The sequence below is a fragment of the Pseudophryne corroboree genome, chromosome 4, assembly GCF_028390025.1.
Source record: "Pseudophryne corroboree isolate aPseCor3 chromosome 4, aPseCor3.hap2, whole genome shotgun sequence".
NCBI classification, from domain to species: domain Eukaryota; kingdom Metazoa; phylum Chordata; class Amphibia; order Anura; family Myobatrachidae; genus Pseudophryne; species Pseudophryne corroboree.
In genome coordinates this window covers 781,026,357-781,520,668 of record NC_086447.1, presented here as the reverse complement: position 1 = coordinate 781,520,668, position 494,312 = coordinate 781,026,357, and the positions used below count along the sequence as shown (strand labels likewise).

The 494,312-nt window shown below is 44.7% G+C and overlaps 1 protein-coding gene, 1 long non-coding RNA gene and 1 pseudogene across 7 annotated transcripts; 1 reads left to right on the top strand and 2 right to left on the bottom strand.

Annotated features, from left to right (window-relative positions):
- Positions 1-53,097: 53,097 nt before the first annotated feature.
- Positions 53,098-137,635, bottom strand: LOC134910370 (bromodomain-containing protein 4-like). 2 transcript variants are annotated; one of them, XM_063918312.1, is made up of 6 exons: positions 137,507-137,635; positions 112,489-112,618; positions 111,618-111,660; positions 62,916-62,990; positions 62,630-62,842; positions 53,098-54,581 (listed from the first exon to the last, which is right to left on the bottom strand). In XM_063918312.1, coding segments are annotated over exons 3-6 (1,038 nt in total). In that variant the 5' UTR covers positions 111,619-111,660; positions 112,489-112,618; positions 137,507-137,635; the 3' UTR covers positions 53,098-53,832. The 2 variants fall into 2 exon arrangements, with proteins under 2 accessions (XP_063774382.1, XP_063774381.1); XM_063918311.1 differs by lacking the exon at positions 111,618-111,660.
- On the bottom strand, positions 109,216-109,389 carry LOC134913218 (U2 spliceosomal RNA; annotated as a pseudogene).
- Positions 137,636-137,664: 29 nt separating the features above from the next.
- LOC134910369 (uncharacterized) lies at positions 137,665-374,701 on the top strand. Of its 5 annotated transcripts, none has more exons than XR_010176175.1 (6): positions 137,665-137,849; positions 333,145-333,225; positions 366,787-366,836; positions 367,527-367,589; positions 367,680-367,756; positions 372,963-374,701. It is a non-coding gene; the product is annotated as an uncharacterized LOC134910369 (long non-coding RNA). The 5 variants fall into 5 exon arrangements; XR_010176173.1 differs by having other exon boundaries at positions 333,145-333,391; XR_010176174.1 differs by having other exon boundaries at positions 333,145-333,391; positions 367,674-367,756.
- The last annotated feature ends 119,611 nt before the right edge of the window (positions 374,702-494,312 follow it).

Below are 494,312 nucleotides of genomic sequence, written 5' to 3'. Positions count from 1 at the left end.
TACCTGTGGTGCATTTAAGTTGTGCACAGTATATATAGTAGGAGGACAGTGAATAATTGTGCTGACCACCGGTATATAATATATAGCAGTACGGTACAGTAGGCCATTGCTATTGATATATTACTGGCATATAATTACACACATTAAAAAATGGAGAACAAAAATGTGGAGGGTAAAATAGGGAAAGATCAAGATCCACTTCCACCTCGTGCTGAAGCTGCTGCCACTAGTCATGGCTGATACGATGAAATGCCATCAACGTCGTCGGCCAAGGCCGATGCCCAATGTCATAGTAGAGAGCATGTAAAATCCAAAACACAAAAGTTCAGTAAAATGACCCAAAAATCAGAATTAAAAGCGTCTGATGAGAAGCGTAAACTTGCCAATATGCCATTTACGACACGGAGTGGCAAGGAACGGCTGAGGCCCTGGCCTATGTTCATGGCTAGTGGTTCAGATTCACATGAGGATGGAAGCACTCATCCTCTCGCTAGAAAAATAAACAGACTTAAGCTGGCAAAAGCACAGTAAAGAACTGTGTGTTCTTCTAAATCACAAATCCCCAAGGAGAGTCCAATTGTGTCGGTTGCGATGCCTGACCTTCCCAACACTGGACGGGAAGAGGTGGCGCCTTCCACCATTTGCACGCCCCCTGCATGTGCTGGAAGAAGCACCAGCAGTCCAGTTCCTGATAGTCAAATTGAAGATGTCAGTGTTGAAGTACACCAGGATGAGGATATGGGTGTTGCTGGTGCTGAGGAGGAAATTGACAAGGAGGATTCTGATGGTGAGGTGGTTTGTTTAAGTCAGGCACCCGGGGAGACACCTGTTGTCCGTGGGACGAATATGGCCATTGACATGCCTGGTCAAATTACAAAACAAAATCACCTCTTCGGTGTGGAATTATTTTAAAACAAATGCGGACAACAGGTGTCAAGCCGTGTGTCGCCTTTGTCAAGCTGTAATAAGTAGGGGTAAGGACGTTAACCACCTCGGAACATCCTCCCTTATACGTCACCTGGAGCGCATTCATCAGAAGTCATTGACAAGTTCAAAAACTTTGGGTGACAGCGGAAGCAGTCCACTGCCAACTAAATCCCTTCTTCTTGTAACCAAGCTCCTGCAAACCACACCACCAACTCCCTCAGTGTCAATTTCCTCCTTAGACAGGAAAGCCAATAGTCCTGCAGGCCATGTCACTGTCAAGTCTGACGAGTCCTCTCCTGCCTGGGATTCCTCTGATGCATCCTTGAGTGTAATGCTTACTGCTGCTGGCGCTGCTGTTGTTGCTGCTGGGAATCGATCGTCATCCCAGAGGGGAAGTCGGAAGACCACTTTTACTACTTCCAGTAAGCAATTGACTATCCAACAGTCCTTTGCGAGAAAGATGAAATATCACAGCAGTCATTCTGGGCGGTGTTAAATGTGTTTCCGGTATCCACCGTTAATTCACAGGAAACTAGAGACTTGATTGAGGTACTGTGTCCCCGGTACCAAATACCATCTAGGTTCCATTTCTCTAGGCAGGCGATACCGAGAATGTACACAGACCTCAGAAAAAGAGTCACCAGTGTCCTAAAAAATGCAGTTGTACCCAGTGTCTACTTAAACACGGACATGTGGACAAGTGGAGCAGGGCAGACTAAGGACTATATGACTGTGACAGCCCACTGGGTAGATGTATTGCCTCCCGCAGCAAGAACAGCAGCGGCGGCACCAGTAGCAGCATCTCGCAAACGCCAACTCGTTCCTAGGCAGGCTACACTTTGTATCACCGCTTTCCATAAGAGGCACACAGCTGACAACCTCTTATGGAAACTGAGGAACATCATCGCTGAATGGCTTACCCCAATTAGACTCTCCTGGGGATTTGTGACATTGGACAACGCCACCAATATTGTGCGTGCATTACATCTGGGCAAATTCCAGCACGTCCCATGTTTTGCACATACATTGAATTTGGTGGTGCAGAATTATTTAAAAAAATGACAGGGGCATGCAAGAGATGCTGTCGGTGGCCCGAAGAATTGCGGGCCACTTTCGGCATTCAGCCACCGCGTGCCGAAGACTGGAGCACCAACAAACACTCCTGAACCTGCCCTGCCATCATCTGAAGCAAAAGGTGGTAACGAGGTGGAATTCAACCCTCTATATGCTTCAGAGAATGGAGGAGCAGCAAAAGGCCATTCAAGCCTATACAGCTACCTACGATATGGGCAAAGGAGGGGGAATGCACCTGACTCAAGCGCAGTGGATAATGATTTCAACGTTGTGCAAGGTTCTGCAACCCTCTGAACTTGCCACACGTGAAGTCAGTTCAGACACTGCCAGCCTGAGTCAGGTCATACCCCTCATCAGGCTTTTGCAGAAGAAGCTGGAGAGATTGAAGGAGGAGCTAAAACAGCGATTCCGCTAGGCATGTGGGACTTGTGGATTGAGCCCTTAATTCGCTTAACTAGGATTCACGGGTGGTCAATCTGTTGAAATCAGAGCACTACATTTTGGCCACCGTGCTCGATCCTAGGTTTAAAGCCTACGTTGTATCTCTCTTTCCGGCAGACACAAGTCTGCAGAGGTTCAAAGACCTGCTGGTGAGAAAATTGTCAAGTCAAGCGGAACGTGACCCGTCAACAGCTCCTCCTTCACATTCTCCCGCAACTGGGCTGAGAGGAAAAGGCTCAGAATTCCGAGCCCACCCGCTGGCGGTGATGCAAGGCAGTCTGGAGCGAGTGCAGACATCTGGTCCGGACTGAAGGACCTGCCAATGATTACTGACATGTCATCTACTGTCACTGCATATGATTCTGTCACCATTGATAGAAAGGTGGAGGATTATATGAGTGACCGCATCCAAGTAGGCACGTCAGACAGTCCGTACGTATGCTGGCAGGAAAAAGAGGCAATTTGGAGGCCCTTGCACAAACTGGCTTTATTTTACCTAAGTTGCCCCCCCCTCCAGTGTGTACTCCAAAAGAGTGTTTAGTGCAGCTGCTCACCTTGTCAGCAATCGGCGTACGAGGTTACTTCCAGAAAATGTGGAGAAGATGATGTTCATCAAAATGAATTATAATCAATTCCTCCGTGGAGACATTCACCAGCAATTGCCTCCAGAAAGTACACAGGGACCTGAGATGGTAGATTCCAGTGGGGATGAATTAATCATCTGTGAGGAGGGGGATGTACACAGTGAAAGGGGTGAGGAATCGGAGGATGAGGATGAGGTGGACATCTTGCCTCTGTAGATCCAGTTTGTGCAAGGAGAGATTGATTGCTTCTTTTTTGGTGGGGGCCCAAACCAACCAGTCATTTCAGTCACAGTCGTGTGGCAGACCCTGTCACTGAAATGATGGGTTTGTTAAAGTGTGCATGTCCTGTTTATACAACATAAGGGTGGGTGGGAGGGCCCAAGGACGGTGGGTGGGAGGGCCCAAGGACAATTCCATCTTGCACCTTTTTTCTTTCATTTTTCTTTGCATCATGTGCTGTTTGGGGATTATTTTTTGAAGTGCCATCCTGTCTGACACTGCAGTGCCACTCCTAGATGGATGAAGAAAAAATAAGAAAAGGGCTGTATTATTGGTGCACGTGAGGAAGATTCGATTTGGTTATCGCATCCACCTATATTGTTTTAAAATTTAACTTTTATTATTATATGTTTAAGATTAGTGCAAGAATGATTACACACAAACTAGGAGTATAGGCGAAACATAGAGGTTAAAATATGACATAGACAAAACATAAAAGTGCAATGAGATATAATAAAGGTGATCTAAAGATTAAAAAGATGTGTCCGCGTGTTTACTCTAACGTCTAAGTAAGTGTATTATATTAATCGTTGATTATATCATTAATTACTGTATATAGTCAGTGAACGATATCTCAAGGAGGCGTTAAAGGATATAAATGAGACAAATATAGATAATGTATTGTCGATTGTGTGACACTCTGTTCTAATGCTTAGGTGTATATATTATTATTATCCCGGGAAGGGAAACACCTTATTTATTAGGGACTTTCGACACCTTAAGATAGTTCCAGATCATATAAATATAATCACAGCTCAAAAAGGAGCAAAATATTATGTAGCATGTGACAACCTGTTACAATATTCAGATGTTGGTATCATATAATCCTAAATTTCAATGTTCGATATACACCTACTATGTTAGGGACTGATAACTCCTTGAAGCTGTTCAGATTCAATTCCTATATGCTAAAATACAGTCAAGTAGAATTTAAATAGTATATTGTTGAGTGTGTGACATACTGTTACCATAAATTCTCACTATTAATAAAATTATGGTGTTAAGGTGTATACACTATTTTTATCCCTAGAAGGCAAGCACCTTCTTTATCTGGGATTGGTGACACCTTAGAGTTATTCAGAGTTGGTTCACGTATCTTGCAGTATTCATCATAGTGTATTATCAAACTGAGTATGAGAGACACATTATCATATATTTGATCTGTTGTGACATTGAGATGTATACTCTATTTCTGTCCCTAGAAGGAAAGCACCTTCATTATTGAGGACTGGTGACACCTCCCCAACACTCAGTATGTTCATAATATTTCTGCCGTTGTATAGGAAAGCGCCTCCATTGTTAGATGACACTGATAACTCTTAGATGATTGTATATTTTGAACCGATAGATCATATGTCACCACCCAACATTTCACCAATTACCATATAATGTTTTTTTTGTGGCTTATATAAATCACATGACTGTAGTGTATATTTTCTAAATTAATTAGGATGTTATTATTAAGGCAAAAGAGAAGAAATTATCTTAGTATACAGCTTCACTATGTCCTAAGTGTTTTCATATATTTATTGCAGAATATAATTTAAATTCTTTATTCCGGTTGTCACTGTTAGCTTATATCACCAGTAACTTAATAGGGGTCTGATATTGAACTTATGTTTCATATCTTTATTTGACGAAAAAGAGTGAGTGTGCAGATACAACATCGGTCTCCACTCCTAGATGGGCCAGGTGTTTGTGTCAGCCACTTGGGTCGCTTAGCTTAGTCACACAGCTACCTCATTGCACCTCTATTTTTCTTTGCATCATGTGCTGTTTGGGGACTATTTTTTAAATCTGCCATCCTGTCTGACACTGCAGTGCCACTCCTAGATCGGCCAGGTGTTTGTGTCCGCCACTTGGGTCGCTTAGCTTAGTCATCCAGTGACCTCGGTGCAAATTCTAGGACTAAAAATAATATTGTGAGGTGTGAGGTGTTCAGAATAGACTGGATATGAGTGGAAATTATGGTTATTGAGGTTAATAATACTATGGGATCAAAATGACCCCCAAATTCTATGATTTAAGCTGTTTTTGAGGAGTTTTTGTAAAAAAAAACACCCGAATCCAAAACACACCCGAATCCGACAAAAAATTTTCAGGGAGGTTTTGCCAAAATGCGTCCGAATCCAAAACACGGCCGCGGAACCGAATCCAACACCAAAACACAAAACCCGAAAAATGTCCGGTGCACATCACTAATGTATATATATATATATATATATATATATCCAAGTAAAAAGTTTTACAGGTGCGCTAGTTGCTAGTTTTGGATAATCAGTCCTTTAGGCATATAGCTCCAGGCTAAAGCACAGGCACTAATAGGTGCCGCAGCAAACTTCAAGCAGGGGACTCCGGAATCCTGGAGCCAAATAGTTTTTCTAGAAACAAAAGAAGAATGCGCTCATAGTGCAGATCAGTTTGATTTTATTTGACACACAGGTAAGTCTATGCAGCTTGCAATAATTAGAAAGACTCGTACCCTGTATTCCCACTCTGTGGGCTGATTACCGCATGGTATAGGAAATTTACAACCCAGGCATATCCTGCACACCGCCGTCCAAAGACCAGGACCTGAAACCGTGCCGCCGGCTGAGGATGTCAGCCGTGACTCGTCCGGACACCGCGTCGAGGGAACAGTCAGAGATGCAGTAACACGGGTGGAATAAACAGGCGTCTGGTTGGCCACGCCCCAACGCGTTTCGTAGGATACTTCGTCAGGAGGCTGGCCCACCAGATGCAATACTAGTGTTAATATACTCCACAGTCAAGGCAATTAGCCATTCACAGCCGCCTGTCAATTCAACAGGGAATTCAGTTTGCTCAGCTGGCTGTCACGATTATAACAGAATTTACTTACATGAAATGGACACTTAAATCACATATAAAAATACTCTATACAATAATCACATACAGATGTATAAAAAGAAAGACATCAGCATTGAAAAATGCATATACAAAATACATATATAAAAAATATACATATAAAAAAAATGTATATATATAAAAGCATTTACATATAAAAGGAAACACAGCAACATTTCCTAGTCCGTTACTACTATATAGATGATTTATTTGCATGGTGAGGGTTTAGTCGAGTACTGACTATTCTAAAGGGCTAAGACACTTTACAAGGTAAAACAATTCCCGTTTCCTCAAAGGACCCAAGCCGACACACTTATTATAAAACCAATATTGGCTACTTCAAAAGGAGACCCTTCATCAGTATTTAAGCCAGATTTTTTTTTTTTAGCCAGATTTTTATAACACCTGTTATGTACTACTACTTTTATATAGGTTACAAAGAATCATATTCCATTAGCAAATCATGCTTTCAACATCCATCAGCTTTCAATACTTTTCTTACACATAGTAACAGTGAGCAATATACAAGCCCCTCATGCCGTATATTTAACAGCAGGCTGATCATTTCAATTTAAATTGCATATATATATATTAGTTACTATTAGTAACAGATTCCAATATACTATAGCAACTATCTGGACAACTCTAAAAACGTCCTGACACAAAACACACACAAACAACCAAACAAATGGAACCTCTTTGATCCACTACCCCCTACAATACCTTAGTATCACATTCACAAGTTTTACTGCATTCTAACTTTCCCGGATAAATGGGGTAATTTCATAGTTCTCATTTAGACCGCGAGGAATGAGTGTCTCCAATGTAAGAATCCAAAAAGTTTCACGCTTTAACAATTGTTCTTCACTATTACCTCCATCAGGATTTAGGGCTACATGTTCGATCCCCACAAATCTAAGGCACCCAGGATCGGCATTATGTTTTTCAACAAATTGTCGTGGGACACTATGGTTCAGGACTCTATTCCTAATATTCCTAGTATGTTCTAAAATCCTTAGTTTTAAAACCCTTTTTGCCTTGCCCACATATCTAAATCCACATGGGCAAGTGAGCATATATATACAGAAAGAGGTATTACAATTAATAAATGACTTAACATTGAAAGCCAATTTTTTTACTGGTGTTCTAAAAAATTTTTGTACCTTTTTCCGCTAGATTACATATTTTACAGTGCCCACAGTTAAAAAACCCTTTTATAGAGCTCAAAAAATGTTCCTCATTGTTAGTCTTCATTTTAGCTAATTTGCTTTTTGATACCATAGATTTAATCGTATTGGATTTCCTATAAATCATTTCGGGCTTCTTTGGGAGCTCTGGTCCCAAAATTGGGTCAAGTTTTAACACCTCCCAATTTTTCTTCATTATTCTTTCTAGCTGTCTGAAATCTGTACTGAACTGAGTGACAAATGGACAGAACATTTTTTTCTGACTGTCCTTTTTCTTATACTGTAAAAGGGAACCCCTCTCTTTCCCCCTCGCTTTCACTCTAGCTGTCTCTACCAGTCCTTTGGATATCCTCTCTCTTGAAATCTTTCTGTATAGATGTTGGCCTGTTCATCAACTTTCGTCAGACTTGTAATATTTCTTCTAAGTCTCGTATATTGTGAAAAAGGAATATTTTCCTTCCACTGTGGAAGGTGGCAACTATTAAATTCTAAATAACTATTACTATCTACCTTTTTAAAGTGTGTAGATGTCTCCATCTCACCAGTCACACTGAAATTCTCTGAAGATAGCACAAGGTCCAGAAATTCTACACAATTGCTGGAATAGGTACCAGTAAATTTCAAATTAAACGTATTGATATTAATTTCACTAAGGAAATCAGTCCATTCTCCTTCTGTGCCCTTCCACACAATCAGGATGTCATCTATGTACCTCTTGTATTCTACAATGTTCTGTTTCAGATCACCCTTAATTGTTTCACATTCCCATTGGCCCATATATATATTAGCTACACTCGGGGCACAGATGCTGCCCATAGCTGAGCCACACACCTGTTGAAACCATTCTTCCAAGAAGGTAAAGGAATTGTACTTCAAAACAAATTCAAGACATTGGCAGATAAACGTACGTTTTTGATCACTAACACCACTATCCTCCCTCAGTTTGTTTTCCACAGCCTGAATACCTTGGTCAATAAATATAAACAAGTACCGGGCGCTGACTATTTTAGGGACAATCTAATCTTTCTCTTTAAAAATTAGTCGATTCTAGGGTACTGCTGCTTCTTAAGGAGATCACTGAATCTCCACAAAAGACAGAAGAAAAGAAACAACAATTGAAGCGCTGTACTACCAGAATCTTTAAATTAAAATTAAATTTATTTATCCCACCACATCCTATAATAAAAAATATATATACATACAATAAAAACAAAAAGGACAAAAAACACACACGGCCGGTGTCAATAATAAAATATTACAATAAAAACACCAACAATGAATTATTGGTCATATGGTTGGGGAATTCCACACTTCTATATAAGAAGTAATTAATTAATTTATATTTAATCAGGGTAAAGGAGTCCCCCCAAATACAACAATTGAAAAATATCCAATCTTAATGACCAATATTCACTGCTACCATTTCGGATCTACAATACTTCATTGATCTTCTCAGCGTAATTAATGTCAAACAAATTAGAGATGCATAATACTCCGACTGCTAATATTCAATTTACAATTCTTAGAACAATGATTCATCTAAAATTGAACTGCTATGTTAATCTTTTAGTGATTATTTGAATCCTCCATTTAGCCTCATACTTTCTTAACTCAAGTTCAATTTGCTTCAGAGTGGTATATTGATATAAATACTTTTGCCACTGTTCTAATTAGTGGCTGTGATCCTTAAATAATTCCAGCAGTCTCCTCCAATAGGACTAATTGAAGCACAGTCCATTCACTAGAATCCAATCAGCTCTCACTGGTGGATTTAGTCAACACTATTATCATCAGCTCTCACTCAGATAATTATTGGTCATGAATTGACCTTATTTCATAAGTCCCGCAGAGTTTAATGATTTATTGATGAGAGTCCATGATTACTGTATTGTATTTAATGTATTCAACATTTTCAGCAATCTATATCCATGGTGTTAAATGGCTAAGTCTCATGCCGATCTTCACCTCTTATATAAGGTGTGGGGCACAACGATTCAACGGACCTTATTCTCTTGCTAATGCAGTTAGAGCACTCCCAATGGAACTGGCTGTTCTCACCGTAAGATGTTCCCTCCTTGGAGCCTCAGTAAAGACGTGCCGCAAGTTAGTCCATCGTGTCCCCTCAGAGTGTTAGCCGTCAGAACCGGACCCGTGTGTTCCTTCTCAACGCGTTTCTCCGCCTGTATTCTCGGCGGCTTCCTCAGGAGAGTATTGAGAATATTACACCTCTTAGTTTCAGCCTTTTTAAAATCGCACCATCAGCGCGCGCTTCCCGGCGCGCCGCTGCGGCCAGCCCACGTGACCATTGCGTTCCATTTAATAATACTTCCGGATGTAGTCATGGTAACTCGACGCATAGTAATGGTCTATGCGTTCCATTTCCTCGAGCAACTGGGACGTCATTGAATAGTGTCCACATCTCTCTGAGTAGTCATTACCCTAGAGAAATAAACGCCCAGTAGTCCTGGAGATATTTTCCCATCTGATTATCTAATCGAAACCACTCCGTTATCACAGATCTTTTATCATAAGGAAGATTCTATCGCAACAAGGCTTGATAAAAGGTCTATATTTTTACACACACCTTCGTATATTCCCTCATTTAAAATAACTGTCGGACATGATGAAACATATTAAAAATATATATTCTAAATTCATCTATAACACATAACCAATTCATTAATAATTGATTAACACTAAATTAAATATAATTAATTTATAATATTTTATATCCCTTAGATTATTATCCACAATGTCAACGTAATTTAATACTCTATCCAATAATTACTCACACTTTATCCTATATACCATATATAAGTATAAGGTTAGAGACCATCAAATGACCCGGTAATTCCGTATTTATTCCTTTAATTTAATCACACTCATTATCATATCATTATGATTAAATGACTTCATACACAATCAGGATGTCATCTATGTACCTCTTGTATTCTACAATGTTCTGTTTCAGATCACCCTTAATTGTTTCACATTCCCATTGGCCCATATATATATTAGCTACACTCGGGGCACAGATGCTGCCCATAGCTGAGCCACACACCTGTTGAAACCATTCTTCCAAGAAGGTAAAGGAATTGTACTTCAAAACAAATTCAAGACATTGGCAGATAAACGTACGTTTTTGATCACTAACACCACTATCCTCCCTCAGTTTGTTTTCCACAGCCTGAATACCTTGGTCATGTGGAATAGATGTATATAGAGACTGAACGTCAATAGAACACCATTTATAAGAATCAAGCCATTGGAAATTTTTAAACAATTGAAGTACAGCAGTTGAGTCTTGGATGTAAGAATCCAGGCAGGGAACATATTTTTTGATATTACTATCCACATATTCAGATATCCTAGATGTTAATGACCCAATACCACTAATAACAGCTAGAGTGAAAGCGAGGGGGAAAGAGAGTGGTTCCCTTTTACAGTATAAGAAAAAGGACAGTCAGAAAAAAATGTTCTGTCCATTTGTCACTCAGTTCAGTACAGATTTCAGACAGCTAGAAAGAATAACGAAGAAAAATTGGGAGGTGTTAAAACTTGACCCAATTTTGGGACCAGAGCTCCCAAAGAAGCCCGAAATGATTTATAGGAAATCCAATACGATTAAATCTATGGTATCAAAAAGCAAATTAGCTAAAATGAAGACTAACAATGAGGAACATTTTTTGAGCTCTATAAAAGGTTTTTTTTTAACTGTGGGCACTGTAAAATATGTAATCTAGCGGAAAAAGGTACAAAAATTTTTTAGAACACCAGTAAAAAATTGGCTTTCAATGTTAAGTCATTTATTAATTGTAATACCTCTTTCTGTATATATATGCTCACTTGCCCATGTGGATTTAGATATGTGGGCAAGACAAAAAGGGTTTTAAAACTAAGGATTTTAGAACTTACTAGGAATATTAGGAATAGAGTCCTGAACCATAGTGTCCCACGACACTTTGTTGAAAAACATAATGCCGATCCTGGGTGCCTTAGATTTGTGGGGATCGAACATGTAGCCCTAAATCCTGATGGAGGTAATAGTGAAGAACAATTGTTAAAGCGTGAAACTTTTTGGAGTCTTACATTGGAGACACTCATTCCCCGCGGTCTAAATGAGAACTATGAAATTACCCCGTTTATCCGGGAAAGGTAGAATGCAGTAAAACTTGTGAATGTGATACTAAGGTATTGTAGGGGGTAGTGGATCAAAGAGGTTCCATTTGTTTGGTTGTTTGTGTGTGTTTTGTGTCAGGACGTTTTTAGAGTTGTCCAGATAGTTGCTATAGTATATTGGAATCTGTTACTAATAGTAACTAATATATATATGCAATTTAAATTGAAATGATCAGCCTGCTGTTAAATATACGGCATGAGGGGCTTGTTTATTGCTCACTGTTACTATGTGTAAGAAAAGTATTGAAAGCTGATGGATGTTGAAAGCATGATTTGCTAATGGAATATGATTCCTTGTAACCTATATAAAAGTAGTAGTACATAACAGGTGTTATAAAAATCTGGCTAAAAAAAAAAAAATCTGGCTTAAATACTGATGAAGGGTCTCCTTTTGATGTAACCAATATTGGTTTTATAATAAGTGTGTCGGCTTGGGTCCTTTGAGGAAACGGGAATTGTTTTAGCTTGTAAAGTGTCTTAGCCCTTTAGAATAGTCAGTACTCGACTAAACCCTCACCATGCAAATAAATCATCTATATAGTAGTAACGGACTAGGAAATGTTGCTGTGTTTCCTTTTCTATGTAAATGCTTTTATATATATATACATTTTTTTTTATATGTATATTTTTTATATATGTATTTTGTATAGTGATGTGTACCGGAAATTTTTCGGGTTTTGTGTTTTGGTTTTGGATTCGGTTCCGCGGCCGTGTTTTGGATTCGAACGCATTTTGGCAAAACCTCCCTGAAAATTTTTTGTCGGATTCGGGTGTGTTTTGGATTTGGGTGTTTTTTTTTACAAAAAACCCTCAAAAACAGCTTAAATCATAGAATTTGGGGGTCATTTTGATCCCATAGTATTATTAACCTCAATAACCATAATTTCCACTCATTTTCAGTCTATTCTGAACACCTCACACATCACAATATTATTTTTAGTCCTAAAATTTACAACGTGGTCGCTGGATGGCTAAGCTAAGCGACACAAGTGGCCGACACAAACACCTGGCCCATCTAGGAGTGGCACTGCAGTGTCAGACAGGATGGCACTTAAAAAAAAATTGTCCCCAAACAGCACATGATGCAAAGAAAAAAAGAGGTGCACCAAGGTCGCTGTGTGACTAAGCTAAGCAACACAAGTGGCCGACACAAACACTTGGCCCATCTAGGAGTGGCACTGCAGTGTCAGACAGGATGGCACTTCAAAAAAATAGTCCCCAAACAGCACATGATGCAAAGAAAAAAAGAGGCGCACCAAGGTCGCTGTGTGACTAAGCTAAGCGACACAAGTGGCCGACACAAACACCTGGCCCATCTAGGAGTGGCACTGCAGTGTCAGACAGGATGGCACTTCAAAAAAATAGTCCCCAAACAGCACATGATGCAAAGAAAAAAAGAGACGCAATGAGCTAGCTGTGTGACTAAGCTAAGCGACCCAAGTGGCCGACACAAACACCTGGCCCATCTAGGAGTGGCACTGCAGTGTCAGACAGGATGGCACTTGAAAAAAAATAGTCCCCAAACAGCACATGATGCAAAGAAAAAAAGAGGCGCAATGAGGTAGCTGTGTGACTAAGCTAAGCGACCCAAGTGGCCGACACAAACACCTGGCCCATCTAGGAGTGGCACTGCAGTGTCAGACAGGATGGCACTTCAAAAAAATAGTCCCCAAACAGCACACGATGCAAAGAAAAAAAGAGGCGCACCAAGGTCGCTGTGTGATTAAGCTAAGCGACACAAGTGGCTGACACAAACACCTGGCCCATCTAGGAGTGGCACTGCAGTGTCAGACAGGATGGCACTTCAAAAAAATAGTCCCCAAACAGCACATGATGCAAAGAAAAAAAAGGCGCAATGAGGTAGCTGTGTGACTAAGCTAAGCGTCCCAAGTGGCCGACACAAACACCTATCCCATCTAGGAGTGGCACTGCAGTGTCAGACAGGATGGCACTTAAAAAAAATAGTCCCCAAACAGCACATGATGCAAAGAAAAAAAGAGGCACACCAAGGTCGCTGTGTGACTAAGCTAAGTGACACAAGTGGCCGACACAAACACCTGGCCCATCTAGGAGTGGCACTGCAGTGTCAGACAGGATGGCACTTCAAAAAAATAGTCCCCAAACAGCACATGATGCAAAGAAAAAAGAGGCGCAATGAGGTAGCTGTGTGACTAAGCTAAGCGACCCAAGTGGTCGACAAAAACACCTGGCCCATCTAGGAGTGGCACTGTAATGTCAGACAGGATGGCACTTGAAAAAAAATAGTCCCCAAACAGCACATGATGCAAAGAAAAAAAGAGGCGCAATGAAGTAGCTGTGTAACTAAGCTAAGCGTCCCAAGTGGCCGACACAAACACCTAGCCCATCTAGGAGTGGCACTGCAGTGTCAGACAGGATGGCACTTCAAAAAAATAGTCCCCAAACAGCACATGATGCAAAGAAAAAAAGAGGCACACCAAGGTCGCTGTGTGACTAAGCTAAGCGACACAAGTGGCCGACACAAACACCTGGCCCATCTAGGAGTGGCACTGCAGTGTCAGACAGGATGGCACTTCAAAAAAATAGTCCCCAAACAGCACATGATGCAAAGAAAAAAAGAGGCGCAATGAGGTAGCTGTGTGACTAAGCTAAGCGACCCAAGTGGCCGACACAAACACCTGGCCCATCTAGGAGTGGCACTGCAGTGTCAGACAGGATGGCACTTGAAAAAAAATAGTCCCCAAACAGCACATGATGCATAGAAAAAAAGAGGCGCAATGAGGTAGCTGTGTGACTAAGCTAAGCGACCCAAGTGGCCGACACAAACACCTGGCCCATCTAGGAGTTGCACTACAGTGTCAGACAGGATGGCACTTCAAAAAAATAGTCCCCAAACAGCACATGATGCAAAGAAAAAAAGAGGCGCACCAAGGTCGCTGTGTGACTAAGCTAAGCGACACAAGTGGCCGACACAAACACCTGGCCCATCTAGGAGTGGCACTGCAGTGTCAGACAGGATGGCACTTCAAAAAAATAGTCCCCAAACAGCACATGATGCAAAGAAAAAAAGAGGCGCAATGAGGTAGCTGTGTGACTAAGCTAAGCGACCTAAGTGGCCGACACAAACACCTGGCCCATCTAGGAGTGGCACTGCAGTGTCAGACAGGATGGCACTTCAAAAAAATAGTCCCCAAACAGCACATGATGCAAAGAAAAAAAGAGGCGCAATGAGGTAGCTGTGTGACTAAGCTAAGTGACCCAAGTGGCCGACACAAACACCTGGCCCATCTAGGAGTGGCACTGCAGTGTCAGACAGGATGGCACTTTAAAAAAATAGTCCCCAAACAGCACATGATGCAAAGAAAAAAAGAGGCGCAATGAGGTAGCTGTGTGACTAAGCTAAGTGACTCAAGTGGCCGACACAAACATCTGGCCCATCTAGGAGTGGCACTGCAGTTTTCTAGCAGGAGGATGACTACTTCCATCCTCAGGTGAAGCTGAACCACTAGCCTTGAACATAGGCCAGGGCCTCAGCCGTTCCTTGCCACTCCGTGTTGTAAATGGCACATTGGCAAGTTTACGCTTCTCCTCAGACTATTTTGATTTAGATTTTTGGGTCATTTTACTGAGCTTTATTTTTTTGGATTTTACATGCTCTCTACTATGACATTGTGCATCGGCCTTGGCAGACGATGTTGATGGCATTTCATCGTCTCACCAATGACTAGTGGCAGCAGCTTCAGCACGAGGTGGAAGTGGATCTTGATCAATCCCTATTTTAACCTCCACATTTTTGTTCTCCATTTTTTAATGTGTGGAATTATATGCCAGTATCAATAGCAATGGCCTACTACTATATATTAGTGATGAGCGGGTTCGGTTTCTCGGAAACCGAACCCCCCCGAACTTCACCCTTTTTACACGGGTCCGAGCCATACTCGGATTCTCCCGTATGGCTCGGGTAACCCGAGCGCGCCCGAATGTCATCATCCTGCTGTCGGATTCTTGCAAGATTCGGATTCTATATAAGCAGCCGCTCGTCGCCGCCATTTTCACTCGTGCATTGGAAAAGTTAGGGAGAGGACGTGGCTGGCGTCCTCTCCGTTTATGTTGATGCATTGCAAATATTTTGTGCTTGCTTATTACTTAATTGTGGGGACTGGGGAGCAGCTTTATATAGGAGTACAGTGCAGAGTTTTGCTGACAGTGACCACCAGTAATACGTTGTCTGCCTGAAAAACACTCCATATCTGTGCTCAGTGTGCTGCATATATCTGTGCTCACACTGCTTAATTGTGGGGACTGGGGAGCAGCTGTATTATATAGCAGGAGTACAGTGCAGAGTTTTGCTGACAGTGACCACCAGTATACGTTGTCTGCCTGAAAAACACTCCATATCTGTGCTCAGTGTGCTGCTTTATTGTGGGGACTGGGGACCACCAGTATAATATTATATAGGAGGAGTACAGTGCAGAGTTTTGCTGACCAGTGACCACCAGTATATAGCAGTACGGTATGGAAGGCCACTGCTGTACCTACCTCTGTGTCGTCATTAAGTATACTATCCATCTAGATTCTATACCTGTGGTGCATTTCAGTTGTGCAGTTTGCTGACACAGTGACCACCAGTATATATAGCAGTACGGTACGGAAGGCCACTGCTGTACCTACCTCTGTGTCGTCATTAAGTATACTATCCATCTACATTCTATACCTGTGGTGCATTTTAGTTTTGCAGTTTGCTGACACAGTGACCACCAGTATATTATATATAGCAGTACGGTACGGAAGGCCACTGCTGTACCTACCTCTGTATCGTCATTAAGTATACTATCCATCTACATTCTATTTCTGTGGTGCATTTCAGTTGTGCAGTTTGCTGACACAGTGACCACCAGTATATATAGCAGTACGGTACGGAAGGCCACTGCTGTACCTACCTCTGTGTCGTCATTAAGTATACTATCCATCTACATTCTATACCTGTGGTGCATTTTAGTTTTGCAGTTTGCTGACACAGTGACCACCAGTATACTATATATAGCAGTACGGTACGGAAGGCCACTGCTGTACCTACCTCTGTGTCGTCATTAAGTATACTATCCATCTCCATTCTATACCTGTGGTGCATTTTAGTTTTGCAGTTTGCTGACACAGTGACCACCAGTATACTATATATAGCAGTACGGTACGGAAGGCCACTGCTGTACCTACCTCTGTGTCGTCATTAAGTATACTATCCATCTACATTCTATACCTGTGGTGCATTTTAGTTTTGCAGTTTGCTGACACAGTGACCACCAGTATACTATACATAGCAGTACAATACAGAAGGCCACTGCTGTACCTACCTCTGTGTCGTCATTAAGTATACTATCCATCTACATTCTATACCTGTGGTGCATTTTAGTTTTGCAGTTTGCTGACACAGTGACCACCAGTATACTATATATAGCAGTACGGTATGGAAGGCCACTGCTGTACCTACCTCTGTGTCGTCATTAAGTATACTATCCATCTACATTCTATACCTGTGGTGCATTTTAGTTTTGCAGTTTGCTGACACAGTGACCACCAGTATACTATATATAGCAGTACGGTACGGAAGGCCACTGCTGTACCTACCTCTGTGTCGTCATTAAGTATACTATCCATCTACATTCTTTACCTGTGGTGCATTTTAGTTTTGCAGTTTGCTGACACAGTGACCACCAGTATACTATATATAGCAGTACAATACGGAAGGCCACTGCTGTACCTACCTCTGTGTCGTCATTAAGTATACTATCCATCTACATTCTATACCTGTGGTGCATTTTAGTTTTGCAGTTTGCTGACACAGTGACCACCAGTATACTATATATAGCAGTACGGTACGGAAGGCTACTGCTGTACCTACCTCTGTGTCGTCATTAAGTATACTATCCATCTCCATTCTATACCTGTGGTGCATTTTAGTTTTGCAGTTTGCTGACACAGTGACCACCAGTATACTATATATAGCAGTACGGTACGGAAGGCCACTGCTGTACCTACCTCTGTGTCGTCATTAAGTATACTATCCATCTACATTCTTTACCTGTGGTGCATTTTAGTTTTGCAGTTTGCTGACACAGTGACCACCAGTATACTATATATAGCAGTACAATACGGAAGGCCACTGCTGTACCTACCTCTGTGTCGTCATTAAGTATACTATCCATCTACATTCTATACCTGTGGTGCATTTTAGTTTTGCAGTTTGCTGACACAGTGACCACCAGTATACTATATATAGCAGTACGGTACGGAAGGCTACTGCTGTACCTACCTCTGTGTCGTCATTAAGTATACTATCCATCTCCATTCTATACCTGTGGTGCATTTTAGTTTTGCAGTTTGCTGACACAGTGACCACCAGTATACTATATATAGCAGTACGGTACGGAAGGCCACTGCTGTACCTACCTCTGTGTCGTCATTAAGTGTACTATCCATCTACATTCTATACCTGTGGTGCATTTTAGTTTTGCAGTTTGCTGACACAGTGACCACCAGTATACTATATATAGCAGTACGGTATGGAAGGCCACTGCTGTACCTACCTCTATGTCGTCATTAAGTATACTATCCATCTACATTCTATACCTGTGGTGCATTTTAGTTTTGCAGTTTGCTGACACAGTGACCACCAGTATACTATATATAGCAGTACGGTGCGGAAGGCCACTGCTGTACCTACCTCTGTGTCATCATAAAGTATACTATCCATCTACATTCTATACCTGTGGTGCATTTTAGTTGTGCGCAGTATATCTAGTAGTAGGCCATTGCTATTGATACTGGCATATAATTCCACACATTAAAAAATGGAGAACAAAAATGTGGAGGTTAAAATAGGGAAAGATCAAGATCCACTTCCACCTCGTGCTGAAGCTGCTGCCACTAGTCATGGCCGAGACGATGAAATGCTATCAACGTCATCTGCCAAGGCCGATGCCCAATGTCATAGTAGAGAGCATGTAAAATCCAAAAAACAAAAATTCAGTAAAATCACCCAAAAATCAAAATTGAAAGCGTCTGATGAGAAGCGTAAACTTGCCAATGTGCCATTTACGACACGGAGTGGCAAGGAACGGCTGAGGCCCTGGCCTATGTTCATGGCTAGTGGTTCAGATTCAGATGAGGATGGAAGCACTCATCCTCTCGCTAGAAAAATGAAAAGACTTAAGCTTGGCAAAAGCACAGCAAAGAACTGTGCGTTCGTCTAAATCACAAATCCCCAAGGAGAGTCCAATTGTGTCGGTTGCGATGCCTGACCTTCCCAACACTGGACGGGAAGAGCTTGCGCCTTCCACCATTTGCACGCCCCCTTCAAGTGCTGGAAGGAGCACACGCAGTCCAGTTCCTGATAGTCAAATTGAAGATGTCAATGTTAAAGTACACCAGGATGAGGATATGGATGTTGCTGGCACTGGGGAGGAAATTGACAAGGAGGATTCTGATGGTGAGGTGGTTTGTTTAAGTCAGGCACCCGCGGAGACACCTGTTGTACGTGGGACGAATATGGCCATTGACATGCCTGGTCAAAATACAAAACAAAATCAGCTCTTCGGTGTGGAATTATTTCAACACAAATGCGGACAACAGGTGTCAAGCCGTGTGTTGCCTTTGTCAAGCTGTAATAAGTAGGGGTAAGGACGTTAACCACCTCGGAATATCCTCCCTTATACGTCACCTGCAGCGCATTCATCATAAGTCAGTGACAAGTTCAAAAACTTTGGGTGACAGCGGAAGCAGTCCACTGACCACTAAATCCCTTCCTCTTGTAACCAAGCTCCTGCAAATCACACCACCAACTCCCTCAGTGTCAATTTCCTCCTTACCCAGGAAAGCCAATAGTCCTGCAGGCCATGTCACTGTCAAGTCTGACGAGTCCTCTCCTGCCTGGGATTCCTCCGATGCATCCTTGAGTGTAACGCCTACTGCTGCTGGCGCTGCTGTTGTAGCTGCTGGGAGTTGATCGTCATCCCAGAGGGGAAGTCGTAAGACCACTTTTACTACTTCCACCAAGCAATTGACTGTCCAACAGTCCTTTGTGAGGAAGATGAAATATCACAGCAGTCATCCTGCTGCAAAGCAGATAACTCAGGCCTTGGTAGCCTGGGCGGTGAGAAACGTGGTTCCGGTATCCCCCGTTAATTCAGAGGCAACTAGAGACTTGATTGAGGTACTGTGTACCCGGCACCAAATACCATCTTGGTTCCATTTCTCTAGGCAGGCGATACCGAAAATGTACACAGACCTCAGAAAAAGAGTCACCAGTGTCCTAAAAAATGCAGTTGTACCCAATGTCCACTTAACCACGGACATGTGGACAAGTGGAGCAGGGCAGACTCAGGACTATATGACTGTGACAGCCCACTGGGTAGATGTATTGCCCCCCGCAGCAAGAACAGCAGCAGCGGCACCAGTAGCAGCATCTCGCAAACGCCAACTCGTTCCTAGGCAGGCTACGCTTTGTATCACCGCTTTCCAGAAGAGGCACACAGCTGACAACCTCTTACGGAAACTGAGGAAGATCATCGAAGAATGGCTTACCCCAATTGGACTCTCCTGGGGATTTGTGACATTGGACAACGCCAGCAATATTGTGCGTGCATTACATCTGGGCAAATTCCAGCATGTCCCATGTTTTGCACATACATTGAATTTGGTGGTGCAGAATTATTTAAAAAATGACAGGGGCGTGCAAGAGATGCTGTCGGTGGCCCGAAGAATTGCGGGCCACTTTCGGCATTCAGCCACCGCGTACAGAAGACTGGAGCACCACCAAACAATCCTGAACCTGCCCTGCCATCATCTGAAGCAAGAGGTGGTAACGAGGTGGAATTCAACCCTCTATATGCTTCAGAGGATGGAGGAGCAGCAAAAGGCCATTCAAGCCTATACATCTGCCCACGATATAGGCAAAGGAGGGGAAATGCACCTGACTCAAGCGCAGTGGAGAATGATTTCAACGTTGTGCAAGGTTCTGCAACCCTTTGAACTTGCCACAAGTGAAGTCAGTTCAGACACTGCCAGCCAGAGTCAGGTCATTCCCCTCATCAGGCTTTTGCAGAAGAAGCTGGAGACATTGAAGGAGGAGCTAAAACAGAGCGATTCCGCTAGGCATGTGGGACTTGTGGATGGAGCCCTTAATTCGCTTAACCAGAATTCACGGGTGGTCAATCTGTTGAAATCAGAGCACTACATTTTTGCTCGATCATAGATTTAAAACCGACGTTGTATCTCTCTTTATGGCAGACACAAGTCTGCAGAGGTTCAAAGACCTGCTGGTGAGAAAATTGTCAAGTCAAGCGGAACGTGACCCGTCAACATCTACTCCTTCACACTCTCCCACAACTGGGGGTGCGAGGAAAAGGCTAAGAATTCCGAGCCCACCCGCTGGCGGTGATGCAGGGCAGTCTGGAGCGAGTGCTGACATCTGGTCCGGACTGAAGGACCTGCCAACGATTACTGACATGTCGTCTACTGTCACTTCATATGATTCTCTCACCATTGAAAGAATGGTGGAGGATTATATGAGTGACCGCATCCAAGTAGGCACGTCAGACAGTCCGTACGTATACTGGCAGGAAAAAGAGGCAATTTGGAGGCCCTTGCACAAACTGGCTTTATTCTACCTAAGTAGCCCTCCCTCCAGTGTGTACTCCGAAAGAGTGTTTAGTGCAGCCGCTCACCTTGTCAGCAATCGGCGTACGAGGGTACTTCCAGAAAATGTGGAGAAGATGATGTTCATCAAAATGAATTATAATCAATTCCTCCGTGGAGACATTCACCAGCAGCAATTGCCTCCACAAAGTACACAGGGACCTGAGATGGTGGATTCCAGTGGGGACGAATTAATAATCTGTGAGGAGGGGGATGTACACAGTGAAAGGGGTGAGGAATCGGAGGATGATGATGAGGTGGACATCTTGCCTCTGTAGAGCCAGTTTGTGCAAGGAGAGATTGATTGCTTATTTTTTTGGTGGGGGCCCAAACCAACCAGTCATTTCAGTCACAGTCGTGTGGCAGACCCTGTCGCTGAAATGATGGGTTCGTTAAAGTGTGCATGTCCTGTTTATACAACATAAGGGTGGGTGGGAGGGCCCAAGGAATTGGGTGGGTGGGAGGGCCCGAGGACAATTCCATCTTGCACCTCTTGTTTCTTTCATTTTTCTTTGCATCATGTGCTGTTTGGGGAGAATTTTTTATAAGTGCCATCCTGCCTGACACTGCAGTGCCACTCCTAGATGGGCCAGGTGTTTGTGTCGGCCACTTATGTCGCTTAGCTTAGTCACACAGCGACCTTGGTGCGCCTCTTTTTTTCTTTGCATCATGTGCTGTTTGGGGACTATTTTTTTGAAGTGCCATCCTGCCTGACACTGCAGTGCCACTCCTAGATGGGCCAGGTGTTTGTGTCGGCCACTTGTGTCACTTAGCTTAGTCACACAGCGACCTTGGTGCGCCTCTTTTTTTCTTTGCATCATGTGCTGTTTGGTGACAATTTTTTTTAAGTGCCATCCTGCCTGACACTGCAGTGCCACTCCTAGATGGGCCAGGTGTTTGTGTCGGCCACTTGTGTCGCTTAGCTTAGCCATCCAGCGACCTCGGTGCAAATTTTAGGACTAAAAATAATATTGTGATGTGTGAGGTGTTCAGAATAGACTGGAAATGAGTGGAAATTATGGTTATTGAGGTTAATAATACTATGGGATCAAAATGACCCCCAAATTCTATGATTTAAGCTGTTTTTTAGGGTTTTTTGAAAAAAACACCCGAATCCAAACAAATTTCGGTGAGGTTTTGCCAAAACGCGTCCGAATCCAAAACACGGGCGCGGAACCGAATCCAAAACCAAAACACAAAACCCGAAAAATGTCGGTGCACATCACTACTATATATACTGCGCACAACTAAAATGCACCACAGGTATGGATGGATAGTATACTTGATGACACAGAGGTAGGTAGAGCAGTGGCCTTCCGTACCGTACTGCTATATATACTGGTGGTCACTGTCAGCAAAACTCTGCACTGTACTCCTCCTATATAATACTGCTGGTCCCCAGTCCCCACAATAAAGCAGTGTGAGCACAGATATATGCAGCAAACTGAGCACAGATATGGAGTGTTTTTCAGGCAGACAACGTATACTGGTGGTCACTGGTCAGCAAAACTCTGCACTGTACTCCTCCTATATAATATACTGGTGGTCCCCAGTCCCCACAATAAAGCAGTGTGAGCACAGATATATGCAGCAAACTGAGCACAGATATGGAGTGTTTTTCAGGCAGACAACGTATACTGGTGGTCACTTGTAGCAAAACTCTGCACTGTACTCCTCCTATATAATACTGCTGGTCCCCAGTCCCCACAATAAAGCAGTGTGAGCACAGATATATGCAGCACACTGAGCACAGATATGGAGTGTTTTTCAGGCAGACAACGTATACTGGTGGTCACTGTCAGCAAAACTCCGCACTGTACTCCTCCTATATAATATACTGGTGGTCCCCAGTCCCCACAATAAAGCAGCACACTGAGCACAGATATGGAGTGTTTTTCAGGCAGACAACGTATACTGGTGGTCACTATCAGCAAAACTCTGCACTGTACTCCTGCTATATAATACAGCTGCTCCCCAGTCCCCACAATAAAGCAGTGTGAGCACAGATATATGCAGCACACTGAGCACAGATATGGAGTGTTTTTCAGGCAGACAACGTATACTGGTGGTCACTGTCAGCAAAACTCTGCACTGTACTCCTCCTATATAATACAGCTGCTCCCCAGTCCCCACAATTAAATAGTGTGAGCACAGATATATGTAGCACACTGAGCACAGATATGGAGTGTTTTTCAGGCAGACAACGTATACTGGTGGTCACTGTCAGCAAAACTCTGCACTGTACTCCTATATAATACAGCTGCTCCCCAGTCCCCACAATTAAGCAATAAGCACAAATATTTGCATCAACATTAATAAACGGAGAAGACGCCAGCCACGTCCTCTCCCTAACATTTCCAATGCACGAGTGAAAATGGCGGCGACGCGCGGCTGCTTATATAGAATCCGAATCTCGCGAGAATCCGACAGCAGGATGATGACGTTCGGGCGCGCTCGGATTAACCGAGCCATACGGGAGAATCCGAGTATGCCTCGGACCCGTGTAAAATGGGTGAAGTTCGGGGGGGTTCGGTTTCCGAGGAACCGAACCCGCTCATCACTAATTTTGTATATGCATTTTTCAATGCTGATGTCTTTCTTTTTATACATCTGTATGTGATTATTGTATAGAGTATTTTTACATGTGATTTAAGTGTCCATTTCATGTAAGTAAATTCTGTTATAATCGTGACAGCCAGCTGAGCAAACTGAATTCCCTGTTGAATTGACGGGCGGCCGTGAATGGCTAATTGCCTTGACTGTGGAGTATATTAACACTAGTATTGCGTCTGGTGGGCCAGCCTCCTGACGAAGTATCCTACGAAACGCGTTGGGGCGTGGCCTACCAGACGCCTGTTCATTCCACCCGTGTTACTGCATCTCTGACTGTTCCCTCGACGCGGTATCCGGACGAGTCACGGCTGACATCCTCAGCCGGCGGCGCGGTTTCAGGTCCTGGTCTTTGGACGGCGGTGTGCAGGATATGCCTGGGTTGTAAATTTCCTATACCATGTGGTAATCAGCCCACAGAGTGGGAATACAGGGCACGAGTCTTTCTAATTATTGCAAGCTGCATAGACTTACCTGTGTGTCAAATAAAATCAAACTGATCTGCACTATGAGCGCATTCTTCTTTTGTTTCTAGAAAAAAAAAATTATATATATATATATATATATATATATATATGTAAAACTATTTTTTTTTAAATGTTTTTATTATTATTTTCACCAATTATTTTTTGGCAATGAATGGGTTAATTAACACTTTCTCCCCAAAACATCAGAATGACTGTAAGAAGGATGAATGAGGGAGTAAGGGGGGGCACGACTTTTAGGAGACAGATGGTCACATCCTCACCTCAGTAATGTCTGTGGGAACTCCTTCAGCGGTCAGCCACAGAACACTTCAAGTTCTGTGTGTGGGTTGGCGGGCCACGGGCGGGAGGACAGGACAGTGCAGGACGGGCGGGCGTAAGGGAGCTCGGTATGACATCAGCACGTCACATCGCGAGCCGGCCGGTGCTGGACGGGGCTGTGTCTCGGCAGCGTGACCGTCCATTACCCCCAGGAATTTCATTTTTACCCCATTTGGGGTAATTTACCCCTGTTCCCTGACCACTGACTGATAGAGAGTCGAGAGGGCTCTGCTTTCTTATGTACTAAATTATTTTCCATAGTAATCTTTGTTACATTGCAACCCAATATTCCAAAAGCAACTTTACTCTAGCTGGATGTTTAATAGTTTTTAAATCAATTTAACCAGTTGATAAGAGGAATGGTTTGGTGGTGCTCACAGACACTTGGTATATGGATCCAGGGATGGTTGCATTCCATGTGTAATATTTAGTGCTCTGGGGAAGACTAAAGGTGCATACACACGGTGAGATATTGACTATCTCCGATTTTGACTTTGCGATTTCCCTTGACCTCCCCAGAGCCCTGAACACAATATAGTCAAGATCGACTTGCCTGCACAGTCTATCTTTTCTTGCGATATCGACCCCCACGGGAGTGCGCATCGGTATCGCAAGCTGTGTACACATAGGGGGTCATTCCGATTTCATCGCACGCTGACGATTTTCACAGCTTAGCGATCAGGTTACTACTGGGTATGTGTATGCACCGCAATGTGCACGCGCGTCGTATGGGTACAAACAGCATCGTTGCTGTGCATTGCTTCTAGCGATGAATCCATTTGCACAACCGATCGCAAGGAGATTGACAGAAAGAGGGCATTTTTGGGTGTCAACTGACCGTTTCTGGGAGTGGTAGGGAAAACGCAGGCGTGTCCAGGCGTTTACAGGGTGGGCATCTGACGTCAATTCTGGGACCGGACAGGCTGAAGTGACCGCAAGGGTTGAGTAAGTTCAGACCTACTCAGAAACTGCAAAAAACTTTTTTGTCCCACCCGGCTGCACATGCGATCGCACACTTGCTAAGCAAAAATACACTCCCCCATGGGCGTCGAAAAGTAGCTAGCGAGCAATCAACTCGTAATGAGGGCCATAGTGCGATTTGCCCTAACTTTCCTTACGGTTTTGACTATATAGTCAAAATCGTAAGGTTACATCACACCGTATGTATGCACCTTACGAATGGTAGTTTCAATTATAATCTGGGCAGATGCTGTCATTAAATAGAATACATTTATATATTGCTTAGCTTGGTTACAATATTTTGTAATTGCATAGATGTTCAGGAGCAGTTAAAACATTGCAGTACTAAGACCACTACATTAGCCCTTGTACAGCGCCGTTACTAGGTTTGTGCTAGTGGTGCCTTGCACACAGCCCAGATGCGCTGGAGGCGCAGGACCACTAGCAACACCCGCTGGGCCGCCGCTATTGCCGCCACTGCTCTGAGGTGTCCAGGCCGTGTCTCCCTGTCACCGGCCGGCCCCCAGCTGCATTACCCGGCTACCACTCACATAGGTAGCCGGCAGTGCTACAGCTCCCCCCTCTGCTCCCCCCGTGTGGTGGGAGAGATGACGTCTCTCCCAGCCCGCCCTCAGCCCATTCACAATGCCCTGCACTTCCAAGAGCGCAGCACAGGAAGACGGAAGATGGAAGAGGTGTGGAGAGGAGAGGCGCACGATGGTGGTGAGTATAACACACTCTCTCTCTCTCTCTCGACTGCCTGCCGTAATGTGTAAAAAAGGGGGACTGCCTGCAGTAATGTGTAAAAAAGGGGGACTGCCTGCCGTAATGTGTAAAAAGGGGGGACTGCCTGCCGTAATGTGTAAAAAGGGGAGACTGCCTGCCGTAATGTGTAATAAAGGGGGACTCTGTCTGCCATAATGTGTAAAAAGGGGGACTCTGTCTGCAGTAATGTGTAAAAAAGGGTGACTGCCTGCCGTAATGCGTAAAAAGGGGGGACTGCCTGCCATAATGTGTAAAAAAAAAAAAGGGGGACTGCCTGCAGTAATGTGTAAAAAAGGGGGACTGCCTGCCGTAATGTGTAAAAAGGGGGACTGCCTGCCGTAATGTGTAAAAAGGAGACACTGTCTGCCGTAATGTGTAAAAAGGGGGGTGCTGTCTGCCGTAATGTGTAAAAAGGGGGACGCTGTCTGCCGTAATGTGTAAAAAGGGTGACTGTCTGCCATAATGTGTAAAAAGGGGACGCTGTCTGCCGTAATGTGTAAAAAGGCACGCCGTCTGCCGTAATGTGTAAAAAGGGGCTCTACCTGGTGTAGTGGCGCTATTGTGCAGCATAATTTGAATAATGGAGTGGAGACTACTATACACCGTAGTATGAATTGGCATTCTTTTGTGGCCACTCCCCTTCCCCATGAAGCCACATCTCTATATATTTTTTGCGCGCCTGCAGCACGCACTGCTCCTCTCTTGCGTGGGGGGGGGCGCCAATGCCGATTCTCGCACACAGCGCTAAAATACCTAGTTACGGCACTGCCCTTGTAAGATCATGCACACAATAAGTCCCAAACAATTTATATATATACTTGTTGGCAGAGTATTGCAGTGCCTGATGTAGTTATGTTAGTCCACACACTTAAAGAGTTAACAACAAGCAGGTTTATTTGAGGTACATACAGGTGACTTAGATATGCTGTAATAGTAGCAAATGGCCCCTTATAGCAGACAGTGTAACACAGTGTATTAGCGGTACTTATCAGTATAGCATATGTGGCTGCTGTATGACTGCGGAGTATGGCTCCAGTAGTAAGGGATGGAGGACTGCACGTCCATGCAGTCTGACTCCCGCTGTGAAGAAGGAATGCACCGCCCGGCTTTGTCTTTAGCTCCAGCAGCGCGGTACATGTAGCACACGGAGGAACGCTGAAGTCTCTCTCACACACAGCTCTCAGCTCTCTAAGATGGAGGAGCTCAGTGTTGGGCTCCGCCTTCCTGAAACACAGACACTAGAGGGACAAACACTAGAGGATGCGCCCATGAGATCCTATGCATGAGGAGACAGGTACAGAGCGCATCATTATCTAACAATACTGTGAACTGTTATTAAATCCTTTAAAACAAGACGTAAAAATGCACATTATATATATATATATATTTAGATATTCTCGTACAGTCCACACTCTAGCCTTTTGTTTCAATTGCTGGGGTAGCATCCATATGGGCATGTGTCACCAGGACCAGTCCATTCAAATATAGAGATAAATTTCAGGAGCACTCACCAGTCTTCATAAGCCTTTTTTATTAGTAGCATCAGAAAATCAGCATAGGGGTATCAACGTTTTGGTCCCATTTGGGGGGACCTTTGTCAAGATCACAAGCCAGTGTGAGTAACCCACTTTTATACCCATATAGCCCTCCCCTTCATTAGGTAACAAGAAACACCTGTGTTATAATCAAAAATATATATACAAAAAGCGCTGAATATATCAGCACAGACAACACTTATCATAACAAAAAAACATATATAGACATACACCACAATTATATTAAAATCAATGTGTAAAAACTCCCAGTAATATACTCAGGCAGCACGCCAGTGATGTAACATTATATATCATATTATAATATTCAGCTAGCATAGTAGTATACTGTGAGTACACAATGAATGGAGTGCATCATACACCAGATATACGCATGCGTCAATGTACAGATAATCCTCCCAGGAGAAAAAAGAAAATACATATATATAAGCGTACAGTATTTGAGCGCATATATGTGTGCGTGCACACAAGTGCGCACACACACATACACACACACACCCCCACCAGCACGCACAGGAATACATATATATATATATATATATATATATATATAAATTAATATTTAATTCAGACTACAAAACATATATCCAAATTAATTTAATTCAATCCCAACTGATGGGGCAGGACACAGACCATAATCCAGACCACAGACCAAAAAGCAAAAAATAAATAAAATATGAAAATAAAGAAAAACTTAAGCAAAAACAAATCCATTGCATTAATCCAAAAAGATGCCATAATGTATGCCCTCATTCAGACCACGGGGCTGTATCGTGTCTAGTTGGTGGATCCACATTGCTTCACGTCGGAGTAGTAACTTAGCTCTGTCCCCACCCGTAATAAGGGGTGCAACACGGTCAATTATCATGCACTTTAATGATGCCAGAGTATGGTGAGCCTCATAGAAATGCCTCGCAACTGGTTTATCAGAGTGTCCATCAGTCAATGCAGTCCTGATAGACAAACAGTGATTCGCCATCCTTTCACGAAATGGCCTGATGGTTTTCCCCACATACATCAGGGAACATGGACATACCAGTGTATAAATCACGAAGTCTGAGGTACAGCTCACCCTGTGACGGATTTTAATTCTACGTCCAGTGTGTGGATGATGGACATATTCACCTGATGTCATACTTCTGCATGTCGTGCAGTTTATACAACGGAAGCATCCGGTTCTCTGTGATCTAAGCCATGATTCATGCCCAGATGTCGGTAACCTAATAGGTTGCATCAGTATATCCTTTAAGTTTTGTCCCCTTTTGAAGCTGATTAAAGGCTTATCTGGTAAGTGTTTGGAGAGTGCCGGGTCACTCTTAACCATCGGCCAAAGGTCCTTCACGGAATGCCTTATAGTGGGCCCAGCAGTGTCAAATGTCGTAGTAGCCACAAATGGAGTTAGTGGTTTTTGTCTCCTCCTCATATTACCATTGGCAAAGATGTCTAAAGCTCTATGTAAGCATCTATTGATAACTTGTTGGCTATATCCCCGCATGGAGAACCTTTGTTTCATTTCTTCCAATTGTGCCTGTGAACTCTCAGGTTCAGAGTTATTCCGCAGCACCCGAAGGAATTGTGAAACTGGTAGACTTTGTTTGAGAGAACCAGGATGGTAACTCCCAAAATGTAAAAGCGTATTAAGGTCTGTAGTCTTCCTATTTAGCCTGTATCCATACCCCATCTCAGTGGCATACACAGTCACATCTAGAAAATTGACCTCCTCCCTGCTATATGTCATAGTAAACCTCACAGGTGATTCCAGGTTATTCAAATGATCAACCATCTTCAAAAGGGCAGTCTCACTGCCTGACCAAATAAAGAAAACATTGTCGATAAAACGACGATAGAAGCCGATACTATCCCCAAACAGCGGGAGGATGTGCGTGTTTTCGTAGGCGTCCATATACAGATTTGCGTATGCCGGTGCTATATTGCTACCCATCGCTGTCCCCGCCGTCTGGAGATAGTATCGGCCTCCAAACTGAAAATAATTGCATGTCAATGTAAGTTCCAAAAGTTCAATCAGAAACTCAATAGGTGGTGGAGTGGTATGTAGACGAGCTAACGCCCGCCTAACCACCGCCACACCCTCATTATGAGGTATAATCGTATATAACGAGGTAACATCCATCGTTACCAATATCTTATGCCGTGATGTAGGTAAGGTGTTGACCATTCTCAAGAAATCACCCGTGTCCTGTAAATAAATCAAGGTATCTTTAATACAAACCTGTAAAAAACTATCAAGATATTGTGCAATGGAGGAAAACAACAAATTACGAGCCGATATTATCGGACGGCCCGGTGGTTTAACCAAAGTCTTGTGAATCTTGGGTAACAGGTATAGAACAGGGCAAATGGGAAATTCTGTCTTGAGAAAGGCCAACACCTCCTCACTGATCCAACGATTCATCAGTCCAGTATCTAGGACAGTGTCTAATCGTTTTTTGAAAGCATCAGCCGGATCTCCACTTAACAATTTGTAAGTGTTAGTATCCGCTAATTGCCTAAGAGCCTCCTCATCATAATCCCTAGTGTTCAACACCACTACTGCGACCCCTTATCCGCAGGGCGTATAGTGAGCGAACTGTTCTCTCTGAGATCCTTAAAGGCCCGCCTCTCAAGGGCATTCAAGTTATATCTCATATGCTTTTGTCTCTTGAGTGAACTCTGAACATTAACGTCTTGAAGCCTGGTAAATGTTTTTATACTGGAATTCTGTGAGGGGGGATCGTAAACACTTCTTTTCTTAAATGGCATAGTTGCACGATCCATTCTACCTGCACCCTGGAACTTTTCAGTAATCCTGAGTTTCCGACCTAATTTAAATCTGTCGACTGACCACTGAAATTGATCAAATTTAGGAGTCGGTATAAAACTGAGCCCCTTCGAGAGTAAACTCGTTTCTGGTTCAGTTAGGGTATATGATGACAAATTTATTACCGATTCTTCTGATTCTTCACTTGTTTCTTTTTTTCTTTTGAATTTGCCCCGCCGGAGGTGGGGCCTTCTGCGTTTAAAGGTAAATCACTAATCTTAGATCTAGTATTCGCTCTAGGCAACGGGGGTTGAGAGCTTGTTTGTGAATCTGAAGATTCCCTTTCTGAAGAGGAATAGCTGTCAAACTGAGACTGGTTATAACGATATCTATTAGTTTTAAACCTAGAGGAGAAAGAATTTTCACTTCCCGTAAGCCATCTATAAACACGATGATCCTTATAATCACGCTCTTTCTTAACCAGTTTGGCTCTCTTGAACGTCACCAGTTCCTTGTGATATTTATCTACCTGCTCCTTAAGCTTGCTTAGCCACTGCTGTGAGGTATCAGTTTGAAAAACCTCAGTTGTCTGAGTGCGTGATGTAGCTATATCAGCCCTTACTTTCTTAAGATCAGCCCCAACCTCCTCAATGACAAGTAGGAGAAGGTCAAATGAGCATTTGTTTAGGACAGTGCACCATCTGCTGTAAAAGGCTGGATTACTTCTCCCAATTGTGGGAATATTCTTTATATGAAAGCCTCTTGGCAGTTGTTTTTTACGATAATAATCGGAAAGAAACTGCCCATGCAGCAGCAGGTCCACTTCCTTCTTTTGTAAGTTAAGCAATTTATGATACAGGTCAAGTGCACTTTCAGCTGGTAGACGTTCAAAATCACCAAACTCGGAGAGAACCCGATTAGCGTCATCATCAGTCAAAGCCAGTAACTCATGTTCAGCTGAAAATAGCAACTCAGCAGACACTAAACTCTCCATATAATCAAAGTACCAGAACTGCAGAAAAAAAGGATGCAATCCACGCCACTACTAATGATCTATTAGACTGTCTATGCCACTGATTAGAAAAAATTAGAAAAATGGAAAAATCATAAAAAATACAAACGCAAAAAAATGGAAAAAGCAATCAAAAAAACTTAGAAAAATTACTTAAATCATAAGTCTGTGTTTCTCTGTCCACATCCACAGTGAGCTATTCATCTGGAATCTCACCATAGTCCATCCATCAAAGTATAGGAACAATTGCACTTAAAAGGTCAATCCTTTCAGCTTGGTGCCAGACCATAGGTAGCAAATCACTTGCGACCATATATATTCTCGTACAGTCCACACTCTAGCCTTTTGTATCAATTGCTGGGGTAGCATCCATATGGGCATGTGTCACCAGGACCAGTCCATTCAAATATAGAGATAAATATCAGGAGCACTCACCAGTCTTCATAAGCCTTTTTTATTAGTAGCATCAGAAAATCAGCATAGGGGCATCAACTCTGGCATCATTAAAGTGCATGATAATTGACCGTGTTGCACCCCTTATTAGGGGTGGGGACAGAGCTAAATTACTACTCCGACGTGAAGCAATGTGGATCCACCAACTAGACACTATACGGCCCCGTGGTCTGAATGAGGGCATACATTATGGCATCTTTTTGGATTAATGCGATGGATTTGTTTTTGCTTAAGTTTTTGCTTAAGTTTTTCTTTATTTTTATATTTTATTTATTTTTTATTATTTATTTTTTGGTCTGTGGTCTGGATTATGGTCTGTGTCCTGCCCCATCAGTTGGGATTGAATTAAATTAATTGGGATATATGTTTTGTAGTCTGAATTAAATATTAATTTATATATATATATATGTATTCCTGTGCGTGCTGGTGGGGGTGTGTGTATGTGTGTGTGCGCACTTGGGTGCACGCACACATATATGCGCTCAAATACTGTACGCTTATATATATGTATTTTCTTTTTTCTCCTGGGAGGATTATCTGTACATTGACGCATGCGTATATCTGGTGTATGATGCACTCCATTCATTGTGTACTCACAGTATACTACTATGCTAGCTGAATATTATAACATGATATATAATGTTACATCACTGGCTATTATAGGCATCTATGTATGTACTTCTGGCATTGGAAGACTAATATTGTGGCATTGAAGTGTCCTATATGTATTAGAAAGATCGGGTTGCCATGGGGACGCTTTCCTGATGCTTTACTCTGTAGTATCATGCACTTCCGGTCATGTGACCGGAAGATGCGTTCCAAATACAGGAAGTACGGCGCAGTGGAACGCAAACCGCGCTGCTGTGCTACCTGAGTATATTACTGTGAGTTTTTACACATTGATTTTAATATAATTGTGGTGTATGTCTATATATGTTGTTTTGTTATGATAAGTGTTGTCTGTGCTGATATATTCAGCGCTTTTTGTATATATATTTTTGATTATAACACAGGTGTTTCTTGTTACCTAATGAAGGGGAGGGCTATATGGGTATAAAAGTGGGTTACTCACACTGGCTTGTGATCTTGACAAAGGTCCCCACATGGGACCGAAACGTTGATACCCCTATGCTGATTTTCTGATGCTACTAATAAAAAAGGCTTATGAAGAGTGGTGAGTGCTCCTGATATTTATCTCTATATATTTAGATAGATATGTATGTGCGTGTGTGTGTATATATATATATATATATATATATATTTATATAGATAGATATGTAAGTGTGTGTATGTATATATATATATATATATATATATAGAAGTTGAATGGCCGGCACTCCCTCCTTGAATTTCTCAATGCCCCGATGCCTCCCAAGAAGGTATCTCAACCAGATACACAGCACAGAAATGGTGGCACTCACGGGTCTTTCAATCAAAGGTAAAACGGACACAGTGGTCTCAAGTTTAGATCAACGTTTCGTTAATTTAATAACGACGTTATTAAATTAGCGAAACGTTGATCTAAACTTGTGACCACTGTGTCCGTTTTACCTTTGATTGAAAGACCCGTGAGTGCCACCATTTCTGTGCTGTAAATATATATATATATATATATAAATTGCTGTGGTGCCCGGCACTCTTGGTCCTCAATAAATCAACAGCCTGGGTGCCCTCCGTAACAGAATAGGTACAGTGAGGGAAAAATGGCGTCACTCCAGGTCTTGTGAATAAGTAAAAACGTTTAAATGTGCAAGAAATCACAATTCTATTCCAACGTTTCGGGGCCCGTAGCCCCTTTGTCAAGGGGTTCACACCTTGACAAAGGGGCTACGGGCCCTGATACATTGGAATGGAATTGTGATTTCTTGCACATTTAAACATTTTTACTTATTCACAAGACCTGGAGTGATGCCATTTTTTCCTCACTATATATATACACATATACATATATATATATACATATATATATATAGTAACATAGTATCTAAGGTTGAAAAAAGACAATTGTCCATCGAGTTCAACCTATTTGTGGTCTCCTATGCAGGATTAATTGGTCTAAAATTTTGACTGATGCTGATGTCAGCCGTTGCGTTTTATCCCTCTTTTTATAGTAACTATAGTGCTTGACTATGCACCATAACCCTGGATATCCTTATCCATTAGGAATTTATCTAACCCATTCTTAAAGGTGTTGACTGAGTCCGCCATTACAACTCCCTCAGGCAGGGAATTCCAAACACGTATTGTCCTTACCGCGAAAAAGCCTTCACGCCGTATTGTGCGGAATCTCCTCTAACCTGAGCAAGTGTAAACGAGTCTCTGTGTTGATCTAACCAAAAACAAGTCCCGCGCAAGCTCTGTGTATTGTCCCCTTATATATTTGTAGATGTTGATCATGTCCCCTTAGTCTCCTCTTTTCCAGTGTAAACATGCCTAGTCTTGCAAGCCTTTCCTCATATTCCAGCGTTTCCATGCCCTTAATTAGTTTGGTCGCCCGCCTCTGAACCTTTTCTAGCTCCAGGATATCCTTTTTGTAGTATGGTGCCCAGAATTGTACACAGTATTCAAGGTGTGGCCTCACTAGTGATTTATATAACAGGAGTATAACACCGTCGTCCCTTGCATCAATTCCCCATTTTATGCATGCTAATATCTTATTAGCCTTCTTTGCTGCAATCCTACTTTAGGTACTGCTGCTTAGTTTGCTATCTATGAGAACACCTAAGTCCTTTTCCAGTGCAGTATCCACTAATTTTACCCCATTCAGTATGTAGGTGTTATTTTTGTTCTTGCTACCACAGTGCATTACCTTACACTTGTCTGTATTGAAGCACATTCTCCATTTGGCTGACCATGCTTCTAATTTAACTAAGTTGTTCTGAAGAGACTCAGCATCCTCCTCCGTATTTATAGCCTTACACAATTTGGTATCATCTGCAAAAATTGACACCATGCTCTCCAGACCTTCTGTTAGGTCGTTAATGAAAATGTTGAACAATAGTGGTCCTAATACCTAGCCTTGTGGCACACCACTTAACACTTCAGTCCAATTTGAAAAAGATCCATTGACCACAATGCGTTGCTCCCTATTATCTAACCAATTTTTGACCCAAGTGCATATTGTGCTTCCTATCCCTATTTCTTTTAACTTGTAAGTCACATGTGTGGTACTGTGTCGAAAGCTTTGGCAAAGTCTAAAAAGATTACATCCACCTCTTTACCCTGATCGAGGTTTGCACTTACTGTTTCATAAAAGCCAAGTAAGTTGGTTTGACGGGATCTGTCCTTCACAAATCCATGTTGATTCCTTTTAATGACTTTATTGGCTTCAAGGAACTTCTGAATACTATCCCTTAGAATACCTTCCAGTACTTTCCCCACTATAGATGTAAGACTAACTGGTCTATAATTAACCGGTTCAGCTTTACTTCCCTTTTTGAATATAGGCACTACTTCCACTATACGCCAATCTTTGGGAACCATACCTGATATAACTGAATCCTTAAAGATCAAGTAGCGGTTTTGCAAGTTCAGAGTAAAGCTCCATTAGAACCCTTGGTTGAATTCCATCGGGACCCGGTGACTTATTAATCTTCAAATGTTTTAATCAGTCACAGACTACCTCCTCACTTAAGTACCTATCAGTGGGATATTCTCATTATTGAGATTGTGTGTTAGTCCCTGAATTGGGTCCTCTCTAGTAAATACTGTTGAAAAAAAACTCATTTAGTGTGTCCGCTATGTCATTATTATTTTTGATTAAGACTCCCAACTTGTATTTTAAAGGGCCTATACTCTCCTTCTTTAATCTCTTGCTATTAATGTATTTAAAGAATTTTTTGGGATTCGCTTTGCTTTCCTTTGCTACTAGTTTTTCAGTTTCTACTTTAGCCGCTCTTATTTCTTTTTTGCATATTTTGTTACAGTCCTTATAGTGCTGAAATGATTCCACATTCCCGTCACATTTGTATTTTTGAAATGCTCGCCTTTTCTTGCTTATAAGTTCCTTTATCTTTTTATTAAGCCACATCGGTTTATGATTTTTATTCCTTTTTTTTGCTGCTCGTAGGAATAAATTTGAGAGTATTTTTAGCTAGCAGTGATTTTAATACATCCCATTTCTCTGTAGTATTTTTCCTAGGAACAAACCTTCCCATTCAATATCCCTCAAAGTTTACCTCATCATTTCAAAGTTGGCTTTGCTAAAGTTTATAGTCCTAGTATAGCCAGTATAGGACTGTTTATGAAAACTTATATTGAATGTGACCATATTGTGGTCGCTGTTTCCTATGGGCTCCCCTACTGTAATACCTGATACCAATTCCCCATTGTTTGTTAATATCAGGTCTAAGATTGCATTGTACCTGGTAGGTTCCTCAATTAGTTGAACTAAGTAGTTATCATTAAGTGTGTTTAAAAACATATTACCCCAGCAGTGTCACGTGAATCGTTTTTCCAGTTTATCTCTGGATAGTTAAAATCTCCCATCACTACTATGTCACCTACTCCTGCTGCTCTTTCAATTTGCTTCAGCAACAATTCCTCATCAGATACATTAATACCAGGCGACCTGTAGCATACACCCAATACTAACATTTTTATTCCTTTTTCCCACCGCATGCAATTTCTACCCATAACGTCTCAACAGTGTCTACAGTCCCCTCCTGCATATCTTCCCGTATATCAGGTTTTAAAAATGGTTTTACGTAAAGACACACCCCTCCACCCCTTTTATTTAGTCTGTCTCTCCTAAACAGCGTATAGCCCTCTACATTGACTGTCCAATCATGAGATTCGTCCCACCAAGTTTCAGTAATACCTATAATATCATACTGTTTGCTTGCTGCAAGTATTTCTAGTTTGCCCTTTTTACCAGTAAGGCTTCTAGCATTCACATACTGTACATACAACTAAGATAAGTATTTCCCCTTGCATTAGGGACATCATTCACCTTATGTAGCAACGATGACCCGTAATCATTATTAGTTAGTGCTTTGGTAAAACCTCTTTTAGTACCCATGTTAATACCCTTGCCGACTGCTCTTACCCTCCCCCCAACTTCTCCCCCATTTCATTTACTACCGCCATCCCAACTATTCTCACTGCACGACCCGTAGTTTCTAGCTAAACCCATCCCCCAGGCTCCTAGTTTAAAATCTCCTCCAATCTTCTAACCATCCTTCCCCCCAGCACCGCTACCCTCTCCTCATTCAGATGCAATCCATCATGACAAAAAAGATGTCGTCTGACTGAGAAGTCCGCCCAGTGTTCCAGGAACACAAACCCCTCTTTCCTGCACCAATCCCTAAGCCACATATTTACCTCCCTAATCTCTCTTTGCCTCCCTGGACTAGCGCGTGGCATGGGTAATATTTCAGAGAATATTACCTTAGATGTCCTTGCCTTAAGTTTCTTGCCTAAGTCCCTATAGTCTTTCTTAAGGACATCCCACCTTCCGCTAACTTTGGTGCCAACATGCACCAAGACCGCCGGGTCTTTCCCAACCCCTCCCAACAATCTATCTACCCGGTCCACGAAGTGCCGCACCTGAGCATCCGGGAGATAACAGACTGTACGGCGATTACGGTCCCGGTAGCAGGTTGCCATATCTGCCTTCCTGATGATAAAATCCCCTACCACCACAATCTGACTAGGTACCTCACTATCTTTTATCCCAACTGCGCCAGAGGGACCGCTCCTCTGGATGCTAGAGGGAACAGTCCCCTCCGGCACCGTCATTTCCTCACTATCATCATCCGAATCCTCGCCCAGTCGTGCAAATTTATTCGGGTTTGATAATTTGGAGGTGTCGAGCCTCCCCCTCTTTTTCTTCCTTCTAACTGTGACCCAGCTGGCTACCTGATTTTCCTCTTCTAATGGTGACCCTTCCCGCAGCTCCTCCACCGTTCTACCTAATCCTTGCTCGAGATTGTGACTCTCCTTCAGTCGCGTAACGGCTTGCTCTAGATTAGTTACCTGGGCTTCCAGGGCAACCGTTCGCACACACCTCATGCAGATGTAATCACACTATGACAGTTGCTCCAGGTGCGCGTACATCTTGCACGACATGCACTGAGTTAGGTTCCCAATCACAGCCCCACCCATAGTGTTTGTAAGGTCTAACTCCCTGTTACTCTCAACAGAAAAAGAATAAAAGAAGAAGCAAAACAATCTGGGAAACAACACTCACTTATACAATAATTACATTGGGCTTATACTTATCTATCTTTGGTGGTCATTCCGAGTTGTTCGCTCGTTGCTGTTTTTTGCAACGGAGCGATTAGGTGGAAAATGCGCATGCGCATGGTGTGCAGCGAGTATGCGTTAAGTAATTTAACACAAAACTTTGGAGATTTACACAAGCTCGAGCAACGTTTTTTCAAAGCTCGAGTGATCGTAGTGTGATTGACAGGAAGGGGGTGTTTCTGGGCGGCAACATGGCATTTTCAGGGAGTGTGCTAAAAAAACGCAGGCGTGCCAGGAAAAACGCAGGAGTGGCTGGAGAAACGGGGGAGTTGCTGGCCGAACGCAGGGCGTGTTTGTGATGTCAAACCAGGAACTAAACGGACTGAGGTGAACGCAATCTAGGAGTAGGTCTGGAGCTACTCAGAAACTGCAAGGAATTATTTATTAGCAGTTCTGCTAATCTTTCGGTCGCTATTCTGTTAAGTTAAGATACACTCCCAGAGGGCGGTGGCCTAGCGTTTGCAATGCTGCTAAAAGCAGCTAGCGAGCGAACAACTCGGAATGAGGGCCTTTGTGCGGTCCTTGATCTTTCGCTTTTATGCAGCCATAGTCCCCGGTTCCTCCAGTGGCAGCGGCTGTAATGGCAGCAGCCCCCATCCTCTTCCATCCTCTCCTCTGATGACTGCAGCAGCCAACTTCCTCGTCCCCTTGTGCAGCTCGGTAGAGGGTTCTGACCCCACAGGCTGGTTGTGGTGAGAACAATATGCAGCAGTGTCCCTGAAGGTTCCTAGTAAACACACAAAACACAGAAACAAAAAAAAGGCACCCTACACACCCAAAAAATCTGCCCCTCACACACACTCAAAACTCAGCCCCTTGCTCACACACTAGTCGCAACCCCTCTCACACACAGTAATCTCAGCCCCCCACCCACACACTAATCTCAGCCTCTCTCTCACACACAATTATCAGCCCCTCAAACACACACTACTCTTTGTCCCTCACTCGCTCAAGATTAAACCCCCTTGATATCCTTTTCACACTGAGAGCAGCAGCATCAGCTGTTACACTTGCTGTGCTCCGCTCTGACCCCCCTTGCTGCGCTCCACTCTAACCCCCCTTGCTGCACTCAGCTCTGACCGGCTCCCTATCCCACAATCCGGCGCCCGATCCGACACCCCCGATCCGGCACCCCCTCTGGCCCGATCCGGCACCCCCCCTCACGGCAGCTCCTCTCACCTTTCGCACGCTCTCACACGCTCGCACGCCTGACCTCCGCTCTGTGTCACTTCCAGTTCCGGCTCACGGACAGCGTGATGTATGGAACTGACGTACCTGTTGGTCAACCTGATATATATATAGCAGTGCATCACTTTGATAGTGTTTAGTTTTCCATAATGTATATTGGTGATGTGAATACCAAGAACCCAGAGAAGTGTACTAACCCCCAAAATATATGCTGGTCAAATGGTCGCTGAGACCACAGGCCACACCACAATATTTCCTATTCCTGCTGACATGCCAGAAAGATATGAAAGGATTAATCATCCTACCATATGCCTCTCCCATGCTCACTTAGGCTTTTCTTCTTATTAGGATGGGATGAAATTCTAGTTCATCCCTCTCCAAGTCATTTCCTTTCATTAGTGTCTGGGTTAAGATCTTACCCAACTGAGCTCATGATATCTTCTGACTTACTTTCACTGTTGCTGTACGCTGTGATGGTGGTATTAGGCATTCACGCATTTAGCTCCTAGTGGCATACTGACATTAGAGAGCAGACTTTTAAAAAATAATTGTGTTCTGCTTTCTGCCATTGCACTGATTGGTGACTGCCCTTTATGCTGCTGTTTGACTTGTCTATTGGCTTGTCACTTAAGTTTTTTTATGTTTTGATGTAATTTCAGGAACTGGTGTCATCTCAGGAGCCATCATGAGTTTAACACAGGTAAACAATAACCAATACTAGGCGCATCCAGAAAAGCTACACAAGTCACCATAACTTGATGAATGTACTATATGAAACTATATGAGGGTGATGACGTCTTGCACTGATCTTGTTTCAGTCGTTAGATGTGCTGTGTGATTGTTTCATGGAACCTTCCTTGTAAGGATGCTGACCCCACAATGAATCCTCAGCAAGATTTATATGCAAAGTGAAAAATACATGAATTAGACGTATATTTGTTCACCATTCAATCCTTGTAACAGCATAAGGCTTTAACGACAGTCCAGCTAAACTGGTTTGTGACACCCACAGTGCAGTAAATACTAAATAAGATGGGATGCTCACATTTGTGCTTACATAAAGTAGGTGTGGTAATTTCCTATAAATGCTTACACTTTAGCTTACATAAAAATAGCAATTTGAAGAAACATCAAGGTTTCTTTGTATCCTTATGCATGACCAGAAAAAAGACAAAAGCAGAAAAAACTCCTCATGGTGCAGTATAACAAAGTGCATTAATAATATACAAGTAAAAAAGGGGATATAAAGCCTCCATACAAGAATGCATGAAAAAATTGATCCAGAAATACCAGTGAAGCAGATGGAACCCAGGTATTGGCTTTTGACGGTGATATCATGGACCTGGCTGGTACTAGTGACAAAAACAACCCACTGACACTTCTCCAACATGTTTTGACACCTTAAGGGGTCTTTCTCAAGGTGGAGTGCTATGAACATAGGAAGAAGGGGGGAAGTGTAAGCACAAATGTGAGCAGCCAAGCTTATTTAGTATATACCGCACTGTGGGTGTCACAAACCAGTTTATCTGGACTGTCTGTACACCCTTTTGCTGTTACAGACATGTAATAGTAAACAAATATACATCTAATTCATGTATTTTCCACTTTGCATATAAATATTGCTGAGGATTCATTGTGGGTTCAACATCCTTACAAGGAAGGTTCCACAAAACAATCACACAGCACATCTAATGGTTGAAACAAGATCAGCGTGAGACTTCATCACTCTCATTTAATTTCATATGGCATAACTATCATGAGTTTATCTAGACATCAGACATGGTAGTGAACCTAACTTTATTAAGAGAGTGCACAAAGTTTATTTTAGCCTACTGACAGGCTTCTTCACTTTTTCAAAACTTTATCTAGAAATGGGAGACAGAAGAAGAAACACAAGAAATCCAGAGGAGAATGTTTTTCATGTGATAATTCTGTTCAAGAAAAATTCTGCCAAGTCTGTCTGAATAGGATGAGTGACTCATATACCACATGGACAAAAATATACTGTAATTTATCCAATTTGAATTTCTAAAAAGAAAAATACAGTATTTGGCATCATCTCCACGGTATTTGGTGTGGTGCTATCACAAATAACCTCCCCAACTCTTTCCAAATTGTCCTTATTAGAAAGAGATGAGAAAGAAGCTAAAGCTCTGTGTAGATGTGTATTATCACGGTACTCTCAGGATGTGACATCACAGACACTGGTGGCAGGGATCATTGTTAATATCAACTGACGCATCTTATATACAAAATGTATTGGTCTGTTTGTTTGTTTGTTTGTTTGTCTATCCAGTTATGCATTCGGACACCCCTGCACTGATTGGGATGAAATCAACATGAGGTGGTTCAGTTGGATCCTGTCCAGGTTTTAGGGGGGTTTAGGGTCCCAGATGGACCTCCCGTTGGTGTACATTGTGCGGAACTTTGACCCAGGGAGCTGGTTCTGAGCCTTCCACTGGATGGATTTGGATGAAAAAACGTTAATTAACTGTAATAACTAACAGAAATAACCATAGTTCAATTAACTGAAATAACTAACAGAAATAACCATAGTTCAATTAGCTGAAATAACTGACTGAAAAAAACATAGATTAATGAACTAAAACAACTGACAGAAATGGAAGTGGGAAGACAAAAAATATTTTGTACCCAAAAGCCTTGGAATAGCAACATTGATAGCAGAAGGAAAACTTTAAACCAGAGATGTGCGCCGGGCCATTTTGCTAGTTTTGGTTTAAATTAGTCATCCGGTTTTGGTTTTGCCAAAACGCTGTGACTGGTTCTGTTTGTTTGTTTGTTTTTGTTTTTTTTTTTTTAAATGGACATTAAAGAAAATCACATAATTTGGGCCTTTTTTTTTTTTTTTTCCTAGAGTATTATTAACCTAAATTAATTTCCAGTCATTTCCAATCACTTTTTACCTTACAGTTCACAATATTGGTCACCAACATAGGCCAAAGGTTGGCTGGCTAAACTAAGCAACAAAGCAGCGGTACAAACACACAGCAGATATTTCTGTTTAAAAATGTTTTGCAGATTAGCAATGTATTAACAAAAAACAATCAAATCGACTCGCAAGTACTTTCAATAGAAAACAATCCAACACAGAAATGTGTGGGTGTGGTATAGAAGTTAGACAGATAAAAGATAGACAGCTAAAAGATAGACAGGTCAAAAGGTCGGCAGGGTCGCCACACAAAAATTGTTATTTTGTGTTTAAAAAAAATAAAAATAAACACATTTGTTGAAATGCGTCTCCTTGCGGGCTCGATTCACTAACCACACTTCGGGCTCGCTTCGCTCGCCACAAGGTTACTGAGGTTGATAGTTTGTGAAATGGATAGTAAATGAGGCAACAGTTGTAAAAGCATGAAAAAAAACTAAAATAAAAATGTGTCGACCTTTTGACTCTGTGGATTTTGACTGTTGACCTTTTGACCCAGTCGACTTTTTGACCCTGTCGACCTTTTGACTGGTGACCTAATGACTGTCTATCTATACATTGGAACCCAAAATGTACTAAGAATCATACGATGCAACTGCAATATCCCCGTTCGAGACACCACCTCCCCTGCGCATGTGTGGCCCAGCCAATGCAATACCATCACATTGGCTGCGTACGCCTTTACCTGATTGTCAGGTAGAGGCCTTCATGGCATGGACAGCGATAGACCATTGCGGTGGTGGTGCAGGGAAAATGGGGGCAGGTCGGCAGCGTTTTCAGGGCGGCTGCCAGCTCCGATGGAAAAAATGTGTCGTCCACAGTCGCTGCCCCCGCAATTTAATTTAAGCTGCTAGGCGGCCTGGTTAGCATGCTGGGTGGCCTTGCCTTGCGATGGGTGGCCCCCAGCATGTAAAAGGATTCTGCTTTTTATCAGAATCTGCAATCCATGCTGAATAACCCCCCATGTGTGGAATATCATTGCTCAAAAATAGTAGTAGTTAACAACCAGCAAAGAAAGAAACCCTAAAGTATGTGCAAAATAGCAACAGCAGACCCCTACACAAGTGCACAGCCCTCCAGCACATTTTTTCCATCGGAGCTGGCAACCACCCCGAAAATGCTGCCGACCTGCCCCCTTTTTCCCTGCGCCACCACCACAATGGTCTATTGCTGCCCACGCCGTGAAGGCCTGTCTATTCAGTGCCCACTATGAACCTCCTTCCTGAGGGTCCTGAGCCACTGATGACTGGCACTCTGTGCTCATATAAAGTCCCAATCAATCAACCTTTTTGTTGAGCATTTCAACAAAATCTCCCCAACCATAGAAACAGCATTCCGTACCTGTGGGTCGGATACAGTGCAGGTTGGACACAGTGCAGGTTACAGTGCGGGTCAGATACAGTGTGGGTTGGGTACAGTGTAGGTCGGATATAGTGCAGGAGGCGAGGCAGTGTGGGTTGGATGCAGTGTGCGTTGGATACAATGCAGGTTGGATACAGTATGAGTTGGATACAGTATGGGGTGGAAAATGTGCAGATAAGATACAGTGTGGTCGGATACAGTCGATACAGTGTTGGTTACAATGCGGGTCAGATACAGTGTGCGTCAGATACAGTGTGGGATACAGTGCAGGTTGGATACAGTGCTGGTCGGATAGAGTGTGTGATATAGTGTAGAATACAGTGTGGATTGAATACAGTGTGGGTTGGATACAGTGCATGTCAAATACAGTGCGAGTCAGATACAGTGCATTTCTAAAACAGTGAGTGTCGGATACAGTGTGGGATACAGTGCAGGTTAGATACATCAATTTTGTACTTAATGTGAGAGGGGGTGCCGGCGATTTCATAGGTATGGGGGTATTGGTGATGCCGGCAATGTTGTGTTTTCTGTGGTGTCCTCAGTGCAGGGGATGCCAGCAGTTTCGGGATGCTGTGGTGTTGGCAATGCAGGAGGCTCGGAAGAGCGGGGGTTCCGGCAGTGTGGAAATGCCAGTGGTGTCCTCAGTGTGGGGTATGCCAATGATGTCCTCAGTGGGGGAGTGCCAGTGGTGTCCTCAGAGCAGAGGAGCCGGCAGTGCTGGCAGTGTCAGCAGTGCAGGGGTGTCAGTGGGGTTGGCAGTGCGGGGGGGAAAGTGGTGTTGGCAGTGTGGGTGTGCCGGCAGGGTGTCCTCAGTGCGGGGTGCCGGCGATGTCGGCAGTGCAGAAATGCCAGCAGTGCCCTCAATGCAGGGGTGCCAGTGGTGTTCTCAGCAGTGCCGTAACTAGACATTTTAGCGCTGTGTGTAAGAAATAGCATTGGCGCCCTCCCTTATATACAAATCAGGGCCAGTGCACACCTTAGGCGCGTGCCAAAAATATAGGGGCATGGCTTCATGGGGAAGGGGCATAGCCACAGAGCTCCCTTGCAGCAGGCATATCTCCCTTTTATACATTACGTCAGGCAGAGCTCACTTTTACACATTACAGCAGGCATAGTCCCCTTTTACACAATATGGCAAGTAGAGCCCCCTTTTACACATTACAACAGGGAGAGCACCCTTTTACACAGTACGGCAGGTAGAGCTGCCATTTACACAGTACGGCAGGTAGAGTCCCCCATTTACACATTAGGCAGGTAGAGCTCCCTTTTACACATTATGGCAGTCAGAGTCCCCCTTTTTACACATTACGGCAGCAGAGTCCCCCTTTTTACACATAACGACAGGCAGAGTCCCCTTTTTTAACACATAAGGCAGGCAGAGTCCCCCTTATTTACACATTAGGCAGGCAGAGTCCCCCTTTTTTACACATTATGGCAGTAGAGCCTCCTTTTTAACACTTTATGGCAGCATAGCCCTCTTTTACACATTAGGCAGGCAGAGTACCCCTTTCTTTACACATTAGGCAGACAGAGTCCCCCTTTTTTACACAATACAGCAGCAGAGTCACCCATTTACACCTTAATCAGGCAGAGTCCCCGTTTTACACATTACAACAACAGAGTCCACCTTTTTTACACATTAGGTAGGCAGAGTCCCACTTTTTTACACATTACAGAAGCAAAGTCCCCCTTTTTACACATTAAGCAGACAAAGTATCCATTTCACAAATTAGGCAGCAGAGTCCCCCTTTTTTACACATTAGGGAGGCAGAGTCCCCCTTTTTTACACATTATGACAAGCAGTCCCCCTTTTTTTTTTTACACATTATGACAGGCAGTCCCCCTTTTTTAAGTATTATGACAGGCAGTCCCCAATTTTTTACACATTATGGCAGGCAGTCCCCTTTTTTTTTTACACATTATGTCAGGCAGTCCCCCTTTTTTAAGCATTATGACAGGCAGTCCCCCTTTTTTACACGTTATGGCAGGCAGTCCCCTTTTTTACACATTATGGCAGACAGTCCCTCTTTTTTACACATTATGACAGGCAGTCCCCCTTTTTACACATTATATGAAGGAGGCTAGAGAGAGAGACAGAGAGAGATAGTTAGACATACTCACCTGTGACCAGCCGGCATGCCTCTACTCTTTCCTCTACCCGCCCTATGCTGCACTTTTCAGTGCAGGGCATTGTGGGTGGCCTAGGGGCAGACTGGGAGAGACATCATCTCTCCGAGAATATGGGGAGGGAGCGGAGGGGGAGCTGCAGTGCTGACTGGCTACCTATGTGAAAGGTAGCCGGGTGAGCCAGCCGGTGATGGTGGGGGGACATGGGTGGCGGGGAGATGCGGGCGGTGGTGGTGACAGAGCAGCGACGGAGCGGCCTGGTGGGTGTTGCCAGTGGTTCTGTGCCCCCAGAACATCTGTGCTGTGTGCCAGGCACCACTTGCACACACCTAGTTATGGCCCTGGTCCTCAGTGCAGGGTTGCCGGTGGTGTTGGCAGTGTGGGAGTGCTGAGAGTGTCCTCAGTGTGTGTGTGAGGGGGGGGGGGGGGTGCTGGTAGTGTCAGTATTGCGGGAGTGCCAGCTGTGACCTCAGTGTGGGGGTGACAGCGGTGTTGGCAGTGCGGGAGTGCCGGTGGAGTCCTTAGTGCGGGGTTGTCGTCAATGCGGGAGTGCCAGCGGTTTCCTCATTGTGGGGGTACCGGCGGTGTTGGCAGTGCGGGATTTCCAGTGGTATCCTAAATCCTAAGTGCGGGGGTGTCAGCAGTGTCTGCAATGTGGGAGTGCCAGCAGTGTCTTCATTGTGGGGGTGCCGACCAGGTTTGAAGTGCGGTAGGGCCATCGGTGTCCTCAGTGCGGGGATGCCAGTGTTGTCGACGGTGTCCTCAGTGCAAGGGTGCCGGCAGGGTGTCCTCAGTGCGGGGGTGCCGGCAATGTCAACAGTGTGGAAATGCCAGTGACCTCAGTGCAGGGGTGCCAGTGGTGTTCTCAGTGTGGGGGTGACGGTGTTGTCATCAGTGTCAGAGTGCTGAAAGTGTCCTCAGTGGGGGCTGCCAGTTCTGTCAGCAGTGCGGGAGTGCTAGCTATGTCCTCAGTGTGGGGGTGATGATGGTGTCGGCGGTGTGGGAGTGATGGCAGTGTCATTAGAGCAGGTGTGTCAGCAATGCAGGAGTGCCGGCGGTGTCCTCATTGCAGGGGTACTGGTGGTGACGGCAGTGCGGGATTGCCAGTGGTACAGGGGTGACGGCAGTGTCTGCAATGTGGGAGTGCCAGCAGTGTCCACATTGTACTGTAGGGGTGCCAGAAAGGTTTGAAGTGCAGAAGTGCCAGTGGTGTCCATGGTGTCCTCATTGCAAGGGTGCTGACAGTCCCAGCAGTGTGGAGGCGATGGCGGGGTTTGAAGTGCCAGCGGTGTCCTCAGTGCGGGCTGTCCGCGGTGTCGGTAGTGCAGGTCGGTAGATGTTGTCAATGTTGTAGGGGTGCCGGCGGTGTTCTCAGTGTGGGGGTGCAGGTGGTGTCGGCAGTGCAGGGGTGCCAGCGGTGTCCTCAGTGCAAGGGTGCTGCCGGTGTCAGCCGTGTGGTATTGCCGGTGGTGTCTTCAGTGTAAGAGTGCCAGTGGTGTCCTTAGTGCGGGTGGTGCAAGCCGTGTTGGCCGTGTGGGAGTGTCATGATGTCCTCAGTACGGGGCTGCTGGCAATATCAGAAATGCGTGAGAGACGGTGATGTCCTCAGTGCAGAGGATGCCAGTGGTGTCCTCATTGCAGGGGTGATGGTTGTGTCAGCAGTGTGGGATTGTCTGCGGTGTTGGCACTGCAGGAGTGCCAGAGGTGTAATAAGTGCAGGGGTTGGGAGTGCGGGAGTGCCTGTGGTGTCGGCAGTGTGGGGGTGTTGGCAGTGTCCTCATTGCAGCGGTGCTAGTGGTGTCAGCAGTTTAGGAGTGCCAGCAATGCCTCAGTGTGGTAATACTGGCAGGGTTGACAGTGCAGGAGTGCCGGCGGTGTCATCAATGCAGGGTTACTACTGGTGTCATTAGTGCAGAGGTCCTGGAAGTGTCCTCAGTGCAGGGGTAACGTCAATTCGGTAGTGCTAACGATGTCTTCAGTGCAGGGTGTGTCAGCGGTGTCAACATAATGGAGTGCCGACGGTGTCTTCAGTGTGGGGGTGTCAGTGGTGTCATCTTGCGTGTGTCTGCCCTATTGAAGTCTACGGGGAGTCGCTTCTCTCAGCCAATCACCTGTGGCTCAGATTGCCTCAGATCCGGGAAGTTAGAATATCTTAAAACTGAACTTTTTATACTATATAAACCCATCTCGCAATGTAAAAGTTATTATAAAACATTATGATCACTCTGGCCTCCTAGTAGACAATATGGCACACCTACTTCCCAGTGCACAACATACCCCCGAGTAAATAGAATGCCACTCAGTGCCCACCCAGTACATAATATAATATACCACACAATGCCCCCCAGTACATAATATGCCCCTCAATTCCCTCCTGAATACAATATACTGAACCACACAAAGACCCCCCTCCAGTATATCGTATGCTACTCAGTTGCCCGGGGACTTACTGTAATAACACCATACCCTTCAACATGTCCTTTCCATTAGGTAAAAAATGTTCTGTTCCTGGACTTCTTTGCCAGTGGCAGTTACAGAGCTGGAGCTGCAGCACAGTCCAAAATTCAGCCACACCAACTGCCATTGAGTCCTGGCCGGTGATGTTTGGCAGTGTTTGGGGTGGCAGTTGGGGTGGCTCCCCTAGGTGAATTTTGTACTGTGTTGCAGCCCCACCTCTGTAACTGCCACTGGCAAGGAAGTCAAGGAACACCTGAACGCTCGCTGAAGTTCTTCGAAGCGCAGCGATCAGGTCAGAACTGCGCATGCACCGGCGCTGCAGTGCGCTGGCGCATGGCTGACAGCCAACAGCTGTCATTGCCTAGCGATCGCATCTGCCTGATTGACAGTCAGAGGTGGTTGCTGGGCTGGAGGGGTCGGCACGGCGGCGTTCAGCCACCGTTTTGTGGGCGCGGTCCGGCCAATGCAGGCGTGGCCGAACCGTGCAGGGGCCGGGCCGCAGCGGCTGCGTGATGTCACATGCAGCCGCTGCGAGACGGGCAGCGACGAGTAGCTCCCGGCTAGCACGCAAAAGCTGCGCTGGCTGGGAGCTACTCCTGATGTGCGATGCTTTTGTACTTTAGTGACGGGGCAGAAACTGACATGTGGGGTGGGCTAGCTCTGTGCTGAGCGTCCCCCTACATGTTTGTGTTCCTGATCGTAGCTGTGCTAAATTTAGCACAGCTACAATCAAGTCGGAATCACCCCCTTCCCTGTACCTAATGGAATGGTTCATGTTGGAGGGGGTATGTAACACAATATGCCACTCAGTGTTCTTCCTACAGCACACAATAAGATTCACATTGACCCCCAGTAAACAATCTACCACACAATGCTCCCAGTACATAATATGCTGCCCAGTGCCCCCTAGTTCATAATATGCAACTCAATGCTCCTCAGTATGTAAAATGAGACACATTACTTTTTCACTTCTTTCTTTCTTCCTTATCCTTTTCTAGCTCCTTAATAATGCAGGTGGCTGGCTGCATTAAAGGGAGTCCATCGCACTTTGGGCCTTATTCAGCTTAAGTTACAGTTTTGCTAATATAGCAAAACTATAACTGCTATCAATTGCATGCTGGGGGCTGCCAAGAACAGGGCAAGGCCACCCAGCATGCAAATGGCGGCCCAACAATGCGATCGCATCTCTGACCCTCGCTGAACAAGGCTAGCCCCTGCCTGTGCAGCCTAGATATGAAGGCAGGCGCCCGACTGCCATGTTTTGCATCGCTGCAGCTATGTTAGATGTGACACGGCCACCCCGAAAAAGGTGCAGACCCACCCCTGCTTACCTTGCAATGCTGCGTTGCCACCCTCGACCACCCTGAGAATGCCTCTGCCTGTCAGATAGAGACGTTCGCATCACTGAGATGTGATCGCATCACTGAGATGCGATCGCATCTCCCTGCCCGCACACGCGCACCGTGCTGCATAGACTTTGTTCTTATTATTAGTATTGTTAATAACAATACTAATAATAATTAGAGATGAGCGGTTCAGATTACTTGGAATTGTGCCGCTCCAACCTTTTAGGATCCGAGTTGCTCTGAGCCGCAGCTCAGGTGTTCCTGCAAGACTCTGATTACACCAGATAGAGGCAAAACGTCATTCTCCTGGTGTCAGATTCTTGCGGATTTTGGATACGATATAAGGGGGCCATGGATGGGACTTGGTGCCATTTCACTCCAGTCACGCTGTTGTGTGCTGCGCTCTGCTCTGCTGTGTCCATCCAAGTGGCTGTGCGGAATACAAGTTCTGTCATTGGGGGTAATTCCAAGTTGATCGCAGCAGGAATTTTGTTAGCAGTTGGGCAAAACCATGTGCACTGCAGGTGTGGCAGATATAACGTGCAGAAAGAGTTAGATTTGGGTGGGTTATTTTATTTCTGTGCAGGGTAAATACTGGCTGCTTTATTTTTACACTGCAATTTAGATTGCAGATTGAACACACCACACCCAAATCTAACTCTCTCTGCACATGTTATATCTGCCACACCTGCAGTGCACATGGTTTTGCCCAACTGCTAACAAAATTCCTGCTGCAATCAACTTGGAATTACCCCCATGGGCCAGTATTTACTAAAAATCCGAGTTTGGTCGATTTGTGTTTTTTTTTCTAAATCCCAATCCGGGAATTCACTAAACACCAATCTCGGCAGTGTTTGGTCTATTCGTAATGGTTTGAATGACAACGTCCCGAAATACGAATGAATAGACCATCGATCAAACGCAGCTGTTATTTCATAGAATACGGGAATTCACTATTCATTCGTATTTGGGTGTTAGTCTCTGAGGGCTCAAATGCGGTCGTATTTTTTTGCGATTCGTTAAAAAAAGCGGCAAAAAAATAGACCTGCTTTTTGCAGTCGTGTTTACATGTGTTGCAAATAAAAAATCACTCACACCTGAATTAGGATGCCTATAAAAGGATGTTAGGCCCATTTCAATACACCTACACTCAGAAATGGCAGCAGGACTGTGGGACAGTGATCTTTTGTGTGCTGTGGGATTCCTCAGACTCAGACATCAGCCTGTAAGTACCCAGGGCCAAGAAACTGAACATGGTCAGCAGGTTGTACAGGTTCCGCGGAGGCCTCGTTTTTTTAGGGGGCGTTTAAACTTGAACGCATTGTCCGATGATAAGGTCATACAGATGTTCAGTCTAAATCGTAACAACATTTTCCGTCTGTATGACCTTGTCAAACTGGGCCTAGACCCTGAGACAGCACGCTCTCGCCCTGTCTCAGGCCTGCACAAACTCCTGGCTGTGTTGCACTTTATGGCTACTGGCAGCTTTCAGGCTGTGTCTGGGGATGCCATAGGAATCTCACAGCCCACATTTTCCAGAATCTTAACACAGGTGATGTATACCTAACAACCTCTTCTGTTTTGTGTTTGTTTTAATTTCTCGGTGGCCAGTTCTGTCCTAAAATCTCAAGTTTATTGTTCTTTAAAATGTTCACACAGGTTTTGGCTGTTTTGCAGCCACACATCGAGGCCTCAATCTGCTTCCCTACCCAGGAGTCTCAGTGGCATGCCGTCAGGGTAGTTTTCTATGAGCTGGCTGGCATGCCCAATGTGCTTGGAGCCATAGATTGCACACACATTCAGCTGAGACCACCTAGGGGCAGGCAGCACATACATACAAACCGCCATTTTGAACACTCCACAAATGTGCAGGTGGTTTGTGATGCAAATCTCAAAATAATGAGTGTTGTTGCTGGTTACCCTGGGGGCTGCCATGACTCCTTCATCCTCAGTCAGTCATCCCTCTTTGATAAGTTTGAGGACGGACAAATGCCAGATGGATGGCTGCAGGGTATGTAATTTGATATGTGTAGGCCTGCGTAGACTTTTCCCAAATACAGGTGCAGATGTATTAACCTGTAGAAGGCACAAGGAAGTGAGAAACCAGTGATCTGTGCAAGGTGTTAAAGGCACCAGCCAATCTGCTCCAATATGTAAATTAACATTTAGGATCAGATTGTCTGCTGCCTTTAATACCTTGCACATATCACTGGTTTTTCACTTCCTTATGCCTTCTACAGGTTAATACATCTGCCCCACAGTGTGTTACTTATGCGTTGCTGTATCTTCACATGAATCACGTTACTATATCTGTCTTTTAGGTGATGGAGGATATGGCTGTTTCTCTTGGCTTCTAACTCCATTGTCCCGACCTGATACCCCTGCTGAACACAATTACAATCATGCACATAAGTCCACGTGGAATGTGATAGAAAGATGTTTTGGTGTGCTGAAATCTAGGTTTCGGTTCTGGATAAGTCTGGTGGCCTTTTGTTGTATAGTCCCTCCAAGGTGACTCAAATTGTGTTCTGCTGCTGCTTTCTTCATAACATGTGTTTGCAACAACATTTGCCACATGTTGAGGAGGAGGAGGAGGAAGAAAGCAGCCAGCAAGCAGAGGAATTAGAGACATCTGGTGATACTTGGAGTACTGATGTAGGGAGGCAGGTTAGGCAACACGTCATCAATAGCTATTTCTAAGGTAAGCTTGGTTTGCTTATTTAATTTGTTGTGTCTTCATAAATAGATGTTTTGTTTTTTTGATCAAAAACCATTACTCAGAATGTGTCTGTCTCCTTGACACATACAAACATACCCTCGCTATATGATCAACAAATGTTGCATGTGTATTGTGTGTCTTTTTAATATCAAAACAACAGATTATGAGTGCCATGCATTAAGTCTGGATAAGTGTTCGAAATCTTACAGTGCTAATTTCTTACAAGCCCACATCATCCATTTATTATTTCACTTTATCATTGTGTGTAATGTCCTAATGCACAGGTTCACAAACTCCGCCCCCAGGACCACACACAGTGCATGTTTTTCTCGTAACCCAGTAGAAGCACAGGTGTATGAATTACTCACAGATATATGTAAAAAGGTTCACAGGTGGAGCTAATTATGTCACTTGTGATTCTGTGAGTAGACCTACAAAACATGCACTGTGTGGGTTCCTGATGGCCGAGTTTGAGAACCTGTGTTCCCAAAAAACACTCCTCAACATATAATATGTTTGCCTTGAGGAATACGTGTCCCTATGTGTGACGCACCATCATATTTAAGACTCACAAACTTACTGTAATCAGGAATAATTTATTTCCTAATGTTTGATGCTGTAAACTTGATGATGTGTAAGTAAATACACAGTTTGCCACACATATACATTATTATAAACATTTTTTTTTAAATTGTGTAAAAGTACATATTTGTTTGTTTCAGCATCATGTGTAAAAACATGCTTAATAATTTTTAGCAGAAACCAACCTGTCACAACAATACTGACATTCATTTGGACAATGTTTTAAAAACAAAACAAAGGCAACATATTACAAGCTTTTTACGCCACTCAATTGTGTTCATCTTGTAATAAGCTAGCTAAGATATGTATCACTAACATTGTAATTTGGATTATCTGCAGGCAAAGAGAATGATTGGAATCTAGAAAGAGTGATGATTAGAAAAAAAGCAAGTGGTCAGTTTACTTCCTGCTAAAGACATTCTGCCTGGCTGGCAATTATTGTATCTGCAGGCAAAGAGAATGATTGGAATCTAGAAAGAGTAATGATTAGAAAAAAATCAAGTAGTCACTTTACTTCCTGCTAACATGTATGTGTGGCTCCATCAACATTTTCCTCCTACAACACCCCAAAAAAATGACAAGGAATAAATGTGCGTACTATTTTTTACACTTAATTTGGTGCACTTATAATTAATGATGTTAAAAAAAGGGGCAAGGAGCTAAGTGTGCTATTTTGTAAAGCATCAAAAACACTTGCTAACTTTACTTATCACAAATGTCTAACTTCTTTTTGTTATGTTTTTTTTAGTGGCTGCTTGTGCTGCCCTTTGCCTTTCGCACTGTCATGTTGGCGTGCTCTGGTGGAGCGTCTTGGTGGTGATGAGACTGGCGTGATATATGGAGTAGTCATACCAGAACTGCTGGTTGTTTGCTGTTGGTGCATGCATCTGAGTGTTTCATTCAGGTTAGTGAGGGTGGCATTGAGTTCACGTGTCGCAGCATTTTGATTGTCTACTATTCTGAATAAACTTTCATTAATCTTTTGACTGTTTTGAAAAATGCTCATATAACTTTGCTGTTGTCTGTGCTGTTCTTCCATTAGTTTGTGCTGTTCTTCCATTAGTCTGTGCTGTTCTTCCATTATGTGCGGTAAGTTGCCCATGACCTGTGTAATGTCTGTACGCATGAGTTCCATGGTATTGCCTATTCTGGTTGTTTGCTCATTTTGTCGACTCAGATTTCTTGAGATTCTTCTGAGGTGAGATGGTAGGCTTGCAAACATTTCTGTCTGCTTACGCAGGCTATCTTCATTAGTGGCCTGCTGTCTAGCCCAAATAGTCCAAAACACCTGATCAGGGCCTTGTGTTCCTGGTGTTGTTGGGCTGTGTTGTGGTGGGGGTGGTGTGCTTTGCTGTGGTGGTGTACTCACAGGTGCTGGGGGGCTCATTCCTTGCATTAATGGCTGCATTTCTAAGATGTTTGTCTCCTCCATGTCACTGTGTTGATGTTGTTGCGGAGGGATGCTGTTCCCAGTACTCGAAGCTGAAATGTTAAACATATCTCCGTTAGCTATCCATATGGTTGGGAAATGATAAAAAAAACACTACACATGGAACACATGTTATTCATTGTTGCTTTAAACTATTCTGCCTAGCAACATCATCACTCATAGCTTAAATACATACATATGCCTGTTTGTGGTAGAGATGAGCGGGTTCGGTTTCTCTGAATCCGAACCCGCCAGAACTTCATGTTTTTTTTCACGGGTCCGAGCGACTCGGATCTTCCCGCCTTGCTCGGTTAACCCGAGCGCGCCCGAACGTCATCATGACGCTGTCGGATTCTCGCGAGGCTCGGATTCTATCGCGAGACTCGGATTCTATATAAGGAGCCGTGCGTCGCCGCCATTTTCACACGTGCATTGAGATTGATAGGGAGAGGACGTGGCTGGCGTCCTCTCCGTTTAGAATAGATTAGAGAGACACTTGATTTACTAATTTTGGGGAGCATTAGGAGTACTCAGTACAGTGCAGAGTTTTGCTGATAGTGACCAGTGACCACCAGTTTTATTTATAATCCGTTCTCTGCCTGAAAAAAGCGATACACAGCACACAGTGACTCAGTCACATACCATATCTGTGTGCACTGCTCAGGCTCAGGCCAGTGTGCTGCATCATCTATTATCTATATATAATATTATATATATCTGTCTGACTGCTCAGCTCACACAGCTTATAATTGTGGGGGAGACTGGGGAGCACTACTGCAGTGCCAGTTATAGGTTATAGCAGGAGCCAGGAGTACATAATATATTATATAGTGAGTGACCACCAGACACACAGTGCAGTTTATTTAATATATCCGTTCTCTGCCTGAAAAAAGCGATACACACAGTGACTCAGTCAGTCACATACCATATCTGTGTGCACTGCTCAGGCTCAGGCCAGTGTGCTGCATCATCTACTGTATATATATTATATATCTGTCTGACTGCTCAGCTCACACAGCTTATAATTGTGGGGGAGACTGGGGAGCACTACTGCAGTGCCAGTTATAGGTTATAGCAGGAGCCAGGAGTACATAATATTATATTAAAATTAAACAGTGCACACTTTTGCTGCAGGAGTGCCACTGCCAGTGTGACTAGTGACCAGTGACCTGACCACCAGTATATATAATATTAGTAGTATACTATCTCTTTATCAACCAGTCTATATATTAGCAGCAGACACAGTACAGTGCGGTAGTTCACGGCTGTGGCTACCTCTGTGTCGGCACTCGGCAGCCCGTCCATAATTGTATATACCACCTAACCGTGGTTTTTTTTCTCTTTCTTTATACATACATACTAGTTACGAGTATACTATCTCTTTATCAACCAGTCTATATTAGCAGCAGACACAGTACAGTGCGGTAGTTCACGGCTGTGGCTACCTCTGTGTCGGCACTCGGCAGCCCGTCCATAATTGTATATACCACCTAACCGTGGTTTTTTTTTCTTTCTTTATACATACATACTAGTTACGAGTATACTATCTCTTTATCAACCAGTCTATATTAGCAGCAGACACAGTACAGTGCGGTAGTTCACGGCTGTGGCTACCTCTGTGTCGGCACTCGGCAGCCCGTCCATAATTGTATATACCACCTAACCGTGGTTTTTTTTTCTTTCTTTATACATACATACTAGTTACGAGTATACTATCTCTTTATCAACCAGTCTATATATTAGCAGCAGACACAGTACAGTGCGGTAGTTCACGGCTGTGGCTACCTCTGTGTCGGCACTCGGCAGCCCGTCCATAATTGTATATACCACCTAACCGTGGTTTTTTTTTCTTTCTTTATACATACATACTAGTTACGAGTATACTATCTCTTTATCAACCAGTCTATATTAGCAGCAGACACAGTACAGTGCGGTAGTTCACGGCTGTGGCTACCTCTGTGTCGGCACTCGGCAGCCCGTCCATAATTGTATATACCACCTAACCGTGGTTTTTTTTTCTTTCTTTATACATACATACTAGTTACGAGTATACTATCTCTTTATCAACCAGTCTATATATTAGCAGCAGACACAGTACAGTGCGGTAGTTCACGGCTGTGGCTACCTCTGTGTCGGCACTCGGCAGCCCGTCCATAATTGTATATACCACCTAACCGTGTTTTTTTTTTCTTTCTTTATACATACATACTAGTTACGAGTATACTATCTCTTTATCAACCAGTCTATATATTAGCAGCAGACACAGTACAGTGCGGTAGTTCACGGCTGTGGCTACCTCTGTGTCGGCACTCGGCAGCCCGTCCATAATTGTATATACCACCTAACCGTGGTTTTTTTTTCTTTCTTTATACATACATACTAGTTACGAGTATACTATCTCTTTATCAACCAGTCTATATTAGCAGCAGACACAGTACAGTGCGGTAGTTCACGGCTGTGGCTACCTCTGTGTCGGCACTCGGCAGCCCGTCCATAATTGTATATACCACCTAACCGTGGTTTTTTTTTCTTTCTTTATACATACATACTAGTTACGAGTATACTATCTCTTTATCAACCAGTCTATATATTAGCAGCAGACACAGTACAGTGCGGTAGTTCACGGCTGTGGCTACCTCTGTGTCGGCACTCGGCAGCCCGTCCATAATTGTATATACCACCTAACCGTGGTTTTTTTTTCTTTCTTTATACATACATACTAGTTACGAGTATACTATCTCTTTATCAACCAGTCTATATATTAGCAGCAGACACAGTACAGTGCGGTAGTTCACGGCTGTGGCTACCTCTGTGTCGGCACTCGGCAGCCCGTCCATAATTGTATATACCACCTAACCGTGGTTTTTTTTTCTTTCTTTATACATACATACTAGTTACGAGTATACTATCTCTTTATCAACCAGTCTATATTAGCAGCAGACACAGTACAGTGCGGTAGTTCACGGCTGTGGCTACCTCTGTGTCGGCACTCGGCAGCCCGTCCATAATTGTATATACCACCTAACCGTGGTTTTTTTTTCTTTCTTTATACATACATACTAGTTACGAGTATACTATCTCTTTATCAACCAGTCTATATATTAGCAGCAGACACAGTACAGTGCGGTAGTTCACGGCTGTGGCTACCTCTGTGTCGGCACTCGGCAGCCCGTCCATAATTGTATATACCACCTAACCGTGGTTTTTTTTTCTTTCTTTATACATACATACTAGTTACGAGTATACTATCTCTTTATCAACCAGTCTATATATTAGCAGCAGACACAGTACAGTGCGGTAGTTCACGGCTGTGGCTACCTCTGTGTCGGCACTCGGCAGCCCGTCCATAATTGTATACTAGTATCCAATCCATCCATCTCCATTGTTTACCTGAGGTGCCTTTTAGTTGTGCCTATTAAAATATGGAGAACAAAAATGTTGAGGTTCCAAAATTAGGGAAAGATCAAGATCCACTTCCACCTCGTGCTGAAGCTGCTGCCACTAGTCATGGCCGAGACGATGAAATGCCAGCAACGTCGTCTGCCAAGGCCGATGCCCAATGTCATAGTACAGAGCATGTCAAATCCAAAACACCAAATATCAGTAAAAAAAGGACTCCAAAACCTAAAATAAAATTGTCGGAGGAGAAGCGTAAACTTGCCAATATGCCATTTACCACACGGAGTGGCAAGGAACGGCTGAGGCCCTGGCCTATGTTCATGGCTAGTGGTTCAGCTTCACATGAGGATGGAAGCACTCAGCCTCTCGCTAGAAAAATGAAAAGACTCAAGCTGGCAAAAGCAGCACAGCAAAGAACTGTGCATTCTTCGAAATCCCAAATCCACAAGGAGAGTCCAATTGTGTCGGTTGCGATGCCTGACCTTCCCAACACTGGACGTGAAGAGCATGCGCCTTCCACCATTTGCACGCCCCCTGCAAGTGCTGGAAGGAGCACCCGCAGTCCAGTTCCTGATAGTCAGATTGAAGATGTCAGTGTTGAAGTACACCAGGATGAGGAGGATATGGGTGTTGCTGGGGAGGAAATTGACCAGGAGGATTCTGATGGTGAGGTGGTTTGTTTAAGTCAGGCACCCGGGGAGACACCTGTTGTCCGTGGGAGGAATATGGCCGTTGACATGCCAGGTGAAAATACCAAAAAAATCAGCTCTTCGGTGTGGAGGTATTTCACCAGAAATGCGGACAACAGGTGTCAAGCCGTGTGTTCCCTTTGTCAAGCTGTAATAAGTAGGGGTAAGGACGTTAACCACCTCGGAACATCCTCCCTTATACGTCACCTGCAGCGCATTCATAATAAGTCAGTGACAAGTTCAAAAACTTTGGGTGACAGCGGAAGCAGTCCACTGACCAGTAAATCCCTTCCTCTTGTAACCAAGCTCACGCAAACCACCCCACCAACTCCCTCAGTGTCAATTTCCTCCTTCCCCAGGAATGCCAATAGTCCTGCAGGCCATGTCACTGGCAATTCTGACGAGTCCTCTCCTGCCTGGGATTCCTCCGATGCATCCTTGCGTGTAACGCCTACTGCTGCTGGCGCTGCTGTTGTTGCCGCTGGGAGTCGATGGTCATCCCAGAGGGGAAGTCGTAAGCCCACTTGTACTACTTCCAGTAAGCAATTGACTGTTCAACAGTCCTTTGCGAGGAAGATGAAATATCACAGCAGTCATCCTACTGCAAAGCGGATAACTGAGTCCTTGACAACTATGTTGGTGTTAGACGTGCGTCCGGTATCCGCCGTTAGTTCACAGGGAACTAGACAATTTATTGAGGCAGTGTGCCCCCGTTACCAAATACCATCTAGGTTCCACTTCTCTAGGCAGGCGATACCGAGAATGTACACGGACGTCAGAAAAAGACTCACCAGTGTCCTAAAAAATGCAGTTGTACCCAATGTCCACTTAACCACGGACATGTGGACAAGTGGAGCAGGGCAGGGTCAGGACTATATGACTGTGACAGCCCACTGGGTAGATGTATGGACTCCCGCCGCAAGAACAGCAGCGGCGGCACCAGTAGCAGCATCTCGCAAACGCCAACTCTTTCCTAGGCAGGCTACGCTTTGTATCACCGCTTTCCAGAATACGCACACAGCTGAAAACCTCTTACGGCAACTGAGGAAGATCATCGCGGAATGGCTTACCCCAATTGGACTCTCCTGTGGATTTGTGGCATCGGACAACGCCAGCAATATTGTGTGTGCATTAAATATGGGCAAATTCCAGCACGTCCCATGTTTTGCACATACCTTGAATTTGGTGGTGCAGAATTTTTAAAAAAACGACAGGGGCGTGCAAGAGATGCTGTCGGTGGCCAGAAAAATTGCGGGACACTTTCGGCGTACAGGCACCACGTACAGAAGACTGGAGCACCACCAAAAACTACTGAACCTGCCCTGACATCATCTGAAGCAAGAAGTGGTAACGAGGTGGAATTCAACCCTCTATATGCTTCAGAGGTTGGAGGAGCAGCAAAAGGCCATTCAAGCCTATACAATTGAGCACGATATAGTAGGTGGAATGCACCTGTCTCAAGTGCAGTGGAGAATGATTTCAACGTTGTGCAAGGTTCTGATGCCCTTTGAACTTGCCACACGTGAAGTCAGTTCAGACACTGCCAGCCTGAGTCAGGTCATTCCCCTCATCAGGCTTTTGCAGAAGAAGCTGGAGGCATTGAAGAAGGAGCTAAAAGGGAGCGATTCCGCTAGGCATGTGGGACTTGTGGATGCAGCCCTTAATTCGCTTAACAAGGATTCACGGGTGGTCAATCTGTTGAAATCAGAGCACTACATTTTGGCCACCGTGCTCGATCCTAGATTTAAAGCCTACCTTGGATCTCTCTTTCCGGCAGACACAGGTCTGCTGGGGTTGAAAGACCTGCTGGTGACAAAATTGTCAAGTCAAGCGGAACGCGACCTGTCAACATCTCCTCCTTCACATTCTCCCGCAACTGGGGGTGCGAGGAAAAGGCTCAGAATTCCGAGCCCACCCGCTGGCGGTGATGCAGGGCAGTCTGGAGCGACTGCTGATGCTGACATCTGGTCCGGACTGAAGGACCTGACAACGATTACGGACATGTCGTCTACTGTCACTGCATATGATTCTCTCAACATTGATAGAATGGTGGAGGATTATATGAGTGACCGCATCCAAGTAGGCACGTCACACAGTCCGTACTTATACTGGCAGGAAAAAGAGGCAATTTGGAGGCCCTTGCACAAACTGGCTTTATTCTACCTAAGTTGCCCTCCCACAAGTGTGTACTCCGAAAGAGTGTTTAGTGCCGCCGCTCACCTTGTCAGCAATCGGCGTACGAGGTTACATCCAGAAAATGTGGAGAAGATGATGTTCATTAAAATGAATTATAATCAATTCCTCCGCGGAGACATTGACCAGCAGCAATTGCCTCCACAAAGTACACAGGGAGCTGAGATGGTGGATTCCAGTGGGGACGAATTGATAATCTGTGAGGAGGGGGATGTACACGGTGATATATCGGAGGGTGAAGATGAGGTGGACATCTTGCCTCTGTAGAGCCAGTTTGTGCAAGGAGAGATTAATTGCTTCTTTTTTGGGGGGGTCCAAACCAACCCGTCATATCAGTCACAGTCGTGTGGCAGACCCTGTCACTGAAATGATGGGTTGGTTAAAGTGTGCATGTCCTGTTTTGTTTATACAACATAAGGGTGGGTGGGAGGGCCCAAGGACAATTCCATCTTGCACCTCTTTTTTCTTTTCTTTTTCTTTGCATCATGTGCTGATTGGGGAGGGTTTTTTGGAAGGGACATCCTGCGTGACACTGCAGTGCCACTCCTAGATGGGCCCGGTGTTTGTGTCGGCCACTAGGGTCGCTAATCTTACTCACACAGTCAGCTACCTCATTGCGCCTCTTTTTTTCTTTGCGTCATGTGCTGTTTGGGGAGGGTTTTTTGGAAGGGACATCCTGCATGACACTGCAGTGCCACTCCTAGATGGGCCCGGTGTTTGTGTCGGCCACTAGGGTCGCTAATCTTACTCACACAGCTACCTCATTGCGCCTCTTTTTTTCTTTGCGTCATGTGCTGTTTGGGGAGGGTTTTTTGGAAGGGCCATCCTGCGTGACACTGCAGTGCCACTCCTAGATGGGCCCGGTGTTTGTGTCGGCCACTAGGGTCGCTAATCTTACTCACACAGCTACCTCATTGCGCCTCTTTTTTTCTTTGCGTCATGTGCTGTTTGGGGAGGGTTTTTTGGAAGGGACATCCTGCGTGACACTGCAGTGCCACTCCTAGATGGGCCCGGTGTTTGTGTCGGCCACTAGGGTCGCTTATCTTACGCACACAGCGACCTCGGTGCAAATTTTAGGACTAAAAATAATATTGTGAGGTGTGAGGTATTCAGAATAGACTGAAAATGAGTGTAAATTATGGTTTTTGAGGTTAATAATACTTTGGGATCAAAATGACCCCCAAATTCTATGATTTAAGCTGTTTTTTAGTGTTTTTTGAAAAAAACACCCGAATCCAAAGCACACCCGAATCCGACAAAAAAAATTCGGTGAGGTTTTGCCAAAACGCGTTCGAACCCAAAACACGGCCGCGGAACCGAACCCAAAACCAAAACACAAAACCCGAAAAATTTCAGGCGCTCATCTCTAGTTTGTGGCAGATGTGTCTGGTTACTTAATTATGAAAGCAAACACTTTAGTTTTATTTTAGCTCACACATACTCCAGCATAAAAAAACATTGTAATACATAATGTGTTACCTTATAGCTTTGTTCAAACAAACATAGTAATGTTTTTGTAGATATTTTGCAATGTTACCTTAAGCACACATGAGATTTTTGGAAAAACAAACTTACTTTTTACAAACAAACCAACATGCTTTTTTGTTGCAGCATCTTAGACCAAATGTCATACTGTATGACTCAAGTGGACATACATATCTTTACTGGATGTGGACAAGGCCATTTAGTTTGGATTCCATTTCAGCTTTTACTTACTGCAGTAAGTTTTTTTGTTTTGGATGTGTTTGGACTTAATGCGGTTATGACTAATTATGATTATGTTCTGACATTTTACACTTTTTTTTCAGTTTGATACTCACAATCAAGATGAGGGGAGTGTGGATGACGTCTTGGAGGTGTGTCCAAAATTTGGAGTGGGGGGACAGAACATACGGACGATAATCTTCGTGGCGGGGTAGCCTGCTGTGTTTGTGGCGGGGCAGAAGACCTTGCTTTCTTTTCGGCCACAGGTTTCTTGTGGTGATGTCTAACAGAAGAGCCACTTCTGCTGCTCCATACTTCTTTTGATGGACCTTTTAATGAAAGTGCAATTTTGTTATGCCCATTCCTTTACAAGCATACCCTATACTACAATGGACACTTTACCTGCTTCCGCAGCGTCATCATCATCAGATGTGTTAGGATTTACTGGCCGACGAGTAGTACTGCTTTTTTCAGACACTGTATAAAATGAGATATATTCATAAATCATGCTATTGTGTATCCACCCATTATGCTTATAAACATTTTTTCCTTTACAAATGCTTGGTTTTTACTTCAAAAAAACATAAGGACCAGAAATACCAAATTTAATTAAAAACAAAACAAAAAAAACCACTATGGCAACATCAAGACAGGCAAACATGTACAGGACACTGACATAGGCAACAAGTTAAAGGAATGGGTTTTTATTTATTTTTTTAAACACAAATTAATTTTGTATTGTTTTTAAAAATAATACAGATGCAATATCTAATTGGCTCTGTGATGTGGCACTCCAAATACACATTACCACTATATGACCACACAAAAAAACAAGCAAAAGTAAAGTTTTCTAAAAATGCAGTATGGTGTCACGGTACAAATAGAAGCAAAAAAAATAAATTTTGACATTTTTAAAAAAAACATAACATTCTGTTAAGATGACATTATACATGTAAGTGGTTTACAAACCACTTTCCAGTACTCCAGCCTCTAACATGACAAGGACTTATTTTAATTCCAAAAAACATGGTTCACTTATATATAAAACATAGTCAAAATTTTTAACGTAAAATACGCCCAAAAGGAAAACATTATTGCAGGACAAATCAGAGACACAACAAGTCCAAACTACACATGCTAAATATCTGTCTGAAAAACACATGACATACAATAAAGTAAGATGTTACATTGGCTTTTAGCTAACACATGACCTAAAACAATGTATTTCCAAACACACACTTGAAGATGGGAGTAATATGCAACGTCACATAACACAGATTACAAAATACAACTTATAATAAAAAAAAAAAAAAAAAACATGCTCACCATTCTTCCTTGGCCTATCTGAATCCCGGACATGGGTTGCAGAGACAACTTCAGGAGGTATGACACTCCACATGGGCTCCTCATACTCCAGATATCTTGCAATATAGGGCTGCCCACCACCGGTTTGCCGAGCCTCCTTGGCCTCCTTGGCCATTTTGGACTTGACACGTCGCTTTATGTCATAGTACCGTTTGCGGCATGTGTCCTCCGTCCGTTTGACCACCCCCTCACTATTGACAGCAGCAACAACTTTCGACCACAACACCGTCTTCCTCCGTGTTGGCACCTTGGCGGACTCAGGGCCAAATAGCTGCCTCTGATACTTCATCAGCTCACGCACCAATGCCACATTTTCAGCAAAACTAAACTTAACATTCCGCCCAGTCTTAGTAGTGGTGCGTGGCTGCGGAGCACTCTGACTGTCACTGTCACTTGAGGCTGCTGCAGCAACCTCACCCACCTCCTCCACCACACTAACCTCACTAACACTCACCTCCTCCACCTGACCAACCTCATCCCCCTCACTCACACCCTCCACCTCTGAGTCACACATAATTGTGTGTCTAAACAGTTAACACAGGAAAAAAAAAAGACAAACACACTCCTCCACTACCACTACACAACTCTCACACACACACACACACACACACACACACACACACACACACACACACACAAACACACACACACACACACACACACACACACACACAAACACTGACAAGGGACTATAAAGAAAAATAACTTGGACTAAAAATGAGACAAAACCACAAAATACAAAACAACAAGAATGACAAGATGACTTTCAAACACAATACCACACTCAGAAATCGCTACCAACACTCCTCTTCAAACCACAAAATCACCTACCTCCACAGCACAACCTCCCTCCTCCTCACCACTAACTAAACCCACGAAGTGCGGACGGTTTGGGGTGTATTTATATGGTTGCGCACAGACACTCCTACCATCTGAAACACAACCAATCACGAACGGGGATGAAAATCGAAACTGAAAGTGAAAATGCGGCCGCGGGTAAAAAAAAACCCTGCCACGTTTAACTTAGGAAAAAAAACAGCAAATACAACAAAAACACGTATGCAAACGACAATGACGGCCGTAAATGTGCCAAAAAAAAAACGACTGGCATCGACATCGGAAAACACGAAAACCATAAAGTCGAGTGCTTCGTAACTTTGCGTATATGGTTTCAAAAAGTTGCATGAAAATGCACCCGATACAAAACGAGTTTAAACACTACACAAACCAACTCAAACACGAATATTAGTAAATATTGGCCATTGTGTCTATAAGGTGCTGTGCTGCTGTTACTGTGGGGCCAATTCAGACCTTATCGCTAGGCTGCGTTTCTCATAGCCTGAGATCAGATCTGAACTGTGGATGCTTATGCACAGCAATGCGCAGGCGCGACAGGCAGCAGCCACCGGTCAGTGACAGGATGGTGTGAAATTTCCGAAACACAGGCGATCGCAAGGAGATTGACAGGAAGAAGCTGTTTGTGGGTGGCAACAGACCATTTTCTGGGAGTGTTTGGAAAAACACAGGCTTGTCCAAGTGTTTGCAGGGAGGATTCCTGGCGTCAAATCCGGTCCCGGACAGGCTGATGTGATTGCAACGGCTGAGTAATTCCTGTGCTGCGCAGAGACTGCACAAAATCAGTTTGTGCAGCTCTGCTACACATGCGAACGCACACTTGCACAGCTAAAATACACTCCCCCTGTAGGCGGCGACTATTTGATTGCAGCAGTGCAAAAATCGCTGCTTATCGATCAGGTCTAAATTACCCCCTGTATTCATCTAACGGGCTGTGCTGCTACCACTGTGCTCATCTAAGGGGCTGTGCTGCTGTCACTGTGCTCATCTAAGGGTCTGTGCTGCTGTCACTGTGATAATCTAAGTGTCTATCAGAGCAGTAACTAGGTGTGTGCCGATGGTGCCTTGCCCACAGCGCAACTGCAGTGGAGGCGCACCATCTGGCAGCACATCCCCTTGTACGGCCATGTATTCAGTGAGGGAGTATTGAAATTTCGGCTGTACGCCAGTGCCTGTCGCCAGCCGCCGCCTGTGTAAGGGAAGTGGAGTGGTGGCCACAGAGCCCGTTGTGCTGTAATTCCGCCTGTGAGTCCTGGAGAGCGAGTGGGAGCGGTCCTTCAGCAGCGTGCACCCGTACAGGAGCAGCCGCTGCGTGTAGTGATGCCGCCTGTGAGCCCGCCACCGCGTCAACTGTGGAGCGCCTGTACATGATGGTCTGCGCCGCGTCAGTTGTGGAGAGGACTGGGAGCCACGGCCCTATACTTTTGGCGTCCATCTACGGCGCGCATTGGTCCTGTTTTATATTTGGTGTAGGGGGGAGGGGGGCGCTGATGCTGTTTCTTGTACACAGCGCCAAAATGGCTAGTTACGGCACTGGTGTCTCTGTTATGTCCATCCACAAGCTGCGCCCAGTCTTCTTAGTCTAATTCCATCTGCTGCACTGACTCCGCAGGCCACACCCACTGCATTCACACTGTGTAACTCCATATTTATCAGCAAAAAAAATGTAAAAAAATGAATAAATAATAAATATATTTGTTTGTACTGTGCACTGCACCCCAATATGCTGAAGTACCCCAGTGCACATGTGTAATAGCAGTCTGACTCCATACGGTGTGAGCCAAGCTGCCAGTTAAAAAAAATAAAAAAAAATATATATATATATATATATAGCTGACTAGCTGGCTGTTTACTAAGCAACAGAGCAGCGGCACAAACACACTGCAGTTTATTGCACATCTAAGAAACATTGCCACACAGCAGTGGCAGAAATGAAAAGATGGAATTTTCCTTGAACAATGTCGCACTGGGATACAGCGTACTGGGCTGCATTATGCAGAACAGTGCAAGCAAATTATACAACTGTGAGTAGGGGTCTAGGTGGGTGCCATGCTGGGGAGGGAATGTTGGATACTCACCTCCACTCCCCTCCGGCGGGCGGCATCTTGTGACGGGTTTCGGTGCGGCGGCAGGCTTCCGGCAGAGCTCCAGAAGAAGAAAGAGGAAGTGGTGGAGAAGAAAGAAGGAGAAGCAGTGGCGGAGAAGAAGAAGGAAGTCCAGCGGGGAAAGAAGACAGGCGAAGAGTGCTGCAGCGTGTGAGAAGGAAAAGAGCAAACAAAGCTCCCCGCTGCAGCCTCTCCCATTGAGTCTTGTAGGCGGCCCTGGGCCCTCACCACCTTCCTCTAAATCCTCCCTAGGCCACCGAGTCGCCAGGCACTAGGCCTGTGGGCATGAACAGGCAATAGGCCTGAGGGAAAGCTAGGAGTACTGGGCCCCATTTATTTATAAGTAATCTTGGCATTAGGCCAAGATTACTCATCACTGGTTAGGCAGGCATTAGGCCTGCGGGACATTACAGGCACTAGGCCTGAGTGTTAGTTAGAAGAGTTGGGCCCTGATTAGGTGTAGTAATCTTGGCGTTAGGCCAAGACCACTTGTGAACAAGTAGGCGGGCACTAGGCCCGTGGGTGAATACAGGCATTAGGCCTGAGCTCCCAGTAGAGGGCTCTAGGCCCTAGTCATAATCTATTTGCAAGTAGGCAGGCCAAAAGGCCTGTGCTATGATACAAGTGTCAGGTGGGCAATAGGCCTAAATACTTTCATTTCTGCCCGGCTGGGAATATTTAGGGTCAATAAATCTTCAGCGTGCTTCTCCCTAGGAAACCGGCACTGGTTACTCCAGCGTTCTCTCACAGGGACGTGCAGTCAGGGGAGGCAAGGGAGGCACTGCCTTCCCTGTCATTAATTATTAAAATAATACAAAGAAGATATTTATGACACATATTGTGTCATAAGTATATCCTTGATATTTATTTAATCATTAGTGCTGTCTAAATGGGGTTAGGAGGCACCGATCGTGGTGCCTCCTGTTGTGAATGGCATAGGGACAGGATCGGGGGGCAGGCGCGGGCTGGGTCAAGCCACGGGCTGTAAAAGCCCATTCAAAATCTATTACAAAGCGGCACCTGCTAAAGTGCCTCTTTGCTACAGGGACGTGCTTTCAACCCATGAAAGCACGTCCCTGTTAGTGAGGCCACAGTGATTGGCCAGCGGATCCGTCACTGGATCCGCTGTCATCACTGTGGGCGCGACGGGATGCGGCGGAGGTGTGGGCTTCAGAGGTGGTGGGACGCGGCGGAGGTGCGGGCGACATTGGCGGCGGGACGCGGCGGAGCGTGACCCGGTGCAGGTAGCCATAGTGGCAGGCAGGGATCCGAGATCCCTGCCTGCCATTCTGCAGAGTTTGGCAGTGGAGAGGTACCAGTTTAAAAAATGGTGCCTCAGCGTAATTTTTTAAATTCAAGATGACCGCCATGAACCAATTACGGCTCGCCGCGTCATCACCACGCCCCCTCTGGCTGACTTATATAAGTCAGCACGAGGCAGCGGTGTCAGTCCGATGGCGGAGGTGGAGCAGTGAAGAGCTCCAGAAGATAGAAGACACCGGAAGTCCTGGCTGGGCGGTGGCTATGCAAAAGAGCTTAACAGCCCACCAGGTGAAGATGCCGGTCGCCCTGGGGAGGCGGCGACCATGCAAAATAGCTTAAAGGACACCGCCTCCCAGGTGTAGACGCCGGAAGCATTGGGAAGGTGGCAGCCATGCAAAAGAGCTTAAAGGCCGCCGCTCCCAGGTAAAGACCCTGAATAATGAAAAAAAACGTGTGTTGTCATTTATTTTAATGTTTTCTTTACAGGAAGACTACAGGTGCCAGTGGGCCCTTTATGTCCAGGCATGCTGGCACTTGAGGTTCTCCAAGTGCCGACATGCCGGGGCAGGCATGCTGGGACCTGTAGGCCGCCTGTAAATAACAATATTATCCTGCCATGAACCCCTCACCCACCGCCACCAGGGATGCAGGGCATAGCTGGTTGTTTCTCGGGAGGGGGGACCCCAGTTTTATTTTCTGGTGGCCCCACTTTCTGAGGAATTCCAGCCCTGGGCTGACTGGCTTGGTGGGGGGGGGTCTCTAATGTTATGGCAGGGGGACCCCACACTGAGTGTCTCCCCTGCTATGGCATTGCCCCTCCTTGCTGATTCAGCCCAGTGCTGGTTTTAGTGATATATGGGGGACAACCCTTTTTTTTTCTCCAGAGGGAAGGGGGGGGGGGGTTAGTTAGCTGTCAGTGCCTCCCCAGCATTTGACCTCACCGCACGTCACTGTTCTCTCATGGTCTGATCCTGTCACTGCAGGTCAGATAGGGTTGGTGATTGGGTAGAGTGTGGAGGAGCGTTCCAGTTCTACATACTCTCCTAATTCCAAAGTAAACGGCTGTTCACCTTCTGGCCCCCGGGTTCATTAAAGACCCCAGCGTGCTTGCTTGGCGCATTTTATAGACAGAGCCTGGGATTACCAGGGGGATATTCTTCTCCTTGGTTTCATTGTTTGGGTCACTGTATGCTCCTGTTTATTGTTCTTGTATTGCATAATGTATTATAACCATTATTATTGTATTGTCTGAAGTTAATAACTATTAGTTAGGGCTAGTGTCTGTTATTGACAGCTACGGTTTACCTAACCTCGTGTTATATCTTTGGCCGCAGGAAAGCCAGTTAGTTCGGCCCCAAAGAGTCAGGGTAGTTTGAGGTTAGCACAGACAGGCTGTTTTGTTTTAACCCATAGGAGCTGTAGAACATCACCGCAAAGTGACAAGAATCGAAGAGTGAGTATCTCTCTGTGTCAGTCTGTCCCCTGAGCGGCAATTCTGTGGACTTTGCTCGGCCATGCAAGGTCCAGTACACCTCAGCGTGTGAGTGCTGAATAGGTGAGAGTTGGGTGGCTGAGGCCTTGTGACAGTGATGATTTTCACCTAATCGGTGAAACCCGCAGCCACCTGGTGATGCCAACGGCACTCCATCATAGCTTAGCCTCAGCACAGCTTGCAGTTCAGTCCATTTTCTTTCCCTACAGGCGTTACGACAGTATTCCCATCCTCCCAGTGTGAACAGGTACTTGTCGTTCTAGTTTCCGTGGATCGGTGAGTACCACCTTACGCACCCTTACACAACTGTACAGGCACCTAAAGAAACAGCAATGCATTATTTATTTTGTGGTGCTATATTAATAAAAGTTGTTAATAATAACATGCATCTAAGAAGACAGAGATGAATGCACATTCCAGTGGCTGCAGAGTCTATTTTAGCCTACACTTATTAGGGCTGCTCTCCCCCACTGCATCTACCACCACACTGGCCAGTCCTCTTCCTACTCCAAGTCCTTATTAACAACCTGGAGACAGCATGTCAGACAGATTACGTGATGTAGCCATCTGCATTTCACCTTGGATCCTCAAGGTTGCTCAGCTCAATGTTCTCATTGGTCCACACTCCTCTCAATCAGGCAGCCGGCCAATCACAGCTAGAGTGCTCTGCAGCGCTAGAGATAAAACTGTATGTCCTTTTTGTCTATATCAGCAGCAGCCATTTTCTCTAAGACCCCCAATAACCACTTTAATATGATTTTGGTCTTCAGTAAAATGTCCCCAACCCATGGACTCGGTACTCTGTACTGTATACAGAAATAAAATAACAGCTCACAGAGCAGTGTCAGTGTGGAACTGTAATTGTAAGCACAGCAGCTAACACTGCCCAATTAGGTCTGGGCACTGATCGTGGTAGCCAGTTGGTGGAGGGGTGATGGGCAGCCACTGAGTGGGCAACAAGACTGGCCAAGCGGGATGTGTCCTGACATCCCAATATGCCTCTGGTGGACACTATGAGTAGTCAAAAGGACCCCCTTAAACCTTTACATGATTCCCCAGAGACCTACCAGCAGGAGGTTCAGGAGTTATCCAAGAACCCTCTTGTCACTCATAAGGAATTATCCAACCAGCTAAGACAGATTGTGTTAGGTCTGCTGCCCAGACCTTGCATGAGACTAAAGACTTGGACCTAGACTCATTTCAGAGCCTTTGTGTTCCAAAGGTGAACTGGCCACCATAAAACTGGATGAGGCAGATCATAATATGATGGTTTGGGCAATGGCATAAATACTATAACAAAATCCATCCCCAAAGGATTTTTATCACATGGCAACAACCATTTTCTGCTTACCATCTCCTAAAGCAATTATCCACAAACTAGAGGGCATCTAGCTATAATGACTCTACCATGTCACTGGGAAATATCAGAGCCCTGTCTGGAGAAAAAGTGTTAGGAGATAGGACTAGAGATGTGCGTCAACCCCCGTGTTTTGGTTTTAAATCTGGATCTGTTTTTTTTTTTTTTTTTTAAATCTGTTTATTGGTAAAGAGCAAAATACAAGTGCAACACACATATTGTATACAACAACTGTATATCGATAATATCAAGTCTCAGGTTATTTAGGAATGTATAACGCTATTTCCATACAAGAGCAATCACGTACATTAGTAGAGGGAGTGACAGTAACAGTAGTTACGGGCATTGCTAAATACATTGCAAGGATCCGTCATCTCTCGGTATCATGCCATTAACAGTGTGTATGTGCTAGTCTAAAACATTGTTCCTGAAAACAGTAAAGTTGGGGTTAGAAGGGTGGTGATCCCCTCGTAAGCATTTCCATATTGTACCATGTAGTATATTTAACCACTTTCCGCATGTTATCACGAGTTTGTTGTGGTAAGGTTATCACGTAGGGTAGCCATATATTAAAAAACTTGGAAGAGTTGGATTCCGCTCTAAGAGAGCATTCAATCCAGTCCATTTGATATAGATGCGTCAGTCTAGGGAATAAAAGGGTCATGGGTATAGGGGTTCCGTGTATCCATTGGGATAGTATAGTCTTTTTCGAAGCTGCCGCTATCCTAGCTAATAACATTTTATTGCCTGTAGGTAATGAGCAGCTATCATAGTCATATTGGTTCCAGAGAGCCCAGAGTAAAGTTGGTTTGATAGGGATGTTTAGAGTCGTTGTAATATAATTACAGACGTCTTTCCAAAATAGCTGTATTATAGGGCATGACCAGAGGCAGTGAATGATGTCAGCATCATGTGTGGAGCATTTGAAGCAATTGGAGTTATCAGAGAGATGCCCGTGAGGTATCTGAGACGGGGAGTATAATACGCCCTGTGCAATATTTTTAAATGCATTTCTGCATAGGAAGAGGATACTAGATATTTATTAAGTAACAAATGCCAATGTATTATGGTCTGTAGAGGGATGTCTGGTAGAGTGGTCGACCATTTAGCTAGGCCTGTAGTTTGACTATCTAGGTCAATTTGTCGTCTGGTGTGTGTATAAATAAAGGATGTTGGATAGGAAGACTGGGGGTTTAAACGCAGTTGGGTGTCTAGGGGAAAGTTATAATCTGCTGGTCGTAAACGTGTTATCAATTGTGTTGCAAAGCTGCGTACTTGAAAATATGCGAATAGTGGTATATGTAAGTTCGGGAATTTGTGCTTTAATTGCGACCAGGTAAGTACTTCGGTGCAGGTGACATTTAAGAATTGATATATTAAACGTAGGTCTTGGGAGTACCAAGTCTTGATAATGGCATCTGTGTCTCCGCCTTGAAAATTTGGGTTATGCAGGAGTGGTTGGAATAGGGAGCAGGTAGGTGTCAGCCCTTTTCGTTTTCGAAGATGTTGCCATGCTTTGTATGGTGCGAGTAGCAACGGGTTCGAGCGGATGGACGCCTGTGTGAAGGGGTCTGAAAAATGTAGTATGGTAGCTAAAGTACCATGGGATAGCATATTCTGTTCCAAAGATATATTAGTGTAGTCAGAGGAACCTCTCACCCAGTCAAGGGCATATCTGTAATTAGCGGCTAGAGAATAGTCTTCTGGGCATGGTATATTCACGCCACCCAGTGTTGTCTGTTGTTTCAGTTTAAAGAGGGCTATACGTGGACGTTTGTTTGTCCATATGAAAGTGTTAAGGGCCTTGTTAATTGTTTGTATATCTCGTTTGGTCAAAAGATATGGGAGCATTTGGATCGGGTATAATAAACGGGGAAATGAGATCATTTTGTATAAATGGCATCTACCTATATATGAGATTGGTAAGTTTTGCCAGCGTGTAAAATCTTCAACCATTTTGTTAATGGCACGGGAAAAGTTCAGTGGGTACAACTCGGCTAGGGTTGGTGAGAAGCGTAAGCCCAGGTATGTTATGAAACCAGACGCCCATTTAAAGGGAAATCTGGAGCCCCAATTTCGTGTGGCCTTGGGTCCAAGAGCCAAAGCTTCTGTTTTATCGAAATTGATTAGGAAGCCCGAGATCAAGTGGAAATCATGTAGCGTAGCCAGTAAAGAAGGGAACGCCTTTATGGGATCACTAAAATATAATAAAAGGTCATCCGCAAAGGCCGAAACCTTCACTGGTTGTGTGCCGATTTTTATTCCTTCTCAGGCAACATTTTGCACGCAAGTGCGTATCAGTGGGTCTAGGGCTAGGTTAAAAAGTAAGGGAGATAAGGGGCATCCTTGGCGCGTACCTCTATTTAAAGAAAAGGTTGGTGTGTTCAATCCATTTATGGTTAGGTGGGCTTGTGGATTAGAATAAAGCATATTAAAGACTTTAGTGAACCCCTCTCCGAATTGTTGAGTGTGGAAAATTCTAAGTAGATGTGCCCATGATACACGGTCAAACGCTTTGTCAGCATCACAGCTGACCACGAGTGCCTTAGATGTTGTGGAGTCTTTGACACTATGTATTGCTGCTATTAGGGTTCGTACATTATGTATTGATGTTCTAGTTTTAACAAACCCCGTTTGGGCGGGGTGTAAGATACGTTTTAGTATCAGTTGGAGACGAGTGGCCAATAGTTTGGTGAATAGTTTTAGATCTTGGTTAAGAAGAGATATGGGTCGGTAGGACTGGACATATGATGGGTCTTTACCCGGTTTAGGGAATACTACTATTCTAGCTTCTGTGAATCTCTGGGGTGGTGGGGACCCTTTCAGCAGTGAGTTAAACAACGTCAATAAATATGGTGTTATGTAGGGAGCTACAGATGTAGCCACCTTTATCTTGACTGTTTCTCCGCCGAGACGGGCGTTTAGTCACGCTAATGCGATAGCTGAGTTTCATCACAGGCAGGCGCGTTGAGGCGATCTAGATACTCATCATGCATTACACATCTCCACCACTGTGTCGCTAATGCTCCACTAATCCAGTACTTTCGATCGTACAGTATAGCGGCGGATTGATCTACAGCTCTGGCAATACTGTAGGCGTAACGGGAGGCGGTGGAAAAAGTATGGAGTACTGTACAGTATGTGTATGGAGACGCAACTACAGTAATTGTGTAAAAGGAAGAATGTACAGTACAATGTATAAACACCGTGCTTTTAAAATATATGAGCGTCTGAGTTCGCTAATGCATAATGGGAATGGAGGACTAGCAGGAGGCGGAGGAAAACACCGTGCTTTACAAATGCGAGCGTCCGAGTCCTCTAAGGCATAAACCAACAGCAATGGGGCGGGGGCCGGCCGCTGTTTGCAGTACTTTCACACATGAAATTGGAAATCTCTCATGAGGCGTCGTGGGCTAGGGGTGAAGGCTCCCACCTCCCTCGCTGGGGGTCCAGGGTTCGAGACCTGATGTGCTTTCTTTCTTTCTGTAATAATGCACTGTATTATTTTATTTACACTGTAAGACAGTCAATGGAAGGATGCACACAGATTTCACATAAATCAAAGTACATCTGCAGGAGCGATTCTTTACGCTAAATGCACCTAAACAGCGGGAATGAAATGAGTGTATTCTGACGCTACCAACTGAGCAAAACAGTACTGTAGATCTTCAGCGTTTGTGTATTGCACAGGACCTGAATTTCCTCCCTGTGCAGGCCCCCAGGGGGGAAGGGCGATGGGGGTAGGGGGGAGACGATGGAAAATACTGTGCCTTTGAAATGCAATTACATGAGCGTCCGAGTACACTACGGCATACTGTAAACCAACACCAATGGGAAGGAAGTGCCAACCTTATTTTTAATGTGTTCCCGTGACATTCACTTTAAAAAAAAAAAATTTCTCTCCAATACAGTACATCCAATGGAAGGATGCACACAGGTTTCACATACAGTAAATCAAAGTACATCTGCAGGAGCGATTCTTTACGCTAAATGCAACCTACAGTACAGTACTGTAAGTGAGCAAAACAGTACTACAGTGGGCGTTTGTGTATTGCACATGACCAGCATTTGCATTCCCTCCCTGTCTACTGCATGATCTGTGCAGGCTCCCATGGGGGAAGGGCAACAGGCTAGCCGGAGGCGGAGGAAAACACCGTGCTTTACAAATGCGAGCGTCCGAGTCCTCTAAGGCATAAACCAACAGCAATGGGGCGGGGGCCGGCCGCTGTTTGCAGTACTTTCACACATGAAATTGGAAATCTCTCATGAGGCGTCGTGGGCTAGGGGTGAAGGCTCCCACCTCCCTCGCTGGGGGTCCAGGGTTCGAGACCTGATGTGCTTTCTTTCTTTCTTTTTTCTGTAATAATGCACTGTATTATTTTATTTACACTGTAAGACAGTCAATGGAAGGATGCACACAGATTTCACATAAATCAAAGTACATCTGCAGGAGCGATTCTTTACGCTAAATGCACCTAAACAGCGGGAATGAAATGAGTGTATTCTGACGCTACCAACTGAGCAAAACAGTACTGTAGATCTTCAGCGTTTGTGTATTGCACAGGACCTGAATTTCCTCCCTGTGCAGGCCCCCAGGGGGGAAGGGCGATGGGGGTAGGGGGGAGACGATGGAAAATACTGTGCCTTTGAAATGCAATTACATGAGCGTCCGAGTACACTACGGCATACTGTAAACCAACACCAATGGGAAGGAAGTGCCAACCTTATTTTTAATGTGTTCCCGTGACATTCACTTTAAAAAAAAAAAATTTCTCTCCAATACAGTACATCCAATGGAAGGATGCACACAGGTTTCACATACAGTAAATCAAAGTACATCTGCAGGAGCGATTCTTTACGCTAAATGCAACCTACAGTACAGTACTGTAAGTGAGCAAAACAGTACTACAGTGGGCGTTTGTGTATTGCACATGACCAGCATTTGCATTCCCTCCCTGTCTACTGCATGATCTGTGCAGGCTCCCATGGGGGAAGGGCAACAGGCTAGCCGGAGGCGGAGGAAAACACCGTGCTTTACAAATGCGAGCGTCCGAGTCCTCTAAGGCATAAACCAACAGCAATGGGGCGGGGGCCGGCCGCTGTTTGCAGTACTTTCACACATGAAATTGGAAATCTCTCATGAGGCGTCGTGGGCTAGGGGTGAAGGCTCCCACCTCCCTCGCTGGGGGTCCAGGGTTCGAGACCTGATGTGCTTTCTTTCTTTCTTTTTTTCTGTAATAATGCACTGTATTATTTTATTTACACTGTAAGACAGTCAATGGAAGGATGCACACAGATTTCACATAAATCAAAGTACATCTGCAGGAGCGATTCTTTACGCTAAATGCACCTAAACAGCGGGAATGAAATGAGTGTATTCTGACGCTACCAACTGAGCAAAACAGTACTGTAGATCTTCAGCGTTTGTGTATTGCACAGGACCTGAATTTCCTCCCTGTGCAGGCCCCGAGGGGGGAAGGGCGATGGGGGTAGGGGGGAGACGATGGAAAATACTGTGCCTTTGAAATGCAATTACATGAGCGTCCGAGTACACTACGGCATACTGTAAACCAACACCAATGGGAAGGAAGTGCCAACCTTATTTTTAATGTGTTCCCGTGACATTCACTTTAAAAAAAAAAAATTTCTCTCCAATACAGTACATCCAATGGAAGGATGCACACAGGTTTCACATACAGTAAATCAAAGTACATCTGCAGGAGCGATTCTTTACGCTAAATGCAACCTACAGTACAGTACTGTAAGTGAGCAAAACAGTACTACAGTGGGCGTTTGTGTATTGCACATGACCAGCATTTGCATTCCCTCCCTGTCTACTGCATGATCTGTGCAGGCTCCCATGGGGGAAGGGCAACAGGCTAGCCGGAGGCGGAGGAAAACACCGTGCTTTACAAATGCGAGCGTCCGAGTCCTCTAAGGCATAAACCAACAGCAATGGGGCGGGGGCCGGCCGCTGTTTGCAGTACTTTCACACATGATCCACAGCGATCCAGCTCGGTATACCGTAATGTGCATAGACCTCGCTTATCCCAATGTAATTGAGCTAGGGGATTGTGACGCTCCTTCAGCATTGCCCCCTGGAGTGTGAAATGTATGCCATACTGTATCTCACTACATATCCGAGCGCTGCCACGTGCTGGGAGTTCACGGTCGGCGGCCATTTTGTCAGGTTGCTAAGCGATCCAGCTCGGTATACCGTAATGTGCATAGACCTCGCTTATCCCAATGTAATTGAGCTAGGGGATTGTGACGCTCCTTCAGCATTGCCCCCTGGAGTGTGAAATGTATGCCATACTGTATCTCACTACATATCCGAGCGCTGCCACGTGCTGGGAGTTCACGGTCGGCGGCCATTTTGTCAGGTTGCTAAGCGATCCAGCTCGGTATACCGTAATGTGCATAGACCTCGCTTATCCCAATGTAATTGAGCTAGGGGATTGTGACGCTCCTTCAGCATTGCCCCCTGGAGTGTGAAATGTATGCCATACTGTATCTCACTACATATCCGAGCGCTGCCACGTGCTGGGAGTTCACGGTCGGCGGCCATTTTGTCAGGTTGCTAAGCGATCCAGCTCGGTATACCGTAATGTGCATAGACCTCGCTTATCCCAATGTAATTGAGCTAGGGGATTGTGACGCTCCTTCAGCATTGCCCCCTGGAGTGTGAAATGTATGCCATACTGTATCTCACTACATATCCGAGCGCTGCCACGTGCTGGGAGTTCACGGTCGGCGGCCATTTTGTCAGGTTGCTAAGCGATCCAGCTCGGTATACCGTAATGTGCATAGACCTCGCTTATCCCAATGTAATTGAGCTAGGGGATTGTGACGCTCCTTCAGCATTGCCCCCTGGAGTGTGAAATGTATGCCATACTGTATCTCACTACATATCCGAGCGCTGCCACGTGCTGGGAGTTCACGGTCGGCGGCCATGTTGTCAGGTTGCTAAGCGATCCAGCTCGGTATACCGTAATGTGCATACAGTAGACCTCGCTTATCCCAGTGTAATTGAGCTAGGGGATTGTGACGCTCCTTCAGCATTGCCCCCTGGAGTGTGAAATGTATGCCATACTGTATCTCACTACATATCCGAGCGCTGCCACGTGCTGGGAGTTCACGGTCGGCGGCCATTTTGTCAGGTTGCTAAGCGATCCAGCTCGGTATACCGTAATGTGCATAGACCTCGCTTATCCCAATGTAATTGAGCTAGGGGATTGTGACGCTCCTTCAGCATTGCCCCCTGGAGTGTGAAATGTATGCCATACTGTATCTCACTACATATCCGAGCGCTGCCACGTGCTGGGAGTTCACGGTCGGCGGCCATTTTGTCAGGTTGCTAAGCGATCCAGCTCGGTATACCGTAATGTGCATAGACCTCGCTTATCCCAATGTAATTGAGCTAGGGGATTGTGACGCTCCTTCAGCATTGCCCCCTGGAGTGTGAAATGTATGCCATACTGTATCTCACTACATATCCGAGCGCTGCCACGTGCTGGGAGTTCACGGTCGGCGGCCATTTTGTCAGGTTGCTAAGCGATCCAGCTCGGTATACCGTAATGTGCATAGACCTCGCTTATCCCAATGTAATTGAGCTAGGGGATTGTGACGCTCCTTCAGCATTGCCCCCTGGAGTGTGAAATGTATGCCATACTGTATCTCACTACATATCCGAGCGCTGCCACGTGCTGGGAGTTCACGGTCGGCGGCCATTTTGTCAGGTTGCTAAGCGATCCAGCTCGGTATACCGTAATGTGCATAGACCTCGCTTATCCCAATGTAATTGAGCTAGGGGATTGTGACGCTCCTTCAGCATTGCCCCCTGGAGTGTGAAATGTATGCCATACTGTATCTCACTACATATCCGAGCGCTGCCACGTGCTGGGAGTTCACGGTCGGCGGCCATGTTGTCAGGTTGCTAAGCGATCCAGCTCGGTATACCGTAATGTGCATACAGTAGACCTCGCTTATCCCAGTGTAATTGAGCTAGGGGATTGTGACGCTCCTTCAGCATTGCCCCCTGGAGTGTGAAATGTATGCCATACTGTATCTCACTACATATCCGAGCGCTGCCACGTGCTGGGAGTTCACGGTCGGCGGCCATTTTGTCAGGTTGCTAAGCGATCCAGCTCGGTATACCGTAATGTGCATAGACCTCGCTTATCCCAATGTAATTGAGCTAGGGGATTGTGACGCTCCTTCAGCATTGCCCCCTGGAGTGTGAAATGTATGCCATACTGTATCTCACTACATATCCGAGCGCTGCCACGTGCTGGGAGTTCACGGTCGGCGGCCATGTTGTCAGGTTGCTAAGCGATCCAGCTCGGTATACCGTAATGTGCATACAGTAGACCTCGCTTATCCCAGTGTAATTGAGCTAGGGGATTGTGACGCTCCTTCAGCATTGCCCCCTGGAGTGTGAAATGTATGCCATACTGTATCTCACTACATATCCGAGCGCTGCCACGTGCTGGGGGTTCACGGTCGGTGGCCATTTTTAGTGTGCATAGAACTCGCTTATCCACATAGGCCCCTGTGTTTTTAACTACTATATTGAGATGCACATTTCTAGGCCTACAGTATTTAATATACAGTAAGCAGCATTGTTGTTAGGCAATAATTGAAGAATTTACATACAGTACTGACATGTACTGTATGTAATGCTTGTACATCATGTCAGTCGACCCTTATGCTGTACACTACTGTAAGTCTCACAGGGCCCATGCACTTCCAAGGAGGGTTATTTACTGTACTGTATCTGTTTCATACAGGAAACTAATTGCAGTCCATAACACTGAAGTTGTATTTTCAGTACTGTACAGTATACAATACTTAAATTTGAACATCAGGTACTGGATAGTAAACATGTACAGTATTAACTTCTATCATAAAACTCTTATGCATTTTCAGATGTGTAAATTTTAGACTACAGTATTCACAAATGTTTTCTCTCCATACAGGAATTATAGTTGGACAACATGCCAGTAACTATCAACAAAACGATGAGCAAGATAATCGCCAACATGAAAAAAGAAAATAAAACCATCAAAGAGATCCATGCATGGCTCAAGGAAAGTGGCATTATAGTCACTTTAGAAACGGTGCGCTATCATGCATTCGAGAGAACAACGCCCAGATTTGTATTTCCTACAAAATGCACATGGTACGTACTGTACACTACTGTAATGTTTAAATGACTTGCTTTATACCATAAACAATTTTTTTGAAATAAAATAAAAACTTCATCAATTGTAACTGTGATTGTGCTGTTCATGAATTCATATTTTTCATACTGTATTGTACTGTAGGAGAGTGCAACAAATTGTGGAGGAACTAACTCGTGAGGATGATGAGCGTACTGCTCTGCAAATAAAACGAATTCTCCATTCCAAGTATGACCTGGACATATCGGCCACCAGCATCAGAAGGATGCGACGGAAAATGGGATGGACCTTTGGCGCAACAAGGTAAAATACTGAAAGCAGTATAAACCATACAGTAAATGCACTGTTAATAATCCCTTGATACGTGATATAATGCCATAAATCATTATACAGAGTGTGTACTTTATACTATATACAGTATGTGTGTGTGTATATACTGTATATATTCTATCCCAAAAGAGATACCTACTGTATAGGCACTCAGAGACAGCAATGAAGCATTGCCGGCTTATTGTGATGATTACATACTGTATACTGTGTGTGTGTGTTTGTGTGTATGTACAGTATGTATATATATATTACTCTGTATGTAACTTAATGTACTGTATGTACAGTTTAATGTATACAGTAGGTATATAATACAGTATACTGCACATACAGTCTACTGTATATACAGTAATCTGTAAATCTGTAATTTCATAACTGTATCTGATTTCATTATTTTTGGCTCTTCACAGGATATCTCCAATGATAAGAGATGTGAATAAAGAAAAGAGAGTGGAACAGGCACGGCGATGGATTGAGAGTGGTGAAACATTTGATGATGTCATTTTCACAGATGAATCGTCTGTTGCCCTTGAGCGGTTCTCCAGAATGTCATTCAGGAAACGTAACCATATCTCTTTAAAACCACGCCCAAAGCATCCATTGAAAGTCCATGTATGGGGAGGCATATCACGATTAGGAGCTGGTCCCCTATTATTTTTCGAAGGTACAGTACTATACTTTATTCTGTGCCTGTGTTCTGTAAAAATACATGTTGTACTGTAGAGTACGTGTAACTGCACAATAAAAGGAGTTGCTTATTAATGAACAACATTTTTTGATTTCTGTAGGAATCATGGATAAGAAATTTTTCCAAGAAACAATAGTAGAGAAATGTATGGTGCCATTTGTGAATAAATATTACCCAACTCACCATAGGATATTCCAAGACAATGATCCTAAACACTCCGCCTCAGCCAAATTTATGGAAGAGAAAGGTGTGAATTGGGAACGCACACCACCAGAGTGAGTATTCTTTCAACAGTGTACAAGTAAAATTTTGGATAGCACTCTAGTACTGTAAAAAAAATTTTTGTTTAATAAACAGTACAATATTGTATGTTTAATTTTCTCTATTTACTGTAATGTAATTAATTTTTTCTATACGCTTTTTTTTTATTTTTATATAGATCACCAGACATGAACCCAATCGAATTAGTGTGGGCTCAATTGAAGAGGTACGTTAGGAGTGTTGCAAAGCCAACAACAAAACAGCAACTGGTGGATGGGATAAAGAAATTTTGGCTAGAAGTACTCACACCTGAACATTGTAATAATTATATAAATCACCTGTATAAAGTATTACCTGTTGTAGTTGAAAGAAATGGTCAAGCCACAAATATGTAGTTCTGTATTTTCTGTTTAAAATTTTAAATTGGTGCATTATTAAAAAAAATGATAAAATTGCCTTTGTCTGATTATTGCATAAACTAATGTAGAATATTATACAGTAGTAATGTTATTGATGTGTACTGTATGAACAGTTATTTTCAGTTTTATAAGTCCTGAATAAGAGTACTGTACATTTTGATCAGTGCAGTACATGGAATCGGATGTTGTAATACTTTATTTTTACATTAATATTAATGTTTTTCCAATAAATATTCAATTTTACAGTATGGTACGGTACAGTACATGAGGGTACCTGTACAGTATGATACGTCATTATGGGGGAGAAATACTGTATCCACTAAATGTACAGTAAAATGTTTTTTTCTTATTACAAACACACAAATGCATCTCAGATGGAAATATGCTATACACAGCAGACAGCTTATGGTGACAGAACTTCCCTACTGTATCCCCACCCATAGTCGTGGTATATTTTAGATTGCCTAATGAGACACTCCTGCAGCATTGCCAATGATTCATGTAAAACCTGTGTGCAAACAGTATCTGTATTGAATGCAAAGTACAGTAAGAGTACAGTATACAGTATTATCAGAGCCAAACCTGACCAACATGATGCCCTAGGCTAGATTTTGGCTGATGCCCTCTTGCACAGATGCTACGTAGTTCCGCCTCTAACCCTGCACCCCTTTCCCAGCACCATCACCCATTTTGGCGCTCCTACCCCCTATAATCTAAATAAGAACAATGTGCACATTTAGTGCCAGCCCAAAACAGTGTACAGTATGTTCTTGCTGGGAAGGGGCATGGTAACACAATAATACCCGAAGATGAAATGACACAACACAGTACTGCAACTTTATTCACATTATATCATGCAGTGGTGTCTCTTATTCTCATGACATCATATCATAGTACCACATTACTCCTAACAGTAATGCCCCTTATTCACATCACACCCCACCACATTCATCTTTATTTACATTAGACCACAGGTTCTCAAACTCAGTCCTCAGGACCCCACACAGTGCAGGTTTTGCAGGTCTCACAGAATCACAAGTGAAAAAATTAGCTCCACCTACTGTATGGACCTTCTAAAATGTGTCAGTTAGTAATGAATACATCTGTGCACTTGCTGGTTTACCTGCAAAACATGCACTGTGTGGGGTCCTGAGGACCAAGTTTGAGAACCACTGCATTAGACCATGCAGTAGTGCCCTTTCCTTATGTTACACCAGAAAATATTGTAGTACACCTTATACACATACAGTACAGTAATGCCACACATTAGTAATGCATTTCATATTTAAATTTTCTGATTTAATTTCATAGAGCCGCAGTCACTCACAGAATATAGGCATGTACTGTAGCATCTCATTTTATTCTGCAGAAGCTGATTATTCCCGTTTGGCTAGTTTGCCGCCTCTGTACAGTATATCACAATAGAAAAAAGTTATAGTGTCAGTGAAAAAAGCACCTCATGACAGATACTGTACACAAGCTCATGTCTAAATACTGTATACTGTAAGCAGTGACATTAAGGGGTACAGTACTGTATATGCAATTGCAGTCGAATTCCGGCAGGAATACGGAAAAAATGGACACGGGATCCCCCATCTTTTTAGAACCAGCACCGGGCTCTGCGCCTGGTCCTGGTGCAAAAAATAAGGGGGACAAAAAAAGCGTAGGGGTTCCCCATATTTTTTGAATCAGCACTGGGCTCCACTAGCTGGACAGATAATGCACAGCCGGGGGAGACTTTTATACCGGTCCCTGCGGCCATGGAATTAAATACCCAACTAGTCACACCTGGCCGGAGTACCCTGGAGGAGTGGGGGCCCCTTAAATCAAGGGGACCCCCCTCCAGCCACTCGATTATCTCTATCACCCCTGTGTATTGTAGCTAGGGGATTGTGACGCTCCTTCAGCATTGCCCCGTAGCCTGCAAAATCTGTGCTGTTATTTGCTCCATAGCTGAGTGCCTCCTAGGAGCTAGGAGTCACAGGCGGTAGCCATTTCAATTGAGTCTGCCCTGCTATAGAATTGTACAGGTATGTGTACATTACCGTACGGTGCATAGAACCTTTACAGTAGAAACTCTCCTGCAGCTTTGGCCTGCTTTACTGTATGTACTGTAAAACTTGTGTTTTGTCAGTTTGCTATGCGACCGAGCCCGGTGTAACGTACAGTACTGTAATGTGCATAGACCTCGCTTACAGTATCTCTGTGTATTTTGGCTAGGGGATTGTGACGCTCCTTCAGCATCGCCCCGTAGCCTGCACAGCTTATGCCATTTCTCATTCCATACCCAACTGCTGCCTGCCACGAGGTGGGGGTTCAGGAGGTGGGGGTTCATGGGTAGTGGTCGTTTTGACAGTGTGCTATGCGATTGAGTCCGGTGTACCGTAATACTGTATGCAATCCTACAGTAGCTTATCCCTCCCCTGTGTATTTTGGCTAGGGGATTGTGACGCTCCTTCAGCATTGCCCCATAACCTGCACAAGGGTTCAGGGGCGGCGGCCATTTTGCCAGTGTGCTACAGTATGTCATCGAGTCCGGTGTACCATAATATGCATACTGTGTATTTTAGCTAGGGGATTGTGACGCTCCTTCAGCATTGCCCCATAGTCTGTACAATCTGGACTATTACTTGCTCCGTAGCCTAGGGCCTCTGTGGGGCAAGGAGTCATAGGTGGTAGCCATTTCTATTCAGTCTGCCCAGCTACAGAATTGTATGTGTACTGTGTACGGAGCATAGAACCTTAACCTGCATAGAACCTGCACATTATGGTACACCGGACTCGATCGCATAGAACCGCTCATGCAGCTACTGTATGCCCTGGTTTACAGTATGTGAATAAAAAAAATAATAAAGTGTCTGAAAAAAACTACAGTAACATGCATTCGTACTTAAGGAATCGAACCCTGGACTCTGAGTATAGGAAGCGAAACACTTCACCACTTCGCCGCAGACAAATGTATAAATCCGTTGGTTTTGATTATGCTGTAATGGCTACGGGATTAGGACGATAACATACTGTAGAAAATTCCTAATCTTGAGAGGCAATAGTGAACTTGTAACACACATCCATTTGCGACAGTGTACACTACTGGTTTTACAGTACTGTGTTTTGTCTGCGGGACTTGGACGCTCACATACAGTATTCATAAAGTATTGTAGATGGATCATATACTGTATGCTGTACTATTTGCGTCGGTGTCGTACTGTATATACAGTACTGTATTAAATAATGCAGCGTAATGAGTACAGTATTTACTGTATGCAGCGTAATGAGACGCCTTAGTAAAGTAGTCCTTATTATGTATGTCAGTATTGTATTTTATGGGAGACCACACGCATGCGCAGTGGTGATTGTAAAAAGCGACATCTGGTGGCTGATCGCAGGTATTACACGTAAAGGTAACGCCAAACGTCAAATGACTGTCTCCGTGCGATTAGATAGCCTCTCTGTGGCTAGGCGCGCCTCGCTACGCCACAGTACGCTGCGTATGGTCGAACGGGACAAACGCCGCGGCCACTCAAGATAAAGGTGGCTACATCTGTAGCATTTTGTAATATACTGCTCCAAACCCATCCGGGCCTGGCGACTTTCCATTGTGAAGTGATTTAATCAAGAACAATAGCTCTGTGTCTGTTATAGGGCACGTTAGTGAGTCTCGTTCTTCCTCTGTCAATGTAGGTAAGTTTGCTTCGTCCAAAAACTTCATGCCCTCTGTGGGCCTATCTAAAGGTGCCGCGTATAGGTTTGAATAGTATTGTAGGAAGGTGTTTGACATAGTTTGTGTATCCATAGTTGAGGAAGTCGAGTCGGTATGTAAGCTAGTTATACGGGAGGGTGCAGTGGATGATCTCACTAAGTTGGCCAATAATTTACCCGATTTATTACCCCCTCGTAAGAATTTATTCCTCTGTACGTCATAGGAGAAACTGGCTCTCTCAGTGCAAAGTGCATCATAGAGATGTTTCGCGTCAATATAATTTTGTCTGTTGTCTGGGGAATCATTTAATGTCAGTGTATTATACGCTGCGGTCAGAGCCTTGCTCAGGTCACTCAACTGGGTATTCAGGTGTTTACGTTTTCTGGAAACGTATTCTAATATTTGTCCTCGGACAACTGGTTTGGAAGCCGACCAAAACAGATTGATATCGTTCTCATGAACCTTATTATCCTCAGTGTAATTAAGGAAGGCTCTGGTGAGAAATTGTTTAAAGTCCTCAGAAGTTTCTAGATAAGCGGGGAAACGCCAATTATAGGACCTAGGTAAGGGAGTGTCTAGGTTGATTGATAACCAAATCGGAGCATGGTCCGAGAGTGAGATTGGTTCAATTTTAGTATCCACTACATGGTGTAGAAGAGAGTCAGTGATCAACCAATAGTCTAATCTAGAGGAGGAATGGTGCGGGTGTGAGTAGAAGGTATATTCTCGAGCGTCTGGGTTGCGAATTCTCCAGGGGTCGGACAGTCGCAGAGAAGTGGTGAGTAAAGTGAGTGAGGGTGGAGTGGTGATCGTATGAGTACCGGTCATAGTTGTTTTGTCTATACCAGCTGACTGTACACAATTAAAGTCCTCTCCCATGATAATTTCTCCCTCTGCCCAATCTTGCAAATTTTTGTAAATATCAGAAAAGAATGATGCGTTAGGGCCATTTGGGGCATATATGTTGGCTATCGTGTAGGGCGTATTTAGTATTTTTATTTTCAAAAACAGGAATCTTCCCTCTTGGTCGACCAAGCTATCTAAGATAGTGGCAGGGAGTGATCTATTGAGGATAGTTAGCACTCCTCTACGTTTGGATGTGAAAGAAGCTGTTCTATACTCTCCAACCCACGTATCCCGTAATACATTCGGATCTGATATCCGCCAATGAGTTTCCTGCAATAATACTATGTCCGGTTTCAGTCGTTTCAGACAGGCCAGGACCTTTTTCCGTTTAATTGGGGTGTTAAGCCCATCTACGTTCCAAGATACTAATCGAAATCGTGACTGCAGTATTGTGGAAGGGTCATGAGTCGACGGCATTCAGCCGATTCCAACCCTAGGCCATTCTCGGGGAATAATATACCATAACTGTCGATCCCAGTCCGTCCCAGCGAGCGGACCGATGTGGATCGTTGATGTTAAATAATAAGTGTAAAACATTAGATACATTCCTATCATTGTACGCAAACCATGTGTGTGCACAGTGTCAATATTATGAACTAAGTTATAATACCATTTTAACTTTTTGCGAACCCAAATGGGCGCCCTGTTAAACAAAAACAGTCTCCAAATGGAGAGCAGTAAAACATGTAAGGAGGATATTCTCCAACCTGGTAACCAGGAGCACCATATTCTAAAACAATATGACCAAAGATGAGAAAAGAGGGTGAGGGGAAAGGGAGGAGACAAACAGAACATTGTCAGAGACAATTGAACAGGGGAGAAGTTATACAGAAAGAAAATTAGTAGAACATAACCAATATAGTACCGTCGCACCATAGCCTTTTCCAGGCTCCAGTCGCTACAGTAAGCCTTCTTCACATTGTAGAAATACCTGCTATTCAGCTTGTCAAACAAAAATGCGTTATTTGACTGAAACATAAATGAGTCAAGTAATGATGGCGATCAACCCACTTGAGAAGAGTGTATTAAGTCAATCAGCATCATCTGTACCCGATAGAGGAGCTAAATCCAAGGAGTTCACAAAATTTCTAGCCTCTTGCGCTGTTTCAAAAAAGTGGACTTTTCCACCATAGGCGATTCTCAGTTTGGCTGGATACAATAACGCAAATCTGTGGCCCATCTCGAAGAGGCGCTTGCAAATAGGTGAGAATTCTCGTCGTCTTGCAGCAACCAGATATGAGAAGTCTTGGAATAGTAGAATTCTGGAATCTTGGTATCGGAGATCCGTGTGTCTTCTATAGGCCTCCAGCAATCGAACCTTATCGGCGTAGTTGAGAATTCTCATGATGACCGGTCTGGGTCTATCTCTGCCAGACTGACGATCAGGACCAATTCGATGGACACGTTCCACCAAGATGGAACCTGTAGCAGATACGCATCCTAGCTCTCTGGGTAGCCACTGGGAGACCAGAGCCATGAGTTCTGAGAATTTCACAGATTCTGGTAGGCCCACCAGACGTACATTATTTCTTCTATTCCGATTTTCCAAATCTTCTAATTTGTCTTGCAGAGATGTCATCTGCTTGTCGTGTTCCATCTGAGTTGTTTTAGCTGCTGATAGATCATCCTCTAAATCCGAGATTCTTTGCTCTGCCTCCGAGATACGTTGATCATGGGCTGTGAGTTGTGTGAGCGCTGAATCTAGAGAGGTTTTCAAAGGTGCCAGTTTTTGATCTAGCAGGGATGATAGTATGTTTGTGATTTCATTCGTGGAGATGGATTTAGATGGATCCATAATTGGTGTGGGTTGTCCCCGGGGGCTAGAGCCTTGACTATACGTAGGGGAGACGGGGGCACTACTAGCGGGATTTTCACGATTTTTGCCTTTACCCGACTGAGCACCCCGTGGATTACGTAATGATTTAGACATGAATTTGTCCATAGCAATAATAGACACACTTTAATGTGCACTTCTAGCCTGCAGTCTGCAGGGGGCGTCAGGCTTATGTTTCTCCTATGTGTTTCCACGTTACTCCACGTTACTCTTCTCCTTATCTCCCTTTTCCTCTCCTTTCCTCTCCTTATTGAAATTTGAAGGTAAGAAAATGCTTAATATCAGAGGGAGGGGAGGGGGTGTCAGGTGAGGGGGGTTTTATTCAGTCGGTGATGCTGCAGTGTCTGGCTGACCAGCTTAGAAGTAGATGGTGTCTCAGTATGGGTATGGAGACTGCAAGGCCCTCTGGTGGATGAACTGCAGATAATAATGGAGGGTCTAGTCACCGCTGTTCAGTATACCCCTTTGTTATATCACTGCTCCTCTATCTCCTTGCTCCGCTGGGGTCCCTCAGATAAGTGTAATGAGATGTGAAGTTACTTACAGGGCCCAGCAGGAGTGGAGCGGCAGATATGTGGCAGCTGGGAGCCGTGGGCGTGCAGCTGGGGCCGTCTCCGGTCGTCCTGCGGCCTCGTCCCGCGTTGCAATGCTCGGCGGCTCTGTGTAGTGAGTGTGTGCGGCGGGTGTTAGAGAAGGTCCCTCAGCCGCGGCCAGCGGTAGCGCGGGTGTCCGGTGTCCTGAAGCTGATCTCGGCCGGATCTGTGAGTCTCCGGAGCCACCTCCGGTGTAAGGTTAAAATCGAGGCCCCGGCTTGTGGGCTTCCCCTAGGCCGCAATCCGCGGGAGCAGTTAAAACTACTCCCCGATTCCGCGGCTCGTTCCGGGGTGCTGCCGTGGGAGCAAGGGGGACAAGAGGGGCACTGGGTGTTAGTTTGAGGCCCTGGAGTGGGCTATTTAGTTAGTGAGAAGCCCCGTTTTGCAGGAGCTCCTATGATGCACCTCTGTCTCCCCCTGCAGCCAGCACTCTCCGAATCTGGATCTGTTTTAATTTTTGTGTTTTTGGTTTTGGTTCAAGTTTTGCAAAAACCACCCTCACTTTTTTTAGTTTTGGGTCTGTATTTTTTTAAATGCTAAAAACAGCTAAAGTCATGTAATTTGGGCCTGTTTTTGTTCCTATAGTATTACTAAGCTCAATAACATTAATTTCCAGTCAATTTTGACCACCTCACAGCTCACAATATTCTTTACCAAAATTGTCGAGAGGCTGGCTGGATGGCTGGCTGGCTAAACTAATTAACAGAGAGTAGTGGCACAAACATGTTATTTCTGTTTAAAATGTGTTGCAAATTAATAATGTATTTGAGCAATAACCAATAAAAATGTCTTTGCAAAAATGACCATCCCTAATGCCTCCAAAAATACAACCCATTCGGAAAAGAAAAGTGGTGCATGATGGAATTGTCCTAGGGCCCTCCCACCTTTATGTTGTATATTAACAAGGTCATGCACAGTTTATAAAACCAAGCCCTTCAGTGACAGGGACTGCCACTTTTGTGGCTGAAGTGCTTGGTTTGTTTGGGACACAACAAAATTTTTTGGGGGAAAGACTACTTCCGATCATTAATGAAGAGATTGATGATGAGGGTGTTGGTGGTGGTGATTGCATGGGCTGGTCAAAACTGCTGGTAGCTGATACTGGACTCCTTGTTATTACTGTACAAATTATTATAATTTTGTAAAATATCATAAACTTGCCGTAAATGACATAACATGGAGAGGGTGTCTAAATAGTTAACATCCCTACCTCTACTAAGTTTGGCCTCACAAATAGAGCAGATGCATTCACAAATGTTGTCAGGATTTGGGTAAAAAGTATCCCACACCCAAGAGGTGACTTTTTTGGTCTTATGCCCAGGCATCACCATGGACAAGAAATGGTGCCTGACTTACACAAACAACATCATCAACATCCTTATTACCAATATCCTCATTACCATCAGATAGTACACAAATATCCCCCTAATCCTTTTGCACTTCCACACTAGCATCCTCAATTTCTATTAAGTTATCATCACCATCTTTACTTGTACTGCTTATACCCACATTTCCAGAGGTTGCAGAAATAGTGGAAAAAGATATCTATGAGCACAGTGTGAGAAATGTTAGATTCACACTTACTGTAGTTAACGTGGACACCCCTAGACTCTCCTCAGGTATTTGTGAACATACAGATTGTTCTTCAGCCTTAGTGTCATTCTTTTGGGCACTGAAGATTTGTAGGTTTTAAAAGTGACACCTCTAACTTAACATTGTGAAATATTTTTATTTCAGGTGCCCTGTCTTAAACTTTTTGCACCTTGAACAACCATTAGTAGTTATAAAAGTACTATCATGACTGGCATCAGCCACAGCACTAGTGCTTGGTTGCTGCTCTTGCTTATCCATTGACTGAGCATGGTCCATGTTGACTTACAGTGCTTATGCAATGGCATGGCACCTACTATGTGTTATTGTAATACTGCCTGGCCCTGTACACACACAAGTTTTTTTTTAAATAAAATTTTATCTGTGTTTTATTTTAAAACAAATTATAACATCAAACTGTAACTCACACAGCACTTATATTATTGACGTGGTGGCATGGCACCTACTGAGCATTATTGTAACACGGTGCCACAGCCTGGACCTAAACACACACGAGTTTTAATTAAAAAAAGGTTTTTCCTATTTCTTAACAAATGACAACAACTTCATACTGTGACTCACACAGTAATTATATTATTAACACGGTGGCACAGCACCTACTGAGTGTTATTGTAACAGAATGCCAGTGCCTGGCCCTGAACACACACAATTTTTTAATATATATTTTATTTGGTTTTACACGCTGTGACTCACGTGCATGTGCTAGTTAGGACTGCAGGAAAATCATACTCCAAAGGATGATTTGTCCTGCAGCCCCAGCTCAGGCTTTGGGAGTCCGAGTAGAACTCCCGCAAGTTCGGATCTTTGATCTCCAAAAAGGATCTTGCATGTTCTGGATTGCCTGCAAATCCATCCCTTGTGATTTCAGGTGCCAAAATTGGCCAATATTGAGTGCAAATAAATGTCATTGATGTTAATAATACAATAGATATAAAAATAGGTCCAAGTTACATGATTTTAACCGTTATTCTTTTTTAAAGAAATTCAGGTCCAAGACCAAAAATCTTGAGAGTAGTTTTGTCAGAACCAAAACATGCTGATGATTTAGACCCAAAACCAAAACACAGGGGCAGTGGAGGATTTACCACAAGGCAACCAATGCGGCTGCTTAGGGCCCTGCTAGTCCAAGGGGGCCCTGCTAGGGCCCTGTTAGTACAAGAGGGCCCTGCTGGTCCCAGGAGGACCTGTGACAAGGCTGTATAAAGGACATTTCTGCCGGACCAAACTTGTCCAAGAGCTAGTCTAGCTGAATACTCCCAGCAGGCTGTCAGTGACTAGATAGCTGCCAGTTTCCAGTTGCCTGCACCTGCCTGTGCACAGTGCCTGCAGCATGATTTAAGTACGCTAGTCATTGGCGTTTCTATAATGGGTACAATGTGTGGGCCCACACCGTACACACTGCACCCACATTTTAATACTCACCTGGTGGAGTCCAGCACCGGGCGCTGCTCTTGCGGTGAAAAGCGCAGCCAAAATGGCCACCGAGCATACGCAGTAGCCAAATTGGTCTCTGGAACATTACCAGAGGCTATTGCGCCATGCAGAGGAGGGGGTACACCCGGAGGTGTACACAGGCCCCCACCTCTGTTAAAGCGCCCCTGACACTAGTGCAACTACCATTTGCCTGCTATAATTAGGCAGGAGGGGGGCTAGATTGGGATGCATACACTGACTGGGGAGTGGCACAGTGAGCGGAGGCCTGTCTGCCACAATTGGTAGGGGGGTGACACTGAGGATTGTTTGAGGAAGAGGAGTCCCAAATTGGTGTCTTGTTTAGGGCCCCAAATTGGTGTCTTACTTAGGGCCCCATGAGGTCTAAATCTGCCTGTGCACAGGGGTCTGCACACTTCTGTAAAGTGTGGCCATTGTAAAAGTTAAAGGACCACATGTGTGGACATTGATGTGTATCAGGTTGTCGATCCCTGGTCTAGATTAATAAATAGAGTAAACAGTATGATAGGTAAGAAAGTCAGTTTGTTAGGAGAATTATTAGGTTGTGCAAATAGTTAAGTCAGGATAAAGACAAGGTTAAAATGCATTTTTCATTGCATAACTGCTTCCTTTTTTCACAAAGCTTTTCCATTTACACCTGGCTACATGCTTTCTTTATTTCCCTGTATGATTAATGGCACTGTGGCCATGCTAAGTAGTCTGGCATAATGTGAATTTAGGCTTTGCAGTAATATGAGAGTGCAGCTAGGACAATCCAGCCCAGTGCCGGCTGCCTTATGAAAGTGGTGTTTTAGCCACCACAGGCAGGCCAGGAGCAGGTGAATAAGTTGGCAGAGATATATAGTATTGCTAAAAGTGAGCACTGCAACACTAACTGAAATCAGATTTTACGGAGACCAGTGACCTCTTTCTTTAGACTTGCTCTTAATGCCCAGGCTTTAGCAAAAATGTGATTACATTTCTGCAAAAGCTGATCATGAAACCTTGTTAATGTTAAAAATGATGGGTTATCATTTTGCTCCAGGATCCACAATATATGATGTATCACACCTACAATCAGGGAGGTTTATATAATTATGTGGCTACCGTACTGTATCAGATGGTGATAACCCCATTTTTCACTTTTTCACCAAACAAAGGTCTTATTGCCTCTACTCCAAACTTAACAGGTAGTCTATGGAGAAATCAGAGATTGCTGAAGCTGTGCCTTTGGTTTCTCTTAACAATGTTGCAATTATAGCCGGATATAGAAACATAGAAACAGAATTTGACGGCAGATAAGAACCATTTGGCCCGTCTCCTTTTTTTTTTTACCACATTTTGGCCATATATGACAGTGAAGCATTTACTAAGCGATGTACAGTTGAGCTTTTTGTTGCCTTTCCATTAACATATAGGGTGGTATTCAATTGTTTGAAAAGTCAGTTGGCATGGCCGTAACTAGGGGGGGCTAGGGGTCATGTGACCTTGGCGCCTGATTGGAGAGGGCGCCGATCCCCCCTAATGCTCCCCTCCTTATGCAGCAGCCGTCGAGATGAAACTGAACATAAACAACATCTCCCAGCAGCCCTTGCTGCCGGGAGTTGTAGTTTTCTTTCAGTTTCATCTTTGCAGTGATCGGCAGTGATCGGAGGAACGGGATTGAGGGGGCACAGGCAGGAGACAAGTTACCCCAGCTTTTCCCCACACCCCTCTTCCCCCCACTGCCATTAATCATGGCAGTGCACTCTAAACTAAGAAAATACCTGAGGTCCGAAAAGAGGGCGGGGCTAAACGGCACTGTACTACACAGTGCCTTGCCAGTTACCAGCAGCATGGGAGAATGGAGGGGATGTGAGCAGCAGCATGGCCAAAACAGTGAGTATGACTCAGGGAAGGGCACTATATGTGTGTGTGACTGCTATATGTGTGTATAAATGTTTGCTTGTGTGTGACTGTATGTGAATCGGTGTGTGACTACATAGCTGTATGTGTGCTTGTATGTCACTGTACAGTATGTATATGTGTCACTATATATGTCTTTATACAGGTGTGTGATTATATGTATGTATGTGTGTGAATGTATGTGTGCGTGTATGATTTTAGGTGTGTGACAGTATGTATTTGTATAGGTGTGTGATTTCATGTATGTATCAATGTATGGGTTATTACTATATACCCCTTTTACACCGCCAGCTAGTAACACGAGTTATTGGACATGAGTGCGCATAACCCGTGTTGCTGGTTGCTGTAAAAGGGCTCAGTTGGAATAATCCGGGTCGATTGACCTGGTATTCCAACTCAAGTAGCTTGCAGGGTTGAACCCAGGTTCAACCCGGCAAACTGTGCTGTGCAAACGGGAGCTGGGTCGATGCACCCGGCTCCTGTTCACAGTGTATGTACGGTCAGTGCTTGGAGATCATGTGATCTCCAAGTGCCATCCCCGCCGCGTCACCGGCAATGTCACCAACCCGGCAATATGCCAAGTTGGAATCTGCGGTGGGAAAAGGGCCAAGGGTGGGTCGCGCCCGGGAAGCATCCGTGTCAGGCTCCCGGGTGCGACCCACCTCAGTTGATATAACAGAGGTATTATTTTATCTTTATCCGTAGTCCAAATAAATAAAAAATACAAGTAAAAAGTGTGAAAATGCCTAGCTATCCCCTTTGCCCTTGTGGAGTTTATTTATATATATATATATATATATATATATATATATATATATATATATATATATATATATTGTAAACGCTGATTTACATACAGGACTAAAAGCAACACTTTAAAAAGTCATTTCATACACTTTAAATGAAGCCGCTGCGGCCGCTATACTTAATCCACAATCTACGTACTTATTACACCATTAGCGTACAGAGTCCCGTACCGTGTACGGACTTTGCGTACAAACGCCGCGCTGGCTGTACAAAGTACACACAGCGCGTACACATCCAAAGTTACACAGTGAACCCTTAACAGATATGCATGCGATAGTAATACACTTTAAACCTTAGCAGGGAAAGGAAAACACGACACCAGATTTGTATTTAAACTGCTGGGTTCCGACACCACAGCATATTATTACTGAAAGGGGGTTACAATCACAAAGCAATACAATAGAATAATGGCTACAGTCAATGGTACATACTTGTTTGAATTTCGCCGCGCTACCCAGTCTGGTCCTTGGTCATCTAGATAGATAACTTTGTGAGTCTTGAGAGAGAGAGAGAGAGAGAGAGAGAGAGACCAGGCCTGCAGCTAGCTCCTTTTATACAATCTTCCAAAAATTAACACAATGGATACTGTAATCTCTTTGTCCATTGGACACAGGGATTGTCATTTACAGTACAGGAGAGGTCATAGGTTGGTTTGAATAGGTGGGCGATGTCTGTTCAAGATGCACTTGTGGGTGGTCTCCTCTGGGTTCCCGCCGCATATCTAATTTACAGTAAATACAGTTTATATCTATATTCTGCTCCTGCACATAACTATTCGCAGGAATGAGCGATCTTCTGCAAACCAACACCGGAATATTACCCTTAAAATACCCTACAGCTGGATACCAAACACCACCTTATAATCTTGTTCTGTCCCCTCCTATCCTGTAAAGGTGAATCCCTTTGTTCTGATACCATTTAAACTGTTGTAACTTGCTGGCGTGATGCAGGGAGACTATGTGTACATTGTGCACTATTTGGATTAAATATGTAATGTGTTTTGATAGCTTTTCCATGCGTCCACAAACCCTACCATAAATACTCATACCACGCGCTAATGCGCAGGACCGCGGGAGCGACCATACGCAAATTGCGAATATGTGCACGCATGGCAGAACAAGTACACGCACGGAGTCCATCTGTGTGTAGTTTGTACGTGATGTGTGTACTGCAATATTTTTCGACTTCGACAGTCCACCCTTTGGCAGTCACCAATAACTGCCACTACCTAATCAATAAACAGAAAAATATCTATACAGTATCTACAGAAGTTTGGATGGTCGGGGGAGAGTTGTAGGTGGGAAATATATGACCTAGTGGGATAGTAAAAAGCATGTATGTATGAATCTATGTCTGGGGGGGGGCATGTATCATCGTGCCGTATATGTTATACATAAGCTTCGAGGTATTGCGAAGTATACATTAAATCCTTCTCATCCCGTATTAAGGGTCTGTAAATGGGCCAACAAACACTACCGAGCTCTTTTCGGCTTCTTGTTCCAACAAATGGGGTGCACATTTAGTTGATGATACATGGATGGGGAAACATATGTGAGTGCTAGTATATGTGGATATCACCTGTCGACTATGTGTGCCATTAGCTGGAGGTTGCAGAGCTGAAGATAAGACACATATATAAAAATACATTCACATAAACATTTTGGGTAGGGCTGATGTCTTTTCCGGATGGATGTATCTGGGCAGAGGGGGAGACAAAAGAAAAACGGGTGAAAGAAAACAGGCCATGAAATTCATTTGCAATCCTTATCATAACACTGTCTCTATGGATGGGTCGTAAATTAAATCTGCTGCTATAACTGCGCCCTCGCTCCTTAGACTCATTAAATTTGTGCCGTGCTTGCGCCGCATTAGAATTTGAACACACCTAAATATCAAACCAATAATTATGACGACTCCCAGGATACAAAGGAGAAACTTCCCAACACTCATAATGACATTCTGAGCCCACTCTCCTAAACCTGAGAACCATTTGCGTGGGTTCAACCATGAGTCCCAGCCGGTCAGTTCATTACTCACAGTCGCTTAGGTAAGGTTGTGCTTCCTTCTGAACTCCCACTTCAGCTGCAAGATATCGTCCATCTTTTGATCGATGATCTCCGTTGGGTCGTCAGTGCTGTTCGTAATATAAGTACAGCACTTCACACCATATTGAGTTGCCAGAGTAACACAGTACCCACCTGTCACGGCTGTGACATAATTAAGGACCATCCTGTGCTGAATCAGTTCCTTCTTGTACGCTTGTAACTCCCTTCCCGTATACCTGAAGGTGTCGTCATACATCTCAGTGATATTATCTATCAAGTTCGCTAGCGCATGGATATACCTATAATTTATAGTTCCTCTGGCAGTACGGGTAATGTCTGATGCGAGAAAGAACTGAATCCCGGTGGATTCGTGGATCAAATCAGAGGCTGCATGCTCTGTCCTATCTATGAGGTGTCTCTTGATGATGTGTTCGTAGTGAGTATGAGTATAAGGAGCCTGAGCACTGCGGTGAACGTCTTTCATTTTATCATGGGTTATGGTCATGACCTCTGCTAGTACTCTCCCAATATAACACAATCCCTCTGAGCTCAGGGCAAGCCATTTGTACGCCTTCCTCCCACATATGAAATAGGCATCATCTGGGAGAACATAGGGGACAAAATATAACATCACCATATAACAAATTTTCCAAGTAAAGAAACCAGTCCCTAGTTCTCCCATCTGCTCAGTACAAGTATCGGGCTGGATGATATGAGCACAATACCCTGGCGATACTTTTCCAACCCACATGGTCTTGCTTCCACGAGTATACCTATACCGAAAATACCTCCCACTGTTGGCTATTTGGCGTACAAGTTCAGAGTCTATGGGTATCCTATCAGCTCTGTATGAAAAGGTCATTGTCTGGTTATTCCACGCCACTTCCCAATTTCCCGGTTTTCGGTAATTGGAAATATTAAAACACAATAAGGACCTGTCTACATGATACTGGTGGAGCTTCAAACTAGGGGGCCTAGAGATATTGAATTTATTGTCCACCGGTCTCCCACCCCGCAATTCGAGTACCTCATCTATTGCTAAAGGGTATGGTACTAATCCTGACTTACTCTGACCTTGAGGTACTTGTGAGCACACCCAGCATTCTGTCTGGTTTAAGACCTTACCCACTAGTGAGTGGTAATCACTCAACGGATGGCGGTCCATGTTGATATTACGGTTGGACTGACATCTCTGGATGCACCCATCCTCTACTATATTCTCACAATTCCTACAAATACAATATTCATCAGACAATAACCCCTCACAGTGCCTCCGAGCTCCCTGACTACCAGAGCGCTCACTGATGCCAGCCTTTACTAAAGTGATGTGCTGCTCCTGAGATCCTACAACTTCGTACTCGCCATCAGAACCCATTCCAGATCCCTGCTCGACCTCTCTGGGACCCTCACCAAAACAAACTGTCCTGATCAAAACCAGAATTACTAACAGTACCCTAAACACAGTCTCTTGTGATCGATCCATTTTGTTAGGGGAAAGGAGGAAAATAAGAAGGAGAAAAAGAAAGGAAAATGCAGAGGGAGGTGAAAACAGAAAAATGGTACGACAACCGTTCTAGATCTTGTTACTCTCTGTGCTCAGATGCCCTTCAACAGTCCTGCCACTCAACTTTCCCAGAACAGACACTCCAGTGATACGAGATTCTCTACACTCTGCTCTTTGTCACGAGTTCTCTCCGGGTCAGCGACCTTCTTGCAGTGGGACGAGTGGACCCAAGTCTCTCTTTCGGCAACCTTCAATGTTGTCGTGCTGGTTAACAAGACTTGGTATGGTCCTTCCCACCTGTCTATGAGGCAACCTGAGCGTAAGAAATTTCGAATCATTACATAATCCCCAGGCTCAATGTCATGACAATTACTGTTCGGTAGGTCAGGGATCACCAGCTTTAAATTTCTTTGTTGATTTCTCAGCTGCTGGCTCATCCCAACCAAATATTTCACAGTCACTTCATTATTACATTTCAAATCATCCTGGGGGTCTATCATTACATGAGGTTGTCGACCAAAAATAATTTCAAAGGGTGATAAGTTAAGGGGAGACCTGGGAGTGGTTCTGATGCTGTACAACACTAGTGGCAATGCTTCTGGCCACGACAATCCAGTTTCAGCCATTAATTTACTCAGCTTGTTCTTAATAGTGCTGTTCACTCTCTCTACCTTTGCACTCGCCTGTGGACGGTACGGAGTATGCAGCTTGCTATTAATTCCCATCAGTTTGCACATGACCTGAAAGACTTCACCTGTAAAATGGGTACCCCTGTCACTTTCAATTATTCTAGGGATACCATATCTACACACAAATTCCTGCACAATTTTCTTTGCCGTGAACGTAGCAGTATTTGTGTCAGCAGGGAACGCTTCTACCCAGTTGGAAAATACATCAATACAAACTAACACATATTTCAAATTCCTACAGGGTGGTAACTGTATGAAGTCGATTTGTATTACCTGAAAAGGTCCATCTGTAGGAGGGATATGGGATGGCTCTGTTGGTATTTGTTGTCATTCCGAGTTGATCGCTCGTTAATTTTTTTTTCGCAACGGAGCGATTAGTCGCTAATGCGCAATGTCCGCAGTGTGACTGCGCCATGTAAATTTGCTATTAAGTTAGGTATTTTACTCACGGCATTACAAGGTTTTTTCTTTGTTCTGGTGATCGTAGTGTGATTGACAGGAAGTGGGTGTTTCTGGGCGGAAACTGGCCGTTTTATGGGTGTGTGCGAAAAAACGCTGCCGTTTTTGGGAAAAACGCGGAAGTGTCTGAATAAACGGGGGAGTGTCTGGGCGAACGCTGGGTGTGTTTGTGACGTCAAACCAGGAACAAAACTGACTGAACTGTTCGCAGTGGCAGAGTAAGTCTCGAGCTACTCAGAAGCTGCTAAGAACTGTCTATTCGCAAATCTGCTAATCTTTCGTTCGCAAATCTACTATGCTAAGATTCACTCCCAGTAGGCGGCGGCTTAGCTTGTGCAAAGCTGCTAAAATCAGCTTGCGAGCGAACAACTCGGAATGAGGGCGCTTGTCATTCCAATATTCTTTCTCAAGCAAGTAAAGCATGTCATTGCTCTCTTCCCTGCATGAGAAGAGAATCCTGGTGCACACCAGTAGGCTCTTACCAGCTTGCACATACCCTCTTTGCCCAGATGAGTCAGACCGTGTGCTGCCTCAGCTAGGCTTGGAAGATATGCTCTGGGGGCCACCGGCTTACATTGTCCACCTGTACACAGTCCTGAGGATTCCTGGCCATACCCCTTTGCCCTCCAGACTGCCTTTTCCTGTATGGAACCCAAATTTTGCATTTCGATTAATTGTTGTGTGTTGATCGTGTTAAATGTCATCAGTGATGTGATGTTCGTTTGTTTGGGGGTGCTTGCTGCTGATTTAGCAGCTTTATCTGCATGGCTGTTACCAAGTGAAATAGGGTCTTGGTTGTAAGTGTGTGCTTTGCACTTGATAACAGCCACTCTGTCTGGTTCCTGTATTGCTTTCAAAAGCCTTCTGATGTGGGAGGCATGCGCTACAGGTGTGCCAGCTGCCGTCATGAAATTTCTGAGGCGCCATAGGGCCCCGAAATCATGCACCACTCCAAAGGCGTACCTTGAATCTGTGTATATATTAGCTGACTTACCCTTGGCCATTTCACACGCTCTGGTTAGGGCAACCAACTCAGCAACTTGTGCTGAGTGTGGTGGGCCCAGGGGTTCAGCTTCTATAATACCTTTGTCATCTACAACTGCATATCCAGTGCACAAGTCTCCTGATTCTGTCTGTCTGTGGCAACTACCGTCAGTGTAGAAGGTAAAGTCTACTCCTTCCAGTGGGTTGTCACTGATGTCAGGTCTTGCTGTGAAAGTTTGATTCGGGTATTCCATACAATCATGCGTATCAGTGTCTGCACTAAATACTCCTTCACCAACATTCTCATCCTCCACCCTTTGTGCCTGTCCAGGCACATTTCGTAAGTAAGTTGCAGGATTTAGTGAGCTGCATCTCTTAATGGTGATGTTTACCGGGGCCATCAGTGATAATTCCCACTTTGTAAACCAAGCAGATGAGACATGTCTGGTTTGGGCTGAGTTTAGTAAGGCTGATACTGCATGAGGTGTATGAATGGTCAGGTCATGTCCTAACACTACGTCCTCGCTTTTACTTACCAGCAAAGCTATTGCTGCAACACTTCGCAAGCAAGTGGGGAGAGACCGCGCTACAGTGTCCAACTGGGCACTGTAGTAAGCTACCGGTCTGCTGGCATCACCATGTCTCTGAGTTAAAACGCCTGCCGCGCATCCTGCACTTTCTGTACCGTACAATTCAAAGGGGTTCTCATAATCTGGCATACCTAATGCAGGTGCCTGTGATAGGCACTGTTTGAGTCTCTCAAATGCCAGTTCGGACTCATCTGTGTGCGAGATCCATTCTGGTTTGTTTGAAGAGACCATTTCTTGCAAAGGTAAAGCCAGTATAGAGAACCCTGGAATCCAGTTTCAACAGTACCCACACATTCCAAGGAAAGTGCGGATCTGTTGCTGCGTTTGTGGCAGTCATGTCACGAATCGCCTGTATTCTATCAGCAGTGAGGTGTCTCAGTCCTTGAGTCAAGCAATGTCCCAAATATTTGACCCTGGTCCGGCACAACTGCAACTTATCCTTTGAAACCTTGTGTCCCGTTTGGGAAAGATGAAACAGAAGCTGTTTCGTGTCTTTCAAGGACGATTAGAGTGAGTCAGAACACAACAATAAGTCATCAACATACTGTATTAGTACTGATCCACACTCAGGTTGGAAGGATTGTAAACAATCATACAAAGCCTGGGAGAAAATACTTGGGCTGTCAATGAAACCTTGGGGGAGACGAGTCCAGGTGTACTGTACTCCCCTGTATGTAAAGGCAAAAATGTACTGGCTGTCAGGGTGAAGAGGGACAGGAAAGAAAGCAGAACAGAGGTCAATGACAGTGAAGAATTTTGCAGTAGAGGGAATTTGCATGAGGATGACAGCTGGATTGGGCACCAAGGGGAATTGACTCTCAACTATCTTGTTTATCCCCCTTAGATCCTGCACTAGTCTGTAACCCCTCGCCCCACTCTTTTTCACAGGGAAGATGGGGCTATTGGTGGTGCTGGATGTCCTGACTAGGATGCCCTGCTTTAGCAGTCACTCTATGACGGGGTACACTCCTAATTCTACCTCTGGCTTCAGAGGATACTGAGGGATTTTTGGAGTTATCCTACCATCTTTTACTTGTACTACTACTGGAGCTACATTCACCATCAATCCAGTGTCTGGTCCATCTTTGGTCCAAAGGGAACCCGGTATTTGTGAGATCATTTCCTCTACCTTTGATGGACACTTGTCTATAACAGTAGAATGCGACATTAGCCTTTGAGGGGTGTCTAATATATCTTGCACTTCTTGAGCGTGGTTCTCAGGTATATCCAAGAAGACACCCTCAGGAGTACAGTATATGACACACCGCATTTTACACAATAAATCTCTGCGGAGTAGATTAGATCGGAGCCGATGCAGCCAGCAGAAAAGAATGTTTGGTTTGCAAGGGCCCTATCATAATCTCTGCAGGTCTACTCAAAGGGTATTGTTGCACCGTTCCTGTTACTCCCATTGCCTAAATCATTTTTCCCATGGTCTTTATACCTGACGTGGAATTCAACACTGACCTGGCCGCCCCTGTATCTACAAGAAATGGTAATGGTACACCAGCTACATCAACCGTGACCTCAGGTTCACTTCCAAGGCTAGCAATCAATTTCACTGGCTGCAGACTACAGGTGTGGCCCAATCCCTATTGTGTATGGGTACCCTCTCGCAGCGCATTGGCAGCTACAATATGTGAGGGGGGTAGCTGAGAATTTTCGGAGGTCTGCCAATCTCTCCTTGGTGGGTACCTCCTTGTTTCCCCTCTATGCGGCTCATAATCTCTTCTATATGGTCCCTGATCCCAATTATGTGAGTTGTAGTGTGGTTCGTATTCTGGTCTAGGGGGTTGGTATATGTTATGTGTACCTTTATTCCTACAGTCCCTTGCAAAATGTCCTTCCTTTTTACAATAGAAGCATATTATTGACCGTGACTTACCATCAGGGGTCTGGAGTTTTGGCTGATGTGGTTTTGTTGTAAGAGCATTTATACTTACTGTTATCAGCTTATCCCCCTGAGACTCCCTGTGTTTACTGATGTTCTGGTCGTGCTCGATAGCGGATTCTCTCAATGCAGCCACCGAGATACCTCTCCAGTTAGGTAGAGAGGTTTGTACCCTTGTTCTTAATGCCTCCTTTAACCCATCCATTAATACAGTAACAGCTACCTCCCTGTGATCCGCATTATATTTAATGTCCTCGATCCCAGTGTATCTAGACATTTCCTGCAGTGCCCGATGGAAATATTCGAATGCCGTTTCACCTTCCTTTTGTCTTATGGAGAAAATTTTACTCCGTTTGACAACAGTAGGGAAATATACTCCAAACTGCAGATTGATTTGCCGTCCATTCTCCTGATTGTATTCATCAGTGAGAGGTACTTCTGCATCTAACTTACTATCTGCTATAAATTTTGTGATGTCAACATTTGAAGGTAAACACACTCGTAGCACTGTTCGCCAATCTTTATTTGTAGGCTCATGGGCGTTACCTAACTCTTTGATGAATCTCTGGCATCCGACTAGATCTTTCCTGGGATCAGGAAATTCAGACATAATTGACCTTAACTCTGCCCGGGACCAGGGACAATGCATTGCAATGTTCCCGATGGGAGTTACTCCCTGATTGTGAATTTTCCCGTTGGGGACTGCAATTACCCTTACAGGATTTAATTCAATTACATCCTTCTTGTTTGATTCTACAATGTGGGGAGCTATTGTTTCTGCATAATGTATGGTACCATACTTACCTGTGGATTCGACCTCACTTATCCCTCCGCTAGTGGGCCTTGCTACAACTCTTGATGGTTGAGCCATGCCCACTTGAGTATCTTGTATGGTGGCTGCTAGAGAGAGTGCCGATATCGTTCTGGGATCATCTTCCTGCTCAAAATCCTGAGGAAAATTTAAAATGGGATACAGCTGGCAAGGGTTAGCGTTAGTACATTTATCAATCACATTCCTATCCTGTACCAATGCACCATTGCTTGTAGCCACTTTCTCCCCAACAATATATGGTGGTGGTGGTGCGGTCGCCATTGTTTTCCCGCTAGGTTTGGAACCTGCTGCGCGAGCTAATTCCCTTTGCACATCCCCCTCTTGCTGCCATAAGTTTAAACAATCTGTATGTCTAATCCTTTGTTTTCTGGATTTTATCAGACATATCCTTATCCTTAAGTTCTGCAATACCTCAGGTTCAAAGCTGCCCACCTTAGGGAATGGTACCCTCTCTTTGTCAGTCATACATAACCATTCATTGCAAAAAGCCTCCGTGTGTGAATCATACTTTTCACACATAATAAACCTTGCTGACCCTCTCGGTCGCAATTCTGACCTTTTAGGTCCCTCTTCTTCAGCCTGAACCCTAGCTACTAAACGCCCACTGCTTGTGCAATTGGATCCCATCGCGGACTTTTTGCCAATAAACGCAATCCCCAATGCACACCGCAGATAGACGGTGAAAGACACCTAGTGCTTTCACTCGCTCCTTCTCCGCTGAGTACCACGACTCACTCCAATAGTGACCACCGCGTACCCAGTGAGGCCCTATCTAGTTTCTATTTACTGGAAGTGTTAGGAGTGACTTACCTTTTCCAGTAAATATCTGCCGCTGGAGATCTTCTTGAGAGACCAGCGAAAACTCCCTATACACTTATACACAAATCACGCTTGCGTATGCTCTATACAGCGCTAATGATACCGCGATTTTACACAAAAAGCTCGTAACAGGGGTATCAAGTTGAGCTATATATCGCACCCACAAACGCGCGGTCCAATCGCACAGCGTATAGGTACTTGTTACCTATCTGCCGTACAACCACGGGTCGATGTACAAACTGTGACCCTCAGCTCGGAGCGTAACAAAAAACCTTTTTACTTCAATACTACACAATGCACAATTCCCTATTACGCTCCTTTGCAAATCTCCTCACGATTTGCGTATTTCAATCTATATTAACGTGAGTCAGCCGCCTCACGCCACCAAGCCTCCACTTACTTGGTGTACCACGGGACCCGATTTCCAGGGGTTCAAATCCACTCTCTTCTACGTTTGCTCTCTCAATTACACTTTGTTTTTTCTGTACAGAAAATTTGAATTCATTCAGATAAGCAGCTTTACCCCAGAGGCAATACAGTTTAAACAAAAGTTTTATACTAATCTGCTTTAGAAATCGAGTAGTTTTGTGCTATTGTAGCATGGCTACTGTCCCACCTTTGAACTAAACGACACTATTGTGTAATTTGTACTTATCGGCCGCACTTCTTACGCACTTTGCGTAAACATGCAACCGTGCGTGTCTTTTTACGCTGCTTGCGCAGTCCTGTACTTTGTCCGAGACACTTGTACAAAACCATGCATCTGCAGTAAAACAAATCCCACAACTTCTAGAAATGTGAGCAATGCTAACTATAATCGCTCACTTAACACACCACCCAGTTTTTTCTGTATAAACCTTTACAACCAGCCTAGACTGAGTTTGTGTCTTTACACTTACTTCCTTAAATACTTATTTTATTTTTAACTATATAGCAACAAATATCTCCGGTTTCACACAGATCTAAATGAAATTAGCAATCTAACTTTTATGGCAACAATGTGAGAGGGTTTGCAAAGTATGGGTGCCTTTTGTGTACGCTATTTGGTGCCAAAAAAAATTCACAGACTTTTAAATAGCTTTTTTTCCTGTTGTATTACGGGTTCTACCAGCACCCCTGCAAACCATACAGAACAGACGTCATCTAATCAGCACACAAGTAGGGTTTTCAGTGCATCCATCGACCACGAAAAGGTTACATAGGATACTTTCTTTCCGCCCTTTGCTGATAGCAGACTTAATCTATGACCTGTTTGGCTGTGAGTATGTGGAAATCGGACGATGCCCCCAATTGTAAACGCTGATTTACATACAGGACTAAAAGCAACAATTTAAAATAGGGATTTTTGTTTACTTACCGTAAAATCTCTTTCTCTGATTCCATCTGGGGGACGCTGCGCACTTACTAATGGGTTAGAGTGTGTGGGATGGGAGTTTGGCACAGAACCTATAAAAAACTAACTCCTCCCCCCTCTAACCCCTCCCATCTCCTTCCTGCTCAGCAGATTACCTCAGTTAACGTTTAGCAAAGCCGGAAGAGACAGAACATAATATATATATATAAATATACGGGAGGGGTCGCAGCGTCCCCCAGATGGAATCAGAGAAAGAGATTTTACGGTAAGTAAACAAAAATCCCTATTTCTCTTTCATCCATCTGGGGGACGCTGCGCACTTACTAATGGGATTTCCCAAAGCAAGCTAATTAGAGGAGGGAGACACAGACGACATAGCCGTCTGCAAAATTTGATGCCCAACAAAGGCAGTCTCCAAACCAAAAGTTTGAAAAACGGAATAACTTCGTGAAGGTATGTACGGACGACCAGGTCGCCGCTCTACACAGCTGCTCGACGAATACACCACTGCGAACCGCCCAAGAGGCTCCAACAGGTCGAGTCGGATGAGCCCCTAAGGACTCAGGAACAGGCAACGCCTAAGAACCTAAGCCTGCTGAATAGCAGAATTAACCCAGCACATTACCGTGTTCTTATTGGCCAGTCAGCCACGCTTGGGCGCAGCAAACAAACCCAACAAGGTAAGATTTAAGGTTAAAACGCCAACCAATAAGGCCAAGTATCGACCCGCCCCGGACGAGCCCGGGACGACACAAGAAGCACAATGTGCTGAAGAAGAGGAAAAACCGATATAACTTGTGGTTTGTAAGTAAAACCACCCTAACTGTATAAACAAAAACACTGTAAGAGAAAAGAAACCGCAACTCAACCAGAGGCCGGAAAGGAGAAACAGGAGCCATTCTGGAAAGTAAATTTTAGAGCAGAACCCAGTCTGCTAAGATAAGAAGACAAAGTAGTTCTGACAACTGTGTTATAGAAAAGCTAAGAGGCGGAAAGTACTAAGAACTCCAGCTGAGTGACCGTTAAATACACATAAACGATGACAAACGTTCTGGCACTGTGATTGGTTAGAGAGCCAGAAACGTAGTAGGGCTTGATGACGTTGTTCTCCACAATCACGCCGTCACAGTCAGAATAGACAAAATCCCGGTGATGACGCAAAGGTTGAGAGTGGAGAGCTGGCCGGAAAGGCACCCTGTAAGGAGCCCTGGTCACCCTGGCCTATAGCATTGCAGAACAGAGGCAACAGGCAAATCCGAAGCGGATTACCGAAAGAGCCACTGGTCAAATGTGTTGAAGTACTCACTAGATTTTGCAAGAGGCAGAATAACTATGCTAGATGAAAGTGACAAGGAGCTGACACGGCGTCCACGAATTCCACAAGAGGATTTCCGGAGCGATCACAGTACAAATGAAGTCCTGAGGTCTATGTCAGCTAGTCATAGACACACCAAAGCCAGAAATCCCGGATGATTTCACATACTTTAAGGAAGAACAGCCTGACGATCCAGGAAGTCCGCTTCCCAGTTGCCCATTCTGGAACTGGAGATGATAGATATTGCCGGAATCCAAAATTCCGCCCTCTGCATATGTTAGATACTGCTCCGATGGCTCTCCAGCTACAAGTGCCACAAAACAATTGATATAGGCCACAGTGGAAAGACCTTGTAGAAGACATTGAGCTGGAGTCAAGGCGTTGTGGATCGCCCGTATCGGAAGTGACATTTCCACTTCGGACATCAGTTTCATTGAAAACTCCAGAGTTGAAACCAAAAACCGTAATGTCTGAAACTTTTGACTGTGGTTATGACCCTCCATGTCGAGACAGAATGAAATCCTATGAGTCAGATCTGGATTGTGTAGCCCAACGAAAAGATCGACCAATGAAAATATTTTCGTATTTTAATAGAGAAACTAAACTGCTGTTTATGTAAACTCAATCCTGCCTGAGATTAATAACATTGAATCTGAGATTGAAGAAACTAGGCAGAAGACCGGGGAGATGGAGCCACCTATAAAATCACCACTGTCCTGCAGAGTAAGTGTATGCTTGACCCCTGAGTCTATTCTGGTCAGTAAATCCTGCACTCCGCCAAGGTTTGAGATATCAGGTGTCGAAAAGAATACCCATGAATAACATCATCTGCGAAGGAAGAAATCCAGAACCAAGGTCCGCTGTAGAAACAAACAGTGCACGAGAGAGGATTTTTTTTTTTTTTGCAACAACTGACCCAAAATTGTAGCGATGCCCAGATGACGGGCAAAGGATTGGACTGAATACTCCTGTGGCGGATAGCGAACAGACTGCAATGATTAGAGCCCGTCTAAGATGGGCACTAAAGATTCTTGCTTGGTACGTGTTCCCCAAGATTCAGAATATATGTTCGTGCTACAAATTCAGTACATCCAACGGACCAGTGGACTCTGAGAAAGTTGGTGCCCTCCCCCTTGGGAATCAGACTGTCCGACTCCGTGGTCCCTGCAGAGGGCACATCGGAAGTCCGTGTTCTAGGTCGACAAATGCCTCCCAAAAGAGTACACATTTTCCTGACATAGGTAATAAAAACAAAAACAAAAACCATTTCTCAGCTATTATACTCAGGATGAGAACCCACGACCTGTTATACCGCAGGCATACACCTTACTGATAGAGTTATTTGCTCCTGCTTTAATTTGGAAGCAGAATTTCATGATTCGCAACCAAAATGGATAGAAGGGTGTCATAGCCTGGGAAAAAATGCAACATTGAGTAGATAGGGAATAGAGCTTGAGAGACCAAACCCGTCAATGGATAATTTGAAAAGGATCAGCTGCCACAAGAATGAACAACTTGCATTATGCAACCGGTTTAAAGATTCATGGATAAGCCAGGAGAGGGCGTAGGAATATTCCTGTCAGAATGAATACCAATATAATAACGGTCTCACCGTTGTCAATCTGTGGTGACTGTCAAGGTCACATACTGTACTTTAGTAAAGACAGTCGCCCTAGGCTCTCCCATGATGGATGCGTCCACTAATAATTATTGGAACCTTCATTAGATCAGTGTCTTCATCAGCGAAAGGATAAAGAAATACTGTCTCTAATAATGAGACACCGAAACTGAACTGAAAACAGTATGTACGAGAGACAGACACATTTCCCTGGAAATATAAACTTTTGCATCAGGTGTGTAGTCAGACTTCCATCAACATTCTCTCACGGGAAGGAAGAGGTGGAAAACAAGAAATTCAGTAGATTATTTCTTATTTCTATCCTGAAGGATCCTCACTGACAGGATTTATCCTCAAAACGCCTCTGAAGTAAAGGAGCTATATTGTCTGTCAAAGACCAGGCTCGCTGCCCAGTATGAACTGATTAAGAAGCTTTGTCCAGCCATTTGGCAATTCATAAGTACATAGAGTACAAGAAATAGAAATAGTCTGTCCTGTTTTGAAAGGCGCACCGGTCCCGGAGGTACTGCAATACCGGATCAATGCGTGGAGTGGACAGAGCAATCCATTTTAAATATATTTAATACATGGGCCCCCAGATAGGGGGCGTATCAGATATTAAACTGATAAGAACAGATACTACACTTGATCTTAGCCAAAAGGCCAAGTAGTGATCTTTTTACCAAGACTAGCGGCTAAGTAGTAAACAGAGTACCAGACCCATTACATTGACATAGTGTAAGGAAAAGTAGACTCAAAGAATACCGGTATTTGTGGACCGGTCCTGGAACCCCAATCCCTGCAAGTGCAGGGAATATATATATATAACTTCACACAGTTAGGGGCATACACTGAACTGGAGGGAGGCCGGTTCAGGGGAAATTTAAGGAAAATATTTCTTCACAGAAGGGGTAGTGGATAAGTGGAATAGCCTCCCATGAGAGGTGGTAGAGACTAAGACTGTAGAGCAATTTAAACCTGCTCGGTATATACATATACTTCTATGTAAACAAGCTCATGGACTCAGTGCTGTCAGGCAGCAATGCTAACCACTACTCCATCTGTATTATTTTGGATTGAGGTGTGCTTGGCCCACAGAGGCATAAACTGATCCCTGGAACCTCCCGGCTGCTCCGCAACTGGTGTCCTGGAGCATGGGGTACCTGTGTCCGTGCTACCTTTTGGAAGTCTGGAGCCACATTTGGAACATGTAATTTAATGTATATGGGAATCAAACCTGTCTACTCTATCTTACTAATACACAGCATTAGCCCACAAAGCTATCGGAGCTCCTGTGTAGTAAACTACTGAACTTGTCGTTCCTTTAGGAGATTTTCTGGTTTACAGACCATGGAATATACAATGCCACAACCAAAGCACATAATAATGTTCCTCATAACTCTGTGTGCTGTAGTCCAGCTCTACCGACTGAGCTATAACCGCTCCTTTTTATAACATGATGTTTGTAAACAGGTAAACCACTGTTGTCTATGTCAGAATAGCACAACACTAGTTAAGAAATGATTCCCGCCTGTGTAATAAACAGGGTGAGGTAAAAATAACTTTTTTACAGTGAGACTACCGAAATATAGGCAGACAAGAAATAAAATTGGGTGATGCAGATTTCTGATTTAACCCAATAACACCTGTATTTTCTGATCCCCGCCTGTATAATAACAGGGTGAGTCAGGTTTCTGTCAGATAATCTCCTCCTCTGTTGTGCAGTCCCTTTCAGACAGCGTTGATACCGAGGGAGTGGGTAGTAAAATGGCGCCCGCTGGTTGAGTCCGCCCCCACAGACAGTGATGGGCGGAACAGTAAAGACTAGCAATGCGGGAAGAGCTCGGCGGGAAGCCTCTACGCTCCAAAATCCCCTTTAGGAGAACAGACTGTAGCAGCCGTAAAACTTCAGTTAAAGCACAGACGCGACAACCGCTCCCCTTCCGCTGCAGTCCCGCCGCCGCCTGCCCTGAAGCGGCAATGGCAGGATCCGAAGTAGCGGGGAGCGACAACCAACCTCCTGTCAGCGGCGTGATCCTAGCCGCTCTCAGTATCCTGCTGTGCGCCACTGCAGTCTAAATGTAAATCGTAATAATGGGACACTGTTCAACACTGCCAGGGCAAGTTGCCTGTCCTACCTGATATAGTGCCTCCTCGGTGCTGTGTCCGGTAACAGAAAGCCCCAGAGACCTCTGGCATGGTGACTTTCTAGAGGCTGGGTGAGTGAGAAATAAGGCACACAGCCGCCTTCTATTAACTTAACCCCACTCACAATATGCTTGTCGCCTGTATACAGGGACTAAACATAAAATCAAAACAGATAGGAAACAAAAACCTATTAAAATCTAAGAGCAAAGGAAAACTGTGCCTGTCCTCCAAGGCACAAAACTAAAACTGAGGTAATCTGCTGAGCAGGAAGGAGATGGGAGGGGTTAGAGGGGGGAGGAGTTAGTTTTTTATAGGTTCTGTGCCAAACTCCCATCCCACACACTCTAACCCATTAGTAAGTGCGCAGCGTCCCCCAGATGGATGAAAGAGAAAAGACATTTCATACACTTTAAATGAAGCCGCTGCGGCCGCTATACTTAATCCACAATCTACGTACTTATTACACCATTAGCGTACAGAGTCCCGTACCGTGTACGGACTTTGCGTACAAACGCTTCACTGGCTGTACAAAGTACACACAGCGTGTACACACACAAAGTTACACAGTGAACCCTTAACAGATATGCATGCGATAGTAATACACTTTAAACCTTAGCAGGGAAAGGAAAACACGACACCAGATTTGTATTTAAACTGCTGTGTTCCGACACCACAGCATATTATTACTGAAAGGGGGTTACAATCACAAAGCAATACAATACAATAGAATAATGGCTACAGTCAATGGTACATACTTGTTTGAATTTCGCCGCGCTACCCAGTCTGGTCCTCGGTCACCTAGATAGATAACTTTGTGAGTCTTGAGAGAGAGAGAGACCAGGCCTGCAGCTAGCTCATTTAATACAATCTTCCAAAACTTAACACAATGGATACTGTAATCTCTTTGTCCATTGGACACAGGGATTGTCATTTACAGTACAGGAGAGGTCATAGGTTGGTTTGAATAGGTGGGCGATGTCTGTTCAAGATGCACTTGTAGGTGGTCTCCTCTGGGTTCCCGCCGCATATCTAATGTACAGTAAATACAGTTTATATCTATATTCTGCTGCTGCACATAACTATTCACAGGAACGTGCGATCTTCTGCAAACCAACACCGGAATATTACCCTTAAAATACCCTGCAGCTGGATACCAAACACCATCTTATAACCTTGTTCTGTCCCCTCCTATCCTGTAAAGGTGAATCCCTTTGTTCTGATACCATTTAAACTGTTGTAACTTTCTGGTGTGATGCAGGGAGACTATGTGTACATTGTGCACTATTTGGATTAAATATGTAATGTGTTTTGATAGCTTTTCCATGGGTCCAAAGACCCTACCATAAATACTCATACCACGTGCTAATGCGCAGGACCGCGGGAGCGACAATACTCAAATTGCGAATATGCGCATGCACGGCAGAACAAGTACACACACGGAGGCCATCTGTGTGTAGTTTGTACGTGATGTGTGTACTGCAATATTTTTCGACTTCGACAATATATATATATACAATATATATATATATATATATATATATATATATAAAGACAGGAACAAACGAGGCGGCACTCAAAGACTTGGAAAATGCATCAAACGTGTATTAGTGCTATCAATAAACTTACCCCCCTTGCAAGATTCCCCACGCTCGTTCTCCTCTGGCCACGCCACTCGGGCATCCCGTCCGGCGTCACTGCTCGCACCAGCGGAACCGGAAGTGACATCGCGGCTCCCTCCTGTGTGGCCATGGAGACGCTACAACAAACCAGACGTAACATGTATAAACCACAGTGTCTATGGGCAAGACTGCAACATGAATTACATTACAGATATAAAGTGTAGTGTTCATTCTAGCACCCTGCACCTTTCAATATTCATGCAGTTCTTCATTTCTGCCTGGGGTGTCGCTGTGCTCTGGTGCTTCTCAGCACGCTCTGGTCTGTATTTCAGTGCTGAGATACAGACCAGAGTGTTCTGAGAAGCACCAGAGCAGAGAGCGACACCCCAGGCAGGAAAGAAGAACTGCATGAATTTTGAAAGGTGCAGGGTGCTAGAATGAACACTAAAGTGCACTCTACAATAATAATATAAGCTTGTCATCATAGTGAAAAATACAGAAGTGCATAGTGCTGATGGCATTTATAAAAGTACTTAGAAAGTGCAACATACAAGTTCCTGTAAACAATCATTCATGTGATAAATAAGTTAAAAAAGCAATTAGTATTAAAAGGGCAGACCACAACAAGCCAAGATCAATATATATATATATATATATATATATACTATTTGTATTGAATGTTTACAAATATATAATTAGTTAAAATCCTGAACTGTCACCCTTATTATCCCCCTACTTAAACTATTTCGGGGGGGGGGGGGGCACAAACAACCCGCTTGTGTCTCAAAGGATGCTCCGCTTTTACAAAAAATTAATAAGACCTAAACTGTCATTGAGCCCGCCCGGTTTGAGTGTATTGAGTCTATGTATCCACATAGACTCAAGCTGAAGCAATTTTTTGCCCCTGTTGCCCCCACGGGGGGACTCGGGGACATGATCTATGATACGATGTTTGAACGTGGCCATGCTATGTCTATGTTCCACGAAATGTTTGGCTACTGGCTGTTCCCCATTACCAGACGCCAGCGCACTGCCAAAATCAAAACCAAAATAATTTTGAGATTTAAAGCAGAATGATTTTTTTTTTTAAAAGGCAAAACCAACTTAGTTTTTACTTTAAAAAGTTGTTGTTTTAACTCCCACTGCAAAATTGCTAAAACAAATCTGCACTTTTGCCAAATCGTAACCTATTACATTTGCCCCTTAGTTGACAAAGAAGACCTAATAAATAAAAAAACAAATTGCAATGCTTCATCCCAAACATTGTTGCTATAGTGCATGTGCCTAGTTTGCCTATATGTTAAATACAGACCCCCCTTCTAACTTTCCTGTGACTGCTTTTCATTTTGACATTTGTTAATTATTTTCCATAGTGATCACCATAGCTGGAGTGGACTACATTCTTCTCAAGACAAAATCAAAGGACTTGTGGCTTCTGACCTTAACCACCCACTTCTGTGCTCTCAACTCCTCTATTAATTTCCCTTCTACTGTGACTCATTGTTATGTTTTTTCAAGCAATACAAATATGCATGTACAGTATGGTTAAAGGTCCCATATGGTCTAACTCCCACAGGAGTCATTTCTCTGCTACTGGAAAGTATTGCTTCAAATTCTTATTTCTTGGATTTGACTCCTGGAGCATTTGGAGTAATGGGCCTCTAATACTATAGCTAGTTGCTGATAAATATGCCCTTCCATTGAGTACTTTTAATACATTTATTTACAAGAGTTGAATGTTAATATATATGTAAAGTACAAATAGTATGATATATAAAATGTAGAGAAAACAAATAGAGGGGCATATATACTTAAGCCTTGGAGAGAGATAAAGGGAAGATAGATAAAGTACTAGCCAATCAGCTACTAAGTGTGATATTACAGGCTGTGTTTGAAAAATGACACTTAGAAGCTGATTGGTTGGAGCACCATTAAGATTAGAAACGAGTGATAACCCTATCGCTCTGCTCCTATCTCTCTCAACTTTATCTCTCTCTTCCACTTAGTACATATGCCCCAGTGTGTCTATTTGTTTGTTACCTTTATCTACTTTAATTAAAGCGCATAATTACAATATGTGTATCTGTGTATAACTATATTGTGTATGTGCTCTTTGATGTCATGGCGTCTGCGATTGGGATGGTTTCAGAAATGTATTGGGTGTTCTTGGGAAGTGACTGGGAGGTGGCTATTCAGAGATACGGGGATACACTGTCTTATGGGTGTGCTATGGGAGTGTCGTGGGCAGGGCCATTTTAACAGCATTGTAGACTCTAGAAAAAACAAAGCAATGCACTGGAGCCCTTAACCTCCCATTCACGGGAACCAATTAAAAAAAAAAATGCCCCTCCTGTGGTCCTTCACTATCTCAACAGATGCTTCCATACAGTGAATGGCTATCAGCACTCTGATTTGTGGAATGTTCCAGCCATCCACCTATCAGCATGCTGACGGCCATTCGCTGTCTTGCTGTAGGGCTGGGGGGCAGAAAACGACTTCTGCCTCACCACTCTAATTGTGTAAACACCACCTGCCTAGAATCATAGGGCCCTAGAATTGCCTATATATTAAGTTAGCCCTGGTCATGCGCATGTTGCATAACTGATTGCAAACTCAGAAACATAATTGCTCACATGGGAGGCCACACTCTGAAGGAGATTCTGCACCTAGAATGGGGTAGGTGCAAGTTTCAATTGTGCGTCCAATGGTAGCATCTGAATATTCACCAAGCAGAATTGTTGCATGTGAAGAAGCTAAAAGTGGACTTCTCAGTCTTTGCACAGTCAGGCACACACTTGTACACTGGAGTATGACAAAAGACACTATGGGGTACATTTACTAAGCAGTGATAAGAGCGGAGAAGTGAGCCAGTGGAGAAGTTGCCCATGGCAACCAATCAGCACTGAAATAACATCTATAATTTGCATACTATAAAATGATACAGAGCTGCTGATTGGTTGATGGGGAAATTTCTCAACTGGCTCACTTCTCCACTCTTATCACTGCTTAGTAAATGTACCCCTAAAGCAGTCGCTTTTACTTGCCTCAGAAAGCAGTGATCTTAGATATGCGTCGCACCTAAATTGTGGGCAAGGGCGGATTTAGGGGTCAGGCCGCCCCTAGGCACATTATTGGCTGCTCCCCCATCCATCCCCCCTCCCACCATCATGTCACTGCCCTCTTCATTTCGGGGCCAGTCCGGATGCCTTGAGACCACCAAAGCAGCCCCAACTCACCCTACTACCAAAATTGCTGCCCACTGTCCCACCTCCCGTCAGTTGCAAAATAAAAAATGAAAAAAAAAAAAGTTGCAGTGACAAAAAAAGGAATCACATGGGCTCATAAGCCTGCTGTGCCGCCCCCAAGCAAGTGCTGCCCATAGGCACATGCCTCACATACTTAGTAGGAAATACGCCACTGATTGTGGGTTTATTTTATTATTTTATCCTTTGGCATTTATTTTTTATCTTAATAATTTTGATATCTTTGTTAATTTCTTGTTTTATCGAGGAATGCAAAGTTTTTTTATATGGCATAAAACCTATTTGCATCTAATCAATGACTTTTTTTTACCAATTGATACATTATATATTAATAAGGGAGTACTGTATAGCATTCACAGTACGTATTTTCCTCCTACTGTACATACAAGAGGATCAGTGGTGGAACTAGCAAGCGGTGGGCCCAGGTGCGACAAAATGCTTTGGCCCCCTCATCCCATCCAAGTCCACCCCCTCACCCCTGGAGAGGATCTGGTGAGAGGGACCTGCTCAGGGCCAGATAAATGTATACCAAGCAACAGTGTGTGCAAGAAATGGCATCGGAGCCCCCCTCCATGTAAAACAAGGGCAGTGCGCTTGCAAAAAATATAGGGGCGTGGCTTTGTGGGGGAAGGGGCGTGGCCACAAAATAATACCAATTCATATAACGGTGCACAGTAGTCTCCATTATTCAAATTACGCTGCACAGTAGCACCACTACACCAGGTAGAGCCCCCTTTACACCTTACGGCGGACAGATTCCCCTTTTTACACATGATGGCAGACAGTGGCCCCTTTTTACACATTACGGCAGACAGCGTCCCCTTTTTACACATAATAGCAGACAGCGTCCCCTTTTTACACATTACGGCAGACAGCGTCCCCTTTTTACACATTACGGCAGACAGCGTCCCCCTAATGACAGACAGCGTCCCTCTTTTACACATTACAGCAGACAGCGTCCCCCTTTTACACATTATGGCAGACAGCGTCCCCCTTTTTACACATTACGGCAGACAGCGTCCCCATTTTACACATTATGGCAGACAACATCCCCCTTTTTACACATTACGGCAGACAGCGTCCCCTTTTTACTCATTATGGCAGACAGCGTTCCCCTTTTTGCACATTACGGCGGACAGATTCCCCTTTTTACACACTACGGCAGACAGCATCCCCTTTTTACACATTACGGCAGACAGCATCCCCCTTTTTACACATAACAACAGACAGCGTCCCCCTTTTACACATTACAGCAGACAGTGCCCCCCTTTTATACATTATGGCAGACAGCGTCCCCCTTTTTACACATTACGGCACACAGCGTCCCCATTTTACACATTACGGCAGTCAGCATCCCCCTTTTTACACATAACGGCAGACAGCATCCCCTTTTTACTCATGGCAGACAGCATTCCCCTTTTTACAAATTACAGCGGACAGATTCCCCTTTTTACACATTACGGCAGACAGCGTCCCCTTTTTACACATAACGGCAGACAGCATCCCCTTTTTACACATAACGGCAGACAGCGCCCCCTTCTTACACATTACAGCAAACAGCGTCCCCCTTTTTACACATAACGACAGACAGCGTCCCCTTTTACACATTACAGCAGACAGTGTCCCCCTTTTACACATTATGGCAGACAGCGTCCCCTTTTTTACACATTACGGCAGACAGCGTCCCCCTTTTTACACATTACGGCAGACAGCGTTCCCATTTTACACATTACGGCAGACAGCGTCCCCCTTTTTACTCATTATGGCAGACAGTGTTCCCCTTTTTACACATTACGGCAGACAGCATCCCCCATTTTACACATTACGGCAGACAGCGCCCCCTTTTTACTAATTATGGCAGACAGCATTCCCCTTTTTACACATTACGGCAGACAGATTCCCCTTTTTACACATTACGGCAGACAGCGTCCACTTTTTTACACATAACGACAGACAGCGCCCCCCTTTTACACATTACAGCAGACAGTGTCCCCTTTTACACATTATGGCAGACAGCGTCCCCTTTTTACACATAACGGCAGACAGCGTCCCCTTTTTACACATTACGGCAGACAGCGTCCCCCTAATGACAGACAGCGTCCCCCTTTTACACATTACAGCAGACAGCGTCCCCCTTTTACACATTATGGCAGACAGCGTCCTCCTTTTTACACATTACTGCAGACAGCGTCCCCATTTTACACATTATGGCAGACAACATCCCCCTTTTTACACATTACGGCAGACAGCGTCCCCTTTTTACTAATTATGGCAGACAGCGTTCCCCTTTTTACACATTACGGTGGACAGATTCCCCTTTTTACACACTACGGCAGACAGCATCCCCTTTTTACACATTACGGCAGACAGCATCCCCCTTTTTACACATAACAACAGACAGCGTCCCCCTTTTACACATTACAGCAGACAGTGCCCCCCTTTTATACATTATGGCAGACAGCGTCCCCATTTTACACATTACGGCAGACAGCATCCCCCTTTTTACACATAACGGCAGACAGCATCCCCTTTTTACTCATGGCAGACAGCATTCCCCTTTTTACACATTACAGCGGACAGATTCCCCTTTTTACACATTACGGCAGACAGCGTCCCCTTTTTACACATAACGGCAGACAGCGCCCCCTTTTTACACATTACAGCAGACAGCGTCCCCCTTTTTACACATAACGACAGACAGCGTCCCCTTTTACACATTACAGCAGACAGTGTCCCCCTTTTACACATTATGGCAGACAGCGTCCCCCTTTTTACACATTACGGCAGACAGCATCCGCTTTTTACTCATGACAGATAGCATTCCCCTTTTTACAAATTACAGCTGACAGATTCCCCTTTTTACACATTACGGCAGACAGCGTCCCCTTTTTACACATAACGGCAGACAGCATCCCCTTTTTACACATAACGGCAGACAGCACCCCCTTTTTACACATTACGGCAGACAACGTCCCCCTTTTTACACATAATGACAGACAGCGTCCCCCTTTTTACACATTACGGCAGACAGCGTCCCCCTTTTACACATTATGGCAGACAGCGTCCCCCTTTTTACACATTATGGCAGACAGCGTCCCCCTTTTTACACATTACGGCAGACAGCGTTCCCATTTTACACATTACGGCAGACAGCGTCCCCCTTTTTACTCATTATGGCAGACAGTGTTCCCCTTTTTACACATTACGGCAGACAGCGTCCCCCATTTTACACATTGCGGCAGACAGCGCCACCTTTTTACTCATTATGGCAGACAGCGTTCCCCTTTTTACACATTACGGCAGACAGATTCCCCTTTTTACACATTACGGCAGACAGCGTCCCCTTTTTTACACATAACGACAGACAGCGCCCCCCTTTTACACATTACAGTAGACAGTGTCCCCTTTTACACATTATGGCAGACAGCGTCCCCCTTTTTACACATTACGGCAGACAGCGTCCCCCCTTGTACACATAACGGCAGACAGCGTCCCTTTTTACACATAATGGCAGACAGCATCCCCCCTTTTACACATAACGGCAGACAGCTCCCCCTTTTTACACATTACGGCAGACAGCGTCCCCTTTTTAAACATTACGGCAGACAGCGTCCCCCTTTTTACACCTAACGGCAGACAGTGTCCCCTTTTTTACACATTATGGCAGACAGCGTCCCCTTTTTTACACATAACGGCAGACAGCGTCCCCTTTTTTACACATAACGGCAGACAGCGTCCCCTTTTTTACACATTACGGCAGACAGCGTCCCCCTTTTTACACATTACGGCAGACAGCGTCCCCCTTTTTACACATTACGGCAGGCGGCGTCCCCTTTTTACACATAACGACAGATGGCGTCCCCTTTTTACACATTACGGCAGACAGTATAGATGGAAAGAAAGAAAGAAAAAAGAAAGAAAGAAAGAATGAATTATACTTACTGTCTCCGCTGGCAGTCAGGCTCCTCGGTGCTGATTCTTCTGGCAGAGATCCCGGGCAGGGGAGGAGGAGGAGGGAGCCACAGCAGTGCAGTGTAATTGGTGGAGGCGCTGCTGCTGCTGTCCCTCTCCTTCACCATAGGCTGTCCTCCGCTGCTGTGAATGCTGGGATGCGCTTCCCAGCATTCACAGCTGCAGAGGACAGCCTATGGTGAAGGAGAGGGACAGCTGCAGGAGCGCCTCCACCAATTACACTGCGCTGCTGCGGCTCCCTCTTTCACCTTCCTCCTCCTCCTTCTCCCCGTTGCCGCTGCGCTCCTCTCCTCCCCTTGGCAGGCGGCTGTGTGCTGCGAGCAGCGGTGGCCCGCAGCACACAGAGGCATGTAATGAGTCAGTTTGACTCATTACATGCCGCGCTGCTTTGGGCCCCTTGACAGTGGCAGGCCCCAGTGCAAGGCACTGCTTGCACTGGCGGTAGTTCCGCCACTGAAGAGGATATCCCTATAATTCATTATAAAGACACCGAAGTACATCAGGTTTCCAAATGAATGACCAAAATGATCATACGTCTGACAAAGGACTACAACTGCTGGAATTCCAGAAGACAACATGGCAAGCTATGACTACTGATGGGTATCGCCGCAATTTTACCCAAGGGGCAACTTAACCTAAGGTGCATTTCTCTACACCAAATGGTGAGCATACCACTTGTTTGATGATTGTTTCACTTATACTGCAGTGTGCACTATGGAGGTCATACAAGTGCGGTTGGTTAAGCTATCACTGCTGTTTCCTTGCAAGCAACAGTGAAGCGCTGTATGTGGATACAGCTGGAGAAGTCTTTTTCAGATGCCTCCTGCTTCACTAGCGATCTGAGCAGCATCAGATCAAACCACCCACCATGGGGCAGTTTACATCACCCATGGTACCCATCATAGAGGCCAGAAAATCTCCGTCCTACGATGGAGATCCCTGGCCTCATCCCACCCACAAAACGGTGGTGATACGTCTCAGTTTTCAAAAACAGAGGCCATCGCCGCCCACTCTTCACCCCCAAAATGTCATCAGACTGTCAATCAAAGACAGTCTGATGCCTGGCTGCGTCCTATGCAGCAGGATCCATTCGCACATGCGCAAAAGGGGTCCTGTACATGCGCAAAGTACCAAAAATGTATAACTTTACGCCAATGGTTGCAGGAGCAACCGCACCTGAATGACGACCTATATACATTTATTTTCTTTCTCGGTACCCACAAAACACTGGGTTATATTCACGAAAGTGTTGGTTTTTAAAATTAGAAATGTTGCCCAAAGCAACGAATCAGATTCTACTTATCATTTATCTAGCACCTTCTATAAGATAATGGTTAGAATCTGATTGGTTTCTATGGGCAACATCTCCACTTCTAGAAATCTGCACTTTTGTAAATATACCCCAATGAGTTAACAATTGGAGAAGCGATGGAACTACCAATCTTCCTACATATATATTTATTTTATGGAGCTCTATTGGTTGAGGCTCCTGAGTTCATTGATGCACACCACTTACTTTTGGTGAACTTTTTAATTTGTCATGTATCATCTTCCATCTACCAAAGTAGTCTCAGCCCCTTGGACTGCTTCAGGAAAAAGCTTCACATTTAATTTTTAAATGGTCAAATAAACTTTATTTAATGTCACTTAATTTCTGTTTGTTTTTAATTATATTTTATATGGTATTTATTAAATAACACTGGTCCCGATTCAGAGGTGCACGCAGTGACGATGTTTGACCAGTTGAGCGATTATTTACTACTGTGAATGTGCGAAAAGCCTAGGAAACCTTTACTGCGCATGCTCCAACCAATGTGTGCGATGACGTATGCATTTGTATACAACATTGCTATTATTTGAGACAGCATCTGAGATCATTGGGCATTTTAGCGTGGAGACCGGTTGGTGACCTAAAGTGACCAGTAGGCGGCCTAAAGGGATCACAAAAAGAGGAGTGTCATGGGCATGTTTCGGCAGGCGGCTGCAATCTCTGTCGCAGCCACAGCAGCCACAGAGTCCGTATTTTGAGAAAGTTAAAAGGGAGACTGTACATCTGGCATGGGCTGCTCAAAGAGCCAGTGTTGCAATCAATGGTGCGTTGATTGTGGAGTGACCAGATTTACCAGCATAGTAGAGCATTGCTCAGATATGCAAAGTGGGCGTCGTTTGCTCAGTCTGTAGGTGCATGCACACTGGGCGTTTTTGACTAGCGTGTATGCACAGTGATGATCGTTGACATCGCTGGGCTGAAAAGCGCTCTGTGCATACACACTGAGTGCTTTAGTGTTCATTCTAGCACCCTGCACCTTTCAAATCCTGTGCAGTTCCTCTTTCCTGTCCGGGGTGTCGCTCTCTGCACTGGTGCTTCTCAGCACACACAGGTCTGTATCACAGCACTGAGTAACAGATCATAGTGTGCGGAGAAGCATCACAGCAGAGAGCGACACCCCAGACAGGAAAGAGGAACTGCAAGGATTTTGAAAGGTGCAGGGTGCTAGAATGAACACTAGTGCTTTTCCCCCCTGCCCAGCGATGTCAGTGGGGGTGAACAGCTTTCCATAGCAGGACACTATGGAAAGCCACTCACCCCGCGGTTCATCTACTGGTAATACCAGTAGATGAACGGCGGCCGCCAGCGATGAAGCGGGAGCGCGTATCAGTGCTCACCACTTGTGCATAAATACTGGGCGGCTTTGAGCTGAAAGCAGCTCAACACACCAAAAGTGAGCTGCTTTCAGCTCAAAATCGCCCAGTGTATATGGGCCTTATAACACGGAAGTACAGTACACAAGAGGAATGCTTAAGCTGACATTTGCCTTTTTTTTTTGCATTTGTGAATCCACAAGAAATCACAGCTACGTATCATTTATGTGCATCTTCGAATCAGGTCATTATAAAATCACTATTCCCTCTTCTGTACTTGACACTTCATTACATTAGTGTAGTGAGTACAAATAACATTAATATTTACTAGTAACACTGTTGAGTCACAGCTCTTCAATCTGCTGATGTGAACCTGGAGCTTTGCTGCAACACAGGACTGAGTTCTTGAGTTTGAATCCCACCTAGGTTTTATCTGCGTGGAGTTTGTATATCCCCCCCCCCCCCCCTCTCCTTTTTTGTCTGTGTCAAGAATTCTCCTGCAAAGCCCAAAATCATACAAACTGGTTGATCTGCTCAAATACATCCTACTGTGTGAGGATGCTTGGGTGGGGGAGTTTAGTCCAGTGGGGCAAGGGCTGAGAGGTCTGAGGAGAATGGCCAACTGGTTCAAGCAGGCAGGAAGAGGGCAGTAACTCAAATAACCATGTGTTAAAACAGTGGTATGCAGTAGAGCATCTCTATATGTAATACAGTGAAAATTTAGGGGATGGGTTACAGCAGCTGAAAACCACACCAAGTTTTACTCTTATCTGGTAACAACTAGAGATATGCACCGGAAATTTTTCGGGTTTTGTGTTTTGGTTTTGGGTTTGGTTCCGTGGCCGTGTTTTGGGTTCGAACGCGTTTTGGCAAAACCTCACCGAATTTTTTTTGTCGGATTCGGGTGTGTTTTGGATTCGGGTGTTTTTTTAAAAAAACCCTAAAAAACAGCATAAATCATAGAATTTGGGGGTCATTTTGATCCCAAAGTATTATTAACCTCAGTAACCATAATTTCCACTCATTTTCAGTCTATTTTGAACACCTCACAATATTATTTTTAGTCCTAAAATTTGCACCGAGGTCGCTGGATGACTAAGCTCAGCAACCCAAGTGGCCGACACAAACACCTGGCCCATCTAGGAGTGGCACTGCAGTGTCACGCAGGATGGCCCTTCCAAAAAACACTCCTCAAACAGCACATGACGCAAAGAAAAAAAGAGGCGCAATGAGGTAGCTGTGTGACTAAGCTCAGCGACCCTAGTGGCCGACACAAACACTTGGCCCATCTAGGAGTGGCACTGCAGTGTCACGCAGGATGGCCCTTCTAAAAAACACTCCCCAAACAGCACATGATGCAAAGAAAAAAAGAGGCGCAATGAGGTAGCTGTGTGAGTAAGCTAAGCGACCCTAGTGGCCGACACAAACACCTGGCCCATCTAGGAGTAGCACTGCAGTGTCAGGCCGGATGGCCCTTCCAAAAAATACTCCCCAAACAGCACATGACGCAAAGAAGAAAAAAAGAGGCGCAATGAGGTAGCTGTGTGACTAAGATAAGTGACCCTAGTGGCCGACACAAACACCTGGCCCATCTAGGAGTGGCACTGCAGTGTCACGCAGGATGGCCCTTCCAAAAAACACTCCCCAAACAGCACATGACGCAAAGAAAAAAAGAGGCGCAATGAGGTAGCTGTGTGAGTAAGCTAAGCGACCCTAGTGGCCGACACAAACACCTGGCCCATCTAGGAGTGGCACTGCAGTGTCAGGCCGGATGGCCCTTCCAAAAAATACTCCCCAAACAGCACATGACGCAAAGAAGGAAAAAAAGAGGCGCAATGAGGTAGTTGTGTGACTAAGATAAGTGACCCTAGTGGCCGACACAAACACCTGGCCCATCCAGGAGTGGCACTGCAGTGTCACGCAGGATGGCCCTTCCAAAAAATTCTCCCCAAACAGCACATGACGCAAAGAAGAAAAAAAAGAGGCGCAATGAGGTAGCTGTGTGACTAAGCTAAGCGACCCTAGTGGCCGACACAAACACCTGGCCCATCTAGGAGTGGCACTGCAGTGTCAGGCCGGATGGCCCTTCCAAAAAATACTCCCCAAACAGCACATGACGCAAAGAAGAAAAAAAAGAGGCGCAATGAGGTAGTTGTGTGACTAAGATAAGTGACCCTAGTGGCCGACACAAACACCTGGCCCATCTAGGAGTGGCACTGCAGTGTCACGCAGGATGGCCCTTCCAAAAAATACTCCCCAAACAGCACATGACGCAAAGAAGAAAAAAAAGAGGCGCAATGAGGTAGCTGTGTGACTAAGATAAGCGACCCTAGTGGCCGACACAAACACCTGGCCCATCAAGGAGTGGCACTGCAGTGTCACGCAGGATGGCCCTTCCAAAAAACACTCCCCAAACAGCACATGACGCAAAGAAAAATGAAAGAAAAAAGAGGTGCAAGATGGAATTGTCCTTGGGCCCTCCCACCCACCCTTATGTTGTATAAACAGGACATGCACACTTTAACCAACCCATCATTTCAGTGACAGGGTCTGCCACACGACTGTGACTGAAATGACGGGTTGGTTTGGACCCCCACCAAAAAAGAAGCAATTAATCTCTCCTTGCACAAACTGGCTCTACAGAGGCAAGATGTCCACCTCATCATCATCCTCCGATTCATCACCGTGTACATCCCCCTCCTCACAGATTATCAATTCGTCCCCACTGGAATCCACCATCACAGCTCCCTGTGTACTTTGTGGAGGCAATTGCTGCTGGTGAATGTCTCCATGGAGGAATTGATTATAATTCATTTTAATGAACATCATCTTCTCCACATTTTCTGGAAGTAACCTCGTACGCCGATTGCTGACAAGGTGAGCGGCGGCACTAAACACTCTTTCGGAGTACACACTTGTGGGAGGGAAACTTAGGTAGAATAAAGCCAGTTTGTGCAAGGGCCTCCAAATTGCCTATTTTTCCTGCCAGTATACGTACGGACTGTCTGACGTGCCTACTTGGATGCGGTCACTCATATAATCCTCCACCATTCTTTCAATGGTGAGAGAATCATATGCAGTGACAGTAGACGACATGTCCGTAATTGTTGTCAGGTCCTTCAGTCCGGACCAGATGTCAGCATCAGCAGTCGCTCCAGACTGCCCTGCATCACCGCCAGCGGGTGGGCTCGGAATTCTGAGCCTTTTCCTCGCACCCCCAGTTGCGGGAGAATGTGAAGGAGGAGATGTTGACAGGTCGTGTTCCGCTTGACTTGACAATTTTCTCACCAGCAGTTCTTTGAACCCCTGCAGACTTGTGTCTGCCGGAAAGAGAGATACAACGTAGGTTTTAAATCTAGGATCGAGCACGGTGGCCAAAATGTAGTGCTCTGATTTCAACAGATTGACCACCCGTGAATCCTTGTTAAGCGAATTAAGGGCTCCATCCACAAGTCCCACATGCCTAGCGGAATCGCTCAGTGTTAGCTCCTCCTTCAATGTCTCCAACTTCTTCTGCAAAAGCCTGATGAGGGGAATGACCTGACTCAGGCTGGCAGTGTCTGAACTGACTTCATGTGTGGCAAGTTCAAAAGGTTGCAGAACCTTGCACAACGTTGAAATCATTCTCCACTGCGCTTGAGACAGGTGCATTCCACCTCCTATATCGTGGTCAGTTGTATAGGCTTGAATGGCCTTTTGCTGCTCCTCCAACCTCTGAAGCATATAGAGGGTTGAATTCCACCTCGTTACCACTTCTTGCTTCAGATGATGGCAGGGCAGGTTCAGGCGTTTTTGGTGTTGCTCCAGTCTTCTGTATGTGGTGCCTGTACGCCGAAAGTGTCCCGCAATTCTTCTGGCCACCGACAGCATCTCTTGCACGCCCCTCTCGTTTTTTAAATAATTCTGCACCACCAAATTCAAGGTATGTGCAAAACATGGGACGTGCTGGAATTTGCCCATATTTAATGCACACACAATATTGCTGGCGTTGTCCGATGCCACAAATCCACAGGAGAGTCCAATTGGGGTAAGCCATTCTGCGATGATCTTCCTCAGTTGCCGTAAGAGGTTTTTAGCTGTGTGCGTATTCTGGAAAGCGGTGATACAAAGCGTAGCCTGCCTAGGAAAGAGTTGGCGTTTGCGAGATGCTGCTACTGGTGCCGCCGCTGCTGTTCTTGCGGCGGGAGTCAATACATCTACCCAGAGGGCTGTCACAGTCATATAGTCCTGAGTCTGCCCTGCTCCACTTGTCCACATGTCCGTGGTTAAGTGGACATTGGGTACAACTGCATTTTTTAGGACACTGGTGAGTCTTTTTCTGAGGTCTGTGTACATTTTCGGTATCGCCTGCCTAGAGAAATGGAACCTAGATGGTATTTGGTACCGGGGACACAGTACCTCAATCAAGTCTATAGTTGGCTCTGCAGTAATGATGGATACCGGAACCACGTTTCTCACCGCCCAGGATGCCAAGGCCTCAGTTATCTGCTTTGCAGCAGGATGACTGCTGTGATATTTCATCTTCCTCGCAAAGGACTGTTGGACAGTCAATTGCTTGGTGGAAGTAGTAAAAGTGGTCTTACGACTTCCCCTCTGGGATGACCATCGACTCCCAGCAGCAACAACAGCAGTGCCAGCAGCAGTAGGCGTTACACTCAAGGATGCATCAGAGGAATCCCAGGCAGAAGAGGACTCGTCAGAATTGCCAGAGACATGGCCTGCAGGACTATTGGCATTCCTGGGGAAGAAGGAAATTGACACTGAGGGAGTTGGTGGGGTGGTTTGCGTGAGCTTGGTTACAAGAGGAAGGGATTTACTGGTCAGTGGACTGCTTCCGCTGTCGCCCAAAGTTTTTGAACTTGTCACTGACTTATGATGAATGCGCTGCAGGTGACGTATAAGGGAAGATGTTCCGAGGTGGTTAACGTCCTTACCCCTACTTATTACAGCTTGACAAAGGCAACACACGGCTTGACACCTGTTGTCCGCATTTCTGTTGAAATACTTCCACACCGAAGAGCTGATTTTTTTGGTATTTTCACCAGGCATGTCAATGGCCATATTCCTCCCACGGACAACAGGTGTCTCCCCGGGTGCCTGACTTAAACAAACCACCTCACCATCAGAATCCTCCTTGTCAATTTCCTCCCCAGCGCCAGCAACACCCATATCCTCCTCCTCCTGGTGTACTTCAACACTGACATCTTCAATCTGACTATCAGGAACTGGACTGTGGGTGCTCCTTCCAGCACTTGCAGGGGGCGTGCAAATGGTGGAAGGCGCATGCTCTTCACGTCCAGTGTTGGGAAGGTCAGGCATCGCAACCAACACAATTGGACTCTCCTTGTGGATTTGGGATTTTGAAGAACGCACAGTTCTTTGCTGTGCTTTTGCCAGCTTAAGTCTTTTCATTTTTCTAGCGAGAGGCTGAGTGCTTCCATCCTCATGTGAAGCTGAACCACTAGCCATGAACATAGGCCAGGGCCTCAGCCGTTCCTTGCCACTCCGTGTGGTAAATGGCATATTGGCAAGTTTACGCTTCTCCTCCGACGATTTTATTTTAGATTTTTGAGTCCTTTTTTTACTGATATTTTGTGTTTTGGATTTTACATGCTCTGTACTATGACATTGGGCATCGGCCTTGGCAGACGACGTTGATGGAATTTCATCGTCTCGGCCATGACTAGTGGCAGCAGCTTCAGCACGAGGTGGAAGTGGATCTTGATCTTTCCCTATTTTTGGAACCTCAACATTTTTGTTCTCCATATTTTAATAGGCACAACTAAAAGGCACCTTAGGTAAACAATGGAGATGGATGGATACTAGTATACTTATGGATGACGAGTGACTGACGACACAGAGGTAGCTACAGCCGTGGACTACCGTACTGCGTCTGCTAGTATAGAGATGATAATGATATAAAATATATATATATATATCACTACTGCAGCTATATATAATATAATGACGGACCTGCTGGACACTGTCAGCAGACTCCTAAACTACTAGTATGAAGAAGATAGAAAAAAAACCCCCACCACAGGTAGGTATACAATTATGGACGAGCACTGACGACACAGAGGTAGCCATAGCCGTGGACTACCGTACTGCGTCTGCTAATATAGAGATGATAAAGATGATAGAGATGAACAAAAAAAATATAACACTACTGCAGGTAAATATTTATATAATATAATGAATGACGGACCTGCTGGACACTGTCAGCAGAATGCGTTTATAGAATTAAAAAAAAAACACCACAGGAGTGTTTAACTTTTTCAGGCAGACAATATACTGGTGGTCACTGGTCAGTCACACTGGCAGCAAAAGTGTGCACTGTACTCCTGCTATAACTGCACCCCATTCTCCCCCACAATTCAGCTGTGTGAGCAGTGAGCACTCAGCACAGTCAGATATACATAGATGATATTATCATGCAGCACACTGAGGCTGAGCACAGATATGGTATGTGACTGTGTATCGTTTTTTTTCAGGCAGAGAACGGATTAGGATTATATTAAATAATAAATAAAACTGGTGGTGGTCAATCACTAGTAACTAACTATCAGCAAAACTCTGCACTCTGAGTACTCCTAATGCTCCCCAAAATTACTAAGTAATCAACTCAAGTGTCTCTATCTATTCTAACGGAGAGGACGCCAGCCACGTCCTCTCCCTATCAATCTCAATGCACGTGTGAAAATGGCGGCGACGCGCTGCTCCTTATATAGAATCCGAGTCTCGCGATAGAATACGAGCCTCGCGAGAATCCGACAGCGGGATGATGACGTTCGGGCGCGCTCGGGTTAGCCGAGCAAGGCGGGAAGATCCGAGTCTGCCTCGGACCCGTGTAAAAAGGCTGAAGTTCGGGGGGGTTCGGATTCCGAGGAACCGAACCCGCTCATCTCTAGTAACAACAGGAGTCTACTGTAGGCACAGGCTCACCAAAGCTGAAAAGCTGAAGACTAGTCAGACAAGTCTCAATTCCTTCTGCAATTCATGGTTCCATCCTGCCTTGTGTCAACAGTTCAAGCTGCTGCTGGTAGTGTTATGGTGTGTGGACAGTTCTCTTGGCTCCTTAATACCAATTAAACATTGTTTAAATGCCTCAGTTTACCTGGTTATTGATACTGACCATTTGCATCCCCTTTTGCCTACAGTCTACCCATCTTCTAGAAGAATAATGCATCATGACACAAAGCAGACGTCAAACCATGCTGGTTCCACAAATAAGACAAGGACCCCCACAGTCACCAGAACTCAATCCAATATAGCACCTTTGGTATGTAGTTGAGTCGGAGATTGTCAGCATTCATGTGGAGTCAACAGTTCTTTAACAGCTACATGATGATATCATGTCACATGAACCAGAATCTCAATGGAATGTTTGTGTCACCGACTCTCGATGGAATAGTTGCAGCACCTTATTGAATCCATGCCATAAAAAAATGTCTGTAGTAGAAAGGTGTACCTAATAAAGTTCCCAGGGCTGGCCCTGGAAAATTTGATGCCCTGGGGAAGATTCTGGCTGGTGCTCCCTCCCCCCCCCACCCCCCCAATGTGAGACCCTGTGCTTGTGCCTTAGAAGGGGATGCGGCCTCACTGAATGAGCATTGTCTCATTACAGTTGATGACTTTGGAGGCAGAGTGTGTCAGTGTCTCCAGTCATCAAATCCCTCCCCCTTGTGTCTCCAGCCATCAAATCTCTCCCTCTTGTGTAACTTCAGCCATCAAGTCTCCCTGAACCTTGTGCCTTCTACCATCAAGTCTTATCCCCACTTTTTGTCTCCAGCCATCAAATCTCTCCCCCTTGCGTGTCTTCAGTCATCCAGTCTCCTACTCACCTTTTGTATCCACCATCAAGTCTCTCCTCCTTGTGTGTCTCCAGCAATCAAATCTCTCCCTTTTGTCTCCAGAAATCCAACCTCTCCCCCTTGTATGTATCCACTAATCAAATCTCTCCCTTTTATTTGTCTCCAGCAATCCACTTCCCAATCTCTTTAACAAGCTCTCATAATTTACTTACATTTGCTGTCTTCCTTCGGCTCCTCTCCTTTACAGTGTGCTCTGTGCTGTGAATGACGCATGAGCTGTATGATTGGTGCAGGGCTGTACAGGCTTCCTGCTGCTGCTTTGCGGACTGTGCAATGGCTCAGCAGTGCCAGAAAGCCTGCATATCCCATTGGAGGACAGCCACTGTCAGACAGATTTCTAAAATCTAGAGCCAATGCAGCCTCCCCAAATGCCTCTAGGCTTTTCCAGAGGCCCCTCGGTATTTGCCTATACTGGCTATGCCTAAGGCCAGCTTTGAAGTTCCTACAGGTAATAAGCTAATTGCCATGGCTCTTTGCACTAGTAGGCTTTCCATTATTTTAAAAACAGAAACTTGACTATTAAAACACATTGCTCAATATACTGTAAGCCATTAACATACACAAGTTCATATAAGTAATGCTCGTGGGAATACAGCTTTGTCCTGATCTCAGTTTAACCATGACAGCTTGTCACAGATCCATAGGTTAAATGTGCTGTTTTGTTGGAATGTACCATTTACAGAATACAGTGTCCTTTCTTGTCCATTTATCTGATTTTCCATAAATAACAGGAAACCCGCAACCTAAGATCAGACTTAAATTACACACACAAGCAATGGAGAAAATGATCTTGTTTAAATTTATCTTCCGTGGCCTATAATTAATTTAGCATTTTTCTTTTTCTTTTAAGATAAACCTTCCAGCATGATTTCACCCAACTGACATATGGCAAAAATAAGATTTTACTTACCGATAAATCTATTTCTCGGAGTCCGTAGTGGATGCTGGGGTTCCTGAAAGGACCATGGGGAATAGCGGCTCCGCAGGAGACAGGGCACAAAAAGTAAAGCTTTTTCAGATCAGGTGGTGTGCACTGGCTCCTCCCCCTATGACCCTCCTCCAGACTCCAGTTAGGTACTGTGCCCGGACGAGCGTACACAATAAGGGAGGATTTTGAATCCCGGGTAAGACTCATACCAGCCACACCAATCACACCGTACAACCTGTGATCTAAACCCAGTTAACAGTATGATAACAGCGGAGCCTCTGAAAGATGGCTTCCTTCAACAATAACCCGAATTAGTTAACAATAACTATGTACAATTTATGCAGATAATCCGCACTTGGGATGGGCGCCCAGCATCCACTACGGACTCCGAGAAATAGATTTATCGGTAAGTAAAATCTTATTTTCTCTATCGTCCTAGTGGATGCTGGGGTTCCTGAAAGGACCATGGGGATTATACCAAAGCTCCCAAACGGGCGGGAGAGTGCGGATGACTCTGCAGCACCGAATGAGAGAACTCCAGGTCCTCCTTAGCCAGAGTATCAAATTTGTAAAATTTTACAAACGTGTTCTCCCCTGACCACGTAGCTGCTCGGCAAAGTTGTAATGCCGAGACCCCTCGGGCAGCCGCCCAAGATGAGCCCACCTTCCTTGTGGAGTGGGCCTTTACAGATTTAGGCTGTGGCAGGCCTGCCACAGAATGTGCAAGTTGGATTGTGCTACAGATCCAACGAGCAATCGTCTGTTTAGACGCAGGAGCACCCATCTTGTTGGGTGCATACAATATAAACAACGAGTCAGATTTTCTGACTCCAGCTGTCCTTGCAATATATATTTCTAATGCTCTGACAACGTCCAGTAACTTGGAGTCCTCCAAGTCACTTGTAGCCGCAGGCACTACAATAGGCTGGTTCAGATGAAATGCTGACACCACCTTAGGGAGAAAATGCGGACGAGTCCGCAGTTCTGCCCTGTCCGAATGGAAAATCAGATATGGGCTTTTGTAAGATAAAGCTGCCAATTCTGATACTCTCCTGGCAGAAGCCAGGGCTAGAAGCATGGTCACTTTCCAAGTGAGATATTTCAAATCCACCTTATTTAGTGGTTCAAACCAATGAGATTTTAGAAAGTCCAAAACCACATTGAGATCCCACGGTGCCACTGGAGGCACCACAGGAGGCTGTATATGCAGCACTCCCTTAACAAAGGTCTGGACTTCAGGGACTGAAGCCAATTCTTTTTGAAAGAAAATCGACAGGGCCGAAATTTGAACCTTAATAGATCCCAATTTGAGACCCATAGACAATCCTGATTGCAGGAAATGTAGGAATCGACCCAGTTGAAATTCCTCCGTCGGAGCACTCCGATCTTCGCACCACGCAACATATTTTCGCCAAATTCGGTGATAATGTTGCACGGTTACTTCCTTCCTTGCTTTAATCAAAGTAGGAATGACTTCTTCCGGCATGCCTTTTTCCTTTAGGATCCGGCGTTCAACCGCCATGCCGTCAAACGCAGCCGCGGTAAGTCTTGAAACAGACAGGGACCCTGCTGAAGCAAGTCCCTCCTTAGAGGTAGAGGCCACGGATCTTCCGTGATCATCTCTTGAAGTTCCGGGTACCAAGTCCTTCTTGGCCAATCCGGAACCACTAGTATCGTTCTTACGCCTCTTTGCCGTATAATTCTCAATACTTTTGGTATGAGAGGCAGAGGAGGAAACACATACACCGACTGGTACACCCAAGGCGTTACCAGCGCGTCCACAGCTATTGCCTGCGGATCTCTTGACCTGGCGCAATACCTGTCCAGTTTTTTGTTGAGGCGAGACGCCATCATGTCCACCATTGGTCTTTCCCAACGGGTTACCAGCATGTGGAAGACTTCTGGATGAAGTCCCCACTCTCCCGGGTGAAGATCGTGTCTGCTGAGGAAGTCTGCTTCCCAGTTGTCCACTCCCGGGATGAACACTGCTGACAGTGCTATCACATGATTCTCTGCCCAGCGAAGAATCCTTGCAGCTTCTGCCATTGCACTCCTGCTTCTTGTGCCGCCCTGTCTGTTCACATGGGCGACTGCCGTGATGTTGTCCGACTGGATCAACACCGGTTTTCCCTGAAGCAGAGGTTCTGCCTGGCTTAGAGCATTGTATATTGCTCTTAGTTCCAGAATGTTTATGTGAAGAGACGTTTCCAGGCTCGTCCATACTCCCTGGAAGTTTCTTCCTTGTGTGACTGCTCCCCAGCCTCTCAGGCTGGCGTCCGTGGTCACCAGGATCCAATCCTGTATGCCGAATCTGCGGCCCTCCAATAGATGAGGACTCTGCAACCACCACAGAAGAGACACCCTTGTCCTTGGAGACAGGGTTATCCGTAGGTGCATCTGAAGATGCGACCCTGACCATTTGTCCAACAGATCCCTTTGGAAAATTCTTGCGTGGAATCTGCCGAATGGAATTGCTTCGTAAGAAGCCACCATTTTTCCCAGGACTCTTGTGCATTGATGTACAGACACCTTTCCTGGTTTTAGGAGGTTCCTGACAAGCTCGGATAACTCCTTGGCTTTTTCCTCCGGGAGAAAAACCTTTTTCTGAACCGTGTCCAGAATCATCCCTAGGAACAGCAGACGAGTTGTCGGCATTAACTGGGATTTTGGAATATTCAGAATCCACCCGTGCTGTTTTAGCACTTCTTGAGACAGTGCTAATCCCATCTCTAGCTGTTCTCTGGACCTCGCCCTTATTAGGAGATCGTCCAAGTATGGGATAATTAATATGCCTTTTCTTCGAAGAAGAATCATCATCTCGGCCATTACCTTTGTAAAGATCCGAGGTGCCGTGGACAATCCGAACGGCAGCGTCTGAAACTGATAGTGACAGTTTTGTACAACGAACCTGAGGTACCCCTGGTGTGAGGGGTAAATTGGAACGTGGAGATACGCATCCTTGATGTCCAAGGATACCATAAAGTCCCCCTCTTCCAGGTTCGCTATCACTGCTCTGAGTGACTCCATCTTGAACTTGAACTTCTTTATGTACAGGTTCAAGGACTTCAGATTTAGAATAGGCCTTACCGAGCCATCCGGCTTCGGTACCACAAAAAGAGTGGAATAATACCCCTTCCCTTGTTGTAGAAGAGGTACCTTGACTATCACCTGCTGAGAGTACAGCTTGTGAATGGCTTCCAAAACCGTCTCCCTTTCGGAGAGGGACGTTGGTAAAGCAGACTTCAGGAAACGGCGAGGTGGATCTGTCTCTAATTCCAACCTGTACCCTTGAGATATTATCTGCAGGATCCAGGGATCTACCTGCGAGTGAGCCCACTGCGCGCTGTAATTTTTGAGACGACCGCCCACCGTCCCCGAGTCCGCTTGAGAAGCCCCAGCGTCATGCTGAGGCTTTTGTAGAAGCCGGGGAGGGCTTCTGTTCCTGGGAAGGAGCTGCGTGTTGCTGTCTCTTCCCTCGACCTCTGCCTCGTGGCAGATATGAATAGCCCTTTGCTCTCTTATTTTTAAAGGAACGAAAGGGCTGCGGTTGAAAAGTCGGTGCCTTTTTCTGTTGGGGAGTGACTTGAGGTAGAAAGGTGGATTTCCCGGCTGTAGCCGTGGCCACCAAATCTGATAGACCGACTCCAAATAACTCCTCCCCTTTATACGGCAAAACTTCCATATGCCGTTTTGAATCCGCATCGCCTGTCCACTGTCGCGTCCATAAAGCTCTTCTGGCCGAAATGGACATAGCACTTACCCGTGATGCCAGTGTGCAGATATCCCTCTGTGCATCACGCATATAAAGAAATGCATCCTTTATTTGTTCTAACGACAGTAAAATATTGTCCCTGTCCAGGGTATCAATATTTTCAATCAGGGACTCTGACCAAACTACCCCAGCACTGCCCATCCAGGCAGTCGCTACAGCTGGTCGTAGTATAACACCTGCATGTGTGTATATACTTTTTTGGATATTGTCCATCCTCCTATCTGATGGATCTTTAAGTGCGGCCGTCTCAGGAGAGGGTAACGCCACTAGTTTAGATAAGCGTGTTAGCGCCTTGTCCACCCTAGGAGGTGTTTCCCAGCGCTCCCTAACCTCTGGCGGGAAAGGGTATAATGCCAATAATTTCTTTGAAATTATCAGCTTTTTATCAGGGGCAACCCACGCTTCATTACACACGTCATTTAATTCTTCTGATTCAGGAAAAACTATAGGTAGTTTTTTCATACCCCACATAATACCCTGTTTAGTGGTACCTGTAGTATCAGCTAAATGTAACGCCTCCTTCATTGCCAAAATCATATAACGTGTGGCCCTACTGGAAAATACGGTTGAATCGTCACCGTCACCACTGGAGTCAGCGCCTGCGTCTGGGTCTGTGTCGACCGACTGAGGCAAAGGGCGTTTCACAGCCCCTGACGGTGTTTGAGTCGCCTGGACAGGCACTAATTGATTGTCCGGCCGCCTCATGTCGTCAAACGACTGCTTTAGCGTGTTGACACTATCCCGTAGTTCCATAAATAAAGGCATCCATTCTGGTGTCGACTCCCTAGGGGGTGACATCCTCATATTTGGCAATTGCTCCGCCTCCACACCAATATCGTCCTCATACATGTCGACACACACGTACCGACACCCAGCAGACACACAGGGAATGCTCCTAACGAAGACAGGACCCACTAGCCCTTTGGGGAGACAGAGGGAGAGTTTGCCAGCACACACCAAAAGCGCTATATATATATCAGGGATAGCCTTATAATAAGTGCTCCCTTATAGCTGCTTTGTTATATCAAAATATCGCCATAAATTTGCCCCCCCCTCTCTGTTTTACCCTGTTTCTGTAGTGCAGTGCAGGGGAGAGACTTGGGAGCCGTCCTGACCAGCGGAGCTGTGAGAGGAAATGGCGCCGTGTGCTGAGGAGATAGGCCCCGCCCCTTTTCTGGCGGGCTCGTCTCCCGCTATTTAGAAAAATCAGGCAGGGGTTAAATATCTCCATATAGCCTCTAGGGGCTATATGTGAGGTATTTTTAGCCTTTATAGGTATTCATTTGCCTCCCAGGGCGCCCCCCTCCCAGCGCCCTGCACCCTCAGTGACTGCCGTGTGAAGTGTGCTGAGAGGAAAATGGCGCACAGCTGCAGTGCTGTGCGCTACCTTTAGAAGACTGCAGGAGTCTTCAGCCGCCGATTCTGGACCTCTTCTGACTTCAGCATCTGCAAGGGGGCCGGCGGCGCGGCTCCGGTGACCATCCAGGCTGTACCTGTGATCGTCCCTCTGGAGCTTGATGTCCAGTAGCCAAGAAGCCAATCCATCCTGCACGCAGGTGAGTTGACTCCTTCTCCCCTCAGTCCCTCGCTGCAGTGATCCTGTTGCCAGCAGGAATCACTGTAAAATAAAAAACCTAGCTAAACTTTTTCTAAGCAGCTCTTTAGGAGAGCCACCTAGATTGCACCCTTCTCGGCCGGGCACAAAATCTAACTGGAGTCTGGAGGAGGGTCATAGGGGGAGGAGCCAGTGCACACCACCTGATCTGAAAAAGCTTTACTTTTTGTGCCCTGTCTCCTGCGGAGCCGCTATTCCCCATGGTCCTTTCAGGAACCCCAGCATCCACTAGGACGATAGAGAAACTGCAGTTAGTGCTGTTTTTTTGTTCTTAATTTCTATCCAAAAATTAAAAAATAATAATAGCCCTGTAGCATACACCCAACCGATCTCAATATTCATTGGCTGACACGGCTGCGGCACGTCTGCAGATGGGTGCCTTCTCTCTAATGAAATGAACAAGATTTGTTTGGATTGGATGCAGCTTGGTTAGAAGGAAGTGTCACCTAATATGTACTCATTTTTTAATCAAGAAAGTTTGGAGGTGTTATATAAACCTGTAACAGGCCCTTCTGCAGGCAGAACATGTCTGTGATTTGGTAAGGTAATACTCTGGTGGCTAGATACACTGTTATTTTAGGGGCATTTTTATCATTGAAGGGGATATGTATTAAGCCATGGAGAGTGGTAACGTGGAGAGATATAATGTACCAGACAATCAGCTCCTAACCTCCATGTTACAGGCTGTGTTTGAATAATAACAGTTAGGAGCTGATTGGCTGGTACTTTATCTCTGTCCACTATATCACTCTCCAAGGCTTAGTACATCTGCCCCTGAATATTTGTTAATGGTCCCCCAAAATTATGAAGTATAGACTCAAGCAGACACATCTCACATAGGTTTCACTTTCTATGGGGATTGTAAAGCTGGCAGATTCACCAAGCGCAGGAATGGGAAGCTTTCCAGAGTTTGGTCCCCGGCAGCTAAAGCCTATGGGCTACATTTCTCAAAACTTACCGGGAGAACGTTCATCCCATTCAAAGGGGGGCAATCCCCCCCCGTAAAACACAGCCGACACCTCACCCACGCCACTTATCTTGTGCGGCGCCAGAACCTGGTTGTCACAGTGATCATGGCTGGCCCTGTCCTCCTATGCGCATGCGTGGGCGCGATGTCAGAGCCTCTAGACTAGAGCATAAGAGGACAGGGGCAGCCGTCATCGCTGTGACAGCCAGGTCCCGTCGTCGCACAAGATAAGTAAGTTGCGTGGGTGAGGTGTCTAGGACGCTGACATCTGAAAGCACCATTTTCTCAGGTCTCCTGCCCGCCGCTGAACAACAGGTTCACCAACGCCAGCCAGGTACACACACTGCCCAGGGCAAAGTTTTTAGTGGAGGGCCACGGCACTGTGGATGGTCAGCTCTTCCTCCCAGAGCCTTGCTGCATAGCGTCAGCTGGCTGCCTGGTGCCCTGAGTTTCACACACTCTCCACTTTCTGTCTCTTTTCTCTCTCCCCATTCTTCTGATGCTCTCTCACAGTCTGACTCCCTGATTCCCCCCTCTCTCTCTCTCTCTCTCTCTCTCTCTCTCTCTCTCTCTCTCTCTCTCTCTCTCACTCCTCTCCTGTTTTCTCTCCCCTTATCCTCCTCTCCTCTCTCCCCTTACCCCCCTATATCCCCCCTTATCCCCTCTCTCTCTCTAACCCTGCTCCCTCTCTTCCATTTTTCCACCCCCCACCCCCCAACTTCTACCTCTCTCCAGCTTCTGTCTCCCCTTATCTCTCTCTCTCCAGCTTTTGTCTCTTTCCCCTTATCTCTCTTTCTCTCCAGCTTCTGTCTCTTGCCCCTCCATCCCTCCTCTCTCATAACCAGGCCCTCTCTGTCCCCTCAGCCTTTGTCATGTGAATATGATTAAGTACGGTAATATATATATATATATATCATATGTGAGAAGAGTAATGTGTAGAGAGGGGAGAAGTCAGTATTTTTAAACCCCCCACCCCCCCCCCCCCCCCCCCCCAACCCCACCTAAGAGTAAGGTCTAGATCTGCCACTGGTTCATCCAGAAACCTCCCCGTCAATGGCCAACCACACATATGTAAAACCCTGAAGTGAAGAAGTGAAATTATTGCGTTTGCATTCTCTTTCCTTGCTTAACCCATCCGCATGTCCATATGTACTATATAAATCAATCCCACCAGTATTACTAATTTTTATGGTGATATAAAGTTCAGTGTTCTATTATACAGTACATTCAATGCATGGTGGAGGCAATTATTCTTCACCATTGCAAACATAAAGTTTATCCAACACTTAATACTTTTGAAACCAGGATATTTCTGTTCTGTTGTATCCCATGAAGTTTGTGTAACAAAACAAACTTACATAATGAAAACAGGATTAATACCTACTGGTAAATCCTTTTCTCCTAGTCCGTAGAGGATGCTGGGGTCCACTTCAGTACCATGGGGTATAGACGGTTCCGCAGGAGCCATGGGCACTTTAAGACTTTTCCAGAGTGTGAACTGGCTCCTCCCTCTATGCCCCTCCTCCAGACCACAGTATAGGAACTGTGCACAGGGAGACGGACATTTTGAGAAAAGGATTTACTTTTAAGTTAACGGTGAGATTCATACCAGCTCACACTTCAACCATGCCGCACAACATGGCATTGAACAGAACACATGCCAACGGGCATGAACTATTGCAGCAACATGCTAAAAATAATTTGAACACAACACTTGTGTACTACAACAAAATAACAACTGCAGGTATATTTACGCACTGGGTTGGGTGCCCAGCATCCTCTACGGACTAGGAGAAAAAGATTTACCGGTAGGTATTAAAATCCTGTTTTCTCATACGTCCTAGAGGATGCTGGGACCCACTTCAGTACCATGGGGTTATACCAAAGCTCCAGTACGGGCGGGAGAGTGCGGATGACCCTGCAGCACCGATTGACCAAACTGTAGGTCCTCATCGGCCAAGGTGTCAAGCTTATAATACTTAGCAAATGTGTTTGTCCCTGACCAAGCTGCTCGGCAAAGTTGCAAAGCTGAGACCCCCCAGGCAGCCACCCAGGATGAGCCCACCTTTCTAGTAGAATGGGCTTTTACCGAAGTCGGTACCGGCAATCCTGCCGTGGAATGAGCGTGCTGAATGGTACCTCTGATCCAGCGCGCAATAGTCTGCTTAGAAGCAGGACACCCAATCTCATTGGGAGCATACAGGACAAACAGAGCCTCTGTTTTCCGTATCCAAGCTGTTCTTGCAACATAAATTCTCAAGGCTCTGACCACATCCAGAGACTTTGAAGCATCGAAGGTGTCAGTAGCCACTGGCACCACAATAGGTTGCTTTATATGGAAAGAAGAAACCACCTTTGGAAGAAACTAATGACGAGTTCTTAACTCAGCCCTATCTTCATGGAAGATCAAATAAGAGCTCTTGTGAGACAAGGCCCCTAACTCAGACACCCGCCTTGCGGATGCCAAGGCCAACAGTATGACCACTTTCCAAGTGAGAAACTTCAATTCTATCTCCTGGAGAGGTTCAAACCAATCCGATTGAAGGAACTGCAATACCACATTAAGGTCCCATGGTGCCACCGGAGGCACAAATGGAGGTTGGATGTGCAGAACCCCATTCACGAACGTCTGAACTTCTGGAAGGGATGCCAATTGTTTCTGAAAGAAAACGGACAAGGCCAAAATGTGGACCTTGATTGAACCCAATCGTAGGCCCGCATCCACATCTGCTTGGAGAAAATAGAGAAAACGTCCTAACTGAAACTCTTCCGTTGGAGCCTTCTTGGTTTCACACCAAGACACATATTTTTTCCAAATACGGTGGTAATGTCTAGACATTACTCCTTTACTGGCCTGAATAAGATCGGTAATGACTTCTTTGGGAATACCCTTTCGGGCTAGGATCCGGCGCTCAACAGCCGTAAAATCATGTAGCCACGGTAAGTCTTGATACACGCATGGCCTTCGCGAAGTGGAAGAGGCCGAGGATCTTCTATGAGCAATTCCTGAAGATCTGGATACCAAGCCCTGCTTGGCCAGTCTGGGACAATGGGGATCCCTCGAACCCTTGTTCTTCTTATGATCTTGAGAACTTTCGGTATGAGTGGAAGTGGAGGGAAGACATACACTGACGGAAACACCCACTGGGTCACTAGAGCATCCGCTGCTATTGCCTGAGGGTCTCTCGACCTGGAACAATATTTGTGAAGCTTCTTGTTGAGATGAGATGCCATCATGTCTACTTGAGGAACTCCCCAAAGACTTGTCACCTCTGCGAAGATTTCTTGGTGGAGGCCCCATTCTCCTGGATGGAGATCGTGTCTGCTGAGGAAGTCTGCTTCCCAGTTGTCCACTACCGGAATGAAAATTGCAGACAGAGCTGTTGCATTTATTTCTGCCCAAAGGAGGGTCTTTGTCACCTCTGCCATTGCCGCTCTGCTTTTCATTCCTCCCTGACAGTTTATGTATGCTACTGCTGTTACATTGTCCGACTGGATCTGTACAGGTTGACAGGGCCGGATTAACAATGGGGCGGATGGAGCTGCAGCTCCAGGCCTCCTCATGAAAATAGGCCCACAGAAGATTGGCAGCATTGACAGGAAAAATATTTTCCTATCACATGCTGCCAGCGGTCATCCTCCCAGGCCCCTATGCGAACCCTGCTGAGCCGCCGCTTCCCCTACCTGCCCGGGAGAATGTCTCTTGAAGCTGGGTCCCCAGCATTAAAAACAGCGGTGCAGTGAGGAGCTCCCCAGCCCTTCCTGCATCCCATGACATCACATAGGTTCCACCCCAGGGACGGAGCTAGGGGCGGAGCCATGGCAGATGGAAGGATGATCTAAAAACTGCATGAAGCCATAAACGGGTAGGTAAGGCAGCTGGCACTGATTTTCCTGCTCAGCTGTCAGCTGTTAGTCTGATTTACAGCTCGACTGTTGTTTCAACAGTGCACTGTGAGCTTCGCTGCAGAGAGGACACTGGACTGAGGGGAAAGCGGGACGTCTGTCAGTGTCCCGCAGCTGATTTAATAACGTGTTTTTTTGGATTTTTTTTTTTAATTGTTATTAAAAAAAAAAAGCTATGCGATGTGTGCGCCGCTGGGGACTTGCAGAGGCTATGTTGCAGCACTGCCCACATAGCTCCTACCTCCTCGTGGTGGCTCCCCTAATAGTATTAACATTGATCTTCAACAGCTGAAGGGAAAGTAGTAGAAAGAAACAGCAGTTTTTTATTGCCTTAGTGGGGATAATGAGGGAAATGCTATTTGGAATAATTTGGTTAGTTAATTATGGTTAGACGCTTTCTGTGTTATATGGCGTCCCAGACGCTCTCTGTGTTATATGGCGTCACAGACATTCTCTGTGTTTATATGGAGTCACAGACGCTCTTTGTGTTTATATGGCGTCACAGACGCTCTCTGTTATATGGCGTCACAGACATTCTCTGTGTTTATATGGAGTCACAGACGCTCTCTGTGTTTATATGGCGTCACAGACGCTCTCTGTTATATGGCGTCAGACGCTCTCTGTGTTATATGGCGTCACAGACATTCTCTGTGTTATATGGCGTCAGACGCTCTCTGTGTTATATGGCGTCACAGACATTCTCTGTGTTATATGGCGTCACAGGCATTCTCTGTGTTTATATGGAGTCACAGACGCTCTCTGTGTTTATATGGCGTCACAGACGCTCTCTGTGTTATATGGTGTCAGACACTCTCTGTGTTATATGGCGTCACAGACATTCTCTGTGTTATATGGCGTCAGACGCTCTCTGTGTTATATGGCGTCACAGACATTCTCTGTGTTATATGGCGTCACAGACATTCTCTGTGTTTATATGGAGTCACAGACGCTCTCTGTGTTTATATGGCGTCACAGACGCTCTCTGTGTTATATGGCGTCAGACGCTCTCTGTGTTATATGGCGACACTGATGCTCTCTGTATTATATGGCAGCACTGATGCTCTCTGTATTATATGGCGGCACTGAGGCTCTCTGTATTATATGGTAACACTGATGCTCTCTATATGGGATCTAGTCGTATAGAGAGCATCAGTGTGTGCCAACTACATGGGACTGCTGCAATGTTCAGCCCACATGCTCTGTAGTCCAACTACACATGACTGCTGTCCTGACTACTGCACTGCTGCAATTTGCTTCAGGAAACTGCTGCGATCTATTTCGGATGAATGGCCCAACCCTAGAATAGTCCATTTGAACACCTTGGGATACAAATGAAAAATGCAGATTACTGTAGGTGCTTTTGTATGTCATTAAACATACCAGGACCCTATATTTATTGCTTAAGATGGCTGACATTTTTTTAGGTTAAAAGATAAATTCATTACCACTTTTATACAACGTAAGGGTACACAATTGCGCCTGAATATGTGATAGTATTAATTGCGTTTGAATGACAGATACACACATTCTTTACTTATATATTGTTTATTTATTCTATAAAACAAAATGACAAAAAGAATGAATAAATGAAAAAAATAAGTCCAAAGTCCAGTGCAATAGAGTGTGGCGTCCCACCTCGTTAAATTGCACTCAATCGTATACCACAAAGTGTGGAGGGGCATATAACAACACAGTCCCAAAAGGAGCTATTTATGTCTGTATAGTCGTTTTCCAGCAATTCCCTAATAAAAACAGAGAGACACACCCCCTTTCAATGACATAAGCAAGTATGGGCATAAATAGCCCACACTAAAGATGGCACTCAAGGACTCCCTGAGGAAGACCCAGAAAGGTCGACACGCGTAGGAGAAAGCACAGGACATTTCTTCAAACAAACTACACTAATCCTTTCCAACACAGTTGAGCTCTGTATTCTGCAACACATCTATCACCCACGGCATTGGAGGCTTTGAGGAACAGGACCAGGTCAGGTGACCGCGAGGAACAGGAAGGAGAAACCGGACGAAAAGCTGCAAGACTGACAGGGAAGCAAGGTGGCAGCGGATGCTGGGAACCAAGCGCAGAGGAACAAGGTAAGGGCTCTGTAAGTGGGGAGGTGCACTGCGGATAGTCCCACTCCGGTTCTAGTAGTCAGTGGCACTTTCCCCCACAGAGACACGACCGCATCCCTCGGATCCGGCTGGCGGCAGACGCCTGTTTACACGGGCACCTTCCGCCGCAATGGACTGAGTTAGAGAGCGGCGAGTCCAGAGCCAGTGATCACCTGTCTCCCTGCAACTTATCCCTCTCGCACAGCCATTTGGGGTACCCCATCACTGCTAGCACTGTCAGAAGATCGCACCCCCTCTCGAGACAGGATCCAGCCTCCGCAATAGACTTTTTCACCGTGACTCATATATCACATAGTGAGCTCCTTTTGGGACTGTGTTGTTATATGCCCCTCCACACTTTGCGGTATACGATTGAGTGCAATTTAACGAGGTGGGACGCCACACTCTATTGCACTGGACTTTGGACTTATTTTTTTCATTTATTCATACTTTTTTCATTTATTCATACTTTTTGTCATTTTGTTTTATAGAATAAATACACACATTCTTTACTTATATATTGTTTATCTGTCATTCAAACGCAATTAATACTATCACATATTCAGGCGCAATTGTGTACCCTTACGTTGTATATCCCTAGAGGTTTTGGGTTTAACCTCCATCACAATCTTGCTGCCACAGCATTTATCCACACAAGTAGGGCGCTGGATACAACTTGTTCATTACCACTTTTATGACCAAATTTTATTTTATTTGTTCAGTGCACTATGATGTCATATATTTGTTATTACTGTTTCCATAATTGTAAAAATTTATAAACCTACATATCTTGAGTTCTACTCATATTACGGTATCAGACATTTTTCTTTTTTTGTCACATTAACAAGCGATATTTCCTTTTGTTCATTTGTAGACTTTCACATTACACTGTTAATTTAAGCATAGTGTGGAAGGCAATTGAGGTGATTGTAGAAAGGTACTAGCCACAGTCCATAACTCAGACCACAGCCCCTTTTCAGACCACATCACTAGTCACACCCCCTGCGGCGGCAAACAATAGGCCCTTCAGAAATTTCAGCTCCAGGCCCATGTGGACCTTAATCTGGCACTGCGGGTTGATCTTGAAGAAGATGCACTGCTTGTAGAAGGCCGTTTCTAAATGTCTCTCAACTCCAGAACATTTATGTGAAGACAAGTTTCTTGACTTGACCATCTTCCTTTGAAGCTTTCTCCTTGAGTGACTGCTCCCCAGCCTCGGAGACTTGCGTCCGTGGTTACTAGGACCCAGTCCTGAATCCCGAACCTGCGTCCCTCTAGTAGATGAGAACTGTGTAGCCACCACAGGAGCGAAATTCTGGCTTTCGATGACAGGATTATCCTCTGATGCATGTGTAGATGGGATCCAGACCACTTGTCCAACAGGTCCCACTGGAATACTCTGGCATGGAATTGGACAAACTGTATGGCCTCGTAGGCCGCTACCATCTACCCCAACAACCAAATGCATTGATGAATCGACACTCTTGTTGGTTTCAGAATTTGTTTGACCATTCTCTGGATTTCCAGAGCCTTTTCTACTGGAAGAAATACCCACTGTACTTCTGTGTCCAGTGTCATCCCCAAAAAGGACAATCTTGTCATCGGTTCCAGCTGTGACTTTGGAAAATTTATGATCCAACCGTGTCGTTTAACTACTGTCATGGAGAGTGCAATGTTCTGCACCAGCCTTTCCCTGGACCTTGCTTTTATCAGGAGATCGTCCAGATAAGGAATTATATTGACTCTTTGCTGTCGAAGGAGGACCATCATCTCGGCCATCACCTTGGTGAATACCCTCAGTGCCGTGGAGAGTCCGAACGGCAACATCTGAAATTGGTAATGACAATACTGTACTGCGAATCTCAGATAAGCTTGATGTGGAGGATAAATGGGAACATGTAAGTAGGCATCTTTTATGTCTACTGACACCATGAAGTCCCCTTCCTCCAGACTGGAAATCTCTGTCCTCAGGGATTCCATCTTGAACTTGAACCTTTGCAGGTAGAGATCCAGTGTTTTCAGGTTTAGAATCGGTCTGACCGAGCCGTCCGGCTTCGGAACAATGAAGAGGCTTGAATAAAACCCTTCTCCTTGTTGTGACAAGGGAACCAGGACAATGACTTGATCCTGACACAATTTTTGTATTGCTGCTGTTACCAGTTCTCCGTCTGGGATAGAAGCTGGTAAGGCCAATTCGAAAAATCAACATGGGGGAATGTCTTGAAACTCCAGTTTGTACCCGTGGGACACTATTTGTAAGATCCACAGGTCCAGGCCAGATTGAACCCAGAAGTGACTGAAGAGTTTCAGACGTGCCCCCACCTGAGCGGACTCCTGCAAGGGAGCCCCAGCGCCATGCTGAAGATTTGGCAGAAGCAGAGGTTGATTTCTGCTCCTGCGATCCTGGAGATGCTGCAGACTTTTTTCCTTTTCCCCTTCCTTTACCCGCAAAGAAAGGGGAACCTTTACCCTTTTTGTATGTTTTGGGCCGAAAGGACTGCATCTGAGAGTGATGTGTCTTTTTTGCCAGCGCAGGAGCATTAGGCAAGAATGTCGACTTACCTGCGGTAACCGCAGAAACTAAGGCATCTAGCCCATCTCCAAACAAGGCCTCACCTTTATACGGGAGAGCCTCCATATTCCTTTTGGAGTCTGCGTCAGCATTCCATTGGCGAATCCACAACGCCCTTCGTGCTGAGACTGCCATGGTAGCGGCTCTTGATCCCAAGAGACCAATATCTTTCATTGCTTCTAGCATGTATGCAGCAGCGTCCTTAATATGACCTAACTTTAGGAGAATCTTGTCTCTATTGTGTCAGTGTCTGATGACAAGTTTTCTGACCACTTTTCAATAGCACTACTCACCCACGCACAGGCAATGGTAGGTCTGAGTAGTGTCCCATTGGCCACATAAATAGATTTCAACGTAGTCTCCAACTTGCGGTCTGCCGACTCCTTAAGTGGAGCCGTCCCAGGCGCAGGGACAATCACCTTTTTTGTTAAATGTGACAGGGCACTGTCCAAAACGGGGGGTGACTCCCACCTTTTCCTGTCCTCTGCAGGGAAAGGATAAGCTACCTGATTTCTTTTGGGAATCTGGAATTTCTTTTCGGGATTTGCCCAGACACCCTCAAAGAGACTGTTCAGCTCAGGAGAAGGAGGAAAAGTTACATTAATTTTCTTTTCTTTATAAAAGTAAGCCTTCTCCTGTGGTAAAGGAGGGGGCTCTGTAACTTCTAACACCTCCTTTATAGCAATAATCATGTATTGTATGTTTTTTGCTAATTTTGGATCTATTCCCCTGGAATCACTAGTGTCGACACAGGAGTCAGAGTCCGTGTCGGTATCAGTTTGTACTACTTGTGCTACTACTTATGTGACCCAGAGGGGTCCCCTGTGGATGAAAAAGCAGAACTCTGAAAAATCACATCTTCGACAGCTTTTCTCCAACTTTTTGCATGAGACTCAGACTTATCCAATCTCTTACTGATATGATTCACACTATCACGTAATTCTTTCACCCATTCAGGTTCATGGTGTGCCGGCAGCGCCACCACATTACAACTCTGTGTCCCTAAAATGGCTCCCTCAGGGGAAGAGCTCCCTGCCTCAGACATGTCACACACGTGCACAAACACACCACAGACACTCCGGGGCTTATAGGGGACAGACCCACAATAAAATCTGTCAGAAGGACACAGAAGGGATTTGCCAGTTCACAACTCAGCGCCAATGTAAAAAATCACTGTGTATCTACAGAGACCTTTAGCGCTTTTATATGACAATTTACGCACCACTTTTCACTCTGCCCCCCTTAATATACACCCTGATACTTGATTCAGACGTGGAGGAGGGCCAGAGTGTCTTCCCTTGCCTAGAGAAAATGGCGCTGAGCAGCGCTGGCTGACTGAGGAGGAAACCCCGCAACCTGCAATGGCGTGTTTCCCCTCAGAAAACATGAGGTAATATTTATACTGGCAGGGGTGTAGGATTGTGCCACGGCCGAATATGCTACCTTTTTGCCAGTCAGAGTAGGTTTTCATGCTGCCCAGGGCGCCCCCCCCCCCCCCCGCGCCCTGCACCCTGCTGTGCGCTGTGTATGGATAGGCATGTCCGCGCAGCGTTCCCGCTCGCTGCGCGGTACCTTGAGCCGTCACGATGACCGGAGGTCCCTCTTGCAGATCTCCGATAATAATACTCCCGCATCTTCTGACTTCTGGCTCTGTTAGTGGGGTGACGGCGTGCTGTGGGAGTGAGCGCATAGCCGCAGCTAGTGTTCAGTACCCTTCAGGAGCTAATGGTGTCCTGTCAGCAAGAAGTAGAGCCTTGAAACTCTTTAGGAAGTTGGTCCCTACTTCTTCCCCCTAAGTCCCACGAAGCAGGGAGACTGTTGCCAGCAGTCTCCCTGAAAATAAAAAACCTAACATAAAGTCTTTTAGTGAAACTCAGTAGAGCTCCACTAGAATGCGACCAGTCTGCCTTTGCACATTTTCTAAACTGAGGTCTGGAGAAGGGGCATAGAGGGAGGAGCCAGTTCACACTCTGGAAAAGTCTTTAAGTGCCCATAGATCATGCGGAACCGTCTATACCACATGGTGGACCCCAGCACCCTCTAGGACGTATGAGAAATGTGCTTTAGTGCTTTGAAATAAAAAGACTGTATTATTTGTTTTTCAGTAGATTTAGGCAATGGGTCATTGGACTGAATATAGTACTTCTGTAAGGTAGTTTTTATAGTACTCTGACACCATACATGTGACTGGAGTAATTCACATGATATCCTTTTAGGTTATTAGGTAGTAAGGTAAAGGTATGTGTCTAGGTAGACACCATTGTCAAGTCAATGGATGTAATAAGATTATGCTAACAAGTAGTAATGGCTACTCCATAAAACAAAATAATAAAAATACTGACATTTTACTTTATCGTATTTAAATTAAAGCTTTGAATCATTTTCAATCCATTGTGAGTCATTTCCATTCATTATCATGAACTAACAAGTGTAGTATAAGTCAGTGATCTTATTAAAGTAGAACTCCACCCAGGAGGAACACTCATCCATAGGAATAACATAACCCCAGTGGAAGACAGGTGAGAAGAATTACCAATGGTTACGTACTGTAAATTGTCATGTATACAATTAAATCCTGTTAAATCCTGAGTGGCACCTGGTTGCACAGTTGCTGCTGCCATTTAATCAGTATATCCATCACACTTCATTACTCACTTGGCAACTTTTAAACTATGCTATATTCTCTGTATTGTACTAGCAGTTCAAGGGAGCTTGATGATATATAAATTAGGAAGCAATAAAACGGGACCCCCAGCAAAAATTCATCCTTGAATCCCACTAAGAGTCCAATGCAAAATTGATGTTGTAATACACAATCACCAGTACATAAATTTAAGACATATCCCTGCGCAGGCAGATTAGGTGGTGGGGTTGTATTCAATGTTAGGGAATAGAAAGACGTCTTTATACAGGAGCAACAGAAAGTCAGCAGCAGGAGAATCAAGAGTAGTGCCAGGTCTAGCAAAACTGGGAATACAGTGAGCCTAGTGTTGGGTTTGCTGCTTGAGTGAGGGCCAGTATCCTCAAAGCAGAATAACCCCCACCATCTATATCTTACCTGGAAGCAGTAGCGGATCTTGCCACGGGCAAGCAGGACTTTTGCCCAGGGCGCCGCCTTCCGGAGGGCGCCGCACCAGGGCAAGATCCACTGCTGCTGTGCCCCCCCGCTGCCCGCTGTGAAGGGAAACTAGACGCTACGTGTCTAGTTTCCCTTCGTGGAGAGGACCTTTACTGTGCGGTGTGCGATGACGTCATTGTGCACCGCACATCATTTCAGCGGCACTACTACTGTACAGGGGGCGTAACTGACACGCCCCCTGTATGAAGCCACGCCCCCTATTGCCGCCCGGGGAGCAAAAAGCCCCTGAACCGGCCCTGCCTGGAAGATACTGCCATGTACTAACAGAAAGGGTATGGGAATGGCTTCCCTTCCACCTCTCTCTAGAGTGTATGCCTGTGACTGTTCTGGCCAGCCTTGCAGTCACTGGGTTGGAGCCGCAATCACTTACAGATATATGGGACTGGATGTTTCACACTTTACTGATAATATTAAATAAAATATATAAATTAAAGAAATAATAATTAAAACTAGAAAAAGATGTACCAAAACAAATGTTAATTCAATTATAATTTTAGTATGAAACGAGTGGTAATAGTGACAGCATGGGTTGGGGAAACAAATGAGGCTTCCTTGCATGTACTGCACATGTCAGTAGTACAAAACACAGAGACATGGGAGTATATTTACTAAAAGTCAATTTGGGTCGATGTTGATCAATATTTGGTTGATGTTTAGTCGATTTTGTGTTTCAGAGTCTAAACCAAACATTTACTAACAGATGATTTTTGACATCCTTTAAAAAAAATAAAATAAAAAAAAAACAACCTGTTAGTAAATGTGGGATTTAGGGGTATATTTACTAAAAATCAATTTAGTATTTTGGGGTCTAAAATCCACATTTACTAACAGATGATTTTTGAAAAATTTTTTACACAATGTCAAAAATCATCTGTTAGTAAATGTGTGATTTAGACCCTGAAACACAAAATTGGCCTAAAATCGACCAAACATTGACCCAAATCGACCCAAATCGATTTTTAGTAAATATACTCCCTGGTGCCTTGTCCTGCCCTTTCCCAGGGGAGCTTAGACAAATGAGGCTGATAGTCCTGTGGGTAAAGTATGTAAAGACAGCTAAAATAAGAACAGCCAAGCTACCGTGTCCTGCAAGCATACATACTATAGATGTGTGTTTTGTACATAATTATTACTATGCTATTAAATAACCCTTCATATGGCAATTTAAAATATACTTATTGTACGTGTAAGGGGGTCTAAATTATTTTGGTACATTTTATTTCTCATGTATGTTCTTCACTTGTAATTTAACTTGTATTTAATATGGTATTATCAGTTCTGAACTGTCACAACTAGAAAAGACTTTGTTTCACCGCTACTCTTTTTATTTCTCTTCACTTGCGATATGTTATTTGGATTTTGTGACTAAATATGCGCTTTCAGCGCTTTTGTTAGCCGAAGTATATTTCTGTCTATGGTTACATAGCAAAACGTCTTTGTCATCATATTTGTTGAGATAAATCCGTCCTTTTATCACATGCAGTAATAACAGCATCTTGTCTGAGCCAAGGTATAATTTAGAGGTTGATGATACTTAATCTTTGAAGCTTAATATTTATAGTGAGAGCTAGGCACAGGTCCAGAATCTGGAGCCCATTTCCACAATAAAACAGATGAAAGGTAAAGAACAGATTTGACGTTAATGTGTCTAAATAAATGATCATTGTATGATATACAGGCTGTTGTCAATTTAACTGAGGGTTATCCTTGTATATTTGTGGGCCAGCGCATAATACCTCACAGCAATGCAAAAGGCAGACTGAAGACACACTCTGTTGCTTTCAGGGAATTTGTTGTTTGTAACCTATCTACTTTTGATCTGGAGCGATCAGCTGACTAGCCTTGGCTCCCACAGTCATTCCCTCCATTATTCACTGCAACATAACTAGGCAGACATGCACATGGACGAAACTAGGCAGGTTTTGCCTTTTAAATGTTTTCAAGTTTGTTTTAACGATATTGTGCCACGCTGCAAAACAGATCTTTTTTATTGATACAGATCAGCAGATACATATGTTTTCAGTAATCTATATATATAGAAACTAGTGATGAGCGGGTTCGGATCCTCGGGATCCGAACCCCCCCGAACTTCACCCATTTTACACGGGACCGAGGCAGACTCGGATCCTCCCGCCTTGCTCGGTTAACCCGAGCGCGCCCGAACGTCATCATCCCGCTGTCGGATTCTTGCGAGATTCGTATTCTATATAAGGAGCCGCGCGTCGCCGCCATTTCTCTAACGTCCTAGTGGATGCTGGGGACTCCGTCAGGACCATGGGGAATAGCGGGCTCCGCAGGAGACAGGGCACATCTAAAAAGCTTTTAGGTCACATGGTGTGTACTGGCTCCTCCCCCTATGACCCTCCTCCAAGCCTCAGTTAGGTTTTTGTGCCCGTCCGAGAGGGTGCAATCTAGGTGGCTCTCTTAAAGAGCTGTTTAGAAAAGTTTTTTTTTAGGTTTCTAATCAGTGATTCCTGCTGGCGACAGGATCACTGCAACGAGGGACTTAGGGGAGAGACTTGCAACTCACCTGCGTGCAGGAGGATTGAAGTCTTAGGCTACTGGACACTGAGCTCCAGAGGGAGTCGGAACACAGGTCAGCCTGGGGTTCGTCCCGGAGCCGCGCCGCCGATCCCCCTTACAGACGCTGAAGAACGGCAGAACGGAGGTCCGGAAACAGGCGGCAGAAGACTCCTCAGTCTTCATGAAGGTAGCGCACAGCACTGCAGCTGTGCGCCATTGTTGCTACACGGCTCACTGATCTCGGTCACGGAGGGTGCAGGGCGCTGCTGGGGGCGCCCTGGGCAGCAATATAGATTACCTTAGAGGCAAATAAATACATCACATATAGCCATTAAGGCTATATGTATGTATTTAACCCAGGCCAGTTTTCCTAATAACCGGGAGAAAAGCCCGCCGTGAAAGGGGCGGAGCTTATTCTCCTCAGCACTCAGCGCCATTTTCCTGACCAGCTCCGCTGGTGAGGAAGGCTCCCACTCTCCCCTGCACTACAGAAACAGGGTTAAAGAGAAGGGGGGCATAAATTGGCGATATAATTATATATTAAGAGCCCATATATAGAAACAACACCTTCTAGGGTTGTTATATACATTATGGCGCTTTTGGTGTGTGCTGGCAAACTCTCCCTCTGTCTCCCCAAAGGGCTAGTGGGTCCTGTCCTCTATCAGAGCATTCCCTGTATGTGTGTGCTGTAGGTCGGTACGTGTGTGTCGACATGTATGAGGAAAATGTTGGTGAGGAGACGGAGAAAATTGCCTGTAATGGTGATGTCACTCTCTAGGGAGTCGACACCAGAATGGATGGCTTACTTATGGAATTACGTGATAATGTCAACACGCTGCAAGCCGGTTGACGACATGAGACAGCCGGCGGACAAATTAGTATCGGTCCAGGCGTCTCAGACACCGTCAGGGGCTTGTAAAAACGCCCATTTACCTCAGTCGGTCGACAGACACTGACACGGACACTGACCCCAGTGTCGACGGTGAAGAAACAAACGTATTTTTCCTTTAGGGCCACAAGTTACATGTTAAGGGCAATGAAGGAGGTGTTACGTATTTCTGATACCACAAGTACCACAAATAAGGGTATTTTGTAGGGTGGGAATAAACTACTTGTAGTTTTGCCTGAATCAGATAAATTAAATGAAGTGTGTGATGATACGTGGGGTTCCTCCGACAGAAAGTTATGGGCGGTATACCCTTTTTCCCGCCAGTAGTAAGGGCGAGTTGGAAAACACACCTTAGGGTGGACAAGGCGCTCACACGCTTATAAAAAACATGGCGTTACCGTTTCCAGATACGGCCGCCCTCAAGGAGCCAGCTGATAGGAAGCTGGAAAATATCATAACAGTATATACACACATACTGGTGTTATACTACGACCAGCAATCGCCTCAGCCTGGATGTGCAGCGCTGAGGGGGCTTGGTCGGATTTCCTGACTGAAAATTTTGATACCCTTGACAGGGACAGGATTTTATTGTCTATAGAGCATTTTAAGGATGCATTTCTATATATGTGTGATGCGCAGAGGCATATTTGCATTCTGGCATCAAGAGTAAATGTGATGTACATATCTGCCAGACGGAGACACGACAGTGGTCAGGTGAGGCAGATTCCAGACGGCATATGGAAGTATTGCCGTATAAAGGGGCGGTCCATTGGACCTGGTGGCCATGGCAACAGCTGAAAAATCCACCTTTTGTTACCCCGAGTCACATATTGGCAGAAAAGGACACAGTCTTTTCAGTCTCAGTCCTTTCGTCCCCATACGGGCAGGCGGGCGAAGGCCAGTCATATCTGCCCAGGGGGAGAGGAAAGGGAAGAAGACTGCAGCAAGCAGCTCATTCCCAGGAACAGAAGCTCCTCACGGCTTCTGCCAAGTCCGCAGCATAACGCTGGGGCCGTACAAGCGGACTCAGGTGCGGTAGGGGGTCATCTCAAGAGTTTCAGCAACACTCGCAAGGGAACTCCGGGATCCTACATGTAATATCCCAGGTGTACATTGGAAATTCGAGACGTCTCCCCCTCACACAATTCACAGGCTGTATTCCCAGCAGGTGATAATCAAAGTACCCTTCTTACAACAAGGAAGGGGGTAGTATTCCACACTATATTGTGGTACTGAAGCCAACCGGCTCGGTGAGATCTGAAATATTTGAACACTTACATACAAGCGTTCAAATCAAGATGGAGTCACTCGGAGCAGTGATAGCGAACCAGGAAGAAGGGGACGATATGATGTCACTGGATATCAGGGACGTTTACCTACAGGTCCAAATTTGCCCTTCTCACCAAGGGTACTTCAGGTTCCTGGTACAGAACTGTCACTATCAGTTCAGACGCTGCCGTTTGGATTGTCCACGGCGCCCCGGGTCTTTACCAAGGTAATGGCCGGAATGATGATTTTTCTTAAAAGAAACATGGACGCTTTCCTGATAAGGGCAAGGTCCAGAGAACAGTTGGAGGTCGGAGTAGCACTATCTTAAGTAGTTCTACGACAGCACGAGTGGATTCTAAATATTCCAAAATCGCAGCTTTTTCCGACGACACGTCTACTGTTCCTAGGGAAGATTCTGGACACAGTCCAGAAAAAAAAAAAAACGTGTTTCTCCCAGTGGAGAAAACCAGGGAGTTATCCGAGCTAATCGGGATCCTCCTAAAACCAGGAAAAGTGTCAGTGCATCATTGCACAAGAGTCCTGGTAAAAATGGTGGCTTATTACGAAGCAATTCCATTCGGCAGATTTCCCGCAAGAACTCTTCAGTGGGATCTGCTGGACAAATGGTCCGGATCGCATCCTCAGATGCATCAGCGGATAACCCTATATCCAAGGAAAAGGGTGTCTCTCCTGTGGTGATTACAGAGTGCTCATCTTCTAGAGGGCCGCAGATTCGGCATTCAGGATTGGATGCCGGTGACCACGGAGGCCAGCCTGAGAGGCTGGGGAACAGTCACACAGGGAAAAAATTTCCAGGGAAGTGTGATTAAGTCTGGAGAATTCTCTCCGCATAAATAAGCTTAGAGCAATTTTATAATGCTCTAAACTTAGCTAGACCTCTGCTTCAAGGTCAGCCGGTATTGATCCAGTGGGATAACATCACGGCAGTCGCCCACGTAAACAGAAGGGCGGCACAAGAAGCAGGAGGGCAGTGAAAACTGCAAGGATTTTTCGCTAGGCGGAAAATCATGTGATAGCACTGTCAGCAGTGTTCTTTCCGGGAGTGGACGACTGGGAAGCAGACTTCCTCAGCAGGCATGACCTCCACCCGGGAGAGTGGAAACTTCATAGGGAAGTTTTTCAACATGATTGTGGACCGTTGGCAAAGACCAAAGGTGGACATGATGGCGTCCCGCCCGAACAAAAAACGGGACAGGTATTCCGCCAGGTCATGAGACCTTCAGGCGATAGCTGTGGATGTTCTGGTAACACCGTGGGTGTACCAGTCTGTGTATGTGTTCCCTCCTCTGTTTCTCATAACCAGGGTATTGAGAATTATAAGACATAGAGGAGTATGAACTATACTAGTGGCTCCGGATTGGCCAAGAGGGACTTGGTACCCGGAACTTCAAGAAATGCTCACAGAGGACTAAGGGCCTGGGGAGCTAAGAAGGGACTTGATTCAGCAAGTACCATGTCTATTCCAAGACTTACCGCGGCTGCGTTTGACGGCATGGCGGTTGAATGCCGGATCCTGAGGGGAAAAGGCATTCCATAAGAGGTCATACCTACCCTGGTCAAAGCCAGGAAGGAGGTGACCGCACAACGTCATCACCACATGTGGTGAAAATATGTTGCGTGGGTGAGGCCAGGAAGGCTCCACGACGGAAATTCAACTAGGTCGATTTCTACACTTCCTGAAAACAGGAGTGTTTTGGACCTCAAATTGGGGTTCATTAACATTTAAATTTCGGCCCTGTAGATTTTCTTCCAGAAAGAATTGACTTCAGTTCCTGAAGTCCAGATTGTAAAGGATGTATTGCATATACAGCTTTTTTGTGCCCCTAGGGGCACCGTGAGATCTCAACATAGTGTTGGGATTTCTTAAAATCATATTGGTTTGAACCGCTCAAATCTGTGGATTTGAAATATCTCACATGGAAAGTGACCATGCTGTTGACAAATATCTCACATGGGAAGTGACCATGTTGTTAGCCCTGGCCTCGGCCAGGCGATTGTCAGAATGGGCGGCTTTGTCTTACAAAAGCCCATATTAAAATTTTCCATTTGAACAGGACAGAACTGGGACTCGTCTCCAGTTTCTTCATAAAGGGGTGTCAGCGTTTTCACCTGAAACAACCTCTTGTGGTGCCTGCGGCTACTAGGGACTTGGAGGACTCCAAGTTACTAGACGTGGTCAGGGCCCTAAAAATATATATATATATATATATATATATATATATATAGTTAGGACGGCTGGAGTCAGAAAGTCTGACTTGCTGTTTATACTGTATACACCCAACAAGCTGGGTGCTCATGCTTCTAAGCAGTCTATTGCACGCTGGATTTGTAGTACAATTCAGCTTGCACATTCTGTGGCAGGCCTGCCACAGACAAAATATGTAGATGCCCATTCCACAAGGAAGGTGGGCTCATCCTGGGCGGCTGCCCGAGGAGTCTCGGCATTACAACTTTGCCGAGCAGCTACGTGGTCAGGGGAGAACACGTTTGTAAAATTTTACAAATTTTGATACTCTGGCTAAGGAGGACCTGGAGTTCTCTCATTCGGTGCTGCAGAGTCATCCGCACTCTCCCGCCCGTTTGGGAGCTTTGGTATAATCCCCATGGTCCTGACGGAGTCCCCAGCATCCACTAGGACGTTAGAGAAAATAAGAATTTACTTACCGATAATTCTATTTCTCGTAGTCCGTAGTGGATGCTGGGCGCCCATCCCAAGTGCGGATTGTCTGCAATGCTTGTACATAGTTATTGTTACAAAAATCGGGTTATTACTATTGTTGTGAGCCATCTTTTCGGAGGCTACTTCGTTTTGTTATCATACTGTTAACTGGGTTCAGATCACAAGTTGTACGGTGTGATTGGTGTGGCTGGTATGAGTCTTACCCGGGATTCAAGATCCTTCCTTATTGTGTACGCTCGTCCGGGCACAGTACCTAACTGAGGCTTGGAGGAGGGTCATAGGGGGAGGAGCCAGTACACACCATGTGACCTAAAAGCTTTTTAGATGTGCCCTGTCTCCTGCGGAGCCCGCTATTCCCCATGGTCCTGACGGAGTCCCCAGCATCCACTACGGACTACGAGAAATAGAATTATCGGTAAGTAAATTCTTATTTTTTCACTCGTGCATTGGAGATGATCGTGAGAGGACGTGGCTGGCATCCTCTTAGTTTCTATGTTCAGTGGGCTGCAAATTGTGCTGCAAATATCTGTGCTCAGTGTGCTGCAAATATCTGTGCTCAGTGTGCTGCAAGTGCAAATATCTACGTTCTCTGCCTGAAAAACGCTCCATATCTGACTGTGCTCAGTGTGCTGCAAATATCTGTGCTCAGTGTGCTAATTGCTTTATTGTGGGGACTGGGGACCAGCAGTATTATATAGTAGGAGGACAGTGCAGAGTTTTGCTGACCAGTGACCACCAGTATTATACGTTCTCTGCCTGAAAAACGCTCCATATCTGTGCTACATTGTAGTATATAGTAGGAGGACAGTGCAGAATTTTGCTGACCACCAGTATAACTATATATATATAGCAGTACGGTACAGTAGTCCACTGCTCTACCTACCTCTGTGTCGTCAAGTATACTATCCATCCATACCTGTGGTGCATTTCAGTTTTGCACAGTTTGCTGACCACCAGTATAACTATATATATAGCAGTACGGTACAGTAGTCCACTGCTCTACCTACCTCTGTGTCGTCAAGTATACTATCCATCCATACCTGTGGTGCATTTCAGTTTTGCACAGTTTGCTGACCACCAGTATATACTATATAGCAGTACGGTACAGTAGGCCACTGCTCTACCTACCTCTGTGTCGTCAAGTATACTATCCATCCATACCTGTGGTGCATTTCAGTTGTGCACAGTTTGCTGACCACCAGTATATACTATATAGCAGTACGGTACAGTAGGCCACTGCTCTACCTACCTCTGTGTCGTCATGTATACTATCCATCCATACCTGTGGTGCATTGCAGTTTTGCACAGTTTGCTGACCAAGAGTATATACTATATAGCAGTACGGTACAGAAGGCCACTGCTCTACCTACCTCTGTGTCGTCAAGTATACTATCCATCCATACCTGTGGTGCATTTCAGTTGTGCGCAGTATATATAGTAGTAGGCCATTGCTATTGATATATTACTGGCATATAATTCCACACATTAAAAAATGGAGAACAAAAATGAGGAGGGTAAAATAGGGAAAGATCAAGATCCACTTCCACCTCGTGCTGAAGATGCTGCCACTAGTCATGGCCGAGACGATGAAATGCCATCAACGTCGTCTGCCAAGGCCGATGCCCAATGTCATAGTCGTCTGAGGAGAAGCGTACACTTGCCAATGTGCCATTTACGACACGGAGTGGCAAGGAACGGCTGAGGGCCTGGCCTATGTTCAAGGCTAGTGGTTCAGCTTCACATGAAGATGGAAGCACTCATCCTCCTGCTAGAAAACTTAAGAGTTAAGATGGCAAAGCACAGCAAAGAACTATGCGTTCTTCTAAATCACAAATCCCCAAGGAGAGTCCAATTGTGTCGGTTGCGATGCCTGCACCTCTATTTTCTTTCATTTTTCTTTGCATCATGTGCTGTTTGGGGACTATTTTTTTGAAGTGCCATCCTGTCTGACACTGCAGTGCCACTCCTAGATGGGCCAGGTGTTTGTGTCGGCCACTTGTGTCGCTTAGCTTAGTCACACATCTACCTCATTGCGCCTCTTTTTTTCTTTGCATCATGTGCTGTTTGGGGACTATTTTTTAAATCTGCCATCCTGTCTGACACTGCAGTGCCACTCCTAGATGGGCCAGGTGTTTGTGTCGGCCACTTGGGTCGCTTAGCTTAGCCATCCAGCGACCTTGGTGCACCTCTTTTTTTCTTTGCATCATGTGCTGTTTGGGGACTATTTTTTAAATCTGCCATCCTGTCTGACACTGCAGTGCCACTCCTAGATGGGCCAGGTGTTTGTGTCGGCCACTTGGGTCGCTTAGCTTTGCCATCCAGCGACCTTGGTGCACCTCTTTTTTTCTTTGCATCATGTGCTGTTTGGGGACTATTTTTTAAATCTTGCCATCATGTCTGACACTGCAGTGCCACTCCTAGATGGGCCAGGTGTTTGTGTCGGCCACTTGGGTCACTTAGCTTAGTCATCCAGTGACCTCGGTGCAAATTTTAGGACTAAAAATAATATTGTGAGGTGTGAGGTGTTCAAAATAGACTGAAAATGAGTGGAAATTATGGTTATTGAGGTTAATAATACTATGGGATCAAAATGACCCCCCAATTCTATGATTTAAGCTGTTTTTGAGGGTTTTTTGTAAAAAAAACACCCGAATCCAAAACACAGCCGAATCCGACAAAAAAATTTCAGGGAGGTTTTGCCAAAACGCGTCCGAATCCAAAACACGGCCGCGGAATCTAATCCAAAACCAAAACACAAAACCAGAAAAATTTCCGGTGCACATCACTAATAATTTGATGGCAGATAAGAACCACTTGGCCCATCTAGTCTGCCCCTTTTTTTTATCCTTTAGGCAATCTCAACCCTTTTTGAACCTTAATTCTTTGTAAGGATATTCATATGCCTATCCCAAGCATGTTTAAATTGCTCTACAGTCTTAGCCTCTACCACCTCTGATGGGAGGCTATACAACTTATCCTCTACCCTTTCTGTGAAGTCATTTTTCCTTAAATTTCCCCTGAATATAGTATATACAGTGTCAGACTGGGGCATGTAGGGCCCACCCAGTGGCGGACTGGGGCATGTAGGGCCCACTGGGGGAATGCAGTGGTAGGGGCCCATATTTAGGGGTGTGGCCAGTCTCTAGAGGGGGTGTGCCAGATGCCACATTGGTTTGCCTAACCATTTTGCATGGGTTGGTCCACTAGATAAATATATACAGTAAATACTGTAGTGTATGCAAGATAATGTACTAGATTAGTGACAGCACAGTCTGGAACCTGATCCCTAGAGGAGGGGGTGGGGCCCCAGCCAGTAGGGCCCACCGGTGGTTTCCCCTGTACCCCTGTGGGCAAGTCCAACCCTGAGTATATATAAATGCGAAAGCCCTCACTGACTGACTGACTGACTGACTCATCACTAATATCTTACTTCCCGATATGTTAGGAAGCTGAAATTTAACATAGATATTCTGCAGGTGGGAAAACAACGTAATTAGAATTTTAATAAACCACCCCTAAGGGGATGAAAAGGGGGTTGACATAATGATGTCTTTACCGATGCGTGGCTTGCGTTGCGTGAACGATAATGCCCAAATGGACAATCGGATCAAAATTTGGATTGCACCTTCAGTGTGTAGAATTTAATTAACTACAAACATGGTCCTGTCGTTTTTTACCGTATCTGCTACGGGTGCTCCCCGGGTAACGTAAACCATGGATTAATATTTACTTACATTAAGTAAAATAATGTCAGCATAGCTGCTGCTTCCACGTAAACAGCAGTGTCGCTCTTTCCACCTGAACCTGGATTAGGTCCAATGATATAAACACTAGGGGTACTGTGTAGTGCAAATTATAACTCATATTAATTGTATCCCTGCAATACAGAGTAAGCTGTCTGGCAGCTCCCACTTAAGTCACTAGTTGCAAATAACCACAGAAATAAGGTTATCCCTGTGGCAGAGGTGTAACTAAGGGGGGTCGAGCAGGGCATGTGCCCTGGGCTCTGTAGCAGCCCCGGCAGAGGGGGGCGCTGCCGTCCAGGGCATCATGCCCACCCATCCCCTCTATTGCCGCCCGTTACCATTGCGCTGCTGCCACCCATTACCATTGCGCCACACTGGATTATGTAGCTCCCTGCCTCCCTCCTAAGTGTGCTGCTGCTGGAGCCGGGAGTGTGGCCGCAGTGACAGTGTCACGCTCCCTGAGCTGGACAGGCAAGCGGGCTCGGTTCCTCTTCAGACTTATACTGTGATGGATTCCTGGATCAGCAGCTGTGCAACTCTGCCTATCCCCATCAGTCTCCCGGGTCTCCTCCTCCCGTCTCCCGCGTCGTCTCCTCCTCCCATGTCTCTGCCTGTCCCCCTCCTGGTCTTTGGCTAGCACCCTCCTCCCGCTTATCATATATCCCCCCATGGCCGCCTAAAGTTTTGCTTGGCTGTGGGGTCTGGAGGCCTTTGAGAGCACTGCAAATCCTGGATCGCCCAGCTTGTGAGACCACGGAGCTTCCTCACAACCTGAAGGTACTGTCTATAACTGCTCTCCCGAGCACCTCTCCTCATTGTGCTGCTGCTGAAATCTCTCTCCCCCCATTGCCTCTCTCCGTTACGCTCTCTCCCCTCATATGCCTCTTTCTCCTCATGCCCTCTCTCTCAAGATCCTCTCCTTTCTCCCTCCCAATGCCCCATCTCTCTTCATGCCTCCTTTCTCTCTGTATGCCTCTCTCTCTCCATGCCCCCTTGTTATCTCTCCCCATGTCCCCCCTCTCTCCCCATCTCCCCTTCTCCATGTCCACCTCTCTCTGTCCCCTTCTGTTTCTCCCCATGCCCCTCTCACTCCATGCCTCTTACTCTCTCTATCCCCATGCCCCCCCTCTCTATCCCTTCCCATGCCCCCCTCTCTCTCTCTCTCCATTCCTCTCTCTTTCTCTCTCTGTCCCTTTCCATGTTTCCAACGGCTCTGTATGTAGCTCTCACACAGGGTTTATATATATACACTGCTCAAAAAAATAAAGGGAACACTAAATAACATCCTAGATCTGAATGAATGAAATATTCTTATTAAATACTTTGTTCTTTACATAGTTGAATGTGCTGACAACAAAATCACACAAAAATTATCAATGGAAATCAAATTTATTAACCCATGGAGGTCTGGATTTGGAGTCACCCTCAAAATTAAAGTGGAAAAACACACTACAGGCTGATCCAACTTTGATGTAATGTCCTTAAAACAAGTCAAAATGAGGCTCAGTAGTGTCTGTGGCCTCCTCGTGCCTGTATGACCTCCCTACAATGCCTGGGCATGCTCCTGATGAGGTGGCGGATGGTCTCCTGAGGGATCTCCTCCCAGACCTGGACTAAAGCATCCGCCAACTCCTGGACAGTCTGTGGAGCAACGTGGCATTGGTGGATGGAGCGAGACATGATGTCCCAGATGTGCTCAATTGGATTCAGGTCTGGGGAACAGGTGGGCCAGACCATAGCATCAATGCCTTCGTCTTGCAGGAACTGCTGACACACTCCAGCCACATGAGGTCTAGCATTGACTTGCATTAGGAGGAACCCAGGGCCAACCGCACCAGCATATGGTCTCACAAGGGGTCTGAGGATCTCATCTCGGTACCTAATGGCAGTCAGGCTACCTCTGGTGAGCACATGGAGGGCTGTGCGGCCCCCCAAATAAATGCCACCCCACACCATTACTGACCCACTGCCAAACCGGTCATGCTGGAGGATGTTGCAGGCAGCAGAACGTTCTCCTTGGCGTCTCCAGACTCTGTCATGTCTGTCACATGTGCTCAGTGAGAACCTGCTTTCATCTGTGAAGAGCACAGGGCGCCAGTGGCGAATTTGCCAATCTTAGTGTTCTCTGGCAAATGCCAAATGTCCTGCACGGTGTTGGGCTGTAAGCACAACCCCCACCTGTGGGTGTCGGGCCCTCATACCACCCTCATGGAGTATGATTCTGATCGTTTGAGTAGACACATGCACATTTGTAGCTTGCTGGAGGTCATTTTGCAGGGCTCTGGCAGTGCTCCTCCTGTTCCTCCTTGCACAAAGGCGGAGGTAGCGGTCCTGCTGCTGGGTTGTTGCCCTCCTACGGCCTCCTCCACGTCTCCTGATGTACTGGCCTGTCTCCTGGTAGCGCCTCCATGCTCTGGACACTACGCTTGCAGACACAGCAAACCTTCTTGCCACAGCTCGCATTGATGTGCCATCCTGGATAAGCTGCACTACCTGAGCCACTTGTGTGGGTTGTAGGGAGGTCATACAGGCATGTGGAGGCCACACACACTACTGAGCCTCATTTTGACTTGTTTTAAGGACATTACATCAAAGTTGGATCAGCCTGTAGTGTGTTTTTCCACTTTAATTTTGAGGGTGACTCCAAATTAGGGCAGTACGGATGGTGTAATGGTTAGCATTACTGCCTCACAGCACTGAGGTCATGGGTTCGATTCCCACCATGGCCCTAACTGTGCGGAGTTTGTATATTCTCCCCGTACTTGCGTGGGTTTCCTCCGGGTACTCCGGTTTCCTCCCACAATCCAAAAATATACTGGCAGGTTAATTGGCTCCCAACAAATATTAACCCTAGTGTGAATGTGTCTGTGTGTACATGTGGTAGGGAATATAGATTGTAAGCTCCACTGGGGCAGGGACTGATGTGAATGGGCAAAATATTCTCTGTAAAGCGCTGCGGAATATGTGTGCGCTATATAAATAACTGGTAATAAATAAATAAATAAATCCAGACCTCCATGGGTTAATAAATATGATTTCCATTGATAATTTTTGTGTGATTTTGTTGTCAGCACATTCAACTATGTAAAGAACAAAGTATTTAATAAGAATATTACATTTATTCAGATCTAGGATGTGTTATTTTAGTGTTCCCTTTATTTTTTTGAGCAGTGTATATATATATATATATATATATATATATAATATATAAAGTGTAGTAATCCCGGCACTCCCTCTCCAAATGGTAATATGCTGCAGTGCCCTCCTAGAGAAACAATGCTGATCCTCAATATATTGGATGGAGACAGGCGGCACTCAAGCAGACTCAGAAGGAATGAAAAAAGCGGTCCGTTTATTGACAGGGTGCTGTATTCAGTTAATACAGCTGTATATTTCAATAGGGTCCTGCTCGGGTTAACTAGCGGGGGGTTACCTTTGGATACAGGGGCATTAGTTTAATGCAACAGCTCTTTTAATCTATATGTGTTTATGTTGTGTTTAATGATTTTCATTGCCATTTTTCATTGTTACTATGTCTGGTCTTTATTATGTTTTTTTGTTGTCTAGGTTACCACCATGTGCCGCGGACCAATTGGATGCTCGGGGCCAGTGACGCGCACGCATGTTCCCGGCCAGGACGGTCAGTGGAGATGCACGTAGGAGCGTCCCGTTGTCATCATGATGGTCCGGCGTGTCTCCCTTGAGTGACGTCATCGGCGGGTGACTGGTGCGCGGGACTGGACTCTCGAGCTGACGTTTGGCGCCGTGACACAGGTGAGTACATTTGTATGTGTATGTAAGGTGGGTATATAAGGTGTTATTGTGGTTCAGTTTGGCTTGTTAGGCCCTGAGGACAGGGAGTTCCCCGAAACATGTCGGATCAATAAACGGACCGCTTTTTTCATTCCTTCTGAGTCTGCTTGAGTGCCGCCTGTCTCCATCCAATATATATATATATATATATATATATATATATATATATATATATATATATATATATATTTATATATATATATTTATTAGTAGGCCGGCATGCAGCGATATGGCATACCGACACTACTTCCACTGACCCGGCAGTCTTTTTTCCCCCCATAAAATTAAAGAGTGTGCAGCAGGAGGCGAGGGAAGTGGCCAGCCTGCTGCATATGCTGCTCCCATCCTTGCCTGGCTAGGCAGCTGTGTAGAGCGCCGAAACTGTGAGGCTCACCACTGACCACCACCCACCTCTCACTGCTCACAGCCACTTGCTGCTGACCACAAATGGCGGTCAGAGGGACCTGACCGCCGCCACACCGAAGGCCTCCTTATCACCGCCGCCGCTGCCCATGGGCGCCTCCGCCGACCACAGTCCCTTCCGCACCTCCGCTGCTCATCTCAAGTAATGTTCTCCTGTTTCCTTATTTCTCTCTCCCTGTCCCTGCTGTCACTCTCTCTCCCTGTCCCTGCTGTCACTCTCTCTGTCCCTGATGTCACTCTCTTTCCCTGTCCCTGAATTGTGAATCATATAGTGTGGCATAATGTGAATTTCAGCTCATTCAGTGTGCTATGATGTGAATTTTGGCTAATTCAGTGTGCTATAATGTGCATTTCGGCTCATTCAGTGTGCTAGAATGTGAATTTTGGTTCATACCGTGTGCTATAATGTTAATTTTTCGGCTCATACCGTGTGCTATAATGTGAATTTCAGCTCATTCTCTGTGCTATAATGTGCATTACGGCTTATATTGTGTGCTATAATGCGCATTTCGGCTCATACTGTGTGCTAGAATGTGAATTTCAGCTCATTCTGGGTGCTATATTGTGAATTTCGGTTCATTCTGTGTGCTATAATGTGCATTTCGGCTCATACAGTATGCTATAATGTGCATTTCGGCTCATACCGTGTGCTATAATGTGCATTTCGGCTCATACCGTGTGCTAAAATTTGAAAGGGGCACCAGTACTAGATAGTATAAGGGGTCATACTACACTGAAGGACACGCCCCCTGTTGAGTGGCCACACCCACTTTTCCATACCTCCTTTCAAAAATTACACTTCAACCACTGCATCTACATCTACACATACACACTCTGACATCTTTATATATAGTGACACCTATTTGTGCAGGAGAGGATGATGGTAAGGTGCATGTGGAATTGAAAAGAATGTTCCCAGTATGACATGAAACAGCTGGCGTGTCATGTTGACACATCGCATTGTCACTGTCCACACCAGTGGCGTCACAAGGCGGGTGCGGGGGGTGCGGCCCGCACCCGGGTGTGACACCTGGAGGGGGTGACACCAAATGTCAGCTCCTCCGTAGTGACAGGAGCCAGGTGCTGCAGTGTGAAATTCCGCTACAGCACCCGGCTCCTGTCATAGCAGAGGAGCCGACAGCACACTGATACCGTCTCTGGGGGAAGCCCAGCATCTCCGGAGATGCTGGGCACGCCCCCAGAGTGACGATACCAGTATCCCCGCGAAGCCACGCCCCCTAGCTGTAAGGCCACGCCCTTTTTTGCCGCGATCGCGGCAGTACATCAGGGGTGCGCACCGGGTGTCACCACACCTGGTGACGCCTCTGGTCCACACCCCCCTTCTGGTGTGTGGCCATGGCCATTTTTTTCAGTGCGCGACGGTGGCATGCGCACATACTTTCCTTTGTAGGTTTTTATTTTTTTTAAATTGGGGGGGGCGCCATTATTGATCTTGCCCTGGGCTCCAAAATCCCTAGTTACGCCTCTGCCCTGTGGACTTTAAATAAAGTGAAAATAAGGTCTATTTAAATAGAATAGTATTTATTTGCCTTTTGAAAGATCAATGTTTTCCAACTTCCATAAATTTAGCATAAATGAGCTCATAATTAAAGGTTTTCCATGCTGGCATATAACTTTTACAGTTACCTCACTGAAACATTGTACTGGCCAAGGTGAAGTGGGGGCGATTGTTTTTTGCATATGTGACATAGTTCAGGAGTTTAAGATTGTAATAGGTCAATAAATACTGTAAATATTTACAGTGGTCTACAATTAGAGCATAGTATAGTATTTCCATCAGCCCACATAAGGTAGCACTATTATTATTATTATTATTACTACCAGTTATTTATATAGCACACACATATTCCGCAGCGCTTTACAGAAAATATTTTGCCCATTCACATCAGTCCCTGCCCCAATGGAGCTTACAATCTGTATTCCCTATCACATGTACACACAGACACATTCACGCTAGGGTTAATTTTGTTGGGAGCCAATTAACCTACCATTATATTTTTGGATTGTGGGAGGAAACCAGAGTACTCGGAGGAAACCCACGCAAGTACGGGGAAAATATACAAACTCTGCACAGTTAGGGCATACTTGCCTACCTGACCCTCTCCATTAGGGAGAAAATGCTCTGTTCCTGGACTTTCCTGGTAATGTATGATTGCCATCACCAGGTAGGCAAGTATGAGTTAGGGCCATGGTTGGAATCGGACCTATGACCTCAGTGCTGTGAGGCAGTAATGCTAACCATTACACCATCCGTACTGTCCTAGTCTACACAATTACAAAAAATATACACATACAATATAAATGTACCTTCTGTTATGTACTGCATATTATCAATCAAAGGGAATGTGTACATATTGAGAGTACAATGCCCCCAACAGAATAATGACACTTCCATGTATGCGGCAATATTACATGAATATCACCAGTATCAGCTCCAAAAGGAGGGAATGTGGGTGACATTTAAATTGAGTTAAAAGAGTGATAAAAGTGATTGCTGACTGATGATTTAATTTGGTTAAATAAAAAGTGTGTAATTGCAAAATAGAGGCAAAATATGTGGACAATTATGCAAATTTACTAATAAGTTCTATGTGATCACGTGTGCTATGTCTCTTAACAAACAAACAGAAATTTGCTGTATTTTCCTAAACTGTTCTAGACTATTATAGGCAACATGTTACACTTCAGGGGTCGCATTGGACTACTCTCTAAAGCTTTTTCTTGATTTAACTGATTCCAAGATTAAGGGTAATTTGTGCTATTTGAAGCTTAGAGACAGAGCTGCAAAAGTTAATGCAAAAGAAGAAAGCAGCACTCTAAACATATAATATGCTTAAAGATAACGGTTTATTAGCAATATTCAGCAATGTTTCAAACCCACAGGGCCTTTCTCAAGCCAAGGGTCCAAAACGTTGCTGAATATTGCTAACTAACTACATTAACAATTAATATATGACTAAGAATCTTTACCACTTAATTGTAATTCTCTCTTTAGTGATTAATGATACTATGATTTTAATTTTAGACTTTAGGGCACCCCCTTTCTTAAATGCCCCGGCCCCCCAAAGCCTTAATGCAGAGAAATGGCACTCAAGTGAAGACATGCAAGAAAACGCATGCTATATATCGCAGGTGTTAAAAAAAAAACTGCAATGTGCACCTAATGGCTGCGATTTCGATTTATCCTATGTGCTGCACGTCCGACCTCCGACTTAGCCAGATGTCAAATACCTGTGATTTGCCCAGTTTTCACCCGATTTCCTGGCCCCATCCATCAGAATCGGGTGAAAGGAGGCCATATCAGACAAGTGTATGGCCAGCTTAAGGCTGCACATCACCTATAACTGCTTGAGATGAATGGCAGCCAGAATTTAATTGGATGCCATGTTTTACAGCACATCTGTGTTCATAGTACCATGGTTTCCTTGCTGATATTTCCTAATTACAAATGGAAGTCAGAATAAAAGTTAGTAATACAGAAAAAAGGAAAATTAAATACCAGATCAAATAACATTACTTGGGGAATTCTGCAGCATATTCCATCTCTGGGACCAAGTTTACATCATAGCGAACTAGAGATGAGCGGGTTCGGTTCTCAGAGAACCGAACCGTACCGGACTTCACCATTCGAGCCCGGATCCGAGTCAGGCTCGGGTTTTCCCGCCTGACTCGGAAGCCAGAACGAGGCAAAACGTCATCATCCCGCTGTCAGATTCTCGCAGGATTTGGATTCCATATAAGGAGCCGCGCGTCCCCGCCATTTTCACTCCGGCATTGGAGAGTGTAGAGAGAGAACGTGTCTCCGTTCTCTCAGTGTCCATGTCTTGTGCTGTATTTGTCCAGTCACAGTGGTTGTGTCCTTTTGCTGCCATATGTCCATTGCTGCTGTGTTGTGCTGCATCAGTTCAGTGTTGCTGTGTTGTCCTGCATCAGTCCAGTGGTAGTGTCCTGTGCATCAGCCATCAGTTATTCCAGTAACCAGGCAGTCACAGTGGTTGTGTCCTCTTGCTGCCATATATCCATTGCTGCTGTGTTGTGCTGCATTAGTTCGGTGGTGGTGTATTGTGCTGCATCAGTCCATTGGTAGTGTCCTGTGCATCAGCCATCAGTCATTCCATTGACCAGGCAGTCACAGTGGTATACTCTGCAGCCATATGTCCACTGCTGCCGTATAATAATAATAATAATAACAACAACAACAACAAGTCCCTTACAGTGTTGCTGTGTTGTCCTGCATCAGACCAGTGGTAGTGTCCTGTGCATCGGCCATCAGTCATTTCATTGACCAGGCAGTCACAGTGGTATACTCTGCTGCCATATGTCCACTGCTGCTGTATAATAAATAACAACAAGTCCCTTACAGTGTTGCATACCCTCCAACATTTTACACGTAAAAATCGGTACAAATCCAAAAACGGGGTGTGGCCAGGCCCTTTTCCTATACTTTCAATGTAAGTTTGGAGAGCCAAAAATCGGTACAGACCATAAAAAAAGGTACTGTACCTGCCAAAAAGTTACAGTTGGAAGGTATGGTGTTGCTGTGTTGTCCTGCATCAGACCAGTGGTAGTGTCCTGTGCATCAGCCATCAGTCATTCCAGTGACCAGGCAGTCACAGTGGTATCCTCTGCAGCCATATGTCCACTGCTGCCATATAATAATAATAATAATAATAATAATAATAATAACAACAACAAGTCCCTTACAGTGTTGCTGTGTTGTGCTGCATCAGTCCAATGGTAGTGTCCTGTGCATCAGCCATCTGTCATTCCAGTGACCAGTCACAGTGGTATACTCTGCTGCCATATGTCCAGTGCTGCTGAATAATAATAACAAATAATAACAAATCCCTTACAGTGTTGCTGACTGTGTTGTCCTGCATCAGACCAGTGGTAGTGTCCTGTGCATCAGCCATCAGTCATTTCAGTGACCAGGCAGTTACAGTAGTATCCTCTGCTGCCATATGTCCAGTGCTCCTGTGCCGCATATTGTGTTAATTAACTCCAGAAAAATAATGGAGAACAAAAATTTGACATAGACGATGAAATGCCATCAATGTCATCTGCCAATGCCGATGCCCAATGTGATAGTAAAATGTAAAATCCAAAAAGACAAAGTTCAGTAAAAAGTCCAAATAAAGGAATTTAAATGGTCTGAGGAGAAACGTAAACTTGCCAATATGCCGTTTACGACACGGAGTGGCAAGGAACGGCTAAGGCACTGGCCTATGTTCATGACTAGTGGTTCAGCTTCACATGATGATGGAAGCCCTTAACCTCCATTTTGCCATTTAATTCCAGTGATTTGGACGTATAATTCCAGTGATTTTGCAGTATAATTCCAGTGATTTTGCCATTTAATTCCAGTGATTTGGATGTATAATTCCAGTGATTTGGACGTATAATTCCAGTGGTTTTGCCATTTAATTCCACTGATTTGGATGTAGAATTCCAGTGATTTTGCCATTTAATTCCACTGATTTGGACGTATAATTCCAGTGATTTTGCCATTTAATTCCAGTGATTTGGACGTATAATTCCAGTGATTTGGACGTATATTTCCAGTGATTTTGCAGTATAATTCCAGTGATTTTGCAGTATAATTCCAGTGATTTGGACGTATAATTCCAGTGGGAATTGTTTGTGTCGGTTGGCTTACTCATACAGCTACCTCATTGCACCTCTTCAACATCTTTGCCTAGTTTTTGAAAAGTGCCATCCTGTGTGACACTGCCGTATGAGTCCAGGGGTACTGCTGTATTAGTCCTGGGGTACTGCCGTATAAGTCCACCAATTACAGATGTTTTGAAAAATGACAGGGGCGTGCATGAGATGCTGTCAGTGGACCAAACAATTGCAGCCCACTTTCGACATTCAGCCACTGCATGACACTACTAGATGGGCCAGGTGGTTGTGTCGCTTAGCTTAGTCATACAGCAACCTCGGTGCACTTCTTTTTCTTCTTTGCATCATGTGCTGTTTGGGGCCTTTTTTTGGATATCTGCCCTCCTGTCTGCCACTGCAGTGCCACTCCTAGATGGGCCAATTGTTTGTTTTCGCCTGGCTTAGTCATACAGCTACCTCATTGCACCTCTTCTACATCTTTGCATGAGGTGCTGTTTGGGGCCTAGTTTTTGAAAAGTGCCATCCTGTCTGGCACTGCAGTGCCACTCCTATATGGGCCAATTGTTTGTGTCGCTTGGCTTAGTCATACAGCTACATCATTGCACCTCTTCTACATCTTTGCATGAGGTGCTGTTTGGGGCCTAGTTTTTGAAAAGTGACATCCTGTCTGACACTGCAGTGCCACTCGTAGATGGGCCAGGTGTTTGTGCCGCACACTTGTGTCGCTTGGCTTAGTCATAAAGCAGCCTCGGTGCACCTCTTTTTCCTCTTTGCATCATGTGCTGTTTGGGCCCTTTTTTTATATATGCCCTCCTGTCTGACACTGCAGTGCCACTCCTAGATGGGCCAGATGTTTGTGCCGCACACTTGTGTCGTTTAGCTTAGTCATACAGCCACCTCGGTGCAACCTCTTGGCCTAAAAACAATATTGTGAGGTGTGAGGTATTCAGAATAGACTGGAAATTAGTGGAACTTAATGTTATTGAGGTTAATAATACCGTAGGATCAAAATTACCCCCCAATTCTGTGATTTTAGCCGTTTTTATGTTTTTTTCAAAAATCATCCAGATCCAAAACCAAAACACGAAAGGGTGGTTTTTGCAAAACCAAGCCAAAACCAAAACACGAAAGTGGTTTAGAACCAAAACCAAAACACAAAACATGAAAAGTGCCAGCCGCACATCTCTATAATGTAGGATTGTATTACCAGATACACTGGGTTAAATGTACTAAGTGGGAGTATTCTAGAACTAGTGATGTTGCTCATAGCAACCAATCAGATTCTACTTAACATTTACAAACCTCCCAACATCAAAGATTACGGAGACAGGACTCTTTGCGCAGCTGAGCCGCGCTAATCTGAAAAGAGAGCATTACATCAGAAAAGGAGATGTGGCTTAACAGGAATGCTCTGTGAGCTGCTGGTATGCCCCCAGTCCCTCTGTCTCCCGTGATTAACAGCATTTTGGTTTTGCCAATATTTATTTATTGATAAGCTGCAGTATGTATATTTCCCACTTGTAATTTTTTAGTGAAGAGAAGCTGTACTGAAAACCTGATGATGTGCTTTTTTACTAACACTTAAGTATTACTCTAAACTTTCGATTTTTTTCAAAATCACTCACGAGCTGTTCATATTCTAATGTTGTATATACTGGCACACATCATTATTTGAATACTTTCAGCTGTCAGTAAATGTACGAGCAGTGAAAGTAGAAAAAAGTGAAAGGGAAAAAGTTTCACATATCATTAGAGCCAGGCTATTGCCTAAGTAGGAATAGTTCAAACATCTGCTGCCTCATATTTTAACTCTGGTTTGACAAGGCCAAAGGTTGCATTTTCATTATATATATGGTTTTCCCCTGATAAGGGCAGATTTATAATATCTGTCCCCATAATTGATTAACCCGAAGAGTTACTAGCTGTATGCATAAATATGACATACATGCACACATAAACAGACACATAAATACATGCAGTGGCTTTTTTATACAGTATGTTTATAGTATATATTAATATATATATATATATATATATATATATATATATATATATATATATATATATATAACACGAAAGTGCCACCACAATATATGGCACTGAAATGTTGCCAAACCTGATGCCTGTGTGATACCATTATTTAAACCGCCAGGAGTGCTGCACCTATCCGCAAGTATATGTGTGTGTATATACAATGCATATACCTATATATTGTATAGAGTATACCATACATGCTGACATTTTGGCAGCTCCCTCCAGAGGTAGGGAGCAGCCAGGGCAGCTCACCAGGTGGCAGTCCATGGGTGTAGAGACGCGATCGCCTAATTGTGGGTCACAGCTATGCAATGCTTACATTACCAGTATTGCAAAGGGGGATGGGGCTACAATGACACGATTCACAGCAAATCACATCATCACCCCCCTGCCCACTGTTCCTCTCAGTGCAGACAGGTGCGGGCGGCTGCGAGTGTGAGCATGGGGGTGCCGGCAAGTGACGGGAGACTTGCCTATTTTTCTGGGTGGCTGGGAGTGCCACATGATTTTCAGGAGCCTCCGGACTATTCCAGGAGAGTAGGCAAGTATGTAGTGTAATATATATAGTATTATGGTACTGTTGGGGAGGTACCTCTAGTACTATATGTTGATAAATATAAGGAGTATTTCAACTTTGAACCTGTAACTGACAGGAAGTGATGCAGTAATCACTTTCTCATTAGTACATGTATATATATCTGAGCTGTCCCAATTACCTACCACCCCTTGATGAAGTTCAGATAGGACAAAACGTGTTGGTTGATACAAGGCATAACCCATCTTCTCAAGTTAAGATATTGATTCCTCTTTTTACCTTTTATTTTTTACTTGTACTATCTAGTACTGCTATCTTTGTCCTCTTGTTTTATAAAAAAAAATTGTGATTTTTAATTTATATTCAGCTCCGGAGACATTTTATTAGTTTTTTATTTGTGGCTTTGGTATTCTATTTTTTCTGGTGTGATTTATATGTGAATAAATTGTATATTACCGTTTAACATAGCCTCCTTAAAATTTATGACACCAATGGATACACCTTATCAACTTTTTTCACACACATACATACATACATATATATACACTGCTCAAAAAAATAAAGGGAACACTAAAATAACACATCCTAGATCTGAGTGAATGAAATATTCTTATTAAATACTGTGTTCTTTACATAGTTGAATGTGCTGACAACAAAATCACACAAAAATTATCAATGGAAATCAAATTTATTAACCCATGGAGGTCTGGATTTGGAGTCACATTCAAAATGAAAGTGGAAAAACACACTATAGGCTGATCCAACTTTGATGTAATGTCCTTAAAACAAGTCAAAATGAGGCTCAGTAGTGTGTGTGGCCTCCACGAGCCTGTATGACCTCCCTATAACGCCTGGGCATGCTCCTGATGAGGTGGCAGATGGTCTCCTGAGGGATCTCCTCCCAGACCTGGACTAAAGCATCCACCAACTCCTGGACAGTCTGTGGTGCAACGTGGCGTTGGTGGATGGAGCGAGACATGATGTCCCAGATGTGCTTAATTGGATTCAGGTCTGGGGAACGGGTGGGCCAGTCCATAGCATCAATGCCTTCGGCTTGCAGGAACTGCTGATACACTCCAGCCACATGAGGTCTAGCATTGTCTTGCATTAGGAGGAACCCAGGGCCAACCGCACCAGCATATGGTCTCACAAGGGGTCTGAGGATCTCATCTCGGTTCACCCCAATACCCAGGAGATCAGCACTTAGGAGTGTGGGAATCCGGACGTACCGCACCCCAGGTCTGTTTTTTACAACTACCTCCCAGTATTTGGTCGTGTTCCCCTATCTATTTGCTTGGTGGATTATGCTCTTAAGAAGAATTTATTTGTTTTAAATTGTTTTTAACAATAAATGGATACATTACCCTAAAAAAACTTCCTTCTTTGTGGGTTCTACATATCTGGTGGCCCTGGGGAGAGTACAACAGAGAAGAGGCAGGAGAACCATCTTCTAAAGAAACCCTGATGTGTCTTCAGGAATCCTGTAGAACGTGAGTTTGGGGTACGCATCACCCCCATTTTTCCTGAATTAATAAAAGATACCTTTATAGGAGTATTACGTCTCTATCCATGTGAGTCGGGTATGCTCCTAATCACAAATAAGATTTAAAACATCTGTGGCAGTTCTGTATATCTGATTTATTATATTGAACGTACTACACCATTGGGGTTTCCCACCCCTTCCTCTTTTCTTCTCCTTGCTGTCGAGGGGATCCCACAAGGGAGGAGGCTCAAGCTGCACGAGGGAGAAAGATACCTTTATGGATACAGCACGCACATTGTACATGTGAGTACGGTGCGTACCTATACAGAATTCTCCTTTTACACGTGCAGATCAGACTTCTGTCAAATATTGTTAACTGAAGATTCCTACGTACCATTCACCTATAACTATCCAGATTGTGGAGGATTCCCCTTTATGGACTCTAGAATTTGAGACTGATTTCTTTTGTTTGAATAATTGTTATTGAAATATAATTTAAGGACTTACGGATAGCGCAGAGGAAGGTGGACTCTTGTTTTTTTTCTAAGTGTTTTGGTGGAGAAAGAGTGACATCTCCTTGTACACCTTCACTGCTGTTATCTGTGGGCGCAGTGTATACTCTCCTTCCTTTTGTTTACATAGTTGAATGTGCTGACAACAAAATCACACAAAAATTATCAATGGAAATCAAATTTATTAACCCATGAAGGTCTGGATTTGGAGTCACATTCAAAATTAAAGTGGAAAAACACACTACAGGCTGATCCAACTTTGATGTAATGTCCTTAAAACAAGTCAAAATGAGGCTCAGTAGTGTGTGTGGCCTCCACGTGCCTGTATGACCTCCCTACAATGCCTGGGCATGCTCCTGATGAGGTGGCAGATGGTCTCCTGAGGGATCTCCTCCCAGACCTGGACTAAAGCATCCACCAAGTCCTGGACAGTCTGTGGTGTAACGTGGCGTTGGTGGATGGAGCGAGACATGATGTCCCAGATGTGCTCAATTGGATTCAGGTCTGGGGAACGGGTGGGCCAGTCCATAGCATCAAGATATAGATATGGTAGCGTTCCTGTAGTATTATGTTTTTTCACACCTCGAGATATTTCTTGTTTATGCCTTGGAATATGATTTTTTATTCCTTATATAGGCATATTTAGTAACATTCATTATGTTATAATGGAGTTGTGTGTTTAAAAGGATGATCATGTGTATTCCTATTAGGGGGCACTTGGTAGTTTTAATATGCTATTTGTAAAAGTGGAGCCATTTTTTATGAGCGGTGCTGTGAATGTAGGTGGTTAATTAATTAATTATTTATATTATTTTCTCATTCATCATATATATGTAGCTAATAATGTTGTAGTTAGTTAATAGATGTTGGTAGAGTATCGCGTTTGTCACATTATTCATTACCATGTGCATATACACATTGTATTATACACTAACGAATGTTATTCTTGGTAGCGATTTCCTAGGTTACCTAGTTTGATCCGTGTATTGGCCGCCCAAATCACATGTCCAATTATCACGTGGGGTGGTCATGTGGTGAGACACATCTACGTGGAGTACTATCGTCCGCGTCACCGAACACTAGCCGCCCCGTTCAGCACCTATTGGCCGTTTAGATCATGTGTCCGAGTGTCAGATGATACAGTCACGTGACACCATCCCGGCCCTGTGGAACGCAAACAATGGTGCCGTTGGAACGCAAGCCGTGTTACTCAGCGGCGCGATTTAGATACTACTAGCTCTGTGGGACACTGGCCTTATTGACGCCGACACAGCAGAGTTCTAGTCCCAGTGCGGCGGGATTAGTTTTATCACGATAACACCGTTTTAAGAGATTAGTTTCCTCAATTCTGAGGTGTTTATAATTCACACCTGGATAGCTTTTTTACATTTTGGTTACAATGCACAGATGAGATTAACATTCTTATTCTCATAATGATAGAGATTAGGTCTGTTTTCACTGAACCAATATTATTGGTGAATAGCCCTGTCAATCATGTCAGTTTGGTCTGTAACGACCAGATGCATTATGGGACGCATTTACAATTAAGGTTTTTTATCTCTTATAGTGTATCACAAAAGTTCACTTTAAGGCCACCAATCTTCCCACTTTAAAGTATAACCACTGTAACGATTTCAGTTAGTAACATAGGATTTATTATAACATTATTTAAGGTTTTTAATACCCCAATCACTGCATTAGGAGAAGTGAGGTCACTTCTGTTTTCCTATTTAAGGGTAAGCCTTAGCACACATCCTCATTACACTGGTTGTGACCTGAAGCTACTGTAGCCACTGGAGGGTAAGATTCTTTATTTATTTATTATTTGTGAGCACCGTTTTTAAATATGGCTCCATTTAGCACTTTATGTGAATGGAATCCCTTGTTTTCATTATGTCCTGTTTATTTTGTAAATAGGGGGTGTTATTATGACTGCTATGATTAATTTGAAAGTGTATTAATATTATCTTAGGGGATGATGAGAATTAACTTAACGTTCTGAATTCCAAGGATAACATATGGTTATCGGTATTTTTTACGTTTTATATCCCCATTGGGAACTAATTTCACGTGGAACTTAATCGAATGAATGAATCCCCAAAACTAGTGCACCCTTCTTCCATTTTTTCAAAAGGGAGTTTATTAAATTAAACTTTTCCCACTTATGAGCAAGTTCTTTGTCTCAAGAATCATATTCCTCTAATTTACCAGGTTACACACGCATATGAAATTGTGGTAGACCTGTGTATTTGAACTTGCTATCCAAATTCTTGAACTATAAGGTCGCATACCTATATGAACTTGCGTTCAGGCCTATACGTTTGAATCGGTTATTCGAGCACTTAGTCATAAGGCTTAATCTAACTTTCACCTGTGTACCCCACCGGTGTGTGGTTTTTCAAGTATCCTGAATACGTAATTGCTATTTCATTGATGCATTAACAGTATTTACCGAGCACTAGAGACATACCCCTGATGAAGTCTTAGAGTAAGACGAAACGCGTCGAGTTATTTGTTCATAAACATCAGATCTCCGAATTGTCATAAGGAGAAGGAGGAATCTATCAAAGTTATTTCAACTGGTCCTCTGTACTATTTGATGTTATCTACAAGAAGAGATACTGTACCGTTTTGTATCATTGCTTTTATGATGTAATAAATTTTATATGGAACATGTTAGATGTGATTTTATGCTCACAAATGTGGAGTAAATATCTTAGGGAAACAGCTGTTTTTCCCCATTGAATATTGGGTGGAAAGATAACCCAAGTGCGCCCATTCCTCTACTGGCACATATTTGTATCTTTTTAGTCCCTCCTAACAAGGGACTTAGTGGAATTTGGCAGCCCAAACTCAGTCTTTTCTCACTTTCTGTTTAATAGCGCAAAAGGGAGAGTATTTGTTTTGTTTGTATATATAAATATATATCTATCCAGCAAACCAAAGGCTCAAAAATGTGGGCGGAACCAGCACACCAAAAATACAGAAGTACATAAGGGAATAAGTGAATAAAAAGTTATCTTTCAATGCTGACAGATCATACTCATCATATTAGCAGCATAATAATAACAACATCATATAAGGAAAATATTCAGCTCATCACCCTGAGACCAGTTTCAGTGCTGCTGCACCTTTTACAGAGGGAAGTCAATATTGGGGGGATTCTCTGGGGCGCGGGATTCCCTGGACCTGCCATGGCTGGGCACCCCCGGGGCACCGCAGTCTAACATTTATTTCAATACACTATGTCACGTATAGTTTGTTTTATATATGTGTAACACTTTCACACCAATTTCTTTCATTCTTCACATTACACAGCAGTAGCTGCTCCTACCCACCTAACTAATTGTTTGTATCACTCTTGTGGTGCCCTGTGGCTGTCTGGTTGGGTGGCTTTGGGGTGCCTGCCCCCCGGACCTGAACCCCTGTAGTTAGTGAGTGGCTACCTTGGTGCGGTGGGTAAGCTCATAGCCCTGGCCAGGAATATGCTAAATGCCTCTGGTTATTACAGGTTGAGTTAGTGCACCTGCAACTTTTTCCCTCTGTACACTGCTGCACCTTTTCAAAGATTTATATATGTGTCATTCCATGTGACTCACATTACATTTCATGTTAATTTTTAGAAGTTTAAATGCACTACATACAAAAATTAAGCTGAAATTCAGCATTTAAAAAACATAACAATAATATATGGGCTTGGTCAGGGGTTGGCAACCCACGGCTTCAGCCGTCTGCTGCGGCTCAACTCCTAGGAGGCTACAGGTCCAGCAGTCCGGGACTTCTCCTCCATTCAATGCACTCTCTGCCATTCCCGGGAGTGCATTGTGGGTTCGCCGCACATTGCGGGTCCACCGTGCATCGCACCACGTCGTCACCGAGGACCCGCACAGCACCTGCACCCAGAGAAGGCGCAGCGGCAGACAGAGGGGCCGCCAGCGCTGAGCCCAGGACCCCAGCAGCTGCAGCAGCCAATCGCCACCACAGGCTCCACAGTACAGCAGGGACACAGGGAGGGACCGCTGTAGCCCGGCCATTACCAATTCAATGACAGGTAGGTGGCTGCGGCGGCCAAACCACCGGCACTCAGACAGCCTCCATGGGCTAACTTGCTCCGCTGCCCTCCACTTGAAGAATGAGGCGGCACTCAGAGACTGGTGCAAAGCACATTTGAACTGTTTTGCACCACTACAGTATGGTCCTTTGAAGTTAGGGATACAGTACAGTACAGTATGGGAGCAGCCAAGTCCCATAGCCATTAGGGCAATATCAAAAACCAATGGGAAGGGATCACTGCTTACATTTACTGTACACATGATCTTATGAATCTGTCATGAGGCGTCGTGTACGAGTGGTGAAGTGTGCCGAGTCCTTCATTTGATTCCCAAAGCGTTTATTTTTTCCTGACACTTTATCATTTAATTTTTTTTATCTATTGTAATATACCTTCACATTCGATAGAAGTGTGCACAAAGGTTTTAAATATATCAGTACAAAACTGCAGGAGCGTCTCATTACACTATCTAAAATAGCGGCAATGACGTCCCATAGACATATCAATAAAATAGGATTTTGATAACCTACCGGTAAATCCTTTTCTCCTAGTCCGTAGAGGATGCTGGGGACGACATCAAGACCATGGGGTATAGACGGGATCTTCAGGAGACATGGGCACTTTAAAGACTTTTCATTGGGTGTGAACTGGCTCCTCCCTCTATGCCCCTCCTCTAGACCTCAGTTGTAGGAACTGTGCCCAGGGAGACTGACATTTCGAGGAAAAGATTTACTTAAATTAGTGGTGAGATATCTACCAACTCACACCCTCAACCATGGCATTCAACATAACACACGCCAACAAGCATGAACCACTTGCAGCAACATGCTGAAAAAAAGATAACACAACTTGTGTAACTGTAATAACTAAACTGCAGGTAAAGTACGTACTGGAACGGGCGCCCAGCATCCTCTACGGACTAGGAGAAAAGGATTTACCGGTAGGTTATCAAAATTCTATTTTCTCATACGTCCTAGAGGATGCTGGGGATGACATCAAGACCATGGGGTCTATAACAAAGCTCCAGTACGGGCGGGAGAGTGCGGATGACCCTGCAGCACCGATTGACCAAACTTTAGGTCCTCATCGGCCAAGGTGTCAAACTTGTAGAACTTAGCAAATGTGTTTGACCCTGACCAAATAGCTGCTCGGCAAAGTTGTAATGCCGAGACCCCCCGGGCAGCCGCCCACGATCAGCCCACCTTCCTAGTGGAGTGGGCCTTTACCGACGTCGGTAACGGCAATCCAGCCGTAGTATGAGCTTGCTGAATCGTATTTCTAATCCAACGTGCAATAGTCTGCTTGGAAGCAGGACAGCCAATCGTGTTGTGATCATACAGGACAAACAGCCTCTTTTTTCCGTATACAAGCTGTTCTAGCAACATAGATTTTCAAAGCTCTAGCCACATCTAGAGACTTTGACTCAGCGAACGTGTCAGTAGCAACTGGCACCACAATAGGTTGGTTTATGTGGAAAGAGGAAGCCACCTTTGGAAGAAAATGTTGACGAGTTCTCAACTCTGCCCTATTTCTTGTAGAGGCTCAAACCAACCCGATTGAAGGATCTGCAACACCACATTAAGGTCCCATGGTGCCAGTGGAGGCTCAAATGGAGGCTAGATGTGCAGTACCCCTTTCACGAATGTCTGAACTTCTGGAAAGGAGGCCAATTGTTTTTGAAAGAAAACTGATAAGTCCGAAATCTGGACCTTGATTGACCCCAATCTAAGGCCCGCATCCACACAAGCCTGCAGAAAATGGAGAAAATGTCCCAACTCAAACTCTTCCGTAGGAGCCTTCTTGGATTCACTCCAAGACACATATTTTCTCCAAATACGATGCCGCATGTTAAATGTAGCCGCGGTAAGTCTTGATACACACATGGCCCCTGCTGTAGTAGGTCCTCTCGAGGAGGAAGAGGCCGAGGATCTTCTATGAGCAACTCCTGAAGATCTGGATACCAAGCAGTCCTTGGCCAGTCTGGGGAAATGAAGATTGATCAAACTCTTGTTCTTCTTATTATTTTGAGAACTTTTGGAATTAGTGGAAGTGGAGGGAAAACATATACCGACCGAAACACCCACTGGGTCACCAGTGCATCCACTGCTATTGCTTGAGGGTCTCTCGACCTGGAACAATATCTCTGAAGCTTCTTGTTTAGACGAGATGCCATCATGTCTACTTGAGGAACTCCCCAAAGACTTGTCACCTCTGCGAAAACTTCTTGGTGGAGGCCCCACTCTCCTGGATGGAGATTGTGTCTGCTGAGGAAGTCTTCTTCCCAGTTGTCCACTCCCGAAATGAAAATTGCTGACAGAGCTCTAACATGTCTTTCTGCCCAGAGGAGAATCCTTGTCACCTCTGCCATTGCAGCTCTGCTTTTCGTTCCGCCTTGCCTGTTTATGTACACGACTGCTGTTACATTGTCCGACTGGATCTGCACGGGATCTTGAAGAAGATGTACCGCTTGTAGAAGGCCGTTGTAAATGGCTCTCAATTCCAGAACACTTATGTGAAGGCAGGCTTCCTGACTTGACCATTTTCCTTGGAAGCTTTCCCCCCTGTATGACAGCTCTCCAGCCTCGGAGACTTGCATCCGTGGTTATTAGGACCCAGTCATGAATCCTAAACCTGCGTCCCTCTAGAAGGTGAGAACTGTGTAGACACCACAGGAGCGAAATCCTGGCTTTGGGGGACAGGATTATTTTCCGGTGTATGTGTAGGTGGGATCCGGACCACTTGTCCAACAGGTCCCACTGGAATACTCTGGCAAGAAATTGGCCAAACTGTATGGCCTCGTAGGCCGCTACCATTTTCCCCAACAACCGAATGCATTGATGGATCGATACGCTTGTTGGTTTCAATATTTGTTTGACCATTTTCTGGATTTCCAGAGCCATTTCCACTGTAAGAAATACTCTCCGTACTTCTGTGTCCAGAATCATCCCTAAAAAGGACAATCTTGTCATTGGTTCCAACTGCGTCTTTGGAAAATTCATGATCCAACCGTGTTGTTGGAGTATTGACAGGGAGAGTGCGATGTTCTGCACCAACTGTTCCCTGGATCTCACTTTTATCAGGAGATCGTCCAGATAAGGAATTATATTGACTCCTTTTTAAAGAAGGAGGACCATCATCTCCGCCATCACCTTGGTGATACCCTCAGTGCCGTGGAGAGTCCGATCGGCAACGTCTTTAGCTGGTAATGGCAATCCTGTACTGCGAATCTCAGATAAGCTTGGTGAGGAGGATAAATGGGAACATGCAAGTAAGCATCTTTTATGTCTACTGACACCATGAAGTCCCCCTCAGGGATTCCATCTTGAACTTGAATCTTTTCAGGTAGAGATTCAGATTTTTCAGGTTTAAAATCGGTGTGACCGAGCCGTCTGGCTTCGGAACTATGAAGAGGCTTGAATAAAAAAACCTTCTCCTTACTGTGCCAAAGGTACCAGGACAATGACCTGATCCTGACATAATTTTTGAATTGCCGTTGTAACTGCCTCTCTTCCTGAAAGAGAAACTGGCAAGGTCGATTTGAAAAATCGGCATGGGGGGACGTTTTGAAACTCTATTTGTAAGACCCATTGGTCCAGGCCAGATTGAATCCAGATTTGGCTGAAAAGTTTCAGACGTGCTACCACCCAAGCGGACACCCGCATGGGAGCCCCAACGTTATGCTGCAGATTTGGCAGAAGCAGGGGTGGACTTCTGCTCCTGCAATCCGGGAGACGCTGCGGATTTCTTTCCTTTTCCCTTTCCCCTACCTGCAAAAAAAGGGGAGACCTTTGGCCTTTTTGTATTTGTTGGGCCAAAAGGACAGTATGTGAGAGTGATGTGTCTTTTTCGCCGGTGTAGGAGCATAAGGCAAGAATGTCGACTTACCTGTGGTAGCCGCCGAGACTAACGCATCCAGCCCATCACCAAACAAGGCCTCACCTTTATACGGGAGAGCCTCCATATTTCTTTTGGAATCTGCATCAGCATTCCACTGGCGAATTCACAACGCCCTCCGAGCCGATACTGCCATGGTAGCGGTTCTTGATCCCAAAAAAACAATATATTTAATGGATTCTAGTACGTACGCAGCAGCGTCTTTGATATGACCTAACGTTAGGAGTATCTCGTCTCCATCTATTGTGTCAATGTCTAATGACAAGTTTTCTGACCACTTTTCAATAGCACTACTCACCCACTCACAGACAATGGTAGGCCTGAGTAGTGTCCCATTGGCCACATCAATAAATCACCTCACTCACTTGCGGTCTATCGGCTCCTTAAGTGAAGCCATTACAGGCGCAGGGAGAAACACCTTTTCTCTTTTATGACAGGGCCCTGTCTAAATGTGGGGTGACTCCCACCTTTTTTGGAAAAAGGTAAGCTGCCTGATATCTTTTTGGGAATCAGAAATTTCTTTTCAGGTTAAATCAGACCTGAGGTGGAGGGAAAATTACATTACTTCTTTACTAAAGTAAACCCTCTCCATGTGGTAAAAGAGGGGGCTTCATAACTTTTAACACCTCCTTTATAGCTCAAACATGTTTTGAATGCTTTTTTTGCTAACTTAGGACCTATTCCTCTGGAATCACTAGTGTCGACACAGGAATCAGAGTCCGTGTCAGTATCAGTTTGTACTACTTGTGTGAATTTGTATGTGACCCAGAAAGGTCCCTGTGGATGAAAGGCAGAACTATTAAAAATCACATCTTCAACAGATTATTTTCATTTTCTGTATGAGATTCAGTCCAACCTCTTACTAATATGATTCACACTATCATGTAACCTTTCACCCAGTCAGGCTCTTGGTGTCATATTACACCTCTGTGTCCCTAACATGTCTCCATAGAGTTCCCTGCCACAGACATGTCACACACATGCAGAACCACACCACAGACACTCCGGGATTTATAGGGGACAGACCCACAGTAAAATCTGTCAGAGGGACACAGATAGGATTTTGCCAGTTCACAACCCAACGCCAGTAACACAATGTCTGTGAACACAAAATGCCCACTGACATTCAGCACTTTTATAATGTTAATCACACAATTATATAGCACCAAATTCACTGTGGCCCCTCCTGTTTTGCACCCTGATACTTGTTTAGTAGTGGAGGAGGACCAGTGTTGTCTCTGCAGCCTGAGGAGAGAGAGAAAATGGCACTGAGCAGTGTGCTGGCTGACTGAGGAGGAAGCTCCACTCTTCAATGGTGTGTTTCTCCTCAGCTTTTATGAGGTAATTTTTAATACTGGCGGGGGTAGGACTGTGCCTCAGCAACTTATGCCCCTTATTTATGCCAGTTTCCATAGGTTTCATGCTGCCCAGGGTGCCCCCCCGTGCACCCTGCAGTGCCTGTGTATGTGTGGCAACATGGCGCGCTGCACTCCCGCCAGCCGCGCGGTACCTTTAGCCGTCACTTTCTTGATTGAAGATCTGTCTTCTAACACTCACCTGTCTTCTGACTTCTGGCTCTGTGAGGGGGGTGGCGGCGTGCTGTGGGAGTGAGCATCTAGGCACGGCTAGCGTTCAGTTCCCTTCAGGAGCTAATGGTGTCCTGTCAGCCAGAAGCAGAACCATGAAACTCTTTAGGAAGTTGGTTCCTACTTCTGCCCCCTCAGTCCCACGAAGCAGGGAGTCTGATGCCAGCAGATCTCCCTGAAAATAAAAAACCTAACATAAGTCTTTTCAGAGAAACTCAGTAGAGCTCCTCAGAGTGCATCCAGTCTGCCTGGGCACATTTCTAAAACTTAGGTCTGGAGGAGAGGCATAGAGGGAGGAGCCAGTTCACACACAATGAAAAATCTTTAGAGTGCCCATGTCTCCTGCGGATCCCGTCTATACCCCTTGGTCTTGATGTTGTCCCCAGCATCCTCTAGGACATATGAGAAATATAAATAGTGTATACGTACGCAACTGTTTGAGCAATACTGTAGTTCATTGATGTTAGAGAATCTGTGCTGTACTGTATGAGAAGGGATCACTGATAACATTTACACAAGAGCTCATGTCTCTATCAAAGCGACTGCACTTCTTATCAGCTCTTCATTTACACACTGTATAGTACTGTGTTGTTAATTTATTGTAACCTGACCTCCCTCCCTGTCTGTGAAATGAGCAGGCTCCTAGGGGAAGGGGGTGGGGGGAGGTGGTGGCTAAATACCGTGTTCTGCAGAAATGATTCTTTGTCTGTTCTGCAGAAATTATTCATTCACCCAAAAAAAATTAACCAATAAATAAATCAATTAAAATAGTGTGTAAAGCCACAAGCGAACGTGTAAAACAAAGGTTCTTATAACATTAGGGTCTGTGAGTTCATAATTCCCATAGAATGAGCGATTAATATAAATTGTGTATACAGATGCAAATCATGTTAGAGCCACAGCTATAGAATGTGTTACAAACTATGGTCCATTGATGTTAGGGATATGCTGTACTGTACAGTATGAGCGTCCAAGTCCCGTAACGGCGTACACAGTACTGTACTGTATCTCTAACTTCAATGGACCAAACTGTACTGTAGCTTAAACACGTTGTTTTGCATATGTGTACACTATTTTTTATTCATTACTCATTCTATGGGACCTCATTGCTGCTGTGTAATTTAAGTAGGGGATTGAGACACTCTTTCAGGATTGCCCTGATTCTTGCAAAACCGATGCCGTCACTGGCTCCAAAGCTGAGGGCTTCAATGAGGCACAGGGTCCTGGCCGGCAGCCATGTCAATCGAGTCTGGCCTGCTACAGTACTGTATGTGTACATGGGAAAACTAAATACTCCAGTAAGGTATGGGTGAGGTGGGCTATCTTTTAGGGTATGTACTGAACATGGGCGCTATCTTGAAATTGGCCATCTTGAATCTAAGTCAGCCTGTTGTTAAAATCTGCAGCTATGACATGGACACTTCGTTCTCCAGACATCAAAATGACCTCAATTCTCTCCTCTTTTGTCAAAGCCATCTTCAGTTACCTGCAACAAAAAAGTGTTATAACTGTTGAACCAAAACTGCTATTTCAAATCTGTTTGCAGCAATAAACTTTTCAGCAAATTCTGATGTCTTTTGACATGTTACACGACTCCCTGTCCATTTGAAAAAACTGACTTAGATTCAAGATGGACAATTTCAAGATGGCGCCCATGTTCGGTACATATCCTAAAAGATAGCCCACCTCACCCATACCTTACTGGAGTATTCAGTTTTCCCATTTCCTGCACAGTTTTTGAAACAGAAGGGAGTATTGCGACTTTTGAATCACCCTGAAGATTTTTTATAAGCATTTGGAAATATAATGAAAACAGTCCTTAGCTCTATGGTGGAATAAGAAAAAAGGGTAAATCAAAATCACACAGAAGGATTCATCCTTTCCTGGTAAAGTCGAAACTTTTTCATCATTAGCCACTACTACACCTGTCGGGTATTACATATAATGATCATCACCAGCGCATTTTCATAGAGTGAGCTACAGACCAACCAATGCTCCTTCTTTAGTTTTCATAAATTGTATAGATTTGCAGCAATCACTAATAGCATGTTCCACCATAAACCTATCAACAGGAAATAAAAAGGTTTGAAAACATTCTACAAGAATCTTTATCTTGGGACACAGTTTGATAAATATCTGACAAAACAATAAATTGCCAACCACGTGTATTGGCTACAATGATTTAACTTGCTTTCTATACAACATGATTTAGAAAAGTTCTGTCTAAATAGTATGACTCTGATGCTTCTCTGTCTTGGCCAGGCAGCTTTATGGCCACAGATGTAAAGCAGATTTAAACTATCTGTTCTGCTTAAAATAAAATAAAATATTGTTACTACCAATACTACAAGTTATTTATGTTTATATTCCCTGTGAGTTTTGCATAGTTTAAACTGTGCAATAAAAGAGTAAAAGAGACAGTTTACTGTAGATCTCAAACTTACTGCCCACACATACTGAAACTAAGGAACAGAAATGGCTCTCATGGGGCTTACTCCTTGATAGTAAAACCAGGCTCCTCCTTCCATATGATGTCATTACCGATTAAACATTTCCTAATCTGCACAACTACATTTGCCATTTATATATTTTGCTATCTCTGTGGACTTTTGAATGTTTGTTAAACCGTCCGAAATAGTGATTAAAGAAAGGATGGCTACCCACCAGTCATACAAAAGATAACTCTTATCTTGAGCTCCAGTGACCAGCCCATAGGACCAGATTTCTCAAGCCTTGCAGAGTGATAAATAGCACAGTTCTAAAGTACCACCAATCAGCTCCCAACTGTCATTTTTCAAAAACAGCCTGTAACACGGCAGCTAGGATCTAATTGGCTGGTACTTTATCACTGTGCAATTTATCATTCTCCAAGGCTTGATAAATCTGGGGCTAAATCAAGCCAAATACACTGTAAAAACTGTTACTACCCACATTGCAATATACTTACTGTATGGTCATTGAAACAGCTAGAAAAGGAGATCGATTCAAGATGTTTCCACAACAGGAAACATTGGGGGTGATTCAGACCTGTTCGTAGATGTGCTAAATTTAGCAAATCTACGACCAGCTTCCATGACATGCCGGGGGACGCCCAGCACAGAGCTAGTTCACCCCGCATGTCAGACTCTGCCCCATCGCACAAGTACAAAAGCATTGCATGGCAGCGATACTTTTGTACTTGAAGAGTAGCTCCCCACCAACGCAACTACTGCGCGCTGGCAGGAATCTATCCGTCGCTGTGAGGGTCGCAGCGGCTGCATGTGACATCACGCAGCCGCTGCAGCCCGCCCCCCAATGGTCCGGGCCCGCCCGCCCCATTTACCTGTGGCCACGCCCCTTTTCCTAATTTATACAGATTTTTATGTGTAAAATGTTGGAGGGTATGTAAATTTCTCCAAATTCAGTCGGCACTCAAAGATAATATCACAGCGTGTCCAGGTTCTCATTTAAGTTATCACAATCTAAAATATAACCCACCCCCCCCCCTTCCCCAGCCCCCTCTGTCAAGTGCCCTGGGCCCCTCAAGGCTTAATCCGTCTCTGGGATCAGCTATATGGGCGTGATATATCAATAGGACAGGTGTTTTTAACATTGCAGGTGGGAGTTACAGCTGTTTCTTTATTTTTTAAAGTGCCTTAAAATGATTTAAACATCAGCTGACAGGCATATTGGGGGTAATTCCAAGTTGATCGCAGCAGGATTTTTTATTGCAATTGGGCAAAACCATGTGCACTGCAGGGGAGGTAGATATAACATGTGCAGAAAGAGTTAGATTTGGGTGGGTTATTTTATTTCTGTGCAGGGTAAATACTGGCTGCTTTATTTTTACACTGCAAATTAGATTGCAGATTAAACACACCCCACCCACATCTCACTCTCTCTGCACATGTTATATCTGCCTCCCCTGCAGTGCACATGGTTTTGCCCAATTGCTAACAAAAATCCTGCTGCGATCAACTTGGAATTACCCCCATTATGCACACCTAAATTTAGCTAGAGCTTTTATTTGCAGAAAAACACATGCTTTCTATTATTATTTCACTGTTGTTAATAAATGATAAATCGGCTATTTGAAAGCTTTTAAGCTAACGCCAAAATGCTTGCTCATCTGCAGTGACGGAGCAAGGTGCTGCACTGTGACATTCTCATGCCAGGCTCTTATCACTGAAGGAGAGCTAGCAGTGCAGCCACAGTCTCCAGGGGCAGCCGAGCATCTCCTCTGAGAATGCTGGGCTGAATTCCCTCCTCTGCATTTTCCGGGTGGTCTTCAGGTTGCCGGCTGTTGGGATCCCGGCGCACAGCATACCAGCGCCGGAATCCCGACAGCTGGCATACCGACACTTTTTCTCCCGTGCCCGCAAGGGGCTCATTTGCACTCGCCACGCTGTCGGTATGCCGGTCAGGTTTCCGGCGCCGGTATGCTGGTTGCCAGGAGCCCTGGCCGCCGGCATACCATACTACACCCCATTTTCCTATGTACTTCCTCTTTTATCTAGGAAACAGATCTCTCTTGCAGTTCATCAGCTTTTCTTCATTATCATTCTATAGGACACACCACAGCTCCTTCACTGAGCTGTCCACTGAGCGGTTTCATTAATAGTATCTGGCCATTTTATAAAGTACAGTGCATCATGAAAGTATTCACAGCGCTTCACTTTATCCACATTTTGTTATGTTACAGCCTTATTCCATAATGGAATAAATTCATTTTTTCCCTCCAAATTCTACACACAATTCCTCTGTGGAGAGAGGAGAACCTTCCAGAAGGACAACCATCTCTGCAGCAATCCACCAATCAGGCCTGTATGGTAGAGTGGCCAGACGTAGTAAAAAGCACATGTCAGCCCACCTGGAGTTTGCCAAAATGCACCTGAAGGACTCTCATACCATGAGAAACAAAATTCTCTGGTCTGATGAGACAGAGATTAAACTCTTTGGCGTGAATGCCAGGCATCATGTTTGAAAGAAAACAAGGCACCGCTCATCACCAGGCCAATACCATCTCTACAGTAAAGCATGGTGGTAGCAGCATCATGCTGTGGGGATGTTTTTCAGCGGCAGGAACTGGGAGACTAGTCAGGATAGAGGGAACAATGAATGCAGCAATGTACAGAGACATCCTCTATGAAAACCTTCTCCAGAGCGCTCTTGACCTCAGACTGTGGCGACAGTTCATCTTTCAGCAGGATAACGACCCAAAGCACACAGCCAAGATATCAAAGGAGTGGCTTCAGGACAACTCCGTGAATGTCCTTGAGTGGCCCAGCCAGAGCCAAGATTTGAATCCGGTTGAATATCTCTGTAGAGATCTGAAAATGGCTGTGCTCCGGCGCTTCCCATCCAACCTGATGGAGCTTGAGAGGTGCTGCAAAGAGGAATGGGCGAAACTGCCCAAAGATAGGTGTGCCAAGCCTGTGGCATCATATTCAAAAAGACTTGAGGCTGTAATTGCTGCCAAAGGTGCATCAACAAAGTATTGAGCAAAGGCTGTGAATACTTATGTACATGTGATTGCTCAGTTTTTTATTTTTAATAAATTTGTAAAAAAAAAAAAAAATCTGATTTTTTTTTTTCATGTAGTCATTATGGGGTATTGTGTGTAGAATTTTGAGGGGAAAAATTAATTTATTCCATTTTGGAATAAGGCGGTAACATAACAAAATGTGGAAAAAGTGAAGCGCTGTGAATACTTTCAGGAATGCACTGTATATCTCCTAGTACAATTACCAGCAATATGTAACCATCTATACTGATCATATGCTTTTGGAATATTTAAACTCACCACAACAACAATGGTCAATGCTTATATCTAAGTTATGCATGACTACCTGGTATTACTTAAGGACTAAACAGTAGAAATATGCCATGATGACATTGGTGCCTAAGCATCTACTGTAGAATAACAATGCAAGATTACCTAATGTTCTACATTTTAAGGTCCTTGTGAGTGCAACAACACCTTCATGAATGTCATTCTATCCACAATAGATGTGGTATGACTTGTCACCAGTGACCATGTCAACATTCATCATGTCTACCTGAATTATATGTTGACATGATAAACTATCAACAAACTGTCCCTGTTGGCCTAGTGGTCTCTTACCTTCTCCCAGTGTCTGCAGTGGCTCCATGTCTTCTCCTGGATTCCAGGCAGTGCTGTGACAGTAATTTTAAGCGCATATCTATGATGCTCCTGCATTAGAGTATTTCTCGCCCTATCCCTTACCCTACCCCTAGTGCCAAACCCTAACGTCCCACCTACAGCCTAGCCCAAACCTCCCCCTGCAGCCTAATCCTAACCATCCCGGTGGCGCCTAACCCTTGGCACCCTCTGAATGTCACATTTCACATGGCAACATTTTTGAGTTTTAAGATGTTGACCTGGTGACTGTCAACTGAATGAACTATGTTGACATTGTGATGTCCACATTGTGATGTCCACATTAGGAATGCTGATATGGTTACTGTTGACCTTCTGACCGGATCCCCATAAATGTACACTATTGTTTTCTTTTATTTTCATTAATTACTTCAAAAATTTATATACTACATCTTCCATTTAGACTGAGACTTCCATTGATAAGACTGGAGAAGGACCAAAACCATCTCTTTAATTATTGTCTTCACATTAGGGGGTACATTTACTAAGGTGTGGGTTTTTAGAAGTGGAGATGTTGCCCATACAAACCAATCAGATTCTACTTATCATTTATCAAGAACCTTTAAGAAGATAATAGCTAGAATCTGATTGGTTGCTCTAGGCAACATTTCCACTTCTAAAAACCTGCACTTAAGTAAATATACCCATAGGAGTCCAGTTGAAGATTTCCAAATTTATGGCTGCATAGTCCATCCTTTAGGGTGGCCAATTTACTATAACTAACCCAATTCTTCTAACTGTGACCCAGGTCCACATCTAAACTTCTGCTCTGTTTGCTCAAATTAGAGAAATATAATAATATTTCTGATTTGTACAAACATTGTACACTCAAGAAAAATCCATACAGCCTACTTCTGAGACATGTTTACAAGTTTCCACTCATGGTTTGAAACATCCCTTGACGTGATCTTTGCTCCAGGCCCAATCAATTGTTAAATTAGTCCATGCTCAAATACAATTAGAAATATGTGTAAAAAATCCTTTCCTGGGACATTACTCCTGGAATATATTTAAGGGAACAAGCTGTTAAGATCCCAGTTAAGCACAATGTATTATAATATTAGTAAACACATTGGTTTTTGTTTAAACTTGAACTAAAAGAGGTTGACACCAGCTTAAGACATATAATCAAACAATTCCTTTATATTATAGCACTTAATAAAGAGTAATTATCCCTACCAACACTAAACAGTTCTTCTGGCTATGCTATATCACGAGTTGCAGCTCTGAGTATGTCTCAATCATAAATCACCCGTGCAATTACAAAGTCATACTTCAGCATTTTAGACCAAAAATTGGCCCCTTTTTACTTGATTTGTAGTGCCCTTGGGAGGAATTGTTAGGGTTGACTTCTGGAATATGTCTTTTATATGTTTTAGTAAAATTAGGTCTGGTATATGTGTAGGTCTTTACCTGGTATTTCAGGAAACAAAATGAAACCTATACATTTATCAAGTAAGCAGTCAAGACCTGATTTCAGCCTGCTAGAACACTGCTCGCTTTTCTGTACAAAAATGTATTCCCAAACCATGCATTTATCATGAAGGGTCATTTAAGTTGTGGATTTAAGATTTTATAATAAAACATGTGGACTTTTCATATTTTTCAATGGGAGTGGATCTGATTTGTATCAATTTAAGTCAGGTGAGTTGCTTAAAATGATTAAATGTACAGTACAGTGATTGTTACTTTTTTATAACTATATTTGAAGAGGAGTTACACAGGGCTTGATGTACCCAGTAGTGAAAAGAGTGGAAAAGTGGACCAGTGGAGAAATGGTCAATTTAGCAACCAATGAGCTTTGAGGTAGCATTTGTCAAGTACATTCTATAAAATTATAGATAGAAGCTGATTGGTTACTGTGGCCAACATCTACACTGGCCCACTTCTCCACTCTTTTCATTACTTGATACATCAACCGATTAGTAATAAAGTGAACTAATGCCTTAGATCATTGTCAGCACTGAACGAATGTGATAGAAATAAATGCTACAGTATCGAAGGCTTGCTGTATTGCTGCATTGACAACCTACTCCTTAGTAAATGAACCACTCAGAGTTAATTCTGATCCACATAAAGTATGACACAGCTTCTGTAGTTACACATGGGCTCCTACATGTATGTTTAGCGCATTTTATAGTGAATACCCATTTTACAGTCCTTGGAACTGCTCCATGAAAATCAGTCTGCACCGAGCTTTACAGATTTTATTTATTTTCTTATTAACATTGCTATATGTAGAGCACCAGCATATTATGTTGCACTTTAGAATTGGGAACAAACACAGTAAGAAAACAAATCTGTGTTTTAATAGACAACAAAGATGTAAGAGCCCTGCTCACAAGCTTACAATCTATAGTATACCAGGGGTTTAATACATGAAGATAACTGTAAATTGTGTGCCTGTTGGTGGGCTACATGATCCAGTCACACAGAAATGCTGTTCTGAGGACTGAGTATAGAAAGAAAACAGTTTTAAGTTTTGTGTGAATTGTGAAGAGAAGGAAGCTGTTGGCAGGGTGTAACTATAGTGAGTGCACAGGGTGCGATTGCTGTAGGGCCCAGTGGCTTCAGTGGTATATAGTATTGGGCGGTCCACTTAGCAAAATTTCCCTGCAGCATGGCACCTCGATGCGACCTCTTGTGAGGCACTAGCCAAAGCCTCTCTGGTGAAGACCTAAGTTGGGGTGCCCCTTAAAAATTTTGCTATGGGGCCAACAAAGTACTAGTTATGACCCTGGCTGTTGGGTACAGTAGCTCCAGGTGGTTAAGTAGTTGGTAGTAACTGATAAGCTTGCCTGAAGAGAATAATGCTTCAAGGTTTGGAGGCTGAAAAAAAGGTCTTGTTGTGTGAGGTAGGAAATTTGCAAGTTGAAAGGGTCATTATAAATGGTTAGTTGGTTGGACTTTGAAGTGACATTTTACTCTTTGCAACACCACATGCATTTCCAGATGTATTCACACAGCTGATCTATAAGAGAGTTTTTATTAGCATACAATACATAATGCTCTAGGAGTAGTTAAAACAGATATGCTTAATGCTGTGACCAATCGCTTCACATATCCAGTTGCTACACAAAGCTGTAACCTTCAATACTAAAGATGAGCGGTTTGGATTACCTTGAATCCGAGCCCCCTGAGCTTCTGGTTTCTGAATCAATCTAAGCATTAGCATTGGTTTTTCTGCAAGGCTCAGATTCCAAATTGAGGCAAAACGTCATCAAACTGCTGTTGGCAGAGGCGTCACCAGGTGTGGGTGCACCCGGTGCGCACTCTGCATTACTACACCCCCTTTCCCACACTCACCCCGTTGGAGCCACGGGAGGTCGAAAAGGGGTGTGGCCTAACTTTAAAGGGATGTGGCCTTGCGAGTCAAGTCTTCTTCACTCTGGCGGTGTATCCAGCTTCCTCGGAAATGCTGGCTGCCTCCGGAGACTAGGCAGCATGCAGTGCCGGCTCCTTTTCTGTGACAGGAGCCGAGTGCTGCAGAGGATTATCACACTGCAGCACTCGACTGCTGTCACTGCAGAAGAGCCAGCTGTTGGTATCACCCCTTCCGTGGGTGACACCTGGGAGTGTGCCACACCCCCCGCACCCGCCTTCTGACGCCACTGGCCGTTGGATTCTCATAGGTTTTGGATTCTAAATAAGGACCCGGCATTGGTAACGCAGCGACATTTCACTCCAGTCAAGCTGCTGTGTGCTGCGCTGTACTCTGCTGTGTACATCTACAAGTGGCTGTGCTGTGTTCATTTAGAAGTGTGGCTGCGCTTTGTCCATTAAGTGGCTGTGCTGTGTCCATGTACAAGTGGCTGTTCTGTGTCCGTTAAGTGGCTGTCCTGTGTGCATCTACAAGTGACTGCTGTGCTCATTAAGTGACTATACTTTGTCCATCTACAAGTGGCTGTGTTGTGTCCAGCTACCAGTGGCTGTGCTGTGTCCATCCACAAGTGGCTGTGCTGTGTCCATTAAGTAGCTGTGCTGTGTCCATCCACAAGTGGTTGTGCTGTGTCTTTCCACAAGCTGTGTCCAATCCCCTTAGTCTAATACTATCACACAGTGGTGCTGCACTGACTCCACAGCCATACTCCACCCACCGCATTCACATACTGTATAAGCAGTGTGACTTCGTATTGTACAGATGGAGCCACACTAATCGTGGCTCCATCTGTGCCTGGGCACGCCGGCGAGGTGGACAGTCGGGAGTGAACGGGGCACGCGTGTGTCATAGATGCACACACGCCGCATTCAAAGTAAATCGGAGCATGTCTGTGCACTCAGTGGCATGCCAAGGCGCAGGCATGCCTAGGCACGCCGCTCACCCCCGCCTGCAATGCAGCCACGCTCAATGAGCGTGGCTCCATCTGCACATTGCCAAAAAGTTTTTAAAAAGTACATTTTTTAAGAGTTAAAAAAAATTTTTTTTTAAAAAGTTTGTACAACCTGTGTGCACTGTACCTCAGTGAATTTGTATGCACATATATAAGCCCTGTGACTCCAGGCAGTGTGAGATGAGCTGCCAGTTAAAAAAAGAATAAAAATATATATTGCTGTATAATTTGTATGCACTGTTCTCTGCACTGCACCCCATTACAATGTACCCTACTGCGCTTTGTTCACTTACATATAAAAGCGGTCTGACTACACACAGTGTGAGCTGAAAGGTTAAAAATAGATAACAATCAGTTTAGAGAAGAGCGGGAGCAGCCACTATCACTGCAGCTGCAGCAATCAGTCTTGACGACACTAGTCTTTTGATGTCATCTACTAAAGTTGATGCCCAAGGGCATAGAGAGATTAAATCAGAGCATCTGAAATAAAAAAACAACAACAACTATATTTTACAGTTGTAAAGAAAAAAAAACATCTCTACTACAGGGAAAGTTTACTGCATAAAAACATAAAATTGTCAACATACCATTTCATACAGTGGAAAGGAAAGGCTTAGGCTATGCCCTTTATTTATGAGTGGTGGTTCTGCAACTGTCAGTGAGATATCTTCTTCCGCCTCTCACGATGATACAAGACTTTATTACTCAGAGTCTAGAAGTGTCAAAAAAATGAAAGCCACTAAGGCAGTAGAATAAATTGTGTTCAGAACCATTACACATCTATATACACAATCTATATAGCAAAGCCACAGGTATAGCAAGTCAGTTGTTGGGTGAACTTGCGTGGCGTGGGGCTCCTTGGATTACGCTGGCTGGGCCGCTTTAGGTCATCACCATCTTACATATACTTTTAACCCTTATATCACTCTGTTTTTCATTTATGTATCATTTTCACACATCTTTCACTATTTGAAAACTACTAACACTTATCAGCTACTTTCACTTTTTTAACACTTTGATACTTCACTGCTGTCATCTCTGTAATACTGAGCAGCTGATAACACTCTAATTTTTCACTACTATCCTTTTATTTGTGTGGTGCACTGGGGTGGTTTGGGGGTGAATCCCTATAATGACAGGGACCTGCCCAATGAGGTTACTTTGACGACTGGTGTGTAGTCTCATAATATTGGTAAGTTTTATGTCAAAAACCTCAGATATGAGGTAGCATTATCAAATGTATTATAATTCAAATGGATGTATGGACACCTGCTCTCTTGTTTCTATAATGTGGGCTCTACCTGGCATAATGTGTATCAGGGGCTCTACTATGGTGTAATGTGTACAAGGAGCTTTACTGTGGTGCAATATGTCTAAGGGGTACTACTGTGTGGTGTGGTGTAATGTGAATTGATACTATTATGTGGCCACACCTCTTCCCCATAAAGCCGCACCCCTATATTATTGGTGTGTGCCTTCGACGGACAGTGTCCTTTTTTATATATGGTGAGAAAGGTGGCACCAATTCTTTCTCTGACACAGGACAATAAAATGTTAAGTTACTGTACTGGTAATCAACATTAATAGTTTAACCTGTTAAATGAAACAACAAACTTCTATGTTTACTTCATCTTCTTACTGTTAACCTTGTGCTTGGAGGACAGCAAGCCAGGTGTTCCTGTGTGTCCTTTCCACTAAACTGAGCAAATGTGAGGATGAAAAAAATGGCCCCTATCATCTCATGAGCTTGAGAATGAAAACACTGTGAACCCAAAGCACTTCAAACCCAAATTATAGTAAACCTCAAATTAAGACACTGGCATATATGGCCTAAATCTGAGTTGTATGCTGTGACGATGCCTGATGCAATGGTGCAATTTTTTCTTCTGCATATGGATCTAAGGGCCTGATTCAGAAATGGACAAAAATGCAAAGCCACTTGCAAGCAGCTATGCATTTCCATCCAATTATAAGGAGGGACATGCAGGAGACGTCTCAGTAAGAGAGACGCCTCCTGCATGTACTGTAGCTTCGATCCCAGCCCTGCGACCTATGTCACAAGCTGGGATCCAACATCATGACCAGCTTACTGAGTTGACCGAAGGAAGTGGGGCCATGAGGCCAGGAAGTCATGCATGGTAACACACAGACCCAGGACTTTCCCCTCCCAGAAAATGAGGGCACCATGCCCCGTTTCTGGGAACACAGGCCTCCCCCTGCCCACCCCTCAGTGCAGCTGCTTGTCAATCAGGTAGCAGAAGGGGGGGACTGCAGGCGGAGATGGAGCAGGTCCATCTTACGGTTGTATTATGGAGTGTCACACTGATAGCAGTTGCATACAGAGATGCATATCATTCACAAAGCAGACCATATTAACATGGAATTCTGTACCTGTCACAGGGCTGGTGCAATGTTCTATGGTGCAACTGATGCAGTGGCGCACCCAGGGGGGGTTTTCCGAGCACCCAGAAACCCCCCTCCACTAAAAAAAAAAAAAAAGCTGCATGAGTATTATTAATGGCTGTCTAGCGTCCTCTGCAGCCTGCTGTCTTCCTGTTGGCACTTGTAAGTGCAGTAAAAGTTTATTTTAATTATAGTACATATATATCCATGTGCATACATATATACACATGTATATACATACATACATATAAACACACACACATATGATAGATATATATACATGTGTATATATACGTGTACTGCATGTGTGTATATATATATATATGTGTACCAGGTGTGTTGGAAAAACCAACAGAGGGCACTCACCAGTCCATAAGAGTATAAAGGTTTATTGATACATCATAATCACCAATCGTGTGTAGAGATGAGCGCCTGACATTTTTCGGGTTTTGTGTTTTGGTTTTGGGTTCGGTTCCGCGGCCGTGTTTTGGGTTCGAACGCGTTTTGGCAAAACCTCACCGAATTTTTTTTGTCGGATTCGGGTGTGTTTTGGATTCGGGTGTTTTTTTCCAAAAACACTAAAAAACAGCTTAAATCATAGAATTTGGGGGTCATTTTGATCCCAAAGTATTATTAACCTCAAAAACCATAATTTACACTCATTTTCAGTCTATTCTGAATACCTCACACCTCACAATATTATTTTTAGTCCTAAAATTTGCACCGAGGTCGCTGTGTGAGTAAGATAAGCGACCCTAGTGGCCGACACAAACACCGGGCCCATCTAGGAGTGGCACTGCAGTGTCACGCAGGATGTCCCTTCCAAAAAACCCTCCCCAAACAGCACATGACGCAAAGAAAAAAAGAGGCGCAATGAGGTAGCTGTGTGAGTAAGATTAGCGACCCTAGTGGCCGACACAAACACCGGGCCCATCTAGGAGTGGCACTGCAGTGTCACGCAGGATGGCCCTTCCAAAAAACCCTCCCCAAACAGCACATGACGCAAAGAAAAAAAGAGGCGCAATGAGGTAGCTGACTGTGTGAGTAAGATTAGCGACCCTAGTGGCCGACACAAACACCGGGCCCATCTAGGAGTGGCACTGCAGTGTCACGCAGGATGGCCCTTCCAAAAAACCCTCCCCAAACAGCACATGACGCAAAGAAAAAAAGAGGCGCAATGAGGTAGCTGACTGTGTGAGTAAGATTAGCGACCCTAGTGGCCGACACAAACACCGGGCCCATCTAGGAGTGGCACTGCAGTGTCACGCAGGATGTCCCTTCCAAAAAACCCTCCCCAAACAGCACATGACGCAAAGAAAAAAAGAGGCGCAATGAGGTAGCTGTGTGAGTAAGATTAGCGACCCTAGTGGCCGACACAAACACCGGGCCCATTTAGGAGTGGCACTGCAGTGTCACGCAGGATGTCCCTTCCAAAAAACCCTCCCCAATCAGCACATGATGCAAAGAAAAAGAAAAGAAAAAAGAGGTGCAAGATGGAATTATCCTTGGGCCCTCCCACCCACCCTTATGTTGTATAAACAAAACAGGACATGCACACTTTAACCAACCCATCATTTCAGTGACAGGGTCTGCCACACGACTGTGACTGATATGACGGGTTGGTTTGGACCCCCCCCAAAAAAGAAGCAATTAATCTCTCCTTGCACAAACTGGCTCTACAGAGGCAAGATGTCCACCTCATCTTCACCCTCCGATATATCACCGTGTACATCCCCCTCCTCACAGATTATCAATTCGTCCCCACTGGAATCCACCATCTCAGCTCCCTGTGTACTTTGTGGAGGCAATTGCTGCTGGTCAATGTCTCCGCGGAGGAATTGATTATAATTCATTTTAATGAACATCATCTTCTCCACATTTTCTGGATGTAACCTCGTACGCCGATTGCTGACAAGGTGAGCGGCGGCACTAAACACTCTTTCGGAGTACACACTTGTGGGAGGGCAACTTAGGTAGAATAAAGCCAGTTTGTGCAAGGGCCTCCAAATTGCCTCTTTTTCCTGCCAGTATAAGTACGGACTGTGTGACGTGCCTACTTGGATGCGGTCACTCATATAATCCTCCACCATTCTATCAATGTTGAGAGAATCATATGCAGTGACAGTAGACGACATGTCCGTAATCGTTGTCAGGTCCTTCAGTCCGGACCAGATGTCAGCATCAGCAGTCGCTCCAGACTGCCCTGCATCACCGCCAGCGGGTGGGCTCGGAATTCTGAGCCTTTTCCTCGCACCCCCAGTTGCGGGAGAATGTGAAGGAGGAGATGTTGACAGGTCGCGTTCCGCTTGACTTGACAATTTTGTCACCAGCAGGTCTTTCAACCCCAGCAGACCTGTGTCTGCCGGAAAGAGAGATCCAAGGTAGGCTTTAAATCTAGGATCGAGCATGGTGGCCAAAATGTAGTGCTCTGATTTCAACAGATTGACCACCCGTGAATCCTTGTTAAGCGAATTAAGGGCTGCATCCACAAGTCCCACATGCCTAGCGGAATCGCTCCCTTTTAGCTCCTTCTTCAATGCCTCCAGCTTCTTCTGCAAAAGCCTGATGAGGGGAATGACCTGACTCAGGCTGGCAGTGTCTGAACTGACTTCACGTGTGGCAAGTTCAAAGGGCATCAGAACCTTGCACAACGTTGAAATCATTCTCCACTGCACTTGAGACAGGTGCATTCCATCTCCTATATCGTGCTCAATTGTATAGGCTTGAATGGCCTTTTGCTGCTCCTCCAACCTCTGAAGCATATAGAGGGTTGAATTCCACCTCGTTACCACTTCTTGCTTCAGATGATGGCAGGGCAGGTTCAGTAGTTTTTGGTGGTGCTCCAGTCTTCTGTACGTGGTGCCTGTACGCCGAAAGTGTCCCGCAATTTTTCTGGCCACCGACAGCATCTCTTGCACGCCCCTGTCGTTTTTTAAAAAATTCTGCACCACCAAATTCAAGGTATGTGCAAAACATGGGACGTGCTGGAATTTGCCCATATTTAATGCACACACAATATTGCTGGCGTTGTCCGATGCCACAAATCCACAGGAGAGTCCAATTGGGGTAAGCCATTCCGCGATGATCTTCCTCAGTTGCCGTAAGAGGTTTTCAGCTGTGTGCGTATTCTGGAAAGCGGTGATACAAAGCGTAGCCTGCCTAGGAAAGAGTTGGCGTTTGCGAGATGCTGCTACTGGTGCCGCCGCTGCTGTTCTTGCGGCGGGAGTCCATACATCTACCCAGTGGGCTGTCACAGTCATATAGTCCTGACCCTGCCCTGCTCCACTTGTCCACATGTCCGTGGTTAAGTGGACATTGGGTACAACTGCATTTTTTAGGAGACTGGTGAGTCTTTTTCTGACGTCCGTGTACATTCTCGGTATCGCCTGCCTAGAGAAGTGGAACCTAGATGGTATTTGGTAACGGGGGCACACTGCCTCAATAAATTGTCTAGTTCCCTGTGAACTAACGGCGGATACCGGACGCACGTCTAACACCAACATAGTTGTCAAGGACTCAGTTATCCGCTTTGCAGTAGGATGACTGCTGTGATATTTCATCTTCCTCGCAAAGGACTGTTGAACAGTCAATTGCTTACTGGAAGTAGTACAAGTGGGCTTACGACTTCCCCTCTGGGATGACCATCGACTCCCAGCGGCAACAACAGCAGCGCCAGCAGCAGTAGGCGTTACACGCAAGGATGCATCGGAGGAATCCCAGGCAGGAGAGGACTCGTCAGACTTGCCAGTGACATGGCCTGCAGGACTATTGGCATTCCTTGGGAAGGAGGAAATTGACACTGAGGGAGTTGGTGGGGTGGTTTGCGTGAGCTTGGTTACAAGAGGAAGGGATTTACTGGTCAGTGGACTGCTTCCGCTGTCACCCAAAGTTTTTGAACTTGTCACTGACTTATTATGAATGCGCTGCAGGTGACGTATAAGGGAGGATGTTCCGAGGTGGTTAACGTCCTTACCCCTACTTATTACAGCTTGACAAAGGGAACACACGGCTTGACACCTGTTGTCCGCATTTCTGGTGAAATACCTCCACACCGAAGAGCTGATTTTTTTGGTATTTTCACCTGGCATGTCAACGGCCATATTCCTCCCACGGACAACAGGTGTCTCCCCGGGTGCCTGACTTAAACAAACCACCTCACCATCAGAATCCTCCTGGTCAATTTCCTCCCCAGCGCCAGCAACACCCATATCCTCCTCATCCTGGTGTACTTCAACACTGACATCTTCAATCTGACTATCAGGAACTGGACTGCGGGTGCTCCTTCCAGCACTTGCAGGGGGCGTGCAAATGGTGGAAGGCGCATGCTCTTCACGTCCAGTGTTGGGAAGGTCAGGCATCGCAACCGACACAATTGGACTCTCCTTGTGGATTTGGGATTTCAAAGAACGCACAGTTCTTTGCGGTGCTTTTGCCAGCTTGAGTCTTTTCAGTTTTCTAGCGAGAGGCTGAGTGCTTCCATCCTCATGTGAAGCTGAACCACTAGCCATGAACATAGGCCAGGGCCTCAGCCGTTCCTTGCCACTCCGTGTGGTAAATGGCATATTGGCAAGTTTACGCTTCTCCGACAATTTTATTTTAGGTTTTGGAGTCCTTTTTTTACTGATATTTGGTGTTTTGGTTTTGACATGCTCTGTACTATGCCATTGGGCATCGGCCTTGGCAGACGACGTTGCTGGCATTTCATCGTCTCGGCCATGACTAGTGGCAGCAGCTTCAGCACGAGGTGGAAGTGGATCTTGATCTTTCCCTAATTTTGGAACCTCAACATTTTTGTTCTCCATATTTTAATAGGCACAACTAAAAGGCACCTCAGGTAAACAATGCAGATGGATGGATTGGATACTAGTATACAATTATGGACGGGCTGCCGAGTGCCGACACAGAGGTAGCCACAGCCGTGAACTACCGCACTGTACTGTGTCTGCTGCTAATATATAGACTGGTTGATAAAGAGATAGTATACTCGTAACTAGTATGTATGTATAAAGAAAGAAAAAAAAACCACGGTTAGGTCACTGGTATATACAATTAAGGACGGGCTGCCGAGTGCCGACACAGAGGTAGCCACAGCCGTGAACTACCGCACTGTACTGTGTCTGCTGCTAATATATAGACTGGTTGATAAAGAGATAGTATACTCGTAACTAGTATGTATGTATAAAGAAAGAAAAAAAAACCACGGTTAGGTCACTGGTATATACAATTATGGACGGGCTGCCGAGTGCCGACACAGAGGTAGCCACAGCCGTGAACTACCGCACTGTACTGTGTCTGCTGCTAATATATAGACTGGTTGATAAAGAGATAGTATACTCGTAACTAGTATGTATGTATAAAGAAAGAAAAAAAAACCACGGTTAGGTCACTGGTATATACAATTATGGACGGGCTGCCGAGTGCCGACACAGAGGTAGCCACAGCCGTGAACTACCGCACTGTACTGTGTCTGCTGCTAATATATAGACTGGTTGATAAAGAGATAGTATACTCGTAACTAGTATGTATGTATAAAGAAAGAAAAAAAAACCACGGTTAGGTCACTGGTATATACAATTATGGACGGGCTGCGGAGTGCCGACACAGAGGTAGCCACAGCCGTGAACTACCGCACTGTACTGTGTCTGCTGCTAATATATAGACTGGTTGATAAAGAGATAGTATACTCGTAACTAGTATGTATGTATAAAGAAAGAAAAAAAAAACACGGTTAGGTGGTATATACAATTATGGACGGGCTGCCGAGTGCCGACACAGAGGTAGCCACAGCCGTGAACTACCGCACTGTACTGTGTCTGCTGCTAATATATAGACTGGTTGATAAAGAGATAGTATACTCGTAACTAGTATGTATGTATAAAGAAAGAAAAAAAAACCACGGTTAGGTCACTGGTATATACAATTATGGACGGGCTGCCGAGTGCCGACACAGAGGTAGCCACAGCCGTGAACTACCGCACTGTACACTGGTTGATAAAGAGATAGTAGTATACTCGTAACAACTAGTATGACGACGGTATAAAGAATGAAAAAAAAACCACGGTTAGGTGGTATATAATACAATTATGGTTGGACAGACTGCCTGCCGAGTGCCGACACAGAGGTAGCCACAGCCGTGAACTACCGCACTGTACACTGGTTGATAAAGAGATAGTAGTATACTCGTAACAACTAGTATGACGACGGTATAAAGAATGAAAAAAAAACCACGGTTAGGTGGTATATAATACAATTATGGTTGGACGGACTGCCTGCCGAGTGCCGACACAGAGGTAGCCACAGCCGTGAACTACCGCACTGTACACTGGTTGATAAAGAGATAGTAGTATACTCGTAACAACTAGTATGACGACGGTATAAAGAACGAAAAAAAAACCACGGTTAGGTGGTATATATTATAATACAATTATGGATGGACGGACTGCCTGCCGAGTTCCGACACAGAGGTAGCCACAGCCGTGAACTACCGCACTGTACACTGGTTGATAAAGAGATAGTAGTATACTCGTAACAACTAGTATGACGACGGTATAAAGAACGAAAAAAAAAACACGGTTAGGTGGTATATATTATAATACAATTATGGATGGACGGACTGCCTGCCGAGTTCCGACACAGAGGTAGCCACAGCCGTGAACTACCGCACTGTACACTGGTTGATAAAGAGATAGTAGTATACTCGTAACAACTAGTATGACTATGACGACGGTATAAATAAAGAAAAAAAAAACCACGGTTAGGTGGTATATAATACAATTATGGATGGACGGACTGCCTGCCGAGTGCCGACACAGAGGTAGCCACAGCCGTGAACTACCGCACTGTACTGTGTCTGCTGCTAATATAGACTGGTTGATAAAGAGATAGTATACAATACTACTAATATACTGGTGGTCAGGCACTGGTCACCACTAGTCACACTGGCAGTGGCACTCCTGCAGCAAAAGTGTGCACTGTTTAATTTTAATATAATATTATTTATCATGTACTCCTGGCTCCTGCTATAACAACCTGCAGTGCTCCCCAGTCTCCCCCACAATTATAAGCTTTATATACAATACATTGATGTGCAGCACACTGGGCTGAGCAGTGCACACAGACTGAGTCACTGTGTGACTGTGTATCGTTTTTTTCAGGCAGAGAACGGATATATTAAATAAAACAAACAACTGCACTGTCTCTGGTGGTCACTGGTCACTGTGGTCGTCAGTCACTAAACTCTGTCTGCACTCTGCACTCTCTTCTAATCTACAGTATCACAGCAATCTCTCTCTCTCTCTTCTAAATCTAATCTAAATGGAGAGGACGCCAGCCACGTCCTCTCCCTATCAATCTCAATGCACGTGTGAAAATGGCGGCGACGCGCGGCTCCTTATATAGAATCCGAGTCTCGCGATAGAATCCGAGCCTCGCGAGAATCCGACAGCGTCATGATGACGTTCGGGCGCGCTCGGGTTAACCGAGCAAGGCGGGAAGATCCGAGTCGCTCGGACCCGTGAAAAAAAAAGTGAAGTTCGTGCGGGTTCGGATTCAAAGAAACCGAACCCGCTCATCTCTAATCGTGTGTCGACGTTTCGGCCCCTAGGGCCTTTCTCAAGACAGTCAGTGAAGACATCCAAACAGCATGCCAGTTACACACATGTGTGTAACTGGCATGCTGTTTGGATGTCTTCACTGACTGTCTTGAGAAAGGCCCTAGGGGCCGAAACGTCGACACACGATTGGTGATTATGATGTATCAATAAACCTTTATACTCTTATGGACTGGTGAGTGCCCTCTGTTGGTTTTTCCAACACACCTGGTATATGTGATACCCTGTCGGGGTTATCATGAGCAGCACCCCATGGTGATGATTTATTGGACGTGAGTGCGGACATTCCTATGGATATATATATATATATATGTATGCATGTTTAATATGCTATGTATATGTGTTTATGTGTGTGTGTGTGTGTGTGTATATATATATATATATATATATATATATATATATATATATATATATATATATATATATATATACACGGTATATATATGTGTAGATATGTATTATATATATACACACACACACACACACACACACACACACACCCACACACACACAGACACACTAGTTTTACGGACCCAGCATATACTGGGTAACCTCAGTCCCCACCCCCGTGATTGGCTCCACCCAGTTCTGGAAACCCCCCCATGAAAATCCTGCGTTTGCCACTGTGATGGTGCATCTAAAGACACACCAAGCTGTATTTGAGGATTTAAGGTGCTCAAATTGGAGGTCTCAGTCTTGCACATGCAGACCCATGGATGTAAGGCAGGAAAGAACTTGTAGCAGTATTTGTATAAAGTCGCAGAAGCAATACCGGCAAAGATGCTCACATGGACGCGTCAGCATCTGAATCAGAATCAGACCCAAATTTGCCATTATAAGGTCACAGTTACTATTAATTGAAATACAGGGTGGTCCATAAGTGTCAAAATGAGTAAGGAAAATATTAATCCAGTGAGAAAAGAAATATTGAGTAAGGGAATATTAATTCAGTGTCTACACATACTGTATGACATGGGAGTGTGGGACTTTTTTTAGGGTATGTCAGCAGTATGGCGGCCAACTCGAAGTTGGCCATCCTGGATGCAAATCTAATTTTGTAATCAGGAAGGTAGCCATGTAACATATCACACAGATGCAGAATTTCATAAGAAAAACAATTCTGTTTTAACATATCTTTATTTATTCTCGAGTTTTCAACTGAGTTTTCTTTCTTTTTGTAGTGACATTATTGACACTGAAACTAACAAACAGAACATATTGAGACTGTCTTGAAATCTGGAGACTGAAGCACATTTGCTATTGTAAATGATTTCAACCAATATCACCCATTTAGGCTACCCATTACTCGCAGTGAAGTTGTCAAACTACTTGCCAAATTTAAAGAAACCGGATCAGTTGCAGATAAATCAAAAAAGTGTATGACCATAAACTGTTACAGATGAAGTAACAACTGCTGTCCTGGCATCATTTTCAAAGAGCCTACAATGTAGCACTCATCATCTGTCTCGTGAATGTGGGGTTAGTTGTACGCCCATTTGAGAATTTCGTCTACACATAAATGGCATCTCTACAAGATTCAGATGTTGCAACACCTGACCGTCGGGTGGATTTTTCACACTGGGTAACACAGCAACTTCAACTGAACCCTCATTTTCCACACCAGTTATTGTTTACTAATGAGGCAATTTTTTTTGTTAATGGTGAGGTAAACAAACAGAACCACAGGTACTGGTCAGAGACAAACCTTCACTGGATGGATGCCTGTAGGGTTGCAGCCTCTGAAAAACAGTTGGTATAGTATAGTTTGTGGGATACCCAGATTTTGGGACCATTTTTCATTGATGGAAAATTAACAGCGGCACGTTACAAGATGCTACAGGTTGTTAGATGAAGATATTTTTCCATCATTGTTATCAAAGGATGGGTCATGTCCTAATTTCTTCCAGCAAGGTGATGTCCCACCTCATTATGGACTCACTGTCAGGGAATTTCTTGATATGCAGTTTCCCCAAAGGTAGATTGGCCATAGAGGTCCAGTCCAGTGGCTACCAAGGTCCCCAGATTTAACTCCTTTATATTTCTTTATGTGGAGTTACCTGAAGGAAAATGATTATACAGTGAAGATACAAGATCATGAACATCTACAACAGTGAATTGTTCAAGCCTGTGCTCAGATTCAGCCAGAAATGTTAGTCAAGGTTCATCAGGAATCGAAAAAGAGAATAGCCTAAAGACTGCAACATGGTGGAGAGCACTTTAAACATATTCTATAAACGTTATGTTAAAGCTCAAGAATGAATAAATATATGCTAAAATGAAGAAAAACATTTTCTCTAACGTCCTAGTGGATGCTGGGGACTCCGTCAGGACCATGGGGAATAGCGGCTCCGCAGGAGACAGGGCACAAAAGCAAGCTTTTAGGATCACATGGTGTGTACTGGCTCCTCCCCCTATGACCCTCCTCCAAGCCTCAGTTAGGTTTTTGTGCCCGTCCGAGCAGGGTGCAATCTAGGTGGCTCTCCTAAAGAGCTGCTTAGAAAAAGTTTTTAGGTTTATTATTTTCAGTGAGTCCTGCTGGCAACAGGCTCACTGCATCGAGGGACTTAGGGGAGAGATTTTCAACTCACCTGCGTGCAGGATGGATTGGAGTCTTAGGCTACTGGACATAGCTTCAGAGGGAGTCGGAACACAGGTCACCCTGGGGTTCGTCCCGGAGCCGCGCCGCCGATCCCCCTTACAGATGCTGAAGATCGAGGGTCCGGAAACAGGCGGCAGAAGGCTCTTCAGCCTTCATGAAGGTAGCGCACAGCACTGCAGCTGTGCGCCATTGTTGCTACACACTTCACACTGAACGGTCACGGAGGGTGCAGGGCGCTGCTGGGGGCGCCCTGGGCAGCAATATTTAATACCTTTGATGGCAAAGAATACATCACATATAGCCATTGAGGCTATATGTATGTATTTAACCCAGGCCAGATATCTCAAAACCCGGGAGAAAAGCCAGCCGAAAAGGGGGCGGGGCTTATTCTCCTCAGCACACAGCGCCATTTTCCTGCTCAGCTCCGCTGTGAGGAAGGCTCCCAGGACTCTCCCCTGCACTGCACTACAGAAACAGGGTAACAAAGAGAAGGGGGGCATATTTTGGCGATATTTATATATTTAAAGCGCATATAACAAAAACAACACCTTTTAGGGTTGTTTATATACATTTTATAGCGCTTTTGGTGTGTGCTGGCAAACTCTCCCTCTGTCTCCCCAAAGGGCTAGTGGGGTCCTGTCTTCGATAAGAGCATTCCCTGTGTGTCTGCTGTGTGTCGGTACGTGTGTGTCGACATGTATGAGGACGATGTTGGTGTGGAGGCGGAGCAATTGCCGGTAATGGTGATGTCACCCCCTAGGGAGTCGACACCGGAATGGATGGCTTTAATTATGGAATTACGTGATAATGTTAGTACATTACAAAAGTCAGTTGACGAAATGAGACGGCCGGAAAACCAGTTAGTACCTGCTCAGGCGTCTCAGACACCGTCAGGGGCTGTAAAACGTCCCTTACCTCAGTCAGTCGACACAGGTACCGACAGATGAATCTAGTGTCGACGGTGAAGAAACAAACGTATTTTCCAATAGGGCCACACGTTATATGATCACGGCAATGAAGGAGGCTTTGCAGATCTCTGATACTGCAGGTACCTCAAAAAGGGGTATTATGTGGGGGGTGAAAAAACTACCTGTAGCTTTTCCAGAATCAGAGGAATTGAATGACGTGTGTGATGAAGCGTGGGTTAACCCAGATAGAAAACTGCTAATTTCTAAGAAGTTATTGGCATTATACCCTTTCCCACCAGAGGTTAGGGCGCGCTGGGAAACACCCCCTAGGGTGGATAAAGTGCTCACACGTTTATCAAAACAAGTGGCGTTGCCGTCTTCAGATACGGCCGCCCTCAAGGATCCAGCAGATAGGAGGCTGGAAACTACCCTGAAGAGTATATACACGCATACTGGTGTTATACTCCGACTAGCAATAGCCTCAGCCTGGATGTGCAGTGCTGGGGTAGTGTGGTTGGATTCCCTGACTGAAAATATTGATACCCTGGATAGGGACAGTATTTTATTGACTCTAGAGCAATTAAAGGATGCGTTTCTTTATATGCGAGATGCTCAGAGGGATGTTTGCACTCTGGCATCGAGAGTAAGTGCGATGTCCATATCTGCCAGAAGAAGTTTATGGACGCGACAGTGGTCAGGTGATGCGGATTCCAAAAGGCATATGGAAGTATTGCCATATAAAGGAGAGGAATTATTTGGGGTTGGTCTATCGGATCTGGTGGCCACGGCAACTGCCGGCAAATCCACTTTTTTACCTCAGACCCCCTCCCAACAGAAAAAGACACCGTCTTTTCAGCCGCAGTCCTTTCACTCCTATAAAAACAAGCGGGCAAAAGGACAGTCTTATCTGCCACGAGGCAGAGGAAAGGGTAATAGAGGGCAGCAAGCAGCCCCTGCCCAGGACCAGAAGCCCGCCCCGGGTTCTACAAAGCCATCAGCATGACGCTGGGGCTTTACAAGCGGACTCAGGAGCGGTGGGGGGTCGACTAAAGATTTTCAGCAATCAGTGGGCTCGCTCACAGGTGGACCCGTGGATCCTGCAGATAGTATCTCAGGGTTACATGTTGGAATTCGAAAGATCTCCCCCTCGCCGTTTCCTAAAGTCTGCTTTACCAACGTCTCCCTCAGAAAGGGCGACGGTATTGGAAGCCATTCACAAGCTGTATTCTCAGCAGGTGATAGTCAAGGTACCCCTCCTACAACAGGGAAAGGGGTATTATTCCACACTATTTGTGGTACCGAAGCCGGACGGTTCGGTAAGACCTATTCTAAATCTGAAATCCTTGAACCTGTACATACAGAAATTCAAGTTCAAGATGGAGTCACTAAGAGCAGTGATAGCGAATCTGGAAGAAGGGGACTTCATGGTGTCCCTGGACATAAAAGATGCTTATCTGCATGTCCCAATTTACCCCTCACACCAAGGGTATCTCAGGTTCGTGATACACGACTGTCATTATCAGTTTCAAACGCTGCCGTTTGGGTTGTCCACGGCACCTCGGGTCTTTACCAAGGTAATGACCGAAATGATGGTTCTTCTACGAAGAAAAGGCGTATTAATTATCCCTTACTTGGACGATCTCCTGATAAGGGCAAAGTCCAGAGAACAGCTGGAAGTCGGTGTAGCACTAACCCAAGTAGTGCTTCAACAACACGGGTGGATTCTGAATCTTCCAAAATCTCAATTGTCCCCGACAACACGTCTGCTGTTCCTGGGAATGATTCTGGACACGGTTCAGAAAAAGGTGTTTCTCCCGGAGGAGAAAGCAAGGGAGTTATCCGAACTTGTCAGGAACCTCCTAAAACCAGGAAATGTGTCAGTACATCAATGCACAAGAGTCCTGGGAAAGATGGTGGCTTCTTACGAAGCAATTCCATTCGGCAGATTCCATGCACGAATATTTCAGTGGGATCTGCTGGACAAATGGTCCGGATCGCATCTGCACATGCATCAGCGGATAACACTGTCACCAAGGACAAGGTTGTCTCTCCTGTGGTGGTTGCAGAGTGCCCATCTGTTAGAGGGCCGCAGGTTCGGCATACAGGACTGGGTCCTGGTGACTACGGATGCCAGCCTACGGGGCTGGGGAGCAGTCACACAGGGAAGAAACTTCCATGGTGTATGGTCAAACCTGGAGACGTCTCTTCACATAAATATACTAGAGCTAAGAGCAATCTACAATGCTCTAAGCTTGGCGAAACCGCTGCTTCAGGGTCAGCCGGTGTTGATCCAGTCGGACAACATCACGGCAGTCGCCCACGTAAACAGACAAGGCGGCACGAGAAGCAGAAGAGCAATGACAGAAGCTGCAAGGATTCTTCGCTGGGCGGAAAATCATGTCATAGCACTGTCAGCAGTGTTCATCCCGGGAGTGGACAACTGGGAAGCAGACTTCCTCAGCAGACACGACCTTCACCCGGGAGAGTGGGGACTTCATCCGGAAGTTTTCCACATGATTGTGAACCATTGGGAAAAACCAAAGGTGGACATGATGGCGTCTCGCCTCAACAAAAAACTGGACAGATATTGCGCCAGGTCAAGAGACCCTCAGGCAATAGCTGTGGACGCTCTGGTAACACCGTGGGTGTACCAGTCAGTGTATGTGTTTCCTCCTCTGCCTCTCATACCAAAGGTACTGAGAATTATACGGAAAAGGGGAGTAAGAACAATACTAGTGGCTCCGGATTGGCCAAGAAGAACTTGGTATCCGGAACTTCAAGAGATGCTCACGGAAGATCCGTGGCCTCTACCTCTAAGAAGGGATCTGCTTCAGCAGGGACCTTGTATGTTCCAAGACTTAGGTTGAACGCCGGATTCTAAAAGAAAAGGGCATTCCAGAGGAAGTTATTCCTACCTTGATTAAAGCTAGGAAGGAAGTGACCGCACAACATTATCACCGCATTTGGAGAAAATATGTTGCGTGGTGTGAGGCCAAGAAGGCCCCAACGGAAGAATTTCAATTGGGTCGATTCCTACATTTCCTGCAGGCAGGATTGTCTATGGGCCTCAAATTGGGGTCTATTAAAGTTCAAATTTCGGCCTTATCAATCTTCTTCCAGAAAGAATTGGCTTCAGTGCCTGAAGTACAAACTTTTGTCAAGGGTGTACTACATATACAACCCCCAATTGTGCCTCCAGTGGCACCGTGGGATCTAAACGTAGTTTTGGAATTTCTCAAATCTCATTGGTTTGAGCCTCTCAAATCGGTAGATTTGAAGTATCTTACATGGAAAGTAACCATGCTATTGGCCCTGGCTTCAGCCAGGAGAGTTTCAGAGTTGGCGGCTTTATCGTACAAAAGCCCATATCTGATTTTCCATTCGGACAGGGCAGAACTGCGGACACGTCCTCATTTTCTCCCTAAGGTGGTTTCGGCTTTTCACTTGAACCAGCCTATTGTGGTGCCTGCGGCTACTAGCGACTTGGAGGACTCCAAGTTACTGGACGTTGTCAGAGCATTGAAAATATATATTTCAAGGACAGCTGGAGTCAGAAAATCTGACTCGTTGTTTATCTTGTATGCACCCAACAAGATGGGTGCTCCTGCGTCTAAGCAGACGATTGCTCGTTGGATCTGTAGCACAATTCAACTTGCACATTCTGTGGCAGGCCTGCCACAGCCTAAAACTGTAAAAGCCCACTCCACAAGGAAGGTGGGCTCATCTTGGGCGGCTGCCCGAGGGGTCTCGGCATTACAACTTTGCCGAGCAGCTACGTGGTCAGGGGAGAACACATTTGTAAAATTTTACAAATTTGATACTCTGGCTAAAGAGGACTTGGAGTTCTCTCATTCGGTGCTGCAGAGTCATCCGCACTCTCCCGCCCGTTTGGGAGCTTTGGTATAATCCCCATGGTCCTGACGGAGTCCCCAGCATCCACTAGGACGTTAGAGAAAATAAGAATTTACTTACCGATAATTCTATTTCTCATAGTCCGTAGTGGATGCTGGGCGCCCATCCCAAGTGCGGATTGTCTGCATTACTTGTACATAGTTATTGTTACAAAAATCGGGTTATTATTGTTGTGAGCCATCTTTTTTAAGAGGCTACTTCTTTGTTATCATACTGTTGACTGGGTTCAGATCACAAGTTGTACGGTGTGATTGGTGTGGCTGGTATGAGTCTTACCCGGGATTCAAGATCCTTCCTTATTGTGTACGCTCGTCCGGGCACAGTACCTAACTGAGGCTTGGAGGAGGGTCATAGGGGGAGGAGCCAGTACACACCATGTGATCCTAAAAGCTTGCTTTTGTGCCCTGTCTCCTGCGGAGCCGCTATTCCCCATGGTCCTGACGGAGTCCCCAGCATCCACTACGGACTATGAGAAATAGAATTATCGGTAAGTAAATTCTTATTTTTTTTCTCATGGAAATCTTCATCTGTTTGATATGTCACATGACTATATTTCCAATTAAAAAAAATTGCATACAATCATCTGTCTTCAAGATGGGTGCCAAACTGGTGACATACCCTAAAAATGTTTTCCCCCACTCCCATATCATATGTGTAGACACTGTATTAATATTTCCTTATTCATTTATGTTTTATAAGCAGTGATAAGAAAGTACTGGTCAATATGGATGAAATCCAAAAGTTCATTCACCGCTATGAATCCACAACGGTGGTCAGCGTGTTCAGTAACGTGTGCCCAATCCGTTGTTCGGCGATCGACGCGTTTCACCTGTATAGCACAGGCTTCGTCAGGGGAACGTTTGGATTTCATCCATATTGACCAGTACTGTCTTATCACTGCTTAAAGACCCTGGCTGGAGAGACTGTATTCTGCATCAAGGATTGACGCCAGCGAGAAATGTGATCGCAGCGGCAATCTCAAGACGACGGACAGGCGGGAGGTGTTTGGGGCGGATACTCACCATTTTCCAGGCGTGGGGAGTCCAATGCAGGTGTGTCGAGGCGTTTGGAGGGCGGATGTCTGACGTCAGTACTGGGATCGCTGGATCCGTCGCACTGGGTGAGTAACTGTAGCCCTGGTCTTGTTTTGCTTGAAACTTGTTTAGCATAGCAGGGCTGCACAAGCGTTCGCAGCCCTGCTATGCTAAAATACACTCCCCCATAGGCGGCGTCAGGTTGATCGCACGAGCAGCAAAAAGTTGCTACGTTCGATCAACTCGTAATGACCCCCATAGTTGGGTTGCCTGAGAACATCACCAAGTCTATTGATAGAAAAAAAGATAACAACCTATATACAGTACAATGTGAATATTTTGAATTGGTGTTAACAGAAAGAACAATAAATCAACAGACTGTCCCAAGCAAAACCTAGTGGTAACACCCCTAGTATATTGCATATCTTCCAGCCATCCCAATTGCAGGATTGAGGATTCTCTATTGCTTTTCCCATGAATGGGACTTTTGTCCTGATCTGTAGGAGTTGGGAGGTATTCCACTGGATGATGATGTTGGTCATCAGTACTAGCCAACAGCTTGTAAATGGCTGCTTGTGATTTCTTATCTATGACATTTTCCATCTCTCAGAAAATATTCTGTTTTGTTTTAAGCAAAACTTTATTTTGCTCATACTCTACAGGAGATGTGGAGTTGTTTTTTCTGCATCATAGTTTTTAGTAATTTTATTAATGCTGATTATTGAAAGTGTTTGTTGCAAATAAAATAAAATGGTTGAAAACATGGGCATAAGTGGAATGTTAGTTTTTATGACATACGGTATGCCTGGTGTGAACCACCTGCATATGCATTGCCAACTGTCCGGCATCTTAAGATACCTCGTTGCATATGGTCACGATTGTGGCATTTGTAATAAAAATTGATCTTGCAATTTACAGTGCAATTGCAGCTAACTGGATCAGCCTAATGATGTCTAAAATGTTTTGAAAAGTAAGAAAAAAAGAAAACAATTAACAAGCAGTAAATTGGGGAATAAGCTGTGGGCACAGATATACCTGTCACTCAGCCTTTGGCATTCAGCCCAGTACACAGCTGCTTAGCCCCAGACTTGCTGCAGTGGTAGAATTACAGCTGGATTACACACCAGCAGATGCAACAGGTTGGAATCAATGTATAAAGCATGCTGACCATTCTTATTATCTCATCGAGGGAAGAAAACACTGACATTTCAATGTCTCTTTGTCTGGTGATAAATAACTACTGGATGTTCTCCTAAGAAAGTAGTTATTGTAATAGCTCACAATACTTATTTACAGTTCATTAAAGTGGCAGCCAAAATGCTAAGTAGAGTAACAATAAATAATAATAAGGAAAATAACTAGTCAGCATAATTGTCTGTAAATGAACAGAACATGACAGATTTTCCTTGACCATGCAGAGCATTGGGCGTCTTCATAGGTATTTACAGTTAACAGCTGCAGAGCACAGTAGGTGGTCGATGGATGTCCAGTGAATCAACATCTGGGGTGATGCCTCCCCTGGAGATATGAAATGATGCTGTCAGTGTTGAGGTGTTTTGGGCTCAGAAATCTAAGGCTATAATATTTTTTTCTACATTTATTTAAGACTTATTTACATTTTGATTCTATATTTTACAATTATTTTTAGTGTGTGTGTGTGTGTGTGTGTGTGTGTGTGTGTGTGTGTGTGTGTACATGTGATAATGAATATAGGTTCTAAGATCCACTGGGGCATGGGCTGATATATTCTCTGCAGAATACTGTATGTGTATGCTATGTAAACTGCTGCTAATTAATATTTAGTCCAGATCTATATGGGATGCACGTGGAAGGAAAAGCAATGGTTAAAAGCACTGTACCTATTAATGCTATGAAGAAAATGTATATCAGCAGCCACCAGGGGAAGAGGTATGCCAGCGGGAGGTAGTAAATTTACCGGCTGTCGGGATCCTGGCTGTCAGGATACCGACGCTGGAAATCAAACACAATAGAGCCCGTTATACACGTTATGCTATGGTAAAGCCCCTTATAAATTTGACATCACAGTAGAGCTGCTATGGAAGTAGCTGTGTTTAATTATTTAGTTGCTTAATTCAAATAAACTATATATGCCCAACTGGCCTGACCTCACAACCCCCCAATCCAGCACAGACCTGATAATCCCCTCCAATCTTTCAATGAAAATAATTACCCAAAATTGATCCTCCCAGATCTAATAATATTCCAATGCCTCCAAAATAATGCCCTAAATGTGACCCCACAGATGTGAAACACCTTCCAAACTCTCACTTAAAATAATTAGAGATGAGCGGGTTCAGTTCTCAGAGAACTGACCCCCCCCCCCCCCGAACTGAACCCCCCTGAACTTCACGCTCCGAGCCCGGATTCGAGTCCGGCTCGGGACTTCCCGCCAGACTCAGCCCCCAGAAGGAGGCAAAACATCATCATCATCCTGCTGTCGGATTCTTGTGGGTTTTGGATTAAATATAAACAGCCATTTTCACTTCGCCATTTTCACTCCGGACTTGAAGAATGAGGGAGATAGACCTCTGTCTCTTTGTGGGTGGTGGCATCGGGTGGGGTCAGTGTGTGCTCTCTAGGGGTACTGTCCTGTCACTGTGGTGTCCCTGTGATGTTAGGGGTGCTGTCCTGGGTGTCACTGGTGTTTCATGCAGAGCCGGATTAAGGGGGTGTCCCTGGGGGTAAGTACCCCGGGACCCCCTTTCTAAAAAGGCCCCCAGCCGCCTGCCACAGTTCGGACCTCTCATAGCGATCCGATCTGTGGTTGCGCTGTCAGGTCACTGCACCAGCGCCGCATCACAGGACAGGGCAGCAGAGCGACGGCTCAGCTGTCCAATAGTGTGTGCACAGGAACAGCCTGCGGCTCATTCATTGGCTGGGCGTGCAGGCTGCATGAAAGGAGGAAGCGACTGCGTGGCTCGGAGCCATGTTGGGGAAGATAGATGAACCAGCTGTCCCTGCCCTGCAAGTAAGACTACTGCCGTCATTAAAAATTTAATTTGTAGGCTCTAGGATATACTGTATATATACTGTGTATATATATATATATATATATATATATATATATATATACAGACATATGTATATATATATACATATACAGTGTATATATATATACACACATATATATTGATAATGTCAATATTACCTTTCAACACAAAGCTATACCTTTAAACACACCTTTACTATGGAGCTGCTCCGGTCGCTAGCTCACGCTACGTACTTCGTACACTATTTGCGCACAGAGTTCTGTACCGTGTACGCACTTAGCGTACAAACGCCGCACTGTGGGTACAAAGCACACGCAGTGCGTTCGCACCCAATTAATACACCTTAAAACCTTATACAGTTATACAATGCAAAGATATGATTACACTTTAAACCTTATGCAGCAAAGCTCTGCAATGATGTTACACCTTAAACCTTATACAGTAAAATATGCTTTAAACCCTTGCAGGAAAGTGAGGACACACCTAGATATCAAGCCAATAATTATGGCGACTCCCATGATACAAAGGAGAAACTTTCCTACACTCACGATAACATTTTGAGCCCATTCTCCTAAACCTGAGAACCAATTGCGTGGGTTCAACCATGAGACCCAGCCGGTCAGTTCATTACTCACAGCAGTAAGGGTAAGGTTGTGTCTCCTTCGGAACTCCCACTTCAACTGCAAGATATTGTCCATCTTTTGATCTATGACCTCGGTCGGGTCATCAGTGCTGTTTGTAATATACGTGCAGCACTTCACACCATACTGAGTTGCCAAAGTGACGCAGTACCCGCCTGTCACCGCTGTGATATAATTGAGGACCATCCTGTGCTGGATCAGTTCCGTTTTGTAAGCTTGCAACTCCCTCCCTGTATACCTGAAGGTGTCATCATACATCTCGGTGATATTATCTATCAGGTTCGCTAGCGCATGGATATACCTATAATTTATAATTCCTCTGGCGGTATGGGAGATGTCTAACGCGAGTAGGAATTGAATCCTGGTGGATTCATGAATCAAATCAGAGGCTGCGTGCTCTGTCCTATCTATGAGGTGTCTCTTAACGATGTGTTCATAGTGAGTATGAGTATAAGGAGCTTGAGCACTGAGGTGAACGTCTTTCATCTTATCTTGGGTTATGGTCATTACTTCTGGCAACACTCTTCCAATGTAACACAATCCCTCTGAGTTTGGGGCAAGCCACTTATAAGCCTTCCTCCCACATATGAAATAAGCATCATCGTGGAGAACATATGGGACAGAATAGGACATTACCATATTGCAAACTTTCCAAGTGAAAAATCCTATCCCTATCTCTCTCATCTGTTCAGTACACGTATCAGGCTGTATGATATGCGCACAGTACCCTGGTGATACTTCTCCAACCCGCATGGTCTTACTTCCTAGAGTATACCTATACCGAAAATACCTCCCACTGTTGGCTATTTGGCGTATAAGTTCAGAATCTACGGGTATCCTATCAGCTCTGTGCGAGAATGCCATGGTTTGGTTATTCCATGTCACCTCCCAATTTCCCGGCTTTCGGGAATTGGAAATGTTAACACACACTAAGGATCTATCCACATGGTATTGGTGGAGCTTCAAACTAGGGGGCCTAGAAATATTAAATTTCTTGTCCACCGGTCTCCCACCCCGTAATTCGAGTACCTCATCTATTGTTAAAGGATACGGTACTAGTCCTGACTTGCTCTGACCTTGAGGTACTTGTGAGCACACCCAGCATTCCGTTTGGTTTAAAACCTTACCCACTAATGAGTGATAATCACTCAATGGATGACGGTCCATGTTGATATTAAGGCTGGACTGACATCTTTGGATGCACCCATACTCAACTATGTTTTCACAATCTCTACAGATACAATTTTCCTCAGCCAATAACCCTTCACAGTGTCTCCTAGTTTCTTGACTACCAGATCGTTTTTCTGATACTCAATTTTTAGAGATAATAACACTTATTATCAAGGGAGCGCAAAAATAAAATATACAAACTCTTTATTTTTAAAATGTATATAAACAGAAAAAACCCACATTTAATAAATACATTGAAGTCAATATACATAAACACCGCTATCCATATCTATATGAAAACTGATATATCTATTTCATATTGCCCTTTATGACAACGGAAAATGTCTATTTAAAGTGTCCAAGAAATCCTCATGGATAAAGCTGTTGTAAATTTATAATCGTTACTTTCCAGTAGTGGTTGATACTTAAAGTTCCTTCTTATGGATAAACAGCAACAATTGTAACCACCGCCTCTATTTAATGTTACTGCAGTTGAAAGTTCATATATAACTCACGTGAGTATTAGAGGAAAGCAGGGGGAGAACGCCGTGGTAGCTGGTAAATCACAGCGGTATGCTAGACCCCTGCTATTCATGGCTGGATCTTAATGACACTCGCGGTTGGAATATTTTTCTCTCGGGTGGGGTAGAGACCTCCTTTGCTCAGCCTCAGATTGCTTTTTCTTCCCCACCGCTGTCTTAGCAATCGACGTCCGCCGCAGTGTAGCTTGTTGTAAACGGGCTTAAAATGTCAGCATTCAGAATGTCCGGTTATGCACCTTCCTTAAGCGTTTCTCCGCTGTTATCCAAGAGCGGTTTCGTCAGAGGATACATCAGCAGCCTAACAGGCTCTTTTTAAAGTGCACCGGACCAATAGCATTACTAATTAATTAATTAAATGCATTCATGTAATGACTCCCATTTGTATTAGCTTACTAATTACACATATAAACAGCATTTCACAATCTAAAAATAAAATAAAAATAAGCAACATGGTGGTTTAAGAATAACAATAATATGTAATTATATGCAGATTATCATCTAATCCTTCTATCGATATCCTGTATCAATTATCACATATTCATAGCTAGGAGACAGAAACACTAAGAATCCCCACTTTATTCATAAAAAGCAAAGACTTTAAGGATAACCTAAATCCACATCAATACTGAAGCAGCTCTCATGGCACAGGGAAACCATCACCTACACTCCATACAGTGAGTCCCATGTTCGAATCTAACTCGCTCAACTTATCATTAATGTTATTTAGTTACTTTAAATAAAATTATTCTATCGATTTATTTATACTTATATTTTTATTTTATCACCTGGGATAATTTAACACTTCCTTAAAACCTAGTTCACCTATACAGGGCCGGCAAGAGAAATCTTGGGGCCCGGTACACCAATTTCTCCGGGGCCCCCCACCCTGCCGTGACTCCCCCCCCCCCTTATAAAGTCGCTGTAAAAAAATTATATATATATATATATATATATATATATATACACACACACACACACATACTGTATATATATATATATAATATACAGTATATATATTATAATTTATACATATATATATACACACATATATATATATATATATATATATATGGTCCTTGTATGGGCGGCATACAAGGACCATATACACAGATGCAGATCTGAGGGGAGGGCACCGGAGCAAGGTGAACGGAAGTCCGGAGTGCCAGGGACATTTTTTGCATATACACACATTTATATAGAATAATATGGCAGTACCTTGACATAATATACAGTATGACATGCTGTGAGGGTGCCAACCAGGCACGTAGGGAGCAGGGTTGGACAGAGGTAGTGCTGCGGGCAGCTGCTATAAGGAGCCCTGACTCACACAGTCAGTATAGCCTGTGTTTGCTGCTCTGCTGCCCGGCTCTACAGCGGCAGCAGATCGTCAGACAGGGACGGGGCGGCAGAGAGGCATGCCGCAAGCATAATGAAGGCAACAAAGCGAAGACCAACCAGACCAAGCAAGTGATGGGGCCCCCCTGAAGCTCGGGGCCCGGGAGGGTTGTCCCCTTTGACCCCCCCTGTCGCCGGGCCTGCACCTATATATTATAATCATCCCATATTGTGAGTCCATTGCTGCTTTAAACAACACAAAGAAACCCGTAAAAAAGGTTCCAGGGTTTAAGAGGGGAAGCGGAAAAAAACATTGAACCAGAAAAAAGTGTAGAAGAGATGGGAAAAGAGACCTGATGTTCATCATTTCTAGTGGATTTTTCTAGAGGATTTTGAAAGAACACCCACAACGGAATATGCATTTTAATCCTACAAAGAAAGCTGTTCCCAAAATGCAACTACTTCTAATAGTTTATTTGTTTATTTAATTAAAATCTTCAGAGACCTCCAATATTATTCAATTTGATGCTCTCATTCAGACCATCGGGGGTGAGGGTACCCAAAGAAAAAATCCAAAATGCCTCCCTTGTGCAAAGACGATTGAATCTGTCTCCCCCCCTCGGGGTAGGGGCCACATACTCAATCGCCTGCACCTTCAAAACTTCCACATTCCCAGCATGACAATATGCGACGTGCCTTGAAACACTATGTTTAAGGTTCTTTTTACTCACATTCCTTCTATGCTCGAGAAACCTAACATTTAAACTTCTTGTCGTTCTTCCTACATATTGTTTTCTACATATGCAGGTTATCAGGTATATCACATACGTATGCTGACAATTAATAACTGTACCTATATCAAATTTCAGATTCAAAGACATTGATTCAAAGCTGGTACTTCTGTTAATCATATGGGGGCATGTTAAACAGTTTTTCTTTCCACATTTGAAACATCCTCTTAAAGGGGTTAACCAATTTAAAGCCTGAATGCTCTCTGATCTCTGTCCCTGATAGAAACTTGAGGAAACATGATTTTTAATATTTTTGGCCTTTCGAAATTAGTGATGAGCGGATTCGGTTTTACTCGGTTTTACTCGGTTCTCAAAACCAAATCTTATTGGCTATCCAAAACACGTGACATCAGTGAGCCAATAAGATTCGGTTTTGAGAACCGAGTAAAACCGAATCCGCTCATCACTATTCGAAATACAACCTTCACTGTCTCTCCTAGGCAAGGGTTAAGAGTCTTGTCTAGTTTGAGTATTCCAAAGTTTTTTCTTAGAACATCCTTGATCTCATTAGAGCAAGTATTATACAGAGGCTTTTCTAGATCAAGGATATCCAGTAGAGTTGCTAGATAAATCTCTAAAAGTAGCAAATAATAGAAGTAGAGACTCCGTTCTATCTAGGGCATCTATCATTGAACTTGGGGAAAATAATGAAACTAAGGGTAAAGAACGAGATGAAAATAAAATACTCCCTTTCATTACTAAATATAATAATTGCTCTAATGAGATCAAGGATGGTTCTTGATAAAAGTCCTTCGACTGAAACGTTGAACACTGAGACGCAGTTCGTCTGTTTATTCTACAATACCAAGTCTTGTGAGTGCCGCCAGTTGGAGTGTATATGGTTATATATATATATATATATATATATATATATATATATATATAGACTTTTTTAAATTTTCTGATACTCGCCTTTGCTCGGTGGATGTGTTGCTCTTGGAATTCTACAAATCCGTCCTTGCCATCAGAACCCATTCCAGATCCTTTCTCGACCTCTCTGGTACTCTCACCGAAACAGACTGCTCTGGTCAACAACAGGGTCAACAGGGAAACCCGGAATGCAGTCTCTTGGGGTAAGTCCATCTTGTTAAGGGGAGAGAAAAGGGAGCAAGAAGGGGGGGAAAGGAGGGTAATGGGAGATGGATAAAATAATAAAAAGGAAAAAGAAATTTGGTGCGACAACCGCCTCTGGTCTTGTTGTTCTCCGTGCTCAGGTGCCGTGACAACAGTCCTGCCTCTCAGTCTTCCCGGAACAGACACTCCAGTGATACGATATTCTTTCCGAGTCAGCGACCTTTCTGTAGGGAACATAAATCCTGCATTACAATGTGTTTAACTGTTGTGTGAAATAAACCATCCGTGGAAAATGAAAAAAAGAGAGAGAGAGAGAATAATAAAAAAGAAAATTTGTCAGATTTGCGTTCACCATCAGGCTGTCACACCAACATGTCTATCGGTATCTCTGCACAGTCTCCCTTCACCAGTATTTCCACTCTCCACCCTTTGTGCATGGCCAGGCACAGTGATGCTGGTGAGATATACTGGTGTTGGGCAGACCTCTGAAAAGACAGAGTAGACATGTGACGTTTGAGCTGTAGTTCTGTCGGTGAACGTCAGAGATGAAAAGGAAACTTTAAAGGCAACTCACAGAGTTTAGTAACAAAGAAGATTTTACAAAGTTTGACATCTGGATTGGGCACTACAGGGAATGATTCCCTAATCAGGCTGTTCCCTTAAAAAAAATTCTATGTGTGTTATATCTCTACTGGGACTATCCCAGCCATCAATCCAGTGTCTTGTCCATTCTAAGTTCATAGGGAACCCGGTATTTTTGAGATAATTTCCTCTACCTGTGATGGACATGCTTCTAAAACAGTGAAATGCAATATTAGTCTTCGTGGGTATTTTAACATATTTTGTGCTTCCTGGGTGGGAGTACTCTATATGTATACCATCTCTAACAAAACTCCTGTTAAATTACTTAGAGGTCACTTTTGCTAGAGGGAGAGAAGCAGAAGTTTAGAAGCCTCCTCCTTATCTCCGTAAATTTTGTCAAAAGGGTTAAGTTGCATTTATTCTGTTCTTCCCATTAACCGAATCTGTGTTTTTCTATACTGCTCGTGATTCCTTACCATATGTCCCTTGATCCCGTCTATGTGTTTAATAATGTGGCTTATTTATTCTGTCTAGGGGTCTATATTGGCTATGTGCTCTACTACTCCTACAATTTCTAGCAAAATGTCCTTCATTTTTACAAATGTAACATATTATCGGTCTTTTGTTACTACTAGGGTTTTGGGGTTTGGGCTGATGAGACTTTGGTGTAAGAGCCTGCATACTTTCAATCCTCAGCCTCTCCTCTTGCAGTTTTCTACCCCTAGCAATATTCCTATGGTGTTCAATTGCGCACTCTCTAAGGCAAGCTACTGTGACCCCTCTCCAACCAGGCAAAGAGGTGTGTACTCTGTCCCTCACTGTCTTATCGAGTCTGTCCATTAGCACAGACACAGCTACCTTCCTGTAATTCGTATCATTCCCTGCATCTAATACCCCCATGTAGCTGTCCATTTCCTGCAGTGCTCGGTGGAAATATTCAGATGTCATTTCATTTTCCCTCTGTTTTATGGAGAAAATTCTTCTCCACTCAGTGGGAAAACACAACTCTAGTTGCTTATTAATTTGTTCTATATTTTCCTGATCGTTTCTGTCAGTCATAGGACTATCTGACTCTAATCTACAATCAGTAGTGAATTTTTGGGTGTCAATATTAGGGGGTAGGCATGCTTTCAAAAATGTCCGCCAATGTTGGTTTGTTGGTTCATACACATTACCCAGATCTCTGATAAATTTCTGACATCTGGCTAAATGCTTCTGAGGGTTGGGGAATTCTGAAATGATTGATCGCAGCTCATCTCTGGGCCACGGGCAATACATTGCATTATTCCTGGTGAGGACTACTTCCTGTCTATCGGTTCCCCCATTGGGAGTTACTATTCCCAAGACAGGGTGTAATCCTACCATTCTGTTACTAATCTGTTTACTGTGTGGTGTTGTTGTTTCTGTGCAATGAACTGTCTCATACTTACCGGTAGCTGTGACCTCACCCGTTCTTTCATTGGGGAATATTGTTACTGCACTACCTGGTTGGACAGGTCCCACCTGAGTTTCCTGCAACATGACTGCTTGGAGGAGAGCTGCGATTTGGCTGACTCCTTCATCTTCCTGTGACCTAAAACCTTGGAGAGACTTCAAAACAGGATACATTTTGCAAAAGTTAGGGTTAATACATTGTTCTTTCATATTACTATCATTTACGGATGTATAATTGACTGTAGCCTTCTGTTCCCCTTCGACCTGTGTCGACAATGGTGTGTTTGTGTTCTCATTCCCGCTAGGTTTGGAACCGATTTCATATGTTAATTTCTCTTGCATATCGCCCTCTTGCTGCCATAAATTTAAACAGTTTGTGTGTCTGACCCTTTGCTTTTGGGATTTTATCAGACATATCCTAACCCTTAAATTCTGCAATACCTCTGGTTGAAAACTACCTATCCCAGGAAATGATGCTTTATCCCCCACAGTCATTCGTGTCCATTCATCACAAAAGGTCTCAGTGTGGGGACCATACTTCCGCCACATTACTAACCGAGCTGACCCCCTGGGTCTGAACTCTGCAGTCTGAACCCTGACTGAGGAATGTCCCTGTGTTGTGCACTTGGCTTCCATTGTGGACCTTTTTAACACGGGAAAACTTCCTAAAATGCACCAAACACAGTAGTCTACCGGTGGAAGTCCTCAAAGTTCTTCCACTAACTTCTTCTGCTCCGAGTATCACGGATCCGCCTTATTTAGCAGACACGTGTAGCCATTGCATGCCCTACTTCGGCCTATATCCCCTTGGCCTTTAGGAGTAACTTACCGTACCCAGTAAATATCTGCCATTGGAGATTTTCCTGAGAGACCAGCAAAAACTCCCTAAACCTTTACTTTACACAAATCACGCTTGCATGTGCTTCCTATAACGTGTATGATGATGAGATTTAGGCACAAATATGCAAAACTTCGTATCACGTTGCGTCATGTATTGCCCATACAACCGTGCGGTCCAATCGTACCGCTCATAGACACTTGCTATCTATAAGTGGTAGGATAACTGGAGTCTCCACCCTGTGCTCCAAAACAGCTGGAGTGTAATACCACGAAAACTTTATCACACTCCGTTGCATGTATTCACCTAGACCGTGCTCACCGCGTTTTCACCTAGACCGTGCTTCACCAAGTTTCACCAAGCTTCACCGAGATCACCAAGTGTTAGGCGCCGGGGTCCGCTCGTCGGTGCGGCCCGGCGCCTAGCAACCAGGGACGCCGTGCGCGTACAGCCGCCGGCTCCCTGGCAACGCTAGACGCCGGGCGCACGGAGCCGCATGGACCCTAGCAATGGGGACGCCACTGGCGGACCGCGTTCCCCGTTGCTGGGTCCATTTAAATTAGTAAGGGCACCTGTTTCCTGGCCGTGCAGCAAGGCAGCTGCACGGCATTCATGCAATCAGCACTGGCAGCAGTTGATTGGAGGGCTTCGGTTTATATGCTCTTGCAGTGCCTCACACAGACGCCGGTAATAGCTTCCTGCATGCTGTATCTGTTTGCTGAGAGTGTTTCCAGTCCTGCTGTATCCGGTCGTTCCTGTCCTCAGTTGTCCTGCACTCAGAAGTCGTCATCTGTTCCTAGAGTCCTGACTGAGCACCGTTAAACATCCAGTGGTGTTCGTGAGTCGCGGCGTAGCCGTGTGTTGCGGCTTGGCCGCTTTATTACTTATTATTTATTATTTGTGTTTCGGAGCTTTTGCGGAGGATTCCGCTCCCACAGATCCACTCTGGTATCCAGCGGTGCTGGGTAGGAGTAATGGACTAGTGGATTTTGGTTGTCCTTTTATCTGGCGGTTTTTCCGCGCATACTTCAAGTTTGGTTAGTTAGCTTGTTGCCCTTGGCCTGTTGTAGTCAGAGGTCCTCTTGTCATCATCCTGCCTCGGATTTCCCTTTGTCTCTCACTAAGACCGGGGGGCACCGGAGTTGGGCAGACATAATCCGCCTTTCAAACGTGGCTGCCAGGGGCTCAAGAAACCATAGTCTCGCAAGGGATTTCCGATAGCACGGGTGAGACAATAGAGTTAGGGCGCCAGGGGCAACTAGTCTTTCCTGCTCCCGTAACCAGCATTCCCTTCTAGTACTCTGGCCATTGTCATAAGATCTCCTCCGGTCAGGAGTACTGGAATCATAACACCAAGTTCACCAAGCGGGGTTCAATACATTCACAACTTATTCAGCCCACACTAACACTCTATAGTTTTCTGATCAGAAAAATATATTTTCCTGTTAACTGATAGCTTCCCCAGAGGTACTACAGTAAAAAAGGTTTTTAAACTAAATATTGGAAACTGAACAAATTTGTGCTATTATCGCGTGGCTACCGTCTCGCGCCTAAACTAAAACAATGCTATTGTGTAATTTGTACTTAGCGGTCGTACCCTTTACGCATGTTGCGTAAACACGCCACGTGCGTAGGCCTTTACGTAGCGTACGCAGTCCCGTACTTTGTCCGAGACACGTGTACAAAGGCCGTACGTCCGCAGTACTACAAATCCCACACTTCTATAAATGTAAGCGATATTAACTATAATCGCTCACTTAACACTACACACAGTTTCTTCTGTATAAACCTTTACAACTAGGCCAGGCTGTGTGTGCGTCTTACATTAATTTCTTAAAGATTAACTCTATATTTAAACTAAATAGAAACAAATTTTTCAGTACAGGTCAAAATGAATCTAATAATCATCAATAATTCAAATGGTATGATTCAGATTGGATAGCTATCTTGCAGAACATACACTGATATAAATATACACATAATTATAATATTATATATATGTACCATTCACTGGTCTTCTGAGACTCATTTACCCATTAAGTGCTTCTAATTTGCATATGAATGCTATGTGCTATTGGCTGCCTGTAAAGGTGGGGTTTTTTTTCACTGCTAGGAAAAAGCAGTTACACAGGTTAATTTGCATTTCAATGGCTATCTTATAGCAAGCAGAGTTAACTGAATCTTAGAGGTAAAAAAAAAAAAAACTTTGTTTATATCTGTGTGTGGTTCTTACATCAAGTTTTTATCTTACTATTAACTTTCCAGTAGGCCCCGCTGAAACTATTTGTAATTGACTATGGCATGGGTTAAATAAATGCATTGGTAACTCATAAATGGTGATTTATTTTTGACCAAGGACGGCTGATTATTCTGGGCAGTGAAAATCAGGCATTTAGAAAAAATGACCTTCCCAACATGGCCGCTGCTCCTCCCCCTTCCACATCCATGAGGGTTACACAAAATGGTGGACAAGCCATGTGGTTAGTCCAAAATGGAGGACAGACCATGCGGCTTCCTTTGTCACAAAGAAATCACACACCATGCAAGCGCCTGAAGTTATTTTAGGCCTGAGTTTAAAAAAAAAACACTATATCAAGGCTTTTGCAGCAACTTTTAAATGTACTTTTACCCTACTTAACAGATAAGCAATCCAATCTGAATCAAACACAATATGACTCATTTGAACCTTGTTTTGCAACAATATGATCAGATATGCAGAGTACAGGTGTATGCTTGTATTGTGTGCGCATTTGGCACCAAACAGAAATTCACAGACTTTAAAAATAGCTTTGTATATTTACCTTCCGGATCCCACCAGCATCCCTACAAACCATGCAGAGCAGACGCTTATCTTATCAGCACTTGAGAAAGAGTTTACCAGAGTATCCACCAACCAGGAGAAGGCTTACATGGATACCTGTCCGCCCTTTGATGATAGATAAAGTCTGCTGTACCCTGCTAGGCTGTGGGTATGAGGAAAAACAGGACGATGCCCCCAATTGATAATGTCAATATTACCTTTCAACACAAAGCTATACCTTTAAACACACCTTTACTATGGAGCTGCTGCGGTCGCTAGCTCACGCTACATACTTCGTATGCTATTTGCGCACAGAGTCCCGTACCATGTACGCACTTAGCGTACAAACGCCGCACTGTGGGTACAAAGCACACGCAGTGCGTTCGCACCCAATTAATACACCTTAAAACCTTATACAGTTATACAATGCAATGATATGATTACACTTTAAACCTTATGCAGCAAAGCTCTGCAATGATGTTACACCTTAAACCTTATACAGTAAAATACGCTTTAACCCCTTGCAGGAAAGTGAGGACACAACACCGATTTGTAGTTGAAACCACAGGGTTCTAAGGCCACCGTGGATTATTTCAAAAGGTAACACAGTACAAATTATACACTACAGGCTAACAAAATAAATCTAAACAGAATAATGGCTACAGTCAATGTACATACGTGAGAATGTTCGCTTGCGCAACTCGGCCGGTCCTCCACTTATCAGGTAGAAAGCGTTCAGAGTCTTGTGTGTCCAAGCCTGCTGCAATCTCTCTTTATTCACTTCATCCAAAACATAACACAATGGATACTGTAATCTCTTTGTTCATTGGACACAGAGATGTATCTTTTCATTACAGGAGAGGTCATAGGTTGATTTGAAAGGGTGGGCTATGTCTTTCTCAACTGCTCTTGTGGGTGGTCTCCTCTGGATTCCCCCCGCATACATAATATACAGTAAATACAGTTTAAACCTATATTCTGCTTCTGCATCTAACTATCCTCAGGAACATGCGATCTTCCTCAAACCAACACCAGAATGTTTCTCTTAAAATACCCTACAGCTGGATACCAAACACTACCTTGTAACCTTGTTCTGTCCCCTCCTATCCTGTAAAGGTGAATCCCTTTGTTCTGTTACCATTTTAAACAGCTATTACTTTCTGATGTGGTGCAGGGGGCTATGTGTACAATGTGCACTATTTGGGTTAAATATGTAATGTTCTGATAACCCTCTATGCGCTCACAAACTCCGCCATAAATATCCATACCACGCGCATGATCGCAGGAGCGATCCTACGCAAATTGCGGATATGTGCACGCAAATTGCGGAATAAGTGCACGCGCAGCGGGCATGTGTATGGGGTTAGTACATGGTGTATGCATTACAATATTTTTCGACTTTGACAATATATACATATATATATATATAAATATATATATTCTATGGGATGCCTATATAGTGGTATGTATGATTTATATATATATATATATATATATATATATATATATATTATTTTTTTTCCCCCATATAATTCTTCTGTCTGCCTCTTTATTAGGGGCTCCACTGTTTGAAGTGCCCCAGGCCCCCCATAGCCTTAATCCGGCTCTAGTTTCATGTGCTGCTAGGGGTGATGCAGCTGTACATTGGTGTTCCTGTCCTGGCTGTCACTGTGTTGTACAGGGGCACTGTCTTCCTGTATGCTGTGAAAATACAGGGGTGCTGGCCCTGTCTTGTATACTGTAAAAATTCAGGAGTGCAGTGAAAATAAATGTACACTGGCCCTGTCTTGTATGCTGGAAAAAAATCAGGGGTGCAGTGAAAATAAATGTACACTGGTCCTGTCTTGTATGCAGACCCTCCAACATGACCCGCCCCACTAGGTACAAAATGCTCTGTTTCTGGACTTCCCTCTTAATTTATGATTTCCATCACCTGTGTTGAGCTAGTTGAATGATAGAAAAGCTGTTTCTTCACAGGTGATGGCAATAATAAATTAAGAGGGAAGTCCAGAAACAGAGCATTTTGTACCTAGTGGGGCGGGTCATGTTGGAGGGTATGTGTATGCTCTAAGAAATCTGGGGTGCAGTGAAAATAAATGTACACTGGTCCTGTCTTGTATGCTGTAAAAATTCTGGGGTGCAGTGAAAATAAATGTACACTGGCCCTGTCTTGTATGCTGTAAAAAATCAGGGGTGCAGTGAAAATAAATGTACACTGGCCCTGTCTTGTATGCTGTAAAAAATCAGGGGTGCAGTAAAAATAAATGTACACTGGCACTGTCTTGTATGCTGTAAAACAGTGGTTCTCAAACTTGGTCCTCAGGACCCCACACAGTGCATGTTTTGCAGGTAACCCAGCAAGTGCACAGGTGTATTCATTATTCACTGACACATTTTAAAAGGTCCACAGGTGGAGCAAATGATTTCACTTGTGATTCTGTGAGGAGACCTGCAAAACATGCACTGTGTCAGGTCCTGAGGATCGAGTTTGAGAACCTGTGCTGTAAAAAATAGGATTTTAATAACCTACCGGTAAATCCTTTTCTCGTAGTCGGTAGAGGATGCTGGGGTCCATTTTAGTACCATGGGGTATAGACGGTTCCGCAGGAGCCCTGTTCACTTTAAGACTTTTCAACAGTGTGAACTGGTTCCTCCCTCTATGCCCCTCCTCCAGACCTCATATAGGAACTGTGCCCGAGGAGACGGACATCTTTGAGAAAATAATTTATATTAAACTAGTGGTGAGATGGGACTTCCGGTTCCGGGATGCATGGCGTAGGAAGCTCACTGCAGGAGCTCCGTCCCCGCCGCCCGCTTTAAAATATCTTTACAAAGCTATCATAGCCTCTACACCGCCCGGATTACCCCCGCCGGTACCCGCGGTCACAATGGACCGTTTTGTGACAGCCGTAGCTGCGGCTCCCCAAGCTCCCGCTGGCGCACCAACCAGACAGGAGAAGCGCCGCGCGGCCAGTGTCATGGCGCCGGACGCCGCACCAGAGGTGGTCTCCCCGGCTTCTAAGAAGGCTGCAGCGGAGGGCACAGACAACACAGGCTCCCAGGTATGCCGTGACCCTGCAGCCCCTGTCACATATGGGGATGTAGTGGCTGCTATCACTGCTACAATGGCACCCCTCTTGTCCCAAGCAGTCTGTGATATATCTAAACAACTGCAGCACCTGACACAGAGGGTAACCCACACTGAAACACAGCTTCAAGCAGCTACCCATGACATAGAAGGGTTGCACCATTCAGTAAAATCCCTCACTACAGAAAATTATCAAATATGGAATAAATTAGATGATATTGAGAATCGTTCGAGAAGAAATAATATAAGATTAGTGGGACTGCCAGAATCTATTAAAGGCACAGCACTGGCACACTTTGTACGTATCACCCTTCCTTCGCTTTTGGGCATTGAATGGGACTGTAGTGATCTCGTGATCGAGAGGGTGCACCGAGTGGGCCCAGTTCCCACCCCCAACAGACCGCGCCCACGTGTGACTCTGTTCCGATGTCTGAACTACCTTCATAAAATGACATTTTGGTCTGCTTCCCGTAAAGTGAAAGATTTACAATGGGAGGGTAATAAGCTCTACATATTCCAGAATTACTCGGTGGAACTGACTCGGGCCCGTAAGGCTTTCTCCCCTATTTGCACTCAACTCGTGTCAGAGGGCCGCAAGTTTGGCCTGCTTTACCCCGCTCGCTTGCGCATTTATGAGGGTACCTCCCACAAGGACTTTTTGTCACCCGCTGACGCAGCAGCATACCTGCGCAATGTTGCAAGAGAAGATAGCGTGGACATCACAGATCGTCCTTCAGCGACAGCTACGTTGTGATTCCTTGATCCCACTCGGATGCTTTCATGCACCCCCTTACTGGCAGTATCCTCTTTTTGCTGTCTACATGCCATTCAATAATTGCTGATGCTGTATTCTGATTATACATATCCTCAGATTATACGCACCCACTTTCTTCACTGTATTCTTTTCACTCAATTGCATCTAATGCTATATATAACTCAGCTCACTTAGATGTGGGATTAACTTACTCATGTTGATTTTCAATTTAGTTAGTCATATTTTTATACTGATATGATTGCTGAAACTGCACTTCGGTAACCTCCGCTCCCTGATAGTCATTCGTGACATATTACCCCTCACTGTTTTGCCTATATATGGGGGTTCTCTTCGGGCGGGTATGGATACTTATATGATGACGGTGGGGAGGGACTCCTCCCTTACTATTACATTCCTGTCCTCTAACGCCCGTGCGCGAGACCGCTGTTATTGGTCCTCGTGCATGACCGTTAGCCGTTACACCATTGTAGGGGAGCGCCTCAATATTTCTTTTGGATTCTGCGTCAGCATTCCCATGGCGGATCCAGAGCTCCCTGCGAGCTGAAATTGCCATAGCAGAGGCTCTTGAGCCCATTAAGCCAACGTCCTTCATAGCCTCAACTTTGTAACTTGCAGAATCTTTTATATGACCTAAAATTAGAAGCATATCATCCTTATCAACAGTGTCAATATTAACAATCAAGTTGTTTACCCATTTCTCCACTGCGTTACCTGCCCATGCAGAAGCAATTGTGGGCCTGAGTAACTTACCCGTAGCTATATAGATAGACTTCAAAGTCGTCTCTAACTTGCGGTCAGCAGGTTCTTTTAAGGAAGCTGACCCTGGGGCAGGCAAATTATTTTCTTCGGAAGCCTAGAGACTGAGGTGTCTACCATTGGGGGTGACTCCCACTTACGCCTGTCCCCTTCAGGAAAGGGTACGCTAAACGCAACCTTCTAGGGACAGCAATCTTCTTTTCCGGGTTAGACCAGGATTCTTCAAAGAATGCATTTAAGTCCTTAGACGGAGGAAAAGTCACCACCTGTTTTTTATTTAATTTAAAATAATCTTTTTCATCAGGTGTAGGTGTTGTGTCAGTAATTTTCAACACCTCTTTTATAGCGACTATCATACACTGAATGCTCTTAGCCAGTCTGGGATCTACCCCTCTCAAATCCCCCAGTGTCGACCTCCGTGTCGGAATCTGTGTCAGTGTCCCTTTGCATAATCTGCGCCAGAGACCTTTTTTGGGAATTGGAGGGATCCCGAGTGGATGACGTGGAGGAGTCAGCAAACAGTGCATCCTCCACAGACTGTCTCCAATACTTTGCTATTCAGACTCAGAGAATTTCTTTGCAAGCTTAGACAATGTTATTCTGCAACTTTCTCACCCACACAGGCTCAGAACACTCTTGTTCATTCAAACTGGGTTCCTCTGGGGAAGAACTTTCTCCAGACATGGTACACTCTTGTACAGACACACCACTTCCTCACCGGGAAGCTAATGGGGACAGACCTACGGGACAGACCTACACTAATGTCTATCAGAGGGACCCAAAGGGATTTGCCAGTCCACACCACGCGCCTATAAGTATTGTATACAGTATACACAATCACAGCGCTGTATAATTCAATATTAAGTCCTCAGACCTAATGTAATCTGTTGCTCCCTTCCCCTTCTATAACACCCTGGTACTTGTATCAGCAATGTGTGAGGAGAAGCAGCTTCAGGATCAGCACACTGGCGTTTCTGTTGAAGAAAATGATGCCCATGAGTGTTACTGGCAAGTCTAAGGAGAAAGCCTGCCCCCCTGTAGTGGCGCGATTCTACCTCAGTGAACACATTTTTTATACTGGCGGGGGTAGTGTACATCAGCGGCTCACATGTATGTACATTTTGCCAGTGAGAGTAAGGATTTTTATATTCCCCTCAGAGCGTGCACCCCCTCTCCCGCATGCTCTGCACCCTGTGCTGAGAGACATGTTGCAGCGCAGCGTCCCGTACAGCGCTGGTACCTTTATGCCACCACGATGACCGGAGAACCCCTTTCTGTAGGCCTCCGGTAAATACTCACCAGCCTTCTGACTTCTGGCTCTGTTAGGGGGTGGCGGCAGTGCTGTGGGAGTGAGCAGCAGCCAGGCAAGGGCTGTGTTCAGTACCCTTCAGGAGCTAATGGTGTCCTGTCAGCGGAAGCAGAGCCATTGAACTAATGGAGAAGTTTTTTCCTACTTCCTCCCTTAAGTCCCACGAAGCAGGGAAGCTGTTGCCAGCAGCTTCCCTGTAAAATAAAAAACCTGACAAAGTCTTTTCCAGCAAAATTCAGCAGAGCTTCACTGATGTGCAGCCAGTCTCCCGGGCACATTTTCTAAACTGAGGTCTGGAGGAGGGGCATAGAGGGAGGAACCAGTTCACACTGTTGAAAAGTCTTAAAGTGCCCAGGGCTCCTGCGGAACCGTCTATACCCCATGGTACTAAAATGTACCCCAGAATCCTCTAGGACGTAAGAGAAATCAGGGGTGCAGTGAAAATAAATGTACACTGGCCCTGTCTTGTATGCTGTAAAAATTCAGGGGTGCAGTGAAAATAAATCTACACTGGCCCTGTCCTGTATGCTGTAAAGGTACAGGGGTGCTGTTGTTAAAATAAATGTACACTGGCCCTGTCTTCTATGCTGTAAAATTAGAGGCTGTTGTGAAAATACAGGGGCGCTGGCACTGTCCTGGATGCTGTCAAAATACAGTGGTGCTGGAAAACTAATTGTACACTGGCTCTGTGCTGTATGCTGTAAAAATACAGGGGTGCTATTGTTAAAATAAACGTACACTGGACCTGTTCTGTATGCTGTAAAAATACAGGGGTGCAGTGAAAATAAATGTACTAATAAAGGAGTGCTGTCCTATGAAATGGAGAACATAAAATTGGAGGAAAAACTAGTGAAAGATCAGGAACCACTTCCAATTCTTAGAACTAGTGCTGAAGCTGCTGCTGCCACCAGTCATGACATTGATTCCATCAACGTCGTTTGCTAAGGCCAAGCTTAATGTCATAGAGGAAATGTAAAACTCAAGAAGCAAAAATTAAGATCCAAAAAAAAAGAAATTATCTGATAAGAAATGTAAACTTAACAATATGCCATTCACGACACAAAGTGGCAAGGAAAGGCTAAGGCCTTGGCCTATGTTTGTGACTGGTGGTTCAGCTTCTCATGAAGATGGAAGCCCTCCTCCATCTCAAAAAATGTAAAAAAAATAAAGCTTTTTAAAGCACAGGAAAAAACAACTCTGCATTCAGAGAAATCACAAATCCCCAAGTATGTGCATGGTTGCGATGTCTAGGCCTGACCTTCACAACACTGTATGGGAAGAGGAGGCTCCTACCCCCATTTGCACGCCCTTTGCAAGTGCTAGGAGGAGCACCACCAGTACAGATGCTGATACTGAGATTAAGGATGTCACTATAGAAGTACACCAGGATGAGGAGGATATGAGGTGTAGCTTGCACTGAGGAGGAAGTTGATGATGAGCATTCTGATGGTGATGTGGTTTGTTTGAATAAGGCACCAGTGGAGACAGTTGTTGTCCATGGGATGAAAAAGCCCATTGTCATGCCTGGGCAAGATACCAAAAAAGCTAATTATTTCTCCACAAATCCGGACAACAGGTGTCAAGCCATCTGTTGCCTTTGTAAATCCATAATAAGTAGGGGTAAGGACGTTAACCACCTAGGAACATCCTCCCTTAATACGTCACCTGCAGTGCATTCATCATAAGTCATTGTCAAGTTCAGAAACTTTGGGTAATAGCGTAAGCAGTCCTATGACACCTAAATGATGTGGTTTATTTGAATATTATTTCTCTGTGAGGATAAGGATGTAAACAGTGAAGGGGAGGTGAATCTGAGTATGAGAACGACATCTTGCCTCTGTAGAGCCTGTTTGTGCAAGGAGAGATTAATTTCTTGTTTATTGGTGGGGGCCCAAACAAACCAATCATTTCAATCACAGTCATGTGGCAGACCCTGTCACTGAAATGATTGGTTTGTTAAAGTGTGCATGTCCTGTTAATACAACATAAGGGTGGGTGGGAGGGCCCAAGGACAATTCCATCTTGCATGTCTTTTCTTTGCCACATAATTCCAGGGGTACTGCCCTATATGGGGTGCTGCCCCTCTGCCCTATCAGTCCAGAGGTGCTGCCTCACTGCTGTTTATGTCCAGGGGTGCTGTTGCCTGTCTGCTGTGCTGTGTAATTCTCCGGGGGTGCTGCCTATGCTGTATAAATCCAGGGGTGCTGCCGTATAATCCCAGGGGTGCTGCTGTAAGTGATCCTAGGTTTAAATGAAAGCCTAGCGCTGAATATAAAACAAGCTTCAACATCACAAACACATTTGTGAAAACATAGCCGCAAACGTGGAAATGGAAATTGCAATTTTGACGAAGTGTTTTCCAATGAGACCATATTTGCTGCCAAAGTCAGCCAGACTCAGCAGAGATAAAATCATAATCCAGTGCAACTGCCAGAGAGGCAAAAGAGATATTTTCTGCCAGAGCATTAGACAGAGGTTCTTCTCAATTATTTCATGTTAGGGACTCACTCAAATGAATGGATTCAATTAGTCAACCTTAATTTTGATTTATTATTAATGTTCCACATTTTGGGATTATTTATGTATAGAATGCGCATTTGTTGTACAAGGTTCTTTTCCTAAGGGCTGCGTAGGGTTATCGCAAGACTTTGCAGATTTAGTTTCAGTGATCTTGCATTGCATCAGCTTTCCATTGCACTGCAGTATTAGATGGGCCAGGAGCTCCTGGGAGGCACAAACAGTTACTGAATAAGGCTCAGTATGGAGTCTCATGGTGGTCTACAGCCAGGAAGATGTCTGGCTTGCCAGGCTGAGGCATGCTGTGGGCACAGAGGTTAGCATTGCTTCCTCCCACAGTCCTACTTATACAGATAGAGACACGTTTATCTTAACTTCTCTGCTGCGCCTAGGCACACCATGGTTTATTAGCATAAACCTTTCATCTATTGTTCTCAGCTGCAATACAATACAGAGAGAACAATACATCAGGGGATTAAGTCATTACAGCAGGGGATTAAGTCTGACTGCCCTTGCTCAATTAATCCTATTAAAGGCCAAGATAAAGATGGCTCCATCTGTAGTATGAAATGAGTTTGGACTGTAGAGTGGTAAGCTCCACTAGGGCAGGGGCTCAATAACAAAAAAAATCACTGCACAGTCCTACTTAGTACTTTACCGAACCCAACTTGCCCCATCCGGGGCTGCTGTGTGGGCTCAGGAGGGGCTGTTAAAACAATCTAATTAAGGGATACAAGGCTGACATACAAAATGGGGGTTTGGAAGGGATCCCACTTGCGGCGCAAAGATATTCCAACGGTGTTATTATTTACCATTATACACACTCTTCGTCAGTTTCTCCGGGAATAGTCCATCAAATTAACAGAGAATAGTCCATGTGGAGATTCAGTTCCATATGTGGATATGTGGAGAAAGCACAATGGGTATACAGAAGTTCAGTTTGTGTTCCCAAGAAGTATGAAAAAATAATGAGGTGACTTCTGCCCGGATTCCTTCGACTATGGCTAATCAGGAAGTGCAGAAGATATCCATAAGGTTCACCACAGTGTGGATATAGTACAAGTGCTCCTCACATGTGTGCTTACTTTCATACACTTAAGACAACACTTATAAAGGTTTCTTTATAGACTCTGTGCAGGACACTTCTTCTATTCAATTTTCATACTCCAAACATTCAAAATAAAATTCATCTATGTGTGATGCTCACAGCAAGGCTTACTTCAAGAGACGCCGTTCTTTCATATAACGGTTTCTTTTTCTGCAAGCCCGTTTGTCGTCCTCAGTCGTCCCTTATATGCGTATTTTGCTCAATTTAAAGCAAAAACACAAGGGAGTGTATTAGGATTGATGTAATTTATTAAATAAAATCTTTAAAACAATTTCTGTCTCATATGCCACAACTATAACAGCAATTCAAGATGTTTTACAACACAGCCCAACAGTGAAACAGATGTTTACCCGGGATATCTCACCGTGTAGCTAAGTGTGCTGATTTGTGTGGTCCCCAGAACGTCACATGCTCCACCTAGGCTGACATAGCCTGGCTGACATAGGCAGGGTATAGAAATAAAAGTGTAGAAATATAAGTGTTTTTCTGCCTATTCTTAGCTTGTACTTAAACTGTACAAAAACTGAAAGGAAACATCAAGCACCTAAAACAACTACAAATGAACTTCTTTGCAACTTCTAATGTATGTATATATTGCTCTGCAATCCTCACTCTATGATGACTATGCAAACAATCTATGCTTAGCAACTTTTGCTATATCCTGATTCCCTTTCAATTATAATACTTGTACTTCTATTTTTACTTATTAAGCCATACTTAATGAAGGTCTATATGGCTGTTGTTTGCCTAGTCCAATACAGTGTAATTTATCGTCATCACATTTTTCTCATTGATAGCCTGTATCAATTAGCCATAGTTTTCATTACATACAATCTAGAGTCAGCTCTGCTGATTAACGTGCATTCACATTCAGAAGGTGTTTGTAAATGCACAGCTAAACATCACCAGTAATTGAGATTTGAATGTTCAACTTAAAAACTTGCACATACATTCATGCGCTAGCCTCAATACCTTCTTTCACAAACACACCATGCCCCTCAATTTGTTGTACTTCAATGCACTCCATGGTATTCTATTCAAAGCAAATTGATTTTCTATGCTCCCTGCAACCTACCCCTCTGTTCAAATTGCTGCTTCAATTATCCACACACCTCTTATTAACACTCATGAGCTTTTTACTCATCTTTGTACTTTAACAATAACATCCACAACTGGACATAAAATACATTCGCAAACCTCGTACAGCTATATTTACTTCTCTCTCATACTGCTATTAGCTGGTGACATTTCAACTAATCCAGGCCCCAAACTCCTGCCCCACTCAGTTTCACCTGATTCACAGAAATATAGAAATACAGCTAACCTCATAAACATCAAATGTCTCCCATCACCCTCCAAATCACTAAAATGTAGCTTATAGAATGCATACTCTGTTTGTTACAAACTAACATCTGTTCATGACCTCTTCATATCTAACAACTACAACCTGTTGGCTATTACAGAAACATGGCTCATACAACCAGACACGGTCTCCCCTGCGGCACTGTCACACGATGGTCTCCATTTCACACACACCCCCAGGACTGATAACAGTAATGGTGGTGGGGTTGGAATATTACTATTCCAAACTTTCGCATACACAGTTCTACAACAGGTTTCATCACTCACATTTACATCATTTTAAATACATTCTATCAGAATTTACACTCCTTTTTCTCTGCGTGTTGCAGCTATCTATCGCCCACCTTGGCAACTCAAACAATTACTAGATGATTTTTCTGTCTGGCTCCCTAACTTCTTATCCTCTGACATCTCCACCATAATCATGGGAGATTTCAATATTGCTATTGATAGTCCTAAATTTGCTGCTCATGCCTCCAATCTACTCTCTCTAACCTCCTCTCTCAGCCTCTCACTATGGACTGACTCCTCTACTCATTAGGAGGGCCACTGCCTTTATCTAGTATTCACCAGATTATGCTCAGTTTCTGAATTCACTAACAGCCTTTCCCGCTCTCAGATCACAACCTTATCACCTGCATGCTCTTCTCTAATACTTCAAACTCAGTGTTGCTGACATCCTCCAATCCTCCTCATACCCACAGAAATATTAATGTAATTAATCTTCAAGAACGTTGCACCTCACTGCAACAACTGCTTTCACCTATTTTTGCATTCACTTCTACTGAGATGGCTGTATCACACCTGAACCAGACTCTAGAGATAGCCCTTGATGAAGTGGCTACAGCTACCCATCACACTCTAGGTAGGCCTAGATTTCAACCGTGGCACTCTAAAGTAACAAGACACTTACAAAAACTGTCACGTAAACTTGAACGCCAGTTGCGTAAATCTTGTATTCCAAGTGGCTTCCTCACATATAAGACTGTCTACCACTCTTATCATAATGCCCTGGACACTGCCAAACAAACATATTTCCAAACTCTCATCTCTGGTCAAGCCTCTAACCCCAAATGACTTTTTTAATACATTTAAATCACTTCTCAACCCTCCTTCACCCAACCTGCCAGCCACTATCAAGGTGCAAGATCTTGCTTCCTACTTCAAGGACAAGATTGAAAAGATCCAAGATGAAATGGTATGCTCTTCCTCAACCAGTGACCTACTCAATTCCCTACCTGAACCCTCTGGCACTTTCTCTTCATTTGATCCCACAAATGAAGATGAAGTATCAACACTCTTCTCATCCTGCTACTCTACTACCTCTCCTCTCGATCCTATACCCTCACAAATAAGTAAAGCTCTGTCTCCTGTACTCATCCCAACCTTAACTAACATCTGTAATCTCTCTCTCTCTTTCTCTCTGCTAGTACTGTATCTTACCTTCACTGTTCAAGCATGCAGTGATTACTCCCATTTTGAAAAAACAAAATTCTGACTAACTCTCTCTCAAACTACTGTCCCATCTCTCAGCTCCCATGCCACTCCAAGCTACTTGAGAAACTTGCCTACACTCAACTCACACACTTTCTGAACTCATGCAACTTATTGGACACACATCAATCAGGCTTTCGCTCCCAACACTCCCCAGAAACAGCACTGACTAAAGTAGTGAATGCTCTGGTCACTGCGAAGTCTAAAGGCCATTACTCACTACTTATTTTTCTAGATATCTCTGCTGCTTTTGATACTGTTGACCACTCTCTTCTCATACAATCACTGCAATCCCTAGGTCTTCAGGACAGGGCCCTCTCTTGGTTCCTATCCTACCTACCTAATCGCTCTTTCAGTGTCCGTTTCTCTGAATCCACCTACTCTTCGCTACCTCTTTCAGTTGGAGTACCGCAGGGCTCAGTCTTAGGTCCTCTGCTTTTTTCAATCTATACCTCATCTCTTGGGAAACTAATAAGCTCTTTTGGATTTCAGTGTCATTTGTACGCAGATGATACTCAAATCTACCTATCCTCCCCTGATTTATCTCTATTTGTATTGGGCCGGGTCACTTAATACCTTTCTGCTGTTTCATCTTGGATGTCATCTCGCCATCTCAAACTTAATATTTCTTAAACAGAGTTAATTATATTTCCACCAGCAAATTGCAGTTACCAACCTGATATTTCTATCACTGTTGAGAACTCTACAATTAACCCTACACCACAAGCTCGCTGCCTAGGTGTCATACTTGGCTCAGAACTGCTGCCCACATTCACCTGTCTCAAAATCATGTTACATGCATCTAAGAAACATATCCAAAATACGATCATACCTTACACAAGACATTGTTAAAACTATAATCCATGCTCCTACATTGATTATTGCAATAGTCTTCTTACTGGTCTTACTAAGAGACTCTCACCATTACAATCCATTCTGAATGCAGCTGTGAGGCTAATATTCCTTGCTAGACGTTCATCATCTGCAGACCCACTATGTCAGTCCCTCCATTGGTTACCTGTATTCTACCATATTCAATATAAAATACTGTTACTTACACACAAGGCTATTAACATACTACGCCAGCATACATCTCTTTTCTTATCTCAAAATATGTCCCAACCCAGCCCCTTCGCTCTTCACAAGATCTACGTCTCTCATCCACACTCTTTACTTGCACGATTACAGGACTTGGTTTGGGCTGCACCCACTCTGTGGAATGCCCTACCATGTACATCAAGACTCGCCTCTAGTCTTCAAACCTTCAAGCATTCCCTGAAAACTCACCTATTCAGACAAGCTTATCTAATTCCACAGACGCTCACATTACCTTCATAGCTTTCCTATCCAATTATCTCTTCACAGTTCAGTCCTCACATATCCCCACATATTTAATTCTTCACTCTCCCATCCTCCTGACCCTGGTTCATCACTGCTATGATGTAATATCATGCAGCCCACCAAGAACTTTTGCAATCTAGTGGGCAACTATGCAATAGATAGCCCCTATCCTTGTGTATCAATGCCTATTTTCCCCATAGATTGTAAGCTTGCAAGCAGGGCCCTCCTACCTCTATGACTGTTTGTTTTTACCCAGTTTTGTCTTCTAATTGTTTCCAGTTCTATATCCCAATGGAATTTGCAGCGCTATATAAGAAACTGTTAATAAAATAAATAATAAAATAATCTATGGGTCTGCTTTATTTAAAAATAAAATATGAATAAAATAAACAAGACACACAGGTATGATCACATGCGTATTACTAGGACACACAGGTATGATCACATGCATGTAACTGGGAGCTGTGAAAATGAAAATAAGGCATCTGCCAAAAAATATGTAAATAAAAATGCAATAAAAAATGGAAAAAATTAAACCCACAAGATTTTCAAAAATCAAGTTTCCAGACTCCATGAAGGGGAAAATATCCAATCTTGAGCCTGTGGTATATACCAGTTCATTTGCATCCCAGCATTAAATCCGAGATTATCTTAATCCCTGAAAATGGAGAATGGAGTCCTTTCTGTTCCACACCAATATTGGAGTGGAGGTGAAAGCCTGTGTGTTGTTCCTGATTGTGTGTGCCTCTCTAATTTTTAATCACCTTCTTGACACTGTCCTCTTCCTCTTGCCTCTTCTCATAATGTTAAAATTCATCAAATATGGAGGTGGTACGTTTGTAGCTAGCTATGATTCGAAGAACTTGGCAAGCTTTTTCCAGGGGGACCACCTGTCGCTGAAATGATGGGTTTATTAAACTGTGCTTGTCCTGTTTAAACAACATAAGAGTAGGTGGGAGGGCCCAAGGACAATTCCATCTTGCACCTCTTTTTTTTCTTTGCATGATGTGCTCTTTGGGGCCTAGTTTTTTAAATCTGTCATCCTGTCTGCCACTGCAGTGCCACCTCTAGATGGGTCAGGTGCTTGTGCTGCACACTTGTGTTGCTTATCTTAGTCATCCAGCTTCTTCAGTGCAACCTTTTGGCCTAAAAACAATATTGCGAGGTGTTCGAAATAGACTGGAAATTAGTGGAAATCAATGTTATTGAGGTTAATAATACTGTAGGATCAAAAATACCCACAAATTCTGTGATTTTGGCTGTTGTTTATGTTGTTGTTGTTGTTTTCAAAATAATCCAGTTCCAAAACCAAATCCCAAAAGGGTGGTTTTGGCAAAACAAATCCAGATCCAAAACATGAACGGAGATCCAGATCCAAAACCAAAACACAAAACCCGAAAAGTGTCTGCCGCACATCTCTAAAAATAATGCACCAAACTGACCCTTCCCCCCTGATTTGATAATCCTGCAATGTATCAACGAAAATAATACCCTAGAACTGCTATCCCAGATCTGATAATCCCACTATGCAAGAAAAAAAGGCATTTTGTTTCCCACAACACCCTGAATGATACCAGTAACCATATTTAAATTCTACAAAATATTAGGATTCAGAGATCTTGGTTACATATATTTGCGCAAATGTATGACTAAGCTCCCAAGACTCGTCAAGGCCTCTCTGTATATTGGGGGTCCCTATTGCTATATCTAGGTGCAGGGTACGGCACCCCAAAAATCAGCATAAGTCAGAAAGCCCAGAGCAGCACACCAGTGAAAAAACTATAGTGTTAATAGATTAGTGTTAGGAAGCCAAAGCTATATACAGAAAGTGATTTAAAAAAATGAGATGTAATTAAAAATAGTGTTAATAAAGAAATTATTAAGTGATAAGTGTTAATAGAATGTAATGGGGTGGCACATTAGAGCCATCCAGCCCGGCCAATCCAGGGGCACCGCACCTCACACCTCCGTTACCCTAATCTAGGTCTATGATTAACCAGAAAAGAGCCACATGATAATGGCTCTAACTTGCATATATCTAAACTAAAAGCTACCTACCTTGGAGCAACCACATAGTGATCCATATGGCATATCAGGACCTGCATATCCTCCCAATGCAGGATCCTTTCTGACTCTCACAACAGACATATATAGTGGCAGATGCTCAATTAGTTTAGTGATATCACTAAGGTGCTTGCAAGGGAGGGGTATTTCTAAGTAAGAAAAAAGGCATTTTGTTTCCCCCAGCACCCTGCGTGATACTAGTAACCAGATTTATATCTAAACTAAGAGCTACCTACCTTTTTTTCTTGCTTAAAAATACCCCTCCCTTGCAAGCACCTGAGTGATATCACTAAGCTAATTAAGCATCTGCCACTATATAAATGCCTCAATGAAAATAATGTCCCAGAATTGCCTGAAGGGCAGAGAGAGCTGTGCCATAGCAGCCTGTGAGGCACAGAGAGTTGCACTGCAGCAGCCTGAGACAGAGATATCTGCACCACAGCAGATAAGGTGCAGGGAGAGATGCTGCAGCAGTTGGGGCAGAGAGGAGTACTGTAGCAGTTGGGGTAGAGAGAGGTGCTGCAGCAGTCAGTGTAGAGAGAGCTATGCCTCAATGAAAATAATGTCCCAGTATTGCCTGAAGGGCAGAGAGTGTTGTGCCAAAGAGAGCTGCACTGCAGCAGCCTGAGAGGCAGATATATCTGCACTACAGCAGATAAGGTGCAGAGAGAGGTGCTGCAGCAGTCGGGGCAGAGAGAGGTACTGTAGCTGGGGCAGAAAGTGGCGCTGCAGCAGTTGGGGTAGAGAGAGGTGCTGCAGCAGTCAGGGCAGAGAGAGCTGCTGTGGCAGCCAGCGCAGAGACGGGTGCTGCAGCAGCTGCTACAGAAATAGGTGCTGCATCATCTAGGGCAGAGAGAACTGCTGCAGCATCTGAAGTAGAGACATGTTCAGTAGCTTCCAGGAAAGAGAGAGGTGCTGCAGCAGTTGGGCTAGACAGAGAGAGGTGCTGCAGCAGCAAGGGCAGAGAGTGATGCTATAGGACAGAAGTAATCCTGCTGCACAGCTGCAAGCAGAAAGTGAGACACACAGATGTAGCCACGCTCATCGTAGCTACATCTTACTGTAATCACCCCTTGTTACACGCGACACCATGCATATCTTGGACATGCACACACCCCATTCTCATGAATGGGAGTGGCAAATGCTGATGTGCATTTAGCGCAGATGTAGCCATGATGAGTGTTGCTACATCTGTATGAAGAGGGCGGGCAGAGCTCAGGCATGTGCCAGCTATCATGGTCTTCTGCTGTCACCTCTGGCCTGCCCTGTTCCCTACCCAGTCTCTGAGTTAGTGTGCACCCCGTGTTCCTCCACCTCCTCCTGTTCTGCAGTTGCCTGTACAGTGCCCATGGGAAGAAGGGATGTCGAGAGGCAGTGATCCCTCTAACTTTTACGGTGCCCATAGTTCGCACTCTACCAAATCCACTCTTTCTACACCCCTGCCAGGGCCAAAACTAGGATTTTTGGCATCCCCCGCCCAGTCATTGTGCACAGGATCAGCAATAGATGGATGAGCAGAAGGGGAACAAAAAGAATGATGGGGAGTAGCGATATGGAGTGGTGGCAGGATGAATGATGGGAAAGAGGGGATCAGGTGGGGGGAATAGAACGATTGAAGGAAGAGTGCACGTGATGTGAAGATTGGTAGGCAGAATGAATGATGGGAGACTAGGGACCTGCGAGGGCCTAATGATTGATGAGAGTTCAGAATGAAGGGAGAGTAGGGGATGAGGGAGCATAATGAATGGGGCGAGAGTGACTATTTGTGTATACAGCACCACAGCTCACATATTGGCTCACATATTGGCCCTCATTCCGAGTTGTTCGCTCGCTAGCTGCTTTTAGCAGCATTGCACACGCTAAGCCGCCGCCCTCTGGGAGTGTATCTTACCATAGCAGAATTGCGAACGAAAGATTAGCAGAATTGCGAATAGAAATTTCTTAGCAGTTTCTGAGTAGCTCGAGACTTACTCCTACATTGCGATCAGTTCAGTCAGTTTCGTTCCTGGTTTGACGTCACAAACACTCCCAGCGTTCGCCCAGACACTCCCCCGTTTCTTCAGACACTCCCGCGTTTTTCCCAGAAACGCCAGCGTTTTTTCGGACACTCCCAGAAAACGGCCAGTTTTCAGCCCAGAAACACCCACTTCCTGTCAATCACACTACGATCAGCAGAACGATGAAAAATCCTCGTTATGCCGTGAGTAAAATACCTAACTTTTGCTTAAAATAACTAAGCGCATGTGCTCTGCGAACCTTGCGCATGCGCAGTAAGCGACTAATCGCAATATAGCGAAAATCGGCAACGAGCGAACAACTCGGGATGACCCCCATTGTGCAATATTTCAATAACTGAGCCATGAGAAAACTCTAAAGAGAGATAATAGTGACTCTTTTTCACAAATTCCAGTGATCTTTGACCACAGTCCCACTCACTTGCCAATTTCATGTCACTGTCACTGGGCCTGGCTGTAGCAGCAGTAGCATACACTCACAGGTACACAAGCAATCAGAATGAAGGGGAGAGGGGGAAGCACCTCTGATAACATTATATATGCCAGAGCACTTACTGTCTAATGCCTGCACCATGCTGACACTGGCTGGCCTGTATGCCATGTACTTGTTATTTCCTCTATAGCATAGGTTCCGCTGCCATTCTCAGTCAGCACTCAGCCCGCCATCAGTAGCAGCAGCAGATTTTCTCTCCATCCAAAGCTTGCTCTCCAATACTACATTTGTTTTAATAGTCTCCTAGGAGTCTCTCTGCTTTCTATTTCCCTGGCTGCCTCAGCATTCACTTTCAGTCTACTCCCTGTGCCCCCACTGCCATGTACCCCACATAGGTCGCCCACAGCTGAAGATACTTCCTTCTAAAATGTGTCAGCCACATGCCTTTGTCTACATGCTGTACACAGGGAGGCTCAGCCTCACACCACCACCTCTTCCTGTTCCAGCCTCTCTCTCTGCCTGTCTGTGTGTAGTGCTGGTGACTACATTACTGGAAGCAGCATCCTCAGCCCTGTTTGCTTCTTCTATCAGGAAGGGGCAAAGCTGCATCCTCAGCCCTGTTTGCTTGGTCTATCAGGAAGGGTCGTGTCTGACGACACCGACTCAGTGAGAATTTCCCTTCCTCCCTGTCCCGGCACTTCTTCTGTTTTTTTCAGTGGCTTACCTCCGTAGTGCATATATAACGCAGCACTTATCGCTGGCGCTCCCCTCTTCACACTGATTGCTGCCTGCTGCAGCCTGGGTTCTGCTCTATTACAGTATGCTGCCACCAATGGTCTCAGCGCCTCCTCATATCCGTCACCCGGGGCACACGCGCTTATGTATGCCCCTGCACTTATGTATTATCCAGCTATATCAATGTCCAGTTAATAGTCTGCTTATGTAATATCCAGCGATCAAGTTCAAGTGAACTCAGAATCCATTTGAAAGCTAGTAAGCTATGGGGCTCCATTTCTCATAGCAACAGTAAAATATCCAGTCAAATAGTGAGATGATATATAGAATATACTGCCAGAGTGGGGTTCCAATCGTGGAGACTCACAGATGTATACAGACAGTCTCAACCTGGTCTTAGGGTGTGTACACACGGTGAGATATTTTCTTTTGATTTTGACTATATAGTCAAAATCGCAAGAAAAGTTAGTGCAGATCGCAAGGTGAAAGTCACCTTTCGATTCCGAAGCGCGGTCCCGCCAGGTCGGCATCGCAAGAAAAGATAGACTGTGCAGGCAAGTCAATCCTTGCTAGATCGGTGTACTATTTAGTTCATCTCACATGTCAATGACATCTCACATAAGACAAAATCTCACATAAGCCAAAATCGTAAGCACACATAGTCCATATCTCAAGAAAAGTTTGTCAAAATCTGTGCTATCTGGGCTCCGGGGAGTACAAGGGAAATCGCAAGTGAAAATCGGGCATAGCAAGGATCTCACCGTGTGTACACACCCTTAGTCTAGTACTGTAAAATAAAGAGCCAGGTATAAAATTTTTATTTAAATGGTGTGCTCACAAACACCACTGGCACCGCAGATGTATGAGTGCTGTGGATTCTAGCCTATTGTTTATATAAAAGTTTTGTGGTCGCACTTTTTCTTGCACCCCTATTGTCCATATGTAAATTAAATGTTAAGAAATTCCCAAGGTGTTTATTAACTGATTGCTTGGGTGTGGTTCCTGTCTCCTGAAAAGAGTGAGACAGGGCCTAAACCCATGATAGAAGCATACTGTGTATTTAAAATCCAAAAGATGCCAGAGAGCAATGTTCATATTTTTGGAAGTCATTGTAGGGACTGACCAAATGGGAATGGCCATGAAGTGTTTGGTCAGCTTAACAAATTATTGCAATATTTTGGAACTAACATTCCCTGAATTTAGATGAATTACAGTTTGAAGTGTAAACATTAGGTAAGTGCTGAATTTGTATGATTTTTATTTATTTAAATGGTATGGTCACAAATATCACTGGCACCGCAGATGTAAGAGTGCTGTGGATTCTAGCCTATTATATATATATATATATATATATATATATATAGGTGTAGTATGTTATGCCAGCGGTTGGGCTCCCGGCGGCCAGCATACCGGCGCCGAAATCCCATCTGCCAGCATACCAACAGCTGGGTGGGCGCAAATGAGCCCCGTGCGGGCTCGCTTCGCTTGCTACGCTGTGGGCACGGTGGCGCGCTATGCGCGCCACTTTATCTATTTTCCCTCCAGGGGGGTCGTGGACGCCCAAGAGGGAGAAAAGCTGTTGGTATGCCGGCGGACGAGATTCCGGTGCCGGTATGCTGGTCGTCGGGAGCCCGGCCGCCGGCAAACTGAAGACCACCCATATATATATATATATATATATATATATACTGTTTTAATAAAAATTATATATTTTTACACATATACTGTATATTGGTTTATGTATATATTGTTAAGCACCACTTGGGTCAATTTCATGGTATGCATGTGGGCCTGATTTACGGAAGTCCTCATCATCAGCTTGTATGTACAAACTGAGGAAGCCAATGAATACAAACTAAAGGCGGAGAAACACGTTACAATACATAGGGAGTCCTGGCTTCTGATGACTTGATGCACGTAAAATCGTATCATTGTGCTTCCACCCTCTGCTTTAAAAAGCTGGTGTATAGTGAGGGGCCGGGGCCATGATGACATGATTATGTAATCATGCCTCCCACACTGCCCACTTCTTCTCTACTATGGCCTTATTATATACTGTGCTATGACAGCTGCAAAAGCATCTTCATGATGACTTAAAAGTTAACATTTATGTGGTTGTCAACTAAAGAGACCATAGCCCTATTCAATAGTGTGGCAATAAAATATTTCTGCCCGTTAACACAATCTTAGTAAACCATAGAGAAGAAAAATAGATGCAAGAAAGAAATGATTCTTGTAATGAGAGATGCACACTGCCTCTCGTTACTGAATTATCACAAAGACTAGATCATGTAAGTCTGCTCCGTTACCCAAGAACTAATGCATGATTGATGTTCACATTAGTTTTATCTGCTGAACTCCTTTACTCTAATTAGGCTGAGGTTTTGTCAATAAGCTACGCTTACATGTGTCACTTTATAATGCCAAGGAAGAGAAAGTCCCAAAAAAAACTCTGCAAACAGAACACCAAGCAGGAACTGTTACAATGTGGCAGCCGGGTGTTGTGTAAATGCTGCGCAGCTGCCGGAGACACATCCTGTGTGCACTCACTCTGTCTGCCTTACAGCTTAGACTCACTACATGTCTGCCAGCTTTGGCTGAGGGATCTTAAACATATTAATTCTTCACATACATCATTGCTTTACTGTAATCATTCTGTTGGTTTTGGCAAAATATATATTTTAATAACAGTGAGATATGTCACAGAACATAAAATTAGGAAAAGGTTTTTTTTCAACCCTCTCCACCAGTTAGTATACTGTGTATATTTTTCTCGATGTTTCCATTACATACAGTCAACTCTTTACTGATTAATGTGCCAGCATCTGTAATAACTCCAGAGAAGAATAAACATTAAAGTAATAAGCATATATACAAATGTATTAAAATATAATGTAACCTAGAATATACTGTGATTTCTTTTGGTATCTGGAATTGTTGATAGTGTCCAAGTGTAAGGTGAATCTAATATTTCAACTTTTACAGTATTTTTTATATATATTTTAATTTGGAAGTTAGCTAAACATCAACACTTATATACTTAGATACAGTATGAATCGCAATAGTAAAACACATTGTTCAATGCTACTTTGACATATGTTTACAAAATATTAAAAACTAAAGTTTTGACTATGGTTGGGTTGAGTTTCCAAGATATTTTAACTGTGCTGCTTGTCTAGATTTCTTAACTGCATCCATCTGTTCTCATCCAGCTCCTTAAAACATCAACAACCAACAAACTGCATCTGGGATCGCTGTCCTAAGCAAATTGTTTAATATTGTATGTATACTGACTGAGTGTCCCTCTTTGAGTCCCCAAGTCTGGGCTTGAAAGTAGGACCAACGAGGCATCAGTTCCTGTGTATTAGCCCAGTGGCCACTCTTCATTTTACAGCTGGTCTAGCTATGCTGTAAGCTATTATTCCCGACTGAACAAAGTGAGCCATTTTAGTGAAACGGTCTACTGTAACCCAAATAGTGGTGTCCTGGGAAGAAGACTGGAACTCTACGATAAAATCCATAGCAATATGAGTGAGGCACCTATCTTTTCCGCACATCTCTGATCAAAACTAACCAAATTTCCAGGAGTTTATACTGCTGCACCTGTGTATAATGCCCACATGAACCCTTTGGCTCATATATTGTGTGTAAATCTGGCTCTGGTACTAGCCAGTGCCTTTTGAGCCATTTACCTCACCGCACATCCCTGCTACATAGCCTTACTCTATGTGGTGCACACTATCCTGCAGCCAAGGGCGTAGCTACCATAGGTGCAGGCAGTGCAGCTGCTATGGGGCCCAGAGCTGAGAGGGGCCCGCCTTCCCTGTCAAAGTTACATGTGTTATATAAATTTTTCGCCATTGGGTAGTACGTAGGGGTCCTTTCAAACTTTTTCCTTGGGTCCTGCATTACCATATATCATAATGTGAATTGGGGGTACTGTACGGCATATGTGTACTGGCAGCTCTGAAATGTGACATAGGGTGAACTTAAGCACTACTGCAATTCATAAAAGAAACTAGGGAACTACTATGGGGCATAACATTAAATAAGGCTCTACTATGGTTCAGAAAATTAACTAGGGCACTATTATAGGGCATAAAATTAACAACTGCTGCAGAGAAGTGTCTCTCTAGAAGCATTGGGATGGGGCCCCTTAAAAATGTTGCTATGGGGCCCACAAAGTTCTGGCTACGCCCCTTCCTGCATGCCTAGCCAATGGATGCAGGGGGACCCGAGGGTTGAGAAAAAGAGAGTAGGACAGCTGGTTGTAGGGTTACTGCGGATGCAGAGGAAGCATAGCTGATCCAGAAACCTTCATCAAACTCTATCCCTGCTGCAGATGCTGATGATCCTAGCTAAACACTGCTTCTCTTTTACAGAATCAGAAGCAGTTTACAATTGGGATAATTAGAGTCCCCTCTGCCCTCCTGACTGCCTGGGCCCCATCCAGTTGTACCACCTGTATGGGAACAATTCCCGAACAGCCATGCAGCAACATTACAATTACATTAATCATCTTGGATAAGTTTAGTAAAGCCGTTTTATACTAGGTGAATACTACAAAATTGCTAGCTAAGTCATTAATAATCCTATAGACTCTCTCTTTAAATTTTAAAAGAAATGATAATAAATTTAGAAGGATGTTTCACTTACTTGACATTCAGATTCCGACCACTATTAAACATATTGTAGAAATTAACAAAGCGCCCATGATCGCTAAATTTATCAGCTTAACTAACACTTTGGTCAGTATGCGGTATCCAGGTTAGGTCACCTAGAGGCTTCTAAAATGCTGATACCAAAATGACTGCACTGTTTGTATTAGAGATGTGCAGCGGGCACTTTTCGTGTTTGTGTTTTAGTTTTGGTTCTAATTCCACACTCGTGTTTTGGTTTTGGATTGGTTTGGCAAAAACCACCCTTTCGTGTTTTGGTTTTGGATCTGGATGATTTTTGAAAAAAACATAAAAACAGCTAAAATCACAGAATTTGGGGGTAATTTTGCTCCTACAGTATTATTAACCTCAATAACATTCATTTTCACCATTCTGAACACCTCACACCTCACAATATTATTGTTAGGCCAAAAGGTTGCACCGAGGTGGCTGTATAACTAACCTAAGCGACACAAGTATGCGGCACAAACACCTGGCCCATCTAGGAATGGCAATGCAGTTGCAGACAGGATAGCAGATTTAAAAAATAGGCCCCAAACAGCACATTATGCAAAGAAGAAAAAAAGGTGCAATGAGGTAGCTGTATGACCAAGCTAAGCGACACAAGTGTGCGGCACAAACACCTGGACAATCTAGGAGTGGCACTGCAATGGCAGACAAGAATGGCAATAAAAAAAACTAGGCCCCAAATAGCACATCATGCAAAGAAGTAAAAGCGGTGCAATGAGGTACAGTAGCTGTATGACTAAGCTAAGCAACACAAGTGTGCGGCACAAACACCTGGCTCATCTAGGAGTGGCACTGCAGTGGCAGAAAGGATGGCACTTAAAAAAACTAGGAACTAAAGAGCACATGATGCAAAGAAGAAAAAGAGATGCAAGATGGAATTGTCTTGGGCCCTCCCACCCACCCTTATGTTGTATAAACAGGACATGCACACTTTAACAAACCAATCATTTCAGCGACAGGGTCTGCCACACGACTGTGGCTGAAATGACTGGTTTGTTTGGGCCCCCACCAAAAAAGAAGCAATCAATCTCTCCTTGCACAAACTGTCTCTACAGAGGCAAGATGTTGACCTCATCATCATCCTCCTATTCCTCACCCCTTTCACTGTGTACATCCTCCTCCTCACAGTGTATTAATTCGTCCCCACTGGAATCCACCATCACAGGTCCCAATGTACTTTCTGGAGGCAATTGCTGGTCAGGGTCTTCTCGGTGGAATTTATAATTCATTTTGATGAACATCATCTTCTCCACATTTCGTGGAAGTAACCTCCTACGCCGATCGATGACAAGGTTACCGGCTGCACTAAACACTCTTTCGGAGTACACACTGGAGGGAGGGCAACTTAGGTAAAATAAAGCCAGTTTGTGCAAGGGCATCCAAATTGCCTCTTTCTCCCGCCAGCATACGGTACATACGGACTGTCTGACATGCCTACTTGGATGCTGTCACTCATATAATCGTCCACCATTCTTTCAATGGTGACAGAATCATATGCAGTGACAGTAGACCTGTCAGTAATCGTTGGCAGGTCCTTCAGTCCGGACTAGATGTCAGCACTCCCTCCTGACTGCCCTGCATCACTGCCAGTGGGTGGGCTAGGAAATTGTATCCTTTTCCTTGAAGCCCCAGTTGCAGGAGAAAATGAAGGAGTTGCTGTTGACGGGTCATGTTCCGCTTGAGTTGACAATTTTCTCACCAGCAGGTCTTTGAACCTCTGCAGACTTGTGTCTGCCAGAAAGAGAGATACAACATAGGCTTTAAATCTAGCATCGAGCACGGTGGCCAAAATGTAGTGCTCTGATTTCAACAGATTGACCACCCTTGAATCCTGGCAAAGCAAATGAAGGGCTCCATTCACAAGTTCCACAAACTTTGTAAAATCGCTCCGTCTTAGCTCCTCCTTCAATTTCTCCAGCTGATTCTGCAAAAGCCTGATGAGGGGAATGACCTGACTCAAGCTGGCAGTGTCTGAACTGACTTCACATGTGGCAAGTTCAAAGGGTTGGAGAACCTTGCACAAGATGAAAATCATTCTCCACTGCGCTTGAGTCAGGTGCATTCCCCCTCCTTTGCCTATATCGTAGGTGCATGTATAGGCTTGAATGGCCTTTTGCTGCTCCTCCATCCTCTGAAGCATATAGAGTGTTGAATTCCACCTCATTACCACCTCTTGCTTCAGTTGATGTCAGGGCAGGTTCAGGAGTGTTTGATGGCACTCCAGTCTTTGGCACGGGGTGGCTGAATGCCGCCGTGTGCCACACATCTCCTGCACGACCCTGTAATTTTTCTAAAAATTCTGCACCACCAAATTAATTGTATGTGCAAAACATGGGACGTGCTGGAATTTGCCCAGATGTAATGCGCGCACAATATTGGTGGCGTTGTCTGATATCACAAATCCCCAGGAGAGTCTAATTGGCGTAAGCCATTGTGCAATAATGTCCCTCAGTTTCCGTAAGAGGTTGTCAGCTGTGTGCCTCTTACGGAAAGCAGTGATACATAGTGTGTAGCCTGCCTAGGAATGAGTTGGCATTTGCAAGATGCTACTACTGGTGCAGCTGCTGTTGTTGCTGCGGGAGGCCATACACCTACCCAGTGGGCTGTCACAGTCATATAGTCCTTGTCTGCCCTGTTCCAATTGTCCACATGTCCGTGATTTAGTGGACAATGGGTACAACTGCATTTTTTAGGACACTGAGGACACTTTTTTTGACATCTTTGTACATTCCCTGTATCGCCTGCCTAGTGAAGTGGAGCCCTAGATGGGATTTGATACCCGGGATACAGTACCTCAAACAATTCTCTAAGTCTCACTGAACTAATGGCGGATACCGGACGCATGTCTAACACCAACATAGCTGTCAAGGCCTCAGTTATCCACTTTACAAAAGGATGACTGTGGTCATATTTCATTTTCCTCACAAAGGACTGTTGCACAGTCAATTGCTTAGTTGAAGTAGTACAAGTGGTCTTCCAACTTCCCCTCTGGGATGACGATTGACTCCCAGCAGCAACAACAGCAGCGGCAGCAACAGCAGTAGGCGTACCACTCAAGGATCCTCCGGAGGAATCCCGGATAGGAGAGGACTCCTCAGTCTTCCCAGTGACATGGCCTGCAGGACTACTGACGTTCCTGACTGAGGAGGAAGTTGACGTTGAGGGAGTTGGTGGTGTGGCTTGCAGGAGCTTGGGTACAAGAGGAAGAAGGGATTTAGGTGTCAGTGGACTGTTTACGCTCTTACCCAAAGTTTCACAACTTGACACTGATGAATGCGCAGCAGGTGACATATAAGGGAGGATGTTCCCAGGTGGTTAACATCCTTACCCCTATTTATTACAGATTGACAGAGGCAACACACGGCTTGACACCTGTTGTCCAGATTTGTGGAGATATAATTCCACACCAAAGAGGTGGCTTTTTCGGTATTTTGCCCAGGCATTACAATGGGCTTATTCATCCCACGGATAACAGGTGTCTCCCCTAGTGCCTGATTTAAACAAACCACATCACCATCAGAATCCTCATCGTCAACATCCTTCTCAGCGCCAGCAACACCCATATCCTCATCCTGGTGTACATCAACAATGACATCTTCAATTTGAATATCAGAAACTGGACTGTGGGTGCTCCTTCCAGCACTTGCAGGGGGCGTGCATTGATACTGCCGTATATGGCCATTAATACTGCCGTATAAATCCAGCGATCCTGCCGTATAAATCCAGCGTCTATGTCATGGCTAGTGGCAGCAGCTCCAGCACTAGGAGGAAGTGGTTCTTGATCTTTCCCTATTTTATCCTCCAAATTTTTGTTCTCCATTATTTTTCTGGAGTTATATAACAATGGGGGTCTTTCCGAGTTCATCGCTCGCTCGCTAGTTTTAGCAGCTGTGCTAATGCTATGCCGCCGCCCACTGGGGAGTGTATTTTAGCTTAGCAGAAGTACGAACGCTTGTGCAGCCGAGCTCTACAAAAACAGTTTGTGTAGTTTCAGAGTAGCTCTGTACCTACTCAGTGCTTGCGATCACTTCAGCCTATTCGTGTCCGGATTTGACGTCATACACCCGCCCAGCGAACGCCCAGCCATGTCTGCGTTTTTTCAGACACGTCTGCATTTTTGCAAACACTCCCTGAAAATGGTCAGTTGACACCCAGAAACGCCCCCTTCCTGCCAATCTTCTTGCGGCCGTCAGTGCGACTGAAAACTTTGCTACAACCTGTGCACAACCACAATGGGCTTTGTACCTGTATGACACGCGTGCACATTGCGGCCCATACGCATGCGCATACATGCCGCTTTTTCACCTGATCACTGCGCTGAGAAAATCGGCAGTGAGCGATCAACTCGGAATGACCCCCAATATGCGGTACAGGAGAGCATACCCCTACACCACACAGGGCAAACCCTGTGAAAATGATTTGGATTAAATAGGAATAACCCCTTAATTTGGAGTAAATAATATACAGGACAGTACCACTGAACTTATATGGCAGCACCACTGGACTGGATTTATATAGAATTATATGGATTTATATGGAATTATATAGCTGGATCACTGGATTTATACGGTAGTACCGCTAGACATATATGGCAGTATCAATGGACATATACGGCAGTATCACTGGACATATACCGCAGTATCAATGGATATATACAGCAGTATCAATGGACATATACAGCAGTATCACTGGACTGGACTTATACGCCAGTACCACTGGAATTATACAGCAGGATCACTGGATTTATACGCCAGTACCACTGGAATTATACGGCAGGATCACTGGAATTATATGGCAGGATCACTGGATTTATACGGCAGTACCACTGGAGATATATGGCAGTATCAATGGACATATACGGCAGTATCACTGGACATATACAGCAGTATCACTGGACATATACGCCAGTACCACTGGAATTATATGGCAGGGTCATTGGAAATATACGGCAGTATCACTGAACATATACGGCAGTATCACTGAACTGGATTTATATGCCAGTACCACTGGAATTATATGGCAGGATCACTGGATTTATATGCCAGTAACACTGCAATTATACGGCAGGATCACTGGATTTATACGGCAATATCGCTGGACATATATGGCAGTATCAATGCACATATACAGCAGTATCAATGGACATATTCGGCAGTATCACTGGACTGGATTTATATGCCAGTACCACTAGGATTATACGGCAGAATCACTGGAATTATAGGCAGGATCACTGGATTTATATGGCAGTATCGCTGGACATATATACGGCAGTATCACTGGACATATACAGCAGTATCACTGGACATATACAGCAGTATCACTGGACTGGACTTATACGGCAGTACCACTGGAATTATACGGCAGGTTCACTGATTTTATACGCCAGTACCACTGGAATTATACGGCAGGATCACTGGATTTATACGGCAGTACCGCTGGACATATACGGCAGTATCAATGGACATATACGGCAGTATCACTGGACATATACGGCAGTACCACTGGACATATACAGCAGCATAGGGACACCACCACTGGACTGATGCAGGACAACACAGCACCACTGCAATGGACTGGATTTATACAGCAGCACTGGACATATGATAGCAGAGGACACTACCACTGTGACTGGACTAATGCAGCACAACACACCACCACTGGACTGATGCAGCACAATACAGCATCACTGGACTGGACTTATACAGCAGCACTGGACATATGGCAGCAGAGTACACCACCACTGTGACTGGACTGATGCATCACAAGACACCCCCACTGGACTGATGCAGCACAACACAGCACCACTGGACTGGACTTATACAGCAGCACTGGACATATGGCAGCAGAGGACACCACCACTGTGACTGGACTGATGCAGCACAAGACACCACCACTGGACTGATGCAGCACAATACAGCACCACTGGACTGAACTTATACAGCAGCATTGGACATATGGCAGCAGATAACACCACCACTGTGACTGGACAGATGCAGCACAATGCACTACCACTGAGGACACTGAGGATGGAGACACATCCTCTCTATACACTCTCCAATGCCGGAGTGAAAATGACGGGGACGCGCGGCTCCTTATATGGAATCCAAACCCCGCGAGAATCCGACAGCGGGATGATGACGTTTTGCCTCGTTCTGGTTTCCAAGTCAGGCGGGAAAACCCGAGCCTGACTCGGGTGCGGGCTCGTGACGTGAAGTTCTGGGGGTTTCGGTTCTCTGAGAACCAAACCCGCTCATCTCTAGTTTGTATGCATCACTTTCATCTTGTCAGAAAGCTGCATTCATTCACTTAAAACAAATTGATGACATATACTTGGACCCCACATATTGTATTAACTGCAGGTGTATAAAAAAAACTCTGGAGGTTTAATTCTCCCCAACTTAGCACTTTACCAAGTAGCATGTACAGTGTTCACTCGCAATTAAAGGATTGGCTCCTCCATCTGAGTCTAAACCTTGGGTTGATATGTAGACAACTCTGAGATCTGATTTCCCTCTCAAATAATGATTAATGATCCCAAAATGATTCAGATTGTCCATTAACTCTGGCCTCACAGCTGTATTTTTAACCTTTCTTCAAAAACCCTATCAAATGATGAGGTCTCACTCCTTAAGAAAGGTCTCAAATTCTCCCCAACGACAGAACCAAATGTATTTGACCTTTTTGTCGATCTAAATAGGTTCGTCAGAACATTGTGTAGAAAGAGGTACTTTGCTCAGAAACATAGAAACATAGAAACATAGAATTTGATAAGATAAGAACCACTTGGCCCATCTAGTCTGCCCCTTTTTTATTTTATCCTTTAGGCAATCTCAACCCTTTTTTAACCTTAATTCTTTGTAAGGATATTCATATGCCTGTCCCAAGCATGTTTAAATTGCCCTACAGTTTTAGCCTCTACCACCTCTGATGGGAGGCTATTCCACTTATCCACTACCCTTTCTGTGAAGTAATTTTTCCTTAAATTTCCCCTGAACCTCCCCCCCTCCAGTCTCAATGTATGCCCTCGAGTTCTAATACTTCTTTTCCTTTGAAGAATGTTTCCCTCCTGAACTTTGTTAAGACCCTTGATATATTTGAAAGTTTCTATTATGTCCCCCCTTTCCCTTCTCTCCTCCGAACTATACATGTTAAGATCTTTTAGCCTTTCCGGGTAAGTTTTGTGATGTAGGCCATGCACCATTTTAGTTGCCCTTCTTTGTACACTCTCTAATGTATTTATATCCTTCTGGAGATAGGGTCTCCAGAACTGGGCACAGTATTCCAGATGGGGCCGTACCAATGACCAATACAGTGGCATTATCACTTCTTTTTTTCCTGCTACTGATTCCTCTCCCTATGCAACCAAGCATCTGACTTGCCTTTCTCATTGCTTTGTTGCATTGCTTTCCTGCCTTCAAGTCACTTGAAATAGTGACTACTAAATATCTTTCCTCCTCAGTAGTTTCCATTATAGTACCCTTGATACTATATTTAGCCTTTGGGTTTTTGAGACCCAAGTGCATGATTTAGCATTTTTTAGCATTAAACTGTAGTTGCCACGTTCTTGACCATTTCTCAAGCCTACCTAGGTCATTAATCATTTGTTTTACCCCTCCCGGTGTGTCTACCCTGTTGCATATCTTTGTATCATCTGCAAAAAGGCATATCTTCCCTTCAATACCATCTGCAATGTCACCAACAAAGATATTAAAGAGAACTGGACCAAGTACAGATCCCTGGGGTACTCCACTGGTAACATTTCCCTCCATAGATTGCACTCCATTAACTATGACTGTCTGTTTCCTATCCTGCAACCAGGTTCTTATCCATTTAACTGATTTATAATCCATCCCCAGGCTTTCAAGTTTATTTAGCAGTCTGCGATGTGGGACAGTGTCAAATGCCTTACTAAAATCTAGATATGCTACATCTACAGCTCCCCCTTGATCTATTATTTTCGTCACAGAGTCAAAAAAGTCAATAAGATTTGTTTGGCATGATCTCCCACCAGTAAATCCATGCTGCTTTGGATCCTGTAAGTTGTTTGATTTAATATATTCCACTACTCTTTCTTTTAATAGTTTTTCCATTACTTTCCCTACTACTGATGTAAGGCTTACTGGTCTGTTGTTACTTGCTTCTTCCATGCTTCCACTTTTGTGCAGTGGAACCACATTTGCCCTTTTCCAGTCCTCTGGAATAGCACCTGTATTTAGTGACTGGTTAAATAATTCTGTCAAAGGTGTAACCAGCACATCTTTTAGCTCTTTGAGTGTCCTTGGGTGTATCCCATCTGGTCCCATTGATTTATCCACTTTTAGTTTTGAAAGTTCTGTTAGGACCTTCTCCTCTGTAAATGTATTTCCATCTACCTTATTTTTATGAATGTCCTTGCAACTTAACTGTGGCCCCATCCCTTCTTCTGTAGTAAATACTGAGCAAAAATAATTATTTAGGTGATCTGCTATTGCCTTGTCTCCCTCCACCAAATGCTCACTCTCTGTCTTAAGTCTTATTATTCCTCCATTTGATTTTCTCCTTTCACTTACATACTTAAAAAAAGTTTTGCCCCCTTTATCTACTGACTGGGCCATTTTCTTCTCAGCTTCTGCCTTTGCACGTCTGATCACTTTCTTAGCATCCTTCCGTCTGTCCAGATACACCTCTTTGTCGTTATTATTTTGAGTCTGTTTGTATTTCCTAAAAGCCATCTTTTTTGCTTTCACATTAGTTGATACTTCTTTTGTGAACCACACTGGCTTCCTTTTCCTGGTGCTTTTCCTAACCACTTTGATACAAAGGTCTGTTGCACTTAGTATTGCACTTTTCAGTTTTTTCCACCTCTCCTGCACTCCTTCCAATTTCCTCCAGTCTGCCAATGAATCACTTAAACATCTCCCCATTTTTGCAAAGTCAGCATTTCTAAAATCCAACACCTTTGTTTTTGTGTGACAGGAGTTGGATCCTGTCTTTATACTAAACCATACTGCTTGATGATCACATGATCCCAGGTGCTCACCCACATATATATCAGATATCCTATCACCATTTGTAAGAATTAGATCTAATATTGAGTCTTTGCGAGTGGGCTCCCTCACCAATTGCTTGAGAGATGCTCCCTGTAAGGTATGTAGAAATTTGCCACTTGTAGCTGAACTTGCAAAAGACCCCTTCCAATTTACATCAGGTAAATTAAAGTCTCCCATGATTATGACTTCTCCCTTTAAAGCCATTTTAGATATGTCCAACAATAGGTTCCTGTCCAAATCCTGCCCCTGGCCTGGTGGTCTATAGATCACCTCAATGCGAATAATGTCCTTCCCGGTTTCTATGGTGACCCAAAGGGCCTCAGTTTTGGCTTCAATATTTTGTATTAAAGTAGCATTTATGCTTTTTTTCACATACATTGCTACCCCTCCTCCTATTCTTCCTATTCTATCCTTCCTAAATAAATTGTATCCTGGTATAGCATTAGCTATGTCCCAGTCATGATTCTCATTGCACCAAGACTCTGTAATTGCCACAAAATCTAGGTTATCCCTTGTCATTATCGCAATTAGCTCTGGAATTTTGTCTCCTAAGCTCCTAGCATTTGCAGACATAGCTTTAAGAATTTTGTCTGTGCATTTGTTATTAGTAGCCATGTCCAGAGCGTACAAAATAAATGACAAGTTTAAAGTTGAAATTACCTGTTTGGGGATGTTGCTCAGTATTTGTTTTCTTTTACTAATCAGTAATCATACTCTGTCCTTTACACCATGACTACACCTTACTAAATATAAAGATATAGTACACCTGACCACAATGGGCAAATGTTCAAAGGAGGTAAACACCAGTCAGTATGCAATAATAAACTGTTTCACCGAGCAACTTCCCCACACATGCAATGACAATTACAAGAAATCATTACATCAAGAAACATACATGAGTTTGCATAAGAGAGAACTGTAGAGAGCAGATTGGGGATGACTTTTCATAGGTTTTAAAAAACAGATAATATGCATAAGATGAATTACATACTTTTGAGGCATTAAGGCAGACCATTTGTGGTAGTGTTGGTGTGTTGATGTTTCCCTTCTGTTTTCCTTCGGTTTAACGCAGGTATAACGCTATTTTTATAATAACACTTTTATGTCAGCACTTCTATGGAAGCACTACCAGCCGATGGCTATCCAGCCGTATACTAGACTTTAAATAGGAACAATAGCCATGTGAATGCAATGATTGCAAACTCCACCCAATACAATCCCCCTTTAAGCTAAGACCATAAATTAGCTTAGAAAAACAGTCATTACATACCAATAAGGCAGCCAACTATATCTTTACAAAGGGAATAAAATACAAAAAAACCCTCCCTTTTTCAATATACCTAAACTATTCAATCATGATATTCATTTGAGATAATCAGCAAATGCAGTACAACTTGCTGGGATGTGCAGTTCCACGAATCATACCTAAACTATTCAATCATGATATTCATTTGAGATAATCAGCAAATGCAGTACAACTTGCTGGGATGTGCAGTTCCATGAATCATACCTAAACTATTCTAGTTGAATATGGTTCCGATTGTCTTGGATGAAACGGATAACCTTGCATTGTCCTTTCTTCAAGACTTACAAAAAGAGAGTATGCCAACAGATAGCCTAGAACCCCTCAAAATATTTGATGTCAACAACAGAAAGAGCATAAAAATTAAGTCAGATTTCTTTCCCATCACTTCCAAAAGCAGCAGTATTGAATGTTTTTATAGAATGACATTGGATAATTTTAGAACATTATGCAACAAACCTCATGACAAAAGGATTTCAAGAACAAGGAATAATCTAAATAAAAAGGAAATGCAGGCCATTAATAAATTAATTAAAGACACTACACTAATTATTAGAGAGGCCGATAAAAGGGGAGCCTAGTAATTCAAGATCGAACAGATTACATAAAAGAGGCTAAAAGACAATTAGATAACCCCACTTTTTAAAAAAAAATTGTCTGGTGATCCCACAAAAAACTTTTTGGTAGAATTACAATGTTTATTATCTACTGCAAATCAAAGTGGAGTCATCTCCAAAGAGGAAATGCGATTTCTTATTTATTTCTTTCCTACTATTCCCATCTATTATCACCTTCACAAAATACACAAGTCCATCACTTCACCTCCTGGATGTCCAATTATTTCGGGTGTTAATTCTTTAACTTCTAATATTTCATTCTATGTGGATAGTTATCTACAACCCCGTGTCCCCCTGCTGAGGTCACATATTCGAGACACCACGCATTTCTTGCAACTTATTCAGAATATTAATTGGAAACCATCGTACGGTTTTCTAACACTAGACGTACAAAGCTTATATTCTAATATTCCTCATATGTTGGGAATACAAGCCATAAGAAAATGTTTGGAATCAGATGGTGACTTGGCGGGAGGGCATGGGGATTTCTTAGTAGATTCTATCCTTTTTATTCTTCAACACAATTATTTTCTTTTTTCGGACACTTTTTATCTACAAGTCATGGGGACTGCCATGGGGACCAGATTTGCGCCAAGCTATGCCAACCTCTACATGGGCATGGTCGTAGACCAGCTCGTGTGGGGGGGGGGCGGGTTCGGCGACCATCTGGTCCTCTATGGCCGTTACATAGATGATCTATTTTTCATTTGGGATGGGGCAGTAGACACAGCTCTAAATTTTGTTTCTTTTCTCAACACCAACACTTTTAATTAAAGTTTTACACACACCTATAGTTCTTCAGAAATAACCTTTTTTGACGTGACTCTTAGAATAATAGATGGTCATATACTGTACAAACTTCCAATCATATTAAAGATGTTTGCAGTAATGCCTATTTACATTATGAAAACGCACATTATGCGCCTTGGAAGACCAACATACCCAAGGGGCAATTAATGCGCATCAGACGTAATTGCTCATCAGATGATATTTTTAGAAAACAAGCTGTGGATATGTTAACGGCATCTGAGGGGAGAGGTTACCCTAAAGATTTATTGAAAACTGCCTTTAAGGAGGTTCTGTCTATGGATCGAACATTATTATTGTACCCTAAACCTAAGATAACTTCAGTATCATCAAAGAGAGAATTATCTTTTATCTCTACATATAACAACCAGTCAGCAGAAATTAAACGCATCATTAAAAGGAATTATAATGCACTTAGGTATGATAATATTCTTCGAGACTGTATCCCAGTAAATCCAAATTTTATTTTTAAGAAAAATAAGTCATTTAAAACCATCTTAGCACCCAGTTTAATGAGACCACTATTCAAATTGAATGATACATTGACTAAGCCTGTGTCATGGCTGCCTCCCAAAAAAAAGGGTTCTATAAATGTGGGAAAACTAAATGCACCACATGTAATCATGCTGTTAATTAAACTCTGAAATTGCCATCAGATATAGCTGGTAAGGAATATTCCATTACCAGCTTTATCAACTGTGATAAACAGGCGAAATATCATTAATAAGGTACATAATCATAGTATTCCAAGACACTTTTTAAGATATCACAATAGCAATCCAGAATCCCTTAAGGTTATTGGCCTAGAACACACCCCAGTAACAAAACGGGGTGGCGATAGGTTTGTTAGACTGTGTAAGAGAGAGATCTATTGGACTTTCCAACTCAATTCATTACATCCAGAGGGTTTAAATGAGGCATTAGAACTCAATGTTATTTTGTGAAATCATCAGTATTGTCTTGAATAACCCATTATAGAAGCCCTAGGATTCCTTTCCTTTTCACCATTATATAGTCTGTCCTTGTGTCATCTGTACGGGCAAGGGTTAAACTAAAGATCAAGTTTTGCCCTTATCCATACAATTATACTACTATAAATCAAAATTAATCTTGTTTAACATTCAGTATGTACCACTACAAATCATCAAAAAATATATAGACATGTTTTGTTGAAAGGGTATTGTTAGATTTAGGGACTAAGGGATGATGTACTTAGTTTCATTTTTATATATGCATGTATGTACCCGTATATATGTTTCTAATAGACTATTATAATATTTATTTCTCTGTATATTTAATGAGTATTCGTGACTATTGTCTATGACTTATAGATTGTATTTTAAGGCATGCTAATCATGTGTAAAATATCAATTAAAACATAGTTATCCAGATCTTAATATATATATATATCGTTATGCCATCCATGTGTATATTTGCCAACCAAGACACAGGAAATTAGATACCCCGTCGTACATTGAGAAAAACCTCCGGTCACGTGGTAGTGACGTCGATCACGTGACCGGAGGATAGGACGCTATGACTAGCGCCTCTAATCTGGCCAGGGTCGTCCCTATAAAGGGCATAAGCGCACGCTCTGTTGGAGCCTTCCAGACACGTGATCGCGATGTCGATCACGTGACCGCATCTCGGGAAATCTGAATAAGCGCTTTGGCGCTATACAACAGGGGGCTCCTTCTTAACTAGAGCTGCATTGTGCTAAAACGCAGCCAGGTAGTATAGTGGTAGACCCCCAATGAACCTAAGTAGTTAACCTCCTTGTGTCATATTTTAAAGCCCAATCACGTGATGGGAAGTGGTCACAATGAAGCCACATTATGATAGGCCCATGTGACCTTTGCTCCGATCATGTGACCAAGCTTGTGTAAATAAACATAAGATTCTTTGTCTCCAGTTCATCTTTATTTCTTAACTATATGGAATAATAAAAACTATCTAATAAATTCTTCCTCTAGTATGAATCTCACTACTGTTTCTACATGGATTTTATTGATGTTTTAATTTATTAAGATTTATGTATGCAAATTAGCTAATTATGGTCCCCAATTGATGACATCAACTTCCCTTTATAAGGGAAGCTGGCTGGTGGGACTAAATCACCTTTGAAAAAGCCACCAAGAGTGGTAAAACGCGTCAGGTTTTAAACACCAGGAACTGGACTGCTCCACCTAGCACTACTCCTTTGATTGGAAAACCATCGGTCCAACGATATCTTCATCCAGCACTGTTTCCTTGGTTGGAGGCCTCCAGCTAGGTAGCAAGACCAGCAAAGGACATCTGTGAACCAGGATCCAACCTTGCCACTGCCGTCACCGTACGAGCTTAATAATTGGACCCTTTCTTTGGAACACAGTTGGAAAATCTACACAGCTGGAATATTTCTTTTGCTGGTAAAACATGGCCATGTGTGAGTAATTACTATAAAAACATTGGACATTCGTTCCCAAAGTAGTGCATTTATTGGTGGATAAGCCTAACAATTGAGTCTGTTACCTGTGTGTGTTCAACATCGATAATGGTTTTTTAACATATAATCATTTATTAAATACGTTTCAGATTATTTTAAATTATATTTATTTAGCGCTGTTTTTTACCCTATTCTTGTATTTGATACCCTCCTGGTTTGGGATATTGCCCTGTTCGTTCTGGTTAGTACTTACGAAGAATCTATCACTTAAGGTGCTTTGTTGTCTGATACCCAATCAGAATCTCTAGGCAAGGGACCTTTCTACCCTTGTATACATATTCTCCCCACAATCCCTCTTACCTTTTGACCAGATTCAGAACCCTTCAGGTCCCCTCTATCTGAACACTATGTGGGGAAATCCTATTCCCCGCTATGGGTGTGAGTTGCCATTGTAGTGGCATTTAAACACCAGCAATGGCACCCAAACTTGCAACCCTCGTGACCCCTTCTAATGCTGACCTTGCACATTTTTACTCGCAGCCCTATGGGGTCACATACAAAAATCCGCAAGTCAGTGGTACCAAAAGTTTGCATACAGCTGCATCTGTGAGCACCCCGTGAATTAATTGCGGGTAATGGGATCTCCCCTTATAAGGCACCTTAACATTGCACACAGGGTGAGAGACATGACTGAGGATTATAATGCCCGCCAGGACAGATTCTGAACAGGTTATCCAACAATACAACTAGGGAAGCAAATGCTTTCTGGTATCTTTTTTTTCAGGTACAGTAGAGATGATTGTTAAAACATTCACAGAGCCAATAGGGGGTTGAAATCCAACACAGTTTTTACAAAAACAGTGGGAATGTATTCGTCTCACATAATTTCGTTTTTCAAATTGCACAAATCATGTGGCAATGCATATCACACTACCTAACAGGCTGCGGGATCTATGCATGAAGCAATGAAAAGAGTGGAGAAGTGAACCTATGGAGAAGTTGCCCATAGCTGCTCCATACAATTGTATAGTATGCAAATTATAAATGTTACTACAATGCTGATTAGTTGCCATGGGCAACTTCTTCACTGGCTCACTTCTCCACACTTTTCACTGCTTCATGAATAGACCACTGTATCTCACCCCTACTAGACTGTATAAAATGTGGCCCTCCTGTCAAAAAAACTTTGCTGACTCGAGGGTTTGCAATTTAGTAGTGGTAAAATACAGACCACATATTTTGGGATTGCTCTGTGGTACAACTGTTTTGGAAGGCAGCTTTCAGTCTTATTTCTTAATGTCCAATGAATTAGCACTGGCCATTCTACACTGGTACTCTTCAAATCTGACCCATATATACGACTAGGTCATATTGTATAATGTTGGTTGCCTGGGTCATCACAGCGCAAAATTGTAAGTCACCCTCCTCCCATCCATAGCCAAGGAAATAATTACATTAATCATTTATCAATTTAACATACAATAGCTTTTAATTCTACCAGTTTAATAATGGACCAGGATTGGTACGCCGGCTACAATTTACAAAAATGTCCAAAAAGACTATTCCAATTAATGTTTTATTCATGAAGTAACTATGTACCATTTCATATCAGAAATCTACTCTATAAACCCACTGCAAATACATTTTTTTCACATTTCTGGATACAATTTTGCAAGAATAGCCAGTTCACCTTTAGTCCGATGTTAGGAAGCAGATCTTATCCACTGCTCAAACACAAGGATTTTTATTATGTTGCCCATATTGCATGTTGTATTTTTAATACATTTTTATATACATTTCTTTAAAATATTGTTATCCTTTAGTGTTATTATAACACTTCAGAAAATCCAAAGGTCTAGAGGGAAGTTTAATGTTTGCTGTTCTGAGATCATTTCAATCCATGCAGGGAATAGGACAAAATCACTTTTAAGTCTGCCTGTAGGAAATCTATCTTGGCAAGGAGGCAAGCAGAATTAGTTATAAAAGGCGTATCACGAGCATAAAGACACCACTGTAAGGCAAACCACAAAAGGTTTTACACTTACATATGTAAAAAACAAATATTAAATATTCATTTATATTTCTAAAAGCCTTTTATTTCATATATCAAATGATTATGCTATGGTAAACATTAATAAATATCTAATTAAAAGGTTTGCAATTAGTTCAACATAGTAGCCCTGATTTATGTAGGCACTTAGTTTACTATTGTGAGATTTATGTCGTAAATGGAGCTTACTTGTACCCATAAAGGGATCATTTAGCTTTAGATGACTTTGATTTATTGGCTTGTTTTTGCCCTCTTGCAACTTTTACTGAATGTGTGGCATGTTCTTTTTACTGTAGTGTCCTGCTATTCAGTAATCTGTATATCATTGGGCAGAGTGGTTTATGTGTGTTGTCCTGCTTATATGCCCAGCCTAATTCAGATTTTTATGCAAACCCGATGATTTTTGTACAAATACGATGATTGTGGGAATGGACAGTTGCAAGACCTGTTCAATGCACATGCAGAATGGGTCTTGTGATATCACTTGCAGTGAGGGGTGGATTGGGATGCAAAACCAAACCGCGAAATTTACGGAAGCAGCCCTAACGGGGGCAGGGTCTGTTGTTGGGGTGAAGTCCGTTGAGGGGGCGGGATTCCTCATCATAGGGTCTGACTCATAGTTTGGCACAGTTGCAGCCTTCCTTGCATGTTTTTCTGCAGTTAGGTCTGTGACTTTATGCTAATGATTCTTCAATGCCCTTCCCTTGTGCACATCCATGCATCCAAATATGCAAGGACAGAGCTGCCCACCTTCAACATCTACAGATGCTGCAATCATGCTTTGTGTGTCTTTAGATGCCACAATTGGTCGCACCATTGTAACTTTCACCAGCCCTATGCTAGGTTCAGATCATCTGCGTGAGCATGGCCACCAATGTGAGCAAGTCAATGTCTCTATATGCAACCACTTTCAGCAATACACCCATACTACATTATATCTGCGTCTGATTAGCCAACCCCCTGTAACCACACAGGAATGGCCAACACATTTGTAATACACTTCTTGGTGTGTGTGTGTGTGTGTGTGTGTGTGTGTGTGTGTGTGTGTCTGACTCTGTGCTGCAACTCTGTACAAACACCATGGTGGCGCCTGCATGAATGGTGCAACTCAGATGCAAGTGCAGATGAAACACATTACACAAGAAAAAAATAAAACACATTGGCCCCCCAGAAAACAATAAAACAAATTGACCCCACAGAGAAAAAAAAATAATGTATAATATACCTTTTGGTATTACAATTTGTTTAAAATTTCCACTGCTGTTTGAAATACCCAGTGACACCAAGACGTTAGTGAATTCTTCGCTGTAACATCTATATATTAATTTATTTATTAACATTTATGTAGTGCTAGCATATTCCATTGCATTTTCTTTCTAAGTCAGGCAGGGGCGATTGAGAACTAAAAATGGCCCTGAAAAAATTTGTAGAAATGGCCTCACATGGGCAGCACCAATGACCTTACATGGGCAGTATACCGTGTAACCATGGTGGCAGCACCACCCCTCACATGTCAGCAAAAAAACATGCCCCATACGCACATCAGGAAACTTCCCTATAAACCCTATGGACAATCTGCTACTGCTCGCAGCTCCCCCACCCCCTCCCTTAGCCACAGCCTGACTGACCTGCTGCACCGTTTGTGGAGCGGAGCAGGGGTGATAACTGACATCATTCTTAAAAACAGTGTCACCACCGTTTTGAAAGCGTACCAGGCCCAGGGTCTGCTTCATCAGATACAGACTTCCCGGACCCAGCTGTCCTATGGCCATTCTGAGTAAGCTTCAGGTTACATAGCCTGACTGTGGGCTGCTAACATGGGGCATTGCGGCTGATGGTGATAAGATGCTGCGCCATCAGACACATCACTCAGATCTTGCAGCTGCATGCAAGATTCGTCTATCGCCTACAGACATCTCCTGCGGCATTTGCATTTTACTTGTACAGAAATGCACAACCTAGTCCCAGTAATTCCATACAAATCAGATTAAGGCCCCCAATGCAGAAAGCACAGCAGATTTGTGCTAAGTTCAAGGGCAGAACATAATTATTTAAAATAAATACATGTGTTAAAAGCACAGAATAAAGATAGAAAAATTAAAGTTACATAATTAGTAAAAGGTCCAAGGGGACATCTGCAGGTATACTTAATCTTTTAGGTGTTATTCTGATACACTTGAGGACATGATTACTGGGAAGTTAATAGGTTGGTTTAGGGAGAAGTTGGTTTAGGGAGATTTGGGGTTGGTTTAGGGAGATTTGGGGTTTTGGGGATATTTCGTCTCACTTGGCTACATTCTCTACAGTAGGGACTAGGGGGGTAATTCAGACTTCATCGTAGATGTGCTAAATTCAGCACATCTACGATCACTTTCACAGACATGCGGGGGTATGCCCAGCACAGGGCTAGTCCGGCCCGCATGTCTGGCTCTGCCCCCCCCCCCCCCCCCCTACACAGGTACAACAGCAGCGCGGCTTGTTTCTGAAGAGTAGCTCCCTACCAGCGCAGCTCCTGCGCGCTGGCAGGGAGCTTCTCGTCGGTCTCCGAGTCACAGCGGCTGCGTGTGATGTCACGCAGCCACCACAGCCCGCCCCCCACACAGTCCGGGCACGCCTGCGTTGCCTGGACCGCGTCCACAAAATGGCGGCCCAATCCCACCGGCCTGCATCCTCCCGCCCACGAATGCCTCCTCCTGTCAATCAGGCAGAGGTGATTGCTGGTCTGAGATGCCGATCGCATATCTGGCATGCACCGGTGCACTGCGGCGCATGCGCAGTGCAGACCTGATTGCCCGTTGTGCGAAAACGCATAGCAGCGATCAGGTCTGAATTAGCCCCTAGTTTCAGTTCCATGAGGGGGGTGCAGCTGCTCTGGGATAGGAGATGGTTAGGGTTCTTGAGGTTGTTTTAAACTAGGACCTTTGATTTTCCTAGTTGATGAAAAGGTAACTGGTATTAATAAAGGAAAATGGGAGAGATACTGTAGTGCAGGCAATAAGGATGTGAACAAAATGAAAAGTGTCAATGGCCCTGATAAGCTCGGACTGGACAGACCACAGCCACAGTCCTGTAGTCCATAAAAAAAAGGCTACAGAACTCCATGCAGATAGCACCAAGCATCAAGATCAGTCCCAAGTTTTCAGAACAGAGTGTCAGCCAGACTGCATTGTCAGGGAAAGTGGGATGCACTATAGGTTTATAGCTGAAAGCTGTAAAGCATTTTAATGTGCTGTCTTGTGAGCAAAATAGTTTCAGCTTTAAATTGAATTTTGCAGTTTGCACCAGAGTTAGATTTGTGACCTAGGGAGTTATTCAGATTTGTCAGCAAACCAAAAAAGTTAGCAATTGGGCAAAATCATGTTGCACTGCTGGTGGGGCAGATGTAACATGTGCAGAGAGATTTAAATTTGGGTGGGTTATATTGTTTCTGTGCAGGGTAAATACTAGCTGTTTAATTTCTACACTGCCATTTAGATTTCAGTTTGAAGACACCCCACCCAAATCTAAATCTTTCTTGGGGATGAGCGGGTTCAGTTCTCTCAGAACTGAACTGGCCCCGAACTTGGAGATCTGAGCCCGGATCCGAGTCAGGCTCGGTTTTGAGCACCTGACTCATATCCGAAAACGAGGCAAAACTTCATCATCCCGCTGTCGGATCTCGCAGGCTTTGGATAGAGATGAGCGGGTTCGGTTCCTCTGAATCCGAACCCGCCCGAACTTCAGTTTTTTTTACACGGGGCCGAGCGACTCGGATCTTCCCGCCTTGCTCGGTTAACCCGAGCGCGCACGAACGTCATCATCACACTGTCGGATTCTCGCGAGGCTCGGATTCTATATAAGGAGCCGCGCGTCGCCGCCATTTTCACACGTGCATTGAGATTGATAGGGAGAGGACGTGGCTGGCGTCCTCTCCGTTTAGAAATTAAAATAGGAGAGTGAGAGTGAGACACGTTCATTACTATACTTACTGGAGCTTAGGAGGAGTTATTATATTATACTACTAGTGACTGATGACCAGTGACCTGACCACCAGTGCAGTTTTATAATTTATTAATATTTAAATAATAATCCGTTCTGTTCTTGTTCTCTGCCTGAAAAAAACGATACACAGCTTAATTGTGGGGGAGACTGGGGAGCAGTTATAGGTTATAGCAGGAGCCAGGAGTACATATTAAACAGTGCACACTTTTGCTGCCAGAGAGAGACTAGTGCCACTGCCAGTGTGACTGACCACTGTGACCAGTGACCTGACCACACTGACCACCAGTACTATAGTACTATATTTATTGATTGTCTGCCTGAAAAAGTACACTCGTCGTGGACTCGTGTGACTTGTGTGGTGTTTTTTTCTTCTTTAAAAAACTCATTCTGCTGACAGACAGTGTCCAGCAGGTCCGTCATTAATATCTGACTGTGCTCACACAGCTTAATTGTGGGGGAGACTGGGGAGCAGTTATAGGTTATAGCAGGAGCCAGGAGTACATATTAAACAGTGCACACTTTTGCTGCCAGAGAGAGACTAGTGCCACTGCCAGTGTGACTGACCACTGTGACCAGTGACCTGACCACACTGACCACCAGTACTATAGTACTATATTTATTGATTGTCTGCCTGAAAAAGTACACTCGTCGTGGACTCGTGTGACTTGTGTGGTGTTTTTTTCTTCTTTAAAAAACTCATTCTGCTGACAGACAGTGTCCAGCAGGTCCGTCATTAATATCTGACTGTGCTCACACAGCTTAATTGTGGGGGAGACTGGGGAGCAGTTATAGGTTATAGCAGGAGCCAGGAGTACATATTAAACAGTGCACACTTTTGCTGCCAGAGAGAGACTAGTGCCACTGCCAGTGTGACTGACCACTGTGACCAGTGACCTGACCACACTGACCACCAGTACTATAGTACTATATTTATTGATTGTCTGCCTGAAAAAGTACACTCGTCGTGGACTCGTGTGACTTGTGTGGTGTTTTTTTCTTCTTTAAAAAACTCATTCTGCTGACAGACAGTGTCCAGCAGGTCCGTCATTAATATCTGACTGTACTCACACAGCTTAATTGTGGGGGAGACTGGGGAGCAGTTATAGGTTATAGCAGGAGCCAGGAGTACATATTAAACAGTGCACACTTTTGCTGCCAGAGAGAGACTAGTGCCACTGCCAGTGTGACTGACCACTGTGACCAGTGACCTGACCACACTGACCACCAGTACTATAGTACTATATTTATTGATTGTCTGCCTGAAAAAGTACACTCGTCGTGGACTCGTGTGACTTGTGTGGTGGTTTTTTCTTCTATAAAAAACTCATTCTGCTGACAGACAGTGTCCAGCAGGTCCGTCATTATATAATATTATATACCTGTCCGGCTACAGTAGTGATATATTTTTTATATCATTATTTATCATCCAGTCTATACTAGCAGCAGACACAGTACGGTAGTTCACGGCTGTAGCTACCTCTGTGTCGGCACTCGGCAGTCCATCCATAATTGTATACCACCTACCCGTGGTTTTTTTTTTTTTTCTTCTTTATACATACTACATCTCATTATCAACCAGTCTATATTAGCAGCTAGTATCTAGCTAGTATTATTAGCTAGTACTATTATTATTAGCTAGTATTAGTACTAGTATTATTAGCTAGTACTAGTATCCATCCATCTCCATTTTTTACCTGAGGTGCCTTTTAGTTGTGCCTATTAAAATATGGAGAACAAAAATGTTGAGGTTCCAAAATTAGGGAAAGATCAAGATCCACTTCCACCTCGTGCTGAAGCTGCTGCCACTAGTCATGGCCGAGACGATGAAATGCCAGCAACGTCGTCTGCCAAGGCCGATGCCCAATGGCATAGTACAGAGCATGTCAAATCCAAAACACCAAATATCAGTAAAAAAAGGACTCCAAAACCTAAAATAAAATTGTCGGAGGAGAAGCGTAAACTTGCCAAAATGCCATTTACCACACGGAGTGGCAAGGAACGGCTGAGGCCCTGGCCTATGTTCATGGCTAGTGGTTCAGCTTCACATGAGGATGGAAGCACTCAGCCTCCCGCTAGAAAAATGAAAAGACTCAAGCTGGCAAAAGCAGTAGCACCGCAAAGAACTGTGCGTTCTTCGAAATCCCAAATCCACAAGGAGAGTCCAATTGTGTCGGTTGCGATGCCTGACCTTCCCAACACTGGACGTGAAGAGCATGCGCCTTCCACCATTTGCACGCCCCCTGCAAGTGCTGGAAGGAGCACCCGCAGTCCAGTTCCTGATAGTCAGATTGAAGATGTCAGTGTTGAAGTACACCAGGATGAGGAGGATATGGGTGTTGCTGGCGCTGGGGAGAAAATTGACCAGGAGGATTCTGATGGTGAGGTGGTTTGTTTAAGTCAGGCACCCGGGGAGACACCTGTTGTCCGTGGGAGGAATATGGCCGTTGACATGCCTGGTGAAAATACCAAAAAAATCAGCTCTTCGGTGTGGAGGTATTTCAACAGAAATGCGGACAACAGGTGTCAAGCCGTGTGTTGCCTTTGTCAAGCTGTAATAAGTAGGGGTAAGGACGTTAACCACCTCGGAACATCCTCCCTTATACGTCACCTGCAGCGCATTCATAATAAGTCAGTGACAAGTTCAAAAACTTTGGGTGACAGCGGAAGCAGTCCACTGACCAGTAAATCCCTTCCTCTTGTAACCAAGCTCCCGCAAACCACCCCACCAACTCCCTCAGTGTCAATTTCCTCCTTCCCCAGGAATGCCAATAGTCCTGCAGGCCATGTCACTGGCAATTCTGACAATTCCTCTCCTGCCTGGGATTCCTCCGATGCATCCTTGCGTGTAACGCCTACTGCTGCTGGCGCTGCTGTTGTTGCTGCTGGGAGTCGATGGTCATCCCAGAGGGGAAGTCGTAAGCCCACTTGTACTACTTCCAGTAAGCAATTGACTGTTCAACAGTCCTTTGCGAGGAAGATGAAATATCACAGCAGTCATCCTACTGCAAAGCGGATAACTGAGGCCTTGGCATCCTGGGTGGTGAGAAACGTGGTTCTGGTATCCATCATTACTGCAGAGCCAACTAGAGACTTGTTGGAGGTACTGTGTCCCCGGTACCAAATACCATCTAGGTTCCATTTCTCTAGGCAGGCGATACCGAAAATGTACACAGACCTCAGAAAAAGAGTCACCAGTGTCCTAAAAAATGCAGCTGTACCCAATGTCCACTTAACCACGGACATGTGGACAAGTGGAGCAGGGCAGGGTCAGGACTATATGACTGTGACAGCCCACTGGGTAGATGTATGGACTCCCGCCGCAAGAACAGCAGCAGCGGCACCAGTAGCAGGATCTCGCAAACGCCAACTCTTTCCTAGGCAGGCTACGCTTTGTATCACCGGTTTCCAGAATACGCACACAGCTGAAAACCTCTTACTGCAACTGAGGAAGATCATCGCGGAATGGCTTACCCCAATTGGACTCTCCTGTGGATTTGTGGCATCGGACAACGCCAGCAATATTGTGTGTGCATTAAATATGGGCAAATTCCAGCACGTCCCATGTTTTGCACATACCTTGAATTTGGTGGTGCAGAATTTTTTAAAAAATGACAGGGGCGTGCAAGAGATGCTGTCGGTGGCCAGAAGAATTGCGGGACACTTTCGGCGTACAGGCACCACGTACAGAAGACTGGAGCAACACCAAAAACGCCTGAACCTGCCCTGCCATCATCTGAAGCAAGAAGTGGTAACGAGGTGGAATTCAACCCTCTATATGCTTCAGAGGTTGGAGGAGCAGCAAAAGGCCATTCAAGCCTATACATCTGACCACGATATAGGAGGTGGAATGCACCTGTCTCAAGCGCAGTGGAGAATGATTTCAACGTTGTGCAAGGTTCTGATGCCCTTTGAACTTGCCACACGTGAAGTCAGTTCAGACACTGCCAGCCTGAGTCAGGTCATTCCCCTCATCAGGCTTTTGCAGAAGAAGCTGGAGACATTGAAGGAGGAGCTAACACGGAGCGATTCCGCTAGGCATGTGGGACTTGTGGAAGGAGCCCTTAATTCGCTTAACCAGGATTCACGGGTGGTCAATCTGTTGAAATCAGAGCACTACATTTTGGCCACCGTGCTCGATCCTAGATTTAAAACCTACCTTGGATCTCTCTTTCCGGCAGACACAAGTCTGCTGGAGTTGAAAGACCTGCTGGTGAGAAAATTGTCAAGTCAAGCGGAACGCGACCTGTCAACACCTCCTCCTTCACATTCTCCCGCAACTGGGGGTGCGAGGAAAAGGCTCAGAATTCCGAGCCCACCCGCTGGCGGTGATGCAGGGCAGTCTGGAGCGACTGCTGATGCTGACATCTGGTCCGGACTGAAGGACCTGACAACAATTACGGACATGTCGTCTACTGTCACTGCATATGATTCTCTCACCATTGAAAGAATGGTGGAGGATTATATGAGTGACCGCATCCAAGTAGGCACGTCACACAGTCCGTACTTATACTGGCAGGAAAAAGAGGCAATTTGGAGGCCCTTGCACAAACTGGCTTTATTCTACCTAAGTTGCCCTCCCACAAGTGTGTACTCCGAAAGAGTGTTTAGTGCCGCCGCTCACCTTGTCAGCAATCGGCGTACGAGGTTACATCCAGAAAATGTGGAGAAGATGATGTTCATTAAAATGAATTATAATCAATTCCTCCGCGGAGACATTGACCAGCAGCAATTGCCTCCACAAAGTACACAGGGAGCTGAGATGGTGGATTCCAGTGGGGACGAATTGATAATCTGTGAGGAGGGGGATGTACACGGTGATATATCGGAGGATGATGATGAGGTGGACATCTTGCCTCTGTAGAGCCAGTTTGTGCAAGGAGAGATTAATTGCTTCTTTTTTGGTGGGGGTCCAAACCAACCCGTCATATCAGTCACAGTCGTGTGGCAGACCCTGTCACTGAAATGATGGGTTGGTTAAAGTGTGCATGTCCTGTTTATACAACATAAGGGTGGGTGGGAGGGCCCAAGGACAATTCCATCTTGCACCTCTTTTTTCTTTAATTTTTCTTTGCGTCATGTGCTGTTTGGGGAGGGTTTTTTGGAAGGGACATCCTGCGTGACACTGCAGTGCCACTCCTAGATGGGCCCGATGTTTGTGTCGGCCACTAGGGTCGCTTATCTTACTCACACAGCTACCTCATTGCGCCTCTTTTTTTCTTTGCGTCATGTGCTGTTTGGGGAGGGTTTTTTGGAAGGGACATCCTGCGTGACACTGCAGTGCCACTCCTAGATGGGCCCGGTGTTTGTGTCGGCCATTAGGGTCGCTTATCTTACTCACACAGTCAGCTACCTCATTGCGCCTCTTTTTTTCTTTGCGTCATGTGCTGTTTGGGGAGGGTTTTTTGGAAGGGACATCCTGCGTGACACTGCAGTGCCACTCCTAGAGGGGCCCGGTGTTTGTGTCGGCCACTAGGGTCGCTTATCTTACTCACACAGTCAGCTACCTCATTGCGCCTCTTTTTTTCTTTGCGTCATGTGCTGTTTGGGGAGGGTTTTTTGGAAGGGACATCCTGCGTGACACTGCAGTGCCATTCCTAGATGGGCCCGGTGTTTGTGTCGGCCACTAGGGTCGCTTATCTTACTCACACAGTCAGCTACCTCATTGCGCCTCTTTTTTTCTTTGCGTCATGTGCTGTTTGGGGAGGGTTTTTTGGAAGGGACATCCTGCGTGACACTGCAGTGCCACTCCTAGATGGGCCCGGTGTTTGTGTCGGCCACTAGGGTCGCTTATCTTACTCACACAGTCAGCTACCTCATTGCGCCTCTTTTTTTGTTTGTGTCATGTGCTGTTTGGGGAGGGTTTTTTGGAAGGGACATCCTGCGTGACACTGCAGTGCCACTCCTAGATGGGCCCGGTGTTTGTGTCGGCCACTAGGGTCGCTTATCTTACTCACACAGTCAGCTACCTCATTGCGCCTCTTTTTTTCTTTGCGTCATGTGCTGTTTGGGGAGGGTTTTTTGGAAGGGACATCCTGCGTGACACTGCAGTGCCACTCCTAGATGGGCCCGGTGTTTGTGTCGGCCACTAGGGTCGCTTATCTTACTCACACAGTCAGCTACCTCATTGCGCCTCTTTTTTTCTTTGCGTCATGTGCTGTTTGGGGAGGGTTTTTTGGAAGGGACATCCTGCGTGACACTGCAGTGCCACTCCTAGATGGGCCCGGTGTTTGTGTCGGCCACTAGGGTCGCCCAGCTTAGTCATCCAGCGACCTAGGTGCAAATTTTAGGACTAAAAATAATATTGTGAGGTGTGAGGTATTCAGAATAGACTGAAAATGAGTGTAAATTATGGTTTTTGAGGTTAATAATACTTTGGGATCAAAATGACCCCCAAATTCTATGATTTAAGCTGTTTTTTAGTGTTTTTAAAAAAAAAACACCCGAATCCAAAACACACCCGAATCCGACAAAAAAAATTCGGTGAGGTTTTGCCAAAACGCGTTCGAACCCAAAACACGGCCGCGGAACCGAACCCAAAACCAAAACACAAAACCCGAAAAATTTCCGGCGCTCATCTCTAGTTTTGGATTCTATATCCCAGCTGCTTGTCGCCACCATTTTCACTCCTGACTTGGAGAGTGCACAGTAAGGACGTGTTCCTTTTGTGCTGTAATTAGGGAAGGTGAGCAGGAGAGAGCAAAGGGGGGCAGGAGAGACCAGCAAAGGGGTTGTTTTGCAGGAGAGTTGAGTTAATCTTGATACTAGGGGTGCTTGTGTAGGTGTGCTGTCACTGTGTGAGGGCTCTGCATAGTAGTGCACTGCATATAGCATACTGTGGCTGTAAATAGGACCAGGTATTGTTCTCTGTCTATAAGGGGCTGTGAGACTGTGTGTACCGTCATGTGTGTGATCCAGACTTAGAGCAAAATATATTTCATTTTCTATTGGTGCATCACTCAGTAACTACTAGTACTGCGGCTGCCATACACTACTACTATATATCCTCTGTGTGTGATCCAAAGCAAAAAATATATCTCTATTGGTGCGTCACTCAGTAACTACTAGTACTGCGGCTGCCATACACTACTACTATATATCCTCTGTGTGTGATCCAAAGCAAAAAATCTATCTCTATTGGTGCGTCACTCAGTGACTACAAGTACTGCTATACACTACTGCTATATATCCTCTGTGTGTGATCCAGGGCAAAAACTATGTTTCTATTGGTGCATTACTCTGTGACTACTAGTACTGTGTCTGCCATACACTACTACTCCTAGATGGGCCAAGTATTTGTGCCACCCACTACTGTCGCTTAGCTTAGTCATCCAGCTACCTCGGTGCAACCTTTTGGGCTAAAAACAATATTGTGAGCTGTGAGGTGTTCAGAACAGACTGGAAATGAGTGAAAATGAATGTAATTGAGGTTAATAATACTGTAGGAACAAAAACACCCCCAAATGATGTTATTTTAGCTGTTTTGATGATTTTTTCGAAAAAATACAGATCCAAAACCCACAAGGGTGGTTTTGACTAAACCAATCCAGATCCAAAACACGAAGTAGTTCCATATCCAAAACCAAAACACAAAACCCGAACAATGGCCCGGTGCACACCCCTAATCTCTGCACGTTACATCTCCCCCATCTGTAGTGAAACATGGTTTTGCCTAATTGCTAACATTTGTGGTTTGCTAACAAACCTGAATAAGGCCCCTAGTCACAAATGTTGCACGAACATTTACAATATAGGTAAATTTAAACCCAAGAACAGAATAAAAACACTGCTTACACAGATAAATTTCATGTGGCATGCAGCATGGATAATAAATTCACATCTGACATTTATCAGCAGAAGGATTCTTACTTACTGTAATGTCTAGTATTAATTATTAAATAGCTCAGAGAAAGTTGTCTTACCATCGCAGTGGGGAGAAACATCAGCAAAGGTATCTAAACTCTCCCAAAAACATATATGTATTATGTATACATATTTCAAGGTTTATTAAAGTGGTATGCAGTCCCCAAATAGGAAAAGTCTTATTTATGCCAATAGAAGTGAGTATCTCCACTCAAACCAGAGATGATGAAATTCCCTGGATATCAGATGTCTTTCAGCAAAAACATCCAGTCATGACTTATATTACCCTCTTTCCTGTCTATCTATTGATACAACTTTTTTACTTTACCATATGAATTAGTCCCACACAGAGATTTGAGTAGGATCTCACATCCTGGTTGAATACCAAATGCAACACATGTTCGTGTTCAAGTGATTCATGGAACAGAGACAGAATTTACAACTAAACCATTAATTCTTCCATTTATTTATTTATTGCTATTGAAATTTCAACGGTTTTATTTAAATGCATATTGCATTGTCTGTTCAGTAAAACCATTGTGTTTCCATTACTGGGAGATGACAAACATGCTGGTCTACTCCTGGATACCCAGAAGACTCCTGAAATTTGGAAAAATCTCCTGGACTCCAGGGACAGTAGATTGGCCTCCCAGATCCTCTCCGGTGGAAGTGAATGTTCCAGGGGTTTGATGGTGAGATTCGTAATGGATTGCACCATTGTGGCTCCACCTAACAGTATTAAGTGCCATTGTTTTCAGCATTGTGCACTGTGCAGTTGGAGGCAGAACACACAATAGTATTCTTAGGATATAAATTTAATTTACAGTGTATATCACTTGATTTCTTCTTTAGTTTTCAATATATTTATGTGAAACAGATTCAGAGCTGTTTATGAAAGCTGGCTCAAAGGCAAAAGGTTATGTTTCCTGTAGCAACCAATTATATGTGTGCTTTTATTTTCAAAATTGCACTACAAAAATAACAGTCTGATTGGTTGTTATGGACACATCACTTTTCCAATGCACTAGTATAAATAAATACCCACCAATGGCATAAGTTAATAAATACAGATATCCCTATCTATATACTAAAGGTAAGTGGTGATAAAATTTACATCAACATGTTTATGCGTTGTACACAATTCACCAAGCCTTATAAAACACTCAGACACTCTCCCGCCCTATACACCACTGAGACACATGTTGTATGCCATCACACATAAACTAGTGATGTGCGCCGGACCATTTTTGCTGGATTTGGCTCTGATTCCTCATCCGCCTTAGGATTAGGATTTGCCTAACCAGTGTGACTGACTTTGTATTTGTGTTTTTTTGTTTTTAAATTGACAAAAAAAAGCTAAAATCACATAATGCCCTTTTTTTGCTCCTAAAGTATTTGTCACTGACCTGGGTTGGGGATGTTGTGGACTCGGGGGTTCTTCCGATGGTCGGAAAAAGGAACCACAGGTGGGTCGGAGCAGGGATGGTCGGATATAGGATTTCCTCATACAAGACTCTGATAGTTAGGCTTGGTGAAAGAATGCTGAGGAACTTTATTAAGGGAAGGGAGCAATACAGCGGCACATGAAAGGAAGTGAACTTGTGGGCAATGTCAAAAAGTTACTGGAGAATTCGTGAGCAATGTTCAACTGATGAATGAAGAATTTGTGAGCAATGTTTTAAAGACACTGATGAATGAAGAACTTGTGACCGATGATGAAAGACACTGAAGAATTTGTGAGCGATGGTGAAAGACACTGAATAATTTGTGAGCGATGTTTAAAGACACTGATGAATGAAGAACTTGTGAGCGATGATGAAAGACACTGAAGAATTTGTGAGCGATGTCAAAAGGCACTGATGAATGAAGAACTTGTGAGCGATGATGAATGACACTGAAGAATTGGTGAGCGATGTTTAAGGACACTGATGAATGAGGAACTTGTGAGCGATGGTGAATGACATTGAACGCTGGAAACACTAAAGTTGGTTCGGCCCGCAGGCCTTGCTGAATCCAGGGAGCGCTGGCAACTGCACTGCAGAGGAACACACTAGTTGCTCGGATTACTGGAGACTGTGCTGCAGGTAGGCACCCAGAATGCTAGATGCACTGGAGTATAGCTGCTGGGAAACACACTGCGTACGGGAGCTCTGGCATCCAGGGACGTGCAGTCAGGGGAGGCAGTGCCTCCTCTGTCATTATGATTAAAATAATATAAAGAAAATACTTATGACACATATTCCGTGTCACAAGTAATTTCTTTATATTAACCTATCCATTTCCGTGATTAAAAGTAGTTTGGGAGGCACTGATAGCAGTGCCTCCCGTTTATAATAGAGACAGGTTAAAGCGGGGGGGGGGGGGGGCAAAGTGCTGGGCAGAAAAAGCCCATTGAAACCAGACGGAAAAGCGTCACCCTGTCAGCGAGGCAGATGTAATTGGACAGCGGATCCAGTGCGGGACCCGGCGGTTGGGTTGCTGCTACTTCACCGGGAGTGCATCCTCGCACAGGGGAGAGATGGCGGCTGTGCGCGCTTCCCTCCCGGTCCTCGCTGAGTCGCTGTCCTGTACGGGGTGTGTTACGGCGGGAGAGCCATGCCTGCTCTCAGTGATGACATTCCCTTCCGCCTCAACTGGCCCGGGCCGGACTTCTTGCTGGTCAGTCATTCAATCTATATATTCTGTCTGCCGTTATGTGTAAAAGTGGACACTGTCTGCCGTTATGTGTAAAAAGTGGACGCTGTCTGCCATTATGTGTAAAAAGTGCACGCTGTCTGCCGTTATGTGTAAAAAGGGGACGCTGTCTGCCGTTATGTGTAAAAAGGGGACACTGCCGTTATGTGTAAAAAGTGGACGCTGTCTGCCGTTATGTGTAAAAAGTGGACGTTGTCTGCCGTTATGTGTAAAAAGTGGACGCTGTCTGCCGTTATGTGTAAAAAGGGGACGCTGTCTGCCGTACTGTGTAAAAAGGGGACGCTGTCTGCCGTTATGTGTAAAAAGGGAACGCTGTCTGCCGTACTGTGTAAAAAGGGGACGCTGTCTGCCATACTGTGTAAAAAGGGGACGCTGTCTGCCGTACTGTATAAAACGGGGAATCTGTCCGCCGTAAGGTTTAAAAGGGGCTCTACCTGGTGTAGTGGTGCTACTGTGCAGCGTAATTTGAATAATGGAGACTACTGTGCACCGTTATATGAATTGGTATTATTTTGTGGCCACACCCCTTCCCCACGAAGCCACGCCCCTATATATTTTTGGCACGCGCCTGCGGCGCGCACTGCCCCTGTTTTACATGGAGGTGGGGGGGCTCCGATGCCTTTTTCTTGCACACAGCGCTGAAATGTCTAGTTACGGCACTGTTGCTAGGTATCAATTTCTCTGGCCCTGAGCAGGTCCCCCTCACCAGATCCTCTCCAGGGGTGACATTTTGTCGCACCTGGGCCCACCGCTTGCTAGCTCCGCCACTGGCTGGCGTGATTATTTAGGTGTCAGTGATGCACCGGAGGTGCTGATGGGGTTACTATATATCTAACACAACACAAAATATACTACTTGCGTACCCACACTGCTGGAAAGAGAGAGAGGGAGCGCTCCCCCGGCTTGTAAGTCCTATTGGATCCATTTTGCAATAATTTGAACATTGGTCTCTAATTTGCAACAGCCCCCGAAAATTGCTTTACACGGGAGGTAGGAGTTAAACTTACCAGTGATTTTCTGCAAAACTAACAATTGAATAGATTGGATCCAATTACTTAATGGACTAACATGATAAAAACTAATGGATGACTATAACAAGATTGCATGCCCTTTCTAACTGATTAACAAATCGGACTTTTTATGCTATTTTAATTAGAGATGAGCGGGTTCGGTTCCTCGGAATCCGAACCCGCCCGAACTTCAGTTTTTTTTACACGGGTCCGAGCGACTCGGATCTTCCCGCCTTGCTCGGTTAACCCGAGCGCGCCCGAACGTCATCATCACGCTGTCGGATTCTCGCGAGGCTCGGATTCTATCGCGAGACTCGGATTCTATATAAGGAGCCGCGCGTCGCCGCCATTTTTCACACGTGCATTGAGATTCATAGGGAGAGGACGTGGCTGGCGTCCTCTCCGTTTATAGAGATTCGAGAAGAGAGTGAGACAGAGAGAGACACAGTAGTAATTTGGGGAGCATTAGGAGGAGTACTACTACTACTAGTACTTGCTGAAGTGATAGAGAGAGATAGTGTGACTGTATTATCTGACTTGTGGGGGAGACACTGACAGTGGGGAGCAGTTAGAGTCTGAGAGCAGGACTCAGGACTCAGGAGTACATATAACGTACAGTGCACACTTTTGCTGCCAGAGTGCCAGCCACACTGCCATTGTTTGTGACCACACTGACCACCAGTATAATATATATTGTGATTGTCTGCTTAGGACTCAGGAGTACTACTTGCAAGTTGCTGATAGTGTGACCAGTGACCTGACCACCAGTTTAATAATCACCACCAGTTTATGAGTTTAATATATATTATATATATATATATATAATTGTATATAATATATATATAATATTGTATACCACCTAGCACCTACCCGTGTTTTTGTTTTTTTTTTCTTTCTTCTTTATACATACTACTATAGTAGCTTACTGTAGCAGTCTGCGGTGCTGCTGAGCTGACAGTGTCCAGCAGGTCCGTCATCAGTCATTACATAATAAATATATAATATATACCTGTCCGGCTGCAGTACTAGTGATATTATATATACATATATATTGATTTCATCTCATTATCATCCAGTCTATATTATCAGCAGACACAGTACGTTAGTCCACGGCTGTAGCTACCTCTGTGTCGGCACTCGGCAGTCCATCCATAATTGTATACCACCTACCCGTGGTTGTTTTTTTTTCTTTCTTCTTTATACATACTACTATAGTAGCTTACTGTAGCAGTCTGCGGTGCTGCTGAACTGACAGTGTCCAGCAGGTCTGTCATCAGTCATTACATAATAAATATATAATATATACCTGTCCGGCTGCAGTACTAGTGATATTATATATACATATATATTGATTTCATCTCATTATCATCCAGTCTATATTATCAGCAGACACAGTACGTTAGTCCACGGCTGTAGCTACCTCTGTGTCGGCACTCGGCAGTCCATCCATAATTGTATACCACCTACCCGTGGTTGTTTTTTTTTCTTTCTTCTTTATACATACTACTATAGTAGCTTACTGTAGCAGTCTGCGGTGCTGCTGAGCTGACAGTGTCCAGCAGGTCCGTCATCAGTCATTACATAATAAATATATAATATATACCTGTCCGGCTGCAGTACTAGTGATATTATATATACATATATATTGATTTCATCTCATTATCATCCAGTCTATATTATCAGCAGACACAGTACGTTAGTCCACGGCTGTAGCTACCTCTGTGTCGGCACTCGGCAGTCCATCCATAATTGTATACCACCTACCCGTGGTTGTTTTTTTTTTTCTTTCTTCTTTATACATACTACTATAGTAGCTTACTGTAGCAGTCTGCGGTGCTGCTGAGCTGACAGTGTCCAGCAGGTCCGTCATCAGTCATTACATAATAAATATATAATATATACCTGTCCGGCTGCAGTACTAGTGATATTATATATACATATATATTGATTTCATCTCATTATCATCCAGTCTATATTAGCAGCAGACACAGTACGGTAGTCCACGGCTGTAGCTACCTCTGTGTCGGCACTCGGCAGTCCATCCATAATTGTATACCACCTACCCGTGGTTTTTTTTTTTTCTTTCTTCTTTATACATACTACTATAGTAGCTTACTGTAGCAGTCTGCGGTGCTGCTGAGCTGACAGTGTCCAGCAGGTCCGTCATCAGTCATTACATAATAAATATATAATATATACCTGTCCGGCTGCAGTACTAGTGATATTATATATAGAGATGAGCGCCTGAAATTTTTCGGGTTTTGTGTTTTGGTTTTGGGTTCGGTTCCGCGGCCGTGTTTTGGGTTCGACCGCGTTTTGGCAAAACCTCACCGAATTTTTTTTGTCGGATTCGGGTGTGTTTTGGATTCGGGTGTTTTTTTCAAAAAACCCTAAAAAACAGCTTAAATCATAGAATTTGGGGGTCATTTTGATCCCATATTATTATTAACCTCAAAAACCATAATTTCCACTCATTTTCAGTCTATTCTGAATACCTCACACCTCACAATATTATTTTTAGTCCTAAAATTTGCACCGAGGTCGCTGGATGACTAAGCTAAGCGACCCTAGTGGCCGACACAAACACCTGGCCCATCTAGGAGTGGCACTGCAGTGTCACGCAGGATGGCCCTTCCAAAAAACACTCCCCAAACAGCACATGACGCAAAGAAAAAAAGAGGTGCAATGAGGTAGCTGTGTGACTAAGCTCAGCGACCCAAGTGCCCGACACAAACACCTGGCCCATCTAGGAGTGGCACTGCAGTGTCACGCAGGATGTCCCTTCCAAAAAACCCTCCCCAAACAGCACATGACGCAAAGAAAAAAAGAGGCGCAATGAGGTAGCTGTGTGAGTAAGATTAGCGACCCTAGTGGCCGACACAAACACCGGGCCCATCTAGGAGTGGCACTGCAGTGTCACGCAGGATGTCCCTTCCAAAAAACCCTCCCCAAACAGCACATGACGCAAAGAAAAATAAAAGAAAAAAGAGGTGCAAGATGGAATTGTCCTTGGGCCCTCCCACCCACCCTTATGTTGTATAAACAGGACATAGACACTTTAACCAACCCATCATTTCAGTGACAGGGTCTGCCACACGACTGTGACTGATATGACGGGTTGGTTTGGACCCCCACCAAAAAAGAAGCAATTAATCTCTCCTTGCACAAACTGGCTCTACAGAGGCAAGATGTCCACCTCATCTTCACCCTCCGATATATCACCGTGTACATCCCCCTCCTCACAGATTATCAATTCGTCCCCACTGGAATCCACCATCTCAGCTCCCTGTGTACTTTGTGGAGGCAATTGCTGCTGGTCAATGTCTCCGCGGAGGAATTGATTATAATTCATTTTAATGAACATCATCTTCTCCACATTTTCTGGATGTAACCTCGTACGCCGATTGCTGACAAGGTGAGCGGCGGCACTAAACACTCTTTCGGAGTACACACTTGTGGGAGGGCAACTTAGGTAGAATAAAGCCAGTTTGTGCAAGGGCCTCCAAATTGCCTCTTTTTCCTGCCAGTATAAGTACGGACTGTGTGACGTGCCTACTTGGATGCGGTCACTCATATAATCCTCCACCATTCTTTCAATGTTGAGAGAATCATATGCAGTGACAGTAGACGACATGTCCGTAATCGTTGTCAGGTCCTTCAGTCCGGACCAGATGTCAGCATCAGCAGTCGCTCCAGACTGCCCTGCATCACCGCCAGCGGGTGGGCTCGGAATTCTGAGCCTTTTCCTCGCACCCCCAGTTGCGGGAGAATGTGAAGGAGGAGATGTTGACAGGTCGCGTTCCGCTTGACTTGACAATTTTGTCACCAGCAGGTCTTTGCACCCCAGCAGACTTGTGTCTGCCGGAAAGAGAGATCCAAGGTAGGTTTTAAATCTAGGATCGAGCACGGTGGCCAAAATGTAGTGCTCTGATTTCAACAGATTGACCACCCGTGAATCCTTGTTAAGCGAATTAAGGGCTGCATCCACAAGTCCCACATGCCTAGCGGAATCGCTCCCTTTTAGCTCCTTCTTCAATGCCTCCAGCTTCTTCTGCAAAAGCCTGATGAGGGGAATGACCTGACTCAGGCTGGCAGTGTCTGAACTGACTTCACGTGTGGCAAGTTCAAAGGGCATCAGAACCTTGCACAACGTTGAAATCATTCTCCACTGCACTTGAGACAGGTGCATTCCACCTCCTATATCGTGCTCAATTGTATAGGCTTGAATGGCCTTTTGCTGCTCCTCCAACCTCTGAAGCATATAGAGGGTTGAATTCCACCTCGTTACCACTTCTTGCTTCAGATGATGGCAGGGCAGGTTCAGTAGTTTTTGGTGGTGCTCCAGTCTTCTGTACGTGGTACCTGTACGCCGAAAGTGTCCCGCAATTCTTCTGGCCACCGACAGCATCTCTTGCACGCCCCTGTCGTTTTTTAAAAAATTCTGCACCACCAAATTCAAGGTATGTGCAAAACATGGGACGTGCTGGAATTTGCCCATATTTAATGCACACACAATATTGCTGGCGTTGTCCGATGCCACAAATCCACAGGAGAGTCCAATTGGGGTAAGCCATTCTGCGATGATCTTCCTCAGTTGCCGTAAGAGGTTTTCAGCTGTGTGCGTATTCTGGAAAGCGGTGATACAAAGCGTAGCCTGCCTAGGAAAGAGTTGGCGTTTGCGAGATGCTGCTACTGGTGCCGCCGCTGCTGTTCTTGCTGCGGGAGGCAATACATCTACCCAGTGGGCTGTTACAGTCATATAGTCCTGACCCTGCCCTGCTCCACATGTCCGTGGTTAAGTGGACATTGGGTACAACTGCATTTTTTAGGACACTGGTGAGTCTTTTTCTGACGTCCGTGTACATTCTCGGTATCGCCTGCCTACAGAAGTGGAACCTAGATGGTATTTGGTAACGGGGGCACACTGCCTCAATAAATTGTCTAGTTCCCTATGAACTAACGGCGGATACCGGACGCACGTCTAACACCAACATAGTTGTCAAGGACTCAGTTATCCGCTTTGCAACAGGATGACTGCTGTGATATTTCATCTTCCTCGCAAAGGACTGTTGGACAGTCAATTGCTTACTGGAAGTAGTACAAGTGGGCTTACGACTTCCCCTCTGGGATGACCATCGACTCCCAGCAGCAACAACAGCAGCGCCAGCAGCAGTAGGCGTTACACGCAAGGATGCATCGGAGGAATCCCAGGCAGGAGAGGACTCGTCAGAATTGCCAGTGACATGGCCTGCAGGACTATTGGCATTCCTGGGGAAGGAGGAAATTGACACTGAGGGAGTTGGTGGTGTGGTTTGCGTGAGCTTGGTTACAAGAGGAAGGGATTTACTGGTCAGTGGACTGCTTCCGCTGTCGGCCCAAGTTTTTGAACTTGTCACTGACTTATTATGAATGCGCTGCAGGTGACGTATAAGGGAGGATGTTCCGAGGTGGTTAACGTCCTTACCCCTACTTATTACAGCTTGACAAAGGGAACACACGGCTTGACACCTGTTGTCCGCATTTCTGGTGAAATACCTCCACACCGAAGAGCTGATTTTTTTGGTATTTTCACCAGGCATGTCAACGGCCCTATTCCTCCCACGGACAACAGGTGTCTCCCCGGGTGCCTGACTTAAACAAACCACCTCACCATCAGAATCCTCCTGGTCAATTTCCTCCCCAGCGCCAGCAACACCCATATCCTCCTCATCCTGGTGTACTTCAACACTGACATCTTCAATCTGACTATCAGGAACTGGACTGCGGGTGCTCCTTCCAGCACTTGCAGGGGGCGTGCAAATGGTGGAAGGCGCATGCTCTTCATGTCCAGTGTTGGGAAGGTCAGGCATCGCAACCGACACAATTGGACTCTCCTTGTGGATTTGGGATTTCGAAGAACGCACAGTTCTTTGCGGTGCTACTGCTTTTGCCAGCTTGAGTCTTTTCATTTTTCTAGCGAGAGGCTGAGTGCCTCCATCCTCATGTGAAGCTGAACCACTAGCCATGAACATAGGCCAGGGCCTCAGCCGTTCCTTGCCACTCCGTGTGGTAAATGGCATATTGGCAAGTTTACGCTTCTCCTCCGACAATTTTATTTTAGGTTTTGGAGTCCTTTTTTTTACTGATATTTGGTGTTTTGGATTTGACATGCTCTGTACTATGACATTGGGCATCGGCCTTGGCAGACGACGTTGCTGGCATTTCATCGTCTCGGCCATGACTAGTGGCAGCAGCTTCAGCACGAGGTGGAAGTGGATCTTGATCTTTCCCTAATTTTGGAACCTCAACATTTTTGTTCTCCATATTTTAATAGGCACAACTAAAAGGCACCTCAGGTAAACAATGGAGATGGATGGATACTAGTATACAATTATGGATGGACTGCCGAGTGCCGACACAGAGGTAGCTACAGCCGTGGACTACCGTACTGTACTGTGTCTGCTGCTAATATAGACTGGTTGATAAAGAGATGTAGTAGTAGTATGTATGTATAAAGAAGAAAGAAAAAAAAAACCACGGGTAGGTGGTATACAATTATGGACGGACTGCCGAGTGCCGACACAGAGGTAGCTACAGCCGTGGACTACCGTACTGTACTGTGTCTGCTGCTAATATAGACTGGTTGATAAAGAGATGTAGTAGTAGTATGTATGTATAAAGAAGAAAGAAAAAAAAACCACGGGTAGGTGGTATACAATTATGGACGGACTGCCCAGTGCCGACACAGAGGTAGCTACAGCCGTGGACTACCGTACTGTACTGTGTCTGCTGCTAATATAGACTGGTTGATAAAGAGATGTAGTAGTAGTATGTATGTATAAAGAAGAAAGAAAAAAAAACCACGGGTAGGTGGTATACAATTATGGACGGACTGCCCAGTGCCGACACAGAGGTAGCTACAGCCGTGGACTACCGTACTGTACTGTGTCTGCTGCTAATATAGACTGGTTGATAAAGAGATGTAGTAGTAGTATGTATGTATAAAGAAGAAAGAAAAAAAATCCACGGGTAGGTGGTATACAATTATGGACGGACTGCCCAGTGCCGACACAGAGGTAGCTACAGCCGTGGACTACCGTACTGTACTGTGTCTGCTGCTAATATAGACTGGTTGATAAAGAGATGTAGTAGTAGTAGTATGTATGTATAAAGAAGAAAGAAAAAAAAACCACGGGTAGGTGGTATACAATTATGGACGGACTGCCCAGTGCCGACACAGAGGTAGCTACAGCCGTGGACTACCGTACTGTACTGTGTCTGCTGCTAATATAGACTGGTTGATAAAGAGATGTAGTAGTAGTATGTATGTATAAAGAAGAAAGAAAAAAAAACCACGAGTAGGTGGTATACAATTATGGACGGACTGCCCAGTGCCGACACAGAGGTAGCTACAGCCGTGGACTACCGTACTGTACTGTGTCTGCTGCTAATATAGACTGGTTGATAAAGAGATGTAGTAGTAGTAGTATGTATGTATAAAGAAGAAAGAAAAAAAAACCACGGGTAGGTGGTATACAATTATGGACGGACTGCCGAGTGCCGACACAGAGGTAGCTACAGCCGTGGACTACCGTACTGTACTGTGTCTGCTGCTAATATAGACTGGTTGATAAAGAGATGTAGTAGTAGTATGTATGTATAAAGAAAAAAGAAAAAAAAACCACGGGTAGGTGGTATACAATTATGGACGGACTGCCGAGTGCCGACACAGAGGTAGCTACAGCCGTGAACTACCGTACTGTGTCTGCTGCGACTGGATGATAAATAATGATATAAAAAATATATATATATCACTACTGCAGCCGGACAGGTATATATTATATAATGACGGACCTGCTGGACACTGTCTGTCAGCAGAATGAGTTTTTTATAGAATAAAAAAAAAAAACACCACACAAGTGAAGTCACACGACGAGTGTTTAACTTTTTCAGGCAATCACAATATAGTATACTATACTACTAACTATACTGGTGGTCAGTGTGGTCAGGTGGTCACTGGTCAGTCACACTGGCAGTGGCACTCCTGCAGCAAAAGTGTGCACTGTTTAATTTTAATAATAATATGTACTCCTGGCTCCTGCTATAACCTATAACTGGCACTGCAGTGCTCCCCTGTCTCCCCCACAATTATAAGATGTGTGAGCTGAGCACAGTCAGATACGAGTGTTTAACTTTTTCAGGCAATCACAATATAGTATACTATACTACTAACTATACTGGTGGTCAGTGTGGTCAGGTCACTGGTCAGTCACACTGGCAGTGGCACTCCTGCAGCAAAAGTGTGCACTGTTTAATTTTAATAATAATATGTACTCCTGGCTCCTGCTATAACCTATAACTGGCACTGCAGTGCTCCCCAGTCTCCCCCACAATTATAAGATGTGTGAGCTGAGCACAGTCAGATATATACATAGATGATGCAGCACACTGGGCTGAGCAGTGCACACAGATATGGTGTGTGACTGAGTCACTGTGTATCGTTTTTTTCAGGCAGAGAACGGATATATTAAATAAAACTGCACTGTCTGGTGGTCACTGTGGTCAGTCACTAGTAAACTCTGCACTCTCTACAGTTCTACAGTACTCCTAAGCTCCAGTAAATCAGGTCAATCTCTCTCTCTCTTCTAATCTAAATGGAGAGGACGCCAGCCACGTCCTCTCCCTATCAATCTCAATGCACGTGTGAAAATGGCGGCGACGCGCGGCTCCTTATATAGAATCCGAGTCTCGCGAGAATCCGACAGCGTCATGATGACGTTCGGGCGCGCTCGGGTTAACCGAGCAAGGCGGGAAGATCCGAGTCGCTCGGACCCGTGAAAAAAAACATGAAGTTCGTGCGGGTTCGGATTCAGAGAAACCGAACCCGCTCATCTCTAATTATATATACATATATATTGATTTCATCTCATTATCATCCAGTCTATATTATCAGCAGACACAGTACGTTAGTCCACGGCTGTAGCTACCTCTGTGTCGGCACTCGGCAGTCCATCCATAATTGTATACCACCTACCCGTGGTTGTTTTTTTTTTCTTTCTTCTTTATACATACTACTATAGTAGCTTACTGTAGCAGTCTGCGGTGCTGCTGAGCTGACAGTGTCCAGCAGGTCCGTCATCAGTCATTACATAATAAATATATAATATATACCTGTCCGGCTGCAGTACTAGTGATATTATATATACATATATATTGATTTCATCTCATTATCATCCAGTCTATATTAGCAGCAGACACAGTACGTTAGTCCACGGCTGTAGCTACCTCTGTGTCGGCACTCGGCAGTCCATCCATAATTGTATACCACCTACCCGTGGTTGTTTTTTTTTTCTTTCTTCTTTATACATACTACTATAGTAGCTTACTGTAGCAGTCTGCGGTGCTGCTGAGCTGACAGTGTCCAGCAGGTCCGTCATCAGTCATTACATAATAAATATATAATATATACCTGTCCGGCTGCAGTACTAGTGATATTATATATACATATATATTGATTTCATCTCATTATCATCCAGTCTATATTAGCAGCAGACACAGTACGGTAGTCCACGGCTGTAGCTACCTCTGTGTCGGCACTCGGCAGTCCATCCATAATTGTATACCACCTACCCGTGGTTTTTTTTTTCTTTCTTCTTTATACATACTACTATAGTAGCTTACTGTAGCAGTCTGCGGTGCTGCTGAGCTGACAGTGTCCAGCAGGTCCGTCATCAGTCATTACATAATAAATATATATACCTATCCGGCTGCAGTACTAGTGATATTATATATATATATATTGATTTCATCTCATTATCATCCAGTCTATATTAGCAGCAGACACAGTACGGTAGTCCACGGCTGTAGCTACCTCTGTGTCGGCAGTCGCTCGTCCATCCATAAGTATACTAGTATCCATCCATCTCCATTTTTTACCTGAGGGGCCTTTTAGTTGTGCCTATTAAAATATGGAGAACAAAAATGTTGAGGTTCCAAAATTAGGGAAAGATCAAGATCCACTTCCACCTCGTGCTGAAGCTGCTGCCACTAGTCATGGCCGAGACGATGAAATGCCAGCAACGTCGTCTGCCAAGGCCGATGCCCAATGTCATAGTACAGAGCATGTAAAATCCAAAACACCAAATATCAGTAAAAAAAGGACTCCAAAATCTAAAATAAAATTGTCGGAGGAGAAGCGTAAACTTGCCAATATGCCATTTACCACACGGAGTGGCAAGGAACGGCTGAGGCCCTGGCCTATGTTCATGGCTAGTGGTTCAGCTTCACATGAGGATGGAAGCACTCAGCCTCTCGCTAGAAAAATGAAAAGACTCAAGCTGGCAAAAGCACCGCAAAGAACTGTGCGTTCTTCGAAATCCCAAATCCACAAGGAGAGTCCAATTGTGTCGGTTGCGATGCCTGACCTTCCCAACACTGGACGTGAAGAGCATGCGCCTTCCACCATTTGCACGCCCCCTGCAAGTGCTGGAAGGAGCACCCGCAGTCCAGTTCCTGATAGTCAGATTGAAGATGTCAGTGTTGAAGTACACCAGGATGAGGAGGATATGGGTGTTGCTGGCGCTGGGGAGGAAATTGACAAGGAGGATTCTGATGGTGAGGTGGTTTGTTTAAGTCAGGCACCCGGGGAGACACCTGTTGTCCGTGGGAGGAATATGGCCGTTGACATGCCTGGTGAAAATACCAAAAAAATCAGCTCTTCGGTGTGGAAGTATTTCAACAGAAATGCGGACAACATTTGTCAAGCCGTGTGTTGCCTTTGTCAAGCTGTAATAAGTAGGGGTAAGGACGTTAACCACCTCGGAACATCCTCCCTTATACGTCACCTGCAGCGCATTCATAATAAGTCAGTGACAAGTTCAAAAACTTTGGGCGACAGCGGAAGCAGTCCACTGACCAGTAAATCCCTTCCTCTTGTAACCAAGCTCACGCAAACCACCCCACCAACTCCCTCAGTGTCAATTTCCTCCTTCCCCAGGAATGCCAATAGTCCTGCAGGCCATGTCACTGGCAATTCTGACGATTCCTCTCCTGCCTGGGATTCCTCCGATGCATCCTTGCGTGTAACGCCTACTGCTGCTGGCGCTGCTGTTGTTGCTGCTGGGAGTCGATGGTCATCCCAGAGGGGAAATCGTAAGACCACTTTTACTACTTCCACCAAGCAATTGACTGTCCAACAGTCCTTTGCGAGGAAGATGAAATATCACAGCAGCCATCCTGCTGCAAAGCGGATAACTGAGGCCTTGGCATCCTGGGTGGTGAGAAACGTGGTTCCGGTATCCATCATTACTGCAGAGCCAACTAGAGACTTGTTGGAGGTACTTTGTCCCCGGTACCAAATACCATCTAGGTTCCATTTCTCTAGGCAGGCGATACCGAAAATGTACACAGACCTCAGAAAAAGAGTCACCAGTGTCCTAAAAAATGCAGCTGTACCCAATGTCCACTTAACCACGGACATGTGGACAAGTGGAGCAGGGCAGGGTCAGGACTATATGACTGTGACAGCCCACTGGGTAGATGTATGGACTCCCGCCGCAAGAACAGCAGCGGCGGCACCAGTAGCAGCATCTCGTAAATGCCAACTCTTTCCTAGGCAGGCTACGCTTTGTATCACCGCTTTCCAGAATACGCACACAGCTGAAAACCTCTTACGGCAACTGAGGAAGATCATCGCGGAATGGCTTACCCCAATTGGACTCTCCTGTGGATTTGTGGCATCGGACAACGCCAGCAATATTGTGTGTGCATTAAATCTGGGCAAATTCCAGCACGTCCCATGTTTTGCACATACCTTGAATTTGGTGGTGCAGAAATTTTTAAAAAACGACAGGGGCGTGCAAGAGATGCTGTCGGTGGCCAGAAGAATTGCGGGAGACTTTCGGCGTACAGGCACCACGTACAGAAGACTGGAGCAACACCAAAAACGCCTGAACCTGCCCTGCCATCATCTGAAGCAAGAAGTGGTAACGAGGTGGAATTCAACCCTATATATGCTTCAGAGGTTGGAGGAGCAGCAAAAGGCCATTCAAGCCTATACAATTCAGCACGATATAGGAGGTGGAATGCACCTGTCTCAAGCGCAGTGGAGAATGATTTCAACGTTGTGCAAGGTTCTGATGCCCTTTGAACTTGCCACACGTGAAGTCAGTTCAGACACTGCCAGCCTGAGTCAGGTCATTCCCCTCATCAGGCTTTTGCAGAAGAAGCTGGAGACATTGAAGGAGGAGCTAACACGGAGCGATTCCGCTAGGCATGTGGGACTTGTGGATGGAGCCCTTAATTCGCTTAACAAGGATTCACGGGTGGTCAATCTGTTGAAATCAGAGCACTACATTTTGGCCACCGTGCTCGATCCTAGATTTAAAACCTACCTTGGATCTCTCTTTCCGGCAGACACAAGTCTGCTGGGGTTCAAAGACCTGCTGGTGAGAAAATTGTCAAGTCAAGCGGAACGCGACCTGTCAACATCTCCTCCTTCACATTCTCCCGCAACTGGGGGTGCGAGGAAAAGGCTCAGAATTCCGAGCCCACCCGCTGGCGGTGATGCAGGGCAGTCTGGAGCGACTGCTGATGCTGACATCTGGTCCGGACTGAAGGACCTGTCAACGATTACGGACATGTCGTCTACTGTCACTGCATATGATTCTCTCCCCATTGAAAGAATGGTGGAGGATTATATGAGTGACCGCATCCAAGTAGGCACGTCACACAGTCCGTACTTATACTGGCAGGAAAAAGAGGCAATTTGGAGGCCCTTGCACAAACTGGCTTTATTCTACCTAAGTTGCCCTCCCACAAGTGTGTACTCCGAAAGAGTGTTTAGTGCCGCCGCTCACCTTGTCAGCAATCGGCGTACGAGGTTACTTCCAGAAAATGTGGAGAAGATGATGTTCATTAAAATGAATTATAATCAATTCCTCCGTGGAGACATTGACCAGCAGCAATTGCCTCCACAAAGTACACAGGGAGCTGAGATGGTGCATTCCAGTGGGGACGAATTGATAATCTGTGAGGAGGGGGATGTACACGGTGATATCTCAGAGGATGATGATGAGGTGGACATCTTGCCTCTGTAGAGCCAGTTTGTGCAAGGAGAGATTAATTGCTTCTTTTTCGGTGGGGGTCCAAACCAACCCGTCATTTCAGTCACAGTCGTGTGGCAGACCCTGTCACTGAAATGATGGGTTGGTTAAAGTGTGCATGTCCTGTTTATACAACATAAGGGTGGGTGGGAGGGCCCAAGGACAATTCCATCTTGCACCTCTTTTTTCTTTAATTTTTCTTTGCGTCATGTGCTGTTTGGGGAGTGTTTTTTGGAAGGGCCATCCTGCGTGACACTGCAGTGCCACTCCTAGATGGGCCAGGTGTTTGTGTCGGCCACTTGGGTCGCTTATCTTACTCACACAGCTACCTCATTGCGCCTCTTTTTTTCTTTGCGTCATGTGCTGTTTGGGGAGGGTTTTTTGGAAGGGCCATCCTGCGTGACACTGCAGTGCCACTCCTAGATGGGCCCGGTGTTTGTGTCGGCCACTAGGGTCGCTTATCTTACTCACACAGCTACCTCATTGCGCCTCTTTTTTTCTTTGTGTCATGTGCTGTTTGGGGAGGGTATTTTGGAAGGGCCATCCTGCGTGACACTGCAGTGCCACTCCTAGATGGGCCAGGTGTTTGTGTCGGCCACTAGGGTCGCTTATCTTACTCACACAGCTACCTCATTGCGCCTCTTTTTTTCTTTGCGTCATGTGCTGTTTGGGGAGGGTTTTTTGAAAGGGCCATCCTGCGTGACACTGCAGTGCCACTCCTAGATGGGCCAGGTGTTTGTGTCGGCCACTAGGGTCGCTTATCTTACTCACACAGCTACCTCATTGCGCCTCTTTTTTTCTTTGCGTCATGTGCTGTTTGGGGAGGGTTTTTTGGAAGGGCCATCCTGCGTGACACTGCAGTGCCACTCCTAGATGGGCCAGGTGTTTGTGTCGGCCACTAGGGTCGCTTATCTTACTCACACAGCTACCTCATTGCGCCTCTTTTTTTCTTTGCGTCATGTGCTGTTTGGGGAGGGTTTTTTGGAAGGGACATCCTGCGTGACACTGCAGTGCCACTCCTAGATGGGCCCGGTGTTTGTGTCGGCCACTAGGGTCGCTTATCTTACTCACACAGCTACCTCATTGCGCCTCTTTTTTTCTTTGCGTCATGTGCTGTTTGGGGAGGGTTTTTTGGAAGGGCCATCCTGCGTGACACTGCAGTGCCACTCCTAGATGGGCCAGGTGTTTGTGTCGGCCACTAGGGTCGCTTATCTTACTCACACAGCTACCTCATTGCGCCTCTTTTTTTCTTTGCGTCATGTGCTGTTTGGGGAGGGTTTTTTGGAAGGGCCATCCTGCGTGACACTGCAGTGCCACTCCTAGATGGGCCAGGTGTTTGTGTCGGCCACTAGGGTCGCTTATCTTACTCACACAGCTACCTCATTGCGCCTCTTTTTTTCTTTGCGTCATGTGCTGTTTGGGGAGGGTTTTTTGGAAGGGACATCCTGCGTGACACTGCAGTGCCACTCCTAGATGGGCCCGGTGTTTGTGTCGGCCACTAGGGTCGCTTATCTTACTCACACAGCTACCTCATTGCGCCTCTTTTTTTCTTTGCGTCATGTGCTGTTTGGGGAGGGTTTTTTGGAAGGGACATCCTGCGTGACACTGCAGTGCCACTCCTAGATGGGCCCGGTGTTTGTGTCGGCCACTAGGGTCGCTTATCTTACTCACACAGCTACCTCATTGCGCCTCTTTTTTTCTTTGCGTCATGTGCTGTTTGGGGAGGGTTTTTTGGAAGGGACATCCTGCGTGACACTGCAGTGCCACTCCTAGATGGGCCCGGTGTTTGTGTCGGCCACTAGGGTCGCTTATCTTACTCACACAGCTACCTCATTGCGCCTCTTTTTTTCTTTGCGTCATGTGCTGTTTGGGGAGGGTTTTTTGGAAGGGCCATCCTGCGTGACACTGCAGTGCCACTCCTAGATGGGCCAGGTGTTTGTGTCGGCCACTAGGGTCGCTTATCTTACTCACACAGCTACCTCATTGCGCCTCTTTTTTTCTTTGCGTCATGTGCTGTTTGGGGAGTGTTTTTTGGAAGGGCCATCCTGCGTGACACTGCAGTGCCACTCCTAGATGGGCCAGGTGTTTGTGTCGGCCACTAGGGTCGCTTAGCTTAGTCATCCAGCGACCTCGGTGCAAATTTTAGGACTAAAAATAATATTGTGAGGTGTGAGGTATTCAGAATAGACTGAAAATGAGTGGAAATTATGGTTTTTGAGGTTAATAATACTTTGGGATCAAAATGACCCCCAAATTCTATGATTTAAGCTGTTTTTTAGTGTTTTTTGAAAAAAACACCCGAATCCAAAACACACCCGAATCCGACAAAAAAAATTCGGTGAGGTTTTGCCAAAACGCGGTCGAACCCAAAACACGGCCGCGGAACCGAACCCAAAACCAAAACACAAAACCCGAAAAATTTCAAGTGCACATCTCTAATTTTAATACTGATTATTATCTTGTTGATTATATTATATTTTTTGGTTATTTATGTGTAATATATGGCCATATATGCTTCTCTTTTAAATAATAAATATATATATGTTTAATTTGATGTGACTGGACAGCGCTTCCTATTAAAACCTCGGTTTTAATTTTTGTGATTCTGCTTACTATATATCTTACTGCCTCCCCAGCCAATGACCTCACCGCACGTCACTGCTGGCATCCACTTCAGAAAAGAGACGATACTCAGGCGCCGAGGCTCTGCCCGGCGTCCGGTTTTGAATCTCCCGCCTCTATTGGATTGGTGAAGCGGGTTCGTGACATCACCTGCTCCCCGCCCACGTGTCGCCGGCTGTCATGGCGGCGCCCACGCTCCGGGGAACCACCGGGAGCCGCGCCAGCCAGACGCCGGGACTCGAGGACCGCCGGAGACGAGGACCGCCAAACGGACCAGCAGCCACACAGGGGTAAGCGCGGTAGCCGCTGCCCCTGGCATGTGACAGTACCCCCTCCTCCAGGAGTGGCCCCTGGACACTTCCCGGGCTTTGTTGGATGTCTGGAATGGAAGTTCCGCACCAGTCGGGGGGCCGTAACATCAGTAGCTTTGACCCAGCTCCTCTCTTCAGGGCCATAACCCTTCCATTCCACCAAGTACTGCAGAGTCTTGTGAAGATAACGAGAGTCAAGAATAGCTTTAATTTCAAATTCCGTTCCGGCTTCAGTCTCTACAGAGGTTGGCCTTGGTGACTCTGAATGGAACCAATTTAAAATAAGGGGACGAAGAAGAGAAACATGGAAGGAATTTGGTACCCGAAAGTGGGAAAGCAAACCCAATTTGCAGACAACCGGGTTCAGAACTTGCAACACGGGATAAGGACCAATGAACCTCGGGGCAAACTTCATAGAGGGCACTCTTAAACGGAGATTGCGGGTAGAGAGCCATACTCTATCACCAACTTTGTATTGGGGAGCTGCCCGTCGCTTCCTATCCGCAAAGAATTTGTAGCGGCTGGAGATTTTCTTGAGGTTAACGTGAACCCTACTCCAGATTTGACTGAAGTGCCGAAGAGTAGAAGCTGCAGCAGGAACATCTTCTGGAGGACAGACGGGTAATTTTGGAACTTGAGGATGGAATCCATAATTAATGAAGAATGGGGACTCACCAGTGGAAGAGTGGTACAAATGATTATGGGCAAACTCGGCCCAGGGCAACAGTTCTACCCAATCATCTTGTGAAGGAGAGAGAAAAGTCTCTAAATCTTGATTAACGCGTTCAGTTTGCCCATTGGTCTGAGGATGGTAGGCAGATGAAAACTTAAGTTTTATTTGTAAGGCTGAACAGAGAGCCCTCCAGAATCTTGCAGTGAACTGCACCCCCCCGATCAGAGACTATTCCCTGAGGTAACCCATGCAGGTGGAAGTGTTCACGGATAAATAATAAAGCCAATTTGGGAGCTGACGGTAACCCGGTCAAAGGAACAAAATGTGCCATTTTAGAAAAGCGGTCAATAATCACCCACACGGTATTGTGACCCTTGGAGAGGGGCAGTTCGGTGACAAAGTCCATAGAGATACGGGTCCAAGGCCTCCTAGGAATGGACAGTGGATGAAGCAACCCTGCAGGAGGCAGACAAAGAATTTTGTGCTGAGCACATTGAGGACATGAATTGACATAATCTTGTATGTCCTTGTTCATAGTGTCCCACCAGTATGACCTTCGTAGAAACTCCAGGATGACTGGAAAACTTGGAGGTATGAGCCCACTGCAACAACTTCGGTCGAAATTCAGCAGGTACAGACATTCTCCCAGGAGGAGGACCCAAAGCGGTGGGAGCTGCCGAAATAGAAAGTGGACTGAGAATCAAAGCCTTTCCAACACAGTTCTCACCATCTGAAGCCGTCAAGGAACGAGATAAAGCATCAGCTTTGGTGTTAAGCATCCCAGACCGGTACTTAATGACAAACAAGAATCGAGTGAAGAAGAGCGCCCATCTAGCTTGACGGGGATTCAAGCACTGGGCTGTCTTGAGATACAGCAAGTTCTTGTGATCGGTATAAATCGTAATTAGGTGTTTAGCACCTTCCAATAGATATCTCCATTCTTCCAGGGTAGATTTTATTGCCAAGAGTTGCTGGTCTCCGATGGTGTAGTTTCTTTCAGCAGGAGAGAACTTGCGAGAATGGAAACCACATGGATGTAACTTCCCGTCAGAGGAGTACTGTGAAAGCACGGCACCGATGCCGACCGAGGAAACATCGACCTCCAAGAAGAATGGTTTTGAAAAATTTGGTTGCTGGAGTACCGGAGCGGACATAAAGGCTGCTTTCAACTGGGCGAACGCTGCTACAGCTTCTGAAGACCAGTGACCTGGGTCAGACCCCTTTTTGGTTAGAGCAGTAATAGGTGCCACAATGGTAGAAAATCCCTTTATGAATTTCCGGTAGTAGTTCGCAAAACCCAGAAATCTTTGTACCGCTTTCAAAGAAAGAGGCTGAGTCCACTCCCGAATAGCAGTGAGTTTTTCCAGATCCATGCGAAGCTCCGTACCTGAGATGACGTAACCAAGAAATGGAATTGAAGGAACCTCAAAGGTACATTTGGAGATCTTACCGTAGAGATGATTCCTTCGTAGACGAAGAAGTACCTCCTTGACCTGAATTCTATGCTCCGTGAGATCCTTAAAAAATATCAGAATGTCATCCAAGTATACCACTACACTTAGGCAGGGGTGTATCTACCTATTGACCAGGATGGCACTCGCCAGGGGCGCCAGGCAAGGAGGGGGCGCCGCCTGGCTCTGCCACCCACGGCCAAAGGATAGAAAAGCAGTACTGTCAGACTGTACCTGGTGAGAGTCTGTTACTGCTGGAGCGGCGCCGGTGTCCGGCAGCACCGCACTTGTAATCAGACTCAAAATAATCTACAGCTCCCAGCAGCCCTTGTTGCTGGAAGCTCCCGGCAGCAAGGGCTGCTGGGAACTGTAGTTTATTGTGAGTCTGATTACAAGTGCGGTGCTGCCGGACACTAGTCTGATCACTAGTGCAGTGCGGTGCTGATGGACACACCGGCAGTAACAGACTCTCACCAGGTACACAGCAATTGTTATATAGCACAGTGCTATAGATCTATTTGTTGTTGAAGATAATAAAAAAGTGTCAGTGTTTGGGAGAAGGGACTGTAGTACCTGGAAAACTACATGATTTTCATGCATGTTAGATGTAAGTAAGTAGTGAGTAAGCAAAAATTTTAACTTGTTGAGTGTAATAAAGAAAATACACATCTTACCTATTTCAAGGCAAGGTTCAAGAAAATGTATATCCATTAACTGTATAATGATCAGTTTATCTTGGAAGTGATGGCACCCTGATGTTTTGATGTTTTTTCTAACAGGAAGTACTTTTACCATCCAACTAATGGTGTTTGGTTAATGGCTGGGTCCATTTGAGGCTCATCTCACAGCAGCTCATTAGCATTTCATTCAGGATGCAGTCAAGATGCCGGTGTTTGGCATCCCGGCGGTCGGAAAGCTGACACCAGCATCCCGAAACTGCTCAGAATGCTGATGCTGGCATCCCAACATAGATAGCGATGCAGAATGCCAAAATCCAGATCGAGTTGGTGACAAAGTCTCCACTGGCAAGCCACGTGGGAGGGTTAGGGTTAGGCTGCGAGGGTGGTAGGGTTAGGGTTAGTCTGCAGGGAGGGAGATTAGGAAGGGTGGGTTAGGGTTAGGCACCACTGAAGAGGCTTTTGGGGGGGGGAAGCGGGTTGAGGTCAGGATGTGGGAAAGGTGGGTTAGGGGGGAGGGATGGTGTAACATGAATACGAGACACTACTGTGCGGTGTAATGTGAATGAGGGACACTACTGTGTGGCATAATTTGAATTGGAAGTACTATTGTGTCCACACCCTTCCCCCACAAGACCATGCCTCATTTCCAATACTCGCACCTTATTCCAAATGTGTGTAGGGGGGGGGGGCGCCAGCCCCTTACTTTGCCAGGGGCGCTCGGACCCGAGATACACCCCTGCACTTAGGTATAACATATCTCGTAAGATTTCATTCACAAAACCTTGGAAGACGGCAGGGGCATTACTGAGCCCAAACGGCATTACCAGATATTCGTAATGCCCATCCCTGGTATTGAAGGCCGTCTTCCATTCGTCCCCCTGTCGAATACGGATCAAATTATAAGCTCCCCTTAAGTCGAGCTTCGTGAAGACATGGGCTCCGCGAACCCTATCAAATAGTTCCGTGATGAGCGGCAAAGGATATTTGTTCTTAATGGTGATCTCATTTAAGCCGCGGTAGTCAATGCATGGTCTCAACCCCCCGTCCTTATTCTTCACAAAAAAGAAGCCTGCTCCCACCGGGGAAGTAGAGGGGCGAATGAATCCTTTCTGCAGATTAGACTTGATATAGTCCGACATGGCTTGGGTCTCGGGCAATGACAAAGGATAAATGCGCCCCCGGGGTGGCATCTTCCCTGGGATGAGCTCAATGGGACAGTCCCAGGGTCTATGGGGTGGTAACTGATCGGCCACCTGTTCTGAAAACACGTCTGCAAACTCCCGATAGGCCTCCGGAATGAGCTCCTCATCCGACTTGGAAGATACACGGAGCAGATAGACAGGAGTGAGACAATTAGAATGACAGAATGAACTCCAAGATACTATTTGTGACGACTTCCAGTCGACGTGAGGGTTGTGTACTTTAAGCCAAGGAAGACCAAGAACCAGATCGTGAGGCATCTCCCGAATCACTAGGAACTCCAGATGTTCTTGATGTAGAGCTCCAACCTGCAGTTTGATTGCCACTGTGCGACTTGAAATAAGACCATTAGAAATTTGGGTACCATTGATGGCAGTCAGCGTAATAGGTCGTTCGACAGATTGTAACTGTAAACCTAGTTTTTGGACGCAAGAAAGAGAAACAAAATTCCCTGCAGCCCCGGAGTCCAGCAGGGCCTTAACAGGTTTGGCTATAGACCCAGAAAACAGAGACACGGAGAGTAAACAGTCCACTGTCGGAGAAGGTTTAAATGTAACCCCTAACTCGACTCCTCCGGAACAAGCTAGGACTGCCCGTTTCCTGGACGGGACTTACAAAACTTGAGAAAGTGATCCGCAGCTCCACAGTAGAGGCAGAGTCTACCCTCACGACGGCACTGTCGTTCTTCCGGGGACAGCCGAGAACGATTAATTTGCATAGGTTCGTCTGGACTTGAGGTGATCGTTTGCTTAGTCGGGAGAGACCGGAATCTGGATCGTTCTGTCCGACTACGTTCACCACCTCGTTCCTGCATACGAAGATCCACCTTTACACAGAGTGAGATCAACTCTTCTAAGGAATCTGGCAAGTCCCTAGTGATCAGCTCGTCCTTTAGACGGTCAGAGAGACCATTCCAGAATACGGCCCGGAGAGCATCATTATTCCAGCGCAGTTCCGAGGCTATGGTTTGGAAATGAATCACATACTGTCCCACTGAACGGGAGCCTTGTCGGACTCGGAGCAAATCCGAAGAAGCAGCGGTCGTTCCGCCGGGCTCATCGAAGATCCTACGAAATGACGTGATGAAATTGGTGTAACCGGAAACCAACGGGTCAGAACGCTCCCATAACGGAGACACCCAATCCAACGCTGAACCTTCAAGCAAGGAAATAATGTACGCCACCTTGAACCGATCTGTGGGGAAGTTGTGTGAGAGAAGTTCAAAATGTACCTCGCATTGGTTGAGAAAACCACGGCAATTCTTTGGATTCCCATTATAGCGAGAAGGAGTGGGAAACTGAAGGCGTGACCTGGTTCCAGACAGGGATTGAACATTACTAGGGACAACCACAGGAGCGGGTACTGGAGCTGGAGCCGGAACTACTGAAGCCAGAGAAGCCTGAATTTGATCCAGCCGACCAGATAACTCCTGGAGATACTGGATCACTTGGCTTTGTGCCGTCTCCTGACTTTGAACTCGGGAAACCAGATCCTGGATGGCACTTGCCTCTGGGTTCCGATCCCCCGGGTCCATGGGGCCTGAGTATACTGTCACTGACCTGGGTTGGGGATGTTGTGGACTCGGGGGTTCTTCCGATGGTCGGGAAAAGGAACCACAGGCGGGTCGGAGCAGGGATGGTCGGATATAGGATTTCCTCATACAAGACTCTGATAGTTAGGCTTGGTGAAAGAATGCTGAGGAACTTTATTAAGGGAAGGGAGCAATACAGCGGCACATGAAAGGAAGTGAACTTGTGGGCAATGTCAAAAAGTTACTGGAGAATTCGTGAGCAATGTTCAACTGATGAATGAAGAATTTGTGAGCGATGTTTAGAGACACTGATGAATGAAGAACTTGTGAGCGATTTAGATGACACTGAAGAATTTGTGAGCAATGTTTTAAAGACACTGATAAATGAAGAACTTGTGAGCGATAATGAAAGACACTGAAGAATTTGTGAGCGATGTTTAAAAGACACAGATGAATGAAGAACTTGTGAGCGATGGTGAAAGACACTGAAGAATTTGTGAGCGATGTTTAAAGACACTGATGAATGAAGAACTTGTGAGCGATGATGAAAGACACTGAAGAATTTGTGAGCGATGTTTAAAGACACTGATGAATGAAGAACTTGTGAGCGATGATGAAAGACACTGAAGAATTTGTGAGCAATGTCAAAAGGCACTGATGAATGAAGAACTTGTGAGCGATGGTGAATGACACTGAAGAATTGGTGAGCGATATTTAAGGACACTGATGAATGAGGAACTTGTGAGCGATGGTGAATGAAACTGAAGAATTGGTGAGCGATGTATAAGGACACTGATGAATGAGGAACTTGTGAGCGATGGTGAATGACAATGAACGCTGGAAACACTAAAGTTGGTTCGGCCCGCAGGCCTTGCTGAATCCAGGGAGCGCTGGCAACTGCACTGCAGAGGAACACACTAGTTGCTCGGATCACTGGAGACTGTGCTGCAGGAAGGCACCCAGAATGCTAGATGCACTGGAGTATAGCTGCTGGGAAACACACTGCGTACGGGAGCTCTGGCATCCACTTCAGAAAAGAGACAATACTCAGGCGTCGAGGCTCTGCCCGGCGTCCGGTTTTGAATCTCCCGCCTCTATTGGATTGGTGAAGCGGGTTCGTGACATCACCTGCTCCCCGCCCACGTGACGCCGGCTGTCATGGCGGCGCCCACTTTCCGGGGAACCGCCGGGAGCCGCGCCAGCCAGACGCCGGGACCCGAGGACCGCCGGAGACGAGGACCGCCAAACGGACCAGCAGCCACGCAGGGGTAAGCGCGGCGGCCACTGCCCCTGGCGTGTGACAGTATTATTAACCTCAATAACATTAATTTCTAATCATTTCCAGTACATTTTTACCACCACACAGCTCACCAATATTGGCCAAAGTCTGCAGCGAGCTGGCTGGTTACTAAGTTTCAGAGCAGCAGCACAAACACACGGCAGTTTATAGCACATCTATGAAACATTGCCACACTGTACGTGGATCACAGGGCTTATACTGTAGATGCACGTGAACAAAATGCACTTGAGTAAAGTGCACCAACCAACCAGTACAAAAACAATAGATTTATTAAATATATTTTATCTGACTGTTTTTAAACCTGCAGCTCAGTTCCAACTGCGTGGATCACTGGGCTTAAAAGAGCACCAACCAACCAGTACAAAAACAATAGATTATATATACACTGCTCAAAAAAATAAAGGGAACACTAAAATAACACATCCTAGATCTGAATGAATGAAACATTCTTATTGAATACTTTGTTCTTTACATAGTTGAATGTGCTGACAACAAAATCACACAAAAATTATCAATGGAAATCAAATGTATTAACCCATGGAGGTCTGGATTTGGAGTCACACTCAAAATTAAAGTGGAAAAACACACTACTGGCTGATCCAACTTTGATGTAATGTCCTTAAAACAAGTCAAAATGAGGCTCAGTAGTGTTTGTGGCCTCCACATGCCTGTATGACCTCCCTACAACAATACTACAACAATATTGATGAAACAAAAAATAGCGCTTAGTGGAATGAAGCAGCCTAGGTGGATTCTAGTGATTCCCAATCACTGATAACAGACAATACAAAACAAAAATTTGAATAGACCTTGGGCGCTACCAACATGTATGTTAATACCACATTAAAAATATTGAAGGAATCTTGTAAAGTGTCCAATAAAGTTCTTTTAATGGCTTTCTATTTCTGCAGGATTGTTTTTCTTCCCAATCTTCAAAGTATCATTTCTCCTTATAGGCGAATATTCGTGATATGCAAACAAAAGAAAATGTTGTATATAGTGTAGTATTTTTTCCTAAAAAATTAACAATTTATTTTCATAATAAAACAATTCAGGACATATATAAGAACATTATTCCATCCAATTAAAAGTAGTGATGTCCACCGGACATTTTTCGGGTTTTGTGTTTTGGTTTTGGGTTCGGTTCCGCGGCCGTGTTTTGGATTCGGATGCGTTTTGGCCAAACCTCACCGAAAATTTTTTGTCGGATTCGGGTGTGTTTTGGATTCGGGTGTTTTTTTCAAAAAACCCTAAAGAAACAGCTTAAATCATAGAATTTGGGGGTCATTTTGATCCCAAAGTATTATTAACATCAATAACCATAATTTCCACTCATTTTCAGTCTATTCTGAACACCTCACACCTCATAATATTATTTTTAGTCCTAAAATTTGCACCGAGGTAGCTGTGTGACTAAGCTAAGCGACCCAAGTGGCCGACACAAACACCTGGCCCATCTAGGAGTGGCACTGCAGTATCAGACAGGATGGCACTTGAAAAAAATACTCCCCAAACAGCACATGACGCAAAGAAAAAAAGAGGCGCAATGAGGTAGCTGTGTGATTAAGCTAAGCGACCCAAGTGGCCGACACAAACACCTGGCCCATCTAGGAGTGGCACTGCAGTGTCAGACAGGATGGCACTTGAAAAAAATACTCCCCAAACAGCACATGACGCAAAGAAAAAAAGAGGCGCAATGAGGTAGCTGTGTGACTAAGATAAGCGACCCAAGTGGCCGACACAAACACCTGGCCCATCTAGGAGTGGCACTGCAGTGTCACGCAGGATGGCCCTTCAAAAAAATACTCCCCAAACAGCACATGACGCAAAGAAAAAAAGAGGCGCAATGAGGTAGCTGTGTGACTAAGCTAAGCGACCCAAGTGGCCGACACAAACACCTGGCCCATCTAGGAGTGGCACTGCAGTGTCAGACAGGATGGCACTTGAAAAAAATACTCCCCAAACAGCACATGACGCAAAGAAAAAAAGAGGCGCAATGAGGTAGCTGTGTGACTAAGATACGCGACCCAAGTGGCCGACACAAACACCTGGCCCATCTAGGAGTGGCACTGCAGTGTCACGCAGGATGGCCCTTCAAAAAAATACTCCCCAAACAGCACATGACGCAAAGAAAAAAAGAGGCGCAATGAGGTAGCTGTGTGACTAAGATAAGCGACCCAAGTGGCCGACACAAACACCTGGCCCATCTAGGAGTGGCACTGCAGTGTCACGCAGGATGGCCCTTCAAAAAAATACTCCCCAAACAGCACATGACGCAAAGAAAAAAAGAGGCGCAATGAGGTAGCTGTGTGACTAAGCTAAGCGACCCAAGTGGCCGACACAAACACCTGGCCCATCTAGGAGTGGCACTGCAGTGTCAGACAGGATGGCACTTGAAAAAAATACTCCCCAAACAGCACATGACGCAAAGAAAAAAAGAGGCGCAATGAGGTAGCTGTGTGACTAAGATACGCGACCCAAGTGGCCGACACAAACACCTGGCCCATCTAGGAGTGGCACTGCAGTGTCACGCAGGATGGCCCTTCAAAAAAATACTCCCCAAACAGCACATGACGCAAAGAAAAAAAGAGGCGCAATGAGGTAGCTGTGTGACTAAGATAAGCGACCCAAGTGGCCGACACAAACACCTGGCCCATCTAGGAGTGGCACTGCAGTGTCACGCAGGATGGCCCTTCAAAAAAATACTCCCCAAACAGCACATGACGCAAAGAAAAAAAGAGGCGCAATGAGGTAGCTGTGTGACTAAGATAAGCGACCCAAGTGGCCGACACAAACACCTGGCCCATCTAGGAGTGGCACTGCAGTGTCACGCAGGATGGCCCTTCAAAAAAATACTCTTCAAACAGCACATGACGCAAAGAAAAAAGAGGTGCAAGATGGAATTGTCCTTGGGCCCTCCCACCCACCCTTATGTTGTATAAACAGGACATGCACACTTTAACGAACCCATCATTTCAGCGACAGGGTCTGCCACACGACTGTGACTGAAATGACTGGTTGGTTTGGGCCCCCACCAAAAAAAGAAGCAATCAATCTCTCCTTGCACAAACTGGCTCTACAGAGGCAAGATGTCCACCTCATCATCATCGTCCGATTCATCGCCCCTTTCACTGTGTACATCCCCCTCCTCACAGATTATTAATTCGTCCCCACTGGAATCCACCATCTCAGGTCCCCGTGTACTTTCTGGAGGCAATTGCTGCTGGTGAATGTCTCCACGGAGGAATTGATTATAATTCATTTTAATGAACATCATCTTCTCCACATTTTCTGGAAGTAACCTCGTACGCCGATTGCTGACAAGGTGAACGGCGGCACTAAACACTCTTTCGGAGTACACACTGGAGGGAGGGCAACTTAGGTAGAATAAAGCCAGTTCTGCAAGGGCATCCAAATTGCCTCTTTTTCCTGCCAGTATACGTACGGACTGTGTGACGTGCCTACTTGGATGCGGTCACTCATATAATCCTCCACCATTCTTTCAATGGTGAGAGAATCATATGCAGTGACAGTAGACGACATGTCAGTAATCGTTGGCAGGTCCTTCAGTCCGGACCAGATGTCAGCACTCGCTCCAGACTGCCCTGCATCACCACCAGCGGGTGGGCTCGGAATTCGTAGCCTTTTCCTCGCACCCCCAGTTGCGGGAGAATGTGAAGGAGGAGATGTTGACGGGTCACGTTCCGCTTGACTTGACAATTTTCTCACCAGCAGGTCTTTGAACCTCTGCAGACTTGTGTCTGCCGGAAAGAGAGATACAACGTAGGTTTTAAATCTAGGATCAAGCACGGTGGCCAAAATGTAGTGCTCTGATTTCAACAGATTGAACACACGTGAATCCTGGTTAAGCGAATGAAGGGCTCCATCCACAAGTCCCACATACCTAGCAGAATCGCTCTGTTTTAGCTCCTCCTTCAATGTCTCCAGCTTCTTCTGCAAAAGCCTGATGAGGGGAATGACCTGACTCAGGCTGGCAGTGTCTGAACTGACTTCACGTGTGGCAAGTTCAAAAGGTTGCAGAACCTTGCACAACGTTGAAATCATTCTCCACTGCGCTTGAGTCAGGTGCATTCCACCTCCTTTGCCTATATCGTGGCCAGATGTATAGGCTTGAATGGCCTTTTGCTGCTCCTCCATCCTCTGAAGCATATAGAGGGTTGAATTCCACCTCGTTACCACCTCTTGCTTCAGATGATGGCAGGGCAGGTTCAGGTGTTTTTGGTGGTGCTCCAGTCTTCTGTACGCGGTGCCTGTACGCCGAAAGTGGCCCGCAATTCTTCTGGCCACCGACAGCATCTCTTGCACGCCCCTGTCGTTTTTTAAATAATTCTGCACCACCAAATTCAAGGTATGTGCAAAACATGGGACGTGCTGGAATTTGCCCAGATGTAATGCACGCACAATATTGCTGGCGTTGTCCGATGCCACAAATCCCCAGGAGAGTCCAATTGGGGTAAGCCATTCTGCAATGATTTTCCTCAGTTGCGGTAAGAGGTTTTCAGCTGTGTGCGTATTCTGGAAAGCGGTGATACAAAGCGTAGCCTGCCAAGGAACGAGTTGGTGTTTGCGAGATGCTGCTACTGGTGCCGCTGCTGCTGTTCTTGCAGCGGGAGGCAATACATCTACCCAGTGGGCTGTCACAGTCATGTAGTCCTGAGTCTGCCCTGCTCCACTTGTCCACATGTCCGTGGTTAAGTGGACATTGGGTACAACTGCATTTTTTAGGACACTGGTGACTCTTTTTCTGAGGTTTGTGTACATTTTCGGTATCGCCTGCCTAGAGAAATGGAACCTAGATGGTATTTGGTACCGGGGACACAGTACCTCAATCAAGTCTATAGTTGGCTCTGAAGTAACGATGGATACCGGAACCACGTTTCTCACAGCCCAGGCTGCTAAGGCCTCAGTTATCCGCTTTGCAGCAGGATGACTGCTGTGATATTTCATCTTCCTCGCAAAGGACTGTTGGACAGTCAATTGCTTACTGGAAGTAGTACAAGTGGTCTTCCGACTTCCCCTCTGGGATGACGATCGACTCCCAGCAGCAACAACAGCAGCGCCAGCAGCAGTAGGCGTTACACTCAAGGATGCATCGGAGGAATCCCAGGCAGGAGAGGACTCGTCAGACTTGCCAGTGACATGGCCTGCAGGACTATTGGCATTCCTGGGTAAGGAGGAAATTGACACTGAGGGAGTTGGTGGTGTGGTTTGCGGGAGCTTGGTTACAAGAGGAAGGGATTTACTGGTCAGTGGACTGCTTCCGCTGTCGCCCAAAGTTTTTGAACTTGTCACTGACTTATGATGAATGCGCTGCAGGTGACGTATAAGGGAGGATGTTCCGAGGTGGTTAACGTCCTTACCCCTACTTATTACAGCTTGACAAAGGCAACACACGGCTTGACACCTGTTGTCCGCATTTGTGTTGAAATAATTCCACACCGAAGAGCTGATTTTTTTTGTATTTTGACCAGGCATGTCAATGGCCATATTCCTCTCACGGACAACAGGTGTCTCCCCGGGTGCCTGACTTAAACAAACCACCTCACCATCAGAATCCTCCTTGTCAATTTCCTCCCCAGCGCCAGCAACACCCATATCCTCATCCTGGTGTACTTCAACACTGACATCTTCAATTTGACTATCAGGAACTGGACTGCGGGTGCTCCTTCCAGCACTTGCAGGGGGCGTGCAAATGGTGGAAGGCGCAAGCTCTTCCCGTCCAGTGTTGGGAAGGTCAGGCATCGCAACCGACACAATTGGACTCTCCTTGGGGATTTGTGATTTCGAAGAACGCACAGTTCTTTGCTGTACTTTGGCCAGCTTAAGTCTTTTCTTTTTTCTACGAGAGGATGAGTGCTTCCATCTTCATGTGAAGCTGAACCACTAGCCATGAACATAGGCCAGGGCCTCAGCCGTTCCTTGCCACTCCGTGTCGTAAATGGCATATTGGCAAGTTTACGCTTCTCCTCAGACGCTTTTAATTTTGATTTTTGGGTCATTTTACTGTTCTTTTGTGTTTTGGATTTTACATGCTCTGTACTATGACATTGGGCATCGGCCTTGGCAGACGACGTTGATGGCATTTCATCGTCTCGGCCATGACTAGTGGCAGCAGCTTCAGCGCGAGGTGGAAGTGGATCTTGATCTTTCCCTATTTTTTTAACCTCCACATTTTTATTCTCCATATTTTAATGCGCACAACTAAAAGACACCACAGGTATACAATGTAGATGTATAGTATACTTATGGACGACGAGTGACGACACAGAGGTAGGTACAGCAGTGGCCTACCGTACTGCTATATACAGTATAATGGACCTGGTGGACACTGTCAGCAGACTGCGTTTATACTTAGTATAAAAAAAAGACACCATAGGTATACAATGTAGATGGATGGATACTATAGTATACTTATGGACGACGAGTGATGACACAGAGGTAGGTACAGCAGTGGCCTACCGTACTGTTATATACAGTATAATGGACCTGGTGGACACTGTCAGCAGACTGCGTTTATAGTATTAAAAAAAAGACAGCACAGGTATACAATGTAGATGGATGGATACTATAGTGTACTTATTGACGACGAGTGACGACACAGAGGTAGGTACAGCAGTGGCCTACCGTACTGCTATATATAGTATAATGGACCTGGTGGACACTGTCAGCAGACTGCGTTTATAGTATAAAAAAAAGACACCACAGGTATACAATGTAGATGGATGGATACTATAGTATACTTATGGACGACGAGTGACGACACAGAGGTAGGTACAGCAGTGGCCTACCGTACTGCTATATACAGTATAATGGACCTGGTGGACACTGTCAGCAGACTGCGTTTATACTTAGTATAAAAAAAAAGACACCACAGGTATACAATGTAGATGGATGGATACTATAGTATACTTATGGACGACGAGTGACGACACAGAGGTAGGTACAGCAGTGGCCTACCGTACTGCTATATACAGTATAATGGACCTGGTGGACACTGTCAGCAGACTGCTAAACTAGTATAAAAAAAAGCCACCACAGGAGTATTTTTCAGGCAGACAAACGTATACTGGTGGTCACTGTCAGCAAAACTGTGCACTGTACTCCTGCTATAACTGCTCCCCAGTCCCCACAATCAGGCAGTGTGAGCACTCAGCACAGATATATATCATGCAGCACACTGAGCACAGATATGGTATGGAGCATTTTTTTCAGGCAGAGAACGGATAAAAAACTAGCAAAACTCTGCACTGTACTCCTCCTAACAGCTGCTCCCCAGTCCCCAATCCTCCCCACAATAAGCTAAGCAATCAGATCAACTGTGTAGTATACTATTAATAATTAACTATATAAACGGAGAGGACGCCAGCCACGTCCTCTCCCTATCAATCTCAATGCACGTGTGAAAATGGCGGCGACGCGCGGCTGCTTATATAGAATCCGAATCTCGCGAGAATCTGACAGCAGGATGATGACGTTCGGGCGCGCTCGGGTTAGCCGAGCAAGGCGGAAGGATCCGAGTCTGCTCGGACCCGTGTAAAAAAGGTAAAGCTCGGGTTGGTTCGGTTTCTCGGAAACCGAACCCGCTCATCACTAATTAAAAGTGACAAGCTTCACTTTAACAAATAAAATTGGAACCATACTGTGCCAAGCTCCCAGCAAGGAGCAATGGAAAGAGTGAAAATGGGAGGTTCCGGAATTCCTCCTTCCTCCCTCCAAGCTATCATTAACTCTGCCCTGAGGAAGAGTTAATGATAATTTTAAACCCGTTGGTGGCACATTGATCCATCTACCTGCATCCACAGCTATAAAGGAACTTACCGGGTCCGGTGGCCGGCAGTTAGCTTGGAGGGAGGAAGGAGAAATTCCGGAACCTCCCATTTTCACTCTTTACATTGCTCCTTGCTGGGAGCCATCCTGGATGAGCTGCATTACCTGAGCCACTTGTGTGGGTTGTAGACTCCGTCTCATGCTACCACTAGAGTGAAAGCACTGCCAGCTTCCAAAAGTGACCAAAACATCAGCCAGAAAGCATAGGAGCTGAGAAGTGGTCTGTGGTCACCACCTGCAGAACAACTCCTTTATTGGGGGTGTCTTGCTAATTGCCTATAATTCCCAACTGTTGTCTATTCCATTTGCACAACAGCATGTGAAATTGATTGTCAATCAGTTTTGCTTCCTAAGTGGACAGTTTGATTTCACAGAAGTGTGATTGACTTGGAGTTACATTGTGTTGTTTAAGTGTTCCCTTTATTTTTTTGAGCAGTGTATATATATATATATATATATATATAGCAATGCTTCTTTCACGGCACTCACTGAGTCCTCAGTTAAAGTGTAGATAGCTGTACAGCCGGTGCCTTCCAATGGTAAAACAAAACTATCAACTTATTTATCTATATATATAAATATATATATCTAAATATAGATAAATAAGTTGATAGTTTTGTTTTGTCACTTTTTAGATGTGTTCCGGTCCGAGTGCTCCATGACACCGAAGCCGGCGCCTCGACATGACGTCATTCTTTCACCGAGCGAGACGCGGCGGGCCGCTGGCACCATGGACCATCAGACGGAGGTATTTGTTATGATTCCTGTACTCCAGACCGGAGGAGATCTTATGGCAGAGGTCTGAGTACAGGGAAAATAAGCTGGTTGTGGGAGCAGGAGAGCCTAGTAACCCCTGGCACCCTAACTCCGTTGTCTCGCCCGTGTTATCAGAAATCCCCTGCGAGACTATGGTTGCTTGAGCCCATGGCAGCCGCGTTCGAAGGGCGGATTATGTCTGCCCAACCCCGATGCCCCCGCAGGTCTTAAAGGGAGACAAGGGGAAGTCCGAGACAGGGTGATAACAAGGGGCCCTCTGACTAAGCAACCAGGCCAGGGGTTACAAGCTAACTAACTTAAACCAAAGGTATGTGCGGACTAGCCGCCAGGGAAAAGGACAACCAAAGATCCCCTGATCCGTTACTCCTATCCAGCACCGCTGGATACCAGAGTGGATCTGTGGGAGCGGAATCCTCCGCAAAAGCTCCAGAACACAAGTAAACTAAATAATAAACAGTAAGCGGACAAGCCGCAACACACGGCTGAGCCGCGACTCACGAACACCACAAGATGTTAAAGGTGCTCGGTCAGACTCCAGGAACAGATGACAAACTTCCGAGTACAGGATCTCTGAGGACAGGAACAACCGGATTGAGCAGGACTGGAAACTCTCTGTAGCAGACACAGGCAAACAGGAAGCTATCACCGGCGTCTGTAAGGAGTCCTGAGGGTGCCTTTATTCAGGAACCCTCCAATCAAAATCCAGACAGGGTAATCAACTGAAATGCCGTGCAGCTTGCATGCTGCACGGCCAGCACACCATGAGGTAATCAGGACAGACCCAGCAACGGGGAACGCGGCTGAACGTGGCGTCCCCGTTGCTAAGGTCAGAGCGGCTCCGTGCGCCCGGCGTCTAGCGTTGCCAGGGAGCCGGCGGCTGTACGCGCACGGCGTCCCTGGTTGCTAGGCGCCGGGCCGCACCGACGAGCGGACCCTGGCGCCTAACAGTACCCCCCCCTTGAGGAGGGGTCAAGGAACCCCTAAAGCCGGGTTTCTGAGGAAATTCTCGAAAAAATGCCCTTTTGAGCCTCGGGGCATGAAGATCCTCATCCAGGACCCAAGACCTTTCCTCTGGCCCATAACCTCTCCAATGTACCAAAAAATAAAGCCGACCCCGGGACAACTTGGAATCGAGAACCTTCTCCACCAAGAACTCCTGCTGACCCTGTACATTTATTGGTGATCTCCCCTGAGATATTTTACGAGGAAATCTACTGGACGAAACATATGGTTTCAGTAATGAGCAATGGAAGGTATTTCCGATCCGTAAAGTTTTTGGTAAACGTAACCGGAAAGCAACTGGATTGACTTTTTTGATAATGAGAAATGGTCCAATAAATCTAGGACCCAATCTGGCTGAGGTTTGTCGAAGTTTAATGTTGCGAGTCGACAACCACACCCTGTCTCCTACTTTAAAAGTGCACGGCCGCCGGAGCCTGTCAGAAAATCTTTTTTCCCGGAATGCTGCTTTTCTGAGGGCCAAGTGCACTTTTTTCCAAATAAGTTTAAGATGAGAGGTCAGGGCCAGAGAGGAGACAGAGGAATGTTGAAAAAATGAATTAGCTCTGGGGTGAAAACCAAAAACTGCAAAAAATGGAGACACATTGGTGGAGGAATGACAGGCATTATTATAAGCAAACTCCGCCAAAGGAAGAAACTCAGACCAGTCATTTTGGAGTTTGGCCGAGTACAAACGCAAATATTGTTTTAGAGATTGGTTAACTCGCTCAGTCTGCCCATTGGATTGGGGATGATAACCGGACGTTAAAGATAATTTCATCTTTAACGAAGCACAAAAAGACTTCCAAAATTGTGCAATGAATTGTGGACCCCTATCAGAAACAATATCAGTGGGTAAGCCATGGAGTCTGAAAACATGGCGGAGGAACAAGACTGCCAATCCCTGGGCAGATGGCAATCGGGGAAGAGCAATGAAATGGGCCATTTTGCTAAAACGGTCCACTACCACCCATATGACTCGGCATCCGGCTGACAGAGGGAGGTCCACCACAAAATCCATGGAGATATGCGACCATGGCCTAAGGGGAACATTCAAGGGCATAAGTTGACCTATAGGCAAAGAACGGGGAACTTTATGCTGTGCACAGACCTGACAAGAAAAAACAAACTCTTTAATGTCTTTGGAAAGACCAGGCCACCATACTGAGCGGGAGACTAATTCCAAAGTCTTAGCGATTCCCGGATGCCCGGCAACCTTGCTATCATGAAACTCCGCCAAAACAGTAGCTCTCAAAAACTCAGGGACAAAAAGACGACCAGCAGGAGTATTTCCAGGAGCTTGATGTTGAAGCAGCTTTAACTGGGTAAATACATCCTGTGTGAGGCCTGCCCAAATGACTGAAGACGGAAGTATGGGAGTAACAGGACTATTGTCTTGAACTGGAAGAAAACTGCGTGACAGGGCATCTGCCTTAGTATTCTTGGAACCTGGCCTGAAGGTGATAATGAATTTGAAACGAGTAAAAAATAAAGCCCAACGAGCCTGCCGGGCATTCAGTCGTTTAGCAGATTCAATGTATTGAAGATTTTTGTGATCAGTCAAAACTGAAATGGTATGGGTCGCTCCTTCAAGCCAATGCCTCCACTCCTCGAAAGCCCATTTAATAGCCAGCAATTCCCGGTTACCAACATCGTAGTTGGATTCTGCAGATGAGAATTTCCTGGACATAAAGGCACAAGGATGTAATTCAAGGGAATCTGGATCCTTCTGAGAAAGGATAGCCCCAACTCCAACCTCCGAGGCATCAACCTCAACAATGAAAGGCAATTCTGGGTTGGGATGTCTAAGGACAGGGGCTGAGACAAAGGCTTGTTTCAAGGCCTGAAAAGATAACTCAGCTTCACATGACCAATTGGTAGGATCTGCTCCCTTCTTAGTAAGTGCCACAATGGGAGCAACTAGGTCAGAGAAAGAGTGAATAAATCTTCTATAGTAGTTCGCAAACCCTAAAAAGCGCTGAATTGCTTTTAAGTTGGTGGGTTGCGCCCAACTAAGGATGGCTTGGAGCTTCTTTGGTTCCATACGGAATCCCCGAGGGGAAATAATGTACCCTAAAAAGGATACCTCCGTGACATGAAATTCACACTTCTCCAGTTTGGCATATAGGTGATTTTCACGTAATTTCTTTAGCACCTGACGCACCTGGGTAACATGTTGTTCTACAGAGTCAGAATATATCAAAATATCGTCTAAGTAGACTACAACGAATCTTCCAAGAAATTCACGGAGCACATCATTAATGAGATCCTGGAAAACTGCCGGAGCGTTTGACAGGCCGAATGGCATAACCAGATACTCATAGTGGCCTGATTGAGTACTGAATGCCGTTTTCCACTCATCCCCTGACTTGATTCTGATGAGGTTATATGCTCCTCTAAGGTCAATCTTAGAAAAAATCACAGCCGAACGTAGCTGATCAAAGAGGACAGAGATCAGCGGCAGAGGGTAAGTATTCTTTACTGAGATTTTATTCAAAGCTCTAAAGTCAATGCAGGGTCTGAGTGAACCATCCTTCTTCTCTACGAAGAAGAAACCTGCACTTAAAGGGGATTTAGATGGCCTGATAAAACCTTTCCCAAGGCTTTCTTTCACATACTCATTCATGGCCACAGTTTCAGGACCAGACAATGCATATAACCTTCCTTTAGGCAACGTGGCACCAGGAATTAGCTCAATGGCACAATCGTAAGGCCTATGGGGAGGCAGAATATCCGCATTGCCCTTGGAAAACACGTCAACAAAATCCTGATATTCCTCAGGAATGGGTGCAGGAACGGCGGCAGCTACTCGGATAGGAAGCGTAATACATTCTTTATTACAGATGGTACCCCATTGTAAGATCTCCCCCGACTGCCAATCAATGATGGGATTATGAAAGGCCAGCCAAGGGTGACTCAGAACCACAGGAACTGCTGGACAATGAGTAAGGAAAAACTCAATCTTTTCAGAATGCAGGGCTCCCACCGAGAGTAAAACAGGAGGTGTACCTAGAGAAATAACCCCATTGGACAAGGGACTCCCATCTAAACCATGCATGGTGACACACCTACCCAAGGTTAACTGAGGAATACCTAAGGCCTTGGCCCATGTTAAATCCATAAAGTTCCCTGCAGCTCCACTGTCCACAAAAGCAGAGACCGAGGAACAGAGGCTGCCAAAGGAAACTTTAGCAGGAACTAACAGTGAGTTATTTGAGGAGATGAGCTGCAGACCAAAGTGAACCCCCTCACAATTCACTTGGTCAGGAAGTTTCCCGATTTGTTCGGACAACTACGGGCAAAATGTCCCTTACCTCCACAGTATAAACAAAGACCAGAATTTTGCCTCCTGGTTCTTTCTTCAGGAGACAGTTTGGAGAGACCTATCTGCATAGGCTCCTCCATGTCTACAGGAATGGAAAGCACACAAGGAGTAGACCCGACAGATGCCCCTTTTTCAGCCCTCCGCTCTCTGAGCCGACGATCTATCTTAATAGAGAGCTCCATGAGTTTATCGAGAGTCTCAGGAGCGGGATACTGAAGGAGACTGTCTTTTATAGATTCAGATAAGCCGAGGCGAAACTGACTGCGCAGAGCTGGGTCATTCCATCCACAGTCGTTCGACCAACGGCGAAACTCCGTACAATAATTCTCTGCGGGATTCCTACCCTGTCTAAGAGCACGCAACTGACTCTCAGCGGACGCCTCTCTATCAGGGTCGTCATACAATAGCCCTAAAGATTTTAAAAAGGCGTCTACAGACGATAAGGCCGGATCGTCTGTCTTTAAACCAAAAGCCCAGGTCTGAGGGTCCCCCTGAAGCAGAGAAATAATAATTCCAACCCGCTGAGCCTCCGTACCTGAGGAGACTGGTCTTAAACGAAAATAAAGTTTACAAGACTCTTTAAAATTAAAAAACTGTTTTCTATCCCCAGAAAAACGGTCAGGCAGATGCATTTTTGGTTCAGGGATGACCCTCGGGGAAGTCCGTAACAGATCTTCCTGTGACCTCACCCGGAGGGACAGATCCTGAACCATCTGAGTAAGTTCTTGAATTTGACTAACTAGAAGCTGGCCAGGATTTGGCCCAATACCGGCGGGATTCATGAGGCCGACAAAATCTCCCAACTGAATAAGTGAAAAAATTAACTCCTGTTAATTAAAAATTTTTCTTTTGTCTGGCCGGTGATAATGTTATGATTCCTGTACTCCAGACCGGAGGAGATCTTATGGCAGAGGTCTGAGTACAGGGAAAATAAGCTGGTTGTGGGAGCAGGAGAGCCTAGTAACCCCTGGCACCCTAACTCCGTTGTCTCGCCCGTGTTATCAGAAATCCCCTGCGAGACTATGGTTGCTTGAGCCCATGGCAGCCGCGTTCGAAGGGCGGATTATGTCTGCCCAACCCCGATGCCCCCGCAGGTCTTAAAGGGAGACAAGGGGAAGTCCGAGACAGGGTGATAACAAGGGGCCCTCTGACTAAGCAACCAGGCCAGGGGTTACAAGCTAACTAACTTAAACCAAAGGTATGTGCGGACTAGCCGCCAGGGAAAAGGACAACCAAAGATCCCCTGATCCGTTACTCCTATCCAGCACCGCTGGATACCAGAGTGGATCTGTGGGAGCGGAATCCTCCGCAAAAACTCCAGAACACAAGTAAACTAAATAATAAACAGTAAGCGGACAAGCCGCAACACACGGCTGAGCCGCGACTCACGAACACCACAAGATGTTAAAGGTGCTCGGTCAGACTCCAGGAACAGATGACAAACTTCCGAGTACAGGATCTCTGAGGACAGGAACAACCGGATTGAGCAGGACTGGAAACTCTCTGTAGCAGACACAGGCAAACAGGAAGCTATCACCGGCGTCTGTAAGGAGTCCTGAGGGTGCCTTTATTCAGGAACCCTCCAATCAAAATCCAGACAGGGTAATCAACTGAAATGCCGTGCAGCTTGCATGCTGCACGGCCAGCACACCATGAGGTAATCAGGACAGACCCAGCAACGGGGAACGCGGCTGAACGTGGCGTCCCCGTTGCTAAGGTCAGAGCGGCTCCGTGCGCCCGGCGTCTAGCGTTGCCAGGGAGCCGGCGGCTGTACGCGCACGGCGTCCCTGGTTGCTAGGCGCCGGGCCGCACCGACGAGCGGACCCTGGCGCCTAACAGTATTTAGGTGAGTAGCACTGTTATGTTTGTTTACCCTGACGAAAATGTTATCATGACATTGAAAAGTTAATATTGCATCCCAGACTGCTGTCTGTCGTTTTTTTACGCCGTGAGTGCCGCCTGATTGCTGCATATATATATATATATATATCAAATAAACACAGCCCGGCACTCCACTTGGCATAGGAGAGAGTTGCCCTGGTGTCTTCAGTGTGGAATCAGAATTAGAAGAAAAAAGCAGCGGCACTCGGGGTCTTGTTAAAGAGTAAATTATAATTGAGACATCAATGAAAAACCATCAACGTTTCGGGGATTTAAACCCCTTTGTCAAGATGTGACATGTAAATCCCCGAAACACTGATGGTTTTTCATTGATGTCTCAATTATAATTTACTCTTTAACAAGACCCCGAGTGCCGCTGCTTTTTTCTTCTATATATATATATATATATATATATATATACATCCCAGCAACGGCGGCACTCACGGGACTGACTCAAACAGTAAATGAACGGACACAGAGGCCCTCCTTCATGATCGTGAAGGAGGCCTCTGAGTCCGTTCGTTTACTGTTCGAGTCAGTCCCTTGAGTGCTGCTGTTGCTGGGATGTATCTTGGGTCTTGTTAACCATTGAATGGCACCCGGGCACATATTTATCTCAGGAGTGAGTGTCCGTATTTGCTATAAGTATATATATATATATATATATATATATGATATATATGCACACAGTATATATATATTTATATACACTGCTCAAAAAAATAAAGGGAACGCTAAAATAACACATCCTAGATCTGAATGAATGAAATATTCTTATTAAATACTTTGTTCTTTACATAGTTGAATGTGCTGACAACAAAATCACACAAAACTTATCAATGGAAATCAACTTTATTAACCCATGGAGGTCTGGATTTGGAGTCACCCTCAAAACTAAAGTGGAAAAACACACTACAGGCTGATCCAACTTTGATGTAATGTCCTTAAAACAAGTCCTTAAAACAAGTCAAAATGAGGCTCAGTAGTGTTTGTGGCCTCCACGTGCCTGTATGACCTCCCTATAATGCCTGGGCATGCTCCTGATGAGGTGGCGGATGGTCTCCTGAGGGATCTCCTCCCAGACCTGGACTAAAGCATCCGCCAACTCCTGGACAGTCTGTGATGCAACGTGGCGTTGGTGGATGGAGCGAGACATAATGTCCCAGATGTGCTCAATTGGATTCAGGTCTGGGGAACGGGCGGGCCAGTCCATAGCATCAATGCCTTAGTCTTGCAGGAACTGCTGACACACTCCAGCCACATGAGGTCTAGCATTGTCTTGCATTAGGAGGAACCCAGGGCCAAACGCACCAGCATATGGTCTCACTAGAGGTCTGAGGATCTCATCTCAGTACCTAATGGCAGTCAGGCTACCTCTGGTGAGCACATGGAGGGCTATGCGTCCCCCCAGAGAAATGCCACCCCACACCATTACTGACCCACTGCCAAACCGGTCATGCTGGAGGATGTTGCAGGCAGCAAAACATTCTCCTTGGCGTCTCCAGACTCCGTCACGTCTGTCACATGTGCTCAGTGAGAACCTGCTTTCATCTGTGAAGAGCACAGGGCACCAGTGGCAAATTTGCCAATCTTGGTGTTCTCTGGCAAATGCCAAATGTCCTGCACGGTGTTGGGCTGTAAGCATAACCCCCACGTGTGGACGTTGGGCCCTCTTACCACCCTCATGGAGTCTGTTTCTGATCATTTTTAGTAGACACATGCACATTTGTGGCTTGCTGGAGGTCATTTTTCAGGGCTCTGGCAGTGCTCCTCCTGTTCCTCCTTGCACAAAGGCGGAGGTAGCGGTCCTGCTGCTGGGTTGTTGCCCTCCTACGGCCTCTTCCATGTCTCCTGATGTACTGGCCTGTCTCCTGGTAGCGCCTCCATGCTCTGGACACTACGCTGACAGACACAGCAAACCTTCTTGCCACAGCTCGCATTGATGTGCCATCCTGGATGAGCTGCACTACCTGAGCCACTTGTGTGGGTTGTAGGGAGGTCATACAGGCACGTGGAGGCCACACACACTACTGAGCCTCATTTTGACTTGTTTTAAGGACATTACATCAAAGTTGGATCAGCCTGTAGTGTGTTTTTCCACTTTAATTTTGAGGGTGACTCCAAATCCAGACCTCCATGGGTTAATAAATTTGATTTCCATTGAAATTTTTGTGTGATTTTGTTGTCAGCACATTCAACTATGCAAAGAACAAAGTATTTAATAAGAATATTTCATTCATTCAGATATAGGATGTGTTATTTTAGTGTTCCCTTTATTTTTTTGAGCAGTGTATGTATATATATATATATATATACTGTATATTCTGTTTCTATTTTTAGACCTGCAGCTCAGTTCCAAATGCGTGGATCACAGGGCTTATAAGCGCACCTACCAACCAGTATAAAAACAATAGATACAGTATATTATATATATTTTATTTTTCTATTTTTAAAACTGAAGCTCGGTTCCGACTGTGTGAATCACAGGGCTTATAGATGCATGTGAAGCAAACAAAATGCACTTGAATAAAGTGCACAAACCAACCAGTAAAAAAACAATAGATATACTGTATATATTTTATTTTACTATTTTTAAACTTGCAGCTTGGATTGAACTGCGTGGATCACAAGGCTTATAGATGCAAGTGAACAAAGCACACCAAACATTACCAACAATAGAAATATATGTTTTATTTTTATTTTTCTGCTTTTTAACTTGCAGCTCGGTTCAAACTGTGTGGATCACAGAGCTTATAGATGCACGTGAACAAAGCACACCAAACAGTACAATTTACAGCAGAGTATAGCACAGCACTCAGCAGTGTGCCCGCTATAGACATTCACTATACAGCACAGCCACTTGTGAGTCTGGAAACAGCACATCCAGTATAGCAGAGTATAGCAAGCACAAAGCAGCATGCAGCATGCCACCTATACACAGTCACTTATATACAGCAAAGACACTTGTGAGACTCTGGAGTCTGGACACAGTACAGCCAGTATAGCGTTCCATTGAAATGGTGAAGAGTCCCGGCTGCAGCGTTTTATATAGAATCCAAGTCCTGCGAGAATCCGATGCCGGGAAGATGACGTTCGGCCTTGAATGGGAATCCGAGTCTGGTGGGAACACTCAAGCCCATGGCGCTTGTGAGCTCAGATCCCAATGTTCAGAGTGGCTCGGATTTCGTGGAATCCAAACCGCTCATCTCTAACATAAACACATCCATACTAAACTGCTATCCAGGCTTTGCTGCCTTCAAATTATCTATGTACATTTCATACATGAATGTACATGCAGAACTGTCCAATTGTGCATCTCACGCACCAATGGTTACTGGGCAGGCACCCAGCCATGCTGTACACAGATTGAGGGAAACGGTGGGGCAGGAAAGTGAAAAACAATGAGATAGAGGAAGGAAAGAGAAAGAGCAGATGTATATAGAGCATATATGCCTTTACTCCTAAATTGTCCTAGAGACTCCCAAAAATTGGGTGGTGCCCCCGAACGAGTAGGCATGTCTCTCAAAGATTGCCCGCTATCTGTCCAAGTGAAGTGGTTGGTCCGGGAGGCTGATAATGTGATTCGCTCTGAATTGCGTCATCATGCACACAGCCACCTACTTCATAATGCTGGTAATCACAGCATTGCATAGTGGGGGCAGGGCCATGATGACAGTCCACTATCTCACCATCACGCCCCACTTGGAAACGTCACATCCCTCTTTTCCTCTCTTGTTTTTGTCTTTTTCTATTCTGCTCTTCATCTCCCAATACTCTCAATCATAGTTGCCGTCTTTGGGCTGCCCTTTCCGAGAGGGGGGCATGTGGTCTTCTTTCTTATCTTTGTGAGTTTGTATTGGGTGAGGAAGGGTTATTTTAATGTACTGTAAAGGCGGAAAAGGGCTTTAATGTAAGTGTATAGGGAAGTGGGTAGCTGACTAGGCAATGTGGGTGGGGGGCATAAATTACAATTATTTGACGTACTCCTTTTATGCTGGTCATGCCCAGTATGACGGCATGCCATGGAAAACCACTTCAAGACATCCTGCATTTCACCCTGTAAGAGAGGGAGACATTGAGAAAAGAGAAGAAAATGATGGGGGGGAGGGAGCACTCTGAAGAAAGAGAAGGAGAGAGAGGAAAAAGACAGGCAATGCAGGCATTACAGCTAGTTTATCAATAAGTGTGAAAGGTGGCTGTTACGTTACAGGCTGAGCCATACATTAGAGCCTTCATAATGTTTATTTATCTGATTTACTGCATCTGCATTCATTTTTATAAAAACAAGATTTATGGTAAGAACTTACCGTTGTTAAATCTCTTTCTGCAAGGTACACTGGGCTCCGCAAGGATAGACATTGGGGTGTAGAGTAGGATCTTGATCCGAGGCACCAACAGGCTCAAAAGCTTTGACTGTTCCCAAGATGCCGCCTCCTCTATAACCCCACCTCCCTGCACAGGAGCTCAGTTTTTAGTTAACCAGCCCAATGCAGTAGCAGGAAAAGAGACGACTACAGTTAGTAGACACATACACCACATTCTCACGACAGGAGAAGTGTCAGCGGCTAATGCCATACCAACCCGAAGAAGCTAAGTGTGTCAGGGTGGGCGCCCCAGTGTACCTCGCAGAAAGAGATTTAACAACGGTAAGTTCTTACCATAAATCTTGTTTTCTGCTGCGGGGTACACTGGGCTCCACAAGGATAGACATTGGGGATGTCCTAAAGCAGTTCCTTATGGGAGGGGATGCACTGTAGCGGGCACAAGAACCCGGCGTCCAAAGGAGGCATCCTGGGAAGCGGCAGTATCGAAGGCATAGAACCTTATGAACGTGTTCACATAAAACCACGTAGCCGCCTTGCACAATTGTTCAAGGGTCGCACCACGACGGTCCGCCCAAGAATGTCCAACAGACCGAGTAGAATGGGCCGTAATGTGAGCAGGAGATGACAGACCAGCCTTCACATAAGCATGTGCAATCACCATTCTAATCCATCTGGCCAAAGTCTGCCTGTGAGCAGGCCAGCCACGTTTGTGAAAACCAAACAGAACAAAGAGAGAATCAGATTTCCTAATAGAGGCAGTTCTCTTCACATATATACGGAGAGCCCGTACCACATCCAAAGACCGCTCTTTGGAAGACAAGTCAGGAGAGACAAGGGCCGGAACCACTATCTCCTGATTAAGGTGGAACGAAGAAACCACCTTAGGTAAATATCCGGGACGAGTCCGAAGAACCGCCCGATCACGGTGAAACATCAGATATGGGGAACTACAAGATAAGGCACCCAAATCCGACACTCTTCTAGCAGAGGCAATAGCCAGCAGAAACACTACCTTAAGGGAAAGCCACTTAAGATCAGCCGAACCAAGAGTTCAAACGGAGACTCTTGCAACGCCTCCATACCCACCGACAAGTCCCAAGGAGCCACAGGCGGGACATATGGAGGTTAGATACACAACACACCCTGAGTAAAGGTATGAACATCAGGTAAGTTCGCAATTTTTCTCTGAAACCACACCGACAAGGCAGAAATATGAACCTTGAGGGAGGCCAAATGCAGGCCTAAGTCTAGGCCCTGCTGAAGAAAAGCCAAAAGCTTGGCTGTACTAAACTTGGAAGTATCATAATTGTTAGATGCGCACCAAACAAAGTAAGAATGCCAGACCCTATGGTAAATCCGAGCAGAAGCCGGTTTCCGGGCCCGCAACATAGTTTTAATGACCGCCTCAGAAAGACCCTTTAGCCCTCAAGACGGAAGCTTCAAGAGCCACGCCGTCAAAGACAGCCGGGCCAGGTCCTGGTAGACACAGGGGCCCTGAACGAGGAGGTCTGGGCGTTTTGTTGAAGTAGAATTGGACGCTCTAACGAGAGGCCCTGCAGGTCTGAGAACCAATGCCGTCTGGGCCACGCTAGAGCTATGAGAAGCAGGATTCCTCCTTCCTGCTTGAACTTCCGAATTACCCTGGGCAGGAGTGACACCGGAGGGAACACGTACGGCAGCCAAAACTTCCATGGCACCACCAGCGCATCCACGAATGCTGCTTGAGGATCCCTTGTTCTTGCTCCGAAAACCGGAACCTTGTGATTGTGTCGAGACGCCATCAGATCCACGTCTGGAAGGCCCCACCTTTCCACTAGGAGTTGAAATACTTCTGGATGGAGGCCCCACTCTCCGGCATGTATGTCTGCATGTCCTGATGACTGAGAAAGTCCGTTTCGCCATTCAGAACTCCCGGAATGAATATTGCCGATATGGCCGGTAGATGGCGTTCCGCCCATTGAAGAATCCGTGAGACTTCCTTCATTGCCAAGCGGCTTCGAGTGCTGCCTTGATGATTTATGTAAGCCACTGTGGTGGCGTTGTCTGACTGTACTTGAACAGGATGGTTCTGTATTAAATGCTGGGCCAGGTTCAATGAGTTGAAGACCGCCCACAATTCCAGAATGTTGATCAGAAGGTGAGACTCCTTCTTGGACCACCGACCCTGAAGGGAGTGTTGCTCCAACACCGCACCCCTACCCCATAGGCTGGCATCCGTCGCCAACAGGATCCAGTCGGGTATCCAGAAGGGGCGACCCCTGCACAAGCGTTGGTCCTGGAGCCACCAGGTCAGTGACAGGCGGACCTCCGGAGTCAATGAGATCATGTGAGACCTGATCCGGTGAGGCAGGCCATCCCACTTGGCCAGAATCAGCCTCTGGAGGGGGCGAGAATGAAATTAAGCATACTCCACCATGTCGAACGCTGATACCATGAGGCCCAGCACCTGCATCGCTCAATGTAGCAGACGAGAGAGGAAGCAACGGATCCTGTCCTGAAGCTTCAGGACTTTCTCCTGAGACAAGAACAACCACTGGTTGTGACTTACCAATAGCGCTCCCAGGTGCACCATGCTCTGAGCAGGGACCAGAGAGGATTTCTTCCAGTTGATGAGCCACCCGTGGGCTTGCAGAAACCGGACAGTCAGATCTAGGTGACGTAGGAGAATTTCTGGGGAATTTGCCAGGATCAACAAGTCATCCAGATATGGTAGGATCCTGACCCCTTGACGGCGGAGTATCGCCGTTATCACCGCCATAACTTTGGTGAAGACTCGTGGAGCCGTGGTTAAACCAAAAGGTAACGCCCGAAACTGATAATGGAGGTTGCCAACCGAAAACCTCAGGTATTGCTGATGCGACACTGCTATATGAATATGCAGGTAAGCATCCTGTATATCCAGGGAGACCATATAATCCCTAGGTTCCAAGGCCAGAACAATAGAGCGAAGGGTTTCCATACAGAATTTGGAGATTCTCACAAACTTGTTCAATACCTTGAGGTTGAGAATGGGCCGGGAGGACCCATTCGGTTTCGGGACTATAAAAAGCGGAGAATAGTACCCCTGGCCCCTCTTAGCAAGAGGCACCTGTACTACCACTCCTGTGTCCAGGAGGGTCTGTACCACCGAATGAAGAGTCTTTGCCTTCATTTGGTCCGAAGGGATGTCTGTTAGGCAAAATCGATGAGGGGGGCGGTATTTGAAGGCTATGGCGTACCCTCGAGTGACGACTTCCCGTACCCAGGCATCTGAAGTGGTCTTCAACCATTCCTGGGTATACCCTAGAAGCCGGCCCCCCACCCTGGGGTCCCCCAGGGGGAGGCCCGCCCCGTCATGCGGTCTTGGAAGCTGGCTGACGGGCAGCCCAGGCTCTTTTGGGCTTTGGCTTACCAGGTTTGGAAGTGTGGGCCTGTTTGTGGTACGCCTGACCTTTTGCTTTACCTGAAGGACGAAAGGGCCGAAAGGAAGTACTTTTAGCCTTCGGCACAGAAGGAGCAGTACTTGGCAGAGATGCTGTTTTGGCAGCAGCCAAATCAGCCACTATCTTATTAAAGTCCTCACCGAACAGGATATCTCCCTTAAAAGGGAGTACCTCCAGGGTTTTTCTAGAATCCAGATCCACAGACCAGGATCTCAGCCACAATATCCGGCGAGCCAGGACTGATGTAGTAGAAGCCTTGGCTGCCAGAACACTGGCATCAGAAGCCGCCTCTTTAATATAGTGAGAAGCTGTGACAATATATGACAAACATTGTCTACCATGGTCAGAAGAGATTTCAGCTTCCAACTCTTGGGCCCACGCTTCAATAGCTTCTGCAGCCCATGTCGCTGCAAAAGTGGGCCTTTGCGCAGCACCCGTGAGGGTGTAAACCGCTTTCAGACAACCCTCCACACGTTTATCCGTAGGCTCTTTCAGAGACGTGACGGTAGTGACAGGTAGAGCTGAGGAAACCACCATCCTTGCCACATGCGAGTTCACTGGAGGGGATGTCTCCCAATTTTTAGACAGCTCTGGCGCGAGGAGATAGCGAGCAAGCAGCTTCTTGTAAGGCACGAACTTCTTACCTGGATTTTCCCAGGATACCTGACGTATATCAACCAGGTGATCAGAATGAGGTAAAACTTGTTTAACCACCTTCTGACGCTTGAATCTATCTGGCTTCTTAGGAGGAACGGACGGCTCGGGATCATCCGTAATTTGTAGAATCGACTTAATAGCCTCCAATAGATCAGGAACATCCACCTGTGAACTACTATCCCCATCAGTATCTGTGGGGTCAGTGTAAACGCCATCTTCATCAGACAAAGTGTCAGTGACAGCAGTGGATTGTGAGGACGTAATGGCTCACTTAGAGGACCCCTTGGTCTTAGGCGAGCGAGGGTCAGACTTTTTAGTAGTCAGTGACTGGTTCAATTTCTTTAACTGAACGGACAAGTTATCTGCCCATGGCGGATTAACTGTGGGGACCACATACGGTTGTACCGACATAGGAGGTCCCATAGTCAGTATTGTGGAGAAAGTAGCCCATGGCGGGTCATTCTGGACCCCCGTTGCCACAGTCTCACTGGGGGGCAAGGAACCCCCAGAACCAGAGCCCTCGGCTGCTATATTTTCCGCAAAGGTATCTGCGGCTTCTGCACCACTCCCAATGTGTTCAGTTCAGCCCCAGAACCGTTACCCTCATAAGCAGACAAGTTATAACTTACAGTAGAAGGTAACACAGTACAATTTGTAGTTTGGGATTCGGGAGAGGTACAGTGACTAAGATTACAGAAAAAAATACAATAAAAGTATATCTTGTGAATAACCAATATTATAATAAACCTGACGCACCTAGCCCCCACAGGTTATAGAATATAGGGCTAGCAAGCTGAGTGAGAGACACGAAATGGAAGTCACCCAGCAGGCCAATGCACACACAAATAGTCACAGTTTGTACAATGCAGAAGTTATGACAAGCAATAATACTGCACTGGACTAGCTTATATATAGCTTTGTAATCAATAGATATAACCAGTGTTTAAAGCGGTCCTTCAGAGGTGGTGGAACTCACCCCCCACCCCACGACGCCCATGTAACAAAGGTATTGCGCGCTTTGTAAAAAATGGGCGTGGTCTCAAACAGAAAGGGGCGTGGTCACAGAATAGTAATAATTCCCACAGTGGTAGCACCCCCCGTAATACACATAATGCCCACCGCAGTAGCGCTTCTTATACAATGCCCACAGTAGTAGCGCTCCTTATGCAATGTCCACTGTACTGCTAGTGCCCACAGTGGTAGTGCCCCTCATATAGAGCCCATAGTAGTGGTGCCCCTTATGCAATGCCCGCAATAGTAGTGCCCTTTATGTCCCCAGGAGTGATGCCCCTTATGAAGTGCCCTCTTTACAATGCCCTCATTAGAAGGGCCCCCAGCAGTAATGCCCTTAATGGTAATGCCCCTGTGTAGTATTGCCCCCAGTAGTAATGTTGCCTATACTAATGCCCCCAGTCGTTTAGCCCCCTGTAGTTTAGCCCTAGTAGATATGCCCCCAGTGGTAATGCCGCTGCAGTTATGACCCCAGTGGTTTACCCCCCCTCTAGTTTAGCCTCCCAGTGGTAATGCCCCCAGTAGTTTAGCCCCAGTAGTTTGCCTGCTTGTAGTTTAGCCGCCAGCAATAATGCCCCCCTGTAGTTTGCCCCCTTGTAGTTTAGCCCCTGTAGTTATGCCCTGCTTGTAGTTTAGCCCCAGTAGTAATGCCCCCAGTAGTTAGCTCCTGTAGTTATCCCCCCAAGTAGTAATGCCCCTGTAGTTACGCCACCAGTAGTAATGCCCCTGTAGTTATGCCCCCAGTAGTAATGCCCTCCTGTAGTTATGCCCCCAGTAGTAATGCCCTCCTGTAGTTTGCCCCCATAGTAATGCCCTCCTGTAGTTTGCCCCCAGCAGTTAGCCCCTTTGTAGTTTGCCCCCAGAAGCTTGCCCCCTTGTAGTTATCCCCCAGTAATAATGTCCCCTAGTAGATGATACCCCAGTAGCAATGCCCTCCTGTAGTTTGCCCCCAGTAGTAATGCCCTCCTGTAGTTTGCCCCAGAAGCTTGCCCCCTTGTAGCTTGCCCCCAGTAGCATGCCCCCTTGTAGTTAGCCCCCAGTAATAATATCCCCCAGTAGATGCCCCCCCCAGTAGTAATGCCCTCTTGTAGTTTGCCCCCAGTAGTAATGCCCTCCTGTAGTTTGCCCCCAGTTGTTAGCCCCTTTGTAGTTTGTCCCCAGAAGCTTGCCCCCTTGTAGTTTGCCCCCAGTAGCTTGCCCCCTTGTAGCTTGCCCCCAGTAGCTTGCCCCTTGTAGTTGTCCCCCAGTAATAATGTCCCCCAGTAGATGACCCCCAGTAGTAATGCCCCCAGTAGTTTGCCCCCCAGTAGTATTGCCCCCCAGTAGTAATGTCCCCTATAGATGCCCCCCAGTAGTAATGCCCCCCAGTAGTAATGCCCCCCAGTAGTAATGCCCCCTGTAGATGCCCCCCCAGTAGTAATGTCCCCCAGTAGTAATGACCCCCAGTAGATGCCCCCCGTAGATGCGCCGCTACACTAAGGAAGGAAACAGTGACAATACTTACCGAGCTCCGCTCCCGCTTCCAGACCGCTGCAGTCCTCTCTCGCTGCCCGCTCCTCGGCACTATGAGAGAGACGTCATGACGTCTCTCCCATAGTGCACAGTGACAGCGCCGGAAGTCGGAACTCCGTACTGAGCTCCTGCCTCCGGCTGCCGCCCGCTGGCAACGCAATCTCAGCGGGCGCCCGGCATCGCGCTGCACACAGCAGGTTAGGTGAGCCGGAGGAGGCGGAACTGCGTTACGTCTCCAAGTGGAACTGACGGAAAGCAGTTCCACCCCGTTCCAGCTCACTTTAACCCCTGGATATAACACTGCACAGTAAAGACTGGATGTATATCACAGGGTAATTGTACCAAAAAAAACCTGACTAAATGCACTCTTTCTTAACTATCACTGTCTAAACGACATGTAGAATACTTAAGTGTCTTGTAAAGGCACAGCGCTGACTGTCAGGCAGCTTTACATAGGAGGATTTGCCCAAGCAGTCCCAGGAACAGTGTAGCAGAGAGAAATGGCACCCAAACACTGACTGGGAGTGAGGGAGAGAGAGATATGCAGCTCCAGGGCGGGAACATTTACTGTAAATGGCGCCCTGAGGCTGGGGGAGGGGCTACAGGTCTAAGCCCTATCCCCCCTGGTGGACATAACCACCGGTACTATGGGCATATATAAAAACGGTTTATAGGAGAAACCGACCTGTTGCCCGCGCCCTGGTGGCCTAGTGGGGTCGCCTGTACTATCACAGTGTCCACGCCAGCGCGCGCGGCCCGCCTTCCCCGGCTGCGCTGGATTGCGATAAAGCGCGGGTCCCGTGAACGGGACCCACTTACCACCTCCCGAAGCGCGGCCACGCAATCCTGGAGAGCCCCAGCCGTGTGTGTCTAACAAGAAGAAAACCGGAGCCTCCTGCTGTAGTTACCCAGCAACCAGCGCCGCTGGGGAGTGATGGAGCTACAGTAGGGAATGTCTCCTGACATCTAAACTCTGCTGCAGCCCTTGTAGTCTTCACTTTTTTCCACAAAAAAGCTCTTCTTAGGGCTGCCAGGAGCAGCCCCTCTGTTAAGTGCCTGCTATCTGCAGCACCAACTACAAAACTGAGCTCCTGTGCAGGGTGGCGGGGTTATAGAGGAGGCGGCGCTATGCATCTTCGGAACAGTCAAAGCTTTTGAGCCTGTTGGTGCCTTGGATCAAGATCCTACTCTACACCCCAATGTCTATCCTTGTGGAGCCCAGTGTACCCCGCAGCAAAAAGATGGATTAGATACATCTCAAGAGACATACATGAAGAGCCACAATACTGTTTATCAGTTTTAGAATTTTTGTAAAATATGATTTGTACTACAGTATGTCGCAATTGGGGGAAAGAGGGCTTTACATAAAATATATGCAGACATAGGTATGGTACCTGAGTTCAAAATTACATTTTTTATATATAATTGTATTACTATTATTAAATTGTAACTCGGATCTAGTTATAATTTAATGGCTTGAATAATATGATATATACAGTTATATTAACTATTGCTTTTATACTATACTTTTTTCTATTATGTGTCGCTCGCTGCAGGATATAAAGCAAGATACTTAGGATAATTTATGAAGAGCAAGACTTACACGCTGCAATGCATCATCATGCCTACTTTCACAGGTCAGAGCAAAGCACCCACATTGAGTAAGGTCACGTTCTGTCTGTACGTCTGACATGCATCATCATTGCTGTTGAAATTGAGACTTTTCAGGACATCACTTGCACAAATGAAAGCATTACCATTAAGCAAGGCCTACCCTAACATTTGGGACTCTGCATCATTAAGGTAAGAGCTGCATGTAGGAATTCACACTTATTGTCAATCTCAATGCTATAGATAGTCAATATGTGTACAGCGTTATATAGATGGGACAATGTAGACACTGTTGTAAAGTTACTTAAAACATTGTAACGGTGTCCACATTATTACTTTAAACATGATCGTAAAACATCATGGTTAAAATTAGAATACCAACACCACTACCATGCTCTAAGTATCATTACAACAGTGTCAGCACTGTCCCATCAATAAAATGCTGTTGACATATTATTCATCATATGAAAATGCAACTCTGTAATTTACTAAACAGAAATCACAGCAGAGTTCTAACAATTTGCATTGAGAAACACAGCCATCCACCTAAATACGAATCAATAGACCGTTGGCCAAACACGGTTGATTTTTCACATGCACCTCATAGAACACGGGATTTTACTAAGAATTCATATTCTCACTCACTGCCGATAATGGGGGTCATTCAGAGTTGATCGCTCGCTAGCAGTTTTTAGCAGCCGTGCAAACGCATAGTCGCCGCCCACGGGGGAGTGTATTTTCACTTTGCAAGAGTGTAAACGCCTGTACAGCAGAGCGCCTGCAAACACATTTTGTGCAAAACAAGACCAGCCCTGTAGTTACTTATCCTGTGCGATGATTGCTGCGACGACTGACAAGATACTGACGTCAGATACCCGCCCAGCAAACACCCGGCCATGCCTGCGTTTTTCCAACCACTCCCAGAAAATGGTCAGTTGACACCCATAACGCCCTCTTCCTGTAAATCTCCTTGCATTCGGCTGTGCGATTGGAATTGTCGCTAGAACCAGTGCAAAACCAGAAAGGACTTCGTACCTGTACGAAGCACGTGCGCATTGCGGTGCATACGCATGCACAGATTAGCCGCTTTTTTCAATGATCGCTACGCAGCGAACAACGGCAGCTAACGATCAACTCGGAATGACTCCCAATAGCCATACACTGCTGGAAAAGGATGGAATTCATACACAAATAGAACTTTCAAATAGACCTGCTTCTGGCTGGCATGTTTGGAGAATCATGCATGGATCAGTGAGAACTGTGCATGCTTCTCTGTGTAAAAGTGTAGTAAAGAGTTTAAAAAATAAATGTGGGGTCCCCCCTCCTGAATATAACCAGCCCTGGGCTCTTTGAGCCGGTCCCGGTTGTTAAAATGTCGGGAAAAATTGTGTAGTGGTTCCCAGTATTTTAAAAACAAGCACCAGGCTCTTGGACTGGTCCTGGTTCCAAAAATATGAGGGGGGGAAGGATGTAGGGGTACCCCATATTTCTGAAACCGGCACTGAGCTCCATTAGTCAAGGAGATAATGCCACAGCTGGGGGATACATTTATACTTTTCCCTGTGGCTGTGGCAATAAATCCTCAACTTGTCACCTTTGGTTGGAGTTCCCTGAGGGAGTGGGGACCCCCCCCCCTATAAAGAGGTCCACCCCTCCAGGCACCCAAGGGCCAGGGATGAAGCCCGGGGCTGTCCCCCGCTACCCTTGGGCTGTGGGTGACGTGCTGGTAGCAAAGAAATGTAAAGATTATAATTAAATATTGTCTTTTGCTGTGGAACTACAAGTCACAGCAAGCCTCCCCCATATGCTGGTACTTGGAGAACCACCAGCACCAACCTGTGAGGCATTAAATATTAAATATTTCAGTAAATACAAGACACACATGCTGTTATAGTAAAAGTTTATTAAAGCACACTTACACACACACAGATACTTACCTACTGTCCCATTGAGCTCCTCAGTCCCCTTGTCAAGTAGAATCCATAGGTTACCTGTACAAATTTTTTTATCTATACTCACCTATTTCCAGTGTAGATCGGTCCTCTTCCTTCTATGTATGCATCCACGGGGTTAAAAAAAAAACATTAACCCTTACCATCTGAACATAAGGTGATCCATGTGTACACATGGATCTCCTTTTCCTGAATGACGGATCCCCTCGTGACTTCTATCACTTAGAGACCCACCAGCCAATCAGGGAGTGCCATGTCATATTGCTCTCCTGATTGGCTGTGCACTCTTGGCCTGTCAGTCAAGTGGAGCGCATAGGCTATAATGGGGGGGGGGGGGAATCCCAATTATAGTCTATGGTGGGAACCTGCGGTCTACCGCAGACCGCAAGGTTAATTGAGGTTACCCACAAGGGGTGGCGGGGACAGCCCCGGGTTTCATCCCTGGCCATTGGGTGCCTGGAGGGAACTAGTTGAGGATTATGTCCTTGACTAGTGGAGCCCGGTGCTGGTTTCAAAAATACGGGAGACCCCTACGTCCTTTTCCCCCCATATTTTTGGAACCAGGACCGGTCCAAGAGCCCAGTGTTGGTTTTTAAAATAATGGGAACCCCTATGCAATTTTTTGCTGGTATTTTAAGAACCAGAACCTCTTCAAAGATCCTGGGGCTGGTTATTTTCAGGAGGGGGGACCCCACGCAATTTTTTTTCTGATTTTAAACTACAAGCCTGGCACGGATCTCACTGATCCGGTTGGGCTTCATTCTGTCATGTCCGGCAGTGTTTTACAAAACTCCCTCGTAAAACACTGCTTGACAATACGAATGACATAGGGGGTAATTCCAAGTTGATCGCAGCAGGAATTCTGTTAGCAATTGGGCAAAACCATGTGCACTGCAGGGGAGGCAGATATAACATGTGCAGAGAGAGTTAGATTTGGGTGTGGTGTGTTCAATCTGCAATCTAATTTGCAGTGTAAAAATAAAGCAGCCAGTATTTACCTTGCACAGAAATAAAATAACCCACCCAAATCTAACTCTCTCTGCAAATGTTATATCTGCCTCCCCTGCAGTGCACATGGTTTTGCCCAACTGCTAAAAAATTTACTGCTGCGATCAACTTGGAATTACCCCCATAGACATCAGTAAACTATAATTGAAAATACATGGTAGTTTAGTAAATTACCATTTTTTTATTTTTATATTTTTTAGAAAAGTTGCAATATCAAACGGCTGATGGTAGTCGAGATTGATCTCGGCAACAACACGAATCTTAGTAAATTTACCCCATTGACTGTCCACAATGTTACGAATGACTGACTACTTCCTTGCATGTTCTCACAAGACCTCAGACATACAGTTTTGTTTGTTTTTTTTGCTAAAATAATTTATTATCTCTGCATAGTTTGTAAAACTTTTCTTCATTACATCTGCGTTTTATTTGTGTTTGTCTATTGATTTTTCCATTTTGTTGCTTAAATGCTTAAAAACACTAAAATAATAGAAGAAAGGCATTTATATATTCTTTGTCTCTCCACAGTAATTAGTGATTTATAACTATGTAAACTTATAGGCAGAAATTAGAGATGAGCGGGTTCGGTTCCTCGGAATCCGAACCCGCCCGAACTTCAGGTTTTTTTACACGGGTCCGAGCGACTCGGATCTTCCCGCCTTGCTCGGTTAACCCGAGCGCGCCCGAACGTCATCATCCCGCTGTCGGATTCTCGCGAGGCTCGGATTCTATCGCGAGACTCGGATTCTATATAAGGAGCCGCGCGTCGCCGCCATTTTCACACGTGCATTGAGATTCATAGGGAGAGGACGTGGCTGGCGTCCTCTCCGTTTAGAGAAGAGAGTGAGACAGTAGAGAGAGACACAGTAGTAGTAATTTTGGGGAGCATTATTAGGAGGAGTACTACTATACTACTACTACTTGCTGAAGTGATATAGATTAGATAGTGTGACTGTATTAATTATCTGACTTGTGGGGGAGACACTGACAGTGGGGAGCAGTTAGAGTCTGAGAGCAGGACTCAGGAGTACATATAACGTACAGTGCACACTTTTGCTGCCAGAGTCAGTGCCACACTGCCATTGTGACCACACTGACCACCAGACCAGTATAATATATTTTGTGATTGTCTGCTTAGGAGTACTACTTGCAAGTTGCTGATAGTGTGACCAGTGACCTGACCACCAGTTTAATAATCAATCACCACCACCAGTTTAATATATATATATATATATATATAATTGTATATAATATATATATATATATATATATATATATAATATTGTATACCACCTACCCGTGGTTTTTTTTTTTTCATTCTTCTTTATACATACTACTATAGTAGCTTACTGTAGCAGTCTGCGGTGCTGCTGAGCTGACAGTGTCCAGCAGGTCCGTCATCAGTCATTACATAATAAATATATATACCTGTCCGGCTGCAGTACTAGTGATATTATATATACATATATATTGATTTCATCTCATTATCATCCAGTCTATATTAGCAGCAGACACAGTACGTTAGTCCACGGCTGTAGCTACCTCTGTGTCGGCACTCGGCAGTCCATCCATAATTGTATACCACCTCCCCGTGGTTTTTTTTTTTCTTTCTTCTTTGTACATACTACTATAGTATAGTAGCTTACTGTAGCAGTCTGCGGTGCTGCTGAGCTGACAGTGTCCAGCAGGTCCGTCATCAGTCATTACATAATAAATATACATACCTGTCCGGCTGCAGTACTAGTGATATTATATTGATTTCATCTCATTATCATCCAGTCTATATTAGCAGCAGACACAGTACGTTAGTCCACGGCTGTAGCTACCTCTGTGTCGGCACTCGGCAGTCCATCCATAATTGTATACCACCTCCCCGTGGTTTTTTTTTTTCTTTCTTCTTTGTACATACTACTATAGTATAGTAGCTTACTGTAGCAGTCTGCAGTGCTGCTGAGCTGACAGTGTCCAGCAGGTCCGTCATCAGTCATTACATAATAAATATACATACCTGTCCGGCTGCAGTACTAGTGATATTATATTGATTTCATCTCATTATCATCCAGTCTATATTAGCAGCAGACACAGTACGTTAGTCCACGGCTGTAGCTACCTCTGTGTCGGCACTCGGCAGTCCATCCATAATTGTATACCACCTCCCCGTGATTTTTTCTTTTCTTTCTTCTTTGTACATACTACTATAGTATAGTAGCTTACTGTAGCAGTCTGCGGTGCTGCTGAGCTGACAGTGTCCAGCAGGTCCGTCATCAGTCATTACATAATAAATATACATACCTGTCCGGCTGCAGTACTAGTGATATTATATTGATTTCATCTCATTATCATCCAGTCTATATTAGCAGCAGACACAGTACGGTAGTCCACGGCTGTAGCTACCTCTGTGTCGGCACTCGGCAGTCCATCCATAATTGTATACCACCTCCCCGTGGTTTTTTTTTTTCTTTCTTCTTTGTACATACTACTATAGTATAGTAGCTTACTGTAGCAGTCTGCGGTGCTGCTGAGCTGACAGTGTCCAGCAGGTCCGTCATCAGTCATTACATAATAAATATACATACCTGTCCGGCTGCAGTACTAGTGATATTATATTGATTTCATCTCATTATCATCCAGTCTATATTAGCAGCAGACACAGTACGGTAGTCCACGGCTGTAGCTACCTCTGTGTCGGCACTCGGCAGTCCATCCATAAGTATACTAGTATCCATCCATCTCCATTGTTTACCTGAGGTGCCTTTTAGTTGTGCCTATTAAAATATGGAGAACAAAAATGTTGAGGTTCCAAAATTAGGGAAAGATCAAGATCCACTTCCACCTCGTGCTGAAGCTGCTGCCACTAGTCATGGCCGAGATGATGAAATGCCAGCAACGTCGTCTGCCAAGGCCGATGCCCAATGTCATAGTACAGAGCATGTAAAATCCAAAACACCAAATATCAGTAAAAAAAGGACTCCAAAACCTAAAATAAAATTGTCGGAGGAGAAGCGTAAACTTGCCAATATGCCATTTACCACACGGAGTGGCAAGGAATAGCTGAGGCCCTGGCCTATGTTCATGGCTAGTGGTTCAGCTTCACATGAGGATGGAAGCACTCAGCCTCTCGCTAGAAAAATGAAAAGACTCAAGCTGGCAAAAGCAGTAGCACTGCAAAGAACTGTGCGTTCTTCGAAATCCCAAATCCACAAGGAGAGTCCGACTCCAATTGTGTCGGTTGCGATGCCTGACCTTCCCAACACTGGACGTGAAGAGCATGCGCCTTCCACCATTTGCACGCCCCCTGCAAGTGCTGGAAGGAGCACCCGCAGTACAGTTCCTGATAGTCAGATTGAAGATGTCAGTGTTGAAGTACACCAGGATGAGGAGGATATGGGTGTGTCTAGCGCTGGGGAGGAAATTGACCAGGAGGATTCTGATGGTGAGGTGGTTTGTTTAAGTCAGGCACCCGGGGAGACACCTGTTGTCCGTGGGAGGAATAGGGCCATTGACATGCCTGGTCAAAATACCAACAAAAATCAGCTCTTCGGTGTGGAAGTATTTCACCAGAAATGCGGACAACATTTGTCAAGCCGTGTGTTGCCTTTGTCAAGCTGTAATAAGTAGGGGTAAGGACGTTAACCACCTCGGAACATCCTCCCTTATACGTCACCTGCAGCGCATTTATAATAAGTCAGTGACAAGTTCAAAAACTTTGGGTGACAGCGGAAGCAGTCCACTGACCAGTAAATCCCTTCCTCTTGTAACCAAGCTCACGCAAACCACCCCACCAACTCCCTCAGTGTCAATTTCCTCCTTCCCCAGGAATGCCAATAGTCCTGCAGGCCATGTCACTGGCAATTCTGACGATTCCTCTCCTGCCTGGGATTCCTCCGATGCATCCTTGCGTGTAACGCCTACTGCTGCTGGCGCTGCTGTTGTTGCTGCTGGGAGTCGATGGTCATCCCAGAGGGGAAGTCGTAAGCCCACTTGTACTACTTCCAGTAAGCAATTGACTGTCCAACAGTCCTTTGCGAGGAAGATGAAATATCACAGCAGTCATCCTGCTGCAAAGCGGATAACTGAGGCCTTGACAACTATGTTGGTGTTAGACGTGCGTCCGGTATCCGCCGTTAGTTCACAGGGAACTAGACAATTTCTTGAGGTAGTGTGCCCCCGTTACCAAATACCATCTAGGTTCCACTTCTCTAGGCAGGCGATACCGATAATGTACACGGACGTCAGAAAAAGACTCACCAGTGTCCTAAAAAATGCAGTTGTACCCAATGTCCACTTAACCACGGACATGTGGACAAGTGGAGCAGGGCAGGGTCAGGACTATATGACTGTGACAGCCCACTGGGTAGATGTATGGACTCCCGCCGCAAGAACAGCAGCGGCGGCACCAGTAGCAGCATCTCGCAAACGCCAACTCTTTCCTTGGCAGGCTACGCTTTGTATCACCGGTTTCCAGAATACGCACACAGCTGAAAACCTCTTACGGCAACTGAGGAAGATCATCGCGGAATGGCTTACCCCAATTGGACTCTCCTGTGGATTTGTGGCATCGGACAACGCCAGCAATATTGTGTGTGCATTAAATATGGGCAAATTCCAGCACGTCCCATGTTTTGCACATACCTTGAATTTGGTGGTGCAGAATTTTTTAAAAAACGACAGGGGCGTCCAAGAGATGCTGTCGGTGGCCAGAAGAATTGCGGGACACTTTCGGCGTACAGGCACCACGTACAGAAGACTGAAGCACCACCAAAAACAACTGAACCTGCCCTGCCATCATCTGAAGCAAGAAGTGGTAACGAGGTGGAATTCAACCCTCTATATGCTTCAGAGGTTGGAGGAGCAGCAAAAGGCCATTCATGCCTATACAATTGAGCACGATATAGGAGGTGGAATGCACCTGTCTCAAGCGCAGTGGAGAATGATTTCAACATTGTGCAAGGTTCTGATGCCCTTTGAACTTGCCACACGTGAAGTCAGTTCAGACACTGCCAGCCTGAGTCAGGTCATTCCCCTCATCAGGCTTTTGCAGAAGAAGCTGGAGACATTGAAGGAGGAGCTAACACGGAGCGATTCCGCTAGGTATGTGGGACTTGTGGATGGAGCCCTTAATTCGCTTAACAAGGATTCACGGGTGGTCAATCTGTTGAAATCAAAGCACTACATTTTGGCCACCGTGCTCGATCCTAGATTTAAAGCCTACCTTGGATCTCTCTTTCCGGCAGACACAAGTCTGCTGGGGTTCAAAGACCTGCTGGTGACAAAATTGTCAAGTCAAGCGGAACGCGACCTGTCAACATCTCCTCCTTCACATTCTCCCGCAACTGGGGGTGCGAGGAAAAGGCTCAGAATTCCGAGCCCACCCGCTGGCGGTGATGCAGGGCAGTCTGGAGCGACTGCTGATGCTGACATCTGGTCCGGACTGAAGGACCTGACAACGATTACGGACATGTCGTCTACTGTCACTGCATATGATTCTCTCACCATTGAAAGAATGGTGGAGGATTATATGAGTGACCGCATCCAAGTAGGCACGTCACACAGTCCGTACTTATACTGGCAGGAAAAAGAGGCAATTTGGAGGCCCTTGCACAAACTGGCTTTATTCTACCTAAGTTGCCCTCCCACAAGTGTGTACTCCGAAAGAGTGTTTAGTGCCGCCGCTCACCTTGTCAGCAATCGGCGTATGAGGTTACATCCAGAAAATGTGGAGAAGATGATGTTCATTAAAATGAATTATAATCAATTCCTCCGTGGAGACATTGACCAGCAGCAATTGCCTCCACAAAGTACACAGGGAGCTGAGATGGTGGATTCCAGTGGGGACGAATTGATAATCTGTGAGGAGGGGGATGTACACGGTGATATATCGGAGGATGATGATGAGGTGGAGATCGTGCCTCTGTAGAGCCAGTTTGTGCAAGGAGCGATTAATTGCTTCTTTTTTGGTGGGGGTCCAAACCAACCCGTCATTTCAGTCACAGTCGTGTGGCAGACCCTGTCACTGAAATGATGGGTTGGTTAAAGTGTGCATGTCCTGTTTATACAACATAAGGGTGGGTGGGAGGGCCCAAGGACAATTCCATCTTGCACCTCTTTTTTCTTTAATTTTTCTTAATTTAATTAATTAATTAATTTTTCTTCATTTAATTTTTTGCGTCATGTGCTGTTTGGGGAGGGTTTTTTGGAAGGGCCATCCTGCGTGCCACTGCAGTGCCACTCCTAGATGGGCCCGGTGATTGTGTCGGCCACTAGGGTCGCTTATCTTACTCACACAGCTACCTCATTGCGCCTCTTTTTTTCTTTGCGTCATGTGCTGTTTGGGGAGGGTTTTTTGGAAGGGACATCCTGCGTGACACTGCAGTGCCACTCCTAGATGGGCCCGGTGTTTGTGTCGGCCACTAGGGTCGCTTAGCTTACTCACACAGCTACCTCATTGCGCCTCTTTTTTTCTTTGCGTCATGTGCTGTTTGGGGAGGGTTTTTTGGAAGGGACATCCTGCGTGACACTGCAATGCCACTCTTAGATGGGCCCGGTGTTTGTGTCGGCCACTAGGGTCGCTTATCTTACTCACACAGCTACCTCATTGTGCCTCTTTTTTTCTTTGCGTCATGTGCTGTTTGGGGAGGGTTTTTTGGAAGGGACATCCTGCGTGACACTGCAGTGCCACTCCTAGATGGGCCCGGTGTTTGTGTCGGCCACTAGGGTCGCTTATCTTACTCACACAGCTACCTCATTGCGCCTCTTTTTTTCTTTGCGTCATGTGCTGTTTGGGGAGGGTTTTTTGGAAGGGACATCCTGCGTGACACTGCAGTGCCACTCCTAGATGGGCCCGGTGTTTGTGTCGGCCACTAGGGTCGCTTAGCTTACTCACACAGCTACCTCATTGCGCCTCTTTTTTTCTTTGCGTCATGTGCTGTTTGGGGAGGGTTTTTTGGAAGGGACATCCTGCGTGACACTGCAGTGCCACTCCTAGATGGGCCCGGTGTTTGTGTCGGCCACTAGGGTCGCTTATCTTACTCACACAGCTACCTCATTGCGCCTCTTTTTTTCTTTGCGTCATGTGCTGTTTGGGGAGGGTTTTTTGGAAGGGCCATCCTGCGTGCCACTGCAGTGCCACTCCTAGATGGGCCCGGTGTTTGTGTCGGCCACTAGGGTCGCTTATCTTACTCACACAGCTACCTCATTGCGCCTCTTTTTTTCTTTGCGTCATGTGCTGTTTGGGGAGGGTTTTTTGGAAGGGACATCCTGCGTGACACTGCAGTGCCACTCCTAGATGGGCCAGGTGTTTGTGTCGGCCACTAGGGTCGCTTAGCTTACTCACACAGCTACCTCATTGCGCCTCTTTTTTTCTTTGCGTCATGTGCTGTTTGGGGAGGGTTTTTTGGAAGGGACATCCTGCGTGACACTGCAGTGCCACTCCTAGATGGGCCAGGTGTTTGTGTCGGCCACTAGGGTCGCTTAGCTTACTCACACAGCTACCTCATTGCGCCTCTTTTTTTCTTTGCGTCATGTGCTGTTTGGGGAGGGTTTTTTGGAAGGGACATCCTGCGTGCCACTGCAGTGCCACTCCAAGATGGGCCCGGTGTTTGTGTCGGCCACTAGGGTCGCTTAGCTTAGTCATCCAGCGACCTCGGTGCAAATTTTAGGACTAAAAATAATATTGTGAGGTGTGAGGTATTCATAATAGACTGAAAATGAGTGTAAATTATGGTTTTTGAGGTTAATAATACTCTGGGATCAAAATGACCCCCAAATTCTATGATTTAAGCTGTTTTTTAGTGTTTTTTGAAAAAAACACCCGAATCCAAAACACACCCGAATCCGACAAAAAAAAATCGGTGTGGTTTTGCCAAAACGCGGTCGAACCCAAAACACGGCCGCGGAACCGAACCCAAAACCAAAACACAAAACCCGAAAAATTTCCGGTGCACATCTCTAGCAGAAATAGGTACGTTTCAAAACGCAATGCATTAATAATGCTATTGCTCGCTGCATCCAGTGGCAAATGCAGGATTTCTAGAGAGAGGTTTCCAAATGCAATCCACAATCTCCCACTCTGCGGAACATTGGTCAAGTGCGGAAGTCTGGGGGAGTGATAGAAGAACCTAAAAATGACACTGGACATTATTGAAACATTTCCTCTCTAGGCACTGGATACTGTATACAGGGCTGTATCTAGCGCTGTGCCAGAGGTGCCTGGCCCGCCGTACATATGTAGTTCATATGCACTGTGGGCACAGAATCTCTGGCAACACCTGCTCGGCTGCACCAGGTCCGTCCGCCCACCACTTGCTAGCTGCATTGCTCGACTGCTTCTTCTCACATAGGTAGCCGGGCAGCACTGCAGCTTTAGTCCATTGTCACATTCCATCCACCCCTACCGGCTCCCCCTTGTTTGTCTGCAGAATCTTCTGGGAGAGATGACATTTCTCCCACCCACTGTGCACTGAGCCACAAAGAGCCACAGCATTAGGGCAGGAGGGGGAGGAGCAACAGCCACTGGCAGGCACTCGAGTTACTCTCTCAGAGGTCCAGCAACAAAGCAGGTCGGTGAGCCCAGCCCCCAGCAGCAACAGGTCCCTCCCACCCTGCCCTCAGTTACAGAAATTGGAGGGGGTGGTAGCTGAAATTGAATGCCATAGTGTACACAGAGAATCAATTTGATTGACTCACAGCATCCTTAGGGTCTGTGTGGATGGATTATTAAGGAAGTTTAGGTCATAAATGAAAATAAAAGAGAGGCATGTGTGCTGCACTCCTACTCTGGCTGGGGGTGAGACCCAGTGTGCTGCAGCATTGTCTGTGTAGGAAGATGCTGTAAGTTAGACACACACAGACACACACACACACACAGACACACACACACACACACACGCACACACATTCTTACCCTCTCTCTTTCTCAATGTTCTACCTGGTATAACGTGTATAAGAGACTCTACTTGGCATAGTGTGTTTAAGGGGCTCTACCTGGCGTAATATGTATAAGGGACTCTACCTGGCAAAAGGTGTATAAGGGGCTATACCTGTCATACTGTCTATAAGGGGTTCTAACTGGCATAATGTGTTTAAGGGGCTCTACCTGGTGTAATTTGTGTAAGGGACTCTACCTGGCATAACGTGTATAAGGGGTACTACTGTGTGGTGTAATGTGAATATCGGACACTGCTGTACTGTGTAATGTGAATTGATACTATTTTGTGGCCATGCCCCTTCCCCATGAAACTACACCCCTATATTTGAGACACACGCCTTTGCGCGCACTGTCCCTATTTTAAATAGGGACAACGGGAACCCACACCCACCCCTTGCGTTTGCCAATGTCATCACTGTACTGCACTGTGTGTAATGGATGTATAAGTACATGTAATTGATTCCTGATTGGGGTCCTCCAGTAACAGTGTGTATAAAATTATATTCTTGCAAACCAGTAAAAATCTATTTTTTTATTTTATATCTATGAACAATTATAATGCATTAAATATAATGTATTACCAGCTTATGTTAGATCTAAACTTGTATTTAATACAAATAAAAAAAACATGTCCACATGATTGTACAGTGTATCAGTTCCACAGAATCTTTTTATGGACAGTTGTCAGTGATCAGTGACATATTTAAATACATATATTTAATTCATATTTTAATGTCTACATATACATTTTGGGTTTGTTTTTACTGGTCTGCATATGTTTAAATTTATTCCCACTGTTATCAGTGATTAATAGTTTATTTGAAGGACTTAGGGGGACATTTACTAGAGATGAGCGCCTGAAATTTTTCGGGTTTTGTGTTTTGGTTTTGGGTTCGGTTCCGCGGCCGTGTTTTGGGTTCGAACGCGTTTTGGCAAAACCTCACCGAATTATTTTTGTCGGATTCGGGTGTGTTTTGGATTCGGGTGTTTTTTTCCAAAAACACTAAAAAACAGCTTAAATCATAGAATTTGGGGGTCATTTTGATCCCAAAGTATTATTAACCTCAAAAACCATAATTTACACTCATTTTCAGTCTATTCTGAATACCTCACACCTCACAATATTATTTTTAGTCCTAAAATTTGCACCGAGGTCGCTGTGTGAGTAAGATAAGCGACCCTAGTGGCCGACACAAACACCGGGCCCATCTAGGAGTGGCACTGCAGTGTCACGCAGGATGTCCCTTCCAAAAAACCCTCCCCAAACAGCACATGACGCAAAGAAAAAAAGAGGCGCAATGAGGTAGCTGTGTGAGTAAGATTAGCGACCCTAGTGGCCGACACAAACACCGGGCCCATCTAGGAGTGGCACTGCAGTGTCACGCAGGATGGCCCTTCCAAAAAACCCTCCCCAAACAGCACATGACGCAAAGAAAAAAAGAGGCGCAATGAGGTAGCTGACTGTGTGAGTAAGATTAGCGACCCTAGTGGCCGACACAAACACCGGGCCCATCTAGGAGTGGCACTGCAGTATGTATGTATAAAGAAAGAAAAAAAAACCACGGTTAGGTGGTATATACAATTATGGACGGGCTGCCGAGTGCCGACACAGAGGTAGCCACAGCCGTGAACTACCGCACTGTACTGTGTCTGCTGCTAATATATAGACTGGTTGATAAAGAGATAGTATACTCGTAACTAGTATGTACAGTATGTATAAAGAAAGAAAAAAAAACCACGGTTAGGTCACTGGTATATACAATTATGGACGGGCTGCCGAGTGCCGACACAGAGGTAGCCACAGCCGTGAACTACCGCACTGTACACTGGTTGATAAAGAGATAGTAGTATACTCGTAACAACTAGTATGACGACGGTATAAAGAATGAAAAAAAAACCACGGTTAGGTGGTATATAATACAATTATGGTTGGACGGACTGCCTGCCGAGTGCCGACACAGAGGTAGCCACAGCCGTGAACTACCGCACTGTACACTGGTTGATAAAGAGATAGTAGTATACTCGTAACAACTAGTATGACGACGGTATAAAGAATGAAAAAAAAACCACGGTTAGGTGGTATATAATACAATTATGGTTGGACGGACTGCCTGCCGAGTGCCGACACAGAGGTAGCCACAGCCGTGAACTACCGCACTGTACACTGGTTGATAAAGAGATAGTAGTATACTCGTAACAACTAGTATGACGACGGTATAAAGAACGAAAAAAAAACCACGGTTAGGTGGTATATATTATAATACAATTATGGATGGACGGACTGCCTGCCGAGTTCCGACACAGAGGTAGCCACAGCCGTGAACTACCGCACTGTACACTGGTTGATAAAGAGATAGTAGTATACTCGTAACAACTAGTATGACGACGGTATAAAGAACGAAAAAAAAACCACGGTTAGGTGGTATATATTATAATACAATTATGGATGGACGGACTGCCTGCCGAGTTCCGACACAGAGGTAGCCACAGCCGTGAACTACCGCACTGTACACTGGTTGATAAAGAGATAGTAGTATACTCGTAACAACTAGTATGACTGACTATGACGGTATAAAGAATGAAAAAAAAACCACGGTTAGGTGGTATATATTATAATAATACAATTATGGATGGACGGACTGCCTGCCGAGTTCCGACACAGAGGTAGCCACAGCCGTGAACTACCGCACTGTACACTGGTTGATAAAGAGATAGTAGTATACTCGTAACAACTAGTATGACTGACTATGACGGTATAAAGAATGAAAAAAAAACCACGGTTAGGTGGTATATATTATAATACAATTATGGATGGACGGACTGCCTGCCGACTGCCGACACAGAGGTAGCCACAGCCGTGAACTACCGCACTGTACACTGGTTGATAAAGAGATAGTAGTATACTCGTAACAACTAGTATGACACTATGACGGTATAAAGAATGAAAAAAAAACCACGGTTAGGTGGTATATATTATAATACAATTATGGATGGACGGACTGCCTGCCGACTGCCGACACAGAGGTAGCCACAGCCGTGAACTACCGCACTGTACACTGGTTGATAAAGAGATAGTAGTATACTCGTAACAACTAGTATGACTGACTATGACGGTATAAAGAATGAAAAAAAAACCACGGTTAGGTGGTATATATTATAATAATACAATTATGGATGGACGGACTGCCTGCCGAGTTCCGACACAGAGGTAGCCACAGCCGTGAACTACCGCACTGTACACTGGTTGATAAAGAGATAGTAGTATACTCGTAACAACTAGTATGACTATGACGACGGTATAAAGAAAGAAAAAAAAATACCACGGTTAGGTGGTATATAATTATACAATTATGGATGGACGGACTGCCTGCCGAGTGCCGACTGCCGACACAGAGGTAGCCACAGCCGTGAACTACCGCACTGTACTGTGTCTGCTGCTAATATAGACTGGTTGATAAAGAGATAGTATACAACAATATACTACTATACTGGTGGTCAGGCACTGGTCACCACTAGTCACACTGGCAGTGGCACTCCTGCAGCAAAAGTGTGCACTGTTTAATTTTAAATTAATATAATATTATGTACTCCTGGCTCCTGCTATAACAACCTGCAGTGCTCCCCAGTCTCCCCCACAATTATTATAAGCTTTTATACATTGATGTGCAGCACACTGGGCTGAGCTGAGTGCACACAGACTGAGTCACACTGTGTGACTGCTGTGTATCGTTTTTTTCAGGCAGAGAACGGATATAGCAGAGAACGGATATATTAAATAAAAGTTAACTTAACAACAACTGCACTGGTCACTGTGGTAAACTCTGTCTGCACAATCTCTCTCTCTCTCTCTCTCTTCTAATCTATTCTAATGGAGAGGACGCCAGCCACGTCCTCTCCCTATCAATCTCAATGCACGTGTGAAAATGGCGGCGACGCGCGGCTCCTTATATAGAATCCGAGTCTCGCGAGAATCCGACAGCGTCATGATGACGTTCGGGCGCGCTCGGGTTAACCGAGCAAGGCGGGAAGATCCGAGTCGCTCGGACCCGTGAAAAAAAAAGTGAAGTTCGTGCGGGTTCGGATTCAAAGAAACCGAACCCGCTCATCTCTAACATTTACTAAGCAGTGAAAAGAGTGATAAAGGGTCTAATTCTGTAACTTTTCTGCCTGTGTAGGGTTTCTCTGTTCTCCATATGTTTGCATCTTCCATGTGGGTGCTCTGTTTTGCTCACATTGGGCCTAATTCAGACCTGATCACTGCTGTGTGTTTTCGCACAGCGGGCTATCAGGTCTGAACTGCGCATGTGCCGGCGCCGCAGTATACCGGCGCATGCCAGAGAGCCAATGGCCATCTCAGCCCAGCGATCGCCTCTGCCTGATTGACAGGGAGAGGCATTCGTGGTCGGGAGGGGCGGGCCGGCAGGGTTTGGCCGCTGTTTTGGGATATACCCATCTCTGGTGTAATGTCACACCCAGACCTCAAAGAGGGTTAATAGATAGGTGCTCCAAAGGTGGACAATATTAAAACTCAGAGCACACACCGGTGCAGTAACTAGCAGGTACAAAGTGGCAAAAGCTAGTAAAGATCCCAGCGTACACAACAGTGGCCAAATATATAAAGTGCAAAATAAATTAAATGGCCTAGTAAGGGTCTAAATCTACACAAAGAGATAGTGGACATGTGCATGCTGTGGTGCCATAAATTGCATAAACATCACACACACACACATACATATATAAATGCCCGCAGTCAGAATCCCGACCGAGGCCTGGTATTCCCACTTGCGTGGTGGTCCACTCTATCACCTGAGGGGGATTAGAATGGTGTGGCGAGCGAAGCGAGCCCATGAGGGGACTCTCTGCACTCCCTGCTGGCATTTTCCCTGATGGGATCCCGGCGTCGGTCTCCTGACTGCCAGGATCCTGAATGGCAGTAAAGCATACCGAACCCATTCAAAGTCAGAACGACATATACTGTACAGTAATAAGATACCTGAAAAATATACTGCAATCTAGACTATGTTTGCATTATTTCATTGGGTGATTCGGAGGGCCACCCTCATTACTGTGTATAGATAGATAGATTGATTGATTTAGGATTCAGTTAGCATACCGCCATTCAAGATGCCGGCAGTTGGAATACTGATGCTGGAATCCCAACACTGGCCAGTAGACTGATGCTGGAATCCCAACATCGATCACAATGTCGGCGCTGGAATTCCGACTGACGGCATCTCGATCATAAGTATGGCGGGGAGGGTTAGGGTTAGGCTGTGGGGAAAGGAGAGGAGTTAGATTCAGGCACTACAGGAAGGGTTAGGCGGGGGGGCTAGGAGGGTTATGGTCAGGCTGCAGGTACGGGTAGGGAGGGTTAGGACTAGGAGGGTAGAAGGGGAGGGTTAGAATACTTACCTAGCAGGTGTTGGGATTCTGTGCATCAGGATGACATTTTTGGTCTTCTCTGAACGCTGGTGTTAGGCGCCGAGGGTCCGCCCGTCAGTGCGGCCCGGCGCCTAGCAACTAGGGACGCCGCATGCGGACAGCCGCCGGCTCCCTAGCAACGCTAGACGCCGGGCGCACGGAGCCGCTCAGACCCTAGCAACGGGGACGCCACTGTCGGACCGCGTTCCCCGTTGCTGGGTCTAGATTAATCACCTCATTGGTATCCTGGCCGTGCAGCATGCAGCTGCACGGCATGATTGTTAATTACCCTGTCTGGCTCCTGATTGGAGAGCTCCCAGTTAAAAGCACTCTCTGGACTTCTCACAGACGCCGGTAATAGCTTCCTGTTTGCTGTGTCTGTTGCAGAGAGTTTTCCAGTCCTGTCTATCCGGTCGTTCCTGTCCTCAGTGGTCCAATACTCGGAACTTGTCATCTTTTCCTGGAGTCCTGACCGAGCACCTTTAACATCCTGTGGTGTTCGTGAGTCGCGGCGTAGCCGTGTGTTGCGGCTTGACCGCTTACTATTTATTATTGGGTTATATTGTGTTTCGGAGCTTTTGCGGAGGATTCCGCTCCCACAAATCCACTCTGGTATCCAGCGGTGCTGGATAGGAGTAACGGATTCGTGGATTTTTGGTTGTCCTTTTCCCTGGCGGTTTGTCCGCACATACTTCTGGTTTAAGTTAGTTAGCTTGTAGCCCCTGGCCTGGTTGCTTAGTCAGAGGGCCCCTTGTTATCACCCTGTCTCGGATTTCCCTTTGTCTCCCATTAAGACCTGAGGGGGCATCGGAGTTGGGCAGACATAATCCGCCCTTCAAACGCGGCTGCCATGGGCTCAAGCAACCATAGTCTCGCAGGGGATTTCTGATAACACGGGCGAGACAACGGAGTTAGGGCGCCAGGGGTTACTAGGCGTTCCTGCTCCCGTAACCAGCATTCCATTCCAGTACTCTGACCTCCGTCATAAGATCACCTCTGGTCAGACGTACTGGTATCATAACAGCTGGCATCCCAAGCGCCAGGATCCTGATGGCATCCCACACAAGGGGGATGGGTAAGGGGTTTGTGACTAAACCATGATGGGGGAGGGGGAGGGAAGACGTTGGGATGAATGTGCGGGATCGACTTAGGATGGATTGGGACAGAGACACAATGGGAGGAAGGAGGGGGATTTGAGCCACGAAAGGGAAGGCTGGGGTAAATAGCAGAGAGGGGGTGGAGCCAAGCAGGGGCAGGCATTGACTGAGGTGACCTGTCTTAAACTAGTATATAAATACAAACATAGATATATATATATATATATATATATATGGTGCAGGGGGATGAGGTTATTGCAAGCGACCAAAGGTGTCTATTAAATAATGTAAAAACCAGGTGCTGGAAAAGGTATAAAATTTAATTACAAAAGGCAAAGCACTATAAAGGGGTAATATGTGGAATAATAACAATATTCAAATGCAGCCTAGTCAAGAAATATTGTATAAAAAAAGGAAGAAGCAAAAGGCTAAGCTAAAAAAGTCAGAGACACATATGCCAAAATTCATAAAAAGCTACATAAAAACACAGAAAATAGGGTATAAAATACACAGGATAAAACATAAAAAAAAGGGGGGGAGAGGTAGCTTATCTTAAGAGGTTGAGGTAAAATCAGAATAGCACCCTGCTATTCTGATTTTACCTCAACCTCTTAAGATAAGCTACCTCTCCCCCCCTTTTTTTATGTTTTATCCTGTGTATTTTATACCCTATTTTCTGTGTTTTTATGTACCTTTTTATGAATTTTGGCATATGTGTCTCTGACTTTTTTAGCTTAGCCTTTTGCTTCTTCCTTTTTTTATACAATATTTCTTGACTAGGCTGCATTTGAATATTGTTATTATTCCACATATTACCCCTTTATAGTGCTTTGCCTTTTGTAATTACATTTTATACCTTTTCCAGCACCTGGTTTTTACATTATTTAATAGACACCTTTGGTCGCTTTCAATAACCTCATCCCCCTGCACCATTTTCTAACTTGTAGGCATATATACCAGTGCCTTCACATGTTTTTGAGGTTCTTAAGCTGACGCCCTAAATATTTTGAAGGGAGTGTCCACCAGGCTAGGTTCTGTTAACTAGTCCAGTACGTATTTTTCCCATACTGTTGTATATACCTTAGATACTGTATCTGTGGCGCTGGTAGCTTCTTTTGTACACACACATATATATATATATATATATATATATACAGTCTCAAGTCACCAAATATAGGGGGTAATTCTGAGTTGATCGCAGCAGGAACTTTGTTAGCAGTTGGGCAAAACCATGTGCACTGCAGGGGAGGCAGATATAAAATGTGCAGAGAGAGTTAGATTTGGGTGGGTTATTTTGTTTCTGTGCAGGGTAAATACTGGCTGCTTTATTTTTACACTGCAATTTAGATTGCAGATTGAACACACCACACCCAAATCTAACTCTCTCTGCACATGTTATATCTGCCTCCCCTGCAGTGCACATGGTTTTGCCCAACTGCTAACAAAGTTCCTGCTGCGATCACTCAGAATTACCCCCATAATTGCTAAAACTTTCATTGTGCCAGTGCATACCTTTTTATACAGCACTGCAGGACATGGGCATCCCTTCCCCGATCAGCAGCAGCAGCAGGTGCCACATCCCGCAGCTCAGTCACGATCATCAAGCCTACATTCAAGGAGTTGAGCGCGGCTACTACAGGCAGCTGTACTACAGGGCGGCGTTGTACTAGTCACACTGCGAGATGTGCACTGTGACATCACAGAGCGACCGAGCGGGAGAGGCCGTATAGGGACAGAAACCGGAAGTGAAACTAAAGCACAGCAAGAGCTTGTGAAGGCTCCTGCGGCGGCACCCGCTATTACCATTTATTATACCCGTTTCTTCAGCCCCCGGTCGGGAACAGAGGGAAGTGTGTGCAGTATGAGTGGACGAGACCTTATGCGGCCACTCACAAAATAGTTTGCTGTTAACATCAGCAGCATAGTAAAACCTGTGGGACTGTTTTGATGGGGGGCCTGGAGCTGCAGCTCCATCCACTATCCATTATTAATCCGGCTCCGGCTTAGATAAGTAGCAATTCATATATACTCACCCCTTCGATGATGCTCTGCAGAATCCAGGGGTAACGCGATGCAGTTTTGTCCAGCGATCCCCTCATTGAATACAGGGCGTCCCGTCTGCACATGCGCCAGACTCAGGAGCGGTTCTTGGTGGGGGCGCAGCCGCAGTCACCCCGCAGGCACCGCCGCTTACCCGCAACCCGGATGCAGCAGACACCGTGGGCTGTGTGGGCGTCTGCTGCAGCTGGCACCAGTGACAGACACTAGAGGTCATTATGACGTCTCTCCCATAAAGAGGAGCCGCGAGAGGCCAGACGGAGCAGCAGCAGCGGTCGGGAAGCAGGAGCGGGGCAGTGGTAAGTATTGTTTTTTTATTTTTGTGTGTGTTTGTAAGTGGCTACTAAGGGGCACAGCGACAGGGGGTACAACTACTGTGGGCATAGCTACAGGGGGCACAACTACTGGGGGCACAGCAACAGAGGGCACAACTACTGGGGGCAAAGCAACAGGGGGCACAACTACTGGGGCAAATCTACTGGTGGCATAGCTACAGGGGTCACAACTACTGGGGGCACAATTACTGGGGGCAAAGCAACAGGGGGCACAACAACGGTGCACAACTACTGGGGCAAATCTACTGGGGCATAGCTACAGGGGGCACAGTTACTGGGGGCACAGCTACGGGGGGAAAATCTACTGGGTGCAAATCAACTGGGGGGCACAACTACTTGGGTCAAATCTGGGGGCACAGCTACTGGGGGCATAACTGTGGCCACGCCCCTCGCCTATGAAACCATGCCCCTATTTTTTGCCGAGCGCCTCCAGCGCGCACTAACTGTTTTGCCGCGGGGGGGACAGCATTGGAAACTTTCACACTGGGCGCCACAAGGTGTAGAACCGGCCCTGGCCGGACTCTGTGCTCCTGGCAGGCAGCAGTGGCTGCTGGGAGGTTGGGGGCAAAGCCAGCGCCAGGTGCCAGACAGAGAACAGGGAATCATTGAGTTTCCCTGCAGTTACCGCACCACAGTTCAGGTTCCTGAGAAGGCGAACCTGAACTCCATGGAGAAACGGAAAGCAGAGTTTTCAATTCCTTCATGAATCGCACTCACCATACTAAAGTATAGTGATGTGATTCAGGCACAGAGCAAAGCCCTGTTTAACGCAAAACAGGGCTTTTCTCTGCTACATGAATAGACGCCTTTACCACTTGTTAAGGCTTAATGTATTTGGGCCTAAAGGGACATCACTTCTTGGCAAAACCCCCCTTATCTTGGTACAGCTCCCCACCAGTGCTCAGTACAAGTGGGGCCAGGTGACATTTTTATATATTTTTTGCAATTCTGGGATTATGGAAAATGAGATTTAACCCCTTGTTTTATTTATAATAGAATAAAGAATTTTAACAATATTTAATATTTCTGTGCCAGCCACCAAAAAAGGCTTCTAGGATTGGCCCAGTGATATTTAGCCTAGCAACTTTAGGTGTGAGTGCCCAATCATTTGTTTGGTCGGCTTCAGATATTTCACCTCCCACAGCCACTTTTTTTACTGTGGTATTTCCCTGTGGTTTATCCAACCACAGTTTGAGAAATTTCGCAATATGTGTTCTTAACACTTAAAGACAGTATTGTCTAATGTGGCGACAGAAAAATTATTTGGCCTTTGCTACATCTAGCAATCTGAAAGCCAAGTCTGTAGCTCTTAAATATAAAAAGCAGTTCAGTTACAGCGCTAAAATACAGAAACGTTAGCATTTTAAACTAAAAACTGGGACATGCATGTGACCTTAAATAATTGTCACTTTTTAATTACAGAGGGTAAAAATAAATCTAAAGAGCCTTATCACTTATTTTGCTGGTCTCTGTTTTTTATAACCCTTAAAAATAGCCAACGAATCATTCTATTGTATATTGGAAAATAGGAAATTTTCCTAGGTCAAAGTTCCCTAAACTTGACCATTACTGTCCAGGTTTTAATTATATCCATGCTTGACTCCTGATGGTTAAATCAAATTGACTGAGATACTAATAAAGTCACCTGTGCCAAGCATGGATACCCTTAAAAGTTGGAATGTAATGGCGGTGTTTGTGAAACCCTGTCCTAGGTCACCTGAAATCTACTAACCCCTATGGTGACTAAAAACTGTTGCTCTGTAAATTTTCCCTTTTCCGGCTTGTTTGTTACATCCAAATCCAAATATACGAGGGGTGTACAATAAGTTTCCGGATGCCCCAAAAGTATTTTTTTAACAAACAAAGTGAACATTGCAATTTTTTTAAGTGTTCGCTAGAGGAGTCTATGCAAACTTACATGCGCTCAAACCACTTGGTAAAGCAACTGGACCAGTCCAAAGCAGGTATGTCTTTTACATGCTGGATGAAGGCCTTCATTGCAGCTTCCAGTGACCAAAATGATTCTCACACATCTTAAGCTTGATTTGTGGGAACACAAAGAAGTCACAGGGGACCAGGTCCAGACTGTGCAGCAGATGAAAGGTTAAACACAGGAAAGGTAAGAAACAAGACTCTTTATGGGGAGCCCTGAAATTCAGGAGGACTTATTGGTTCAAATACAAATAGTTGATAAGATCGACATTTTTATTTGAACCAATACAGTAAGTCCTTCTGAAGTTGAGTGCTCCCAACAAGAGTCTTACCTTTCCTGTGTTTAACCCTGTATTTACTGGGAGTACCACTGACAGTCACCGTATATACACTATACAGACAATAATATGTCCAAAAGTGTATGGTCACTTCATCGAAAAAGTATTTATTTGATATTAATCAGTCTCTTCAGAGGACTACCAGACATGATTACATTAATCTAAACCAGTGCGGTTTCCCCCACAATATTCTTTCTAACTGTACAGCAGATGACTAATCTCCTGGAAGCACTCATGGGCCAGAAAATGTATCACTTGTGGGCAGGTGCATTGTAGTTATGGAGAAGGGCAACATGAGCACAAGTTCTTGGATGGTGCCTGGAAATGGCTTCCAGCACTTGCTGCAAGCATCGGCTGGAGTACCAGCCACCAGTAATGGTGCACTGCTGCATGAGTGGTACGGTAACAATATTACCAGTCTTGGCCACAAAAACAGCCACCATCTGCTTGGCCACGATGTGCTCATGGCAGAACTTCCATTGTGATGCACCCTACAACTGGGGTCCACTGGGCCGACTCTTGTTTGGCCTGAGGGTCTAAACTGTAAATCCAGGATTCATCACCACTGATGATTTCCCAGACAGAGTTTGCGTGACCACCATGATTCCTGGCCAGCATGTTGTGGCACCAAGTCACCTGAACTTCCTTCTGCTTTCAAGTCAGCTGATGGGGGCACCCAGGATTTAGAACCCTTACTAAGGTTAAGCTTTTTGTGGAGTATCAAGTGTTTAGATCCCAATGAGATAGCTATCTCCTTCTCTAACTGGACCACGGTCACCCTGGTGTCCACCTCATCTATGGAACACACAAACCACTCAAACAAGTGGTTCAGGATGGTGCTTTCACCCCAAAAGCAACTTGCAGCCGGTCAAAACTCTCCTGCTGTCGCAGACCACTCTTGTAGTTGTAGACAATCATGGCTCCCCAGTGGCCTCTGTTGAGCTATATAGTGAGTTTGTGAGGGAAGTGAACATGCTGACTTGTTTGGTGTGCAGTGCTGCTTATATACAGTTCTGTGCCTTAACACTTCACAAGAACTTTAGTCAGATACTACAGTTCACAACCAGACAGTCAGATTGTGTTTACTCTACTTATGCACTGTACATTCGGAAGTTATTGCATACCCCTAATATATACAGGTTGAGTCTACAAAATCCAAAAATATGATATCCAAAATATTCCAAAATTCAAATGTTTTTGAGTGTGACTGAGATAGTGACACCTTTACTCCTTGATCGATTAATGTACACAAGCTTTGTTTCATACACAAAATTCTTAAACACATTGGGGTATATTTACTAAAGTCCCGATTTTGACCGAGTTGGTGTTTTTTCTTCAAAGTGTCATCTCGGGAATTTACTAAACTCAAATCTCTGCAGTGATGAGGGCATTCGTATTTTTTTGTGTGAGCTGTGTAAAAAAATATGAATGATTACACCATCGGTCAAACACGGCTGTTTAAAAATAGAACTCGGTCATTTATCAAAAATTCGTATTTTTAATTACCACCGTGAAAGGACCATTTCGTCCGTGAAATTTAGAGATTCGTAAAAAAAAAAAAAAATTTCAAATAGACCTGCTTTTGATAAGCGTGTTTAGATGTGTTTCATGTAAAACCTAAGTTCAGTCTACATTTGTTGAAACATAAAACATTACCTAACTACATGATTACAATCCCACACACACAAATGGATGTTGCCCTGTGTTTCATTAAATTTATGTGTTCATTTTATTTTGTTTTTTTGGTAAAACACATTTTATAAATAATAACATAATATGTCTTAACTCATTATAACTATATTAATTTGGGCCACAAATCAGGTGTTTATTGTGCAAACAAATGTGTTTATTTTATTGTTTTTAAATATTCCAAAATATCAAATAGAAACACAGAAAAACTTTACTCCCCTAACAACCCAACACCTGTTGCTGCTTTAAATTATTTTTTGGTGTGGCCCTTAGAACCGGCAGAGTCGGGGCCAGGGACATTAGCTCTTCTTCTTGATCTTCTAACTGGGGATGAAATAGGCGTAGTTAACGGTGTTGTCGTTTCAGAGCTTGTGCTGGGTTGTTGGTTGTGTAGGTTGGCAATATTGTGGCTGAGGTTGGTTAATGTTGCATTCAGTTGGATGTTTGATGCCGTGTTATTTTCTATTATTCTGGCTAGACTTTCACATAGTCGATTGTTTGAATCTAGAAGATTGAGGTAGTTCTGATGTTGCCTCATTTGGTCGTCCATAATCCTGGCCATGGTGAGCATCATGTTGCTGGTATCAGCCCGCATTTGTTCCATGCATGTGGCAATTCTGCTGAGCTCAGAATTTTGTCTGCACACAGTGCGACTTAATCTGGGGAGATAATGTGGAAGACTTGACAGCAGCTGGGTCTGTCTGCGAAGACACTCCATATGTTGTGGTTGCTGGGTTGTCCAGCTTTCACAAAATGCCTGGAATGTATTTTGTGGTGGTGGTGTGGCTGTGCTCAATTGTGGTGGTGGAGTAGTTGGAGGTGGAGGCCCAGCCATAGGTGGCGTGCTTGGTATTGTCGGGTCTACCGGTTGCAGGTTAAGGACATAAGTTTCCTCCATTACATCTGACTGGTGCCTTGATCTGTGATGCTGCCTTGATCTGTGTGTGTATGAATGGAATAATATTTTAGTTTTTTTGGTTTTGTATTAATTTTATTTTGTACATATTTTTTTTTAAAGAACACCAACAAGTGAAATATAATTTGTTTGCAAGTCCATACCTACATAAGCAGAAATTTGGCCTACCCATTATGCCAGTTTTTTTCAGACTGTGAGCCGTGGCTCCCGGTGGTGTCTCGGGACGCTTGCAGGGGTGCCTTGGGTTGGTGGTCCACGACCAAATCAAAAATTTTAAGCTCAATATAATAAGCTAAACTAGTGCTAGTAGCTGTCAGTCATAAAATATGGGGACAAACAGAAGTAAATATTTTCACACAACACACAATTGAGGCTAAGGATGTCATATAAACACAATGTACTTATTTAAATTTTGAATCCAAAATTTCCCAATAAGTTTTTGTTTGGCTGTGGGTGCCATGTTTAAATTTAGAAAACTCTAGGGCACCGTGATTACATAAAGTTTGGATACCACTGCATTATGGCCTGCTATTGTTGTTGTTTTGTCCCAATATATTAAGCAACACAACGTTAAGCCTAAACATAATGTCAAGTGACATTTGCAATTCAAAACCCTGGTTTAGTGTGATTCTGACTAAATAACTTGGTTAGTATGTTACAGTACATCTGTGATGGCTATACTAAACTAATTTTAATAAATTTATATTTAAATATTTACTTAAGTTCCCAATATTATTCTGTGTGCAAACGTTACTTTCACATTTGGTAGTATACTTCTGCACAATATGCTAGTGTAAGCTTCAAATGTACGGACAGAATAATCGTAAACTTTATTTGTTATTTATAAAGGGTTGGCCATGTCCAAACCATTTTCTTAAATCAGTGTAAAGGCTAATCTAATAAGATTACTGTGTGTTTTGTTGTTTTTTTACCAAATTTTTGTAATGGGTTGTGTTTTTTTTTTTGGTATATATTTTTGGACTCACCTGGAATTTGAGGGGACTGCAGTTGAAGTGGTGGGGAGGGTGCCAGCAAATCGGACGGTGGCCTTGATGCGACCGTACTGATGCGTCGCGTTGGTGGAGAGGCAGATTGTGCTCTGGGCAGATCGTGTCGTGGTCTTTTCGGTGCCACGTGTTGTTGCGTTGTGGATCCGTGGCCTGCGCGCATTTGCACAGTCGGATGATGGCGGGATGGACCTATGAGAAACAAATGTACTTGTCTAAATTTGGCAATGATTTGAAGTCCTCCTTACATTTTAATGTGTTACAAATTTACCTTCTGCAACATCAGCACCATGTTCAACATTTGAAGGAGTGGTTTGGCGTGTGCGTTTCCGAGCCACTGTAATACAAAGAAACATATGATTTGTACACACAAATGCATTTGCAAACAACAATAACAACAAACAGCATTTCTCAAAAATTATTTACAAACACATACATAACCATACATTATAAAACAAATCCACTAAAAAAAACACAAAAGAGTAATGGAACTTCATCACAATGTTCAACAACTATGCAACACACATGGCTACACGTGCATAGCATACAAAATAAAACAGATTAATGTTAAAAACACATATCAGAACACATACAATTTTGACTGAAATACAAACTACATACCAAATGCATACATAACATTTTTAAAAAACTTTGGAAAAATAAAAGTATTTGTGAAACAACAAAACACCACCTAGAAAAGCGTCTTTGTTTAAAAAATCACTAAACATCATGCGAACATGTGTCCTTAACAAATAAATCATGAATACACCACACTTACACCTTTGCAGATAAAAAGTGTGTTTTCCACCAATAACCAATACAATCAATACTAAATAAGGTACCTTTCACCAGGTACATTAATAAGGACCTTAACTAATTAGTAACACACAATACTAACACACAGGAGATTTAACACAAACAATAATGATAGACACAATTACACACACTAATACACACTAAACTAGCATAGTTCAAATATAACACATAGCAGGACTCCAAAGTTTTATCAACAAAACAATTTTACACAAAAAAAAATACTGAAAAAACTACTCACCATCCTGCCTGGGCCGATCTGAATCACGCACATAAGTGGCCCCAACCACTTCGCGAGGAATTAAGCTCCGCACTGGCTCCTCCCACTCCGCATAAGTTGCGATATACGGATGCCCACCACCGGTTTGATGGGCAGACTTGGCCTCCTTGGCAATCTTGGCCTTGACACGGCGCTTTATGTCATAAAAACGTTTATGACATGTGTCCTCTGTCCTGCGAACAACTCCCTCGCTATTCACAGCAGCTACAACTTTAGCCCAAATAGCACACTTTCTGCGAGAAGTGACTTTGGAGGCCTCAGCGCCAAAGAGCTGCCGATGATGGTGCATCAGCTCACCAACCAGCGCAACATTTTCAGCCTGACAAAACTTCATGTTGCGCCCGGTCTTCGTAGTGGTGCGTGGCTGCGGAGCCACAGCACCATCACTCTCACTCTCACTAGAGTCCGCAGCAGCAACCTCACCCTCCGACTCACTACTCTCCTCCCTCTCACTAACACCCTCATCCTCACTCACCTCCTCCCTCAAACTAACACCCTCCGCCTCACTCAACACCTCCACTTCACTCACCTCCCCCACCTCACTGACCTCTGACTGAGACATAATTGACACAAACAACAAATAACACGAATAACAAAATACACAAAACACACTCCTCCACTAGCACTACACACCACACACCAAACACACACACACCCACACACACACACACACACTAGACTGAAATAAACAAACAACCACTAAAAATATGACACACTTCAAAACAACACCACAACAATAATCACAAGACGACTTACAAACCAAACACACCACTCAGCAATCACTTAAACTCACCTAACCAACTTTCCACAACTCCTACCGCAAACAACACTACCTCTCTCCTCTCCACTAGCTAAACCCACGAGGTCCGTCCGGTTTGGGGCGTATTTGTACTGTGCTGCGCAGAAACTCCTCCATCACAAACCCAACCAATCAAGGACGAGTGATGAAAACGAAAGTCAGAAAAAAACGCGTCCGGGAAGGGAGTCAAATCTCGGCCATGAAAAAAATATACGAAACCGTAAAAAAATAATAATAATAATACGGCCGCAAAACAAAAATCGGCCACATTAGGACCTTAAAAAATACGAATAACATCGACATCAGAAAATACGAATACCAAAAATATGACAGCATAGTAAATGAGGCGTAAAAAAAAAAAGTTGCAAATTATCACTCCCGATGTCATTCGTGTTTAATCTTCAACCAAATTTCGAAAAATACGAATCTTAGTAAATATACCCCATTGTATGAAATTACCTTTATGCTGTGTGTATAAAGTGTACATGAATCATAAATGCATTCTGTGTTCAGAATTGGGCCCCATCCCCAAGATATCTTATTATGGTGTGGAAATATTCCAAAATACAGAAAAATCCGATATCCAATCCAAATCCGATATCCAAAATATTTCTGGTCCCAAGCATTTTGGATATGGGAGACTCAACCTGTATATATATATCCTACTACTCACATTTGCTTAATTTTATATACATTTATTTTTTGTTTCTTAAAAGTCACAGAACAAAATAGTTTGACAATAATACAACTGCAGCAAAACTGCCGTTTTGTGTGGAAAAATTACAGTGAAAATTCAATTTAGAGACTTAAGTAAAAGTCTGTAGAAGCCAAAAACAGTTTCTTTCTTCCTTTCTTCCAAAGGGTGGCTTCCTTATTAAGGCGCTGTTTCTTTTCAACATTTAAACTGAAATCACGGAGTTATTGCAGTTCCATCACTCAGCATATGCTTAATTTCCTGTGCATCCTCACTAAACTACAGACTAGGGAAACTCAGAAATCCAGCTTGCTCTATTTTCTCACATACCAGGACAGGGAAAGAAGCAATATATAAGTCATATAGCAGATGTAAGCCATTAGTATTTTTTTTTTATGTTTTGTAGCAAAACGGCATAAGATGACCCACTTTTAACTTACACCAGGCCTATGTTTTCTTAATGCCTTCGTCAGTCTCTGAATGACAGTCTTTTTCTAGAACACCTTCGGTTTCGCTACTTAGCACCAAACCGAGAATAACTCAGAACAGAAGCTACTTTTATTTCAAGTGGCCACGAAAGATTCTGGTACAAAATAAATAAATCAACCCAAGCATGACACCACGAGGCCGGTTATTATGCCTGTTCAAAATGACTTTCTTTTGAATTATTTATTTTTTTTCTCACAGACTGATAAGATCTCTAGCTGCAGAATATTTTAAAAAGAAAACGTTTTCTACATGTGAAACAGACCTACTTGAAAATTCCCAGGGAGACGGTGAAAATAGCCTTATTCCACTTACTTGTAAACTTCATTGTAACTAAATATTGTATAATTCTGCTACTACAAATATACTTGCCATAATAAAACAGGCTGTTGAACATTAGTCAAAATTTTGATTGATAAGTAAATTTGCTACCTAAAATAGATTCCCAGACGACACACAGCACAAGTTTTGAAGCACAGAAGATCAGTTGTGTAATATACTTCTTTGTGAAGAATGATTTTATTTTGCAAAGATTTATTTGTATACCGCCATGATAAACATTGTCAGTTTTGTGAATAACATACACTCCTAATAAATAATATACATGATGTATAGTGACATATTGGGGGTTTGCTTGGGCCACGGAATTAAAAAAATATAATTTACACATTTTGTTCTGAATACATAAAATATTAGAAAAAATAGATATTTAATGACTTTGAGGCACCTGAGGAAAATACATTTCAAATGCACATATTTTCTTTGTGTCACTAAGTGGCATCCACTTAAGCTGGGTACACACTAGACGACATCATGAATGATCTGCCTGATTCCAATGGATTGGAACAACATATTGTTCAAATCTTCCAGTGTGTACGCAGTACATCGTTAACGATGCGTGCTCCCGCGGGACGCTAATGACATTGCTAGTCTGGGGATGTCGTTAACGATGCCATGCTGACGAACACAGCATGGCCCAGCTCCTCCCCCCGCCGCCGCTCCATCACAGCCGACATCGGCAGGTGTGTCTGCATGTCTGCACTTACCAATGTTGGCACCCTGCCGGGTCTCATCGCTACCGATATCGCCAGGTACACACATCATTTAGTGTGTACCTGGCTAAAGTGTTGATACTCAGCAATGCATGGATTTGCAAATTTAATGGACAGTAAGATTTTGTGCATATATGATTTATATTCTGGGTCATTCTTTTGTAAAAACTCTAATATTCAAACATGATCATGCTGTGTCTAAGTTAAATTAACCACTACCAAAAACGGCTTGTGGAACTGACAAAGAACACAAACAGTTAAAGCATTTGAGAAATCTATTATAAACTGTGGCTGGACAAACTAATGTTTAAAAAAAGAAAATGTGTCACTGTTTTTGGCAATAGCAGCACTACAGTGTACACTATACACAGAGAACTATTTGATGCATAGTTAAAACACCTTTTAAGACCACCCAAGCTACACTTAAGTAACAAGACACTACACATTAGTAATCCTGAGCACAGTCATTGTACTTTGTTTCACTGTCTTTACCTGTGAATTTTATCATTTGCTTTTTAGTATACATTTTATATTTCCTTTTTTCTAAATACATCTTCTCTCCTGTATTTGAGATGCAATTATTTATAACTATGATAGTCTAATAAATAATACACTTTTTAGAAATTAATTATATCTACCATAAAGATATAGTCTTTAAATGAAATACACTACATAGCTAAAGTCATTAGATAGATCTAATTTCCATTACAGTGTGTGTAAGAAGCAACTTAGGGGTCTATTCATGAAGCAGTGTAAATAGTGGAAAAATGAGCCAGTTTAGAAGTTGCGCATGGCAACCAATCAGCATTGAAGTAACATATATCAAGTGCATTATATAAAATTAAATACATAGCAGCTGATTGGTTGCCAAGGGTAACTTATCCAGTGGTTCACTTCTCCATTCTTTTCTATGCTTCATGAATAGACCCTATATTCTGAAGATTTCTGACGTGCTTCAGAGATTGGGGGCATTGAGAGGAAGGAGACATGGAGGTCTATTCGTGAAGCAGTGAAAAGAGTGGAGAAGTGAGCCAGTGAAGAAGTTGCCCATGGCAATCAATCAGCATTGAGGTAAAACTTATCAAGTGTATTCTATAAAATTATACATAGCAGATGATTGGTTGCTATGGGCAACTTCTCCACTGGCTCACTTCACTTTTTTCACTGCTTCATAAATAGACCCCATGGTGTGAACTGTGAAGGCATACTAGACCTACACGTACGCATTATCAACTTCACAAAGTCTGAACTAAAATTTGCAAAACCCAGTTCAGTCTGGTAACAGTGTGGTATAGGTATAATTCCCCAACTGCAACCCCCTCTCCCCCTCGCCAGTACCCCCAACAAGAAAATGAATATTACATTTGCAGCATTGGTGGCATAGTGGTTAGCAGAACTGCCTTTCAGCTCTGAGGTCTTGGGTTTGATTCCCATCAAGAGAATGTACAAAATAAGTACAAAACAATACAAAAAACATAGGGCCTGATTCTGAGTTTGGAATAATGTAACTAAGAGCAATTAACTTTGCCTTGGTTAAACCCTATTGCACTGAAGTGTGTGGGGGGGGGGGCATATGTAACATGTGCAGAGAGCTTTAGATTTGGGTGCGGTGTTTACAAAATGAAATATAAATTACAGTGTAAAAAGAAAAGCTTTCCACTGTTTGTGGTCTACATGCAAAGGCAGCCAGTATTTACACTGCGTGCAAAAAAATGATGTTTTGCATTGCAACATGGTTTGTCCAGGAGGTACACTGTTAGTTAAGACACCCGACACTAGCAGAGTCACATGGAAATTGGCATGCCAAGAGGGACTGTTTGGCGCAACTGCAGAAGTACCTGCATATTTTGTCCAACTGAATTTCTTTTGCACAGTATCTATAAATTATTCTGATAGTAAAGATCCATATCAGACAAATGAAGGGTATGTTTAACAATTATTCAGTCCTCATTCTTAACCACACTACATATGATAAGGAACAAATCCTTGTTAAACATCACTGCCCAGCCCTAACCAGGCTGATTTGCTGTACAACCTAAACACCCCTGCCACCATTGTCAGCACACAGTGAATCAAACACCAACCATGACAGTTCAAATTGACCAGATTCCTCATAAAATGCTCCTGCACAGCCGAATACCTGTGGCGGAAGTTAAGCTCTCTGGCTGACTTTCTTCATTTCAAATGTATTCTCTCTTGCTGGCTTTAAAGGCCCTCATGCACCCACAATTCTCCAAATGCCCCCTATACCCCCCCCCCCCCACACACACACACACACACACACACACACACACACACACACACACACACACCTGGTCCTTTGCCACCTTAAACTTCCTTTTCTGCCTGATCTCTCTTATCTCCTCCATCCCTTACCTTGCCTTATACTTCACCTCTTTTTTCACCTCCAAAATAGAACCTTCCCAGCAGGAAATCTTCTTTTGTCTGGCACTAACAGTTCTTTTGTTCTTCATTACCATCTTTATGCTGATGAAACTCAACTTACCTGTCCTTCCCTAACCTCACCCCTTCCCTCCTGCAGTCCACTACCTGGGTGTCACCCTTGATTCCACTCTCCCATTCACTCCCAACATTCAGTCTCTTGCTCTATTCTATCAGTTCCATAGCTGTAACATCACCATAATATGCTCCTCCTTTTCCTTTATGCCACCATAACATTTGTCCCTTATCTTATTATTTCTCATCTCAACAATTCCAACCTTCTCTCTGGTCTTCCCCTCAATGGATTCTCTCCTCTGTGTGTTGGTATCGAAATCCGAGCAGTTACTATCTCGACCGTCAGAATGCTGACAGCGGCATCTTAAAAGATCCCGGTAAGTAATTTAACCATACCTCTACCCCCAAACTACCCCTCTGGAAGCCTAAACCTTATCTCCTTCCATTCCCCCGCAGTCTAACCCTAAGCTGCCCCTACTGCCTTACGCTAATCCCAGTACTTATGCTGGATTCCTGACCACCTCCCTCCTCTCCTTTATCTCTTTAATACTGCTGCTGTCATGTTGTCTCTTCCTCCTCTCTCTGCCAGTTTCTCTAATGGATCCCTTGTACTGTATCTCCCAATATCCACACTTCCTTAATTTCCCTTTTAGTACGTAAGCTCTCGCAAACCAGGGCCCCCCCCAATTATTGTTTTTCTCCCCTTAGATCTAATCTCAATATATGTTAATAATACAGTATGCCTACATTTAAATTAAGTCAATTTGTTATTTTGTTACTTAATTTCTCTTGTTTTGTATCTTTGCGCCTTACATTCCTGTGGAAACTTAATGGTGCTCTTTATATAGAGAAAAAAAATGTGAATACCACACACCCAAAAAATTTAGGATGCTACAGTGACGATGGAAGGAGTGTCACCCACACTCAAAAGATACTTCATCTATATTGTATCTTTCATGTTGTCTACCATTATTAGTAGACCATAATATTTGGTAGGAGTCCATTTTCTAAGTGTTATGTATCCTGTTCTGTTGTGTTTTTAATAAATCTGTGATATTGTTTTACAGTATGGAGAGTCCGCTTTCTGGTGCAGTATTTGTCTGCTTTTCATTTGTAGACAATATAATTTGGTATGATTTTCTTGTATATTCACCAATTAAGTATATTGAAGTATCGGAATTACACTATGGCTGTTTATTTGTCCTTCTCTCGAGGTATAGAAATTCATCACTTCAAGAGGGTCATCATTGGATAATCATTTAAGATTCAACCCTCAGAGGAAGGACTGTACCATTTAGTAAGTATTGGGTTGTGTGCGCTACTGTGTGGTGGTTCCCTTTTTGCACAAACTCTTTATATAGAGGCTAATAAAAACAAGAAGAAGAACATGAAACACATCGAGCATGACAGTGGTTTATCTAAGCATCCAATGTGTGCGATAATTTGAGTGTTGAAAGGAAAGACACTACAGTCTCCTACATGCCCATTTAAATAATCCATTATGCTAAAACAATTCTAATCGATGCATATTTTATCCATAGGTACAGAAGGTGCATCATTGTGACTATACTGAAGCACTTAGATTTGCTCACCCATGGTCCTATAGGCCTAATTCAGAGATTTACATACATTTGATATTTACATAAATCACCAACGTTTTTTGATCTGTGCATGATGCAGTATCCGCACTGCACATGTACAGATCTGTTTTTGTGATATCGTTCACAGTGCTCTAAAAGCCACAGCACTATTGTCATGCTGCTGGCATTCTGGGGCGGTGACATGAAGCGTTCCAAAATACGGGCCTGGCTTCTGGGCATGCAGAGTTGTATCCTTGGACACAGTTTCACTAGCCGTGGCAGCGTAATTTTGCCGGACATCCTGAGTAACCTGAGGGTTACTCAGATATCCATAGCTCAGGCAGTTGATCCAATTCTGTGTCTTTGAATGCTACAGCGAATCACAGAAGCAAGCAGATGGCATATTTTTACTTAAGATGCCTCCTGCCACTTCTGCATAATTTCACAGTGGCTGTGCCATGAGAGTCCACCTCTGAATTAGCCCATTCTGCATAGATCAGAAGATAAGGCACACAAACCATTTTCAGACTTCTGGGATGTCATTAAATCACTTGCTTAGAACTTTAAAAGAAAAAACAAAGGGAGCACAGACATAGGGGTATAGTTACTAAAGTGCGGGGTTCTTTTAGAAGTGGAGATGTTGCCCAAAGCAACCAATCAGATTCTATCTATTATTTTCTAGAAGGTGCTAGATACATGTTACGTAGAATCTGATTGGTTGCTATGGGCAACATCTCCATTTAAAAAAAAACCGCACTTTAGTAAATATACCCCATAGTGTCTGAGTCTTTTGGTGGTCGCCCATCTGTGACGGGCAGGTGCTTTTTCTCTATCCGAGTATGGCCTCTTATCTCAGCGGTTAGGCATCTCTGTACGTAATCGCTTTCTACAAACACAACTACTAAGCCACCTTCCTGTCATCGACTAGGAACACCCAATACATTTTCAAGACATTTCTAAACCTGTGCATCTCCCGGACTTCGTGTGTACACTATCTGGGCGTATGTGCAATGTGGCTTAGACGCATTAGCAGTACAAAACAATTGCACCACTGCATCCCACATCGGCACTGCATGCGACTCAAACCCAGTGCCTGCAGTCAATAGTGAAAATAACTAACGGTAGACAAATGGATGCTCTTTATTTCCTTGTTGCAACCTGAGACATGGAACACCCTGTAATACATTCATTTATAAGAGAACTTTGCCCTCAGATTGTGGAAGATAGGGTTAGTGCAGGTTTTCGATGCCAGTTCTTGGACGTAAATCGAATCATAGGGACCATAGGAAAGAACGTGGAGAGGATAATGTTTGTCTTTAATTTATATTGCACTGAACTGAACATATGTTTAACATTCAGCTGTAGTGTTTTAGTGTTAGCAGTCTCTCAGTGTGGTCCATTTGGTACTCAAGATAGGTAATAAATGAAGAGGAAACCCACTGGCAGGACTCCAAGGTGTAAGTATAGCAGTAAATTTATTTAGAAACACACCAAATCATCACTTCCAAGTTTGGGAGGAAGTCTGAGTGAGTCAGTTTATTTCTAAATAAATCTACTTCATTATTTACACCGTGGATTACAGCCTGTTAAAGTGACATTATGTGGCATATTTAGAAAAGCAATTTTAGAAGAAATTCCTGTAATACAGCCATATCGGGGGGATACAAGCAAAAATTAAGCATCCCCAGATTGCATAAAGGGGGTTCTCCGATTTCTGCGGTTTTCCCTCCATTTTTTATCATAAAAGCAGTTGTTACAGGTTTCTATGGAGGCTGCTAATTTGTAAAAAAAATTGTATTATGGTATTTGCCCCATTGTCAGACAGCCTATGGGCTACATGACCACATTTATTATGGAGCATTTTGTATTGGTGCATGTGCAGCCTGATGATCATGCATGCGCATTTCGCTCACCGGGTCTGTACCCATAAGCACAGTGATAGTGGTAGTGGTACTTGCAGGGGGTGGGTTCTGAGTGTCCAGAAACCCCCTTATGCACCTAATATGTTTTTTTATTACACACTGCAGTCCTGTGGTCCCACTCCCTCGTGGCATTTGCTGCGATTCATGGGTAAATGGGAAGGGGGTGGAACCAATATGAGGTTATTCCATTCTTATTGAGTCATTTTGTCCCCTCACGATAGACCCACAAATCATGCCATTTTGTCACATGAGGGAGGGGCCTAAGGACATGGGGCCTAATTCAGACCTGATCGCTAGGGTGCGTTTTTTGCATCCCTGTGATCAGGTAGTTGCCGCCTACAGGGGAAGGGGGAAATCGCTGAGCAGAGGTGCGATTGCATGCGCAGGAGAGCTCAGTCTCTGCACAGCCCAGGACTTACTCTTCCAATGCGATGATCAGGGCCGGAGCTGACATCAGAATCCCTCCCTCCAAATGCCTGGTCCATCCTGCGTTGCTCTGGACACTCCTTAAAAACAGTCAGTTGCCACCCACAAACAGCCTCTTCCTGTCAGTCACCTTGCGATCACTTTTCTCGCACATTCCATCGCTGCCCGCCGATCCCTGTCGGTGCGGATCGGCACGCCTGTGCATTGTGGTGCATACCCATGCGCACTTCAGACCTGATCGCTGGCTGTATGAAAACGCAGCCTAGCGATCAGGTCTGAATTAGGCCCATGGTGTCTTGTCCTGCTGCAATCTACAATTTGCAGCATGGGACATGTGTGCTGGATGTGTGTGTGTGTGTGTGTGTGTGTGTGTGTGTGTGTGTGTGTGTGTGTGTGTGTGTGTGTGTGAGAGAGAGTAGTGTATGTGTGAGATGTGTGTGTATGTATCTGTGCTAAATATATATATATATATATATATATATAACAGAAATATATACACATGGAACTATCTTCTTGCTTCGAACTCTTTGTAGGAATGAGCTTTATTGGAGCAGGTGTCCCTCCAAGAGAAGTATTGTAAATTCAAGTGATATATTAATTATGTTATCTCAACTGCTTTAATAGTGGGGAGTGTGATAAATATTTCCTTTAGTGTCTTTTATACGGTTCAGTATACTTACACTTATATTATTTTAGTATAGAAATGTGGCCAGACCATTTTTGGTGGTTCTGGCTCTAATTCATCATCCGGTTTTGGTTCAGGTTTTGATTTTGGATCTCGGTCGTAGCCGGTTTTGGTTTTGGATTTTTCCCAAAAATTTACCAGAAAAGCTAAATTCACATAATTTGATCCTTTTATGTTCCTACAGTATTATTAACCTCAATAACATTCATTTCCACTCATTTCCTGTAAATTTTGACCACGTCACAGCTCACAATATTGTTTTCATCTGCTTTAGGCAAGAGCTGCAGCAGACTTGCTTGTTACTAAGCAACAGAGCAGCGGCACAAACACACGTCAGTTTATAACACATCTAAGAAACATTGCCACACAGTAGTGGCAGAAATGGAAAAAAAAGTGGTGCAAGATGGAATCATCCTTGGCCCCTGTCACCCTTATGTTGTATATTAAAAAGGACATGCACAGTTTAACAAACCAAGCACTGCAGGGACAGGTACTGACACTTTATAACTGAAGAGCTTTGTTTTTTTTGGGATCCCACAATACCAAGTACCAATGGGCTTAAGGCAGCTCTGCTAACAGCTCTGCAGTGGCAAGATGTCATCATCACTACCATCCTCATCCTCACCCTCATCAATGTACATCATCCTCACACAGTATTAATTCATCCCCGCTGGAATACGCCTTTACAGAAATCTCTGTACTTTGACGTGATTGCTGGTAAAGGTCTTCCTCATGGAATTTGTAGTTCATTTTAATGAACATCATCTTTTCCACATTTTGAGAAAGTAGCCTCCTACGCCAATCGCTGATAAGGTTCCCGACTCTGCGGAAAAATCTTTCTGAGAAGACACTGGAGGGTGAGCAGTTTAAGTTAGTTTGTACAAGGGCCTTCAAATTGCCTTTTTTTTCTTTATAGAAGTCAAAGGGACTCTAACATGTATAATTGTACGGTGTCATGAAAATAATCTTCCACCATCAATTGTATGGTGACCATATCAGATGGAGTTACGATAGAGGTGTCACTAATTTTAGATCCGACCAGATGTCAAAAAGTTGTGTTGACTCCGCTGCATCATTACTGGGTCTTTGGGGAAAGCTGAGTTCAGGGCAAATTGAACTGTTCTTGCAAGCACTGCACTGTCCTGCATGCTGCGGCTGAATGCCGAAAATGTCCCAAACTTTTTTGGGGCCATAGGCTGCATCTTCTGCATGCCCCTGTCATTTAAAAAAGTCAAACACTGAATCATCAAGTTGATTGTGTGAGCAAAACATGGGATGTGTTGGAATTCACCCAGCTGTAATGCTTTCACAATATTTGTGGCATTATCACAAATCCTGAGGAGAGTCCAAGTGGGGTTAGCCATTTTTGCTATGACATCCCTTAGTTTTTCTAAGAGGTTGTCAGTGGTATGCCTCTTAGTGAAGGCAGTGATGCACAGAGTAGCCTGCCTCTCTGTTGCTGCAACTGTTGACACTGTTAGATACTGTTGCTGCTGCTGAAAGTGATTCTCCCACTCAACTGTAACAGTCATGTAATCTTTAGTTTGACCACTACTGCTTGTCCACATGTCTGTGGTTAAGTGGACAGTGTGTACAATGGCATTTTGAGGCCAGTCGTTATGGTTTTTTAACGTCCTGGTACAGCCAACAAATGGCTTGTCGGGTAAAATGGAACCGAGCTGTAATTTGGTACCGAGGACACAGGACCTCAATTAACTGTGTAAAAACCCACTGCATTTATGGCGAATAATAGATGCAGATCTAATACTAGCATAGCCATGATGGTGTCAGTGATCTGCTGTGTGACTGGGTGAAAACAAAGTATTGCTTCACAGTGAATTGTTTTTTTTTATTTTTTTTTAAATACTAGTCTTCTTGGTCCCCTTCTAGGATGAAGATCCATCCCCAACAGCAGCAGCAGGCCTAGCACTGAAGGATTCTTCTGAGGGATCCTGGATAGAGGAGGAGTCACCTAGCCTTTACAATTTGGATGGACTACCTCTGATCATTGCTAAGGATATTGAGAATGAAGGTGTTGGCAGTGAAGATTGCAGGGGCTGGGATTTAGTTGAGATAAGGGGTATTTTTAGCACCAGTTTCTGATTTTGTCAAAAACTTTCCATGAGCTTGTTACAAATGACATAACAGGGAGGAGGTTCCTAGATGGTAAACTTCCCTTCCTCTACTTACTGTAGTTTTACAAAGGCTACAGATGGCTAGTCAATTGTCAGGATTTTGGTAAAAATAATTCTACATACACTGTAAGAGGTGGATTTGTTTGTCCTATGCCCAGGCATTACAATGGTCTTCTTCCTCTCATGACCAAGAGCTGCTTCCACTAGTGCCTGACTTACACAAACAACATCCTCATCCTCAACATCCTCATTAGCACTGGCATCTAGTACACAAATATCCCCCTCATTCTCTTGCAGTTCCATGGTGGCATCTTCAATTTCTATGTCATCAGCTATACTTCTGTTGCTCATCGCCAAATTTGCAGAGGGTGCAGAAATGGTGGAAGGTGGGTTCTCTACAAGTAATATATCAGAGAGGTAGGGCTCTTATATAGCACTCATGGACACACTTAGACTGTTCTTAGGGACTTCTAGCTTTTCTGAATGCACAGTTTGTTCTACTGCCTTAGTGATTTTATTTTTTTACACCTCTCTTAGATTCTGAGTAAAAAAGGTCTGCATCATCATGGGAGGCAGTCTATGTCTCATTGACAGTTGCAGAACCACCAGTAATAAAAAAAGGCCTGAGCTTTTCCTTGCCACTGCATATGGTAAATGACATGTTGCCAATTTTATGTTTTTCTGCCCTACATTTTCCTTTTAGTAGAGGTATTTTTTTCTTTGCCACTGTCTGTTTTTTTTTTTTTTTAGTTGCCCTGATAGCGCTGGCAACCCCAGAAGATTTCCGGACATACTACTGACTGATTCCCCAAGGACAGTCGTGCAGCATGCATGGTGCCTAGGAATCAGCATACTCTATTATGGAGTTTAGCCCATCCCCCGGACACCTATTGGCTGCGGGCGGGCTTAGCTGTAAAATGGCTTATGCTGATTGCGGTGCCCGGGAATAAGCTCTGAGGCTGGCGCTCCCTGCGGGCGATGTCCACGGGTGATCGTCAGGTGATTATCTCACCCTGCCCCTTCACTGGCCCCCCTGTACCTTCCCCCCTGCTCCCACTTCAATTTAAAAACATCCCCCCAGGATGTGGTGTTTTTAAATTGAAAACTTGCCACTAAAGGGGTTAAACCATCTATACCCTTGGGCATTGGCTTTAGATGACATTGAAGAACTAGTATTGTCATTGTGACTGGTTGCAGCAGCTGCAGTGCTGCTCTTCTCTTGACTGATCATCGTGATCCGTATTGTTGAACACACTCAAGTTGTACAAAATAAACTACAGTTTAATAGTATTATTTATTTACTTGAACCTTTTTATTGAAAATCACCACTCACTGTGGAGTCACAGTACTTAGTTATTATGGATATGCAGTGGGGTACAGACTGTGAAGTCACAGTACTTATATGTTATGGATATGCAATGGGGTATGGCCTGTGAAGTCACAGTACTTGTATGTTATGGATACACAGTAATCACAGTACTTGTATTATAGATACACAGTGGAGTACAATGCAAAAGAAAAACAATTTTTTGTAACTTTTTTATTAGCTTTTTAATTTGTTTGAACATTTTTTTTCATTCGCAGTGACACTGCGTAGTCACACCACTTATGTGAGGGAACAGCCTGCAAAGTCACAGAACTTGTATGCTATGTATAGACAGTATTCACAATACTTGTATGTTGTGGATACACAGTAGTCACAGCACTTGTATGTTATGTATACACAGTGGGCTGTGGCCTGCAAAGTCACAGTAGTAGTATGTTATTGATATGTAGTGGTGTACAGCCTGCAAAGTCACAGTATGTGTATCTTATGGATACACAGTGGGGTACGGCCTGCAATGTCACAGCACTTGTATGTTATGGATAGACAGTAGTCATAGTACTTGTATGTTATGGATACACAGTTGGGTACAGCCTGCAAAGTCACAGTGCTTGTACAGTATGTTATGGATACACAGTGAGGTACTGCAAAGAAAACATTATTTTTCACTTATTCAATTGTTTTACTTTTTTTTATTCTGTTTTCAGCTTTTATTTTTTTATTCTTTTTTCCTTTTCTTGACTTTTTTTAAGTTTACTTACTATTTTTACTTTTTGAACTTTTTTTTAACACTGGAGCAGATGGAACTGGACAGGTGCGTCATTAGCACTGGAGCAGATAAACACAGGACATGTGCATCAGCACTGGAGCAGATGAACACTGGTCAGGTGCATTGTTAGCACTGGAGTGGATAAACACAGGACATGTGCATCATCAGCACTGGAGTGGATGGACAATGGACAGGTGCATTTGTCAGAACGAGCAGATGGACACTGGACAGGGGCGTTATCAGCAATAGAGCAGATGGACACTGGACAGTTATGTCATCAGCACTGGAGAAGATGGACACTGGACAGGTGCATCGTCAGCACTTGAGCAGATGGACAATGGACAGCCACTTAATTGACACAGCACAGCTACTTCTGGATGGACACAGCATAACCACTTAATAAACACAGATCAGCCACTTTAGATGGACATAGGCAGCACAGCTACTTGTACAGTATATGGAGTCTGGCCAAAGCAAATCCACTTGTATGGACACAGGACGACCACTTGTCTGGAGCCTGGACACAGCACAGCCACTCAATTGGACACAGTACAGCTACTTGTATGGAGTCTGGACACATTCTGGACACCGCACAGCCACTTAAAGCAGAGCAGAGTGCAGCATACAGCAGCATGCCTGGACTTAAATAGCGCAGAATTCCGTCCACGGCCCCCTTATATTGAAGCCAAAACCTGCAAGGATACAATGCCAGGATGATGGCATTGGCCTCAATTTGGAATATGAGTATGTTGGGAAAATCAGAGCTGTGGCTCGGATTGACTTGGATACCGGAAGTTCGGACGGGCTCAGATTCCAAGGAAACCAAACCGCTCATCTCTATTTTAGTAATGGATTTAGGCCCCCATTTCTGCAGCGGGGTACACTGTGTTCCACAGGGAATACATTGGGGTGTAGAGTTGGATCTTGATCCAGAGGAACCAACAGGCTAAAGCTTTGACTGTTCCCAGGATGCATTCCATGGCCTCCTCTATAACCCCACCTACGGACACTGGAGCTCAGTTTGTAAGTTGGTGCCTGCAGAGCAGGTCACTTAACAGGGGGGGGCTGCGCTAGGCAGCCCTGAATAGAGCTTTTGTTAGAAGATTCTTCAAGGGCTGCAGAACTTTTATGTCCTAGTGACATACTGTGCTGTGGCTCCTACACCTCCCCAGCAGCGCCGCATACTCCCGCTGGACTAGTTCCCGGGTACTTGCGGTGGAAGCGCTTCGTTTTCCAGGCACACACCACTGATGCTCTCCAGGATCACGTGGCTGTTTCTTTGGGAGGAAGAGGGTCCCCTAGGTGGACCCGCTGAAATTGCGTTACGGTCGCAGTCTTAGAAGATGGACCGCGACGCTGGCATGGACACTGTGGCCGTACAGGGATCCCACTATATCTACCAGGGCAGGAAGCACAGATTGGATTTCACAAAAATCCTGTTAATAAGGCTCCACAGTACCCGGTGGTGAGGTCCAGCATAGGGGATAAGGTGCTTGACCTTTAGCCCCTCCACCAGCTCCGGGCGCCATCTACTGCTGGTGTTCTCACCCTGGAGCTACTTCTCACTCTCCCTCACTCCCTGACAGAGATTTGGGAGCCATCTTTACACAAGTAGCTGCGGCTGATCTCCAGGACTGCAGGGCAATGTCTCCTCTGTAAATCCGCCTGTCTCATCAGCGCTGTGCATTTACAGTCACTTAAGTATTCTACATGTCATTTTAGACAGTGTTAGTTAAGAACAAGTGTACTTCTACCTGAATATTTAGTACAAGTATTCTGAGATATACATCCAGTATCTACTGTGCATTGTTATATCTGTATATCTGTATACATATGTAATTTTACTAGTCCAGTGCAGTTTTGTTTATCTAAAATTATTTCTGCATTGTAACTGTGACTGAGTGTTATTTGCAGGTATTGTATTTGTCTGGCTATATTGTACTGTTACGCTCTGCGGCTACAATCATTATAATGTCTGCCACACAGGGCGGGAAATCTGTGGATGCTTCTGCATCATGCAATGCTTGCACCAAGGATTTACCTGAGGGGAAAGATTTAACTGATGGTTCGTGTGCTGGGTGCCATACATCTCCCAGTCAGCCCGCAGCCCTTGTGGCCAATCAGGAACCACCTTGGGCAGCGTTCTCAAGTATGCTGAATATGCTTGTGACACATCTTAAGCCCCTAGTGGGTCCTCCTGTGCCATTGCAGATGCATATTATACCTGTAGTTAATCCGCCCAGGGCTGACACTCTGTCTACCCAGATACAACTATTAAATCAATCTTTGGTGAGACAAAAGTCTACTCCATGTCCCTCTGGGGTCAAGGGGTTATCTAAGCTGGCCGCTTCCTCCTCACAATCCAATAATATTTCAGATAATTCTTCTGAGGATGGGGAATATACTGATCCGTCAGACACTGATACAGTTGATTCTGACGAGGAACCTACAACTCAGGTTGATGTTCCTGACCTAGTGGAGGCTATTAAGCTGATTCTACAAATTGATGATGAGGTAGATTCCACTACTGCATCTAAGAAACCTGATAAGTTCAAACGTCAGAAGGTTCCCTAAGTAGTCTTACCACATTCTGACCATTCAATTGACATACGACAGGAATCCTGGTCTTCCCCAGGAAAGAAATTCTCCCTGTCTAAAAATATGCTAGCTCATTATCCTATCTCTGCGGAGTTGAGTAACAAGTGGAAAAATCCTCCGCCGGTGGACTCTCATGTCGCCTGTCTTGTGGTGTCATCTACTCTGCCTTTCACCACTGTCCCCTCACTGAAGGAACCAACAGACAAGCATGTGGAGGGATGCCTGATGTCTATTTACTCCCTTACCGGTGCTGTACATAGACCCACTAGAACAGCCTCCTGGGCTCCAAAAGGAATTGAAGCATGGGTTCAGGCATTAGAGGAAGAGCTACCTCAGGATATTTCTGACACTGCCAGACAATATCTCTCTTATAGTACCACCGCCTCCCACTATATTCAGGAGGCGTCCTCTTAGGCAGGTGTAATGGCGGCCAAGGCATCTACTACATCTATACTGGCTCGCCGAATTCTGTGGTTAAGGTCCTGGAAAGTGGACCTGGACTCCAAAAAGACCTTGGAGGTGCTTCCTTTTAAGGGAGATATCCTATTTGGGGAGGATCTGAACAAGATTGTGGCTGACTTGGCGACTGCTAGGATTGTGTTTCTCGCAAGTACTAATCCTTCTGCACCGAAGGCTAAGAGGACAACTTTTCATTCCTTTCGACCTCCAGGGAAAGCAAAGGGTCAGATGTACCTGAGACAGGCTCTTGCTGCCAAAACCACTAAGCCCAAACCTAAACAATCCTGGGTTGCCCGTCAGCTTGCTTACAAACAAGACAAGCCTGCTGCATAACGGGCTGGGTCCCCCCTTCCTGAGGGATCCCAGGGTGGGAGGCCGACTTTGCAATTGGCCCAGGTCTGGTTAAGGGCCTGCGAATAAGCAAACCTTGGCCAGATGGATTAGAATGGTGATTGCACAAGCTTATGCACAGGCTGGTCTTCCAGCTCCTGCTGCTATCAAAGCCCATTCTACTCGGTCTGCTGGACCTTCTTGGGCGGCCCGCCGAGGCACGTCCGCTGAACAATTGTGCAAGGCGGCTACATGGTCCTCAGTGAACACATTCATTAGGTTCTATGCCTTTGATACTTCCGCCTCCAAGGATGCTTTCTTTGGACGCCGGGTTCTTGTGCCCGCTATGGTGCATCCCCTCCCATGAGGAACTGCTTTAGGACATCCCCAATGTATTCCCTCTGGAACACAGTGTACCCCGCTGCAGAAAAGGAGATTTATGGTAGACTTACCATAGTTAAATCTCTTTCTGTGAGGTACACTGGATTCCACAGGGCGCCCACCTTGACGCACTTAGCTTATTTGGGTTTGTATGGAATTAGCCGCTGGTCCCTTCTCCTGTCGTGAGAATGTGGTTCTATGTGACTAACATCTGCTTTCTCCTTTACCTGCTACTGCATTGGACTGGTTAACGAAACTGAGCTCCAGTGCCTGGAGGCGGGGTTATAGAGGAGACCATGCAATGCATTCTGGGAACAGTCAAAGCTTTAACCTGTTGGTGCCTCTGGATCAAGATCCAACTCTACACCCCGATCAAGATCCAAATGGAACCCAGTGTACCTCGCAGAAAGAGCTTTAACTATGGTAAGTCTACAATAAATCTCCTTTTATCAAACCTTGGAGAGTGATAAATAGCACTGTGATAAAGTACCAACCAATCAGCTCCTAACTGCCACATGGCAGGCTGTGTTTGAAAAATGACAGTTATGAGCTGATTGTTTGGTACTTTACCACAGTGCTATTTATCACTCTCCAAGGCTTGATCCAGTAAATCCCTGCCTTTGTATTTCATGTAAGGAATTTGAAAGTTACTACATAAGAAGAATGTATTAATGGTAATAATTGTACATCTCACAATTCAGTTTTACTCAATCTGTATATAAACTTATATTTTTTAATACAGAAGGAGAGATACTGTACAGTTTTGTTTTAGAATGTGATATTGAGAATATGTAACCTACAAGAGAATGTATGGTTTTAATTATTCTCCATTAATAACACAAAAGAATAGGAGACGTATGAAAATAATCAATTATCAACTTTTTCATTTTTAAAATTGAACAAAAGGATTTAACCATGTCTAGTAAATACACATGAAAGATCAATTGACTTTACAAAATGTAAAATGTTAAGACGTTCATATCAATAATGAAAGTGAGTCTGAGGAATGAAATCTTAGGAATTATAATGAAGAACTGCATATGAAAGTATGTGCATGCAAAGTATGTGCGTGATATTCTGAGCTGCAATAATATAAAAAAGGAGAACATAAATCACAAAATACTTTTTAAATCAGTGTCAGACTGCAGTATAAAAGGCCCATCACGAAGTCACAATAGTTTTTATACAAAGTAAACCATGATACATACATACAACACAGTGCTACTGGGGCATACCGGTTGTGCGGACGGATATAGGGCTGGAAATGATATACTGTAGGGGCATATTTATCACAATCCGCTTCTCAGATGTGGATAGGTTGTGATAAATATGACCAAAATTGCATTGTGATAATTGAATACATTGTAAGGATGTACAGTATCAATTATCACATGCAGGGTTAGAGCATGTGAGAAAGGTCTGTCCGTGTAAAAGTGCCGCATTTCTCACTGTATTTTTCACAAAAGTTACAGTTAGCAGGTGTTTGTGCATGTGCCGCCACTGGCTAGTGCTACATCCCCACTTACATCCCCCCTTGCCCCTCCGCTTACACTTACCAGCCCGGTGATCGTGGTCACTGAGCCTCTCCTCCGGTCAGCTGGTCGCCTGGCTCCTGCTCTGTGACCCCAGTCAGCTGCTCTATGCTGTAAAATGAGATGCCAGTTTACAGCACAGTTCAGTACTGCCCATGATACTAATCAGCAATACGAATACATGTCTATATGTTGTACTATTTAACAGGCTCTAGAAATATCTTGACTATGTCAGTATACTGTGTACTGTGTACAGTGCTATGGACATGAGGAATAAGCTTTAAAGTCACTATATTAAGCTTGTACTGGTCAGGATATATAATGTATATACTGGCTGTGTCCTTTGATATATGTATAGTGCAAATGTTTCTTTAGTAATTATGGGGGAATATATCAAACCTTCTAAAGAGAGGAGAGGGGAGGTGGAAAAGTTAGCCATCGTGATAAGCTTCTATCTAGCATATATTAAGTACATACTATAAAATGGTAGATACAAGCTGATTGGTTGCTATCAGGGCTGCCATCAAACATTGTGGGGCCTGGCCCCTGATGTTTCTATAATGGGTGCAGTGTGTGCGGTTCATACGGGCTCCTGAGTCCAGAGGGGGACCACACCGCACCATTTTCGGCCATTTTCACAGGGTTTTAACAGCACCGGTCACAAATCTCTGGGAAAATGGCCGCCACGCCATTTTCCTGGTGATCTGCGCACGCGTAGTAGAGTCTGAGCCCTCTAGTGTTAAGACTCTACAGCGCTCCTGCAGAGAGGAGGGGGCCCATACAGAGGAGGCAGCACACGGGTCTCCACCTCTCTTAAAGTGCCCCTGTGCCCGGGACTGACAAAATAGACAGCCACCACCCCACCCTCCCAAAAAAAGATTCTACCACACCCTATGTGATGTCACACATCATGACATTACATATAGGTGAAGCATTGTGGATCTGCAGGACAGATTCACAGAGCTGATGCGCAGGGAAGTTTTGTTTTAAGTCCTCCCTGCGCATCAGCCCACTGTTGTTGCTCAGCTCGTGCAGCTCTCAAGGCATTGATGGTGGGAGCCAGGGGTGGGCCCCCCTCTCTATATGGGCGCGGGACTCCAGTCCCCGCAGTCTCCCCCAATGGCTACCCTGGTTGCTATCGCCGATTTCACCACTCTTTAGAAGGTTTGAGACATCTCCCCCATAAGCTAATGTGATATTTATTAGGCTCATGCAAATATGACTTACATAATGCATAAGGAGGGAGTCAGTTGGTGGGGGGAACCAATATGAAGAATGCAGCCTAGGAGTTCAATAGAGAGTTGCAACATATTCCTATAAGATCAGTGGAATAGTAACCTTTAGCTGCATTTCAGCATTAGGGCCCAGATTTATCAAGCCTTGGAGAGTGAGAATTTGCACAGTGGTAATGTACCAACCAATCAGCTCCTAACTGTCATTTTTCAAACACAGCCTGTAACATGAAATATTGGAGCTGTTTGGTTGATGCTTTATCACCGTGCTATTTATCACTCTCTAATGCTTGATAAATGGGGGCCTAGATTTGTCTTGTTTCTTTGGTGGAATCTGACCTTACATGTTTTCTATGGATTTCCTTCTATTATTTTTGCTTTGGATCAAACTAAAAGGCATTATAGTATACCTAAACTATGCCACATCTTTATGTTACCGACTTAGTGTCATAAATAACACCGTCATACCCCTTTCACACAAGGTGAATATCCCTTTCACATGTGCGACACAGGAATTTACCGGGTCTAGCAGACAGACAAATTCTCCGGTCTCAGCCTGACACTGGTCATGAGTAGGCCGGGACGTTTCCTATCACACATACAGAAAACCCGGGTCAATGCATGTTCACGTGCAAGAACCCAGGTTTTAGATGTACTCTATGTGTGAAAAGACCAAGGTCAGGCTGAAACCTTGGAATTTGCCAACATACAAGGCCCAGCAAATTTCCAGGTTGTATGTGTGAAAGAGGTACTACTGTCACACTCTCACTGTGGTCCAGTTCACCATGTAACAGAAATGCCCTGCATGTGAGCTGTTATGCAGCGCCTAGGCATTGGCGTACTTATAATGGGCACACACACTGCACCCATTTTTTTCAATACTTACCCTTCGGAGTCCCGCGTCAGCAGCAGCACTGCAAAAATCACCAGGAAAGTGGCACAGCAGACATTTTCCCGGTGTTTCACGCAGTTAGAAAATCACTGGGAAAATGGCCACTGCACTATTTTCCCCAGAGACCTGAACATCCGCAGTAGACTCTGGGACAGCGCTAGGGTCCACTAGTCACCCTAATGCCCAGAGTCAACATCGCTGCCAGGTGGCCCAGATGAAGTTTGCACGTGGGCCTCCTCTCTAGAAGTGCCTCTGCTCTTGGGATCATCTTTTCATAAGACTCTTTTCTTACTAGCACACCAGGATGTTTAAATAGAAGGTGCTCTGTGCGGGTGACTCTGGGTAAACAACCCTTTTGCTGTGGTCCTGGTATTACCACTTGGTGTAGGGATTGTGTAAAATGCATTAGGAAACTGGAGTTTTACTGGAAGAGACATTTATAATACCTCGCTATGCTATACTTACTTACATTTGTTAGGCAATTCCCATCTGAGGGCACAATGAAAACACTATAGTTATTGTGTAGACAGATTGTGCTTTGTTCCATCAATCTTTCAGTAAATTCAATCTTGATATTATGTAACATTACCACTGAATAAACTTTAATGTCTTATTATGTCATCTCTAAGGGACATCCACACAAGGGTCTTGTTTCAGCACATTATGGTGTGGAATGCACACGTACAACTTAAGAAAACACACAGACTAAATTGGGACATAAAAAACAATGGCTTGCCAGTAATAGAAGCCAAATTAAGTTCTGCTAGAAAATATTTAGTCAGAAAATGAAAGATCTGCAGGAATTTAATCAATCTAGAGAGAATAATCGAACAAGCACTGTCTATCATTAAGCACATTCCTAACTTTTGCTGCTAAGAAGTAGCACTTTAAATAATGACATTCCACCTCAGTGATCCAGGGCTGCAACTGTTTACATACTGCAGTGTTCTCAGACAAGTTCTGCTTGGAGTACCCCGTCATTATTGCTTTGTCTTTCAACTTTCAAATTCTCACATTGTAGGTGCATAATAGCTTTACCTTGTCTGCTACATCTAAAGCTGTAATAAAATATGCCATTGGCCTGCAGAGAGCTAACGGATATTTATAGCACTAGACAAGATTGCAGAATGACCTGAGCAGACAGAAAGTACTAAGTAATAATAAGTAATAAGGCCAATACAAAGTCTAATATACATCATACAGGGTTCCTGGGAGACGGATATTCTTTAATTTAGCCAGATCACGACTATTTATGATCAAATTACATCTAATATGGTTAACGACTAATATAGTTTCTAGAAAATGTTGCCAAAAGTACTGTTTTTTGGGGGTGATGGAAATGTTATTTTCTGCTTTTTTAGAAGTTATTAATACTCTCTATATGACTGCATGATATATAAAACCAGCAAGCTGCATACTGACTCACAAAAGGAAGCACAATTTCAATAATAGCCAATGGCTTTAGTAAGATTCCAAGTTACCATATAGCATCTGCAAGAATATCAACAGAGCCTACTGTCACTAAAAATCACTCAAAGGAAACCTATTTAGAGCTCTAAGGTGGTGATTTAACTCTTGGCGATGACCTGCAGAGTTCATCCAGAACAGAACAGTTAAATGAGAGCAAAGATTCCCTACTGTAATGAGTGGTAATGTGCAAAATGATGAAAACTGCATTTTTGTCAAACCCTCAAATAAAAAAATTGTTGATTAAAAAAATATATAATTTTTTTTCTTACATGAAATACTAAGATGACAATTAACTAGTAGTTAAAGAAAAATGCACGCAAAATAAATAATAATAATTTTATTTATATAGCGCTCTTTCTCCAATAGGACTCAAGGCGCTTAACAGATACATAGCATAATATAGTACAGAAAATAATGAAGTACAGAACAGCTTTTCATAAAATACAGAAGCATGAAGATACTAAAGGGACATTATGGAAATGCTTGAGTAAACAGGAAAGTCTTGAGTCTACTTTTGAAGGATTCTATAGTTGGGGCCTCTCACACTGTGCAGGGAAGTGAGTTCCATAGAGTCGGAGCCGCATGACTAAAAGCTCGACCCCCAGATGAATTACGGGAGATTCTAGGTACTGCTAAAAGTCCTTCATCTACAGATCGCAGTAATCAAGTGGGGCAGTATGGGATCAGAATATGATTCAGGTACCTTGGGCCCTGGTCATGTCATGCTTTGAAACTAAGTAAGCCAATCTTGAAGATGATTCGCCATCTTACAGGCAGCCAATGGAGGGAGTAGAGTATGGGTGTTATGTGGCTTGAACGGGGCTGGTTGGTTAACAGCCTGGCAGCTGTGTTTTGCACCAGCTGTAAGTGTTGCAATTCTTTTGCTGGGAGACCAAGGTAGCGGGCATTACAGTAGTCTAATCGAGATGATACAAATGCATGTATGACTTTTGGCAGATCATCTGAGGGAATTAAGTGCTTGATTCTGGCTATGTTCCTCAGGTGAAAGAATGAGGATTTGATTGTGGCTGATATCTGATGTTTAAGTGTCAAGCTACCATCCAGGACAACGCCAAGATTCCGCACACGATCAGTGGTTTGTAATTCTGAATCCCAGAGTGTAAATCCAGTTGGTTGGCTATGCTGCAGTCTTGTCCTTTGATGTTGCGGCCCTATCATAAGGACCTCTGTTTTATCTGGATTCAGTCGCAGCCAACTGGCGCTCATCCACTCCTGTGTATACTGCAAAAAGCATGGGGGATAGTATAGAATCTTGTGGGACACCACATGGCAATGGCACTGATGGTGATGAGTATACTCCAGACGATACTCTCTGTGAGCTGCCTGTGAGAACTGATTTGAACCAGCTTAGGATTGTGCCATCCAGTCCACAAAAATGTATCAGTCGCTCAATCAGAAGCCCATGGTCCACGGTATCAAATACTGCAGAGAGATCCAGAAGGTTGTATTTTGAACAGTCACCTCTGTCTCTTGTCATCAGAAGATCATTTAACACACACACCAGGGCTATTTCAGTGCTATGTCTTCTCCTGAATCCTGATTGGAATGGACCATAAATTTCATGGGTTGTCAGGCAGGTTTCCAGTTGATTCGCAACCACTTTCTCAATAATCTTTCCTAGGAAAGGAAGGTTTGATACCGGACTGTAGCTGGTAATGCAGTCGGGATCTAAATTAGTTTTTTTAAGAAGAGGTCTAAATTGCTTCCTTTAGGGGTCCAGGAAATATGCCTTGCAAAGACAGCATCAAATATATCAATACAACCTATTAGAAGCTTGGTTGATGCCGGGTCCAGATCACAGGTGGTGGGATGCAAAATCTGAGCAATTTCAGCAGTAATATTATTATTATTATTATTGTTATTGTAACACTGATCATACCCCCTTTTCCAGGATTTACCCCTAGCTGGGGGCTCTCTGTGCCCCCCTTTTAGCGATGAAATACTTTTTTTCTAAGGGGACATGTCCACACCTCCTGCAGTTAGGTCACACACCCCAAAAAAGTATCCGGGCCTGGCCCAGCTGTCTTAACTTCACCAAGGCTGAAGAAATCTGCATCAATTAAATTGAGGGACTACAGGTACTGGATGTAAACCTGCCAGGCTAGCTCTTATCAACTACCTGGACCAAGAGGTATTGGTTGTTTGTATAGTTAAAGTTCCTATAATCAGGGCAGCCCTGCTAAAAATGTCATATATAGAGGATACTAGAGATTCGAGGGAGCATATTAATTTCCCTTCTTTGTCAACTTTGTCTAATACAAAAATTGCATGGTAACTTCCTGAGAATCTACTGTATAGGCCACTAGGAATTTTGATACATACTATTGAGGCTATACTTAGATCAATTTTGTAACTATTGCAAACATGGCTGGTAGATATGAGCAAAATTGTACACTTTGGAATAATCTTTGAGAGGAGAAGGTTCATGCCAAACCACCCTGGTTATCTGAACCTCACTAATCTAGATGTGTTTAGAAGAGGTAGATGTTCGGACTCCCATTCTACTGTGGAAAGAGTAAGACCTGAAGAATCTTCAATCTCTGCAGGAGAAATAAAAGTGCAATGATGGTAGTCCCTTTATGATGACCTCGGGTCTGTTTATGATGCCTGCTCAATGCAGATTTGCTGTGGCAGATTTGGGTGGGACTGGTTTGTGTTCTTCAGACAGGAGATGCTTGCTATTGATAATACAAGGCTTTGAATTTGACTTAACAGTCATCATTTTGAGATTATTTCTGATGAATCCGGAAACCCTGGAGAAAAGCGTCAAAGAAGCTAAGTCTGCATAGCCCAAGATCAACATCATATTGCCTGCATTGGAATAATTTCTCCATTGCTACCCTGCTTTTACCAGCCACTTTTACTTGTGACTAAAGATGCAGCTAGTGCGGTCTCACTTGGGACTGGCAGATGATATGTACTGTATATATACAGTTTGCATGGATGGACATCTAGCTGATCATTCATGCTGCTAGTGTTGCATTACGGGTTGGTATCCTGTGACCGGCGTTCGGGAGACAGCCGGTCACCATACCGGCCGCTGGATACCAGCATTTAGATGGCCAGTGGGAGAGGCAAGTGGTGCTCACCACAGGTGCTATTCCCACTCTATGGGTGTCGTGAACACCCGCAAGTGGAAATAGTCCCTGTCAGTCGGCATGCCGACTGTTAGGATTGTGAGGTGGGTGGGATGTAGGCATCAGTATTGTGATTTGCGGTATCCTGACCGCCGGTCACATAACTACATCCCATCTGTAGCTTAAAGTGACCCAGTTAATGGATCCAAGCCTCTAATGTTTTACTTTTATAGATAGTTAAATTAAAGATCAGCAATTTATTTTATATTTATAAGAATAGAAGTTGGAGTCTTCTTATTACTGCACATACCATCCAAGCACTGTGGAATTAGAATGGTGAAAGCACTCTATATGTATCAAAGGTGATACGGTTACATTGCCGGCAGTCGGGATCCCGGCAGTCGGGATCCCGGCAGTCAGGATACTGACACCAAAATCCCGACCACTGACAATGCCGACATCCAGAATCCCAGCTAATAGGGTTTATTCCCACTCGTGGGTGTCCACGACACCTATAGAGCGGGAATAGAACCGGTGGCGAGCACAGCGAGCCACCTAGCCCGCAGCATGAAGAGCGCAGCGAGCCCGCAAGGGACTTCATTGCACTCACCTCCCTGCTGGCATTCTGGCACCTGGGATCATGGCATCAGTATGCTGACAGCCAGGATCCTAGCTGCCAGCACACCAGGGGGGCAAATACATTTAGATTTTTTCTGTGCAAGGTAAATGCTATCTGCTTTTGCATGAAGACCACAAATGGTAGACAGATTTACTGCAATTTAGCTGTCAGTTTGGACACACCCCACCCAAATCTTACTCTCTCTGCACATGTTACATCTGCCCCCCTTTCCCCCCCCCCCCCCCTGCAGTGCAACATGGTTTTGCCGAGGTGCAGTTACTGAACTTTCTATTTTTTGCTTTATTTCCAATTCAGAGCAAGTCCTGGAGTGCAAACTTTTGGGGAAATCTTTTAAATATTGTATTGGGGGTCATAATTGATTACTCTATCTACCATTAATTCTGATGCTGAGCTGCATTAGCCACTTCTATTATTTGTATTGTTTTTGTTATTGAATATACAGTATACATGAATAAATGTTTTTAGGGTTCAAGTTTTTTCCTATTAACAGTAGAGCCTTTCATTTTGTTCATTAATCATTTTATTTCTCATCTCTTTGATAATTTTTCTCATTATTATCCACTATATAATTCAGGGCAAGAGATAGAAATCTTAGAAACAGTGTTGTATCCACACTCCCCAGACATATGCAATGACCACAAGAGGAAGACAGGAACAAGCTCTGCAAATCAGATGAACTTAGTAGTGGTGGTGGGTGTTAATGCCATGCGTGTTGGGGATGGTAAGAATGTAATGTGCTTGGGAGGCAGATATGCCTTCACCACTCTTCCCTTGTCCCATATGTCCCCCCCAGTATTCTCCCCTTGCCACATATGATGGGTAGGCAAGTTCTTCTGATGCACTTAGGCCAACCAAATTCACGTAATACCACTGCCCCATTTTTGCAGACTATCACTGACTGCACCACCATCAAGACTTTTCTAGAGGTACAGTAGTACCAGTAGTGGAATTTGTGAGTAGTAAGCCCAACAGCAAAAATATAATTTGGGCCCCTCCCCTCCTAAACCCCAACCCAAGTTCACAACATGCCACACTCCAATAGGTGACAGAAAGAGGCACACGGTGACAGTGTAAGGCAGGGGAGGCAGAGGTTGACAGTGGAAGGCGGGGGAGGCAGTGAGTGACATGGAGAGGCAGTAATTGACAGAGTACAAGCACAATGTCCTGTGCAGTACGGAGAACAGGGGGCATGTACCTTGGTAGGGTCTGTGACAGGGGCCCCATGTGCTTTCCTCAGTTTGACACTCGGTTAGGCAGACTCTGACAGTGGCTGCCAGACAGAAGTCAATTGAGAAAAAATATACAGCTGTCTGTTATTAGAGGCAGTATATGGCTGTGATCATCAGCGCTGATAGGTGGCAGGACTTCTCTATCAGTCCAGCACACACAAGGTCAGCCCTGCCTACCTAATGTAAGGGGCAGGTCCTTCAGGAAATGGGGCCCACGCTGCTCTGTGCCCTGGGCCATTCATCCGACATTGCTCAAAATGGTATGCATTGAGGCCAGGAGATAACTCATTACGGGTCTGGGCAGCAGTGAGCCCCTTAGTCCTCAGGGCCCCAGTGCAATGCACCTGCTGCACCAATGATAGTACCGCCCCTGAGTAGTACTCACCAGTAGAGATGAGCGGGTCCGGTTCTCCGGGAACCGGACCCACCCGAACTTTGCATTCCAAGTCCGGATCCGAGTCCACCTTACTCAGATCCCAAAATGAGGCAAAACATCATCATCCCGCTGTCAGATTCTCTCGGGTTTTGGATTCTATAAAGGTCCCTGGTGATTGGTGCCATCTTCACTCCGGCTGTGGAGAGTGTACTGGATGGACGTGTCCATCTCAGTACTGTGTAGTCTGGTGTGTGGCGCATGCTCTGTCTGCTGTATCTGAAAGGAGTGCCCTGTCTGCTGTATCTGAAAAAGGGGTGCGGTGTCTGCTGTATCTGAAAGGGGTGCTTTGCTGTATCAGTCCAGGCGGGGTGCTCTGCCTGCTGTATCTGAAAGGAGCGCTCTGTCTGCTGTAGCTGGAAAAGAGGGTCTCTGTCTGCTGTATCTGAAAAGGGTGCTCTGTCTGCTGTATCTGAAAGAGGTGCTCTGCTGTATCAGTCCAGGTGGGGTGCTCTGTCTGCTGTATTTGAAAGGGATGCTCTGCTGTATCAGTCCAAGTGGGGTGCTGTCTGCTGTATCTGAAAGGGGTGTCCGGTCTGCTGTGTGTGCACAGGAGCCATCAAAAGGGGTGCCGCAGTGGTTTCCCCATGACTATCCTCATCCCATCCCCTCCAAGACATAGGCTAGATGCATCATCGCTTGGAGAGTGATAAAATGGAGAGTGATAAATGACCAGCCAATGAGCTTCTAACTGCCATCTCACAGGACCTGTGAGATGGCAGTTATAAGCTGAGTGGCCGGTACTTTTTCTCTCTCCATTTTATCACTCTCCAAGCCATGATGCATCTAGCCCTAAAATACTCACCTGGGCCATCCAGTTGAATAATTTATGTCTTGGAGGGGGGGATGGAGTATAGTCCATGACCCAACCGAGGGGGGAGGGGAAGGAGGGGGTGTCCTTTGCAAACATATGGCACTCCATCTACCAGAAAACCACTCCAGACACAAACTATTAGGAAGACTACACAGAAACAGTAAGAAAGACAACTGTCATGCAGGGTGTGCGAACACCAGCAAATACATTACAATATGGAAATCATCACAGGCCTATACTTAGTTTGTTTATTTTTAAAATAAACTTCCATTGTATGCCATGACAGAGTGTAGCTGCGACTTCTCTGGCACCAGGGCCCGCCAGATGTCTCGGTGGCCACGAATACATGGGACCTTGCCAGTAGAAATTCAGTCTCTAAGTTTTGAGAAGAGTGCCGGAGGTATACTGTATATACTTGGTGTTTTGCACAGTCGGTCATTAACCTAATATGCAATGATAAATAGACTTGAAACATGATACTCCATTATACTAATATAATGATTTTTTTTAAGGTGTCTGAGGACAGTGTGGGCATTTTGCCATAATAACTATTAAACAAAGGACTTACTAATACATGTATCCCATAAGACTTCATGTGCACTATTTGCATGCACAGAAAAAATATATATTTTTGGGAACTGTACACACTTTTTACATTTACAGTGCTGTACATGTCTGCAACATATGGTTTCCATTAAGTTATTAAAACCTGTTTAAGTAACAAAAAACATACAACTCTGTTTTATTAAACAAAGCATTTTCAGTAGTATTCGACTGCTAAGGAGAAGCAAGCAAATTACAGATTTAGAAAAATTAGCATTTTTGGAAGAAAAACATAGTTCAGCTCAGATAAAATACTGTAGTAAAAAGCAACTTTATTTGCTACATTTTTATGTCTGGTGGGGCTATATGTTTTTAATAGGCGCTGTATGCATAAGCCAAGCTGGGCATGGTGCCAAATGGTTCATCAAAAAATGGGAAATCCATGATTAGTAGTCTTCCTTGGCATGACTCAATGCCAACACTAAATTAACATGAAACAAGCTCCACAGACCTTTGGGGCATGCTACCCACTCAATAAACATTCTTAACAACCACCTATGAAAAGTAAGCAATAAAAAGCAGCACATATAAACTGATTCACAAAAACGGTGTTACATTTGTCATGAAATTTAGTCTTACAAGAGGCAATTTTTCTTTTTAATGCACAAATTAAAAATATTTTTTTTTTTAAATTGTGACTGTAGTAGAATGAAAAGCAGAAAATTTATTATTTTCTTAAGGATATTCATTTGATTAAGAGTACAGTTTAATGCAATAATTAAAGCTTAACAGGAAATATTACGTTAAAACAAACATTACATAAGAACCATTTTTAATTTCACAAGTTAATTTTGACTTATTTTTAACAGTTTTGACTACATTTAACATACATACTGTATACTGCATATAGATTTGAAGATATTTATTGTGCTCTTCATATCTGTTATGTCTAAACATTAATTTTTGCTCCGGAGCCGGCAATATAGGATGTCGATCATTAGGTCGACATACATTGGGTCGACCACGTTTGGTCGACATGCATTAGGTCGACATGGTTACTAGGTCGACATGGTCATTAGGTCGACATGTACTATGTCAACATGGAAAAAATTAGACATAAGTTGTTTACAAAAATGTTTCTTTTTTTGACCTTTTTGATACTTAACGATCCACGTGGACTACAATTGGGAATGGTAACCTGTGCCGAGCGCAGCGAGGCACCGTGCCCAAAGCATGGCAAGCGATGCGAGCCATGCGAGGGGTCACGGTGTACTAATTGAGGTTCCCCATCACTTTTCCAAGAAAGCGACACTAAAAAAGTAAAAAAAACTCATGTCGACCGTTTTTCATGTCGACCTAGTACATGTCGACCTAATGACCATGTTGACCTAGTGATCATGTCGACCTAATGCATGTCGACTAAATGTGGTCTGCCCAATGTATATCAACCTAACTCATGTCGACCTAATGAACCACACCCCTGCAATATATCTAGTTATACTGCTGCACATGCTCGTTGTAATGTGGTATAGAATTAACTGGAGGGCATTATAATGTAACATATATGAACTGGGGCACTGTAATGTGGCACAACATGAAGTAGAGGCAATATAGTGTAGCATAATATGGGGAAACTATGTCATAATGTGGCATAACGTGAACTAGGGCACTACTATAGTTCATGAAATAACCTAGGGCACTAATATGGGGCAAAACATTAACTAAGGTACTGCTAAGGTTCTGAAAATGAACTGTAGCACTATAATGGGGGATAAAATGAACAACTGCTGCAAAAAGGGGTCTCTCTAGAAGCATTGGGACATGGGAGCCTTTAAAATGTTGCTATGGGGCCCACAAAGTTCTGTATTTTCATTGTACAATGGCCCTCATTCCGAGTTGTTCGCTCGCAAGCGGATTTTAGCAGATTTGCTCATGCTAAGCCGCCGCCTACTGGGAGTGAATCTTAGCTTCTTAAAATTGCGAACGATGTATTCGCAATATTGCGATTACACACCTCGTAGCAGTTTCTGAGTAGCTTCAGACTTACTCGGCATCTGCGATCATTTCAGTGCATGTCGTTCCTGGTTTGACGTCACAAACACACCCAGCGTTCGCCCAGACACTCCTCCGTTTCTCCGGCCACTCCTGCGTTTTTTCCGGAAACGGTAGCGTTTTTTCCCACACGCCCATAAAACGGCCTGTTTCCGCCCAGTAACACCCATTTCCTGTCAATCACATTACGATCGCCAGAACGATGAAAAAGCCGTGAGTAAAAATCCTAACTGCATAGCAAATTTACTTGGCGCAGTCGCAATGCGGACATTGCGCATGCGCATTAAGCGGAAAATCGCTGCGATGCGAAGATTTTTACCGAGCAAACAACTCGGAATGACCTCCAATGTACCAGTCCTTGTATCTTTATTATACAATGTACCACTCCCTGTATCTTCATGATTACATTTGGAAAACATCCCCAGTCCCCATTCATCCTCCCTTCTAAAATATTATTGTATATAAAAAAAACTTGTGAATAACATTTGACATTCAAGATTTGACCCATTTTACAGACATCAAGGTCCAATACCCACATCTGCCATATTTAGACAGTATATGAATGAAATTTGATTTGAAATGTAATCAAGGAGTCAGCATATAGTATATTTTTTATGCATTTGCCATTTGAAACTTGTCATTGTAAACTCATATAAATATGTTCAATAGCTGTGGTTTTCTAAATTAAAATAATACAATTAACTGTCCCTCCAAAAAAAAAAGCAGAATGTCAAAGAGTGTGGTCTTTCGCCACAAAATCAGTAAAATAACTGTAGTGGGCTGTCAAAGCTGCAGTCCAGGTTCAGCACAAGTACTTTAGCCAGTGTCCACTCAAAGGGCAAATGCAGGATTTCTAGAGGATGTTATATTTCGAAACAACCAAAAAGAAATTTGTTGCAATAATTCAGCAAAAGTGATGCAATACAGAGAGCATCTTAGGGGTGTATTCAATACCTGTCAGAAACTGTTGTCTTTTCGGAAAGACGGCAGGTTCCGACAGGTTTAGTTTGGAAGGGGTTCCGACCTATTCAATGCTGGCTGTTTTTTTCCGATAAATCGTGAATTCTCGACTTGTCGGAAAACACGTGGATTGTCAGATTAGCCGCGGATCTACATGTTCTGACAGGTTTTGGCCTCGGTTCCGACAATGTTAATCCAACTTTTTTTAAAGACGGATTGACATTGGGGCCGATCATTAGGCTGTGTTTTCGTAAAGTGGGTGATCAGGTCTAAACTGCGCATGCGTATACACAGCAGTGCTCAGGTTCATCGCACGGGTACAAAGTGGATCACTGCTCAGTGATGGATTTGTGCGCAGGATCCGTTCGCATGGGCGTTCGCAAGGAGAAGGCATTTGTGGGTGTCAACTGACCATTTTCTGGGAGTGTTTGGAAAAATGCAGGCATGTCCGAGCGTTTGCAGGGAGGGTTCCTGACGTCAATTCCGGTCCCGGACAGGCTGAAGTGTTCGCAGTGGCTGAGTAAGTCCTGGGCTACTCAGAGACTGCACAAAATCTGTTTCTACAGCTCTGCTACACATGCGTTCGCACACTTGCAAAGCGAAAATACACTCCCCTATGCGACTATGCGAATGCAGGACTGCAAAAAAAACCTAGCGAGCGAATAGGTCTGAATTAGCCCCAATGTCAGAACTGTGGAGATGAGACGGGGGAGCAGAGAGACGTCATGATGGTGAGTGGGGACAGGTAGGAGGGGACGGGACCATGTGAGGAGTGGGGCGTGAACGGGTGAGGCAGCCGGAGGACAGCAGCACACAGTGTCGGACTGGGGCATGAAGGGCCCACCAGGGGAATGCAGTTATAATGGCCCATATTTAGGGGTGTGGCAAGCCTACAAAGGGGTGTGGCCAGGCTTGACATACACAATAGTTTAGTGCAGTGTAATGCAACATATCTACCATGTATAATACAAGTGCACAGTCTGGAACCTGGTCCCTAGAGGATGGAGTGGGCTCTCAGGCAGTGGGGCCTACCGGTGGTTTCCCTGGTACCCCTGTGGGCCAGTCCGACCCTGGCAGCACAGGTGAGGCAGCCAGAGGACAGCAGCATGGGTGAGGCAGCTGGAGGACAGCAGCACAGATGAGGCAGCTGGAGGACAGCAGCACGGATGAGGCAGCCGGAGGACAGCAGCATGGGTGAGGCAGCCAGGGGACTGCAGCACGGGTGAGGCAGCTGGAGGACAGCAGCATGGATGAGACAGCCAGAGGACAGCAGCACGGGTGAGGCAGCCAGAGGACTGCAGCACAGGTGAGGCAGCTGGAGGACAGCAGCACGGGTAAGGCAGCCGGAGGACAGCAGCATTGGTGAGGCAGCCGGAGGACAGCAGCGTGGGTGAGGCAGCCGGAGGACAGCAGCACGGATGAGGCAGCTGAAGGACAGCAGCACGGGTGATGCAGCCGGAAGACAGCAGCATGGATGAGACAGCCGGAGGACAGCAGCACGGGTGAGGCAGCCGGAGGACAGCAGCATGGGTGAGGCAGCTGGAGGATAGCAGCATGGGTGAGGTAGCCGGAGGACAGCAGCACGGGTGAGGCAGCCAGAGGAGAGCAGCACGGGTGAGGCAGCCGGGGGACAGCAGCACGGATGAGGCAGCTGGAGGACAGCAGCACGAGTGAGGCAGCCAGAGGACAGCAGCACGGGTGAGGCAGCTGGAGGACAACAGAATCACGAACGGGACAACACAGGTGAGCGGCGTTGACAGTTGTCGGGAACGGCCAAATCCACCAGTTGGATTTGGCTGCTCATTGAATACTAACCTGTCGGGTCCTTTCCGTTGAAAAGGACCCGACAGGTATTGAATACACCCCTTAGTATACAATATACAATGCAAAGAGCATCCTAGTGACTGACATAAAATACCGATAAAATCCCAGTGACCTTCATTCCCTAATCATTAATCAATCCCTCCTCAAAAATCATTAATGCTTTCAACATCATCAAAACTGGTTGGGTATAATATGCTGGCGGTCGGGATGCCAGCAGTCAGAATAACAACCGCAGCATCCCAATGGTTAGAATCTCAACAGGGAAAGGTAAGTACACTTACCTTCCCATCCTGGCCCTATAACCCGCCTTTCCAGCCACCCGCAGCCTAACCCTAACCCTCCCTGGTGGCGCCTAAACCAGATTGTACTTAATATACTTGCTTTGTCTGGTTGCTATTAGAGATGAGCGGGTTCGGTTCCACGGGATCCGAACCCCCCTGAACTTCACCCATTTTACACGGTTCCGAGGCAGCCTCGGATCCTCCCGCCTTGCTCAGTTAACCCGAGCGCGCCCGAACGTCATCATCCCGCTGTCGGATTCTCGCGAGATTCATATTCTATGTAAGGAGCCGCGCGTCGCCGCCATTTTCACTCGTGCATTGGAGATGATAGCGAGAGGACGTGTTCAGTGTGCTGCAAATATCTGTGCTCAGTGTGCTGCAAATATCTGTGCTCAGTGTGCTGAAAATATCTACGTTCTCTGCCTGCAAAATGCTCCATTTCTGTGCTGCATTGTAGTATTTAGTAGGAGGACAGTGCAGAATTTTGCTGACCACCAGTATATATATATATATATAGCAGTACGGTACAGTAGTCCATTGCTCTACCTCTGTGTCGTCAAGTATACAATCCATATGTGTGCTGCATTGTAGTTGTGCGCAGTATATAGTAGGAGGACAGTGCAGAATATTGCTGACCACCAGTATATATATAGCAGTACGGTACAGTAGTCCATTGCTCTACCTCTGTGTCGTCAAGTATACTATCCATCCATACCTGTGCTGCATTGTAGTTGTGCGCAGTATATAGTAGGAGGACAGTGCAGAATTTTGCTGACCACCAGTATACATATACAGGGGCGGATACAGAAGAAAATGATAGGGGGGGGGCACCATGGAAGGGGCAAGTGTATTTGCATGCAGCTTCGGTGCATGCGCTTCCAGAAATGGGGTATGTCCCCACTACAAGGGGCAGCATGTGAGGGGCAGGGGGCAGCATGTGAGGGGCAGCATGTGAGGTGCAGGGGGCAGCGGGTGAGGGGCAGGGTGAAGGGGGCAGTGTGTGAGAGGCAGGGGGCAGCGTGTGAGGGGCAGGGGGCAGTGTGAGAGGGTCAGGGGGCAGGGGGCAGGGGGCAGCATGTTAGGTGCAGGGGACAGCGTGTGAGGGACAGTGTATAGGGGGCAGTGTGTGAGAGGCAGGGTGCAGGGGGAAGCTTGTGAGGGGCAGGGTGCAGCGTGTGAGGAGCAGGGGGCAGGGTGTGAGGGGCAGGGGGCAGCGTGTGAGGTGCAGGGGGCAGCGTGTTAGGGGCAGGAGGCAGTGTGTGAGGGGCAGGGGCCAGGAGGCAGCGTGTGAGGGGCAGTGTGTGAGAGGCAGGGTGCAGTGTGTGAGGGGCAGGGGGCAGTGTGTGTCAGTGTGGGGTTGAAGAGAACTCTCATATGTGGGCTGCTGCCAGGGTAGTGAGTAGTGAGCTGATCACAGGGGCTGCCTCTCAGCATCAAAGCTGGCCATCCCCCCTCCTGCTTACCTAAGCCTGCTTCCTGGCACCAGTGTCCAGGCTCAGCAGCTGAGGTCGGAAGCTGTTTCTCAGCCATCATACCCGCCGCAGTCCCGCACTCTGCAGCAGCTCCGGTCTTCAATGAGGCAACGTGGTAGGTTGGACTAGTACCAGCAGGAAGGATGCCATCCACTATGTAAATACTCCAGCCGCAGCAGCGCAGTGAGAGGCTGCCATCCTGGATATGTGGGATGCCCGGCCCCTCACTGCTCTGGCTGCGGCTGGAGTATTTGCATAGTGGGTGGGCGGCAGAGGCGGATTTAGATCTCATGGGGCCCTAAGCAAGATACCGATTTGGGGCCCCCTCCCTCAAAAAATTCACATTACGCCACATGGTATGAGCAGAACTTAAAAATATGCCTCATAGTTTGAGCTGAACTTCATGTTACGCCACACAATATGAGCCGAACTTCATGTTACACCACACAGTACGCGCCGAAATTGAAATCATGCTATACAGAATGAGCCGAAATTCACCTTATGCCACACAGTATGAGACAAAATTCAAGTTACGCCACACAGTATGAGCCTCCCCATTGTGTCTCTGAGCCACACCATTCTCTCCCCTCCCCCGTCATCTCTCAGCCACATCATCATCTCCCTCGTGAGGCCAACAATCAGCGTGTGTGTGGGGGGGGGGGATGGGTGCCTGCCAGGACGGTGCTGCTGGAGGTGAGGCCAACACTGGCAGGCACACTGCCAGTGACGTCTTGGTGGTTACTGATTTATTCACCACACACCAAGTGCCGATTGCTCCCCCCCCCCGGCAGGCACATACCACCATATACTACATATAGACCGGATCGCACCCCCTTAGTGCCCGCCGCCGCTGCAGCAGCCACACACGTTAAAGGTAGCTGGCACAGGCTGGCAGGCGCGATACAGCAAACAGCATACTCATTGTGACAGGCTGATATACACAGTGAGTCACTGTCTCCGTGCTGCTGTCTCTGCGGCTCTGCCTGCTTCGATCGGCGCCTCTGTCTCCTCTCTGTGTGGCCGCTGGGGAGCCTGGGCTGGCTGGAAGTGAAATCCAGTCCACGCGGTCCAGGGTCCACCACTACGCGCTGCCTGACTCCTTAGCCTGTCCCGCAGCCCGCTCCGTCTCCCGGTCTCCGTGCGCTGCTGCCTGCTGGTCACATGCACTGCAGCAGGAGAGGAGGAGGGAGGGAGGGCTGCACTCACTGTGGGCGTGAGCCGGCTCTGGTCCCAGCGGCAGCTGTCAAATCAGCGTGCGCTGACAGCCTGCTGGGGCCGGGCCGGCACAAATGAAAAAAAAATCCTCTGCCACTGAGCGCAATCCGAGGCCGCGGCCAGGGCCCCTGAGACTTAACGGGCCACAAATTACAGGGGTGGCACGGGCCCGAGTGCCCCCCCTGGATCCGCCACTGTGCTCTACCTCTGTGTCGTCAAGTATACAATCCATATGTGTGCTGCATTGTTGTTGTGCGCAGTATATAGTAGGAGGACAGTGAAGAATTTTGCTGACCACCAGTATATATATAGCAGTACGGTACAGTAGTCCATTGCTCTACCTCTGTGTCATCAAGTATACTATCCATCCATACCTGTGCTGCATTTTAGTTGTGCGCAGTATATAGTAGGAGGACAGTGCAGACTTTTGCTGACCACCAGTATATATATAGCAGTACGGTACAGTAGTCCATTGCTCTACCTCTGTGTCGTCAAGTATACTATCCATCCATACCTGTGCTGCATTTTAGTTGTGCGCAGTATATAGTAGGAGGGGACAGTGCAGAATTTTGCTGACTACCAGTATATATATAGCAGTACGGTACAGTAGTCCATTGCTCTACCTCTGTGTCATCAAGTATACTATCCATCCATACCTGTGCTGCATTTTAGTTGTGCGCAGTATATAGTAGGAGGACAGTGCAGACTTTTGCTGACCACCAGTATATATATAGCAGTACGGTACAGTAGTCCATTGCTCTACCTCTGTGTCGTCAAGTATACTATCCATCCATACCTGTGCTGCATTTTAGTTGTGCGCAGTATATAGTAGGAGGGGACAGTGCAGAATTTTGCTGACTACCAGTATATATATATAGCAGTACGGTACAGTAGTCCATTGCTCTACCTCTGTGTCGTCAAGTATACTATCCATCCATACCTGTGCTGCATTTCAGTTGTGCGCAGTATATAGTAGGAGGACAGTGCAGACTTTTGCTGACCACCAGTATATATATAGCAGTACGGTATAGTAGTCCATTGCTCTACCTCTGTGTCGTCAAGCATACAATCCATATGTGTGCTGCATTGTAGTTGTGCGTAGTATATAGTAGGAGGACAGTGCAGAATTTTGCTGACCACCAGTATATATATATAGCAGTACGGTACAGTAGTCCATTGCTCTACCTCTGTGTCGTCAAGTATACAATCCATATGTGTGCTGCATTGTTGTTGTGCGCAGTATATAGTAGGAGGACAGTGGAGAATTTTGCTGACCACCAGTATATATATAGCAGTACGGTACATTAGTCCATTGCTCTACCTCTGTGTCATCAAGTATACTATCCATCCATACCTGTGCTGCATTTTAGTTGTGCGCAGTATATAGTAGGAGGACAGTGCAGAATTTTGCTGACCACCAGTATATATATAGCAGTACGGTACAGTAGTCCATTGCTCTACCTCTGTGTCGTCAAGTATACTATCCATCCATACCTGTGCTGCATTTTAGTTGTGCGCAGTATATAGTAGGAGGGGACAGTGCAGAATGTTGCTGTGACCACCAGTATATATACAGCAGTACGGTACAGTAGTCCACTGCTCTACCTCTGTGTCGTCAAGTATACTATGCATCCATACCTGTGCTGCATTTTAGTTGTGCGCAGTATATAGTAGGAGGGGACAGTGCAGAATGTTGCTGTGACCACCAATATATACATAGCAGTACGGTACAGTTTTCCACTGCTCTACCTCTGTGTCGTCAAGTATACTATGCATCCATACCTGTGCTGCATTTTAGTTGTGCGCAGTATATAGTAGGAGGGGACAGTGCAGAATGTTGCTGTGACCACCAGTATATATACAGCAGTACGGTACAGTAGTCCACTGCTCTACCTCTGTGTTGTCAAGTATACTATGCATCCATACCTGTGCTGTATTTTAGTTGTGCGCAGTATATAGTAGGAGGGAACAGTGCAGAATGTTGCTGTGACCACCAGTATATACATAGCAGTATGGTACAGTAGTCCACTGCTATTGTTGATCGACACTCTCAATCCTACTCTCAGAGAGAGTGTCGATCAACAATACACACATATACCAGCCCAATTCATCACATGAATAGAAGTTATAAGCTGGCAATTTATACAGACGTTGACAGTAGAAACTGAGAACGCCAGTAAGCCAGTTTTATATACAGGAGGGTGACATCTAGAGAGTTGGCACCCCACGCGTTGACAGCATAGACTGAGAACGCAAAATTATACTATAGATACGCCACAACAAATATGCCTTAACGAATAATTTAAACTTAATATTGGCATTAAGTGGTGTACCTCCTATATATATATTACATGTACCTAGTAATATAGGGCTGTTGACAGCAGAGACTGAGAACGCCCATTAATGCATACAGTAATATAGTGGCGCTGACAGCATAGACTGAGAACGCCATCACACTAGGTACAGAGAGGTATTTTTTATAATACATTTACCAATTCATGTGATGGCTGGAAACTTTCTTAAATCTGATAATTCATGATTAAATATCTCAAAAATTATTAGGAATTGTGTATCAACAACTTATGAGTGGAGACACCAAATATCAGCCAATTATCTCTCTTATATGAAAATGAATCTATTGACAACAGTACACTTATCTAAGGCTCATTAGGAGTAGAAATTATACGTGTTATTATGGGTTGTCTTCTGTATGCCGACTGACGGGATCCCGGCGCACAGTATACCGGCGCCGGGATCCCGACAGCTGGCATACCGACACTTGTTCTCCCTCGTGGGGGTCCACGACCCCCCTGGAGGGAAAATAAAATAGTGTGGCGCGCGTAGCGTGGCGAGCGCTGCGAGCCCGCAAGGGGCTCATTTGCGCTCGTCACACTGTCGGTAAGCCGGCGGTCGGGCTCCCGGCGCCGGTATGCTGGTCGCCGGGAGCCCGACCGCCGGCATATCGTAGTGAACCCATTATTATCATACTGCTGGTCGCACTCATTGCACTCGGCTATTTACAGGGACAATTTCCTGACAGCACTAGATTAATTTTGAAAAAGGTCATAGAACCTATTATTACTTCATATAACATACTAGACATTGAGTGTGGTTTTTTAATATATATGTCACACTGTGTCTTGCACTTGTCCAGATCTATTTTAATATTTCACAGTTGTTGGCTTTTTAAATTTAATTGAATAAAAAGTTACATTTTAATCGAGTGTTTACTGTTTATTTAGTCTTAGTGCACCACCCACAGCCCAATTCTTTCCCTTCCCTTCAAAACCACTCCTAGATGGGCCAGGTGTTTGTGTCGGCCACTTGGGTCGCTTAGCTTAGCCATCCAGCGACCTTGGTGCACCTCTTTTTTTCTTTGCATCATGTGCTGTTTGGGAACTATTTTTTAAATCTGCCATCCTGTCTGACACTGCAGTGCCACTCCTAGATGGGCCAAGTGTTTGTGTCGGCCACTTGGGTCGCTTAGCTTAGCCATCCAGCGACCTTGGTGCACCTCTTTATTCTCTGCATCATGTGCTGTTTGGGGACTATTTTTTAAATCTGCCATCCTGTCTGACACTGCCGTGCCACTCAGTGGCGGATCTTGCCACGGGCAAGCAGGACTTTTGCCCGGGGCGCCGCCTTCCGGAGGGCACTGGCGCAATCCGGAGGGCGCCGCACCGTGGCAAGATCCGCCACTGCTGCCCGCTGTGTCCCTGTCCGCCTCCGCTGCCGTCCCCATCCCCGTCCACGTCCGCCTCCTGAAGGGAACTAGACGCTATGCGTCTAGTTTCCCTTCCTGGAGAGTAACTTTGCTGAGCGGTGCGCGATGACGTCATCGCGCACCGCACAGCAAAGGTCCTCTCTACGAAGGGAACTAGACTCATAGCGTCTAGTTTCCCTTCGTGGAGAAGACCTTTTGCTGTGCGGTGCGCGATGACGTCATCGCGCACCGCTCAGCATTCAAGCGGCGCTTTTAATGTACAGGGGGCGTAATTAACCACGCCCCCTGTATTAGGCCACGCCCCATTTCCTGCCCGGGGCGCAGAGCGCCCTTGAACCGGCCCTGGTGCCACTCCTAGATGGGCCAGGTGTTTGTGTCGGCCACTTAGGTCGCTTAGCTTAGCCATCCAGCGACCTTGGTGCACCTCTTTTTTTCTTTGCATCATGTGCTGTTTGGGGACTATTTTTTAAATCTGCCATCCTGTCTGACACTGCAGTGCCACTCCTAGATGGGCCAGGTGTTTGTGTTGGCCACTTGGGTCGCTTAGCTTAGCCATCCAGCGACCTTGGTGCACCTCTTTTTTTCTCTGCATCATGTGCTGTTTGGGGACTATTTTTTAAATCTGCCATCCTGTCTGACACTGCAGTGCCACTCCTAGATGGGCCAGGTGTTTGTGTCGGCCACTTGGGTCGCTTTGCTTAGTCATCCAGCGACCTCGGTGCAAATTTTAGGGCTAAAAATAATATTGTGAGGTGTTCAGAATAGACTGGAAATGAGTGGAAATTATGGTTATTGAGGTTAATAATACTATGGGATCAAAATGACCCCCAAATTCTATGATTTAAGCTGTTTTTGAGGGTTTTTTGTACAAAAACACCCGAATCCAAAACACACCCGAATCCGACAAAAAAATTTCAGGGAGGTTTTGCCAAAACGCGTCCGAATCCAAAACACGGCCGCGGAACCAAATCCAAAACCAAAACACAAAACCCGAAAAATTTCCGTTGCACATCACTAGTTGCTATGTGTTGTATGAAACTTGACATGTTTACTAAATCTAATAAATGTATGCTCAACAGAGCCTGCATCCACCTTATAATGAATCGGTGTTACTTTGACAGGAACAAAATTATTATGATGAAAGATTTCAGATGGGACCCCTGTCCCACCCCCATCCGTGTGAGTGAAGTATAACTGTATTGCAAACTTACTATCTTTATTCATGTAAAAAGAAAAATGTAATCGCTGTCTACTGGTTAAGTCAGATGTCATCTGCTAATGCTCCTAAGGTCACATACTTCACAGATCAAAGCACAGCTAAGCAGCACAATAACACTATAGTTAAAGTGATAGGATGGGGGTGACTATTATTGCTGCACTGAATCAAAGTTTCTAGTTTAGGGTTATTAGTGCAAATCCCTTCTCTTTCATTGCAAATACTGATTATTATTATTATTATTATTATTATTAATATTAGTTTGTTTAGCATTTTATTTCCAGTGAAGATTGATGCATTACTGATCTGTTTGTCTACAGTAGTTTACTTTGTATGGTCTTGGACATATTTAAGATCATCTTTAATTTCTTGCATTGCACATAACTTCCAGGGCAGTGAGTCTGCACCCAAATTATGGGATAAATGAAGCTAGGATGCTCAAATCTGGTTATACATAATGGGCCTAATTCAGTAAAGGGGGATACAACATAGCGATGTGTGCTTAAATTCTAATCAGTCTGACTAGATTGCCCCATAGCGATAGCGATGCGCGGACTCGCGCATCGCTATCGCTGACTCTAGATTGGCCTGCATAGATTGGCCAGGCACAATCTAGTCAGATCGCTCACTTCACCACTGGGCGAGGTGAGCCCCCCCTCTCCCCGCTTGCTCGGCACACATCGTGCTGTGTGCTGAGCGAGGGGGAGAGATCTGTGCTGAGCATTCCGTGATAGATCGTTCAGCACACATCTCCCCGTGTGTATCCCCCTTAAGGATTGCAATTGCAAAGCTGCTTGCATACATCCTCCTTCCTGCATTTGCGATGTGATCGCATCTGTGATGAACATCGCACCCATCAGTAGTGATGTTCCTCTGCAACGGCAGGCTGAGTAAGACGCAGACCATGGCCTTGTCACTCCCAAAAAACAGGGGCGAAACGCCCCCATTTTCCAAAATGCCCCTCCCTCCAAACACCTCTGTCAATCAGGCAGAAGCATTAGCGGGTCCTGCACTTATGTAGTTTCCTGGGGTGTAGTATGGCAGCATACCGACGCCGGGATCCCGGCGGGGAGGGGTGAGTGCAGCAAGCTCCTTGCGGGCTCGGTGGCGACCTACGGTCGCCACGGGTTCTATTCCCACTCTATGGGTGTCGTGGACACCCACGAGTGGAAATAGTCCCTGTTGGTCGGCATGCCGACCATCGGGATAGTGGGGGTTGGAATGCTGGAGGAGGTCACGTGACCGTCGGTTTCCCGATCGTCGGTCACATGAATACCACCCGTTTCCTGAACATCGGGAAACTATAGCAAGGACACTGAATTAGGCCCAATATCTTTTTTTACTTGCATAGACAGTACAAACACGGCCAGGGGCACAATCAGCCCGTACACCATGGCTGCTGGCCCCAAGTCTCAAGGGCTAACCTTCCGGTTTTATATTTTATTTTTTATTGGTTTATTTAAGTTATTTTCAATACTTAACATAATTCACTTGTGTGAATTGGAACCTCATTCTGAGAGGGTGTGCATGACAGAATCAACTACAGTACAGATCATTACGGACATGGCAGAACTGAGGGTAGCATGGCCAGTCCCATCACCCAGGATGCAAGGATGAATAGGTGGCACAGCTGCCTGTTACTTGTTCCAGCAGAACCAATTCCTGGCTCCCGCAGAAACTTCCTTGACAGTGCTCCGGTTCCTCCATTGCCTTGCCAGAAGATAATGGATGGGAAATATGGTGAGGGGAGTATGTGCTAAGTAGTGGTTCTAAGAAATTGGGCCATAGGTACTGCCCAGGACACTGAAATGTCCAGTTATAACCCAGGTTATGGGGGTTGGCTCTGAGTCTTTTGAGAAACAAACTGTTTTGACTGTTTAACATTAACAAATTTAGCTGTTACAATATTGGTTAATTATGTGGTAGTTTTAAAACTGTTATTGAAGACATATGAGCAATTACAGTACTCTTATTATTAGAGATGTACGGCTGGCACTTTTCGTGTTTTGGTTCTAACTCCACTTTCGTGTTTTGTTTTTGGTTGGTTTTGCCTAAACCACCCTTTCGTGTTTTGGTTTTAGATCTGGATGATTTTTGGGGAAAAAACATAAAACCAGCTAAAATCACAGAATTTGGGGGTAATTTTGCTCCTACGGTATTATTAACCTCAATAACATTCATTTCCACTCATTTCCAATCTATTCTGAACACCTCACAATATTGTTTTTAGGCCTAAAAGTTGCACCGAGGTGGCTGTATTACTAAGCGAAGCAACACAAGTGTGCGGTAGAAACACCTTGCCCATCTAGGAGTGCACTGCAGTTGCAGACAAGTTGGCAGATGTAAAAAATAGGCCCCAAACAGCACATGATAAAAAGAAGAAAAAGAGGCGCAATGAGGTAGCTGTATGACTAAGCTAAGCGACATAAGTGTGCGGCACAAACACCTGGCCCATCTAGGAGTGGCACTGCAGTGTCAGACAGGAAGGCCCTTAAAAAAAATAGTCCCCAAACAGCACATGATGCAAAGAAGAAAAAGAGGTGCAAGATGGAATTGTCCTTGGGCCCTCCCACCCATCCTTATGTTGTATAAACAGGACATGCACACTTTAACAAACCCATCATTTCGGCGACAGGGTCTGCCACACGACTGTAGCTGAAATGACTGGTTTGTTTGGGACCCCACCAAAAATGAAGCAATCAATCTCTCCTTGCACAAACTGGCTCTACAGAGGCAAGATGTCGACCTCATCATCATCCTCCGATTCCTCACCCCTTTCACTGTGTACATCCTCTTCACTAAGTATTAATTCGTCCCCACTGGATTCCACCATCACAGGTCCCTGTGTACTTGCTGGAGGCAATTGCTGGTAAAGGTCTTCCCAGAGGAATTTATAATTCATTTTGATGAACATCATCTTCTCCACATTTAGTGGAAGTAACCTCCTACGCCGATCGCTGACAAGGTTACCGGTTGCACTAAACACTCTTTCGGAGTACACACTGGAGGGGGGGCAACTTAGGTAAAATAAAGCCAGTTTGTGCAAGGGCCTCCAAATTGCCTCTTTTTCATGCCAGTATACGTACGGACTGTCTGACATGCCTACTTGGATGCTGTCACTCATATAATCCTCCACCATTCTTTCAATGGTGACAGAATCATATGCAGTGACAGTAGACGTAATCGTTGGCACTTCCTTCATTCCGGACCAGATGTCAGCTTTCGCTCCTGACTGCCCTGCATCACCGCCAGCTGGTGGGCTAGGAAATCTTATCCTTTTCCTTGCAGACCCAGTGGCGGGAGAAATTGTACGAGGAGCTGTTGACGGGTCACGTTCCATTTGAGTTGACAATTTACTAACCAACAGGTCTTTGCACCTCTGCACACTTGTGTCTGCTGGAAAGAGAGATACAGCATAGGCTTTAAACCTAGGATCGAGCACGGTGGCCAAAATGTAGTGATCTGATTTCAATAGATTGACCACCCTTGAATCCTGGCAAAGCGAATGAAGGGCTCCATCCACAAGTCCCACACACTTTGCGGAATCGCTCCGTCTTAGCTCCTCCTTCAATTTATCCAGCTGCTTCGGCAAAAGCCTGATGAGGGGAATGACCTGACTCAAGCTGGCAGTGTCTGAACTGACTTCACGTGTGGCAAGTTCGGAGGGTTGGAGAACCTTGCACAAGACGGATATCACTCTCCACTGCGCTTGACTCAGGTGCATTACCCCTCCTTTGCCTATATCGTAGGTGGATGTATAGGCTTGAATGGCCTTTTGATGCTCCTCCATCCTCTGAAGCATATAGAGTGTTAAATTCCATCTCGTTACCACCTCTTGCTTCAGTTAATGGCGGGGCAGGTTCAGGAGTGTTTTCTGGCGCTCCAGTCTTTGGCACGCAGTGGCAGAATGCCGAAAGTGGACCGCAATTTTTCGGGCCACTGACAGCATCTCTTGCACACCCTTGTCATTTTTCCAAAAATTCTGCACCACCAAATTAATTGTATGTGTAAAACATAGGACATGCTGGAATTTGCCCAGATGTAATGCACGCACAATATTGGTGGTGTTGTCCGATATCACAAATACCCAGGAGAGTCAAATTGGGGTAAGCCATTCTGCGATGATGTTCCTCGGTTTCCATAAGAGGTTTTCAGCTGTGTGCCTCTTATGGAAAGCGGTGATACCTAGGAACGAGCCTGCCTAGGAATGAGTTGGCGTTTGCGAGATGCTGCTACTGGTGTCGCTGCTGTTGTTGCTGCGGGAGGCCATACATCTACCTAGTGGGCTGGTCATATAGTCCTTAGTTTGCTCTGTTCCACTTGTCTACATGTCCGTGGTTAAGTGGACACTGGATACAACCGCATTTTGTAGGACACTGGTGACTCTTTTTCTGACGTCTGTGTACATTCTCGGTATCGCCTGCCTAGAGAAGTGGAACCTAGATGGGATTAGATACCGGGGACACACTATCTCCATCAATTCTCTAAGTCCCACTGAACTAATGGTGGATACCGGATGCACCTCTAACACCAACATAGCTGTCAAGGCCACAGTTATCCGCTTTGCAAAAGGATGACTGCTGTCATATTTCATCTTCCTCACAAAGGACTGTTGGACAGTCAATTGCTTACTGGAAGTAGTACAAGTGGTCTTCCGACTTCCCCTGTGGGATTACGATCAACTCCCAGCAGCAACAACAGTAGCGGCAGTAACAGCAGGTGTACCACTCAAGGATCCCCTGGAGGAATCCCGGTTAGGAGAGGACTCCTCAGTCTTGACAGTGACATGGCCTGCGGGACTACAGACGTTCCTGACTGAGGAGGAAGTTGACGTTGAGGGAGTTGGTGGTGTGGCTTGAAGGAGCTTGGGTACAGGAGGAAGAATGGATTTAGGTGTCACTGGACTGCTTACACTCTTACCCAAAGTTTCACAACTTGACACAGACTTCTGATGAATGCGCAGCAGGTGACGTATAAGGGAGGATATTCCTAGGTGGTTATCATCCTTACCCCTACTTATTACAGATTGACAGAGGCAACAGATGGCTTGACACCTGTTGTCCGGAATTGTGGAGAAATAATTCCACACCGCAGAGGTGGCTTTTATGGTAGTTTGCCCAGGCATCACAATGGGCTTCTTCATCCCAAGGACAACAGGTGTCTCCCCCAGTGCCTGACTTAAACAAACCACATCACCATCAGAATCCTCATCGTCAACTTCCTCCTCAGCGCCAGCAACACCCATATCCTCATCCTGGTGTACTTCAACAGTGACATCTTCAATTTGAATATCAGGAACTGGACTGTGGGTGCTCCTTCCAGCCCTTGCAGGGGGCATGCAAATGGTGGAAGGAGCCACCTCTTCCCATCCAGTGTTGGGAAGGTCAGACATCACAACCGCCGACACACTTGGACTCTCCTTGGGGATTTGTGATACCATTTCAGAACGCACAGTTATTTTCTGTGCTCTTTACAGCTTAACTCTTTTTATTTTTCTAGCTGGAGGATGAGGGCTTCCATCATCATGTGAAGCTGAACCACTAGCCATAAACATAGGCCAGTGCCTCAGCCGTTCCTTGCCACTCCGTGTCGTAAATGGCATATTGACAAGTTTACGTTACTCCTCAGACGATTTAAATTTCTTTTTTTGGTTATTTTACTGAACTTTGGATTTATGGATTTTACATGCCCTCTACTATCACATTGGGCATCGGCCTTGGCTGACGACATTGATCGCATTTCATTGTCTATGTCATGGCTAGTGGCAGCAGCTGCAGCACTAGGAGGAAGGGGTTCTTCTTGATCTTTCCCTATTTTATTCTCAAAAATTTTGTTCTCCATTATTTTTTGGGCGTTATATGAGACAATATGTGGCACAGGAATGACTGGAATGACTGATGAGACAGGACACTACCACTGGTCTGATGCAGCACAACACAACAATACTGTAAGGGACTTGTGGTTGTTGTTATTATTATACGCCAGCAGTGGACATATAGCAGCCGCGTATATCGTCACTGGAATGACTGATGAGACAGGACACTACCACTGGTCGGATGCAGCACTACACAACAATACTGTAAGAGACTTTTGGTTGGTTATTATTATTATATGGCAGCAGTGGACATATAGCAGCAGCGTATATCGTCACTGGAATGACTGATGAGACAGGACACTACCACTGGTCTGATACAGCACAACACAACAATACTATAAGAGACTTGTAGTTGTTGTTGTTGTTGTTGTTGTTGTTGTTGTTATTATTATAATATGGCAGCAGTGGACATATAGCAGCAGCGTATATCATCACTGGAATGACTGATGAGACAGGAAACTACCACTGGTCTGATGCAGCACAACACAACAATACTGTAAGAGACTTGTGGTTGTTGTTATTATTATTATACGGCAGCAGTGGACATATAGCAGCAGCGTATATCGTCACTGGAATGACTGATGAGACAGGACACTACCACTGGTCTCAAGCAGCACAACACAACAATACTGTAAGAGACTTTTGGTTGTTGTTGTTAGTATTATTACACGGCAGCAGTGGACATATAGCAGCAGCGTATATCGTCACTGGAATGACTGATGAGACAGGACACTACCACTGGTCTGATGCAGCACAACACAACAATACTGTAAGAGACTTTTGGTTGGTTATTATTATTATACGGCAGCAATGGACATATAGCAGCAGCGTATATCATCACTGGAATGACTGATGAGACAGGACACTATCACTGGTCTGATGCAGCACAACACAACAATACTGTAAGAGACTTGTAGTTGTTGTTGTTGTTATTATTATTATTATATGGCAGCAGTGGACATATAGCAGCAGCGTATATCATCACTGGAATGACTGATGAGACAGGACACTACCACTGGTCTGATACAGCACAACACAACAATACTGTAAGAGACTTGTAGTTGTTGTTGTTGTTGTTATTATTATTATATGGCAGCAGTGGACATATAGCAGCAGCGTATATCATCACTGGAATGACTGATGAGACAGGACACTACCACTGGTCTGATACAGCACAACACAACAATACTGTAAGAGACTTGTAGTTGTTGTTGTTGTTGTTGTTGTTGTTATTATTATTATTATATGGCAGCAGTGGACATATAGCAGCAGCGTATATCATCACTGGAATGACTGATGGACAGGACACTACCACTGGTCTGATGCAGCACAACACAACAATACTGTAAGAGACTTGTGGTTGTTGTTATTATTATTATACGGCAGCAGTGGACATATAGCAGCAGCGTATATCATCACTGGAATGACTGATGAGACAGGACACTACCACTGGTCTAAGGCAGCACAACACAACAATACTGTAAGAGACTTTTGGCTATTATTATTATAAGGCAGCAGTGGACATATAGCAGCAGCGTGAATCGTCACTGGAATGACTGATGAGACAGGACACTACCACTGGTCTCATGCAGCACAACACAACAATACTGTAAGGGTCTTGTGGTTGTTGTTATTATTATACGTCAGCAGTGGACATATAGCAGCAGCGTATATCGTCACTTGAATTAATGATGGACTGGACACTACCACTGGTCTGATGCAGCACAACACAACAATACTGTAAGAGACTTTTGGCTATTATTATTATAAGGCAGCAGTGGACATATAGCAGCAGCGTGTATCGTCACTGGAATGACTGATGAGACAGGACACTACCACTGGTCTGATGCAGCACAACACAACAATACTGTAAGAGACTTTTGGTTGTTGTTGTTAGTATTATTACACGGCAGCAGTGGACATATAGCAGCAGCGTATATCGTCACTGGAATGACTGATGAGACAGGACACTACCACTGGTCTGATGCAGCACAACACAACAATACTGTAAGAGACTAGTGGTTGTTGTTATTATTATTATTATACGGCAGCAGTGGACATATACAGATGTAGCCACCTTTATCTTGACCGATTCTCCACCTAGACGGACGTTTAGTCACGCTAAGGCGATAGCTTAGCTTGCTGAGTTTAATCACAGGCAGGCGCGTTGAGGCGATTCTAGATACTCAGGATGCATTACACATCTCCACCACTGGGTGGCTAATGCTCCACTAATCCAGTACTTTCGATCGTATAGCGGCGGATTGATCTACAGCTCTGGCAAATGGTCAGTGATGACTGTAATGTTAATAGATGGTGACCAATGGTCAGACGGTGAGAGTTCTCAATATAAATAAATAGTTTATACAGACACAAATGAACATGTTAAAACACTTGTGTATGCAGATGCAAGATTGTGTATGGAGACGCAATTAATTGTGTAAAAGGAAGTATGTACAATGCATAAACACCATGTTTTTGAAATACATGTACAGTATGAGCGTCCGAGTTCCCATGACATTCATTTTATTAGAATTTTTTTTCTTTGTTATACATTCAATGGAAGGGTGCACACAGGTTTCACATAAATCTTGTCTTGTAACCTGATCGGAACTCCCTACCTGTCTACTGCATGAACTGTGCAGGCTCCCAGGGGCGAAGGGGAAAGTGGGATGGGGGTAGGGCGAGGCAGTGGAATATACCGTGTTCAAAGAACAGGCCAATGCTAAAGGAGCATCAGAATCCCCTAGCTAAAATACACAGGGTCGATAGGGATAAGCGAGGTCTATGCACATAACGATACACCAGACCCCATCGCATCACAAAGTGACAAAATGTCCGATTCTGATGCTCCTTTAGCATTGGCACATGAACCCCCGTTTTGTAGAATTATGTGCATAGACCTCGCTTAAAACTATCGCCCCTGTGTATTTTAGCTAGGGGATTCCGACGCTCCTTCAGCACTGCCCCGAAGCCTGCAAAACCTATGCCGTCACTCGCTCCATAGCTGAGTGCTGACACAAGGTGGATGTTCATGTGCTTTGGACATTTTGTCACTTTGTCATGCGATGGGGTCTGGGGTATCGTTAAGTGCATAGACCTCGCTTATCCCTATCGACCCTGTGTATTTTAGCTAGGGGATTCTGACGCTCCTTCAGCATTGCCCCGCGACCTACAAAATATGTGCTGTTACTTGCTCCATTGCCGAGGGCCTCCATGGGGCAAGGAGTCACAGGCGGTAGCCATTTCAATTGAGTCTGCCCTGCTACAGAATTGTATGTGTACCGTATGGTGCATAGAACCTTAACAGTACAACCGCTCCTGCAGCTTTGCCCTGGTTTATGTGAATAACTTCCTCCCTGTCTACTGCATGACCTGTGCAGGCTCCCAGGGGGGAAGGGCGATGGGCTAGCGGCAGGCGGTGGAAAATACAGTGCTTTTGAAATGCAAGTACTGTATGAGTCCGAGTCCCCAGTATGTTCTTCTAGTGTACTAATTAGCATGAACAGCTTGTAATGTACAGTGGCAAGTTTAATCTTTCTATGTATAATTGAGAGATAAAAGCTCCTCCCTAAGTTCCTAGATGCCAAATCACCGTCCTTAGTATCTCTGTACAGTATGTTCTACTAGTGTACTAATTAGCATGAACAGCTTTTAACTGGATGCCAAATCACCGTACTTAGTATCTCTGTACAGTATGTTCTATTAGGGTACTAATTAGCACGAACAGCTTGTAACGTACAGCGGCAAGTTTAATCTTTCTATGTATAATGGAGAGAGATAAAAGCTCCTCAGTAAGTTCCTGGATGCCAAATCACCGTACTTGGTATCTCTGTACAGTATGTTCTATTAGGGTACTAATTAGCTGTTTGTGCTAAGTAGTACCCTAATAGAAAATACTATACAGAGATATTAAGGATGGTGATTTGGCAACAAGGAACTTAGGGAGGAGCTTTTATCTCTCCATTATACATAGAAAGATTAAACTTGCCACTGTACATTACAAGCTGTTCGTGCTAATTAGTACACTAGTAGAAAATACTGTACAGAGATACTAAGTAAAGTGATTTGGCATCCAGGAACTTAGGGAGGAGCTTTTATCTCTCTCCATTGTAATCTTTCTAAGTATAATGGAGAGAGATAAAAGCTCCTCCCTGAGTTCCTGGATGCCAAATCACTGTCCGTAGTATCTCTGTACAGTATGTTCTACTAGTATACTAATTAGAACGAGCAGCTTGTAACGTACAGTGGCAGGTTTGATCTTTCTATGTATAATGTAGAGAGATAAAAGCTCCTCCCTAAGTTCCTGGTTGCCAAATCACTATCCTTAGTATCTCTGTATAGTATTTTCTATTAGGGTACTAATTAGCACGAACAGCTAATTGGTACCCTAATAGAACATACTGTACAGAGATACTAAGTACGGTGATTTGGCATCCAGGAACTAACTGAGGAGCATTTATCTCTCTCCATTATACATAGAAAGATTAAACTTGCCGCTGTATGTTACAAGCTGTTCGTGCTAATTAGTACCCTAATAGAACATACTGTACAGAGATACTAAGTATGGTGCTTTGGCATCCAGTTAAAAGATGTTCGTGCTAATTAGTACACTAGTAGAACATACTGTACAGAGATACTAAGGACGGTGATTTGGCATCTAGGAACTTAGGGAAGATCTTTTATCTCTCCATTATACATAGAAAGATTAAACTTGCCACTGTACGTTACAAGCTGTTCGTGCTAATTAGTACACTAGTAGAACATAGTGTACAGAGATACTAAGGACGGCAATTTGGCACCCAGGAATTTAGGGAGGAGCTTTTATCTCTCTCCATTATACTTAGAAATGTGCATAGACCTCGCTTATCCCTATCAACCCTGTGTATTTTAGCTAGGGGATTCTGACGCTCCTTCAGCATTACCCTGTAGCCCGCAAAACCTATGCCATTGCTCGTTCCATAGCTGAGTGCTGCCACAAGGCAGGGGTTCACGTGCCTCGGACATTTTGTCACTTTGCGATGCGATGGGGTCCGGTGTATCGTTATTTGCATAGACCTCGCTTATCCCTATCGCCCCTGTGTATTTTAGCTAGGGGATTCTAACGCTCCTTCAGCATTGCCCCGTAGCCTGCAAAATCTGTGCTGTCTCTTGCTCCATAGCCAAGTGCCTCCATGGAGCTAGGAGTCACAGGCGGTAGCCATTTCAATTGAGTCTGCCCTGCTATAGAATTGTATGTGTACCGTATGGTGCATAGAATCTTGACAGTAGAAACTCTCCTACAGCTTTGCCCTGCTTTATGTAAAACTTGTGTTGTTGCCCCGTAGCCTGCAAAACTTTTGCCATCTCTCACTCCATATCTGAGCGCTGCCTGCCACGTGGTGGGGGTTCAGGGGCGGCGGCCATTTTGCCAGTGTGCTGTGCGTTTGAGTCCGGTGTACCGTAATGTGCATAGACCTTGCTTATTCCTATCACCCCTGTGTATTTTAGCTAGGGGATTGTGACGCTCCTTCAGCATTGCCTCATAGCCTGCAAAATCTGGACTGTTACTTGCTCCGTAGCCTAGGGCCTCCGTGGGGCAAGGAGTCATAGGTGGTAGCCATTTCTATTGAGTCTGCCCTGCTACAGAATTGTATGTGTACTGTACGGTGCATAGAACCTTAACAGTAGAACCGCTCCTGCAGCTTTGCCCTGGTTTATGTGAATAAAAAAATAATAAAGTGTCTGGGAAAAACTAACATGCATTCGTACTTTAGAAATCGAACTCGGGACTTTGAGTATAGGAAGCGGAACACTTCACCACTTCGCCGCAGACAGATGAATAAATCCATTGGTTTTGATTATGCTGTAATGGCTATGGGATTAGGACGCTAACATACTGTACAAAATTCCTAATCTCAAGAGGCAATAGTGAACTTCTAACACGTCCATTTGCGACAGTGTACACTACTGGTTTTATGTTGTTTTGTCTGCGGGACTTGGACGCTCACATATTCATAAAATACTGTAGATGGATCATATACTGCATGCTGTACTATTTGCGTCTGTACCGTATATACTGTATTAAATAATGCAGCATAATGAGTATTTACTGTATTAAATAATGCAGCGTAATGAGTATTTACTGTATGCAGCGTAATGAGACACTTAGTAAAGTAGTCCTTATTATATATTTCAGTATTGTATTTTACGGGAGACCACACGCATGCGCAGTGGTGATTGTAAAAGGCGACATCTGGTGGATGATCGCAGATATTACACGTAAAGGTAACGCCAAACGCTCTGTCTGCCTCCGTGCGATTAGGTACACCTCTCTGTGACTAGGCCCGCCTCCCTACGCCCCGGTACACTGCGTATGCTCGATCGGGACAAACGCCTCAGCCAGTCAAGATAAAGGTGGCTACATCTGTAGCAGCAGCGTATATCGTCACTGGAATGACTGATGAGACAGTACACTACCACTGGTCTGATGCAGCACAACACAACAATATTGTAAGAGACTTTTGGTTGTTGTTGTTGTTATTATTATTATACGACAGCAGTGGACATATAGCAGCAGCGTATATCATCACTGGAATGACTGATGAGACAGGACACTACCACTGGTCTGATGCAGCACAACACAACAAGACTGTAAGAGACTTTTGGTTGGTTATTATTATTATACGCCAGCAGTGGACATATAGCAGCAGCGTATATCATCACTGGAATGAATGATGAGACAGGACACTACCACTGGTCTGATACAGCACAACACAACAATACTGTAAGAGACTTTTGGTTGTTATTATTATTATAAGGCAGCAGTGGACATATAGCAGCAGCGTATATCGTCACTGGAGTGACTGATGAGACAGGACACTACCACTGGTCTGATGCAGCACAACACAACAATACTGTAAGACACTTGTGGTTGTTGTTATTATTATTATACGGCAGCAGTGGACATGAGGCAGGACACTACCACCGGTCTGATGCAGCACAACACAGTCAACAACACTAACTTCAGCTACACTGGCAGGAGAGGACATCAACACTGTGACAGCCTGGACTGATGCAGAACAATACACTGTACCTACACTGGACTGGACTGAGCAGCACAACACAGCACAAGACTTGCCACCCCACTTTCCTGTCCCCACACAAACACTGGAGGATGGAGACACGTCCTCTCACTACACTCTCCGAGACTGGAGTCAAAATGGCCGAGACGCGCGGCTCCTTATATAGAATCCAAATCCCGCGAGAATCCGACAGCGGGATGATGACGTTTTGCCGCGTTCAGTTTTCCTAGTCAGGCGGGAAAACTCGAGCCTGACTCTGATCCGGGATCGAGACGTGAAGTTCGGTAGGGTTCGGTTGTCTGAGAACCGAACCCGCTCGTCTCTACTTATTATATACTGTAGATGGATGGTACCTGATTGTGATCACAGTATTGTCACAACTGAGGGCTGGTGTTGGTAACGGGAAGCCTCAGTTGTAGGGTCTGACGGGTACCTGAATGTAGGAGGTGAGATGGGACTCCTAGACATGCGCTGAAGCTGCAGCACCAATGCCCGAAGGCGTGACCATGACAACTGAAGGTGACTTTAAGGTTTTTATTAAATAATAAAAGTCATAAACAGTGCAACAAAACAATAACCATAGAGAGTCTCTGAATTCCTACTGGTTTGAGACCAGTAACTTAGGAATTAGTTTAGGAAGTTTAATGATGCTTGAGATCGTAGGTGAGATAGTAGAATGATGCTAGAGATCGCACGGACAGCACTTAGCTGTAATGGTAAATACTGAGAACAATGTGAACAGAGTTCCGCAGGAGAAAAGCTACTGGTAGACAAGGCATATACTCTGCCAACGCAGGGTGCAATAGCAGGAAAGTCAGGCTGCACCACAGAGGGTTATCACAGGAGAAGCAGACTGCACCGCAGAGGATTATCACAGGAGAAGCAGGCTGCACCGCAGAGTATATTCACAGAGGAGTCAGGCTATACTGCCAAGTATAGTCACAGGGGAGTCAGGCTGTACCGCAGAGTGTAACCACAGAGGAAGCAGGCTGCACCGCAGAGTATAACACTGGAGAGTCTCTAGTGAAGCTGAAGACTGGAATCACTGAAAAGACAATTGAAGCACTGACAATTTCCTGGGTGATGGGACAGGATATTTATACCTGCTGGCGAGCAGGCATTGGCTGACAATTTGACACAGGCACCAGCAGCACTGCGGATTGGTAAGAAGAATGACATGTGACTCTATCCAACATGGCTGCGCCCATGACAGAGTTTTGAAGGGGAAAGAACCATGTGCCAAACAACAATGGCGGCGGAGGCCGTGGCAGCTGAAGATTCCACACTCTCCCACACACGCACAGCGGCCACAGGGATGACGGTGGCGGCCGTGGCCCACAGGGGACGCCACACTCCGCTTCCATGCGGCAAGATCACGGGTGCTGCAGTGACGGCCACGACAGGGCTGAGAGCGCCATACTAAGCCAAGTGAAAACACTAAGAAGGCCGCTGAGCCGGCGCTGCAGGTAACATAAAAATGAAATGTAAAACAAAACATAGTTATGACCTGGTCCTGGCACGCTGAGCCAATCTCAGGAAACACCTAACTGGTAGAAAATGGCGACCAGTCACCCGAATCGTGACAAGTATTTAACAATACTCAGTAAAGACTCACAAGGCCTGATTCTGTGTATTTTCTAAAACCTGAGACCAGGGGCATAATCTGAGCTTTGTGGGCCCCATAGGCCCACAAAGGGCCTATGGGGCCTATACTGAAGGTCCCCCTGTCCCAGTGCTTCTTGAGAGATACCTCTCCATAGCCATTAATCATTATGCCCTATAGTAGTTCCCAAATTTATTTTATGAATCATTGTAATTCCCTAGTTTATTTTATAAACCATTGTAGTTCCATAGATTACATGATGTCATATTCCAGGGCACAGTACACATTATGCCACATAGAATGCCCAATTCACATTATGACAAATAATGTCCCCAGTTCATATTATGCCAAATTACAGTGCCCCCTGTTCATACCCTGGCACATTAGAGTGCCTACCAATTCAAATTATCCCACATTACAGTGCCCCAGTTCATAGTATGCCACACTATAGTGCTTCAATTTCATATTGTGCCACAGTAATGTGCCCCAGTTCTTATTATGCTACATTATAGTGCCCTCCACATTACAAAGCGCAGATCAGATTATGACACATTATAGTGCCCTCTAGTTCATATTGTGCCACATTTGAGTAGCCTCCAGTTCAAATTAGACCACATTACAGGGCCCTTACCATTATAACATACACTACACACTCCTCTCACTGAAAATGTAATGTCACACATCCTGAGCAATGTATTAGACCCAATTGCTTAGCAGGCAAATCTGTGAAATTTGTATGCAACTTTATAAACTGGGAAAAGGCCCCCCTAAGCCTCTGGGCCCCATAGCAATAGCACCCCTTACACCCACTATAGTTACGCTCATGCCTGAGATGCCTACTTACAGTGTCTGAGACAGTGCATTTCTGTCTCAGAGAGTCTTTAGATGCACCTTTGAAACTTGCACCAGCAATATGACAGATTAAGTTTCCCCATCTGAGCATGGCTTCCTGTGTGAGAGGTTCAGTGTCTTTGGATGCAATTGCTTTCAACAACATGTCTATTGGTGGGTTAACCTTCCATGGTCACCATCAATGATTCCATCTGTGAATTGCATTGATGGCATGAAACAATCGATGGTGAATCATCATTGATAGCCATCCCTGCTGGGAAGCACAGTAAGCTATGGGCCAATCATGTCCAGGTTTAACAGCAAGATGCAAGGTGGTGTTTAGTTATGCGGGGAGGCTAAAAACACTGCTTAGTCCAATTTTAATTTGCTAAATAAATGTTGTCCTCTGGAAAATCATGTAACCTGTATCACTCTTTTCAAAACAGCAGTAATAAATCAGACAGTATACCCCTTCCCCCCCCCCCCCTCCCGCACAAACACACACACACCAAAAAAATAAAAAAATAATCTTCAACCAGCTGAAGTCATAGACAACCTAGGCCAGATTAAACAATAACAGACCAGGGATTGGAGAGCTACTATTTAAGTTAAACTAGGCAGTCAAGGGCTGGTGCATCTCCGGGTGTCTCCATTTTGCTTGAACTACGGGGATAGCCTGATGAAACCATATCCCAACTGTCCTTTACACCTGTTCATAGGCCCCCAGTCTTGTGCTAACCAGTCTGGGATGGTGTTTAACATGATGGGGGATCCAACACTCAGGGTCTACCTATTATAGGTTATAGTTTATCTTTAACCTTGTATGGAGACACACACCTCAAATGTAAGATCTATTGTTTTTTTTCTGTTTAATTAAATTTTATTAAATACAGATTCTAATATTACTATTTCAGTGTTCTCCCCAGCATCAATTTCACAGATGCTTCATCCAAGTTTTTTTTTGGTATAATCAGTTTTTATTGAGATATTTGCCAAACACAGAACAGTGTGGATGTGAGGAAATTAGAGGTCTGTGACAATTAATATAGTTATGCTTCATTTCCCATGTCAAATATGTACTTTTTATCCCCATAGCATGTCCCTGCTCACCCCCAGATTGTGCTTAAATCAATCTTAATATTGTTAATATCTGCAATTGTGTTGTTATCTGTTACACTTTAGTTAATGTATTCATGTTAGACCTGGTTTCCTATTGTTTACTAATACCACAGTGGACACTCAAAGGGCGAGTCATATCAGGCACCATTTTCCCTTCTTGTTTACTCCCAAAATTCTAAAACAAAGAAAAACACACCCATGCAATATGAAGCTTCTGGGGGTATAAGTAAAGCTACCCAGAGAGCTGAGACAGATCAGATTCTGTGCTCCTTGACTAAGAAGTAATGTTCTATCAGGAGTTTGTGGTGGGAATTGTCATGTGAAATTGGATTACAGAAGTGTGCTGAGCTGTTTATAACCCATTATGTTCAATAAACCAATGTTGGTTTTTCATCTGCTACCGTGCCTGAGTGATTTGGAACCCGGTATCTTCACATTTTGTGGCAAGCAGAGGGATCACTCAGGTTACAAACACAGAAGGAAGAAATTACAGCAGAATGGAGGTAGCAGGACAATCCTACAAACACAACAAGAAGGGAGTCCTGCAAGAACTATGTAATGCAATAAAAATTGTAATCAACACAGTGGATACCAAGGGGTCTCTAATCAAAAAATTGGTGCAGTGGGATGTAGAACACCCTGCTGGAGAAAAAGAAGAGGAGGATATGGTCCAGGACCCGGTGGAGGGGACTAGTAATGGAACCAGGGAAATGGCCTCCCATGCAGCTGCAATAACTGTCAGCAACACGGAACAGCTGAAGATTTGGCTTGACATCCTGGGACCAGGAGCTTCTGCACATGAGAGGGCAGCAGTATTGGGAGAGGCGCTGGGGAGATCTGTCATAGTACCATCGATGGCATCAGCACCAGTGTGGGAAGAAAGACAGATGCCGCGACTGGGCTACAACGATGTACCATGCTTTGTGGAATTGGCCACGGATATTGACACGCACCTTCAGGTATTTGAGTCTACAATGAATATGCATGATATACCTTGGAGGGACTGGTCAAAATATTTAGTGCCTAGTTTGATGGGTTGAGCTCAGGAAGCGTACCATGCCCTGAGCCCAGAGCAAGGAAAAGACTACCAGGAGATTTGGAGAGTGTTGTTGGCTTGTTATGCAGTTACCCCCAAATCCTACTGCACTAAGTTCCGATCCATGGCAAAAAGTGGAGATTCTTCGTACACGGAATTTAGCAGTTTATTGCGAAGGAACTGGGATCGGTGGCTAGAAGGGAAGCAAGCCACAATTGCAAAGGACCTTAAAAATCTCTTCATATTGTAGCAACTAATGAACAACATGGTTCTGGAAGTCCGAGAGTGGGTGGTGGACAGAAACCCCGTAGACCCAGAAGCAGCAGCAGCACTGGCGGATGAATTTCTGGCTTACCATCCCCGATGGAAGGGGACTAGCAGAGGAGAATGGGTGCCTGTCTGACTGCCCCCAACTGATCAAGATACACTCTTGGCCAAAACATGCCCAATGTCACCCCATACCCCAGCCCCACACCCTAGTGCACCCAGACCTCACAGTCTAAGGCTATCTAACTCCAGAAGATGTTACATTTTCCAACATCCAGGGCACATACAAAGAGATTGCCAACAAAGAAGGCCATTGTTGGGTGCGAGACCAGCCATGCCCAGAGTGGCAGTGTGTCAGGAGACATTGGTTGGGGGTGGGGAGGGGTACTACTATCCTGATGTGCCAGAGGCGGAGGAAGTAGTTTATCAAGTAGAGGAAGTGGCAGTACTCGGGAAGGCTACCCCAGCAAATATGGAGGGTCACCTACAGCCCATCATAGTTAATGTCCAGAACCTACAGGGCCTCCGGGACTCAGGAGCCTCTACTACCCTGGTTTGGTCCATTTTAGTTCCACCGGATCAATGGCTAAAAAAAATGCAAAATCAAAATTTCGATGGCAGGAGGCCAGATGATGGTTATACTCATGGCTCGAGTTCATTTGGATTAGGGCCAGGGTTCGGGGGAGGTGAATGTGGGCTTGCTGGAGGGATTACCAACCTCTGTGATTTTAGGTAATGACTAAGGTCAAGGGTTAGCTAGTTACTTTTTGGGAGCTGTCACTCACAGCCAGGCCTGTGCTACCAAAGCAGGAACCTCCAACACTTCTCACACTTCATATAAAGCACTGGGTGTTCTGGATGAATCAGCCACCACAGCCCCTGAACTTTTGACAATGAGTACTATTGAACTTGACTTAGCTGACAGGAATGCAAAACTGTACATAACTGGGTGTGTAGACTGTCAGCAGAGGAAAGTACCTAACTATGTAAAAGCTGGAAAGCCACAGAAGATTGGTAGACAGTGGAGGGAGAGAAAAGAAAATGACAGCTTGCCAGTCCTGTCAGTGAGCCCAACTAGTGAGAATAGACCACAGTATCCCCACAGATGGCAGTCCTGGAGAAGGGAGCAGGATGGGGAGGTTGACTCAGCTAGTAAGAGAGGGATGCCAGGAAGATGGTGGCAGAAGAGACAGACGGCCACCAACACATCTAGTGATAGAATGACAGCACCTAGCTGGTAGCTGGTATAAGCGAAAGAGGGATAGTTACTGGTGTAGAGGATGGTGACTTTTCACAGAGTAAAGAATGATAGACCAAAACTGGTGGCTTAGGACTGGAAGTCCAATCGGACAAGCCGGCGATGTCTCCCACCCATTCTGCAATGTTGGCTGCTAATGGTACTTTAAGCAGCTTTCAGCAAAATATTGACACTGTACGGACCGAGGAAGTTCCAATCAATACATGAGGGCACCGAGGATGCAGGAACTATTGATTTGGGGATTCAAAAAACTGCTAATCATCCTTTCACCAAATCTAAGAAAAGACTTACTGGATTGTCCCAGCAGCCTTGCTTGGAACTTGAGGACTTTGCCTACAACTTGCTGGGGCATTGGGTCTAAAAAGTGGGAGAGGAATGTGAGGAAATGAGAGGTTTGTGACAATTAATATAGTTAAACCTAATTTCCTATGTCAAATATGTACTTTTTTATTCCCATGGCATGTCCCTGCTCACCCACAGATTGTGCTTAAATCAATCTTAATATTGTTTATATCTGCAATTGTGTTGTTATCTGTTACACTTTAGTTAATGTATTCATGTTAGACCTGGTTTCCTATTGTTTACTAATACCACAGTGGACAATCAAAGGGCGAGTCATATCAGGTACCAATGTCCCTTCTTGTTTACTCCCTATTGTCCATCAGTGAGCTGACCAGATAGGGTGGCTCACTGACAGATGTAATCACCTTGAGGTAAGACCTGGTAGGAATTCTACATTCTACAATGGTTGGGTGAGGAAGAGGAGGTTTTGGTAGGGCAGGGAGCCTGGTGAAAATTTCAGGAAATAGCTGCATGTAGACACCCTCCAAGTTCACCCATTGTTTTGTCTCCCGGCATCTGGTCCAGTCCATGATACTATTTAGCAAAATTGCATGATAATACATTTTCATGTCAGGGAGTTGATGACCTCCACAGTGTACAGGTCTCGTCAGTACAGATCGTTTGAGTCGCGGCCTCTTGTGAGACCATATAAGTTGCTGGATGAGGAGTTGTATGGACTGTAACCAGGAGTCTGAAACAAGTATAGGTATCGTGTGGAGAGTGTACAGAAGTTTAGGTAAAGTATTCATTTTTTTAACATTCACCCTCCCTAGCCAGGAAAGTCTTTCTAGACGCCATTCACTAAGGTCAATCCTTAATGGTTTAACAAGGGGTTGAAATTTCAGGTAAAACAGTAGGGATAGGTTACGAGGTAATTGAACCCCCAAATAAGTTATATGTGTGGTCTTCCACGTGAAGGAGAAGGTACTCATCAAGGTAGCTACCGTGGCAGAAGAAGCCGAAATATTCAATGCACATGGTTTAGTCATATTTACTTTGAAATTGGAGAGGCGACCAAAGACGTATAGTTCATGCATCAGATGGGGCAGGGAGGATGTGGGCTGAGAGATTATAGCCAAAAGATCATCATCAAACATAGCTAATTTGTATTCCACGTCACCCACCTTCAAACCAAGGACTTGCTTGTTTGCTCTAATAGCTCTGGCCAGGGCTTCAATGCAGAGGACAAAGATCAAAGGGGACAAGGGACATCCTTGTCTAGTCCCATTGCTTATGGTGAAGGGGTCAAAGAGTAGACCGTTGACTCGAACCCACGCAGTAGGCATGGTATAAAGTGCTAAAATCCAATGTGCTCCAATACAGACCTCATAAAGCCCCAACTAACCCTATTGAAGGCCTTTTCGGCATCTGTGGAAAGTAATACAGTGGGCATTGGACCCTAGGAGGCCAAATGAATCAAATTCAAGAACTTGGTAGTATTGTCCTTAGCCTCTCGTCCAGGGACAAAGCCCACCTGATCATTATCAATCAATGAAGGGAGAAACAAATTCAATCTGTTTGCCATTAATTTTGCAAACAATTTAATGCCAACATTCAGGAGGAATATGGGTCTGTAGATGGAGCACACCGAGGGATCTTTCCCTTGTTTGGGAATCACCGATATGTGGACCTCAAGGGATTGACTAGAAAAGTGGGTGTCTGCAGAGACTGAGTTGAACGCTTGAAGAAGTCTGGGGGCTAACATAGTTTTCAACGTCTTGTAATACACATTACACAATACACCCGGACTTTTCCCTGAAGGGGTAAATGCTATAGCTTGTTCCACTTCTATCAAGGTAAAAGGTTTTTCCAAAGCTTCTCTATCAGCGAGTGAGCGGGTGGGAAAGGCAGCGTTCCTCAAATAAGCTTTAGGTAGAAATTCGTCAGGTAGTGGAGTAGCACCAGGAGAGCAATTGGCGATATTGTAGAGAGTTGAATAATAGGGGTATATTTACTAAGGTCCCGATTTTGACTGAGATGCCGTTTTTTCATCAAAGTGTCATCTCGGTAATTTACTAAGCAATAATCACGGCAGTGATGAGGGCATTCGTAATTTTTTGGAAGTCCAAGAAAAAAATTACGAATGAATACACCATCGGTCAAAACGCGGCTGTTTCAGTATGAATCTCGGTAATTTACTAAGAAGTGCAAAGCAAAAAACAAACAAACACTGCCGTGAAAAATTACAACTCGTAAAAAAGTGCTAAAAAAAAACAGACCTGCTTTTTTAATCCGTGATTGTATAGGCATGCAGGGATCCATGAGATCCGTGCATGTATATCAGTGGGAAGGGGTGGGAAAGTGGTTAATTTCTTTAAAAAGCATAACCAGCCTCGGGCTCTTTGAGCCGATCCTGGTTGCACAAATATGGGGAAAAAATTGACAGGGGTTGCCCCATATTTAAGCAACCAGCATCGGGCTCTGCGCCTGGTCCTGGTTCCAAAAATACGGGGGACAAAAAGAGTAGGGGTCCCCCGTATTTTTAAAACCAGCACCGGGCTCCACTAGCTGGACAGATAATGCCACAGCCGGGGGTCACTTTTATATAGTGCCCTGCGGCCGTGGCATCAAAAATCCAACTAGTCACCCCTGGCCGGGGTACCCTGGGGGAGTGGGGACCCCTTCAATCAAGGGGTCCCCCCCCCCAGCCACCCAAGGGCCAGGGGTGAAGCCCGAGGCTGTCCCCCCCATCCAATTGGCTGCGGATGTGGGGCTGATAGCCTTTTGTGAAAATGAAAAGATATTGTTTTTAGTAGCAGTACTACAAGGCCCAGCAAGCCTCCCCCGCATGCTGGTACTTGGAGAACCACAAGTACCAGCATGCGGCGGAAAAACGGGCCCGCTGGTACCTGGGTAACAAACTGGGTCGTCTACTGGCCCAGGCATTGCATACTCAGCGGACATTTTTGTTTATTAGTGGTACAGATGGAGCCATCCTCATCTAACCCTTTAATAGGATTAACTGAGCAAGGGCAACCGGACATAATCCCCTGTTATAATGACTTAATCCCCTGCTGTAGTGTTCTCTCTGTATTGTATTGCATATGAGAACAATAGATGAAAGGCTCATGCTAATAAGCCATGGTGCACCTTGGCGCAGCAGAGCAGCCAAGATGAGCGAGGCTCCATCTGTATGAAGGATGACAAAGGTTCTTTGTGCCACAAAACACCTGATATTGCGTCCTGTTTTAGACACTATGGGGTATATTTACTAACATTCGTAATTTTCGGAAAAAGGTCAAAGTTCAATCACGAATGACATCGACAGTGTAAAACTGCAACTTTTTGAATTTATTACGCCTAATTTACTAAGCTGTCGTATTCGGATTTTTCATTTGTTCCGATGTCGATGTCATTCGTTTTTTTGTCCCGTTTTTTACGGCAGTGATTAGCAAAACACTGCCGACTTTATCACAATGAATCTCGGCCGGATCTGTGTGATCCGTGCTGGGGTTCATTTTTTTTTTTAAATAAACACTGTAAAACGGAGAAAAAAATGCGTGGGGTCCCCCCTCCTAAGCATAACCAGCCTCGGGCTCTTTGAGCCGACCCTGGTTGCACAAATATGGGGGAAAAAATGACAGGGGTTCCCCCATATTTAAGCAACCAGCATCGGGCTCTGCGCCTGGTCCTGGTTCCAAAAATACGGGGGACAAAAAGAGTAGGGGTCCCCCGTATTTTTAAAACCAGCACCGGGCTCCACTAGCTGGACAGATAATGCCACAGCCGGGGGTCACTTTTATATAGTGCCCTGCGGCCGTGGCATCAAATATCCAACTAGTCACCCCTGGCCGGGGTACCCTGGGGGAGTGAGGACCCCTTCAATCAAGGGGCCCCCCCCCCAGCCACCCAAGGGCCAGGGTGAAGCCCGAGGCTGTCCCCCCCCATCCAATTGGCTGCGGATGGGGGGCTGATAGCCTTTTGTGAAAATGAAAAGATATTGTTTTTAGTAGCAATACTACAAGGCCCAGCAAGCCTCCCCCGCATGCTGGTACTTGGAGAACCACAACGGGCCCGCTGGTAACTGTAGTACTACTACTAAAAAAATACCCAAAAAAAGACAATACACACACACCTTGAAAGTAAAGTTTTATTACATGCATCCACACAAACATACATACATACTTACCTTATGTTCACACGAGGGTCGGTCCTCTTCTCCAGTAGAATCCATGGGGTACCTGTTGAATAAATTCTACTCACCAGATCCAGGGTCCCAGGCTCCTCGTAGCATCCATTTGTAATCCACGTACTTGAATAAAATAAAAAAACGGAGAGCCGAGCCACGCACTGAAAGGGGACCCATGTTTGCACATGGGCCCCCTTTCCCCGAATGCCAGAAACCCACTCTGACTGATGTCTAAGTGGGTTTCTTCAGCCAATCAGGGAGCGCTACGTTGTAGCACCCTCCTGATCGGCTGTGTGCTCCTGTACTGTCTGACAGGCGGCACACGGCAGTGTTACAATGTAGCGCCTATGCGCTCCATTGTAACCAATGGTGGGAACTTTGTGGTCAGCGGTGAGGTCACTTTCGGTCAACCGCTGACTACAAAGTTCCCACCATTGGTTACAATGGAGCGCATAGGCGCTACATTGTAACACTGCCGTGTGCCGCCTGGCTCGGCTCTCCGTTTTTTTATTTTATTCAAGTACGTGGATTACAAATGGATGCTACGAGGAGCCTGGGACCCTGGATCTGGTGAGTAGAATTTATTCAACAGGTACCCCATGGATTCTACTGGAGAAGAGGACCGACCCTCGTGTGAACATAAGGTAAGTATGTATGTATGTTTGTGTGGATGCATGTAATAAAACTTTACTTTCAAGGTGTGTGTGTATTGTCTTTTTTTGGGTATTTTTTTAGTAGTAGTACTACAGTTACCAGCGGGCCCGTTGTGGTTCTCCAAGTACCAGCATGCGGGGGAGGCTTGCTGGGCCTTGTAGTACTGCTACTAAAAACAATATCTTTTCATTTTCACAAAAGGCTATCAGCCCCCCATCCGCAGCCAATTGGATGGGGGGACAGCCTCGGGCTTCACCCCTGGCCCTTGGGTGGCTGGGGGGGGGGCCTTGATTGAAGGGGTCCTCACTCCCCCAGGGTACCCCGGCCAGGGGTGACTAGTTGGATATTTGATGCCACGGCCGCAGGGCACTATATAAAAGTGACCCCCGGCTGTGGCATTATCTGTCCAGCTAGTGGAGCCCGGTGCTGGTTTTAAAAATACGGGGGACCCCTACTCTTTTTGTCCCCCGTATTTTTGGAACCAGGCGCAGAGCCCGATGCTGGTTGCTTAAATATGGGGGAACCCCTGTCATTTTTTTCCCATATTTGTGCAACCAGGGTCGGCTCAAAGAGCCCGAGGCTGGTTATGCTTAGGAGGGGGGACCCCACGCATTTTTTTCTCCGTTTTACAGTGTTTATTTAAAAAAAAAAATGAACCCCAGCACGGATCACACAGATCCGGCCGAGATTCATTGTGATAAAGTCGGCAGTGTTTTGCTAATCACTGCCGTAAAAAACGGGACAAAAAAACGAATTACATCGACATCGGAACAAATGAAAAATCCGAATACGACAGCTTAGTAAATTAGGCGTAATAAATTCAAAAAGTTGCAGTTTTACACTGTCGATGTCATTCGTGATTGAACTTTGACCTTTTTCCGAAAATTACGAATGTTAGTAAATATACCCCATAGTGTCTAAAACAGGACGCAATATCAGGTGTTTTGTGGCACAAAGAACCTTTGTCATCCTTCATACAGATGGAGCCTCGCTCATCTTGGCTGCTCTGCTGCGCCAAGGTGCACCATGGCTTATTAGCATGAGCCTTTCATCTATTGTTCTCATATGCAATACAATACAGAGAGAACACTACAGCAGGGGATTAAGTCATTATAACAGGGGATTATGTCCGGTTGCCCTTGCTCAATTAATCCTATTAAAGGGTTAGATGAGGATGGCTCCATCTGTACCACTAATAAACAAAAATGTCCGCTGAGTATGCAATGCCTGGGCCAGTAGACGACCCAGTTTGTTACCCCACTGACAGTATTTAGGATTACACTTTCTAATGGAAAGTTGGACACCGTCATTAAGGGTCTTCCATAATTGTGCCCTTGCTTTAACCAATTCCACATAAATAGCTCCAGACAATGTAATCTTGTGAGGCTTCTAATTTTTTGTAACAATTTAGTGATGTGTTCTAATCTTTGCTTGTTCATATAAGATCCGAACTGGATAAGCTTACCTTTCAGGGTGCACTTATGAGCCTCCCAGATGGTAATTTTGGAGACCTCTTCATTATCATTAATATCGAAATAATCCCCCTTACAATAGTCATCTTGCAGTAAGGATTAATTTAAACACCAAGTCTATTGGCCAGGGGAATTATGCAGAACTGACAAGGTCAGAGACACTGGGGCATTATCGGACCACATAATAGATCCAATTGAAGCATCTAACAGTAGAGGTAGGTGTCAGTGACCTAAAAAGAAATAGTCTAGTCGTGAATATACCTGGTGAGGGGCAGAGTAAAATGAATAATCACGGCTAGTCACAGGGGCGTTTTAAGAGAGGAGGAGGCCCGGGTGCAGCCTCCTCCATTTGGGCCCCCTCCTCTCTGCTGGCAGCGATGAGAGTCTGAGCACTAAAGCGCTCAGACTCTACTGCGCATGCGCAGATCTTTGGGAAAATGGTGCGGCGGCCATTTTCCCTGAGATTTCTCTACTGCGCATGCGCAGAACTCCGTGAAAATGGCCGCTGGAGTTTTAACACCGCCGTGTATGTCGCCACGGGACTCTGGAGGGGTGAGTATTAAGAAAATGGGTGCAGCATGTGCGGTGGGGGCCCCCTCTGGACTCAGGGGCCCATGTGCACCGCACACACTGCACCCATTATAGAAACGCCAGTGGCTAGTCGGGTTAAGAACCCTCCAGGAATCTGCCAATTGTAGTTTGTGAAAAAGCCATCTTACCCGCGGTACTGAGGTTTAGAAAATATGGGTATATAGGAGGAAGAGTCTAAACAGTAACCCAATTCAGGTCTCTCCCTAAAACTACCATACCATTGAGGAGAGAATCTATTCTTGCAAGGTGGGACCGAAAAAACGAGCTGATATTTTAATGTGATATAAGTGTGTCTCCTGTATAAGAGCTACATCCACTCTATCAGCCCAGAGGGACCTAAGCAAGGTGGACCTTTTTTCAGGCACATTAATACCTCGGGCATTAATCAATGAGTTTTTAAGTGTACCTTGCACTGTCATTGGGTAAAAGAAAATAAAGCTCACAATAGCTCCCAGAAAATTGAAGAAAAGAGAGAATAGAAAGAAAGACAAGAATGGAAAGAAAAAGAGGAGGAGATTGAGGAACAGGTAGATAAACAATAACAATAATATAAAACCCGCTGTGGGGAGACTGGTAAAATCGTGGGCCAGAGCCCCAAAATGCATAACTGCCAAAGGTGGGTGTGGGGCTTGGGAGTCAATATTGAGGGCATAACAGAAAACAAATAGATAACACATGAAGGATAACTTGCATGAAAATATACATAACACATTATGGGCACACCAAGCGCTACAACAATTGTCCATTAACTATGGTTCAGGTAGAAAAAAAAATGTTCCAACCAGCAAGATCTAAAAGTTCAAGGGGGTGGTGGGAACAGCAAACTATATGAGAGCAACACAATCAGTTATTTCAGTGTTCTCACCAACCACCGAAATCCTTGAAAACAAAAATGTCCAGGGTCGGAAAAACGTGAGAGAGCCTTCCAAGAGACAAATGCAGTCTTTCAGGTATCATCCATGCCTTGGTGTGCTAGGGACGTTCCCAGACTATTCTTGGAATTGCGGACTACTTGCCAGGAGGAAGACCCTTTAGCAGGTCTCGGATGTCGTAATTCAGGTATATTGTATTCCCAATTAAGTACATTGATTTTCAGCAAACCAAGTCCATAACAGAACAAGGTTATATCTGATGGGGAACTCAAAGTATGCATCTTCCCAGATAGGAGAACTTGAAGACTAAAGGGGAAGCCCCACCTATACTTCAGTTCAGTGACATGCGGTGGGGTGAGGCAGGTGAGGCAGAGCCTTTCCTGTCATACTAACGTTTGTGCCAGAGTTTTGACTGTATAAAGTATATGAAAAATACAAAGAATATGTTTGAAATATCTTCTTTGCTTTATTCAAATCACTTTTATAGCCAAAACTCTGGAGTAAAAAGTCTATGGCAGGCACATCTCTGATCAAACCTCACCAAATTTCCAGGAGTTTATACTGCTACACATGTGTATAATGCCCACATGTGCCCTTTGGCTCATATATTGCTTGTAAATCTTGCTCTGGTGCTAGACAGTGCCTCCTGAGCCATTTAGCTCACCACACGTCCCTGCTTCAGTTGGCGTTTACGGAGCTCATCAGTGATCAGCTTAAGAGCCTTCCCTTTCTGGAGAGTATGCCACGATAAATCTTGGTAAATATGAATTATTGTGCCATTAAAATCCACCCATCCAATTGTCTCACCTTACGCATAATGTCATCTTTTTGGGTGAAGTAGTGTAGGCGATATATGACATCGCGTGGGCAATCAGTAGGAAGTCCTCTCGGCCGAAGCACCCAATGGGCCCTGTCGAATTTAATGGTGGCACTGGGATCATTGCCCAGTAGTTCATTGAAAATCTTGGTAAGGGCATCCACTAAACTCGAGGGTGGGACCTTCTCGGGGAGAACCCTGATGAAGATATTATTTCTCCTCCCCCTGTTATTAAGGTCCAACATACAAAGGTGTAACGAGCGAATCTCTGCCGATTGAGCCAAAACAACATCTAGTAGCAATCTCATGAATGCGTCAGAGGAATCTTGGTAGTCCTCCAATGCAGAGGCATGATCATTTAGCTGGGAGATATCCTGTCGGACAGTAACAAGTTCCCTACGAATAGTATCTTGAAGATCTTGTTTAGTGGTGAGGGTCTTCATAAATGGCAAAATATCTTGTAGATCCCTATCGCCCCTTGAGGAAACTCGAGGCATGTCTGTAACTGGAGATGATGTTGGTGTAGCAGGAGAAGATGGAGAACTCAATGCAGAGACATCATCTAGAGTCCTAGATGGAGTGGTTTGCAGAAAGGTCCTTAAATCTGTGTGGGACATGGTTTCCTTCAGAAGAGGTGTATTACCTTTATGGGAAGACTTCTTATTCCTGACCATAGTGCAGTCAAAAAGAATCAACAAAAAGTCATATAGGTCAGAACGGGTAGCAGCAAGGTGGGTGTAAGTTACATCAATAAAGGCCCTAGTATATTGACTCCCGGTAGATTGGCCTCAACAGGTCATTAAGCGACTGTGGGTAGCATGACTAAAGGCCGTCACATTTCACCTTTAATATGGTATTGGGCTCGTAGGAAAGAAAAGCAGCAGGGAGTACTTCTGAATGGAGCCCAAGGTTAATTTATTGAGAAATCACATGAGGTACACCGAGATGAACACAGAAGGGATCTCCAGTGTCATAAATAGTAATGTAATGGAGATAATGGAGAACTATCTTCTAAAATACGGGAGTAGGGAGTACAGTAGTGGTCACAGAAAAGTGTAGGCAGCAGGGCCTAACCCAAGTGACATAGGGGGAAAAAATGAAGCAAAGGAGTGTGCCCATATGGGGAGGCAGTTTAGTGTTAAAGACACTCAGCTGGCAAGTAAATAATGGTGAAGTAATCTCTCCGTACTTTCCCACTAACAGGACCAGGAGCGTCACCTAGCACAGGTGTAGTAAAGGGGTCAGGGTAGGGGCGCTGATGAGATCATTCAGGGTGTCCCAGCTGTACAGACAAAGGCTTCTGCGGCTGTCTGCCTCTAGCAGCCAAGATGGCTGCTGCCATCACTGTCCCGGGCCGGGCTACCCGTTCCTCCACACTGCGGGGTTATAGCAGTCTGTAGTAGGAGTAGCCACACAGGCGGAACTCTCCGGCTCTGTGTGTAGCCACGACAGAGGCACTAGCAGAGTGACCAGCGGGCAGGGAAAACTCCAGGCTTCCGGCACTTTCCTGCCGCATGCAGTTTAAAACATATAAGGGCTGACAAAATGTGAAGCAGCACTAAAGACTGGCAGGGGAATGGTCAGGCAGTCCGCGCCACTGGTCCCTGCATACAGTGCCGTCCTCTGCCACAGCAGTCGGAGCCATGAGAGACGTCTGTCCCTGTTGTTTGCCAAGCCATACCCCTACCTGAGTTTTTTTTTATATGCTAGTCGGTACTATCATGAACCAGGGATATGGTGCCCAAGTTGCACTGCACTTAAGTTATTGTTACAGGCAACAGAGATCCCAAGCTCAGGGCATGGTTTGGTCAGTGTAAACATTGCAGATTGGCACTGTAGGCCTGATTCAGAGACAGTTGTAAAAGCCGCCACTGCTGCCTCTTTGTACACAGATATAGTGCAAAAATATGTAAATGTCGCAGTCACCAGGATTTGTACTGAGACACCCACCTGCAGTGGCGCCAAGAGGGGGGTGAGGAGTGGGTACTAATTAACTGGGCCCACGACCGCACCTACACAACCACCACCATCATATCTGTCAGCCTGCAGCAACTCTTCCCAGCCCAACACACGTTGCTGTGTGCTGGGCTGTGGTTGGTCCAGAGAGGCTGCTGCAGAGTGCAGCAATCTCCTCTGCCTGCAGGAGCATAGTTATTGCTATTGCTTACTAGAGTGTACTAGATAAATGTTATCTAAAATATAATTGGTTGCTACAGTATGGACAAAACCACCACTCTTCCTTATTATTAGGAGCTTTAGTGAATCTTCCCCCCACATTTATGTTAACCAGACAACGAGGATATGAATTTATAACAAATATATTCTTCTGTTATTTAAAGTCATACCATTTCCCAAATTAAATAAGAGAAACATTCCCAAATTCTACAAATTTCTGTGTGTTCAATTTTGTAATGTAATTTCTAAAAAAAAAAAAAACAACAAAAATATATTTATAATTCAGAACATTTTTTTTTTTAAGTTTTTAATACATGCACAAAGCAAAACCTGTACACAATAAGCCTAGAAAACCACAAACATCAGGCTTGGGAAACGAGAGACTCATGCAAACTAAGGACCAAGTAACGCATATGTATAGAATTCAAGTGTGTTACATTTATTATAAAGAGCTAAATGTTTTATTGCCCTTCCTATTCCTAATGCATGAACCAAATGTTTTCACTGGAGGCTCATTCAAAGCTTTGCCCATTTAAACATATCTGAGACATAGGCAACGAGGCAGAATTTAACTGCCAAATATAAATTGTGAGATTAGTGAATTGCTAACATCTATTTTCACCAGAGGATTGTTTAACAGTGGCAGAAATCCAGTCTGCGTGTGTTCTATTAGATTTTTAACAGCATTGGAGGGGAGTATTTGCTGCATAGGATAATGATAATTGTGGAAAATATAACTAACATTATGTACTGTATTATTCATTTGGTTCTATTTGGCTTCGGCAACACACCACAAAGAACTTTGTCCGTGGAAAATTGTTAAATTGCAATTCAAAAAACTATCATTTCAGCAGAGTGGCTGACATTTTTCAGAGAGAATTGTCACTTGATGTTCAGTGTTCCAAATTCTAAATAGTTTTGATAACTTGACTACAACTCTTCAATTTGTGTTAAATAGAGCAGACTGGGTTTTAACCCATTTTCTGTTAGTTTGTCACATGTTGTTGAGATCACAAATACAACAGACAAATCAGAAAGATTTTTTTTTTCGCTAACATTGTAAACCATCCAAAACACAGAAATTCCAAAATGATATATTGTGCAGCCAGGCTCTTTGCTTAAAATATACATACTATAAATTATTTATGAATCATTGTAATAAATTACAGTTTGTTTCTGAGTTTTGCTTTTTATATTTCTAGAAGGAATGTGGCTTCTAAACAGAAAAATAAAATTTGTTAAATGACTACAAGGGAAGCCCTAGCAGATAGTTAGAATAGTGTTAAAAATATTTATTTTAGTGTAAAAAAATGTTTTAGTGTTATGGACCTGCTGGCAACTTTTAGATTGGGTGGCAACATTAATCTATTAATTGTCAGCAGATTTTGAATGTCATATATATTTGAAATGTCACATCCTTAAATAGATTTAAAAAAAAAAAAGAGTGGTTGAAAAGAGGCAAAATGCCAATAGTGTTCAACCTGTAATCTGTATCAAATTAAGTTGATTTTACTGTACCTGCTGAAGAATGTTTTATGACTAGTTAACAACTAGAAGTCATGTTACACCCGAATTAACAACGTCAATATTTTAAATGTTGTAACCTTGGATATCCTTTTCAATCAGAAATTCATCCAATCCTTTTTTAAGAGCATTTACAGAGTCCACCATTATCACTTTTCCTGGCAAGGAATTCCAAATCCTTATTGCCCTAACAGTAAAGAACCCTTTCCTCCGAATTTTTTCCCTCTTGCCTCAACGAGGGCCCACATGTCCTAAACAGAGTTCTTTTAGTAAATAATTACTCTGATAACTCCTTGTAGTGCCCCTTTACATATTTGCAGACATTAATAATGTCTCCTCTTAGACGCCTTTTTTCCAGTGTATACATATTCAACCTAGTAAGCCTTTCCTCGTAATCCAGTCCCTCTAGTCCTTTAATCAATTTAATAGCTCGTCTTTGAACCCTTTCAAGTTCACCGATATCTTTTTGATACAGTGATGCCCAAAACTGAACACAATATTCCAGGTACGGAAGTACCAATGATTTGTACTGCGGCAGGATTACATCTTCGTCCCCAGATTATGCATGCTAGCACCTTACTTGCCTTCTTTACTGTGCTTTGACATTGTATATGGATATTAAGCTTATTATCAATGAGTACCCCAAAATATTTTTCCAAAACTGTTACCCCTAGACTTTCCCCGTTTAATATGTAGGATGCAAGTTTGTTTATAAGTCCCGAAATGCATAACCTTGCATTTTTCTATATTGAACCTCATTCTCCATTTAGACACTCAGATTTCAAGTTTAGATAAGTCATTCTGCAGAAACTCTACATCTATTTCTGAATTAATTACCCTACACAGTTTAGTATCATCTGCAAAGATTGAAACTGTGCTTTCCAGGCCTATTTCTGGGTCATTGATAAATATGTTGAACAGTAGTGGCCTGAGTACGGACCCCTGTGGTATTCCGCTGACTACTGGTGTCCAGCTTGAAGACTTCCCGTTGACCACTACTCGCTGTACCCGGTTGTCCAGCCAGTTACTTATCAATGTACAGTTTTTCCTAGGCCAAGCTCCTTTAATTTGATGATTAGTCTTCTGTGAGGCCCTGTATCAAAGGCTTTTGCAAAATCTAAGTAGACCACATCAACTGCAATTCCTTGGTCAAGATTGTCGCTCACTTCCTCGTAGAAGTTAACTAAGTTAGTTTGACATGATCTGTTCCTCACAAACCCATGCTGGTTCTTGCTAATAATCTTAGTAGTCTGCAGATACTCCTGTATGCTATCCCTTAAAATTCCTTCCAATATTTTCCCCACTATAGATGTCAAACTAACCGGTCTGTAGTTGCCCGGATTATTTTTGGATCCCTTTTTAAATAATGACACTACCACTGCTATACGCCAATCCTTCTGTATCATGCCAGATCTAATTGAACTATTGAAAATCAAGTATAGGGCTCTTGCTAGTTGTGACCTAAGCTCCATAAGAATCTTTGGATGAAGTCCGTCCGGGCCAGGTGATTTATGAATCTTTATTTTGCATAATCTCTCCCTGACTTCTTCATTTAAACAAGTATCTAACCACGAATCCTTACTGTCACTATTGCTATGCACTACTCCCACCATAAGTTCTTCTCTGGTGAACACTGCTGAAAAAATGTATTCAGTATTTCCGCTTTTGATTCGTCACCATTTAACAATACTCCAAATTCATCTTTTATCGGACCTATGTTCTCCTTTTTTAATCTTTTACTGTTTATGTGTTTAAAAAATTTGTTAGGATTGGTTTTACTCTCTATAACAATTTGCTTTTCATTTTCAATTTTAGCTGCTCTTATTGCTTTTTTGCATCTTTTATTGCATTCCTTGTAGTACTGGAATGAATCCTCCTTTCCATTAGATTTAAATGCTTTGAAAGCATGCTTCTTTTTATCAATTTCTGCCTTAACCTGCTTGTTAAGCCACATTGTTTTGAGTTTGGTACTGTTGCGCTTACTACCCATGGGAATAAATTTGTGAATATTGCTATCTAGCAACCCTTTTAAAGCATCCCACATTTCCTTAGTGATGTAATGCCACTAAGCAGACCGCTGGCCAACGGGTATTGGATGCGGTAGTGCTATTAAATGCTGACATTTAATAGCACTACTCAGCATTTAATAGCACTACCGCATCCAATACCCGACGGCCAGCGGTCTGCTTAGCGCCATTACATCATCAGGTAAGACTCCCACCGTTCTAAACAACAGCATATGGTTCCGGTATCTGCATAATTAGTGACAGCATAGCACTAATATTTACCATCTTCATATGGACTCAAGCATTGAGACTGACTGAACTATACTGAGAGTCTCCGCTTGCTACATGCTGCACTGGTAATTATACTCAGTAATCAATTTCTATCTTTCACTCCAGACACTCCAAAAGCTACAAATTATTTGTATCAACTTGGTCACTACAACATTTTGTGCTTCAGGCTGATTATCATACATTTTTTAATTGTGTCTAGTACAGTATGTGTGTATTTGTGTAAATTTAAGTGTTATGTTTATATTAAACTGTTCTATTTTTAACTACCTTGGTCAAGCGCCTGCCTGGTATCTCTTTTGTTTTTAGCTGTGTAAAGGGTTGGGTTCCTTGCTACCCCAGGGGTAGCTAGCTGAAATGATGGTACCACAACCCCAAGGGCAGAAACAGAATGGGTGTGGAAGGGGGTTGAAAACAAAATGAATACCGCATATAGACTCTTGTCACTTCTGCGACCGTAAGCAATACTCAGAAATGGAAGGCCATCAGGAGGGGCTGGAGTAGCTGAGAAAGCTGACCTGTGACACACTGATAGTGATGTCACCAGCAGCTTGCTCCATGGGATTTCTGTATACTGCCCCTTGAGGATTAGAAGGGATACGGACAGAACTTCTGATTTCCGTACTGTCTGGCAGAATACCCGATGGGTGACAAACCCAATTAAGTTGATATGTACCAAATAAAAGTTGATGTGTACTACATATAATTTCTTAACAGTGGCACGTATCGACCCATATCAGTGTACTTGCACCACTGCTCATGGCACAATGATTCCTGTACAATGGACTTCTACAGCTTACAGAGAGTGCTCTTCACAGAATGGAGTCCTGTGGTGTCAGACATTCAAAGTTAGCCTTCTCAGTCTGGGGCAGATGTACTAAGCCTTGGAGAGTGATAGAGTGGAGAGAGATAAACTATCAACCATCAGCTCCTAACTGCTGTTTTTCAAACATAGCCTGTAACATGGCAGTTAGGAGCTGATTGGCTGGTACTTTATCTTTCTCCACTTTATCACTCTCCAAGGCTTAGTACATCTCCCCCTAATATTGGATTGTAACAGAGATGCCAGGACATTTTTGTGGTTGGAGAAGTGTCTTTTGCTAAGTTTTTTCTTTACGGAGTTCATGCTATTTTTTTTTTCTGTAATCCCACAGACTTATTGAAATATTGAAAATCTAATACTTTAGTGTGTCTTATCTCAATATCCTCAACACATGCAATTGTAAACCAGTCACGTTGCTTGCAAAAGCATGCTGGCTGGTAACCTGAGAACACAAAGTCACTAAGCCTGACATCAATGTCAATTATCTAGAAAGAGTGACCCAGCATAACGTGTAATTATGGGAATAAAGGTTTGTATATAATACAATAATTATTTAACCACTTAAATTCTAGAGAGATTCTGTCTACTTCCTGACCATACAAATTTTTTGATCTTTGCAATGTATCCATTTAAATGGATAGTGGAGTAGTGGAATATCTTAAATCGAACAACTTACAGGATCCAAAACAGCATGGATTTACTGGTGGGAGATCATGCCAAACAAATCTTATTGACTTTTTTGACTCTGTGATGAAAATAATAGATCAAGGGGGAGCTGTAGATGTAGCATATCTAGACTTTAGTAAGGCATTTGACACTGTCCCACATCACAGACTGCTAAATAAACTTGAAAGCCTGGGGGTGGATTATAAATTAGTGAAATGGATAAGAACCTGGTTGCAGGATAGGAAACAGACAGTTGTAGTTAATGGAGTGCAATCTATGGAGGGAAATGTTACCAGTGGAGTACCCCAGGGATCTGTACTAGGTCCAGTTCTCTTTAATATCTTTGTTGGTGACATTGCAGATGGTATTGAAGGGAAGATATGCCTTTTTGCAGATGATACAAAGATATGCAACAGGGTAGACACACCGGGAGGGGTCAAACAAATGATTGATGACCTAGGTAGGCTTGAGAAATGGTCAAGAACGTGGCAACTACAGTTTAATGCTAAAAAATGCAAAATCATGCACTTGGGTCTCAAAAACCCAAAGGCTAAGTATAGTATCAAGGGTACTATAATGGAAACTACTGAGGAGGAAAGAGATTTAGGAGTCACTATTTCAAGTGACTTGAAGGCAGGAAAGCAATGCAACAAAGCAATGAGAAAGGCAAGTCAGATGCTTGGTTGCATTGGGTAGAGGAATCAGTAGCAGGAAAAAAGAAGTGATAATGCCACTGTATAGGTCATTGGTAAGGCCCCATCTGGAATATTGTGTCCAGTTCTGGAGACCCTATCTCCAGAAGGATATAAATACATTAGAGAGTGTACAAAGAAGGGCAACTAAAATGGTGCATGGCCTACATCACAAAACTTACCCGGAAAGGCTAAAAGATCTTAACATGTATAGTTTGGAGGAGAGAAGGGAAAGGGGAGACATGATAGAAACTTTCAAATATATAAAGGGTCTTAACAAAGTTCAGGAGGGAAACATTCTTCAAAGGAAAAGAAGTATTAGAACTCGAGGGCATACATTGAGACTGGAGGGGGGGAGGTTCAGGGGAAATTTAAGGAAAAATTACTTCACAGAAAGGGTAGTGGATAAGTGGAATAGCCTCCCATCAGAGGTGGTAGAGGCTAAGACTGTAGGGCAATTTAAACATGCTTGGGACAGGCATATGAATATCCTTACAAAGAATCAAGGTTAAAAAAGGGTTGAGATTGCCTAAAGGATAAAATAAAAAAGGGGCAGACTAGATGGGCCAAGTGGTTCTTATCTGCCGTCAAATTCTATGTTTCTAAATGGGGATAACTTTGTTATGTATTAATATACCCAAACTAGTTCTACATTTATTTTTCTCAGGGCTAGGATTTCCTTCCCAAGTGTGCTGGAGCAAATGGACATTTATATTTAAAAAACTAGTTAAAGTACCCGGCGTTGCCTGGGTTTAAATTTTTCATTTATTAAGTTATAAATGAGTTGGATGTAATTGTCTACATGTTAAACATAATTAGTAGCTTAGAAGCTTCAAATACACCCATAACGTGCCAGCCCAGTGTCGTTTATATTTTGGTCGCTAGTAGCCTTGATCCACAGCTTTCTGTTCAGTTTTATAATCACTTTTCCATTGTGAGATGGGTTTAAAGATTTCCTTCTGTTATCAATGTTGCTATTCCAAGGCTTTTGCCTACACAACATTTTTTGTCTTCCCACCTCCATCTCATTAATTTATGGTTATTTCAGTCAGTTATTTTAGGTCATTGAATTATGGTAATTTCTGTCAGATATCACAGTAATTTATGTTTTCATTCAAATCTATCCAGTGGAAGGCCCAGAATAGGTTCCTTGTGTCAAAGTCCAGCCCATTGTACACCAACAGGAGGTCCCACTAGGACCCCCAACCCCCAATATGTCTTCTGGGATCCAATGTTACCTCTGTGTGAAGTTTTCCTAAAAATCCATCTGGTGGCAGTCCCAGAACAGGCTCCATGGCTCAAAGTTCTGGCCAGTGTACACTAAAGGGAGGTCTGACTGGGACCCAAACCCCCTAGTATGTCTACTGAGATCCAGTGTTACCATTCTGCGAAATTTTCTTTCAAATCCATCCAGTGGAAAGCCCAGAACAGGCTCCCAACACCAACAGGAGGTCCAACTGGGACCCCAATCCCTAGTATGTCTTTTAGAATCTAATGTTACCACTTTGTAAAGTTTTCATCCAAATCCATCCAGTGGAAGGCCCAGAACAGGCTCCATGGGTCAAAGTTCTGGCCAGCACTGGGAGGTCCAACTGGGACCCCAACCCCCTAGTAAGTCTTCTGGGCTCCAAATTTACCACTCTGTGAAGTTTTCTTCCAAATTCATCCAGTGGAAGGCCCAATACAAACTCCATGAGTCAAATTTCTGACCAGCGCATTCTGCCGTGAGTTCCAACTAATCCCAACCCCCTAGTATGACTTCTGAGATACAATATTACCATTCTGTGAATATTTTCTAAATCCATCCAGTGGCCAGCCCAGAACAGGCTCCCTGGGTCAAAGATCTTCCCAGCGCATTCCGTCGTGAGTTCCGACTAGGACCCTAACCCCCCTAAAACCTGGCCAAGATCAAACTGTACCACCTCATGTGGGTTTCATCCCAATCAGTGCAAGGGTGACTAAATGCATACCTGGACAGACAAACAGACCAATGAATTTTATATATATATATATATATATATATATATATATATATCAGATATATGACCCTTGGATATGAAAATCTTTTCAGTTTAAATCCTGCCAGTATTTTAAATTGGAAAATGAAGGGTATACAGCACAGGTTCTCAAACTCGGTCCTCAGGACCCCACACAGTGCATGTTTTGCAGGTCTCCTCACAGAATCACAACTGAAATAATTAGCTTCACCTGTGGACCTTTTAAAATGTGTCAGTGAGTAAATAATTCACCTGTGCAGCTGCTGGGTTACTTGCAAAACATGCACTGTGTGGGGTCCTGATGACCGAGTTTGAGAACCTATGGTATACAGTATGTACCAAGTTTGGTCCAGATCCATTCAGGCATGTAGGAGCATATGTAGAAAAAGCATGCATACATACATATTTACACACACACACACACACACACACGGACAAAGGAATGATATTGTGCCACATGCGAAAACAGACAAAAAACTCTCAGAGGATATGTACTATATAAGTGTGAACTATTAAATGAGTATATGATGACAATCCCCACCCAAACTCTATATAGGATGTCTGCTATCCCCCAAGAAAACAGGAATGGTAAGTCCCTGAAAACAAATGAATCTAGCGCAAAAGGATGAGGGTAAAAGCGACCAATGGTGTCTAGATTATTTCCATAAAAAACATATACATATACCCACTATATATATATAAATATATATATATATATATATATACTGTATATATATATATATAAAATGCAGATAGAGAGGGCACTCACCAGTCTTTAGCACTTAAAAAAGCTTGAAATTTATTTCATCATCTTAAAAAAATGGTCAACGTCTCAGCCCTCAGCAGAACCATTTTCAAGACCACATCTGTGCACCACGGCACCCAGACAATAAATGCAGACCAAACCCTACACTCCCCACCTAGGGTCATATAAATACCATCCCTCATTATTCAATCAATTAATCACGTCAGACGCCACGAGAAGTGACGTCACGTTAGCTATTATTAAACGTTATGTACACATCCGCTACTTATATTCAAATATATCTACCAGGTGATATTCAGCACACCTCAATGTGCCCCTGGTGCCTACCTATAGTAAGATCAGCTTAACAGCAGATCTCCAATCCCACTAGCGGCAGCCACATCGCAGACCCGCACTTCTGGTAACCTACTTCCTGTGTGTGGAACGCAAGAAGCGGAAGTGGGGTAAACAGAGACTGCTTTGGAGCGCAAACACAAATCCTGATGCACTAAGCGGCTTGACTCATTATCTCAGTCAAAGTATTATATAAACTATTTAGAGCAAAACTCCACAATCGGTCCACCATGCGCTATTTACCGCGCTAAGCTTGATGATAACATATTCAACTTATATAATTAGAGGGCAGTATTTATATTAACCCATGGTGAGCAGTTTACAAACATCACCCCGAAAACATACAAATAATGCACCTATATTGGCACCCTACATATACACTATATAACACATTATATATAAATAGAAAAAACATCTTTAAAAACTGTAATGGTAGAGCGTCAAAAAGAACTCGCTTTTATAGTGCCGAGTCATTACACGCTCAAAACCTCAAAGTTGGCTTAACTAAACATAGAAAGAGAATTACTTTCATTTAGCTCTCTAGGGGCAACTGTATCCAGAAAGTGGACCCATCTTGCTTCACATTTCAAAAGTGCCAGTGCACGATCACCTCCTCTTTCCGTAGGGGGTATCCAGTTGATAATCATATATCTTATTGTGGCTAGTTGATGCTTTTTATCTAGGAAGTGTTGAGCCACTGGCTTATCTGTGGAGCCAGAGACATATGCCAACCTGATAGACGACCTACTGTATGTTGGTTCATCCACTCACGAAACGTCCGGGTCGTCTTACCAACATACGTAAATCCGCACGGGCAAGTGATGATGTAGATTATATGATCCATCTGACAGGACAATCGATGTTTTAAATAAATCTTCCTCCCTTTATGGGGATGGCAGAAGAATTTTCCAGTCAACATTGTCCGATATGTAGTGCTTCCTAGGCACCGATAACATCCTTTTTGCTGTGACATCCAGTTCTCCACTGAATCCCTTTAAGTGCGCATATTTGGTCAAAATAGTATGTCCTTCAGATTATTTCCTCTGGTCACACTGAGTAATGGTTTAGCTCTCTTGAGTTTTTTAAAGGCAGTATCAGTGGCTACCAATGGCCAATGTTTCTGAATGGCACCCTGAACTGTCTTAAAGTTGGTGTCACATCTGGTTCCCAAAATGATGCGTTCAGTTGATGTATTGTTTCGGCGTGCACTAGATTGACCATTCTCAAAATGTGCTCTAGCCCTGGTGAGGCATCTTTCAATAATAGAGGATTTATAGCCACGTTCACGAAACCGCTCACAGCATTCTTGTAGTTGGATTTCAGCAAGGTCTGTTCTCGAATTGTTCCTCATTATCCGTAAGAATTGCAAAATGGGTAGGTTGGACTTAAGAGCATTCGGATGGTGACTTGTAGCCCACAAAAGTGTATTCCGATCTGTCGGTTTCCTATACAACGTATAGTCAAGTCGTAACAATCCCTTGAATACCGTTACATCAAGGAAATTCATAGACTCATTGTTAATAGAAGTAAAGCGAATAGGGCTAGGCCAACTATTGAGGTATGTGATCATAATGAAAATTACTCTTCACCATTCACCCAAATAAGAAATACATAGTCTATAAATCTCTTATAATAAAAAATATTTTTGCCAAAATCAGTAAGGATATATTTCTGTTCATATTGTTGCATAAAGATATTAGAGTAAGCTGGCGCTAGATTTGAGCCCATCACCGTTCCTGCTTTTTGGACATAGTAGTTGCCTTGATACAAAAAATAGTTACACTCAAGAACCTTCTTCGTCCCATTTTATGAAGGTCTACTGACCATTTGAACGTATCTGTTCTGCAAGTCGGGACAAATGACAATCCCCTGGACAACAAAGATACCTCTGCAGCAAAAAGGGTATAAGAGGATAAATTAAATATTAAGTTTTCACTCCTCCCCTGCCTCTTGGTCTTCCTCAAGTGGCCACATCTCCTCAGGTGTGGTCTAACCCTCTTTGGTCTCGGTCGCCTCCCGGAGATCTTGTGTTTGGCCTTAAAAAAGAGGAACCCGATGGCGGGAGGTCACTAGAGAACTCTGTGTCTGGTGAGGAGTTGGAGCTATGACCATCAAACCGATAATTCCTTGGACCACATCTAGGTCATCAACCCTGACGATATTGACCAGATCGATCTTCCCCCGGATAACCATCTGTAGACTGAGTGTCTTTGATAATCAAGTGTTACATTTTCCAATTTCTTCCGTTTGAAAGAAATTAGAACATTCTTATATTTATCAACTTGATCCTGTAGTTGTGTCATCCAATCCTCTGTTTTATCTGTCAATAGGGTTTGAGAATGGTTCTGTTCAAAACCTTCAACTCTACCTTCATTTTCTGCAGTTCAACACCAACCTCCTCCACTACCAAGGCTATTAGGTCTAATGAACATTTATTCAACACTCCACACCATTTCACGCAGAACGCTGGGTTTCTGCACCCAATGGTGGGAATATTGGTGACCCTAAAGCCTCGTGGGATAAACATTTTTCTATAATATTCTGAGAGGAATTGACCATGCATAGTATGGTCAATTTCTATTTTCCTCATTCGTGTTAATATATGAAATAAATCCAGAGGTGTGTCAGCTGGTAAGCGTTCAAATGCCAATCGATCAAATAAGATTTTATTAATCTCATCATCTGTTAAACTAATCTGGATGTTCTCAGCATCACTGAGGTCAGGTTTGACTGAGATAATGAGTGGGAGTGTGATCAAGCCGCTTAGCGCATCACGATTTGTGTTTGCACTCCAAAGCAGTCTCTGTTTACCCCACTTCTGCTTCCTGCATTCCACACAGGAAGTAGGTTACCAGAAGTGCGGGTCTGCGATGTGGCTGCCGCGAGTGGGATTGGATATCTGCTGTTAAGCGGATCTTACTATAGGTAGGCACCAGGGGCACATTAAGGTGTGCTGAATATCACCTGGTAGATAAATTTTAATATAAGTAGCGGATGTGTACAAAACGTTTAATAATAGCTAACGTGACGTCACTTCCGGTGGCATCTGACGTGATTAATTGATTGAATAATGAGGGATAGTATTTATATGACCCTAGGTCGGGAGTGTAGGGTTTGGTCGGCATTTATTGTTTGGGTGCAGATGTGCTCTTGAAAAAGGCTCTTCTGAGGGCCAAAACATTGACCATTGTTTTAAGATTATGAAATAAATGTCAAGCTTTTTTAAGTGCTAAAGCCTGGTGAGTGCCCTCTCTACCTGCTTTGAATTTGGAGGCATGGAAGGATCTTTATGGCTCTCAGGATGTCACCCCAGCCGATGTATGGAAAAGAAGTGAGAGTGCGGTCTGTTTGGATTTTTATATATAGGGGGAAAAGTAAAAAAATAAATAGGAACAAATAATAAATGTATCCATTATTCTTACCATAGCCATTTTCAAGTAGTGTAAGCCTTAAAGATAATTTGTTAGCACAATACTAAACAAATAACACTCTAAATGAAACACCTAGAAGGTGCTAAAACCATAAATTAAACTTTTCAATACAGCTCAATGTCAATTTAATATGTTCATTAATAAACAACTGTGAACCCAAATCTCTATTAGTGTTGTTTGCACTTTCTTCTTGAGCCACCAGAGATTTTTTTATGTGATGACTTGGATGTTCAATGTGGTCTGGAATTATACCCACTCACCAAAAGTCACCCAAAAGAAAGGCCAATAGCCACTTATTAGTGTAAATCAGAATGTTTTTATTCTTGATAAAATAGTTGTGGATTGTATAAAAAAAAACTGGAAGAGATGGAATTGCACCATGCAAGCATCTTTCCAGGTATGAGCTCGATGACGGGGACTTCAACTGTGGCAGTTAGATATGGCACCAGAACCCTATGCATTTCGTCCCTTAAAGGGGACTTCTTCAGGGGTATTTATCAAAATCTCAAAAGCATGGCAAATGAAAACAGTTTCACATAGAATGAATCTCAAAATTAGGAGATCACGTTCATTGGATAAGCTATACTGTATTAAGTGTTTGATTCTTGCTATGTTCCTCAGATGAAAAAATTAGTGTTATTCCGCACAAGGGGAGTTATTTAGAGTTGTTAGCAAACCAAAGCACACTAATGGCCATAACCATGTTGAACTGCAGGTTGAGTAGATGTAACATGTGCAGAGAGATTTAGATTTGGGTAGGTTATATTGTTTCTGTGCATTGTAATACAGATTGCTTTTTTTTGTGTGCTAACAAGTCTGAAAAAACCCTAAGATCCCTTATATCATGTTGTTTATTAGCTTACAATTTTATGTTCCTCAGATGAAAGAATGAGAATTTGATTCTAGATGATACAGTACCTGATTTTTACGTGTTAAACCCCATCCAGGGGTTGGGTACGGTTGACTGGCATTTGGGTTCCCGCCGGTCACCATACCGATGCTGGGATCCCGGGGATTATAATGCCGGCGGGGGGGAGCTAGCACAACGAAGCCACAGGTTCCATTCCCATTCTATGGGTGTCGTGGACACCCACGAGTGGGAATAGTCCCTGCTAGTCGGCATGCCGACTGTTGGGTTTGGTGAGGGGGTGGGATGTAGTCATCGGTACTGTGTCCAGCGGTCTCCTGACTGTCAGTCACATAACTAAATCCCATTTACATATGCATATTTTTTTTTACTTCTTTTTACCTGGGAACTAATAAAACATGTTCTCATATGACTGAGCAATATTAGATCACTGGTAATAATGGCTTGATGCTACCTGGCATTCCATCCACAATTCAGTTACTGATACTAGAACAGTATTAACCATTACGCACCCTAGGTTTATGCCTACGGAATAGCGGATACTAAGGGGTCTGGATTATTCTAACCCATTGTAATGTTTAATTACAAAACAGTTTCTTACGTAGCTCCCAATGTGGTCTTAATCAGTCTCTGACTATTAGAAGTGGTTTATTGCTGCAATGATGTAGGGAAGACAAGTTTAGCGTCTCCTATTCTAGAATAGTCATCATTACAATTGGCATGCAGTGTGGTGTTAAAGCAATTGGGTACCAGTGTTCAAGAGTCTTTCTTTCCCAGCTGTAGCAGGTTTGTGGATGCTATAAAAGCCCCATAATAACAGATATAGGGTCGATTCAATTCAATACGAAGTGGGCAAGTTGGCATTATAATGGCATGGAAATAACCTGATCTCGCCCGGACTTCTTGATTTTTGTACACAGCCCAATGGTGCTGTGAACAAATATCTACTAGTCCGGTGGTACCGTAAGGGCAGCTTATTGCCGCATTTGCTTGCAGCAGCAAGTAACCCATAGCTTATTGAATTGACCCCTATGTGTCTAAGCCAGTTGGAACACAATGGATTTTAATAGGATGCAAACAAGGTTTTCAGTGGTTCTTTAATATTAGTTAATAATAATTTTCAAAGCAATGCAGTATGATGTAACCCATATAAACTAATCAGTTTCTGGTAATCTAGTGTGACCAAAGCAAGCAAACCTGATATCTGATAATTTTTATGATATTATATTGAAAAAAGGACAAAGATAGGAAACATGAAAACATTTCCAGGCTTTTTGCGTTGCAACTTCCACAAACTGTACCCCAACATGTAATAGACAATTATTTCAGTATAAGGGTACCAAAATGTGTATTTAAAAATGTCATAAACAGTTAAAACAAAGGTGCAGTATACCTTGTAATTTGAAATAAAAGTTTTACCAGGATGGCATATTCTGATGGTAAATTGTAACTGTACACATATGCAAAGCTCCCATGCACGCAAATTCTTTGTCCTGCTGTATGTCAGTATAGATGCAAGTGTGAGTAGACACAGGATTGAAGTGGTCCACCGGGGTACAGGGGAAACCCTTGGTGGTCCCCAGTGCCTGAGGGCCCACCCTATCCTTTAGGGAACAGGTTCCAGACTGTGCACTTGAATTATAAGGTTACATTATACTGCACAAGACTATGGTGTATTTTCTACAGTGATGGCTAGCCAAACTTCTCATATGGTGGCCGCACCCCCTCTTGAGGTTGACCAGATCCCTAAGCATGGGCCCCTACCACTGCATTTCCCTGGCGTCCCTTCATTCCCCATTCCAACACTGCATAGGCAATAATAGGGGAGTTGGTATTACAACTGGTCACTAAGGGGTCTATTTACTAAGTCTTGGATGGAGGTAAAGTGGACAGAGATAAAGTCCCAGCCAATCAGCTCCTAACTGCCATGTCACAGACAGGGTTTGAAAAATGACAGTTAGGAGCTGGTTGGCTGGTACTTTATCTCCGTCCACTTTATCTCCATCCAAGGCTTAGTAAATAGACCCCTAAATCACATACAATCTGTTTAAAAATAAAAACAATACTAAATATAATTATTTAGTTTATTCTGAATCCCCTTTACCATACCTCCCAACATCATTAATGCAGGGGTCGGGACCTCTCGCGCGCCAAAGGTGTGCATTCCCAAAAAGCGGTGTGGCTTCATCAAAGGGGGTGTAGCTTCAAAGCAATGCTGCGATCGTGAGGGGCATGTCCAGCGTTGTATGAGCTGCTGGCATGCACCCAGTTCCTCCATCTCCCGTGAATAGATGCTGTGCACATGCGCTAAGCAGAGCAGCAAGTGACAGAAGCCTCCCAACTGTCCCCCTCCCCTCCCCACCATGGGACACTGTGGCCCGTGGGTGGGACAGAGGGACAGTTCCAAAAAAACGGGAATGCCCAGCGAAAATTGAGACAGTTGGGAGGTATGGGAGATGTCTACTGACTTATATCACAGAGTTGTCCATCACCAAACACTGTCATGGACATTTTGCTAAACACCGATGTTTAAAAAAGACATAGATAACTGTAAAGTACAGTACAATGTGTAAACCTTGGTGTACTGTACTGCAATGATTGGTAATGGGATCAACTCTGTATCTACACAAAAAAAACAGCAATTATGCTTCAGGGAACACAGTAATTCTGTACTGCTTTGATAGCATCACAGTATGAGCATACATAAAGGTAGAATAGACAGTTCCCACCATTTAAATACATAGAATAAAGTAATTACCAATTTGACCCATTTTCCATGCAACTGATTCCCCCCAATTAAAGGGAAGTGTTATAATCTCCTGGGCTATTGTCATTTGATAGGATCCTTTAATGTTGTTTTTCTCATGTTTTCCTATTCTAGAAATTGTTTTGTAGCTGATTAGTCACTTCATATCAGCACTTATGATGAAATTTCTTCTACTCCTTCAATGATTTAAAAAAAAATTCAAATAATTAAAAACAGTTTATTTCTTACGTCATTTATTGTTAATGTTTGCTGTATCTCTAACTACCTGTCACAGGGGGTCATTTAATTAGAGATGAGCGGGTTCGGTTTCTCTGAATCCGAACCCGCCCGAACTTCATGGTTTTTTTCACGGGTCCGAGCAGACTCGGATCCTCCCGCCTTGCTCGGTTAACCCGAGCGCGCCCGAACGTCATCATGACGCTGTCGGATTCTCGCGAGGCTCGGATTCTATCGCGAGACTCGGATTCTATATAAGGAGCCGCGCGTCGCCGCCATTTTCACACGTGCATTGAGATTGATAGATTTAGATTATAAGAGAGAGAGATTTACTGGAGTTTAGGACTAGGAGGAGTACTGTAGAAGTGTAGAGAGTGCAGAGAGTTTACTAGTGAGTGACCACCAGACAGTGCAGTTTATTTAATATATCCGTTCTCTGCCTGAAAAAAGCGATACACACAGTGACTCAGTCACATACCATATCTGTGTGCACTGCTCAGGCTCAGCCCAGTGTGCTGCATCATCTATATATATTATATATCTGTCTGACTGCTCAGCTCACACAGCTTATAATTGTGGGGGAGACTGGGGAGCACTGCAGTGCCAGTTATAGGTTATAGCAGGAGCCAGGAGTACATAATATTATATAGTGAGTGACCACCAGACAGTGCAGTTTATTTAATATATCCGTTCTCTGCCTGAAAAAAGCGATACACACAGTGACTCAGTCACATACCATATCTGTGTGCACTGCTCAGGCTCAGCCCAGTGTGCTGCATCATCTATATATATTATATATCTGTCTGACTGCTAAGCTCACACAGCTTATAATTGTGGGGGAGACTGGGGAGCACTGCAGTGCCAGTTATAGGTTATAGCAGGAGCCAGGAGTACATAATATTATATTAAAATTAAACAGTGCACACTTTTGCTGCAGGAGTGCCACTGCCAGTGTGACTGACCAGTGACCTGACCACACTGACCACCAGTATAGTTAGTAGTATACTTATATTGTGATTGCCTGAAAAAGTTAAACACTCGTCGTGTGACTTCACTTGTGTGTTGTTGTTTTTTTTATTCTATAAAAATAAAACTCATTCTGCTGACAGACAGTGTCCAGCAGGTCCGTCATTATATAATATATAATATATACCTGTCCGGCTGCAGTAGTGATATATATATATTTTTTATATCATTTATCATCCAGTCGCAGCAGACACAGTACGGTAGTTCACGGCTGTGGCTACCTCTGTGTCTGCACTCGGCAGGCAGTCCGTCCATAATTGTATACCACCTAACCGTGTTTTTTTTTTCTTTCTTCTTTATACATACATAGTTACATAGACATCTCTTTATCAACCAGTCTATATTAGCAGCAGACACAGTACAGTATGGTAGTTCACGGCTGTGGCTACCTCTGTGTCTGCACTCGGCAGGCAGTCCGTCCATAATTGTATACCACCTAACCGTGGTTTTTTTTTCTTTCTTCTGTATACATACATAGTTACATAGACATCTCTTTATCAACCAGTCTATATTAGCAGCAGACACAGTACAGTACGGTAGTTCACGGCTGTGGCTACCTCTGTGTCTGCACTCGGCAGGCAGTCCGTCCATAATTGTATACCACCTAACCGTGGTTTTTTTTTCTTTCTTCTTTATACATACATAGTTACATAGACATCTCTTTATCAACCAGTCTATATTAGCAGCAGACACAGTACAGTACGGTAGTTCACGGCTGTGGCTACCTCTGTGTCTGCACTCGGCAGGCAGTCCGTCCATAATTGTATACCACCTAACCGTGGTTTTTTTTTCTTTCTTCTTTATACATACATAGTTACATAGACATCTCTTTATCAACCAGTCTATATTAGCAGCAGACACAGTACAGTACGGTAGTTCACGGCTGTGGCTACCTCTGTGTCTGCACTCGGCAGGCAGTCCGTCCATAATTGTATACCACCTAACCGTGGTTTTTTTTTCTTTCTTCTTTATACATACATACTACTACGACATCTCTTTATCAACCAGTCTATATTATTAGCAGCAGACACAGTACAGTACGGTAGTTCACGGCTGTGGCTACCTCTGTGTCTGCACTCGGCAGGCAGTCCGTCCATAATTGTATACCACCTAACCGTGGTTTTTTTTTCTTTCTTCTTTATACATACATAGTTACATAGACATCTCTTTATCAACCAGTCTATATTAGCAGCAGACACAGTACAGTACGGTAGTTCACGGCTGTGGCTACCTCTGTGTCTGCACTCGGCAGGCAGTCCGTCCATAATTGTATACCACCTAACCGTGGTTTTTTTTTCTTTCTTCTTTATACATACATAGTTACATAGACATCTCTTTATCAACCAGTCTATATTAGCAGCAGACACAGTACAGTACGGTAGTTCACGGCTGTGGCTACCTCTGTGTCTGCACTCGGCAGGCAGTCCGTCCATAATTGTATACCACCTAACCATGGTTTTTTTTTCTTTCTTCTTTATACATACATAGTTACATAGACATCTCTTTATCAACCAGTCTATATTAGCAGCAGACACAGTACAGTACAGTAGTTCACGGCTGTGGCTACCTCTGTGTCTGCACTCGGCAGGCAGTCCGTCCATAATTGTATACCACCTAACCGTGGTTTTTTTTTCTTTCTTCTTTATACATACATAGTTACATAGACATCTCTTTATCAACCAGTCTATATTAGCAGCAGACACAGTACAGTACGGTAGTTCACGGCTGTGGCTACCTCTGTGTCTGCACTCGGCAGGCAGTCCGTCCATAATTGTATACCGCCTAACCGTGGTTTTTTTTTCTTTCTTCTTTATACATACATAGTTACATAGACATCTCTTTATCAACCAGTCTATATTAGCAGCAGACACAGTACAGTACGGTAGTTCACGGCTGTGGCTACCTCTGTGTCTGCACTCGGCAGGCAGTCCGTCCATAATTGTATACCACCTAACCGTGGTTTTTTTTTCTTTCTTCTTTATACATACATACTACTACGACATCTCTTTATCAACCAGTCTATATTATTAGCAGCAGACACAGTACAGTACGGTAGTTCACGGCTGTGGCTACCTCTGTGTCTGCACTCGGCAGGCAGTCCGTCCATAATTGTATACCACCTAACCGTGGTTTTTTTTTCTTTCTTCTTTATACATACATAGTTACATAGACATCTCTTTATCAACCAGTCTATATTAGCAGCAGACACAGTACAGTACGGTAGTTCACGGCTGTGGCTACCTCTGTGTCTGCACTCGGCAGGCAGTCCATAATTGTATACTAGTATCCATCTCCATTGTTTACCTGAGGTGCCTTTTAGTTGTGCCTATTAAAATATGGAGAACAAAAATGTTGAGGTTCCAAAATTAGGGAAAGATCAAGATCCACTTCCACCTCGTGCTGAAGCTGCTGCCACTAGTCGTGGCCGAGACGATGAAATGCCAGCAACGTCGTCTGCCAAGGCCGATGCCCAATGTCATAGTACAGAGCATGTCAAATCCAAAACACCAAATATCAGAAAAAAAAAGGACTCCAAAACCTAAAATAAAATTGTCGGAGGAGAAGCGTAAACTTGCCAATATGCCATTTACGACACGGAGTGGCAAGGAACGGCTGAGGCCCTGGCCTATGTTCATGGCTAGTGGTTCAGCTTCACATGAGGATGGAAGCACTCAGCCTCTCGCTAGAAAAATGAAAAGACTCAAGCTGGCAAAAGCAGCACAGCAAAGAACTGTGCATTCTTCGAAATCCCAAATCCACAAGGAGAGTCCAATTGTGTCGGTTGCGATGCCTGACCTTCCCAACACTGGACGTGAAGAGCATGCGCCTTCCACCATTTGCACGCCCCCTGCAAGTGCTGGAAGGAGCACCCGCAGTCCAGTTCCTGATAGTCAGATTGAAGATGTCAGTGTTGAAGTACACCAGGATGAGGAGGATATGGGTGTTGCTGGTGCTGGGGAGGAAATTGACCAGGAGGATTCTGATGGTGAGGTGGTTTGTTTAAGTCAGGCACCCGGGGAGACACCTGTTGTCCGTGGGAGGAATATGGCCGTTGACATGCCAGGTGAAAATACCAAAAAAATCAGCTCTTCGGTGTGGAGGTATTTCACCAGAAATGCGGACAACAGGTGTCAAGCCGTGTGTTCCCTTTGTCAAGCTGTAATAAGTAGGGGTAAGGACGTTAACCACCTCGGAACATCCTCCCTTATACGTCACCTGCAGCGCATTCATAATAAGTCAGTGACAAGTTCAAAAACTTTGGGTGACAGCGGAAGCAGTCCACTGACCAGTAAATCCCTTCCTCTTGTAACCAAGCTCACGCAAACCACCCCACCAACTCCCTCAGTGTCAATTTCCTCCTTCCCCAGGAATGCCAATAGTCCTGCAGGCCATGTCACTGGCAATTCTGACGAGTCCTCTCCTGCCTGGGATTCCTCCGATGCATCCTTGCGTGTAACGCCTACTGCTGCTGGCGCTGCTGTTGTTGCCGCTGGGAGTCGATGGTCATCCCAGAGGGGAAGTCGTAAGCCCACTTGTACTACTTCCAGTAAGCAATTGACTGTTCAACAGTCCTTTGCGAGGAAGATGAAATATCACAGCAGTCATCCTACTGCAAAGCGGATAACTGAGGCCTTGGCATCCTGGGTGGTGAGAAACGTGGTTCCGGTATCCATCATTACTGCAGAGCCAACTAGAGACTTGTTGGAGGTACTGTGTCCCCGGTACCAAATACCATCTAGGTTCCATTTCTCTAGGCAGGCGATACCGAAAATGTACACAGACCTCAGAAAAAGAGTCACCAGTGTCCTAAAAAATGCAGCTGTACCCAATGTCCACTTAACCACGGACATGTGGACAAGTGGAGCAGGGCAGGGTCAGGACTATATGACTGTGACAGCCCACTGGGTAGATGTATGGACTCCCACCGCAAGAACAGCAGCGGCGGCACCAGTAGCAGCATCTCGCAAACGCCAACTCTTTCCTAGGCAGGCTACGCTTTGTATCACCGCTTTCCAGAATACGCACATAGCTGAAAACCTCTTACGGCAACTGAGGAAGATCATCGCGGAATGGCTTACCCCAATTGGACTCTCCTGTGGATTTGTGGCATCGGACAACGCCAGCAATATTGTGTGTGCATTAAATATGGGCAAATTCCAGCACGTCCCATGTTTTGCACATACCTTGAATTTGGTGGTGCAGAATTTTTTTAAAAACGACAGGGGCGTGCAAGAGATGCTGTCGGTGGCCAGAAGAATTGCGGGACACTTTCGGCGTACAGGCACCACGTACAGAAGACTGGAGCACCACCAAAAACTACTGAACCTGCCCTGCCATCATCTGAAGCAAGAAGTGGTAACGAGGTGGAATTCAACCCTCTATATGCTTCAGAGGTTGGAGGAGCAGCAAAAGGCCATTCAAGCCTATACAATTGAGCACGATATAGTAGGTGGAATGCACCTGTCTCAAGCGCAGTGGAGAATGATTTCAACGTTGTGCAAGGTTCTGATGCCCTTTGAACTTGCCACACGTGAAGTCAGTTCAGACACTGCCAGCCTGAGTCAGGTCATTCCCCTCATCAGGCTTTTGCAGAAGAAGCTGGAGACATTGAAGGAGGAGCTAACACGGAGCGATTCCGCTAGGCATGTGGGACTTGTGGATGGAGCCCTTAATTCGCTTAACAAGGATTCACGGGTGGTCAATCTGTTGAAATCAGAGCACTACATTTTGGCCACCGTGCTCGATCCTAGATTTAAAGCCTACCTTGGATCTCTCTTTCCGGCAGACACAAGTCTGCTGGGGTTGAAAGACCTGCTGGTGACAAAATTGTCAAGTCAAGCGGAACGCGACCTGTCAACATCTCCTCCTTCACATTCTCCCGCAACTGGGGGTGCGAGGAAAAGGCTCAGAATTCCGAGCCCACCCGCTGGCGGTGATGCAGGGCAGTCTGGAGCGACTGCTGATGCTGACATCTGGTCCGGACTGAAGGACCTGACAACGATTACGGACATGTCGTCTACTGTCACTGCATATGATTCTCTCAACATTGATAGAATGGTGGAGGATTATATGAGTGACCGCATCCAAGTAGGCACGTCACACAGTCCGTACTTATACTGGCAGGAAAAAGAGGCAATTTGGAGGCCCTTGCACAAACTGGCTTTATTCTACCTAAGTTGCCCTCCCACAAGTGTGTACTCCGAAAGAGTGTTTAGTGCCGCCGCTCACCTTGTCAGCAATCGGCGTACGAGGTTACATCCAGAAAATGTGGAGAAGATGATGTTCATTAAAATGAATTATAATCAATTCCTCCGCGGAGACATTGACCAGCAGCAATTGCCTCCACAAAGTACACAGGGAGCTGAGATGGTGGATTCCAGTGGGGACGAATTGATAATCTGTGAGGAGGGGGATGTACACGGTGATATATCGGAGGGTGATGATGAGGTGGACATCTTGCCTCTGTAGAGCCAGTTTGTGCAAGGAGAGATTAATTGCTTCTTTTTTTGGGGGGGTCCAAACCAACCCGTCATATCAGTCACAGTCGTGTGGCAGACCCTGTCACTGAAATGATGGGTTGGTTAAAGTGTGCATGTCCTGTTTTGTTTGTACAACATAAGGGTGGGTGGGAGGGCCCAAGGACAATTCCATCTTGCACCTCTTTTTTCTTTTCTTTTTCTTTGCATCATGTGCTGATTGGGGAGGGTTTTTTGGAAGGGACATCCTGCGTGACACTGCAGTGCCACTCCTAAATGGGCCCGGTGTGTGTGTCGGCCACTAGGGTCGCTAATCTTACTCACACAGTCAGCTACCTCATTGCGCCTCTTTTTTTCTTTGCGTCATGTGCTGTTTGGGGAGGGTTTTTTGGAAGGGACATCCTGCGTGACACTGCAGTGCCACTCCTAGATGGGCCCGGTGTTTGTGTCGGCCACTAGGGTCGCTAATCTTACTCACACAGCTACCTCATTGCGCCTCTTTTTTTCTTTGCGTCATGTGCTGTTTGGGGAGGGTTTTTTGGAAGGGACATCCTGCGTGACACTGCAGTGCCACTCCTAGATGGGCCCGGTGTTTGTGTCGGCCACTAGGGTCGCTAATCTTACTCACACAACTACCTCATTGCGCCTCTTTTTTTCTTTGCGTCATGTGCTGTTTGGGGAGGGTTTTTTGGAAGGGCCATCCTGCGTGACACTGCAGTGCCACTCCTAGATGGGCCCGGTGTTTGTGTCGGCCACTAGGGTCGCTAATCTTACTCACACAGCTACCTCATTGCGCCTCTTTTTTTCTTTGCGTCATGTGCTGTTTGGGGAGGGTTTTTTGGAAGGGACATCCTGCGTGACACTGCAGTGCCACTCCTAGATGGGCCCGGTGTTTGTGTCGGCCACTAGGGTCGCTTATCTTACTCACACAGCGACCTCGGTGCAAATTTTAGGACTAAAAATAATATTGTGAGGTGTGAGGTATTCAGAATAGACTGAAAATGAGTGTAAATTATGGTTTTTGAGGTTAATAATACTTTGGGATCAAAATGACCCCCAAATTCTATGATTTAAGCTGTTTTTTAGTGTTTTTTTAAAAAAACACCCGAATCCAAAACACACCCGAATCCGACAAAAAAATTTCGGTGAGGTTTTGCCAAAACGCGTTCGAACCCAAAACACGGCCGCGGAACCGAACCCAAAACCAAAACACAAAACCCGAAAAATTTCAGGCGCTCATCTCTACATTTAATAACTGCAAAATATGCGACCTTGCTCTGCCTTTTTAAGTGTGCAAGTGTGTCTGCTCGGAATGTAGGAGGAAACCAAAGCATCCAGAGAATCCAGAGAAAATCTAAGCACACTTTGGGAGAACATACAAACTCTGCACAGGTAATACAGTGGTTGGAGTTAAATTCCTTTTGCCTTAACACTTTGCATTTTTTTTAAAACCAGCCTGAAAATGTATTATTCTGGATATTGGAACTAGAGTGTGCAAAATGAGGATTGTTACATCTGACTAACAAGAGGCAAAACCATTATAACTAACATAATTATCAAGATTTAAAGTGACAGCGTTCAAAGAGTGTGAAATTTTGATGATACTGGACTACACTCCATCCTGTGAGTATGAAAAGCCATATTGGTAAATATTATTATTATTATTATTATTATTATTATTATTTAACTCTACTTCATCAAGAAAAATCAAGTTCTTTTGATGAGATAAAATTGCTGCCACAAATCGTGCATTCTGTAAGAAGAGAAGGCTGCTTCTGATGGATCTCATACACCTAGAAAGTTGGTGCAAGTGCCGATGACAGTTGTGGCTGTGAATGGAAAAACAATGGCCAGAGTGCCTCCTGTTTGCTGCCACAAAGATTGCATTAGCCCTATGGAAGCTCACAGTAATATGACGCAATAAATCAGGCTACTGCGGCATCACACAAAAACAGCCACTGTACGTCTGATTTAGAACTGGCCTCTAAAGTAGAGATGTGTGGTGGGCACTTTTCGTGTTTTGGTTTTGGTTCTAATTCCCTGTTCGTGTTTTGATTTTGGATTGGTTTTGCCAAAACCACCCTGTTGTGTTTTGGTTTTGGTTTGGATCTGGATGATTTTTGAAAAAAACAGAAATACAGGTAAAATCACAGAATTTGGGGGTAATTTTGCTCCTACGGTATTATTAACCACAATAAAATTCATTTCCACTCATTTCCAGTCTATTCTGAACACCTCACACCTCACAATATTGTTTTTAGGCCAAAAGGTTGCACCGAGGTGGCTGTATGACTAGCCTACGTGACAAAAGTGAGCGGCACAAACACCTGGCCCATCTAGGAGTGGCACTGCAGTTGCAGACAGGATGACAGATTTAAAAAATAGGCCCCCAAACAGCACATGATGCAAAGAAGAAAAAGAGATGCAATGAGGTAGCTGTATGACTAAACTAATGGGCCCTACTCACTTGGCGATGTGCCGCCGAGGTGCCCGACGGCCGATACGGCCGACGAGCGACCCGGCGGCGGGGGGACAGTGACGGGGGGAGTGAAGTTTCTTCACTCCCCCCGTCACCCGGCTGCATTGAAGTGCAGGCAAATATGGACGAGATCGTCCATATTGGCCTGCATGCACATCCGACGGGAGACCAGCGATGAACGAGCGCGGGGACGCGCATCGTTCATCGCTTAAGTCTCCACAATGAAAGATATGAACGAGTTCTCGTTCATTTATGAACGAGATCGTTCATATCTTTCAGAATATCGCCAAGTGTGTAGGGCCTATAAGCGATACAAGTGTGTGGCACAAATACCTGGCCCATTTGGAGTGGCACTGCAGTGACAGGATGGCACTTAAAAAAACTACGCCCCAAGCAGCACATGATGCAAATAAGAAAAAGAGGTGTAAGATGGAATTGTCCTTGGGCCCTCCCACCCACCCTTATGTTGTATAAACAGGACATGCACACTTTAACAAACCAATCATTTCAGCGACAGGGTCTGCCACACGACTGTGGCTGAAATTACTGGTTTGTTTGGGCCCCCACCAAAAAAGAAACAATCAATCTCTCCTTGCACAAACTGGCTCTACAGAGGCAAGATGTCGACCTCATCCTCATCCTCTGATTCCTCACCCCTTTCACTGTGTACATTCTCCTCCTCACAGAGTATTAATTCGTCCCCACTGGAATTCACCATCACAGGTCCCTATGTACTTTCTGGAGGCAATTGCTGGTAAAGGTCTTCCCGGAGGAATTTATAATTAATTTTGATGAACATCATCTTCTCCACATTTTCTGGAAGTAACCTCCTACGCTGATCGCTGACAAGGTTATCGGCATCACTAAACACTCTTTCGGAGTACACAACTTAGGTAAAATAAAGCCAGTTTGTGCAAGGGCATCCAAATTGCCTCTTTTTCCGGCCAGTATAAGTACGGACTGTCTGACATGCCTACTTGGATGCTGTCACTCATATAATCCTCCACCATTCTTTCAATGGTGACAGAATCATATGCAGTGACAGTAGACATGTCAGTAATCATTGGCAGGTCCTTCAGTCCAGACCAGATGTCAGCACTCGCTCCTGACTGCCCTGCATCACTGCCAGCGGGTGGTGCTGGGAAATCTTATCCTTTTCCTCAAAACCCCAGTTGCGGGAAAAAATGAAGGAAGAGCTGTTGACGGGTCATGTTCCGCTTGAGTTGACAATTTTCTCACCAGCAGGTGACCCATATCCTCATCCTGGTGTACATCAACAGTGACATCTTCAATTTAAAGATTAGAAACTGGACTGTGGGTGCTACTTCCAGCACTTGCAGAGAGGGCGTGCAAATGGTGGAAGGAGCCACCTCTTCCCGTCCAGTGTTGTGAAGGTCAGACATCGCATCTGCCGACACACTTGGACTCTCCTTGGGGATTTGTGATACCATCTTAGAACACACAGTTATTTGCTGTGCTTTTTCCAGCTTAACTCTTATAATTTTTCTAGCGGGAGGATGAGGGCTTCCATTGTCATGTGAAGCTGAACCACTAGTCATGAACATAACGGGGCCTTAGCCGTTCCTTGCCACTCCGTGTTGTAAATGGCATATTGCCAATCTTACGTTTCTCTTCAGACCTTTTAAATTTCTTTTTTTGGGTCTTTTTACTGAACTTTGGCTTTTTGGATTTTACATGCCCTCTACTATCACATTGGGCATCAGCCTTGGCAGACGACGTTGATGGGATTTCATCGTCTATGTCATGACTAGTGGCAGGAGCTTCAGCACTAGGAGGGAGTGATTATTGATCTTTCCCTATTTTATACTCCAAATTTTTGTTCTCCATTATTTTTCTGGAGTTATATAACAATATGCAGTACAGGAGAGCGTACCTCTACACCACACTGGGCAAACCCTGTGAAAATTATTTGGATTAAATATAACCCCTTTATTTGGAGTAAATAATATACAGCACAGGACAGCACCACTGAACTTATATGGCAGCACCACCAGACTGGATTTATACGGAATTATATGGATTTACATGGAATTATACAGCAGGATCACTGGACATATATACGCCAGTACCACTGGAATTATACGGCAGGATCACTGGAATTATACGGCAGTACCACTGTACATATATACGGCAGTATCAATGGACTGGACTAATACACCAGTACCACTGGAATTATATGGCAGGATCACTGGACTTATACGACAGTACCATTGGAATTATACGGCAGGATCACTGGATTTATACGCCAGTACCACTGGAATTATATGGCAGGAACACTGGACTTATACGCCAGTACCACTGGAATTATTCGGCAGGATCACTGGAATTATATGGCAGTACCACTGGATTTATACGGCAGTACCACTGGACATATATGGCAGTACCACTGGACTAGACTTATAAGCAAGTACCACTGGAATTATACAGCAGGATCACTGGATTTATACGCCAGTACCACTGGAATTGTATGAAAGGATCACTGGATTTATACATTAGTACCACTGGAATTATACAACAGGATCACTGAAATTATACGGCAGTACCACTGGACTTATACGGCAGTACCACTAGACATATACGGCAGTATCACCGGACTGGATTTATACGCCAGTACCACTGAAATTATATGGCAGGATCGCTGGATTTATACGCCAGTACCACTGGATTTATACGGCAGTATCACTGGACTCGATTTATATGCCATTAACACTGGAATTATATGGTAGGATCGCTGGATTTATACGCCAGTACCACTGGAATTATATGGCAGGAACACTGGATTTATATGCCAGTAACACTGGAATTATACGGCAGGATCACTGGAAATACACAGCAGTACCACTGGATTTATACGGCAGAATCACTGGAAATACACGGCAGTACCACTGGATTTATACGCCAGTACCACAGGAATTATATGTCAGGATCACTGGATTTATATGCCAGTGCCACTGGAATTATATGGTAGGATCACTGGATTTATACGCCAGTACCCCTGGAATTATACGGCAGGATCACTGGAAATACACGGCAGTACCACTGGACTTATACACCAGTACCACTGGAATTATGCGGCAGGATCACTGGAGTTATACGACAGTACCACTGGAATTATACGGCAGGATCACTGGATTTATACGCCAGTACCACTGGAATTAAACGGCACAATCACTGGACTTATACGCCAGTACCACTGGAAATATACGGCAGGATCACTGAATTTATACGTCAGTACCAATAGAAATATATATCCGGATCACTGGATTTATATGCCAGTACCACTGGAATTATATGGCAGGATCACTGGAATTACAAGGCAGTACCACTGGATTTATACAGCAGTACCTTTGGATTTATACGCCAGTACCACTGAAATTATACGGCAGGATCACTGGATTTATAGGACAATACCACTGGAATTATACGGCAGAATCACTGGATTTATACGCCAGTACCACTGGAATTATTCGGCAGATCACTGGAATTATACGGCAGTATCACTGGATTTATACGGCAGTACCACTGGACATATACGTCAGTATCACTGGACTAGATTTATACGCCAGTACCACTGGAATTATATGGCAGGATCACTGGATTTATATGCCAGTGTCTCTGGAATTATATGGCAGGATCACTGGATTTATACGCCAGTACCACTGGAATTATACGGCAGGATCACTGGAAATACACGGCAGTACTACTGGATTTATATGGCAGTACCACTGGATATATAAGGCAGTATCACTGGACTGGAGTTATACGCCAGTACCACTGGAATTATATGGCATGATCGCTGGATTTATACGCCAGTACCACTGGATTTATATGGCAGTATCACTGGACTGGACTTATACGCCAGTACCACTGGAATTATATGGCAGAATCGCTGGATTTATATGCCAGTACCACTGGAATTATATGGTAGGATCACTGGATTTATATGCCAGTACCACTGGAATTATACGCCAGTACCACTTGAATTATATGTCAGGATCACTGGATTTATATGCCAGTGCCACTGGAATTATATGGTAGGATCACTGGATTTATACACCAGTACCACTGGAATTATATGGCAGGATCACTGGAAATACACGGCAGTACCACTGGATTTATACGACAGTACCACTGAAATTATACGGCAGGATCACTGGATTTATACGACAGTACCACTGGAATTATACAGCAGGATCACTGGATTTATATGCCAGTACCACTGGAAATATACAGCAGGATCACTGAATTTATATGCCAGTACCACTGGAATTATATGGCAGGATCACTGTATTTATATGCCAGTACTACTGGAATTATATTGCAGGATCACTGGAATTACACGGCAGTACCACTGGATTTATACAGCAGTACCTTTGGACATATACGCCAGTACCACTGGAATTATACGGCAGAATCACTGGATTTATACGGCAGAATCACTGGATTTATACGGCAGAATCACTGGATTTATACGCCAGTACCACTGGAATTATTCGTCAGATCACTGGAATTATACGGCAGTACCACTGGACTCATACGGCAGTACTACTTGACATATACGTCAGTATCACTGGACTAGATTTATATGCAAGTACCACTGGAATTATACAGCAGGATCACTGGATTTATACGCCAGTACTACTGGAATTGTATGGAACGATCACTGGATTTATACGCCAGTACCACTGGAATTATATGGCAGGATCGCTGGATATATACGCCAGTACCACTGGAATTATATTACAGGATCACTGGATTTATATGCCAGTGCCACTGGAAATATATGGCAGGATCACTGGAAATACACGTCAATACTACTGGATTTATACGGCAGGATCACTGGATTTATACGCCAGTACCACTGGATTTAAACGGCAGGATCACTGGAATTATACGGCAGTACCAATGGATTTATACGGCAGTACCACTGGACATATACAGCAGTATCACTGGACTGGATTTATACGCCAGTATCGCTGGAATTATACAGCAGGATCACTGGATTTATACACCAGTACCACTTGAATTATATGGCAGGATCGCTGGGATTATATGACAGTGCCACTGGAATTATACGGCAGGATCACTGGATTTATATGCCAGGTCCATTGGAATTATACGGCAGTATCACTGGATTTATATGCCAGTACCACTGGAATTATTCGGCAGGATCACTGGAATTATATGGCAGTACCACTGGACTTATGCGGCAGTACCACTGGACGTATATGACAGTACCACTGGACTAGATTTATAAGCAAGTACCACTGGAATTATACAGCAGGATCACTGGATTTATACGCCAGTACCACTGGAATTGTATGAAAGGATTACTGGCTTTATACGTTAGTACCACTGGAAATATACAACAGGATCACTGGAATTATACGGCAGTACCACTGGATTTATACGGCAGTACCACTGGACATATACGGCAGTATCACTGGACTGGAGTTATACGCCAGTACCACTGGAATTATATGGCATGATCGCTGGATTTATACGCCAGTACCACTGGATTTATACGGCAGTATCACTGGACTGGACTTATACGCCAGTACCACTGGAATTATATGGCAGAATCGCTGGATTTATATGCCAGTACCACTGGAATTATATGGTAGGATCACTGGATTTATATGCCAGTACCACTGGAATTATACGCCAGTACCACTTGAATTATATGTCAGGATCACTGGATTTATATGCCAGTGCCACTGGAATTATATGGTAGGATCACTGGATTTATACACCAGTACCACTGGAATTATATGGCAGGATCACTGGAAATACACGGCAGTACCACTGGATTTATACGACAGTACCACTGAAATTATACGGCAGGATCACTGGATTTATACGACAGTACCACTGGAATTATACAGCAGGATCACTGGATTTATATGCCAGTACCACTGGAAATATACAGCAGGATCACTGAATTTATATGCCAGTACCACTGGAATTATATGGCAGGATCACTGTATTTATATGCCAGTACTACTGGAATTATATTGCAGGATCACTGGAATTACACGGCAGTACCACTGGATTTATACAGCAGTACCTTTGGACATATACGCCAGTACCACTGGAATTATACGGCAGAATCACTGGATTTATACGGCAGAATCACTGGATTTATACGGCAGAATCACTGGATTTATACGCCAGTACCACTGGAATTATTCGTCAGATCACTGGAATTATACGGCAGTACCACTGGACTCATACGGCAGTACTACTTGACATATACGTCAGTATCACTGGACTAGATTTATATGCAAGTACCACTGGAATTATACAGCAGGATCACTGGATTTATACGCCAGTACTACTGGAATTGTATGGAACGATCACTGGATTTATACGCCAGTACCACTGGAATTATATGGCAGGATCGCTGGATATATACGCCAGTACCACTGGAATTATATTACAGGATCACTGGATTTATATGCCAGTGCCACTGGAAATATATGGCAGGATCACTGGAAATACACGTCAATACTACTGGATTTATACGGCAGTACCACTGGATATATAAGTCAGGATCACTGGAATTATATGGCAGTACCTCTGGATTTATAAGGCAGTACCACTGGACATATATGGCAGGATCACTGGATTTATACGCCAGTACCACTGGATTTATACGGCAGGATCACTGGAATTATACGGCAGTACCACTGGATTTATACGGCAGTACCACTGGACATATATGGCATTATCACTGCACTGGATTTATATGCCAGTTCCACTGGAATTATATGGCAGGATCACTGGAGTTATATGCTAGTGCCACTGGAATTATATGGCAGGATCACTGGATTTATCTGGACTGGATTTATCTGCCAGTATCACTGGAATTATACAGCAGGATCACTGGATTTATACACCAGTACCACTGGAATTATATGGCAGGATCACTGGGATTATATGACAGTGCCACTGGAATTATACGGCAGGATAACTGGATTTATATGCCAGGTCCACTGGAATTATATGGCAGGATCACTGGACTTATACGGCAGGATCACTGCAATTATACGGCAGGATCACTGGACTGTATTTATACGCAAGTACCACTGGAATTATACAGCAGGATCACTGGAATTAAACGGCAGGATCACTGGATTTACAAGGCAGGATCACTGCAATTATATGGCAGGATCACTGCAATTATAGTGCAGGATCACTGGAATTATACGGCAGAATCACTGGATTTTTACGCCAGTACCACTGGAATTATACGGCAGGGTCACTGGAATTATAGGGCAGGATCACTGGATTTATACGGTAGAACCACTGGACATATACTAGTGATGAGCACCGGAAATTTTTCGGGTTTTGTGTTTTGGTTTTGGGTTCGGTTCCGCGGCCGTGTTTTGGGTTCGAACGCGTTTTGGCAAAACCTCACCGATTTTTTTTTGTCGGATTCGGGTGTGTTTTGGATTCGGGTGTTTTTTTCAAAAAACCCTAAAAAACAGCTTAAATCATAGAATTTGGGGGTCATTTTGATCCCAAAGTATTATTAACCTCAATAACCATAATTTCCACTCATTTTCAGTCTATTCTGAACACCTCACACCTCACAATATTATTTTTAGTCCTAAAATTTGCACCGAGGTCGCTGGATGGCTAAGCTAAGCGACCCAAGTGGCTGACACAAACACCTGGCCCATCTAGGAGTGGCACTGCAGTGTCACGCAGGATGGCCCTTCCAAAAAACACTCCCCAAACAGCACATGACGCAAAGAAAAAAAGAGGCGCAATGAGGTAGCTGTGTGAGTAATCTAAGCGACCCTAGTGGCCGACACAAACACCTGGCCCATCTAGGAGTGGCACTGCAGTGTCACGCAGGATGGCCCTTCCAAAAAACCCTCCCCAAACAGCACATGACGCAAAGAAAAAAAGAGGCGCAATGAGGTAGCTGTGTGAGTAAGCTAAGCGACCCTAGTGGCCGACACAAACACCTGGCCCATCTAGGAGTGGCACTGCAGTGTCACGCAGGATGGCCCTTCCAAAAAACACTCCCCAAACAGCACATGACGCAAAGAAAAAAAGAGGCGCAATGAGGTAGCTGTGTGAGTAAGCTAAGCGACCCTAGTGGCCGACACAAACACCTGGCCCATCTAGGAGTGGCACTGCAGTGTCACGCAGGATGGCCCTTCCAAAAAACACCCCCCAAACAGCACATGACGCAAAGAAAAATGAAAGAAAAAAGAGGTGCAAGATGGAATTGTCCTTGGGCCCTCCCACCCACCCTTATGTTGTATAAACAGGACATGCACACTTTAACCAACCCATCATTTCAGTGACAGGGTCTGCCACACGACTGTGACTGAAATGACGGGTTGGTTTGGACCCCCACCAAAAAAGAAGCAATTAATCTCTCCTTGCACAAACTGGCTCTACAGAGGCAAGATGTCCACCTCATCATCATCCTCCGATATATCACCGTGTACATCCCCCTCCTCACAGATTATCAATTCGTCCCCACTGGAATCCACCATCTCAGCTCCCTGTGTACTTTGTGGAGGCAATTGCTGCTGGTCAATGTCTCCACGGAGGAATTGATTATAATTCATTTTAATGAACATCATCTTCTCCACATTTTCTGGATGTAACTTCGTACGCCGATTGCTGACAAGGTGAGCGGCGGCACTAAACACTCTTTCGGAGTACACACTTGTGGGAGGGCAACTTAGGTAGAATAAAGCCAGTTTGTGCAAGGGCCTCCAAATTGCCTCTTTTTCCTGCCAGTATAAGTACGGACTGTCTGACGTGCCTACTTGGATGCGGTCACTCATATAATCCTCCACCATTCTTTCAATGGGGAGAGAATCATATGCAGTGACAGTAGACGACATGTCCGTAATCGTTGTCAGGTCCTTCAGTCCGGACCAGATGTCAGCATCAGCAGTCGCTCCAGACTGCCCTGCATCACCACCAGCGGGTGGGCTCGGAATTCTGAGCCTTTTCCTCGCACCCCCAGTTGCGGGAGAATGTGAAGGAGGAGATGTTGACAGGTCGCGTTCCGCTTGACTTGACAATTTTGTCACCAGCAGTTCTTTGAACCCCAGCAGACTTGTGTCTGCCGGAAAGAGAGATCCAAGGTAGGTTTTAAATCTAGGATCGAGCACGGTGGCCAAAATGTAGTGCTCTGATTTCAACAGATTGACCACCCGTGAATCCTTGTTAAGCGAATTAAGGGCTCCATCCACAAGTCCCACATGCCTAGCGGAATCGCTCTGTGTTAGCTCCTCCTTCAATGTCTCCAGCTTCTTCTGCAAAAGCCTGATGAGGGGAATGACCTGACTCAGGCTGGCAGTGTCTGAACTGACTTCACGTGTGGCAAGTTCAAAAGGTTGCAGAACCTTGCACAACGTTGAAATCATTCTCCACTGCGCTTGAGACAGGTGCATTCCACCTCCTATATCGTGCTCAGTTGTATAGGCTTGAATGGCCTTTTGCTGCTCCTCCAACCTCTGAAGCATATAGAGGGTTGAATTCCACCTCGTTACCACTTCTTGCTTCAGATGATGGCAGGGCAGGTTCAGGCGTTTTTGGTGGTGCTCCAGTCTTCTGTACGTGGTGCCTGTACGCCGAAAGTGTCCCGCAATTCTTCTGGCCACCGACAGCATCTCTTGCACGCCCCTCTCGTTTTTTAAATAATTCTGCACCACCAAATTCAAGGTATGTGCAAAACATGGGACGTGCTGGAATTTGCCCAGATTTAATGCACACACAATATTGCTGGCATTGTCCGATGCCACAAATCCACAGGATAGTCCAATTGGGGTAAGCCATTCTGCGATGATCTTCCTCAGTTGCCGTAAGAGGTTTTTAGCTGTGTGCGTATTCTGGAAAGCGGTGATACAAAGCGTAGCCTGCCTGGGAAAGAGTTGGCGTTTGCGAGATGCTGCTACTGGTGCCGCCGCTGCTGTTCTTGCGGCGGGAGTCCATACATCTACCCAGTGGGCTGTCACAGTCATATAGTCCTGAGCCTGCCCTTCTCCACTTGTCCACATGTCCGTGGTTAAGTGGACATTGGGTACAACTGCATTTTTTAGGACACTGGTGAGTCTTTTTCTGAGGTCTGTGTACATTTTCGGTATCGCCTGCCTAGAGGTGGAAGTCGATCTTGATCTTTCCCTATTTTTGGAACCTCAACATTTTTGTTCTCCATATTTTAATAGGCACAACTAAAAGGCACCTCAGGTAAACAATGGAGATGGATGGATACTAGTATACTTATGGATGGACGAGCGACTGCCGACACAGAGGTAGCTACAGCCGTGGACTACCGTACTGCGTCTGCTGCTAATATAGACTGGATGATAATGATATAAAATATATATATATATCACTACTGCAGCCGGACAGGTATATATTATATAATGACGGACCTGCTGGACACTGTCAGCACTGCAGACTCCTAAAGTAAGCTACTAGTATCAAGAAGATAGAAAAAAAAAAAAAACACCACGGGTAGGTGGTATACAATTATGGATGGACGAGCGACTGCCGACACAGAGGTAGCTACAGCCGTGGACTACCGTACTGCGTCTGCTGCTAATATAGACTGGATGATAATGAGATATAAAATATATATATATCACTACTGCAGCCGGACAGGTATATATTATATAATGACGGACCTGCTGGACACTGTCAGCACTGCAGACTCCTAAAGTAAGCTACTAGTATCAAGAAGATAGAAAAAAAAAAAAAACACCACGGGAAGGTGGTATACAATTATGGATGGACGAGCGACTGCCGACACAGAGGTAGCTACAGCCGTGGACTACCGTACTGCGTCTGCTGCTAACATAGACTGGATGATAATGAGATATAAAATATATATATATCACTACTGCAGCCGGACAGGTATATATTATATAATGACGGACCTGCTGGACACTGTCAGCTCAGCACTGCAGACTCCTAAAGTAAGCTACTAGTATCAAGAAGATAGAAAAAAAAAAAAAACACCACGGGTAGGTGGTATACAATTATGGATGGACGAGCGACTGCCGACACAGAGGTAGCTACAGCCGTGGACTACCGTACTGCGTCTGCTGCTAAAATAGACTGGATGATAATGAGATATAAAATATATATATATCACTACTGCAGCCGGACAGGTATATATTATATAATGACGGACCTGCTGGACACTGTCAGCTCAGCACTGCAGACTCCTAAAGTAAGCTACTAGTAGTATCAAGAAGATAGAAGAAAAAAAAAACACCACAGGTAGGTGGTATACAATTATGGATGGACGAGCGACTGCCGACACAGAGGTAGCTACAGCCGTGGACTACCGTACTGCGTCTGCTGCTAATATAGACTGGATGATAATGATATAAAAAATATATATATATCACTACTGCAGCCGGACAGGTATATATTATATAATGACGGACCTGCTGGACACTGTCAGCACTGCAGACTCCTAAAGTAAGCTACTAGTATCAAGAAGATAGAAAGAAAAAAAAACACCACGGGTAGGTGGTATACAATTATGGATGGACGAGCGACTGCCGACACAGAGGTAGCTACAGCCGTGGACTACCGTACTGCGTCTGCTGCTAATATAGACTGGATGATAATGAGATATAAAATATATATATATCACTACTGCAGCCGGACAGGTATATATTATATAATGATGGACCTGCTGGACACTGTCAGCTCAGCACTGCAGACTCCTAAAGTAAGCTACTAGTATCAAGAAGATAGAAAAAAAAAAAAACACCACGGGTAGGTGGTATACAATTATGGATGGACGAGCGACTGCCGACACAGAGGTAGCTACAGCCGTGGACTACCGTACTGCGTCTGCTGCTAATATAGACTGGATGATAATGATATAAAAAATATATATATATCACTACTGCAGCCGGACAGGTATATATTATATAATGACGGACCTGCTGGACACTGTCAGCTCAGCACTGCAGACTCCTAAAGTAAGCTACTAGTATCAAGAAGATAGAAAAAAAAAAAAAACACCACAGGTAGGTGGTATACAATTATGGATGGACGAGCGACTGCCGACACAGAGGTAGCTACAGCCGTGGACTACCGTACTGCGTCTGCTGCAGTGCTAATATAGACTGGATGATAATGATATAAAAAATATATATATATCACTACTGCAGCCGGACAGGTATATATTATACAATGACGGACCTGCTGGACACTGTCAGCAGAATGCGTTTATAGAATAAAAACACCACACGACGAGTGTTTAACTTTTTCAGGCAGACAATCACAATATACTGGTGGTCAGTGGTCACTGGTCAGTCACACTGGCAGTGGCACTCTGGCAGCAAAAGTGTGCACTGTTAAAATATGTACTCCTGCTATAACTGCTCCCCAGTCTCCCCCACAATTAAGCTGTGTGAGCAGTGAGCACTCAGCACAGTCAGATATACAGTATTACATAGATGATGCAGCACACTGAGGCTGAGCACAGATATGGTATGTGACTGTGTCACACTGTGTATCGTTTTTTTTCAGGCAGAGAACGGATTAATTAAACTGGTGGTCACTGGTCACACTATCAGCAAGTAGTACTCCTAATATGCTCCCCAAAATTAGTAAATCAAGTGTCTCTACTACTCTCTAGTCTACTCTAAACGGAGAGGACGCCAGCCACGTCCTCTCCCTATCAATCTCAATGCACGTGTGAAAATGGCGGCGACGCGCGGCTCCTTATATAGAATCCGAGTCTCGCGATAGAATCCGAGCCTCGCGAGAATCAGACAGCGGGATGATGACGTTCGGGCGCGCTCGGGTTAACCGAGCAAGGCGGGAAGATCCGAGTCTGCCTCGGACCCGTGTAAAAAGCGTGAAGTTCGGGGGGGTTCAGTTTCCGAGAAACCGAACCCGCTCATCACTAACATATACGGCAGTATCAATGGACATATACGGCAGTATCACTGGACATATACGGCAGTATCAATGGACTTATACAGCAGCACTGGACATATGGCAGCAGAGGACACCACCACTGTGACTGGACTGAAGCAGCACAACACACCACCACTGGACTGATGCAGCACAACATAGCACCACTGGACTGGATTTATACAACAGCACTGGACAAATGGCAGCAGAGGACACCACCACTGTGACTATGGACTGATGCAGCACAAGACACCACCACTGGACTGATGCAGCACAACACAGAACCACTGGACTGGACTGGACTTATACAACAGCACTGGACATATGGCAGCAGAGGACACAACCGCTGTGACTGGACTGATGTAGCACAAGACACTAACACTAAACTGATGCAGGACACTGAGGATGGAGACACGTTCTCTCTCTACACTCTCCAATGCCGAAGTGAAAATGGTGGTGACGCACGGCAAATTATGTGGAATCCAAACTCCGCGAGAATCCGACAGCGGGATGCTGACATTTTGCCTAGTTCTGGTTTCTGAGTCAGGTGGGATCCGGGCTCAGATTCGGGCTCGGGTGGTGAAGTTCGGGGGGGTTCGGTTCTCTGAACCTGCTCATCTCTACTCTAAAGATGCATTTTCCCACCCTTAATCTCAGTTACATAATTTCTTCCTCCAAAATGAAATCCCACCCATGCATGTGTTTTTATAGTTAGATTCTTTCTTGCACTCATTCAATTATACCAGAACTCACATGAAGCTGTACACTTTTTACCTGTAGAAATAGGCTCATGAAAAAGGAGATTTATGGTAAGACTTACCATTGTAAAATATCTTTCTGCGAGGTACACTGGTTTCCACAGGGAAAAACATTGGGGTGTAGAGTTGAATCTTGATCCGAGGCACCAACAGGCTAAAGCTTTGACTGTTCCCAGGATTCACTGCACCGCCTCCTCTATAGCCCCGCCTCCAGGCACTGGAGCTCAGTTTCATTAACCAGTCCAATAGAGTAGCAGGTAAGAGAGACGGTAGCTGTTAGTCACATAGATCCACATTTTCACGACAGGAGAAGGGACTAGCGGCTAATGCCATACAAACCCAAAGAAGCTAAGTGTGTCAGGGTAGGCGCACTGTGGAAACCAGTGTACCTTGCAGAAAGAGACTTAACAATGGTACAGTAAGTCTTACCATAAATCTCCTTTTCTGCAGCGGGTACACTGGTATTCCACAGGGAATAACTTCAGGGATGTCCTAAAGCAGTTCCTCATGGGAGGGGACGCACTGTAGCGGGCACAAGAACCCGGCGTCCAATGGAAGCATCCTTAGAGGCGGAAGTATCAAAAGCATAGAACCTGATGAACGTATTCACTGAGGACCACGTAGCTGCCTTGCACAATAGTTCAGTGGACGTGCCATGGTGGGCCGCCCAAGAAGGTCCAACAGACTGAGTAGAATGGGCCTTGATAGCAGCAGGAGCTGGGAGTGGAGCCTGTGCATAAGCTTGTGCAATCACCATTCTAATCCATCTGGCCAAGGTCTGCTTATTCGTGGACTAGACACGTTAGTGAAAACCAAAAAGTACAAAAAGAGAATCTGATCTCCTGATAGAGGCAGTCCTTTCTACATATATACAGAGAGCCCGTTTGACATCCAAAGACCGCTCTTTGGAGGAAAAACTAGGAGAAATAAAGGCCGGAAACACAATCTCTTGGTTAAGGTGGAAAGATGACGCCACCTTAGGTAGATAACCAAGGCGAGTTCTAAGAACTGCCCGGTCACGGTGAAAAATCAGAAAGGGTGGACGACAAGACAAAGCGCCTAAGTTTGACACCATCCTAGCAGAGGCAATAGCCAACAGAAAAATGACCTTAAGCGTAAGGCATTTAAGTCCACAGACTCAAGAGGTTCAAACAGAGACTCTTGAAGGGCATTAAGAACAACAGACAGATCCCATGGAGCCACAGGAGGGACATAGGGAGGCTGAATCTATAGTACGCCCTGAGTGAATGTATGGACGTCAGGTATAGATACAATTTTTCGCTGAAACCACACCGACAAGGTAGAAATGTGAACCTTGAGGGAGGCCAGGCGAAGTCCTAAATCCAGGCCTTGTTGCAAAAAAGCCAGAAGTCTGGAAGTACTAAACTTGTATGAATCATAATTCTTAGCAGCACATCAGGTGAAGTAAGAATTCCAGACCCTATAATAAATCCGTGCAGAAGCCGGTTTGCGGGCCTTCAACATAGTTTGAATAACCGCCTCAGAAAATCCTTTGGCCCTCAGGAGTGAAGCTTCAAGAGCCACGCCTTCAAAGCCAGTCTTGCCAGGTCCTGGTAAACACAAGGGCCCTGAACGAGGAGGTCTGGGCATTGAGGAAGTAGAAGAGGACGTAGAAGTAGAAGACCCTGCAGGTCTGAGAACCAATGCCGCCTGGGCCACGCTGGAGTGACAAGAAGCAGTATTCCTCCTTCTTGCTTGAACTTCCGTATTACCCTGGGCAGGAGTGACACTTGAGGGAACACGTATGGCAGCCGAAAGTTCCATGGAATTGCCAGTGCGTCCACGAATGCTGCTTGAGGACTTGAATCCTGTGATTGTGTTGAGACGCCATCAGATCTACATCTGGTAGACCCCAATTGTCCACAAGGAGTTGGAAGACCTCTGGATGAAGACTCCACTCCCCGGCGTGTACATCCTGATGACTTGAGGAAGTCCGCTTCCCAGTTGAGGACCCCCGGAATGAACACCTCCGATATTGCTGGCAGATGGTGTTCCACCCATCAAAGAATTTTTTCACACTTCCATCATTGCCATGCGGCTTCGAGTGCTGCCTTGATGATTTATGTACGCCACAATGGCGTGAGGAACTGCTTTAGGACATCCTGTTCTGTACGAAAGGTGGGGCCAGTGTCAATGCATTGAACACTGCCCGCAATTCCAGAATGTTTATCGGGAGGAGAGATTCCTCCCTGGTCCACCGATCCTGGAGAGAGTGTTGCTCCAACAACGTGCCCCAACCCCATCCTATCCTTTGTTAGGAGGACCCAGTTGAACAACTAGAAGGGACGACTCCTGCTCAATTGTTGATCCTGTAGCCACCAACTCAGTGACAGACGAACCTCCGGAGTCAAGGAGATAATTTGGGACCTGATCCAGTGAGGCAGGCTGTCCCACTTGCAAAGGATTAACCTCTGCAGAGGGCGGGAATGAAATTGAATGTACTCTACCATGTCGAAAGCCAACACCATGAGGCCTAGTACTTGTATCGCCGAGTGTATTGACACTCTTTGGCGAGAGAGGAAGCATTTGATTCTGTCCTGAAGTTTCAGGACCTTCTCTGGAGACAAGAACAAACGTTGGTTGTGTGTGTCCATTAATGACCTCAGGTGCACCATGCTCTGAGCAGGAACCAGTGAGGATTTCTTCCAGTTGATGAGCCACCCGTGGGCTTGTAGGAATTGGACCGTCAGTTCAAGTTGAAGTAGGAGAACCTCTGGGGAAATCACCAGGATCAACAAGTCATTCAGATATGGCAGGATCCTGATACCCTGACGGTGGAGAAGGGCCATCAAGACCGCCATGACCTTGGTAAAGATCCGAGGAGCCGTGGTCAGTCCGAAAGGCAAGGCTTGGAACTGATAATGAAGGTTGCCAACAGCAAACCGAAGATATTGCTGATGTGACATGGCAATAGGTATGTGTAGGTAAGCATCCTCTATGTCCAGGGATACCATATAGTCCTTGGGTTCCAAAGCCAGTACAATAGAGCGTAGAGTTTCCATACGGAATTTGGACACCCTCACAAATTTGTTCAAAGATTTGAGGTTGAGTATAGGCCGGGAGGATCCATTCGTCTTCGGAACTAGAAACAGTGGTGAATAGTATCGCCTGCCTCTCTGAGACAGAAGCACTGGCACTATCACTCCTGTATCCAGGAGGGATTGGACATCAAATGAAGAGTTTGTGCTTTTAATGGATCCGGAGGGATAACCATTGAGCAAAACTGGAGAGGGGGACGTCTCTTGAAAGAGATCGCGTACCCGTGAGAGACCACTTCCTGCACCCAGGTGTCCGAAGTGGTCTTTAACCATCTCTAGGCGAACTGTAGAAGTTGGCCTCCCACTCTGGGGTCCCCCAGGGGGAGGCCCGCGCAGTCATGCAGCAGGCTTGTCCGGTTTGGAATCAGGCTGACGGGCGGCCCAAGAACGTTTAGGTTTGGGCTTAGAGGATTTGGAAGTGCAAGCCTGTCTCGGGTACACCTGACCCTTTGCTTTCCCTGGAGGTTGAAAGGAACGAAAAGTAGTACTCTTAGCCTTCGGAGCCGAAGGATTAGTACTTGGGAGAAACGCAGTCTTGGCCGACGCCAAGTCGGTCACAGTCTTGTTCAGATCATCTCCAATTAGTATATCTCCCTTAAAAGGGAGCACCTCCAAGGGCTTCTTAGAGTCCAGGTCCACCGACCAGGAACGTAGCCACAGAATCCGGCGAGTCAGGATAGACATAGTAGATGCCTTGGCCTCCATAATGCCTGCATCAGAGGCTGCCTCCTGAATATAATGGGAGTAATGTGGTAATATATGACAGATATTGTCTAGCAGTGTCAGAAAAATTCAGAGGTAGCTCTTCCTCAATTGCTTGAACCCATGCTTCAATGCCTTTTGCAGCCCAAGAGGCTGCCATAGTGTGTCTATGTACAGCACCTGCAAGAGTGTAAATAGACTTCAAGCAACACTCCACACGCTTATCTGTCGGTTCCTTTAAAGAGCTGATGGTGGTGACAGGCAGAGTAGATGACACCACAAGATGGGCTACATGTGAGTCCACTGGTGGCAGGGTTTCCCACTTGTTACTCAACTCTGCAGATATAGGATAATGAGCTAGCATCTTTTTAGACAGGGAAAATTTCTTTCCTGGAAAAGACCAGGATTCCTGAAGTACAGTATGTCAATTTAAATAGTCAGAATGTGGTAAGACTAATTAAGTAGCCTTCTAACGTTTGAACTTATCAGGTTTCTTAGACATATCAGGAGGATCAATCTCATCATCAAAGAATCAGCTTGATAGCCTCCACTAGGTCAGGAACATCAACCTGTGTTGTAGAATCGTCATCAGAAGCAGCAGTATCAGCATATGATGGATCAGTATATTACCCATCCGAAATATTAGTGGATTGTGAGGAAGAAATGGCCTGCTTAGGTGACCCTTTGGTCCCAGTGGGGTGAGGGTTAGGTTTTTGTTTAACCAAGGACTGATTTAATTGCTGTAACTGGGTTGACAGAGCATCCGCCCATGGTGGATTAACTACAGGGACAATATGTGGCTGTAATCTACAATGGCATAGGAGGTCCCACAGGGGGCGTAAATTGTGTTACAAGTGTAGTCAGCATATTTGAAAATGCAGCCCAAGGTGGATCCTGATTTGCCACAGGTGCTGCGGGCTGACTAGGGGATGCAGAACACGCAGTACCTGAACCCTCAGCAGAAATCTTTGCCTCAGGTAAATCCGTGGCGCCAGCACTGCATGATGCAGGAGCATCTGCGGATTTTCCGCCCTGTGTACCAGACATTATTGGGAATGTAGCCTTAGGGCATATCATTACATTATAGCCAGACAAACACAATACCTGACAAAAAAAACCTAAGATATGTGACCACAATTGCAGAGCACAAACAGAGGATTTAAGTGGTATGAGGTGACTGAAACACACAGTGAAAAATACAAAACAGTATATCCTGTGGAAAACTATATGGTATATAAGACCCTGATGCACTTAGACCCCCAGGGCACAGAATATAGTGATAGCAATACAGTATGTGTAATACACAGAATAGAATCCACACAGCAGCTACAGGCACACACAGAAGCAGGTACAATGCAGAAATTATTACATATAAAAAATAAAACTGCACTGGACTAGCAAAACTACATAAAGATATGTATGTATACAGATATAACAATGCACAGTAACCACTTGCTGTATGTCACAGAATACTTGTACTAAATATTCATACAGAAGTGCACTTGTTCTTAACGAACGCATTATAATCGACATGTAGAATACTTAAGTGTCCTGTAAATGCACAGCGCTGATGAGACAGGCAGCTTTACAGAGGAGACAGTGCCCAGCAGTCCCAGGATCAGCGCAGCTCTGTGAAATGGCGCCCAAACGCTGAAAGGGAGTGAGGTAGAGAGAGAGATGCAGCTCCAGGGCGGGAACACCTGCTGTATATGGTGCCAGGAACTGGGGGAGGAGCTACAGGTCAGCGCCTTATCTCCTCTGCTGGACTTCACCACCGGGTACTATGGAGCCTATAATAAACGGATTTTAGTAAATCCGACCTGTGCTCCCTGCCCTGGTGGATATAGTGGGGTCCCTGCACAGCCATAGTGTCCACGCCAGCGGTGCAGTCTATCTCCTGGGACTGCAGCCGGATCGCAATTTCATCGGGTCCCACCTGGGGGACCCTCTTACCTCCTCCCTGAAGTGCAGCCACGCGATCCAGGAGAGCAGCAGCGGTGACGTGTGCCTGATGACCGGAGCGCCTCCGCTGCAAGTACCTGGCAACCAGGGCACTGGTGTACGCAGCGCCGCTGAGGGAGGTAATGGAGCCGCAGCACAGAATGTCAGCATGACATACACAGCATCTAGTGCCTGTTCTGCGGCCCTTGAAGTCTTCTTTCATCTTAAAAAGCTCTTATTAGGGCTGCCTAGCACAGCACCCCCCCCCCCCCCCCCCCCGTTTCAAATAATAAAATATTTTTTTTTATTTTCAAAACAAAGTGACATAGAGTAAGAGATACGGTATAATGTTCCTAGTACCATAACACTCACTTGTGGTCAGCTTTTTTTGCAGGCATGTTATTGGCTGGGAAGTTCTTATTCATACGGTCATGAATTACTTTTCTTTTGACTAACAGGAGGCAATAACATCATGACCACCATAATTATTAAGATTTAAAGTCATGGAGCTCAAAGAATTTTAAGTTGCTTTGATATTGGACTAAACTTCAACCTGTGATGTCATGGATTATGAAAACCCACGTTTGTAAATGGAGAAATTTATTATTTTACTTAACTTGATGAATTAGTCTTTTTTGAAAAATTGAATATAGAGAAAAGATGAAATACTTGGTGGAATTGACAAGTGTTTTGATTGACTGGTAAAGCTAGAAGTGGAAAAAGTAATATATAAACCTCAAAGTGTAGGAGAAAACAGATGTTTGCTATACGGAACTGTCAGTTACAGCGTTCTAGAGAAAACGAGTTTGTCCATCATGACCTGAATTTCCTTCTTTTTTATTTTTTATATATCAGCATGAGTCTGCTGGTAGCAAGTCAGTCATCAAACCCTGACAGACAGATGTGTATTTCTGCATCAATTACCTCATAAAACCCCAGAAATATAATTATCTCATCATAAAAGCACTTATATAGGTGCCATACTGACAAATTACGGTAATGTATACTGTATGTAGCTGACATCTCAGTGTGTGTTTGAGTGACTTGATGTTGTGGGTATGGCATACATTTTCTGAAACCTCCTAGCAATCAATTAGAGATGTTCCAACAACTTTTAGGGCCGAATATAATGAAGTCCAAGTTGTCCGGAGGTGCGGGTTCCCAGCTGTATTCAGACTTTGTTTAAAGCGGCAATCATGTACAAGGTGAAATCATGCATGTAAATGATTGCCACATTAAAAAACTGTATGGACACCAGCACCTCCGACCAACTCGGACTTCATTACATCCGGTCCTTAGTATCTACTCAAAAGCTAGGAAAATAGCAAGAATCTAGACCACAGTTCAGGCAAGGATGGCATTACCACTAGGGAAGCTAAGGTGGTTGTCTTAGGCTCCAAGGTTTAGGAAGCACCTAAAATAGTGACTAATGTGCTCAGTGGCGTAAGTTTGTCCCAGTTGCCCGGAGGCAAGAAAAATATCGGTGCCCCCCATACATATATATATATATATATATATACAGAGAGAGAGAGAGAGAGAGACAACAGATCCGGCACTCATCAGTAAATAGCTGCTGGTATACGTGCTCTGGTGACCTCCTTCCAGACCTTACGGACTATATATGCAATGAAGATCAGTAGTAGTGGCAGTCAGTAGACGAATAAGTACTTATTCATCTCCTGAGTGCCGCCACTACTGATCTCCACTATATATATATAGATATATATAGATATATACACACATATTTGTTCCTGCATAGCAAGCCTGCAGATTCTAACTATATGAAGCTACTACAAAACCGTTGCAACTAGGCAGATCTATGTAGGGGTCCAGCCACACACTACATAGATCTGCTCAGTCACTCACAATGCTGATTATTTCTCTGACAATTAATTTGCAAGTGACATATCCAGATTTAGAACCCACAACCTATTACACTGGAAGCATGCACCTTACTGATGGAGATATCTGCTCTTGCATAGGAAGTATGAGAATTCTAACTACAGTATATGAAGTTACGTGTAATTGTCTGAGAAATAACTTCATATAGTTGGAATTCTCATGCTTCCTTTATAGGAGCAAATAGCTTCATCAGTAAGGTATCTGCTTCCAGTGTATCTGTAATAAAGAGAGTGTGATTTGTAAGGTGTAGTGGTTAGTGGGGAAGTCGGCTACGGAAAAGATACCGGCTGCTGTCATTTAACTTAATTGATTAATGTCGCTGAACACATTTAACAGGAGGAGAGGTGCCCCCCTTCAAAGCAGGAGCCCGGCGGCAGCTGACTCAGTTGCCTCCCAGAGTTCTGCCTCTGAATGTGCTTTCATTTTCTCTCTAGTGCCCCATATCAAGAGTTGGCCTCTAATAAGTAGGACTAGCAGTCCGGCAGCTGCATATCCATGTCAGTGAAAGGCAGGGAGTTTACGCTAGGTTAAGATGTGACCGATTGACAAAATAAAGCAGAAGATGATGGTCATTCCCCATAAAATAAGAAGCAGGGAGGGTGAATGGCATGCATTGCTTGAGGGGGAGACCCAAAGCACTTCCACTGGCCCTAAGTTCCAATCTAAGTGATTGCAATCAATATTCAGGTAATATGTTATGAAATTGAAAGAGTAGGAAATGGGTGTCTAGAAACACAGTCAAATTCCTGTGGCCATTTTAAATTCAATGCCATAATTTAGGTTAAACCACAAACAAACAAGCAGGAAAATGCAAAAATGTCTGAGGTCGGTATGATCAAATTTAAATATTAGTCAAACGTTATTAGCATCTCTACAACTAATTAGAGATGAGCGGGTTCAGTTCTCTGAGAACCAAACCTACCGGACTTCACTAACCGAGCCCGGATCCGAGTCTGGCTCGGGTTTTCCTACCTGACTTGGAAACCAGAACGAGGCAAAACGTCATCATCCTGTTGTCGGATTCTCATGGGTTTTGGATTGCATATAAGGAGCCACTAGTTGCCGCCATTTTCACTCCAGTCCCCAAGAGTGTGGCGAGAGGACGTGTCTCCGTCCTCAGTGTCTGTGTGGGAGGGAAAGTTGGGTGGCGATTCCAGTGCTGTCTTGTGCTGCTCAGTCCAGTGTAGTGTCTTATGCTGCATCAGTCCAGTGCAGTGGTGCTGTGTTGTCCTGCATCAGTACAGTGGTGGTGTCTTGAGCTGCATCAGTCCAGTCACAGTTTTGATGTTCTCTGCTGCCATATGTCCAGTGCTGCTGTGTAAGTCCAGTCCAGTGGTGCTGTGTTGTGCTGCATCAGTCCAGTGGAGGTGTCTTGTGCTGCATCAGTCCAGTCACAGTGGTGGTGTCCTCTGCTGCCATATGTCCAGTGCTGCTGTATAAGTCCAGTCCATTGCAGTGGTGCTGTGTTGTCCTGCATCAGTCCAGTGGTGGTGTCCCTGTGCTGCTGTATAAAAACAGTGGTACTGCCGTATAAGTCCAGTGATACTGCCATATATGTCCATTGATACTGCCGTATATGTCCAGAGGTTCTGCCATATAAATCCAGTGGTACTGGTGTATAAATCCAGTCCAGTGATACTGGCGTATAAGTCCAGTGATCCTGCCATATATGTCCAGTGGTACTGCCATATAAATACAGTGATACTGCTGTATATGTCTAGTGGTACTGCCGTATAAATCCAGTGGTACTAGCGTATAAACCCAGTCCAGTGATATTGCCGTATAAGTCCAGTGATACTGACGTATATTTCCAGTGGTACTGCATATAAATCCAGTGGTACTGGCGTATAAATCCAGACCAGTGATACTGCCGTATATGTCCAGTGGTACTGCCATATAATTCCAGTGATACTGTCATAATATGTCCAGTGTACTGCCATATAAGTCCAGTGATACTGCCATATATGTCCAGTGGTACTGCTGTATAAGTCCAGCGATACTGCCATATATGTCCATTGGTACTGCTGTATAAATCCAGTGGTTCTGGCGTATAAATCCAGTCCAGTGATACTACCATATATGTCCAGTGGTACTGCCATATAATTCCAGTGATACTGCCATTTATGTCCAGTGGTACTGCTGTATAAATCCAGTGGTACTGGCATATAAATCCAGTCCAGTGATACTGCCGTATAAGTCCAGTGATACTGCCGTATATGTCCAGTGGTACTGGCGTATATGTCCGATGGTACTGCCATATAAATCGAGTCGTACTGGTGTATAAATCCAGTCCAGTGATACTGCCGTATAAGTCCAGTGATACTGCCGTATATGTCCAGTGGTACTGCCGTATAAATCCAGTGGTACTGGCATATAAATCTAGTCCAGTGATACTGCCGTATAAGTCCAGTGATACTGCCGTATATGTCCAGTGGTACTGCCGTATAAGTCCAGTGGTACTGCAGTATAATTCCAGTGATCCTGCCGAATAATTCCAGTGGTACTGCCATATAAGTTCAGTGGTGCTGTCCTGTGCTGTATATTATTTACTCCAAATAAATGGGTTATTAATATTTAATCAAAATAATGTTTACAGGGTTTGCCCTATGTGGTGTAGAGGTACGCTCTCCTGTGCTGCATTTTGTTTTCTAACTCCAGAAAAGTAATAGAGAACAAAAATTTGGGGGATAAAATAGGGAAAAATCAAGAACCACTTCCTCCAACTGCTGCTGCTGCTGCTGCTGTTGTTGTTGTTGTTGTTGTTGTTGTTGTTGCTGCAGGGAGTCAATCGTCATCCCAGAGGGGAAGTCGGAAGACCACTTGTACTACTTCAACTAAGTCCAACAGTCCTTTGTGAGGACAATGAAATATGACAGCAGTCACCCTGTTGCAAAGCGGATTACTGAGGCCATAACAACTATGCTGGTGTTAGACGTGCATCCGGTATCTGCCATTAGTGCAGTGGTACTGCAGTGCCACTCTTAGATGAACCAGGTGTTTGTGCTGCACGCTTAGCTTAGTCATACGGCTACCTCATTGCACCTCTTTTACTTCTTTGCATCATGTGCTGTTTGGGGACTAGATTTTTTTAATTGCCTTCCTGTCTGCAACTGCAGTGCCACTCCTAGATGGGCCAGGTGTTTGTGCCGCACACTTGTGTCGCTTAGCTTAGTCATACAGCTACCTCATTGCACCTCTTTTACTTCTTTGCATTATGTGCTGTTTGGGGACTAGTTTTTGAATAGTGCCATCCTGTCTGCAACTGCAATGCCACTCCTAGATGGGCCAGGTGTTTGTGCCGCACACTTGTGTCGCTTAGCTTAGTCATACAGCTACCTCATTGCACCTCTTTTGCTTCTTTGCATGATGTGCTGTTTGGGGACTAGTTTTTTGAAGTGCCATCCTGTCTGCAACTGCAGTGCCACTCCTAGATGGGCCAGGTGTTTGTGCCGCACACTTGTGTCGCTTAGCTTAGTCATACAGCTACCTCATTGCACCTCTTTTACTTCTTTGCATGATGTGCTGTTTGGGGACTAGTTTTTAGAATTGCCTTCCTGTCTGCAACTGCAGTGCCACTCCTAGATGGGCCAGGTGTTCGTGCCGCACACTTGTGTCGCTTAGCTTAATCATACAGCTACCTCATTGCACCGCTTTTACTTCTTTGCATCATGTGCTGTTTGGGGACTAGTTTTTTAAAGTGCCATCCTGTCTGCAACTGCAGTGCCACTCCTAGATGGGCCAGGTGTTTGTGCCGCACACTTGTGTCGCTTAGCTTAATCATACAGCTACCTCATTGCACCTCTTTTACTTCTTTGCATCATGTGCTGTTTGGGGACTATTTTTTTAAGTGCCATCCTGTCTGCAACTGCAGTGCCACTTCTAGATAGTCCAGGTGTTTGTGCCGCACACTAGTGTCGCTTAGCTTAGTCATACAGCCACCCTGGTGCAACCTTTTGGCCTAAAAACAATATTGTGAGGTGTGATGTGTACAGAATAGACTGGAAATGAGTGGAAATGAATGTTATTGAGGTTAATAATACCATAGGATCAAAATTACCCCCACATTATGTGATTTTAGCTGTTTTCATGTTTTTTTCAAAAATCATCCAGATCCAAAACCAAAACCTGAAAGGGTGGTTTTGGCAAAAACAATCCAGATCCAAAACACGAGCATGGAACAAGAACCAATACCAAAACACGAAAAGTGCCCGCCACACATCTCTACAACTAATAAAACTTTTTTTTTATGTTATAAATTTTTGTGCACACTGTCATATTAATACTGTACATGAGTCTCATTGTGGCTTAAAGAATTGTTATATACTGTAATTTGTATGTGAAAAATGGATATATTTATATTTGTACTGATCATATAATAATGATGGGTTTTAAGCTGGTACAGTACATTTAAGAAAATTATTTTAATTATAAAAGTGAAATAAATAATAGTAAAGGTAAAAGGAAATAACGACACAAACATTACCTTTTTGAAAAAACATTTTTTTAAGAGGCTTGTCATATCGAAACCTTTGAAAAGCTACCTCCCAAGTCCCAACATGTGTAAGTTCTAAATTGGGACACATCCCCCATCATCAAAAAGGTTCATTGCCTCATGGGAGAGGGTGTGGCTTCACAGCACGCCCCTGTTTTATTCAGGAGGTGTACTTTCTGATCTCAAAGATGCTGGGCTGCTCTCAGGATCTCCCAGCATACTATTCAGATGCCTTGCACATGCGTTGCCTCCTCCAAACATACTCTCCCTGTGGGACACTAAGGCCCGTGGGTGAGACGATGGAACAGTCCCAGAAAAACAGGACTGTCCCAGCAAGACTGTGATAGCATAGTCATTTCTATAATGGGTGCAGTGTGTGCAGTGCACACGTTCCCCTTGGTTAAAGGGGGCCCATGGTGCACACACTGAACGTGCGCATACTGCTGCCGGAGAGGAGGGGGCCCGCTACGGAGGCTGCATGCGGGTCCCCTTCTCTCTTAAAGCACCCCTGTGTGGTGGGGATGGCTAAATGTTAGCAATTTGTTTGTTCAAGTTAAAGAACTGTTTTCAATGAGTGACAAAACTCCTTGTGAATAATAAAACTTGTTGCATATGATAAATGGTGCTCCAGTCAAGCAACTCCTAACTGTCATGTGTTCAGCTCCTAACTGTCATGTGTTCAGCTCCTAACTGTCATGTGTTCAGCTCCTAACTATGACAGTTAGGAGCTGATTGGCTGCGGCACCATTTATCATACGCAACAAAGTTTATCATTCACAAGGAGTTTTATCATTTGTTGAAAACTGAGCCCCTGAATGTGAATACGTTTGACCAGATTAGAGCTGGTGCACACATGATCAAGCCACTTTGTACATGAACAAGCCAGTTCAGAAAAGATTGAGACAGAACACACATGGTAGGAGCAACTTGATTATGCTGACTCTCAAAACGTTTAAATTTAAAAAGTGTGCTTTAAATATTAATGTTTGAAATTTCAAATTAAAATAATATTAAAATACCACCAAAATCCAAAATGTCTGTTGTTCTGTGTAGCTCTACATCCTGAATCATCAAACAGGACACTGGGCCTAATTCAGACTTGATCGCAGCAGCAAATTTGTTATCAAATGGGCAAAACCATGGGGGTCATTCTGAGTTGATCGCTCACTATCTATTTTTGCAGCGCTGCGATCAGGTCAAAACTCGGCAAAACTGCGCATGCATATGCACCGCAATGCGCATGCGCGTCGTACGGGTACAAAAAGGATCGGTGCTGAGCAATGGATTTAACAAAGAATCCATTTGCACAGCCGATCGCAAGGAGATTGACAGGAAGAGGGCGTTTATGGGTGACAACTGACCATTTTCTGGGAGTGTTTGGAAAAACGCAGGCATGTCCAAGTGTTTGCAGGGCAGGTGTCTGACGTCAATTCCGGGACCAAAAAGACTAAAGTGATCGCAGTGGCTGAGTAAGTCCAGAGCTACTCAGAAACTGCAAAAAACTTTTTTGTACCGCTCGGCTGCAAAAGCGTTCGCACACTTGCAAAGCTAAAATACACTCCCCCATAGGCGGCGACTATCTGATCGCTGCGCTGCAAAAAATAGCTAGTGATCGATCAACTCGGAATGACCCCCATGTGCACTGCAGGGGGGAAGATATTACATGTGTAGAGAGAGTTAGATTTGGGTGGTGTGTGTTCAAACTAAAAACTAAATTGCAGTGTAAAAATAAAGCAGCCAGTATTTACCCTGCACAGAAACAAAATAACCCACCCAAATCTAACTCTGTCTGCACATGTTATATCTGCCCCACCTGCAGTGCACATGGTTTTGCCCATTTGCTAACAAATTTGCTTCTGCGTTCAGGTCTGAATTAGGCCCACTGGTTCCAGAATCCCTACCTGTGCCTGAGGAGTCCCACTTCTGTCTGTAATGTAAGTAGTGATGAGCGGGTTCGGTTTCTCGGAAACCGAACCCCCCCGAACTTCACCCTTTTTACACGGGTCCGAGCCATACTCGGATTCTCCCGTATGGCTCGGGTAACCCGAGCGCGCCCGAACTTCATCATCCCGCTGTCGGATTCTCGCGAGATTCGGATTCTATATAAGCAGCCGCGCGTCGCCGCCATTTTCACTCGTGCATTGGAAATGTTAGGGAGAGGACGTGGCTGTATAATATAGGAGGAGTACAGTGCAGAGTTTTGCTGATCAGTGACCACCAGTTATCCGTTCTCTGCCTGAAAAAAACGCTCCATATCTGTGCTCAGTGTGCTGCATATATCTGTGCTCACACTGCTTAATTGTGGGGACTGGGGAGCAGCTGTATTATATAGCAGGAGTACAGTGCAGAGTTTTGCTGACAGTGACCACCAGTATACGTTGTCTGCCTGAAAAACACTCCATATCTGTGCTCAGTGTGCTGCTTTATTGTGGGGACTGGGGACCACCAGTATAATATTATATAGAAGGAGTGCAGTGCAGAGTTTTGCTGACCAGTGACCACCAGTATATAATATATAGCATTACGGTACAGTAGGCCACTGCTGTACCTACCTCTGTGTCGTCATTAAGTATACTATCCATCTACATTCTATACCTGTGGTGCATTTTAGTTTTGCAGTTTGCTGACACAGTGACCACCAGTATACTATATATAGCAGTACGGAAGGCCACTGCTGTACCTACCTCTGTGTCGTCATTCATTAAGTATACTATCCATCTACATTCTATACCTGTGGTGCATTTTAGTTTTGCAGTTTGCTGACACAGTGATCACCAGTATACTATATATAGCAGTACGGAAGGCCACTGCTGTACCTACCTCTGTGTCGTCATTAAGTATACTATCCATCTACATTCTATACCTGTGGTGCATTTTAGTTTTGCAGTTTGCTGACACAGTGACCACCAGTATACTATATATAGCAGTACGGAAGGCCACTGCTGTACCTACCTCTGTGTCGTCATTAAGTATACTATCCATCTACATTCTATACCTGTGGTGCATTTTAGTTTTGCAGTTTGCTGACACAGTGACCACCAGTATACTATATATAGCAGTACGGTACGGAAGGCCACTGCTGTACCTACCTCTGTGTCGTCATTAAGTACACTATCCATCTACATTCTATACATGTGGTGCATTTTAGTTTTGCAGTTTGCTGACACAGTGACCACCAGTATACTATATATAGCAGTACGGTACGGAAGGCCACTGCTGTACCTACCTCTGTGTCGTCATTAAGTATACTATCCATCTACATTCTATACCTGTGGTGCGCCTCTTTTTTTCTTTGCATCATGTGCTGTTTGGGGACAATTTTTTGAAGTGCCATCCTGCCTGACACTGCAGTGCCACTCCTAGATGGGCCAGGTGTTTGTGTCGGCCACTTGTGTCGCTTAGCTTAGTCACACAGCGACCTTGGTGCGCCTCTTTTTTTCTTTGCATCATGTGCTGTTTGGGGACAATTTTTTTGAAGTGCCATCCTGCCTGACACTGCAGTGCCACTCCTAGATGGGCCAGGTGTTTGTGTCGGCCACTTGTGTCGCTTACCTTAGTCACACAGCGACCTTGGTGCGCCTCTTTTTTTCTTTGCATCATGTGCTGTTTGGGGACTATTTTTTTGAAGTGCCATCCTGCCTGACACTGCAGTGCCACTCCTAGATGGGCCAGGTGTTTGTGTCGGCCACTTGTGTCGCTTAGCTAAGTCACACAGCGACCTTGGTGCGCCTCTTTTTTTCTTTGCATCATGTGCTGTTTGGGGACAATTTTTTTGAAGTGCCATCCTGCCTGACACTGTAGTGCCACTCCTAGATGGGCCAGGTGTTTGTGTCGGCCACTTGTGTCGCTTAGCTTAGTCACACAGCGACCTTGGTGCGCCTCTTTTTTTCTTTGCATCATGTGCTGTTTGGGGACAATTTTTTTGAAGTGCCATCCTGCCTGACACTGCAGTGCCACTCCTAGATGGGCCAGGTGTTTGTGTCGGCCACTTGTGTCGCTTAGCTTAGTCACACAGCGACCTTGGTGCGCCTCTTTTTTTCTTTGCATCATGTGCTGTTTGGAGACTATTTTATTGAAGTGCCATCCTGCCTGACACTGCAGTGCCACTCCTAGATGGGCCAGGTGTTTGTGTCGGCCACTTGTGTCGCTTAGCTTAGTCACACAGCGACCTTGGTGCACCTCTTTTTTTCTTTGCATCATGTGCTGTTTGGGGACTATTTTTTTGAAGTGCCATCCTGCCTGACACTGCAGTGCCACTCCTAGATGGGCCAGGTGTTTGTGTCGGCCACTTGTGTCGCTTAGCTTAGTCACACAGCGACCTTGGTGCGCCTCTTTTTTTCTTTGCATCATGTGCTGTTTGGGGACTATTTTTTTAAGTGCCATCCTGTCTGACACTGCAGTGCCACTCCTAGATGGGCCAGGTGTTTGTGTCGGCCACTTGTGTCGCTTAGCTTAGTCACACAGCGACCTTGGTGCGCCTCTTTTTTTCTTTGCATCATGTGCTGTTTGGGGACTATTTTTTTGAAGTGCCATCCTGCCTGACACTGCAGTGCCACTCCTAGATGGGCCAGGTGTTTGTGTCGGTCACTTGTGTCGCTTAGCTTAGTCATCCAGCAACCTTGGTGCAAATTTTAGGACTAAAAATAATATTGTGAGGTGTGAGGTGTTCAGAATAGACTGGAAATGAGTGGAAATTATGGTTATTGAGGTTAATAAAACTATGGGATCAAAATGACGCCCAAATTCTATGATTTAAGCTGTTTTTTAGGGTTTTTTGTAAAAAAACACCCGAATCCAAAACACACCCGAATCCGGCAAAAAAAATTTCGGTGAGGTTTTGCCAAAACGCGTCCGAATCCAAAACACGGCCGCGGAACCGAATCCAAAACCAAAACACAAAACCCGAAAAATGTCCGGTGCACATCACTAAATGTGAGTGATATAAGTATTCTGTAAAACAGAAGGGAGCTGATGCAATAAGTAAGCTATGGGTGTAGTATAATTTGTCGATAGTTACCATGTCAACAGTCATCAGGTCCGCATGAGAATGTCTACAGTGTTGAACTGTCAGCATGCAGTATGTTATCCGTGACCATGTCAACATTCATCGGGTGGAATTCAAATGTTTGAAAAGTCGGTTGGGTGTCTGTTTTTTCCTGTCTATTAGATAGGAAAAAACAGACTCCCAACTTACTTTTCAAACATTTAATCTCCCCCATCATGTCTACCCAGATAATATGTGAACATGATGAACTGTCAACAAATCATTCCTGTTGGTCTAGTGGCCTCTTACATTCTCCGGTAGAGCGGTGGCTCCAGCGTCTTCTTCCACTTTCCAGCAGTGCTGTGACAGTGGCTTCTGAAGTGAACCTGTTATGTTGCAGAGTTCCAGTGAGCATTTTGTCCCCCTATCTCCAACCCTAGGACCCTATTCAGCTTCAGATACAGTTTTGCTAAATTTCCGCAACTGCTTGCGATCACATTCTGGGGGCCACCCAGCACAGGGCAAGGCCGCCCAGCATGCTAAGTGCCACCAGTGATGCAATCGGAATACAATTGTGATAGCATCGCTGTCCCCGCAAAACAAGGGTAACTCCCTGCCAGCTAAGCCTGTTTTGCTTCGCAACAGTTGCTTGTGATGTCACATGGCTGCCCCAAAAATGGCCCGGACCCACCCCTGTTCCCCACACTACGTCCCAGCAACAGCGCATTGCCGCCTCTGTCTGTCAATCAGGCAGAGGCAAATCTCATTACTGAGATGCAATCACATCTCCCTGCCCACAAACTTGCACTGCGAGCCCTGCTCGTATACACTGGCCGATATTTGGGAGTATGCAATCGGATACTGAATAAGCCCACTAATCCCTAACACTGTGAAAACCTGTTAACAGTTTGCGGATGTGGACATGGTGCCTGTCGACAGTTTTAACCATGTCAACATTCTGATGTTGACATTGTGGTGTCCACATTGTGAACGGCGGTATGGTTATTGTCGACCATTCGACCGGATACCCAATACCTACTGTATAAAAGGATGGTGGACACGTACATTTAATTAGAACTTTCTATACACCTTTCCCAACTGGAAATTGAGTTCCTGGGGAACAGAATTCCAGTTCTTTAACCACTATGCCATTTGCGAGCTTCCTCTCAGATCTGCCTCTCAAATTGCTTCCTATTGCTAAAAGCCAGTGACATCACAGAGGTGTTAGGCATTAATCTAGTACAGACAGGGGCTAGGGACTTAGGGGTCTATTTACTAAGCCTTGGACGGATATAAAGTGGTCAGAGATAAAGTACCAGCCAATCAGCTCCTAACTGTCATTTTTCAAACCCAGCCATGGCAGTTAGGAGCTAGTACAAACAGGGGCTAGGGACTAAGGGGTCTATTTACCAAGCCTTGGATGGAGAGAAAGTGGACGGAGATAAAGTACCAGCCAATCAGCTCCTAATTGTCATTTTTCAAACCCAGCCATGGCAGTTAGGAGCTGATTGGCTGGTACTTTATCGCTGTCCACTTATCTCCATCCAAGGCTTAGTGAATAGACCCTTCAATGTGATAACCTGCTAGAAGCAGGAAGTGCAGGATTTTGTGCAAGTCTGGCCGGATTTTTAAAGTGGCAATCATTTACATGCCATAACCAGATTGGTTTTGCCATGTAAATGATTGGCGCTTTAAAAATCTGACCAGACTCGCACAAAATCCCACACTTCCTCACAGGCTATTACATTTATCCCTATACATCCCACAATATGGCTGCCTCTACTGCTTGTGGGTAATAATTACACTTTATGCACATTAAGACATTAGCCACAAATTGCAATAACATTATGTAAGCATCTGTTATTAAACATAACGCCATGGAAAGAGCAGCCAATCAAATGGCTTCTACAGCACTTGATATTGCAGGAAATTTGAGGGGTTGTTTTGTTTCTTCATATTCAAAACACATAATGATACCATATTTCTATTCCAGCATCACACAAATTACTAATTACCTTTAGGAACCAAATAGGGTAAACACATATAGGGAATTATTCCCAATTATTCTATTAATATTGGTGAATATGATTTTGAATTATGGAAAATATATATTAACATATGTGAACGGCATTGTGTGTTAACAATTTTAGAAAAAATAAGGAGAGACCACACCCCTTCCTGTGAGGTCACATCCCTTTTCAGTCGCGCGAGCCTTCATTACCTGTGGGAGGTGACAATTAGCTGCCTCCCCATCCAGTGACGCCACTGTGCATTTTAAATTTGCATAAATAAAATATCAGCGTAAATATCAAATTAATTCTCAGATCAAAGAATAAGTGTTTCAGTTACAGATAAACAAGGCTCTGGCATGTCCATTCCCTGATGCTACCACTCTGTATATGATATTTGGCACTGGTTATGGCTGTGTATAATATATTTGACACCAGATACATGTTAACTTCGTATACTGTTACTGTACTGTTCAAAGATTCCTTTCCTTGAGAAACTACATTTCTAGGTGCATTTACACCATTAAATAGACTGGAATGAATGATTAATTTGAGGCTAGTAGCTAAACTGTATAGTACAATATTTCATCAAAAATAAGAAATAAAGTCTATATGAATATAGGGTTCTGTTCTAAAGAGGGATGTGGCATTTTAACTTAGGCAAGGTGCACTCAGGGGCCAGGGCAAGTTCCAGCAATTGTGAGCACATGCAAACCAATATACAGCCACATATGCTGTATGCCTAGGAAAGATGTATCATTTGTAGATTGTCTGGGGTAGATGCAAATACCTGATGAAGGCTGCCAATACTGGTATATTGCTTACGACTGGCTCAGAGGCGTTACTCACCCACTAGCAGGGACGTGCAGTCAGGGGAGGCAGGGTCATACTCAGAGTTCTCACTATAAAAATTATTGGAAGAACAGAAAGAAGATATTTATAACCTACAGTATAAGCATCTTCTTTGTATTAATACAATCATCTTTATAGATACAACTTACCAGAGTTGCAGAGCTCCTGGAACTGCAGGGAGAGACAGAGATGAGGCAGTGGCAGCTCAGCCTCATCTCTCACACTGTCGGACACTGCCTGTACAGATGGGCAGGGCTACACAGCGGCCAATCAGACCGCATAGAACAGAGACATGTGAGGCATGCCTTACAGTGGGGGCGTGTGTGAGCTCTGATAGCTCGGATTGGTCATGTGATCAATCCAGGAAGTGAAGAAAGGCAGACACCGAAGCTGAGCTTCTTGGAAGGGGAGGAGGGAAATGGGGACCCGCAATGCCAGCAGCAGCCCCCCATGCACAGTGACTGGGGTGAGTAGCTACCAGTGCCTAGACTCTCTGTGAGTGTGTCTGTGTGTAATATTTGTAGTGAGTGTGGGGACAGGACTGTGTGTGTGTGTGTGTGTGTGTGTGTGTGTGTGTGCGTGTGTGTGTGTGTGTGTGTGTGTGTGTAATTTGTAGTGAGTGTGGAGACAGGACTGTGTGTGTGTGTGTGTGTGTGTGTGTGTGTGTGTGTGTGTGTGTGTGTGTGTAGTGAGTGTGGGGACAGGACTGTGTGTGTGTGTGTGTGTGTGTGTGTGTGTGTGTGTGTGTGTGTATCTATCTGTAGTGAGTGTGGGGACAGGACTGTGTGTGTGTGTGTGTGTGTGTGTGTGTGTGTGTGTGTGTGTGTGTGTGTGGCATCTGTGGGAAGTGCTCTCCCTCCCAAGGTGCTGCTAACAATATCACTGATGATTGTATTGCCCTGTGTAACCTGCTGCACCAGGCCGGCTATGTTTCTGCAGGCGAGGGGGCAATGGAGGGCACCTCACCACACCAGTTTACTCACACTATGGTGAAGGCTGTGACCTGGCTATTACTGTATGTATGTTCTCCCTGTGTTTGCATGGATGTAGTGCAGGGACATAACAGTTAAATTGTGTAGGGGGTGAGACAGGCTCCTGGCACTGAGAGCCTCCACCATTTGTGCCTCCCCAGTCTCTGACTTCACCGCACGTCACTGCCCACTAGACACCCGGTGTGGCGATTGTAAAAAGGGGATGTGGCTTCAGGGGATGGGGGCATGGATTTGCAGGATAGGGGCATGGTAAGTGTCCCAACCCACATTTTCTTCACTTCGGGGGTCCTGGAGATGCAGGCTACCCCCGGAGACTGCTGTGTCTGCAGTGGGTGCTGCACGTAATGTTACAGTGCAGCACCCTGCTCCTGTCACTAAGCAGAAGCCGGCACTTTGGTGGCACCTCTTGGTGGGTGACACCCAGGTGCTACCCGCACCCCCCACACATCCCTTGTGACGCCACTGGACTAGCTGTTTGTGAATACTCTGCTGAGGCTGATATGCAGTTTATAAGTTACTT

Bases quoted from the DNA above. Each gene is read 5' to 3' on its own strand.
- LOC134910370 (XM_063918311.1), bottom strand. The intron at 62,991-112,488 runs GTAAGTTTATTG...CATTTTATACAG, and splicing joins TGGGGAATCTTGCAAGGGGG to TGTCTGAAAAAAGCAGTACT. The intron at 54,582-62,629 runs GTGAGTATCAAA...TTAACATTTCAG, and splicing joins ACACTCCCCTCATCTTGATT to CTTCGAGTACTGGGAACAGC.